Below are 557,771 nucleotides of genomic sequence, written 5' to 3'. Positions count from 1 at the left end.
GGCTGGCAGTAGGGGGTAGTGAGAAGCGACTAGGCCGGTGGGAGAAGGGGGGCAGTTAGGAGTGACCAGGCAAGCAAGGGAGGGGCAGTTGGGGTGACCTGGCTGGTAGCTGGGGTCAGTTAGGGGCGACCAGGCAGGCAGGCAGGTAGGCAGACAGGTGAGCAATTAGGAGCCAGCGATCCAGGATTGTGAGAGAGATGTCCAACTGCCGGTTTTGGCCCGATCCGCGGAATTGGGCCGAAGCCAGCAGTCAGACATCACTGAGGGGTCCCAGATTGGAGAGGGTGCAGACTGGGCTGAGGGGAACCCCCCTGCACAAATTTTGTGCACCGCACCTCTAGTAAACAAGATAATATACATAAAACTTTTACATCATGACTGCACACAATAAAAATCAATAACAACTGGCTATACATTGCTATAGCCATGCACTATGCACCAGGTGCTTTGAGAGTTAAATTTCATTTAATCTTCATAGCAACTCTGCAAATGGATTGTGTTTGTCCATATTTCATAAACTAGTTTGCCACGGTTTAAGAGAGGAGACATGGATTTTTTTAGGTCATGGGCTAATGCGGTAATGCTGGGACTGAAACTCATTTCCTGTCATTGCTCCACAGGAGTGGGGTATACTAGTAAGTCAAGTTAACTGACCAGAGTTTCAATACTATCCCCGCATCAACAGAAGCAGATAATACAGTAGAGAGTACCTGGTCCAACTTGGTACTAAATCACCACTATTTTAAAAATTACATGATTTCTAGAGGCCAGATTAGTGGTTACCCTTGGGAGGGAGAAGCTGAAAGGCTTCTGAGAAAAGGATAACATTCTGGTTCTCAATCTGGTTGCTGGGCTCATGGTATGTTGAGTTTGTGAAAATGACTTTAACAGTACACTCTGACAACTATAGTTTTCTGTATGTATGTTCACACCAATAAGAAGTTTAAGTAGTTACATAATCTTAACTATTGTGCCAAGCCTTCTTAAACCAAGAAAATTGGTACAAGTGTTAGAAAGAATGTGTTTAGACTGGCCGGTGTGGCCCAGTATTCAGCATCAACCTATGAACCAGGGGGGTCACAGTTCGATTCCTGGTCAGGGCACATGCCTAGGTTGTGGGCTCGATCCCCAGGAGAAGCCATGCAGGAGGCAGCGGATTAATGATTCTCTCTCGTCATTGATGTTTCTATCCCTTTCTCCCTCTTCCTTCCTCTCTCTGAAATCAATAAAAAATATATTTTTTTAAAAAGAAGTAGAAGGCTGACATCCCAGAAGTAACTGACATCGGAGAGTCTAATCATTCTGACGGGGCATGGGATGGAAAATATGGATGGAACTCAATATTGGAGAAAGAGTGAGATCAACCTCTATGCAGTCAGGATCTCCAGACTTGTGAAGTGGTGTTTAGCACTATATCATTCAGACATTCATTCATCAAACATTACTCAAGGCCTCTCTCGTCTACCAGACCCTACATGACCAACTATGGGGAGCACAGCATGGTTTTCATGCATGGGAATTTTGTCTGTGTGGAGTCAACAGCAACACGGTATGAGGGAAGTGCAGAGTACATGGGAGCCCAACAGAGGCAACCGGCTTGAGGATCAGAGGAAACGTGGAGGGAACTGGACCCAGGTTCTCCAGGGTTAGGTTCCATGTATTCCCTTCTTTCACTTTATGCAAAATATATGACAAAGTACACAACACACATGTCACTATATCCTCTTTTGGGTCATTTTTTTTTTTTTTTTTTTTAAGCTGTTGTATGAGCCCTAACCGGTTTGGCTCCATGGATAGAGCATCAGCCTGTGGACTGAAGGGTCCCAGGTTCAATTCCGGTCAAGGGCATGTACCTTGGTTGCGGGCACATCCCCAGTAGGGGGTGTGCAGGAGGCAGCTGATCGATGTTTCCCTCTCATTGATGTTTCTAACTCACTATCCCTCTTCCTTTCTCTCTGTAAAAAATCAATAAAATATATTTAATAAATAAATTAGTAAATTAAATAAAGCTGTTGTATGACAACATGTGTACCTGTACAGACACTTATAGACACAAGGCACGGTACACTATCTTATTATAGAATGTACAACCACCAAGGCCAGGACATGTCAACCTTCCTGACAGCTGGGGAGGCAGGAGTCCAAGGAAAGTTGAGATAAGCCCCCAGGCACTGTTCTAAAACACCTTATCAATTCCATAAACATTAGTACAAAGCAGTTACCGAAACCAAGTGGGTGGGCCAGGAGAGCACCCAGACACTGCTTCCCGTTTTCTACCCACTGCCACCCACGCTCACCCCAGCCCGTCTATTCCTCAGCTCAATCACAGAGGTGCACACTGCTACCTTCGCTGCCTTGGACATTCAGAAAAAGAGAAGCGGCCTCCCATCTTGCAGTCGTTTTGTACAGTGTTCTCCTTTCTCCATTCCCTCGGGGGCTGGAAGGGTGTTTTGGAGGGGTGAGGGAAAAAGTGAAGATAATTGGAAATTGGTCACGATAAGTTTTATCTTAAGCAAGCACACAACTTCTGAATTATTAACATTGAGGGTTGGGATTTGGGGTGCTGGCATTCAGGGCTGGAAAGAAGCATACGGTCCTTTGCTCAGAGACCGTTGCTCTCTGGCTGCCAGCCCTGCTGGTCGTGAAGACTCCCAAGAAAATGGCATGTGGCCTCAGGTTTAGTATCCTGTAAAGAAGGGGCAGAGGCCCTGCCAGGCACAGTCTTGATGGAGCGGGTTGCTCTTTTTGCCTCATTGGCTCTCTACTGCCTCTCTGGGACTATTCTGTCTTCTTCTGTCTTAATTGTTACGAAGCGAGTCCCCAAGAGATGGATCACCGGAGCCAATTTGATTAAGCATGCTAAAATTTATTACAGATTCGAATCTGGACTCAAACCATGGCTGACGCAGCAGCCGGTAAACACCCAGGTAAGAGCCCTGATGGAGGGGCAGTCCCTCCAGAGCGCTCACACAAAAACACAGACAAACACACACCTACCGCGGCCAGTCAGGCTCTTCGGAATGGGGGTCCCTCATGGTCCTGGCTGGGGATTCCAGTCATGATCCCCAAGGACCACCAGGGAGCCGAGTCCGATGCAATAAACAAAAGAGCCATCTCCATGCTAGCATGGGCTATCCCACTCATGCTGGCAGCATGGCGGAAGAGAGCGAATATCGCCCAGTCCAGGAGTTTTATTCAGGTCGGTGATGTCACTGCCTCGGCTAACCCTGATTGGCCCCTCAGGACTAAATTCTAAAGACTGGGGACGGCCTGCCAGGTTGGTTCCCAGTCACACTCTGCTTGACATTGGATGTGGCCCTATCTTGCCCATAATACAAAAGCAGAACTAAAGGTTATCTACAGTTTCTACCCCTGAAGCTACTGAGTCAGTGGGAGTCAATCTCCTGTAACTACCCTATTGTTTAAGCAAGCAATCGAAGGTAGAAGTCAGATAGCAAGGTTAAAATTCAAACAGCAGTTTTTACCCAAGTATGAGTGCTACCATATTTCATTAATCATAGTTCCAACTTCTCCATGGTTTTATTTTAAAACCGGTCACAGGCCGCCATGTCTCATCTCTACCACTACCTCTGTCTTTTGCCCTGTCACTGCAGATTGTCTCAATAATTCCTCATTTTGAAATTCCTAAACGGTTGCACCTGATTTGCTCAGCTTATCAAGGGTTTTCGGCTTTTTAAATCTCAGACTATGAATACCTACTTCAGCATACTGAGCAGCCAGTGGGCAGGTTTCTCATAGGCAGGTGCTCTTTCATCCATTCATTGTTCATGGAGTTCCTTCTACTCACTCACTATATATGTGAGACACAGGAAATTAGGATACCTGTGGTGCTGATTGAAACAGGTAAGTTCACAGTTACACGATCATGTTATCACAAGATGCACCCACTAGAGATGTCCAGTAGGTTGTGGCAAGTGTCTGTGCTCAGATGCAGAGTTTGATTGGGTGTCCACAACATACAGATGGTCACCGAGGCCATTGGAAGAGAAGACCAGGTCACGCAGGGACAGAGTTGAAGGCAGGACCCCAGGGAACACACAAGTTAAGGGACAAGCACCAAAGGAAAGGCCTAAACAGGGAACTGAGAGGAAGCAGCAGCACTGGGAGGGGCTGGTATGGAAACAAAAGGAGAAGCAAGTTTCAAGGAGGGAGTTATGGATGGTGGAAAATGCTTCCCTAAAATGGTGTTGGGTAGGGATCAGGAGAAATGCATTGAATGTGGCAATTGGGAGGCCTCTGGTGGCACTGGCCTGAGGAGTGAGAGGTATAAACACCAGACTGCAGTGAGTTAAGGAGTAAGGAAGAATGAGAAGAGGAACTAAAAATAAAGGGTAGAGCCCCACGCTGGCAAATGGATTACGTGGAAATGGAGAAGTGGGTGGCGGAGAGGGTGGTCATGACCTTCACAACCTAAGTCATAGGGATGGGAGGTGATGAGGGCAGTTGGTTTTTGAAAACAGTCTGACAGCCATTGGGGTCTTTTCCATTGAGAATGTCCTCAATCGGGGATGCATCAGAAACTGCGGGCCAGCCTCTGCAGGGGGAGGGCAGGTAGCAGATCCTCCGTTCCCAGGGAATGGAAGTTCTTCAAAGATTCCCAGCTCCCATTGTGGCCATAGCTGGCATGGATGGGTAGGCCCTTGGCAAATATTTGTTGACTGAATAACTGAATGGCTGAATAAACTGAATGAACGGATGGATGAAAATAAATTAAATTTTGTCCTGCTCTATAATCCCTTTTGTTGATCTACAGAACAGTGTTTGTGGAAGGTGTTGTCCACCTTTCATTCCACCACTGAGCTTGTCACATAGTCTGTTATCAGCGTGAACATTCATGATAAGCTAAACCAGGGAAACACAGCTATCTTCAAAGGCCCAGTGATTATAAGGGGACAGGGGGGACCTTTTATAGATAAAAGTTCAGACCAAGCCCAGGTCCTAAACAGACTTGAGAGGCAAAGAGCATTGTTGCTGGAAACTCCAAAGGGAGGCTTCAGACATCCCTACATGCACAACCTTCATACTCAGTATTTTAGCTGTAAACACTCCGTGCATTTGACTAATTTGAATTATCTTAACTTTGAATATTTTCTTCTAAGACTTTAGAGTAAAAGATAAAATCAGATGGTAGACTTCCTCTAAACCAATTCTTTTCACTTCCCCTTTCTCAGACCCACAAAGAGATGCCTTCACCACACCCCTGATCACTCACTACTTGCCCTATTTCAGATGCTCATTAGCAGTCTTAAAAATAAAACTACAAAAAAACCAAAACATTTTTCTTCTTATAAAGGAAGTTCATGCTCACCCTTATCTTCTCTGTTCCAGTTCGCTGCCTCCACCCCACACCCATTCATCTCTAATACCAGTTCCAGGATGGTGTTTCTAAAAGATATGATGATGTTACCTTCCACTCAAACCACAGCCCAGCAGCTGCACTGAATAATGACCGCTTACCCTGGTGCCAGCCAATCAGTCACTAGAAACCACAAGCCTGAATGGACACACCTGGAAAACTGATTATTCTCTCAAGGCATTTCCCTGGGATCTCTCCTAAAATGTCTGCCCTTAAAGCCCTTAGGATGGAGGGCCTCCAGGGAGCACAGCCATGCCTTTCTCTTTCTTCTCCATGTTTCTTTCCCTTCTCCCTCCCACCTCTCTCCCCGGGCACATCATCATTAGCTTCCTCACTCCCAAGCTCCAAGGGCCCTTCCTTTACCTCTAGAACTTACTCACTAAGCCCGTTTCTTCTAGGAATTACCTTTCCTACCTCTGTACTTTCCCCACTAAGGGAAGGGAAAGGAAGGGAAGGGAGGGGAGGGGAGGGGAGGGAAGTGGAGGGAAGGAAAGGGTAGGGAAGGGAGGGGAGGGGAAGGGAGGGGAGGGGAAGGGAGGGGAGGGGAAGGGAGGGAGGGAGGGGAGGGGAGGGAGGGAGGAAGGGAAGGGAGAGAGAGGGAGAGAGGAAGGGAGGGTATTTTTTCTGACTACAAGGACAGTTTAGGACTTTTCCTCTTCACTCCCATAACCTTAGAGCTTCTCTCAATCAAATGAGATTGTAATGTCAGTTTGACTGTTTCTTTTACTAAGAGAAGAGTTCTTCAGGGAAGGGATGGTGTGATGGTTATGATATAGTTGGTGTTCAGTATGTTTTGAGTGAATAACTGAATGAATGGCTTAGTCATTTAATAAGTTCAGACTTATTAAACGACTGAGCTTACCATGTGTTTAGTAAAACGCTACCCACTACGGGGGCCACAAAAGAAGTAAAAGATATGTATGAAGTATTCAAGGAATTGTAAGTTGGAGAAACCAGATCTACTGAGGAAAACTGATTAGAGAAAAAGTAGCAAAGGATGAAGCTGCTGAAGAACACTGGACACGTGGATCTCTGTTCTGATTCTGGCTGTACGTCCTTCTGACTTTAGTTTCCACATCTGCAAAACGGAGATAAAAAATAGATATATGAAGTCCTAGTGGAAAGTAGTGCTCATAATTAAACAACACCTCTCATCTGGACAGAAGTTTGTAAAGCTGATTTTACATCCTTTTCTCCTTTGATCAACTCTGTGAGATAAATAGACAGGGGTTGTAGTTTAGCAGCTTGTAAAAATGACCAGAAATTATCCCCTTCCTTCTGTCTACCCCTTTTGAAAGTGTCCTTCCAAACTGACTCTGGTTTGGCGTGGACTAGAAGAAACATGCTTAAGTGTAGGGGCTTGTTGCACTTGGAATCCTGAGGTCACTGTGTGAATAAGCCTTAGCTAGGCTGCTGGAGGACAAGAGGCCACATGGAGGAGAACCACGGTGCCCAGACAGCAGTCAGCCAGTGACTGCCCATCCCCAAATACGGGAGGAAGGCCAGCCTCGGTCACCCAGCCACCACCTGACTCGATGGCTGACCACAGACCCATGATGGACCCCAGAGGAGGTCAGCTGAGCTGGCCAAGATTAGACAACCTATAGAATTATAAGCTAAATAAAATGATCATTGTTTTAAGAGACTATGTTTAAAGGTGAGTCATTTCACAGCAAAAGTTTACTGATACGAAGAGCCAGAGTAGTAAAGCTCTGTAGCTGAGCAGACTGGGGTTTAAACCCAGCTCTGTCACTTACTACCCTGTTTCTCCGAAAATAAGACATTGTCTTATATTAATTTTTGCTCCCAAAGATGCACTAGGTCTTATTTTCAGGGGTTGTCTTATTTTTCCATGAAGAAGAATACGGTACACATTTATTGTTAAATGAAAATAAAGGAAATTTATTACCTGTATACGGTACGGTAGTACGGTAGTTGTCAACACAAACCAGACAGAGAATCCTACAGTATCAAGAATTTACTCATTTATTCAATGACAATCATGTCATCATCTTCTGGAACATCATCATAACAATCCAATTCCTGAATTTCCTGGTGAATTTCTTGTGACTCCATTTCTTTCAGAATCAGTGGACCAAATCTCTCATGTTTAGCCTAGGGGGGGCCTTACTTTCGGGGGATGCCTTCTATTTCACTCAGAAGGAAAACTGTAAGTAGGTTTTATTTTCGGAGGATGTCTTATTTTCGGGGATACACGGTAGTTGTGTGGCTTTGAGCAAGCTATTCCATCTTTCTGAACTTCAGTGTCCTCATCTAAATAACGGGGGCAATGGGTAGATGTTAGAAATTAGCTCATATGCTGTTTGGCTCAGCAGAACTGCTTCATGCAGGGAGCCATTGTTCTGATGAATAAAGTGAACTCCCAGAAGTTTAGTGACCTCCCGTCTCCCTGATCTGCCCCCTACCCCCACCACCATCACCACTACTACAAATGTCAAGAAAAGACTGAACTTGGGGCTCTCAATGGGACTTCTTGACCCCTATTCAGTCTAAGATTCCTAATAGAACAGTAGGGGAGACTGGCTGTGGGTGGGGAGGGGCATTCAATGCCTGCCTGGTGACAGATTGCCTCATGTCTGGTCTCAGTATGAAGCCAAAATAGGCTGGGGTTAATAAATGATCAAACTGAAGTTTTATCAAGATTAATCTGGCAGCACAAAGTATAATACAACTCATTGGCAGGCACTGGAAGTTCCACTCCTTCAATCTCTGGCTCCCAGGTCTCCCCAAGTCTGTTGTCCTGTTTCTCACACCTTCGCTCACAATTCTGTGGGTTGTGTACTGTTGGCCAATTCAGCTGACCTACCCTGTGTCCCTCATGAGTCTATGGCCAGCTATCAAGTTGGGTAATGGCTGGATGACCCAGCATGGCCTCCCTCCCGTATTCAGTGATGGAGAGTCTCTGGCTGACTCTTTTCTCTGCATTTTCTTACCTTAGCCTTTGCCACACTCCTGGAGCTCTGCAACAGCCTCCAACCTCCTTTGGTGTCTCCCCTACCAAATCCTTTCTCTTCTCTCCACACCCTTTTCCAGGCACACTTTGGGCTTTGGGCCAGCACATTTCTGATGCTCACCGGAGGACATATTTGCTCATGGGCTCTACCCAGCAGCTGGCTGGATGGCTTCTGGGTATTGGGATGAAAGATTTCCATGTGTCAGACAGACATCTCATCCATAAAATGAGGGGCCCACAAGGCCTTCCAGATCTGGCCCTTTCAGACAGAGGATGGCGCCTGAACCCTAAGAAATGATTGGCAGGTATATACCGTCAATGAGCAGCAGAGGGCAGAGTCGCCTCTCCTGTCATCTCCCGTTAGCTGCTGGTGCTCCTTCTCACAGGCAGAATAGCAATGAACATAGGACCTCAACAACCAATAGAAAACACTTTCTGGACCCAACATCAATTGAATTGATTGTCTGGATTTAAAGAATAGGGGGGTTCACATTAAAGTCATGTTTCAGGCTTTATTTACTAATCCAACATCTAGCTGTTATCTTTTGCTAAGACATGTGCTATACTGCGGACTTTAGTCCTTATCACTCCCTATGGTCTCCCAATACTTAGGCCAGGAGTGTTTTGCCACTCGTCAAAGTAGTCATACTGTTATTTTTCTTAAACCTTTTTCTTGTAGGTGAAATATTTCTTGACCTTGTCTTCAAAACAAAAGGAGGAAGCTAGATTGAGAGGACCACAAGTTGTTTTTAAAAAAATATATTTTATTAATTTTTTTACAGAGAGGAAGGGAGATGGATAGAGAGTTAGAAACATCGATGAGAGAGAATCATGGATCAGCTGCCTCTCGCACATCCCCTACTGGGGATGTGCCTGCAACCAAGGTACATGCCCTTGACCGGAATTGAACCTGGGACCCTTCAGTCTGCAGGCCAACACTCTATCCACTGAGCCAAACCGGTTTCGGCAGGACCACAAGTTTTTTTTTAAAAAGGAAGGGAAGAAGAACCCATCTTTTGACTGTTGAAACAACACAACCTAATAAGCCATTATGAAAAGCAAGCACTAAGAAGAACTAAGAAGTAAGAACTAAGAACTAAGAAGAACTAAGAACTAAGAAGAAGACTATGGAAAGATGTGAGATGAAAAAGCAACAACATGAAAGCAAGGATTAAAATCTCAACAGAAAGTATTCTTTTGAACACAAATGTTTCTGTTATAAACTCTAATTTAATGGAATAAATTATAAATGAATAGAATAGATGAAACAGTAACACCATACGTACGTGTTACTGCCTCACACTATATCCTCTGCTTATCCATACACACAGAGGACAAGGAGCTTGACAAACATTAAGTTCAGTTGATGAAAGGAAGTATAGTGTAGGAGAAAGAATATTAAATTATGATGGAGAGTCCTAGATTCTAGTCCTCGCTGTACCTCTGACTGGCTGTGTGACCTTGGGCAAGTCACTTATCCTCTCTGGATCTCATTCTGAACATCAAAGTAGGGAGAAAGCAAAACTCATGATTTTGAAGGTTAACTGGAAAGTTTCTCACATTAGCCAATTATAGGCCTTTTGTTCTGGGGTGAAGAACTTGGCCCCAAGGGAAAGGTGAGAAGACCTCAAGGTTATAAAGAACAGAAATCAGTTTGGGCTGATTTGAATAAGAAATAAATCTGCACATATAATAATTTAATTTAAAAAATGAAAAAAGAAATAAATCTGTTATCCTCTGTATCGCATCAAGTCACCAGAAAGCCCATTTTAAAGTGGGCAGAAAGTGAAAGCATTTATCCACACACTTATACACAAATGTTATAACAGTATTAGTCATAATAGGAAAAATGTGGAAGACACCCAAATGCCCACCAACAGACAAATGGGGAAACAAAATTTGGTAAACAATAGACTGTTATCTGGCCATAAAAAGGAATGATGTACTGACACAAGCTACAATATAGAGGAACCTTGAAAACATTATACTAAATGTAATAATACATTTACTAATGATTACATACTATGTGATTCTAGTCATATGTAAATCCAGAACAGATCAATGTATAGCCAGAAAGTAGATTAGTTGTTTTCCCAGGACTAGGGAGGGGTGAGGAGGTGGGGGAATAATAAAGGTATAGGGTTTCTTTTTAAGACAATAAAAATGTTCTAGCCGAAGCCGGTATGGCTCAGTGGTAGAGCGTCGGTCTGTGGACTGAAAGGTCCCAGGTTCGATTCCGGTCAAGGGCATGTACGTTGGTTGCGGGCACATCCCCGGTAGGAGATGTGCAAGAGGCAGCTGGTCGATGTTTCTCTCTCATCGACGTTTCTAGCTCTCTATCTCTCTCCCTTTCTCTCTGTTAAAAATCAATAAAATATATATTTTTTAAATGTTCTAAAATGGACCCTGGTGATGATTGCACATACCGATGAATATACTAAAAAGTGAATTGTATATTTTAAGTGGGTGAATTGTATGGTGTGTGAATTATAGATCGCAATGTGCAAAGCGGCTTTAAAAACTGGCAGAAACAAAGGGAGGCACGGCAGGTATAACCCCGACCCAAATCATGCTACAGAACCAGTTCAATAATTACACCCCCGCCACCTCTACCCCTGCCCTGACCACCAGACCCAGAGGCCACCCTCACTTTGCTGGCATTGCTGCCAAGAAACTGAGGTGTTGCAGCCTCCTCCCTACCACTGCCAAAGTAAACCCTTTCCATTGTCCCTGCTTGTTTGCAACCCATGTGTCATATTCGAATCCTGGGAGACTGTACCTGATGGATAGAGCCAGGATCATACGTGCATACCCGAGCTGCAAGGGAGGGCTGGGAAAGCAAATATCTGGCCCTTTCACTTCTATATGGAAGACAAGATCTGCCTCCCTCCAAGACTCATATGGTGGAGAATTCTCCAATTATAAGGAAAATGGTTTAGAGATTGGGAAAGTGAGCAAATCAACCAAGCAACAACAACAACAACAACAACAAAAACACTGGTCTTTATGCATATGTACTGTAACTCCAGTTAAAATGCAAATATTTCAGATTAACCTGTCTTTCCAAAGCCCATCCAGTCATGTAGGCCTGAAATCACTGTAAGCTCTTTAAGTACCTGAAAACTCTCTGCCAGGCCTGTGCTAAGCCCCAGGGAGTCAGAAACAGAACACTCAAGGAGCTCACAGTGAGCAGGAGAAAAAAGCAAAAAGAGTGTTTTGGATCCAAGGCGAAAAGTATAAGAAGTAAAAGGAGGCACAAGCAAAGGACTGGCCAATTCTCCTTGGGGAGAATAGAAGTCTTCACAGAGAAGATGACTGAGGAGAATCTTACAAGGAGCAATGGTGCTTTGCTAGGCAGAGGGAGAAAACAGGGGCGTGGACCAGCCACGTGCAGTGGGGGGAGCTAGGACAGCACCGGTGGAAGCTTAGGTGTGAGCTGGGGCACAGCAAGAACGGGGCTGGAGAGGTCACCAGGGCCAGGCCATGAAGAGCTCCCTCGCTCAGACCAGTGTGGCCTTCCCTCTTTCTAATAGAAAGCTATGAAAGGATATGCTGTTTTTGAAACATTGCTTTGATGCTGTGTAGGGATGGACTGAAGGAGAGGCTGGCAAAGGCCAGTTAGTGGGCTGCTGCCATGGTCCGACATTAGGGGGCAGAAGAGAGCCAGGGCGGTAGCAGTGACGATGGAGCGCGCTCCTGCGGCTGTTGTAGAGATTAAATGAGAGAACAGGTGTGAAAAGGCTTTGAACTATAGAATGAGCTCTGCCGCTGCTGCTTCTCATTTATCTTAACAGCGCCTAAAAGGAAGGTGCTCTTTCAATGTTTGAAGTACTAAGAGAAAAGGAATAACAATTATTTTTGGAGCAATTACGGTATCAACCATCATGATAAATGCTTTACCAACATTATTTTCCTAATAGTCTAAAGCAGTGGTCGGCAAACTGCAGCTCGCGAGCCACATGTGGCTCTTCTGAAACTTCGTGGCCCACGCGCAGAAGTTGGTTTTCAGCTCTCAAAAGAAATTTCAATCGTTGTACTGTTGATATTTGGCTCTGTTGACTAACAAGTTTACCGACCACTAGTCTAAAGTGACCAACTTTTCCAGTTTGCCTAGGAGTCTCCTATGTTTAGCGCTGAAAGTCCCATAGCCCAGACCTGAACATTGGTTTGAGTATCATACCCATTTTACAGATGAGGAAACTGAGGCTTAGAGAGATTGTGCAACATGTTCAAAATCATATTTAGTAAGGTATACAGTCAAAGTCTGAGCTCAAGTCTGTCTAGGAGGGAACGTGGGGAGAACAGAATCTTTCAAATGAAGCCTGGAGAGTATCAAAACCCTGCTCTTTTTAGCCACGTGATTCCGATCTCAAGCCCAGTTTGGTCTTAGTGGCTGGCTGGCATTGGGAGATTGTCCAGAGAAGCCCACAGCTGAGCCCAGCCCCCGGTCACCTACCCCTCCAGCGCCGTCCCTGGCAGATCTTGGTACTTTGTTTTGTTTCTTCACAGAAACTCTCCTGTTTCTATAAGGTCATTAAACTCTCATGCCTCATCCTGTTTATATTTTGCCTTTGTGTTTTGTTTTGCTTATCAATGAAAGAACAATTCAGCCTCCCTAATTCAAATTGCTTATCTCACCTTAGCTGGTTTGGCTCAGTGGATGGTGCCTTGGCCTGAGGACTGAATTGTCCCAGGTTCAATTCCAGTCAAGGGCACAGTTTGGGTTGTGGGCTCAATCCCCGGTAGGGGGCGTGCAGGAGGCAGCCAATCCATGAATCGCATCATTGATGTTTCTATCTCTCCTTCTCGCTTCCTCTCTGAAATCAATAAATATATATATATATATTTTAAATTATTTGACTCCTTAAATCGGGTGTTTTTAGGTCCTGAACAATAGCATTACTTATAAATATTCATTCAGAGGTGTTGGGGAAATGGGGGGAAATCTGTGCCCAATCAGCGTCAGAAACAAAAGTATTTCTCAGACACTGATGGATACGATTTGCTTGGGTTGCAAAGGCAAGGTGGAAGGAGAGATTAAAGTCTCTTAACCTTGGGATCAAGCTTCCTTTCTGCTCAGATAAACCTGCAGTTGCCTCGTCTAATCGTCTGTCAATCATCTTTATGTTGTACTGTTGAATTGAGAGAGTCAGGAGGCTGGTGTTTGGCCCCTAGCTCTGAAACTAATGAGGGCGTGACCTACACAAGTCTCTTTCCTCTCTGAGCCTCAGTTTTCTCTTGTCCAAGGAAGGAATCAGATTATCAGATTAGGTGCTTCCCTAGGGGTTCTTATCTAGAACCTGTAATGACACACACAATTGAACTGCTTCTGAGGGCAGCCTCAGGGCTAAGTGGAGTGTGTGAGTGGATGTGACTATCTGAAAGAGTGTGTGTGTGTGTGTGTGTGTGTGTGTGTGTGTGTGTGTTTGTGAGAATGTGAGTGTCAGTGTGTGTGACTGTGAATGTGCTTGTACGTAGCTCTCAAAAACACATACAACTCAGGGCATGGCTTAGAATTCCAGCCCTGGTAAACCCTTCACCCAAGCCTTGCCTGACTCTCCTGAATGGCTTTCCCAGACTCAGCTCTCCCATCGAGTGGGAAGTAGGAGCATCTCACTTGGTGAGACAGCATTGTAGGCTGGAATGAGCACCACAACTAGAGTTAGACTTGGGCTTGAATCCTGGCCCCATTCTGTACTGGGTATGGGACCTTCAGCAAGTTATTTACCTAAACCTAGTTCTCATCAATGGTAACAAAGACCTATTACCGTATTTTTCGGATCATAAGACGCTCCGGACCATAAGACGCACCAGTTTTTAGAGAAGGGAAATGAAGAAAAAAAGATTCTGAAACAAATAGTGTCCTAAAATATTTTATGTGCATTAAAACCCAACATCACAGTCAGAAACACATGTAATCAACCCTGTAAAGTAAACAGCAGCATTTAGAACCATTTTAGAGCCGGGCAAGCACACAGAGACCACACAGAGCCGGGCAAGTAAAAAAACTTTTTTTTTAAAGTATATGTGTAGGCTATATTTGGACCATAAGACGCAGGGACTTTTTCCCCCCACTTCTGGGGGGGAAAAAGTGCGTCTTATGGTCCGAAAAATACGGTAGTTCCTAGCTCAGCACAGTTAGAGGCAGGAACGACACAAGTATGTCAAGTACCTGGCTTACATCCTAATACCTGGGACCCTCTAAATCAGGACCAGCTATGTAAATTCACAGGGCCCAGTGTAAACGAAACATGTGGGCTTTCTGTTCAGACATTACCAAGACTTTCAAGATGGCTACAGCAGAGCATTAAGCCAAGCATGAGACCCTTCTCAGCACAGGGCCCTCGGCATGTTCCCAGGTCATATCCTCTTGATGTTCATTTTCTTCCAGGCGGGTTAGAAAAACTGTTAAGATACCCATACGACCCAGGAAGCAAAAATGGAAGCCTGAACATCTCTCCCATCACCGCCCACGCGTTGCTATCACCCTGGCCATGGGAAGGCACAGATGAAGGTTAGAGCAGGTGAGTCACTTGTTTCCTTACCCTCTGAGAATATTTCCCCCACTCTGTAAATCCCTCCCTCCCTCCCTCCCTCCCGGACACAGAGGCTTAGCTTAGGACAAGACATCATGCATCCTTTCCCAGAGAGTCAGTCTTCATTTCTTTTACCCCTTTGACGTCACCCGAGGCCTTCTGGGTTCCCTGGAAAGGAACCGAGGGCCTGGGGCCCAATGACAAGGAAGGAGTTGCTGAGGGAGGTCACTGTCCACTGGGCAGACGAAATCCTCCAGACCAGAGTCTTGCTGAACCCTTGGAAGCTGGGAAGTCCGCCAGCATTTCATCTTTTGTTTTTTTCCTCCTGGGGCTTCCTGTCCCAGAGGTGGATGGAGAGAGGTCATGGGGGACTTCCTGACCTCAACAAATAAGCCTTTCCGTTGTCGTTGGTGAGGCAACGACAGACCTGACAGACCAGGTTAGTGGGCAGTAAGAGAGAAAGGCGGCAATAACAGCCTGCATAGGTGGCTCATCCCTAGTTCCACCAAAGGTCCCAGCAGGAGGAGGCTATGCACACTGCGGGAGTCAAAAAGATGGTCCTGTGACTACCTATTATGGGGGTGAGGTGAATGGTAACTGTGTGGGGGAGAAAACATCAGAGAATGTGAAGTTGGAAGGTACCTCAGAGTTCTAGTTTGTTCTCTGCCGATTCCCAGTGCTCAGAACAGTTAACGCCACATGATAGAGGCTCAGTAAACATCTACGCAATAAACGAGTGAATCTAGTCCAGCACTTTCATTTAATCCAGCCAGGGAAGAAAGGCCAGAATGGAAAAGGAAGTATCCAAGGACACACTGAGTTAGTATCAGAGCCCAGGCAAGAGCTGAATTCCACACCAATGTTCTTTGAACTGGGTGACAATCAGTGCAAAGGAGATTAGGGGACTTCTAGAAAACCATAGAAAACCACTCAGAGAGCTTGACATGTCACTTCCCCTTGAAGTTTGGGGATCATAGACACAGAGCTTGACACATGTTGGAGGAACTTCAGGTTGAGAGACTGATAAAATTTTGTAGGACAAAGAGAGAGATGATTGTGCTGTGAAACAACTGTTCTCCCACTGACCAGAGGGCAAATATGAACGTGGCCCAGGGACTGATGTGGACCTGCAAGGAGGGAGGTGACCTGGGATCTTAAGTCTGCACATGGCATTACTCAAGTCTCTGTCAGGGTCTCTCGAGGCTGGTCTGGGGCTCAGGGTCTTCTTTCAAACTCACTGGTTATTGGCAGAATTCAGTTCCTTGTGGTTGTGGGTCGGAGGTCCCTATTTTCCAACTGGCTATCAGCTGAAGACCCCACTAGGCTTCCATAGACCACTCACAATACTTTGCCATATGGCCTCTTGTTATAGACTGAATATTTGTGTCCCACTCTCTCCAAATTTATATGTTGAAGCCCTAACCCCCAAGGTGAATGGTATTTGGAAATGGGTCCTTTGGAAGTTAAAATTAAGGTTAAGTGAGGTCATAAAGGTGGGGACCCTGATACAACAGGAGTAGTCTATACTTACATTGTAACAGAGGAGATACACATACAATAACATAAGTCCACAGCATAATGACAGAAAATAATAGTTTAGGAATTAGCCCTAGGAGAGGAATTCCTAGACTGGAAATTAGCAGATGGGATTGTAGTCCTATTTCTTCACTGACCGCTTCAGTTGCAGTGTGGAATGTATACAAGACAAAATGCCTACAGACAAAAATGGACAAATGACAATAATGCAAACAGGCAATTCATAGAAGAGGAAATGCAAATGAACAATAAACATATGAAAGAATGCTCAAATATTGTCAGGAAAATGCAAATTTTTAAAAAAAGGATAGTTTGTCAATAATGTGTCTGACAATAAAGCCCAGGGTGGCCAGTCCAGGAACACCCAGACCCGGAGTGGCCGGGCCCGGAGAAGCCGGGCCCAGAGCAGCCAGGTTGGGAGCAGCCAGGTTCAGAACAGCAGTAGCCAAGCCCGGAGCATCCAGGCTGGGAGCGGCCAGACTCGGAGAGGCCGGGCCCGGGGCAGCCAGGCCCAGAGCAGCCGGGTCTGGTGTGGCCAGGCCCGGAGCAGCGGCTGCCAGGCTGGGAGCGGCCAGGCCCGGAGCAGCCGGGTCTGGTGCGGCCAGGCTGGGAGCGGCCAGGCCCGGAGCAGCCGGGTCGAATGCGGCCAGGCCCGGAGCAGCCGGGTCGGGTGCTTCCAGGCCCGGAGCAGCGGCTGCCAGGCTGGGAGCGGCCAGGCCCAGAGCAGCCAGGTCTTGTGCGGCCAGGCCTGGAGCAGCAGCTGCCAGGCTGGGAGCGGCCAAGCCCAGAGCAGCGGCTGCCAGGCTGGGAGCGGCCAGGACTGGAGCAGCGGCTGCCAGGCTGGGAGCGGCCAGGCCCGGAGCAGCCGGGTCGGGTGCTTCCAGGCCCAGAGCAGCAGCTGCCAGGCTGGGAGCGGCCAGGCCCGGAACAGCCGGGTCTGGTGCGGCCAGGCCCGGAGCAGCGGCTGCCAGGCTGGGAGCGGCCAGGCCCGGAGCGGCCAGGCCCAGAGCAGCCGGGCCCAGAGTAGCCGGGTCGGGTGAGGCCAGGCCCGGAGCAGCAACAGCCAGGTCCAGAGCAACTAGGTCGGGAGCGGCGGTGACCAGACCCAGAGCAGCTGGTTGTGGAACGAGCCAGAGCAACAGAGGCCAGGCCCGGAGCAGCCAGGCCCGGAACAGCTCGCTCCTCGCCTGCCCCTGCCCCATGGCTGCCTCTCAGACATGGCTGGAAACTTTTGTGGGAACTTGAGGGTCTGCTGAATCAAGTGATGAAGGCTTAAATCTGGATGTGTTGAGTTAGTATAGGGCTGGGGTGTTGATCTGTGAGTGCCTTGGGTGGGGCCTGGATGAGGCTGGTTGACCTATTTGGAAATGTCTTTTGTGTGAAATGTATCATTGAGCATGTGATGGTATTATTGATATGAGAAAATGCTAAGTAACTGATGTACTATCTGAAAAGAAATTTACTATCGGGGAAAGGGAGGGAGGAAGAGACTGAACATAAACTGCACCTATGGATGAGGACAATGGGGGATGGGGAGGGGGCGGAGGGTGGGGTGGGAACCTGGTGGAGGGGGGAAGAAATGAGGAACCTTTGTAACAATATGAACAATAAAGATTGATTTAAAAAAAAATAATAATAATGTGTCTGACAATAAATTAAATGTTTGACAATATCCAGCCCTTGTTAACAAGTAAAGAAATGGATATCATTACAGATTGCTGGTGGAGGTATATCATTATACTTCAACAAAAAAATTATGAAACCTGCAAAGAAACAGGAAAGTGTAGTTTATACACTGTTTTATTTTTTTATTTTTTTATTTTTAAATATATTTTATTGATTTTTTGTACAGAGAGGAAGGGAGAGAGATAGAGAGTTAGAAACATCGATGAGAGAGAGTCATTGATCAGCTGCCTCTTGCACACCCCCTACTGGGGATATGCCCGCAACCAAGGTACATGCCCTTGACCGGAATCGAACCCGGGACCCGTCAGTCCCCAAGCCAACGCTCTATCCATTGAGCCAAACCGGTCTCGGCTATACACTGTTTTATTTTTAAAGCAGCCAACAGAAATTGCCTCTGAGAAGGTCTGCATGTCAGATATAACAAGACTTCAAAGAAGCTCTTACATTGCATGGACTCCAAGTTCAGCATTCAAAATTCAAAGAACTCAAAAGAAACATGCTTAAAGAAGCAAAGGAAGAGCAATGATAGTCTCATCACGTAGAAAATGCTAACAAAGAGACAGAAATTATAAAAAATAACCAAGTGGAAATTCCTGGGTTGAAAAGTACAATAAATGAAATGAAAAGTTTATGCCAGTGGCTCAACAGTAGATTTGACTGTACACAAGAATGACTGATTTAAAGGGATTATGCAATTTGAAGGACAGAGAGAAAGAAGAATAAGGAAAAGTGAACAGATCTTCAGAGGAATGTGAAACATTATTATGTACACCAACATTTATGGAGTACCAGAAGGAGAGAAAAGAGAAAAAAAATATTTGAAGAAATAATGGCTGAAAATATCACATATTAGATCAAAAACATTCATCTACACATCCAAGTAGCCCAAGTGAGTCCTAAGAAGGGCAAATTGAAAGAGATCCACACTCAGGTTTATCATGGGGGGAAAATGCTGAAAGACAAAAAGATCCTGGGAAGATTAACAGTTGACTCCTCCTAAGATTTGATGATGGTCTATTCAAAGGGCTAAAAGTAAAAAACTATCTACCAGGAACTTATATCCAGAAGAACTATCTTTTGTAAATGAAGGCAAAATAGAAACATTCCCAGAGAAATAAAAGCTGAGAGAAATTTTAACTAGCAGAGCCACCTTACAAGAAATTCTCAAGCAAATTCTTCAGGTTGAAAGCAACTCTCACCCAGATGGTAATTCGAATCCACTTAAAAAAAAAAAAAAAAAAAAGACCAAAACAAACAAACAAACAAAAACAAAGAGCACTAGTAAAGGTAATTGTTACCTCTTATAACTGATTTTAAAAGCAATTGTATAAAACAATACTCATATTTCTTATATAAGACATGAAAGCTAAAAAACAAAAGAAAAAATAAACTGGCCATCATCAAAATTAAAAATGCCTATGCTTGGATTCTCCCCTCTCCCCACCTTCTTCCCCCACAGGCATGCATCTCCTAAACCTCAGGGACCCCACAAGGCTGGCAACCAGGACAGTAATGGGCAATGGTAGTTCATCCCGGACAAACTCTCCAAATCAAAGGCCCCTTTTCTCTAACTTCTTAGTGAGCCCAAGCAGCCCAGCCTCAGCTCATTTCCCCAGCCCTTCCTTGGTTCACTATTTCCAGCTTTAATAAATAATAAATCTCTTACATTAAAAAAAAAAAAGCCCTAACTGGTTTGGCTCAGTGGATAGAGCGTTGGCCTGTGGAATGAAAGGTCCCAGGTTTAATTCCAGTCAAGGGCATGTACCTTGGTTTCGAGCATATCCCCAGTGGGGGGTGTGCAGGAGGCAGCTGATCGGTGTTTCTCTCTCATCGATGTTTCTAACTCTCTGTCCCTCTCCCTACCTCTCTGTAAAAAAATCAATAAAATATATTTTTTTAAAATGCCTGTGCTTCAAAGGACATCATCAAGGAAGTGAAAACCCAACACAGAGAATGGAGGCATCAAATAATTCCTCCCACTCCTATGGTTTTATAATGTGAGTGTCATTCTTATTGTTTTTGCTTTTTCTTTATATATTTACGAGCAGGTTCTGACTCTCCTCGAGGGCAGGAAATGGGTCTCAGTCACTTTAGCATGGTTCGTTCAGTGCGGACTTCGATAAATAATGGTTTATAGTGAAGCTAGTCTGTGAGCACACCCCTGCAGGGAACGAAAGCTTAGTAGGAGGACGGTTATACTCACTACAGGACCTGGGAACCTTTGCCAACATCTATTGTAATTTCCTGTGGGAGTCAGACAGGAGTTGCCCTGGAGCCAGCTATGACTCCATCGATTTTAATGAATTATTATTTTTAAAACGATCTCACAGGGTAAGGAATCTTTCTTTCCTGATAGCAATCTGCCTACTTTAGTTCCTAATAAAATGCTCTGCAAAGTCTAGACAAGAAACGGGCATTGGCCGTGGATTCCTGGGATTAGCTGAAAGCAGGCGCAGTGATTTTTGGTGGTGTCATAGCTAAATAACTCAGCACAAGCGTGGCACCATATAGACAGGTTTGTGAAACGAATGAAAATATGGCAGTTGGAGGGAAAATAATTCAAGGCCTGAAACAGAATATGTAAAAGAAACCTTTAATAAAAATAAAAATTAAAAAAAGTCTCCAGCCTCCATGAAAGAACATCAGGAAAAAATATAATAGTCATCTTCAGGTCTTTCTATCCTGGGACCAGTGGTACTGGTTAAAGTTTAACTGATCTCTAAGGGGGGGGAAAAGCCATCGTTTGTAGTTTAGCTGATTTCAATTATACATATTCCTTCAACAGCCAATTTCACACTACTAGCACACACACAGTCAGCTTTGAGAATCAGTTCACTACTGTCTGCATTATAAAGTATTTCAACACCAGAGCACATGTGTGTAGCCACATTATTTTTACTTTCTTAGTTTATACCTCCCCTGGCTTTCTCAGTACTTTGCATTTTAAGCTCCTTGATCTTATTAGCCTCCAGCCTTTTCCCACTGCTTAACTTTCCATGTCTTTAAAGACTCAGTTCAAGAATCACCTCCTTTGGCCCAGCCAGTGTAGCTCAGTGGTCATAGTTCTATTCCTAGTCAAGGCACATGCCCTGATTGTGGGTTCGTTCCTCAGTGGGGGGTGTGCAGGAGGCAGCTGATTGATGATTCTCTCTCTCTCTCTCCCTCTCCTTCCTCTCTCTGAAATCAATAAAAACATTTTTTAAAGAATTACCTCCTTTGAAAGAAGTCATGTTTTGACTCTCCCAACTGGATTAGGGATCTCCTTTGACACTCCCACAGCCCCCAGATGTTCCCTATGTCACAGCACTTATCGCACCTATATTGTTTTATTTGGCTGCCTCTCTTTTCTGCCCACCGTGTAGTGCTGGTGGGAGCTGCCCATTACAGTGTACCTTCCCCTGAGTCCTGCCACAGGAGTGAAAGAAGCCATACAAAAATCATACATACTACATGAATCCGTCTATATACAATTCTTGGGAATGCAAACTAATCTCTAGAAAGCTGGTTAGTGTTTGCTTGGGAACTGTGCCGCGCCAGCATGGCCAAGGGTGTACCTGAGTTAGGGTGATGAAGGATGGAGAAAAGACAGACAAGAGAATGAAAACTGGGTCTCAGTGGAATGCTGTCCTCCCTGATGGAGAGCTAGTGACAGCACCAAAGGACTACAAGCCGTGTCTTTATTTTACAGCCAGATGCCACGAGGCAAAGTAAAGGTGTGGTCAAGATGTTTACAACATTCTCGTGGGTTTTGATCCTACTCAGTTACATGCACCTGAACTCTATCAAGCCCACATCACTCAGACACGTGGGGTCACAAGTTCGGTCCATAAGTTCAAGCTTACAACTATAGTCTCTGGCTATAATTGTGCTGGGAGGGCTCTGCCCTCCAAGCCGGGACTTGCACATGGCCTTGAGAGGACCGTGCCCTCTCATTAGTCCAGGGCTGGAACCTGTCCAAACACTGCAGCCGCTCCCCAAGGGGAATGAAGAGGTCAGAGGAAGGGATTCCCAAGGGGCATAAGGAAACTATTGGGGGTAACAGCAATGTTCATTATCATGATTGCAATGATGGTTTCACAGGTGTATTCACAGTTTATTGTACGTCAATTATACCTCAATAAAGCATTAAGGAATAAAAGGTAAAATGAACAATTCTGAGCCCTCCCCAATATCTCTAAGGGTTCAGAAGGTTTTTACCTACTTCTAGCCAATCCAGGTTGCACTGAATTGTTGCAGCAGCTCTGCCGTGTCCCGTTTCTGACCACTACCTTGGTCCCTGCTGTACCTGTTCCTGGCCCCCTTTGCTCCTCTCTGGACACCACACCCAGCTCCCCACTGCCCGCCCCCCACCTCTATCCTCCTTTTTCCCAAAGTGGCACTAACACAAGGCTATTACTGAAGAGGTGCAGGTGAGGGAGAGTGACTGCATCACAAACAAGAAAGAAATACAATGTCAAGTATTACTTTCCTAAAGATTTATTAGCCACCTCCTGTCAGAAAGATTCCCCCACTGGCTACATCTTTCTCCCTCTAAAAATTATATAACTCTCCACTCTCTGTTCTTAAGCTTCTTACCTTCTAGTTGATCAAGCTCACATCAAGGATACCTAGACTCTCATTATTCTCTGTTGATATTTGGCTCTGTTGACTAATGAGGGGGAGGGCAAAACAAAGAAAGGTAAACATTATTTCTCAGTGTACCTTTCTTTGTTTTGCCCTCCACCTCCAGATCATACCCATTCAAGGGGTATGAAAGAAAGGTTTACCTTTCACATCCAAAAAGGCTAATCCCAGTGGTCAGCAAACTCATTAGTCAGCAGAGCCAAATATCAACAGTACAACGATTGAAATTTCTTTTGAGAGCCACATTTTTAAAATTTAAACTTCTTCTAACGCCACTTCTTCAAAATAGACTCGCCCAGGCCGTGGTAATTTGTGGAAGAGCCACACTCAAGGGGCCAAAGAGCCGCATGTAGCTCGCTAGCCGCAGTTTGCCAACAAATAAAGTCTTGTCTCTAATGATGAATATAGCACTCACTAGAAGGCAAACACGACTATGGGAAGTTTTGTCTTCAATGTCCATATTTTCCCCCTCTTGCTTTAATTCATGAAGACATAATACAATAAATATAATCTTGGGAAATGCCATGCTCCGAAAAACTTAATCCAGCCACAGGTCTCATGTCAATATTCCGGCTACCACTGTAGAAGCACAGAATGTTAAAGATAGGTAGGATTTCATCAAGCACCATTCCACACATCGCCACCCCCTTTTACAGAGAGTGAGGCCCAGATAGTTCAAATGACTTGTCCAAATAGGACTCTGTCGTGGTAGGACAGGGGCTGGAGCCCAACTCTCGTGACTCCATTCAATTCCATTCAATAGGATAAACACTTCAGCAAGCCCCTGGGAGCCCGGCCAAGGAAAAGGAGTGGTGGGGTTTTCTAGGAAGGGGCTCTGGATGGAGGTGACTTCACTGGGTGTGAGCTGAGAGCCAAAGAACATTTGATTGTTCCCAGAACCCAGATAATCTGTCCCCATGCCCCACCCCAGTGGGTGTGTCTTGCTTAAACTGACCCTGTACCATACAAAACTAGATTAAATTCCTGCAATCCATGAGGCCAAGCAAAAGTGGCCAAACACTCAGGAGGAGAGTTTAATTCCGGTAAGAATTGTTAAAAGGCAGGCAGGATTTCCACAGGTGGAGCTGTTAGAGTGTGAGTATTTGGGGTAATGGTCACAAGCAAAAGCCATTGCATGGTTGAGAGTTAGGTTTGAATTCCAGCTTAGTCATTTGAGTAAATTCCATGCACCTCTCTGAGCTTCTTTCTTTCTTTCTTTTAATTTTTTTATGAAATCATCCTACATTTTATTTTATTTTTTTGATTAAGATATTACATGTGTTCTTATTGCCCTATTGCCCCCCTCTCAAAGAAGAAATTCCTTTTTTAAATATATATATATTTGATTTTCCACAGAGAGGAAGGGAGATGGATAGAGAGCTAGAAACGTCGATGAGAGAGAAACATCAACCAGCTGCCTCCTGCACACCCCCTACCGGGGATGTGCCTGCAACCAAGGTTCACACCCTTGACCGGAATCGAATCTGGGACCCTTCAGTCCACAGGCCGACACTCTATCCACTAAGCCAAACCAGTTTCTGCAACAAAGAAGAAATTCTTAATGAGAATGGTTCCAAGTAGCTAACAGAATATTTCTCAAACTCAAGTAATAGATGGGCCCCCATTTAAAATTCCCAGACTCACACCAAAGTTGACTTGAATTATTTTAATTTTAATATCACTTACATATTTATAAGCGCAAAACTCAGCAAAAAAACTCCTGTGCTTACAGCTCTTCTACAACTCTAAGCCAAGACAAACAGAAAATAAGCAAAACCACTAAACCTATAAATTCCAATAAGACTTCAATTTAATGTGACAAGCGGTCACATTTGGAACCTGACCAGGGCACCGTTCAGCTCTGTGTACAGCAGGCAGTCCCACCACTCTTCTCTGGTCATACTCCTGGAAAACCACGTTGGCAGGGCATCAAGGCTCCACCTGACTTCCACTTGGCACAGGAACATCATCTCCTTGGATTGGAACGACTGGGTCGTACATTTGTGCATAGGCTGCTCTTCTGATCCCCCTTTATCTGCCTGGTGGCTTTCTACTAGTCCTTTGAGTGAATTCTTCCTCTGGAAGCCTTACTGGCCTCCGCAAGCTAAGCATGTCTCATCTACTCTGCACCCCTACTATGCCCTGTACACTCAGTCCCCAGCCCTATAGCCTGGAGAGTAAAATCATCCATTTACTCTCTTATCTCACTCCAGATTATCCCCTCTACCTCTTAGACTGCAAGCTCGGGGAAGGTAGGAAGTGAGTCTGATCTGTTTCTGGTCCTCACTTCCCAACATAAGGCCTGACACCAGGTATTTGCTCAAAGAATTCTGAATGGATGGATGGATGGATGTTTGGATGGATGGATGGATGAATAAAGTTAGGTGGCCTCTCTTCTAGGTCTGGGATATTCAGCTCCACCATTCAGATCAGCATTTTCTTTCCTCTCTCCAACTCCCACTGTTGCTCTCTACAAGGGCTTGAAAAAAGGACAGCCTAGACTCATAAAATATGAGAGAGAGAAGAGCCCTATGTGAAGACTACAATTAGCATGCAGAGAGGGGAACTGACTTGCCCCAGGGTACCCAGCTAGGATGTGAAAACACCAGACCAGAGACCATGTGCTCTGTCTGATTCCCATTTCAGGGTTTCTTCCAGGACATTATTTATTTATCATTTCTTCATTTTTGGCTAGGCTGTCTTGGGGGAAAGCTAGTTCCCTGTGACCTCCCCTCCCCATGGCAGTGTTTTGGGAACAAATTGGATTCTCACGGTTCTCCCAATGGTGGCAGAGTGCCCATGTCAGGCAAGGTGTTTTTCATAATGAAAAAGAAACAGAGATAGCATCAGACTTCATTTGTAATTTCCCCATAGCAGCCAGAATCTAAAATCTCTTTGTCTCCCTTCTCAGCTTATTATTGTCCTTAGTAAAGTGGACCAAGAAAGTGGACCTGAGGGCTTAAAAAAAAAAAATCGGTACTCATTTATTTACATACGTATTTACTTCCAGAAGCATTTATTTTTGCAATATGGACATCCTGCAACTCCCACCCCTTTTCCTCACGTCTTTCCCATGGCCAAAAACATTCCTGTCACCCCTGACCCCGGACATCCTTCTTCCTTCCAGACAGGGAGGCAGCCCACCTCCTCACGCCTGGCCTTCCCAGCTGGCTGGCCTGGCCTTGACCCCGCAACCACCAGGTCGTCTTTCAACATTTAATCACTTCCCCTTTCGACACCCATCCTGTTCTCCCTAATCCTGCCTCTTGGCCAAGGCCCCAGACCCCAGGTAAAGAGAAATCCTTAGGGAAGAAAATAAGGAACTCAGACATGTGGCTCATCCACTGTGTACCTGGGACCAGGCTTTTTTGTGTGTGGTGGGGAGGAGCCTGTTTTGTTTTCATTTTTTTACTCAGAATATTTATTTATTTTTATTGTGGTAAAATACATAAAACAAATTTTACCTTTTTACCAATTTTTAAGTGTACAGTTCTGTGGCATTAATCACATGTAAATTGTTGCACAAACATCACCACTATCCATCCCCAAAACCTTATCATACCAAACTGAACCTCTGTACCCGCTAACAACATCCTCTCCCCCTCCTCCCAGCCCCTTGTACCCACTGAGCACTTTCACACACATCACTCAGCTCAGGCCACACGGAGACTCAGTTCTGTCCGGCCAGGCTCCTTTACTCTTTCCTCAGGCTGGGAGGCAATGCAAAGTGATGTGGAAGGGGTGGCCTTTGCCTTTAAGAGCCTGTTCCTTCAGGAAGACCAAGTTTAGTTTGTCTAAATGCGTGACTCCACAAGCACAAGAGGATGGGTGATGTGGTAAACACAGTCAGACTCTGTATTTTACCATCCATTCCTTCAATGTTTCCTGGAAAATTCTTCCATCTAAGGGCATCTGCTGGGCCAGAGAGCTACCAGACACGATCCTGATTGGGAGGAGCTGACAGCCCAGTTGGGGGCTGGTTGATAAAGGCCTGACAGCCAACCACGGGAGTTCGACTTTATTCTGCAGGCAGTGGGGAGCCAACAGTCTCCATCTCCATCTCTAGCCCAGACCTGTCCCCTTAACTTCTATCCATATATGTAATAGTATGTTGACATTTCCACTTGGATGTCTTATAGTCATCTCCAACGTTGTACTTCCCAAAATGAACCTTGAACGACATGTTTTCTCGCCCAATCCCATCAGCAATAATATTCAAAATATTTAGGGCGCAAACACAAACAGGTCCCCATGGTTTGGGATCAGCATCCCAAGGCTCATCACTGTGTCAGACATTAACCCCTTAGTTGCTGGAGAGTTGGAGGATCTGAGGATCCCAGGGGAAAGTCCAGGCAGCTGGGGGAGTTGGAGGGGATAAGGGACTTAAGGCAGCAGTGATTTTCCCAACAGACGCAGCCAGTAATGCAGTCCTGAAATGCACCAGCTGCACATCAGCCCTGCCTCCACCAAGTCTAACCATTCTGTGCTTTCCCCATGCAGTCATGGCTCCGTCATCTGTCCAGGTACTCTTGCTGGAAACCAAGTTATTATTCCTGAAGTCCAGGGTAAAATACAACGAGTCTCACATACCATAAGCCTAAATATTTATATTATACATCAAATTAAATCAGTTATTTCTTAAAAGATAAAACCATCTTAAATTTATTGAGGTATGTTTTACATACAATAAAATGCACACATTTTAAGTGCATAGTTTGAGGACCTTGGACAAATGTATACACATGTGTAATCACCATACCAATCAATCATAAATATGGAGTATTTACATTACCCCCAAAAGTTCTCTTATGTCTGTTTGCAGTTTATTTCCCTTGTACCTTGCCCCAGGCGACCACCCATCCAATTTCTAATATGATAAGTCAGTTTTGCCTGTTCCAGGATCTCATATAAATAGAATTATGCAGTATGCACTTCTTTGTGCCTGGCTTCTGCTCAAGAGCTATGGATTTTTTTATGATTGAAAGTAGGCAAGATATCAAAGATTAATGAACTTAATGGCCTTCTTTTGATGGACAGTAATATACAGGTTGGGGCAAAAGTAGCTTTACAGTTCTAGTATAAAAACAGAGTTTAGCCGAAACTGGTTTGGCTCAATGGATAGAGCGTCGGCTTGGGGACTGAAAGGTCCCGGGTTCGATTCCAGTCAAGGGCATGTACCTTGGTTGCAGGCATATCCCCAGTAGGGGGTGTGCAAGAGGCAGCTGATCGATGACACTCTCTCATCGATGTTTCTAACTCTCTATCCCTCTCTCTTCCTCTCTGTACAAAATCAATAAAATATATTTTTTTAAAAAGAGTTTATTCTTGTATTATTATTTATTAATTATTGCATTATTTTTATATAAACAACTGTAAACTTACTTTTGCCCCACTCTGTATGAGAAAAAAGTAAGGCAAAATGCATAAATAATTATTTAATAAAAATTGTTCTTACCTTCATTTTAGCAAAGACACTAATTATATTGTTATGATCAATATTCTCAAATAATTTTGATTGGCAGTAAGGTCAAAAATTATGTCCATTTTACACCTGCACAGAGTTAGTGACTACTGTGTAGCTCATGTCATACTGTACTGCCTTGTCTGTGGTCATGAAGCATAGTAATCCCTCCTTTGGAAAACTGCTGTTTGAAACTGCTGTTTGAACTACTCTGTTATTCTTAGATAGTCTCTTATTCTGTAGGTCAACTCTGTTATTTTTAAACTATAAAATAACTTTTTTTTTTTTTTTGCTTGAATAGAAAAGATAAATATAGTTGTCTGACCTTGTAAGCTAGCCATCTAACTGATACGCCGATGTTGATGCCAGGTGCCTGTATAGATATGATACTCAAGGTTACAGGTGTCTGTATAAATAACTTACACAAGGACCTAAAAAAGATATAAAAAGGGAATACTGCCTCCTGTTTGTTCAGAATTTGACAGAGGTAATCTGCTCTGAACCTGCACGCAATAAGGATGACTCCTAAAAAACTGGCTCATTAAGCGTCTTGTCCAGCTCGCTGATTTGCGATACAATAGTAACATCTGCTCTACTTCTGTACCAATTCATCTTTTAATCACTGGCACACACTGTGGGGTGGGATAGTACAGTAACTATTCATTGGATGAGTGGATGGATGGATGGATAAATGAGTAGGTGAATGAATGGATATGGATAGATGGGTGGATAGATGGATGGTTGGCTGGCTGGCTAGTTAGCTGGATGATTCGGTAGGTAAGGTGGATGGGTAAATGGATGAAGCAACATTCTAATCCTACATGTTATTTATTTAACATGTTATTGAACAAATCATTCATTCAATCTGTAAACATTTACAAAGTACTTACTGTGTGCCAGGCAAGAGAATAAATAGGGATCCAGGGATAAATCTCTGCATTACCTATTCCAAAGGAGCTCCCATTGTCAAGTACATAGTGATAGACACAGAACTCGAACCCTGATTCCCAGCCTCACAGCCTAGGGCTCCTTCCAATTCACATGAGGACTTTTCTCAGGCTAGAGCACTGAGTTCTTCTTCTACAGAAACCAAGTCATATGAATCACTTTCTTCCCCTCATAGGCATTTATTTGTAGACTGTAGGTAACCTTGGGCAAGGCCTTATGTAATCCAACCTCTGTTTTTCCCCCAGGGCCTGGAGCTATCTAAATGCTACATTTATTTTTAAACAACAGCACTGCCATTGATGATTCACAAAGACTTTGGTAATCTGCTCTGAAACCTACCATTGTATATGCCTGTCCATGTAATTTTGTCTCCCGTACCAACTTCCTGGCGAGCCTCGTTCTGGTTGTTATTACCACCTGTCTTCTTCTCTTGTTCCTGCTTCCTCTTCCTCCACCCCAGGTACTACCCCCCAGGTGCATAAGGATTAGTTGATAGTTATGTTTGAGTGTCTAAACTCCCAACTTTCTACTGAATCTGGCCACAAACCCTGTGAGAGGCTACCTTCTTACCTAGGTAATCTGCTGTGAGCCGCGCACACTGAGAGATGACTTATCCCTGTTTCCTCGCTGTTAGTAGTGGCCTTACGACCCTCAGAGGTCTTGCACCAAAGGCTCACCTGGAACTTACAGGCTTTTCAAGGGCCTAAAAAAATGTTTAAAAATATCTTCCCCCCCCCCCACCCCTTTTTTAAAACAGGATCAAAAACTTAAAAAAAAGAAAGCTATAGAGATCAATAAGTATCTAACCAAATGTCTACCAATGCAAATTTGTACCAATTTCATTAGTTATTCATTTTAACTGCAACAGTGACTACCACATATCCTTTTCTTACTTTATTAATGAATCACCTGAGTTTTAATTAGGCACAAGACTACACTATGCAAAAAACACTTCACAACCCCTCATGAAGCTAGATGTGGTCATATGCCTAAGTTCTAGGCATGGGATGTGAGTACACGTGACACCTGCTGCTCCTGGTTGTGCAATGAATATGGACTCTTCTTCTTAGCTCTGGCTCACTGGGAAGGGCTATTGCACTGGACAACTCCAGGGAGCACGCCTGAATTGTAATCTAGGTGAACAGTGCTCCCTGCCATTGTGCAATGGGATGTGGTGGCCCTGCCCCTAGCTGTGATGCAGACCTCAAGACAGAGCTAGAGCTGGTATCCAAAAACATTTTACCACAATTAGAAATGATCTGTGAGTTTGATTTTTCCCACTTTGTAAACATGATATGTACGGAGTGTGATTGTCAAGAAATCAAATACTGCCATAATTTAGGTAGACATAGCCAAATTATTTCAAAGTAAAATTTTAAAAAATCCTTTCCAGCCACGGCCAGGTGGCTCAGTTGGTTGGAGCATTGTCCTATACACCAAAAGGTTGCAGGTTCAATTCCTGGTCAGGGCCCATACCTAGGTTGTGGGTTTGAGTCCTGGTTGGGGTGCATACAGGAGGCAACCAATCTATTTCTCCCTCTCTCTCTCTCTCTCTCTCTCTCTCTCTCTCTCTCTCTCTCTCAAATCAATAAGCATATCCTCAGGCAAGAATAAAAGAAAATCCTTTCTAATGTTTTAGCAGAGAAATAATAGTTGATATGGATATGGAAACATTCAAATATTGGATAGGATCTATAAAATATACATATCTAAAGCCAAGAAATTCTTAGAAACGTCTTGATCATTCTTCATCCCCCAAGATAGAAATTCAGAATCATCTCTGATGTTTTCCTAGTAACTTATTCATCCAGTAAATAGTGAGCAATTATTTTCAGATAATATATAGAGTGGAGAAGAGTATCCAGATTGTGTCAGACATACCTAGATCTGAGTCCTCAATCTGCTAGCTACTGGTTGTGTGACTTTGAGCAGCCTCTGTAGATGTCTTCTTACTGTCAAACAGAGTAATAATGATACATATCTCTTATGTAATAAAGAATTTTACTGCACTTTGTCCCTGATTCGTGGGAGGGTGAATTTAAATCCTGACTTTCCCAAATAATAGGAGTGTCTTTGTTATCATGTGCTATTTACATCATAAACATGAATTTCTGCTAAGGATGGGGACTGGTCACCAGAAAGACCAACCCCACAATTAGAGGGTTGGGGCTTTGAGCCAGCCTGACCTTCAGGGAGTGGAGGACTAGAGGCTGAGTTCAACAGCCTGGCTAATGATTCAATCAATCATGCCTATTTGATTAAATCCCAGTAGAAACTCTGGACACCAATATCCAGTAGAGCTTCCTGGTTGGAGGAGACATCTGCTGGGCCAGAGGGTGATACACCCTGATTTCACAGGAGAGGCCAAGGAAGCTCTGCACCCAGAACCCTCCCAGGCCCCAACAGTGAGTCTCTCCGTGTAACTGGTCCCGATGTGTATTCTCTATAACAACACAGTAATCGTAAATATAATGATTTCTTGAGTTCTAGAAAACCATTGAACCCAAGGGATCATGGGAACCCAGGTATTTGTAGCCATGTTGACAGAAATTCAGGTGGCCAGGGGACACCACCCCCAAAGTTCAGGTGGCATCTGAAGTGAGGACAGTCTTGTTGGGAACTAACAGATATGTACCAAACAAAGAGCTGCAAAAAATGCGAAGCAAAAACTGATAGAACTTAAAAGGGAAATAGCAAAATCCACAATTACGGTTAGAGACCTCAACACCTTCTCTTCTATGAACAATTGGTAGAACAACTAGAGAGAAAATCAGCAAGTATGTAGAACTCACCAACACCATTAACTGGCATATTCTAATTAACATTTCTTGAACACTGAACCAAACAACAGCAGAATACACATTCTTTTAAAGTGTTCACAGTCCAGCCAGTGTGGCTCGGTGGCTGAGCACTGACCCATGAACCAAGAGGTCCCCCTTTGGATTCCCAGTCAGTGCACATGCCCAGGTTGGGGGCTCGATCCCCAGTGACGGTGTGCAGGAGACAGCTGATCAATGTTTCTCACCCATGTTTCTAGCTCTCTATCCCTCTCCCTTCTTCTCTCTAAAATCAATAAAAAAAATAAAGTATTCACAGTACATATACCAAAATGAACCATATACTGAGCCATTAAAATTTTTTTAAAGAGAATTGAAATTAAACAAAATGTATTTTCAAACTAGAAATCAGTTTGAAATAAAAATTACAACATACTTAAAAATAATCCAAGGGTCAAAGAGGAAATCTTGAGGGAAATAAAAAATAAATTAATTAAGTGTAAACTCAGAACATATCAAACTTTGTGGTATATAGATAAGGTCATACTGAACAGGAAATTTTTATGGCACTAAATATATACAATAGCAAAGAGGAAATACTGCAGATCAATTATCTAAGCTGCCGCTTATAAAACATAGATAAAGAAAAACAAAATAAACTCAAAGCAAGCAGAAGGAAGGAAATAATAAAGATAGGAGCAGAAATTAAAAAACATTAAAACAAGAGGAACAATGAAACAAAGAACTGATTCTTTGAAGAAAATTTTAAAAATTGACAAACCTCTTGCAAAACTGACAGAGAGCCCTGATGGATTTGGCTCCGTGGATAGAGCATCGGCCTGTGGATTGAAGAGTCCTGGGTTTGATTCCGGTCAAGGGCATGTACCTTGGTTGCGGGCACATCTCCAGTAGGGAGCGTGAAGGAGGCAGCTGATCGATATTTCTCTCTCATTGATGTTTCTAACTCTCTATCCCTCTACCTTTCTCTCTGCAAAAAAATCAATTAAAAAAAAAAAAAAATATATATATATATATATATATATATATATATTTAAAGACAGAGAGAGAGATAAAAATAAGCAACATCAGGAATAACAAAAAGGACATTGCTACAGACAATGTAAACATCAAGAGGATAATAAAGGGGAAATGGTGAACAACATAGACTGATGAACAAAACAGACCCAGAAATAAGGAGCCATGGGTCAGACTGTTAGACCTCAGAGGGAGGGTGGAGATAAAAGGGAGAGATGAACCAAATACATATGAGCCTAACCAGTGGTCAAGGACAATAGAGGGTTGGGGGCATGAGTGGGGATGGGTGGGGGTTTGGAATGGGGTTGAGGACAACAATGTGATACCTTAATCAATAAAAAAATTTTTTTTAAAAAGAGAGGTTAATAAGTGAATACTATAAACAGCTCTTTTTTTTTTAGTTTGGTGACTTGTTTAAAAAATTTTTAAATGTATCTTAAATGTTTTTAAAATATATTTTACTAATTTTTACAGAGAGGAAGGAAGAGGGATACTGTTAGAAACATCCATGAGAAATGGTCATTACCATACTGTCCTATAAATCTAACATAAGCTATAGGAGGTTTTTGTCATAGCCGTTGGTAATCAGTGAGATTTGATGATAGCCATCTTAGTTGTCTAGGGCCTTGATGTCCTTTGTCTAGCTAAATCCTTTCAGTTACCATACAGCTTGTGATCATGGTCATCTCTATTCCTGTTACGTAGGACTGACTGAAATGGCATCAGGATTGAGCAAAAAAGGGAGTAAGATGATTAAGACTCAAACTCAAGAGGAACTAAGGCAATGGAAGAACTCAGAAAATGTGAAATTCCTTAAATAAATGAAAGTTTATTAACTTTAAACAATTGTGCCTATGTTACAAACAATAAAAGCCCTCTATATCTTTTGTAAAAAAAAAATATATATATATATATTATTGATTTTTTACAGAGAGGAAGAGAGAAGGATAGAGATTTAGAAACGTTGATGAGAGAGAAACATCACTCAGCTGCCTCTTGCACACCACCTACTGGGGATTTGCCCGCAACCAATGCACATGCCCTTGACTGGAATCGAACCTGGGACCTTTCGGTCTGCAGGCTGACACTCTATCCACTGAGCCAAACTGAACCGGCTCTATACTTTTTGTAGAAAAAAAAAGGGGGGGGGAAGGAAGGGAGGAAGGGAGGAAGGGAGGAAGGGAGGAAGGGAGGAAGGGAGGAAGGGAGGAAGGGAGGAAGGAAGAAGGACGGAGGAAGGACGGAAGGAAGGAAAGGAAGGAAGGAAGGGACAGGAGGAGGAGGGAAAAGAGAGAGAGAAGGAGAGAGAGATAGAGCGAGAGAAGAGGAGATAGAGAGGTATGACGAGAGCGATGGACTAAAGCACCAACCCTACTACCGAAATACTCCACACCGCATCCAACTACATACGCCCGATACACCGACAGAAAGCAAATAACTAAAGCCCTCAATCCACGCTCAACACCGAAAGACACCTCAATGAGAGAGAAACATCGATCAGCTGCCTCCTGCACACCCACTACTGGGGATGTGCCTGCAACCAAGGTACATGCCCTTGACTAGAATCGAACCTGGGACCCTTTAGTTCGCAGGCTGACACTCTATTCACTGAGCCAAACAGGTTAGGGCTCTTTATTGTTGATAATATTATAGATGCCCCCGCCCCTCCTGAACCTTTGCCAGACACTTGTCTGTGTCCCTGGGCTATGCATATCGAAATATGTAAAAGGCTAAGTGACTGACCGTTAAAAAAAATTAACTCACACATGCACGATACATATAAAGCTCTCACTGGTGCCAATCGCATGTATACAGGGAGATATTAGAATAAGTTTAATCAATTTATCAGATATTGTCTTTATCAATGTTATTTTTATTGTTTTTATATCATGTTTTTGTTGTTGTTACATCATGTTGTTATGAATGAATGGAAGACACACACCTTACTGGATCTTGGGATCACAGCCCCTCAAGAGCCTGTTCCCAGCACTTTGGAGCTGCAGCTCCGCACGCTCCCTAGGCCCCGCCCCCGGGCACGCCCCGCACCCAGGCAGGAGGCGGGGCGGCGCGGGCTCGGCGGGCACCATGCTGCTCCCCGCCGTCCGGCTGGTGCGGCTGGGCCGGGTGCCGTATTCCGAGTTCCTGGCGCTGCAGGAGCGCTGGCTGCGGCGGCTGCAGGCGGAGCCGGGCGCCGAGGGCCCGCCGTCGAGGACAGAGGCGGAGGCGGGGGCGGGCGCGCTCCTGCTCTGCGAGCCCGCGGGGCCCGTGTACACGGCCGGGCTGCGCGGCGGCCTGACGCCGGAGGAGGCGGCGCGGCTGCGGGCCTTGGGCGCCGAGGTGCACAGCACGGGCCGCGGCGGCCTGGCCACCTTCCACGGCCCCGGCCAGCTGCTCTGCCACCCGCTGCTCGACCTGCGGCGCCTGCGCCTGCGCCTGCGCGCCCACGTGGCGGCGCTGGAGGCGTGCGCCGTGCGCCTGTGCGGGCTGCAGGGCCTGCGGGGCGCCTGCGCGCGGCCGCCGCCCTACACCGGCGTGTGGCTCGGGGAGCGCAAGATCTGCGCCATCGGTGAGCGTCCCGGGCCGGCAGGCGGGGCGGGGCCCGTGGAGGGGTAGCTGGCGTTTCGCTGAAGAGTTTTTTACGCTTCTTCAGACTGATATATTGTATTCAGAGCCAGAAGGGCCCTTAGATTAGAAGTCATCTTGTATAAGGTGACCAGACGACCTGCTTTTGGCGGGACAAATGGTTAAAAATCGGGACGTCTGGTCACCTCAAATTTTTTTTTAAACATATTTTATTGACTTTTTTGCAGAGAGGAAGAGAGAGGGATAGAGAATTAGAAACATCGATGAGAGAGAGTCATTGATCAGCTGCCTCTTGCATACCTCTTACTGGGGATGTGCCCGCAACCAAGGTACATGCCCTGGACTAGAATCAAACCTGGGACCTTTCAGTCCGCAGGCCAACGCTCTATCCACTGAGCCAAACCGGTTTCGGCTGGTCACCTTAATCTTGTACAACTTTCCAAATGGAGAGAGACACGAGAAGTGAATTGCCCATTGACAGTAAGGACACTTAAGTACTTATCACTCTTTATTTTTAATTTTTAAAAATATATTTTATTGATTTTTTACAGAGGAGGAGAGAGGGATAGAGAGTTAGAAACATCGATGAGAGAGAATCATGAATCAGCTGCCTCTTGAACACCTCCCCACTGGGGATGTGCGCTCAACCAAGGTACATGCCCTTGACCAGAATCGAACCCGGTACTTTTCAGTCCGCAGGCTGACGCTCTATCCACTGAGCCAAACTGGTTTCGGCACTTTTATTTTTTTAAAGCAACAAAGCAAATGTGTTGAAGACATTTTCTGAAATCTCCGTAATAAGTGTAGCATAGCACTGCTTCCTTCACTTTGCACCCCTCTGACCTGTACACACACCCCCTTGGGTGCTTGCTCCAGGCACAGTTGGAAAATCAGTGATGCAGTCCAGTTCCCTAGACAAACTGAGTGGGATTCTGCAGCCCGGGGAGGGAGTGTGTGGCCTCTTAACAGCCTTCGGCTTGTCTTGCAGGAGTCCGCTGTGGAAGGCACATCACGTCCCACGGCCTGGCTCTGAACTGTTGTACAGATCTCACGTGGTTTGAGCACATTGTGCCCTGTGGGCTGGTTGGGACAAGCGTCACTTCCCTGAGCAAGGAGCTCCAGAGGCACCTCACGGTGGACGAAGTCATACCGCCTTTCCTGGAGGCCTTCAAGGAGACCTACAAGTGCACCTTGTTCTCAGAGGACAGTTCTAACTGAAAGGCATTCATGTTACCAGCCCGGAGGTTCCTGCCTTGGAAAGCACCAAGCCTGACGTGGAGACACGGAAACCCAGATTCTGGATGTAGTCCTGTCATTCACTCACCATGAGACTGTGGGCCAATCAGGAGCTCTTAGCCAGTGTTTTCATATGTAACCTGGCTTATTTATAACTTCCCCACCTACCTCAGGTATAGAAGTGGAAACTTGAAAAGTAACACGTGCTTATTCAGTACGATGTATTAGCCCAGCCTGTGTGGCTCAGTGGTTGAGGGTTGACCTGTGAACCGGGAGGTGATGGATCCCCAGTGTGGGGCATGCAGGAGGCAGCTGATCAATGATTCTCATTATTGATGTTTCTATGTCTCTCCTTCATTCCTCTCTGAAATAAAAATATATTTTAAAAATAAATACAGTGCATTAGCACTATTAATACCACTTTCTAAGCTAACAGTGTCATTTCTCAATTATTGCTTCCTCAACACTGTATTTAATTGGGCAATTCTAGGCTTCCAGTTCCTTTGATTGTGTAGGAGTCATGTCTCTGGTTGACCCAGGGGAGAGTGATGTGATGTGGTGCTTTCTGCAATAAAGGGAAACCTCTTAAAGAATAGGACCCTGTCTGCCTGGGTTAGACTCCCCAAGCCTGACAGCTACTTTTAGTTAGGTAACCTAAACTAGGCCAAAGTCTGGGGGAAGATAACATTTCCCAAAGATAGAAGATTGCCTATATGAGATCTCTTAATTATACAAAGCTGTGTATTATTTATTGTTGTATAACACATTACCCCAAAACAAAATCATTAGACATTATCTCATATATAGTCTATAGGTCAGGAATTTGGGGGAAACTTAGCTGAGTGGTTCTGGATCAAGGTCTCTCAAGAGTTGTAGTCAAGATGTCATCTGGGGCTGCTGTCATCTGAAGGCTCGATGGATCAGCTTCCAAGGTGGTTCACTCACTTTGTTGGTTGGTGCTAGCTGTTGGTAGGAAGCCTCAGTTATTCACCATGTGGGCCACTCCATAATGGCCACTGAAATATCCTCGTGACCCAACAACTGGCTTCTCCCAGGAATTACATGGTAGCTATTAAGGTAATTCACCAAATAGTTCAGGTACATGGCAGGATTGTGCTTTGTGGCCAGGTAACTTGTTCTGGTCAATGAGTTAGGAATGGAGGTGACATGCCACCTCTGAACTGGAACAGTGAATTGCTGGTATCAGACCCCTTATAGTTTCTTTCTGAAACAGTGACCAGCAACATTCAAGATGGTGGCTTCTTTCCGAGGGACTGCAATGAGCAGAGTTACCTGCTGCTGATGGATATGTAGTGGAATTAAGTCACCAAAATGTGGGGGTTGTTCATCACCACAGCATAACCTCACCTATTCTGGTTGGCAATGATTATATTAGTTAAGTCTCTCGTATTTGCACATGTAGAAACCCATCTCCAACTAACTTAGGCAACGACTCAATGACAGAATTAGAGCATGTATCCTTTTATGAACCCTGATAATCTTTTCTCTCCTAATCTCTGCCAGGCTTCTTGGTGTGTTTGCTTCTTTTTTCCTTGCTTCCATTAGTTCTCTGTTTCCTAGGCGACATGGTGGAAGATGGGTGCTGCTGCTGTTATCCATGAGTGTTGGCGTAGAAGATATCCCTTGGTTGCTGGCTTAAGCAATTGAGTGGATGCTACAAGTATTGCTGGGATGGAGAACCCTGGATTAGGACCAAGTTTGGAGAGGAAGAGAGTTCAAGTTTAGATAAGGTTGAGATGCTGTGGGAGTTACAAGTGAAGAGGATCAGTTGAGTGTGTGGATATGGAGCATGGGTATGTGTGAGTGATGGGCTACGTTTGGGAGCCCAAGGAGAGAGAAGGCAGAGGACTGAAAAATGTGACGTACAATCTGAGGAGCAGGCCAAGGAGACTGAGAAACAGTAGGCAGAAAAGTAACATGAGGCCTAGAATAAAACAACATGACAGTCTCAGTTACTCTCTGGCAGCATGGTGAGATAGTAGGATTATTTTCTGGATAAGAAAACTGAGGCTCACAGAGGCTAAGTGACTTGTATGAGGTCATGCACTTAGGGGCAAAGTCGATCCCTGACTCCCAATCTGGGTGTCTCCACTCTCCCACAGCTGCCTCTGAAGAGTGAGCGGGGCAGGCATCCTGGAAGAGACATGCCTCCAAGAACAGGTGGAGCATGCGTTGGCAGGGCTGGGAGGATGCAGAGCAGAAGGCTGGAGTTTGGCTGACTCCTCTTCCTGCCTGGAGAGAGCCCACCTCCGGTTTCCCACGGGAGCCCTTCCTCCAGGAAGGAAGCTGACATCTGAAGGAGGATATTGAACACTCTGGCTTTCCCGCCTCCAGAAAGCCTCTTGTTTGTGCAGAGCCTTGTCTCCATAAATAGGCAGATTGTCCAGGGTCAGGTGAACCAGTGCTGAGTGTGAGGGTGTCACCAACCGCAGTGACCGGCCCAGCATCTTGTTCCTCGGCGAGGCGCGCAGGAAACCAAACAGAACCAGCTCTGGCAGTGTGGCCAGGTGCACTTCGCTTCGTGGAAAAAGCCTCTCTCTGAAAACCCAAGGAAATTAGATGTTTGTGATCTAAATCTGATTTTTCTTTTTACCAAGTTGTAATTTACCATTCGTTATTAACATATCCTAATATAACATCTATAAGTTTTTTATAAAACAGCATTTATACTCCCAAATAACAATACATCCCTTTCATTTGTGTGTGTATCTGGTTGTTGTTCATGAGCAGACATATTGTATGTATATTTAATTATCATGTGGGCAAAATTTTGTATACTCTTTAAAGCATACATATTATAGATATTTTCCCATATAGTCTTTATATTTTTAATATGTTAATTTTTATTTCTTTTAAAATTTAGATTGTGTGTTTTTTATATGGGTAATGCATGTACACGGAATAAAATTAAGAAGATACAAAATAGTAGCATTGAAATGTAAGTCCTGTTCCTATCCCTTCCCCCTGAAAACCCACTTCCCTTTCCTGGAGGCCTAAATGATAGTAAATGTCTTTTTCATATACGTTAGAGATAGTTTATGCATATATAAGCATACAAGATTATATGTGTATATACTTTTTAATCCTCACTGATTTCTAGAGAAAGTGGAAGGGAGGGAAGAGGGAGAGAAAGAGAAACATCAACGAGAGAGAGATACATCCATTGGTTGCCTCTCACATGTGGAGGAACCTTCAACTGAGGAATGTGCCCTTGACCAGGAATCGAACCCATGACCCTTCAGTCCGTGGGTGGATGCTCTAACCAGCCAGGACTATATATTCCTTTTTATATAGTTGCATACTATACAGACAGCACTGCACTTTGGAGATAGTTTCAGATCGGTATGTAAAGAGCATCCTCATTTTAAAAAAATGACTATGGAGTATTCCATTCAGTGAATTTACCCTGACTTATTTAGCTAGTACCCTGTTGAGGACGTTTAGGTTACTACTAATCTTTTCCTTTTTCAAAGAAGGCTGCAATGAGGATTCATATATAGATATATGTGTATGTGCATGTGTGTGTGTGTGTGTTCTATGATACACAGTGAGTACAAAGATTGCATTTCTAGAAGTGATTTTCTGAGTTAAAGGGTATGTGCATTTTTATTTAGATAGTGTCATATTGCCTACCATAAAAGTTATTCCAATTTATACACCCATCAGGAATCTATAGAGAAGATGCCTGGATTTTAATATTCCCACATCTTAGTGTTGTTTTTTCATTTTAAAAGTTTTTTTTTTTATTATAAATACATTTTTAACTTTAATGAAACTCTATTTTATTTTATATTAAATTTATTGGGGTGACATTGATCAACATGAATATATAGAGTTCAGGTGTGGGTTTCTACGTTATAAGCCTGTAGATTGCACTCTGTGCCCACCACTCAAAGTCACATCTTCTCCTGTCACTCCCTTCTTCCCCAATCCCTTCTGTCTGACCATCCCCACAATGCTGTTTGTGTCCATGAGTTTCAGTTTTATATCCCACTTATGAGTGAAATCATATAGTTCTTAGCTTTTTCTGACTTACCTCACTTAGCATAATGTTCTCAAGGTAAAATCTTTTTTTTTTTTTTTAATATATTTTATTGATTTTGTACAGAGAGGAAGGGAGAGAGATAGAGAGTTAGAAACATCGATGAGAGAGAGTCATCGATCAGCTGCCTCTTGCACACCCCTTACTGTGGATATGCCCGTAACCAAGGTACATGCCCTTGACCGGAATCAAACCGGGGACCCTTCAGTCCCCAAGCCGACGCTCTATCCATTGAGCCAAACTGGTTTCGGCTCAAGGTAAAATCTTTTAACCATATAACAATGAACCCCTGTGTATCAGTCATGTGGCTAAAACAATGATCAACTCATGGTCAATCTTTGTTTATCTAACTGGTACCACTTCCTACTTCCTCTCTGGATTATTGTGAAGCAAATCACAGATACCACATTATTTCATTAATAAGTATTTCAATATTTATTCCCAAAAGATAGGACTATTTATTTTCATTTATTTTATTATTTTTGTTAATCCTCACTAGAGGATATTTTTCCCATTGCTTTTTAGAGAGAGTGGAAGAAAAGGAGGGGAGAGAGAGAGAGAGAGAGAGAGAGAGAGAGAGAGAGAGAGAGAGAGAGAGAGAGAAACTGATGTGAGAGAGACACATTGATCGGTTGCCTCCTGCATGCACCCTGACCACAGCCAGGAATCAAACCTGCAACCCAGATGCATGCCCTTGACCTGGAATCAAACCCACAAGCCTTCAGTCAGGGCCAATGCTCTAACCACAGAACACACTGGCCAGGGCTGCTTGCTTTTTAAAATAGACCCTGGTCAGGTAGCTCAGTTGGTTGAAACATCCTCCTATAAACCAAAAGATTGCAGATCCAATTCCCAGTCAGAGCACAGATGCCAATGGGGGTGCTTATGGGAGACAACCAGTCAATGCTTCTCTTTCTCATCAATATTTCTCTCTCTTCTCTTTCTCTCTTCCTCTCTCTCTCTCTTTCTCTCTCGCTCACTCTCTCTCTCTCTCTCTCTCTCTCTCCTTCCCTCTCTTCCTCCCTTACTCTCGCTCTCTCTCTTAAAAAATCAAAGGGAAAAATATCCTTGGGTAAGAATAAAAAATAAAAAGCATAATCATAATATCATTATCACACAGAAAAAATGTTTATTTGATATCAACAAATATTCAGTTAATATTCATAGTCCTCCATTTTTTTTTACAGTTGGTTTATTTAAATCAGGATTCAGACAAGGTCTGCACACTGCGTTTGGTTCATGTGTCTTAGAAATGCCTCATAGTCTCTTTTCATCTGTAGGTTACCTCTCCATCTTGTTAAAGACCGTTTTTCTCTTATATTTCCTGTAGAATGAAAGGTAGATTCTTATGGTTTTTTTGGAGGTTGGAAGGGGTGGAGATGAAGAGGGGATTAGACTAAAAGTTCTAACCTTCTAACCCACATGTGTCAAACACAAGGCCCGCGGGCCAAATCCGTCCCGCCAGGCCTTGCAATGTGGCCCGCACCGCGCTGTCATCACTGCACTCCGCTGCGTTTCCATCACAATGACAGTTTCTGACTGTTCAGTAAACCATTCGGCCCGCGATTTAGGCTGGATTTTAGATTTTGGCCCCTTCTCTGATTGAGTTCGACAATCAGAGAATCTAACCAAATGGTTGGCAAACTCATTAGTCAACAGAGCCAAATATCAACAGTACAACGAGTGAAATTTCTTTTGAGAGCCACATTTTTTAAACTTAAACTTCTTCCAACGCCACTTCTTCAAAATAGACTCATCGAGGTTGGGGTATTTTGTGGAAGAGTCACACTCAAGGGGCCAAAGAGCCGCATGTGGCTTGAGAGCTGCGGTTTGCTGACCACTATTCTAACCACATGGTTGGCTCCCCTGGCAACCAAATCTCAGGCGGGTGCTTTCCAAATATCACCTCTTTAAGATAATAAAAGACACCTTTGTCACTTAGGAAAATCCCAAGGCTTTAGGAGCTCTGTGCCAAGAACAAATATACACTGAGTGGCCAGAGATCATAATAATCTGGTCACTTTGGTGTATATTTCTTATTATAAATCACAACATTACACCATTTCAGTGCTATAAACCTACTTCCAGCTACCAGCATCTGTGCCTTCTATCTGAGGACTTTATGTGGGGGGAAGAGTTGGAAATGTTCACCCATTTATCAGGCTGGTTGTGCTGAGGGACTAGTGTCGCTGGGGAACGGCCTTGACCAATGACTGACTCTACTAGGGTCCTTGCCTCTCCTTGGTTCCAAAATAACCGCTTCACCCCTTTCCCTCTCAGCCTAGAGGTAGTTTCCCTCCCCACTGATGCCAGCCTGGCATACCAGCACTTTTCCTTGTTGGTTTCCTAAACCCTCCTCCACACTTTCTTCAAATTTCCCCGATTCTAGATGCCACCTGCTTCCAATCAGAACCATGGCTGACACAAGGCCCTATCCTCCAGGCAGAAGCTGGACTGGGTGTGCTATGCCCTGTGAAACGCAGGGGGCTTGCTGGGAGCTTCTCTTATTCAGCTTAACTGAACTCCACCACACTCACCCCTCTCCAGCCCAACTCACGAGGGTGCACAGCAGTTTTAAGCTTCACAGCAAATAACAAACCTACAAGGTTGAATTACTGACTATATTTTCAGAAGAGGAAATCAGCTCAGGTGAAGATTTGCCCAAGTTCATGTAGTTAGAGGCAGGTCCATGGCTTTGAACTCGAGTCTGGGCTCAGAGTCTTGTGCATTAGACAATGCCCCACAAAGCTATGCATTAAACAGACTCTGCTTTCCCCACAGGTCAGGAGAAAGGCTCAAATGAGACAGCAAGTGTGAAGGTGCTTTTGAGACCCTGAGAGCCAACACACCTGGGTGGCCTGAGGACTTGGGTGTGTTCTATCCCTCCCCAGGAGTCTTTGGCAGAGCTGGCAGGATAAGCGGTTCCTTTAAGGTCCCACGTCTGCTGTAGGAGCCAGGATTAAAATCCAGACAGTCTCAGACACCTATAAACATTATCAGTGAAAAAGATGTAGCATCTCCCTTAGAGAAGAGTTTAAGAGAGAGAAAGGGTAGGAACCAGGATGGGGGCAGGGAGAGCTGATTTCCTGGCTATAGAATTTCAGATTTGGGGAATGCAAAGGGTCTCAGAGCCCATCTAGACTGCTTCTCTGATGGTCACTCTGACAAAGAAGCCCATTCCCGCCAGAGACAGCCTGTGAGCGGAGATACGGATCCTGTGACTCCCCCAGCCCCAAGCCCACTCGGTCCCAGGCCTTCTCTCCAGGACTGCACAGAACGAGCCTGCGCCCTCTGCCTCAGAGATGTGAGTCCTGCTCTCAGCACATTATTCCCCTCTTCTCCCTTTCGCTTGGCAGGGAATCTCTGGGGTGTCTTCCTCCCTCCTTGCTGTCTGCCCAAATCACATCTGTTTTCCAAGGCCCACTTAGAGGGTACTTGTTTCAGCCTGTGCTCACCCTGTTTCTATAATAGCACCCAAATTTCCTCCGGGAATCATGCCCCCCACCACCCATTTCGAGTTTGTTTGTTTTTAATTGAGGTGTAATTGATATATAACATTATGTTAATTTCAGGTGCACAACATAATGATTTGACATTTTATATATTTCAAAGTGATTACCACAATAAGTCTAATTAACATCCGTCACCATAGACTCACAAAAAAGTTTTTTTTTCCTTGTGATGGAACTTTTAAGATCTCTCTTAGCAACTTGCAAATTTGCAACACAGTATCATTAACTACAGTCACCTGGTCACTGTGTTGTACATTATCTCCCCAGACCTTTTTTTTTTTAAACTGGAAGGTTTGCCACCTTCACCCATTTCTCTGACCCAAGTTTATGTGGTTTGAATAGAGACAGTGTCCTGCCATCTTTTCCCCCTGACTTCTGTGATTAGTGCAGGGACGGGCACTGGGCCTATTTCAGGACAAGAGTCTGACCAGGACTACTGTTGGGAGGATTGTGGGGAAAGAAGCTTTTTCTGTTGGATTTACTAACAGAAAAAATATACCTAGAACTCAGCCATTTTTGTCACCACAAAGTGGAATCCTGCCTGAGAATGAAGCAACAGTCTGAAAAGCAAAGCCCAAAGATGCAAAACAAACAAACAAACAAAAAAAGCAAGCAAGCAAACAACAACAACAAAAACCCACTTCCTGCAGACACCCTTTGAGCTCCTGGATCCAGCCATGTTGGAAGCCAATACCTCTGGATTTTGTAATTACATGAGCCAATAAATGTTTTTCTACCTAAGTCAGGTTGAGTTGGGTTTTCTTCTGTTGCAACTAAGATTCCTGACTGATAATACTTACTTCTTCTGCAAACCCTAGTCTTCTCTGACTCCAATTTCTTCTGCATTCCCAGAGCCCTTATTGTTCAAACCATAAGAATCAAAAGTCCATATTTACATAACCATGAACACACACGCCCTCATTAATAGTTATTCTTTACGGAGCACCAGCTATGTGCCAGTCACCAAGTGAAGCACTTTACATATAATATCTTCTGTAATCCAGACAACCAGAAAGAAAACATAGGTATTTTTATCCCATTCTACAGATAAAGAAACTAAGACTCAGAGAGGTTAAGCTCTCACAGCCAATAAGTGGCAGGGCTAGGATTCAAATACAGCTCTGTGAGAACCAAGAGACTGTGTTCTGGACCACTGTGTCACCTTGCCTCCCAGGACACAGCATGTGTGATTGTGAAGTGAGAAAGATGTAGCCTCAGGAGAAGAGGTCACCAAGATCTTATCCCCTGACACCACACCGTCCCACCCATGGCCCACCTCCTCCAGTGCTCTTTGCACTGTTCTGTGCTGCCTGCAGGGCAGGAGAAGGGTGAAGCACAGAATGGTAAGACAAAGCGTCCTGAGGGTCACAACTGACAGACCAACAGGAGACAAGATCACGGAAGCACTAACTCGGCGGCTCCTGATGAGTAATGGAATAAAATAACTTGATGTGATCGTTAAACTTCCTCTGTGATTCATGCTGTATTTCCCCCAGTGACCCAAGTTTCTGAGACTCTTGACGGACACCATCCATGCTCACCCTACCTCAATCATTCTCCCCAACCTACTAGACAGACATTGGGTTAGTCTATGGTGAAAAGACACACCTTGTTCTCACAGTGCTTACAGTGTAATGGCAAAGGCAGACCCTAAATCCATACACAGAGAGAAAGATGACTGCGTGGAGATCTATGAAGAAATCAGAACTGAATGGATGATGGTTCTATTTACTGAGAGAAGGCTGAGGGGAGCCAGGGAAGGAAGTCAAGAGTTTCAACCCCAATACATTATCCCAACAGAGATGGAAAGTATGTAACTAGATATGGTAGTCCAGTGCTCAGAGGAGAGGTCTGGTCTAGAGCCTACAAAAGCATCCTGTTATCCTTTCAGGCTTTTTCAGATCTCTCTCTCCTTGGAAGCTTTCCTGAGTGATCTTTTTTTTCATGACACTCATTCAACAATTTCTCAGTAAGATTTACTCTGTGTTGGATTCGTGTTGGCTTAATGCCCTCAAGAAGCTTATGTTCCAGGTATGGTGTCAACAAACAGAATGGTAAGTGTGGTTGTCAAGGGAACAGCAAGAAGGGGCTATAGGAGAATGGGCCTCTTATCAGCCAGGTCCAGGAGGCAAATGGCCATCTCATGTCAACGTGTTTGGAGGAGGCTGAATTCAAAAAGGTGGGCAGAGAATAGGGCAACCAGAAGGGGTGGTGAAGTACCCTGGGGCTTGAAACATTTGGGTATTATTACCTCCCCAATCCTCAAAGGGAGGAAAAAGAGGGTGGCTGTAGGAATCCAGAGTTCGAGAATAGCAGAGGACTGAGCTTGGACTGACAGACTGGACTTGCGAGCTTCAGCTGAGGGATGCAGCAAGAGCAACAACAGCAAAAGGTTTTGAAATACATTGAATATATAAAATGATGTTAGGTGTTATGGAATAACATGGCAGGGAAGGTGGTTAGGGAGGACAGAAAAGGGAAGGATTTGCATTTGTAAATAGGATGGTCAGGGAAGGCTGCACAGAGAAGGTGGCTCTAAAGCAAAGACTTAAAGAAGTTATATCTCTAGGTGACTCTTCCACTGACCCCTTCAATGAGTCCCCACCTCTCCTCCTCCTCCTTGTCCTGAGGTCAGGCCCTGAATTTGAGAATTTCCTGAAGGTTCTTCTCTCACTATGGTCTCCTCCGGACAGGAAGTGTTTTTCATCTTAGCTTTTGTCATCTAATAACAACAGAAGCTGTCACTTTCCAGTGACCCCTTGGCCAGCTGCCTTCCCTAACAGGGAGGGTTCCTGCCCCATCCTCCCTCCAGAGAAGGAGAAGTAGGGAATATTTTAAGTTTCTGAAGAACTGAAAAGGGGAAGGAACAAAGATTAGGCATGTACATTGTCTCCAAAAGGCACAGGAACCAAAAGGTAGAAGTCAATATGAGGCAGTTTTTGTCACAATGAGAGACTATCCTAATAATCAGAACCTTAGCTGCCTCCGAGGCAATGAGATTCTTGTCACTAGAGGAGTGCAAAAGGAACTGCACAATTTCACATCAAAATGGATAGAGGGGATTCTTAAGGAAAGGATTTGACTAGATAACTCCAAGTTCTTCCAACCTAGGTTCTATCACTAAATAATTCTATAACTCTTCAGATGTGTGAGTCTAAGATTAGGATTCTAATACTAGTATTTTATTAGAACAAGAGATAATCCCTATATTAAAAGAATTCACAACCTACCAGATGAGGTGGGAAAATAGTTACTTTTGATAACTATAATAAATATTCCTATGGAGTAAACCGAAGGCCCTGAGCAGGATGTGGCAAGGAATCCTAACTGAGCCAGGGCTGTTTCCTCAGAACTGTTCTCAAGAACCACTTTGCACCAGAATCATTTGGGCATCTTAAAGAAAAGAAAAAAAAAAAAAAGTTAATTTCTGGGCTACATTCCAAATCAGAGCCTCTGGAGTAGAACCCAAAAGTCTAATTTCCTAAAATAAGCTCCAAGGTGAGTTTTAGGCAGAATGAAATTTGAGACCAGGCTCAAGAGGACTTCCCTCTGAGCGGTGATTTCCAGACTTAAAGTTGTAGCTGGGTCAAAATACACAGAGACGAAACGGAAGTAACATGTTTTGATGAAGATTCAACACGCCCTCCATGTGGAAGGTCTTTCTAAAATGATAGCACTTCCTAGATGTAGTCTGTGATTCTGTGATTGAGGATATGTGCCTTAGATGTCCCAGAACAGGTCTTTGCAAGGGAGCAAGAGCTGGCCTGTTTGTTATTAATTATTCCAAGGCCATAGGCTGATAAAGAGGAAACTGATAAGGACTCCCACAGAGTCCCGGAGAGGCTGTTCCCAGCCACTGTCCACTCCTCTGCGGTGGTGCCCCCCGGTGTCCCATTTCCCAGCTGTTCCTAGCTGCTTCTCTTTTCTGGAGCCTGCAGAGTCACCACCAGACATTGTTTGAGTGAGCCTGGTGGCCAGAAAGTGAAGGGTGCTCTGAGTCAGGGACCAGTGAAGTGTGTGGCTGGACACCAGTTGTCTGGACTGAGAGGAGTCACTGAGTCTTGGAGGAAGGAGACATCAGTTGGGGAGAAAGAGGGAGAGAGTGCTGTCCTGGACTCTGAGTCTAAGTGCTGCCACAACTTTCTTGGTGAACCTGGGCCATTGTCTCCCCAACTGGGCCTCTATGTTAGAATCAGTGACCTTTTGGCTTTAATACTTTGGATTCTAAGATCTCATCTGACCCTAACCACCACCCTGTGAAGCATGCATGCAGTATTGTAGCTATTCAATGGCAAGGAAGCCAAGACTCCGTGAGAAACAGTGACTTGCCCACCACCACGCAGCCACGAGGAGCAAAGCCTGCTAACACCAGCACCCAGTGTTCAGCTCCGTTTTCTGGAGACTGGCCTCAGGCTGGGCGAGCTCAGCGAAGCGGGAGGCTTTCCGCTGCGGGTCCAGGAAGCAGCGCTGCGGGGGACGGAAGGGTAGGCGCCCACAGTGGGGTGAGGCCATGCAGCTGGGCGGAGGCGCCCGAAGCCAGCGCGGGGAGAAGGGGGTGTGCAGGGGGGCGGGCGGGGCCGGAGGAGGGGACGCCCTAAGGAAGTAAAAAGGGAGCCAAGTGCGGGTCGGTTAGCAAAGCCGAGGGGGCTCGGGGCGGTGTTGGGCGGGGGCTGCACACAGGAGGGCCATCAGAACGAAGGGTGCAGAGCGGCGCAGCCTCCAGCACAGGGCGCCGTGTCCCACAAGCCGGCCCACGCCCCTCCGGAGCCTTGGACCCTTCGGGAGAGACAGGTAAAGCGCACCCGCAGGGCTGGGAAGGCTGAGCTGGCGCGGGGGTTTGGGAGAAGGGGAGTAGAAATGAGGTATCTTCTCTCTTGAGACCATGGAGCCAAGGAGGGGGGTCGGCTCAGAATCTAGGCTGAAGCGCCCCAGGACAGCGCAGCGGGGTTCCCGGGCGCAAGTGGGAGTGCTGAGCTGGGCTCCTGGCTCTCCCCGCCCAGACACCGTGAGGTGCCTGTGGAGGGCGCAGAAGGCTTCTCCCACATTCACAGATTTGCAAGCGAACACCTGCAGGCCAGCAGAGAGAGCCCCGGGGAAACGGCACTCCAGGACTCCGAGTGGCCTTCTTGTTTGGTCGGAGCCGCTTGCTCTGCAAGAGTTGATGTGCCTCCTGGCTACTCCCTATATGCGCCCCAGTCCTGGGAAATGCCCGCAGGTTCCCCCAAAGCGTCTCCTGCTGCTAATAACATAGGTCTAGGCTGGGAGTCCGGAGCCAAGTTCTAGTTTATGGGTTTTAAATCTGTGCCAGTCGCTCACCTGGTCTGCGCCTTGTGCTTTCTTTCCCTGGGTCACCACCCATAAAATGGACTTCCCGGCCCAGCTGCCCAGGCACTCCATGTGACATGAGGGGTTAGGGGTCTAGACCTAGGACTCCCTTTTCTATTAGAAGGGAGATGATGAGTTCAGACCCTGTGTGATGGCCCATGTAGAGTATCTCCTTCTCACAACCTATTCCTCACCAATTTTCTATGTGGAAACCGAGGCCCAGGGGGAGATGACTGGCCCAGGGTCACACCAGGGGACAGAAAGAACCCGTCTCCGCACTCCTCTGCCAGGGCTTTCTCCACTCACCTACGCGGGTGCCTTGTAAATGTGTCAGCTCCTCCTGGCACCCAGCTGCTCTTCTCCAAATGGAAGGGGCCTGATGCTGGCACCATGGAAACTGCTTTTGCATTTTCTTGATGCCTTGAGACAATAACCAACAACCTTCTTCATCCTCACTCACTCCACACTTCTCAGGACACAGTTCTATCCACACTGAATGGGTAGATGCTCAAAATACCTTCCAAGAGTTAGGCAACACGAGAAACCTACTCTTGCTGATGGGGGAAATGAGGCCCAGAGTGGAGAAGCGACTTAACCAGGACACACGGCTAGACACATTGGCAAACAGGGACAGGTCTTTTGATTCCCACTCTAGTGTGTTCTCCATCAGTGGCAGGACTGTAAGAATAGTATCCCTAAATGGAAAGAGACTACAGGACTGATCAGAGAGGATGAGAAACAAGGAAGGCTTCTGAAGAACCAAGGGGAATAATATGAACCTCTGGGTTCATAGAGGACGCGGGGATGGCTGTTCGTGGTAATACTGGGGTAGCTGGGTGGGTAAAGAAACAGGGTGACCGGACTGCCCAATCATTATCTCTTATGTTTAAATAATACTTTGCACTTTCTAAAACACCTTCCCCACTAATGCCTCCCCGAGTTCCCATGGGAGGTAATCAGGGGTAATTATCCCCATCCCTTAGATGAGTTTCAGAGAACCTAAGTGCAGTGCTCAAGGTCACTTAGCCAGGCATGAAGCCAAGATTAGGACCATGAAAGGAACACTTGAAAGCCAAGATCACCGGCTGAGTGACTGAGAGTTGCGTGAGCGCAGTGGGTGTGTGTGTATGGCCACACCCTGGGTAGGTACATGGGAGAGAGGGTTACAAAGCCACGCCGGTGTTTTGGGGCCAAGAATGTTTGCCCTTTGGATTGAATGGGGTTCAGGTCAGGGAATGTCTGGGTTTCAAAGCCCTGACTCACTTCCCCACCAGACTGATACGATTTCTTTCCTTTGAGCCTCCCCTTTTCCAGACCAAATGGAATCTGTTTTGGCCTGCCCTTGAAGTTGTTTCTTAAGGAATGTAAGCTGTTTGCATGAATGTGCATGGGTGTACTGGAGAGGGGTGGTCTAAAAAGAAAAGGCATTGATTAATTTATTCTTCAGTGCCTGCTATGTGCTCAAGCCCAGGGAATAAAGAAATGTATGACAGCCCTGGTCCCTGTGGCTAAGTTGGTTGGAGCGTCCACCGAAAGGTGGCAGTTTGATTCTCTGTCAGGCGCATACCCGGGTTGTGGGTTCAATCCCTGGTCTGTCTGGATGCATGTAGGAAGCAGCTGGTCTATGTTGCTCTCTCAATCTCTCTCTCTCTCTCTCTCTCTCTCTCTCTCTCTCTCTCTCTCTCTCTCTCCTTCCCTTTCTCTCTCTAAAGTCAATAAAAATTTAAAATTAAAAAAGAAAAGAAATGTATGATAGGTACCTGTCCTCATACCTCACCATGAATAGATAGATTCTACACAGATACTCAGACATATAATTTCAGTACAGCATAATGCTCTAATAGGGTTAGGAACGAACAAGAAGGACTGAATAACTAGCTAGAGAATAGGAATGGGTGTTTCAGGAGAGAGTTTACAGAGATGACATTGGAGCTATCTCTTAAAGGATATTGTTCACTGTGTAGCTAAAAAGAGGAAGGGCATTCCTGCCTATGAAAACAGCATGAGCAAAGGAGAGTGGTGTACAAGTGCAGGGCATGTTTTGAGAATGGCCCGTAGCTCAGTACCATGGGCTACAGGACACTGGGGAAAGCTGTGGTAAGATGGGACTAGAGACAGGGTCACATTCAAAGAAACTTAAATGGTAATTAGAGAAGATTAGACTGTTCTTTAGATAACAAAGAACTTATAGTGGAAAGATTTGTGGACTGGATACTATTTCTGGTCCCAGCTCCACCCCTCCTAAGTTATGAGACATTAAGTGATTTCCTCTCTGGGGAGCCCCCTTCACACTGGTTGAATGAGGGGGTTGCAACAATGACATGATTTTTAAGATCCCTTCTAGTTCAGATTTTATTCCTGCATCTCCTTCCAACTATATGACAAGATCCATTCCTGCAACTCTTCTCTCATCCATTGGCTCCCTAATCCACGGTGGTGACAAAATCTCCAGAAGGACCAGTGGAAAAACTGTGCATCCCAGGAGTTATCTCTGTATTCCCTACACTCTGCCTCTATCACATTTCCAGGCACTAAAGACACTCATTTTTAAGAGTAGTTAAGCCCAGCTATGGTGGCTCAGTGGGTTGAGCATTGTCCCATGGACCAAGAGGTCCTGAGTTCAATTCCCAGTCAGGGTACATGCCTAGGTTGTGGGCTCGATACCCAGAAGGGGCATGCAGGAGGCAACCAATCAATGAATCTCTCTCACCATTGATGTTTCTATCTCTCTCCCCCTCTCCCTTCCTCTCTGAAATCAATAAAAATATTTTTCCCTCTTTTTTTTTTTAATATACTTTATTGATTTTTTTACAGAGAGGAGGAGAGAGGGATAGAGAGCTAGAAACATCGATGAGAGAGAAACATCGACCAGCTGCCTCTTGCACACCCCCTACCAGGGATGTGCCCGCAACCAATGTACATGCCCTTGACCGGAATCGAACCTGGGACCTTTCAGTCCGCAGACCGACGCTCTACCACTGAGCCAAACTGGTTTCGGCTCAATAAAAATATTTTTAAAAAAGAGTAGCTGAAACAGAGCAATGGGTAAACAAAACAAAACAAAAAAAAACAATGGTAGTGGTTCACTTTCCCCCAGAAAAATCTGAAAGAAAATGTCACTAAGATACCCACTTAATCCTTTAGATCACAGCTGTATGCCTCCACCTCCAAGTTAGAGGTCGGGTGAGTTCAACTACAGAATATTTAGGGAATAAACTGATAATGTGCAGGAAATAAAGTCTGTGGAGGAAGAAAGTGTGTCTGGCTTGTTCAGGGACCAGGAGTAGGATTGGAGCAGAAAGGGCCATGAGAGAGGAGACTCTAAAGCAGGCGTCTTCAAACTACGGCCCGCGGGCCACATGCGGCCCGCAGAGGAGTCTGATCCGGCCCGCCAGGTTTTTTGGGCAGTGAGCGCAGCCGAGGTGTTACAGTAGGAATTAGTAGTTCATATAGTCCGGCCCTCCAGCTCTCTGAGGGACCATGATCTGGCCCCCACTTTAAAAAGTTTGAGGACGCCTGCAAAGGAAGGTTAACTCCTCCAAAACTTACCACCTTTGCCTCCTTACTGGATCCTCAATTAAGATGGGCTGGAATCTGTGGTCATGGAGTTAGAGGAGATGATGCCTAGAACATAAGCAGGCTGTGTTTGGTGTGATATGCAGCTCAGATGTCAAGGAATGCTGTCATTAGTAGCAAAAAAGAGCACCGAACAGCATTCCATGGGTCACTTTACCTACTGAGCTTCAGTTTCCCCCCTACAAAATGCATGGGTTGGCCTAGAATCTAGATACTGAATGATCTTTTGGTTGTTGTTGTTAATCCTCACCCAAGGATTTTTCCCCCTTTGCTTTTTATTTTATTTTATATTTTTATTGATTTCATAGATTAAGGGAGAGGAAGGGAGAGATAGAAACATCCATGATGAGAGAGAATCATTGATTGGCTGCCTCCTGCACACCCCCTACTGGGGATCAAGCCCACAACCTGGGCATATGCCCTTGACCGGAATCGATGCTCTATCCATTGAGCCAAACAGGCTAGGGCCCCCCTTTGATTTTTTTTAGAGAGAATGGAAGGGAGGGATGGAGAAAGAATGGGGGAAAGAGAGAGAGAAACATTGATGTGAGAGAGACACATTAATTGATTGTCCCCTGCATGTGCCCCAGGGATCAAACCTGCAACCCAGGTTCATGCCCTTTATTCTAAATTGAACCCATGATCCTTGGATGTGTGGGCTGATGCTCTAACCACTTAGCAACACCAGCCAGGGCTACATGATCTTTAAAATCTCTTTCAGCTTGGTCAGTTCCTTCCTAACTGGCTTATCTCCTATTTTAAGTTAAAGACTCTGCAGGGTAATAGCTATCTACCTTATCATTATAAACTTCATAATCAGTGACTATCTTGGAGGCAAGGAGCTCATAAAGAGGAACAAAACTCCAAATGTTGCCAACTGCCAGATCACCAACCTGGGACCCAGAGGCAGGTCAAAAAGAACCAACCTGTCCCTTTATCAGCTCTCTGCCTCTCCTGACCCAAAGGACAGGATGTCCTTACACCCAGCCCCTCTCTCCCACCCCAATGCAGCACAGAAAAATCAGTAACTGTGGCTTCTTTTCTTTTCCCATCAGACTACAAGCATCCAGGTCTACACAGGGAAGTCCTCTCACTGAATCTCACCTCAGAGCCTATCCTATTCCCCTATCCCCACTTTCTGCATAGACTCTGTCTCCTCCTGTTAAGAGGAAAAATGAATAAGTCAAGCAATTTGGTTCTCAGTTTTTCTAGGCTGGAGTAGCAAGTATAACTTGGTCCTAGGGCTCAGAATGTTAACTTGTGAGGAAAAAGTCTGCAGCCTTCTCTATCTTATGATTTGAGAGGCTCTACAAAGTCCCCTAAATGCTTTTCCCACCAGCCTATCTGATCGGTTTTGTGATTTGTACCCTCTTGGGATATTAGAGCTGGCCAGAACGTATAATAAACCCCCTTCAATTTATAAATGCAGACAGAAGCTTGGGGCCCAGAAAAGGGAAGTCACATGCCCAAAGTCACACACGTAATAGCTGAACCAAGACAGCTCCTTGGGTTTCCATTTCCTTCCCTGTAAAACGAGGGAAGTTAGACTGGATGGACTCTGAGGGCCCTGCCAACCTTTGTTCCACAAAAATAAAACTACCACCATGTCTGTGGAGCATCTGGTGCCAGACACTAAGTAGTTTTCTTCTTTAATTTTCACAGTGAGCTATGCTACAGGTAGTGTTGATGCTGTTGCCATGCTTATAGCCAGTATATCCAAATAAGCTATTGTGAATATCCTTTGTTTCTATGTAAAATATCAACTCAACTACCAACTGCCATTCTACCACTTGTATCATTCCCTTGGCTCTCCAGCCCTTTCAGCCTTTCAGAGGCTCCCGCCAAGACACCATACCCTGGAGAAAGGGAATGTTTTAGGCTGGTCCCTGAGTAGTTCACATGTTAAACTGAGGTTCTTCATTGAAGTCACCCAATTGAAATATTGTGGGCCTGGAGTTGGGGAACAGCAATCAGATGTCCCTTGGCCACCGTACAGTTCCTAGTCTGGCTTGGCCCAGCTGCTGCAGGAAGAGGAGGAGAGAAAGGGGGGTCAAAGCCCACAGCAAGGCTATTGCACAACCCTTGGGGCCCAGCCTTGGATGATCCACCCAGGTTCTGAAAGTTTTTCTTTGTCTGCTTCCTTCCTTTCCTGCCCCCTCTCCTGCTTTCCAGTTCTGGGCCTCCCAACTCCCGAAGCGAATACTGAGACCACAAATGTGTCCAGAGACATCCTAGAGAGGCTGAGGCGCTGAGGAGGCTTAGGGTGCTCAGAAGGAGATTCCTGAAGCCAACTCGGAACCAGAGGAATTTGCCTGGTATTTGGTGAGTCTTCCAAAGGACCCTTGTCACTGGGTTTTCTGCCTTAAATCTTGCCCTCAATTCAGTTCACATAGCAGCCAGAGTGTCCTATCCAAGCACAGATCTGGTCCTTGCACCCCCCTTTTAAACACTGTTTCATGGCTCTCCCCCAACTATACATAAAGTTCTACATCTGCAGTTTGGCACTCCAGACCTTCCATGATCAGGTTCAACCAGTATCTCCATCCCACATCTATCATAGCCCTCCATACATCTTACACCTTAACCTCCTAATGCTCCTTTCCATTCCTTTAAACATTTTATGTGCTTGCTTGTTGTCATGCCTTTGTTCATCTGTTTCCTTTTCTTACCTTTTCTGCTTCCTGGAAAACCTTCAAGGTCCACTGGAATGCCTCCATCACTGTGAATACTTTCTGAGTCCTGATAAAAATCCATCTCTTCTTTTTTAAGCCCCTGTAGAAGCTGGCTTGTCCCCTGTTATTATAGAAGAGCTGGCAATGTGCCCACAGTACAGGGGCTGGGTCTGAGCTTACCCAAGAATGAGCCCTCATAAATGATGACTGGTTGAATCACTGGTTGAGCCATTAATTTCCTTGTGCTGTTCCTGATTTCCATTGGCCTCTATGAGGGGAAAAGGCACAGATTTGTTGCCTGACAAGAGGGGTAGTAGATGAGAATTTACGCCTCCCGGGTCTTAACTCAGCAAGCCCTTGTTCTTTTCCCCTTCTCCATCCAGATAAGGTAGCCCAAGTGCCATATAGCATGGGGCCCCAAAGGCCTTGTAGGAAATGTGGGCCAGTCCTGGACTGTATTATTTAGATTCTTTCCCCACCCCCCAACTTCTGCATTCTTAGAGTTGTTTATGAATTTTATCATAGTCATAACTAACCGTAATCTTCTGTCATCTGGGAAAAAGACCTTATAGTTAATAATCAAGTTTGTTATCTTTGATTGGTTGACAGCTCTACCTAGATAAAGGAGGGCTTTAGAACCAGTCTTTTCTGGTTGCCATATTTACTCAAGACTATTGAGGAATAGAGAACACCCAGCCAGTCTCAGGTTAGAGCACCAGGGAAGGAGAATTCCCAGCCAATCTCAGGATAGCCCTATAGATGTAGGGGAGGAACACAGCTCTGCTGGCCAAGAGCATGTGGTCTGCTGATCAATAACAAGAGAACAGCCACACAAAGCCTTATGTGTAAGTGCTGGGCCAAGGGAAGGCTGTGATGATAAAGCTTGTGGAGTATGGTTAAGGGGTAGGGAATACTCAGTGAAGGTTTCCAGAAGGAAGTGGGTGTAGAGCCTTGTTTAAAGGGAATGACATGGTTTTTAGAGATTAGGACACAAGGCTAGGATGGTTTTCTATATTATAGACTAAGGGTCTCCACAAGAAGGAAAAGGAACATTTAGCATCACCTATCATATGCCAGATATGCCGTGACTGTGTCAGAAGGCAGGATAGTTGAGGTGCTGTGTCTTCTCTCTTGGGGGGCAGGTAAAACCCCAAACCAGACCTAGTGCCCCTGTCACTCCCCATCCTCCAGCCCATCCCTGTTCTCTTCTCTAGTGCCTGCAGGGGTTATCAGTCTCTCCCTGCTTCCCCAGCCATTCCTTTCCAGTACAATTTCCTACAGAATCCTTCTCAGCAAAATCCTAAATAGGCAGGAATACCCAGAGTGCTTGGGGCATAGGATGCTTGAGAGGTCAAATGACCTAGCTTTGGGTTCTAGGTAAGGTGAAATCTAAGCCATCTCCAAACATCTCAGTGGTACCCGTGAGGTATAAAAAAGAATGGTGCTGGCCGAAACTGGTTTGGCTCAGTGGTAGAGCGTTGGTCTGCGGACTGAAAGGTCCCAGGTTCGATTCCGGTCAAGGGCATGTACATTGGTTGCGGGCACATCCCTGGTAGGGGGTGTGCAAGAGGCAGCTGGTCGATGTTTCTCTCTCATCGATGTTTCTAGCTCTCTATCCCTCTCTCCTCCTCTCTGTAAAAAAATCAATAAAATATATTTAAAAAAAAAAAAAAAGAATGGTGCTGAAGGAGAGTCCTGGAGAATACTTCCAATAATGCCACATGATCCTGCCAAGAGCTGGCATGAGAGTCGAGAAACTCTGAACTAGCCATCAAAAAACAGGACTCTGTCTAAACTCTGCCTCTGAATATTCTCTGGGATCATGGTCAAGCCACTTATGCTCTGTTTCCCTGTATATATGTATGATGGGTTTAGATTAAATATCCCCTAAATTTCTTCTAGGCTAAAGCTCAGTGACTTACAGAATAAAAAATAAAATAAAAAGACAGATGGGTTACAATGGCCAAGGAAGGCTTTATTCCACAGGTACTTACTGAGCATCTATTGAGTGCTGTCATGAGGGCTTGTGTATAGCAGTGAGTAAAACATAGTCCCTGCCTTCATGGAGCTTGCAGTCTACTGGTGAAACAGACAAGTAAACAAGTAGAATAAACTGTGATGTTGCGATTTTAGCTGGATCTGAAGGAGTGAGATCAGTCAAGCTGCAGGTAATGGAAACTATCCTTCCTCTTTCTGTTGCCACCAGAGTGTCCTCCAAGTCATCCGCACCTAAATCCCTGTTGCTATGGAGACCACCAATGGGACTGAGCCCTGGTATCACAGTCTGCATGCTGTCCTGAAGGCTCTAAATGCCACTCTTCACAGCAACTTGCTGTGCCGGACAGGGCCAGACAACCTGACGGAGGAGCAGCGGGCTAACCTTCCTGGCCGCCATGACAACTCCTACATGTATATTCTCTTTGTCATGTTCCTGTTTGCTGCCACTGTGGGCAGTCTCATCCTGGGATACACCCGCTCCCGCAAAGTGGACAAGCGCAGTGACCCCTACCACATGTACATCAAGAACCGCGTGTCTATGATCTGATGGTAGGAACTGGGGTGGCTAAAGATCAAGATAGCTTTGATCTTTAGGATTGTCTTCTAGGGCCTCCAGAACTCAGCCATGGATCACATCGGGCCTCTGTTCCTTTCTGTAAGATCAACAAGAAACAGTGCTAGGGGATGCCATCATTGGGCTGGGAGGAGAGGGGCCTTGTGGAACAGGACTTCTTTCCATCAAAGATAGAGTAGATAGGCAGTGGGAACTATGAACAATCATATAGAAGTAGCAAAAGATAATAACCAATGACTGGTCCTGTGGCTGGAGTATGGGGGACTGGGGGCTTGGACCTGAGGAAGGAGAAAAGGAAGTTGCAGCAGAGGGAAATAAAACAAGATGTACTGAGGATACATTTGTGTGTGTGTTATCTTCAGTGACCATGAGAAGCAGCGATTATTATCCCATATTACAGGTAGTGCAATGTTATTTACTTATTTTTGTTCCCATTTTATGTTTTTGAACCCATTTAACATTTGTGATTTTACCCCCCTGTGAGGGAAGCAGGGCAAGTGCCATGCTGTCCATTTGGGCCAGAGCAGCGCCATGAGTGGAAGTCAGAAACTCTGATCTCCTTGCCCAGTGCTTCTCAAAGCACTGTCCTGCACAGGAGTGGATCAAAGCCTAAAGTCACACGATTCTGGGGGCCCTCCTTAAAAAGAATTAAAAAATATCCTACTTATGCAATTATTACAAAGGTATATTACCACTAGAAGCCCAGCGCATGAAATTCATGCCCTCTCGCAGTCCAGGAGCCATCAGGGAATGTCTAACTGACAGCTTAAGCCCACGCCCCATGGAAGCCAGCCTAAGTCGGCAGTCGGACATCCTTAGCCTTACCACAGAGGGGAAGAGGGTCCTGCCACCACTGCTGCGTTCACCAGCCACGAGCCCAGCTTCTGGATGAGCAGCGCTCCCCCTGTGGAAGGGCACCGATCACCAGAGGGCAGCTCTTATATTGAGCCTCTGCCCCCTGGTGATCAGTGTGTGTCACAGAGACCAGTCGTTCTGCTGTTCGGTAGATTTGCATATTAGCCTTTTATTATATAGGATGTAAATACATTCCTAGGACCCCTCCTAAGACCTAAGAAGCCATGTGTGTACAAGGCTCTGAATATTAAGCTTCATTAGCTCCATGGTTCATGTGACTCTCCAGCCATGTCTTGGGGTGCCCTTCCCAGCCACAGCTCCAGCATTGAGATTTCACGACCTCTAATACAGCCTCTTCCATTTTGATTAAGTTATGTGGGAAATTTTCTGATATCAAGCTGAAATCTGCTTCTACAAGATTATCATCATACCTGGACAGCTATTCTATTAAAAGCAGCAGGGTGTGCAAGGCCAGTACCTGGTTCAGTGGAAAGAGAGCCAGCCATGATTCTACCACTAATGTGACATGTGACACTGTCTGGACTCTTCTCTCTCTGATCCTTTCTCCCCTAAAGCACAATGAAACTGTTAGACTTGAAAGTCTCTAAGAGCTTTACCACTCTGACATTCTAGGCTTCATGTACAGTAAGTTGAACCATATAAAACTGCTGTGTTTGTGAGCCAAAAACAGCCAGATATCAGCAGGTGGGTACTTTACAAGCTACAAACCACAGGCTAGAACTTCCCACTGTTTGGTTTGATTTCTGTTTAAGAAATCTCGATGGGAGGTCTCCAAAAGGCCCTACTGAAGCATATGCTTTCATGTATAGCAAAAACCTGAAAGACTATTTTGATATCAGTTTTCTTTGAGGAGAAGGATTATGGGTGATGTTCCCTTTCTACTTTAAAATGTTATGTACTATTTGTTTTATTTGGTTATAAGTGTGTTACTTGTATAATAAGGGGGAGGGGCTCCTTCTATTTTGAAAAAGTAAAAATAAATGCCTATGTGTTTCTCTTCTTTATTGTTGACATTATTACAGATACCCCTATTTTGCCCTCTTTCTCCCTCTCCACCCTTCACCACACCCTTCACCACATTGTTGTCAGTGTCCACGGGCTATGCATATATGCATGTATATTAATGCCTATGTGTTTCTTGCATGGAGGATCACAGAACATGTTGCTGCCTTGAGCAATTATGTTCACTCCCTGAAAAAAATCTGTGCTAAACCCATATGTGCTCAAACCTTTCCTTATCTCTTCTTGAGGGACAAGGAGGAGACCTGCTGGAGAAGATATGGCAGATGGGAAAACAACAGACTCAAAGTCTGCAGCTGGATGGGACTTTAAAGACCACCCAGACCCAAATCCCAATAAAGTATGGAAAGGCAGTCAAGAGTAAGAATGAATGGGCAGGTGATAGATGCTTAAAGAGTTTTGAAAAATGAAATTGAGTAGCTCTAGGAGTCAGAGAAAGGTAGAATTTGAACTAGGCTTTGAAAGATAGGGCAGAGTGAGTGAAGGGAATAAGACAAGGGGAGCTTGGAGACAGAAATGGGGCAAGACCACCTCTGAAGAGAGAAAGCAGGCCCAGTGTGGCTGCTCTGAATTTCAGTGTCCCCATCCAGGGAGGAGACTCCCCTTCTCACAGTCTTTATACTCACAGAGCTTAATTAATAAAATAATACAAAGTCTCTTGAAGGTTGCAGAAACCCAATATATATTAGCAAAATCACAAAGGAGGATATATTAAGAGGAGTTAGGGGGTAGTCATAAGTTCAAAGAGAGGCTGCAGACAGTAGGGCAACTCCAGGGATCTCCTGTCCTAAAACTCCTTACTTGTCTGAACTCACAAAATAGGGGCTCAATATATCTCACACTCCCAGGGTTGGACCAAATAAAATTCTAGGATTTTAAGGTGGTATAATGTAAACACTCTAATAGTCTATGATATAGCTAGTCCCCTCAGCCCTCCCGCCCTCTATTCCAATTGTCTGGGAGTGCTATCCCATTCTTCCCTCAGCCCACAGGCTCTTTTGTCTGCACTCGGTCTGCCCTCTGCTGGCCAGATCCAGCAAATCACTTTGAGCCCTCAAAGCCAAATTTCAGTAATCACTCATTCAACAGATAAGATACTGAATGCCTGCTATGTGCCAAGCGCTCATTTAGGCACACACGGGATACATAAGTAAGGAAAAAAGATCAAAGAAACTTCCACCCAATAGATAAGAGCATTTTTCTACCTGTTAGACAGTGATCTAAACATTTCACACACATTAACTCGCTTAACTTTTAAAACCTTCGTAACAATCCTATTTAGTAGATTCCTTACAATTACTTCAATAAAACCCACTTGTTCTTCATCCTGCCCCTTCAGTACCTTCAACCCAGTATCTACACATTGGCACACCCAGCCCAGAGCGTGGACCTGAACTGTCCCAGAAACGAATGGGAAAGTGATTTGGGGAAACAAAGGCAGAGTATTGGCACAGGTAGACAAGTTGGAAGCAGAGACTGAGATAGGCATTTATTGAGGGAGCACTTTTCAAGGAAAACCTGCAGGGGAGAGAGTGAGGTAGAAAGGAAAGGGAGAAAGCCAAACAAGGTGTGTCTCAGGTTATGACTAGCCCTGGCCTGATGGACAGGGAACTGCTAAACCTGGCTGGGGCATAAATCACATGACAGGATTACACCCCCTTGAGTTAAGGGGGCCGACCTTTGATGCCCCCATATCAGTCAGTCATTGGTTGAGGCCCATCCATGTAGGGAGTAAGGACAAGCGGAGAGTTGTGAGAAGGTTCCATTAACTGGGGGTGGTTTTCTGGAGAAGGGTAGAACCTGTGAGCGAGTGCAGGCTAGAGCAGTGGGTGAAAGCTAAGCAAGGAAGTTGTCCTGACTGGAGATTAACAACAGCCTGGTTCTTCAGGAAGGTTCTAAAGCTCAATTTCCATCACAGAACTGGCCCCACCTTTTGTGACTATCTTCTTCTACCCCATGTCAGTCATCATTGGCTGCTGCCCACCAGAGGAAGCCATTAACCTCCTAGGGCAGTGGTCAGCAAACTCATTAGTCAACAGAACCAAATATCAACAGGACAACGATTGAAATTTCTTTTGAGAGCCAAATTTGTTAAACTTAAACTATATAGGTAGGTACATTGTTTTTAATTTAATTAAGGTACTCCTAAGCTGGCCTTTGCTAAAATCTCAAGGGGCCAAAGAGCCGCATATGGCTCTCAAGTCACAGTTTGCCTACCACTGCTCTAGGGCTCTAGGAGGCTCACTGAGGCCAAGTCTTTGGAGAAGGGGCATCTCTGAGCTGATGGCAACCAAAACTCACAGCAGCTGGGGAAATGGGTCTGCGTGGGGCTGTCACCATGCACTACAACTGTGCTTTGGGGAAAACGAGCAGAAGCAGGAGTGTCACATCTTGAGAGTTCCTTCTGGTTTAAGAGACAAGAGGCACACACCAAAAAATTAATTAATTAATTAATTATTTTTAAAAATGACAAGACAAAGGGACTCAGAATAATGATTACTGTCCTCAACATGTAGCTTCCAAATTTACTATAGTGTAAGCATTTCTTTCTTTTTTTTTTCTTCTTATATTTCTATTGATTTCAGAGAGGAAGAGAAAGATAGAAGCATCAATGATGAGAGAGAATCATTGATCAGCCGCCTCCTGCACTCCCCCCACTAGGGATCGAGCCCACAACCTGGGCATGTGCCCTTGATCAGAATCGAACCCAGAACCCTTCAATCTGCAGGCCGATGCTCTATCCACTGAGCCAAACCAGCTGGGCAGTGTAAGCTTTTCTAATTAGTGAGGAGAGAAAAAGAACAGAAGTTCAACACCAGAGATTTACTCTTAAACAAGCAAAGCAAAAGCTGCATAAAGCCTCCTGCCCACACCCATTAATGAGAGAGTTTAGTAACATGGCTACAACTGGCTGCGAATGAGGCTCCAATCTGGGCAGTCATGTTCCAGCCAAATCTCCATTACTATGGAAGGAACTAACGGATTTTCATGGACAGCTAGTAGTCTTCACCTCATCCTTCTCACCCTTCCCCCAAGACTGGTCATGACAGGAAAATGCACAGCCCTGCCAAGAAGGAAGACGTGCTGCTACTCTGATTCGGCCTTTTGGTTTGTTTTGGTTGGTGTGTGTTTTTGGCGGGTGGGGATGGGGGAGGGGGGGGCGGATCTTGTGGATATAACTAAACCTGTTCTGGGAGTGTGGCTTTTACTCATTTTTTTTTTTTTTTTTTTTTTTTTCCTGGCACTGGTTTCTCCTCTCATTGGTAATGTCTAAGACACTGGTCTGGGCATGGGAGAAATAGACAAAGCAAGGCTTTCAGCCAGCCTTGTATAGGAAAAAGAGTCCTCTTTCAGGTGCCACTGAGAAACCAAGAACGTGATCTGCCTGCGTGAAATCAGAGAACTCATCTGTGGCCGTGGTTACACTGACAGAGAATGGGCTCCTGGGAGCAGGAGAGTCAGAAGTTAGTGAGCAGGAAAGAAAAAGGGAAGAAAAACTAATATTTGACAAGCAATTAATCTCTGCCAGGCACTGTGCTGGGAATTTGTATGTTACCTTATTTCATACTTTTAAAAACTCTTGAGATAATTATTTTTGATCCCCATTTTATAAATGAAGAAACAGAAGCTCAGAAGTGAAACAGCTTAACATTCACTTAATACGTGAATCTCTCTAGATTTTTAACACAAACTTGCCTAAATTCAAAGTCCGTGTTCTTTTCACTAGAGCTTTGAGAGTCACATTTGAGCCTTTCCCCCAGCAGACTTTGTGGCTGGCCTCTCTTCCAAGTAGAGTAGTCAGAATCTCATCCTTGCCTAGCTCCTTCAACCCCCAGCCAACTGCCATAAAAAATAAAAATAAAAAAAAAGATTTAAAAAGGTGGCATTGTCACAATACTTATGGGAAGAGTAAACTAATTGGCACACCTCTTAGGGGAGGGTCCCTGAGTCCCTACAGCACCAACTCTCAACATTGGAAACAAAAGGAACGAAGAGGCCAACCACAAAATTTGCTGGGAGATTGGGAAAGTTTACTCTCTAGAAAGGTTCTAATATGAATTATTGGTTCATCTTCCTCAATTGGGGAGAGATTATTTAAATTCAACTCATAAAAGCTCTGAGGGGTAGTTTCAAGCTTACAGTTCTGTTCTTGATTTACTATTCATTCTTCATTCATTCATTCATTCAACAGATATGCATTAAGTACCTAGATGTCAGGCAATTGGTTTGGCTCTAAGAATATGAAAGAAAACAAGATAGGCACAGTCCCTGCCTCCATAGGGCAAGGATTGCTTCACCAACTTCGGTTTATCTACTTATAAAAATATTCAACTTCTATAAAGCTGTGCCTTCCTCCCCCATACCCCGTGAGCCTCTATGTGAAAGAGGCTTCCTTTACTCAAATTACTACCCTGTTTATAATTCCATGATAATTTATATCACATTATACCCTTTTGGCAGATCTTTTCTCCTTCCTAGAAACAGTGTAAGAGTACAGGCAGGGACCATGTCTCATGCATCTCTATGCCCCCATCCAGTAGGATAAGATTTGACACAAAGTGGATGCTTAAGATCAGTAGAATGAATCAATGTCATTGTTGGTATTGTGCAACATAATCTCTCATATGTGTATTGTGCTTCCATCCCTTCAAAGTATTTCTATCTCCATTGTTTCATTTGATTTAGAGAGTTTGGTCCAGTGGATTCAGTTAAAAGTGGATATAAGCCTGGCTGGTGTGCTCAATGGTTGAGCATTGACCTATGAACCAGGAGGTCGAGGTTCGATTCCCGGTTGGGGCACATGCCTGGGCTGCAGGCTCAATCCCCAGTGTGCAGGAGGCAGCTGATCAATAATTCTCTCTTATCATGAATGTTTTTTTCTTTCCCTCTCCCTCTCTCTCTGAAATCAATAAAAATATATCCTTTATAATAAAGAGGTAATATACAAATTGACCCTCACACCCTCATGTCACAAGATAGCTGCCCCCATGTCATCACAAGATGGCTGCCCCCACATTGTCACAAGATGGGCACCCCCATGTCCCACATTGTCACAAGATGGCTGCCCCATGTCATCACAATATGGCCACCACAAGGTGGCCACCCCATGTCGTCACAAGATGGCCACTTTACATCATTAGAAGATGGCCACTTCCAAGTCATTACAAGATAGCTGCCACAAGGTGGCCACCCCCACATCATCACAAGATGGCCACCCCCATGTTGTCACAAGATGGCCGGCAGGAGAGGTCAGTTGGAGGCGACCAGGCCTGCAGGGGAGGGCAGTTGGGGGGCAATCAGGCTGGTAGGGAAGCAGTTAGGTGTAAATCATGCCGGCAGGGGCGTGGTTAAGCATCAACTAAGCCTGCAAGGGAGTGGTTAGGGGGCTAACAGTCTGGCAGGCAGAAGTGGTTAGGGGCAGCAGCAGGCAGGCAGGCGAGTTGTTAAGAGCCAGGAGTCCCGGATTGTGAGAGGGGTGAGGGATACCCCCCGCCATTGCATGAATTTCATGCACTGAACCTCTGGTTTTAAAATAATAATAAAATAAAAAAGTATTCTGGGAGCCCACAAAGTGATTGCAAACTCCCAGGAGTGAAGACAGTGGTGCTTTGCTCAGATACTTGGGGCCATTGCATCCATTACCCAGCTGCTGGGAACATGAGCTGCTGACAGCTCACAGCTGAACAGGGAACTATTTTACCCCTGATTATACCCCTCCAGAGGACAGCTCACAATGACAGAGTGGTGCAGAACTACAAAGGTCTGTTTTCATGGCCTCGATTTGGGACAACCCTGAGTGGCCATCTCAGCTCCTGAACTCCCCATAGGATCAGCTGAGGCTTCAGTTACAATCACATTGAGAGTTAGCTTCCCCTCTGCCCAATTCTACTTCCCCACTTTCCTACTGGTGTATCTCCTAAAAGCACTCCGCAAAAAACCCTGCATGCAACTCTCCATCTCAGTCCGTTTCCAAGACAATCAATTTCTTCCTCAAGAACTGTGCCCTTGTACTAGTACTGTTCCAAAGTTGGGGTCGGTGATAATATAAGAATGGAATGATAGAATATGGATGGAGGCAGTTAGTTCTAACAAAACCAAAAGAAGATGAGGTAGAGTCTCGCCATGCAGAAAACAGCCAGCTATGGTCATGGAATAAGAAGTAGCCACTAGAGGGCCTAGCACTACAGATCCACAGTTTAGCTGCTACTTCTGAGCAGAATTCTCAATTTTGCCTTTGACCTGGCAAACACCAGAATAATTGTCTTCATTGGAGGTGAGGGGGGAATATTGTTGGCCCAACACTTTCTTCTCTTTTACCTATGCCATGGACATGAGTGTCCTATCCTGTTCCAACACCCTGTCACCAAGCCCTCAGTGCCATTACACATCAATGTGTTTTCAAAAACCAAGGCTTTCAAAGACTGCGGGTTTTCATCGTCAACTGCTCTCTTTGTTCCCAAGGGGTTCTGAAGATAAGAAATGTGAAATTCCAAACAATTGGTTGTGATGACTCTCGCCCAAAATGGAGAAAATCAGTAATATAATCTGTCCAGTCCTATCACTTTCCTCATGCCCCTTCACTTCCCTAGTTTGTGGTAAAGATAAGACATGTAGGCTTAGATGGGAACTATAGTGGCCAAGGGAGAAAGAGGTCATGGGAGTCTTCACAGAATGTGAAAAAGCTTGAGAACATTGTATAACTGAGTGACTTAAATCAATTAAATTTTTCTGTTATGCACTTGGTAAAAAGATGAAATTTGTTTTTCTCTGTACCCTTTTGGAAGGACAGTGTTTTGTGAGTTGGAAGTCTTTCTTTACTTCAAGAGAAAAACATTTAGAGGTCTCTGTTTCCAACACATACATTCTTGATGAGGCAGAGCTGGATCATTTGAGCGGATAAAGCTCTGAAGACTAAAGGGGAGAATAGCTGAATTCTGAAAAACCAAGTGGTGGGAACCTGCACTTGACTCTCTCCCAGTGTCTCTGGCAGTGATGACTAAAAGGACACCTAGGGAATCAACGCCAAGCCGTGACTTTGGGAGCCAATATAGGAATTGTTGGTGGCCAGATTTAGAATGGAAGAAGTAAATGCCTTAAGCAACTGGCCCAGATACATCTGACTGGAACATGCCGCCTTGGACAATGAGCCACAACTACAATGGATTGAAGACAGTTCCTCAGATTTTCCAGACTGGGTACACCCTGGGGTTTTTGCATCCCTACAAAAGTTCTGAAATTGGATCGCTCACCAACCTGGAGAGGCAGCAAGCACACGAGCCATACAGCAGGCAGGAGTAAAGTTAAATTTGATTTTATTTAAAAAAAAAAAGTAAAGAAATTGAATGTTCTTATACTAGTTTTTGAACAAATCAAATGGTTCTAATGAAGCTCTCATATCACAATAGTAAATCTAACCTGGCCACATTAATAAAATAACAGTAATAATGTTTTGAAGTATTATCACGTGTTAGGCAATGTATTATTTCATGTAATCCTCACAACACACCTATGAGGTAGACCGAGACAGGGAAGTCAAGAGGGTCACCCAGGTCACATGGTTAGTAAATGTCAGAATCAAGTGTGCTGGACTCCATGTCCAACTTCTATTGCGGGGGGTCTGTTTCTCTGTTTTCCGTGTCCATCTCCATCACGGAAAAGGAAATAGTAAGGTTCCTGAGTGGAGGAGCTGGGGATTAAGAAATTAAAGAAAGAAAGAGACCAAGAGGCAGAAATAGATTCATCAAGCTGGGTGCTAGGTGGGCGCCATCCTCTCTGATGGAGAGGCAGCAAGCAACCCTAGCCACACTGCACGTTTATTTTATAGGGTCAAGGGAGCTTATTTGCATTCTTAACTAGGCCCTAGCATTACTGGATTTGCATATCTAGACCTGCCCCTGCTGACACCTGGACAAAGGTAAGTCAGAAACTGAATAACAACCTCCCACCCCCACCCCCCCCCCCGCCCTCAGTGGGGGGTGGGGAGGGAAGGAGGAGGTGTAACTGGGACACAGACTCTGCCAGTGCCTCGGGTTCAGCTGACAATTTAAAGAATGTCCATGTGCCTTCCCAGGAGGCCCTCTACATTCTATAGCCATTCATTCATTGACATCTAGTTCATCAATCACTAACTCATTTAGCCAAATATTCACTCAGGTTAGTGAATGGGATTAATACATTTATTGAACAGTGATACAGGTCTAGTAGTAGTTTGAAGAACAAAAGACACTTAGAATCATAGAACGTTTGCACTGGCAGATAGTGTAGTGAAGAAGAGCAAAACTTTTAGAGCCAAATTGACTAGATTGGAATAATGGCTCTGTTGTTTGCTACCTAAGGGACCTTGAGCAATTTATTTAACCTCTTTTATTATCAACTTCTATATTGTGTATCACAAATAACAATGCACATACATTCTCATTAGACTGATGTGAAAATTATAGCTAATATTAGAGGTAGTATCTACCTATCATATATCTATTTATCTATACAAAACCAGTTACATAATCGGGGGCGGGGGGGGGGTCCAGTACAAAATAAAAATCCAGGACTCCTTGTTTAAAAATTATTAAAAATTTTAAAATGGTGACAGCAGAGGATTAAACCAAATATGGAGTCCTTTTAAACATGGGGTCCTGATAGTATATCAATACCTGGCACAGAAGAAGTATGCAAAAAAGGTAGTCCCTGTTTCTCTTCAGGTCATTGATTTTAACCCTCTTTGCGTATAAGGAAAATGAAGTCCAATGAAGAGAGAAAAATTCAAGTTGGCAGCAGAGCCAGGACCACAGCCCATACTCCTCTGTTCCCAGTTAGTAGTCTTTACCTCAACATTTCCCAAGTGTGTTCTATACAATAATAATAGATATTCCATGTACAAAAGTTTCCACAAACAAGCAAGTTTGCAAAACATTAGATTAAGATTAAATAGACATCTTTTGCAGAGCTCTTCAGAGACTTTCCTATGTGCAAGACGACCCTCCAAGACAGAACATGGAACATCGGCAGAGTATTGGTATGGAATCCTTTCTCAGGAGCACATTAAGTATCTCTCAGAACTTGCTCAGAAATGCTGCTCTGTTCACTGCTGCAGGGCAGTGGAAGTTTCCACGGGTTTTGATCTACGGGGTGTGGTTGTTCTTATTCTAAATTAGAAGCAAACATATTCCTTCCATTAGGCCTTTCTGTCGGAATCTCTGCCCCGGTTGACTTGCTAGCCTGAGGATAAAAAATAATAAAAACCAGACTACAGGAAAAACATACTTGTTTAGATTCATTCAGTTGCATCCAAAGGGGAATGCAATCTACCCTCTCCCAAGAATAGAAATATAGAGAAAAACATGACTATGACCCCCAAATTCTTTCCAATCTGAATAACTTGCTTACAGCCACCACATTACAAAAGTAGCAGCGAAAGTCCCATACATACAAAGGCACACAAGAAGCCAGGAAATCATGATTTTCATTTTAGCTCCTCCATTTATTAGCCATTTGGCCTCAACTGGTTAATTCATCTGCTCATCCCTTTACTTTTACTGGAAATCCTCTTGCATCAAATTAACCTCTCCCTTATTTGAACTACAGACATTTATATTTCATCTGCAGCACTCCTACCCAGGACCCTGCGAATATCTATGGAACACAGTTTAAGAACCAGTAGACTAGATGACTCCGTTCAGCTCTGATAGTCTGAGATTCCAATTTGTATCTAGTCTTGCAAGCTCTTGCCTCCACATTAATAAAGGACCTTAGCTCCTTGAGAAATGCTCCTCTGAACTTCTGGGAGTCCCAGAGAGTGATTCTCACACGCTGTGCTGTTAAGATGCCGGGTGACACTGACCCTTCTGGAGTGCCCAGTACACAATGCCCATGATATGGATTGTGCAAAGGGGAGGATACTATACTTTCTCCCCTTATCATGCTTTATTTTGTCACATGGGCTTTCAATAGGTATTATTTAAGTCCTTTGACTCAAGAGTTGTTAGTAAAGCAGCTCGTCTATATTTTTCTGATTCCTCCTGATCCCCACTCCCCTCCAAAAATTGCTAAAGATGAGCCAATGGTGGGGGTTAGGAGTAGGGCTGCATCAAGGCCAGGAAACAAATCTGCATGAGAAACCTAATATTGTACTTAGACTCACTCCTCTTTGATTTTGAAGATTCTTTTACTGGACCTACATTGACTATCTTCTCACTTTCTTTAAGATGAATTCCCTTCCAGAAGATAACTAAAGCCCTCACCAAAATATAAATAAAATAATAAAATAATAAAATAAAAATAAAAAAATAGACATTTGGTGAGTTGTGTCTACTAGGTTGGAAGCATTTGTTTGGGTCCTCCAGGAAGCAGATGCAAAAACAGAGTAAAAAGGGCAAGAGATTTACTGGAGGAAACACTTGTGAAGGATAAAGAAGGGAGGGAACAGGAGAAGGTGGGAAAGCCTCAGCCTGCAATGCAATCCTGACACCTGGGAAAGAAGAGGGGGAAGGAAGGAGGATTGAGCAGGAGGAGGCTCGAACTTTAGTGCAGCCTCTGAAAAAGCCTCAGACGGGCTAATGGGGAGGAGCAGAGCAAAGATTGCCCATTAGAAGAGCCCCATGTCGGGCAGGAATGACCTGGCTGTAGCATGTCCATAGTGCTCAGGCATTGGCAGGGAGGACAGAAAGAGCATGTCTGTGATGTAAACACTGCAATAGATTCCAAAGGTGCTTCTGCTAGGCACATGTGTCAAACACAAGGCCCGCGGGCCAAACCTGTCCCGCCAGGCCTTGCAATGTGGCCTGCACCGCGCTGTCATCACTGCACTCCGCTGCGTTTCCATCACAATGACAGTTTATGACTGTTCAGTAAACCATTCAGCCCGCGATTTAGGCTGGATTTTAGATTTTGGCCCCTTCTCTGATTGAGTTCGACACCCCTATGCTAGAGGCATCTGCTAACTCCTCTGCTCCCAGCAGGCTCTCCGTGTGGGAGATCTGAGCAGCACACGCCCCATGCCTGACACACTGGATATGCCCACACCTGTGTAAATTCAAAAAGTGGACATAATTTAAGCTCAAGTCGAGTGCATATTTATTACAAATGCTTATGGAGCCTGTAAAAGGTATTGTACTTGGCACTACAGCAGCTCCACCCTCTTCAGTGGAATGACTGAGTCTAAGAAGGTTTCAGATAATCGGGTGTTTATTACCACTATTGTCAACAATAGGCATGTTTTAATAGCCTCTGTTGTATATTAATACTGTGACAAGCTTAGTACAAAAGAGAACAATCCTTAGGGAACTCAATGTGAGTCTGTAATAAAATATTCTTCCGTAGTTGGAGAGCTCAGAGGAGACTATTGTAGATTTTCTTCTTGCTAATCACTGGACATGCAGGAGGAAGGATCCTTTTAGAAAACTTGGCCTTGGAGGTAACCAGAGAGACCTTGAAACCGATCTGCTAGCCGAATGGGTGGCACAAGGACATGCTCCACCCCCAGGACCCTGCCAGCCAGACTTCAGGATTGAAGCAGGCCTAACACCTGTTGTGGCTCCTGGATCAGAGTCAAAATTTGAGAGGGAGAAAGGAGGGAAGAGGAAGAAAACTGGGAAAGAAGGAGTTGTAGTCAGAGAGATAAGACAGCAGGATTTTTTTAGAACCATGCCAAAATTCTTCCCAACCTAATCACCTGGCAAAGGAGAGTGTCAGTGGCAGAAAGAACACTGAGCATGATACCTAAGCTTGGCTTCTAACTCCCTGGCTGACCTTTGTCACTCGTTGCCCCTCTGGGCCTGTGCTCCTTGACTGTAGTCTGAAGAGCTAGAACAGACACTCTTTAAAGTTCTTCCATTTGAACAGTCAAAGATTCTAGCAGCTCCCTTAAAATAATTTTTTAGAGCCTGCAGAGAGGCATGACAGATAGTGAGTGTGGATAAAAATATTTTTCAGTGAGCACATGGATAATATAATGTCATATTACACACATAACATAACATAACATAACATTACATAACATAACATAACACAACCTAACACAGGCATTAGCACAGGCATTAGAGCAGGGGTGGGGAACATCCTCGAAATCATTAGCTCTGGCCCTGCCAAGGGATTAGGCATGGGTTAATTAAACGTTTGACCCAATAGCAGGCTAATTTTTAAGTTGATAATTTTGCGTGGTCCTCGAATGATGTTATAAATACCCAAATGGCCCTTGGCAGAATAAAGGTTCCCCACCCCTGTACTAGAGTGTGGGAATATGGAGCTCATTTCATGATGGAGACATCCAGGGCATCTAAATGTGACTCTGTTCTATCTTTATATAGAGGTGCAGGTGATCCGGGAAGGAAAGTAGTTCCACCTGTCAGCTGGCCCTAAAACGTCTGAGATTCGTATATATTCCATCTACAACGAACCCTCAATGTTACCAAAGCAAAGAAGATGAACTGTTCCTGTCCTTTTCTGTACCATTCCTCAAGTTTTCTCTGGTAAAGACAAACCTTTTCTATTCCCCTGGAAGCCTGCATTTGCTGTTAATTTTCACCTAGATAAAAATGCTGGAAGGAGAAAGCATATCATAGGATTTTTCCAGAGCTAATATTTCAGGATTCTAAGAACAACAGGGTTCCATGCCCCCTTCTCAATTATATCTCCTATTTGAGTTAATAAAATACCACAGTTAAAAAAAAAAAAAAAAGCCACAGTCCAAGGAATGGCATCATTAGCAGCCAATAGGAGAAGGTCCACAATCCCCAGGCATTTGATATTGTACCTTCTAGGCTAGCCCCTCCCAGAAAGGATCAGGTTTTCTCTTGGGCTTTCTTCCTTTTTTAATAAAGCACCTCAAGGGGCTAAGGTCTGGAAACACAAGCCCTTATCTTAGTCTATGATAGACAAACAGGTCCAGGGAGATTAAATGACCCGCAGGGAAAGAGTGCGCTGAGCTTCCTGGGAGACCAGACTGAAGTGAAGGGGAAAGGATGTGGCATCCGTGAAGACACAAGAGGAGCCACAGGAGGGCTGTGCTGCCTGAATAATGAATGGCATATTGGGCAGCAGACCCAATTCTCAGACATGCCTGGGGCCTTCAGGTAGGGAATCTGCTAACTCACTATCACCCTTTGGATCTCAGCTTAAATATTATTTCTTCTGGGAAGCAGGGTGCCACACAGTTATGCCGGTTGCACCCTGCACACACTTAGGGTATGCCAATCGCAACATAGATATTAAAAATTTACATATTCTTATGATAATTTTTCAGCAGTTGGCAGTTAAGTGTTTTGAGGGGAAAGCAAATTTATTTATTTATTTATTTGTTTATTTATTTATTTATTTTTCTGATTCATAATGTAGTGCTATATGAACTGGCAATGGCCCTGCTGAGAAGCCTTTCCTGACTCAATCAGGTTTGGTCCTGTCTTACCTGCTTCAGAAGGACCCTGTCCTCTTCCCACCATCACATTTACAGTTTATTCTAATTGCCTACTTGCTTGTCTGTATTCACACTGGATTATCAGTGTTGTGAAGGCAGAGACTGTGTTTTTGTTCAACACTAGGCCTGAGAATGGTACTTGGCCCTAGCACAAGCTCAATGGTATTTGTTGAACAAATAAGCAACATATCCTGAGGCAGTCCAATACCTTTCTGAGTTCCCTATAATCGAAGGAGGAGAGCAGAAGGATGACAAGAGCAGAGAGAGGGACGGGCAACCAAATAAAAATCAGTCCACTTTGCCGAAATCGGTTTGGCTCAGTGGTAGAGCCTCGGTCTGCGGACTGAAAGATCCCAGGTTCGATTCCGGTCAAGGGCATGTACCTTGGTTGCGGGCACATCCCCGGTAGGGGGTGTCCAAGAGGCAACTGGTTGATGTTTCTCTCTCATTGACATTTCTAGCTCTGTATCTCTCTCCCTTCCTCTCTGTAAAAAATCAATAAAATATATATATTTTAAAAAATCAGTCCACTTTCCTCTGCAAACCTTTAATAAATAATTAGAGAAGAGAGCCACAAATCTAGAAAGGTAAGTTCCCTTTCTAGATCTGATGACTACTGACTTCCCCTTTAGCATCAGATCCTAAAATCCTCTGTGCAATGGCCAAGTTGTGGCTCAGATAACTATGTTACTGATATGGAAAGCTATGGGCTAGCCTGACCACTTTCACTTTCTATTCTGTTGAGTTCATTTCTTGTTTCCTTTCAAATAGACTAACCCACAGTGTTTACAGATGGAGAAGCCAGTATCAGAGAGGGAATATTTCTTATCCAATATCACATACTAAAAGTTAATGGCCAGACCAAGATCAGACTCTGTGTCATCCGACACTTGTTTTTCCCATTGTAACACCCTTTATTTTTCTGCATATTTATGACCTGAAAGATGAGCTATCTCTTAATCTCCCCTTCTCTCCCTTCTTTTGTCTCCCTGGGTCATCTATTGAGATGACTTATTTAGGTCAGTTTTACAGTTTTACTGTTTAGTCACCTCTAGGTCCCAGTCAACTACCTGTTGTCTTATCCTGTCAGGAACAAAATTCTGATACTGCCCCCCCACCCCCCAATTACGCAGTATTCTTTCACTGCTCCTTGAATGAACTATCTTGATTCATGGCAAAATTTCAGGCAACATCTTGGCTAACTTCTATTTAACTCTTAGATATCCATTTAGATCACATTATTTTAGGAAATAAAATATATTTTACTTGGTCTGTCTCCCCAGTCTGGGTAAGGCAGTGTTTCCCAAATTTCTCTCATAATGAGAATCACCTGGTGGAGTTGTCAAACTACAGATTCCTGAATCCCAACTAAGAAGTGCTAACCTAGAATTTTGGGTAAAATTGTATACTTAACTAGTGCTCTAAGCTTAGAGTTTAGCACTTCTTAGTTGGGATTCAGGAATCTGTATTTGAACAACTCCACCAGGTGATTCTCATCCTGAGAGAAGTTTGGGAAACATTGGGGTAAGGAATACTCCTATAAGCATCCACATTTCCCCAACAACATTAATCACCCTGGACAGTAATTGCCTCTCACTTTGTCTCTATTCCCAACTCTACTGTAACTTCTATGAAAACAGAGACTGTTCCTGTTTCCCTGTAGCATTATTTTCTCTAGGACCCAGCCAAGAGCCCAACACATGGCAGATGCTACATAAATACCCTCTGACTGGGTGACTAGAACTCTGCCTCCATGATTCCTAATTAAATGCACAGTAGTGATCAAGTGACAAAAAGACATAAGTACTATATAGTTGAACATATTACATAGATGTTAAGGATGTATTATGTTAAAAAAAAACACACACAACATTAATTAAGCCAGCTATCACTACAATAAAAATTTCCTGTTTCTGACATGGAGATGCAAAAATAAATAATTAAAAATTTAGCAGTCTATCCATATGAGTTTCCAAGACTTAAATGTTAGAGATGCCCTGCCATAGGCAAATATCATCACCAGACTCAAGCACTGCCTTTGTGACAGCACCCATACCTCAAGGGCAGGCTGGACTCCTTGCTTCTGTTCTCTTCCTCAGTCTAGTTGGTGTCCATATATTGACTGAGTGTTCACTGTGAATCCGTCTATATTCTAGGTTTTTACATGCATTATCTCATGTCACTCTTGCAACAACCCTCAAGAAATGTCTATTTTTATTGCATTTTAATGATGGGAAAACCGAGACACAAAGGTTATATGATTTGCCCTACTGTGCATTTAATTAGGAATCATGGAGTCAGAGTTCTAGTCACCCAGTCAGAGGGTATTTATGTAGCATCTGCCATGTGTTGGGCTCTTGGCTGGGTCCTAGAGAAAATAATGCTACAGGGAAACAGGAACAGTCTCTGTTTTCATAGAAGTTACAGTAGAGTTGGGAATAGAGACAAAGTGAGAGGCAATTACTGTCCAGGGTGATTAATGTTGTTGGGGAAATGTGGATGCTTATAGGAGTATTCCTTACCCCAATGTTGGGGGAATGTGGATGCTTATAGGAATATTCCTTACCCCAAAACTCAAGTGATGGAGCTAGGATTCAAACCCAGCTCTTACTCTTTTTAAAAAATATTTTTTTATTGATTTTTTTACCGAGAGGAAGGGAGAGGGATATAGTTAGAAACGTTAATGAGAGAGAAACATCATTCAGCCCACCTCCCACTGGGGATATGCCCGCAACCAAGGTACATGCCCTTGACCAAAATCAAACCTGGGACCTTTCAGTCTGCAGACTGGCGCTCTATCCACTGAGCCAAACCAGTTAAGCTACCCAGCTCTTACTTTTAATCACTGTGCTATTAGACTCTGCTTTCTACAACAACCTTCCACCTCACTTAGTCTTCTCCTAATACCCAAACACATATTGGACTTTTTGAACTCCATGCATATGGGATATAATTCTATTAAAAATTAAAAAGAGTCATAGGTTATTTTGTAGAATACCAGCTTAGGAACAAAAAAGGCCTAAATTTAAAGCTTGTTTCAGTTATCTATGGCTGTGCATGTAACAAACCATTCCATAAATTAACAGATCAATAGCAATTCATTATTTCTCATGATTACATGGGTCAGCTGGGAAGTTCCTATGATAGCTTCAAATTAACTCACTCATGGGGCTGCACTGAGCTGGAGGGTCTGAGGGGCTAGAAGATTCTCCATAATTTCATATGTCTGGCTTTGCTGGGGAAGCTTTCTAGTATGGTAGACTTAGTGAGGGGAGCTGAAAAGAATTTGTGGCCATATTTAATCTAGCTCACTTCCTAGCTGATTGGCTAAGCAATTGACTTTTTTTTTCTCCTGAGATCAATTTCCTTATGTGGAATATTGAAAAAAGTAATCCCAATCATCTTGCATTCTTATAATTATTAAATGAGATAATATAGTTAAGTACCTAACACATTCCCTTTCATATAACTGTTTATCCAGAGTTAGTTTTCCTTGCTCCAAGTCATATAGTTACTTGACATTTCTAGGGCCTGGAATGATACTTCCACCCATGCCCCATAATCTCTCTACAGTCTGCTGAAATATCATTCTTCAATCAAAGTGCAGCCCTAGTCTCATCTTCTTTACAAAAATGTCCACAATCAGTAGCCTTCAATATTTGTCTATATTCAGAAATTCCAATTTTTATGTATAAATTAACTGTTCTCAGCCTTTTCCCCATCCCCAAAGAAAAACTTAGTAGATTAAGTTGCCTGTAAAATAATTTGTTGTTATGCACAATTTATAATTTTTGACTAGTTGCATATAATTCTATCCCTCTCTCCTCAAGAAAGCATTCTGAAATATGAATAAGAATGTCCTTATTATCTTTATAATCTGCTCTAATTTATTTTATAAAGGTAAAACATTTGCAAAATTTGCTTATTAGCAACAAATTACTTGTAATGCTTCCCTAGTCTTAATCACTCATTTGGCATTAAGAACATGTGTCTTTATTTTTAGATCTTTTAAAGAATATGTCCTGTCTTCCAAACTAGATGAAAAATACTAATAAAAACCAGGGACTTTGATATATAGACACACATATATAAATATATGCATATATATTTAATGTGTCTTGTAGTTCTATCATAGTGCACTAAGCATAATAAAAGAGTAATTCATATTTCCCAAATGCTTCCTGTTGAGATTTATGTCCACAACAGTGGAAAAGAGAAGTGAATTTAGAAACTTATGTGCTGGCTCTGGAGTTCTGGACCACACTTCTCGGTACAATGGGAGAAAACACTGGATGATGAGGGTGGGGACCCCTCTTCAGAACTCATTATTTTTGACTAGTGAGACTCAAAGGTGGGGGTAATCACTTTTTATCAAAACACACAGGCCTGATTCTTCCTTTCCCTTACTAACTGAGATACTCTAGTATGGGAGGGCAAGTGAGATGTATTTTGAAAACATTTTCCCGATGAGAATCACTACAGCATTAGACTCTGAGATTATCCAGTGTACTTAGCTTATACCATTGCAGAGAGAAAGCATCTTTCTCCATATTTCCATGACTACTCTCAATATTAGAGCTATTTTTATTAAACTGAGCCCAGGAACTGTTTTCTCCCATCCAAGTACTAACCAGGCCCGACCCTGCTTAGCTTCCAAGATCAGACGAGATCAGGTGCATTCAGGGTGGTATGGCCGTAGACAGGAACTGTTTTCTCAAAGTAGAGTTCTCATCACCATGGGACTATAGAAAAAACAGGTTTATAGGCAACCTACGCTCTCTACAGTCTACTTAACAAAACCCACCTTGCCAAATTCCTAGCCATATTATCTTTTCTTTGATGCTTTCCTCCTTGTCACCATCAATTCCTAAAAACTCTGACACTGATAAGAATTTGAATAATGTCTGGAAAATAGCACAATAAGTGTTTGCTGCTTGACTAATTTCCAGCTGCACAGAGGGCTGCTCTCTCCATGATAATTCATACAATTACTTTGTTATGGTTATATTTCTGCCTAGTACAGTAGGAGCCACCAGAAGTTGCTTAGTAAGTACTTTTGGATTGACTAGAAAGATCTATACATCCTGGTTCTTTTTTAGGGCAGTGGAGAAAACCCTTAATTTAATCCAACTCTGGCTCTTGGTAACTCAAAAGTCTCTCATGGAAAGAGATGATAAACCTTAGGGAGGTTGTTAGCAATTTAGCATTTCTGAGTCAGGTGAGAGTGTTTAATTTGCTCACTAAAGAGAGCAACATGATCTCCAGGGTATGGTAAAAACAAAGCTACTGCTAATAAAGAACCCTCACATTTGCTTAGCCTTTTGTAGGTTACAGAGTGCTTTTATATCTCTCACCTCATTTCAGTTCCCAGCAAACTTATCAGGCAGATATTATTCATCTTAATTTTACAGAAGCAGAAGCTAAGGCTTAGAAGGCTTGTGTGACATACCCAAAGTCACATAGCTAGGAAATGGCAGAGCTAGAACTTTCTAATTGTATTAACCAGGGCTTTTTCACGATAAGAAAGGAAAAAAAACCTTAAAATTCTTTAAGCAGGAAATAAACTTTAGGCTTATACAAAAGCTGGAAAGTATAGAAGATACTATGATTATCTCCCCAGTATCTTTTATTTTTCTCTTGGTATCTCTCCTATTTGTTGTTCATTAGCCACTCCCACCGCCTTCCCCATGTGACAAAAAATTTAGTAAGTAGAAAATCCCAGCAGATAACATAGACTATTAAAATCTTTTTATGAAAATAAAAAATAAGTAAAACAAACAATACATGTGATAAAACATCCACTTCCTCTTAAGTAAAAATAAAGACAAAATTCAATAGAACGAGTGTTTCTGAGGGGAACAGGGATGGAGAACATAGGAAGATGTAAGTTATTTGTTCTTAGCTTAGGCAGAAAGTTCATGGGTGTTACTTTTATTAGTGCAGATAAATAAATGAAAATAAATATTTTAATAACAGGGTTCTGCACCGCATCAATGATGATAGTGTATCATAAACTGAAGATTTATATTTAACTCAATATTCTCTACTTAAGAACAAGAACATTCTTCACCAAGAAATATATTCAGCCGAAAGCGGTTTGGCTCAGTGGATAGAGCGTCAGCCTGCAGACTGAAAGGTTCCGGGTTTGATTCTAGTCAAGGGCATGTACCTTAGTTGCCGGCACATCCCCAGTAGGGGGTGTGCAAGAGGCAGCTGGTCGATAATTCTCTCATCAATGTTTCTAACTCTCTATCCCTCTCTCTTCCTCTCTGTAAAAAATCAATAAAAATATATTTTTTAAAAAAAAGAAATATATTCATAACAACTTTAGTATGATGGGGGGGAAAAAACTGAAAATCACCCAAATGTCCAACCCAAATAACATCCATGCAGTGGAATACTACTCAACAATAAAAAGAAACAAACTAGTGATAAGCACAATAACATGGATATATACCAAGGACATTATGCTTAGTGAAAAAAAACTAATTTCAAAAGACTATTTGTTGCATTGACTCCATTTAAAGACATTCTTGAAATAACATAACTATAGATGTGGAGAACAAATTAGTGGCTTCTAGCATAACAGGATGGGATGAAAATGTAAAAGGGTAACACTAGGGAGATCCTTTCTGTTTATGGGACAGTTCTGTGTGTGAATATGGTAGTTATTACACAAATATACAACATGGGATAAAATTGTTAGACCTATGCATATGTGTGTGTGCACACACACATGAGCATGTGCAAACACACACCACAAAACAGAGCATTATAAAGATACAGTATTCTAAGCATGTTGGTAAAGACACATGAATGAACAAAATAATCAATGAATGAAAAAAACACCAGTTACGGATCCAAATAAATATGAAAATTGAGTATCTAATATGATGGAATTTCAAATCACTGACAAAAAGGATGGATCTAATTAAGATTGTCTATCCTAAATAGATCAAAGATATCTGTAAGTCAAAAAAGCCAAATAAGTGTGAGGAGAAAGCATGGGGTAATTTTTTAAAAAAATAATCAAGGAGAATCTCAGAAAACAAAATGTTTACATAGAAGACTACATAAAACTTAAAAATAATGTACAGTAAACAATACAATAAATAAAATCAAAAGATAAATGACAAGCTGGAGAAAATATTTACTAGACATATGACAGACAAAAAAATTAATATAAAAGAGCTCTTACAAATCAATAAGAGGCAATCTACATAAAAATTGGAAAAGACACAAACAGAAGTTAATAACAATAACTAAAAAATGGCTGCAAATATCTAATACATATTATTACAATCTCACTCACAACTTTAAAATACATAAATTAAAATTTAAAACTTTGTAAAAGTTTAACAATAAATTGTATTGGCCAAGGTTTAAAGGGGAAAAAAAATGAACTAATTGACATCTTAGATGAGAGACCCTAAATGTTACAGATAATTATCAGTTCATTCATACATTTACTTTATTCAAAAACTAACCCTACTTAGCATCTACATGTGTCAGAAATTATTGGTGCTGAATATACAGCAATGAATAAACTAAATAAAAGTCCCTGTCCTCACATTCATTTGTGTAAGGAAGAGGGAGGCATGCCAGAAGCAAGCTCTGGATGAAAAGAGCAGAATAAGATGAGAGAGACAATCCTACCCCCTCCCTGACTCCTTCCCACCCACCTCACACTGTAAAACATATTTTTTAATGTAAAAAAGTATACAGTGTAATGTTATTTTTTTACATTTCCTGCAATATGTACAATTGTGCCTTGGATATATCAGATATTTGGTAAATGAATAAATACAATTTGTCAAAGGCAGGATGTGGAGTATATAAGCAGTAGAGTTTTTATGAGAAAGCAGATGGCCTGCAGGGAGGAGGTAGGAGAACAAATGACCAAGTTGCTACTCAAAGATGCAAAATATACCTCATATTAATTGTGCAATACATGTGAATCATCAAAAGTTTATCAGCCAAAATGAAATCATTTTTATTTATCTATTTTTTTAAAATATATTTTATTGATTTTTTACAGAGAGGAAGGGAGAGAGATAGAGAGCTAGAAACATCGGTGAGAGACATCGACTAGCTGCCTCCTACACACCTCCTACTGGGGATGTGCCTGCAACCAAGGTACATGCTCTTGACCAGAATCGAACCTGGGACCTTTCAGTCTGCAGGCCGACGCTCTATCCACTGAGCCAAACCGGTTTCGGCTGAAATCATTTTTAATAGTTATAATGTAGCTAAAAGAAATAATGAAATACAGTAAAGGCAGCCCAACCTGCACATCCATTTTTGTTTGACTACTTGAAAACAAAGTATTAGTAAGGCTATAAACACAATGAAAACATATTTAATTAATAACTAAATAAAAATACTATAGGGTCAAAGAATTACTTTTTAGGCTTTCCATCACCCTAACTTTAATTAACTAGAATTCTTCTAATATAGAACCTATTCAATCTTTTTGAAATAAAATATTTCCCCAATGCTATTATTTATAAATCTGGGACACAGCTTTAGCATGTAATAAAAGGCATTCTCTTGTATGTGTACTTATAATTCCAGCAAGAGAGATTGTAGAACATTCAGGAATAAAAACTGAGAACAAGTGGAAAAGAAAGATAATAAAAAGCCAGGATTATAATGCTCAAATAACACAGTGCTAAGAGCCCCAATGAATACACTTTTCAGTTGATACATCACCAAACTCTCTTTTCACCAACAAGAGTTCAGGGAAATAGAGGAAGTAACACAAAATGCAGACTTAGAATAAAGATGTGACATAATTCAAGTCAAAGATTCATTAGGAAATAGTTCCTGAGGATCAAATGACTCATTAAGGGTCATCAGTAAAAGTTTCCAATTCTTATTTTTGGGGAACAAGTACATTGCTCTACCCCTACTTGGGATCAGTACTGCAACAAGTAAAAAGTAATAAATAAAAATATAAAATGTATTTTAAAACACATTTGACAAAATTTTAAATAAAAAAAAAAGAGGGGGCGATTTTTTCATTGAGATGGATAGAAACTAGAAATTGTCTCTGTGGCGGCTGGAGCCTAAGAGGTAACTGTGCCCGGGGCGGAAGAGAACAGACTGAACTATTGCCAAGAGGAAACAGTCTTGATCAATGTTTACCAAATTAGGCCAGGTCCAACTTGGGAACAACAGAGAATCCCAGACAAGATAAACCCAAAGAGGCCCACATGAAAACACATCATAATTAAAATTGAAAAGTTAAGAACAAAAAAAAATTCTAAAAGCAGCAAGAGAAAGACGGTTACCTACAAGAGAGCTCCCATAAGATTGTCAGCTGGTTTCACAATGGAAACCACACTACTCAGTCTCTCCCTATATCACACGTGTCAAACACAAGGCCCTCGGGCCAAATCCATCCCTCCAGGCCTTGCAATGTGGCCCGCACCGCGCTGTCATCACTGCACTCCGCTGCGTTTCCATCACAATGACAGTTTATGACTGTTCAGTAAACCATTCGGCCCGCGATTTAGGCTGGATTTTAGATTTTGGCCCCTTCTCTGATTGAGTTCGACACCCCTACCCTATATAATTCTAACCTCCCACCCCCAAAGCCATACCTCTGCTGGAACCCAGGGCGAGTGCCTGAAAGTGAGAGTTTGGGTACTGTCCTTTTAACCGGACATTTGGGCTTTGAGCCTCCCATCTAACCCCGGAGGACAAAACCCCCACTGATTTTCACAGCCAGGTATTATGTGGGTTCCTCTTCCCAGCACTGATGTTCCATCCTGGGGAGTCTGCTGGGGGCTGAGACCCCTTGCTCCTCGAGGGTGGGGGTACCTCTTCAGCTGACATATCCCTCCAGATTCTCAATCGCCATATGTGGGTGCGGGGCCAGCCAATTTTGTATCTCTGCCCCTTCTACCAGTCTGGACAGGGCTTCTGTATATCCTTAGTTATAGAACTTCATTCTGCTAATCTTCAAATGGTTATCCAGGTTGATTGTCCTATAATTTACTTGTACTTTTGAAAAGAAGGAAGTCACGGGAGGATGTTAGTGCAGCTTCCGCCTACTCCAACATTCTGACCAGCACCCCCACATTGACTGATTTTTGAATGTTGAACCAGCCTTGAATACCTGGGATATTTTCATGGTGTATTGTATGTTTATACATTGTTGGATTGGATTTGCTAATATTTCTTGAACATTTTTACAAAATTTTTAGATTCATGAGAGATATTAGTCTATAGTTTTTGTTTCTTGTTATATTTTTGTTTTTGGTAATAGGGAAATGCTGGGCTCATAGAATAAGTTAAGACATATTCCCTCTCTGGAAAAAAATGGTAGAGAATTGCTACAATTTCTTCCTTAAATGTCTGAGAAAAGTCATTAACCCATCTGGGCCTGGTGCTTTTTGTTTTTAAAGGTTTTAATTATGATTCAATTTCTTTAATAGATATAGTGCTATTCAGATAGTCTATTTCTTCTTGTGTATGGCAGATTTTTGTCTCTCAAGGAATTGGTCCATTTAATCCAGGTTATCAAATGGCAGGCATAGATTTCTTCATAGTATTCTTTATTATACTATTTAAAATATATTTTTATTGCTGAAACCGGTTTGGCTCAGTGGATAGAGCGTCAGAAGGGTCCTAGGTTCGATTCCGGTTAAGGGCATGTACGTTGGTTGCGGGCACATCCCCAGCGGGAGGTGTGCAGGAGGCAGCTGATCGATGATTCTCTCTCATCAATGTTTCTAATCTCTGTCCCTCTCTCTTCCTCTCTGTAAAAAACCAATAAAAAATATATTTCAAATAAAAAAATCAATAAAAAATAGGTACTAAAAAATAAATAAAATATGTTTTTATTAATTTAGAGAGAGAGAAAGGGAGAGGGATAGAGAGATAATCATTGATTAACTGCCTCCTGCATGCCCTGTACTGAGGGGTCAAGCCCACAATCCTTGGCATGTGCCCTGACCAAGAATAGAACCATGACTTTCTAGTTTCATAGGTTGATACTCAACCACTGAGCCATGCCAGCCAGGCTGGGCTCTTCATTATATTTTTATTGTCCACAGAATCTATAGATATATCATCTCATTTCTGATATTAGTAAATTTTCTCTATTTTTTTTCTTAGTGTGGTCGTGGCTTATTAATTCAATTAATCTTTTATTAAAAACCCAGCTTTTGGAATTGTTGATTTTTTTCTAATGTTTCCTGTTTTCAATTGCATTGATTTCTGCTCTAATTCTTATTATTTTAATTCTGATTACATTGGATTTAATTTTCTCTTCTTTTCTAGTTTCCTAAGATAGAAATTTAGATTACTGGTTTTAGATCTTTCTTCTTTTCTAATATGTGCAGTTGATGCTATAAATTTCTAAGGACTGCCTTCACTGCATACCACAAATTTTGATAAGTTGTATTTTCATTTGATTTTAGTTTGAAATATTTTAAAATTTCTCCTGAGCCCTAGCTGGTTTTGCTCAATGGATAGAGTGTCAGCCTGCAACTGAAGGGTCCTGGGTTTGATTCCAGTCAAAGGCGCATGCCTACATTTCAGGCTCGATCCCTAGTAAGGGGGGTGCAGGAGGCAGCAATCAATGATTCTCTCCTTCTCCTTTTCTCTCTGAAATCAATAAAAAAATATTTTTTTAAATTTCTCTTGAGATTTCTTTTTTGACCCATGTGTTATTTGGAAGTATGTTGTTTAATGTCCAAATATTTGGGGATTTTCCAATTATCTTTCTGTTACTGATCTCTATTTTTTTTGTTTGTTTTTTTGTTTTGTTTTGTTTTTTAAGAGGATTATTTTTTTTAAATATACTTTATTGATTTTTACAGAGAGGAAGAGAGAGGGATAGAGAGTTAGAAACATTGATGAGAGAGAACCATCGATCAGCTGCCTCTTGCACACCCCCACTGGGGATGTGCCCGCAACCAAGGTACATGTCCATGACCGGAATCAAACCTGGGACCTTTCAGTCCCCAGGCCGACGCTCTATCCACTGAGCCAAACCGGTTTCGGCTGATCTCTGGTTTAATTCCACTGAAAGCAGACACTCTTTTATATGTGTAATGTGTGTTTTAAAGCCCAAAATGTAGTCTATCTCGGTGAATGTTCCATATGAGCTTGAGAAGAAAGTGTATTCTACTATTGTTATATGAAGTATTCTATAGATGTCAATTACATCCAGTTTATTGATGTTATTGCTGACTTCAACTATGTCAGAGATGGGGAACCATTTATTCTGCCAAGGGCCACTTGGATATTTGTAATATCATTCTCAGGCCATAGGAAAGTATCAACTTAAAAATTAGCCTGCTATATTTGGTCAAAAAATTAATTAACTTACCCTAACCTATTTGTTACTGTTTTCTATTTGTTGTCCTTGGTTTTTATTTTTGTCTTCTACTTTTTCCACCTTTTGTTATTTAATTAAACCTACTATATGATCACCTTTCCTCGCCTTTCTTAGCATCAGTTATACTTTTTTAAATTATTTATAATGGTTGCTTGCCCTAGAGTTTGCAGTATATATTTACAACTATCTAAGTCCACTTAAAATAATCTTATTCTGCCCTGGCCAGTGTTGTTCAGTAGTACACACTGGTACAGTGTCAGACCTCACACTGTAGGGCTTCAAGTTCAATTCCCAGTCAAAGGCACATGAGGAATGCAACTAATCAATGTGTCTCTCATACTGATGTTTCTCTCTAACCATCCCTCCTCCATCTCTCTAAAAAATCAATGGAAAATATATCTTCAAGTGAGGATTAACAAATTAAATAAATAAATAGTTTTATCCTGCTTTGCAGGCAGTATAAATACCTTATAACAAAATAATCCTAATTCCTCCCTCCCTTTCATCGTATCATTGCTGATATTCATTTCACTTCTGCGTCCATATGTGTGCATATGTAATCAAATATACTGTTAGTATTATTATTTTGAACAAACTGTTAGCTGTGAGTTCAATTAAGAAAAATTAAAAGTTTTATTTTACTTTCATTTATTCCAATGTTCTTATTTTCTTTATGTACATCTAAGTTTCATCGCTTCTCGGCCTTTTGGCTAAGATCAAGTGTATGTACATCTAAGTTTCTGAACTGTATCATTTTCCTTCTTTCTAAATAACAACTTCTTATAACATTACCAGCAGGCAGGTCTACTGGCAACAATTCCTTTAATTTTTATTTGTCTGAGAAAGTATTTCATCTTCACTTAAAAAAAAAATCTGTTTTTATTGATTTTCTTTTTAGGAAGAAAGAAAGGGAGAGGGATCATGAAATAAAAATATCAATGAGAGAGGAACATCATTGATCATGTGCCTTGACTGGGAATCAGACCAGCAACCTCTTGGTTTCTGGGTTGACACTCAACCACTGAGCCACACCAGCTGAGCTCATCTTCATGCTTGAAAGATCCATATGCAAGGAACAGAATTCTAGGTTGGTACTTTTCCTCTCAAAACTTTAAATATTTTACTTCACTCTTCCTGCTTGCATGGTTTTTGAAAAAACATTTTAATTCTTATCTTTATATGTATACTAGTGGCCCAGTGCATGAATTCCTGCACATTGAAAGGAGATTGATTAGAAGAAATATCTCAATATTGCTATTCGCCCTTTTTCTATAATAGAAGTGTCAACCAAATTCACGATCGACAATGACAGATAGAAACACACGTGTGCGATTGGTGCCAGCGAGAGCTTTTCTTCATCTTATGTATTGCGCATGCCCAAATCAATTTAGCCTTTTATAGATATAGAATAAACTTGCTTAATTAGACCTGCTTTCTGATATAGCTAAACTTTTGCAGCCCAGTGAAGCACCCAACTTCTCTTTCAGGTAACTGTCAGCAACACAGCAGTAAATATCAACAAAGCAGATTATTATCGTAGATCACACAGGAAGAACAAATGGTAACATATTAACTGCAGTGTGTTTGACTATATCCTGCACAGTGAGAAAACCTGAAGTCATTTTCAAGGTCCACCATTTCTTACTTCTTTTCAGTTGGGTCAAGTTTCTAAACTTTCTAAATCTTTGTTTTCTGGCTAATGACAAGAAAAGAGAATGCCACCAAGTCTCCTATCTACCCACTCCAGGACTTCTGTGAGGATCAAATGAGATGAAACACGGGAAAACGCTTCACAGACATTTGGTTGAAGTGTAAAATATTTACACCTGTGTTCCTGGGCTTAAGAAACTCCAAGGAGGCTAGTCACTAGGGAGAGGACTCCGGGCATTGGTATGTGATGTCATTACCCAGCACCCACAGTGATAGGTTCTGGGCTGGGCTGGGCTGGGCTGTGGGCCACACTGCGCCATGGGGTTGGCAGCTTTGGCTGCGATTTGGTGGGCTGTCACCCCGGGGTGGTGGAAGAGCCTATGTCCCACTTCGGGGAAGCTGAGTGTTGCTTTGTGGGCACCAGGTCTGTGGTGCCGTTTATTGTTAAATGGCTTGTTGCTAGGGAGAGGAAGCCCAGAGTTGTTATGTGACATTATTACCCAGTGCCCACATCCACCATTTCCGGGCTGGGCTGGGCTGTGGGCCACAGTTTGCATCATGGGGTCTCAGCATCACTGGCTGCAATTTGGTGGGCTGTCACTCCAGGGTTGTGGCAGGACCTGTGTCCCACTCGGGGGAAGCTGAGTGTTGCTTTGTGGTCGCCAGGCCTGCAGTGCCATTTCTCTGTAAATGGGCCAGTTCATGTCCCAACAGCTCCTGCATTGAGCATTGCTTAGTGTTATGTTGGGAACATGTTAAATCTCTAGGTCAATTTGAGGATGGTTCACATTTTAACTTGATAGTTGAGTGGTGGTCAGTGAATGTCATAGCGACCAGGGAAATCAAGGTTTAGAACTAAAGTACTTAAGAACTGAAGTATAAAATACTTCATAATTTTTAAAGTTTAGAATGGCACATATATATCAACTGGCTCAATTTCCTTTGATGAAATGCCAAGCCATATGCTCTTTCCCTGCCTAACTCCTTTTTACTCTTCAGTTTCATGTTATGCTATAAAATGAAACCATTCACATTTGCATAAAACCAAAATATTTAGAAATATGTTTGAGACTTATGCCCAGCTGATGTGGCTCAGTAGTTGAGCATCGACCTATGAATTTGGAGGTTATGGTTCAATTCCTGATCAGGGCACATGTGTGAGTTATGTGCTTGATCCCCACTGAGAGTCATGCAGGAGGCAGCCAATCAATGATTTTCTCTCATCATTGATGTTTTAATCTCTCTCTCCCCACCCCTTCCTCTCTAAAATTAATTTTTAAAAAAGAATTATAAAATTTCTACACTGAAAATTACATAACATTGCTGATAGAAATTAAAGAAACTCTTTAAAAATAGAGATATACCATTTTCACAGATTGGAAAACTCAACTATCAAGTTAAAATGTCAATGACCCTCAAATTGACCTAGAGATTTAACATGTTCCCAATCATAATCTCAGCAGGCGTTTATAACAGTGTATTTCAATAATGTGTTATTGAATGTGCTTCTAAATTAGATTAGTGGACCCAATTTCTGTGTGTGTGTGTGTGTGTGTGTATGTGTGTGTGTGTGTGTTTATGTGTGTTGTTGTTGCTGTTGTTGGGGAGGCTTCTCCAAATATAACACTAAGCAATTCTCAGACAAGAGAAGGATATCCAAGAATTCAATTCAATTCAATTCAACTTAATTCTGACACTATCTACCTAGAGACAATATTAAGTTCACAGACTAAGAGTTCAGTCCTACAAGACTACCCACTCCCTTTCAGATGCCAGTCACAAGTTCATATTGTCACAACTCCCTCCAACTGAGAATGCCAATTGCAAGTTCAGGTTGTTACTTCTGACCACGAGATTAAGTTTGGTAGCCTAAGAACAGAGGTTCCCACAAAGAGCAGTAGGCTTGGGTTTCTCTGGCAATGGAGGAAGCCAAGCTTTCCATAGCCCTGGCCTACCTTGGCCTCCACTTAAGGCTACAAAGTTTCAATTATAGAAGATAAATAAATCCCAGATACCAGGGCCTCTGCTTGGGTCACCGGGGTTGTGTGGCCAGCCTGCAAACCACCACAGGCACCTCACCCAGGCCACCCCATGCCCCAAGGGAACTCCCACCCTGATCCAGGACACACAGGGCAAACCAGCCGGCCCCCACCGTGTACCAGGCCTCTAACCTATCTACCGTATTTTTCGGACCATAAGACGCACCGAACCATAAGACGCACCAGTTTTTAGAGAAGGGAAATGAAGAAAAAAAGATTCTGAAACAAATAGTGTCCTAAAATATTTTATGTGCATTAAAACCCAACATCACAGTCATAAACACATGTAATCAAACCTGTAAAGTAAACAGCAGCATTTAGAACCATTTTAGAGCCGGGCAAGCACACAGAGACCACACAGAACCGGGCAAGTAAAAAAACTTTTCTTTTTAAAGTATATGTGTAAGCTATATTTGGACCATAAGACGCAGGGACTTTTTCCTCCCACTTCTGGGGGGAAAAAAAGTGCGTCTTATGGTCCAAAAAATACGGTAATCTTATCCAATAAAAAAATAATATGCAAACTGACAGTCACTCCAACACACAAGATGGCTGCCTCCACATGGTCAAAGATGACTGCCCCCATGTGGACAGAAGATGGCCACCACAAGATGGCCAGCAGGGGAAGGCAGTTGGGAGGGACCAGGTCTGCAAGAGAGGGCAGTTAGAGGCAAACAGGCTGGCAGGGGAGCAGTTAGGCATCAATCAGGTGGGTATGGAAGTGGTTAGGGGGTGATCAGGTTGGCAGGCAGAAGCAGTTAGGGGCAATCAGGAAGGCAGGCAGACAGTTGGGAGCCAGCAGTCCTGGATTGTGAGAGGGATGTCCCAGATTGGAGAGGGTGCAGGCTGGGCTAAGGAACACACACCCCTGTGCACAAATTTCATGCGCCAGGCCTCTAGTTACATTTATAATAAAGAATAAAATATTTACAAATAAATTTAACAAAAGAAGTGCAAAACCTATACTCCGAAGAGCACAAAACATTGTTGAAAGATATTAAAGAAGATCTATAATTAGAAAAATATTTCATTGATAAGCTTTCTGTAAAATTTATATGGAATTGTAAGGGACCTAGAATAGTCAAAACAGTCTTGAAGAAGCAGAACAAAGTAATAGTCATATGTCCTGATTTAAAAATGTACTACAAAGTAACAGTAATCTAGACATTGTGGTGCTAGCACAAGGATAGGCACACAGATCAATGAAATACAGTTGAGAGGCCAGAAATAAACCTATATGTCTAGAGTCAATTAATTTTCAATAAGAATACCAAGACCATCCCATAGAGAAAGAATAATGTTTTCAACAAAATGATGCGGCAACAACTGGATAGCCACATGCATATAAATGTTAGCTCCTTCCCTCACACCATATACAAAAATTAACTCAAAAGGGAACAAAGACCTAAATCTAAGAGCTAGAATTATAAAACTCTTAGAAGAAAACAAAGGGTAAATCTCCATGATCTTAGATTCGGTTAAGGATTCTTAGATATGACACCAAAAGTATGAGCCACAAAAGAAAAAAATAAACTAGACTTCCTCAAAACTAAAAACTTGTGTTTCAAATAACACCAATAAGAATGTGAAAGGCAACACACAGAATGTGGGGAAATATTTGCAAATCACATATCTAATTTGTATTAGAGGCTTATATCCAGAAATCTTATGGCATGGCTCAGTGGCTGAGTTTTGACCTGTGAAACAGAATGTCACAGTTCAATTCCCAGTCAGGCCACATGCCCGGGTTGCAGGTTCAGTCTCCAGTTGGGGGCATGCAGGAGGCAGTTGATCAATGATTTTCTCTCATCAAAGATGATTCTCTTTCTCCCTCTCCCTTCCTCTTTGAAATCAATAAAAATATTTTATTAAAGAGAGAAATATTACAACTCAATAAAAAAAATTAATTTTAGCGAATGTGAATAAATAGTTCTCCAAGGACAATATACAAATGGCCAACAAGCACATGAATAGAAGTTCAACATTATTAGTTTTAGGGAAATACAAATCAAAACCCCGAGATACCACTTTACATTCACTAAAATGACTAGAATCAAAAAGTGAAATAGTAAGAAGTGTTGGGAAATCTGTGGAACATTTTGAACCCTCATACACTGCTGTGTATGTAAATGGTGCAGCCGCTTGGGAATCATAGTGTTGCAGTTCCTCAAATGATTAAGCAAGATCCAGCAAATCTGTACTCTTAGACGTATACCTAAGAGAAATGAACACATATTCCTCACAAAAACTGTACATGAATGTTTATAGCAGCATTATTCGTAATAGCCAAAAGGTAGAAACAACCTAAATGTCCATCAATGGACAAATAGATGAATAAAATGTAGTACACCCATACATTGAATATTATTAAACTAAAAAAAAAAATGAATGAAATACTGAGGCATGCTATAATGTGGAAGAACCTTGGAAGCATTATCGCTAAGTGAAAGAAGCTACTCTCAAAAGATCACGTATTTATGATTCCATTTATATAAGATGTTCGGAACAGGGAAATCTATAGAAATAGAAAGTAAATTCGTTGTTGCTTAGGCCTTGAAGTGGGAAATAGAGCAATAAGGGGCTGATAGTTAAAAGGCACAAGGTTTTTTTGAGGTGATGAAAAGTTCTAACATTGACTGTGGTGATGTTTGCACATATCTGTGACTAGGTGTAATAAAAATAAAATGTATACATGAAATATGTGAATTGTTTGGTATGTGAATTATATTTCAATAAAACTGTTTTAAAAATATAATAAGGTAGTCACTCTCAGGAGCCAATCCTGCACTTCCACAAACTTGAAAGGTGGTGCCTCTTTAGATTTTGCACCCTAGGTTCTGTGTCTTGCCTTGCTCTAATCCCACATGCGCTCTGCATCCTTCCCCCCTTAAACAAAAATAAGCACTTTTTTTCACGTGGGTTTTTTTATTTGTTGGCATACTATTTTTAAAAAATATATTTTATTGATATTTTACAGAGAGGAGAAAGGGAGAGAGATAGAGAGCTAGAAACGTCAATGAGAGAGAAACATCGACCAGCTGCCTCCTGCACACCCCCCACTGGGAATGCGCCCACAACCAATGTACATGCCCTTGACCGGAATCGAACCTGGGACCCCTCAGTCCGCAGACGGATGCTCTACCACTGAGCCAAACCGGTTTCGGCCATACTTTTATTTTTATTTTATTTTTTTACTGTTTAAAGTATTATTGTGTCTCCCTTTTCCCCCAACAACTCCTCCCCAGTCACTCCCACCCCCCAAAGATAAACCACTTTTTATTACTTATATCCTCTTGCCTAGACATTTTATGTAAGAATGCTGAAAGTAGAAGTAGAAAATTGCTTGCAAGATAGTAACTTCCTTTCCATTTTTTTAGTACTTTCTTCTGCAGTGGGGTGCTTCTCCTTTTTCCAAGTTCCGCATGGAAAGGGAGGACATTCCTCTTTTTATTTCTTTTTAAATACTTAACCAGCACTTTTCTTCCTTCCTTCCTTCCTTCCTTCCTTCCTTCCTTCCTTCCTTCCTTCCTTCCTTCCTTCCTTTGCATGCTCCCTCCCTCTCTCTCTCTCTCTCTCTCTCTCTCTCTCTCTCTCTCTCTTTCTTCCTTTCTTTCAGTCCTCACCCAAGACAGGAAGGAAGGAAGGGAAGGAGGGTGGGAGGGAGAGAGAGATTGAGAGACTGAACGTTCCCTGATGGGTATGGAACCCACAAACTGATTATGTGCCCTGCCCGGGAATGGAACCAGCAACTTTTCAGGGCACAGGGCAAGGCTCAACCGACTGAGCCACTCCAGCAACGCCCGCTTTTCATTTAATTCAGTGTTCCCTAGAGTTTATGACAAGCACCCTTGTGAACAACAGAAAGAAAAAATACTTCTCTTTTCAAAGCAATCACACAGCACAATGATAAATTTCCTCAAAATGTATAGTCTTAAAATAGAAGCGTGGTGCAAGAGAAATGTGAATAAATAGTTCTTCAAGGACGATATACAAATGTGCTCAGTGGCACCACTTCAAGAAACTGGCAAACGTTTAGAGGGGATGGACATGTGGTAAACCTAGAGAGAGGCTTTGGGGTTCACAGCCTCCCCCAAGTTTCCTGGCCGTAGCTTGTTAATTGTATGCGAGGAGAAAGCTGTCAGACTTCCAGAGACCACTATAACTCTGAACAGTTCAGAAGTTAGCAGCAATCTTGAGGAATTAGTGTTTCTTCCTGGTTCTCTAGTACCAAAGCTTGGGTGGAGAGATGAGCCCCTGAAATTAATAAAACTTTAATTTCTTTCCTTTTTTTAACTATTTTTTTATTGATTTCAGAGAGGAAAGGGGGAGAGAGAGAAACATCAATGCTGAGAGAGAATCATTGATCGGATGCCTCCTGCTCACTCCCTACTGGGAATCCAGCCCACAACCCAGGCATGTGCCCTTGACCGGAATTGAACCTGGGAACCTTCAGTCTGCAGGCCGATGCTCACTGAGCCAAACCAACTAGGGCAAAATTTTAATTTCTTGCTACCCTGACAGAATGAGAGCTTTGAGGCTCTTAGGTTGTGTGTGTGTTTTTTTTTTTTAAAAAACAATGAAGAAATAGCTATTTTTTAATACATGAGGTTTTTCTTTTAAATGTTTTTATTTGGAAATAATTTCAAATTAAAATAATATAAACAATATCCATCTGTCCTTTACCCAGATTCACCTATTGTTAGCATCTCCCATTTTTATTTGCTATTTTTATAACTATTGTGCATGTATATTCACATACTACATATTTATGTATATATGTGTATGTACATAGCATTTTTCTGAACCACTTGAAGATATATCATGATCCAAAAATAGTAGGTATATTAGAACCAAGAGAGATTCTCTTTCATAACCAGTTAGGGTGCCAGATTTAGCAAATAAAAATACAGGACACTGTGGGCAAATTCTAACATAACCTAAAGCTTCTGAACTTTTCCTGACTGGGAAAACTGTTATACTCCCTCTTCTGGATACGCTTAAACATTGTTCTTGAATTTGATGAATTCTGGGTCTCCTTGGATACCTTTCAATTCCTAAGCAATAAGCCAAAGACAATGGGCAAAGTTTCTGGTAAACAATTTGTTCTATCACTATCTTGCTGATAAAAGTGAGAGTTGGCCCTGGCCAGTTTGGCTCAGTTGGTTAAGTGTCATCCTGTGCACTGAAGGGTCACCAGTTCAATTCCCAGTCAGGGCGCATGCTGGGTTGCAGGTGTGTGCAGGTGCATGTGGGAGGCAACCCATGTTTCTCCCTCTCTTTCTTTTCCTCTCCCTCTCTATTTCTTTCTCTCTCTTTCAAGTCAATAAAAACATAGTTAAGAAAATGAAAAGTAGCCCTAGCCCGTTTGGCTCAGTGGATAGAGCATTGGCCTTCGGACTGAAGGGTCCCAGGTTTGATTCCAATCAAGGGCTTGTACCTTGGTTGAATGCTCCTCCCCAAAGGGGCCTGATCAGGGCACATGCAGAAGGCAACCAATCAATGAGTTTCTCTCACATCAATATTTCTTCTCTGTCTTTCCCTCTCTCTTCCACTCTCCCTAAAAATCAATGGGAAAATATCCTCAGGTGAGGGTTAAAAAATTAATAAAATAAAATAAAAATAAATATATACACATCCTATATAATCCTATATAATAAAAGTATAAAATGCAAATCGACCGAACAGTGGAACAACTAGTCGCTAGGATATACACTGACCACCAGGAGGTAGATGTTCAATGCAGGAGCTGCCTCCTGGTGGTCAGTACAATCCCACAGGGGGGGCACTGCTCACCAGAAGCCAGGCTCGTGACTGGTGGGCGCAGCAGTGGTGGCGGAAGCCTCTCCCGTCTCTGCAGCAGTACTAAGGATGTCTGACTGCCAGCTACCCATAGGGAGCGGGCCTAAACCATCAGTTGGACATCCCCCAAGGGCTCCCTGACTGCAAGGGGGCGCAGGCTGGGCTGAGAGCCCCCCCCCCCGCAAGTGCACGAATTTCGTGCATCAGGCTTCTAGTGCACTTGGGGGGGCCCTCAGTGTGTATGTATGTATATATATACTAGAGGCCTGGTGCACGAAATTTATTCACAGGGTGGGGGTGTCCCTCAGCCCAGCCTGCACCCTCTCCAGTATGGGATCCCTCGAGGTATGTTAAACTGCCCATTTAGACCTGATTACACTGTGATCAGGCCTAAACAGGCAGTCAGACATTCCTCTCACAATCTAGGACTGCTGGCTCCCAACTGCTCGTCTGCCTGCCTTCCTGATTGAACCTAACCGCTTCTGCCTGCCAGTCTGGTCACCCCCTAACCACTCCCCTGCCAGCCTGATTGATGTCTAACTGCTTCCCTGCCAGCTTGTTTGACCCCAACTTCCCTCCTCTGCTGGCCTGTTCACCCCTAACTACCCTCCCCTACAGGGTTGATCGCCTCCAACTGACCTCCCTTGCAGGCCTGGTCCCTCTCAACTGCCCTCCCTTGCAGGCCATCTTGCAGTGGCCATCTTGTGTCCACATAGGGGCAGGATCTTTGACCACATGGGGGCAGCCGTCTTGTGTGTTGGAGTGATAGTCAATCTGCATATTACTCTTTTATAAGATAGAATATATGAGAGCTGGTTGTCTCTGGTATTGAATTAAAACTTGTATTTCTCTTTTCTTTCATACTTGCCCTCTATAATTCCACCTCCTGAAAGTTGTCATTTAAGTGGTGTTTCTAAAAACTGAATTAAACTGAGTAAGAATTATCTTATGAAACCCACTGTCTATCAAATTTCATATGCATAAATCATTATTGGATTTTGTAAAATGTAGATTCTGATTCAGCAGAATTGAGATGGAGCCTGAAATTTTGTATTTAATAAGCTCCCAGAGGACATGAATACACTGGTTGTATCACACTTTAAATAGCAAAATTATGGTCCCCAATGTCACAATCAACAGATTTATCAAATATGTAGCTATCTAGCCTCTACATAGATGTGCAGATTCAATCTCTGGTGCAGTGTCCAGAAATATAATTAAAAATTTTTTTAAATTAATTTCAGAGAGGAAAAGAGGAAAGATAGAAACATCAATGATGAAAGAGAATCACTGATTGCTGCCTCCTGCACATCCCCCTGTGGGGATGTGCCCTTGACCAGAATCAAACCTGGGATCCTTCAGTCCGCAGGCCAGCACTCTATCCACTCAGCCAAACCGGCTAGGGCTAGAAATATATATATTTTAAACAAACTCTTATGGAGATTTGAGAACCAATGGTCTATGGCAGTGGTCGGCAAACTCATCAGTCAACAGAGCCAAATAGCAACAGTATAACGATTGAAATTTCTTTTGAGAGCCAAATTTTTTAAACTTAAACTTCTTCTAATGCCACTTCTTCAAAATAGACTAGCCCAGACTGTGGTATTTTCTGGAAGAGCCACACTCAAGGGGCCAAAGAGCCGCATGTGGTTCGTGAACCACAGTTTGCCGACCACAGGTCTATGACTTTAAAATACCCTCTACCATTTTCTCTACTTATTTTGTTCCTCAAAGCCTAGTGCTGGTCTCACCTGCTGCTTGTTGCTTTTATTGGCCACCTCAGGGTCCAAACAGTTGTCTGCAGTAAGTTGCTGTTTATCATGGTCTATCTTTTCTTGCGTAGATCCTGACACCCCTAGACAGATTTTTTTTTTTATTGAGTAATTGTGTTATATACTTCCTTATTGCCTCAGCTCCTAGCATAATGCTTAGCATATAGAGTAAATGTTCAACTAGTGCTTGTCATAGACAATAACAGTGCCGATGGTGAATGATGAATCTTCCATCCAGGACACATGGTTTTTTCCCCAGGCCTTATGTGATTAAAAGAACCAGCCGACTCCATTAAAGAAACACCCAGAAACACCCAGCTGCTTCTCCAAAGCTGTAACTCCAAATTACAGCATGTTATTTTTCAGGAACTGGCACTACAATTTTTCTGTACCTTGGTAGTTTGGATTTTATTATGGCAATGGCACCTTAAAGGAAAGAAAGGAATACTTTGAATGTTTTATACCTTTTATCTATGAACCTCAAAGCACTCTAAAGCCACTTATTAAGTTACGGTAGCCATGGAGTAAATATTATTACACCCTCATTACAAAAAAAAGCAAGCTGAATAGGGAAAGAGCTGAAAAATATTTGGTCAAAATGGTAGTGCCACTGTAAAAAGGCAGACACAAGGTACTCAGGAGCAAAGGAGTGGCAGGTAAGCCCTTCTCAGCATCTCCCAGACCTCAAGCTGCGCGACGTGGAAAATGAACATTCCATAGGAGAGAAGAGGCCAAAATAAGAACTTTAAAATGACCTCAGTAATCTTTCTTCTTCCTCTATCTTCCTATTCCCATTGCTCTTGGTACCTCTCCCGTGACGCTTGTGCCTTGTAGCTGTGGCTAAGGGCTGACCCTTCTTCCCTCCCTCACAGCTTCCTTGTCTGTTTTCGGTCATGTTGTTCTCCCAGCCTCCTTAGCCCTCGGTAGCAGAGAGCGAAAAGAACCGCCCGCTGAGGAAGTCTGAAAGCGGGTCAGAACCCCCGCTTCCATCACGAATGTCGCCTCCGAGAGAGTCGGTTCCCTCTGAGAGAAAGGCAGTTTCCTCTTTGTGTGCAAAATGGGGAGGATCACGCCCACCTACCTCCCAGGAGGGTTGGAGCGAAAGAACGCACCTCGTTCACTGTTAAAAGGCTCAGTGAGGGAGCCGCTGTCCCCTCCCTACACCAGTCCTTATTTATTTAATTAATGCAAGCTCAGGGCACGCGCCCCAGGGTACCAGGTACCGGGAGTGTCCCTCAGGGGAACAGCCTCGAGATAGATGTTTCCCTGGAGGAAAGGGAGGGTGCGGCTCTGCTGGGAGTCGTAGTCCTTAGCGACGGTCTCCGCAGACCCCGGGGGATGGAAAGAACTACAAGCCCCATGAGGCCGTGCGGCAACGGCCCCGCGCACCGGGCCTCCGGGCGCGCGCCCCGGAGCCGAAATGGGAGAGCGGCCTGCGCGCACCCCACGCGCCCGGGGCTTGGCGCTGGCTCGGGGCAGCCGGCCGGGAAAAGGAGACGCGTGGGAGAGTGTGTGGGGGCCGACACAAAGACAACACCCGTGGCAGGGGGCCATGGAGAACATAAAAAAGAGCCGCGCTTCATTTCCTCACCCCCGCGGCGGATCTTAACGCGCTACAGCTGAGACGCCCGGAGCGCCCGGGTTCCTCGCACCTCACGCCCCCCACCCCCAACCCCCAAGCTTAAATCCTAAGGGGCGGGGCCAGAGGCGGGGGCGGGGCCTAAGGTAGCCGGGGCGGCGGCGGCGGCCGAGGCTGCGGCTGCGGCGGTGACTAAAACCCAGGCATCGGCGGGGACTGTTGTTGTTCTCTCCCGGCGCGACCGCCTCTGTCCAGGCGCCCAGAGCGAGGAGACCAGGAGCTGGTGCGGTGAGGAGCGGGCGGCCGCCTCCTCCTCCTCTCTCCCGCGTCTCTCAGCCGCGACCGGAGCTGGTGCAGACATCCTGCCGTTGGTCTCCGATGCCCTTCCGTGAGGAGGGGCCGCTGGGACCCCGGTGAGCGCACCTCAGGCTCTTCATCGGCCCCCCCACACCCGCGCACCCCAGCCTGCCCGCAGCCATGGCTGAAAACGCCGAGGGGGACCTGAACTCCAACCTGCTCCACGCCCCCTACCACACCGGGGACGCGCAGCTGGACACGGCCATCGGGCAGTGGCTCCGCTGGGATAAGGTGGGTACCTGGGCAGCCGGCATCCTCCGCTTTCTCCCCGCACGCCCTCCCTTCTTCCCTCTCTCCCTCCCTCCCACACGCTGCCTGCTGCCGCTTGTCCCCACCTGGTGCTCGGCGGGCTGCGGAGGAGATGGCTCCGGCCGCCGGGAGGGAGCCCGCGGGGCCGGGCGGGGCCCCCCACCTCCGCCCGGGCTGACCCCCCGGGGCCCTCGGAGCGGGGCAGGGACGGTGCGGTCGCTTCCTTTTACGGGGAGCGCGATCGCAACCTCCCTTTCTCCCCTCCACCCCCACCCTTCAAGGGCTTGTCGTCTCTCTCTCAATAAATAATAATAATAATAATAATAATTAATCATCATCATCCTAAGTTGTATTCGTCATAGAGCTTTCCTTTCCCTTTCCTTTCTCTAAACCTGAGAGTGGTTTTTGTCACGCCTCTTGGACGCTTCTAACCGCTATCCGCCTTGGTTCTGGTCTGCTGTGTTTCCACCTGCCGTCGCTAGGTAGTGGCTGATCTATCACTCCCCAGTTAGTCTTCTCTAGAATCGCCTTTTGCTCTTGAGAAAGGTAAAGAGTTCTCTTACCACCTTCTTTCCCTTGCCGGGAATTATTTCCTGGAAGTATTGTGTTAAAACAAAACAAAACAAAAACAAAAAAATCTCCACACACAACCATGTTTTCCAGCTTTCATATGATGCTGTGATACAGAAATGTTTTTGTGTTGTCCATTCCTCCTCTGTTCTCCCCACCCCCACCCCCCCAAGTTTTGCGGTTATTTCATCTTGTGCATTCTTGTGGGACGGATCTGTGCGAGCAGAATTAAAATGCAGCCATCACACTTAAAAAAAAAAAAAAAAAAGGCCCTGGTGGCTCCAACAAAGGAAGGTGAGCCAAGCCTTTGCTTTGTCGAACACATGCAGTGCATCTGTGGACATCGAGAAGTAACATTTAAAATGGAGTTCTAGTGCTGAATTAAATAGTCTGGTAGTATGTGAAATCATGCTGTACAAATAATTTCCTAAAAGATGAGCTTTGTGAAAAAGTTTTATTTTCACTTTGTTCAGTCATTCATGCATTCGGCAAAAAAAAATGTTTATTGAGCCCTGGCCAGATGACTCCGTTGTTTGGAGCATCCTCCTGTACGCCAAGTGATTGCAGGTCCATGCCCAGTCAGGGCACATACCTCGGGTGTTGGTCAGATTCCCCATCTCTAGCATCTCTCTCTCCTCTCTCCTTTTTCCCTCTCCCCTCTCCCTTTTCTCTTTCCTTCCATCCCTTCTTCCCTCCCTCCCCGCTCTAAAAATCAATGAAAATATATCCTCAGGTGAGGATTTAAAAAAACAAACAAAAAAAACACACCACCACAAGAGATTTTATTGAGCACTGGATAATGTTTCAGGGCCTATCAGCCCAGGGAATACTACTGGTGAGGAAGATAGGGAAGGGTTCTTGTCCTCCAAAAGCCTCAGTCAATGGACAAGGAAGACTAACAAATAAGCAATCCCGTGTTAGTTAGCATTACTTGATCATATGCATCTTGGCCATTCTCATTCTTCCTCTAGAGTCTAAACCAGTGCTTCTCAAACCCTGAAGTGCTTACAGATCACCAGATTCTGATTTAGGAAGCCTGAGCAGGGCTTGAGGATTCAGCCTCAGACTGAGCTCCCAGATGATACCAGTGCTGCTGGTTTTTGAACCACACTTTGAGTAGCAAGACTCAAGAGCAGCAATTTTTAACTGGTGTGCGGCGAGAATTTTTAAAACATGCAATACCCGACTAGTCAGGGGCACTGACCTCGGCTTAGATTGTTAAATTAAAAAATCACAACAGCCAACATAGCAATAGCTGTCCAGTGTGACTGAATCAAAATTATACCTCTTTTTTTTTTCTTTTTTTTTTTTTGGTCAGATCGTATATTTTTTTGGTGTGCTGCAGAATTTCAGTAATTAGTTTGTTTGCCATGGGATATAAAAGGTTGAAATTCACTGCTTTAGAGTGTTCTGATTGCAATAAGCTAGAGAACCAACTCTCCTATTGTAGGATTTGGATATAAATATATATAAATAAATATATAAGTAAATATATATGTATATTTATGTATATAAATAGCCCTTATTTAACATAAAGATGTGCCTTTAAATCCATTTTGGCAGTATTTATAAAATGCCTGCTATAATATAGTTCCTCACTGTGGAAGGATACAAAAGAAGTGAAGATTCAAAGATTGCTTTTCTGCTTTGAGTCCATTAGAAAGGAGAGAACCTAAGAGAAATAAAAGCGCTAAGGCTTAGCATATAGTAAAATGATATATATTGCAAACTGTATAAATGTCTTCAGGAGGGAAAATTAAATTGCAAAAGAATGTTATCCTTATATGTTTATTACAGCTATTTATTTTTGTTTACAGTCAGCTGCTTTCATTGATAATCAGTAAATGCATGTGGTTGCATTTACATCTCCCTAAAGTGAAAGGAAGGTTTATTCAAAGACAACTTGTAGAATTCTAACACAACTTAATTTACTAGTAACTATTAGGTATGTCAAAGCCTTTGTTTTTCATTGCCATGAATGAGATAATTTTGTTCAGGTGCCAGTTTTGAGTATATTCTTCTTAATGAATTTCTCTTTTAAAAAATTATATTTTTATTGATTTTAGAGAGAAAGGAGAGGGAGAGAGATAGTGATAGAAACATCAATGATAAGAGAGAATCACAGATCGGCTGCCTTCTGCACGTCCCCTACGGAGGATCAAACCTGCAACCCGGGCATATGCCCTTGACCGGAATCGAACGTGGGACCCATTGGTCCACAGGCCAACACTCTATCCACTGAGCCAAACCAGCTAGGCCCTTAATGAATCTCTTGATTAATTTTTTTAAAGATTGTCTATGCTGTGCCTAGATATTGTTGGGATATACTGAGATATAAAAAGATTATAACATACATATAAACATAAAAAGATAATGCTGAGTAGTTTTAGTGGCAATTAAATGGTTTACAGACAGCTCTTTTAGGAGTTAAAAAGTAAGAGTGACCTGTGGACTGGGATGGTCAACGAAGACTTTTCTAGAAGAAAGGATCTAAGCTACAGCAGAATTTGGAGAGCCAGCCTTCATTGAAAGTGGAAAAGAAAATCTTAATTTATATCTAAAGTGCCGTCTATATACAAGGCACTGTCTGAAAACCTGTGGGAAATACAAAGATGAAATAGATATGGATTGTATCTTTTTTTTTTAAACAGTCTTAGTTTTATTTTTATTTTTTTAAAATATATTTTATTGAGTTTTTACAGTGAGGAAGAGAGAGGGATAGAAACTTAGAACATCAATAAGAGAGAAACATCTACCAGCTGCTTCTTGCACACCCCTTACCGGGGATGTGTCCACAACCAAGGTACATGCCCTTGACTGAAATCGAAACCGGGACCTTTCCAGTCCGCAGGCCTACGCTCTATCCACTGAGCCAAACCGGTTTCGGCTGGATTGTATCTTTAAAGAGCGTAGAAGGGAAGATAAAACAAAAGCTCATAAATATAATACAGGGAGTAAATAACAGGTGCCCTTAACAGAGGAACAGATTTAAATAATTTTGATAACTACTTAATATAAATATTAAAGATTAATTAATCCTCTTAATGAGAGAAAATACTTTTAATTGGTAAATAAGGGTGTATATTGTAGACTGAGAATGTAGGTAAGCTAGGTTGTATCCCTACATTGTAGAGTGCTAAAATACAAAATAATAGGCCAGATTCACAGCATTTATCTCATTTCATGTTGACAACATCTATAGTCTAAACGAGAAACTGAGCTTAATTGGAAGAAAGAACCTACCAAATGCCACTGATTCTAATGACTCTTAGTGAAGCACATAATTTATAAATTGATCAGAGGGCAACTTGCTACTTGCTTAAGTCACCAAAATTGCTAGTTTTTAGCCTTGGTGGGGCAGTGTACTTTGAAAAGTCTTCATGAAAAACGTGTTGTTTCTGCTAACTTTCAGAATTAAAATTTAGACTTGTTAACATGGAGAGGAAGACTACTCCAAGCAGAGACTGAAACTTCAGTGTGTGTCTTCAGCAGGGAAAACTAAATTACAAATCGATGTTATCCTTCTCTGTGTGTTCTTAGAACATTTGTTTCTGCTGTAGCTTAGGGGACAGAGAGAAACGGCTGAGAAGGCATGTAGAGACCAAGTCATAGAAAGCCTTTACAACACAGGTTCCAGCTCTGTAGGGTCACTTATATGCAGCCTTTAAAAAATAAATATAATACTATAAATGTAGTTTCACTTATGATTTTTCTTAATAGCATTTTCTTTTCTCTAGCTTACTTTATTATAATATAAGAATACAGTATGTAATACATGTAACATACAAAATATGTGTTAATTGACTGTTATCAGTAAGACTCCTGGTCAGCGGTAGGCTATTAGTAATTAAGTTTTGGGGGAGTCAAAAGTGAATTTTTGACTGCAGGGAGCTAAAAGGGACTAGTGCCGTGGTCGGCAAACCACAGCTTGATAACCACACGTGGCTCTTTGGTCCCTTGAGTGTGGCTCTTCCACAAAATACCAGGCCTGGGCAAGTCTATTTTGAAGAAGTGGCGTTAGAAGTTTAAGTTTAAAAAATTTGGCTCTCAAAAGAAATTTCAATCGTTGTACTGTTGATAGTTGGCTCTGTGGACCAATGAGTTTGCCGACCACTGGGCTAGTGCCCCTAATACCCATCTGTTCTAGAGTCAGCTGTGATTTGTCTTTAGTGGCCTTGAATAAATAAAAGTGTAAGTGTTAAAAAGTAAATAAATAGTGCAATAGGGTGTTCATTGGGCAGTCCGGTATCCCGGGTAGTTACAGTGGGGGCATTCCATTGGTAAATCTACTGTAGCTCAGGATTTGACCCTTGGTGTATTGGGCCATGGCATTTTTAAAAATAGTGAGCAGAACACTCTGATCTCACTGAAGGTCTGTGTCGAGAAAGAGTAGAATGAAAAGTTAACAATAGATTAGGTTAGTTAAGGTTATGAAATGCCTGGAAATAGAAATAAAAAGACTTTCATTGAAGCCAGAGACTTTCGGACATTTAGCAGTGATATTTTTTTCAAGCAAAATGTAGCCCAGATTTTTTAAAATGGTGAATGAATTCCCTTTTAAGTCATCTTGTGTTGGAACACATACCATGGAGCCTCTCTGCTTCAAGGTGGTCTAGTCCAATTTCACTACGAAGAGACCCACAGTAGTTGTGGAAATTAGCCAGTTGTGGTAGAGCCTGGACCAGAGCTTGGATCTGCCACTTAGTTCAATCCAATTTTTATAGTAACAGTTTATATTATATTGTTTTGTTCACATTTTTACAATTCTTTACTTAATTTGGCATTTAATCAACGAAAAGTACAAAATACATATGGCTTTGTCAATCTTGGGAAATATTAGTACTTACCACTTGAATTTATTTGTGTAGTGTTTCAAACTTTGTAAAATTATATATATATATTCATAGCAAACTTGAGTGGTGGGCAAGCTAGAATGTGGTTATCCCATTTTTTACAAGCAAGAAACTTAGTTTCAGAAAAGGAAAATGACTTGCTCAAGGACATATGGCTTTTAAGTAGTAGAGTTGGGACTAGAACCCAGGACATTTGACCTTTACTCAAATTTTCTTATCCTGTATCAGACCTTATAATCTGAATACTTAGCAAATGTTAGTTACATCATCATCAGTTTCAGGAACCTCATTAAAATCATTTTGTCTTTTAAAAAGCTGGAATAGGATGTAATATTAAGCAAAAAAACATCATGAAAATTTTTTCAAGAGCTATATTTGCTGCTCAACAGTTGCTTTGGTCTCCTTGGCAACAACATTCTCCTTCTGTCCCAGAAATTTAGTACATATAATACAAAGGAGAGTTTGGATTTATTTCCCTTTTTAAAAACAAATTTATTTTTCTTTTTATTCCTTTTTTTTTTTTTTACATTTCCCTCAGTTTCTACCATTTTCTTTTTAATTTATTGGTATTTATTTCAAAGAAATACATGTTTATGATAAAAAATAGTATAAAAGGGATTATAATGGGAAGTAATGTTTCTAACTGCCTCTTCGCATCTGCGATTTGCCCTTTAGAAGCCATTTTCAGCTTTGTTTTTAGTTATTCTCATGGTTACCATCAAAAAACTAAATAATGTGCTAGTAGCACTTCCCTTGATTTATTTTAGATATCATCTGCCAAATACATGCTATGAAAAAATGGGAGCTCACTCACCATTCTTTACCACTCGTAATTTCATTATGCCATCAGTTTTCATTATTCTTCTGAAAGTTTACATAATGTAATTAGTGCTAACAAAGCCTGCAGAACAATAAGCCCAGCTCACAAACACAGAGCTCCTAATGGCCATTCTACAGTACTTAGGAACAGACCGGCAGAAAACATGCCTATATATTCAAAAACAGAAAACCCATACCAGCTTTCCAGAAAAATCTGTGGATGTCAATGACTAACCAAGGTCAAGTTATATAAAAAAAACAAACATCATTTGCTTGTTTGAATTGTTTTTTGCCTACTTTATATGTCTGTTCTGTTTGTTTTTAAGAAATATCCTCCCTTCTCCCCCCCAAATAAAAGCTTGATTAGCAACTTAGTGCAGAGTTTACTATAGGAGTGCATTTTCACCAAATTGCTCTCTGCATTATGGCGAATTAGTACTGAGGCTGCTGCCCTCTGGTGTTGGGAGTTAATGGAGAAAATGATTAATGCTGGTGGAAAGAATAGACAGACAGTAGTGTGTCCAATCCTGCTTGAGATCTTCCACAACAAATAATTTAGTGAGCACTGTATCGTTTAAAAAAAAAACTATGAATATTGTCATATTTAATGCCCCAAGAGAGTATGAAAATTACAGTGTAAATGAAAAATACCGTGCTTCTTACATACAAAAGCCTTTTTGCTTTCGGCTAGCCAGAATCTTGTTAGAAAATCTCTTCAATAAATTCAGTATACAGTGGTTTTACTTTGTGGTTTCTGCTTCAGAATGTTCTCATGTAATTTTCCCTCTGAAATATCTTATTATTCATGCAAATAAAAATTAGAGAAAACATAAATGTCCACCAATAGGGCAAAGGATAAATAAACTGGGATGCTTTGCAGTAGTTGAAAAGATTAGCATAGATATTACATATATTGGACAGATATTCAATTAAATAAGCAAGTTATAGAGAATCACGTACAATTTAATACCATATAATAAAAGGGTAATATGCAAATTGATCAAATGGCAGAACAACCAGTAGCATGATGCACACTGACCACCAGGGGGTGGACGCTCACAGGAGCTGCCTCCGGTGGTCGGTGTGCTCCCACAGCCAACCTCCCGCAGCCCCAACCCCCAGCTGGCCCGCCTGATCAGCTCAGTTGGGACTGGGTGAGACAGGCCGATCTGCCCTGATCACCTGCCAGGCAGAGGGACCCCACCCATGCATGAATTCATGCCACAGGCCTCTAGTTAAAAATAGAAATTTAAATATAGTAAACAGAACAATTAAGTGGTCAATTGTCTGACTGCTAGTTCTTAAGAGCAATAGGAATTCAGTCAGGAAGACCTTAAAAAAGTAGAATTTGAGCTTGATGGATAAGTAGGATAGGAATAGATGATGGATATAGAGGCAGAAAACTTAAGGTGAGAGAAATGTTAAAAAAAAAAAAAGGAAGATGAAACTGATCAGGGAAATGAGACTGAACAGGGGGCATGTAAGAACAATGAAGAGATTTAGGAAAACTAAAATATAACACATGTTTTTGGACTGCTAAGTTGGTTAAGAGTAGATGATAGAAAACTAGTGTTTTTTGAGTGATCATATGCCAGACATGGTACTAAATGCTTCCATGTTAAAAATCGCTTTTAAACTTAACTCCCAAGGATCATTTGAGGTAGTTATTCCCATTTTTTAACCTACACAGGTTTGAGCCCTGACCAGGGCGGTTAAATGGTTATAGCATTGGTCTATGTACCTAAGTATCAAAGGTTCAATTCCTGGTCAAAGTAGATTCCTGGTTGCAGGTTTTATCCCCAGCCTGGCCTGGGCTCACCAGGGAGGTAACCAATCCATGTGTCTCTCTCCCTCTTCCTCTCTCCCCTCTTTCTTCCACTTCCCTCTCCCACTCTCTCTCAAAATTAATGGGAAAAATATCCTTGGCTGAGGATTAACAACAACAAAAAAGTGGTTTAGACTTTTCTGCCCTTTAGGATCTGGTCCCATCCTTCCTAACCTTTACATTTGGTGTAACTGGCATTGGATGCTATTGTTGGGTCTTGGGTGATTAATCTGGCTGCAGCATGTAATTAGGATAGGATGAATTAAAGTTGTGGAGGGTAGCCTGGAGACTTCTTCTAGAAATGTGGATATCAAAGTTTTACCTTAGGGAACTTATAGAGCCTTTTAAGAAAACCAAGGAAGGCCAAAACCGGTGTAGCTCAGTGGATAGAGCGTCGGCCTGCGGACGGAAGAGTCCCAGGTTTGATTCCGGTCAAGGGCACATAACCCTGGTTGCGGGCACATCCCCAGTAGGAGGTGTGCAGGAAGCAGCTGATGATGTCTCTCTCTCATCGGTGTTCCTAACTGTCTATCCCTCTCCCTTCCTCTCTGTAAAAATAAATAAAACATATTAAAAAATATCAATTAAAAAGAAAGAAAACCAAGAAAGAAGTAATGAAACTTATTAATAAATTTATTTCTCTCTTCTTAAAAATACAGAGAATGATAAACAGTTCCCATTTTGTTAAAACATAAAATTTTGCTAAATTTGAATCAGATCTGCTTTTTAAAGAAATAAGCAAATTACAGATTAAGTTTAATTTCCCCTATTCACTTCCTGACCCCATTTTCTCCCTATTCTCCTTTCCCCAGAGTAACAAAGGCATATCTAGGAATTTTAGGGTTTTATCTAAATTTCCTGTTTGGTTAAAAAATTGTTTTGTTTTTCACTAAATAAAGATAACCCTGGGAGTTAAACAGCTCCTTTAAAAAAAAAATCACTGTCAAAATTATTTCAATGCCTGAAAACACTCAACAAAAGTAAAGTATTATATATCTTATCAATCTACCTAATAAAAGAGTAACATGCTAATTGACCTTATGATGCCCACCAGCCAATCAGGAGTGGGTATGCAAATTAACCCAACAAATATGGTGGGTTAATTTGCATACACAGGCAGCCGCTTTGGGCCTCTGGATGGTGAGGGAAGGCGGAAAGGCGGCTCCAGCCGGAGTGAAGGCAGTTCTGGCAGCCAGGGGAAAGAAGGCCCATTCTTGCACGAATCTTCGTGCATCAGGCCTCTAGTGTGTGTGTGTGTGTGTGTGTGTGTGTGTGTGTGTGTGTGTGTATGTATGTATATATATATAAAAGGCTAAGAGACCAACCATCTGTCCTTCTGACCAGTCGACTGGCCCTGGCTGGCACTGGCAATTTAAAAATAAGTGTTGACTAACCATGCACCAGACATATAAAGCTCTCACTGGTGCCAATTGCACTCGACATATGTATCTGAAAACCAACTATTGGCACTTTGTTGTTATATCATGTTTTTGTTTGTTTATTAATTTATCAGTCATTGTTTTCATATCATGTTTTTGTTATTTTTATATCATGTCTTTGTTGTTTTTATATCATGTTGTTTATTAATCAATTTATATATTATTTTCATATACATTTTACTAATTTTCTTTCATCTCTGACTTCTATTATAGAAAAATAAATAATGATATTAAAATATTTTGTATTTTAATTATATAATACTATACTATATATACTATTTTGACATGTAATTTTTTCAGTAGCATAATTATCACATGAATCTTTCTTCTAATTAATTTCCTTTCAGTGTTCACAAATCTATGCATTGGGCCACTAGTAATATATAAACATTAGTATATAACTTGAAAATGTGGATACTATTAACTTATCTCTAAACATTACACTATTACAAGATTTTTAGAAGCTGTATTTCCTTAATAGAATGAAAGTCAATAATAAAATAACATTAAATACAGGCTAAGATGTTCATCTAAGTAGAAATGTCATAATTTACAAAAATAATAAGTTTTATTTGTGATTTCTGTAAAATTAGATTCATACATAAAATAAATGACTTAAACATCTTCTCCCAAAAAATATCAAAGAATTTTTACAAATAGAAAAATTTAACAGTAAGCGAGTTGATAGTATACCTTAGTACTACAGTTCAACTCACACCAATGTGTATTTATTTTTGTAATTTTCATGCCCTTGGGGGGAACAAGAACCTCTGTTTCATAAAGCACTGAGAATTCAAGCACCTTTTAAGTATTGAGTGTTTGATTTTGTGTGCTTTAACAGGTAGTTAACTTGGTTGAACACTAACTGCAAACTGTTTCTTGAGAGGCTGCTCAAATCTCAATTTATTCTTTTATCTTTAGCTGAAGTCTGTCTCACATACATAGTACTGGAGCCAGCTAGGGAGTTGGGCAAAGTGTACAGAATGTTGGGTTCTCCCCCTCCGACTCTCTCCTTTCTGGACATACACCCCTGTGGTTACCCCGAACTCTGTGCTCTGGTTCTTCAGGCGACAAAGACTGTAGAATTTTCACTGGTGTTTTAGCCACTGTGCATGGTTCCGATTAATACCTGCCTTTCCGTTAAAAGCCATAAAAATGGGAAACTCACCCTGCGCTGGTCCCTTGTCCCAAGTGTCAGCTCCCTTTTACAATCATTTACATTTGTCCACTCTCCAGTACCTTCAGGTCTTTGTGGGTTTGGTTTGGTTTCTTTGTCTTTGTATTTTGTCTAGAGTTTACAGTGGTTACCTGTGGGAAGGTCAGATATTGTTGGAGTTTACATGGCCATAGAGGAAACAGATGGTTTAAAATGAATTTTCTGTTTGTTGATACAGAGAAATGCAGTTGACTTTTGTATATTGACCTGGTATCTAACAACCCTACTATATTTTAACATTCATTCTAAAAATTATTTACTCTTGAAATTGTTTATGTGCTGAACCGTTTCATCTGTAAATATGTGTTTTGTTTCTTTTGCAGTTTTTGTACTTTTTGTCTCCTTTTCTTGCTATAAGCTTTAGCTAGGACCGCTAGCCATTATCATATTCAGGAAGTTTCTTTCTATTTCTTGTGTGCTAAAAGTTAAAAGTATATACAGTTGACACTTGAACAAGACAGGTCCATTTATGTGCATATTTTTTCAATAAATATGCAGTTAGCCCTTTGTATCTTCAGGTGTTTTATCCGCAGTTGGAAATTCATAAATGTAGAGGGCCAACTGCATGCATTGATCTATGTCATTTTATCATATATAAGGGACTTGAGCATCTATAGATTTTGGTATCTGTAGCAGTCCTGGAACCAATTCCCCACAGATACCAAGGGACTGTAGTTTTTGAGTCAAAAGTTATATGCCAATTTTTATAACACTCGGTTGGGCACCCTAAACCCCTGCATTGTTCAAAGGTCAACTGTGTATATTTACATATATGTATCTTAGGTTCAGGTCCCTAGAAGCCAAGATGGGGATTCTTGTGTAAATGATTTATAAAAGGACTACTCTGGGGAGGAACCTGTAGGGGAGTGAGGGAATGATTTCGTCTCAGGTGAAATTGAATCTCAACTTAATTTGTTGGCCCTCCAGAGAATTAATTGCATAATGGAGTTATAACCCTGCAGCAAACAGTCATTGGCTGTTGGCCATGGGGAAAGGTGTATATAGCCTTCATGTGTTCTGCACAAACAGATTCAGAAACAGAGACAAAAGGGATGGTTACCAGAAGGGAGGAGGTGAAGAGGAGGGTGAAAAAGGGAAGGAGTTTTTAGTCAATAAGATTGTGAAATGTTTACATGTGACAGATGAGTATTAGAATTAGTGGTTTGACCACGTTATAAGGTATAAAAATGTTGAATCACTATATTATACACCTAAAACTAATACAACCAATGTAAGATTGTATACCAGCTATACTTAAATAAAAAATAAATTTATCAAACCACAACCAGAATTCAAGGTTGGTATAATATTAGAAAATCAATCAAGGTTATCTTTGACAGGTTAAAAAAGAAAAATCTCATATATATGTATCAATTTCAACAGATGCAAAGTGCCTAATAAAGTTAGACATTTGTTACATAAGATAAAATCTAACAAACAAGGACTATATGTAAATTTAGTGTGTGTGTGCTAAGATCCCCCCAGAGATCCATTTAACTAGTTGGTTATGTCCATTTCCAGCTATTATAGGTACTACTACTATGAGTTCACACATGTGCATCCTTCTCTGGAGAACTGTGGTTGGCAAAACTGTGGCTCAAGAGCCACATGTGACTCTTTGGCCCCTTGAGTGTGGCTCTTCCACAAAATACCATAGCCGGGGGGTCTATTTTGAAGAAGTGGCGTTAGAAGAAGTTTAAGTTTAAAAATTTTGTCTCTCAAAAGAAATTTCAATCATGTTGATATTTAGCTCTGTTGACTAATGATTTTGCTGACCACTGCCCTAGGATGATCAGAGCCAGCTTGTACAATTCCACTTCTTTCTCTGCCAACTTATTTCACTTAGCACAATACCCTCTAGATCCCTGTTGTCACAAATGACAAAATTTCATTCTTTTTTATTGCTGAGTAATATTCCATTGTGTATATGTACTACATCTTCTTTCTCGATTTATCAACAGACACATAAATTGCTTCCATATCTTAGCTAGTGTAGATTTTGCTGCAGTGCACATAGAGGTGCATATATCTTTTTTAATAATGTCTTCTCATTTTCTTTGGATAAATACCCAGAAGTGGAATTGCTTTAAGATAAGGCCCAACACCATAAAACTCAAGAAAACATAGGAAATAAACTATCTGACATCAGTCAGAGTAATATCTTTGTGGACACATCCCCTCATGTAAGGGAAACAAAATAAAGAAAACAAATGGGACGTCGAACTAAAAAGTTTGTTCATAGTGAAGGAAACCTTCAACAACAATAACAAAAAAAAGGAAACCTACTGACTGGGAGAAAATATTTTCAAATTATATATTTTATAAAGGATTGATATCAAAATATGTAAGAAACTTATACAACTCAATAACCATGACCTCCTGGTTCATAGGTTAACTCAACCATTGAGCCATGCTGGTCAGACTATTCATAGCATTTATGGGCTCCTTAGAAAGGCTTCATATTAGGACTCTGATTGTTATTCTGATTAAGTTTTACTATTTCTTTTTTATAGAATCCCAAAACAAAAGAGCAAATTGAAAATCTGTTACGAAATGGAATGAACAAGGAACTTCGGGATCGTCTTTGTTGCCGAATGACTTTTGGGACTGCAGGGCTTCGTTCTGCTATGGGGGCAGGATTTTGTTATATCAATGACCTTACAGTAATACAATCAACACAGGTAAGTCTGTACACTTTTTATCACTCGGTGTTTTTTACTGGGTAAATTAGGTAGTGCCTTTCTAAAAAAAAACTCAAAACCTTCATATTCAGGAAGATACTCTCTTGAAGGAAAATAAAAAGAATAAATTCTGATCTTTGATTTATCTTAGAAGGCATTTCTATATCTTCAAGGTCAAAGTAGGAGTTACTTTAGTTGTCATTATCACCTTCTTGACAGTGTTACTTTGCATTTGTCATAAAAAGGTGAAATCTTTTGGTTAGCTTTTGTCTTATGATTTAGCAAGGCCTAAAATGGTCAAAATTCTTTTCTTTAGAGCTTTAAGGCAAGAAACAATTTCTTTTGACTCTTTTAACAAATGAATATTGACATTCCCTATTTAGATTACCCATTGTGGCATATATCCATTGATACAGGTTAATCAGAGTATTTGGAAAATTTAGTTGAAAATCTTTCCCTTGGTTCTTCATATCCATTTGAGAGTTCTTTAAGATAGTGTATGACAAACGCCATTTATTTTATATCTCCCCATTTTATACAATTTATTTTTGGAAATAAAGAAACTAATTACTTTTGTTTCCAGTGAATCATCATCATTGCTTCAAGGAACTATACTTGCTTGAAGGCCAAAATGCATTTAGCATATACTTAAAATAGATCCGGACTAGAGAAATGTTCAGTAGTCATAATTCTAATTGATCCTGGCTAACAATGAATCATCTTTAGCCTTGTTCTGAGGGAATTCTCTAAAGCCAAGGGCTAGTGCAGGGAGTGGGGATGAAGGGATGACAACATACATAACACCTCCCCCACCCCATCTCCTCATCTAGAGATGCTTCAGTTCAATCTTTTTTATATATTGGGTTTCCTTGTAAGCTTTCATTTTAAATGAAGATTCCTTGACTTAATAAAATGGGATGGAGGAGCTGTTTGAAAAAAAATTTCTATGAAAGTGCAAATTTATACACTAGTTGAGTGTGAAATAGAAAAGTCAGATGGAATCTGATTCTTCAGCCTTAGCCCTTTTAGAGGGAAATAAAATGGATTTTCATACCAAAGAATAATAGAATAATATGAGGTTCTGTGAGGTTTTAGAATAGTATAATCATTAGAAATAAATAAGTGGGTGGAACTAGCCAATTTGGGTGTGCATGTGCACACATACACATAACATACATAGAAAGTAAGTTGGGAAGAATAATTATTCTTTTTTAAAAAGATTTTTAAATTGATTTTTAAAGAGAGAGAGTAAACATTGATGTGAGAGCAAAGCACGGATTGGCTGCCTCCTGCATGCCCCCTATCAGGGATCCAGCTCGCATCTCAGTAACGTGCCCTGACCCAGAATCAAATCAGCAGCCTTTCAGTGCATGGGATGATGCCCAACCAGCTGAGCCACACTGGCCAGGGCAAGAATAATTATTCATATTTTTATATATATATATATATATATATATATATATATATATATATATGTTATAATTGATTTCAAAGAGAGGAAGGGAGAGGAAGAGATAGAGACATCAATGATGAGAAAGAATCATCAATTGGCTGCCTCCTGCGTGCCCCCTACTGGAGATCAAGCCCATGATCTGAGCATGTGCCCTGACCTGGAATTGAACCTCCTGGTTCATAGGTCGATGCTCAACCAGTGAGCCATGATGGGCAGAATAATTATTCTTGAAAGAGCCCTGGCAGAATAATTAGCCTTGAAAGAGCCCTATGTGGCAGCACCTAATGAAGCCCCAGAAGTCACTGGGGCTTCATTAGGTGCTGCCACATAGTTACAGCAGTGCCTTCCACATGGTAGGTCTTTAATTAATCAGTATAACTTGGTTTTAGTTGAATGAATGACCTTGGGCAAGTCATTAAATGGAGCATCAATCTTATTCTGCTTCCTTTTTGAAGAGATGTTAAAAGACAGACAAAAATAGAAATGGTATCTGCATTTCTGTCCTTTTAGGGTTGTAAGGCAACATTTGTGAAAGTAGTTTTAAAGAACTTGTAACAATATGAAATGCTAGAGGCCCAGTGCAGGAATTTGTGCATGGATGGGTCTGGCTGACCCACCCCAAACAGAGCCATTTGGAGTCTGGGCCAGCCAGGGGAGGGTCCCCGGGGTGGTTGGCCAGCCGGCCCTGCCCCCTGGTCAAACTCTGGTCAAACTCTCCATCAAGGGGACAATTTGCAAATTACCCTTTTATTATATAGGATTATTTTTAGAAATGAAAGTGTTAATGTTACCAAATCATTCATAAGCTAGTTAAATGGTTTTAGCTATTTTCATGATGTTTTCAATATTAAATACTTCATTTTTCATCACCCTTGACTGTTGGAGATACTCTAGTTTTTAGGATTTTCTTTTCTGTGAGATTTTAAAACTAAGGAATTAGAAATGGGATAAGCCATTTTAAGAAATGTTCTAATGAAGGTTTATGTTGTTGACTAAAAATGTTTGTGTCATAAATAGGTGAAATCTTTTGATTAGCTTTTGTCTTGTGATTTAGAAAGGCCTAAAATGGTCAAAATTTTGTTCTCTACAGCCTTAAGGCAAGAAACAATTTCTTTTGGCCTTTCTAATAATATTTTTAGCACATCCCTTATTTCCCCCCTTCGTGTTTTATGTAATGTATTTTGTTTAATATTTACTTTATATTTTTGTGGTATTAAATGTTTCTGAAACCCCAGGAAATAAATATTTGGCATCTCCCTTTTGAGGATTGAACGGTATTGTTTCCACATTGGTAAACATGGGCAGAAAGGCAGAAGCCAGCTTCCCAGGAGCCCATAAATTACACACTGCACATAAAAATAATAGATTTTTAAATCATAGAAAAATGCAGGCTCAGGAGCTAATGTTTTGTGTTTATCTGCTTCAGGGGATGTACAAATACTTGGAGAGATGTTTCTCAGACTTCAAGCAGAGAGGCTTTGTCGTTGGCTATGATACCCGGGGGCAAGTAACCAGCAGCTGCAGCAGCCAGAGGTACAGTGTTCGATGTCTCAGAGGTTAAAGTCGATTAGGGGGGAAAGCTCAATTTTTCCCATCAGTAACTAGATATCTGAACTAGGAAACTGTCAATAAGAAATGTGATCACATGCTAATATTTATTTTAGAGCTAAAATAGAAGCATTTCAAAGGTAAGCTTTAGCTTTTACAGAAAGGAGCAACATTTAAAAATATTTAGTGTTAGTATTTAGAACAGCATCGTGCTTATTTTATGATTTTCTGTTTTGAACAAGGCACTGGGTAGCTTATATTTTCTCATTGTAGTCCCATTTTAATAGTTTTAGGTTATTTTTACACATAGATTATCATGACATCATATGCATATTGCGTTTATTAGTCTCTTGTTGCACTTTTCTCTGTTATTTTTGCATTTTTTTAGGTTTTATTTCTGAGTAAAAGAGCCATCAAAAGATAAATGAGAAAAAAAAGAAATTAAAATGTCAGTTCTCTTTATTGTTAAGCGCCTTAAAAAAAACTCATTTATTTAACCTTTTTAAGTTAGAGCATGAAGCTTAAATAACCAGTGTTTATAGGAATTGGTTATATTAAGATGCTATCTATTCAGAATAATTATAATAGGAAATATTTATTATGGAAGTCAGATTTCTAAAAAGTATATAAGACTAAGTGAAATATTTTCTCTCTCTCTTTTTTTAGGCTTGCTAAACTTACTGCTGCAGTCTTACTGGCTAAAGATGTTCCTGTGTACCTTTTTTCAAGATACGTTCCTACACCTTTTGTAGTAAGTGTTTTATGTTATTAATCTTACAGTTTGCTGCTCTGGAAAAGACTTCTTAAGTCAACCAGGATTCAATTATTTGTCCTGCATATAGTTCTCTATTAAATGACATGAAGTGCCAAAAGAAGAACCAAAGGAAAACAGTGTTGCTCTGAATTTATTTTCATTCAACAAGCATGTGCTAAACCAAGTAAGAATTTGATCTGTAACAAACTGACAAATCTAGAGTCATGGTGAAATATTTTAATACTATTCTTTCAGAAATTGATTTATTAGACAGGCAAAAACAATTCAGGATAGCTTTGAACACACTGTTAGTATGTTTGATCCTCAGGTGAGGATTAACAAATAAATAAATACAAAGAAATAGAAAACCTGAATAAGCGTCTAACCGCAAAGGAATTAAACTGATATAATTTAAAAATCTTTTCAAATTAAATATGCCAACTCCAGGTGATTTTATAGGTCAAGTTTTACCAAATGTTTGAAGAAAAGATAATGTTTCTATAAAAGGTAACTAGTGATTTACTGGAAATATACTGAGTGGCTCAAAGAATTGAAGGAGTTGTTAAATAATTAGTGTTAATGATTTACAGAAACCATGAAGGATCCAGAAATTTAGAACATTTTTATAGGATTCTGTCACTGGGTTGCCAGTCCCAACTCTCTCAATCCCAGTGTGGTCTTCCTCTCTCACTGAAGGTGGATTTGCTCAGCTGGTATGTTTATCAGTCCCAGATTCACAGCCTTCATCAGCATAACCTTGAGTTAAAAGGCAGTCCTCCTTGTCTACCTTCAGCAGAGAGGCTTGCATTGTAAACCAGTTTCTGAATTAAATCAAGGGATAAGTTACTGTGGTCAGTACTGGACCATGTGTCCATTCCTTCATGGCCAGGAGGAAAGAAGTTGGATGTAACGGTGGAGTAGAGGAACATCCTAAAAAAAAAAAAATAAATAAAAAAAAAAAAGCGAAACCCAACTGCTAGGAATTAACATTGATAACATAGATGGTGAGTTGACCTTTATATGATATAGAGCACATGTGTCAAACACAAGGCCCGCGGGCCAAATTCGTCCCGCCAGGCCTTACAATGTGGCCCGCACCGCGCTGTCATCACTGCACTCCGCTGCGTTTCCATCACAATGACAGTTTATGACTGTTCAGTAAACCATTCGGCCCGCGATTTAGGCTGGATTTTATTAATAGATTTTGGCCCCTTCTCTGATTGAGTTCGACACCCCTAATATAGAGCCTACAAAGTATATATACAGATTTCCATTTCCCCCGCCCCAGATTTTCAAATTGAAAGGCAAGAGATCTATATTCTACCCTTGAATCTTCTCCTTTATGATTGTATAATGTTGGATAAACCTCAGTGTAAAATTATTTTGGGTTAGGTGATTTCTAAATTTACTTCCAGTTCTAACATTTTATGGTTATATTCATCACTCCTATCTCCAGAGTCTAGTGGAGTATCTGGCATATAGTAGATGCTCATTAAATATTTGTTAAATGAACAAAATAAAATAAAAAAATATACACACACACACACACACACACACACATACATACATATATAGGACTAAGTTAAATGAGACTAGGGGGGAAAGCCATTCAGCCTAACAGGTGATTATTGTTGACCTTTTAGAAATGGGCCCCACCCAATGATGGTGGAGGTTTTAGGCTATTTATATCTCGATGTCTTTTCCTGTTATTTAGTCAAAGGTATTCTAATGTCACGTGTATGAGTTGCCAGGAAATTATGCTGTTGCTGTTTTTTTTCCAGCCATATGCAGTCCAGAAGCTCAAAGCAGTTGCAGGTGTGATGATTACAGCATCTCACAACCGCAAAGAAGATAACGGATACAAGGTATACCTCGGGCTCATATTTGCTTATTTACATATCTCCTTTCTTATTTAAATATTACATGATGGGTTTATTTTCTACACTGGGGAGCAGAACTAAACATTGGGGACAGGGAGATAAAAACATCGAGGCCAACCCTCAAAGAATGTCTATCCCTATTGGCCCTTGCTACTTCTCAACATGTACTATTATAACAAAAGTCTCATCGGTCTCATTACCTCCATCTTACTGTCCTCAGTTTCCCCATTCTGTTCTGAACCCATCCTGTCTTCCATTTCAGAAATATGATCATATTGTATCTAAATGAATTGGAGTTTTCAGGAAGAGAGCCAGAGTAATAGTACTTGGACATCACTGTCCTCTCCCTCTGACCTTCTACCAGGGCTCCCCATTGGCCACAGGGTCCACTCGATGTGTCAGCCTCTGGGACAGGAAGTAGGGTGGAGAAGGGCGAAGAGTGGCCCTGGAGGGACAAACAGAAAACACACAGCACAATATGGAGCCAGTGTTTGGGGCTTCAGGGTGATGACTCCATGATCTTATACTTGCTTTTCTTCTTGTGTGGAAGGTCTTGAGGTACCCTGGGGAAAATAAAATTTAATACTAATACTACCCAGCTAAGTGGGTAGTACTACCGGTCACTGAAGCAAGATTAATTCCGTTTTGGATATATTAAGTTTGTGATATTCGGTCAGCCAGGTAGCAAGCAACGTCCTATATGCAGTTAGATATAAAGATCTGTTGCTCAGGGGAGAAATCTGAACTGAAGATGTGGATTTGGGGGTCACCATACATATTAGAGTATTTAAGTGTTTTGGAAGTTCTTTACCTTAAATGTTCAGCCATATATTGTCTCCGGGATGAGCACCCCAGAGACAATATATGGCAGAAAAGCAGGACCAGAGGGGATCTGTACAGAATATCATCTTTAAGAATTGCTGGAGGTAGGAGAAAGGCCAGAAAATTTTGGTGTCACAAAAACAAAAGGAATGAGAGAGTTGCAAGGAGGAAAAGAAAGGTCAGCTGTCAAGAGAGCTAATAACCCAGATCTTCTCTGAGTATCCGACTCCCATATCAAGCTACCTATTTGATATCCACTGGGATGTCAAGCAGACATCTCAAATTTACCACGGTGTCTCCAGAACAGAGCTCTTGATTTCCCCACAACCTGCCACATACACACCTAACTGTGTTCCTCTCAGTCTTCCCATCTCTGAAAATTGATAACACTACTCCTTCACTGCTAACATTTAATCCAGTAACAGGTTCTACACAGTCTACATCTACAGTATATGTTGAATATGTTTACTTCGGTCCATATCTTCTACATCCACCATTCCAAAGCATTCTTGTCTTCTGTCTGAACTACAGCATCCAAGCTGGTCTCTTCCCTCCTTCCATTGTTCTCCCCTGCAGCTCACAAGTGGCCAGATGATTGTTTAAATATAAACATGTCATGTTACTTTCTTCCTGAACATTTTCAGTGGCTTCTCATTCTTCAAATAAAATCCAAACTCCTTACCTTGGGGTTTACAGGACTCTGTCTCTGCCTACCTCTTCAACCTCGTTTCATTCATTCCTCTCCTGTGCTCACTGCTTTCCAGCCACACTATCTCTTCTCTGTTCCTCCTGTACCTCCAGCTTACCCAGTCCTTTCGTGCCTCTGGGGCTTTGTAATTGTTGTTTTCCTCTACTTGGATTGCTCTTCTCCAAATGTCGCAGACTGGCTTGTTTTCATCCTTCAGCATCCTGTCCAGATGTTTCTTCCTTGTAGACCTTCCAAGGTCACCTTATCTCACATAGCTTCCCTCAGTGACCTGATCTATCTTGTTTATTTCCTTCACAGAACTTATCACTATCTCTCATTATCTGCTTTTTCTTTTTTGTTCTTTTTTTAATTGATTTCAGAGAGGAAGTGAGAGGGAGAGAGAGATCATTGATCGGCTGCCTCCCACAACCGAGGCGTGTGCCCTTGACCAGAATCAAACCTGGGACCCTTAAGTCCAAAGGCCGATGCTCTATCCATTAAGACAAACCAGCCAGGGCCCTGCTTTCTTTATAATAAATTATCTGTTTGTTGACATGGTTGTTTGACACACACACACACACACCCCACCATTCCCAGTATAATAAACTTATTATTATGTGGGTGGAAGTATTTAGTCTGTTTTGATATTCATTGTTGTTGAACACATTTGTCACATAGTAAACCCTCAAAAATTTCTTTTTCTTAAAATATAAGTACAAGGTAAAAAATACAGACATTAAACAGCCTAAAAAGTTAAATAATAAATATTATCACTCCTAACCCTTTCGCCAGTACCCCTTTCAGAAGCAAATACTGTTTCCAATTTTACAATAGTTTCCTTCCAGAGATAGTCTATGTATGTGTAATCATATATGCATTTGTCGTTCCCTTACTTTTTTCACACAACAGTATGAAACAAACAGTCTTAGAGATAATTCTCTGTATCGAGCCATTGATGATTGATTGATAGATAGATAGATAGATAGATAGATAGATAGATAGAGAGATAGATTGATCTGCCTCATTGGTCTTTAAAAATCTATATAGATGAATCCTAATTTATTTGACTGGTCCTCTATTGGTGAATATTTCATTTGTTTCTGATCTACTTATAAGCAGTGCTACAATGAATGTTCTTCTACATATAATCTTTCTTCATATGTGCAAATAACTTTATATAGTCAGTATAGAATAGCAGTTAAGAGTATGGTTTGGGTTTGAAACCTACTTCTGTGATTCAGAAACTTTTTGACCTCAATATACCATCAATGTATTTTGGTATTTATTAATCTAGTCCCATGTTGACATTTTATACTTGATTAATTTGGTGTGCTTTATAAAGTCAACTATCTCTAGCTAAGAAAATATCTGGCCAATATTTCAAGTACTATAAGAGTATTTATCTGTTATCTAGGTTTATTGGGAAACAGGTGCTCAGATCACATCTCCTCATGACAAGGAAATTCTGAAATGTATAGAAGAATGTGTGGAACCCTGGAATGGTTCCTGGAATGATAATTTAGTGGACACCAGCCCACTGAAGAAAGACCCTCTGCAGGACATTTGTAGTAAATATATGGAAGACCTGAAAAAGATCTGTTTTCACAGGTACCCAAGTGGGACTATAGGATTAACAAATAAGGGAAATAAATACCTATAAAAATGTGTTGGCTGCTTATTATATTTAAAATTATAGCTAAACAGTATGTTCTTACTAGTAAAATGAAAATAACCTAAATATCCATCAACTGATGAAGAGACAAATAAAATATGATATATATCCAAACAATGAAATATTATTCAACAATAAAAGGAAATGAAATACTGATGCAAAATGCAGCATAGATATACCTTGAAAACATTATCCTAAGTGAAAGAAGCCAGTCACCAAGGATCAAGTATTGTATGATTCCATGTATATGAAATGTCCAGAGTAGGCAAATCTCAATCTATTGAGACAGAAACAGACAGAAAATACATTAGTGGTTACCTATGGCTGGGAGGAATGGGAGGGTTAGAATATGGCAGCTATGGGGTATACAGATTCTTTTGAGCGTAATGAGAATGTTCTAAAATTGATTATGATAATGGTTGAAAAACTGAATATAGTGAAAGCCATTGAATTGTACACATTAAATGGAAGCATTGTATGTTAATTAACTCTCAGTAAAGTCATTTAAAAAGTTTAGCTAAATATATGTATTCTCTCTGTATAAGATTAGGGAATTTTCTCTAAAAATTTATTTTTCCTTGTCTATGTCCATAACTATTTTATAAATAGCTAACACATTGCTAGAAAGCATCCTGGCTTGCTGAGTAGATTTTCCCTATTCTACAAAACAGATTTTAGCTATCTGTATAGCTTGTTTTAATTATATCCCAAGTAATGAGCTTTATTTATTTATTTTTTTAAAATCAATCTTTATTGTTCATATTATTACAAAGGTTCCTCATTTCTTCCCCCCTCCACCAGGTTCCCACCCCACCCTCTACCCCCTCCCCATCCCCCATTGTCCTCATCCATAGGTGCACAATTTATGTTCAGTCTCTTCCTCCCTCCCTTTCCCCGATAGTAAATCCCTTTTCAGATAGTAAATCAGTTACTTAGCATTTTCTCATATCAATAATACCTCCACATGCCCAGTGATACACTTCACACAAAAGACATTTCCAAATAGGTCAACCAGCCTCATTGAGGCCCCACCCAAGGCACTCACAGATCAACACCCCAGCGCTATACTAACTCAACACATCCAGATCCAAGTAATGAGCTTTAGATTGATTGATGACTTTTCTTTACAGGGAATTAAACTCAAAGACCACCTTGAAATTTGTACATTCATCTTTTCATGGGGTTGGACATGACTATGTGCAGAAGGCTTTTCAAGTGTTTGGTTTTAAGCCTCCGATTCCAGTGCCAGAACAAAAAGATCCTGACCCAGACTTTTCTACTGTTAAATGTCCAAATCCTGAAGAGGGGGAATCCGTGCTGGTATCTTTCTTTTATTTTTAAATTATTATTAGTGTATTAAACTTAATCAAATAGAACTCATTGACAATTCAAAGATTATTTTCAAAAGCAGAAACCACTTTAGTTTACATCTTTTAAATTATATGGGAGCCATATATTCTGTTTTGTTTGAGATCCCTATGGTAGATATCCCTACTTCCAGGCTTATTTTAAATTTAGCTGAACTGTATTCCTTCTAAAATTCCTATCATTGGCATAGTGCCTACATTTAGGGATATTAACATTGAGTTGAATGTCTTTAATACAATCCAGCCTTTTTGGTCACTTATAGGAACTCTCTTTGAGACTGGCAGAGAAAGAAAATGCCCGGGTAGTGGTTGCCACAGACCCTGACGCAGACCGACTGGCAGTGGCAGAGCTTCAGGAAAAGTCAGTAGAACCTGTTATTTGATTAAAAGCTTAAATTTTGATGAAATTTTTATTTTATTTTAGTCAAATAGTCTTGTTGGAAATAATTTTTAAAATAAGAAAATACATCTCCTGTAAGCCCATGATCTAGAAATAACCACCTAGGTTGATATTTTCATATTTTCTTTCTGCATTTTTTTCTACTCAAATATTTAAGATATATTTGATTTTACAAAATTGTGACCATACTGTATAGGATGGGCCAAAAGCAGATTTATAGTTGAAAGTACGAAAAACAGGTTATTCTTGTATTATTTATTAATGATTGTATTATTTTCCATACGAACAACTGTAAACCTACTTTTACCCCACCATGCATATTTATGTAGATTATTTTCTATTTAATATCATACTGTGAGCATTTTCCCCTATCCTTAATTATTGTTTAAAATATTAAACTTTAAAATGGCATAATATCACGACAGATTGCTTATCAATGTGATCATTTCCTAATCTTGGTCCTTTGAGTTGCTATGTATTTTTGATATAATGTTGTGACAACTGTCTTGATGTAGAAAGGACATTATATTAACTTTCTTCCAATTAAATAGGATATTAAAAGTAACAATTTTCCAAAAGACATTGCTACCATTTCTACTCTAAGCTCACCCCTGGTCAGTTAGAAAAGTAATCGTAAATGTTTTCTCAAAGAGTCCATTCCATAGTGTTTGAATTGGTGATTTGTAGGTCTTGGGGGTCGAGAAGCTTTAATGAGAAGTTATAAAGTTCCTGATGAGTTTTTTTCTCTCTGCAGTGGTCACTGGAAAGTTTTCTCAGGAAACGAGTTGGCAGCTCTGTTTGGGTGGTGGATGTTTGATTGCTGGAAGAAAAGTAAATCAGGAAATGCTGATGTGAAGAACATTTATATGTTAGCCACCACAGTCTCTTCCAAAATTTTGAAGGCAATTGCACTTAAAGAAGGATTTCACTTTGAAGTAAGAATAGATAATACCTGTGTGCCTCTTTTCTAAACCTGTTTCTATACATTAAAGCCATCTCCCCACAAAAACTGACTTATCAATTTCATTTATGATTCCCACTTCTTCTCTAATTTTGTTAACATTAAATCTTTCTGATAGCTTAGACTGTTGAGCCAAATTCACCTAGTGTGTGAATTTCTGAAACACAGATTAGTTGTTCTTTAAAAATTGCATTAATGCTTATTGTTCCATACAGTAATATCTGGTTTCCATATGGAGAAAAATCTGGCTCCTGACTTCATCAATAACACAAACTTCATTCCAAAAAATTGTAGGTGTCCGGAACCACTTATGTAGGCTCTTCAAGTTCAGTCTTAAGAAACTTAAGTAGTCTTCGAAATTGCAAATTAAGACCCAGAGATTCTACATCCAAAAAAGAATGATGCCACTCTCCCAACACAGATCACGAACCTTTGTGAACCTCAGGCAGTTAACCTGACTGAGCTGACTGCTCCTGGGGCTAAGGTCAATGAAGTTGCTCTTCCTCTGCCATCTTTGCCCAGTATCAGTGAAAATGTCCCCTTTGTGCATCTTTCTTGAGCCACAGTCGAGCTACAGGTCAAAAGAAAATTGTATTTAATAAATTAGAGCTTTTAAACTCAGGCTTTCTAAAATACAAATAGCAAAATAGAAGAAAGTGAAATTTTATGTAAGCCTAAGATTCTCAATTACAAGTAATGTTAACATTTTTATCATTTATGGCAAGAAAAATGCATAATGAGCACAAAAGAGGGGGGAAAATGATTCTAAAGACCAATATCATAAATGCACTTCCTTGTTTTTGTTGTTGGGAATAGGGGGGACAGATGATTTTGGCTTTTACATTACGCTACGGTATTTTCCAGGGAGGCGGAAGAGAGGTGAAGGAGGAATCTTAAGTTGGTGATACTGAGCTCTCGAGTCGCTGTGTATCACATGCTCTTTCTGTTGACTCTAAAACAGTTCATGTCTATGAAGGGAACAATAGCTCATCAGAGGAAAAGTCCTCAAATCTAATTACCAAAGAAGGACTTGGTGTTATGGTAAAGAACACTTGGTTCAGGCATATGTTGTGATAATATTGAAGGTGCATTCTTAAAAAGCTTTATGGCCTTCTATAACTCCAAGGGAATAAATCACAACCTCATAAGTACTCTTCCTCTAGTGCTTATCATACAGCTCACAGGACAGTTTCTGAGAAGCACTGCAATCGAATCCTGCCTCCATCTCTTATAGGCAGCATAATGTTGGGCAAATTTACTCAACTTCTGAGCCTATTTCAGCAACAGGGTTTTTGTGAGCCTTAAAAAGAGTGATGAAAAGCACTTGTTAATAATAGGTGGTCATAATACGTTACTTTGTGACTGTGTCACCACTTGTAAATATCAGATTATATTTGGTGTAAATCACCTATTTTGATAAATAGTAGGTCACCAGTTGGGGCAGTGCATGTGTCCGGGCACTTTATGACTTCATGTTTACCACCATGTACATCGTTATGGGCCAAAAGCCCTAACAGAGGATCTCTGTGAGTGTTACACAGTGCATTTCAGACCTGCTTTTCTCTAATATGTGTTATGAGAGCGTCACATAACAAGAGTGGCCTCCTCTGCATTTCAGGAAACATTACCAGGTTTTAAATGGATTGGAAGTAGGATAAAAGACCTCCTGGAAAGTGGGAAAGAAGTCCTTTTTGCATTTGAAGAGTCTATTGGTATGTAGTAAATATTAAAACCTTTGACATTTGAATGAGGGTATCTTTTTTTTAATGTAGTGATTGGATAGAGAGGAATTTTTGTCTTCTAGTTTTGTATTCTGAGTTGTGGTAAAAACCAAAGAGCATTCAGAAATGTGTAGGTATATTTCTCATCAGAAAAAAAAAAAAAAAAAAAAAAAAAAAAAAAAAAAAAAGACCCTTGAAGATCCCCTAAATAACTTCCATATCAATGAACTAGGATTTAAGTTCATTGGTCCTCCTGAAGAAATGTAAAATCAATGAACTTATTTCAGGCTTAATTTAAAGATTTTTTTTTTTTTTAATTCTCAGGTTTTCTATGTGGAACTTCAGTTTTGGATAAAGATGGGGTGAGTGCAGCCGCTGTTGTTGCTGAGATGGCAACTTACCTGGAAACCATGAATTTAACATTGAAACAGCAACTGGTTAAGGTTTATGAAAAGTAAGTCCTACTATTATGAATTGCACGTGCTAAATTTTTCTTTGTCTTACTTCCAGCTAAACTTGTTTTCGAGAAATAGTCAATCCTTTTTTAAAAGGACTAAAATTGTCTGAGCTAAGGGCTGCCACTTTCTACATAATACTATGATTAGGTTATCTTTAATATATACTTTTCTAAAGAGTTACCTGAAAGCTGATTTTAACACTTTAAATCTTTGTGTGCAGGTATGGTTATCATATTTCAAAAACTTCATATTTCTTGTGTTATGATCCAAATACCATCAAACGTATATTTGAAAGGCTTCGCAATTTTGATTCTCCAAAAGAATATCCAAAATTTTGTGGGACATTTGCTATATTGCATACTCGAGACGTTACCACTGGATATGACAGCAGCCAGCCTAATAAGAAATCAGTAAGTACCTTTACACACACACACACACACACACACACACACACACACACAAAACAGTTTTTAACTACATACTAGGACAAAAGAGAGGAAGTTCAAGCCAGTTAGTTTCCTGAAACTAGGATCCATTGCTTTGCCGCAGAGCTGTTCTAAGTCCACTAACTGGCTCTCTGACTCCGATCCTGTCTTATCAATCCCCAAGTGTAGGCTGCCCTCTGGCCTGGAGAAGTGAGAACAAGAAGGAGAAAGGCAGAGAGAAAGGGAGGGAGGAAGAGGGAGACTGTGTGATGATGCTAAATAAATAATGTTGAAAATGAAGTCCAAAAGCCTATAATTTCAAAGCTACCCATCTTTCTAGTTGTAATCTCCTCTTTTCAACTTTATTCCATATACCTCCAGCCAAATAGAACAACTTATAGTTCCTTGCATATATTCTTCTTTAAAAAATGTATCTATTTTTGCTGAAGCTAGTTCTTCCTTCTACCTTTTCTTCCTATTGTTCAGGTCCACACCTTAGCCATATTCAAGACTTAAGGCAAATGTCACCTCCTCATAGTCCCCTCCCTCTCCCATAAGCAGATATCTTTCTCCTGAGGTTTCATTGCATATTGTGCCTTCCTCTTGTCATTCATCACTCTCTGCTTTATGTTAGCCGTGTTGTATGTGGCAGATCCATTGCTGATGTCCCTTTATGCCTCTCAATGTCCTGCCTACATGGTAGGTGCCCAACAAATATTTGCTGATCATCTTTAGTTACTGTTGTTGTTGTTAGCCTAAGTTTTCATTTATAGTGTTGTGATGTTGACTCAAGATCCTGGGGGCCTGATATATTTGGGAAAACCTGTAGCTTCTTCTCCTACCCATATTCTCTCTGTGTGTATACATTCAGCCACAAATATTGGTCCCCAGTCATTGGCATTGGGTGCATATGCACATCTGTGTGTATCTATTTTTGTGTCTTTGTAAATTACTTAACCAATTTTTTTTTTTGCCTCTTTTTATTTTTCTATTGTTGCTATGCTTATCGTAGTCCTTGTCTTTTGCTTTTTTTCCTCTTGACTCCCTTTAAAGCAGCGGTCCCACTGTCAACCCCCATAGCTCCTTTAAGATGCCTTCACAGACCAGTCTGTGGTGTAGGAAGAGGAACCGTGTTAACCTGTATATTTACTGTCAATAAAGCTTTGGTTCTTTTTGCTTTTTTAATTTTGAAGTAAAAATATTAAAAATATTAATTTTTGAACCCCAGTGAATTGTTTTGCCTGTCCTCCAGGATATGTGCACTCTGCTTTGGTGAATTAATAAACTTTGCAAATGTAGAGGCAGTTTGGACTTTGATACAGGTAGACCTGGCTTCACCTTCTTGCTCTTAGCTGGTGACCTTGAGCGGTCGTTTACCCTGAGGCTTGCCCATAAGTTGGCAGTAATGCTTGCTTTGCGGGATTATTGTTGGGGTCCAGAGACCATGTATGGAAGGAAAGGTGTATAACCCAATGACTATTATAAATGTTCAGCAAGTGGTATATTTGTAAATTATGTATGTAATATTTTTTGTATTTTAAAATTCTTTAAAATTTTTCATTTTTAATTGTGGTAAACAATTAAAACATAAACTTTATCAACTTAGCCATTTTTAAGCCATACAGTTCAGCATTGTTAACTACTCTCACATTGTTGTGTAGATCTCCAGAACTTTTCCATCTTGCTAACCTGAAACTCTATACCCACAAAGCAAGTGCAATTAAGCTGTTGTTACAATTGTGCATAGGTGTTGCCTGTGAGTAAAAACAGCCAGATGATCACATTCACTTTTCAAAATGGTTGTGTTGCTACGCTTCGGACCAGTGGGACAGAACCAAAGATAAAGTATTATGCTGAGATGTGCGCATCACCTGACCAGAGGTGAGAATTGACTTTTTAAATATATTTGTAAAAGCTTTATCGAGATGTAATTCACATATCAAAGAGTTTGCCCACTAAAGTATATCATTCAGTAGTTGTGTATCCAGAGTTGTGCCAACATCACTACAATAAATTTTAGGCCATTTTCATCACCTCAGAGGGAAGCCCCACACCCATTAGCAGTCGCTTCCCATTCCCCTGTCCGCCAGCCCTCGGCAACCACCAATCTACTACTTCCCATTAGGGATTTGCTACCTATTCTGAACATTTCATAGACATGGAATTATACAATATGTGGTTCTTTGTGGCTGGCATCTTTTACTTAGCATGATGGTTTTAAGTTTTGGGTGGTGGTGTTTTTTTATCATTTCAGAGAGGAAGGGAGAGGGAGATAGAGACAGAAACATCAATGATGGGAAAGAATCATTGATCGGCTGCCTCCTGCATGCCCCACACTGGGGATTGAGCCCTCAAACCTAGCTTGTGCCCTGACTAGGAATCAAACAGTGACCTCCTGGTTCATAGGTCAATGCTCAGTCACTGAGCAATATCGGTCAGGCAGCATAATGTGTTTTTGTTTTTGTTTTTTGAGGTTATATATCATTGTGGTGGGGTGTTTTTTTTTTGTGTTTTTTTTTTTTTTAGCATAATGTTTTTAAGCATAATCTATGTTGTAACATGAATCAGTACTTTCTTTTTGTTTGTCTTCATGGTTCAATAATATTTCATTGTATGGATCACATTTTTAAAAATATATATTTTATTGATTTTTTTACAGAGAGGAAGGGAGAGGGATAGAAAGTTAGAAACATCGATCAGCTGCTTCCTTCACACTCCCCACTGGGGATGTGCCCGCAACCCAGGTACATGCCCTTGACTGGAATCGAACCCAGGACCCTTGAGTCCACATTGAGCCAAACCAGTTTTGGCTGGATCACATTTTTTAACCTATTTATCAGATGATAGATGTTTAGACTAATATGAATAATGATGCTACAAATGCTTGCATACAGGTTTTTATGTGAGCATAGGTTTTCATTTCTCTTGGGTATGTAGGTATGTAGAATTGCTGGGTCATATGGTAATTATATATTTAATCTTTTGAGAATCTTCTGGACAATTTTCCAAAGCAGCAATACCATTTGGGAATTGAATTTTTAAATTTTGGTGAATTTATATTCCTAGATAGGCTCTCTGAGCTTTAATAGTAAATATTTAAAAAATCAACAAATAATTTGTTTATTGCCAAATATTCATTTGTTGAATCTAATATGATTTTATTTAACCTGCCCAATTTATTTCCTTTTAAGAGTGTGTGAATAAATAACTTTAATAAACATATTCGAAGGCTATTTAAACTTATTAAAAGTAGTACCTTCTATAGTGTTGACATAGATCAATATATTTTGGGGAAGATTTTTTTGGAACTGACTCCAAGGTACATTATTTAGTATTTCCCTAAATCTTTGTGTTTCCTTTAGTGGTGAGGGTGTGGAGTGGTGGTGGAGAGAGCAGAGTTTAAAGTAAACCAAATTGAGTAATGCTACATTTTTATAAAAATGAAGGATGTCCCTGCCGGTGAGGCTCAGTGAGTGGTTGTGTGTTGACCCATGAACCAGGAGGTCACAGTTCGATTCCTGATCAGGGCACGTACCTGACTTATGGCCTCAGTCCCCAGGGTAGGGCATGCAGGAGGCAGCTGATCAATGATTCTCTCTCATTGTTAATGTTTCTGTTTCTCTCTCCCTTCTCTCTGAAATCAATAAAATATATTTTTTAAAAAGGTGTATAAAAATGAAGGATGATTATTAAAATAACAAAAACTGGTTTGTTGAGTAGTGGGTAAAATAACTGAAGGCAGTTTACAAGAGGCTTTTCTGGGAACAGCTCTTCAGGTGATGACTTTGCGGGATATACTTATAAATGTACATTTAGTTTTCAGACATCTCATTCTCATAGTAACACCTCCTTCTGCTGCCGGAAAGACAGCTTCCCATAGTGTTTGTACAGGTTATTCTTCAGAGTGTTTCAGGAAGTTATTTCTCTTAATACTCAGTCTTGGTGTTCTAAGCCGTTAAGTTGCCTCCCCTAGGAGGTATATTATAACTCATCCATGTCCCATGTCCCAAGGGTCTCCTCTTAATGCAGTTTAACCTCAGTTTGATATTTCTTGGGTGTGATTCCCGCTCCACCCCCCTTGGTCTTGTTTTAGTTTAAATGAGTAAATTTCTCTTTTCTTTACCAATTGTTTAATCATTCCATCAGGCATATGCCTTCTTAAATTGTTATAACAATTAAAATGTTAAGGCTGTGAAGTTCATGAAATTCAAACTCTTCGTTTTTTTCCTCAGTGACACTGCCTTACTAGAAGAGGAACTGAAGAAACTCATTGACGCTTTGATAGAGAATTTTCTGGAGCCCAGCAAAAATGGGCTGATCTGGCGTTCTGTGTAGTGGACATTCGTACATCATTACCCTGCGCTGTCACATGGCACAGGGCAGCCAGGAGCTTCAGGAGTCGAACTTGTGTTAGCATTCCCTCTCTGTCTCATCTGGCCAAGTATCCTAGCCCTTTTATTTTCTCTATTTGGTTGGCTGACTAAACAAACTATGTAACTTTGATATGACGTAGTCTGGAGAAAATGATTCAAATAGTTTCATAATCTTGAACAAAAGTCATTACGTTAAAAGTATTATTGTAACTTGTCATTCTTCCTTGAACAGAAACAAAATGTGCAAAAGTGAGTTTTCTTATTAAAGTGTGATTAAGTAAGCTTAGTTCCATATTCTTGTAATTGTGTATAGCATGTGTTGTTGTTTTTTAAATAGGCAGATAAATGTTGTATAATTATCGAGTTAAGAAATTTGTTTCATAAAATTGGCAAGAAAACAGCACTACTCTCAGAATATTGTGGAAAAGTATCACGTTACTTCATAGGTATTGACTTACAAATTAGACCACTTGAGATAGATAGGGTAGTTAGCATTCCTAGCTTAGCACAGATGTTACAAATGTGGTGGAGTCCAGCTCTTCCGTTTCAGGTGCTGCTGGTGCAGTGTAAATTTATTGTATGTATGTAAAATCCCACGTTTATCCAACATAGACAATAGTGGCAATATTCCAGAAGCTTGGTTCTTGTCAAATTTCTCAGTGCCTTCTCAGGGTATGGATTGAATTGAAACAGTGTTCCTGCATTGAATATAATTTAATTCATTAATTTTCAGGCAGTTCAGGAAAATCTTTCAAACTATATAGGTGCATTCCCTCTATATTAAATAGGTTTGCTGACTTTAAAATCTTACAAATGTATATAAAATGATTAATACAAGCAGACTCCATGTAACTGTAGTTAAAAGCATCTTTGTGTTAGAATTGTTAGTTATCACAGCCTTTGAGCCAAGAAAAAGATCTGTACTGAGAAAAGAGCTCTGAATTCATTTAAAAGTCTAACATTTGGATTACATATTTATAAGTAGATTTATTCCTTTATCAGATGAAGTAATATCAATTTTGCTAGGAAATAAAACATTCAGATTTTAGGTATTATGAAACACTAAAACTACATATTTTCAAACTAACGTCCAGTTTATCCTAACATCTTTCTGGCTTCTATACAATTTCTTATCACAAGGATAACTATCTTTTCTAGTGTGGAAAAAAAATTGGAAGGTCACTGGTTGATTCTGCAGTTTTCTAAAGAGACAGGGGAGAGGCTCAGTGTAATCCTTTTAAAAAGTGTATCCTGTTATATGTAGCTCACAGAGTACTTACACATGTGGTATAGATAAGAAGTAACAATTACAAGGTCTTGGATGTAACCATCTAAACAAATTGCCTATGGAAGATAACTGTTGTTAAAGAATTTATTTCCTAAAAATAATGACATAAATTTGAACTGATTAAAGTACAATACTTACCAAGCCATGGTTTGGTTTGTTGTAGCTATTGGCTAATATTTGGTTGAACTTATATAACCAAAATGTAATTTTCAAATTATTGTATTGCCACTATTGTTAATGTATTCCTTTCTTAGTTTTGTACAGCTGGATCTTTTATGACTGTAGATAATAGACAGCTAGCTAAATGTAGAGGACCATGTTTCTAAATGAGTTTGTCTTCAATGGCTTCTTCATACTGAAGAAGTATGTAGAATTTTTTGCTTTATGTACTTTTAGGAATGCAGATATTAATTTAGGAAATGGCCTATATTATACAAAGTGGTATGAACAATGCTATATATATATATATATATGGAAAATGTGTATATTTGGTTTCAGTGTCTGTTTTTCATTGACTGAAAAACAAAGTGGAGCTAAAATGATAGAATAACCCATTTACAATCTCTAAAGCCATGTTATGATTGTCATTCTGTTGTAGAGAGAACAGTTCTATATTAGCGCTTTAATGTAATGCAACATTTAAGTCATCTTAAGGTGAAAAGTTATTAACGTTTGGATTCTTAACTCAAAAATTTAAAAATCCAGAGTTAAAGTTAATGAAAATTTGCAAGTGTTCCCAAAGTGCATAAATTGAGGAAATTATTTGATTCTAACTAAATTCTCAAGTCTGTTTGAGTGTGATAGTTAGCATGAACTTGACATAGTGGGCATACACTTGCCTAACAGGGTAAATTCAGTAGTCCCAGCCAACCAGGTCAGACAGAAGTGCTGACCAATAGGTCTCAACTTTGGTCTCTGTATTGTTTGTCTTTTTCTTTATAAACAATATCATGGAAATGAATGCATCCCCACTGAGTGTGCAGATCAAAACTGGGATTTTCTAGAAAACTAGGGAAAGGAAAGAATTAGTAGGGCAAGATTAAAGCATAGGTTGGGAATAAGCAGTAGAAATAAGCAAACAATACAAAGGTCAATAAGGTAGCACAGGAAATGCTTTTTGTCAAGGGCAAACTTACCATCCTAAAAACCGGGATAAATGGACTGTGGGCAAGTTGTTTAATTGTGTTTATTTGTTGTGACGATGAATGAGGTATGAACCTTTGTTTTCTATTATTGGTGACCACTAAAGGGGCCATGTTTTAAGACATGAGAAAAAGTACCCCTCTTACTGACTCAGTTTCTGAGAGGAGGCTGTTTCTTAGGATCATATGGGAACTGGGGAGGAGATACAGCAGAAATGAAAAGGAATAAAATATAGATTGGAAAATAAGACCTCTGAGAAAAAGTAACAAAATAATAAGAGCATTTAATTCTGGAGAGGAGAAAGCTGTTGAGATAGTTTAATGAGTCATAAGTTATTGAGTCTTTTATTGTCTGACTTAAATTAGGAAGGAATATAACAAACTGTCCTCCATCTCCAGGAAGCATAAAATAGGAGGGAATAGGGGTCTTTAAGAAAAAAGAACAAAAAGACAACATGAATAGTTTAAGATTTAACATCTTGGGCAGGAATCATTATGAAGCCTTTGACTTGATTTTGATTTTTAAGAGAAAAACTTAAATGTTATAGGACATGCAAAATGGTTTTTGCAGGTTAAACCTTTTTTTTTTTTTTTTTTTAACTCAGGTTGGAACAAAGATGTCATAAAGAGTACTGAAAGTAACTTTTGAATTTCACTCCATATCTGTAAGAATTTAGTTCATAAGATAAATGTATTGAGTAGTAGATGCATGAGTGCAGTGAAAAAGACTTTCTGAGATATTTTTAATTTAATCTGGCAAATCAAGTGAGACTTAAACGCAATTTTGTTCATCTTGAAGAATGTTCTAGCGTTATAGGGTATTTGAGGGGTTTGTTTTAAGTTTACAGTATTGTTATTTGGATGTAACTTTAGCAGAGAGTTTCTAAGAGATTGGACACTTTGGGATATCTTTATGTAGGAAATAGAACTTCTGTTTAAGCAGATTGCTTCTGGAATTGATGCAATAAAGGTATAAGCTGGAGTTTAATGGAGAAATTGTTCTATGAGCTGCTGCTATTGGTATTTCTTTCAGATCTTTTCTGTTGTTCATGATTCTGCTTGGATAAATTTAATATTATGCCTTTTTTTCTCTACCTCCCTCTTTCCTCCCACATTATGTTACTGTGAAATGCTACTGCCCTGTTACCTCACTGATAAGAAATCTTTAACTGTATCTTTCAGAATGCTTTAAACGTATTCATAAACTAAGTTGGTAGTTTATTTTTGAGTATTTTGTTATTGTGAGAAGACATTGTAAGAAGTAATTTTAAAGCTATTTCATAACTTTTTGTGGTCTACCTGGATACTATACATTAAATTATTATGACTTTTTATAATTCACTTGTTTTCTGAGATTGCTCTAGAAAACTGATGAGGAAAGAGTCATACTAACCAAAATGACTCTAGTCATTATTTTCAGTTTCCTTGTATTTTGGGTATCCAAAGCACAAGATTTGAGGAAATTATTGTTAAATATTTATGTCTCAAAGCCTCTTACCATAAACCATAAGGAGTCCAAGTAGAAAAAAGAGAGTCTGTCCTTGTCTCAGGACACAGCATGACTTTAGTTCTAGTTGGAAACAAAGTTAGTGTTGACCATTGGTTACCTTAAGATATTCATCATACTGTTAGATTCATTAAGCCATCTTTTCCCTTTATTCATTAAAGACTCTGTACTTAAAAAAGAGAACATACAAGAATGGGTAAATCGACCAAGGGCAAAGTGACCGAGCTAAAGTTTGCTTCTCAGATCTTCCCATCAGCATGACCCTAAAACAGAATGTGCAGGGGAAGGGGTCTGAGAGCAAAATCAGAAGCAGCCTACCTCCCATGAAATTCATGTTCTGTCTCAGAAATGTAAGCGGATTTTGCATTCTCCATAATAAAACTGTGTTGATATAAAAATGATCCCTTCAGTCATCACCAAAACTGAAGATTGGAGCGCCGTGTTTATCATGTGGCCTCTCAGTTTTCTCCTCCAAAAGCCCCTCCAACTGCCGCATATGCCTGGGCATACACCCAGACTCTGGTGTGGGAAATATAAACAGAGAACATAGATCGGATATTTCCTGCCCTTCAGTAGCTGAGCTTTGAAAGTATTGATGACAAGTGAAACTGACCTGGAACAGTTATGTTACCAATGAACCTTATAATATAATTAGAGGTATTGGCCACTTAGTTCTCTTTAATTTATTGGCCTTCCTTGACTACGATCTTTCTTGACTATCAGCTCCATTTATTACTTTTCGTATCCACACCACCTAGAATATAGTACCTGTTACAGAGTGCTTAATTGGTGATAATAGTAATTAAGGGATTTTATTTTAAAGAAGCAAATAGTTTGATAAACAATAAACATATTAATTCTCACCACTAAAATTTATAAGTAATGTTTATTAAGCACATACATCCTTAAATACTCAGTTTCTTTGGGAAAAAGCAGAGCATATTCCTATTTGGAAATTGCACATAAGACCTAGTATTTTATATTCACAGTAAGGTATTGGCCAAGAAAGCTAAGAAAGTATTTATGTAATGTCACTAATACAAGTGCCATTTTGAGCCTGCTAGTGCTACCGTCCAAGTGAGTCACAACGAATTTGGTATTATTTGGTATATTTTTGTTCAGCGTTATGATTCAGCATAATTCTGATAAGAGCCACTCTCGAGTCCACATCTATATATGGTGAGGCCTTCTTGTTTGGGGCTAAAATAAACTCTTTGTGTACATCATTGACTAAAATAAACTCTTTGTGACATCTATGCCAGATAAAATGTGTACAGTTAAAAATGAATCGTTTTTCTGACTGTGTAGCAGTTCAAAATGATGCTCTTGTTTTAACAGTTTCTGTCGATATCTTTCCATTTCCGCTCTCCCCCCAACCCCAAAAAAAAAAACACACCAGGGTGTTAAATACTGAGAATTTGCACTTTAAGTATTTGTGTTGTGGATTTCTTGTGGTTTCAGCCAAATGAAGTATTGTCAGAAATAAACAACTTTTTATAAGCATGAATTTCTGTGTAATTTTTATATCTTAGATACTAGGACTGTGTAGTTCATCAAGTTTGGTATCCACACTGAATACATTTTTTAAAATATGTGTGACACATCCTAGAATCTACTTTGAGCCTACATAAATATTCTAGCTCATTATCCAATAAATATTTCTTGATTGGTTTATCAGAAGTCCCAGAAAAAAAATTAATATTAATATTAAAGTTTTGTCCATGTTATTTTTCTCTTTCTGTCCTTCAGTTGACCTCATTTGTCCATGTTGTTAGCATGTGCTAATTAATATTGTTCATAGCACATGAGCAAGTGAACAAATAAATTATTAATTTGTCTCCATGGTCTCCATGAGTATAGCTTTTTTACTACTTTAATACTGCCTACAACCAAGCCCAGTAGGTGCCCAGTAAAAACAGGGTGTCCCAAAAAATGTGTACACACATTGAATGGTTATAAAGTCAGTGTTCATTTTCAAAATTAAATGAGTCTACAGAAATAAATTTTTTTTTGTCAGTGCCTGTTTTCAAACTAATGATTGTTCTGGATTGGGCACTGCTGATAACACCAAGCAATGGAATTGCAAACATCAAGAATCATTTCGTTTGGTGTTTGTGCACCCTCAATTCATCAACTATCCCTGTTTTTGTACCATAAACTTTATCTCTTATGTGTCCCCATAAAAAGTGTAGTGGCACTTGAGGATAAATTTTCTTCGTTCAAAGCTTAGTCAGGTTTCACCCATTTATTATTTCAAATCAGTTAAACCTGAAAAGGAGTGAAAATTGAGTTATCAGCTGTTAAAGTGTGTGTACATTTTAGGGACACCTTATATTTATTGAATAAATGAATTCATGTTTCTGCCTGTGGAAGAAAAACACTAAATTATTGATTCTGCACATGCACAGAGCTGCACATGATGAGAAATATGCAGTAGTGACAGTACCAGCTTTAAGATTTGTAAACCCATTAACATATCAGCAGGGCATGGCCTACGTCTTGCTGCCTCAGGGTCATCTTACCCTCTTTATGCTGAAATTCACAAAGTTCAAAAAGTTCAGCATTTTCTCCCAGCCTTTTCTTAGTGGCTTCGTGTCTTGAAGTCTCCAACTCATCTTTCAATTCTCCTGGATGTGTGCTAGTTAACAAGTTTAACAGTCTCTGAGGGTAAGGGGCAGGGCCACTGGCCAGAAGCCCATCTAAACAGGGACCAGGAAGCTAACTCAGCCTAAAATAATAGAACTGTTGTCATCCCCAGTGGAGAAGAGTGTCTTTAAACTATAAAATTTACCATTTTATATAAAATTTACTATAAAATTTACCATTCTTCCTCATTTATTTTAGAGATAGGATCATTTATCTTTATTTCCCTTTCTTTACCTCTGGTTCTGATCATTAAATGTTCCAATCATGTATGTAATTTGCTTTAAATTTAGTCTTTGACCTTTACTCCTGTACTACTTAGTTCATTTTGTAAATATTAATTGGCCTAGAAATGCATGCATAGGTATCAAGGGTAGGAAAAAAGAGACAGCCACCATGTTATTGCTGCAACAGCCTGTTCAGGACATCTTTCTACCTGCCCCTGCACCACCAGACAAATCATCTGTAACTATTCCTCATCTCTTTGGATTCAGAACACCTGGAGAGAAGTCTCCATTGGCTGCTCTGTGGTCGCCTGCCTGCCTCCTAGCTGGAACAAGAGACTTGATAGAAAGTATTTGACTCCCTCAACTTCCTTCTGAATGGTAGTGGGAGGCAGGCCCCTGCAGTTACCCTTGCATCAAAACACAAAATGTATTTACCAATTAGAAATTAAGGCCGAGACGGGTTTGGCTCAATGGATAAGAGCGTCGGCTTGGGGATTGAAGGGACCCAGGTTCGATTCCGGTCAAGGGCATGTACCTTGGTTGCAGGCATATCCCCAGTAGGGGGTGTGCAAGAGGCAGCTGATCGATGACTCTCTCTCATCGATGTTTTTAACTATCTCCCTTCCTCTCTGTACAAAATCAATAAAATATATTTTTAAAAAAATTAAGGTGCACACAAGAGATGACAAACATCCACTGCAGTGCTGAAACAGAGTGTTGGAGAAAGTGTCAGAGATAAAAGCGAGGCGAAGAGCGGAGGGCATCTTCAGCACAGAGCACAGCACGAGTGTGCAGAGCACGGGTAAGTGGTTTGACGTTGCTTCGTTTGGGCAGGGATGAGAGTGGAGATGTGGGAGAGGGAGGCTCCTGTGAGCTAGGCTGTGAAGCATGGTCTTGAATCAGCAGGTGATGAAGGTCACAAAAAGGTTTAAGCAGAAGGTCTCTGAGAGGTGGTGAGAATGGGGGAGGTGGTATGAGAAAATCCAGCCTTGGAAAGAAGCATATAGGTCATCTTGTCCAACTCTCATAATTTTCTATAATATGACCATCAAATGGGGTTATACACTGAGTGGCCAGATTATTATTATCTCTGAACACATAGTAATCTGTGTATATCCATTCAGTGTATATCCTATATAATAAAAGGCTAATAATGTAAATTGTCCCCTTTACCCGGAGTTTGACCAACAGGCAGGCCGGCCAACCACCCATGCACAAATTCATGCCCCAGGCCTCTAACATATATATATACTGAGTGGCCAGATTATTATGCATTCAGAGGTCATAGTAATCTGGCCACTCAGGTATATTTGAATCTCGATAGTGATAACCTGCCAAGACAAGTTACTCTCTTTTAAAGAAAGACCAATAGAGAGTTCTTTCTTGTGTTCTTGAAATCTCCTTCCGGTAGCTTCTGCCCTTTGGTTACACTTGGAAACTCACTGTTTACAAAAGTTCATTTCCTTTCACCCAAAAATATGTCCCCTCAGGCTAAGTATGCAAAATTCAGCTACTGTCCTCATCTGGCTAGTTTTTGGTGCCCTTACCTTCCTGATCACCCTATGGGCAGTTTTCAAAGAGCTAGTCTAGGTCCAGAATGAATATGTACGTTAGATATGGAGGTACCAGCCCAGCGTAGCAAAAGGTAGGGTTTCTATCTGGCACGACAGACTTGGCAGGGAGGGGCCCAGCCTGCAGCTCACTCCTCCTTGACACCTCTTCACTTTGCAAACAGCTCCTCCTTTAACCCTCAACTCAAGCATCATCCCTTCCCAAAAGCCACTCCTGCCCGTCTCCCTACCCTCACCCACCAACCAAGCAGGGCAACCGTGCCCACACTCTGTGCGGCCATAGCTCCCTTTGCCCACCTGCCCCAGCACTTCCCCCACTCTGAGCCATGAGGAAATGATCTGTTTGTATGTTGGACTCTGCCATCAATCGTGAGCTCTCAAGGGCTGGAATTGGCTGGCTCCGTGCAGTGCCCTGGTGCCCAAAACCAAGCCAAGCAGATAAGCCCTCTGGGGGAAAAATGGTTCAACAGAAGTGAACTGAATTAGAATGAGAGCTAACTTTGGAAAGGCAAGTAGGCTGTGAGTAAACGAAGGGAAGAGGACATAACATGGTATATGAATAAATTCAACTCAAAGGGAAGGAAATATGAATGAAGATGGAGAAGCAGGAGTACTGGAGACTTGCTAGAGGGCTTCCAGCCAGACTTGGGCTGCAGCGAAGTCATAAGAGAAGCTGAAGGGGGTGGGGCGGACTAAGTAAAGCTGGAGTGGAGAGGAGGAAGGAGAGATTTATTCCCCTGCGGACATGGAGCAAGGGCAGGATTGTGTAATGTAATGTAAGATATAAAAAATAAAACAATTTACACCTCACCCAGGAAAAGACATGGGACTTGACCCATACATTTTAAACTCCCTGTGTGCCGCTCTTTCCCACACATGTATCACCTGCACTTGGCAGCAGCTTCCGAACAGGCCTTTCTAACTCTGGCCTGCTTCCTCCACTCAGTCCTACCCATAATCAAAACGATTTTTAAAGAACAAAAATCTAACCACATCATTCCTCTGCTTAAAACTGTTCCGTTGCTTTGCATTGACCTTGGACTAAAACCCAAACTCCACTTGGCTCCCGGTTTTTATTTCGTGCCTCGTTTTTGCCATTCTTTTTCTCACAACGGATCGCTGAGTTTTGCCCACAGAACGCGGCTTCCGCAGTCCCCTGTGCCGCCTCCTACGTGGCACACGAAACTGTTGTTACTGGCTACGGACTTGTTTGTCTCCACGACTACACTGAAGAGGTCTCAGGTCAGGGACCATCTGGTTCCTCTGCTGTGTCCCCGGGTGCCCGGCTCAGCACCCAGCACCACGGCGCTCACTGGTGGTGGATGAATGCGGCGCTCACTGGTGGTGGATGAATGCGTGCACACATAAATGCTGGGCTCTGGAGGCAAAAAAAAAAAAAAAAAAAAAAAAAAAAAAAAAAAAAAAAAAAAAAAAAAAAACCTTCACAGAAAGCTCCTAGTCTAGGTGGAGAACAGACACATACATTGGTAAATTAATCTCTCTGCTGGGCAAACAGCAAACAAATATCAGCAAATATGTGAACTGAACGGTAGATTTGAGTTGTCTTCTAACTTCCACCAGGGGGCATTATTGGAATGCCTCAGATTTCTCCTAATGAAAAAAAATAATAATAAAAAAATCATGTTCTTTTGCTGAAAGGACCCTACCTACTTTGGGTAGAAATGGGATTTTCAAACGTGGTGTTTTCCAAACGTGGTGGTGATTTGTTTTGTGTTTTAATAAACTCCCTATTCCATCCACTTGAGAGAGCTGTAGAGGAGCTATCTGTGAATTTGAAGGACTGAAGCAATCCCTGTTGGTGTGCACTTTATACCTGCAGTGATTCTCCAACTTGAAATCATCTTCAGACTGGAATCAAGAGCTTTCAAAACATGATTTAACTTATATTCCACTTCAACTGTTGGGAGCTAAAACTGGGACTGTCATTATTATTTTCATCTTAAAGATGGTAACTCTGAGGTTCAAAGAGCTAATTTTCCCCAAGGAATGACAGTTGGTAAATACCAAAGTAAGGACTTGAATCTGTCTTCCAAATTCAAATGCATTCAGTCACTAAAAATATACTGAGTTCCAGGCCTTCTACAATATGATAAAGATGCAAAGACACACCCTCCAAATTTAACATCTTAGAAGCAAAGACTATCAAAGCTGGAGGGAACTTTGGAAACAAAACAAAACAAAACAAAACACTAAGTATTCTCAACTTAGGCATGCTTACTAGTAAGGATCACCTCAAGAGCCTGTTACAATGCATGTTTCTGGACCTTTCTCCCCCTTACCTATATTTTGATTCAATGAGTCTGGGTGGGGCTCTGAGATCTGAATTTTTCATAACATCCACTCTTCCCTCCATAATTCTGATGCTGATGGACTGTGGACCACACTTTTAGGAACACTGATCCGTTGGTTGAATCCTTTCCTAATATAAGAGAGGAAAGTGAGGGGAAGTGAGCAGAAGTGAGTCCCCCAGAAACTCTCCTTGAATGTGGAACTGATAACGAGCAACCTGAAGTAATGAAGCAATGGAAAAGCACTCAACGGGATGTTGGAGACCTGGGTTCGATGTTTACCACTTTGCAGCCGAATCACTTAACTTCAAAGAAGCACAGATTTCTCAACAGTAAAATGCAGAAGAAAAATGTATCCTTCATAGGCTTATTCTGAGGGAAAGGAGATAGATACCACAAAAGATTCAGCAAAGGACCAGCACAGTGATCAGCAAACTCATTAGTCAACAGAGCCAAATATCAGCAGTACAACGATTGAAATTTCTTCTGAGAGCCAAATTTTTTTAAACTTCTTCTAACACCACTTCTTCAAAATAGACTCACCCAGGCCGTGGTATTTTATGGAAGAGCCACACTTAAGGGGCCAAAGAGCCGCATGGGACTAGCATATAAAGAACCCTTGATTCATGGGATAGTTTCGAATGCTCTTTTAACTCCATTATTCTATTTTTTAAAATATGGTTTTTTTTAATTTTTTATTGATTTCATAGAATAACAGAGAGAGAGAGATAGAAACATCAATGATGAGAATCATGGATCGAGTGCCTCCTGCACACTCCACACTGGGGACCAAGCCTGCAACCCAGGCCTGTGCCCTGACCGGGAATGGAACCGTGACCTCCTGGCTCATAGGTCACTGCTCAACCACTGAGCTATGCTGACCAGCCCATTATTCTATGTTTTTAAAATGAGTACTTATGGTCGCCAGGCATTCTGCTAGGCAGTCTGGTCTGCATAAAACTTGTGATCTAGTGGAGCAGGTAGCCATTAATTATAGGGGGGAGGGGGGAGGAAGGAATATAAATGTAATAAATGCTACCAAGGGAAAATATAGGGGGTGTTTTATATAATGTGGGGATTCAAACCTAGTCTGCAGACGAATAAAAGGTCCTCAAGGAAATGACTCAAATGATGAGTAGGAGTTAGTCAGAAATTAAGCATGAATCAGGGAAGAGACTGGCAGGCTCAGGAAATGAGAAGGCCAGAGGCCGGCCTGGCTGGTGTGGACTGAGCAGGGAGATGGGCCTTACATGAAGCCAAGGGTGTTTATTATTTCTGGAAAAGCCTTTCTTCTTTCCTGCCTTTATTTTTATTTGAAAACCTTGATCTTTTCCTTGAATTCAAAGTTATTATACCCTATATAATAATAATAATAATATAGTATATTATTAATAATATGTGTACATATTATCAGACAATCACTATTTCTCTATAGACATTCAGGTAAAAAAAAAAAAATGCTGCTAAATACCAAACAGGAACATACATCGAGCCCTCAGAAACTTAGCCATGTTTGGAAAATATCTATTCTATTGTCACATAATTATTTGCCCTTATAGCATAATTTAGTTACATTTTAGTTAGGTTTTAGTTAGACTTGGAATTCTGTTGTTACTTAGAGTGACTTCAAAAGTTCCTCTCTGATGCAGAATTAAAATATCATAATGTAGGAAGTTCTTATTGTGGGGAAAATACCTAACCCACTAAATGAAGCTCTAAAAATTGGACAGAACGCATGAAGCAGGTATTTAAGTGGTCTCAAAAGTAAATGACAGCAGGTAGACTGGGGGAAAGACCAGAATGTAAGCACCACTGAATTGGCAGTGACTTTCCCCTTTTGGTTCCTCAGTAGCCCCACCCCCAAGGTGAGGGCTGGGAATCCGACAGGAGAAGGCCTCCAGCTCGGCTCAGGGAGAGGGAAAGACGACTCTCCACAGTGAGGCGGAGGGACATACCCTGTTTTCCTGTCTTTGTCCTCTGCTCTCCGGCACCTTCCCCCAGGCAATGGTGGTAGTGAGGGGCTGTGGCTGCCTAAAACTTTGAGTTATCTTATGGATTACATTTATATACATTGAAAGCATATCAAATGATGCTGTAAGTTTTGCTTTCAGCAATCCCAACGTGTGGGGGAGAGAGGGAACGGAGGTGGGAGGGCAAACACCCACCGATTTTTTTTCTCCCTCTGCTTTCCTGCCACTTGGCCCTAGATGCATGCAACCATGAGAAATACACAGCAGAGCAGAATAACGGAAGCCTTGGGTTTGGGGCAAGAGGACCAAAAATGGGAGTTTGGGAAGATTGAAAAATATCAGAGAGATCACAGAGAGGAAATATGTTCAGGAGAGCAACCCCATAATTCCTGGCCTCGCTCCTGGGCTGCGTGTGCATGGCTGTGATGCGAAAAAGCATATAACACATTGTCATGCTGAGAGATGGGGGGACCGCGGTCCAGATCCAAGGCTGGCCCCTGGCGGGTGCGCAGCTGGGGTGGATCTGTGCAGCACTGCAGGAGCCTTAGAAACCACACTGACATTGGAATCACACCCACAGAAGGCAGGTTAGGATTTCTGAACGCAACTGAGTCTACTGCGTGCTAAAATAAAAACATTACCATTCTCCGTAAAATTTAAACAAGATCTAGATACTTGCAATATTCAAAACGTCTAGAACTTAATCCAAAATTACTCAGCATATAAACCAGGAAAACCTAGACATGCGATGAGCGCCCTCCTCAGAGCTGACAGCGCTTTATCGTGGTTATTTGTCTACGTCCTCGTCTCCCCCTGTGGGTCCAGGGTTGGATCTGCTGTTTCTCTGTGTCCTCAGCCCACTAACAGAGGTGCTAAATACAGGATAATCCCCCCAAAATGCATACTTTCACAGCTGCTAGCTATTGTGAAAATGAACTATATTTTATTAAACACTGCCTTTATAATTATTCAAAGTGTGTGTGTCACTTTTTTGGACAGCCTATATTGTTAAATGAATACATGAGCGGCGCCTGGGAAAGAAGGGGAAAGACTAAGTAGCCCAGTAGGACATGAGAATGACAACATTTTTGTTTGCCGAAGGGACCACGGGTGCTCTGTGCGGCGCAGTGACCCAGGACCTTGGAGGTGTAGGTTCCATGGGTCCTAGGTTTGCGGTGCCCTGACCCCAATGGCCTTTCCCGGCTTCACCTTCAGGTCCAAAATTCTGCTCATCCTGGAAGACGGCTCCGATGTCAAGTCCCTTGTGAAATGTTTCCTCTCCTCTGCTCTCTCGCAGCTCTTCGCCTGCTCAGCCATTTACTCTCAGTTACCGTATCTCATCCCTTACTCTCCCGGTTCCCCATCGGGGTGCAGTGGCCTTTCTGCATTCCCAGACCCTGACCTGGGGGCGGCGGCGGTGGTGGTGGTGGTGATGATGATGATGGTGATGATGATGGTGGGAGTGGGGGTGGTGGCGGCGGCGGCGGTGGTGTGCGTGTGAGAATGCTTTTAGGATGGCTTTGTGCAGCCACAGGCCAACTCATTCATTGCTCATGCACCCCAGCCTCAGTTTCCCCACGTGCGGAAGGGGCTGTGATCGGGGGAGGCGGTGCCCAGGCTGCAGGCAGCCCCGCAGTGAGAGGCGCTGGGGGCGGGGGCGGGGGGCCCGGAGCGGAGGCGGCGGGGCCGGGGCTCGGGGGCCGCAGGGCAGGACCCGCAGAGCCGACGGGACGGGACGGACGGGGCGGGGCCGCGGGGCGGGCGGGGCGGGAGCTGGGGCGGCGGAGCCCGCGGCGGCGGGAGGCCGAGGGGACGGTGCGGCCCGGCGATGGGCCCCGCGGCGCGGCTGGCGCTGCTGGCGGTGCTGGCGCTGCGGGCGGGCGCGGCGGGGGCCGCGGGCCGCGGGGACACCTTCTCCGCTGTGACCAGCGTGGCGCGCGCCCTGGCCCCCGAGCGCCGCCTGCTGGCGCTGCTGCGGCGCTACCTGCGCGGGGAGGAGGCGCGGCTGCGGGACCTGACCAGGTGAGCGCGGGGGAAACTGAGTCAGAGGAGGAGACGGAGGCCCTGCACTCCAAGGGGAGGGGGTAACTCTGAGACTCACGGCCACCCTGCGTGGGACTTCACACCCAGTGTCACACCCACTGGGGCTGGGACACGCTGGGGGGGACACCCCAGGTCCATTGTCACCCTGTGTGTGACCCCAAGACACTGTGGCATGGGATGATGGGGAGACTGAGGCTGAGTCTGGCCCCAGAGACACTGTGCACACAGCGTGGGGTCACACACACACACACACACACACACACACACACGCATACACACACGCACACACACACACAGATTCATGTGGGAAGGGGTGGTGAAGTGACTCCGAGGCCAAGGGGGACCTCACAAGACCGTTTCCAAGGAGTGGGCCTGGCTCTGTGTCACAGAGATGCCCAGACACTATCAGATGCCCAGGACACAGGGTGCGGTGGGAGGACACAGGGTGCGGTGGGAGGACACACGGTGCGGTGGGAGGACACAGGGTGCGGTGGGAGGACACAGAGGAGTGCGGTGGGAGGACACGGAGGAGTGCGGTGGGAGGACACAGAGGAGTGCGGTGGGAGGACACGGAGGAGTGCGGTGGGAGGACACGGAGGAGTGCGGTGGGAGGACACGGAGGAGTGCGGTGGGAGGACATAGAGGAGTGCGGTGGGAGGACACGGAGGAGTGCGGTGGGAGGACACGGAGTGCGGTGGGAGGACACGGAGTGCGGTGGGAGGACACGGAGTGCGGTGGAAGGACACGGAGGAGTGCAGTGGGAGGACACGGAGGAGTGCGGTGGAAGGACACAGTGCGGTGGGAGGACACGGAGTGCGGTGGGAGGACACGGAGTGCGGTGGAAGGACACACAGTGCGGTGGGAGGACACAGAGTGCGGTGGGAGGACACTGTGGGATGCTGTAACCATCCGTGTGCTGACTATGTGGCCGGGCCCTTGGTGTGTATTATGAGTCGGGTGACCTTCTGGGACATGCACGTCATTGGAACTGGATGCGCATGACACTATGGACATCAGCCACGCGGGAAAGATGCAGAGGAGTGGTCACGGTATAAGTCACGATGTGCTTCACTTTCATCAGTTTATTCAGCACGTGTGTCTGAGTGCCAAGCGCAGATCCAGACCCTGGGGATGAAACGGTGAACAAGACCCAAGGCTCCAGGAGCTTGGAGTCTGTACATCATGATTGTGAGTCAGAGGTGCCACGTCTCCTTTGCTTTCAGCTCTCCCTTCTCCTCGCCCCCGGAAGAGCTCTCTAAATTCTAAACAAATGATAACGAGGTGATATATGTGTATGAACGTATTAGACACCAAGAAAATACTGGGTACTCAGACAATATGGTGGTGCAGGCCTGGGGTGGGGGCGGGAGTGGGCTAGAAGGGGTCCATGGGGATAAAGAGGAATATATGTGCCAAAACCGGTTTGGCTCAGTGGATAGAGCGTCGGTCTGTGGACTGAAAGGTCCCAGGTTCGATTCCAGTCAAGGGCATGTACCTTGGTTGCGGGCACATCCCCGGTGGGGGGTGTGCAGGAGACAGCTGGTCGGTGTTTCTCTCTCATCAATGTTTCTAGCTCTCTATCCCTCTCCCTTCCTCTCTGTAAAAGATCAATAAAATATATTTTTAAGAAAGGAATATATGTAATACTTTCAACAATAAAGATTTTTTTAAAATCCTGGGTAAAACCATTCTTGATGCTAGAGGATCCTGAGTACAGCACACACAAGCAGATGCTCAGCCAATACTGTTTTGCTGTGCAATCAGCACACGCTAGTGCCACACACCGTGGGATGAAATGCTGTAGACTTGGAACCCTGGGGCACTACCATCACATACTGTCAGTGTCAAGCTATGAAAGATCCATGATGGTATCTGATGCCACATGTGTGAGCATGTGCTGTGCCTTCTCTGCTTGGGGCATCAAGAAGCCCGCAGAATGAGAAACGGTGGTGTGAACACATATACTAGTTACCTGAGTATATTCATACTGTGCTTATGTCGTAGGACCCTCTGCTGAGTGGAGACAACGGAGGGCTGTCTCACAGAGTGTGTGCTGCTTATATAATCGTGCGTGGGTGTTTGTGATGGGAATACCAGCGCTGGGGCACGCGGGAAGGACGTGTAGGGGACTCCAGGGCTGTGTGTGTGGGAGAGCCACCGACAAGAGAATCAGTTTATGTGTGGAAGTGAATGTGACAGATGTTGTTTGTTACTCGGTGGTGATGGGATGATGATGTAATTGGGAACGTGCTCTTAAGTATGCTGTTTGCATATAAGCATTATATACATGTTTAAATTCACTCTTAGTTTCAAATAAGCATGACACACACACATATATAATGTATGTAAGTATATATTAATCATAGCAGTAAAGGATTATGATTTCCATAATTCTTGTCACTCCTTGGAGGAGCATAGTTGCCTAATGTTCTGTAGGCCCATGTGTACACAGCAAAATATTTTAATTTTAGTTCTTAGTCTTGATCAGTGATTTTCAACCTTTTTCATCTCATGGCACACATAAACTACTTCCTAGAGTTCTGTGGCACACCGAAAAAATATATTTTTGCCAATCAGACAAAAAAAAAAAAAAAAATAGGTCTGATTTTGAGTCCTTCACACCAGATGGTTGTTATTGTTGTGTTGTCTGCAGCCCTTTTTTAACTTGACAATCCAAAGGAAAGGAGGTCAGTGACCCCGACTCAATAGTCAGGTGGTGCATGTCTTAAACGTCCTTGTGACACACCGGTTGACAATCATTGGTCTAGATTCACTGAAGTCCAGGTTTATTGATGGAAATAGACAAACTTTTTTGTTTTTTATTTCAGATCCCCACGTGCTCCCGGCTACCCATGTGCTTGCTCTCTTACCTCTAACCCCCCTTTTTTCTTGGCAGTGGTGCTGGTGGAGATGAGGTCCTGGTGGAGATGGGGGTCAGGACCCTGATGCCCAGGCCCGGCCTCTCGGGGAACAAGCCCAGAGAAGGGCCTGTTGATTAAAGCACCTGGGCAGGGCCTCACTGTCTTATCACCATTGTCATGGTCAAAGTGGGAGTTTTCACACAAGCCCTCCCTCCCGTAATCCTCTCGGACACACAGTGCTCTGAAGTAGGATCGTATCCCTCTCTTAAACAAATGAGAAATTCTTTGAACGATGAGAAAACGGAAGGACTTTATCTAAGATTATAAATGTGGGAGGTAGCAACTCCAGGACTAGAACACCGCTCTTTGGATTCTCCGTCCATCATGCTGTGATGCTCTACCGCTTGCTTATCGGATATGACAGGACCCAGACCTGAGGTTTAGGAGCAGCCCGAGTACAGAATGGTTAAGAGTCTGGATTCAGGAACTCAATAGACCTCTGTTTAAATCCTTGGCTCTAACTTCGGGCAAATTTCTTTGCCTCTTTAAGATTCGCTTTTTAATCTGTAAAATAATGGTAATGAGAGTATCTACTCCCATAGGGTTGCTGGAGGGATTTAGTACCATATAAAGGTATTTTTCGTTGTGCTTGGAATGTAATGATTGCTCAGTCAGTGTTAGGTCTTTGCAATTGTTAAGACTGACCAGTGAAATCAGACCCCACGTTTGGCTGTAAACAGTAACTAGGATTGCGAGAGCTCAGATAATAAAAAAGAATCGGAAAAATTCTAGGTTCTCATATGACTTATGGACGTGTTATTTCAGAAAGAGTAATTGGATATTTTGAGAACTTTCTGTTCTCGAATCAGTGCTCTAAAACCTAGTGAAATGCTTGCTTTTTAAAGCAAGAATGTTTGCAGTTCCTGCTCATGTCCTTATACTCCCAATCTGGTGATTTCGTGGACTTGAGATGTTATTTCTAAGGGCCTCAGTTGATATTCTTCTTTGAATTTTTAAATTTAAAAATGACATTTTTGTGGGCTTGAGACTATTCTCTACCCACATTAATAAATAAAAATTATACTTGTTATAGTATGTATTGTTATTTATTAGTATAGTACATATTCATTATATAGATATAGCAAATATAATATATATATAACCCCTAGCTCTTTTTATTGGTTCAGTTTTTAAAAACTACCAAGGCTGAAAGAGTAGGGCCAGTAGCAGTTATTTCTGTGCTAAGAATTAACCATTCTGAATGTCTCAGAGGAACTGAAGCAAGCCATTTCTGAATTCCAAAGGAGAAACATATTGAATTAAAATAGCCCACGTATTGTGGTTGGATCCTCTGTCCAGGCTCTGCCTGATGCAGGGATTGGGTTGCACGTTTTATGTGCCGAGTCTTGAAGGAAAGGATCTGCTTTTCCACTCTCAGCAGCATTTGCCACTTAGGAAACCATGAGGTTTGAATTCAGCATCCAGTTACTCAGTCTCTGAAAACCAGCTATTTGCTCAGAGGCTGGGCATGGAGCCAGTGTTTAGATTCCAAACCAGCCTCAGATGTTAGTGGATATGGTTTTTTCTTTTTTCTCTCTCTGTAGCAGAAAAATGATGTGTCTGAGCGCTGAACTGAATTGTGTGCCGCAGGGGAAGAGCAGACCCCTGTGCTAAATAAGTTGAGCCCACCACGCAAAGTGAAAAAGTGACAGTGCTTTTGATCGGATTGATGGCTTGGGACAATCTTCACCTCTCTGCCTTACCTCTTTCCTCTTGGGCCTCAGTTTCCTCTGTTGCCTGTTAGACACCAGTCCTCAAGGACCAGACGAGGAACCTATTTGTTCAGCAGAGGAAAAGATGATGGAAAGAAATACTAGAACGGTCATGCTCTAGGCTAGACTGGTGCTGTCTTTCTATAGAAGGAGAAACTGAAGAACAGTGGGAGGCTGGGTCAGGATAAGTCTCGGGTCTCCTCCCAGTCTGACCGCCTTATAAAATCACTGCCCGTTCAGCCTCAGTTGTTTCTGGACACTTATTCTACAGGCTGGACTCAAGCCCAACTGTCTGCTGAGAAGTTTTTTTCATCGAGCAATGGAATATCTTTCATTAAGTAGTTCCATATGGAGCTAATGCAGGAAATAATGGGTAATAATAATTTAAAAAAACAAACCTACAACACCCACACCTTGAGACTGGTGTAGTTTCAAAACCCTAGGGTAACCACTCTCAAGCAGCCCTGCTTGGGGATCAGACACATCCTGGTATCTGACAGGCTTCCCGTTCCCTCTGGGGGGCACCCAAGTCCTGAGCTCCTTCCTTCGTTTATGCTTGAATCGAATGCTTGGCTCCCGGGAAGCACCGTGAAGCAAGTCATCTTCTACTTCCAAGCCCTGTTTGACCATCACAGGAACTACCCTTGAGAAATCTTTAGACCAGACTCTGCTTGAAGGTATTGAAATCCTCCCACCCAGCCACCATCTCTGTTCTTCACTTTCATCTCTTTCCGCCCATGGAAGTCCCCACTTTTTAAAAAAAATATACATATATTTTTTTTATTGATTTTTTTTTTTTACAAAGAGGAAGAGGGAGTGATAGAGAGTTAGGAACATCGATGAGAGAGAATCATGGATCAGCTGCCTCTTGCACACCCCCTACTGGGGATGTGCCCGCAACCAAGGTACATGCCCTTGCCTGGAATCGAACCTGGGAACTTTCAGTCCCCAGGCTGACGCTCTATCCACTGAGCCAAACTGGTTTCGGCGGGAGTCCCCACTCTTGCCAAAGAACTCCTATATTCTCCCGTGCTCTTGTACACATTCACGTAAATCCATATCCTTTTCACTTTGATCACACTCTTTTCTTTTACTTCCTTGGTTTTTACTATATTTCATGGAAATCAATAATTTTAATACAAGGGGGAAATTCTTTGAGGGCAGGACTAGAGCTCTTAAGTCTGCCTTTTAAAAATCAATACATTTCAATAATATAAATGCCGCTGTTAGTGGTGGAATAACCATAGTAGGCCAGAAAAGGAGACAGCATCTTTTGCTTACAGGAACACTCTTGCAGGATATCTGAGGAGAGAAATTAGCCAGAAAGATGGTCACTTCTGGCCCCACTCTTCGCCCTGTCCTGCAAACAGAAGCACGCTGGAAAACATTACCTCTTCATTCCCCATCAGCCGTCATCAGTGTCTACATGTCACTATTATTGTTCAGATCCTCCTGGTCTCTTGCTTGCAGTTTTGAAATGGCCTCCAAACTGGTCTTTCTGCCTGCAGTCACTTCCACTTCTGAGCCCTCCTCCCCAGCTTTTCACACACTTGTACCTGCCAGCGTGTCCCACTCTCACTGAACACCTTTCGGCGGCTCCTAGGTGCACTCGGTAAAAGCCAAATTCCTCAGCAAGGCCGAGTCTGATCTGCCCAACTCCCAAGGCCCGCTGCTCCAGCATTACTAACTGCTTGTCAGTCCCCTGCGTGCTCGCGCGCGCGGCGCTCTCTCTCTCTCTCTCTCTCTCCCTTTGCATCCTTGGGACTGCCTCTGCCTATCTGGAAGGAGGCTTCCTCCTCCCTTCCTCATGCTTGCATTCCCCCATCAGGTCTTTGTTTCTTACCTCCTTTGTGAAAGGAGAGATGATCGTCTCTGACCTGCTCTGGCCGAATCAATCACTCCCTTTTACACTCCCTTAAGCCTTGTTCATATGTCTGGTGTTGCTTCTGTCATGTCATTATTTGTGTCTATATTACCCACTAGACTGTGAGTCTCTGAGACCAAGGTTACTGTCTCATTCACAATTTTGTTCTTAACTCCTAGGGTAATATAGAATTCCATTCATTCTTTCATAGAAGTATGTATTGAACTTAGACATAGAGTGATGAGGAAAACATTTATTTTCTTATCTGCAAAATCCTTGATCATGGGACTCTGTCTTATCCAACTTCTGGCATGGAGTGTGACAAATAACCAGTATAGAGTGACTTGTTGAATGAACAAATACATGTCAAACCTCTAGGCCAGTGGTCAGCAAATTCATTAGTTAACAGAGCCAAATATCAACAATACAACAATTGAAATTTCTTTTGAGAGCCAAATTTTTTAAACTTAAACTTATTCTAACGCCACTTCTTCAAAATTGACTCACCCAGGCCGTGGTATTTTGTGGAAGAGCCACACTCAAAAGGGGCCAAAGAGCCACATGTGGCTCTCAAGTCGCAGTTTGCCGACTACAGCTCTAGGCCTTTGTACACATGAGTCCTTGTTGCCTCAAAAAACACTCTTCCTCTCTTCTTTGTTCTAGATCCATGGAATCACTACGGCAGAGTCAGCCGAGAGCAGGCTTAGGCTCACTCTTGGTTTAGTTGCTAATAGTATGGCCTTGTTTCAGTCTCTTCTCCTGTAAGATGGGCATGACCAAGTCTATTCTGAGGGTTGTTGGGGGGATTAAATGAGACAATGTATTAAAGCGCTCAGCAGAATGCCTAATACATGGTGAGGACTCAATAAACAGTAGCTATCCATATTGTAATCCTTCAGGACTCAGATCAAGTGCCATCCCCTCTGGGAAGTCTTTCTTATATTTCTTTCTCCTTTTTTTAAAAAAAAAATTTTATTTTTATATTTTATTGATTTTTCACAGAGAGGAAGAGAGAGGGATAGAGAGTTAGAAACATCGATGAGAGAGAATCATCGATCAGCTGCCTCTTGCACACCCCCTACTGGGGATGCACCCACAACCAAGGTACATGCCCTTGCCCGGAATCAAACCCGGGACCTTTCAGTCCCCAGGCCGACGCTCTATCCACTGAGCCAAACCAGTCCCGGCTTAAAAATTTTTTTATTGATTGATTTTGAGGGAGAGAGAAAGAGAAACATGGATTTGTTGCTTCACTTGTTTATGTATTCATTGATTGCTTCTTGTATGTGCCCTGCCTGGGGGTCAAACCCACAATCTTGGCGTATGAGGTCAGTGCTCCAGTCCACTGAGCCACCCAGCCAGGGCTGCCCTGGTATTTCTAACTCCCATCTGGGTTAGGTGTCCCGCCTACAAATTGCTATAGCGTCCCATAGCATTATATGCTCATTTTTCTCATAGCATGTATCACAATTATTGCAATTAATTGAACAGTGTGTTCGTGTTTCTACCAGATTCTATGGAATATAGAATGATGAGAAAGAGAAAAATTATTTTCTAGATTGTGAACTCCTTGAGAGCTGGACTCTGTCTTGCCTTTGTATCTCTAGCCCTTAGCATGGTGCCTGGTGCACAATAATTGACTGGTAGAGACTGACTCGTTGAAGGAACAAATGAAGAGACCTACTTTTGTGATGGCAGTTTTCTTTTCTTTTTCTTATGGGTTACAATATTCCATGATCCAGCATTTCATTTTTGACTACTCTTAATGCCAGCCTTTTCTAGGTGTCTGGCTGCATCGGTAGGTGAGATCATCCTAATCCTCTCTTTCAGGTTCTATGACAAGGTGCTTTCTTTGCACGAGGACTCAGCAACCCCTGTGTCTAACCCTCTGCTGGCATTTACTCTCATCAAACGCCTGCAGTCTGACTGGAGGAATGTGGTGCATAGTCTGGAGGCGAGTGAGAACATCCGAGGTAACGAGGAGGAGGGTGGCTGGAGGGTAAAGAGAAGATTCTATCAATATCTCCTGACTCAGTGGAAAGGAGCGAGATTCTGATGGGATGGGATGAAGGATTAGGAAGTAGTTAGGTATTACTTGATCTCCGTAGCTCTAATTATCACAAAGAACTGGGTCCCCTTGTTAATACATTTATATAATTTTACATTAGAAAGTACCTTCATGTCCATTATCTCACTTGATTTTGGATCGAATCCAAAAGATCATGCCATTTACATATATGTAAAAAGTAATGTCTTCTAATAATTTCTGTTTTATTACACTGCCACTGCAGTGTGATTTGTAGCAGGATCACTTTCTTAACTTATTCGACTTTGTGTTTGAACAAGGTTGTTGGCTTTAGGGAAGTTAGGATGAAAACTAATTGTCCCTGCAAAGGGTGAGACTCCGGGGGACAGATGGAAGGGAACGGTGTGATAAAGGAGTGTACCTCAGTTTCTACTCCAGAACCTTTATTCCTTATTCAGAAGATCGGGTTAAGCATCCACTTCTGTGCCAGGAACGGTGCTTGCCACTGAGAAGAAAAGCAAATCAAATGTTATCTTTGCTCTTGGAATATGTGGACAGGTAATTATGCCTTGCACGTATTAAATGCTCACGGCCTGCTTTGTGGATGGGGGGTTGTTTTCACGACTTTTACAGCTCTGAAAGACGGTTTCGAGAAGGTGGAGCAGGACCTGCCAGCCTTTGAGGACCTTGAGGGAGCTGCCAGGGCGCTGATGCGGCTGCAGGACGTGTACATGCTCAGCGTGAAGGGCCTTGCCCGAGGCGTCTTTCAGAGAGTCACTGGCTCCGCAGTCACCGACCTGTACAGTCCCCGCCGGCTCTTCTCCCTCTCGGCTGATGACTGCTTCCAAGTTGGCAAGGTAACGATTTTCAGAGAGAGGGCGAATTGCTAGGGGCTACTTTCTTGTGGGTGGAATAATTATATCCCGGTTGCTTTGTACATTTTTCTAATTCTGACAGCGAACTTGGAAATTCGTTATTTCCCATTTTCAGACGAAGATACTGAGGCTCCCAGAGAGTACAGAACTTACCTAAGGCTTCACAGTTTTAAGTAGAACTAAAATTTGAACATGGGTCTTTTAACTCCAAATTCTAGACTCTTTCCAGGATAGCTAACGTGACCATATACTTAGGACACTACTGAGAATGGAAGGGGTGTTATTAGCCAGGACAACACACATAAACTGGGACTGTCCTGGGTAAAATGGTCCTTTGGTCACCCTGGCTATACACCCTGACTGTGGATGAACAGGTGGGGGAAAGAGATAGCAGATGGTGACATGGAGGGAAGATCATGGACAGTCGGCCTGCCAAGACTCTCTGGAATCTCTCGTACATTTCCTGGGAATATAGACATACTAAATTAAAGCAGTGTCACAAAACAAGCCATTCGTTCTAACATTCCTGGAGGAAATAGACTTCAGGAAGCTCCCGTATGAGATATGTCACTGATCTTTGATCATAAGTCATAAGCACACTTGAGGTCATTTTACAATATACTCTTTGTTGGCCGTTGCTTTATAAAGTAGTGGAGTAAATCCTTTTTAATTTTGAAGATGCATATTGCAGGAAAGTGGTTTGCCCCCAACTCCTATGGTATTCATTAGCTGATCTGAGAGTGGGCAGCATGTGTTCTGTTTCCATGTTTTGAGGATCAGTCTTCCAAAGTAATGCAGCGTTGAGTTGCCCTAAGCCTCTTTATGGACCATCTTTCCTTTTCTGAGACCCTGAATGGAATTAGAGCTGAATCATCAGGGGTGAAGTGATACCTCATGGTTTTGATTTGCAGTGGCCTTCCATCTATTTTCATATTGATTTATTGGCCTCATGGTTCCTTACCTGTATGAATAATGTAAATTCTCACCCTAAACTCACGTGAGGCATAAGCTTAAGGTTGCTAATATTCAAGGAGCTATTTTATTCCCCTCACCAGAGCCAACAGAAACAAACCAACTTTCTTTTCTCCTGTGGCAGTGGGTAGATTTTCCTGGTCTACTCTTATTCTTACGGCATAGTTTTGTCAATGGGTTACAGTTTTATGACCGTGTCTAAAGTCCAGTCCCTAGCTTTGGGGAGGTCTGCAGAAGGCGCATCTGTCCTCATGTGGCCGTTTCAATCTGAGATTACTCCGTCCGAGGTTCCTGAGCCTTAGTTACCCATCCCAGGCAGCTGCTTATCCGTTTATTGCATCTTCAGCTGCTCCTTTGTTGTTTCCGGCGCCTGGGTATTTTCTATTCTTTCTTGAAAATATGTAATAAAGTGGTTATGTTTTATTCAAAATTTCTAAGTCTCTGTGGTTGGAAGGATTCTAATGATCTCAGTCTTACTCATGGAGATCTTAAATAAATAAATTGTCAACTTAGCAGAAAAGGTCCAGTCATATTTTTTTTACTATAATTCTTCAACGCAGTCTTGTCACAAATAGGGAACTTGAGAACCAGAGAGGTGACACGGGGGGAAAGTGCGGGCCTGGGGTAGGAACTGACTGCAGAGTCTCAGGATCTCTACCTTCTGCTGTCTTGCTGCCTCTCTGGAAGTTATACCTGAATTTGGTCATTTTGTAAGAATCCTTCCAGCTCTGTGACTTTATAATTCCATGCTGTATCGCACATCAATTTCCAGGAAATTCCACTAGCAGTTCTGGTATTCTAGTTAGTGGTGAGCTATTAAGAGACAGGTGCTATGTCTAGTACATGTTGCCATAGTCCAACATTTAATATAGAGCAATGCACTGAGCTCTCATACCATTCCCAGGCCTACCTTCATTATGGTGTCTAATGCATTGTGTCACAACTATTGGTTTATCACAAGCCCCTTGATTTTATTACCTTTAAGGTCAGGGACCACCAGGTGCATTGTAAACACTCAGTAAATATTGAATAAATAAATGAACTACGTAGTCCATTCCTCACACTGCTGTTAGCAATATCTCCCTAAAAACAAGACCGCTAAGCCCATGCTGCCCTTTTAAGTTCATTTCCTGCTTTGCTTCACTTTACATCGCAGTCCCAATGCATTACTTGAACACATTTTTGCTTTGGCTTCTGTTTCTACTATGCCCTCATCTTAAAATGCCCTTCCTCCCAATCTTACTGTATCCAAATCCATATATATATTTCCTTCGGGCATTCATGCCAATCTGCCCAGTAGTATAGTTAACACTTGTTCATATCTGTCTTTTCTCCAGATTATAAATTCCTTAAATGCAAGAATATTGTGTCTTTTCTGTACCTGGTGCAATGCCTTGTATGTAATAGGTGCTTAATACATTGAATTTAAATGAATTTGAGATGAAAACTTGCTGTGTTGGGTTCCAAAGGGCCCCTACTCTTTACATGTCATTTCCTTTCCTCTACCTGTGGGCTGTGGCTTTAATGATAGTACCTATGTTTGCTATAGGTGGCCTATGACATGGGGGATTACTACCATGCCATTCCATGGCTGGAGGAGGCCGTCAGCCTCTTCCGAGGATCTTACGGAGAGTGGAATACAGAGGATGAGGCGAGTCTGGAGGATGCCTTGGATCACTTGGCCTTTGCCTATTTCCAGGTAGGGGAGTGCGTGAGACTCACTGCTTTCATCACAATAAATGTAATGCTCTATATTTACGTTATAATTTTGTAAGCATTTTCATGTCTGTTAATCTATTTCATCTTCCTAACAGGACCAAATGTGAGTCAAGCAGGGCGGTAATTTTATTATTCATGTGTGAGTAAACTAAATCTCAAAAGAATTCCTAACTGTCACAAAGTTCCCTTGTCCAAGTCTGTCTGACTCCCTGCATTCCTTTTCCTTTCCCCCTTTTGCTGAGAAAAGGGAGGAGGATATGGGCAGTCCAACCCCACATGTTGCTCCCAAATCACATCTATTCTCAGTGCAGCCAATGGTCTGGTTCCTGTAATGGGAGTTTCCGGTAAGTGGATCTTTGTTATAAACTTTCCAGGGTGCCTTCCTAACTTTCTTGCCCAGTTGCTACATATTAAAACTGAAATAGAATCACTGTGATGCAGCAAAGCGCAGGAAGTAATTGAATTTTAATAGAGGAAGAAAATAGAGATTTGACACAGAGACTCAGAGAAGATAAACTAAACAGCTTACCCTGAAAGTTGGGGGTTTTAATCCAGTGTCTGGTTGTTAATTTTGCCCTCCCCCCACCCCACCCCCGTGATGACTTAGATTTCTTTTCTACTCACTGACAAAATCTCCCTGCCCACAATCGCGCTTTGTCTGGTAAATTTTATTTATCTTACAAGGCATAGCTCAGATGTCACCTATTTTGTGAAGTCTTTCTTAGTTCTCCTGAGACTCCACAGACTCTCCTTCTTTGTGCTCTGACAGCACATTTTTCATACAACAGTTAATAGAACACATAAGGCATTGTCTTATAGACCCTGTATGTTCCCTTTTTACCCCCGGTAACTTAGAAATCCATGTCTGTTCATGGACTTTTCATTATCATATGAAATTATATATGGTATGTGTATATATATATATACATGTATATATATATATATGTGTGTGTGTGTGTATGTATATGTATATATAATATACTAGAGGCCTGATGCACAAAAATTTGTCAAGAGTAGGTCTTCCTTCCCCAGCTGCCTCACCTGGGACCTGGACTGGCTTCCCTCCGGGACCAGCTTCGTCAGGAAGGATGTCTATAAGACATCCAGTCTAATTAGATATTACCTTTTTATTATTATAGATTTGTACCATGAAAAAGTATATAATTATAATGTTATATAATTATACTTTCTATAATCATACACAATATTTTTATGATATATTTTAGTAAAATATTATTTAGCAGTTAAACCATAACCTCTGAAGCCAGACAGACCTAGGTTCAAATTCTGTGAAAACTTGGGCAATGTCCCCCCTGAACCTCAGTTTTCTTATCTTTAAAACGGGAACAATAGTGATGGTTTAGGGGAGGGAAAATAATTCCTTTTAACCTTCTGAGTTCTTGTCTGAGACCTCCCTATAATAAAAGATAGATGAACAAGAGGAAAAATAAACAGAGTTTACTAACTATATACCTAAGGTTAGCACATGGGAAAAACCTGGGGAAAATGAGTAACTCTCTCAGGTGACCCAAATTACCACCTTAAATATCACCTTCAGTTTACAGCAAGTAATAGTGTAATAATTATTAAAAATTATGTATGATGCCAGATGGGGGCTAGACAGATCAGAGTGATCACTTTGTAAGTTATATACATGTCTCATCACTATGTTGTACACCTGAAGTTAATATAATATTGCATGTCAACTGTAATTGAAAAATGAAAATAGAAATTTAAAAAAATATCAGCTTCAGCTAAAGACAAAGAAAGCAAGCTATGGGGAGAGGCCAGTTATGGGAGGTTACCCAGAAAAACATGGCAAACAAAGGTAAAGTTGTGCAGATTTTAATGGATAAGATTCTCCTGTGATTTAGAGTCCTCCTTCCCTTCCTGGTCCGCAGAGGGAGATACTTACAAACGGGGATTCCCTTACAAAAGGGCAACACTACTCTGGTTTTCAGAATGTCTCCTGTGTCTGCTCTTCCTCAAACTATTTAGGTTAGAATAATCCTTACGCCAAAAAGGCATATTTTGGGATAGCATATTCTGCCATTCAATGCTCACCTCAATGAGTTGTTGTAAGGATTAAATGAGCTCATACGTGTAACATCTAACACTGACAAATATGTACTCAATACATGGAAGCAATTATGATTATATTATATACCATAAGTGTACACGTTCTCTTTTTCCATTTAGCATTATTTAGTATATACATTTCCAAAGAAATGTAACAAACATAAAAAATAATTCTAACATTGTTCTTGATAAAACATAACTATTTTATGAAAAAAAACCTTCATTTTAAAAACACATAAAATTACATTATAATCCTCTTCATTTCAAAAGAATTTGAAAAACTATAACCCTTAGTTAATACCTGACATTATAAGATATCAATAGATTATTTAACTATCCTTTGTTAAATATAAAAAAGAATAATTAATGATATTAAATAATTAGAAACGACCTGTATATCCCACAATAGTGGAATGGCTAGGTCATCTATTATGTAGCTTTTTGATGAAATAAAATGCACCCATTAAAAATGCCGAATCTCTTGCACACCCATGTTCATAGCAGCATTATTCACAATAGCTAAGAGGTGGCAGCAGCCTTTGTGTCCAAAATGTAGAATATACATATAAAGGAATATTATTCGGCCTTAAAAAAGAAGGAAATCTGACACATGTCACAGCACAGGTGAACCTTAAGGACATGATGCTAAATAAAACAAGCCAGTCACAAAAAGACAAATATTGTGTGATTCCACTTATATGAGGTATGGGTCAGCTTCATAGAGACAAAGCAGAATGTGGTTTCTAAGGGTGAGTGGAAGAGGAAATTGGGTGTTGTTTAATGGGTACAGGCTTTCAGTTTTGCAAGATGAAAAAGTTCTGGCAATTGGTTGCACAACAATGTAAATATATTTAATACTGTATGCTTAGAAGTGGTTAGGGCGGTAAATTTATTTTATGTGTGTGTTTTTACCACACTTAAAAATAATAATTTTTAAATGCTGTCTCAGAAGACTAATTTTGTAATGATATAAAAAACCATTCCTGATAACCATGTCGAGTGAAACAATCAGGATATAAATACGTATATATCACATATGATTATAACTATGTAAAGACTATATGTTATCCAGAATGTGTGGAGTGCCTGGGTTCCAGTGGAGCATTGTTTTTCTATTTCTCATGATTGATTGATTGATTGATTGATAAATCTTTATTGTTGAAAGTATTACATATATTCCTTTTTTTCCCCCTATTGACCCTTTCACCACCCTATTGAACTTTATGCATATATGCATAACCCATGGACACTGTCTCATATGTTTTATAACGTGCTTATTGCTCTTATCACTAAAACTAAAATTTTTAAATATATACTTTTTTATTAATTTCAGAAGAGATAGGAACATCAATGATGAGAGAGAATCATTGATTAGCTGCCTCCTGCACATTCCCTACTAGGGATCTAGGCTGCAAACCGGGCATGTCCCCTTGACTGGAATTGAACCTGGGGCCCTTCAGTCCACAGGCTGACACTCTATCACTGACCCAAACCAGCTAGGGCTAAAAATAAAGATTTTAATATGCAAAAATAAAACGACTAGAAGGAAATAGAGTTCTATCAGTTCACCATCATCCGAGAGCAAGGAGACAGCCCACCTATCCTGGTCTGTTCCTTTTGCCCAAGGTTGAATGGCTACAGGGAGAGTTCGCTACTATGTGGTAGGAATGTTTCAGGTTGAGGTATTCCTTTGCCTCCCTCCTGTTGGCAGCAAACGGCACCAGGTGTTAGGCCAGTGGAGTCAGATGGAACCTTGGCTCAGCAACCCCAGTACTTGAGTTCTGGCTAAGAAAGAATTCAGAGCCAAGATTCAGAAACTACAAGCCAAAGTTTATTTAGAAAGTCACCGAGGGAAGAAAATGAGCCAGCTGGGCATGGGCTTAGGAAACAAGTCAGAGGCAAAAGAAGGGCCTTGGAATTTAGGAGAAAGACAGGGGCAAGGAAAACACACCTGAGGGAAGGGGGCGGGTGCTGGTCTTGAGGGATATTTATCTGAAGGTCTCTGGGGAGGATCCCAATAGAATATTCATCAGCTTTCCGAGTGGGTCCTTTCTTTGTTGTGGTCTCCACTGACTGGTCGTCAGGGGGTCATTAGTCAATGCAGCTGGTCCTGAGGTCAGCCATGGCATTGTTATCTGCTTTTGCTGTTTTCCTGGGCCTGGGGCTGACACACATCTAAGTCCTCGACATTATCCATAGGGGTTGAAGTTTTTTTAAAAAAATATATTTTATTGATTTTTTTACAGAGAGGAAGGGAGAGAGATAGAGAGCCAGAAACATCGATGAGAGAGAAGCATCGACCAGCTGCCTCCTGCACACCCCCCACCGGGGATGTGCCCGCAATCAATGTACATGCCCTTGACCGGAATTGAACCTGGGACCTTTCAGTCCGCAGACCGGCGCTCTATCCACTGAGCCAAACCGGTTTCGGAGGGGTTGAGGCTTAAGGGAGTGGTCGCGCAAGGGCCAACGTGGGAGTCGCCGGAGGCCTCTCTTTGGCCCCTTGTTCTGCCTCCAAGGGGTTATACCACATGACTGGTGGCATGCCAGGGGAGGAAAGGTCAGGATAGGGCCCAAGCCACATGACTAGAGATATGAAAGGTCAGGGGGGACTAATCCCATGACCAACAATATGAAAGGTCCGGTCTGAATGAATTTCCCACCCTGGTGGCCTTCTGTACCTGGCCTCTCATCCTTGCTCTGCTCATGCCTGTCTCACTGTCTAGCACACTTCCACTAACTTTGTAGACTTCAGATAAAAATATATTTTTACTAAGACTTTTATAGTTTCATATTAAGTTTAATAATGAAATTTATTCAAATGATAACACCCTGCAGTTACATGGTCTTGCATGCTTTAGGATTTGAGAACATTTTAAGAAAGTTTATTTTTACTTATTTTTTCTACCTTCCCTGGTAAGGGTGGTAATGTCATTGGTAAATGAGGAAACTGAGGAGACCTGATTTACATCAGGGCTGCAAATCCTGAGTTAGGACAGAGAACCTCCCCATTTCTAGTCTGCTGCTCATTTCGATGAGTCTTATTATCTACTTACGGTAAGAATACGTTGTAATGCTTTCGAAAATCCATTGATTGATTTGGTCAGAAGAGATATCCTCAGTGCAGTAAACTCTCTTCCTTTTCTTTCTTTTCTTTTTTTATAGGCGGGAAATGTTTCATTTGCCCTCAGCCTCTCCCAGGAGTTTCTTCTCTACAGTACGTAATGATAAAAGATAAGCCACAGGTCTGAGTTACTGGGAATCCCTTCTGCTCTTGGCCTTTAACCTCTGCAGGTGGAATACAGCTATCTATTTTCATTTTCCTAATTTCATTATCTAAGTCACATTTCTAATTTTGGATTAAATCTTACACACTGATTGATGCATTGGGAGTATGAGTGTGGGGAAGTGTAAGTTAGTTGGAAAATGCTAAGAAGATAGTAATCTATTCTTTCCTCCTCCGCCCCCAAACAGACATATATTAACTAGAGGCCCATTGTACGAAGACTCGTGCAATAGGCCTTCCTTCCCTTGACTTCCAGCACCATTTTTCCTCCGGCAACCAGGACCCAGGCCTTCTCTCTAGCCGGAATCTGCTGCCTTTGTCTTCACTGTAGACTCCTGCCAGAGTCTGCTGTTTTCATCTTCGCTGCTTCACTGCAGACTCTGGCCAGAGTCTGCCCTCTTCATCTTTGTTGCAGACTCCAGAGTCTGCAATCTTCATCTTCGCTGTGGCCAGAGTGCCACTTCTGTAGATCCCTTCCCCCCTGCCCTCCCTCTCATAGCAGGCATCCTACCCAGCCATTCCATGCCTGGAGTAGCTGGGTGGCAGCCATCTTTATCCTTCTAATTTGCATATTCCCTCCTGATTGGCTGATTGGCATAGCAGAGTTATGGTCAATTTGCATGTTTCTCTTTTATTAATGTAGATATTGCTTCAATGGGGAACAGGTTCTAGTTTGGGAGCCAGTTTCTTCAGGGACATCTAAAGACTCAGGTTTGGAAAGTAGACCTGGGAACTAGTGAACTCAATGAGAGCTGTGTGTGAAAAGAGAGTGACTCAGCAGGATTATTCACCACATCTACAAAGAGATGCCAGTTCTTCCTGTAAACCAGGGCTCACTTTGCTATGCAAGCATCCTCCCCAGTTAGCACAGAATTGAGCTTGGACCCTCAACAGAGTTGAACAAGAGAGAGACTCTCTAGCTTAACTCTCTGCTTGGATATTTTTGTGTACAATTTTGGTAGCAGATGGCTTCCCAGATTTTCCTTTAATAAGATATTTAGTTGCTAAAGAAAGATACATAATCAATTTAATATTTTAATAGGTATAAAGTATTTCATGTAGGACTTTACAGTGGTATTTATCTATCACTTTTGAATGAATCCACTTAGTAATATTATTCCATTCTGATAATTTGGCAAACCGGTAGGAGCAGGAAGTAGCTGTGTGGTCTGGAAACACGTGGGCAATTAGTGGTGCAGGCAAAATGAGAACCCAATGTCCCGTTATTTCTGTGCTTGATGTGGTAAGATCTCTGCCTCTCCCAGAGAACCCATATTGTGCACTATTATAAGTGGATGAGTGGGACACAGCAAATTGAGATTCCCAGTTCCATTTCTGGCTTTGCAGTATTTTAATTGGTGTTTTGGGTTCATCATTTCTTTTCTTCAGAATTCCATTTCTCCTCTTATGGAAAAAAAAAAAAAAAAAAGGTAATTTCTGTGCCCTTCCTCCTTCCCTCCTTTGTCAGGGCGGAGGTGGTGGGTAGAAGCACACTGAGCTCCACAGAGAGAGATGCTTTGGAAGCATTAGAGCAATTTAGCACCTTCTTCTGAGATGCACTGAGAATCACATACAGAGGCTAGAAGATCAGGGGTAGTTGCCAACTTGCAGGGCTTTTTGCAGACAAAGTGGGCACAAGTAAGACACCAGACCCTGCAGGAACTCGGGCTAGAACTAAAGCTAGAACCCCATGTCCCCATGCTTTGCTCTGTGTCTAGGCCATTTGGGAATTTTGAAGGTGCTAGAAGAGTCAGGAATTAATTAGCTCCCAGTTCCCCAGAAGGAATAGGCCGAGCCTCTGCTACAGGGTTTGGCTCTCAACTTCCCTTTCATGGCACTCACTGGTCATGTTTCATTGTAACTACTGAATGTCTCCTCTCCATTGGACTGTGAACTCCAGGAGGTTAGCTCTGGCACAGTAGCTGGTGTATAGCAGATGTTCACGGAAGATTTACTAATGAATAGATGACTGACTGAATGAATGAAAGGATGAAGATTATTCCCTATGCAAAAACACTGACCATCGCACTGTCTGAGAGCGGCCCTCCTGATGATCCCCTTGGTCTAGGAGTGTTAAGTTCCATTTTTTTTTCCTTCGAATCTATCAGGCCCAATTTGATCTTTTAAAAATACATAATCAATATAACATAACTCTCCTGGGAGTGCGGGCCCCACACCCTCCTGTGCGGGGATACAGTGCTGGTCGTGTTGACAGTGAAGCTGCAGGAAACTGTGCTTGTCAGCCTGCATTATTCCTTGCTCTGACTTCTCCCAGGCCCGGATAATAAGAGGATGGCCAGGAATGTCCTGAAATATGAAAAGCTCTTGGCAGAGAGCGCCAACCAGGCAGTGGCGGAGGCTGTCATCCAGAGGCCCAACGTGCCCCACCTGCAGACCAGAGACACCTACGAGGGGCTGTGTCAGACCCTGGGTTCCCAGGTAGGATTTTCCGGAGGAAGAGAAAATTTCCTTTTAATTTTTCCTCTTTACAAGGAACCGGCTTGGCTATAGAGAGAGAGTAGAATGTGAGGAAAAAGGCTAGGAAAATCCATTTGGGGGGGAGGAGGGGGGAACAACCTCACTTGGACAGCACCAGTGACCGCATTCTGGGACTCCCACAGTCCATTGATGCTGTAGTTCCCCTACATTCGTGCCAGCGCCTAGCAGGCGTCTTCAAACTACAGCCCTCGGGCCACATGCGGCCCGCAGAGGAGTCTGATCCGGCCCGCCAGGTTTTTTGGGCAGTGAGCGCAGCCGAGGTGTTACAGTAGGAATTAGTAGTTCATATAGTCCGGCCCTTCAGCTCTCTGAGGGACCGTGATCTGGCCCCCACTTTAAAAAGTTTGAGGACCCCTGGACCCTTTCCTCGCACGCCGACTCCAGCCTTTCCTTCCAGCCCACTCACTACCAGATCCCCAGCCTGCACTGCTCCTACGAGACCAGCGCCAGCCCCTACCTGTTGCTCCAGCCCGTCCGGAAGGAGGTCGTCCACCTGGAGCCCTACGTTGTTCTCTACCACGACTTTGTCAGCGACGTGGAGGCTCAGAGAATCAGAGGGCTGGCGGAGCCGTGGGTGAGTGTCCCCAGAGCCTGCCAAGAACTTTCTTTGGTGCCTCCACGTGCCTGGAGTTCAGGAGAGCGAGGACAGACAGCCCGCACAGCCAAACCTTCCAGCGGCTCAGGAGTTCAAAACGACAGCTGAGCCGTCAAACTGATCCGGGGTGAAAAAAATCACCATCCCCTCTGGAGGGCGGGGATTGGCTGGGGAAAGGTACAAGGGACTCTCTGGGGTGTTGAAATGTGCTCTCAATATCTTCGTAGGGATGTGGAGTACACAGCTGTAGGCATTTCTCAAAGCTCACCAATGACTACACTCCAGTTCTGTGTGTTTCCTTGTATATCAATTTAACCTAAAAAAAATAAATAAAAATGTATCCTCCCCAAATGTCCATCATTCCATGTAATTGGTAAAAGAAAAAAACTGGTGACGTGACAGGGTCAAGCGTGATACCCTGGTCCAGATTCACAGCCTTACAGAGTGGGAAGGTGATCTGGTTCAGCTCTATTATTTTGTTAGTGGGAGCCGTATTATGGCAGCCTAAGGAAGTGCATCTCCCGCTGAGGGAATGAGGAGAGAGGAAGAAACAGAGAGGGCTTCCCTGTGGACGTGAAATTCATCACAGACACCAGGTGGCAACGCATATTCCAAAGACAAAGCAATGTGCAGGCACCTGAGTTGCAACGTGTTCAGAGAGTGGGGGAAGCTCTGTGGCAGATGTGGTGGAAGTGATGCACACGGAGGCACCATAAAGACCACGGGGGAGGGAGAGATTTGGATTGTATCCCGGAGGCAGGAGGCGAGCTGTCAGACAGGGAGTGGCGAGATCCGGCCTCCAGGTTTTAAGGAGGATTCTGACAGCAGCCGTGGACTGGAGGGGAGAAGAGCAGCAGTAATCATTTCACCTAAAAGCCAGTCCAGTGAAGCATAGACTCTCTGTAGAGAAGGATTCTGAGATGATTAAGCTCCACGGGGGAGCTGAATGATGTGTTTTCAGTAGCTTTGGCTTCTCAGGAAGCCAGCAGGAGCAGCTGCAGCTACTTTTTCCTGAGAGCTACTCTGTTGCCATGGTAACAGGACCGCAGACTCATCCGGAGACACTCACTCAGTCCCTCGCGGCCGGGTCATCTATGTGGATTGCACAGACCTTTTGCAATTAGAACCCACTTTATTTGAAAATAATGTTGCCCTGGCTGGTCTGTGTGGCTCGTTGGAACATAGTGCTATACACCAAAAAGTGGTGGGCTCGATTCCCAGTCAGGGCACATATCCAGATTGTGGGTTTAATCCCCCTATCATCACATCACATCACATCACATCACATCACATCACATCACATCAATGTTTCTCTCTCTCCCAAAATCAATATAAAAAATGATGTAGCCTGAGCTGGTTTGGCTCAGTGGATAAAGTGTTGGCCCATGGACTGAAGGGTCCCAGGTTTGGTTCCGGTTGCAGGCGCCTCCCTGGCCCTGGTCGGGGCAACGTTCAGGAGGCAGCAATCAGTGTGTCTCACATCAATGTTTCTCTCTCTCTCTGCCTCTCCCCCTCCCTCCTTTCCACTGTCTCTAAAAACCAATGGAAAATTATCCTCAGGTGAGGATTAACAAAAAATAAAAATAAATAATGTAAATTTTATGTCCAATCGTTCAGTTAAATTAGTGACTTCAAGCCTGTTTGGTTCCTCCCCCCACCCCTTTCCCCAGTCCGGGCAATTGTAGCAAACAGATTTTGATTCCCATAAGGAAGGGCCTTTGTTAGGGTTGCTCAGAAGGAATGGGGTGTTTCTGAAAAGAGAAAGTGTCCTCTGTTAGAGGTGTCCATTTAATCCCACAACCACTAAGTGCTCACCATCCGGCAGGCCCTGTGCCGGACACGGGGATACAAAGAGGAATGAGAAACAGCCCTTTTTCTTACAGAACTCACAGCCGTGCGGGTGCAAAAGGGATTAGACTATTAGATGTTACAATTTAACAGACGTTTACTGAGCACCTACTGTCTCCCAGACTCAGTGTTAAAGATTATTTCAACTCTGAGATTGTTGTCACCTTTTATTTTCAAGATCGATAGCTATTACTAAATTAGTGTCCTGTGCAAAGTACCCTGTAATTTGGGAGGAACTGGCGGTTGTTAGGTTTATGCATGTTTTTGGGGGGGGAGTGTCGGAGGGGGATGGGGCGTGGGGGCATGTCTATGGCAATGACGGAGCTCTTCCCTCCGCATCGCATCATAACCACTGGGACTTTCTCTCACGTTCTTCCCATCAGCTGCAGAGATCTGTGGTGGCATCGGGCGAAAAGCAGTTAGCGGTGGAGTACCGCATTAGCAAAAGGTAAGAGGGTCCTTCCTTGTCTGGAACTCCGGCCCTGCCTGCCGCCTGCCTTCCGGCCAGTCGCAGAGCAGATGAAGGCCAGCAGCAGCCCTTCAGGTGCCATGGGAGATGCTGCAGTTTTAAAGGCACTTTTTCCTCTTTGAATCCCAGCACCTCCTGCTTTGAGCCTTCAATCTTCACAGCACCTAGCACAGGGCCTGGCATTCAGTGAGGAGCCTCAGACAATGTTTGTTGAATGAATGAATGTGTGGATGTTGAGGTGGAGCATAACAGACTCAGCATGAGCAGCGAGTAGGTAATTAGACATCCACGTCTATCTTCCTGTCTTCCCTGTCTTCCTTCCTCTGGCAGTTGACTTCATCCATTCATTTGCTCATTCACAGATACTTTTTTTTTTTTTTTAATATATTTTATTGATTTTGTACAGAGAGGAAGGGAGAGATAGAGAGTTAGAAACATCGATGAGAGAGAGTCATCGATCAGCTGCCTCTTGCACACCCCCTACTGGGGATATGCCCACAACCAAGGTACATGCCCTTGACCGGAATCGAACCCGGGACCCTTCAGTCCCCAAGCCGACGCTCTATCCATTGAGCCAAACCGGTCTCGGCATTTTTTTTTTTTTTTTAATATATTTTATTGATTTTTGTACAGAGAGGAAGGGAGAGAGATAGAGAGTTAGAAACATCAATGAGAGAGAGTCATCGATCAGCTGCCTCTTGCACACCCCCAACTGGGGATATGCCCGCAACCAAGGTACATGCCCTTGACCGGAATCGAACCCGGGGCACTTCAGTCCCCAAGCCGACGCTCTATCCACTGAGCCAAACCGGTCCCGGCTCATTCACAGATACTTAATAGTTTCTGGCATAAGATCACCAGTGCTCCAACCTATGATTTGTTTTAGTGCCTGGCTGAAGGACACCGTTGACCCACTGCTGGTCACCCTTGACCATCGCATTGCTGCCCTCACGGGCCTTGATGTCCAGCCTCCCTACGCAGAGTATCTCCAGGTGGTGAACTATGGAATCGGAGGGCACTATGAGCCTCACTTTGACCATGCTACGGTAACTATGGGGTCAGTGACCAATCTAGGGGTGGAGAACCAAAATGTCATTTATTTTTCTCCTCCCTGTATTATGGTGGAATCCTGGCTGTCATTCTGGTGCCAACTGCAAAAAATAATGATGTTTTGTTTTTGTCTCAGTCACCAACCAGCCCATTGTATAGAATGAAGTCTGGGAACCGAGTTGCGACATTTATGATCTATGTAAGTCTTGCTCTAAACCAAGGCTTCTTACTTAAGGACTATTTATGTCTTTCAAAGCAATTTCAGGTGTTGATTTTATCTGATACTTGCAACTGAATAGTCTCCAGAAGATACAAAGAAGTGCAAATCAAGACAAAAGTCTTCATATTAAGAGAGCACTGCCATAATTCTAGAATATGGTGGTGAAACACCTTAGCTGAGGTTACCTAGAGAGGGACTGAGTGACCTGGGAAAGATACAATCAGTAGTCCCTGTGATGCCCAACTTTGTTCTGTGAGCCACAGGTTATGATCCATTAGTGGGCTGTGAAATACATTTAGTGGATTTGGTAGTATTTAAGAATTCTGAACAAGAAGAGAAAAAAAAATGAAATGGAAATAACAGGGGGTATCTTATGTAGTAATATTTTATGAAACATTTACTATTGCAGGGTGTGTGTGATTGTGTGTGCCTTGGGTTGTGATATAACTGATGTTTCTTTCTGAGGGTCTCAAAGTTTGAATCTACTTATTGTTGCCTTCAATAAGGATGTTAACTTAGCTAGAAGAGTAAAGAAAGGGGGAATTCCTAAATGTCCTTCCTTCTGTGGCCCTGCAGGCAAACACCCATTGAGTAAAAAATCCTAGATTGTGTAATTGTCTTGCAGTATTTCTCCCAGAATTGAACAGAACAGGGGAGGGAATCTATGCAGAAATGACATCAGGTAGGGCCAAGTAGGGCAGCCAGGGGCTCTTTCAATGCTGACTCTTCCTCTGGTGTTTCAGCTGAGCTCGGTGGAAGCTGGGGGAGCTACAGCGTTCATCTATGCCAACTTCAGCATGCCTGTGGTCAAGGTGAGTGGAGGTCTGGTCCCAACAGAAGGTTGTAAGGTGAAGAACCAACATTCTAGCCTTTGTGTTGTCTGTGCTTCAAGCTTATTCCGAGGGGGTAAGGACAAGAAGTCTTTCCCTCAGAATCAAAGATAATCCCTCAGTCTTGATGATCACATGTTATTGTGCCTCTACGTTTATTTTATTTACACGTATATTACAAGTAGATGATTACATGTCTGCCTTCCCTATTATAGTAGAACTTCTCTATTACAATAGAACATAAAATGGAACTACTTTTTATTAATCTTCGGATCCTCTACAGCACCTGTTCTCTCAGTCACTGGTTCAGTAAACATTGAGGGCTGGAGGCACTCAGGGTACCAAGGAAAACTCGTAGTCCTTGTCCTCCAGGAGCTCTCAGAGAAAGTAACAGGCAGTAACAAGGTTTGGCAATAGAGTTATGATACCATGTGAGGCACAGAGGAGGGGCAAGTAGTAAGAGGTTTGTGTAATGAATGAATATTTCCTCCAAATTTTAGATCAATCAATCAGGGATAGCAGCACTTATTAAATTCAGGAATGAAATTAGGACAAACAAATGAGATTGTGCCTATAAAGCACTTGCCACCGTGCCCTGCACATCACAAAGCATTCAGTGAGTAAATGCAGGTATTTACGAATACTCGGGGGTTGGCGCAGGTTAAAGTAAGTCTATAGGAAGTAGAGAGGGGGGAAAGCTGGGTTTGGAGGAAGAACATATGACTTGGGGTCCAAACACTGGACTGGAGTCTTGACCTTGTTCCTTCTTAGTTGCATCATTCAAAGCCCCTGGGCCTCAGCATCCTTGCTGATAAATTGGGGTGTGAAAATGCTGGCTTCCTATGGGTGTGACTAGTGAGTGCCTAAGGAAGGGTAAGTGTCTGGATTAAGTTCTTAGTTGTAAGAAAATATTTTATTCCACCTTGTGGATTTCTGTTGTGTGCATCTCCTCAGTGATTCAATGACATCCTCTACCCACCTTTCTCCTAGCACTTAACACACTGGCTTGTCCTGGTCTGTTTTTATATGTCTCTGTCCCAAAGACTGTGAGCTCCTTCGAGCAGAATTGGACATGATTTGTCTCTGCATCTTCAGGGCCTAAAGCAGGGTAGGCCCTCAATAAAGGACGAATGAATGAATGGCAGCTTTTGCCGCTTTGTGCCTTTGTGGATGCCTTCCCCCAGCCTGCACGGGAGGCTTTCCTGTAATGACACACATGCATTTGTTCTCGGTCATGTGCTTCCCAAGGAATGACTGGGGTCGGGGTCATTTTGCTTTCAGAATGCTGCACTGTTTTGGTGGAACCTGCATAAGAGCGGTGAAGGGAATGATGACACACTTCATGCTGGCTGTCCTGTCCTGGTGGGAGATAAGTGGGGTAAGGCCTGCCTTTCTGGGTGTCAGAATGGGGTGAGGGGTTCATAGTGGGAGTGAAATAGGGGGGGCAGCCCAGCATAGTCCTCTCCCTCTAAAAGCTTCATTGCAGTGCCATGTTATAGTGAGATGATCAGACTCTGGGGTAGTTGCCTGCAACATACTGGGAGCCCCCAAAGGGCAGAGACCCTCTCACAGAACAAGTGTCAGAAAAGACCACAGACCTGACAGACAGGCCCGGGTTCCTGAGTACGGCTGAGGAGACAGATGGTGCTGAGTCCTAGTCCTGTATCCCAGAGAGAGAACCATCCAGTGCCTCCCCATGAGGAGATGGTCAAACAAGGAAGAAATAAATAAGTAGGGGACGTGTTTATGTAATATGTGTGTCCAATAGCACTCAGCTCTGAATACAGAAAAAGGAGAGGGACTCTCATGCTGAGATGGACATTGCCAGGAAGGGCCACTCTTTTCTCTCATTACTCTGGAGTGGCACCCTGGGGGACGTGGGCTCCTGGAGCTACATGAATGAAAGATGACTGACCTCAGAGCCCACAGGTAGACAGGGCTTGTCAGGACTTGTCCTCTTTGTTATTTATCTCTGCTAGAGCAACACCTTCTAGTCTGGAACAGGACTGGGGCTAGGGTCAGGCGAGTGAGTTGCCCGGGTGCAGAATTTAAGGGTGTAACCCCGTGGTGAGCACGGCCACTGTTTGCTGAATCCGCTCTCTCCCTCCTCCCCATTCTCCCCCAGTGGCCAACAAGTGGATACATGAGTATGGGCAGGAATTCCGCAGACGCTGCAGCTCAAGTCCCAAAGACTGACATGTTGGCAGAGACGTCGATGAAGTCCCATGGCTTTCCAAGCCAGCCAGAAGCCAAAAGCTACGGATTGGAGAGGAGAAAGGAGAGCATCCATCTGGAAGAGGGCCTTGTCAGCACTGTGATCCTTGCGAATGGGAGGCAGGGACGTGGTCTGTGTCAGGTCTCGTCTGAGAATTCACAGAGAAACCACTCACCTTGTTTCTTCTCCAGGCACGGGCACAGTGGAAGGGACAAGACAAAGGATGGGCAAAAGGCGGCGGAAGGGAGAGAGGTTTCTGGAAATCCGTGACTCTCTGCTAGGAACAGGATCTATCAGTGGTCTCTGGGGCTTAGTCAGTGGGGCTTTTGCCATTTTGAACTTGACACGAAGGTCCCATAGGTGCAGTGAGAACACCTGCAGGAAGGGCTGGCCGGCTCCCATGGCTTATTGCCCTTCAGCCTACTGGCTTGTGCTGAAGCCTAAGCAAGCCATATCTCCATATCTGAAGTGTACTTCATATGGTAATTTTTTAAAGCATAAAGCAACTTTTTTGTCTCACAATTTTTAAGTACTGCCATTAAAAAGATTTACAAATCATTTTCACACCGAGAATATTCTTACTTTATAACACAGTGAAAAAAAGCAGAATGCAAACTTTTTATTTATGCCATAATCTGTTCCAGACACAAAACATTATTTCTTTTCTTTAAATATATTTTTATTTATTTCAGAGAGGAAGGAAGGGTAAGGGGGAGAGAAACATCAATGATGAGAGAGAATCATTGACCAGTTGCCTCCTGCACACCCCATACTGGGGTTCGAGCCCGCAACCCAGGCAGCACGTGCCCTGACTGTGAACCGAACCGATGACCTCTTGGTTCATAGATCAACGCTCAACCACTGAGCCACGCCAGTGGGCACATGACATTCTTTCTGTTCCTCAAAACCACCATGCTCAGCACCCTCAGCACCATTCCTGCTTTCCAGTCCCTCAACTCCTCCCTGGCCAAGCTCTTCTTGTCATTTCACTCTTGGCTCACCGTCACTTCAGAGAGGCCTTCCCTGATCATCCAGCCTTCTAGCCAGTGTCCTTTAAGTTCACTACTTTTATTTTCTTTATAACAAGTTTCTCAAATTAAAATCCCTTGATTCATCTGTTTAATTGTGGCCAGTTGTCTTCCCTGCAGGATGAGTGCTGTAAGAACCCACTATATTTTGTAAATGCCTCTATCATAGCTCCAATCTCACTGAATTTCAGTATTTATTTGCCTGGCTGTTCACATTACACTCTGCTCACATTCCAGTATTTCTGCTGAGTGAGCCTGGGTTTTGTAAATCATCTTACTAAGTTATTTTTATATAGGAGAGGAAAAATAATTTTTTCTGTAACTTCTGTGTTGGTAGCTGAGACCTCTGCAATTAACAGATTAACAAGAGGAAACACGCAGAAGTTTGTTAACGTGGATATATCATGTATACATGGGAGACACTGGGGGAAATGAGTAACTCCCTGAGGTGTCAAGAATTCAGGCTTAAATACCATCCAAACAGGAAGGGGAAGGATCATGGGAGCTGGGAGAAAGGGGAGAACCCTAAGGATAGAGTAGACTGAAGGCTTCCATGTTGGGGCTCCAGGAATACAATGGTGTGTGCCTGTGGAGTGAGCAGTTGTCACCTCACTTGCCCCCTTTCACACACAAAGGGGCAGGGAGAGCTGTCCAGGAGGAGGATGTGAGAGGGTATTGATTCTGGGGGACCCTAGTCCAGCAATGCCAAAAGCAGCCAACAGACTGCCCTTTCATGGAACCACTCAAAGAGTTCCCTGTTTGGGGGTGTTGCTCCTCGAGCTGGGAGCATCCATGGGGGTGGGGGTGGGGTGGAAGAAGAAGGCACTTGCCTGCAGGGTGCTGCACACTCTGGCAACACAAGAAATCAGCCAAGGGCTAGGGGACGAGACATACCTTTCTTTGTACCTATTCTGTGCCAGCTATTTATTCTCCCTTCTCTCTTTCACATGTATGAGATAAGGCAAGAGAAGGAAAGGAGGCTCAATGAAAAGACTAAGTTCACACAGCTGGAAGCAGAGCTGGATGCAGAGCTAGGCAGAGCTGCTTCTAACCTCTCTCTCTCTCACCTGAAGATCCTCACAACTTTCCCCCCTCCGGAAGTAGAGCCTGTCTCTTTCCCTTTTCCTCTCTACCCCATCCTTTTATTTCCTGTTGTGCTTGGGAGCAGTCCCACTTGGGAAGGCTGGGGAGGCGAACCCACCGGACCTTGGATCTAATGGGTTTTGCCTCGGTTTCCCCTCCTGTTGGAATTCCTTTGTGAACCGAACATGGCATTTACTGCTCTTCACCTGGACTACTGCAGGAAGCACATTTGGACTTGACTTTAAATACTTACGCCTCATTTAACCCTCCCAACACCTTGTGATTTAAGGATTATCAAACCCCCCCCCCTTTTTTTTTGGATAAGGAACCTGATATTCTGAAAGAGACTAGCCAACTGTCACCCAGTTAGTAGATGAGCCTGTCACCACTAGTGAGTACTTGTCAGAAAGCCCCAATCTTCTCACCTGCCTCACACACACACACACACACACACACACACACACACACACACACACTTTCTGGTATATGTAGGAGTGATAAGGCGTGCACTGGTCTGGGAGCTGTAAGGCTTGAATACGAGTCCAGAATGTGTTAATTGTGTGACCTTGGGCAAATCATTTTCCTTATCAGAGCTTTTGTTTTCTCACCTGTAGGATGGCACTGCTAATCTGCCACCCCTACCCACTCCACAGAGGAGCTGGAGGAGCTGTGAGACCTCAAAGGATGAAAATGTGCTTTATAAATGGTACATGCTGTACTGTGTCAGTTAGGCTAAGCTTGATTAGTCATCAGTTTGTGGCATCATCATTGATCATCAAGAAAAACTCTTTCTTCCCGTCACACAGTTCACTCCTCAGTTCATGTTCCCTCCGTCTACCAGCTAGTTGCAGGCTCCAACATTTAGCCTGGCTACAGGCTGGGGTTTTCTAGCAAACTGCTGGGAGAGAAAGCCAGCTCTAGGAATAAGGGAGCCTCTTGAGTTTACATAACTTTCTGAGCCTTGGAACCAGAGTGAGAATGTGTTGATTCTGGCTGCTGATGGGCAGCCAGCTGGGGCAGGAGGCTTGGCTGAAAGCTTACAAACAGCACGCTGTTCCTGCAGGGCAGAGTGTGGCTGCCTTTGCTTTCTCTACTCCTCTCCTAGGCTCTCTTCTTGCTTTTCCCTTGTTAATGTCTTTACCCTTTAACTCCCGACTCCCCGCTCCCCCTACCCCCAATTCTGATGAAGGCCCTTGAATCCAACTTAAGGGTCCTTGCGACTCACTGTCCAAATCGGTTTCTTATTCATTTCACATCCAAAATCTTGAGCCAGTCGCCTCCTCTCATCCCTGCAGCTATTGTCCTAGGCAAGTGTACAGTTGCCATTTATACGACTACAACTGCCCCTTTACTGAACTCCTGCCTCTTGTCTGGTGCAGACCAAACCAGCTACACAGGATATGAGTTCCTTCATTTCAAACAACTCCCCACTCTTGCCTTCAGGTCCTGCTTCATACTCCAGCCACACCAATCACATGAATCTACCAGTTATCAAAACAACTTTCAAATCTCCTGGGCTTGAGTATGCTGTCGCCTCTACCTGCAATGAATTCCCCTTCCTTCTCTACCTCCACCTTGTGATGCTTCAAAGCTCGACTCAAAAGCTACCTCTTTTGTGAAACTTTCTCTGACCTATTTACAAAGGTTTGGTTGTCCCCTTGTCCTTTGTGCAGTGTGGTCACTTTCTATGTCTCTCTAGACTAGGGGTGTTGAACTCAATCACAGAAGGGGACAAAATCTAAAATCCAGCCTAAATCGCGGGCCGAATGGTTTACTGAACAGTCATAAACTGTCATTATGATGGAAACGCAGCGGAGTGCAGTGATGACAGCGCGGTGCGGGCCACATTGCAAGGCCTGGCGGGACGGATTTGGCCCGCGGGCCTTGTGTTTGACACATGTGCTCTAGACCGTGAGCCAATTTAAAGGACTTCGTTATGTTTTGATTATGTCTCCAAAATCCACTAGAAGCTTTGCACAGAACAGGTTCTCAGGTTTACTTAATCAGCAAACAAATGCTCGCCAACAGCAGGTTTGAGGATAACACCAAGTCATGCCAGCTCCCCTCATACCTTTGTCTAAGTCCTCTCAATTTTGAGACCTCCCTGCTATTAGATCTGCTTACCTTGTTTTTAAATTCAGATTCAAAAGAGGAAGGGAGGGAGGGAGCTGTTTTTCCACTTATTTATGCATTCAATGGTTGATTTTTGTTATGTGCCCTGACTAGGGATCAACCCTGCAACCTTGGCATATTGGGACAATGCTGTAACCCACATGTGTCAAACACAAGGCCCGCGGGCCAAATCCGTCCCGCCAGGCCTTGCAATGTGGCCCGCACCGCGCTGTCATCACTGCACTCCGCTGTGTTTCCATCACAATGACAGTTTATGACTGTTCAGTAAACCATTCGGCCCGCGATTTAGGCTGGATTTTAGATTTTGGCCCCTTCTCTGATTGGGTTCGACACCCCTATTATAGACAGTACATACTAAGTGCTCATTAAATATATGTTGTTTTGAATGTTTCCTTCTCTACTGGGGTGTAGTGAAATACTCTGTAACAAAGATGCTGCCACGTCCTAGCTGTGGCTGTGGGCAAGTCATTTCAGATCTCTGAGCCTCAATTTCCGTGCCTTTAAATCAGAGATAATGCCCATATGTCATGAGGATACAACTTATAAAGGAGATGCCTAGCACAGTACCTAACATTGGATAAACATTTCATTTATTCTCAGTTTCCAACCATCAAATATGAAGAAGACTTATTTCCCTGGTCATCATCCTTTTTCTCTTAAGTCTAGTATCTGGACCAAAATGATCCTTGCCCAGTGTCCCATGTATTGTCTAGGAGGCAGCATGAAGGGGAAACAACCTAGGTTTGAATTCTGGCACTGTCACTTCTAAGCTATATAAATTCGGACCTGTCTACCTGTAAAAGGAACATCACCTACTTACCTCAAAGGGCTGCTGTGAGAATTAAATGAGATGTGTGTAGAGTAAATTAGATCACCAAAATTTGCTGACTAATTTGACTAGCCTGATGAACAGAAGTGGCTGTGTCTGCGAGAATCAAGCATGTGATCATGCTGCCCCCCTGTGGGCAAAGGGCACAGGGCCCCACAAAGAGACCTCACCGACACCCACAAAGGATTGGAGGGAGAAAAGTGATCACACACAAACACTTTCTCTGCTAGGGAGCTCATGCATTACCCTGAAATATTTAGGGGACATCTAACCCTGAACTTCTCAGAATTAATGTGCTTGTTAAAATACAGATCAATTCTAAATAGGTGTGGGGTAGGGACAAAATCTTTAACAAGCTTCCACATGATTCTGATACTACCCTGTTTCCCCGAAAATAAGACAGTGTCTTATATTAATTTTTGCTCCCAAAGATGCGCTAGGTCTTATTTTCAGGGAATATCTTATTTTTTTCATGAAGAAGAATATGGTACACATTTATTGTTAAATGAAAATAAAGGAAATTTATTATCTATATACGGTATGGTAGTACGGTAGTTGTCAACACAAACCAGACAAACTGTGAATCCTACAGTATCAAGAATTTACTCATTTATTCAATGACAATCATATCATCTTCTGGAACATCATCATAACAATCCAATTCCTGAATTTCCTGGTGAATTTCTTGAGACTCCATTTCTTTCAGGATCAGTGGACCAAATCTCTCATGTTTATCCTAGGGGGAGAGGCTTATTTTCGGGGAATGCCTTATATTTCACTCAGAAGGAAACCTGTAAGTAGGTCTCATTTTCGGAGGATGTCTTATTTTCGGGGAAACACAGTACTAGCCCACAGAACACTTTGAGTAATAAAGGTTTTAAAGTGTAATCCTGAGTGACATGACAGGAACTATTTATTGAATGCCTCCACTGTGCCAGCTAACCTATATTAACTTATATGGTCCTACCCTACTACTCATCTCCACCTTTCAGTTGATGTTCTATTTTAGGCAGTCTGGCCCCAAAGCTTTCTAGGACTCCAACAATGTATAGAGGACGATCAGGGAGGAGCTGTGGCAGGGAATCAGCAAAGGTGCTGAAGTGATCTGAGAGATGAGGCCTCAGCTAGGGCCGGAGCCATGGGTCTTACAGGTTTGGTAGCAGACTGGATATGGGTGTAAGAGAGCTATCTAGGGAGCTCGAGCTGGCTGGTTTGGACATTAGAGAGATGGTGGTACCTACTATTTACTGAGCTAGGAAACACAGGAGGAATAACAAGTAATTTTAGGGGAAGGCGAATTCAGTTTCAGGAATGGTCAACATGAGTGGCCTTTGGTCCTTTGGGAGAGAAATGAGGAGGTGGATGGACCCAAGTATCTAGAGCTCAGGAGATGATCTGGATTGTGGACAAAGTCTGGATGTTGGCTGATATGAAGCCGTAAGTGAACAGTGCAGACTGTCCTGTTCCAGAACAGCAAGTTAACACAGTATGTAATTTGAAGAGATGGGACTGGAATCCAGGTTTCCCTGGCTGCTGTGGAGGCTGACCCTGTCCATTCCACTGGGCATCCTAGACCTGAGGAATAGGCAGAGCATATCATGCTGATGGGCTACAGGAAAGGGACTTCTGGAGCTCTATGGTAACTAAATACAATGAACTGTCCCCTCCCCACGCCCCCCTCTCCCCTCCACATTTTAGCAGAAATAAGGACAACTTCATGGAGAGACTATATCAATAAAGGCTGGGAGATATTTATTTTAACAAGATCATAAATAATAAAGAAACAAAGTAGGTCCCAGACTCCAGACCGTGCAGCAGGATAAGGGATAGAAAGTTGTTGGGTGAAAAGGTGGAGGGGGCTAGGCATCACCTACGACAGTCACAGAAAAAATGGGCTGCAGGAGACGCCCCTCCCTGCCCTGGAAAAGGTATGCTGGGGCAGCAGGGGGAGGCCGTAGTGCTGTGATGAGGCAACTGGAAGAGGCAAAGATTGAGGATGCTGGGCTAATTCTATGAAGAGTGACATGGGAACCACAAATGCTGAAGATAATCTGTGTGGGTCTAGAAGAAGCAAGCGGGCACTCTGCACACCTCCAGGAACCACTTATGAAAATGGTTAAATTTGACCCTTAAAAACAATTGCACAGGCTTTAGCTCTGTGGTTTTGTGCATGGGCTGTACTTAACCTGGGTTGCTCTGTGACAGGTGAGGGCTCAAGAGGTCCCTGGAGCAGCCTGGCCTTAGCCCAGGACAGGTGTCCAGACGTGTGGGAGTGGGACAGTGGGCTCTCCCCAGAGAGGAGGCCATGTGCTTGGACTGACTAGACCTGATTTTCAGGATGGTTTCTTGTGATGCTATCCACTACACCTCCTTATACCTAAGAATTGGATCCTGGACTCTATGAGTCTTCCAAGCCTGGAAGAGTAAGACTGGGATAAAAAGGTATCCAACTGGTGTTTTATTTGGAAGGAAAAAATAAGGACCACTCTATGCATAGCCCAAACCCTGAAATAGGGCAGAACTATGCCAAGAACAATATCAAGAAATAGAGGTCTCTGAGCCTGGGGAGACATCTGAACCCAGGTGCATTGCCTAATGCCAGAAATAGGGCCCCCGCTGGCAGTTCTGATAAAGGCTTTACCCTAGGTAAGGCAGAGAGAACAGGCAAACCCTGAACAGGAAGGGGTATGATATGGGAACCTTTGACTAGGGAGGCTCATGTTGGTCCAAGCCCTGAAAAACAATGCTTTTGACACAAATACACAAAAGGGTCTGCATATCTGGAGATGCCCATCTATAGGAAGCCGGTGTCACATGGTCGGGCAGGATGGTGAGGAGGAGACAGCGGCATCACAGTGGCCTCTGGTGCGATGTATTTACAACAGAGCTCAATGTTAAGGGAGGGACAGAGAGCAGGTCACTAACAGCCAGGAAACACACTGTGAAGAGCAGAAAGAGAAGGGAAAACAAATGTCACCCTGCCTCCTCCAGGGTGCCCTTCCTAATGACCAGCTAGGACCTTACAGATCTGTCCCACCTCCCACAGCACCATTCGGGGCTGTACACAGGGTCTACTGACTTGACAAAAGCTCCAAATGGTCCAGGGCCCTGAACATTGCTTAATTAAGAGAAATTCAGTCTTTACTTTTGATTCCTGGAGTTCATCAATGGGCATAAGGGAGTCACTTATATGTGGCTCACTGTGCCAGGCTTCTGTCGTCATTTCTAACACCTGCCCTGCATTTCTTCTTCAAACTTCCTGAGGGTGGGGAATGGGTTCCCCTGGACCCTCATCAGGCTGTGGGCTCTGTGAAGTAACAGGACTTTCTATAACACAGACTAGGAGCTCCTTGAGGTGTGGCCAAGACCGTGTGTTATGGATCACCATGCCTCTCTTCCTCCTCAACAAAGAGACCAACTGTATCTCCCGAATCAGATGAAGAACATCCTAGGATAAGAGGCATCCTTTTCCCTCTAGACCAATGATTCTTACCTGGGAGTGATTTTGCCTTCCTTGGGACAACTGGTAAAATCTAGAGACATTTTTGCTTGTCACAATTTTAAGTGTGTGGGGGTGCTACTGGCTTCTAGTGCATAGAGGCCAGGGATGTTTTAAACATCCTATAATCCCCCAACACAAAGGATTACCTGCCCCAAGTATCAATAGTGCTGAGGTTGAATACCCTATTCTGGGTCTCTATTCAGCCTCCACGGCCTGCCCAGCCTTCCTCAGCAGATCTAGAGTCTGGAAAAGGACTGATGCCCATCCCAGGCTCCTTGGAGAAGGACCATCAGGTGGGGTGTGGGGTGGTGAGGGACAATTTAATCTCAGCTCAGCAACAACCCATGACCAGAGACAAACAAACGATAGCATTGTAGAAACACACATGTTGGGCTTTGTGTTGAGGAAGGCATGCTGACTGAACCAGTGTTAAGGAAGAGATAGTTTCAACTTTGCAAATATGTTTTTGTTGGAGTTGGCCAGCACGTTGGGCTCCTTAATCCTTTGTACACCATAAGCATCTATAGACACAAGTGGTGGACCTTCCCCACATGCCATGCTTGTCTATAACCGAAACTTCACCTATCAACTCTGGTCGCCCAATTTTAAAATCAAACTTGTTAGTGACATCACTGGGTTTGTAAAGAAAGGTATGGTAACTTAAATTAGTAAATATCCCAGCACATAAGGAAGAAATGGGGATGGTTTACTTTTCAGACGTGTGGCAGTTAAATGGTTAAACCTTTGTAATGCTTACCACTGGAATCCACCAATGGGCTCTGCAAACCTGTTCCGGATCAGGAAAGTGGCAACAGCTTCAGCTACCTAGAATGAGAGCGATTCCTAGCCATGTGAAGGTTAGCAATGGGCCTCAGCCTTAGAGTCCTGTGGGCTTCTGCTGGAAGGTCAGACCCTATAGTGAACTCATGGGTCCTATAGGTATTGGGAGCTTGAGGTCACAACCACCTGGGTACTGCTATGGCTAGGGGACTCATTCCTATTAGTATAATTTAAAGAGCAGTTTCTACCCCAATTATCCCTTTTTCCACCTGGCTTTTGGAGGTAATGGAGAAATGGAGCTTAAGATAAGATCTTCACTATAGGATCCCAAGATAAAATAGCAGGGTGCCCATAGCTTCTCAGCCCACACCCAGAAAGCCAAGACCATAGGCAGCTGCCAGGGGAGGTTTGGGAGCTGGTAGAGTTGCATCACAGCAGCAGTTGCAGGAACATAGACTGATTTAGAGGTATATTCTCTCTTCTGTGAGACCCAAGGTTATTCTCACAGAGGTCCTCACAACTCTCAGTCATCAAGCATTGGGCTCACCTTGTCTGGGGCATCCTCATGGACTGCGTGGCCACACTGAGGTAGGACCTGCATCTGGAATTTCCCTGGAGAGGAAAAAAATACAGGCAACCTCAGGGACTAAAATGGCTCTTTCCTTACCACCTCTGCAGCCTCACAGGACATTTCAGAAGCCCAGGACCTCTCCCTCCCTCTCTCCCCAAAACTCAGTTACCAAGTCTTTGAGGAGGATGGTAATACTTATAATCTTGGACAAATCACCTTCCTTTCATTTTTTCCTTCTGCAACTATTTAATATACATATACAGTGGTGCCTCACACAATGAACTTAATTCGTTCTAGGAGCAAGTTTGTTATGAGAAAAGTTCGTTATGTGAAACGCGTTTTCCCATAACAATACATGTTAAAAAAAATAATTCGTTCTGTAGCATAAAATATGCTAAGATGACATAAAAAAAGATAAATTTTTTTGTTATTATTTTTATTTAGATACATCATGATATAAAAAAAATATTGAGTTTAACTTAAAAGGACGACTGCCGTGATATGTGCGTGATTTAATTCGTAATGAAGAACGATTGCCGCGATACGTGCTTAAGTTAAGCGCAGTGACTAACGACTGCCTGCAGTGCCTGCGCGGAAGGATGCAATACATCGGCAGCGATCGTGGAAGCTCGGGCGAAGCAGTCGTGGAAGCTCGGGTGACTTCGTTGTGTGAAACGAAGTTCGTTGTATGAATCATGAAATGAAGTTCGTTGTGTGCAGCGTTCGCTGTGCGAGGCGTTCTTTATGCGAGGCATCACTGTATCTGCTTCAGGCCAGACTATATAAATCTCCTTTTTTCAGGAGATTTATTATAGTCTAGTGGGGGAGCAAATGACAAGAACCAACATTTTAATGCAACAGGTAGTTCCTATGATTAAACTGCACACATGGAACTGGAAGAATATAAGAAAGGATGCTTTGTAATCAAATAGGGATTCAGGGAGGCTTCCCATGCAGAAAAGCCTACACAGAGGAAAGGAGGATGAAGTAGTATTCCTAAAAATAAAAAATTTGACATGGTGCTTCTGAGAATAATAATGAAGGTAGAAAAGCAAGGAACTTAACATTATGGATTTTGCAAGCTATGCTAGGATTTTGAAATTTATTATGACAGTAAGTTACCATTTGAGTGCTTAACTATATGCCAAACACTGTACAAATAAGGACTTCCTCACACTGTTTTGTGGAACACTGTAAGCTCACAAATAATGTGATCGTTATTAAGAGTAAACAGAGATGACTGATAAAGCAAGATGCACACTGACCACCAGGGGGCAGACAACACAGGAGCTGCCCCTGATGATCAGTGTGCTTCCACAGTAGGAGCTTTGCTTAGCAGCTGTGAGTGCAGCAGCGGTGGTGGGAACCTTTCTTGCCTCTTCAGCAGGACTAAGGATGTCTGCCTGACATCCTGGGAGTGGGCCTAAGCTGGCAGGTGGACATCCCCCAATTTGTCTCAAACTACAAGAGGGCACCGGCCAGGTTGAGGGAATCCCTGAGTGCATGAATTTTCATGCACCGGGCCTCTAGTAGGTATATTAACATTGTAAAAGGAGATATTCTGAATAGTTATCAATATTTTTGTTATTGTTATAAGTTTTATAACTGAGCCAAACTGGTTTCGGGGGGGGATATCATTTCTTGATGTCTTACCTTGCATTTGGCCAATAGTCAGATCTTTATCCAATCTATCAACACCTAGAATAAAATAAGAAAATCCATAAGTAGCTTACTAGAAAAGGCCGTGTGAAGTTGGTTTTACTGTTCAAGTATGATGTAAAAATTGTTACAAAGTTGTAAACATGATGACATTCTCAATTCATGTTAATGACAATCCTAACTCCCTAAGGGTATATTCTCACCATACGAAGCTTTCCAGGTAATCAATTTGCTCATTTAAACTGGATTCTGAAAAGAGGGTTTTACTTTTTAAAAGTTCCATTATACTCAGAATATCCTTACACCACTCTAGGAGAAGGACTTGGGCTTGACCAGGTACAGAGGCCAGGCCAGAATCAGGCCATCCCCGGTGGATGCTTATGCTTCATTAGGTTTAGGGATCTGGTGTGGGGAAGAAAAAGGGCACAAATGAGTGAGGATGGTATTTCACCTTAGAAGTCACTACCCATTTGGTGAGTATTTACATATAACAAGAACAGATGCAGAAGACCATATATCTACACTGCTATGAATTGAATTGTGTCCCCCCAAAATCCATAAGTTGAAGTCCTAATCTGTAATGTGACTATATTTAGCAATATGGAAGTAATTATGATTAAATGAAGAAGTAAATGAGTTAAATGGGGTCATAAGGGTGGGGCCTCCATCATATGATAAGATTAGTGTCCTTATAAGAATAAATTGTTCTTGCTTTCTCTCCGCCATGTAAAGAAACAGTGAGAAGGTAGTTGTCTGAAAACCAGTAAGAAAGTTGTCACCAGAAATCAACCATGTTGGTATCCTGAGCTCAGACTTTCAGCCTCCATACTAAGAAAATAAACTTGTTGTTTAAGCCACCCAGTCTATGGTTATTTTGTTATGGCAGCCCAAACTGACTAATACATGCACATACACACTTACCAGCCAAGAGCAGCAACTTAGGAATAGTACAACTAAGAAAGAGATTGGATAAGCCTCGGAACCAGCCATCCCAGTATTTTTCAGTTTTTGCCAGCTCAATCCTCCAAGTGTATGGATGGTCTTTTTTGGTCTGGAGGAATGAGAGAAAGTTTTGAGTCTCTGAGGGCAATCCCTGGAGGAACAGGATAAAAACTAGGTCCCTGGAAAAAGGAAAGGGAAGGAAACTAGCACTTATTAAGGACCTACTATGTCTCAGACATTTTAATAAACATTTAATTCTTGTAACAGCTTTGTGATATATTGTTATTTCCGTGTTTAGATAATTAGAAGTTTACTTCTACTTCTATTAATTCTGTGAACTTGGGACATTTTCTTAAGAATATAAAGCTAGTAAATGGTAGATCCAAAACTGAGTTGCTCTATATTTGGCAATAAGAACACACCATCAAAAGGATAATTACAAAAACCATGTTGCAGTATGAAAAAAAATGCTTACAATATAATATTAAGTGAAAAAAGCAGAATACAGCATGTCATCTACACTAGGATTACCACTGGGAAAATATGGTATACTTTAGGGAAAAACTGGAAAGGAAAATTGAAAATATGTTGATTTGTTAGTAGAGCATTTTTCTTACATTTTAATTTATGATAATGACATAATGTTCCTGTAATAGTAATTTAAAAAAAGAAATCTGACACAAATATAACAAAATGTCAATATCTGTTATATCTCAATATAAAGCAGATGGAAGGGCATGGAGTATGCACTCATCAAATGCAAACTGAGCAAATAATTCTCTATACTTTTCTGCATCATTAAAAATTTGAAATACTGTAACTGAAGTAAATAATTGGGATACTGCATCAATCACAAGATGAAAATCTAGAAGTGAACATGAGACAGCAATATATTAAAGGTTATTGGGTGGTTAATATGTCCATTTTATCCACAGCAATCTACAGATTCAATGCAATCCCTATCAAAATCCCAATGGAGTTTTTCCAAAAATAGATAATTTTACACTAAAATAGGGAATTTCAAGGGATCCTGAACAGTCAAAACAATTTTTAAAAACATCAAAACAATTTTGAAAAAGAAAAAAATCAAGACTCTCTGATTTTAAAACATTACAAAGCTACAGTAATCAAAATACTCTCTGAACCATTCCCTACACCATCCTTCCAAGAATGCAGGCTGTTACTCACCTCCATGTCATCTTCCTTCTTCCTCTTATTTACTGATTCACTTCCTTCTTCATCATCTTCATCTTCCTCTATGATTCCTTCCACTACAGATTTTGAGCCTTCTGGACTTGTAATTCCTTCACACCTAAGTTTGTTTGTTTTTTAAAAAAAGTTCTATCAGAAACCTCTATTGTATACACAAATTATCTCAGAAATAGTGAGATATAGTTTTTATAATCAAACTAGAGGCCCAGTGCACAAAATTTGTGCATAGGTAGGGTCCCTAGGCCTGGCCAACAATCAGGGCCAATCCAGGCCTTTCTTCCCCGACTGCCGCTCCACCCTCTGGTGGTCAGCACATGTCATAGCAACCACCCCCAGTTGGTTGAACTCCAAAGGGGACAATTTGCATATTAACCTTTTATTATATAGAAGGATGATAAAACTTAACAATGTTTCTGGAAGGATGAGAAAAAATATTTAAAATGTACAAAAGTAGACTGTAACTGTGGAAGGTAATGACCAACATAAAACTATACTCTAAGAGATGGATTTCAGTTCTGGTATCAAAATTGACCCACAGAAGGGAGTAATCACTTGGAGGCAAGATAACGTGTTTTATTGGCATTATCTTATGTAAACCCACTTAACAATCCTAAGAAATAAGTCTGAAGAGTTAAAAAATAGTCCAGGATCACCTAGCTTATGAGTAGATGAAGCTGGCAGGCAAATGCAGGCCCAATTAATTCTAAGGCATAATGCTTTTCTATTATATACTGCTTATAGAACGAGGCTCAACCAAATTGGTAAAAAGTTCCCACTTTTTAATCAGCTTATAGAAACTGGCAATTACAATAATCATGACAGCTGAACCTTGCAAATTAGAACATCTGGTCCAACCAATTATTATTGTTGTGTTTCCTTTAAAAACATTCTCTTTATTATGCAATTAGGTTAAAAATATTATTTTATGAACAGCTGGTACCATAGTTACTTTCAGCAATAAATTATTGGAAAAAATATATTGATAAATGTCAGAGGTAAAAATCCAAAGGGTCTTGCCCAGCCAGCTTGACTCAGTGGTTAAATGTCGACTTATGAACCAGGAGGTCACGGATCAATTCCTGGTCAGGGCACATGCCCAGGTTATGGGCTTAATCCATGTAGGGCATGCAGGGGGCAACTGATCAATGATTCTCTCTCATTATTGATGTTTCTATTTCTTTCCCTCTCCCTTCCTCTCTGAAATCAATAAAAAATATTTTTAAAATTTATTTTTTTTAAATCCCAAGGGTCTGGATAGCAGCTAGTGCCAAGGTCTGCTATGCATGGTACACAAGAATTTGTTTGAAAAAGAAAGAGAAGGGAGGAGAGAAAATAAGCAAAAAAAAAAAAAAAAAAAAAAGAGTGGGATAAACTGAAGGTCAGTGAACTTTGGTGGTGGATTTTTAAGAATGGTAACTTGTCTTTCTCCTCTACCCAACCTTCAATGAAGGCTATGTTCACAAATGTTTTGTTAGGTGGGGGTTTCTATTGAACTTGAAGTATCAAGTTTCACATCTAGGTCAAAGGACCATAACAAAAAAACAAGTGCTTTGGATTTCCATAGCTATGAACTGGGAGAGCCAAGAGAATTTCACCTCGGTGAAGAGAGCAGAAATGTTACAGCTAATATCTATGTGACAATTAAAACATATATACTCTTACATACCCAGATTTACAAATTAAGAGAAAACATTACTTAAGCTTACAAATAATAAAATTTAAAAATCATTTAATTACCTGCATACCAGCTATGTAACTTCCTTACAAAATGCTTTACCACTGCTTAGACAAGTCAGATTTCAAAATATTTGGGCACTGAAAAGTGGACAGTTTCACAGATTACTCAAAGCCTCTGCTATGTTTCTGCCAGATATTACTACTCAAATTATACTTTTAGTCATAAAATCCATAATATAGGCCTTAGAGAGTAAAATACAGAGTTTGAATCTGAGCTGTGACTCACTAGCTATGTGATCCTGGGAAAATCACTATACTTTTCTGGACTTCTATGTCCTCACCTATAAAACAATACTTATCTTAAAGAGGTGTTCTAAGAATTAAATAAGACAAAGCAAATGAATTAATGAATCCAGATAATGATCATCTATGGCTGCTAACATTCAAAAAAGAAACAAGCAGACATTATTGCTTTCTCATGGCATTAAACAATATTAACTATTTTCTTTTTTTAATATATTTTATTGATTTTTTACAGAGAGGAAGGGAGAGGGATAGAGAGCTAGAAACATCGATGAGAGAGAAACATTGACCATCTGCCTCCTGCACACCTTCCCGGGGATGTGCCCGCAACCAATGTACATGCCCTTGACCAGAATCAAACCTGGGACCTTTTAGTCCGCAGACCAATGCTCCACTGAGCCAAACCGGTTTTGGCAATATTAACTATTCTTAAAAATAAATAAGAAAACAATAACAAATCAAACTGAATTTGATCAAATCTCTGGATCTCACTAACAATTTAAAGACAATACAGGGAACAAAGGAACATGTTAAATTACACCTTGAGGAATCAACCAGCAAATCCAGATTGTGGGACATTCTACAGAGCAAACAATCAGGTTTCCTCAACATATAAATTGCAAGGAAAAAAAATGAGAGAGATAGAGGTGGAACCTATAGAGAGCATACTGAAATCATACAGAGAAAATTGTGTTTGTCTAGAATTTGTTTCACAATATTTTGTGCTTAGGGGAAATAGGGAAGCAGATAAAACAAGACTGGCCACAAGTTAGTAACTTAAAAATGGGCAATGGGTACACTGTGTTTCAATGTATTATTTTACTTTTATATGTCTAAGAATTTTCAATATTACATGGTTTTAAAAAATGAGATAGTGTATATAAAATACCTTTTACAGTGCTTGGCAAATAGCACACATTCAATGCCATGATCATTATCATCAACTCTTATGTTCCCTGTCTGTTCCATTGGGCAACAATTTCTCAATTCACCTGAAGTTTCTTTTGTGCCTACATGGCAATATCAAGGACTCATGTAACCCTATCCAGGAAAATCAATGGGGCTAAATAATCTTAGTTCACTATTAGAATCTGGCTTTCACACAGGTTATGCTAAAGCTTTTATGCTATAATTTCCTCACAACCATTATGGGTTTAGAAGGAAACTGTTATCAGATTAAAACCATACTGCCTGTACTTAAGGGGACACATAAATTCTTATTAATTTTTTACCTGAGAGAGACAGAGAAACATAGATTTGTGCCTTCACTTGTTGATTCTTATATATTCCCTGATTGGGGATCGAATTCCCAACCTTGGCATATTGGGATGATGCTCTAAACAACTGGCCACTTAATTTTCAATGTCCATTCTCTGGGATTCTTCACCTTTAATGCCTAGAGTTGTGCTAATCAGGTAACCCAATACTATACTGAAGACACTAATTGGTCTTGGGATTTCCACAAAAAAGAGAAAGAAAAAAGAAAAGAAAATCTATGCAATTGGCCCAAGTGAGCTCACTTGTAAAAATTATCAAAAATAATGAAGGCAGCCGAAACCGGTCTGGCTCAGCGGTAGAGCGTCGGTCTGCAGACTGAAAGGACCCGGGTTCGATTCCAGTCAAGGGTATGTACGTTGGTTGTGGGCACATCCCCAGTAGGGGGCGTGCAGGAGGCAGCTGGTCGATGTTTCTCTCTCATCTACGTTTCTGGCTCTCTCTCTCTCTCTCCCTTCCTCTCTGTAAATAAATAAATAAATAAATAAATAAATAAATAAATAAAATAATTAAGGTATTCACAAAGATGACAGGATAAGTGTATGAGAAAAAGAGCAAATTGTAATTTTATCACCATCTTTCATCCTCTAACTAGCACAACAGGGAAAAATAGAACTTACTCTTTGACTTGGCCAACCATAGAGACACGGGCTGACTCCAGATTTCTAATCTGGCCACTCTTCACACTAGAAGAGAACAATAAGGAGGGAGAGAGGTTATTAAGTATCTACTTTATGTCACTAGGGTCAAATGAATAATTCTACAGATTCTGTAGGACCTTCTAAAAAGTTATAGTTACCACTGTATGGAGGTTACCACTACTTCCCCCTTAGTAATTATGTCTATAAACTGAGTAGTAAAAATTAAGTAGAGACACTGAAGCCATTTCAGTTGTGCAAATATTTACCAAGAGGATACTTGTGGCAGACTCATACTGAAGAAGTATATAATTCATTGGGGAGGAGGAGAACACAAACTGATAATCTACACTAATAAAAGAATAAGATGCTATTGACCATATCTTCATGACATCCACCAGCCAATCAGGAGTGAGTATGCAAAGTAACCCAACAAAGATGGTGGGCTAATTTGCATACACAGGTGCCGAGTGCCCGAGGACAGGACAGGACCCTTGTGTCGTTGCCAAATGAAGTTGTTCTGCACCACCCAGCCGCGCCAGTCCTCTGGACAGCGTGGGAAGGTGGGATGGCAGAAAGGCGGCCCTGGCCAGAGCAAAGGTGGTGTCAGCAGGGTACAGAAGGCCCATTCTTGCACGAATCTTCATGCATCATGCATCAGGCCTCTAGTTTTAATATAATAAGTTACAAAGTTCAAAGGAGTCACTTTTACTTTCAATGAGGTTAGAGAAAGCTCCCCAAATGTCCTGCCTAAACTGAAGGTAAATAAAAGATTAAAGAGGGTGGCCAGAGCATTATTGGCAGAGGGTACACTGTATGAATTAAAGTATGTAAAAAAGTCAGTAGGATGATGATTTAGAGCAGCAATTGCCAACCAGTGGTCTGCAGACCACTGGTGGTCCATGAGGTCTGAAAGTTTGGCAACCACTGGTTTAAGAAAACCTTTGGAGCAGTGGTCACTAACCGATGGTCTGCAGACCACTTGTGGTCTGTGAGGTCTGAAATGCCGACTGCTGCTTTAGAGCACTGTTTCCCAAAGTGTACGGGAAGAGTTAGGCACCATGCTTAGCTGTGCCTAATTCTACGTTCTCATGAGTACAAGGGGTACTCGGCGTTACGAAAATTATAGAAGGGGTACACATATGTCAAAAGTTTGGGAAACACTGTTTTAGAGGACAGAATACAAGGAAAAGCAGGGGCAAGCAAAAAGGGATTGTGACAGGGCTTTGTATGTCACAAAGGGCTTAGGAGCTTAGACTCTATCTTAATAGATTAGTTTTCCCAGAGTGGTTTAAGCATGGGTAAGGGCCAAGCAAAACACCACATGAACCAAGCTGGCCAACAGAACACATTTCTTTAAATCTCATTTTTTTAGCTTAAAAAAATCATGTAAAATTCTAAAGTGCACCCTACTCAATGACCTTATTTATTATTTTAGTGATAAACAGAAACAATTAAAACTACTACTCCATTTTTCTATCACTAACTGAATCTACAGTAAAACAAACCCACCAATATTCATGATCATATAGTCTGTTTTGATGACAGTTTAATATATGAAATATCTCTGCTCCTATTCAAAGCCAACCATGGGTACTGGTTCCCATGCCCTCTTGCTTATGAGGAGCTTGTTTCCTTTGTTACCCTCTCTCCTATGTCAGTGTTTTTCAACCTTTTTTGGGCAAAGGCACACTTGTTTCATGAAAAAAATCACGAGGCACACCACCATTAGAAAATGTTAAAAAAATTAACTCTGTGCCTATATTGACTATATATAAAGTAATTCTCTTGAATAGGAATCAAATAAACACAAAGAAAGTATTTTATAATTACTTTACTATGAAATATTAAGTAAACAAAATAGTGAAAAATTATAAAATTCTTGTCTTGTCTGCACCTACGGCACACCAGGCAACATCTCGCGGCACACTAGTATGCCGCGGAACAGCAGTTGAAAAACGCTGTCCTATATCACCCTTCTTTTCCTCTAGGTCACATGTGTCAAACACAAGGCCCGCGGGCCAAATCCGTCCCGCCAGGCCTTGCAATGTGGCCCGCACCGCGCTGTCATCACTGCACTCCGCTGCGTTTCCATCACAATGACAGTTTATGACTGTTCAGTAAACCATTCGGCCGGTGATTTAGGCTGGATTTTAGATTTTGGCCCCTTCTCTGATTGAGTTCGACACCCCTACTCAAGGTGGACATTATAAAACATCCTTTGAAAATATTTCAATCCTACATTTACTACTAGATATAAAACTACCCCATTTCTCTGTTCTTCTAAACAACAAAACTTCTCAAAAAAGTTATCTCACTTGCTTTCTCTACTATATCACCTCTCATCCTTTCCTCAACTAATATCTCAAATTTGTGAGAGGTTTTATCTCCCCTTTATATTCTGAGATTTCCTGTGCAAGGTCACCTCCATCATGTCAATTTTAATGATCATTTCTTAGCCCTCACCTTGGGTGATCTCTCAGAATTATTTGACACAAATATTCTGTATACATAATTATTAATAATGAACTACAATATTTGCTAATGACAGATTACTTTAATTGTGTTGCATTCATTTCCCTTACTTGCTTTACACACAGACGCACCATTTCTCTCCACTAATAATAGCAGCGAATATTTTAGCAGCTGATTGCCACATTATTATAATAGTCTTATACTGACTTGTTTGGTGTACACAACAGGAAATATTTTGCTTTTGGAGATAAAAAAAAAAGGTTTCTTTGCATTACACTTATTAATTTGTGCAGTTATTCAGTGACTAATGTTCAAGAAAAAAATATTATTTTTTTTAGATGTTCTATTATTTTATGTTAATGATTACTCATTTATTTCAGCCCTTTGTATTCAGCATGTCTCTCTCGAAATAAACCTATGTTTCTATGAAAATTGAAGCTTTTGGGGTTTTTGCGGCCTACATAAACTTAAACCTTGTTTCACTGGCCCTTGTGAGCCTTTGAGTTTGACATGCTTGCTCTGTCTCCTTTAAGGGAAGTATTGCCATGATTTCCAGGCTGAACTGGATACCTATCTTCTGTACCTCCTGTGCTTCCTTCATTGTATTGTTTATGCATTTACTTATTTTTTTTTAAAATATATTTTATTGATTTTGTACAGAGAGGAAGGGAGATAGTTAGAAACATCGATGAGAGAGAGTCATCGATCAGCTGCCTCTTGCACACCCCCTACTGGGGATATGCTCGCAACCAAGGTACATGCCCTTGACCAGAATCAAACCCGGGACCCCTCAGTCCCTAAGCCGACGCTCTATCCATTGAGCCAAACCGGTCTCGGCATATGCATTTACTTATTGATGTTGGTATCCCTATCATGTCAATTTTAAGTAAATATATAAGAACTAAGTTTAATTATCAGGTACTGACACATCTTAGGTACTTAAAAAACATTTATGAATAAATTTAAAGTTATTTGGAATAGTTTTCTCACTGGTTGTTACTGGGGAAGGAGGCAGAGTACTCAAGCTACATATTGAGCTGGCAGCAGCTGCATTCTCAGTGCTGTGACTGCTCAAGATGGAGAGATCTTTGATGCTTCTGAGAGAGCAGTAGCATGAACACAAAAGGTAGAAGTGCCTTCATTAAACACAAACATCATTCTGGCAAGCAATATTTGGCATGAGACCCTCTGTCCTAGGTAAATTCCCTTAAGATATATTTACCAGGTCCTTAATTTTCACTTGATATGTCTGATTCAATTAATAGGTATTTCTATCTGTTAGAGAAGCCAGCGATATGCTATATGCTATATGAAAGTACAAAAGAAATAGAGAATAGCTGCTGTTCTTAAGATGCAGGAAGGGCATTAAGGCAGAAATGACAATTAACAACATAAGCATGTCCCTTGAAGGAGGACTAGAAGCCATAAGAGGTAAACAGTACAAAATAATGCAGATTTAAAGGTGTCAAGCAATTTTACTGAGACAGTGATCTATGTGGTTTGGAGGAGTCAGAGAAAGAGTTCAAAGAATATACCGGATATGAATTTTGAATAGGTAGGAAGATGGGATATTGAAGATGTTTTATCTGAAGACTAATCTCTTTTGGGAGGGCAGTTATTTACTTATCTCTGAATCTTCACCCTTTAGAACAAAGTGTTTAATAAATATTTAATCAAATAACTGATTGAACTAATAAATGATTGAATAGCCTTTACTTAAGTGAAAGCCATAGACAATTCTGTCAGTGATTTTATGAAAACCATTACCAAAATTATTTTTATTTATCTAAAACCCAAATAAAAACTGAGAAAGCAATCCACACCTATGTTTTGATTCTCCATCATTTTCTATGGAACACAGAAAGGGAATCTAGAACCTTGGAGCAATAGAGGTAGAAGAGGACTTACAGTCTCAATTAGTCTACCACATGTGTCAAACACAAGGCCCGTGGGCCAAATCCGTCCCGCCAGGCCTTGCAATGTGGCCCGCACCGCGCTGTCATCACTGCACTCCGCTGCGTTTCCATCATAATGACAGTTTATGACTGTTCAGTAAACCATTCGGCCCGCGATTTAGGCTGGATTTTAGATTTTGGCCCCTTCTCTGATTGAGTTCGACACCCCTAGAACTCTCACCTTAGAAATGGGAACAGCTAGACACCAAGTGATATATAATTACTAAGATTGTAGGAGATACTACAGTATATTAGAAAAAGGATAGATTATATGCAACTGAGACAAGTCTGAAGCATTTAAAAACTTTTTTTTAAAAAAATTCTGCTCTTTATATAAATGTTTTTGTCCATGAAATTACAATAGAGCTAAGGCATGGAATTCTTCCTTTCAACGTTGGTGCTTTAGTTGATGAAAAAGGAAACCCTAATATTTAAAATACACAAAATATAGACTTATAGATTACCTCCATTCAATGGCATTCTCCAGAGACTTGAAGGTTTTAGGACGACCACGTAAGAAATTCTGCATGCTATTAAGAGCATCCATGGCTGTACCTAGATGTTAAACAAAAATTTTTAACCATAGCACTTAACATTTTCCAAGCATTTACACTTACTGGGGAAATATATACATCTGCTTTCAATGACAGCAAAATTCAGTGATGCTTGGGGGGGAAAAGATGCATTTTTAATAAAATTCAGAAGATTGATATGATAGCCAGGTTCCAAGATGGCCCCCAGTGATTTCTGCTTCCTGGTATTCACGCCTTCTGTAGTATCCAGATAATGAAAAGGGCTGGCTTGTATATGTAATAGTGTGACTTTCGAGGCTGGGTCATAGAAGACATGGCAGTTTCTTTTTAAATGTTAAATAAAATTATGATATATACATACAATTAAAATATTATGCAGCCATAAAAGATGTTTATGAAGAGTTTCTTATGTCATGGAGAATGATTAGGTAATGTGGGGTGTTGGTAGCATGAGTGTAGGTATGGGGCACAGCTACAGTGTTTTGGACAGATTCAAGCCTTGGACTGATGAGAGGGCACAGTCCTCTCGTGGCCAAATGCAAGTCCCAGCTGGGCGGGCAGAGCCCTCCCAGCACAGTTATAGCCAACAGCTGTGGTTGTAAGCTTGAACCTATGGTCTGGACATGTGGCCCCATGTGCCTGAGTGATATAGGCTTGATAGAGTTCAGGTGGATGTATTGAGTAGGATTGAAACTCATGAGAATGTTGTAAACATCTTGACCACACCCTTACTTTGCCTCCTGGCATCTGCTATAAAATAAAGACATGGCTTATAGTCCGTGGCGCTGTCTTTCCATGAGGGAGCAGCGTCCCACCGAGACCCAGCTTTCATTCTCTTGTCTGTCTTTTCTAAGCCTTTCAACTGCCCCCACTCAGGTTCACCCTTGGCCATGCCAGTGCGGCACATGTGGGTGTAAAAAAATACAAAGTTCCAGTCACAAAATAAATAAGTCCTGGGGATATAATGTATAGCATGGTGCCTATATTTAATAGTATTGTATTATATATTTGAAAGTTGCAAAGAGAATAAATCTTAAAGTTCTCATTACAAGAAAAAAAAATTTGTAACTGTGTGGTGATGAATATTAATTAGACATATTATGGTAATCATTTTGCAATATATACAGGGTGGGGCAAAAAAGTTTAGAGTCATGAAGGATGTGAAACACAGAGTTTATTCTTATAGTATTATTTATTATTATATACGGTAATTTTCCATATGAACTGTAAACCTACTTTTGCTCCACCCTATACACATACCAAGTCATTATATTGTACAATTGAAACTAATACAAAGTTATATGTCCATTATATCCCAATTTAAAAAACACTTTGAGCTGAAACAGGTTTGGCTCAATGGATAGAGCGTCGGCTTGGGGACTGAAAGGTCCCGGGTTCAATTCCGATCAAGGGCATGTACCTTGGTTGCGGGCATATCCCTAGTAGGGGGTGTGCAAGAGGCAGCTGGTCGATGCTTCTCTCTCATCGACGTTCCTAGCTCTCTATCTCTCTCCCTTCTTCTCTGTAAAAATCAATAAAATATATTTAAAAAAAACAAAAAACACTTTGAATGCCTTTGCCACAAAATAACATAAAAGTAAGATATAAAAGACAAAGGGACATAATTCAAGATGAGTGAAATCAACAAATTAAAACATGATAATAATCTACCAGGATGTGGTAGATTATTCAAACATTTTGAATAATATATTCAAACATTTTGAATGGGTTAGCACAAGAAAGCTTACCTTCCACAACATCAATCACGCACAGACCCAGGAGGCTTGGCACCAGGTTGGATGCTGCTGTGTGGACTGCAATAGCTCCACCCATGCTATGTCCAATCAGCATAATTGGAGGAGGGAGGTCCCCATACATGGCTTCAACTACATTGCCAATATCTCTGCAAAACAAGGAAAAAAAGCTGGAATGCTCTCTGACAACACTAAAACAGTTTTCTTTCTTAACTCCTTCCTTTGGTCTGTAACTAACAGGCCTAGGACTGTAAAGGTCTTTTGAGTCATCTCACAAACGTAACCATGTAAAATTCCTAACATGTCCCCAGTATTTGTACACACAGCCACATACCTGGCTCTTCTGATAAATGACAGTTTAAGGACTAAGAACCCAAATATTTTTTCTTTCCTTTATATAACACTTTTATTGTTCCACACATTTAGTACAATTACATAATCACATATCTTTAGCTTAAATCTAAGCTTGAAACTCTGGACAAATCATTTAACTGCTCTATGCTTCAGTTTCCCCATCTATAAAACAGAAAAACAACTTTATTAAGCATTACAATGTAGTCAAGTTTGGAGTCACAAGATGAATTACAGCCCAAGTCTATTTTTTACTATATGGACTTGAATTAGTCATTTAACCTTTCAGAGTTTCTATAAATGAAGATAAGGATGGCATTTACTATTCTGAATTTCGGTGAGAATTAACTGAGAGTGAATATTATAAATACTTTGAAAAAAGTGAAGTGCTATACACATGTTAATTATTATTTGTCATATATAGTTGTTTGAAGTATGAACATAAATGTAAGTATAATGTACTGAGAAACTTGAAAGATGTTTAGAGCCTATTTTTATTGGCTTCTGTCCTAGCCTTTAATTATGAGTAGGTCTGTTTAACAAAGTCAAACCTTACAGCTTTGAAAATGAAAACTAAAGTAGGAATTTTGGCTTTTATTTGTGACAGGCCTTCTTTGCTATAGCAAAAGCAAGTATGATATGATTCTAGGAACCACTGGCTCTAATGTCTTCTTTTGGGAGTGGCTGAGTCAATCAAGTTCAAAAGACAGCTTTACCTTGTTTAGTCTCCACAGTATTCAGAATACCAAAGGTAAATGTCATTATTTCTAAAGGAATTAATCTTAAAAACCTCATTCAAAAATACAAATGTCAATACGGTAGTTGCAGCATCTGCAGACAATCTGAATGGAGATAAGGAGGCCATCCAATTTTATAATTAAAAATAATGAAGTTAAATTTAAAGCTAAAATTTTTTGAGTTAGTAACAGATATAATTAATAAAATAAAAGGATGCTATAGAAGAGTATTTAAATTCAGGTCTCCTTAAAATACTAAGTTGGAGGGTTCTATGATAGCTGCTTCATGCATGAAGGTGGATAGGGTCTGAAACAAACCAACTTAATATTGTATCTAAGCTTAGGAAAGGAATATTTCATACAGATAAAAGTTGGTTATGATCAATCCCTTGATCATCTATCACTAGGAAAAATGTATCCTCATTAAAGTTAGGCAAACTATTCAGTCACCAAGATTAGAGCCTTGAGACATGTCCTGAAATTCCAGAGAAATAAAATAAAAATAAAGTAGAGATTAACTACAAATCTAGGCTATAATTGGATGTACCATAATTTTGGTAGTTGCTCTCTGAAGACATTCTATCATACTAATACTAGGTTCATTTTCTGAGAAGCAGTATAGCATATCACAGACAGACAGAAAAGGAAGATCAGAGTGGCTTGAGCTCAGAACTCGGCTCTTCTATTTTCAGTGGAGTTGCACCTTATGCAGAGTATAGGTTCTACATCATGCTGACAGCACTACTTGAAAACCCCACTAAATCACCCATTAAGTATACCCATTTTGGGATTTTTGTTTCACAGAATTATTGAATTCAGAAATCATATAATTGTTTTATTGCTTAATCTATTTCAGCAAGAATCCAACTTACTGGCCATATCAGTTCTACATGATTTTAATCATTTATTTTCTCTAACTTTATTGTGCCAGTTATCAATTTTACTGTCTCTCAGCCCCAATTCACCTTTCATTGCATGTTCTGCACAATTGACTGAGGCCTTAAAATGTTTTTCCTTTGCCAGCTGACAAGATGTTAAGCTATGTCAGTAGAGGACATAGAAGAGACATTGAAAAAAAAAAAAAAAAAAAAAAAGGTTTTTTCTTTACAAACTCCTATAGCTTGCACTTCCCTAGCACCCAGGTCCTGCAGCATAAAAAACCCCGCACCACAGTTTTTCCCAGTGCCCAACTTCTCCACTACTCCAACCCCCATTTCCAATGTTTTTCTTTCTGAGCTTTATTGAGGTATAATTGGTATACAAAGAAGGAGTACATAATTAATATATACAATTTGGTAAGACTATATATATATGTGTGTGTGTGTGTGTGTATGTGTGTGTATACACACACACACACACACACACACACACACTAGAGGCCCAATGCATGAAGATTTGTGCAAGAAATGGGCCTTCCTTTCCCTGGCTGCTGGCAGGCACTGTTTTTGCTCCGGCAGGAGCCACCTTCCCACCTTCCCACGTTGCCCAGAGGCCCGCAGTGGATGGGGTGGTGTGGAAAGCCTGCATCCCGCCCTGCCCCTGGCCATTCAGCGCCTGTGTATACAAATTAGCCCACTATCTTCATTGGGTTAATTTGTATACTAACTCTTGATTGGCTGGTGGGCATCGTGAAGGTACAGTCAATTTGCATCTTTCTCTTTTATTAGTGTAGATTTGTGTAACATCATCTAAGGATTACCTTGATCATATCCAACAGTTTCCTTGCATCACTTTAAAAATATATATTTAATAATTAAATTGACTGGGGTGACATTGGTCAACATGAATATATATATTACAAGATCTGTATATTGCACTGTATGTCCACCATCCAGAGTCAAATCTTCTCCTGTCACCTTATATTAGGACCCTTCTTGCATCACTTTTGTGTATGTGTTAAGAACTCTTACCATAAGATCTACTCTCAAACTTTTTATAAACTATTTTTAATGATTTTAGAAAGAGAAAAAGGGAGAGGAAAAGAGAGAAACATTGGTGATAAACATTGATCAGCTGCCTCCTGCATGCCCTCTAGGGGGAACGAGCCCACAAACTGAGCATGTGCCCTGACCCGGAATAGAAACAGACACCTCTTGGAACATGGACTGAAGCTCAACCAACTGAGCCATACCAGCCAGGGTACCCTCTTAATCTTTTATCTTAATATCTTATATTATAATATATTATAATATCTTATTGATAACCCCTCTCCCTATCCATCTTTTTAAATATATTTTATTGATTTTTTACAGAGAGCAAGAGAGAGGGATAGAGAGTTAGAAACATCGATGAGAGAGAATCATTGATCAGCTGCTTCTTGAACACCCCCTACTAAGGATGTGCCCGCAACCAAGGTACTACATGCCCTTGACCGGATACAACTTGGGACCCTTCAGTAGGCAAGCCGACTCTCTATCCACTGAGCCAAACTGGTTTCGGCCTCCCTCTCCATCTTAATATCTTATTGATAACCCCTCTCCCTCTCCATCTTCTCTCTCTATCTCTCTCTGCCAACACTATAGTTGAATGATCACAATTGATCTATTAACTGTGTGACCTCATATAGTTAATTAAACCTATTTGAACTAGTTTCTTCACTGGTTAAAAAAAAACCCAATTAATATCTACATTACAGAGTTAATAATGTAGACACATTTAAATAACTTAAATAAATTGTTTATTTTTAATAAATGCTTATTTTACACTTAATGAAGCCTGGCAAATAGAAAGGGCACAAACAGCATATATTATCAACAACAAAATCATGGCCACATGAGTTTGGGTTTTAAAGGAAAAATAGTTTATTCTTGGATTAAAGTTGTTAAAGTAAGTTAGGGACAATATATTTTCAGCCAAAGGTGATTAACTACTTGAGAAGACATACTAAGTACATGACAGAGCATATATAAAAACAGGGTCATATGAATCCTGCTTACAATACAAGATAATAACTCCAAAACACTAGTCCTATATCAGATTCCTCTATAGAGCTCTATCAAAACACTAGAGGCTCGATGCACAAAATTCGTGCACAAGGGGGGAAGGGTTCCTCAGCCTGGCCTGCGCCCTCTCGCTATCTGGGACCCCTGGGGGGCTATCCGACTGTCAGTTTAAAGGCCTAAACCAACAGTCTGACATCCCTCTTGCAATCTGGGATGCTGCATAAATCAGTGGTCATACTTTTCATACAGGTGAGAAGCATCTTGCTGTTATATGGGCAGCTACATTTTTTGCCCTGATTATAAAAAGTAGTACATAACATGATCCTTCTGAGGCAATAGTACCATTTTCCCCAGCTTATGGGTGGAATGACTGAATCAGAGAGAAGTTAAGTAATTGGCTTTGTCATACAGTTATAAGTGTCAGAATCAGGGCTGACCACAAAATGTGCAAGCCGGAGTCTATGAATGTCATCACTGCATCATCCTGTTTTCTCAGTGTTAAGAGTAGCCTTGCCAGGTTTTAATTTTTATATCTAAGAGACTGTTCCCCATATATAGGGTAGGGTCCCTAGGCCTGGCCAGAGATCAAGGGAAATTAAGGGGCCCCTGCTGGCACCCACCTTGGCTGGCGCCACCCACTGGCCAGCACCAGCCCTGCCCCACATGACAGGTCGTTCCTCCATTCAGTCGATTTGCATATTAGGGTTTTATATAGATGGATAAATGCCCAGATTGCACTGGTAGAAGAACTAATTCAGTAGGGTGAAGGCTAAATCATCTACAATATATTTCAATCACTTGTCAGATGATTTTGAAGAGTGACCAGGTTTGAAAGTTACTGTATATACTACATTTATTTTTTACTTTAAGGCCTAGGATATAACTATTTTTTCTTTAAGACTGTGTCTGTCTTGCTACAAAGTTGGGCAAAGTATGTGGGCAGGATATCTTAAGAACATTTCACAGGACCTCTTACAGAAAACTACTTTCCAAGCTTGGGTGCCCAATCGATGTCCAGATTCTATTCAACAATGTCAACAAAAGAAAAAAACTTTTCAAAAGCCAATACAAACTAAACTGTGTCTTGAAGAATTTTCAAGTGCTTTATATATGACCACCACATTGAATATACCAAGAAAGATGAATGTTTAAATAGATTAAAGATATAAGTAAAAAAGAATAGAGCATTTACTAATTGTCCAACAATCTCACCAGGAGAGTGATAAAGGTATGCTACTCTTTAGGATAGTAATGAAAGCTAGGTGAAGTATACACAATATTAGATTACTTACTTTGCCATTGTTTCTGCAGACAGATCTTCAGAATTCTTGACTTTTGTTTCACCTAAAAAAACACACACCTATATTTTAAAAATAAAACTCCTGATAGAAATTATAAATGCAAGAGTATTCTCTTTAAAAAAATCTCACCTTTGGACAACGAAATGGAGACTTTATACTTATATGAGGTGGACTTAGCAAAATTTTGTGTTGCGTGCACATCTTTATAGTTGGATACCCTAAGGCAGTGGTCGGCAAACTGTGGCTCTCGAGCTACATGCGGCTCTTTGGTTCCTTGAGTGTGGCTCTTTCACAAAATACCATGTGCGGGTGCGCACATACAGTGCGATTGAAACTTCATAGCCCATGTGCAGAAGTTGGTTTTTCGACTCTCAAAAGAAATTTCAATCATTGTACTGTTGATATTTGGCTCTGTTGACTAATGAGTTTGCCGACCACTGCCCTAAGGATAATTACAGTAGTCTAGAAATGAGTTATTCACATTCCTTATATAAAAAGTAGTACATAACAGCATCCAAATCTGGTTATTCATTAAAGGACATTTTCTTCACTAAGCAACAATAAATATGTGTGTGTGTGTGTACTTGTAAAATATTTATAAAAACTGCAAGATAGCCGGGACCGGTTTGGCTCAATGGATAGAGCGTCGGCTTGGGGACTGAAGGGTCCCGGGTTCGATTCCGGTCAAGGGCATGTACCATGGTTGCGGGCATATCCCCAGTGGGGTGTGTGCAAGAGGCAGCTGATTGATGACTCTCTCTCATCGATGTTTCTAACTCTCTATCTCTCTCCCTTCCTCTCTGTACAAAATCAATAAAATATATTAAAATAGGAAATCCATTAAAAAAAAATAAAAATAAAAAAATAAAAATAAAAACTGCAAGATAGAACTTCCCTCAAAATACCCAAATGGAAAGACCAGGTTATTTGATGGCCACACTGAAATTTGTAATATTTAACACTATTCAAAGCCATTCAGTCAAAACTAAGAATTTCACTCGCCCTGGCTGATGTTGCTCAGTGGTTGGAGCATTGGACCATGCATCAAAGGGTCACAGGTTTGATTCCTGGTCAAGGTTGCAGGTTTGATCCCCACCACATTCAGGTTTCATGTGGGAGGCAAACAACTGATATGTCTCACATTAGTATTTCTCTCTCTCTTTCCTTCCCCCTCCTTTCCTCCCTTTCAGTCTCTAAAAATCAATGGGAAAAAAAACACAAGCGTGGATTAACAAAAAAATCTTTAAAAAAAAAAAAGAAACGAAAAAAAACTTCACTCACCATGACCTCGCAGATCCAAAGCTACAATCCTACATTGAACCCTACTAATGATCGCTGCCTAGGAGGAAAAGGAAAAGTAGTAAGATACATCTGGGTTAGCAAATTTTTCCCATTACCAATAATTTTGTTGAATAACCTACCATCAGAATTCAAGGATCTCAGGACAATTGAAAGAAAACTTACCAATTTTAAGCAAAAAATTTAAATGACAATTTTCTGTTTTGGTGCATATAATGGTTCCATCACAACTTCAAAATATAACTTTCTCTACTTGAATCCCTTCAGAAACCTTAACTCTTCCTAGCTTTTCATGAAACATAGAGTGAGCTTCTCTAAGCAATGATCCTCTGTATTCTATTAATTATGATTTTCATCCATATTCATTGGTTATCTTTTCCCTACTTTGGAAGGGCAATTCCCTAAATAAGGACCATCAGTTAATATCTTGGTTCAGGATATTACACAAAGTAATATTCAGATGATGAAATAGTCATGAAACCTGCCAAAGACTCACTTTTGATGCAGGAGTACACACAAGCTTGTATTGCAGTTAAATAAAAATATATTTAAAAAGAACATATATGCAGAACCCATGGACATAAACAGTGCAGTGAAAGCCATAGGAGAGGGGGCAGGATCTGGGTGGAGGTGGGCAAGGAGGGGGAAATGGAGGACATCTGTAATATTATCAACAATAAAAAAATCTTAATTCCAATAATCCTGCCAGAAGCAAAATGATATATTCAGAAACCTCTTCAGCTCTATACTTATCTGTCTTTGAGTAGCTAGTGCTGCATTCCCAATTGCTCCTATTTTCTGTCCCTCATACTCACTAGTAGTAAATAGAGGAAGTATGTATATCTGCTTGATATATATAAGATATGACAAGTTCACTTTATAAGGAATATTGCCAGAAACTTCCTTAGCAGTATCTCTCTTTACACATGGACCACCCCACCCCAGAGTCAAGGATATTAGGAAGACCTACAAATAACAGCATCCACACAGACACATATCCTCTACTCTGGACCAGGTTATCATCAACCAAATATTGCTTACTTCCTAATTGCTCACAGGTACCATTAAGTGTAAAGCATTATTTATAAAAAAATAAAAAATAAAAAAATAAAAAGGATTACTTTCAAATACTTATGGAACATCTCTATGTATAAATATAAAGTACAATAGGCTCTATGAGGGAGATAAATAAAAGATAGACATTATCTCTATTTAAAGCACCTGAATAGAACATGTCTGCTTCTCCGTTACTTAGATCACTGAAATACAGATCCCCACTTTTGTCAAAGCACAAATTCCATTCCCTCATCCCAATGATATATATGTAAAATATTTTACAAAATGTTTGGATAAACCATGCACTAAAACTCACCCGTTAAGAACCTTTACTTTAAAGAACAAGTGATATTTGGTATAACATAATACATACAGAATCGACCCACATCCATAACCTTCTTATAATCAAGCCAAAGAGTGAGCACAGAAGGAAGACATAGGCTAGTCAAATTCATCCGGAAGTAAACAATGATTGCATTAATATCAACTTCTACTATCAACTACTTACCGTGAACACAGCCCAGGAAAGGGCAGAATGGCCTCCTCCATGCAAAAGGAGTAGGACTGGACCCTCTGAACCACTCTTATAAACTCGAAAAGAGTATGAGTAGTTAAAGATAACATATCTAAACTTTGTTCATTGAAAATTTTTTTCTTTTCATTTTTATTAAGGTATTATATGTGTACATATCTTACCATTGCCCCCTCCACTCCCATATATGCCCTCATCCCCAAGAGTTTTGTGTCCATTGGTTATGCTTATATGCATGCACAAAAGTCTTTCAGTTGATCTCTTATCTCCCCCACCTCTCCCTAACCTTCCAGCTGTAATTTGACATTCTGTTTGATACTTTACTGTCTCTGTATCTATCATTTTGTTCAGCAGTTTGCATTGAAATTTTTGATTAGTCAAAATAATGCTGATTAGAAAACTAACTCATGCAGCATGAAGCTACAGGCAAAGCTGCAGACTTCTAAACTTGAGATACTTCAATATAAGTTTCTGTCTTTGAAGCATGAAACCAGTATACGCATTTTATCAATGAGGGAAAACATGCTTTCTTTTGCGCTAATGAGGACATAGTCCCTGGTTTCTAGATGCTAAAAACAAGTTCAACTCACTTCACTCATGAAACTTTACCCTGGACCCTTAGGAAATATATCAGTTTCAGAAATTTAATTAGTAATCCCTTTCCCATGCATTAGACAATTATAGCCACAAAAAAATATTCGCATTGACTTAGAGGTAATATTCCATGCCACACAAAATGAAGAATAAAAATAAGCAATAGTAATAAATAACATTTTAGAAACTATTACATAAATCTCCTACTTAAACAACATTATAAGCATGCTAAAGAACTAGAAGCCCGGTGCATGAAATTCATGCTTGGGGTAGGGGGAGGGGTTGTCCCCCAGCCCAGCCTGTACCCTTTCCAATCTGGGACCCTTTGAGGGATGTTGGACTGCCCGTTTAGGCCCAATCCTGGTGGGATCAGGCCTAAACAGGCAGTTGGATATCCCTCCCACAATCCAGGATTGCTGGCTCCCAAATGCTAGCCTGCCTGTCTGCCTGATTGCCCCTAACTGCTTCTGCCTGCCAGCATGATCACCCCTAACCATCCCCCCGCCAACCTGATCAATGCCTAACTGCTCCCCTGCTGGCCTGATTGTCCCTAACTGCCCTCCCCTGCAGACCTGGTCCCTCCCCAACTTGTCTCCTTTATAGGGTGTGTCACCCCAACTGCCCTCCCCTACTGGCCTGGTCACCCCTAACTGCTCTGCCCTGCTGGCCTGGTCACCCCCAATGTCCTTCCCTGCAGGCCTGGTTGCCCCCAACTGCCCTGCCCTGCTGGCCCAGTCAACCCTAACTGCCCTCCCCTGCAGGCCTGCTCTCCTTCAACTGTCCTCCCTTGCAGGCCTGCCCCACCCCCCCAACTCCCAACCTGGCTGGCCATCTTGTGTTGGCCATCTAGTGTCCACATGGGGGGCAGCCATCTTGTGGGGTTGGAGAGATGGTCAATTTGCACATTACTTGTTTATTTTATAGGATAAGCCATTTTGCAAAGGATATATCTTTGCCCGTTTCATTCTGTATTTCTACGTCTTCCATAGACTCAAAGTACTGACTCCAAGAAACAGGTGAAAAATCTCGTTTTCTTCCAGGGCTATGGAAATAAAAAGAGGGAGAGAGATTTTAAATAAAAAATAGTTATCCATTAAATGATTAAAATCTTGATCAAACAAATGCTAAATGTAAATCTGAAAAGAAAATAGCAACAGTATTTTTTCTTAAAGATATGAAGTAGTTTCAGACACAAAGTATTACATTTAAAATTCAAATATATTTTTCTTAAAGTTCAAATATATTTTAAGAGTAAAAAATTTAGGATTTGAGGAAATTAATTAGTATATTTTAATCACAAATGTGTTTATGTTTATACATACCACAAAACCCAGTAGTTCTTTCTCCTATTCTTGGCTATAGGCTAATTTTTATTCTCTTAACCTGCTACAATAATTGTTTTGGTCACTTATGCTTCTTCATACCTTCAATCCCTCACATAATTTCACCTTTATTATTTCCTAGCCAGTAAATATTCAACCCTTCATAGAAGGCAAAATGGCAATGTCAATCCCTTGAATTTTTTAAAAATATATTTTATTGATTTTTTACAGAAAGGAAAGGAGAGAGATAGAGAGCTAGAAACGTCGATGAGAGAGAAACATCGATCAGCTGCCTTTTGCACACCCCCTACCGGAGATGTGCCCACAACCAATGTACATGCCCCTGACCGGAATCGAACCTGGGATCTTTCAGTTCGCAGACTGACGCTCTACCACTGAACCAAACTGGTTTCGGCCAATATCTTGAATTTTGAGGAATTTATCCAAATACATGCTCACTAAGAAGTGAAATAACTTATCTACTCAAAAGTAGCATCATTTGTAATACAGAAAAATTGAAAACAACCTAAATATCCATCAACAGGTAAATGATTAAAATAAATTGTAAATAAATAAATAACATTTAGTTATTAAAAGGAGGAAATACTTATATACTGATAACATTCTTTATATATGGGGAAGATACACTAAGTAAATAAACTGCCAGTTAGGTAAAAATGGGAAATACATATAAATTAGAGGCCCAATGCACGAAATTCATGCAAGAGTAGGCCTTCCTTCCCCCAGCTGCCGGCACTGGCTTCCTTCTGGCACCCGGGACCTAGGCTTCCCTCACAGCCCCAGCTTCATCGGTCTAATTAGCATATTATGCTTTTATTATTATAGATATGATTGCTTATATATGTTTAGAATATTTCTAGAAGAGCAGTGATATACCATTGTTGGTATCCTGGGAGATAAGGGGGACAATCTTCAATATATATCCCTTTCTATATTTTGATTCATCATTTATCTCTTATGGGGATATATAAAAAGGAAAATGAGAGCAAAATAAAATGCTTAAGGTATTCCTAACCAATTTCTTCATACTGTGAATCCTACTCGAATCATTCTAATATAGTCCTCTCTGCATCACAAGAACATTGGTGATGGAGTATTCCTTAAAACTAAACACCAACTCATATCCATTATGTAGAGAGCTATATTATTTTTATTTTCATTTAAGGAATATTGCTTAATTCATTCTCACAACCACTCAGTTATTTGTGGTTAAAAATACTCCACTTTGGCCCTGGCCAGTTAGCTCAGTTGGTTAGACTGTTAGAGCATCAAGGTTTTGGTTTGATCCCTGGTCAAGGCACATACCAGAAGCAACCAATGAATTCATGAATAAGTGGAACAAATCAGTGTTTCTCTCTCTCTCTCTCTCTCTCTCTCTCTCTCTCTCTCTCTCTCTCTCTCTCAACTCAAACAATGTTTTAAAAATTAATTTAAAAATTTCACTCATCTCCAGAATTTTCTCTCCAGCTGTCAACAACTATTTTACAAGTTTTAATGTTCATTTTGGTATTCACTCATGCATTAGCAATGAGAAACAAGTCAGGGCTGTTACCTGCCCAACAGCAATTGTTAAGATACTATTATTTCATATATAAAAAGAAGTGATCTTAGAATTTACAAAATACAGTAAATAAGTTTCCATTATAGAGCTTTGCAACTTAAGCAATAATTCCACATATATAACATCTTTTCTCCTCAAAAACAACTCTTTGAGGCCAGTATTACCCACATTTTAAGAAAATAAAGTCAAGTTTGCACCAGTTAAATAGCATTTAGCAAAGTATGATGATTTAAAACCTGTCTACTAGTATCTATCTATATCTATCTATACCTATCTATATATACTTAGATAGATACATAGATAGATAAAAGCCCAGCAACAGAACGACCTGTCAACCAGTCGCTATGATGCACATTGACCACCAGGGACAGGCGCTCAAAGCAGGAGCTGCCCGCTGCTGGACAGTGCATGCCCACAGTGGGAATGCAGCTCAGCTGACTGGAATGAGCAGCGCTCCCACAGCAGGACTATCCCCGCATGCCATGACCCCCACCAGGGCACGAATCCATGCATCAAGCCTCTAGTATTCTACTAAAAGACTGAAGTACAGAGCTAATAGTATTGATATGGAGTTAGCAACCTATAGTCTATGCAAATCTAGCCACAATTTCAGGCTTCTGCTATGTCTTGAAATGACTGGTACTTTCAATATAATCTCTTATTCAAGTTTCAAAATATATTGGTAGTACATGCTTAGGACTGGTTGTCAATACAGGCATTCTTCAGAGATACTGTGGGTTCTGTGCCAAACCACTACAATAAAGTGAATATTGCAATAAAATGAGTCATAATCTTTACTGGTGGAGAGTCCTCCCTTTAAGGCCTTACAAAAACCACAGTATCTGCCAAGTGCAATAAAGGGAAGCACAACAAAACCAGGTATGTCTATACTACATTTTGAAGAACATCTAAGTAAGGTGTATAAGTGGACAACTCTTTTAATAGTGCATGAATTAAAACTTTCTTCTCTAAATGAAAGTACTTCATATCATGAAGAAAAAAAGTTTTTCCTAACCAACCAGGGTGTTTTCTCAAATTTGAGAGCAAGTAATAGAAAAAGGGAGGCTCATTAGATTTAAAGAATTCAATTATCCAATTTTGGAGGCCCTATGAAGAAATATATTTGCTGGTAATAAGCCTAGCAACAATGGGAAAAAATGGACATTTATTCAGAAGTGCTCAGGTCAAGGGGCTCAAACCTGGCACAAGTGGGAAAGGATGAGGAGGAGGGGTCACGTCCTCTGTAATGAAAACAGTAGGAAATCTGAAGTCAGAAGATCAGTCTCCCCCACTTGTTAAGATCAGGACTTGAGGCAGCTGCTGTTAACTCTCTACATTCTTTCCCCACTTCCCAGTATCTAATCCCTAACAGAATTCCAAATTGTTTCAGTAGGTAGCAATCTTGTTATCTTTCCTCCAGCCCAAGGGAATGAATCAGAATTAAACACCAATCAGTAATAGTAATCACATTCCATGCACCAGTGATTAGTCTTAGGAAGGACGTGTGAACTAGTTCTAGACCACATGTGTCAAACACAAGGCCCGCGGGCCAAATCCGTCCCGCCAGGCCTTGCAATGCGGCCCGCACCGCGCTGTCATCACTGCACTCCGCTGCGTTTCCATCACAATGACAGTTTATGACTGTTCAGTAAACCATTCGGCCCTCGATTTAGGCTGGATTTTAGATTTTGGCCCCTTCTCTGATTGAGTTCAACACCCCTATTCTAGACTATGAGATTTAGGGGAAATGTGCTGGGAAGTTTCCCTTTCTATATAAGGCGGGGAGCTTATATAGGAAATGGCCTTTGCCCCTGTTCCTTCCTTTTTATTTGGAAAAAACAGAATAAAGGTGTAAATGGATTTGCAGCAGCCATCCTGTAACCATAAGGAGAAAACAAGAGAAGGAAAAGCCAACATTTCTAAGATGGCAAAAGAAAGGATGCAAAAAGTCTGGGTCCTGAATGGTCAGTTGAATGACTGGATTAATTCTAGAACTTCCTATTAATAGTAAATAAATGTTAACAATAAATTATTTCACATAAACGTAAAGTTGCTAATTTTAATTTAAGGAGTTTTGTATGTTTAATTGTATTTAAATAGTAAATTTGTTGAGTTTTATAATTATATAAGTGTAATATGAGATTTACTCATATATACTTGGAACCTGAAATACTTTCCTTCAAAAGAAATACATATATATTTCTTTAAGGAAATTCAACATCATTAAAATGTTTATTCTAAGTTATTTTACATATTTAATACAGTCCCAATAAAAATAATATCAAGATTTTTTTTTTCCTAAACTGAAATGAAACTCCCATTTGATCCAATAATCCCACTCCTAGGAATATATCCTAAGAAACTAGAAATACTAATCAGAAAGGATATATGCACCCCTATGTTCATGGCAGCACAATTTACAATAGCTAAGATTTGGAAACAGCCTAGGTGCCCGTCAGCAGATGATTGGATCAGAAAACTATGGTACATCTACACAATGGAATACTATGCTGCCATAAAAAATTCTTACCATTTGCAGCAACCTGGATGGAATTGGAGAACATTATGCTAAGTGAAATATGCCAGTCAACGAAAGAAAAATACCACATGATCTCACTCATTTATGGATAATAAAGAACATTATAAACCAATGAACAAAAAGATATAGATACAGAGACAGTAAAGCATCAAACAGATTGTCAAATTACAGTGGGAAGGTTAGGGAGAGGTGGGGAAGATAAGCGATCAACTAAAGGACTTGCATGCATGCATATAAGCATAATCAATGGACGCAAAACGCTGAGGGGTAAGGGCATGTATGGGAGTGGGTTGGGGAGGGAGCAATGGTAAAATATGTGCACACATAATACCTTAATAAAAAAATGGAGGGAAAAAGATTTTTTTTTCTGACACTCGTCTAGTTAGTTAGAAAGTTAATTTGTAAGAATAAATAAGAGGACCTAGAAAAATGTTAAAAATAAGGGATAACCTACCTCTACCATGTACTAATAATGATGCCTAATTAAAAGTGTAGCAATGGCACATAAAAAAAGGGAAAGAAACTTCATAAACCCAAATCTATGTGGAAATTTGGTATATAATAAAGATGTCATTTTAATCGGTAGAGAAATGCATTATTTTTTTTTAGGTGAAATACATAATGGGAAAAGGGTGTTTTAACAAACGGTGTTAAAATAACTGGATAGCCTGCAGATAAAGATAAAATTGGCTCTGTTCCTCACTTTGCACATCATGATAAATTTGAAATGGGTGCAAAAAAAGCCCTACTCGTCCTGAAAAAACAAAACAACCTATATGAATTATTTTATAACCTGAGAGAAGAAAATGTATTTCTGTGATTCAAAATCCAAAATATGCACACATCTAAATAAAGTTAGTGAAATTGAGGGCAAGAGATTATGAAAAATAGTTAAAAGAGTAATTAAGAGATTGGCAAAGAAACAGGCCCAACTTGAAAGTAAGAGATAGATAAGATAGGGGAATGGGGGGAAATGGTAAGATAAGAAAAAAGCAAGTGAGTAGAGGAAAAATAAAGGATGCTTTGAAATTGGTGGAAGTGAGACTTCATATTGTAAATCAAGACCGAGGGAAAAGACTAAATCCTAGAGTATTTGCAAAGGAGGAAGATACACAACTCAAATTAAATATTGCCAGGATAACAACTATAAATCTCAAAAAAAACACACAATGGGTCTCAAGAGTCAAAAAACACATGTTCTAGATTAGCATGGCCCCTGCGCGAGGATGACACGCAAATTCGTTAAGTGTCCCATATTTAAATAAAATAAAAAAAGAAAGAAACCATGTTCTAGTCCTTAGCAGCCAGCCCTACCACCAAGCTTCTAGGGTACCTCAGTATGAGGAAGATTTGAGTTTGCTTGTTATTTATTAGGAGAAAATATTGTCCCCTGCCCCTTAGTTTATCTTACAGAATACAGAATTTTAAGTCTGTTTCCTCAGCTATACAATGAAATGGTGAGATGAAATAATTTCAAGAGCTCTCTTACAGCTTTATGATTGTAAGGGGTCTTGGGTCTATATTATCACCAATATTAGTGATAGAGGAGGCCTATGTTCCAAAAGGAAAGAAGGGGGGGGGGGGAGATAAAAATAAGCCTTGAGGACCACATAAATTCACCAACATATGCTCTTCTCTTTACAACACTACAAAGAAGCTTCTTACTAAAGAATACTTTCCAGGATAAGCAGTTAACCTAAATTAAGACCAAACATCTATTTAAAGTTACTAACAATTATACAATCATCTAATCAGCAGATTTTTCCCTTTATTTTCTCTTAGTATTTTCCTTCAGTTCTTCGTCTTTAGAGAACTTGTTTTGACAAAGTGAGAAGGTAAGTTCTAATTAAACTTATCTGAAGCATGTATAGTTATTAAAAAGGTAATATTTTGGCACAGTTTTTAAATCAAAGAGTGCTGGTATACTGAAAGATCAAAGTTTAGATTAAGATAGGCAGCAACTAAGCTACATATCAACAATAAATGTTACTTTTATTTTATACCCCAGGTAATTTCCCCAAATAATCTGTTATGGATCAATTTCCAAATCCTCCCCATTACTCATGTTACAGTCCTATCTTTCTGTCTTCCAAAGCTAAAACAATTTTCTTAAATGTAGCCTTTTAGCCGAAAACCAGTTTGGCTCAATGGATAGAGCATTGGCCTGCGGACTGAAAGTTCCTGGGTTTGATTCCAGTCAAGAGCATGTACCTTGGTTGCGGGCACATCTCCAGCAGGGGGTGTGCAAGAGGCAGCTGATCTTCTCTCTCATCGATGTTTCTAACTCTCTATCCATCCCTCTCTCTTCCTCTCTGTAAAAAAATCAATAATAGCTGAGACCGGTTTGGCTCAATGGATAGAGTGTCGGCTTGGGGACTGAGGGGTCCCCGGGTTCGATTCCGGTCAAGGGCATGTACCTTGGTTGCGGGCATATCCCCAGTGGGGGGTGTGCAAGAGGCAGCTAGCTGATCGATGACTCTCTCTCATCGATGTTTCTAACTCTCTTATCTCTCTCCCTTCCTCTCTGTACAAAATCAATAAAAATATATTTTTAAAAAAATCAATAATATACATATATATATATTTTTTTTAAGTCAGCCTTTAAAAAATAAATAAATAAATGTAGCCTTCTACCACCTCTTTCTGTTGTGCCTCAACTGGCCTATCTCTTCCTGTCAAGGTTCTCTCATTTTTCTACTGTATATCATAGTCAGGTCTCCCCTTCAATTATTAATTTCCTTCCCTGGTTTTTCCAACCATTCTCACCAGCTCCTACTGTTTTCATTTATAGAATTCTCCTTTCTCTTCATTGTTAGGGCCTACGTTCACAATACTTTTGTCCTCTCCTTTTCATCAGTTTTTGTACACATTACTTCTTCACAACCTAAGGTTTCTCTTCTCTAGTCCTCAATCCCAAGAATGTCTACCAATCCATCTCTAGATTCCTGAACACATACTCTTGACTACCTTATCCCTAAGTATTCCTCCAGCCCCTTTTCTCTGTACAGTCATCCGTTTCCGAAATCTTACCTGATGCTACAAACACCCCTCAAAACCAACTGCCTATTCAATTTTCTCTGCTTTTCAGCAACTAACACTGTCATGTTCAACTCAGTATGCTCTCTCCTACACCTCCTAAGTATCCCCTAAAACAGTGTTTCCCAAACTTCTGACATATGTGTACCCCTTCTATAATTTTCGTAACGCTGAGTACCCCTCGTACTCATGAGAACGTAGAATTAGGCGCAGCTAAGCACGGTGCAGTGCATATCCCCACCAAACTCCGGTGCAACGCGTACCCCCACCAAACTCTTCCCGTACCCCTGGGGGTACGCGTACCACACTTTGGAAAACACTGCCTAAAACCTGGCGCAAGGTATTCAACAACCTAAAATTCCAAGCCTTATCTCTTCAACGCAGCTTTCTCCCCTGTAAACGGTTTCCCTGAAACATTGGAAGTAGCTACTTTCAATGCTTCATTAACTCTGTTTTTATCAAACCAGTACATGGCTTCCATCAGACCTATTTGCCAGGCAAAAATTAGTTGCCCGAATCTTCCTTTTGAAGCTTCCCATTCACGAAACCCTGTTCCTAGTCGTTTCTCAATTTCTAGAGCCCATGGTCGCTTCTCTAACCTCCTCAGTCCTCTCCCTCACCACCCCACCCCTTACTCTCTACCCTCAATTCTCATCGCATTCCTATTGCCCTAACCAGTCTTCTTGGCTATGTTATCCATCTTTCCTTAGGCCTATCCCCCCAGCTTTCCTGTTTCTCCTAACTCCCTGAATCTGCCTCTTACACCTCGAAGCACTCTCTCCAGAACCTAACTGCTCCCTCGTTCATTTCTTTATCTGATTCTGCTTCAGATGTTCTCCAGTTCTCACAGCTTTTCTAATATTTAGCTCTCACAGTCTTTCTCCTCCTCCTACATCTTTCCCAAGTTGCTTCCCCTGAGAGAAATTCCCAACTTTTCTCTGTCATTCCCCATTCCCCTCAACCCTCCCTGGCAGCTTCAAAACCCACCTCTGTAATCGCTGGACTCCCTTTTTCCAAACCTCCTCCATCCCTTCTTCTGTAGGTGCTTCCTAATAAGTCTCTTTGCCTTATTCCTTTCTCCCCTCAATACTATCTGTCCTCCGATTTCCATCAACCTGACGCCGCCCGTAGAGCCCAAACCTGGCTTCTACTCCACCTAAAGGTCTCCTCCAGGCCGCCGCCGCCACCATTCCCTCGGCCTCCCCTAGCCGTGCAGCTCCAAACGCGCAGATACCATTCTCCCACGGCCAACGCCTGGCCTCTGAGAAGAAGGGGTCGGGGTTACGTACCCCATTCGCATCTTGGCTCCGCTCTGATTGCCTCCGTTACCGGGCAGAGGGGGGCGAGAGGGCAGGCGGCCGAGGTGCATGCTCTTCTCGAGGGCGGACATGAAGGGGAGGCCGCAGTCACACAGGAGCCAAAGCTTAGTCCCAGGCTGAGTGCGGCCCAACCGGTCGGTCACAGCTCGCCCCTTTCGCTGCTCCCCAGTCGCCTTTGGACAGCACCCAACCAGCCGCAGAACCTCCCACCGACCACCGGCGCCGTAAAACTCCACCCACTCTCTTCAGGCGGTTTCAACGGAAGTGCGCAACAGGAAACTTCGCAAAGGACGCTGGGTAACGGAGTCTGCAGGACCTTCTGGCCCCTCAGCAGAGAACTCCACTGGACCTCGCCGGAAGAAGAAGGGCCCCTGGTGGCAATGCACTCTGGGCAATGGAGTCCTCAAAGGATGTCTCCCTTTGCGCCTGCGCAGCTGGAGGCGACGGCTTCCAACCCCGCAGAGGTAGTGTAGCAAAGCATCGTGGGTGTTGCAGTCTATTGGCGGGAAGGACCTTTGGCGCCTTCCCTCCTCACCGCCTCCCAGACTGTTGGAGGAAAAGCCGCTTCTCCGTGCCTCCCAGGCTGCCCAGCGGCGCCGCCGTTGCCGGGGAACGCTGGCGCGGAGGGAAGGGATGGCGGGAGGCGGCGGCGGCTTAGGGGCTGGGGCCGGAGTTGAGTTGGTGAAGAGAAGTTCGGCCTCGTCATGAAACAACGGAAAGGCCAAGGGCCTGGGGGCGGCCGAAACCGCAAGAAAGGAGGTAACCTGAGCGACCAAAGGTTAAAGAAAGCGTGATAGGGTGGAGATAGGGAAGCAGGGTGTAAGGTGTTCTAGGGGAGACACCTCCCCTCCCCCCGCATCGCCCCCCCACACACACACCTGCCTGTAAAAAAAAAGGGGGTGAGAGGAGGGCCGAGGAGGAAGAATAACCAGGGAATCGGGTTTAAAAAGAGGGCAGTTGGCTCTTCAACAAATGGAAAGGAAATAGGGGCTGGAGTGGGGTGGGTACGGCAAACTGGACAAATAAATGGAGCCAAGTGAGAGCTAAAGGGTATACAGGGAGGACGCTTCTACAGTCTACAGATTGTTTTCTTTCTTTTACTTCTTAGAAATTGAGATATCATTGACACAACATTATGTTAGTCTCCAGCACCTTTCAAATATATGACATACTGTTAACTACAGTCACCACGGTATACATCGCATCCCCATGACTTGGGGGGTGGGGGGTGGGTTAATAACCAAGTTAAACATATGTGAGGATACACACCTTTGGAGGTCCATCTAGGACAGAAGAAACAATTTGGAGATGGGAGTATGTCAGTAATCCTAATAGGCAAGGGTCATTGCTTTATACCTTACTGAATCCTCAAAAAGTAGCACGAAGTAGGACTCGGTAAATATTAGTTGAATGAGTGAAGCATGAGGGGCTTCAGACAGGAGTGGGGAAAGTTGTGGAGAGAGAGGAAGGAGTGGGGAGTGACACCCTGTGGTAGGTAGGGTGGAAGTGGGGATGAGGGCATGAGGCTCTGAAGGATCTGAGATGATGGAAGAGTGTGTAGGTAGCCAGAGGTTATCATCAGGTTAGTGCACTCCCGAGAGACACACAAAGAGAATTAATAGAAATAGCGATAATACATTAGGGGTGAGAACTGAAGCTGCAGCCTGGAAATGAATCTTACCAACTGTGTAAAGATATTTAAACAGTTTTGAGGCGGTGCCTTTCCTCCCAGGAGTGATGAAACATGGAAGTGGTCACTTTTGCTGCTCCCTATGTCAAAACAGTCAAGGTTACTTGGTTGATAGGAAAATCAAAATAGGAATAGCTTAAGAATGCCTTACACGCTATAATATATACATATGTAGTAATTCTCTTCTATACACCTGTGTATAACTTTTGTATTGAAATAAGTTATGCATAAAAATTATGGTGGATTTTTTTTCTTTTCTATAGAGAACAGAGAAGGTGTTCATTTCAGAAATCCAAAGAGGTGTATATATAGATATCTCATCTGAGAGGCGTCAGTGTATTTTCTTGTGAGGCCTAACCACTCCTCAAGGGAGAAGTCAGAGGAATAGAAAAGTGTGTGTAATGTAGGAATGGTTTCTTAAATCTCTGAGTCTTGGTTCGAAACATTAAAGGAAAGTTTTATAGAAAGCTGTGATTAATTGCCTCATTTACTTTTTGTGATTTGTCTGAAAGCCAGTAAATATTACAAACCCAACTTTGTGCCAAAAAAAATAGTGTAAAATCTGAAGATAACTTCTGTATGTATTAACCTCTGTACTCATTGGCAGGAAAGTAAAAACAGACAATTTAAGGTGGCTTTATTAAGAATGGTGGACTTTGCATTAATCAAATCAACTATACTTGGAAGAAAATTTTCAATTACTGAGATTTGCATGTCTTAACTTAGAATGTTCTTTACTTATAATAACCTGAACAAAACCCTAAATACTAAATTGTGATCAGGATGACTTAAGGGACCCAAATAGGTTATTCTATGGTATGGTTTGTTAGTTACTGCTCCTTTATTAGGATAGATAGGATAAGCCTGCTTTCTTGTGTATTTTTATTCAAAAAGCAGATTATATATTTTCTGTATTTAGTGTAAATTTTGACTTGTTATTCTTGAATTCCTCCATAGGTTTGAGTGACATCCCTCCATCTACAAGCCTACCACCTCTAGTTGAAGGCCAGCTACGCTGCTTTCTGAAACTTACTGTTAATAAAGTCGTATGGAAGATTGCAAAACCTCCCTCTTGTGTACTTGTCCGAGTGAGATGGTGGGGAGAAACATCAGATGGAACCCTCTTTTGTCCCACAGACACATTGCAGACTGAACCAAAAGCTGTGAGAACCACTACACGTTATGCTATTCGCTGTGGTCCAAAGCAATTTACCTCTTACCTAACAGGTATGCTTTTTTCACCTATCATCCTAATAAGCATGTAGTAATGTTGTTAGCAATAGGTGTTACTATGTACCTAGTATCTATGGCATTGTTAATTGTTGAGGACTTAAAGAAGTATTATAATGGCCATCGTTATTGAGAGTATACTATGCGCTAGCAATTGATTCATGTTATTTCTTTTTTTTTTTTAATATATTTTATTGATTTTTTACAGAGAGGAAGGGAGAGAGATAGAGAGCCAGAAACGTCGTCGAGAGAGAAACATCTACCAGCTGCCTCCTGCACACCCCCGACCGGAGATGTGCCCACAACCAACGTACGTGCCCCTGACTGGAATCGAACCCGGGACCCTTCAGCCCGCAGACCAACGCTCTACCGCTGAGCCAAACCGGTTTCGGCTGATTCATGTTATTTCTAATTCTTTTAAAAAAACATTTTATTGATTTTTTTACAGAGGATAGGAGAGAGATAAGAGAATTAGAAACATCAATAAGAGAGAAACATCGATCAGCTGCCTCCTGCACACCCCCTACTGAGGATGTGCCCAAACCAAGGCACATGCCCTTGACCGGAATTGAACCTGGGACCCTTGACTCTGTGGGCCGACGCTCTATCTACTGAGCCAAACCGGTTTCGGCATGTTATTTCTAATTCTTAATAACCCTTCAAGGTGGATGTTTTATCTGTTTTATAGACGATGAAACTGAGTTCAGAGATTAAATCAATACTCTCTAAGGTTATATAGTTGATGATGGCAAAATAAGATTTGAACCCACTTCTGTCTGACAACAAAACTTTTTATCAAATCATAGTTCTTTAATAATTATAGTCTTTGCTTTGGGACTTAAATTATGCTCAAAGAAAAAAGATACAGACATGAAATTTACTAACATTACAAGGTAATACATGCTAAATGCCAAATGAATGGTTTAGTGAATTAGTGCTATAGGTTTTTATAAAGGGGAGGATCCCTCTATAAGTATCCAAAAGCCCAAATTTCTTGCTTTTTTTTTTTTTTTCAAGGAAAATATTCTAAATGTTCTGTATTATTTTTCAATATTTAGGTCAGACATTCACATAAACACATTTTTGGGTCATGAGGTTACTTATCAAATCAATCCAGTTTAAGTCAGTAAAAATCAAGCATTTATCATGTAAAATTGTTGAGCTAAAGAATACTGGAGAACCAAAGGTGAATTAAAGATTAACCTGGCCTTATGAAGCTTACATTCTATCAAGAAAACATTTTGAAAACATCAAATGTAAACAAAAAAAATTCAGTAATTCAAAAAATATATATTGAATATTTAGCATGTGCTACACATTGTGCTAGGCACTATGGGGTTACAAATGTGAATAAAAGTTTAATCACAATAGTAGCTAATTCTAACTAAATTCACAGAGTTTAGTTGTAACAGAAGGTAGAAAGTGATAAGTGTTATTAAGAAGATCTCTGCAGTAGGCCTTCCTTCCTTCCTTCCACTCGTTTTCCTCCAGGACCCAGGACTTCACTCTAGCTGGAGCCTTCAATCTTCTCTGCTCTGGCCGGAGCACAGCTCCTATAGCTCCCTCTGCCCCCTACTCTTCCCTCATAGCAGGCGTCCTGCCCCTCCCTCTGCTCCATGCCAGTGTATGCAAATTATCCTACCATCTTTGTTGTGTTAATTTGCATACTCAGTCCTGATTAGCTAGTGAACACCATGGAGTTATGGACAATTTGCATATTTCTCTTATTGTGGGTGGGGATAATAGCACTTACCTAGCAGAAATATTTGTGAAAATTAAACAAAAAAATTTTATGCCATTATTGTTCCAGTACCTGGCACATATGAGTGTGTGTGAGTCTTATAAAAATATGTTAGTAAATAACCAAAAAATGTTTGTACAGTTCCCTTATTCTGCATCTGCACATCATTTTATAGTCTTCAAAGCACTTTTACATTTATTAGCTCATGACTTGCAGATAGCTTCCATAGGAAGATAAGACAGGGTATGTGATAGGATAGGTAATTTGCTTAAAGACCTATAACAGTCATTAAGGCTCTACCATGTGAGAGGCCCCTGTGCTATGTTTTACTTGCAGTACCACTCTCATATAGTCATGCTGTAGTATGATGCCTGTTTTACAGATAACTGGCTTACACAGAAGGAGTTTTTTTATTTTGGCACTATAAGAACAGTCACAGGTCTTCTAATTATAGCCCCTATGCTCTTTTCACTACAGTATTTAATCTATAGTGAAAATGAATCATTTTCTCAACTTTGGTAAGCAAATATTCAAAAGTTATACTGTCCTGAAAGAATCTTAGATTCCAAATGAATGCATTATATTTCTTCTGCTGTAAATTATGACCATGAAGGTATTAAGTTTGAGCAACTAATTGAAGAATACAGTTAAGGAGTTTATTTTCATTCCTATTAGTTCCAAATGCTCTCAGTATTTCAGTACTCCAGATACAATCAAGGAATAAGCAATTGGATACTCCTGGGAGGCAGGGACTAGCACTTGAATTTATGTAAGAGAGGCCCTTTGTCTAGTTCAAAATTAGAAATAGTGAGAATAAAAGAATTAAGAGTTACTGCTTTTTATATTTCAAAAGCTAAGCCTGAGTTCTTGCCAAATAAGTTAAAAATACTCTTGTTAAGGAAATTTTAAAATCAGATACTTGATATGCTAAATGTTTTTGTTCAATGCAATTCTTTTTTCTACATGCAAGATATTTTGTCGTTGTTCTTCTCTAAAACTTTGTTCTGTTAATCATGGGTTCACTATCCCTCCTACCCCAGAATGATATAGTAAGTGCATTGTTTATTTGAAAATAAATTTTTAATGTAAAAAATTTTTTTTCTAATGTCTGCCTTTGTTCACTTCAAAAAATAAAAGTAAATGCAAGTATTTATATTATGATTGTTTCTGATTAGATATGGCTGTCCTGGTGCTGGAAGTGATCACCAGACTTGATCATCTTCCAATTGGTAGAGTTCAGATCAGTGGATTAGCCAAGCTTTCTCCAACCCATCACATCAATGGATTTTTCAGCATTGTTTCACCAACATCTAAGAAACTTGGAGAACTCCAGGTAAAGATGCTTTGATTCTTTGTTGCATAGAATAAACAATTAGGGGCACAAGTAGTTGAGTCTGTTTGTAGGATATATAGGTACATGACTCCCATATAACATGTTAATTCCCAATTAATGCTATTGTTCATATTTTTACCCAAAGGTATATAACATACCTTTGTTTCCCACTTATTCAGATCCTCTTAGTGACTTCACAATACTCTTAAGTACATGTATGCTGGATGTTTGATATTTTTTCCTATTGGGAGATATTCAAATTCACTAATCTTTTTTTTTTTTATTCTTTATTTTTATTGTTTAAAGTATTACACAAGTCTCCTTTTCCCCCCAATGACCTCTCCCCAGCCGCTAACATCCCCTAGCACATGCCATCACCCCCCTACTGGCTAGGTCCATTGGTTATGCTCATATGCATGCAACAAGTCCTTTAGTCGATCTCTTAACCCCCCTCCGACTCACCCCGGCTTCCCTCTTAGATTGGATGGTCTGTTTAATACTTCTATAACTCTGGCTCTGTTTTTGTTCATCAGTTTATGTTGTTCATTATATTCCACAAATGAGTGAGATTGTGTGATATTTATCTTTCTCCAACTGGCTTATTACGCTTAGCATAATGCTCTCCAGTTCCATCCATGCTGTTGCAAATGGAATACTACAGGAGCATAGTATTCCATTGTATAGATATACCAGTTTTTTAATCTACTCATTTGTTGGTGGGCATTTATGCTGTTTCCAAATCATAGCTATTATAAATTTTGCTGCTGTGAACATAGGGGTGCATATATCCTTTCTGACTGATGTTTCTGATGTCTTGGGATATATTCCAGAAGTGGAATTACTGAGTCAAATGGAAGTTCCATTTTTAATGTTTGAGGAAACTCCATACTGTTTTCCACAGTGGCTGCAGCAGTCTGCATTCCCACCAGCAGTGCACAAGGGTTCCTTTTTCTCCACATCCTCACCAATACTTATTTGCTGATTTGTTGATGAGAGCCATTCTGACAGGTGTAAGATGGTACCTCATTGTCATTTTGATTTGCATCTCTTGGATGATTAGTGACTTTGAGCATGATTTCATTTGTCTCTTGGTCTTCTGTATGTCCTTTTTTGAAAAGTGTCTATTTAGGTTCTTTGCCATTTTTTTAATTAGATTGTTTATCTTTTGTTAAATTGTATGAGTTCCCTGTAAAATTTGGAGACAGCAGATGGGGCAAGCAGGCCAGCAGTGGGGAGCAGTTGTTGTCGAGAAGGCCAGAATGGGAGAGCAGATGGGGACAAGCAGGCCAAAAGGGGGTAAATTGGGGGCAATCAGGCCGGTGGGGGGAGGAGGAGGGATCTGGGAGGGAGGAGTTGGGGTCAATCAGACCAGCATGGGGGGCAGTTGGGAGCAAGCAGACTGGCAAGAGGGGCGAGTTGGGGGCAATTAGGCTGGTAAGGGGGGGGGCATTTGGGGGTGAGCAGGCTGACAGGCAGAGTGGTTAGGGGTGATCAGGCAGGCAGGCAGGTGAGTGGTTAGGAGCCAGCGGTCCCAGATTGTGAGAGGGATGTCTGACTGCCAGTTTAGGCCCCATCCCACAAGGGTCCCAGATTGGAGAGGGTGCAGGCTGGGCTGAGGGACACCCCTTGCCCAGTGCACAAATTTCATGCACTGGGCCACTAGTTATTAAGATAAAAACTTAAAAAAATAAATAAAAAAATAAAAAAATAAAAATATATATATATATATATATATATATATATTATTTCATAGAGGAAGAGAGAGACAGAAAAATCAATGATGAAAGAGAATCATTGATTGGCTGCCTCCTGTACCACTCCCACTGGGGACTGAACCTCAAACCTGTGCCTGTGCCTGACAGGAATCAAACAATGACTTCATGGTTTATAGGTCTATGCTCAACCACTAAATCATACCAGCTAGGCTAGTCTTTTTATTCAACATTCTGGTCTGCTCGACACCAACTGCCCCCCACTGCCAGCCTGCTTGCCCCCATCTGCCATCCTGCTCACCCCCAACTGCCTCTCCCCCCGACCTCCACTGGTCTGATCACCCCCAACAGCCCTCCCCTCCTTGGCCTGATCGCCCCTAACTGCCTCTGCCCCAGCCCCACCACCATGGCTTTGTCTAGAAGGATGTTTGGAAGGTCTCCCAGTCTAATTAGCATATTATCCTTTTAGTAGTATAGATTTTGTGTCATGAATACCACTTATTAGCTTTTAAAAAACAAATTCTGCTTAAATTTCAATACATTTCTGTTTATTCCATTTTCATCATGCATCTTTTCTACATACTGATTATGCCTCTGTAATTTGTTTTATAAATGCTAACTTTTGATGGTATCATTTTTTTTGCTTTATTTCATCATGGAATATTCTATTCCATAAGAAAATGCCTTCCATTTCTTTTGAAAATAGTTCTCTCTTTTATGAATACTAGTACAAGAAATATTTAACTTTCCTCTTGATTCTACTGTAAGAAAGATAGCAACCTACATAACACAGAGACATTGTGGCAATATTACAAACAATTATATAAATTTGACAGTTTAAATAAAATAGATCAATTCTTTGAAAACCACACTACCAGAAATCACTCAAGATGAAATACTTGCATAGACCTCTAAACTATTAAATTGAATTTATAGTTTAAAACCTTCAAAGAAAGAAATCTGGCTTAGGGGAAAAGCAAAACTCAGTGATGGGCCAGCCAACAGGTCAAAGTACAGGCCCGGGACACAATAATTATTCTCAGTGTCTCCTTTGTTTCTAGAATACATTTCAGTCTTTTAGCAAGTGATGAATTGCAAGGGAACACTTGCTGACATTCACATTTGGGCAGCCAGAATTTTATGTGATGCTATTACAATGAGCACAGAGTATTTGTCCCACTGCATTCCTGTCTATTGTCTTTGTAGAAAACCTTGATAATAATAGACTTAAAAGACTATGTTATTTGGTTCATGAACAAAATTCTCATTAAGACCCAAGTATGTTTTATTGAGTCTGTGCCTTTGCAGTTTCTCTGCACAGATTATTTCATTGACCTTCCCAGAGACATCTTAAAGCATCTAACTGCAATCTTTCATTTTTGTTTGATTCTCTTTGGCTGCTTAAATAATTCCTGCTGCTTTTTTTGTTATTGTAACTGAATTTTCAATACAGCTATTCTTTTCTTTTGGAATATATTCAACTTTCTTGTGTAGAGTTGTGCTCTAGAATCTATTTTCTATTCCTCATTAGGCTTTTCTCCATTAGGCTTTTCAGATGACTGGAGAACCTTTTAATGGGGAACCTGAACTCACAGGAAAGAAATGATAAAAGAAATTTCAAATGATTAATTTTTGTCTAAGTGTTTCTCCCTCCTCACCCTGCCTTATTCCCAGCATAGAGCAAGGGCCTTATTTTTCTCAAATAACTAACAATGACGACATGGGAGATAATGTCACTCTTGTATTGTTCAGTTTATTAGTCATTAGGCATACTAGACTTGTACACTGTGTACTCTGCTAATTAGTCCACAAAAAAAGAATATGAAAGTCCATGCCTTCAAGAATTTCATAATATAATCGGGATGAAAAATTAGCTACAAGTTACAAATATCACCTCTAAGCCTCTCTTGGTTCTTTGTAATCTTCTAATTAGAGTAATATACTTTTCTGCCAGTGTTATATGAGCTTTTCTGTGAAAGGAACTCAGCACAGCTTCTGGTCTGTAGTAAAGTGTTCAATGAGTGGTGGTTACATTGATTGATACAGAGTAAGCAGAAACATGAAGAAGGGAGTGGCTATGACATCTCTTCTTGGATACAAAGAAGTTTACACAGAAAAAGTAATACTGATGAAATGGCATATACAAAGGCATAAGGGAATGAATATAAGGTACATTTAGAGAATCCTAAGTAATGGTGTATCAGCAAGAGAGGATTGGAGGAGGAAAGAACAGTGAAGACGAGGCTTCTGAGGTAGGCAGGGATTTTAACTTGGTCCTATGAGGAATGGGGGACGTTAATTTATAGTAAGCAAAGAGTCTCAAAATTAGTAAATACTAAAGACAAGTTCTCATATATTATATGTCTCTTTCAGGTCTCACTTGCCCTGGAGCCTCTGTCAGAAACTTATGACAGCTACAACCCTCTTCTTACCAGTGATGTGACAGAAAGTATACTTTTATCTGAGGAGGGATTCAGAGAATATACTGAACCCAGCAATACCCAGTTTCTGGTTCCATCAAGACCTCGTAGGACATCTACCACCAAAATTAATGGAAAAGAATTAACAGCCAATAGTAGTAGATCAACCACTCCAAGGTAATTACCACACCTAATACCAGTCTTCAGCTAATTCCCACTGCACTCTTAATTTCTTTCATTTTGTGATTGGGTAAAAGAGTAAAGGTAGTCTATCCTCTCTCATTTAGCAAATAGTGACTACTGGGCATAGGAATTAATAAGACATACAAAACAATCATGGGGCTGAAAAATACAGTATAGGAAGTATAGTCAATAATAAGGCCTGGTGCACAAAATTTGTGCCCCGGGGCGGGGGCGGGGGGGGAGGATATGTCCCATGGGCGATGGGACATCCCTCTCACAGTCCAGGACTGCTGGCTCCCAACTGCTCACCTGCCTGCCTTTCTGATTGCCCCTAACCGCTTCTGCCTGCCAGCCTGATCACCCCCTAACCACTCCATGCCAGCCTGATTGATGTCTAACTGTTCCCCTACCAGCCTGTTTGCCCCCAATTTCCCTCCTCTGCTAGCCTGGTCACCCCTAAGTGCCCTCCCCTGCAGGGCTGATCTCCCCCAACTGCCCTCCCTTGCAGGCCTGGTGCCTCCCAACTTCCCTCCCCTGCTTGCCTGATTGCTCAGAACTGCCCTTCCTTGCAGGCCTGGTTCCTCTCAACTGCGCTCTCCTGCTGGCCATCTTGTGGTGGCCATCTTGTGTCCACATGGGGGCAGGATCTTTGACCACATGGGGGCAGCCATCTTGTGTGTTGGAGTGATGGTCAATCTGCATATTACTCTTTTATTAGATAGAAGAGAGACCTGGTTCCTGGGTGTTTGTCAGCTGGTTTGCCCTGAAGGGTGTCCTGGATCAGGGTGGGGGTTCCCCTGGGGTGTGGGGCCACCTAGGTGAGGGGCCTGTGGTGGTTTGCAGGCTGGCCATACACACACACACCCCCACACACAGACACACACACACCTGGCAACCCAAACAGAGGCCCTGGTATCTGGGGTTTATATATCTTCTACAATTGAACTTTGTACCCTGGAGCCTCCTGCTTGCTCCATGGCGGCAGCCATTTCTGTTGGAATTTATTTACCTTCTATAATTGAAACTTTGTACCCTTGAGTGGAGGCTTGAGCCCGCCAGGGTGTGTGGAAAGCTTGGCTTCCTCCATTTCCAAGGAAACCCAAGCCTCCCTCCTGCTCTCTGTGGCAGTAGTCATCTTGGTTGGGGTTGATTTGCATATTTACTCTGATTGGCTGTTGGGCGTGGCTGGTGGTTGTCACGGGGTGTGGTTAATTTGCATAGTATTCTTTTTTTTTTTTCTTTCTTTCTTTTTCTTTTTTTTTTTTTTTTTTTTTTTTTTTTTAGATAGAATAACATGATGCCAGGTGGGTACTAGAATTATTGGAGGGGATCACTTTGTAAATTATATAATGTTTAATCACTGTACTGTACATCTGAAACTAATATAAAATATTAAAAGACAATTGGCATTGAAAAATAAAATAATAAGACACAATTCCTGTTTTTGAGGTTGGCTTACAGTAGTGGGGAGGCCAACGTTCAGGTAAATAAGTATGACTAAGTCATATACAGATGACATAATAGATGCCCATGAGGAAAGAGGGAAAGGCAGTATTTTGTGAAACAGAATAGAGTAAAAGGAATAGCTTTTTATTTTAAATAATAATGAAGCATTTGCTGTGTCAGTCCCAACACTTTAACCACAACCTCACAGTAATAGGCAAAGCATCTATTACTTATTTCATTTGGGACATGAAAAGCAGATTATAAAATCTAAGCTGCACTGCTACTGCTATAAACCACTGAATCACTTTCTGTCTCTGACAAAGTGGAATGTTACCATATGGATAAGAAACTGCTGATGTTTTTTATTTTAAAACAGGGGAAAGGACCACTTGTACTTTGCAGAGAACTCTGATAGAATAAAGGACTCTTTTTTTGGACTACAGCACCATCTTAATTCAGGGCAGAGTGTAGAGTCTATGGCTCTGAAAGGCAAAGCCCCACAGAAACAGATGTCTCTTCTCAACAGTTCTGAATTGCAGCCTCAAATTAAGACAGTTGCCAAGAGTCACAGTGACTCATGCATCCTTTCTTCAAACAATCCCCCTACCAAGGACCTTCTTTCGGGTATGTACATGTTGTGAACTAAGACTAAACTATATTTATTGGGATTATGCTGCTTGTTAGCCAGCCTACAAAGAGAACCAAAACTTCTGTTTGAACTAAATAGCCAAATAAAAGAACCAGAATTTCTCACCATTTAAAAGCAGATCCATTAAGCCATTTAGTTACTTCTAAATACTTAATGCTTATAATTGTAGGTTTAGGAAAGAAACCTGGTGATGGAGGAAATCCTTTATCATAGAAAAATATTAGTTCTTATTTGTTCTGAAGTAATTCAAGGCAAATAAGGTTTTGTCTCAACACCAGCAGTTACTTGTATGACTGTGCAGAGGCTAGTGTTAAGTCTGTTTCACGCTCTGAAAACATCTCAGAGGGGAACATTCAGTGCACAGCAACTGCTGATTTTAAGCCTGGGAAATAAATATGACTTACAGGCAAACAAAAGTAGAAATGAGTCACTTTATCTATGTAAGGGCTTAGACTGAAATAAAAAAGCAAATAGGAATTGGATCAGATTATCTCAAGTTAGGGAGGTAACTTACATTACACTGTTATGGTCAATTATATATCTCTGACATTGAGAGCATGACAGGAATTTCTTTCCATCCTCACAAGTAAAATTTCCAAAGTAGAAAGTCTGCAGCGTTAGCAGAAAAGTCTTTGAAATAACTATTTGGGTACATGATTTACATTAGTAAGGGTCTTTTATTAGTGAAGAAATTTTGTTTATATTTGTAAAATTGAAATGTCTTTGCTCTCCTATTTTAAAAATATACTCTGATTATAATCTATTAATTTTAGTCTTTAATGCAACCTAGGCTATACTAATAAGAAAGAAAATGGTCCCACCGTACTTAACAGTTGTCAGCTTATACCTAGAATATTTTGTGTAGACCTGGACACCAGATTTTGAGAAAGATATCTGTCCACTCATTAAGCAGTTATTTTTCAGCACCTATTCAATGTCTCACATTCTCATAGGTGTCAAGGTTACGGAAATTTAAATTAAAAACCAAACAAAAAACACAAACTCCTGCCTTATGGATCTTATATTCTAGATGGGAAGACCAATGATAAACTAGATAAACAAGTACACAGTGTTAGGTGGTAATAATAGCAATGGGAAAATAGGAAGCAAGTAAGGTGTGAGGAGGGAGTGTTAGTTTTACATAGTCTGACAAAGGTAGTGCTCATTCAGAAAGTAACAGAGTAAAGCTCTAAAGCTGAGTTCCTTCTATAAGAGTATTTAGGTCAATGAGGGAGGGAGAGAGGAGAGAAGAAACTTATATAATGCTTTAAACAATGAAGAATTTAAATTTTTTTAAAAAGAGTAAGTAGGCTGGTGAAGGGACCACTGAGAGATATTAAGCCTTGAGAAAGCAGTTACCATTTACTGAGCTAGTATCATATGCTAGCTACTGTGCCAAGTGCCTTAAACACATAATTCTTTTAAAACCAAGTGAAGTAGGGACTTTTATCTCCATTTTTAAAAATATATTTTATTGATTTTTTTTACAGAGAGGAAGGGAGAGTTAGAAACATCGATGAGAGAGAAACATCAATCAGCTGCCTCCTGCACACCCCGTACTGGGGATGTGTTCGCAACCAAGGTACCTGCCCTTGATCGGAATCGAACCTAGGACCCTTGAGTCTGCAGGTCGATGCTCTATCCACTGAGCCAAACCAAAAGATCTTATCTCCATTTTTATTTTATTTTTTTTTTAATATATTTTATTGATTTTTCACAGAGAGGAAGGGAGAGAGAGAGAGAGCCAGAAATGTCGATGAGAGAGAAACATCGACCAGCTGCCTCCTGCACATCCCCCACTGGGGATATGCCCGCAGCCAACGCATATGCCCCCGACCGGAATCGAACCCGGGACCCCTCAGTCCGCAGACCAACGCTCTACCACTGAGCCAAACCGGCTTCAGCCTTATCTCCATTTTTAAATGAAGACACAGGATTAGAGTTAGGGAGGTCCTGCGGGTCAAAGAGGGCAGCTGTTCCTCAGCTCTAGTTTATTGTCTTAGAAGACTCCAAGGCAAGGTCATTTGCCTTACGCTACTATAAGGTAGTTAACCTAGGCCTGCCTGCCTTTTTTTTTTTTTTTTTTTTTTTTTTTTTTAATCAAAACTGCTGGCCAGTGTTCAAGCCAAACGGAATATGCCAGTTACAACCCATGGTCTGCCATGTGCAGCCGTAGAGTTATAAGATCAGTGGGTTTAAAGATAAACCAAGACAGATTGTGATCCAGTGTAAATTAGTAATTTTTACACTGTGTAAAATTAGTAAAGACAGCTTCAAGGTGTAGTGAATGCTTTATCCCTGGAAATGGAACTATTACAGATTAGATTAAATCATCAAGTAGGCAGACATCATCTTTAAAGATCCCTTTCAACCACAAGATTATGGAGGACTAAGATTAAGTGGTCTAGATCTGAGGTTATTGGAGAGATATAACAAATGCATAAACCTAATTATCTTCCTGGTCTTTCTTCATTGTACTGACATCATACCGGAAAAGGAGGTGCAGAGCTGAATTAGTCAACCAGCTAGTATTTATAAAACTAACTATACATCCAGCTTCTAAGAATTGGGGATTTAGAATAGATGGCAAGGAGTTGGAACAAAAACCAGAAGCTTTATAACATCCCTCTGTTTGACAGGATCTGTTTTCAGCACGTAGGAAGTACACAAGGGTACATTTGTCCTGACTCACTTGAGTGCCCTTCCCTTGTGTTCAGGAAATGACAGCTTTTATAGTGAAAGTCCCACCTTCCTCTGGAGATGGAAGATAAGATGTTTTTATTCCCATGCCTTAGCCTTTAGAGGAGCTTTTCTAAAAATGGCTGTTTCAATAATGAAGCCAGTTGGAGGGCCAGTAAATGGACTACCTGTGCTCAGAGTTTCTCTACTTTTCCTCCTTAATATTCATTTCTTTTAAAACCTTGCTTTTGGAAAATATCTTTTGAGTGCCTATTTAGTGTCAATCACTGTTTTGAGTATTGAGGTTGGAATAATAAATAAGATACAGGCCTTGACCTTAAGAAATTTAGCCTAGCAAAGGCATCAGAGTCTAAAGCAGAAACAGTATAATATGTATGATACATATAATAATGGAAATATTTATTAAAACATTTTATCAAGTACCTGATATAAATCAGGTATTGTACCAGACACCAAGGAAACAAAGACAAACAAGAACCAATCCCTAGTCTAGAAATTGATGGGGTGAGAGAAAATTATAGTTCCTCATGATAAATTCTTTGATGGAATTAAATACCTATAGCTTTGAGAGTACAAAGTAACTATTCTGATTAAAGACTTGAACATAGTTAAGTATGGTTAGATCATAAAGTACCAAGGCTATTTTATCTCTCTAGAAATATTTTGGGTCTCAGTAGAAAAACTATTTTTCTACATGCCCTGAAATCAAATAAAATTTATTGGCACTGCTTATCATTAACTACTTTATTCACAAAGCATTTATTGAGTGGACCCACCTCAGTAAAGAACTTGTAGCCCTGTTGGAGGGCTCAGTTGATTGAGCATCATCATGTGCACCAAAAAGTTGCCAGTTTGATTCCTGGTCAGGGCATATGCCTGGGTTATGGGTTCAATCCCCCATCAGGGTACATGTGGAAGGCAGGCAAGATCTCCCTCTTCTCTCTTCTCTATTCTCTCCTCTCTCTCTCTCTCACGCTCATATACTTGGGTAAGGATTGAGGAAAAAAAAAAAAAGACTTTTAACTACATCAAATAAAGCCAAGTACGAACTAGAAACTAAAGGTAAAATGTTTCCTCTCACATAGCAAGCTTCTTTAGCCAAATTCCAATGCTAGCAGACTGTTTGTGTGTCTTGTTTTTTTTTTACTTGTCTCATTGAATAAATAAGACATCCATTTTCTGACTGAATCCTAATGAGATTTTTTAATTAAAACAAAAATACTGCCCTGAACAAGTGCTTCAGTTGGTTGAAGCACAGTCACATACACCAAAAGGTTTCAGGTTCAATTCCTGATCAGGGCACATACCTAGTTGCGGTTTCGATCACCATTTAATGTGCATTTGGGAGGCAGCCAGTTGATGTTTCTCTCTGTCTCTGTCTCTCTCTCTCTCGCCCTGCCCTGCCCTGCCCTGCCCTGCCCTGCCCTGCCCTTCCATCAGTGGGGAAAATATCCTCTGGTGAAAATTAACAAACAAACAAAAAAACAACCTTAAAATGAATTCCGAATAGAATATTGTGCAGCCATTATTTACATAGAAAAAAGTTATGCATATAGTTAAGTGAAAAAGCAGTTATAAAACAGTATACATAATATGTACCATTTTGTATATTATATATAAAGGGCAGGCATACCTCAGAGATAATATTTGGATTCAGTTCTAGACCACAATAAAGCAAATATTGAAATAAAGCAAGCCACATGAAATTTTTGGTTTCCTAGTGCATAAAAGGTGTTTTGGGTTGGGTTTTTTTTGCACTATTCTGTATCCTATTTAAAGTGTGCTATTAAGTCTATATAGCATTATATTAAAAAATAATGTACACCTAATTAAAAAATGGTTTATTGCTAAAAAATGCTAACCATCATCTGAGCCTTCAGTGAGTTAATAATCTTTTTGCTGGTGGAGGGTGTTGCCTCGATGTTCATGGCTTACTGACTGATCAGGGTGGTGGTTGCTGAAAGGGTTGGGATGGCTGTGGCACTTTCTTAAAATAAGACAGTGAAGTTTGCATCAATAGACTCTTCCTTTCACTTGAACACTTGCCATTGTAGGGATATTGATTGGCCTGACTTCAGTATTGTTGCCTCGGAATGAGTAGGCTTGAAAAGAGAGAGATATCAAAGCGACCAGGAGATGGAGCTGTGAGAGCATACACATTTATTGGTTAAGCTTACCATCTTATATGGATGTGGTTTATGATGCCCTAAAACAATTATAATAGTAACATCGAAATTCGCTGGTCACAGATCACCACAAGAAATAGTAATGAAAAAGTTGAAATACTGACAAAGACAAAGTGAGCAAATGTAATTGGAAAAATGCAACTGATAGACTTGCTTAGCACAGGATTCCCACACACCTTCAATTGTAAAACTCACATTATCTGTGAAATACAATAAAGTGAAGTGTAGTAAAATGAGGTATGCCTATATAAGAAATATATTGAAATGTTAACAATTAGTATTCTTGGGTATGGCATTGGTGGGTCTAGCAGTTTCCTGCTGCTGCATAACAAATTACCACAAACTTAGTGGCTTAAAACAACACCCATATTTATTAACTAACAGTTCTGTGGATCAGAAATCTAGCAAGGGATGGCTAGTTTTCTGCATAGGGTATCAGAGACTAAAATTAAGGTGTCAGCTAAGACAAGTTCTCATCTGGAAACTCTTCCAAGGTCATTCTTGTTGGCAGAATTCTGTTCCTTTCAGTTGTACAACTAAAGTCCCATTTCCTTGCTGGCTGTCAGCCAGGGGCCACTTGGCTCCTAGAGACTGCTTACATTTTTTGCCACATTGTCCCTTCTGTCTTCAAGACGGCAGTGATACTTTAAGTCCTTCATAGGCTTCAAATCTTTGACTTTCATATCTTGCAGACAGTTAAAGAAAATTGCTTTTAGAAGGTTTGGGCCCACCTTCCTATGTTAAGGTTAACTGACTTGGAATCTTTATGACCTCTAAAATCCCATTAGGGCAATGCCTCAATGAGTGTGTGAATCATTGGGAGAAAGTATGTGTACACAGGAGCTGGGGAATCTTGGTGGGGTTGGGGGTAGAGGGCATCTTAGGATTCTGCCTACCTTGATGAGTGATCTTTTTTTTTTTTTTTTTTTTTTTTTTTTTTTTTTAAGCTTAGTTGTATTTTCACTAAATTACACATTGATCATAATATTTTAGGGTTTGTGTTTGCATTTTTGTTTTTCTTTGTGTGTATGTATTTTTAGTTTCTAAGCTATATTTTGAATTCTTTTTACTAATATTAGATGTTTACAAATCTGGTTAGCTTATGTATTTTTTTCCCCCTCATAGCCTGTTTACCATATCTTTATTGCTAGAAGCTATAAAACTCTAGACCAAGATAGATGGTGTCTAGGATTATTCCCTCTAAACAATTGTGGAAACTCAAGAAAAGAATACTTCCCAGTATTCCTTACAATAATGCCACTAGTGCTAAGCTTTTAAAAAGAAGTCTAAGGCCGAAACCGGTTTGGCTCAATGGATAGAGCGTCGGCTTGGGGACTGAAAGGTCCTGGGTTCGATTCCGGTCAAAGGGCATGTACCTTGGTTGCAGGCATATCCCCACTAGGGGATGTGCAAGAGGCAGCTGATCGATGACCCTCTCTCATCGATGTTTCTAACTCTCTATCTCTCTCCCTTCCTCTCTGTACAAAATCAATAAAATATATTAAAAAAAAAAAAAAAAAAAAAAAAAAGAAGTCTAAGAACTAAAATGGGGTCACATGTAGTATAGTGGTTAAAATCAGAAGGTAGGGAGTCGTCCTGGCTATATATACATGTACAGCATGCATAACAAGCAAATTACTTATCCTCTGCACCTCAATAATGACAGAGAAGTCAGGTCTCTTCAGAAGAGAGACTTCATTCACTTAGTGTGCAACAAGTAAACAAGAGAATGACTTTGCTTTCTTAAGAAAGTGTTACTTTATGAAGATAAATCTGTGAACAATGTAATAATGATATAACAAAACAATTTAAAGCAAAGAAAGCTAGTTAAGAGCTCTTACCTGCCCAATAGTAATTGTATGGCTCTGGTATTGGCTTTTGTGTCTTGTTTCCAAAACTTATTCTCAGTCAGAGGGAGGAGGTGATCTTCTGTAATACCAGCATCTAAAGCAATTCTCATATTTGTTGTCAAATGAATGTTCTCAAGGAATTCTCAAGCTAGTGGGGAAGGCAGACAAGGAAGCTATTACAGTGCACTGTGATAAGTCTCGTGATAGAAACAAAGATGCTAAAGATTACAAGTATTTCTGCTGAATTTTAGATTTTTTGTGTGTGTGCTACTTTTGTCCTCCTCAGCTCTGTTGGAACAAGGCAGTAAACTACGTAATGCCATGGTGGTTTCTGCAATGAAATCAAGCCCAGATACTAGCATGTTGTTGGACGAAGTTCATCCTCCTGTGAAGGAAGACTTTCTTAGAGCATCAACACAGTAAGCTGTAAAATAAACATGAACCCCAACAGTTTATTTCTTGATAGTTGTTAATGTGTGTTTTTGTCAAATTATGGACTAAATAATTTTGTAAGTGTTCAGCAAACAATTCTTAAAGTGATGGAAAAGAAGCCTAAACTAGAAGTTAAGATAATTAAAATCTAGACCTAGCACTGGCACTTAGTAAAATATGTAAATGACTAAATCCTTTGCTTCCTCCGACCAGTATGCCTATATTTGGGATTGGGATATTCTGTCCTCCCTCTCTTATAGAAATGAAGTGATATTCTAATGAAGGAAAACGCTGTGTAAATTGTGAAATTTTATATATATTTAAGATAGTTACATCTAACGTGTGTTAAATTTTCCCTGCTGAACTATCTCTTAGCTCAATTAATCTAATTTAGATTGTTTTCCATGTGTCAGCCACTCCATGCTGTCTTTAAATATATATATATATATATATTTTTTTTTCCCCCCACACACACACCTTAGAATCAAAGCCTTATCTAAAAATCAACTTAAAGACCACAATGAAGATCACCTCCTCCCTCTAACTGAGAATAAATTTTGGAAACAAGACACAAAAGCCGATACCAGAGCCATACAACTACTATTGGGCAGGTAAGAGCTCTTAACTAGCTTTCTTTGCTTTAAATTGTTTTGCTATATCATTATTTATCTTCATAAAGTAGCACTTCCTTAGAAAAGCAAAGTCATTCTCTTGTTTACTTGTTGCACACTAAATAAAAACCATCATTCATCACCCACTAAGTAAAAATTTAATCTTTAGCCTTTTCTTCTTTTTTTTTATTTTAGAAATTCTTTTTATTTTTTAATTCTCACCTGAGGATATTTTTCCATTGATTTTTAGGGATAGTGGAAGGGAGAAAGAGAAACAGAAACATCCATGTGAGAGAGAAACATTGATTGGTTGCCTCCCACACGTGCCTCAAGCAGAGAGGGGCTATCGAGGTACATGCCTTGACCAGAATCAAACCCAGGACCCTTCAGTCCACAGGCTGATGCTGTATCCACTGAACCAAACCAGATAGGGCTAGCCTTTTATTCTTAACTTCAATTAAAGAATGGTCTCAAATCTACCTTTTCTTTTTTTAATATATTTTTGTTGATTTCAGAGAGGAAGAGAGAGGAAGAGAGAAATAGAAACATTAATGATGAGAGAGTATTACTGACCAGCTGCCTCCTGCATACCCCCCACTGGAGATCAAGCCTGCAACCCGGCATGTGCCCTTGGCAGGAATCGAACACAGGACCCTTCAGTACGTAGGTCAGTACTCTATACTGAGCCAAACCAGCTAAGGCCTTTTTAAAAAAAACAATTTTTATTGATTTTAGAGAGGCAGGGAGAAGTAGAGAGCGATAGAAACATTAATGATAAGAGAGAATCATTGATCAGCTGCTTCCTGCATGCTCCCACTGGGGATCAAGGCACAACCATGTGCCCTTGACCAGAATCAAACCCTAGACCCTTCTATCTGCTGAGCCAAACAAGCTATGGCCACCTTTTCATTATCTCCCAACTTTTTCTCCAACACCAGTGTTAGGGTATAATGAAAAGAGCATGGATTTACACAGGCACAAGTTGAAATTTGGAGTCTGTCTCTTATTACGTAGTAGAAGCCCAGTGCACGAAATTTGGTCACAGGTAGGGTCCTTAGGCCTGGCCAGCGACCAGGCCAATCTGTGGGGTGACCAGCAGGATAATCAGGGGGCCCCCACTGGCACCTGCCTTAGCTGACCTGAGGGCTGGGGGTAGCTCCTGCATTGAGCATCTGACCCCTGGTGGTCAGTGCACATCATAGCAACCAGTTGTTCCACTGTTTGGTCAATTTGCATGTTAGGCTTTTATTATATAGGATGTGGTTTGAAAAAATAAGCATGGTTCTAATTGGAAAGGGAAAAGTAAAATTATTTCTAGTCATAGGTGACAGGATTTGGTATGTGGAAAACCCTAAAGAATGCACTAAAAAATAATTAGAACTAATAAATTCAGGAAGATTGCAATATATAAGATTAACTAAAAAAAAAAGTTGTATCTATAATAATAAAAGGGTAATATGCTAATTAGCCCAGAAGACCTTCTGGACAGTCATGGTGGCAGGGCCAAGGCAGAGGTGGTTAGGGGTGATCAGGTCAGCAGAGGAGGGCAGTTGGGGGTGAATCAGGCTGACGGGGGGCAGAGGCAGTTGGGGGCGAGCAGGCTGGCAGGATGGCCAATTGGGGGCAAGTAGGCTTGCAGGGGAGGCATTTGGGGGCAATCAGACTGAAAGGCAGAATGATTAGGATCAATTAGGCAGACAGGCAGGTGAGCAGTTAGGAGCCAATGGTCCCAGGTTGCAAGAGGGTTGTCCCAGATTGGAGAGGGTACAGGCTGGGCTGAGGGACACACACATACACCGTGCACTAAATTTGTGCACTGGGCCACTAGTCCTATATAATAAAACCTAAGTATGCAAATCGACCAAACGGTTGAATGACCAGCCACTATGAAGTGCACTGACCACCAGGGGTGGTCAGACTGAGGTGACTGGTGGCAGCAATAGGGGTGCAGGGCATGTCAGTAGGCTACACCAAGCCACCAGCCAAGGCGGGTGCCAGTGGAGGGCCCCTCTCCCCCAATTGCCCCACTCACTGGTCACCCCACAGATGACCCTGATCACCACCAGGCCTACGGACCCTACTCTCTATATTGGGAATTGTCTCTTAGATTTAAAAATTAAAACCTGGCAAGGCTACTCTAACACTGAAAAAACAGGATGATGCAGCAATGACATACGTGGACCCTGGCTTGTACGTATTATGGTCATCCCTGATTCTGACACTTATAACTGTGTGACAAAGCCAATTACTTAACCTCTCTCTGCTTCAGTTTTTCCACCCATAAGATGAGGGAAATGGTACTACTGCCTCAGAAGAATCATGTTATGTGCTACTTTTTATAATCAGGGCAAAAAATGAAACTGCCCATACAACAGCAAGATGCCTTGCACCTGTATGAAAACTATGGTCACTGGTGCATGATTGCAAGAGGGATCTCCAACTACCAGTTCAGGCCCAACATCCTCTGGGGGGTCCCAGATTGCGAGAGAACACCGGCCAGGCTGAGGGACCCCTCCTTTACTACCCCCTCCCACTCCTGTGCACAAATTTCGTGCACCAGGCCTCTAGTTTTTATATACTTGAAATAGGTAGTTCAAAATTGAAATTAAGAAATAATTCATTTATAGTAACATTGATAAGAATAAAGTACTTAGGGATAAATTTAACAAAAACACAAAACATAAACTCTGAAAATTGCAAAACACTGTTGAAAAAAATTTAAAAGATCTGAAACCTGGAGGGGGTGGGACCCCATGTTTATTATTCAATGCATTTCCTATAGAAATAACAGCTGACTTCTTTGTAGAAATTGACAAGCTGATTTATAAAATTCCTGTGAAATTGCAAGTGATTCAGAATAGCCAAAACAGTCTTGAAAAAGAAGCTAGGAGGAGGATTCACACTTTCCTATTTTTAAACTTCCTACAAAGCAGCAGTAATCAAGACAGTTTGGTACTGGCATAAGAATGAACTTGTAAATCAATGGACTAGTCTAAAAATAAACCTATGCGTCTACAGTCAACTGATATTCTACAAGAAGAGCAATGCCATTCATTGAATAGTCTTTTTAACAACTCATACAGGGATAGCTGGCTAGCCACACATTTTTAAAAAATGAAATTGGAACCTTACCTTAAATGTACAAAAACTAACTCAAAATGGATCAAATAGCCAAACAGAAGAGCTAAAACTATAAAACTCTTGGGAGAAAACATAGAGGTAAATCTTTATGACCTTCATTTGGAAAAGGAGTCTTAGATATGATACTAAAAGCACAAGCAACAACAAAAAATAGATAAATTAGACTTAGTAAAACTTTAAAATGTTTGCCCTGGTCAGTATGGCTCAGTTGGAGTGTTGTTGCTATGCACCAAAGGAACTTGGGTTTGATTCCTGGTCAGGGTACATAATCAAGTTAAAGAAAGGTTCAATTCCCAGTTGGGGTGCATGCAGGAGGCAAACAATCAATGTGTCTCTTTTTTTAAGATATATTTTTATTGATTTCAGAGAGGAAGGGAAAGGGAGAAAGAGAGAGAGAGAGAGAGAGAGAGAGACATCAATGAAGAAAGAGAATAACTGAAGCAGTTCCTCTGAAAGAGATTCAGAAAGTAAATGAGCAACTTCTACACATCAGACAAATGAGAAAATAATCCCATAACCGCACCACATCGTCAGGAGAGAATCCCTAACCCTTAGCTTCTCCTTGAACACAATTTGGACCTCACATCTAGTGCCCCAACTCCCACCACAAAGAGATGGGTTCCCAAAATGTCTAGCTCTAAAAATTATCAAGGTTTCTGTTCACAAGACTATAAAAAAACAAAGATTAGAAAAATGGTTTCTAGGGAGGGCAGGAGAAACAGGGAGAGATTGTTAAAAGGGTACAAACTTTCAGTTAAAAATTGAACTAGAGGCCCGGTGCATGTAATTCATGCACATAGCGGGGCTGTCCCCCAGGGAATGTCCTACTGATGGCTTAGGCCCAGTCCCCATGGTTCTCTGCTCCACACATGGCAATGGGCAAGCAGGCCCTGCTGGATGTTGCCTGTGGGCCCGCTAGCCTGCTCCTGGGTCGCTGTGGCTACGGTCAAACAGGCCCTGCTGTCTGCTGTCAAGCTGTGCAGCCACCCTCACCTCCTGGAGCTGACAATGGTTCCAGGAGCCTGCGGGCATGGCTTGGCGCAGCTGCCGTCACCTCCCATGGTGGCAATGGTCCCAAGAGGCTGCGGGCTTGGTACCTGTTCTCCGGGACCTGGGGCCCAGGCCCCTTGGTGTCCCCCGCCATCTTTGTTGGGTTAATTTTCATACTCCTGATTGGCTGGTGGGCATCACAGAGGTATGGTCAATTTGCATATTTCTCTTTTATTAGTGTAGATAAGGTCTAAGTTGACTAGTTCATAACATTGTATTGTATAATTGAGATTTGCTAAGAGAATAGAACTTAAATGTTCTCACTCCTTCCCCCAAAAAGTGAATATGTGAGGTGAATGGTATTTTCATTAAATCAATGGGGAGAATCCTTTCACAGTGTATACATATATCAAAATCATCACATTGTACACTTTTTTTTTTTTAATATATTTTATTGATTTTTTACAGAGAGGAAGAGAGAGGGATAGAGAGTTAGAAACATCGATGAGAGAGAATCATCGATCATCTGCCTCCTGCACACCACACACTGGGGATGTGCCCGCAACCAAGGTACATGCCCTTGACCAGAATTGAACCTGGGACCTTCCAGTCCACAGGCCGACACTCTATCCACTGAGCCAAACCGGTCTTGGCACATTGTACACTTTTGATATTTTATAATTTTATTTGTCAATTATATCTCAATTAAACTGAAAACAAAATAAGAGGCTTTTCCACTAGCCCCATGGGAGACAATGGAGAAATACTTTCAGAATTCTGAATTTTCAACCTCAAATTCCATTCTCAGTCACTATTAATCAAGTGTAAGGATAAAGTAAAAATGTTTTCATGCATCCAGAGTCTCAAGTTTACCTCTCCTCAGTAGATTTAAGTTCTGTATCATATTTAGAGAATGAACATTCCTTTGAGGAGCTGGACAGGGCTTCACTGGGAATATTTCACTAGGGAAAGGATACATGGAGACACATTCCTCCCGTGTTTGAAACTGAGTGGAAATTTTCAGTTCTCTTGGAGAGTTCAATAATGAAATAGGAATAGGCACATAGACAACTAAGTAGATGAAAATTAAGGCAATTATTAAAAGAAGGAAAACTGTAAGTTGTTTATAAAAGTATAAAAAATTATACTTGGCTCTGATATGTTAACCCTGAAAACTAACTGCAATAAAAAATAATATAACTAAATTGAGAAGATGGGTGAAAGGGAAATCTGTATCCAATAGCAGTGGTATGAAAGAGTGGATTCATTTTTCATAATAGGAAGTCCATAAATCATTTAGAAAGGGGGGAAAAAATCAGGGAATGGCTGTACAGATGTTATCTAGCAATATGAAGAAAATACTAGAAGAAATATCTTAGTGAGTTGAAAGTAAGGAAGCAGGCCGCTACTATTTTTTATTATGTTTTGTAATTCTGTTTTAGTTTTAAAACAGGTATATGTATCCTTTGATTTTAAAATGTTTAAGATGTAAAAGAGAGGAAAGTGCTGAGAGCGTGCTTGTCTTATAGCAAAGAACACAGGCAACTTCCAGCCCTATCCCACTCCTCATTTTGTTGTTTTTGTTGTTGTTGTAAATCCTCACCTGAGGATATTTTTCCTATTTTTCCAATTTTCCATAATTAGCAAGTGAGAGTTGTATAGAATACCAAGAAGTAGAGCTTCACAAAGGAGCAGTGCACAGAAGCTGCAGAGAAGCCATGTCAATTGGGAAGTTGTTAGTTGGCTTTTGATAGTTAGAAAGTGGTTCTGACCTTTGAGAGAGAGATTACTATAGAGCAGTGGTTCCCAACTGGGGACAGTTCTCACCTGTTCCCCATGGGACATTTGGTATTATCTGGAGACATTTGGGGTTGTCAAAACTAGGGTAGTGCTACTGGCATCTGGTAAGTAGATTCCAGGGATCCAAGATGCACAGATAGTTCCCATTGACAAAAGAATTATCTGAACCAACATGTTAGTAGTGCTAAGATTGAGAAATTCTGCTCTAGATTAAGGAATGGTGAGGAAAAGAACCTTTTAGTTGCAAGAAATAAAAGAACATGATCTAATTTGAAAGTATTTATTGTGTCCTATATTCTTGAGAAATCAAAGAAGGGGACTAAAGTATAGCAGCTAATTTGAAAGGGAAGCAAAGTTGAAAGAATGATTGAAATGCTTAGCATAGTGTCTGGCACATATTAAGTAGTTAATAAATATTGCTTTCAATATGAAGAACATGTTTATTAAGAATTCAGTAGGTTCGTTAACAGATTTTCATTAGTTACTACAGAAGAAACAAACAAATGAAATATACGTATGTTTATATGCTTATCTTACTAGTTTACAAATTCTATAAGTAGGGTATCTTACTTATAGAATTTATTAAATAAGTATCTTACTTATTTTACTCCTATATTCTACAAAAAACTAATCTTGCCATAATTAACCCTAAATACATATTTATGCTTAGTAAAGAAAGCGTATTTATGAATTAGCCATTCTTCACAAAAACAACATATAACATTTAACTCATTAAATTATAGTTAATTATTCCCCCCCCCCCTTTTTTTTTTTATCCCTCTCTGCTGGATCATAAGCAACATAAGAGTGAGCAAGTTAGCTTAGCCATCTCTGTACTATTTAGTATCTAACACCATGCCTGGCACATAATAAGGTGCCCAGTAAAGTGTTTGTTAAATAAATGAATGAAATCACAATCAGTGTCAGTAGTGTATTTTTTGAATACTAGCTGTTGGCATCCCAGAGGAGGGGGAATATAATGTGAAAATATTTATCAGATAATCTAATGTGAGTCTTCTATTTAACATATCTTCATGTTTAGAACTTCAGAAAATTTGGGGAGGGAGGAATAGCTCAGCTAAAATTTCCTTTAAAGTTCTGCCTTATTTTGTTTTTTTTTAATCTCTGCAGTGCCGAATTTTCCCAAGATCATTACTGGGACGGACTAGGCTCTCCTCCAGATTCTCCAGCTCCTGGGAGTGATGTGTATTGCAGCAGTGAGCCTAGTGACCCTCAGTATGACCAGAGTCTCCTGGAGAACTTATTTTACACAGTGCCTGTAAGTCATTGAATCTGAAGCTTTAGGAGTTAGATAACAATTAGAGTATTAATAGTATCAGTAGGGGCCTGCATCTTGCTACTTGCCTGATAGAAAGCTATCCATTTTATATACCATATTTAATTGTAATGACAACTGAAAAGGAAAATATTGTCCTCATTCTGTAGGTGCAGAAACAGGCCTAGTAAGATTAAGTGTGTTGTCTAAGTACACACAGTTTTAGAGCCAAGATTCAAATTCTAGTTTGCCTGAGTCCAAATACATTCTATAGCTTCCTTAGAGCTCTTCTAAGGAGGAGCTAATGCAGGTGTACCTTCAGAACCACCCTTGACTGGTATCTTTTCAAAATATTCCAGACACACCTCTACTTCCTGGTGACAAATACCTCTACTGTTACAGAATTTTAAAGTTCTTATATCAAGCCATATGTTTTGTTTATTGGCTTTTAGAATCTCCTAAGGTCTACACATAATTAAGTTCAATTCATGTTCTACAAGTAATCATTTATATTTGTGAACATTGCTGTCAAATTCCCAATTTTCCTTTTCTCCCAGTCAGAAAAGATAACTGAAATATAAGGTAGTTTATACCAGCTCACTGATAAAACAATGAATGCTATCTGATAAGACAATGAATGCTATCAGGGTTTAAAACAAGCAGGGAGAATTTTTATATGAGATTGTCAGGAGAGAGCATTTTGAGGAGTTAGGGTTGTTTTTTGTTTGTTCGTTTGTTTTTTGGAGTTAGGGGTTTTTAATGGGACTTGAAAGATGGTGTTTAGAGAGAAAAAAGGATATGTAATGGGAATACAAAGAATGACCTATCTAGAGAAGCAGCTTGTGCTCTGCAAAGTATCTAAATTGACTAGATGAAAATTTCTGTGGAAAAGAAGTTGTCCATAAGGCAGGCTAGCATATTGCAACCAGTCTGTGAAAGCCTGTGAATGTCAGATGATGAGGAAAGGACATGATCATGATAGTGTTTTAGAAATGTTAATCTGGCAGTGATGTAGGGGGCCAATAGGAGAGAATGACCAGAAGCAGATAGGAAGCCATTGGGCTGCTATAGGTGTGAGAGGCAGGGAGCCTGAATAACAGTGGCAGTATTTGGAAAGGAGAAGATGGATTTAAAAGACATTATGAGCCTGGCCAGCATAGCTCAGTAGTTAAGCATCAACATATGAATCTTGACATTACGGTTCGATTCCTGATCACGGCATATGCCCAAGTTGTGGACTTGATCCCCAGTGTGGAGCGTGCAGGAGGCAGCTGATGAATGATTCTCTTTCATCATCATTGATGTCTCTATCTCTCTCTTCCTCTCTGAATTCAATAAAAATATATGAATAAATAAATAAATTATGAATTGTTAGGATTTCATGACTTCCTGCCTTCAAAATCATCACTGCCCTGCTGGAATGGCTGGAGGTTCAGCATTGACCTATGAACACAGAGGTCACAGTTGGATTCCTAGACAGGGCACATGCCAGTGTTGCAGGCTTGATCCCCAGTGTGGGCTTGCAGCCAATCAATGATTCTCTCATCATTGATGTTTCTCTCCCCTTTCCTCTCTGAAATCAATAAAAATATTTTTTTTAGAGTAAAAATCACTAATATTCTGTTACCTGTAGGCTAAAAAGGAAAAGGAATTATATTTCATATTTGTTCTGTGTCAGGGAATTTACTTTACCTGTTATTTATTCAGTACTGTACCAAATGTTTTAAATTTGTTATTTCATTTAATTCTTTTTCTAGTCCCATGAGAGTGTTTTTTTACATATCATGAAATAAAAGCTCAAGAGACATTAATTAATAGTAATAAGTGGCAGAACTAGAATTCTTACTCTGGTGTGTCTGACAAAAAGCCTGTGTTTTTCTGCTTAGACCACACCATCTCATCAGCTTTGAGCATGGCATTAGAATATGATCTTGTCTTACCTCCCTCACCTAATCTCCCATTTTGCTCTATATCCATTGGATACTCCTGTCACACTGATTATCATACTTCTCAGACATTCAACTCCTTTTCTATCTCATTTTTTGCTCATATTGCCCCTTCTACTTTGAATGTTGAAATGCCCTTCTACATCTGGTAAACTTGTTTTCATTCTTTATCAATTCATCACCTCTCTGAAGAAGATATCTACTGGTTTCCCCCATTAAGAAAATTTGTGACATAATAAACTGTTCATCTTAGCAAAATTAAAGTAGAATGAGTCATTAGTAGTATGGAGAGGTGAAAAAAGCAATCTGTACATCCATATAGTTAGACTGGAGGCCTGGTGCATGAAATTCGTGCATGGGGAAGAGAGGGGAGTATCTCTCAGTCCAGCCTGCACCCTCTCCAATCTGGGACTGCTGGCAGTTGGATACCCCTCTCACAACCAGGACTGCTGGCTCCCAACCGCTCGCCTGCCTGCCAGCCTGGTCACCCCCTAACCATTCCCCTGCTAACCTAATCACCCCCTAACCACTTCCCTGCTAGCCTGATCAATGCCTAACTACTCCCCTCCCGGCTCGATTGCCCCCCAACTGCCCTCCCCTGCCAGCCTAGTCATCCCTACCTGCCCTCCCCTGCTGGCCTTGTTGCCCCCAACTTCCCTGCCCTACAGGCCTGGTCACCCCCACCTGCCCTTCCTTGCAGGCCTGGTCTCCCCCAACTGCCCTCCCCTGTTGGCCTGATCACCCACAACTACCCTCCTCTGCTGGCCATCTTGTGGCAGCCATCTTTGACTACATGGGGACTGCCATCTTGTGCAAGGGCATGAGGGTCAATTTGCATATTACCTCTTTATTATATAGTATGGCATTTACCAGTGACTGCCTCAAATTATGGTAGAAATACAGGCTTTGGAACCCAAGGAGATCAAATCTGCCTAAACTACTTAATGCTGTGAATCATAAACAAGCTAACTTCTCTCAGCTTTCATTTTTCTCACTTATAAAATTTAGGTAAAGTCACCTCTTAGAAATACACATGAAGCATTCAGCATAGTACCAGATACAAAGTCAGTCAATAAATAGTGGTTATTATTATTGTTAATTTGAAAGAAGAATCTATTTTCTTTGAAGTGCACTTGTAGGTTATTTTTGTTTTATTATTGACCCTTGAACAACACGGTTTTGAACTGCACAGGGCCACTTGTACACTTTTTTTTTCAATTCATATTCAGCCCTGTGTATCTGCAGATTTTGCATCCATGAATCAACAACCATGGACTGAAAACAGTATTTTTACATTCTCAACCAGGGTTTCCCAACTGTGATTCATGAAAATATTGTTTTTAATTCACGGTTGAATCCATGATGCAAAAGGCCAAGTGTAATTAGGGTTTGGGGGAGTCAAAAGTTATAGACAGATTATCGACTACACAGGGGAATCAGTGCCCTTAACTCCCACTTGTTCAAGGGTCAACTGTATTTTTGTATAACCAGGAGAAACATGGGATTATCTGATACTTGGGTGTTAGTTATTGCTTTAAAAATGATATATGTACAGAGAAGAAATGGATTACTTGTAGAGAAATGTTTTTATTACCACTACTTCCAAAACACTTATCTTTTAGTGCCTCTTTTCGTTTCTTCCCCCCACCCATAGAAATCTGATAGCAGCATTAGTGATTTCTTCAGTGAAGATGATGATATTGTCCCTTCTAAAAAAATGAGCCAATCAAAAGCTCTTGCCAGATCTTCTAAGGATCTGGAGTCAAATGATCACAAGATGAAGAAGAGAGCAGCAGGCAAGAAAAATAGGTGAGTCTCTTTACGAAGGCTTGCTTAGAAGCCAAAGCAAAGGGAGATTATTTTTACAAGATTTAATGTGAAATGACCGTGCTTACCCAACAGTATCAGGCTGATTAAGTTAGTTACTATAACTCATTAAATATTATAGTCCTTAAAAATATAATAACATGAAAAGATGGATATGATGAAATGGTTCAGGAAGAAAGCAGAACTCTAGGTTGTATATGTGCTGCATTATATTTGTGTAAAAATATACATAAGAAAAGCAAATGAAGAGGAATAAAAAAATAATAATGATAGTAGATATATTAAAGATATATAACTGAAGTCTGTTATCCCATGTAGAAAAACTAGTTCTTTGACATCAGTTTCTATACATTTATGAAGATAAGCCTATAGATTAGAAAAGTGTTTTTTACAGTTTTTGAGATTTCTTTCACTGTGGATTAGGACCAGAATTTTGATAAAATCCATTTCCCAATACTTGATAACTTGTGAATTAAGATGCTTGCTGCCCTTCCTTCTTTCTTGTGTTGCCAATGCAAACTAGATCGTTTCATATTGGGCCTCTGACTGTCTGCCTCACTGTCTGTATGAATTCCTTTCAGAAATTTGGTTGAACAACAAATGAAATCAGTAACTCCAGAAGATGCCCAAGTGATGACACTAAGTGCAGATAGGCTGGCCCTTCTGGGTAGAACACACTCAGTCAGAATCATCATTGAAACAATGGAAGTTCCTCCAGAGAGTCCACAGATGACCCCTGGCAAAAAAAGCTTTCCTGGGAGACCACCTAAGCTGACAACAAAAAAGCGGTATGTCTCTAACATGGGAAACTAAATATCTATAATAATAAAACCGTAATATGTTAATTAGGCTGGACGTCCTTCCGGATGACTTTCTGAACAAAGCAGGGGCTGCAAGGGGTGAGGGCCACCACAGTGGGTGGGGGCCGAGCCCCTTGCACGAATTTCGTGCATCAGGCCTCTAGTAAATAAATAAATCTATAATACTTTATGGTTTGTAAAATATTTTCATATGCACCATTCAAGCAACAAAAATGTATTGAAAACTCTCCCACTAAGTCCCAAGCACTATGCTAGGCACGTGTAAGAATAAAGAAAGTTAAGACCCAAACTATGTTTTTACATACTTCACAGTCAGCAGGAGAGATATTTTTAAATGGCTATCTGTAATATAGGGCTTTAGGGATCAAAATAGAAGCTTTATATTAAAAGTGCTATGGGAGCAGAAGGAAGGGAGCCTTTAATATTGCCTGGCAGGTTTGGTGAAAGCTGTGAAGAGGAGATGGTTCCTCTGAGATCCTGAAAATAGAACTCTGAAAGATATGTAGAGCCAAAACCTGTTTGGCTCAGCGGATAGAGCGTCGGCCTGCAGACTGAAGGGTCTCAGGTTCGTTTCCGGCCAAAAGCCATGTACCTTGGTTGCGGGCACATCCCCTGTTGGGGATCTGCAGGAGGCAGCTGATGGATGTTTCTCTGTCATCGATGTTTCTAGCTCTCTATCCCTCTCCCTTCCTCTTTATAAAAAAATCAATAAAATATATATATATATTTAAAAGATATATAGAATTTATCAGACAAAAAATAAGTTTATTATTTGGTTTGTTTTTAATCACTTTTTTTTTTTAGCACCTTCTTTGTGGAATATCACTTTCCTGTGGGCTTTACCAAAAGTGGATTGGGAAAGACAACTTTGATAACTGAGGTCGTTCGACTTGCCTCCAGCAAAATTGCAGATGGAAGTAAGAGAAAGGCTGGTTTTCTGCTTCTTAAACATTTTTGCTTTGGAAGAATTTTGAATTCCTAATTACTGATCTGACTCTTAACAGTATCATTGAATTTTAGATTTGAAAGGGAGGTGGGTGGTGTCAAAGCATGGATTGATGATGGCTCGATTTGGGTGACAGGTATTTATGTGTCTGATTCTCCTTGCAGTGGTGAAATTCCAGCAGAGATTTGTGTTTCCAGTACAGTTTGGTGGTCCAATGATAGAACATTGGTGGAATTCCAATCTTATTTTCCAAATTTACACAAAGAAAATCCCACAGAAAAAGGTACTTCACATGATTTTGACATTTACACCAGGGATTTGGAGCATACATAAAACTATATGTCTCCATAACATAGGAATTTCTGTAGGCTCAAACAAAACTAATGCTTTTGATTATTTATTATCATTATTTTTAAATTTCTGTTTGCTGTTTGTTATAGAGCAAATATTATTGTCTGTTTACTGTTGTTATAGAATGGATGTGCTAAAAGCTCTACATAAACATACTGTCAAATTTAATCATTACAGCAACTTTGTGAATTAGGAACATTATTTTCTTCATTTTACAAATGAAATAAACTGAGATTAAGTAACTTCTATAAGATCACCCATATTAATAAAAGAAAATCCAGGATTCTACCCCAAGTCTTTTTACTTTTTAGAGCCTAAGTGCTTACATAATGTCTTCACTGTGCTCCCTGCTATGAAGAGTTGACTGTTTGGATTGATGTAGGCTATTACCCTTAATTTGAGATCCTTATAATTCACCCATGTTCAAGATAATGTAGTCCAGGAGCCCTCTGGGGGTGTCCAACCAGAATTGAACCTGGAACCCTTCAGTCCGCAGCTTGGGAGCAGGCCTAAGCCAGCAGTCGGACATCCTTAGCGCTGCCTTGAAGGCAGGAGAGGCTCCAGCCACCATCACTGCGCTCGCCAGCTATGATCCCATCTCAGGGCTTCTGACAGAGCGGCACTTCCCTTATGGGACTGCACCAACCACCAGGGGGCAGCACCTGCATTGAGCGTCTGCCCCCTGGTGGTCAGTGCGCATCATAACGACCGGTCATTCTGCCATTCGGTTGATTTGAATATTAGCCTTTTTCAGAAGTGAAATTACTGGATCAAAGAATATGAATATTTAAAGCTTTTTATATTTATTGCCAAATTTGCTGTCCAAAAGTATGTTGCCAGTTTATATTCCCAACTTCAGGTATATGACAGCCTCTGTTTCTCTATAACCATGATAGTAGTGTTTTGTTATTTTCTTAGCTTTATTGACAAAAATTATATCATCTTTCATATATTTAAGAGTGAAGTTGAACAATTTTCATAAAGAATTGACTCTTAAAAATAGAGAAAATCTTCTGACTTCTTTATGACTCATGAAATGTTATCTCCGAAGGAGAAGTAGTGAAGTCCAGAAGGGGGACCAAAATATGGCAGAATATGGATTTCTACTTAGAGTTGCCTCAGTCAAATAATTAAGCTATTTATTTCATAAAGTATGGGTGCCTATATAAGATATCATATGTTGTCATTTCAATTAATTAAAATTTCCTATGGCTCTTCTTTAACTTAAATTTTTTCTTTCTTCTTTTAGCCAGAAGTCATTGGATCTGCATCACTGCCTTTGAGAGCTGTCATTCAGTCTGAATTGCTTTCTTTTAGTGACCAGCTTCCAGTGCAAAAGGAAAATGGTCAAATTCCACTTGGCCCCCTTAAGGTACATAGATATAATTCAGGCAGTCCAGTATTTATGAAGCATATATTGCTGGCCGGCCCTACGAATATAACAGTGAAGAAGAAAATCAGGGTCCCTGCTCTTGCAGCTTATATTAAACTAGAGGCCCAGTGCAATTAAAAGGAAATTAATTAGAAGAAACATTTTAGAAGCTGGGGAGTGACTGCAGGAGATTGGCCCCAGATTGTGTCCGACCTGTCGCACCCAGTCCTGATTAGCTGGACCCCCAGCAGCAAGGTAACCTACTGGTCAGAGCTCCTGCCCTGGTGATCAGTGCAAATCATAGTGACTGGTCGAACAGTCAAATAAACAGTAAAACACTTAGCATATTAGCCTTTTATGTATATAGATAGATAGGGTAATAGAAGTGCTGTGAAGGAAATAAATAGTATGATGTGATAATGAGTACTGAGAGGAAATAGGAGATGGTTGTCAGGGAAGGTCTCCAAGGAGATAACATTTAAGGTGAAATTTGATGAATGAGAGGAAGAGGCTACCAAGTAAAAAGCACAGGAAATATAATTTTGGACAAGGAATAACACATCCAAAGGCCCTATTATGGGAATGGGCTTGATGTTGTCAAGTGGCAGAATGTTGGTACAGGATAGTGAACCAAAAAGGCAAGGGATAGAAAATAAAATTGGACGGGCAGGCAGGAGCTATAACAGTCAGAGTTTGTAGGTCAAAGTAAAATTTAAATGTTATTCTAAGAGGCAAGAAAGAACATTGAAGTCTGGGAATGACAGCTCATTTATATTTTAAAAAATTACTGTGTGGAAAAGAGACTGTAGGGGGCAAGAAGGAAAATGGGAAAGTTGTTAGATTAGTTCAGAAAAGAGATTGTTCATGGCTTGGAATAGAGTAGTGACCATGGACAAGGAGAAAAGTTACTGAGTTTTTGCCTGATGAATGAATTCTGATCTATAATTCATTAGAGAAAGAGTTCATTTCTTGTACAGGCAGTCCTCGGGTTAATGTCGGACTTGATGTACGTTGTTTCATGGTTACATCACCATCTCCCATCTATATATATAAAAGTCTAAGTGACCAGCCGCACGTCCATTTGACTGTCTGGCTACCTGGCTGGTACATATGATACATACTGGCAATTTAAAAATAAAGGTTGACTCTCACATGCATGATACATATAAAGCTCTCGCTGGCTCCAGTCACATGCGACACCAGAATGTATCTAAAGACTATTGGCACAAAAGATTGCAACCTAATATAATCAAAACTGAAGTATTAACAGGATCTATGGAAGGAGAGGTTGTTCTGATTCCAAGAATTGATTTGTTCTCCTCTGACACTTGCCTCCCATTTAAATTAATTTGAAGACAGTTTCCCGCGATACCAGTATTTGCAATGATTATTAATAAATCACAAGGACAAACTCTAGACAGAGTAGGAATATTCCTACCTGAAACTGTTTTCAGACATGGTCAGTTATATATTGTTTTCTCTCGAGTTCAAAGAGCATGTGGCAAAGTTAAAGTTGTAAATACTTCATCCCAAGGGAAATTAGTCAAGTATTCTGAAAGTGTTTTACTCTTATGTCGTATACAGGGAGATATAAGAATAAGTTTAATCAATTTATCAGTCATTGTTTTTATCAATGTTTTTATATCATGTTTTTGTTATTTTATATCATGTATTGGTTGTTTTATATCATGTTGGTATTGTTTATTAAGTTATATATTATTTTTATATACATTTTACTAATTTTCTTTCATCTCTGACAACTTTTATTATAGAGAAGGGGCATTAGCGATATTAAAATATATTATACTTTAATTTTATATTATATATACTATTTTGACATTAATTTTTTTGCAGTAATGTAATTACCACAGGAATCTTTCTTCTAATTAATTTCCTTTTAATGTGCATGAATCTGTATACCAGGCCACTAGTTTATAAAAAACAAAAGTTCTGTCATTTTGACTTATGTTGTTTTTTACTTGTTTACCAGTAAAGGTCAGGAATTATCTTTCTTTTAATTTTTTTTTACCGTTTCACTTCATTACTGCTGTGTATGTGCTCCCTGTGAATGATGTAAGTGCTTATATATAATAGGTGGGTTCCAACTTATGGTAAAAATTGCATTATGTCATACCATAGGATTGATCTCCATCATAACCCAAGGACCTACCGTATTCAGAAGCATCAGAATTTCTTAGGTGGTAGAATTTGAATGTAGGGCTTGTCCTGCTGAGCTTTTATAGTCATCAGAGCCATAACTAAAATATTTCCATGACCCCTCATATGCCCAAAGGGTAAAATACAGGGTACATCAATGACCCTAACCTACTACAGTAGCCTTCTCTTTCAGTGGTCCTACCAATAGTTATGTCAAACTATGTAAAAGCTGGTTAAGGTATCATACTGATTTATGCCTCTTTGCTTTTGTTCTTGGTTTTCATGCTGCTTCCTCTTCTTGAAACCCCTCTTCCTGGTGTTAATAATAATGCCATTTAGTTGTAAAGACTTATGTGATTATCATTGCAAAAAATTAACATCATATTACTTTTCTGCAATTAAAGTTTTTATTTTTTGTTTGCCTAATTCATTCTGGCCTACATGGATTAAAAGAGATAAAAATAGAATTGAGGGATTAGAAATTGTTTCTATCCTATTTCTTGAAAGAAGTTCTGTTCTAGATAGTTTGCTGTCTAGATTCAGTAGAATTTTGCTGTGGAGTTTAAATAAAAGAAACAGCAAGTTCTCTTTTTCTTTAGTAATTCAGTCTCATAATTGTGACCACTTTTTATCATTTCTCTTACATCCTGTTTTACTTCATAGTAGAGACCCGATGCAGGAAATTCGTGTACGGGTAGGGTCCTAGGCCTGGCCAGCTATCAGGGCCGATCTGTGGGGTGACTGGCAAGGTGATCATGGGAACCCCTGCTGGCATTCGCCTTGGCTGGCCTCAGGTTTATGGGCTAGGGTCACCTCCTGCATTGAGTATCTGCCCCTTGTTAGTCAGTGCACGTCATAGCAACCAGTTGTTCCACCAGTCGTTCTGCCAGTCTATTTGCATATTAGGCTTTTATTATATAGGATTTTAACTTTTTAAAAATAACTTCAAACTTGCACAAATGAAGAGAAAAATTGCAACAGTAGTACAAAGAACTTGCATACCCTTCTCCTATTACTCAGCAATTATTTATATTTGTCACATTTGCTTTGTCATGTCTGTCTACTTCTTTCTGTATCTTTCTTTTTTCCACTTTTTCTTTTTTGTCTCCCTTCCCTCTATATACAAATGCACAGTTTTTTTCTGAACTATTTGAAATCCTGTTACAGACATAATGCCTCTTTTCCCTAAATTCTAGTGTATATTTCCTGAGAACAAATACATTATCATGCATAACACTAAACAGTTATAAAAATCAATTTAAATCTGATACTGTATTCTGTCTTCAGTCCATCTTTCCTTTGTAGCGTGTTTTTTTTTTTTCCAGTCCATGATCATCCATTGCATTTATTTGTCATATCTCTCTAATCTTCCTTTGTCTAAAGCAGTTCAGCAGCCCTATTTTGTCTTTTAGGACTTTGATATTTTTGAAAAGTAATGCCAGTTATTTTGTAGAATGTCCTCTACTGTGATTTATCTGAATCACTTATAACTATAATGATTGAAAGATGATTTCCTAATTCCACCTTAACTCCACCATTCCTTGTACATTTATTTTGTTTTATTTTGTTTTTTAACCTCTTTTTTTTTTTTTTACCCTCATTTGGTATTTTTTTTTTTTTCCGCCTCATTTGGTATTTTTCTATTGATTTTTAGAGAGAGTAGAAGAGAAAGGAAAAGACAGAGAGAAATATCAATGTAAAAAAAAAAAAGAAAGAAAGAAAGAAATATCAATGTGAGAGAAGCACATTGGTTGGTTGCCTTCTGCATGAGCCCTGATCAGGGCCTGGACCAGGGAGGAGCCTGCAACTGAGATACGTGCCCTTGACCAGAATCGAATCCGAGACCCTTCAGTTCATAGGCCAACACTATCCACTAACCCAACTGGCTAGGGCATTTTGTACATTTATTAATTAGCATTCTACTATATGGAAGAGTTGGCCTTTCTCCCATATTTATTTATATTAATTTATTTATATTGATGTGGACTCATGGGTTCTTACATTATTTAATTGGTTGTAATCCATTACTGTTACTCATTTAGATGCTCCAATAGTCCCAGTCTTGGCCAATGGGATCCCCTTCAACTGGATTCTGTATCCTTTCAATATATCTCTATCCTTATTTTCTGGCACAAGTTGATGTTCCAGGTTCATCTTATATTACTGATAAATCATCTCCCTAGCTTTTCTTAATCCTGGTAAGGTAATGTATATGGAGTCTACTAATGTTCTTACTATTCTGGCATTTGTCGATGAATTATTTTATTTCCTAACAATCCAATGCTGCATCTAGCTTCAAAATTCTGATTCTGATTCTAGAAGAGATTCTTACTTACTCCCTGTCTTTTGTGTTCTATAGGTAACTGTGGAGCTTGTTATAGATAAGGATTTCAGTGGTGTCAAGACTAAGTTAAGTAATAGCACCTCACATACCCTACTTTCTACTCTTATAAGCCCAGATAAGAAACCGTCAGAATCTAGCCAACATGTTACCTGCACCAAAAATTTACAGGACCTAAATCAAGTTCATGAAGAAACTGCAAAGGAAGAACAGAATTTGATACTCCCCAACCCAAAGTCACTAAGCCCTGTTGCACCAAATCCTTCAACCATCACGGCTATGCCAGCTTCTCATAATTTGATAAATAAGACAAATGGGTCAACCGAAGAGAGTGCTTTGCTGTTACATGTGCTTTTGATGGTGCCAGATGGGAAAGATTTCATTACTGAAGAATCTGAGAAACCACCATCATGCAATGTTTATTTAAATTGCAAACTCTTCAGCACAGAGGAAGTCACTAGATCTGTCATCGCATGGAGCACAACACAACCAGTCTTTAACTTTTCTCAGGTAACTTTTTACATATCTTAACATTTCATATCTATTAGAGATGTATGGAGATGGGAGACAAGAATGTTTCCCAAATCATAATGCCATTGTACCAGTAAAAGAAATCTAGAATGTACAGCCTGGGAGGGACCTTTGTAATTTTCTGGTATGTAAATTCAGTCCCACTATTGAGTGGGAAGAGGAAAAGATATTGCCAGCATTTTTAAACTTTGTATCTTTATTTCTTTCTGTTCTGTCTCATTTCCCCACTATTTCTTTTGCCTGAATTCTGAATTCTATTCCTTGCTGCTTCCTCTAGGGCTTTGACCAGGTAAACTTCCTCTTTTTTCTTTCTGTTCCTCCAATCTCTCCTTTACTTTTTTATTATTTTTTTCCTCACTGACTTATTTTTTTACTTATTTCAGTACTCATTTTGCTTGTTTTCTCTCTAAAATTTCATGCTATTACTTAGTTTTCTTTCTCGATCTTTGGAACTCTAATCTCTTATATTTTTTCCTGACTTAACTGTCCTTTTTTAGTTATTGAGTCAGAGGAAAAGGGTGGTGACACCAGCACTTCTCTCTTTTACCTTTATTATCTCCTATTTGCCCTAGCCAGTTTGGCTCAGCATCAGCCTGCGCACTCAAGGGTCCTGGGTTGGATCTCAGGCAAGGGCATGTACCTTGGTTGCAGGCACATCCCCAGTAGGGGGTGTGCAGGAGGCAGCTGAATCGCTGTTTCTCTCTCATCAATGTTTCTAACTCTCCCTTCCTCTCTGCAAAAATATCAATAAAATATATATTTTTTAAATAAAAAAATAACAATAATTATTTCCTATTTATTGTTGGAATTCTTCCAAACCAACCTTTTTATTTTTTTAATGTGTTTATTGATTTTGAAGAGAGGAAGGGAGAGGGAGAGAGATAGAAACATCAGTGAGAGAGAATCATCTATCAGCTGCCTCCTGCATGTCCTCTACTGTGGATCGAGCCTGGGCATGTGCCCTGACCAGGAACTGCACTGACTCTTGGTTCATAGGTCGACATTCAACCAGTGAGCCACACTGGCCTGGCCAAACCAACCTTTTCCCCACAGTCAACACATCTACTCTCACAGCTTAAGCTCTCATTTATGTGAAAATGGCTTTCTACACTTCTTTGTAGGACATACAGTCTCCAGTAGTTTCACATCTCTATATCCTATTGCCTGCTGTTTGTCACCACCTCGATCGATGTCTTAAAAGCATTTAAACTTGGCACCTACCACATCACCTTTCATATCATAGGTATTCAATAAAGATGTGTGCATGAAAGAAGAAATTCAAATGTGTCCAAATCTAAATTTATTTTTCCTTCCAAATCTGTTTCCCTCCTGCTGTCTGCCCTAATTCATATTATAATTTATTCAGAAACCTAAGTAGAACCTAAAAGTTTACTCTTTCTTATATAACTAGAGGCCTGGGGGTGGGGGGTGTCCCTCAGTCCATCCTGCACCCTCTTCAATCTGGGATCCCTCGGGGTATGTCCAACTGTCGGTTTATGCCTGATCCCTGTGGAATTGGACCTAAACTGGCAGTTGGCTATCCCTCTCACAATCCGGGACTGCTGGCTCCTAATCACTCACCTGCCTGCCAGCCTGATCACCCCCTAACTGCTTCTCTGCTGGCCTAATTAACTGCTCCCCTGTCAGTCCGGTCACCCCCAACTGTCCTCCCCTGCTGGCCCTATTGCCCCCAATTGCCCTCCCCTGCAGGCCTGATCACCCCCAACTGTCCTCCCCTGCTGGCCTGATTTTCCCCAATTGCCCTCCCCTGCAGGCCTGATCACCCCCAATTGCCCTCCCCTGCTGGCCATATTGTAATGACGTGGGGATGGCCATCCTGTGCTAACATGGGGGCAGCCATCTTGTGATGACATGGAGACAGCCATCTTGTGGAGGCCATCTTGTGATGATGTGGGAGTGGCCATCTTGTGAGGGCATGAGGGTCAATTTGCTTATTACCTCTTTATTTATTTATTTATTTATTTTTTTAAATATATTTTATTGATTTTTCACAGAGAGGAAAAGAGAGGGATAGAGAGTTAAAAACATCGATGAGAGAAAGTCATCGATCAGCTGCCTCTTGCACACCCCCTACTGGGGATGCACCTGCAACCAAGGTACATGCCCTTGACCGGAGTCGAACCCAGGACCTTTCAGTCCCCAGGCCGACGCCCTATCCACTGAGCCAACCCGGTCCCGGCTACCTCTTTATTATATAGGATTATTCACCAAGTCCCATAGATACTGCAACCTTAATTATCTCTGGCCCTCTCTCTCTTTCTAAATAGCCTTCAGATTGGCTACCTGTTTCTGTTCACTCCCTGTCCATTCCTTCCTAAGCACTTCTAAAACACAAACCTGAATATTTTACTCCTCTGCTTCAAACCTTTCAATGTTTCTTCATAGCATTTAGGATAAAGTCCAAATCCTTGTTTGGAACTATAAGATCCTCTAAGAACTGTCTATTCTCTCCAGTTTCCACTCTTCCCTTCTGAGTAAATTATAATATGAATTAGATAGTCTAGCTATGCTCAGCTACTTGTATTTCCTGAGTATTCTATTTTCCTACCTCTGTGTCTTTATATGTATTTTTGCCTGGAATTTCCTCTCAACTTTCATAACTCCTACTAGACAGAGCTTTTAGTGCTAGTTAACTCCTGCTTATCCTTAACATTTAAGTTTATTTTCTCCCAGAAGCTCTTTCTGAAATCTCCCTATTTGTAAGTTAGGTTATGTGTTATATTGTACTTTTTTTGGTTTCAAGGACTAGAAATCTGGTCATGGTACTTTATGTAATTGAAGTGTCTTAGATAAATACAAAAGTAGATCTGTTCTTCTGATTTTACCCCTTTGCCTCTTATGTTTTCTGTTAGCTTCATCACTAGGTTTCTCTCTCTTCTCCTGTTAGTTATTCTAAGTTTGGGTTCCTTCAAATCAGTGGGCCCTTGATTCTGTTATTAATTTGACTGACCTGCTCTGGTTCTCTTTGTGACTTATCTTTTTTCTTTCAACTAACAGTTGGCTGGCCAATTCTGGAGGCCTTTTACACTGAAAATACAGATGAACAGTTGGCCTTGTTATTTATTACTAGAGGCCCAGTGCACAAAATATGTGCACAGAGTGGGGGTTCCCTCAACTCAGCCTGCACACACTCCAATTGGGAACCCCTTACAGCAGGGATCCTCAAACTTTTTAAAGTGGGGGCCAGATCACGGTCCCTCATAGAGCTGGAGGGCCGGACTATATGAACTACTAATTCCTACTGTAACACCTCAGCTGCGCTCACTGCCCAAAAAACCTGGCGGGCCGGATCAGACTCCTCTGCGGGCCGCATGTGGCCCGTGGGCCATAGTTTGAAGACGCCTGCCTTACAGGATGTCCAACTGTCACCACAGGGATCAGGCCTAAACTAACAGTCAGACATCCCTCTCACAATCTGGGACCACTGGCTCCTAACTGCTCACCAGCCAGCCTGCCTGATTGCTCTAACTGCCTCTGCCTGCCAACCTAATCACCCCTAACTGCCCTCTTCTGCAAGCCTGATGTCGCCCCCAACTGCCCTCCTCTGCTGGCCTATTTGGTTCTGATTAGTCGGTTCCTATGCCAGTTAGTGTCAGAACCTCCACCTCCTAGACTAGTGGTCAGCAAATTCATTAATCAACAGAGCCAAATATCAACAATACAACAATTTAAATTTCTTTTGAGAGCTGAAAACCAACTTCTGCACATGGGCCACAAAGTTTTAATCGCACTGTATGTGCGCACTCACATGTAGTATTTTGTGAAAGAGCCACACTCAAGGGGCCAAAGAGCTGCATATGGCTCGTGAGCCGAAATTTGCCGACCACTGTCCTAGGCAGCCATTGGCTCCCCATAGCACCCAGATTTGGTTCTGATTGGTAGGTTTCAATGCCAGTCAGCATCAAAATCTCCACCTTCTAGGCAGCCATTGGCTCCCTACAGCACCCAGATTTGATTCTCATTGGTCAGCTTCTATGCCAGTCAGTGTCAAAAGCTCCGCCTTCTAGACAGCCATTGGCTCCCCAATAGCACCCACCTTTAGTTCTGATTGGTCAGTTCCTATGCCAGTCAACATCAAAAGTTCTGCCCCCAAGGCAGCCAATGGTTCCCCACAGCACCCAGATTTGATTCTCATTGGCCAGTTCCTATGCCAGTCGTCATCTCCAGGGCTATCTCTGGGCCTGATCAAAGAGGCAGGGCTTAACAGTAAGCCCCCACAGAGGCTAGGAGAGAAAGAAAAGTCTGGCTGCTGGCAAAGATTAAAAAGAAAGAGGGAGAGAAAGAAAGAGGTAAGTACACTAATCAATAGCTTCAACTGAGGCTGCAGATCAGACCCTGACTCACTCTCTGGGTCTCAGCCGCCTAGACAGTCAGTGCTAGGTCACCAGGCTGCAGATGGACAACCCAGCACTGACTTCCAGATGGTCTGCATTTGGTCCCAGGCTCAGCCCTTTCCCAAGCCTAAAGCCTCTGCCCCAGGCTTTAGGCTTGGGAAGCAGCCCTCCTCCAATTGCAGGCTCTGCTCCTTCCCACTACGATGGCTGGCTGGGAGTGACCTGGATGCTGAGGAAGTTCCCAGGACCCATGTATGTATGCAAATTAACTGCCATCTTTGTTGTGTTAATTTGCATACTCACTCTGATTGGCTGTGGGCATAGTGGAGGTATGGCCAATTTACATGTTTCTCTATTATTAGGTAAGATAGTATCTATTGGCCAGAGCTTTCTTCACTGGGCCATATCACCCTAACCAGTGGATTGGCTGCCCTTTGATCAGGTGCTCAGTGCTTGTCTAGTCAGTAGTCACTTTTGTTCCAAAAACATCAGTCTTTTACCAAGAGTTTACAAATGGGTCATTTTGTTTTACGAAGATTGAATGAGCTTTGCAGGCACCATGATTGACTTGTCTGACAACTTTCTCTAGCCTTGAAGCCCCTTTATCGTCAGAGAATTCGTGCCATTTTGTATTTAGCCTTTATATATGTTAGTTTCTGACACCAGACTGTGGCTTCAAACTAAGGATGTAGGTTGGATTTTATTTTAATGTCTTCAGCTCTTAGCACTGTGCAAGGCACACAGTAGGCTTTCAGTAAATGTGTATTGAATAAAAGTATAAGTTAATTATTTTGTCTCAGGTGTGGGCTTTTGTTTCTTGTTGTTCCTCTCCCCAGGTGATTCCTGTCTCTCTGTCTCCCAAATACTTGGAAAGGCTTAAGAACAATGTGATGGTAATCGAAACTTGGAACAAGGTGCGGAGCCCAGGACAGGACAAGCTGCTCGGGCTGGTGAAACTCCCCCTCCATCAGTTTTACATGTCATTCAAGTAAATAGGATCTTTTGGAGTATTCTTTATTTTACATCTTTAACTTTGTATGGACTGAAGAGGAATTCTTTTGGTTTGAAAACATGGCTGTAATTCCTTGGACGAATTTGTCAATTTCACCGTAGTTTTTGCTCTTTCTCCTTTGTTAAAGCAATTTTATAGAAACTGCTTACCATTTTTCAGGCCCTATTTTAAGAACTTTACTTATCCCATCAAGTCATTTAATCCTCACAACAATCCTCTGAGGCAGGTAACTTTTATTTTCCCTATTTTACTGGTGATTTAACAGAGGCACAGAGAAGTTACATAACATGTCATTATATCGTAAGTAGTAGAACAGGTAGAATCCAGAGAGCCTGGCTCTAGAGTCCACCGTCATCACCAAGCAGCTCAACTGCCAAAGGTTACCACAAAACTAATGGTTTATTCTATCATAAAATACTTTAGTATTGTTCACATCAGCTATTTGAAAGATTTCTGTGCTCAGTATTGTCTTTTAGACCTTCAGATTTGATTACTGTACCTCACTTATCACTACCCAACACCTAGGTGGGGTATTGATTTTATCTGAAGGCTGTTTCTACCTGCAGTACAGACTGTTCATTTTCTGTTTTGATTCAAGGTGCACTGTTGTGAGCTTGAATATCTCATATGAACCTTTTATCATCTATAAAATGAGACTAAGGATAGATCATCTGTCTCCCTCCTGGAGCAACTGTAAGAATCTAGTGGGAAAATAAATGAGTAAGCCTCCTCTGAATGCTTACGTACTTATCATGGCAACATAGGAAAGAATAGACAGGCTAAGGGGTGCTGCCAGACTCATAGATGCCACTGCCAACTGAAGGCTTTGGACTTTGGCTTCCTTTTTTAGTTATGATATTAGTCTGGTCTGATATTCCCCTTTCCTTCTCATTCCATTAGACCCCATTCTTTTGCCGAAAGAGCAAAACAATGTTAGGTACCAATGATTGAGCACTTACCTAGTTATGCCAGGCATCACAGTTGTTATCCTATATTTGTTATTTTAGTTTACTCCTTACAACAGTCCTTTGATGGAAGTTTTTTTTTTTTTAATATATTTTATTGGGTTGTTTTTTGGGTGTTTTTTTTTTTTACAGAGAGGAAGGGAGAGGAGAGAGAGAGCTAGAAACATCGATGAGAGAGAAACATCGATCAGTTGCCTCCTGCACCACCTCCACCCCACCCCCCTCATCGGGGATGTGCCTGCAACCAACGTACATACCCTTTACCAGAATCAAACCTGGGACCTTTCAGTCCGCAGACCTTCGCTTTATCCACTGAGCTGATGGAAGTTTTATTACCTACATTTTACAGATTAAATTGATTATTTAGTGTCATACAGCTAGTAAGGGCAGAGTAAAGATCAGCATGAAGAGCATTTGGACTTTTTATTGTCTATTAATAGTGTATAATATTAACCCTTTGCAATATTAGAAGGATTATAGAAACTGTAAAGTGCTTATCAAATAGTATGCACTCAGTAAGTGATATTATTGGTAATATTATCCAAATTTTACCGACTAGACTCCAAAATCCATACTTTTTCTAGTTGACCATACTGCCTACCTATAAAATAATGCAATTCAGAAGACCTCTACTGAGGACCATGATGATACTGAGATAAATCAGACACATTCTCTGCCTTCAATTTGCTACATTTGGAACTTACTGCCTGGTATTTGTTCCCCATAATCCTCACCCAAAGATATATTTATTGATTTTTAGGAAGAGAGGAAGGGATAGAGAGAGAAATGTCAGTGTAAGAGTAAAACATCTATTGGTTGCCTCCCATACACACCCCCACCTGGGATTGGGGAACAAACTAAAACTTAAGTATAATATGTGTCCCAACCAGGAATTGATCTTGTAGCCTTTCGGTGTATAAGACAACACTCCAACCAACCGAGACACCTGTCCAGATCATGCCTGGTAAATTTTATTTGGTGGATTATGAATAGAATCATGTTTTCTCAAGCCACTATTACTTTTCTAGTTGTAGATACATTTTTGACAAACTGAGAAAATGAGCCAAGTAAGAAATGAAGCAACTCTATGACATAATTGATAACTGTTATTTGTTCATGTATAATTTCTTCCCCTTTAGAGATCCCAAGATTTCTCGCCTGCTGCTTGATGCTCAGTTCCCAGTTGTTGCTGTTGACAGCTACATGCCTGTGATTGATGTGTTCTCAGGCCAGCAAAACGGGAGTCTTCGAGTCTTTTTAGCTATGGGTTCTTCAGATCAGATAATGGCACTACAGAGATTGAAAAATGAAGAAGGAACACTTCCTCCCTTCAACCCAAGGCCTGCCCATTTACTGGACCAGCTATCTAAAGCATCCACTGAAGTGGTAATGACTGAACACTTGATTGTATGTATTTGTTGTAAAATGGTTATCAAAATCAAGCTGCTTAACATATTCATCACTTCACCTAGGTAGTTACCTTTTGTGTGTGTGGTAAGAACACTTAATGCACTCTCTTAGCAAATTTTTTAAGTACATAATCTCATTTTATCTAACATGTTTTAGTGACACCATTGCCCCAAATTCTTATTTCAGTAATGGAAGGATTAACAAAAGAACATACTTGAACTTAAGTGCTTATGATAGATCAAAGGAAACATTATTATTTTTCTTTTATGGCTTAAATGCATATCTGTATCCCTCTGAGCTCCTTGAATTTATGAAGAAAATCTAATTGGACAACTAGATCTTAATCCTCTAGTTTACTAACTTAATTGCCTTTTTAAAATATTGGGGTGAACCTCAGCCGCTCTAAAAAAAAATAGTCTTAATTTAAAAAAACTTTTAAAGGCAATCCAGGAAAAAAATGGGGGTTCTGGGATGAAGAGTGATCCCAAATGTAAGCCAGCAAAATCTTACTCTGTTTTTCTTGACCAGATCCATGTTGGAAAGTTAGAGTGAAGTTCCTAGCTTTTCTAAGTAATTTATTTTGTATAGTGCTGTACAATTAAGAAAGTACTTTATCATGATTATTTTCCTACGTGAAGTAGATTATTTTCATTCTCTTTTATACTTGACTAGAGGTCCAGTGCACAAATTTGTGCACCAGTGGTGTCCCTCAGCCTGGCCTGCAGGATCAGGCCAAAACTGGCTTTCTGACATCCCCTGAGGAGTCCCGGATTGCAAGAGGGCACAGGCCAGGCTGAGGGACTCCACCAGTGCATGATTGGGACCAGGGAGAGACATGGGAGGTTGACCATCTGAAAGGGGACCATGGGAGGGCTCCAGGGCATGTATAGCCCATCTTGCTCAGTCCTGATCATCTGGACCCCAGCAGCAAGCTAGCCTACCAGTTGGAACATCTGTCCCTGGTGGTCAGTGCACATCATAGTAACTGGTTAACTGGTCAAATTCTGCCCTCCTGATGGTCAGTGCACGTCATAGCAAGTGGTTGAGTGGCCTTTGCATATCATTAGCATATTACACTTTGTTTGATTGATTGACTTTGCCAAGTGGACACTAAGCATATTATATAGAATGAAATAGAAAATCAAAGAGGTTGTGTTATTTGTCCAGAATCCCATAACTAAGAATGGGAGAATTGGAGTTCAGATATAGGTCTTCTGACTTTTAAGTCCATAATATCATGTCCTATTGTATCTTACATTTGTTGTCTCTTAGGGTCCAATATAGCTAATCTCAGTCTACACACCATTTAAGTATGTTATATTTTTTCATCTGAATCTGAATAATATTTAATGTTTCTAGCAAAGAAAGAATTATTAGGAAAGTATCTATTAGTAGGTTATTATTTATTTGTTATGAACTCTAAACTTTTCTGTTTTTATTGAATATTAGTGTCTATCAATAGATAGTAGTGTTTTATTTTTATTCAAAAATGACATAAAAGCACAAATTTTAAAAAATCACCTATATTCCCAAGTGTTATGTAGTGTAGAAAGTTAGAAAAAATTATTTACTACGAGCATAAAAATCCTTGAAATGTTGGATATCAATAAAATACAGTTGTTTTTTCTCCTACATTCATAAGTCCCTCACCCAATTCAGCATCTACAGAACTGAATTATTAAATTACTATTATACTGTATGGCCAATTTGAGAAGGCACTGTAATTTGGAGAGGGCTTTTTCCCCCTATATTTTTCTTCTCTGGGAAATCAAATTGTAAGGTTTCTGTTTCTGTTGGAAGGTTTTTGAGCAGGTGTTGCTGATGCGCGTTTTTAGATTTCAAAGCAAAGACCTAATGCAATCTCTGTCCAAATGTATTGAATGTTAAACATGTATAAATCGTACATTCTGAACCTTATCTGAGTTCTGTCTTCCCCTTTTGAACATTCCTAATAATCAGTTATCTAGTGTCTGCTGTACAGAATAGAGGTAAAGAACTTTGGCTCTGGAATTAGACTACCTGAGTTCAAATCCTAGTTCCACTGTTGTTAGCTATGCATGTTAAATTAGCTAATATAAGTGAAGGGCTTAATAGAGTGCCTGGCTCATGGTAAGTTACTACTAGTTACTACTACATTATTAGTTATTAGTTATTCACTATCAGTGTATTCACTACCTCCCCAAATAGTCCTTACCATTGACGAATAGTTTTGTTGTGGTGGGGGGAGAAGGGTTGTTAATCCTCACCTGAGGATAATTTTCCTTTGATATTTAGAGAGTGGAAGGGAGGGAGGGGAGACAGAGAGAGAAACATCGATTTGAGAGAGACACATCAATTGGTTGCCTCCCGCATGTGTCCTGACCAGGAACGGAGATCAAGCCTGCAACTAGGTACGTGCCCTTGAACAAAATCGAATCTAGGGCCCTCAGTCCACAAGCTGATGCTCTATCCACTGAGCCAAATCGGCTAGACCATTGACAAATAGTTTTGGTATCATTCCTAACTTCATCAAAAATAGCATTTAAGTATTAAATTAATGCCTGTTCATTTCAAATGTATATTCCTTATTTTATTAAGAAAATAACCTTCTATTCTTAAGTTTACTAAAAATTAGGAACAGGTGTTAAATTTTATTAAATGCCTTTTTTTGCCTATATTGAGATAATCATATTTGTTTTTCACTTCATTAATGTACTGGATTACATTCTAGGTTTCACAGTCTCATAATCTAGAATAAATCCAGCTTGATTTGATTACAATGAGCAGTTGTGAGATTTATACATAATGAAAACTAAATATCTATTTTAGTACAGGCCAATTAATTATGCTTATTTCTTCATCTATACTCAGACTTCATAAGAGAAGCAACAATATTCTAAGCAAGTTACTGTTTACAGCTCACCAGTCTCTCTGTGTTTTGTTTAATAGGCAGAAAACCAAGGAAATGGATTGATGGAGCATCACTTTGAGCTCCACATAGACAAGGTTAAAGGGCTAGTCCCTCTTCAGACCACAGTCTGGGGAGAAGCAGATTGTTATGTTCAGTACTACTTTCCAGTGCAAGATTCACAATCCAGTGTGTTAAAAGGACCTGAGTTCCTTGAAAATGGTAGGTGGAGAAGATTAGGCCTTCTCATTCTTGTTTAATTCTTTTACTGGATATACTTAGGAATTTTTTTTTCCTGAGTGAGTTTTGTATTCCTCAAAAATTAGTCTTACTGGGCAATACAAGAGATAGGCTGTTTATTTTACTTTTCTTAACATTTTTTTGGTAACTTTATTTTGACTTGGCTTCAAATTTATAGAAAAGTTGTGAAAATAGTACAGAGAACTTCTGTGTTCCCTTTCTAAATCCATCAAATTATTTACATTTTGTCCCATCTTATATCATTTGCATGCCTACTCATTCTTTTTTTTTTTTTTAATGTTTTTATTGATTTCCAAGAGAAGGAGAGAGAGAAACATTGATTGGAGAGAAATCAGTTGGCTGACTTCTGCACACTTCCTACTGGGGATCGAGCTAGCAACCAGGGTATGTGCCCTGATCAGGAATCGAACCAGTGACCTCCTGGTGCATGGGTCAACACTCAACCCCTGAACCAGACCAGCCAGGCAGCCTACTCAGTCTTCTATAAACATACCATTGATCCTCATTTTCCATGGAACTTATGTTCTATAATGTCTTTAAGAACACCAACTTAGAAATACTGAACCATTGCTCCTGGGGAAAATATGTACATATGCAAACCTCACATAGATCATAATCTTCTTTTAAATTTTATTTTCAATTATAGTTTACATTCACTATTATTTTGTTTTAGTTTCAGGTGTGTAGCATGGTAGATCATAATCTTAAAGCCAAAAAACAACATATTCTGGTTGATTCTATTTTCTTTATTTTACAATAGAGAAAACAAGGTTCAGAAGTGTGAAATGACTAAGGCCACCTTACTAACAATTAATTGTCAAGGTTGACATTCATGTCCTGTCCACTGGCTCCACAGCTGCTTGCGTTATACTGCACTATCTCCTACCATATCTGTCTTGTCATTTCTGAGAGCTAAAATAAGAAGACTAAGTATTGCCTTTTTTTAATCTCATCTTGAAATGAGCAAGTCGGGTGACTCAGACTTTTTTTGTCATTCTGAGCATGTCACCAAATAACTGGGGAAGCACTACCAATGTTGGTTTTAGGGCTCAAATAACAGACTTGTACCCTAAATATATAAAGAACTTTACAGATCAATAATAGACAATCCAATTTAAAATGAATGAAGATCTCAAAAGATTTCTCCCAATTCATATAAATTATCAATAAGCACATGAAAACATATTCAACATCATTAGTCATTTGTGGAATGAAAATCAAAACAACCATAAGATACCACTAAGATGGCTATAATTAAAAAAATAAATAAAATAAAAGAGCCCTAGCTGCTTTGGCTCAGTGGGTAGAACGTCAGCCTTTGGACTGAAGGGTCCCAGGTTCAGTTCTGACCAAGGGCACATGCTGGGGTTGCAGGTTTGATTCCCCCCCACCCCAGTGGGGGGCATGCAGGAGTCAGCCAATCATGATTATCTCTCATCATTGATGTTTCTATCTCTGTATCCCTCTTCCTTCCTCTCTGAAATCAATAAAAATATATTTTTTTAAATTAAAAAGAAAGAAAAAAGGAGACTAGTAAGTGTTGGTGAAGATGTGGATAAAATGAAACCCTCATTCATTGTCCTCCAACAAAGGGATCTTTTACTTCAGTATTATGATGAGACCTTAGGTACCATAACTACTAGGGAAATGGACCTTGATAGGACTTTCAGTCCTAAGACCTTCAGGTTCATCATGTAAACCAAGGTGTCATTCATATCCTCATCTATGAAGTAGGAGTAATAATACCTGGTTTGTTTTCTTTATAGAAATATTGAGGATAAAATTGAATAATATTGGATATTAACATAGTGTCTTACTACATATAAAACACTAAATGATGCGTTGATTATTCTGAATTGCTTTTCTTTTCCAAAGGAATCACTCTGAAGCCTTTCAGATCTGCAACCACACTCTGTATTCCAGATCCCATCTTTAATAGTCAGCACCATCACTCTCTCCTGTTGCCAACAGAAGTTCCAGTGCAAAGGCTCCTACTCAGTGCCTTCTCTGCACAAGCACTTGTGCCCGGAGGTGGAGTCCAATTTGAAATCTGGTGCAGGTAGTGTGGAGAACCCAATCGTGTGCTTAGGAAGGAAATACACATAGAGCATAGAGCATCCTTCCCATAACTAGTCTAAGTTGAATTATATAGAAGTTAAGCAGTCCTTTTTGCCATGTTTTATATTATTTGTGTTTGTTAATGATTGTTGTCCAGATTTTATTGAAATCTATTCAGTTATTAGGCTCTTGAAAGCAGAGTATCTTATACTTCTAACCACTATTTATAAGTGAAATTCTATCAGTTTTACCTCCTACTGTTCTCTCAAATGTATCGGTCACCTTTTTCTGATTATCTTACTGCCTTATTTATTCAGGCCCACATTAGATCATGCCTAAATTAATGTAATGACCTTCTAGACTCACTTCTTATCATCTATTCTTCCCACCACCAGAAGAGTACCCTTCATAAATATAAATCCACTTATGTCACAAACTTTGGCAATTTCCAGAAAAAATAACGGCATTAAAACAGGTGTTCAAACTCCTCCCTGGCATCCCCATCCCCAAGAAGCCAACTAAAAGACTAAGAAAGTATAATTCTAAAAGGAGAGTTACCAACATCAGAAACAGAAGTAGGGAAGAGTACAGCCACTTGCCAGAACTTATTCCTAAATAGAATCAGGTGGAAATTAGGTTTGATAAATTTGTGATCTAAGAATGGGATGTTTTGAGATGAGAGGGAAATAGTGTAGGTACTAACAGACCTCATTACACCTCCAAATTTGAGTGGCTTGGGCCTGAAGACAAAGAAATTTGCACTGCTCCACCTAGAACCACTTTGCTACTGCAGGATGGATATTTTCAGGAGTGGCTGCTCTCAGAAGTCCAAGCCAGATGCAGATACCTCAAACAGAATGCCTGTGGGAAGCTGGGCTTTATCCTGAACACAGGAATTTATTGGGTTCCACCTCTACATAATGGGCAGTAAATCCAGCCAGACACAATCACAGCTGTATACCACAGTACATATCGGGCTCCAAAGTTGATCCCTAGAGCAGACTGAGTCATTTATCTGCCTAATTCTTCCAACCAACAGCTTGTGCTTTTGTGGCTTACAGATACTATTATCCTAATGTGAGAGACCAGATGGTCGCCAAAGGAACCTTGCCATTATCGAGGATCTGTGCCATGGCAACCATGCAGCACCGTGAGGACGTGGGAATGCAGACCTTCAATCTCCCTTTAAGCCCCAGGCTGGAGAACAGGAAAGAACTGAGGAACCAGTCATCAGGTAATTGAGGACTATTTTTGTTTTTCCCTTTCAAAGTCAGTATGCATAAATATTTTTTTCTCTAAATCAGTGTTTCTTCACATTTTGTGGTATTCACTCTTCTAAGAATCTGATTAAAACTGAGGCACCTTCTCTTAGAAAAATCTGTGTAGAATATACACTCCAAACTTTGCATACAGCTTTGGAAAATTTATACTTCCATACACTGTCTATATAAATGTTGCTTGTCTCATTTCACCTTTAAATTCAGCAAGTGTTTAATAAACCCTTGCAGTCTAAATCCTAAGTATTACTATATATAGGTATACTCAGAGAGTTATTATTCCAAGGCAACATAAGCAGATGTGGAATTGGTGGAATATATTTAATATGAACTAGGAATTTACAGTAATAGAAGAGAAGGAATTAATTAGAATTTGAAGTTTTGAATTCTATCCTAATGGTTCCATTAGGATGACCCAACCTCCAAGTACATAACATAATAGATTAATAGGATTAGCTTATTAAGTTATGGTATAAGCTTGCTGGGGAGTATCTGTGAAACAAAAGGTTTTATCTTGCCATGATTAAGATTGACTATTTCCTCCTGGTGCTCACTGATCAGCTTGTTCTGTTGTCCCTTAAAAAAAAAAAAAAAAGATGGTATGTGAGTGGTGTTTCACATGAGGGTGGCAGCAGGGTGATAGGAATATGGATATGGAAACCTTTTAAAAGTTTAAAAGAAGAAAAGCTAGAGCTCATCTCAATTCTGTAAATAAGTGGAGTTTAGAAAACCTGGATATAAGTTCTGCCTCTGTTAGTTAAATAATTTTGGCAGGCAGTTGAATCTCTAAGCTATATAATCTTGAATATAAAGTATAAATAGTAACAATTATTATGTGTGTTTATTTATTTATTTATTTTTTAATATATTTTATTGATTTTGTACAGAGAGGAAGTGAGAGAGATAGAGTCAGAAACATCGATGAGAGAGTCATCGATCAGCTGCCTCTTGCACACCCCCTACTGGGGATATGCCCGCAACTAAGGTACATGCCCTTGACCGGAATCGAACCCGGGTCCCTTCAGTCCCCAAGCCGACGCTCTATCCATTGAGCCAAACCGGTCTCGGCATGTGTGTTTTTTTAATATATATTTTTTTACTTCAGAGGAAGAGAGAAAGAGATAGAAACATCAATGTTGAGAGAGAATCATTAATTGGCTGCCTCCTGCATGCCCCACAGTAAGGATAGTGCCCACAACCCGGACATGTGCTCTGACCAGGAATTGAACCATGACCTCCTGGTTCTTAAGTCAACACTCAACCACTGAGCCACACAGCCGTGCTTTCTTTATTAATTCTACAGTACAATAATGTGATTCTGACCATGGACAGATTATCTCACTGCTAAGGACCCTGTTGTTCATTAGGATTATAGTGTTTATTCTCTTCCTTCCTTCCTAAGCAGGATTTGGGGCTTGATAGAACAGAGATTCTTCCAACCCACATTTTTATTTTGTTTTCATTTTTCCTGACTCTTCAGGTTTACTAGATGTGGGCCTGAGGTACAGGCGTACTCCAAGGACAGCAGAGGGAGTTCTTGCTGGCCGAGCTGTCTCTATCTCAGTCCAGATTATCAGAGCCTGTGGTCTGCAAGCAGCAGCCAAGTAAGTTCCCTTAAAAAGCAATTTTCAAACATTTTTTCACTGCAGTCCTTAAGATATACAATGCTCGGATACACAAACTTTCTTATGTACAATTTCCACTCATTAACCACAACTCTACTTTTTTTTTATAAGAAAACATATAAGAATATAAGTGAATAAATATTTGCAAACTTTACTATTATTTAACTGTTATCAGCAGTTTAATTCCTTAACCTTGTCCAACAACTTTATCCTCAACCCTACTTAAGCACTTAATACCCATGGTCATACTCTACACCCTCATAAGATGCCAGGACCAGTCATTGCAACTCTTCTGTAACCTCATGTTCTGTCTCAGAATACCAGCTTCTATTTTTCTAGCTTGTTCACATTCAAGTCGCTTCTCAGTACAGAAGCCAGTTATCCCAGGAAAACTTTAGTCAGATCCTGACACATCTCTATTTACTTATTTTTATTAGACATGTCTCTATTTGAAACCCACCATATCATTCAAAGTAAAAGCTAGACTTCTTAAAATGGTGGTAAGGCCCCTCATCTCTTTTTGCTAGTCTTCCCTCTTCTGATTCCACTGTGGCCCTCTTATTGCTTCTGAACACACCAAGCTCATTTTCCTCTTAGGGCCTTTGTATTGCTGTTTTCTCTGCCTGGAACACTTTTTCTATATATAGGTTTTTGTGATTATTTCCATTTGTATAGATAATTAATGCTACATTTATTAGCCAGTAGAATATAGTAAAGTCAGAAATAAGTTTTACATTGCCTCATTGAAGAGAGGAATTATTGGTACTCTAAACTTATTCTTCCTTTGAATCTTCACTCTGGTATCCAGATAGCAGGTGCTCTGAAGTGAGCCTTCTCACTTGCTCGGTGCTTAGAGCACATGGGAGGCAACCAATCCATCTCTCTTTCTTACTTTCTCTCTCCCCCCTCCCTCTCTTTCTCCCTCCTACTCTCTCTAAAAATCAATGACAAAAATATCCTCGGATGAGGATTTAAAAAAAAAAAAGAATATCAATCCAAAGCAAAGCCCCACTTCCTTAAACACATTCCTTCAAATCACTTAACATGAGCCCAGTGCTATAAGTCCTTTCTGAGATCTTCTTATAAAGGTGCCCCATGATTCCCACAGCGTGTGTTCTCCCTATTACGGTGAGCAATAAACCCAATTTGTTCAGTTGTAGTTGGTTCCTAGAAGCCTTTGGCTAAAGGACATTGGCCAAACAACGAAGTATCTGTGAAGTGTCACTCTGGTGCACAAATGATGTTGTCTCTGCCCACCCCCACACACATACACTCTGAACCCAGATTACTAAGAAAGCACACTGGCACTGCCAAAAGCCTAGATAGGAAATACGGTCACTTAAAGTTCTTGGCCTCATAGAAATGGTGAAGATGTTTTCTGAGCAGGCAAGCTGATTTTTTATATTTCTTTCTTCTCCTGCCCACTTTTTTCCCCTACAGGGCTTTGGCTGAGCAGGAACCCTCTCTGCAGTTCAGTGCCTCAGTAGGGGTCAATGCCTTTGTCACCATTCATCTCTCCTTCCTGCCCAAGGGGGAACAGCGCCAAACCCGCCCAGTGGCCTGTACCTTCTGCCCGGAGTTCTCCCATCACACGGAGTTCTCATGTAACTTAGTAACTCAGCACTGCAGTGGAGAGGCTTGTTTCCTGGCAGAGCTGTTGGAGTTCGCAGAGGTCACTTTTGCCATTTATCATGAAGATACCAAGTCAGGTGAGAACCAAGTGGCTCATCACAATCATAATTAAAAGAGACTCTGTTTTGAATGATATATCTTTCTGAGAAGATACATGCTGAGGTATTTAGGGGTGAGGGGTTATATTCTCTGCAACTTAACTTCTGAAGGGTGTAATGAAGATAAGTAGAACATGTATTGACTGTGTGTGTGAGAGAGAATATAGAGAAAGATAAATGTGTCAGGATGAAAGTGGGTAAATCTAGGTGAATTTCATTATAATATTCTTTTTTTTTTTCTTTTTGCTTGAAATGCTATCAAGGAAATGCTATCATTGTAATATTCTTGGAGACTTTCTGTATACCTGAATTTTTTCAAAATAAAATTATTTAAAATTACACACATACTCATCATATATGACTAATTTAATTAAAACAATATAAAGGACATTTGATTGGAGCAAGATGATTCTAAAGCATCTTTTAACACTAAGATTTAGTGAGTGTAAATGAAGTGTTATGTGAAAACAATGTAAATACAAACTCGTTAGTAGACTACCAAATAATTTTTTTTTTTTTTTTTATTTGACAGCCAGTGATATAACCAGTATCCAGTCATTAAAAAAGTATCTGCTTGGAGTAGTAAAGGTTCCAACAAAAGAACTGCTAATCAAGAGATCTGGTAAGGATCCTAGATTATCACTTTCTAATCCTACCTTTTCCCATTCACTTCCCTATAAGAGACCAACTTGTCTAGCTGCCATAAAATATGCAAAAGAAAATATGACCCTGTAACACATGCTTCTGAATTACCTAAAGTACCTCAAAAGTTTTCTCAAAAGCATTTTAAGCACTGGCTTGTATTTCTCAGTGGTTAGAGCATAGGCCTACGTACCTAAAAGGGTCACAGGTTTGATTCCTGCTCCAGGGCATGTACCCCGGTTGCATGTTTAGTCCCCAGCCATGTGCAGGAGGAAACCAAGCAATGTGTCTCTCCCACATCAATGTCTCTCTGTCTCTCTCTCTCCCTTTCTTTTCCTCTGTTCCTCCCTCCCTTCGTCCTTCACTTCCAACTCTCTCTAAAAAAGGAAAAAATATCCTCAGGTGAGGATTAACAAAAAAGAAAAGAAAAGGCATTTTAAGTCTTCTCCTAATCATTTCAAAGTTTTTCTAATAAAGAAGCTCATAATATCTTTCTCTTGGAAAGATAATGATAATGATACAACTAATAATAAATACGGTGATATATATTACATTGTATAGCACTTGGTAAAATACTTTCTTAAATCTTCTTTAAGACTGGCAGGGATACAGGATCTTATACTTTTCAATTGACAGATGAGAGAAAACTTAGGCTACAGAGGTGATTGGCAAAAACCACACAGCTAGTGAGTGGCACTACTGGAAATCAAATCCAGATTTTCATATTCTTTTTTTCTTTTCTTTTTTCTCTTTTTTTTTTTTTAAATAAATCTTTATTGTTCACATTATTACAAATGTTCCTCTTTTTTTGTCCCCCTCCATTGCTCCCCTCCACCAGGTTCCCACCCCACCCTCTGCCCTTTCCCACCCCACATTGTCCTCATCCATAGGTGCACAGTTTATGTTTAGTCTCTTCCCACACCCCCCACTCTCCTTTTCCCTAAGAATCGTCAGTTCACTCCCCTTCCATACCTCTGATTCTATTATATTCAACAGTTAATATTGTTAATCAGATTTTTTTTAATTCCCTTGGTTTTTAGATTCACTTGATGATAGTTACATATTTGTTGTTCATAATTTTTATCTTTATTTTCTTTCTCTTCTGAAAAAAAACCCCTTTATCTCTCTCTGAAAAAACCCCCTTCAGCAATTCATATAATTCTGTTTTGGCAGTGATGAACTCCTTTAGCTTTTTTTTATTAGTGAAGCTCTTTATCTGGCCTTCGATTCTGAGTGATAGCTTTGCTGGGTAGAGTATTTTTGGCTGTAGGTTCTTGCTATTCATCACCTTGAATATTTCTTGCCATTCCCGACTGGCCTGCATGGTTTCTGTTAAGAAATCAGCTGACAATCGTATAGGTGCTCCTTTATAGGTAACTACCTGCTAGGCTCTTGCTGCTTTTAATATTCTCTCTTTGTCTTTTGCTCTTGGAATTTTAATTATGATGTGTCTTGGTGTGGTCCTCTTTGGATTCCTTTTGTTTGGGGTTCTGTGCACTTCCTGGACTTGTAGGTCTAATTCTTTTGCCAGGTGGGGGAAGTTTTCTGTCACTATTTCTTTTAGTATATTTTCGATATCTTGCTCTCTCTCTCTTTTGGGACCCCCATAATTCTGATATTGGTTCGTTTGAAGTTGTCCCAGAGGTTTCTTACATTATCTTCAACTTTCTGGATTCTCTTGTCTTCTTGTTTCTACGGAGGAGTATCTTCTGGCTCTTTATGTTCCAAATGTTTGACTTGATTCTTGAGATCTTCCATTCTGTTTTTAGGACTCTGTATAATGTTTTTTATTTCAGACAATTTATTCTTTATTTCTTGTTGATCCCTTATTATTTCTAGTTGATCCCTTTTCATATCCTCATAGGTCTCGTTTATTTTATCGGCCTTTTCTAGGAAATTCTTGAAAAACCTTATAAGTGTGGTTTTGAACTCTATATCCAGTCACTTTTTGTCCTCCATTTCTTTTGTTTGTGATCTGTTTCCTTGTCTTGGCATTTTTGCAGCTTCCCTGAGTTGGTAGCTTTAAAAGTCTCTGTGTTCAGCTTGGATGGAGTGGAGTTTCAGGGTGGAGGCACCTCTGAGAGAAAGGTGTCCTTGTGTTTCACCCACTACCAAACAGTCTAGGCTCTCCCTCAGTGAGCCCGGAACTGGGGTTCAGTTCACTTGGAAGTGGGGTTGGAAGTGGTGTTCATAGCAGTCTGGAGCTTTTGTCTCCTTCCCGCTAGGGCAATCCAGTAGCACAGTCAACTGTCCTTTCTCTGCGCGCAATGTGCATGCCTCCAGGACTTCCTTTCCCTGCTCCCCCAGGTTTCCGCCTTACAGCCCAGGCTCCCTCTGTATGAGCCTGGGTCCCCAGGGTCTGGCCTATAACTGGGGTTCAGTGCAGTCGGAACTGGGGCTCAGCATAGTCCAGAGCTTTTATCTCCTTCCCACTAGGGAACGCCAGTCAGGCACTCAGCCTCCCCCTCCTCTCCGGCTCCATCCTCTCCGCACGCGCAATGTGTCTCCATACCTTAGGCTTTTACAGTTCCTCTGCTTTCCCTTCTTGTTTTTTCTTTCCTTCTCGTTGTAGAATTTCCAGTCAGTCGACTTTCCTGTAGTTCTGGGTAATGTCCATTTTGTATTTTAGTTGTATTTTATTGAAATGGTTGTGTGAGGCTGCAGTTAGGTGTTACCTATGCCGCCATCTTGGATTCTCCCACATTCTTTTTTTCTAAATTATCTTCTGTCGGTGAAAAAGGACATGAGGTGAAGATACAACCACCAAGGCAGTTTGGAATTAGTGATCCTGTCCTACTTATTACTAATCTGGTGACCTCGACAAAGTGACCTTGTCCTCTGGGCCCCCCCAGTTTTCTTAGCTCATGGATGGAGACAGTCTATAGGTTGGAATTGATTAAATAGGATAACATTGACACATAATGCGCACTCAGTAAATGCTTTCCTTCTCTTGTCCATTTTCCTCCCTAGGGTTATGTAATCTAGTTTCCAAAATTCTGTAACACAGCTCCCTGAGCAATATTCTAATAAACAGGCACTGTGTGCCTGCCAGAGAGAAATCTGTACAACTTAATAATACAGTTTAACTCTCACTTCTGTCACTTACTATTTGTGATCTAGAAAAAGTCCCTTTATCCCTCCGATCCATAGTTTCCTCATCTGAAAAAATTAGAAATAAGATCAACTTCACAAGATTATTGAACCATTCGATGAAATTATACATATAAAGGATGTTGACACATAGGAAACCTCAGTTTCTATCCTGAAACTTACTGCAGTTTGTCAGGCAATAGGCACCATCTGGGAAATGTCATGCTTGCAAATTAGATTTAAACCCTTGGAAATAAAACTTTAGACAATTTGGGATATATCTTAGACTTTTTTTTTTTTTTTCAGAGGTTTTCTAAACTGATCATTATATTTTCTTTCCTCTTGCCAATAATCTCAATTACTGAATCACAGAGCAAAAGGAACCATCTAATCTAGCAGTTCTTAATTGCTGAAATGGTGTGAAATTTTGTGTGTATGTCCATTTGTGTGATTTTCTGGGGGTAATAGCAAAGGGATCTGTAACCAAAAAATGTTAAGAACTACTAGGTTGTGGGGAAATTAATAACCGAAAGGAAGAAGTTACTAAGGCCATAGGTTCTTAGAATGACAAAGCCGAAAGTAGTCTTAGAGATCAACATATTTAGCATCCTCAGTGTACGAATGAAAACTAGGAAGGCTCAGAAAAATTAAAGACCTTTTCAAAAAATCACAAAGCCATAAGTGATCGTTGGCAAATTAATTTCAATAAGTCTAAATTTTCTCATCCATAAAGTTTAATTAATGAAACCTTTCTCATAAAATTGTTGTAAATATTATTATACCAATCCACAGTCTGTTTTATATAATTGTGAAATCCAAAAAGTTTTTTATTAACACTTTAAACTGCAAATCTGACTCAACTGACAGATTAGTCTTTATTTATGACTTAGGCAGCTGCCTGATTATATCAAGTTTTATTGGAACACATGCCTAATATTTACATATTGTATATGGTCACTTTCCACAACAACAAGATAGCTGAGCAGTTGAAACAGACCATATGGCCCAAAGTCTATTTAGTCTGGCCTTTTGCAGAATAAGTTTACCAGTCCTGACTTACATGACCACTGACCATTACTAATATTTTTTTTATGTACTAAAATATGAAAAATTCTAAATTCAGAAACAAAACTGGCCCTAAGAGTTTCAGATAAGATACTATGAATCTATAGTAGGTGGAATGTAGACTGTGGAACCAGTTAGACCTGGATTCAAAAACTAGCTCTACCACTTGGTGGTTATAACAACTTGGACAGATCTCTGGGTTTCCATTTTCTCTCCTACAAAATAAGGATTCTTATCCCAGTTAATCCTCAGAATTTCATAGGGTTATCAGGAGGATGAAATGAAGTAATATATAGAAAACTAGGGGGGTTTCTGACACGTAGTAAATACTCAATAGAGAAGTTATTATTATTTTGAAATCTAATTCCTGGTCCTTAATATATGTTCACTAAGTGACAGTTCCCTGGGTGGAAAACCTAGAACTAGACCCCACATCTCCTGATTGCTTGTCCCTTGCCTTTTTCATTATATTTTCCTGTAGCCTATATAATAAAAGACTAACATGCAAATTGCTCCCTCGGGAGTTCCACCAACCAGTTCAACTGCTCGCTGTGATGTGCGCTGACCACCAGGGGCCGGTGCGGAACGAAGAAAGGCCCAAGCCAGCAGCTGTGGGAGGGAAGACGCCAGCCCGCAGCTGGAAGGCCCTGATCAGCCCTAATTGCTGGCCAGGCCTAAGACCCTACCCATGAACGAATTTCATGCACTAGGAATCTAGTAACAACATAGTAACATTTCAGGTCTTGTGTAGTACTTCTCTTTGAAAACTTTCCTAAACCATTATCATTTAATAATCATAACAACTTTGTCTGGTAGGCAAGATCAGCAGTAATTTTCCCATTTGTCAGGTAAGGAAAACAAAGCTGAGAGAAATAAATAGTTTACCCAGATTGACCACTAGTTTTGGGCTGAGCCAAGGAGAGAATTTAGATCTTTCAACTCCTAGACTTTGTTCTTCAACCTGTTTTCATTGCCTTTTAGTGGTCAGATGAAACAAACTACAATGCACTGTTCAGTATATGTTTTCTATTCTGTCTTGGGCTAGAGTGATGGTGGCTCTGGGGTGGATAATGGGTAAGTCTTTTTACTTTTAAGACAATAATTGAAAATGTTTTCTCCCATAAGGGATCACAGGATGGTATCCTATTGTTTTACCAGAAGATGGAGCCATGCCTCATAGCTTGGAGCTCATGCAGAAGATTGTGGGTGGTCTGGAGCTTTCAGTTTCCTTCACCCATCCTGGAGACAGAGAACGGGTGCTGGAAGCTGCTGAACTATTGGGCTGGAGCTTTGAGAATAACCTGAAGGATCTTGTCAAGATGGATGAAGAGGAGCCAGCCACTGTCAGCATCTCCACACCCAGGCTCTGGCTGCCCCTTCATTGCGTGCTGCTTGCTGGTCAGAAGCACATCCATAAGAGCACATATTGCTACCTCCGCTACAAGCTGTATGATCATGAATGCTTTTGGACTCCTCTCAAGAAACCTAAGGAATCTACAAACCAAAAGCAGGTCATAGTTACTTTTAAGGCATCCAAAAAAGCAGAAATCTGTAGAGGTCCATCACTGCTTTGGTACTTCAGGGAGGAGAGATTAGAGATCCAAGTGTGGCGGGCTTACGGCAATGAAAATGTGGAGAGGCCCCACAATACGGACAGTTGGATTGGCTCAGCCTATGTGGACCTGTCCAGACTTGGGGAGAGGACAGCAAGGACACTGACTGTCAGTGGTAAGTTAAGAACCAGGCTCAGCTCTTGTGGTTTGAGCACCTGCTCTATGACAAGCCCTAGGTGAGATTCCCTCTCAGACATTTTGTTAGATCCAATATTCTTGTGAAGTAGGTATTAGACCCATTTTATAGTCATTAAAATAGAGGCTCACAGAGGTTGGATAACTGCCCAGGATCATAGGAAGTGTTCTTTCCATTATTGTGTGCTGAAAAATAATAGTAATTTAGTGATGCTTCTCATAACTAAAGAGATTCCAAAAAGAGGTTTTCTGGCTGCTTTACAAAGAGCATTATCTACTGACAGTCTATCCTCGTGGAATCACCACAGTTCTAAGAATTGGCTCTGAACTAAGTAACTTTAGGGTACATCCAAATGCATTAGATTTTTGCACCTAACGTACTGCCTACAACATTGTAAGCACTCAGTTAATATGAATTAAGTAATGAGTAAATTTAGAGGACTATCTGTAACCACTTGTATAAGAACCTATATGATAATCTAGAATCCTAGTTTTTAAAATACACTGAAAAGCATACCTACTATTGAAACTAGCATATCCTTTATCTCTGGTCAGTATATTTTGAAATCATAAAGAAAATCAATATAGTAAAACATTGGTTCACAGGCAGAAAGGAAAAAGGTAACATTTTACAAGTGGCATTATGTGCTGGGTACTTCCCTTTAAACATTTGTTCAATACATGATACATGTACTTGGCCCTGGGACTCAAAGATGAGTGGGAAATAACGCTGACCTCAATAGAGTAGTAAATAAACAATTACAGTGAAGAATACAAACTTTGAAGAAGGTTTTCTCAGTGGTGCTAAGGGAGCACCGGGGTTCAGCATCTCTTTAGTTCAAGGACAACGTTTCAGGGGAAAAGACCCAAGTTTCTAAGGATTTAGGAATAAGCCAAGAAATGTGGGAAACAAGGGTGTTTTAAAAGGGTGTGTGTGGAGACACAGAAGCAAGAAGCAGTTTGATATATTTTAGGCACTATAAGTAATTCGGTGCTGCTGAATTAGGACACACAGGTTGGGAAACGAGAGATGGAACTAGAGAGGTGGACAAGAATACTATGTTGAAGGCCTCTTCTAAGCAGAAGAGTTTGGAGAGCTATGGAAAACTAATGGGTTCTGAATAGAAGAGTGACATAGCTGCATACTAGAAAAAATAAGCCTAGCAATGAATGGAGATGGCCAGACTAGATATTTTACAAACCTAGTATTAATCCATCTCATCTATGTAAGGTTATTTCCCTACCTAAAAATAGAAAAAGACAGGAAAGGTGCAGTCTTTTTTTTCCCCCCCCATAAAGATGTTTCATTGATTTTTGGAGGGCGGGGAGGAGAGGGAGGATGACATGGGGGAGAGAGAGAAACCTCGATGTGTGAGTGCCAGGCATGTGCCCTGACCAGGAATCAACCGGCAACTGAGCCACACCAGTCAGGGCAGAAAAGATTCCATCTTATGCTATCTGAAAATCAGTTAGTAACTATTTTCCTGAATTGATATGATTCTAGTAAAGCAAACTTTGAGCTTCTGAAAGAAATATTAGTGCCTTATGCTTTATAAATAAAATCTCATTGAATATCCAGACAGCCAATAAAGCTCATATCCCTGAATTTAAATCTGCCATTTATTGAAAAAGTCATCTTTGCAGGGTACTTAACCCCTCTGAGATCTGGCACACAAAAAAACAGTCAACAAATACTAATTTTTTACTTTCTTGCCTCCGCTGCCACTGCCTCTTCCTTCCCTTCCAAATGGTCTCCAAAACATATTTAGTTAATGAACAGGCTAAACTGAGTATCAGGACAGCTTCCTGATGAGAAGCCCTAACAACAAGAGTCAGCAGGACATCTGGAAAAGAAGACAGGCTGCTCCTGATTTCATAAAAATCTTGGACTTTTAAGTGGCTTCAGAAGTCATCGAAGTCTAGTTGCCCCTCAGCACATGAATCCCTTCCTCAACAGCTCTGTCTGTAGTCATTTGGTTTTGGCTTCAAATCTAAGCTCTCACTACTTTCCATTATTGGAGATAATGCATGACAAGGAAGGTGGGGAGTGTTGTGGGAGTTAAAAATTTTCACAATGTATACTAACTTCACAGGTGTTTTTGCAAATTGGTATGTTGGGGCCTGTAGATCTCCAAAAGGAAAGAGGGCCAGAAGCACCCTTTCTGAGCATCTCTTCCAGTTATTGATTCCTGCTTGCTTAGGCTTATTCTCCTGTATTCTTTTGCAGGTGTGTATCCTCTATTTGGACGAAATGCTTCCAATCTCTCAGGAGCTGCCTTGCGAGTTCATGTGGTTCTTTCCCCTCTCTCCACACACCCTGGGCCCACTCATGAGCTAGACTCCATGGACTACAGCAGCCACAGTGAGTCTGAGCAACTCCCCAGAAGGAAGGATGAGATCCAACTCTCTGTACCACCTGACCACCAGAAGCCTCCCACCTGCACCCAGGTTCCCTGCAACAGCACCACAGCTGAAGTCTGCCCACCCCAGGAGGGTCCTGCTGAATTGAATGGAACTTTTGCAGTCAGTATCCTGGTAGAAAGAGCAATGCACTTAAGCTTGAAAGGTACACTCTACTCACTTATCCAGAAACATGTATCTTACTCCTTAGAATGTGGTAATATCTTCACAGATCTTTTAAATCATGGCAGCATCTGCAAGAACTGCTAATCATCTTAATCAATAATTATATTTTTTAAGCCTAAAGCCTAAATAACCTGAAAGCCTTTCCAAACATAAGTGGACCTTGTCAGTTATCCTAATTTTGCATATCATAAATTTCCCAGTCCAGAAAACTATCAGCTTAAATAATTTTTCTTAGTTACCATCCTATCTAGTAAAGATGGAATATGCTAATTGACCATCACACCCTCACAAATATGGCAGTGCCTACAGCCAATAAGTAAGGAATATGCTCATTGACTGCCATGTCCTCAAAGATGGCGGTTCCCAATCCCCTTAGCCTCACCAGGGCGGCAGGCACACATCATGCCCAGGCAAGTCCAGCCTCTCTGCACACCTGCCTCCGGAGTCCCCCTATTCCCTCAGCCCTCCAGTCACTCAGGGCCAGCCCAAGGCACAGACAAGCCTCAGATGTCAGCTGCCCAGCTGCCCAAGGCTCAGGTAACCAGGGCCAGCCAAGGTTTACACTGCTGGCAGTGGCAGCAGCAGTGGTGTGATGGGGCATTGCCTTTCCCTGATCACCAGATCACCTGCCCCTGAGGGCTCCCAGACTGCGAAAGGGCACAGGCCAGGCTGAGGAACCCCACCCCTCAGTGCATGAATCTCATGCACCAGGCCTCAAGTAGGGCTATATTGTGGAAGATAACATAAAAGCCTCATGGGTTTTTAGGTTAAGTACAAGCCTTCTCGTAGATATGCTTGTTGTTGCTCTTTAAAGGCAGCAGAAACCCCTGTACTTTATGGAGTTTAGTATTTACTTTTCTCTGGATTATTGTTACTTTGGTGGAAAAGTTTGAAAAGAATTAGTCTAATCTAATGGGAACTTTTGATTGAGGAAAATACCTCAAAGCAAAGTAGCAGGTACTTCTCTTTTCCTAAAAGAAAGCTGAAGTTGGAGAAATCTAGCTGAGGGTATAAAGTTCCGTAATTCTGCCTAGAGAGTTGAGAGGCTTCTGAGAGTAGATGGTGGTTGAGCCCTTTTAATGGCTACTTATTAAATGTTACACTGCCGGTGGAGGAGAGTACAATCAGCAGTTCCTGCCCATGGCTTGTTCATCAGATTGCTTTCTGTCACAGGATAGCCTGGAGTCTTTGGAAGAGTAGTCACTGAAAGAAGCAGCCAGAAAGAGAAGGAATAGGGCTGGTGCCTCAAAGATTAACTTCACCTACAAGGTGAAGTGAGAGTATGCATTTGGGGAAACTTTGAGCTAGACAGAAGACAAATTGATTAGAATCCACATACAGAATTTGTACCTCTGGATCACATAAATAATGTTTAAAACATACTTATTTTCTTATTCTTTTTCTCTTCTCTTCCCTACATTTGTAATCCTGAGATTCATAGCATTTTAGAGATAAGAGGGAGCTTATGGAGTACATAGAGTCTACATTACATAGAGTCGCTCTTATTTAACACTGTCAAAAAAAACTTTGTACTTTAATTGAAGTATTCTATATCTTTACTGTCCAGTATGGTGATCACTAGCTACATGTGGTTACTGAGCACTTTAAGTATGGCTAGTGCGACTGAGGAGTTAAGTTTTTTTTTAAATATATTTTATTGATTTTGTACAGAGAGGAAGGGAGAGAGATAGAGAGTTAGAAACATTGATGAGAGAGAGTCATCGATCAGCTGCCTCTTGCACACCCCCTACTGGGGATATGCCCACAATCAAGGTACATGCCCTTGACCAGAATCGAACCCAGGTCCCTTCAGTCCCCAAGCCAACGCTCTATCCATTGAGCCAAACCGGTTTTGGCAGGAATTAAATTTTTAATCGTATTTAATTTTTGTGAGGGTGTGATTTAAAGTTGAACAGCTCAGTTAGACTATATAGTATCATTAGCCATCTTCATTTTGCATTTGTTTTAAAAGAGAACAAATGACTGTCTCTCTTATGTTGGAAACCTAAAAATTTCCAGCATAGTATTTAGTGTTACATATTCGTCAACTCTGTAGTGGAATCATTATAGTCAATGGCTGGGAGCTTCGACTCTAGAGCTAGAATGCTTGAGTTCTACTGTATAATAAATGTGTGGCCATTTAATAAATGTTTAATCTCCTGTACCCCAATTTTGTTTTTTGTTTTTTTTTTGTCTGTTTGTTTTTGTTTTTTTGTTTTTTAATATATTTTATTGATTTTTTACAGAGAGGAGGAGAGAGGGATAGATAGCTAGAAACAGTGATGAGAGAGAAACATCAACCAGCTGCCTCTTGCACACCCCCTACCGGGGATGTGCCCGCAACCAATGTACATGCCCCTGACCGGAATCGAACCTGGGACCTTCCGCAGACCGACGCTCTACCACTGAGCCAAACCGGTTTTGGCCTGTACCCCAATTTTTTCACCTGTTTAATGGGAATAATAATAATACCTATCTGAAAGGATTGTTGTAAAGATTAAAAGAATTAATATATTGAATATATACATTATTAGAATTGTACCTGGCACATAGTGATATACTGTAAGTGTTACCTACTGTTATTTATTTTTAATGTCTTAGATGTATCACATGCCCTATCTGAAGAAGCTGTGGCCTAGATAGGCCTTTGCTCAAGGTCACACAGAATATATATGACAAAGCTAATAATTGATAACCTGACTCTTAAGTCTATGGCTTTTTGCAGTTCTATCTTTTGCTTCTCAATCACATATTTTCTGTCATTCCATAAAGTACAAGGAGATGGGAGAAGTCATTTTTTGTCTGGGAATATTTATGAACTAAACCTTGATAGGACAGTTTCAGTAGCAGAAAGGATACTGAAAACATTTCAGATACAGGGAATAGCTCAAGCAAAGACCCAAAGGTATAAGATGGCTAGAATAGTCCTGCTCTTATACCTGTATAATGGGATGCTTCCAACAAATTATTTCTGGTACCCTAAAGTACAGTCACTACATTCTCTTCTATTTCAGGGAGCCCCTTGACCGAGCGGAAGGTATCAATACCCAGTTGTTGTGTATCCTTTGCAACAGCTGATGAGCCATCTCCTGTCTACACCCCAGTGGTTAAAAACACAGATTCCCCCATCTGGAATTTTCAACAGCAATCAAGGTTTGTATTTTATAATGCTCCTTAACCTCTAGAATCTGGTTTTGTTTAGGAGACAAACTCAGAGCAAGGAATGTAACAAATACAGTAATAGTTAGCAGACCTGGGAAATGCTTTTCTTATCAAGCAATTATTTAATCCTAATGCTTTTAAATTCACAGGTAGTACAAAGTGAAGGGATTAAGAAATACAAATTGGTAGTTATAAAATAGTCATGGGGTGTAAAGTACAGCATAGGGAATATAGTCAATACTGTAATAATTATGTATGATATCAGGTTAGTACTTGAAATATCAAGGAATCACCTTGTAAAGTATATGATTTTCTAATCACTATGCTGTGTACCTGAAACTAATACAAAATAATATTGAATGTAAACTACAATTAAAAAAGAAAAGAAAAAATAGGGAAAAATAAATTCATGGCTAGCAGTGGTTTAAAAACTTTTTGTGTTTTTATTCAGTGAGGATTGTAATTGTCTTTAAAGCAGGGCGTTTCAGATGATTAAGATAAATTTAAAAATTACACATAGTGGCATATGCTGCTCTCAACTCTATATTCTTAGAAGGTGATAGCTAAACCTTCAGGGAAGGTTCTTAAACAAGATATCGCAGCTAAGTATGGAGGAATGTATATTATCTAGATGAAGAGGGCCAAGAGAACAAATCTCAGAAAAGACTAAGGATTGTACATCCTTAGAAAAGATTTCGGGTGCAGTGGGAATAGGCTAAGCTTTGGAACTGGGGAGAGGTGGCCTCCAGCCCCATCTCTATCCCTTACTAACTATGTGAACAAGTTTGTATAACATCTCTGAACCTTTGATTCCTCATCTGTCAAATGGGATAAATCACAGGATTATTGTGAGGTCCAAATTATTGTAGATGACATTTAGGAAAATTACCTCATGGTACATATTAGGTACACAACAGATCTCTTGTGGAGGGCTCAAAAAATCCGAGGCTGAGTTGTGTCAATCATATTACAGTTGTACAGACTGGCACAGGGAGGTTACATAATCCGTAGGCAAGATTAGGAAAAAAATGAATAATGGTATTTTTTTTATTTATCACAAAATTGTTTCATTTGATTCTCCTAGCAACCTGTAGGTAGATATTATTATACCATTTAATTGATTTATTATCCCAAAGTAAATCAGACTCCGGGTCACTCAGGTGACAGTAGTAGAACTGGAATTCAAAGGTAAGAATTTTTACTTTGAGCTAGAATTCAAAACCCTGACACAATATTTGTTTCACTTTAGCACAGTGCCTCTCATTCAATTCCCTAGTAGTCTCTGGGTAAGAAAATTAAAACTCCTGATTTGCCTTGGTTCTTCCATCTTGCTCACTTGAAGCAGTGATACCTGGTTTAGAACTTTCCAAATCTTTGTAATTTAAAACTGTATAATTTATATCATATAAAACATATTAAAGAATTCCACATCAGCTTCTTTATCTGGTATGAAAGTTGGGCACCTTCCTATTTTGGTGTCTAACCTCTGCACAGAGTGGCTTTGGAGTCCGGCAAACTAGGGTTCAAATCCCAGCTCTGTCTCTTGCTGTCTTTTATGTCACCTTGAGCAAATCACTCTCTGAGCCCAGCTTCATCACCTATAAAATAGGGATAATAATGCCATGTCATAGGTTTTTGTGCCGATTACATGTATATAAAACACTTGATGCTATACCTGGCCCAAAAAGGGCATTCAATAAATGTTCTTTTCCCCCCTCTTTTTTCCTTCTCACCATTTCCCCACTCTCATGGCATAAGAAATATTCTTACCTGCTGCAACAAAACTGTTCATAGCATGTTAAGGGGCTCCCTTTCCACACTCCCTCCCTTGTCTTGAAAAACAGAGTTTGAGTGTGAGGGGGAAGCCACTGTATCAGGGGAGCCTGTTTTCAAGTCTTGGCAAGTTACTTCTTTTCTCTGACTTTCCATCTCCTTTTAACTGTGAAAATAAAAATATTTCCTAGAAAATGACATTGAAGATCAAATGAAAGTACATTGCAAACTACAAGATATTCTTCAGACCTATGCTTTATACTGCAGAAGCATCCTACACAGTTCATTTATTGTGGTTGTTTTCTTGATAGGCTATCAAAAGAGCTTCTTTTGGACCCACAACAAACTCTGGTCTTCAAAGTTTGGCATAAAGGAGGTATGAATTCTGTTCTGTAAACTCTGGTTATGAAATGAGCTCACACACAATTCACAGTTTGCTAGTCCTTTTCTTTTTTTAACCAAATAAAACAGTAGAACTGGTGGTGCTGAGTACCCATAAATGTGTTGAAGTGAATCCCACAGAATACCATGTAATTTAAATCCTTACAAAGCAGATAATGTTGCTTGACCACATGCTTAGTGAGGCATAATACAACAGAGTTAAGAGCACAGACGCTGAAGCCACACTCTTTAAATTTAAATACCAGTTCTGTGCTTACAAAGTAGTATGACCTTGAGTGAATGACTTGAACTTCCCTGTGCTTCAGTTTCCTAAAATAAAGAAGATATAATACCTACCTCATAGTTTTGTGGAAGAATTAAATGAATGCTTGATACTTAATAAATACTTAAATACTTAATACTTAATAAATACTATCTCTGAATTAACACTAGGAATTCCTGTTTCATTTAGTTAGGTTTCACACTCCTGTCTTGCTTTCTATTCTTCTCTCTCTGACGTATTCCAGAGAATGTAAAGCAGACCAATGTTCATCTTATTAATTCAATACTTACTTACCAGGAAAAAAAGAATAAACCTTTGGTCTTATACAGACCTGGATTCAAATCTTGGCTCTTCTGTTTACAGACTGTGTGGCCAAGAAAGGGGTCTTCTCAGTCATTAAGGGCAGCCCCTTAGGAGACAGGCCTAAGCTCATTTGGGCTCTATGCTGGTTTTCTAGGGGATTATTTGTCTTTCTTTTGTGATTTTTTAATTAAATATGTTATCAAAATTTTTTAAAATACAGATAAGTATAAGTGGGAAAATGCAAATAAATTCCTCAAAATTCCAGGGGTTATGGTCTTCCAAATGCTTTCTTTCAAGACCCAGTACCTTGAAGAAACTCACTAAGACACAATAACCTAGGGACAGGAACAAGTTTCTTATATTTAAGAGTGCTCTCCAGTTGTCTGTATCAAGAGGACACATTTCAACCCTGCCAGTTTTTCCCTGCCATACAAAAAGGGAATCTATAATAATAATAAAAGTATAATATGCTAATTAGATTAGGCATCCTTCCAGACGTCCTTCTGTTCTTCCGGATGAAGGCAGGTCTGCGAGGGAAGCCTGGGTCCCACGTGCCCACCAGCAGCCACAGAGAAGCCCGGGTCCCTAAGGAAACTGGTACTGGCATCCGGGGAAGGAAGGCCTACTTTTGCATGAATCCTCTAGTCTGTATGTTTAAAAGCCTAATGTGCTAAGTAGCTATGATACTCTAATCACCAGGAAGCAGATGCTCAAGGCACAGGCATGAAAACATGGAACAATCTGCTGAATCTCAGAGGGAAATGGGGGAGGAGAGGGCAGGAAGAGATTAACCAAAGATCTTATATGGATACTAGAGGCCTGGTGCATAGATTCTTGCACTAGTGGGGTCCCTTGACCTGGCCTCTCAGGATGGGCCAAAACTGGCTCTCCAACATCCCCCAAGGGATCACAGATTGCAAGAGGGTGCAGGCCAGGCCAAGGGACCCCACAGGTGCACAAAATGCACTGGGCCTCTAGTTAATCCATAATAGTGAAAGCAGGCTGTGGTTGTCTGTCTCATCCTCATTATCTGTCTTCTCTGTTGATTTTGGAACCACTAAAGCCCCCTGTCCCCTAAATCAGTTTCTCCGTGTGCAGCCTCTAATCTCAGTGGCAAGACATGCCTAGCCACGCTGCCCAGCTCTTCTCTTTCTCTCATAGATGAGGAGAGGGTGATTGGCTTTGCTTCGGTGGACCTCTCCCCACTTCTCTCTGGCTTCCAGTTTGTCTGTGGCTGGTACAACATCACAGACTTCAGTGGAGAGTGTCAGGGGCAGCTAAAAGTTGCTGTCTCCCCTTTGGAGAGTTTGATGCACTTCAAAGAAGAAAGGCAAGCAAGACGTGGGGTGGAGACCCCAGGATCACTGGTATGTATCCTACTTCACATTCTTAACCAGAAAGAGTTCTGCTGAGTAAAACCTACAAGAAAATTTTTAGATGTATTTAGTACTTTCCAGCTTATAGAACACACTCTATATTTGTGTTTTGTTATAACCTCGTGACCTTTTAGAGGTGATAAAAATGTTCTGGAACTATATATCTCAGTTTTTAAATAAAATAAGATTAATTGCAGTGTGGAATCTGAAGTGATATTGGTTGAACTTTTTTTAAACTCTTACATTAAAATCATTGGTCTATTGCCCACCTGGCATGGCTCAGTGGCTGAGCATCAACCTATGAACCAAGAGATTAGTTTGATTCCCAGTCAGAGCACATGCCTGGGTTGGGAGTTCTATCCCCAATGTGGGGCATGCAGGAGGCAGCTAGTCAATGATTCTCTCTCATCATTGATGTCTCTATGTCTCTCTCTCTCTCTCCCTTTCTCTCTGAAATCATTAAAAATATATATTTTTTAATCATTGGTCTACCTTTTTAAAAAGTTCAAAAGGAGAAACTGGGAAGAAGGGAATTATAATAGTATAGACAACTATAGAGTTTAACTATAAAGAAAATTAGAATTTTCCAAACTGCCCCAGATATGGGAGCTCTATCAACACAAAGGTTGTAGCATATTCATCTCTCTATCATGAGTGCGTGGTCCAGGATCTGACAGAGTGGGGATCACCAAATGAATGAATGAATGAATGAATGAATACATGCATGCATGAGAAAATGATGAGTTAAACAGTCTCTATATAATAAGGACTTTTCTTCACATCAACCCTGGTAGTTTTCAGATAAGAAATATAGCCACATTATCCTCACATGTAAATGTAAAACGATGTCTAGCCTGGAGTTCACAGACTAGCTGGAGGAACAAAATCATAAATATGTATAGATAAAGCAACTAAAAGGCAATCTACTAATCTGTAAAATTGGCATAATAGTATCTACCTCATAAGAGTATTGTGAAGTTTATTTTTTTTAAATAGTAATGAGCATTTATTTTTTTATTTTTTTTTCTTTATTTTTTTTTTTAATAAATCTTTATTTTTCAGATTATTACAAATGTGATCCTCTTTCCCCCCTCAATTGCTCCCCTTCACCAGGTTCCCACCCCACCCTCTGTCCTTTCCCCATCCCCCATTGTCCTCATCCATAGGTGCACAGTTTTTGTTCAGTCTCTTCCCGCACCCCACTCCCCTTTTCCTAGAATCGTCAATCCACTCCCCTTCCATATCTCTGATTCTATTATATTCACCAGTTAATATTGTTCATCAGATTTTTTAATTCCCTTGGTTTTTAGATTCACTTGTTGATAGCTATGTATTTGTTGATCATAATTTTTATCTTTATCTTCTTCCTCTTCCTAAATAACTCCCTTCAGCAATTCATATAATTCTGGTTTGGTGGTGATGAACTCTTTTAGCTTTTTTTTATTTGTGAAGCTCTTTATCTGTCCTTTGATTCTGAGTGATAGCTTTGCTGGGTAGATTATTTTTGGCTGTAGGTTCTTGCTATTCATCACCTTGAATATTTCTTGCCATTCCCGTCTGGCCTGCATGGTTTCTGTTGAGAAATCAGCTGACAATCTTATGGGTGCTCCTTTATAGGTCACTACCTGCTAGGCTCTTGCTGCTTTTAATATTCTCTCTTTGTCTTTTGCTCTTGGAATTTTAATTATGATATGTCTTGGTGTGGTCCTCCTTGGATTCCTTTTGTTTGGGCTTCTGCGGACTTCCTGGACTTGTAAGTCTATTTCTTTCCCCAGGTGGGGGAAGTTTTCTGTCACTATTTCTTCTAGTATTCTTTCAGTATCTTGCTCTCTCTCTTCTGGAATCCCCATAATTCTGATGTTGGTTCGCTTGAAATTGTCCCAGAGGTTTCTTACACTATCTTCAACTTTCTGGATTCTCTTATCTTCTCCCTTCTGCAGAGGAGTGTCCTCTGGCTCTTTTTGTTCTAAATCTTTGTCTTGATTCTTGCGATCTTCCAGTCTGTTTTTAGGACTTTGTATAATATTTTTTATTTCAGACAATGTTTTCTTCATTTCTTGTTCCCTTATTATTTCTAGTTGCTCCCTTTTCATATCCTCATAGGTCTCATTTATTTTATCGGCCTTTTTTAGGATATTGTTGAATAACCTTATAACTGTAGTTTTGAACGCAATGTCCAATCTTTTCTTTTCCTCCATCTCCTTCCTTTGTGTCCTTCTTCTTGTCTGCATTTTAGTTGTTTCCCTGATTTGATGGAATAGCTTTGTGTGCTAGGTGTTCTGGTAGAGCCCAGTAGCACAGCCTTCCCAGTTACCTGCAGTGGACAGTCTTGGTGTAGCCCTTTGTGGGCTGTGTGTGCAGTCTTGTTGTTAAGCTTTGCTTATTGTTGGTATCACTGGGAAGCATTGATCTCCAAGCCAATTGGCTGTAAGGATCAGCAGTGTCTCAGCTAGGAGGGTTTCCGTACTCTGCTTGAATAGGGCGAGGTCTCGGGGTGGTGCAGACAATCTTTGGTTCCCTGTCAGTCTCGCCTTAGAAAAGTCCTGTTCGTGGAGAGTTTTGGAAGATTGGTTGCAGGCGCGGGCACCTCTTTGGTAAAGGCGCAGACAAGCTTTGGATTCCGGCCAGTCTCTCCTTAGAGAAAGCCAGCCTCTGGGAGAGCTTCTGTGCTCAGCCACAGATAGGGCGGAGTCTTGGGTTGGTGCAGACAAACTTTGTTTTCCCTTCGGCTCCTCCCCAAGTCCCGCAATAATGGCCTCTGGCTTCACACACCTCCAAGGGATCTCTGCCCGCTGCCTGACAGTCTCACCTCTCCCTGACTGGGGCCATCTATCAGAGCAATAGGGTGATTCTGTTTTCCTCTCAAACAAGAAAGCCAGCCGCGTTAGCTGTTCGCCCTCTCCACGCACCAGGAGTAAGCCAGTAGCGAACTCAGCCCAGCCCGCCCTCTCTGCGTGCAGGGAGTAAGCCAGCAGCAATCTCTGTCCGGCCCTTCCTCTCCCAGCTCTGGGAGTAAGCCAGCGCCTTTTCGTGCACACAGTTCTCCATACCTTCACAGTTCCTGAGGTTCAGCGTGCCTTCTCTCTCCTTCCCAGATGGCAGAGCCTCCTCTCAGCTAGCCGTCTGGCGCTTCAGGGCAATGCCTCCCCTGTTTTTCAGTTCTAAATTCAAATTTGTTGTGGTAGGCTGCATTCGGGTGTCTACCCTATGCCGCCATCTTGGTTTCTTCCGGGTATTGTGAAGTTTAAATGAGAAAATGCATGTAAATTGCTTAGTATAGTGCTCAATACATAGAAAATACTAAGTAAATTATATTTATAAGTATATATTATATTTTACAAATTTGTTTATATTACTTTGTCCCAAAAGGATTTGTGATGTCAAGTATACCATTATTTTCATTACCTCTACAGATTCCAATATACCATCCCTTTTCCTTCCCTGTCTCTGATGTGTATGCTGCGCTCCCCGGCTGCATTGCTAGACAGATGCCAGAACAACTTGTTCACACCTCTTCCAAAGAGCTTGGTTTCTCCTCCCCTGGGAGGTGAGTGATTTCTTGATGATGGGATGAAATGAAGTCCAAGTGTAGTAGTGTTGGGGCTGGCTTGTCATTTCCTTTATTAAAAGAAGAAACTAAAGACAGGGAAAGAGCTTTGTTGACCTTCCGTTTCAATATCTGGGAACCTCAAGATCCTATGAAAACAATGTTTTTAAAATATAGGAACTAGAAATTTTACTGCTGTCAAAAGGATAGCTTCAGCCCAGCTGGTATGGCTCAGTGGTTGGGTGTTGACCTATGAGCCAGGGGGTCACGGTCAGGGCACAAGCCCAGGTTGCAGGCTTGGTTCCCAGTAGGGGGCATGCACAAGGCAATTCATCAGTGATTCTCATCATTGATGTTTTTATCGCTCCCTTTTCCTTCCTCTCTGAAATCAATAAAAATATTTTTTTTAAAATAAAAGGATAGCTTCAGGCAAGAGATATGTTTTTCTATTCTTCAAAGGCCTTTGACCTTGGTCTATAAAATTAGTTATCAGCTGTGTGAGAAAGAAATCATGATCTTTCTCCTTCCAAACCAATTTGCCAGGTTATTTTATAAAATGCACTTGGCTCATCCTTTTCACCCAAGCCAACTATGGCTATGCATGTGGATATCAGGCTAGATCATATTCCATCCTGTCAAAGGGCAGGGTCTAAGAATAAGATTGCTTCTCCCCACCCCCCATTCTCTTCCAGACCCTGGTGTCTTTGGTATCCTTCTGCCTCTACCAGTCTTTCCCATATCTATCTCTCTACCTCAGAGAGAAGGCAGGGGATCTTCCCCTACAGCAACCACTCCAACAGCAGCAGTTACGGAGTAGACCTTTTATTCCAAGAAAAATACTTACTTCAATACACCACTTAAAGGTCCACTACAATGCTATGTAGCTTTCTGCCTGCTCACTACATGAGGAGAGCCTCTGTGTTCTGCGTAAAGGGAACCCATGTATCTGTCAAATCCCAGGTTTACATCATTTCTGGTTTGGTTTTTTTTTTTTTTTTCTTTATTGAATTTATTGGAGTGACATTGGTTAATAAAATTATGTAGGTTTTAGATATACTAGTATCTATGATACACCATCTGTATATTGTATTGTACACTCACCAACCCAAATCAAGTCTTCTCTTATTATTTTATAGGTGTTATTTTGATCATAGCCATCCATGAGACATATGGGTAGGATAAGGGTACTATACAAGAACAGAAATATAGGTCAGTGATGAGGCCACTGTTTAGTAATTGTAAAAGCTGCAAGTTTAGTGTTTTGTTTTTTGTCCAAACAAAAATATTCTCTCTTCAGAGGGCTATATCAAAAAGACAAATTCTAGCTAGCCATCCACATTGTGGTATATTCATCCAATGAATAAATTCTTAAAAAGAAAAAAAAGTCAATGTTGGTTTACAACAAAATGAATTCATTTATATAAAATTCTAGAAAATACATTCTAGTCTATAGTGACAGAAAGCAAATCACTAATTGCCTAAAGACAAAGTAGTATGAATGGAGCTGAAAGGAAGGAGTATTTACTAAGCATAGACGGAAACTTTTAGGGGTAATGGACATATTTATTCCCTTGCTCTGGTAATAAATTCCTTAAATATACATGTATCTCAAAACTCATTATATTCTATATTTTAATTATGTGGTTTATTATATACTGGCTATACATTAGTAAAGCAGTGGTTCTCAAATATTTCCACTTCAAAACACTTTTATACTCTTAAAAATTATTGATGACCTCAAAGCAGTTTGTTTATATGTTATATCTATTTTTTACCATACTAGAAATTTAAACTGGGGAAATTTTAAAATATAATATGCAAAATCAATTGTATCTATATATCAGCAATGAGTAATCCAAAATGAAATTGAAAAAAACAAATTCATTTACAATAGCATCAAAGAAGATAAAATACCTAATAAATTTAACCAAAAGATTATAAAAATTATTCTCTGAAAACTACAAAACATTGTTAAAAGAAGTAACACCTTAATCAATAAAGAAATTAAAGTTTTAATAAATGAAAAAACATCCCATGTTCATGATTGGAAGACTAATATTGTAAAGATGGCTATACTGCCCAAACTGACCTACAAATTCAATAAACATTGTCACAATTCCTGCTGGATTCCTTATGGAAATGGGCAACCTAATACTAAAATTCACATGGAAATTCAAGAAACACAATAAACAAAACAGTCTTGAAAAAAAAAAAAAGTTCCTGATTTCAGAACTTACTACAAAGCTACAGTAAACAACACAGTGAGGTTACTGGCATAAGAATAGAAATAAAGACCAATGGAATAAAATTAGCAATTCAGAAATAAACCCAAGAATAACAAGATGTCAAAGAAACCAGGGTGGTTTAATTAAGGAAAAAATAGTCTTTTCGACAAATGGTGTTGAATAACTGAATATCCATTTGCAAAAAAATTGAAGTTGGACCCCTTCCTCACATCATATACAAAAATTAACTCCAAATGGGTCATATTTCTAATTATAAAAACTAAAACTCTCGCCGAAACCAGTTTGGCTCAGTGGTAGAGCGTCGGTCTGCGGACTGAAAGGTCCCGGGTTCGATTCCAATCAAGGGCATGTACCTTGGTTGCGGGCACATCCCCAGTAGGGTGTGTGCAAGAGGCAGCTGGTTGATGTTTCTTTCTCATCGATGTTTCTAGCTCTCTATCTCTCTCCCTTCCTCTCTGTAAAAAATCAATAAAAATATATTTAAAAAAAAACAAAAACTAAAACTCTTAGAAAAAACATAGGAGTAAATCTTTATGACCTTGAATTAGGCAATGATTCCTTAGATATGACACCAGAAGCGGAAGCAACAAAGGAAAAAATTAATTCATCAAAATTTTTAAATTTAGTGATATAAATGATACCATCAAGAAATTGAGAAGACAGCCCAGCCTACAGAATGGAATACTTAAAATTGTATATCTGATAATGGACTTATATCCAGAATATTAGGGTGGGCAATATTAGTAGGTTTATAATTGTTAGTACACAAAAAATAGTTAATAAAGCTATTGTAATAATTATAACCTGCATGTCCTTTTTCATACAAATAATTGTAACTCTACTTTTGCCCAACTCTATATATAAAGAATTTTTTTAAACTCAATAATAAAGGCAAATTATTCCATTAAATGTGGGCATGTTGTCCTGCCCAGTGTGGCTCAGTTGAGTGAGTACCATCCTTTGCACCAAAAGGTTACTGGTTCAATTCCTGATCAGGACACATACCCAGGTTGCAAGTTTGATCCACAGTCGGGCTGCATACAGGAGACGACCAATCGGTATTTCTCTCTCACATCAATGTTTCTTTCTCCCTCTCCCTCCTTCTCATTTAAAATCAATAAAATATTTTTTAATGGACACATTATCTGAATAGACATATCTCCAAAGAAGGTATACAAACAAAAACAGCCAATAAGCAGATGTAAAGATGCTTGGCATCATTAGCCAAGAGGGTAATGTAAATGAAATCATAGTGAAATACCACTGTACTCCCACAAGACAAATATTACAAGTGTTGGAGGGGGCAGATGCTCAACTCAGGAGCTGTGTGCAGGCTCCGGGCCAGCCAGTGGGGGTGCCAGCAGGGGTCCCTGATCACCCCAGCAGTCACCCCACAGATTGGCCCTGATCGCTGGCCAGGCCTAGGGACCCTACCCTTGCATGAATTTTGTGCATCTAGCCTCTCGTTTTTTAAATAATAACAAAAATAACGAGATTATTGCTGGAGTTAAGTTCTTGAATGTCCTACTAAGGAATTTGAAATTTTTTTGTTTGTTTTGTTTTTGTTTTTGTTTTTTTTAAAATATATTTTATTGATTTTTAACAGAGAAGAAGAGAAAGAGATAGAGAGCTAGAAGCGTCGATGAGAGAGAAACTACCAGGGATGTGCCACAACCAATGTACATGCCCTTATCCGGAATCGAACCTGGGACCTTTCAGTCCGCAGACCGATGCTCTTCCACTGAGACAAACTGGCTTCGGCTGAAATTTGTTTTATAGACAAAAAAGAGGGCAAAACTAGAAAGGAATGATGATGATTAAATAGGTTAGTTCATGTTGAATGCTTAGAGCATTGCTTGGCATGTAATAAGGACTCCATAAATATTCTCATTATTTCAGATCTGTGTTTTCAAAATTACTCAGGCTATAATGTGGAAAACTTATTCAAGAGGAATGGGTAACAAGGAAGGTAAGATTATTTAGGAGATTGTTGAAATACAAGAAGTTGATGAAGCCAGAACTGTGGTAGTGGGATGGATTTGCAATACCATTTCAGGAAGGTGATTTGTTTATTGTCACACGAGGAGTTTTCTCATTGGATGGAAATTTATTTGCCCCCATTTATTCCTGACAGAAGTGTTTCAAGAAGCCAGGCATCACGGCATGAAGAGCATGTGCAGAATATCCGCCGATTTCATGAATCCCTGCAGCAGGGAGAGGCAGTCTCGCCAAGTGAAGACAAACTGACCACACCGCCCTGGTCCTCACATACTTCCATTCTGACTTCTCTGAGGTGAGGCCCTCTGCTGAGAAAAGACAGGAAATTATAGTGGAGCACAAGTGGATGGGCAGTGGCAATTTGCAATACAGCTTTTCCATCAACTATCACCCCTCTGGAAGGTTTAATAGGGGCTTTCATGCACATTAGTGTCAAATTGGACCCTGTTGTCTCACAGGTTTCCTCATGTGAACCTGTCTCAGCTTGGATCTTTTATTCCTTCACGGGGCTCTATTAATGCACTGTAAATACAGGAACTTTAGATTATTCACCAAACTTATTGATAACTACCTTCATAGCTATACAACTTCTCATCTACTTTACAATTTACAAAACCTCGTTCTGTCCACCATCTTTATCCTCACAATCACTGAATCCTTCCAGACTAGCATCTGTCTTGTTAATGCTTCCCTCTTTCTTAATCAGCACCTGAGCCAGAGAAGCTCTGTGAGAATTGAAGGGCCATTGTACATCATCTGGATCAGCCCTGAATTATCTAATAAGTGTAGTGCAGAGAAAAGGACTTTAATTATTTTTAATCCTCATCCAAGGATATTTTTCCATTGATTTTTTAAAAATATATATTTTTATTGATTTCAGAGAGGAAGGGAGAGGGAGAGAGAGAGAGAGAGAAACATCAATGATGAGAGCAAGTCATTGCCTCCTGCAGGAACCCTACTGGGAATTGAGCCTGCAATCCATAATCAAACCCGAACCCTTCAGTCTGCAGGCCAACGCTCTATCCACTGAGCCAAACCAGCTAGGGCCACATTGATTTTTAGAGAGTAGGAGAGGAAAAGACAGAGAGAAATACCAATCTGAGAGAAACACATCAATTGGTTGCCTCCTGCATGAGCCTCAACCAGGGCCCAGGCCAGGGAGGAGCCTATAACCAAGGTACATACCCTTGACCAGAATTGAACCTGGGACCTTTCAGTCCTCCAGTCGACGCTCTAGCCACTAAGCCAAACAGATAGATTTTAGATTCTCATTTTAGATTCTCAGCTGGAGACAGGATATTATAGGGTTCCAGGTTTGATTATGGGTTGCAGGCTCAATCCCCAGTAGGGTGCTTGCAGGAGGCAATGACTTGCTCTCATCATTGATGTTTTTCTCTCCCTCTCTCTCTCTCCCTCTCCCTTCCTCTCTGAAATCAATAAAAATACATATATATTTTTTAAATCAATGGAGCCAAAACCGGTTTGGCTCAGTAGATAGAGCGTCGTTCTGCGGACTGAAAGGTCCCAGGTTCGATTCCGGTCAAGGGCATGTACATTGGTTGCGGGCACATCCCCTGTAGGGGGGGTGCAGGAGGCAGCTGGTCGATTCTCTCTCATCGATGTTTTTAGCTATATCCATCTCCCTTCCTCTCTGTGAAAAATCAATAAAATTAAAAAATTAAAAATTAAAATAATTTCAAATCTCTTTAAAAAAAAATCAATGGAAAAATATCCTTGGATGAGGATTTAAAATAAATAAAGTCCTTTTCTCTGCACTACACTTATTAGATAATTCAGGGCTGATCCAGATGATGTACAATGACCCTTCAATTCTCAGAGCTTCTCTGGCTCAGATGTTGACTAAACTAAGAAAGAGGGAAGCATTAACAGGATATTTAAGTAAAACCATCCATAGTATGACTATATTTATTAGGCCATTCACATACATATTTTAGAGCCCAGTAAGAGGAGAGAAAAAGAAACTCTCCTTCACCCTCAGGCAGTTTCTCTCAGCCTCAGCACTGTTGACATTTGGGTCAGATATTTTGCTGTGGGGCATATCCCATGATATTTAGCAGCATCCTTGGACTCTGTCCACTAGACACCAGTAGCACCCCTCTCCCAGTTGTGACAACCAAAAACCTCACTTTGCCAGATGTCTTCTTGGGATCAGAATCGCCAGGCTAAAATCCACTGTTCTAAAGCTTTGGTTCTCAAAATGTAATGTGTATCAGAATTGCATGAAAGGACATGTTAAAACAGAGATTGCTGGGACCCATCCATACAATTCCTGATTCAATCTGGCCTGGGAATTTGCATTTCTTAAGAGTTCTCAGGTGATACTAGTGCTACCAGGATAACTCTCTACCAAATAGAGAGGAATAGAGATAATCTTGCATTACTTCCTTGGGTTCACAAAGCCCTAAAACAGTATTTTCTTTGAGCAATCCTACAAGGCCTACAGACCAAGTATTAATAAACTTTTTTCACAGATGAGGAATTTGTAGGTTGATATTAGTAGGTTCTGCACCCAGAACCTCTGACAAGGCCAGTTGGGTTTGCATATTTTCTAAAGTTTTACCGTGTTTATATTTATTTGCATGTTCCTGCTACAGGTATTTGTCCATGTGGCATACACCCAGATATAGACACCTAAGTAAATCTACTGTGATTTAGAAGAGTCATGGCTTCTAGTGGCAGAATAAGGATCAGCTTTGTCCCCTCGTTTAGCTTGGATTTGACTCCGGGCTGTTCCTAACAAAAGGATAGAAAGACTTTTGGTTTACTTCACAAGTATTTAGTATCTATGCTGTGTCAGTTGCATCAGGCACATTGAGTATACTAGAGAAATGGAGAAGTTTGAGATATTATCTTCTATTACCAGATGCTCATGGCCTAGTTAGGGAAACTAACACATAATGAGAAAACTAAAGGAAAATCTAAGACAGCAAGTTAGTGGAGATGCCAAGAGTGAAGGAGTTTAAGGGAGAGGTGGATCAATAATTGGGGATGATGGACTTTGAAAGGTAGAAATGTGAGCACCTTAACAGTTGAAAGGAATACGGACAAAGAAAGGGGAGTAGCTTGAACTCAGATCCCAGCATTCAGAGCTGTGAGACAGGAATGATCCCTGTCGGGGCAGGGCCCATCTATTATCATGGAAAAAGCACAAGACTTGGAGTCCCAGATTCTGAGTAGCTGCATACCACTTACCCTGGACAAATCACTTAAATTCTCTGGTCCCCACATTTCTCATTTGTAAAACAGTAATTACTGATCTCATCTGATTGGCTGAGAATTAAACAAGGTAATGTATTTGAAAGCATAAAATACAATACTAAATCCTATGCAAATGAAGGTAGTAGTGGTTGGGGAACAACCACTGGAGAATGATAAGAATAAAAATGGCCTGCTTTTCCATGCTGATAGCACTCTTGCAAACATGGTGAACATTCTAAAACCCACCAGACTTTCTGTAAGAAGTGTGGCAAGCATCACTTATTAAAATAGTGTTATCAGTCATTTTTTATATCCATTTAATGTTGATTAATTTTTTCCAACCAGTATGCTGAGTGTAGTAGGTATAAAAGAATCAGCACAGAGCTTATACTTCTTCAGAGGAAATCAGTGTGAAACAAGCAAGTGATGGGATTGAAGAGTATAGAGCTGTGGAGCACAGAGGGCCCTTAAGCCAGTTTAGAGGATGGTCAGGGAAGGCTTGCTAGGCCTTGAAGGATCAGGAATGGTTATGAGCAAAGGTCAGCGTTATCCCAGAGGAAGGCCTTTTTCTGTCAGAGATAGAGGGCATGAGGACCAGAATGATGATCAAGAGTGTTTCCTACCAGGAGTTCGGATTTTTGCTGTACATCAGAAGAATAATTGCATGAGCCATACAGAAGCGGGAGAAAGTTGTCCCTAGTAGTGGGATTGTAATCAGAGAAGTGAAGGATGAGTTGTTGGTAAATTGGAGAGAAAGAGCGCCCTCGTATTAATAGACCAAATGAAAGGTATTAAGGTCCTAACTCAAGCAGTAGAATGTCAGGAGAACATAAAAGATGTTTATAATTTCAGTGGAAGACCCTTTTGTCCTCTTCTCCCCTTCTTTTTTTACAGGAGGAATCTGAGTGAGCTAGATCAAATTCAGAGGTACTTCAGCCAGAAGCTCACCAAACCTGTACTTCCCCTCAGTCCTCAGACTCAGACTGTCACGCAGTGCCAACAAAGCCATGGGGACCATTGTGGGCCGGAAGCCAGCAGCCTAGATCCTGAGAGCCAGTGCATCCTCGAGAAATCCAATAACCTGGTGTTGCAAGTCAGCTCCTTAATCACGGGTATGGCTCAGGCCCCTCTTGTTGATAAGCCATTATCACTGGGTGGCTATTCAAAAAGCAGTTGAATGTCTGTCCTCAGACAAGCTCCTATGATCAACAGAGACTAGCAGCTTTCATCATCTTATTTATCATCTTCCTTTTGAAAGGAGAGGCATAATAGCATGGCACAAGAACGTATGCAATGGAAAGAGCATTGGACTGAGAGGCAGGAGACCTGGGTGGAGTCCTCAGTGGGTTTTTAGCATGGACCTTACTGTTTGACTCTGAGCATACCCTTTCCCTTCTTAAGGTTTCCCCAACCAAAAAGAAGGGAGGGTGGCAGTTGGATTAGATGAGTTCTTCCGTAGCATTTCTTGAACTTGTGCCACTCTGTTTTCCTAAAAAATCAACTGCATACATATTTAAAAGTCTAATTCTAAATATAAAAAGAGCCCAGAAGTCAACATTTTTAGCAAGCACCCCAGACTCTTTTGGAAATTAGTAATCTACCCTTTGAAAATCCCTTGAAGTGGTAGTTCTCACTTTGGCTACATATTGGAGTTACCAAGGGAGCTTTTAAAAATCCAGATGCCCAGCCTGGCAGCATGGCTCAGTGATTGAGAGTTGACCTACAAACCAGGAGATGATGGTTCGATTCCTCTTCAGGGCACATGCCTAGGTTGTGGGCTCACTCCCCAGTAGGGGGTGTGTAGGAGGAAGCCGATCAGTAATTCTCATCATTAATGTTCCTCTCTCTCTTCCTCTCTGAAATCAATGAAAATATATATATTTTTAAAATCCAGATGCCCAAACTGCACCATGTCAGTTGTATCAGTTTCTCTGAGAGTGAAATCCTACTGAATCAGAATCCAGGGTTAAGTCCTAGAAACAGGCATGCTGTGAGGATTACTGAGAAATCATTTAGATCAGCACCTGAATTCAACTCACTTGGTGTCATTTTTGCTCAAGGAAAATATGTAAATTGTACACACGGATAGATAACTTTCATTTTCCTTCTTCAAAGGGAAGAAAAAAAAACACCAGAAATCTTATTCCTACTTTGTTTTTCTAGATATCTAACCTGTTGATAGCCAGGACCCCAGAGGTGTACTGTGTATTTGATCTCCTCTTGCTTGGAAATAATATTCTGTCAGCTATTTAATTAGCACTAAACATGCTAGGCACTATTGTTTTACTAGGAAGGTACAGTGGTAGACAAGACAGGCATTGTCTCTGCTTTCATTAGTGTATATGCTATAGTCAATCGAAGAAACTGCCCCCAAAAAGAGAGCTAAGAGGAAAACAGAGGAAGGCTCATTGGGGGTAGAGGTGAGAGCAAATAGGGAATCTCTTTAAAGGGCTATATTAAAAGAGGAGAAAGAGAAGAACTGAAGGATTGAAGCTGGAGGGCCTTGAAGGCAAGCTTGAGTGTTTAATCTTCCTCCTGGAAGAAAATGACGAATTTTAAGCAAGGGGATGACAGGATAAGAATTAATATTGGCAAGGAAAGGATGAGTTGAAAGAGATGATTGGATCAGAGAAGCCTCCATCATATCAATACACTTTTAATAAAGTAATTAGACAAGTAGATATGAATGAAACTTGAGAGGGAGTTACTGAATGGTTGTTTCGTTTTTGCCACATCTGTGTGCCAGGTCCTTTGCTCTGAAGGTGCAATATGAATCAGATAGATATGGTCTCTGCCTTTGAAAAACTCACAATCTGATAGGAGAAATATGTAGACAGACAATTACACAATAGCATGTTCTTATGTTTTCATGTAGAAAAAAATCTATGTAGCTATCCCTTCTAGCTGGTGCATCTGGGAGGGCTTCCTGGAGGAGATGCAGTAGAGTGGGGCCTTAAAGGATGGTTTTTAAAAAGCAGAAAAACTGCTCTCAGACAGAAGGGTAGTTCAGGCCAAAGGGCCAGGAGCAAATAATGTGCTTCTATCCCTGTTTCTATTTGCAACAGGCATGTTCCATTTTCATACATCTCCTCCCCTTTGAGACCTGAAAATTGTTGCTGTATTAAGCCTAGCCAGAACCTTCTGCAGGCTGCATACTCCATTAGGGGCAGTGAGGGAGATGTGATACTATTCTTGGGAGTCAAATTTGCCTCCCAGTTTCTTTCTCTCAAATAATCATGTAAACATGACATTTACTATACCTGTTTATTAATTTATTTCCTACCACTTCATCTTTAAAACAATTTGAGGTGACTAGTAGCTTCCATTTATTAAGTATCTATATATGTGCCACACAGTGTGTGCCCATTTATCTCATCTGTTCTTTTATCAAAATCTTGTGAAAAGGGTGGCGTTAATCATACTTTAAAGATAAACAGGCTCGCCGAAGCCAGTTTGGCTCAGTGGTAGAGCGTCGGTCTGCAGACTGAAGGGTCCCGGGTTCGATTCCGGTCAAGGGCATGTACGTTGGTTGCGGGCACATCCCCAGTAGGGGGTGTGCAGGTGGCAACTGGTTGATGTTTCTCTCTCAGCGGCGTTTCTAGCTCTCTATTTCTCTCCCTTCCTCTCTGTAGAAAATAAATAAAATATATTTAAAAATAAAAAATAAAAAATAAATAAAGATAAACAGGCTCAGAAAAAAGAGTTTGCTGTTGACCACAAAGTTGGTAGGGATTTGAGCTGAAGACTGACCAGCTCCAAAGCCTCTGCTCTTTCCAACACACCATGCTGCCTCCATTTTCTCTGTAAACCTCCCCTATCTTATCATTTGGGTGATAGATATTTCCTTGCTTTCATTTTCCAAGTAAAATAGATAGTTCAAATAGTTGTCATCAAATAGATAAATAAGTGGATTCTCATTTTGGTTTTTAATATAGGTAATTACTGAAGTAAAAGGAAGCATGAACATGGACTCTCAGCTCCCAAGAATTCCTGAGCAGGAGCAGATAGTCTCTGAAAGCGTTTCTACAGATGTAACCACAACCATAAATAGATTAGATTTTGGTCTTCTGATATTAGAATAAAGTGCTAGAAATTATACTGCCTCAAATATAGTTTCACTTACTTTTGGGTGGATTAACTATCTTTAAGATTTGTTCAAAGCTTGATTGCAAGAATACTTCTTTTTCCTTTTGTTCTTTTTTTTTTTTTTTCAAAAATAATTCTGAAGCTAGAGGCTAATAATGTGGGGAAGTTGAGTGTCTGTGACCCTACCTTGTAGTAAGAATGATATCTGTTGCTGTTCAGATCTGCAGACTATCACCAGGAATTCTCAAGCATCTTTGAGTTCTCACCAAGCCAGGAGTAGAAGCAGAGAAGTTACCACTCTCCCAGATGCTCAGAACACAGGAGCCATGCAAGAACAAAGCACAGTTCCAGACCTGCCCTTGGCAAGAGCTCCAGATGAGGGTGCAGACTCCTCTCCACCGCATACTCCAGAAGAGTCTTTGAGTGGAAGAGTAATGCTCCATGAGTCCCTTGGACACACAATACCCATTACAAGGATGCAGAGCAATGAGGACACTGAGGCAGGCCCAGCCTTCAGTGATGAAGACTATGAAGAAAACATCATTGAGCCCAGGACACTCAATGAGATCACCACCATAACAGACAAAACTAGCCCTTGGTCCAGTTTTTTGTCAGACTCAAGTGAGAGCATTAGCCTTCATCCTGATGAGGTGCAGAGGGTAGGCCCCTCTTGTCCCTCTCCCGAGCCCTGCCTTAGAGAGGAGCTCAGGGTCAGAAGTAGCTTTCTGTCCAGTCCAGAAAGAACTGTCAACTCCCACCTGCCTAGGCAGGGTTCTGCTAGCCAAAGTCTTGTTCCTTGTGAGCGTAAGAGCCCTAAGACCTGTGGTGGAGAGCCTGCCTCAGCAGACCCTCAGCTCATCCCAGGTGTGACACTCTCAAGAGCCCTAAAGAACAACACTTGCTCACCAAGGGTAGATCAGGACCAGGAGCCTAAGCCAAAGGCCCTGGCTAAGGATGAAGCTGCCTCCAGTGAGCTAAGTGACTCTGCTGATAGCTTGGATAAATTCCCTCTACACCTAGCCTCCCGGAACAAAAGGGAAAAGCATAAGGGGCTACCCATCAACTGCCCTGACATCAGGCAGAAGCAGGCAGCATCTGGATCAGAGGCTTCCACAAAGCAGAATCTCCTGTATCCTTTGAAGTTTTCCACAAGTAGCCAAATGTAGGCATTTTGGATGCTGGTGCTTAGGCCAGCCTAGTGGGCATGAACAGCGGATGCCACCTTCATGGGATTCATTAGGGGGCCTGGGAAGACCCTTCAGAAGTCTCACCTGCACTGACAAGGTGCTCCAATTCTCCCCTTAACACCAGCCCTCTGAAGTGCAGGCTTTTAACTGGGTTTAGGTGTTGGGAGCACATTTATTAGCCTCCCCTGGCCTAATTATTGTATTGGGTATTTTACTGCTGGTCTAGGAATGAGATCCTTTAATCTCAGTTGAAATAGAAGTGGAGGGTGCAATCGGGATAGAAGAGTACTACCACTGACAGCATTTACTTTGTGCCAGGCATTTGACAAACATTTTTTACTCAATCATCTCAAGTCTTTAAGGTAGGTATTATCATTTCTATTTTGCATGTAAGAAAACTGAGGCTCAGAGTTATAATGATTTGCCTAATGTTTTTTAAAGGCAAGTGATGGAGCCAAGAGGAGGGGAAGTAGGCATAGTTGAAATGGCAGTGTTGATGGGGAGAAGGGTCACCTTCTTTCTCTTTTAAAATGCAGTTGTCACATTATGGAGAAAGGAAATCACTTAGGACCATCAACACCCCTCACATGTGCAGCCTAACCAGTTGGCTTTAATGACTGGAAGCTGAGTACTGACAGCCAACTCTCTGGTGGGGTTCTTTCCTGGACTCCCTCACTGCTGCCTTTACAGTGCTCAGAATTTATGATCAATGGAGGAGCATCACAGGTCCTAATTCAGACCTTGCCTAACTATTCTTTCAAAAAAACAAGTATTGCCAGACCCTGTTCTGTGTACTGGGAACAGAGATTTTAATCAGACTTTACCTCAAGAAATTCCCATTATGACGTAATGACAATAACAGTAAACAGACCATGACAGTTAGTGTTCTAAGTGCTGTGATGGTACATGGGGAACAAGAGGGGGAAGCTGCCATAACTGCTTTTGTGTCAGACTCAAGTGAGATCATTAGCCTTCATCCTGATGAGGTGCAGAGGGCAGGCCCCTCTTGTAAGAGACATTGGAGCTGGACCTCAAAGATGAATGGACATTCTGTCGACAGAGATGAGAAAGTGGATTGTGTGTGCAGGGGCATAGCCAAGTGAAAGCGCCTGGCTTCTGGGCAGCAGCAGTTCACTGTGCTTAGAGCCCACATGTAAACACATGGTGAGAGGTGAGGTAGAGCTGGATCTTCAAGGCCCTTGTATGCCTGGCTAAGTTGCTATCCTGCAAGCAATTTAAACTTCAGTTTCCTTATCTTTAAAATGGAAATAATAGACCTTTTCCTGAGGTGCTTGTAAAAATTAAAATAATGATATAAACTACCAAGTACAGTGCCTGGTACATAAATAGTGTTTAGTAAATGTTAACTGGCAAGCAAGAGTATGATATGGTCAAATTTACATACCTCACCCAGTTCCCTGTAAAGAGAGGATTAGATCAGAGGAGACCAGAAGAAAGTTTGACCAAAAGCATAGACTGCTTTATTTGTCTTAATATGTTTTTTCTTTTTATTTCAGAGGGAGGAAGGGAGTGGGGGAGAGAAACATCAATGATGTTGAAAAGGAGAGGGATAGATTTGAGAGGATTAGTTAGATAGGAAGGACAAAGGGTGACAAAGAGGAAAACATCAAGTGTAATAAATATCTATGACTTAGATAGTTCTATCACAAGTTACTAAATAATGGTGTCATTTATGGATAGGGAACCACACAGAGATAAACGGTTTCTAGGAAAGACAGATTTCCGTTTTGGACCTGTGCCTATAAGACATTTAATTAGTCCTGGAGTTCAGGATGAGATCAGCTATAAAGGTAGGTTGTGGAAATAGATTAGCAAAGCAGGGAGAACATGGAATGGTAGAACCACACAAGACAGTCCTGATGTGAAGGGTGGGCAGAACAGATACGCACAGAGAAGAGCTGGTCAGGGGTGGAGCAGCAGGAGAGAGATGGTATGGGAGCAGAGTTTCAAGAATTAGTGATCAACACTGACACTTGACAGGCCCAGTAGATAGACTGATCTGTATTCACTGGCTGTAGCATTAAGGACAGTGCAAAATGGAGAATGCAAAACGGTTTTCAGTGGGTGAGGGAACCAGTGGTAAGGGCAGTGAGAAAAAGCAACTTTTTCCCATTAACCAGGGAGAAAAGAATAGCCAGCATTGAATGCTGCTCAGCATTTTGCATGTATAAACTCTTAATTCTCAAAAAAAACAAAAGGTACTATTAGTATATCCATTTTACTGGTGAAGAAACACGCATTAAAATGAACTTTCCTGAAGTTAATCATCTAGTAATTGACAGAAATTACTGTAGGAGCAGGACCCTTAGGCAGGAGGTGATGGGAGAAGAGGGGAACTTCGGTGTTTCACACTCCTGAGACCTCACAGCAAAGCGTTCCTCCCCCACAGCTTCAGCTGACTGTCCAGCAGAGTCACCAGCAGTCAGAGCGGCAAGAGCATAAGCCCTTCTCACCAGGGCCTCTGAAGAAGAGTCAGGGACTTGAACCGAAGCAGGAAATGCTGCATTTCATTCATTTGGTGGATATTTATTGAACACTTACTGTGTTCCAGGTACTATATGCCAGGTGACAGGAATGTGGCTATGAAAGAGATCATCTATGCCCTCTTGGAGTTCAAAGTCCAGCATGGAAAAACAATGATAAACCAATTTGAATTAGAATCATACTTAGCTTATTGAGCAAAAACAAAAAATTAAACTTCAAAATGGCCCCATCCCTCCCCTCCCAACTGAATAAGTGCTTTGAACAAATATTCCCATCACAGTTCTGCATATCTGCAGGGTATACAAAGGAGAAGTACAAGATCCAGTATCTGCCTTCAAGGGCTTACATCCAGACTGGACAGATCAGCTGTGCCCACTTAGGCAGAACCCTCATTTCTGTGTATAAGCAGAAAAGAACCAGGGGGACCCTCCTTTTTTACTAGGCATCTTCCTCCAGTCTGTAAGACACTGTCTCTTGGAGCCACCTTGTCCCACTAATTTCTAACAGCTCGGTTTGGCCAGCAGGCCCTCAACAAGCATCATTAACTCTTGTTGCCTACCAGTCTCATACGCGCTCTAGGGAAGCAGTGAGGTCACTGATGGAAACTATGCCATCTTTGCCTTGGAGAAGTTTGGGGGGATTTTGCGAAAAACACATTGAGATTCATATCACACTAAATCAAGCGTTATCCTGTTTTGCAAACTCTGCTCTAGAATGAGGAGTCACTGTGGGCTAAGATCAGGAGAAAACTTCCCAGAGGGGGTGGGATTTAAATGGCCCATAAAGAAAGCATAGACTATGGTTTGTTAGGAGTGGGAGGGCCTTCCAGGCAGAGGGAACCATGAGCAGAGGATTCATGGGCTTGGGGGCGGAGGTAGGAGGGGGTGAAAGGAAAATTGAGACCAGTGACTTTGCTGGTCTGGCAGGTGGGAGGATTTCTAGGTGTGTGTGTCCCTTAACTACCGTGATAGCCCAGAGCCCATTGTGGTGCCCAATTTTTTTTTGCCTCCCAAGCAGTTGGAGGCCTCCCTGCGGATGCTCTCATTCTCTACAGCTTTGCCACCACCAGCCACCACAGATCAGGTAAGAGAACTTTTTCTCCTGTAGAGTCGTCATTTCGTCCATGAAAGTATACACAATGCAGAGCTACCCTGGGCCACCTTCCCAAAAAGGCAGTTGGCAGGGGTCACTCTCCACGCTTCTACTGAACATATTCTGTGGGCCCCACATTGGGCAAGGAGCTCAGGAAAATTGAAGAGCAAAAAGTGTTAAGGGCAGGACATCATCAGCTGAGATGGTGTAGAAGAAACAGTGCAGAAGCATAAAAGCAGGACTCCGCTAAGAAATGCATACCTGTTGCCCTGGGAGCTCCAGCGAAGCCACGGGGTGTGTGTGCAGAGGGAGCTTCCTACAGGAGGTGCAACCTTAGGAGACCCAACTGAGTAAGGCCTGGATGAAGAGAATACTAGTGGCATGCCTATTTGTTTATGGAACACCGCATAGCTATTCACCACTCAGCTGAGTTAGGTGGTTGGAACATTGGTACAATCCCAGCTCTTGTCTTTTCCACCTTGGCACAGCACCTGACCTTCCTTGAGGGTGGCAATAAAAATAACTTCTAATCATTCAGTATATATTTATTATCAAGCATTGTGCTGGTGCTGAGCATACAATAGTAAATAAGACAACTTCCCAGTCTTCATGGAGCACAAAGAGTAAACACAAAATATTTACAGATTGTGATGAGTACAGGGTGCTCTGATTAAAAACAGGGTCTCTGAAGAGTCCGTATTTCAGCTGAAAGATGATCAATGTGGTGCCTGCCTGGTACCAGGCACAGTTCCAAGCACTTTATATTAACTGGCATTCTTCAGCAACATAAGGAGGAACATAATTTCCCCCCCCTTCTTTAAGGTAAGGAAATTGAGGTACACAGAGGTTAAGTAACTTGCCTCACACAGGTAGTAAGTGGAACAGCCTGAACTGGAAACCAGTCAGTTTGATTTCAAAAACTGTGTTCCTAACTACTTACTGTACAATATGGAGGAGGAGCTATGTAAGCAGCTTGGAGAGCGTATACCAGGCAGAGAACACAACAAATGCAAAGGCCCTCAGGCTGAAAGAGCACAGCGAGATCTGGGAACTGACTCAGAGCTGGTGGCACTGAAATGTAGACACTGACATAAGAGGTCGAAGGGCCAGATCATAAAGGACATGTAAATCGTGGAAAGGACTTCTGATTTAATCTAAAGGCAAGGCTATCCATCTAAGTGTATTAAACAGAAGAGTATGAGTTAATTCAATTATAAAGGACTCATCCAAGGTGCTGAGTGGAGAATGGGTTGTCTTTCAGATTTGGCAGCGTGATGGTCATTGGTGACCTTGAAAGAGTAATTGCAGTGATGTGGAGAAAGGTGCCGTGAAGTACAACTGCGTGCCGGGTACTATTCTCAATCATGGGGTAAACTAAGCACAAAGCACCTGCCTTGTGAACTTAAAAAAAAACCAAGATAATTTCAGAGAATAATACATGCACTATGGGCAAAATATATTAGCTTTATTATATATTTATTAGCAAATTTATTAGCAAAATACATTAGCTTTATAACTAACCCCTATTTAATACTATGCATTAAACATTATTCTAAGTATTTTACATATATAAACTCTTAACAATGGTCCAATGAGGGTGGGTACTGTTATTCCCATTTTAAAAATGAGAAAATTGAGGCTCGGAGCTTCCCATGCCAACTTATAAGGTATTATTTCTGTTTTATAGAGTCGCATAAAGATTCAGTCACTTGCTCAGAGTCGCTCAACTAGTAAGTCACAGGAATCTGGCTATGAAATAATAAATATATGCCTCCAAACTCTGCTTTTCATTACACCACTTTAAAATCGTGACACTTGTCTTATGGTATATTTTTCTAGTCAAATTGCCTTCTTTTAAGTAGACTTCATGTTGCAATTAATATTTAAATATTTTTATGCTTTTCCAGAGCCTACTTTGATGACAGATGGGGTCAGTGCAGAAATATCCTAAGAGCATGAGGGTATAGTTCTAAAGAGAAACTTTTAGATATCTGGTCCTTTTTCTGGTTTTCCTTCTCTCCCTCTCCCTCAACTTCCCCAGCACCATTTTCAGGACATCTCAATGATTTGGTACATAGATCAACCTAAGTTCCCACACACCTCAGTTTTTATCAGATTTGTACATCCTCTCTCTCGGGGAACAGTCCCAGGAACTCTGAATTTTGGGGGCCTTTGTTCCTAGTCCAGTTGTGGTCACCAGCCCTCTCTTTCCTCTCTGCATCTTCCTTGCATGTCCTGTACATACCCATCAGCATTCACTTGAGGGTCATGGGACTACGTCTAAGCAACAAGCACAAGCTTGTGAGCAAAACATCCAGGAAGCTAAGTTTCCAAGTCTCAGGTTCCTTATAAATAACACCAGGCTAATAAAGTTCTTCCCTGATTGCAAGAATTACCCTGGAGGAAAGGAACAGACACTGTTTGTTTCCTTTCCCTCTCCCCCTATCAGCCAAGTGGGTGAAGTGTAAGTCATGCCCCTTAGAGGAAGGGAGGTCTGTGAGCCACTTAAGCTGTTATGCCTCACCTTCCAAACAGAACTTATGTTCCTGCCCTTGTGTTTTCGCCTTCATAATGTGCCAACTCCCAAGGGGACATACTGTCTTTGATCTATTAAACATAAGATAAAAATATGGGAGAGGGAGAAAGAATTTTCACTTCAGTTAAAGAACAAGTCGTGTTGTTGTTTTTGTTGTTGTTGTTGTTGTTACCCAAGGATATTTATCCCATTGATTTTTCAGAGAGAATGGAAGGGAAGGAGAGAGAGAGAAACATCGATGTGAGAGAGATACTTGACTGGTTGCCTCCTGCGTGCACCCCTACTGGGGCCAGGTATTGAACCTGAAACCTATCAGAATCAAATCTGCAACCCTTCAGTCCGCAGGCCAACGCTCAAACTAGCTAGTGCTCCAGTCTCTTCTTTCGTGCTCACAAAATATTTGTCTGCTGATCTCAGGGTCAGCTTTGTCCTCAAGACTTCATTTCAGGGTCCTAGTTAGAGTAACCATTCACAGTTCACACCCAAAACTGTCCCATTTTCAACACTGAAAGTCCCACAATCCGGGAAACCTCAAGAGGTTGGTCTTCCTCACTGATCACGGCCTCTCTCACTACCTGATGCAGGTAGTAACTGCATTTTCTGAGTCATGCTCTTGGCTAGATGCCTAGGGATCAAGTATGTGTTTAATTCACAATAAGTAGAGGCACCAAAAATTAAAGGATTGAGGAGAGGGGAGGAATTTTAAGAATTACATATATTTTTTAAAAACATTGAAATAGTCACCATGGGATAAATCGGAACTTATTACCTTCTTTATGTGTATGATTTATTTTAGACTTAATTGTGAATTACATTTGGACAAGGGCACCATAATCATCTCAGCTTGGGATCTCTGGACTTAAAAGTGGATTTACTCTGAAAATTTTAAGACATAAAACAGTATTTTATATTTACCCCATACTTATTTCTTAGGTTTCTTTCATTCTTCACATCCTGATGTCAGTCTAGGTCCTTTTCCTTCAGTATGAAGGGAATTCATACATTGTAAAGGAAATTCCTTTAGAATTTCATGTAGTGCAGACCTACAGATAACTGATGTTCTCAGTTTCAGTTGTCTGAAAATATGTTTATTTTGCCTTCATTTTTTTAAAGGCTTTTTCCCCCACTGGACGTAGAACAACTTGAATTTTGTTTCTTTTAGAATTATAATTGTCTACACTACTGATTTCCAGTTTCCAACAATCATCATTCTTATTGTTAAATGTAACGTGGCTGCTAAGGTTTTTTCTTGGTTTTCAATAGTTTGACTACAATGTTCATAGTTGTGGAGAGGGGGTAAGGCTAGGAAGGGGGAGCACATAGGTCTATTCAACATTATTAATGTTTTAATTCTTAGGTTTGTTTTTGTGAATTTACTGATGTTAATTTTTATTATGTTCATAATTTACATGTGTTACATGTATTTTTTATGCATTACATGCTGAAATCTCAAAATCATATTAATTAAAAGTTTAAAAATAATTGAAGGTTGTCAACATGGAGACACTAACTCCTCCTGTGAATTTGGCTGTGCATATGGAGCAGAGAAACGGCATAGGGACTGAAGTTGCTATGAATTCAAGGGGAGGGTTTTGGTTTTGTGTTTCAAATATGGGACCAGCTAGAACTTTCTGTATGCTAATGCAATGATCCAATAGAGAAAGGAAGAAGAGGAAGATGCAGAAGAGGGAGAGAAAATAGGCACAACCAACAGCTCAAAGTGAGAGATAAGGAGGGGAGAACAGGAGCCCTATCCTATACCTCCATTTGAGAATTCCATCTATTCTGCCTCCTCCTAAGGCCAGCTGTGGCCTGAAGGTAGAAGAAGAGGATTTGAGAGGCTCCTGGGCTCTTATCAGCCAGTGTCTTGGGCTGGCTGTGTTGTAGCTGACCAAGTTCAGGACCAGGGCAAGTGACTCATCCTCAAAAAGAGAGCTTGTAAGTGCTGGCTCAATTGTTCTGGCTTCACCATAAGATCTAAGGGAGGACCTAATCCTTCACTCCACATTGAAACCCTCCAGACCAGTGGTCAACAACCGGTGGTCCACTGACCACTGGTGGTCCGTGAGGTCCAAAAGGTTGGTGACCGCTGCTCCAGACTGTCTCTACTTCAAGAATTTGTGGAGCAGGCTTTCCCCCTCCCTACTCCACGTATAGTGGATACAGGTCTTTCTGTGACATTAACCAAGGCTCCTGATCTTCCTGAGTCTGTTTTCTTATCTGCCAGATGGGGTTATCAGGCCTCACAGGGTGGTTGTCCTGTAGAATACCACATGCCACACAGGTTGGCTCGCCTTCCTCATGTCAGTTTCATCTTATAATTGTTTCCTCTTCAAGAAGGGAAGGTAGGAGCCCTGCTGGTGTGGCTCCATGGTTGAGCATCAACCTATGAACCAGGATATCATGGTTTGATTCCAGGTCAAGTCACATGCCTGGTTATGGGCTCGATCCCTAGTAGGGGTCGTGCAGGAGGCAACGAATCAACGGTTCTTTCTCATCATTTATGTTTCTATCTCTCTCCCTTCCTCTCTGAAATGAATAAAATACATTTTAAAAAGGAGAGAGAAGGATGGCAGGTTTAGCAGGTTTCACATTGCTTGTGAATCTTGTCAAGTTCAGCTGCCTCAGCTTTCTCTTCCCTCCAGTGATGAAGTACCTCTTTAGGGAACAGCTTTCTGGTTTTATTTAAAGTTACTTCTGGCTCTGTTTGCTTAGTCACTATGAGCAAACTAGTTTTATTAACTTCCCTAAAAGGGGAGGAAAGAGTATAAAAGTAATATGCATGTTGTTTTATCCAGACATGTCTTTTGCTCTTGTAGGAATTTATTTAGGAAAATCTAAACCTCTTCAATTCTTTCAGTTGTTATTTATAGTTTGATGACTCTCAAATTCCTATCTTCAGTCTAGACTTCTCGCCGGTGCTGCAGATACACGTGGATCCAACTGTATCTTAAATGTCTTCTTTGATGTTACAAACAGTCACTATATCCACAACAAGAGCCTGTCACGTTCCTTTGCATACCCCCTCTACCGCCTGCACTTGTCTTCGGTAACTCAGAGCATGGGTGTTATCTTTCCCTCTTCCAACTCTATCCCTGGGTTCTCAGCCAATCTCTTACCAAGGCCTGTTAATGCCAACTCCTGCATATCTTTTTAATCCACTTCTCATCAATTCTTTATCTAGTCCCAGTCATCTCGCCCATGACTATTTCTAACCAATCACTCATATCCACGCTTTCCCAGCACTGTTCACTCCCCATACTGCAGCCAATGTGATCTCGCACTGTAATCAAACTTTTATCCCCACTTTACCAAGAGTGGGAGGGCCTCTTCAAAGCTGCCAAAATAAAATAAAATAAAAACCTCCATATTCCTAAGTCAGTTATCCAGTCTGAGTGCCTAGTTTATTTAACCTCTCAGCAGCAAGAGACATAGTTGATCTCTCTCCTTTAAACACCTTCTTCACTTTATTTCTCTTGGTTCTCCTCCTCTCTCATTGGCTGCTTCTGCTTGGCCTGTGCTGGTTCTCCCTCATTTCCCCTACTTGTTAATAGAACGGTGACCCAGAGCATAGTTGTTAAACTTCTCTATTTACACTTATTTTGTAGGTGACCCCATTTGACCTCAGGACTTTAAATTCCCTCTATATGGTAAAGACTCCTTATGGTTACTTAGCTCAGATCTCTCCTGTAATTCTAGGCTCACATGCCTCCTCAACATTTCCACTTGTATATCTAACTGATATCTCTATGTCCAAAATTCAACCAGATTTTATTCCTCAAACCTATTCCTCAGTCTTCCCCATCTCAGTTCACAGATAATCTATCCTTCTAATTTAATTATTCAGGCCAAACTTTTAGGATCCTTCCTGATGCCTCTGCCAGTACAACCAGCTCTGCCTTTAAAATACATCCAAATCCAACCACTTTTTAGCACCCCCACCATTACCACCCGGGCCTAACCCATCATTATGTCTTGCCTAGATTATTGTAGGAGCCTCCTAACTTGCCTCTCCACTCCTGCCCTTGCCTCTTCAAGTGTTAAATAAATAATGGAATAAATCATGTGATTTCTCTGCTAAGAACCCTTCAATAACTTCACTTGGTGATTAGGAGAGCCAGAGAGTAGAAAGGAAGTTTGAGCCTCAAACTTGAAATATACATCTTTTGGCAAATGAACGAAGACATAGTCCCAAACCAGATGCAGGAAAAGACAAGAGCTATGGCCCTTTCGTTTGGGAGTTCACAGTTCCACAAGGGAACCAGTTTTATGTCTAAGTCCACCAGTTCCTGCAAAGCACCTGTAACATTTAAGGAGCTGGGTCTGGTGCTACAGACCCTGCCTTCAGGGAGTGCAGTTCTTTGAGGGCTCTGGCCTCCAAAGCATTCACTTCCTCAAGTGACATTAACACTTAACTAAAACAAAGCACAGCAAAGGAGAATAGGGAAAGGAAGACAACACATGGGGTGCTTGAGGAGAATCCCAACAAAGGTGAAGGAAAGGCATTGTAAGCTGTGGATTGGAAGAAAAGAAATCTTGTCCTGGCTGGCTTGGCTCAGTGGATAGAGCTTCAGCCTGCCGACTCAAGGGTTCCAGGTTTGATTCCCGCCAAGGGCACATGCCTGGGTTGCGAGCTCATTCCCCAGTGAGAGTCGTGCAGGAGGCAGCCAATCAATGATTCTCTCCCTTCGTTGATGTTTCTATCTCCTCCTTTCCTCTCTGAAATCAGTAAAGAAATATATTTTTAAAAGAAAAGAAATCTGTCAGAGAATCACAGAATTTGGCAGCTGGGAGGTAAAAACCATGTAGACTAGCTAGAGAGAAGGCCAGAGATGAGGAGAGATAGGCCTGGACCTAAACAATCAAGTTAAGATAGGGATCAGAAGCAAAGAGCAAGAAGCAACCTGTCATCTGAGCCTTGGCCTCTCTGGCTGCCTACTTACCAGTTCCTTACCATGAGATTGCCCTGTCTTGTTCGGTGCCTTCCTTCCTGACGGCCAGGCTCTGCCACATCATGAATGAGCCTCTATTAACCACAGGCAAAGATTAACCGAACGCTGTTCCAGAAGAGTGAGTGTAGGAGGCAGGAAGTCGGAGACATGGCCAGGCAGGTTGCCCACTCCCTCCCACTCTAGTGTTCTCACTTCCACTCAGCCAGACCAGTGTTTCAGACGTTACTAGTAATCAGGGTCTTCCAGGCCAGCTGGGAAGCTGAGAGCAGGCCTGATGCCTTGCCCAGGCGCTGCTGCTGGCTTTCTGGGGTCTAGGGCAAGGTTTCTCTGGTCTCAATTTATGTCTGTACTTCCCTCTTCTCTCCAATCAGGCAGTTTGTATAGTGGTTAGGAGCATGGCCTCTGAATCCAGACTGCCTAGGTCTAAAGCTCAGCTTTCCCACTTACCAGCTGTGTAAACTGAGACAAGTTAACTAACTTTTTATGCTTCATTTCTTTTATCTAAAAAATGAGCACAATAGTACCTGCCTGCTAGGGTTTGTTTAGGATTAACTGGATAAGATAATGTAAAGTCTTTGAATGGTTCTTGGCACGCAACATAGTAAGAACTATACAAATGTTAATTTTTATCATTTTTACTGAAATATCTTCTCTCTTAGGCTGTTACATCTTGGGTGGACTGGTAGGAAAGAAATACTAAGGGATAGAGACATGATCAGAAGCTTAGCACTGGGAAAGGGAACCTGAGAAATATGGAAAGCATTGCTCAGGGCTGTAGCATATACTGTGTGCTCAATTCAGACCCAGAGTTAGAAGCCGAGAACAACACACTGCCCCACCTAAGAGTGATAGAGCCCTGGCCACAGCAGTCCATGGCCGGCCTGCCTATGAGTCTTAAGGCATTAAAGCTGCTGCTTTTTCCCCAGGAACCCAAGGAATCTTTCTGTGCCTTGATCTCCCTGCCCCAAACCCAGAGACATCTGATATACAATCGACCGGCCAGTGTTGCTCAGAGATTGAGCATTTCTGGTCAGGGCATGTGCCTGGATTGTGGGCTCCGACCCCCTGTGAGGGGTATGCAAGAGGCAGCCAATCAATGATTCTCATCATTGATGTTTCTGTCTCTCCCTCCCCCTTCCTCTCTCTGAAATAAAAACATTAAAAAATAAAAGCCCAGCTGCCGTGGCTCCATAATTAAACATCAACCTATGAACCAGGAGGTCACTGTTTCATTCCCAGTCAGGGCACATGCCCAGGTTGCAGGCTCGATCCCCAATGGGGGATGTGCCGGAGGCAGCCAGTCAGTGATTCTCTCTCATCATTGATGTTTCTCTCTCTCTCTCTCTCCCTCTCCGTTCCTCTCTGAAAGAAATAAAAGAAAATTTAAATTAAAAATATACACTCCTGACAAAGAAACCCAACCACCACAAAATCGCCAAATCAAATCAGCAGGGAAACTTCCTGTGCCTGGTGTCTGTCCTCAGCCTGTGCTCCAGGCCGAATGGCTGAACTGTTCCTCTTGGAGCTGGAAGCCCATGTTTGTGAGCCCCCAAGACTCTAGCCCTCTGCAGAGTCCCAAGAGGAGACCTAAAGATTAAAGGTTTTCTGATAAGGGCCACACAAAGCTTTGGGAAGGAGATGAGCTCGCTGGCCAAGGATGCACAAAAATCAGGGGAAATAGCTAGAAATGGCTGATGCCCACCCTGGTCCAGAATGCAAGTTGACAGACAACTCAAGGGAAAGGACCCACAGGTCTGCTGGGTATGTTCTAGGCCCAAGTTGCCTAAGCTTCTCTGAGGCCAGAAACCGGGAGAAGCTGTAGTTCTAGAAGTGTCACTTTAATCCTTCCCTCTCAGGAATCCTTCCCTCTCAGGAATCTAACTGACAGGGAATGGGTTCAAAAGGTTGAGTCTGGATCTAGTCAGGCCTCTTCATTGGGTAGATGGGGAGATGGGCCTCAGGTGAGGGAGTGATCCTAGGCCCTGTGGAATAGCCCGTTGGGGAAGACTCCTCAAAGGGAGCATGAAGTAGTGAGACCCACATGGTTAGAGCAGGCATGAAGTGTGAGCTCAGAGCATGAGCCCCAGCCGTGCTTCAGCTGGGCTGGGGGGGTCCGATTAAGATTGGCCTCTCAGGACTAGGCCTGTGGTCTGTCCCCACTTCCCCCTGCTCTTAGCCACAGCTGCTAGGTTTACTGCTCTCTTTAGCACCAAGTCAGTCCCAGCCTTCAGAGAGGACTCTGTGAGCCCCGCCCCCACCCTGGGAGGAGGCAGCCAGCCCAGGGGGTGAAAGTTGAGCAAGGCAGGCAGCTATACTGAGCCCTCACTTGTCTGAGCCAGTGATCTGTTGGCAAGCCCACCTAGCCAGCCAGAACCAGGAGGCTATTAACAGTTTTCAGCTCTGGAAAGTTTTGCTTCCAGCTCCTGAGTCAGTGTTTGTCACTCAGGGGAGCTGCTCTGGGAAAAGAACAAAAGTTCAGTCCTAATGCCAGGCCCAGAGGCTAACTGGGCAGGGAGCAGTGAAGTGGGGAGAGCCTGGCCAGGCTGGCCTAGCTTGCCTTGGGGAAGTGCTGTACCCCAGTTGTTCTCTGCTAGGGTGAGGTCAGAGAACAGCAAGGCTTCATTTTACTCTCTGCAGCTGGTGTCAGCTGTAGCTCCAGCTTAGCACCTGTGTTTTGCAAGTTATTGTACCAGGCAAGAGCCTTGGTCACATCTGAATTTTATTTCTGTTTCACAGTAGACCTGAGGTAAGAAGGCCAGACAGCGGTTCTTAGCTCCATTTGGCAATGACGTTACTGACGGAGAGAGAGTATCTTGGCTCTAGCAAGTGAGGCAGTTGAGCTTGGCCACAGACCAGTATTCCTCCCACTCCACCCCACAGTCTCCCCTGTGAGAAAGTCCCAGGGGTGTAAGTGGGGTCACCTGCACCTACCACCCTCCTGGGAACATGGTGTGGCCTTTTCAGGGGGACCCATCTGGGGACTGGAGTGGAGGGAACCCAAATCACAGTGCCTTGGAAAAGGTGCATCACAGGGACATCGCCAAAAGGGGAACCACATCTGGAATAAGTCCCTGAGTTACAGAACCTCCTCTGGCATCATCTGCTTCTCCTGATCCATTTCAGATGGGGAAACTGAGGCCCAAAGAGAAAGTGGCATGCCCAAAATCACTTGTCTAAGAAGCATAGAGCCAGAACTAGAACCAGCTCCCCGCCAGAGTTAGTCTCTTGATTTGAGGTGCCCAGGGAGCCCCAAAATTTCCTCCCACCACCGTACCTCTCTCCTTCCATGACACTTTATTTTCACCCCAGTGGAATTCTACCTTTGGCATTAAAGTCTCCTTTAATATATCTGTCTCGAATAATAGGCATGAAGGCCTGTTCTTCATGGCCAGGGTGTCCAGGTGCTCAGAAAATGGAGGTTCCCATATTTGAAAGTTGGGGAAGTTATTGGGAAAGCTGGGTGGGTTTGATGGGGACTGTTGGAGAGCCCCAGACCATTGGGAAAAACAGTTCTGTCCTTCAACCCAGGACAGTAGTCAGACCTCCACCCCCAGATCCTACAGAGGAATATGGTCAGTTTCTCCCCAGACATTTAGGAAGTTCCCTCGGCAAGCATCAGTCCCTCTCTCTGGATTTGTTTTCCATCCTCCCTATGTACAGTTCAACCAGGCCCGTCCCCACTGTTTTCCCAGCAAAGAAATTCCTTCTTCACACTTTTGCTTAAGTTGAGCTTCCACCTGGAACAGCCTCTCTCATCTTCCTTACTCCGATTCCACCTTCATGATTTTTCAAGTCCCTCTTTAAAGTATCCTTCCAGGAATGTCACCCCATGTATGACACCCACTGTCTAGACTCCAGGGCCCCTACAGCCCCTTAGTCGGAGAATCCTGCTTCCGTGTGGGTCCCCCTGCCTCCCCAGGAAAGCTGAGGTTCCTGCAAATCCCAGGCTACGGTGGTGACAACTTGCTTCTGCCAAAAGGGCTGGTTTCACCTCTGCCCAGCTCCTCCAGGTTGTGTATTTAATGTATTAGTAATCCTGATGAAGAACAAACTTTTATTACTAGTCAAGATGTTTTTTACACCCTGTTGAAGTCAACAAAAACCAAATGCTGCTGAGGGTGTGTTCTCTGTCTTTCCACACCTTTGCCTCACCCTGTACACACAGCCAAGCCCTGCCCCTGGGCCTGGGCCATACAGATAAGGCCCCTAAGCCGCTTGGTCTGGGTGTGGGTGCTGGGAGGTTGGCTGAACCAGTCATGCTAGATCCAGCTCCAGGGCAGTTGGCTCAGGCAGCAAATGCAGGCCTATGCTCCTGCTGTTCCCTCCAGTGGGATGATCTCATGTCCTCCCCCAGCTCTGCTGAAACCCTGCTCATCTCAGATCCCACCTGTGTGAAGAGTCCTGACCTTTCCAGCTGCTAATAGTTGCTCCTTTCTCCGTGCTCCCAAGTTCTAGGCCTCATCTCTGTGATTGTTGGGTAGGTCAGTGTCTGTCTCCCCTCTCGCTGTGCAGCCCCAGGAGGATGGGAACCAGGGCTACCTTTTATCCTTAAGAATTGATTAGGTTGGCCTGGCCAGCATAGCTCAGTGGTTGAGCAACCTATGAACCAGGAGTTCACTATTCCTGGTCAGGGCACATGCCCAGGTTGCAGGCTCAATCCCCAGGAGGGGGTGTGCAAAAGGCAGCCGGTCAATGAATATCTCTCATCATTGATGTTTCCATCTCTCTCTCTCTCCTCCCTTCCTCTCTGAAATCAATAATATCTATTAAAAAGATGAAGCAGAGCCGAAACCGGTTTGGCTCAGTGGTAGAGTGTCGGTCTGCGGACTGAAGGGTCCCAGGTTCGATTCCGATCAAGGGCATGTACATTGGTTGCAGGCACATCCCCGGTAGGGGGTGTGCAAGAGGCAGCTGGTCAATGTTTCTCTCTCATCGACGTTTCTAGCTCTCTATCTCTCTCCCTTTCTCTCTGTAAAAAATAAATATATTTTTTTTAAAAAAGATGAAGCAGAATTAATCATGTTGGCCCAGCCAGCATGGCCCAGTGGTTAAGCTTCGACCCAGAAACCAAAAGATCACTGGTTCTATTCCCGGTCAAGGCACATGCCCAGGTTGCAGGCTCAATCCCAAGTAGGGGGCGTGCAGGAGGCAGTCGATCAATGATGTTTCTCTATCATCATTGTTTCTCTCTTTTCTTCCCCTTTCCTATCTCTCTAAAAATCAATGAGAACATTTTTTTAAAAAGAATTGGTTAGGTTGAACAGAATTTAGGCTCCTGAAAGGTTTGATGAATCACCAACAACTTTCTTTTGATGGTCATTTTATGAACTGAGATACTTGGCCCTCCCAATCAGGGAGAGCAAGGCCCATCAGAGCCTCTTAAAAACAGAGAATGCAAAAAAGCAAACAAACAAAGAATGCTTCCCCTCCGTCAGGAAACAGAGGCCTGGTTTCAGAATTTGAAAGAGGACCAATATCTCCCTAGTCCCCTTCCACTGTAGCAGAGAAAGAAATGGAAATTATGCTCTCTTCAGCAACATATGTACTAACATTGGAACGTTACAGAGATTAGCATGGCCCCTGCGCAAGGATGACACGCAAATTTGTTAGGTGTTCCATATTTTTTTTGACCCAGTGATCCCATTTCTAGGAATATGTCCCAAGAAACTAGAAACACCAATCAAAAAGGATATATGCATCCCTATGTTCATAGCATACAATTTACAATAGCTAAGATTTGGAATCAGCCTAAGTGCCCATCAGCAGATGAGTGGATTAAAAAACTTTGGTACATCTATACAATGGATGTATAAAGGAAGGAACTGTAAAAAGGAAGGAACTCCTACCATTTGCAACAGCATGGATGGAGCAAAATAAGTCGGAGAAAGATAAATATCACATGATTTCACTCATTTGTGGAATATAATGAACAACATAAACTGATGAACAAGATACAGAGACAGAGAAGCATCAATCATACCATCAAACCTCAGAGGGAAGGCAGGGAAAGGTGAGGGAAAGGGGGAGAGATCAACCAAAGGACTTGTATGCATGCATTTAAACATAACCAATGAACACAAACACTAGTAGGGTGAGGGCATGAGCGGGGAGATGGAGGAGGGGAGAGGAATGGAGAGATAAGGACACATGTAATTCCTTAATCAATAAAGAAAGAAAATCAAAAACAAAATAAAAAAGAAATAGAAATTAAGCTGGTGGCCCGGAAGATCCATCTGTATACAACTAGATGACTGGAATGGGACTTAGTGTCACTCCTAAGTTCTAAATAGTTCAGGAAACAACAGTCTTGTATCTTGGGAGTAGAGAAAGGTTTGCTGAGGCTTAAAATGCTCAGATTTTAAGGATTTTATTCTAAAGACAACCATGGGTTCCAGAATGAGTGAATGAGATATTTGCTACAAGAGACAGTCTTCTCCCCACTCAATTTAAGACTCTAGTCACACTGGCTTGGTACCGCCCATTCACTGATCTAAGATTCCGGGTTCTTATGGGATCTGGACCAGTTGGAATCACAAGCATAGATTCAGTTCATGCCCTTAAGAGCACTCAGTCTGGAAGGGGAAGGTAACAGGCAGTGGCTAGGCAACTGACCTCCCTTGGTCTGAGGCATTATGGGATGCAGGTGCCTCCCATATTTTGGAAAGAAGAAATGCATACACTAACAAAGGGTTGGTTTCCTTTCTCTCCTTTTAGCCTATCCTGCCTGGGAGATGGAGCCATATCTTCTAGTCTCTGTTCAGCCCCTAGCACCACTTTGCTATTGGTTCCCAAGAAATCCTGTCATACCTGAGAGCTTACTCAAGTTGTGTGCATTCCATTGGCATTTTAAATTCCAGATTGGCAAGTACCCTCTAGATTGCCCATCTCCCCCTTTTCCATGGGTGGGAAACATGCCCAGGCAGTAGAGTGGGGATGCCTGATTTCCACTCTCCTTATATGCTGGCTGCTATTCCAATTCTTTCAGTAGATATTTCTGTCTCCCCTGCATAACTGAGGTCAAGAAATGAATTCTGTCCAAGTTCTGTCTCCCTCTCACAGTAGTCTGGATAAATAGGTTAAGGAAATAAAGGGAAGGGTCACTAAATATTACTGGTCCCAGAAGCAGCTATAGCTGGGCCTCAGTTTCCCATCAGCAGCAGAGTTTCAGGTAGTGGAGAGGTAGCTTCGAGCTCCTCAGGGCCTGAGGGGTGTGCAGTGTGTTCTTAGTGTTCTCCAGCTGGTGAAGGTCACGCTCCTGGAGTTGGAGGGCAGGAAGAGAGGTCCACCCAGGGGGCAGGCTGCATGCTGTGATGTCAGCCACGTTTGCCTGTGGTGGCGACCCCCCTCTCCTTTCAGCACTTTATCCTCTCCTGTGAGGCCTCCCTCTTCCCCAGGGCCATGCTCCCGGCCAGCTGCCAGGGGTAGCTTTCCTATAGAGCTGTGAGCTCCTTCAGGCCAGGAAACTGGCACAGGCTAAGCACCAAGAAAAAAAGGTTGAGCAAATGATTCAAGGACCACAGTGGACTAACCCAAATGCAAGCACCTTAAAAGTGGAATTAGTGATAATCTGTCCGCTTGAGTCAGAGAGATGTTTGATGGTAGGATCATGAGTATGTGTTTCATGTCACCTGGCAGCTTGAGGAACTCAAAGGGCCAACAGAGTATATTATTTACCAACGCCTTTCCAAAAGTTGGATATATTCCCGGTACCACACGTGGGACAGAGATAACTCAGAGGACAAACGTCTTGTCTAGACTCATCCAGACACATGAGGCTTCAAACCCATCCTTGATGGGGCTGCCCCTCCTCCAGAGGCCTAGAAAGAGCCTGAGCTGGTTCACATCTTGGTTCTGCTACTCCGAGCTGTGGGACCTTAAGTTTATTTCACTTGAATTGTAGTTTCCTCATCCATAACATGGGAATGATGTACCCACCAATGGGGTTGAGGTAAGGATTATACACGATCAGGTATGTAAAGTGCTTTGCATCACGTTAGCCAAAGGACTAAAGGACGAGAGGAACCAAAGCCATCTCTTGGCGGTGCCACATCCTCAGTGCTAACCTAGCTGACTTCCTCTCCAGGACAAGAGTGAAGGCACTGGAAGCGCCCCATCCCGAAGGCCTTGTCTCCCGAGACCTAGCTCGCTGCCTCCCAACCTGCCTGAAGAGGAAACCCGCAGAATTGCACGGATATTTTCTTCCCGGTTCTCCCAAAAAGACTAATGCAGCTGAGAGACTGAAGGAAGGAGCCCCTGCCCACCGCCCTCAGCCTCGTCCAGCTTGCAGGAGTGCGCGGTCTCTTCTCTCTGAGCTGTCAGAGTCCTGAAACCACTAGGCTAGTTCTTGGGCACCCCGAGAGCCAGACAGCATAGACAGTGAGAGCTCCCACACCGGCCTCTTGTCCACCTGCAAGGACCTCGGCTTCTTCCTGATATATGGAGGCAAAGACTAGAAACAAAATGGGTTCCAGCACCCAACTGGCCCACTTGTCTTTTAAAGGGACCCAAGCAGGCATCTTTTGGCTGAGAAACTCCTCCCAATGTCCTTGGCACAGCATACTGCTGGCATGAGCTCACTCTCTGCCTATAATGAGCCATTTCTGCCTTAAAGGTTTTGGGGGAAGGTGTAGATTGTATGCATTGTGCATAAATGAGGAAATGCTACCACACCTTCAGTTCATTTGCTTGCGAATAAGGATATTTTCTAGATCTAAATTATTTTTATGCTGTGTTGAATTAGTAGGAGAGGAGGGGGAAATCACCTCCTTCAAACATTTTATGTGATTGTCTGAAATTCTAACCATGCTTTTAACTTATTGTTTTTACCCAGCTCTGAAGGTCATTGTTCCTGCCTATGTTTGAATAAAATCATATTGGTATTTGTATTCTGTGTTCAAGTATTTCCTGGGTTGGCCTACTGGACAGGAGTGTTAGGAATTCCTTTGTGTTCCTAACAGACAGAAAAAAAAGCTTGGCCATCATACAGTCCCTTAAAAACTCACTGAGTCCAGGGGCCAGAGTCACCATGAGACTTCTGAGCTCCCCAAAGATCAGATTGGTCCAGATTAGGGTGACACCCGTTACTTCTTTGCTGGTGCCTCAAATCTATTAGCAAAGTAACGGGAGTCTCCTGCAACAAGTGGTCTCAGAATTCCCCACCTCTCCGGGATACATGGCTCTGGCTTAGACTGTCAGAGCTCAAACTGAGCAGCTACTGTAGACAGGGCCTGTGGGGGAGATAAGGGCAAAGATGTGCAGAGTGGCTGCCACAAGCTAGAAGGGAGCTAACAGAGAGGGCCCTGCTTTCTACCCCTAAGCACAGGTCATTTCACTTATTCCCAAAAAAGCAACTCTATCACCCACGTTAGGCTTCCCATTTTAGAGTTAACTAAAGCTCAGTGAACTTAAATTTGCCCTTGTTGGTGTAGCTAGGAAGTGAACTACACACAGCATCTCCAGAGACGTCCCAAGGCTTCTGCACTCGGTGGCCAAAACCGGTCACAGCCAGTGAGTGCTGTGAATTCAGGGGCCATATGGAGAAAGACCATGTGGGTTGGAGCAGTCAGGAAAGGCTTCCTAGGACAGAGAAGTCGTGGGGAGCCCAGAGAGAGTACCCAGCGGGTGCTCGGGCCACGTGCACCTGGGGATGGAGAAGACACCGCTCCCCCAGCCGGTCCCCTCCGGCTTGACTCTCCCTGCCTCTGAACCTCTGTTGCCTCATCTGTAAAATGGAGACGATAACCCCAGCTTCACAGGGTCGGTGTGAAGATGAAATGAGATGACATTTGTGGAAGTGCTTCGCCTGCACTTGGCACCTAGTGGAGGCTTAGGAAATGTCAGCCCCGCCCACACCTCCACACTTCTGCACAGGCAAGTGCACCAATAACAGAGAGAGAGAGGTAGGACATGTCCTTGGAGGGTACACCGTGAGGCAGGACCCCCAGGGAGGGACTGGGGGGGGAGGCGGGGGGGAGGCCTCATCCGTGAAGTGCCCTCAGGCCAGCCTGCCCTCCTTCATCTGTTCACCTGATCCCCTCGCCTGCCAGCTCACCCCCTCCCCAGAGCCTCCCTCTCAAGCCACCAGCCCAGAGTGTGAAGGCCTGGGGCTCTTCCACCCTTGAAGCCCCAGAGAATCTACAGTGGGGCAGTCAGGGGCCCAGGCCTGAGGTGTTAAGCTGGAGAATATTCCTTCTACTAGTAAATCCTCTTCAGGTCCTGAAAATAGCCTGATCAGCTCGAGTTAGGATAAGGCCACAGGAGGACACGGGCTGCTTCCACCCAGGCCGAGGGCAGCCTTCATGACACACTCTGAGGGTCTGAAACCCACTGCACCCCCGGAAGCTGGCTCTGTTTCCCAGTGACAGCTCCGGGGAAACACCACGCAGGGTCATGCAGTATGAGGCACCTGATGGTTCCCACCACCACCAGCAGAGCTAGCCTTGTCACCCCCACTTCCCTTAGAGCGCTCCCTTTGTGGAGACCTGAAAATGGGTTTCTGATCACCCACAGGCTTGATCCCAGCTCAGGGCAGCCAACCTTGGGACTTCTAGAGCGGGCTGGACTCTGGGGACAGAACCAAAGCAGACAGGCCTGACCCCGCCCTCAAGAAGCTCTCAGGCCAGTGTAAGCTGAGCTGGCCCGCCTGCCTGCCCTCTGACATTCTCCAGGGCTGGCTGTCCCCTTGTTTGGGTTCCTACTGTTTATCCCTCCCACTGCAATTCACCCACCACCTCGGGGCCAGCATCTTCAGGTGGAGCCTGGAACCTATGTCCTGAGCCCTCCCAACCTCAGTGGCCCTAGCAGCACTTCTCTAGCAACACTTACTTACACAACCCCCTGTCCTGCTGACATTTGGGCAGGGCCTGGTTCAAGGAGGAGGGCAGGCTTTGTACCTGAGCATCTGAACTTATGATCATCTGCCTCGAGGCCATGGCTCTGTGCCCAAAGCCAGCATTGGCCTCTGCCTACTCTGCCCCAGTTCATTCCCTTCCCTTCCCACCCCTTTCTTTCTCTCTTCCCCTGCCCTCTCCTCTCCTGACCCCTTCCCCTTCTCTCCTCTCTTCTCTGACACCTGTGTCCAACCCCTACCCTCAGTGCCTACCCATCCTGCCCCCAGCTGCCTTTGGCTCCAGCAGTGTCCTTGCCGGAGCCTCCAAATGTTATGTCATCGAAAACATGGTCACAGCAGACAGACCCAAAGTATGTTACAATTTACAGGCTCGAGACCAGGCTCTGCCTCATACTAGCTGTGTGACCTGTGTAAGCCACTGTCTCTCCCTGAGACTGTTCTCTGTAAAATGAGCATTGCAAATGTTAGGATCCTCTGCCATGAAAAGGAATGAAACGATGAAATTTGGAAGCAGTATGCTAAGTTAAAGAAGCCAGTCACAGGGTATGTCACATATTCTATTTATATGAAATGATTCTATTTATATGAAATATTCAGAACAAGCAAATCTATAGTAATTACTTGGGGCTGGGGAGAAGGGAAGTGACTGCTGATGTGTAGGGAAAATTTATTTTGAGAGGTTATGAAAATGTCCTAAAATTGTGATGATTAATGGTAGTATAAATGCGAATATACTAAAAACACTGAATAGGTAGATAAATGGTGTGTGAATTATATCTCAGTAAAGCTTTATTTTTATTATTTATTGTTAATCCTCACTTGATATTTTTTCCATTGTTTTTTAGAGAGGGTGGAAGGGAGGGAGGTGGGGGAGAGAGAGAGAGAAACATCAATGTGAAAGAGAGACATCAATTAGTTGCCTCACACACACTTCCTGACCAGGGATCAAAACTGCCACCAGCTATGTACCCTGACATAAAATCAATCCTGAGATCCTTCAGTGTGTGAGCCAATGCTCCAAACACTGAGAAACACTGGCCAGGACAAAACTGTTATTTAAAAAATAAGTAAACTTCGCCCTAACCAGTTTGGCTCAGTGGATAGAGCATCGGCCTGCAGACTGAAAGGTCCCAGGTTTGATTCCGGTCAAGGGCATGTACCTTGGTTGTGGGCACATCCCCAGTAGGAGGTGTGCAGGAGGCAGCTGATTGATGTTTTTCTCTCATCGATGTTTCTAACTCTCTCCCTCTCCCTTCCTCTCTGTAAAAAATCAATAAAATATATTTTAAAATAATTAAACTTAGAATCGTATTAGCACCTACCTTCTAGGGTTGTAAGAAATAGAAATAAAATATGTAAAGTATCTAGTTCATAGTAGACACCAAGAAATGAGTTGTTATCAGTGTTATTTTTTTTAATATATTTTATTGATTTTTCACGGAGAGGAAGAGAGAGGGATAGAGAGTTAGAAACATCGATGAGAGAGAATCATCGATCAGCTGCCTCTTCCACACCCCCCACTGGGGATGTGCCCGCATCCAAGGCACATGCCCTTCACCAGAATCGAACCCGGGACCTTCCAGTCCGCAAGCTGACGCTCTATTCATTGAGCCAAATCAGTTTTGGCTATCAGTGTTATTATTGAGAGGAGGCTGGGGAGAGACCTGCCCAGCCAATGGAGGGAGGCCTTGACCTTTGGATTTTTACAGGTGACCGGTCCAACACCCCACACATGCACATATATATCGTCCTCTGAGGTAGCTCTTCAATAGCTTCCTTCAATAGCTATTTTAAAGAACCTCGAGTGAAAGGAACTGAACCAGATCTAGAACTCTGACCTCCTCCCTCGCCTCCCTGCCCCTCACCAGCCGCCTCTTGTCAAGTGACAGGCTGTCACTAGCAGATGCAGGGTAAGGTTTCAGGTCAGCCGGAGTGTATAAAGATAGGTGCCAAGCCGGAGGTGCAGAGACAGCAGTGAATGGCCAGGGAGCAATCAGAGTCCTGCTGCCGCCTCCTGGGATGGAGCCCTAAGGAGGTCCTGAGCTTCCCCTACCCCTGCTGGACTCGGGTAAGATCCCATTCTCTACCCACCCCCTCATGTTCTCCCCTCACCACAGCCAGGAACTGGCAGGGACCCGTACCATGGCATCACAGAGCTTATGGAGATTTAGTCCAGCCCCACCTTGTCAAGGGGAGGGAACTGCAGCGCTGGTGAGGCACGGTGGCAGGGCTGGGACTCAACCCCACCACCATGTCACTCACCCCGGACTGGCCCCTTGCTCCGCTGACTGCCTCTGCTGTGACTTTGCACATCCCCATACCTAAGTGACTTTCTCCTTAATCTGGCCCAGAATCCTTCTAGGGTTCCTTTTAGAGCATAAAATCCTCTCCCCAAAAGGGCTCCGGAGACCCCTTTCCTGAGAACGGAAGGTGGAGACATGTATGGCATGAGGCCTGGTACATGTTGCATGCTGGGAGTTTTACAGCCCGTGGGAATCTCTGCCCAGGGGGTTCCCTTAGCGGGAATGCCAAGGAGGCTTTGCCAGGATGGGGGATTGGCAGGGTGTCTCAGATCAGGGTTGCTTCAGAGACATCAGGGAACTTGTTCTAATGTAGATTCCCAGACCCCAACCCAGGCCTGAATCGGGATCTCTGGGGCTGAGGGCTGAGAATCCACTCCGTAATCCTGAGCTCTCCCTGAAGCCTGAGCCTGAGCAATGGAACAGGCACAGGTGTCAGGCAGATCTGGGCTCCAATCCCAGCTCCATCTCTCAGCCTTGACTGGCTGAGCCCTCAAAACCTCCGGACCCTTGGTAACGAAGGAGTAACCATAGCAACCATAGCGGTGACCCCCAACCATAAAATTATTTTTGTTGCTACTTCATAACTGTAATTTTGCTACTGTTAATGAATCGTAATGTAAATACCTGTGTTTTCCTATGGTCTTAGGTGATCCCTGTGAAAGGGTCGTTCAACCCACAAAGGGGTCTCGACCCACAGATTGGGAACCGCTGCCTTAGAGTTTTATAAAGAGACTGAATTTTTCAATGCCCAGGAAGCCCTCCGCTTGGTGTCTTGTGCAGGAGCCACTCAGCAAGCATTAATGGCACCATTACCCCAGTCCAGTGGTCGGCAAACTCATTAGTCAACAGAGGCAAATATCAGCAATACAACGATTGAAATTTCTTTTGAAAGCCAAATTTTTTAAACTTAAACATCTTCTAACGCCACTCCCTCAAAATAGACTCGCCCAGGCCTTGGTATTTTGTGGAAGAGCCACACTCAAGTGGCCAAAGAGCCGCATGTGGCTCTCAAGCTGCAGTTTGCCAACCACGGCCCCAGGCCATGTGGACTAGACCATCCCATCCCTCCAGTGCCCCAGCAGAGCCAGCGGGAGGAGGATTCTGCTCTCAGCTGCTTCTTCCCGCCAGTGGCAAAGGCCTGCTGGCTGCTAGGGTTCCTCATATCAGGAGGCTGGAGTGAAGGGGGAGGAAGGTGGGGAGCACTGGTCTCAGGGCAGCCTTACCTGTGCCCACCGTTGTAGCCCCCCTGCCCCCACCCCAGTTTGACCATTGGAAGTGCTAAAGCCCTCCCCAAAAGGTGTGGCTTTTGGCCGGAGTCCATGCCTCTCCACTCTGCCTCCCGCGGGTGGCTCAGGACTACCTCTGGAATACGCCCCAGCTTCACCCCGGGCCACTGCTCTTCTTGGTTTGTTTTCTGGTTAATCCTCACTTGAAGATATTTTTTTCCACTGCTTTTTCAGAGAGAGTGGATGGAAGGAAAGGAAGGGGTGGAGAGAGGGAGAGAGAAACATCAGTGTGAGAGACACATCAACGGGTTGCCTCCCTCTCTGCCGGAACAGAGGCAGGGAGCGAACTTGCGCATGAGGTACGTGCCCTTGACCGAGAATTGATCCTGTGCTTCGGTGCAGGCTGATGCTCTATCCACTGAGCAAACTGGCTAGGGCTTAAGCCACTGTTCTTTTTTTTTTTTTTTTTTTTAATACATTTTTATTTCAGAGAGGAAGGGAGAGGGGAGAGAGAGACAGAAACATCAGTAATGAGAGAGAATCATTGATTGACTGCCTCCTGCATGCCCCCCACAGGTCCTTGACTGGAAATGAACCTGGGACCCTTCTATCCACTGAGCCAAACAAGCCAGGTCTGGAGCCATTGTTCTTGATCACGTTCAGGCTCCAGTACCTCTCCCTGTACCATTCCAACCACCTGCTCACTGGTCTCGAGCCTTTCATCTCTCCCTTCCAGTCCAAAGGTCTGTACCAGCCTGCTCTGCAGGTGGGTGTGCTAATGTCACTCCTCAACTGCAAATCCCCGACCACTATTCACTCTCACTAGATTCAGTATAGCCCTGGCATTGGAGGTCCCCACTTAAGGCTGCTGTGGACACCTCCGATTTTCCTTCCCATTTTTCCCCTTTAGCAAGGGGGGTTCCTTGGTCAACTGGACCTCCTTGGGCCTTTCGAGCCCTGGGCCGTCCCTGTGCCAGGCTGGACAGAGGAGGAGGAAAGTCAGCCCTGTCCCTGCCTTTGCCGTCCTCCTTCAGGGGAGGAACCACTGCAGTTAATGAGCTAATCCTACAAGAAAGCACGGTATAGCACCAGGAGTAGCTGGGGACCAGGAAGTTCAGAGTGTTCTCTGCCAGGCCGGCACATCTCACACGTGCCTTGGAGTCACATAGCCCTGTGCACCTGTGACCTCACCAGCTGTCTGGGCCTCAGTTTGTAACTCTGAAAGTAGAGTAAAAACACCTAACTTGTAGGGATCTTCTGTTAGAGCTTGGGTAACCCCCAAGAGATTGTGAATAGGGGACACTCCAACAACCAGTGAGAGACACCAGGGAGCTCAGCCCCCAAGGGCCTCCCAACTCTGAGACTCATGCCCTCACATTCCAGGCTAAGGTTCCAAGAAGCCCAGCACAGGCCCAAGGAGGGGAGGGCAGGGGGTCGCTAGTGCTTAAAGGAAGAGAGGCTGACAGAATGCGCGCACTGGGGGAGGTCTCTGCGGTTGCCATCCAGCCCCAGGCTGGGGACCCAGCCAGCCCTGGCAGCTGCTGGTCTTCTGTAGGGCAAAGGGGAGTGTGAAAGGGGGGGTGGGGGTGTTCCCCACCATGACGTCCAGACTGTTCCTTCAGCTAGGCTCAGCTGTGCAGACACAGCACCTCTACACCATCCTCCCAAGAAATCAGATCCTCCTTGGACCCTGTGAGGAAAGCAATGCAGAAAGGCAGGGAGACGGGCTGTGGGAGGAGCAGCTGTGGGAAGAGCACTGTGGAGGAAGCCAAACTGCAGAGGCCCCAGCCACTTGGGGGCCGGTTATTTCACCTCCAAACTGGGCACATGCTCGCCAGCGCTTGAATGCCCTCACTATACAGGCAAGATGATGGATATCCATCCCACCACAGCCTTCCCCAGGCCCCGGAGTGGAATGGGGAAGGGAGCCTAATGCCATCACGAGAACCTGGCTGGAATTCTGTGAATCTGAGCCAGTCTCTTTCTTTCTTAAGCCTCTATTTTCTCAGCTGTAAAATGGACTCACATGGTGCCCTTCCTCTTTTCCAGGGCTATGGCGAGCCTAGTAGAGCAGAGGGAACCAGGCTCTGACACCAGCGGCTGGTAACGCTGAGCCAGCGTGTGTCTCTGAGCCTCGGTTTGCTCATCCAAAGTCGGGAAAGGAAGGGGAAGCTCCCTTTCAGAAAAGTTGTGAGAATTCCATGAGACGGTGTGTAAAGCTCACTGCGAGGTCCTCATGGCCCAGCAGCCTCTCCCTCCTCCCACCCTAAGCCGGGCCGCAGGCTCTCATAGCTCGTGCCTTTCCTGCACTCGCACGCTCTTCTCCAGCTGAACACTCTGCCCACTTTTCAAGGCCTAATTCATACAACCCTCCCCCATGAAGTTGTTCTAATTCTACCTCACAAACAAGAGAGGGGGTCTCCCTCCTTTTAGCCCCTTCTGGGTGGCTTCTTTCTCTGGCCTTGGTCCAGCCCATCTCGCACTACAATCACCCGTAGGCATGTCTCATGCCCCTGCGAGACTCCTTGAGAGTGCCTGTGGGCAGGTCACACTCACCGTTACTCAGGACTGCCTGGGGAGCACCACGTACAGAGCCTGGCACCAGGTGGGTCTTACGGAGGGGCCCCCAGGCCACAGCAAGGACTTGGGATTTTGTTCTCAATAACAGAGGGGGCATATTGGACAGGGAGTGACATGATCTGACTTAGGTATGCTTGGATGCCAGGTTAGATCCCCGCCTAGAAAATCCCTTCACCCATCTGCTGTCCTGGCCAAACATTCCATAATCAACACACATGACCCATTACAGCTCATTAAAATACATACAACCATTACATGGAAATTGTACATCAAATTTTTGACTTTTTAAATAAAAACAAAGGTTTAGCCGAAACCGGTTTGGCTCAGCAGGAGGCAGCTGATTTTTCTCTCTCATCAAGGTTTCTAGCTATCTATTCATCTCCCTTCCTCTCTGTGAAAACTCAATAAAATATATAGATATTTTTTTAAAAATCAAAGTTTTGCCGAAACCGGTTTGGCTCAGTGGTAGAGCATCGGTCTGTGGACTGAAAGGTCCCAGGTTTGATTCCGGTCAAGGGCATGTACATTGGTTGCGGGCATATCCCAGGTAGGGGGTGTGCAAGAGGCAGCTGGTCGACGATTCTCATTGACGTTTCTAGCTCTCTATCCCTCTCTCCTCCTCTCTGTAAAAAATCAATAAAATATATATTTTTTTAAATAAATAAATTAAATAAATAAATAAACCAAAGTTTTATATGCAACTTCATCCTTTTAAGGTCAAAAGAAATAAGTCAGCCTGGCCAGCATGGCTCAGCATCAACCTATGAACCAGGAGGTCATGGTTCGATTCCCAGTTGGGGCACATGCCCGGGTTGTGGGTTCGATTCCCAATGTAGGGTGTGTAGAAGGCAGCCTATCAATGATTCTCTCTCATCAGTGATTTTTATATATCTCTCTCCCTCTCCCTTTCTCTCTAAAATCAATTTTTTTAAAAAAAAAATTTAAGAGATAAGGCAAAGTCATGTGGCCAATTTTTCTAAGCCAGATCCACACGGCTGGACATGGAAATGCCCAGGCTATTCACTCAGAAAGCCCTTCTTGATGCTGAGCCAGGCAGCACTGGTTCCATCTGCCTCCGCTGGCCTCTCTCCGCAGCCTCCTCCCTGTATAAAGCCCAGGGCTGCAGAGCAGCCGCTCTCCTCGGACCTGAACTGGGTCCTCACGGGACTGGAAGAAAGCTCTGGGACCATGGTTGGACTGAAGCCTTCAGAGATGCCTCCGACAACAGCCGTGAAGTTCCTGGGGGCGGGCATGGCGGCCTGCTTTGCTGACCTCCTCACCTTCCCACTGGACACAGCCAAGGTCCGCCTGCAGGTAGGTGCCCCTTGGCCGAGGGTCACTGTTCGCATCAAAGGAAGGGTTGAGGTCTCTACCACACGCCTGTACCGCCTCCCAACAAGCTCTTCCCCACACAGAACCCTGAGCAGGCCACTCCTCCACTGCTGCCGGCCCTGCCTTGCTGCCTCCCCATCATCATTGCCCAAGACAAAAATATCTTATTCCTTGGCATGACGTGACAGGACCCTTCAAGGCCTAGCCCTATTTTGTAAACCATGAAGAGTGAAGTAAAAGTAAGGAATTACTGGGTGACCTTGAGCAAGCCACTGACCACTTTGATGGGAAAACCAATCTGCCCTCCCTTTCTCTGAGCAGCAAATGCCACACTGTGAGCTGTAAGCTGTGGCACAAGCCTCAGTCACTTTCCCTGAGATGCGACAGCTTGGTCATGCTTGTCCTCCAAGTCCAGCCCCAGGCAGGTGCCTCTGAACACAGCCCATCTGCCCCCGCCACCCACCCACCATGCTTCTCACAGCTCTGCGGGGTGTCCCTCAGATCCAGGGGGAGAACCAGGCATCCCAGGCGGCCCGGAGCATCCAGTACCGCGGCGTGCTGGGCACCATCCTGACCATGGTGCGCACCGAGGGCCTCCGCAGCCCCTACAGCGGGCTGGTCGCCGGCCTGCAGCGCCAGATGAGCTTCGCCTCCATCCGCATCGGCCTCTACGACTCTGTCAAGCAGCTGTATACCCCCAAAGGATCAGAGCGTGAGCGCCCAGTACCCGGGGACACCCGTGCATGGGCCCAGAGACCAGAGGCAGAGCTGGGGTATGGGGGCTGGTAACGGACACTCTTGAGGAGACTCAGAGCTCCTTAAAGAAAGCTCCAAAACTCTGACCCAGGAGAAGAGGCAGGCCTCAGGCAGGGGAGAATGGCATGAGACTCAGAGAGGTGTCAGGTGATGGGACACTGGCCCGCTCTCTCTCCTCCTCCTCCCCAGACTCCAGCTTCATCACCCGGATTTTGGCGGGCTGCACCACAGGGGCCATGGCGGTAACCTGTGCCCAGCCCACCGACGTGGTGAAGGTCCGATTTCAGGCCAACAAGCACTTCGGGCCTGACGGCAGCAAGAAGTACAGCGGGACAATGGACGCCTACAGGACCATCGCGAGGGAGGAAGGGCTCAGGGGCCTGTGGAAAGGTAAGCCTGGACTCCAGTCTCAGGGCCTTCGGCAGAGCTTTTCCCACCCTCGGGCTGGGACAGAGAACTGAGCAACGAGGGAACTCCCAGCAGAGTGTATTCCAGTGATTCTGAAAGAGCATCCTACCTAAAATACCTCCTGACTTAACACGGTGCTCCCAGTTCAGCTCACTCTGCCAACCCTCCACCAGCGCAGGAGTGACTGGAAGACAGAGGAGATGAGCCGTGCCAAGGAGCAGCCATACCACGGGGCAGGGTGTGCTAGGCTCACAGAGATGCAGGCCCAGAGGCAGGAGAGGCCATGTGGGCTCTGGAGGGAAGGTGACGCTTAAGCTGGGCCTCAGAGGCTCAGGAGGCTCTGAGTGTGTGGAGATTGCAGGGAGGACCTTCCAAGCAAACGCTGAAGAGAGGTGAAGAAACAGGCAGCTGCGAGGAGTGGGGCGCAGGAGACACTGTGAAGAGGGAGCTTCCTTGGGAGCATGGCTTTAGGGGTCCCTACGTGTCTAAATGGTGGCAACGCCGACAGATGCTGGAATCTCTCCCACATGGAGACTGGGGTCCCATGAGTCCTTCAGAAGAAACAGTGACCCAGTGGAGGTTAAGAGCAGGACGGACACCTGGGTCAGAGCCCGGACCTTGCACTCGCTTGTGCTGTGCCCTCCTGGAGCCTGGCCCTCCTCTGAGAAACCAGGGCTTGGTCTGGATGCTCTCCTGGATGCTGCCAACACTGCGCTCTGTCACCATTGCAAGAGCCCCCCTTCCTCTCCCAAAGGAAGACTTCCTTTCCTGCCTTAGACAAGTCTCAGGGAGGGATATGTGAATTTTGATAGGTTTTGCAGATTATCCTCCAAAATGTTGCCCAAACAAACACAAGTGGGCCTCTCTGTTTTCTGCCGCTAAGGAGGACATGGACAATCCGAGTTGTTAACACTGCGTTATGTGTAATCTGCTCAGGTTTCAGTGGGCTCTCTGAAACCACTGGAAGTCTATGGCCTTGCAGCCAGGGGTCCACTTCTCCTGCTCCCCATTTATCAGCCCACACTCCCTTTCCAACAGGAACTTTCCCCAACATCACAAGGAATGCCATTGTCAACTGTGCTGAGATGGTGACCTATGACATCATCAAGGAGAAGCTGCTGGACTATCACCTGCTCACCGGTGAGGCCCTGGGCTCCAGGCAGACAGCCCTCCCACGCAGGGAGGGAACTGGGAACTCCACCTAGTGGGCACCACCCAGAGGCCACTGGGCTTTAGAAGGATCAGAGAGGAGCAGTGCCCAGAACATCATTGAGACGAGTAGGAAGAAGCCCTGAACGGGGAAGCCAGGGAGCTGGCTTCCAGCCCAGCACCACTTCTCACCGTGTGTCTTTAAGTGGGGAATCATCTGCTCCGACTCCAGTTTCCTCAAACAAGGTGGTTGGGCTGGATGACCTTCCAGCTGTGGGGTGGCTCAGTTCTATCTTGCCAGTCCTTACCAGGGGCTCCACCCAGGCAGTGAGCGATGGAAAGTACCACCCTTCTGCTCAAGGAGTTCACCGTTTAACTGGGGACATATGGTGAACACACATGTAACAGAAAGCAAGAGCTCATCCCATCTCACAGCCCCGTCTTTGCTCTTCCTTCCCTGCCACAGACAACTTCCCCTGCCACTTTGTCTCTGCCTTTGGAGCCGGTTTCTGTGCCACAGTGGTGGCCTCCCCAGTGGACGTGGTGAAGACCCGGTATATGAACTCGCTCCCAGGCCAATACCGCAGCCCCCTGGACTGTATGCTGAAGATGGTGGCCCGGGAGGGTGCCTCAGCCTTCTACAAGGGGTGAGCCTACCCCTCCCGTCTCCATCTCCCTTCCAGAAAAGTTGGTTTGCTCTCTCTGCCTCCATCCCTTCTCCCTCCCCTCTCCTCCTTTTCTTCCTTCCTTTCTTCCTTTCATGAATAATGTGCCTACCATAGGTCCCTCTGGGATGCAGTGATGAACAGTACAGATGTAAATGCCACAAAGAAAAGTATCAAAAACTATGGAAGTTGGGTGGGGGGGGAGTGGGGACAGGGAATGAGCCAAATCCAATTTGGAGAGTCAGGGGAGGCTTATCTGAGAAACGGGAGTCTAGGCATAGGTCAAGTGCTGTCCTCAAATTCACTGGGCCAGGAAGGAGGGAAAGGTGGTTAGTAATCCTGAGAATTTTCCCAACCCACTGCCACAGCTCAAACCCAACCCATTAGACTTCACCCAACATGTTCATTGTGGTGCTAAGCTATTTTATTTTCCCTCTCACCTCCCACCTCTGATGAGAACTTTCTGGATCCCAGTGTTAGAGTGAACTCAGTAAGCAAACAGGTTGTAACTCCTCGGAATGACATCATCAGTCTGTGTTCCCACGGACAGTCTGTTCTTTCCCTGTAAGTGCCTCTATCATTGCAATCTTAAGCTGTAGCCACTTGTCTCCGTTTATTATTTTACTTGGGAAACATTTGCTTTGCATCTCATGGGTGAGGAGCTAGTGCTATGCTTCCCCAAAGAGCAGCAGACAAGTAGGTGTCATCTATTGAGCATTTTCTGATACTGGCCCCTGAGCTGTGTGCTGTGCATAACTCATTGAATCCTCACAACAACTCTATGAGGTAGATACCGTTCCTGTGTTTTCCTCCTTCTACAGATAAGGAAACTGATGGTCAGAAAGATTAGCTGAGATCATGAATCTAAAAACTGGCAGAGCTCATTGCCTCAGGAGTATGCTCCCTATGAGGAGCCTAGGCTGAGGGTTCAGGAGAGGCCTTGGCATGAGGTTATGACCACCAAGCCAGTTCCTACAGAGCCATTAGCCACCAGCCAGACAAGGACATTCTAAACAGAAGGAGCAACATGGGCAAGGGCATGGAAATAAGGGTCTGGCAGGCGCAGAGAGGACCAGGAGGGGATCAGCAGAGAGAGGCTGAGGAGGAGGGCAGGGCCAGGTCACAGGCTCCTCCCTGAGTCTGAAGCAAAGCTGAGGTGGGGACAGAACAGGCAGGCTCTCCGGAGATGAGCTAAACTTGGTGCTACACCATCTTTGCCCTGCGGTATCCCAGCTTCTCGGTGCCCTAGCACCTCATCAGGGGTGAACATTCAGGATGCAAGCCCAGAATCACCCAGCAGCAGAGGGACTCACGTGGCTATAAAAGAGCTACTTAACCTCCCTGGGTGGCAGTTTCTGAAAAAGGCAACTGGCCACAATTGGCTATCTTATAGAACAGTGAGAATAACTGCCTGGTAGAGTAACCTGGCTAAAAATGCCAGTTTTCTTTCCTCTCCTTCTGCCTGAATTCTCTCAGCAGAGAAGGAAAAGACTGAACAGGTCTAAGAAAATGTTTGTGACTAACACAAGTCTCGGTCGTTGGCACTGACACTGTGATGGGGAGAGCACAGACTTCTTTCCACTCTGCCTTATGTTTTGGTTGTTTCTCTCATCAGATTTACACCCTCCTTTTTGCGCCTGGGAATCTGGAACGTGGTGATGTTTGTTACCTATGAGCAGCTGAAGCGGGCCTTGATGAATGTCCAGATGCTACGGGAATCTCCGTTTTGAACAGGTCAGGCCACTTGGATGCAACTGGAACAAAATCAGTCACAAACGGAATAAAACAGTGGGTCCACGCGCACAGGGCACAGATCCACACATGTTTACAGAACTGTTTACTTGCTGATGACTCAAGAAACAGAATGAGAAGAAGAGGAAGGAGTCTGGTCTTCAGTGTGTTGTCTTCTTCTTTTTTCCCCCCTCTTCTTTCTTTTTTTCAGTGTGTTGTCTTAATGTTTTTGTTTTACACTGATAAGATAGCAAATAAATTATATTAATTTTTGAAACCCATTAGGTTGAATGCCTAACATTTAGGCAAGAAAAAATAAACCAAACAGATCCATTTGGATAAATTGGAAGATTGTAAACTGGAAAATCTGATTAGACAATGAAAGAAAAGACTGCAAGGATTGGTCGGGAGTGGCACATGATAACTTGGCAGTTGGCTAAGGAACCTGGAGGACATTGCCAAAGCAACATAAAGCTTGTGCTTGCAGCCTTTGGTTAACCATGGACCACCAGCCGTCTGTGTAATGTCTCTGCCATATAGAATCCATTGGGATTCTATGAAACATGAGGGGAAAAAGAGAAAACCTGGAATGTGTACCAAAGGAGCACTGCTGGCCAGTGTGAGGCTGAGACTCATAATTAGTGCCTAACAACACTGGAGATTCCAGAGAACAGCCTCAGTCTTCTTCCCTGTAAAATGGGAATAAAAATCCCATCCCTGGACAGAAAAGCACTTTATAAAGGCAAAAGTTCTGTGCAAATGTAAATATAAGGACAAGGCCTTGGTAAAGATTTTGCCAGGACAGTGAGGAAGTGTCAGGGAAGTCCTTAAAAGACAGTGGATTAGAGGTACGGCCAAATGAGCCAGGGCCAGGAGTTACAGAGGATGGATGACATATAGCCACTGGACCCCCCCACTCCCATGCAGCCCCCATTTCCTGGCTGTCCTGTGAAGCATCTTGAAGAGTGTGGGACTTGGGGGAAAAGAGATAGATGGTGGAGTTGAGAGCCTAAAGTAGCAGGACTCAGAGTTTTTAGAAAATTATTATGGGTGTCAGAAAGAAAACAGCCACTTTTCTGCCTTCTTTTTCTTGGACAGAATTTAACTTTCTCACTTCAGGCTTTCTGTTTGTAAGGGCTGGGCAAGATCCGGCCGCACTCTCCCACACTGCCTTCTATGCTCTCCTGCAGGCTGGTTGTTCTGCCTTTTAGAGCTTCGGCTCCTCCATCTGTCAAAGGCAGGATTAAACCAGATGACCTCCTTCTGGATTTAAGACTAGACATCTTCCAGGTTGACACTGGGGACCCTGAATGTTTTTCTGCTTCTTAGCAGCCTGTGTGGCTCTAATGGCAGAACTGGGTTCAAACCTCGCCCCCACCTTACCAGCAGCCTAACCTCCAGAAACCCTGGCACCTCCGTGTCCTACCAGAGAAATGGGAACAATCCCACCTCACAGGAATGTTCAGCAAAGCCATCCCTCCTTCCCCACACTGACTGCTACACCTGGGAGAAAGTGAAGATCCACTTACACTCAGCACTTTCCTAAATTTAAATTGCAGTTGAGGTCATCTACACATATAAACTGTGAAATTCAAAGAAAAGCAAAAATATATCAATTATCAACTTAATGTCTGGTTTGGCTTTCAGTTAAAATTCCTGGTTAAAATGTTCTTTTACTGCCCTGACTGGTTTGGCTCAGTGGATAGAGCGTCCCCCTGTGGACTTAAGGGTCCTACGTTCGATTCCGGTTCAGGGCATGTGCCTTGGTTGCGGGTGCATACCCAGTAGGGAGTATGCAGGAAGCAGCTGATCGATGTTTCTCATCAATGTTTTTAACTCTACCCTCTCTCTTCCTCTCTGTAAAGAAATCAATAAAATATATATTAAATAAATAATAAATAAATAAATAAATAAGTAAGTAAGTAAGTAAAATGTTCTCTTACTGCCCTGAGTGGGTTGCTCTGTTGGTAGAGCACCGCAATATGCCATGGTTTCAGGTTTGATCCCCAGTCAGGGCACATACAAGAATCAACCAATGAACGCATAAATAAGTGGAAGAACAAATCTGGTGGTTTTTTTTCTCTCTTTTCTCTCTCCTATACTCTCGCTATAAAATCAACCAATCAATAAAATAAAATGTCATCTTACTTTTGACTTGACTGGCATGTGCAATTACATGTGTATGCGTGTGTGTTTTTGTGTGTGTGTGTGTGTGTGTGTGTGTGTGTAAAAAATGTTTTTGTAGAGATGATAAGAGGAGCTGGCTGGGCAAATTGAGGAAGAGGGTTCCAAGAAAAGAGAACAGGCAATACACAGGCCCTAGAAGACTGACCGTGGCATGTTCAAAGAACAGAAAGAAGGCCCGTTTGGCTGGTGTAAAGTGAATGAGAAGGTGAATGTGAGAGCATTTGTTTATTCATCAAATAATGAAAGTCAGAGGACAGCCAATTATTGGGAAACTTGACAGAGAAAGGAAAGAGGGGGAAATTGTCTGTTTTAAAAGGAGTAGGCAAAAAGAAGAAAAAAAGGGGGGGGGAGAGTAGGCAAGTCCTGCAGGTTCAATTCACACACACACAAATACACACACACACAAACACACACACATATTAGAAGTAAGGAAAGATTGAAGATGAGAGGGAAAGACTGCAGAATCAAGGTCCTAGAGAAAATGGAAGAGCACAGAATAATGGATTTAGGTGGGATGAAACACTCTAGAAAGGATATGAGAAACCTAAACATAAAAGAGTCATACGGGAAATTTTTTGAAATGGAGAGAAGCAAAATGAAAGCATTCTCTAATCCTTTTAACAAAATTGAGGAATGGTCAAATAGAAGAGTAGGTTAGTCGCCTAGAGAATTATTTATAAGAGAGATAATTTTAAAAGCTCTTTTTTTTTTCTTAAAAAAATATAATCTAATGAAGAAACTTAAATCCTCTGATGCACCCCTGACACTGTTCTCTGTTCTCTCCCATAAAGCAGCCCAGGCATTCTAACGCCTACAGGGTGAGGCCTCCATCAGGCTCCCACAGCTGTTCCAGGGCCCTCCCACCACAGACAGGGAGTCCCACATCCGGCACAGCCACCCAGAGGGCAAGCTGCCAGCCACCCTGCCACAGGGTCTTAGAAATTCACAGAGAAGATATGCAAAGCAGGTTGTTCTCTGCATTTCCAAAATCAGTTATGATACAGAAATATAACTTAAACGTATTTAGAAAGGTTAATGCAAATACTTTGAGGAACTATTATAGTCAATATTATTTCTTGCTGTACCTTTAAAGGGCCTAAGGACAACACCATTTTTTATATTACAGAGGACACTGTTAACAGTGAGAAGATTGATGCTTCACTGCCCAGTTTTCCTAAGGCTGAGTTCTAAGTTTCTTTGGCATAAAAAGGTAGGAGTACATTGATATTACAAATCAGTCTAGATCACCAATTTTATTTTTGAAATTTGAAAAATGGTCACATTGTTTACTAATAATGTCAGTGGAAACTGCTACAGAGGCATGGTGGGTGGTGCAGGCTGGTCAGATAATGACATAAAAATATACAGAAACATATTGTAGATAAGATCACCAATTTAGACTCTAAACTCTCTAGATCACTAGAGATTATAATGTGATACATCATTTATATAACCATTTTTTATTTTTTAAAATATATTTTTATTGATTTTGTACAGAGAGGAAGGGAGAGAGATAGTTAGAAATATCGATGAGAGAGAGTCATCAATCAGCTGCCTCTTGCACACCCCCTACTGGGGTTATGCCCGCAACCAAGGTACATGCCCTTGACCGGAATCAAACCCGGGACCCCTCAGTCCCAAGCCGACATTCTATCCATTGAGCCAAACCGGTCTCAGCCATTTTTTTATTTTAACTAATGACAATTTTAATCTCTTTAAGATTTTGTAATTAGTTGAATGCAAGATGACTAGATGATGAAACTTTCAAACTCTATACTCTTTTCAATAGTTGAGCATACTAATATTGCAGAGCTTGCAAATGTCCTTGAAATAGACCTTCCCTTGTTAAGAAATGCATTCCTATGTATTGCTAATTGGGCTTTGCCAATAAGAAGACAGGGCCCTGCCCTGGCTGAGTGGTTCAGTTGATGGTCCCATACACCAAAAGGTTGTGAGTTCAATTGCCAATTGGAGCATATGTATGGGAGGCAACCAATCCATATCTCTCTCTCTCTCTCTCTCTCTCTCTCTCTCTCTCTCTCTCTCTCTCTCTCTCTTTCTCTCTCTCATCAATAAAAATATATCCTCAAGTGAGAAAGAAGAAGAAAAAGAAAGAGGAAGAGGAGGAGGAAAGACAGGGCTCTGCCTAGGTAGCTCAGTTGGTTAGAGGGTGGTCTTGATATACCAAAGTTGTGGGTTTGCTCTCCTGGTGAGGGCACATACAGGAAACAACCAATGAGTGCATAAATAAGTGGAACAACAAATCAGTGTTTCTCTTTCTCTCTCTGTCCCTCTCCCCTTCCCCTGCCTCTAAATATAATAAATAAAAATATTTTAAAAGGAGAGACAGTAATAATGTGGATCAACTTTATTCACAATGTACTTTGGATCTACAAAAGATACTCTTATCACAGGATGAAAAGGAAAGCAGGAGTCCTGAACAAGAAGCTTTGTCAGCTCTGATACTGATAAAAATAGTCAAGATCCAGCTGACACAGCGAGTATAAGCAGTTTGGGTCTGTCTACAGGATACACAAAGCTTATTGATTTCCTATTTGATTCAACTCTTAACTTTTTAATGATGGAAAATCTTTCACCAAAAGTTGGCAAATTCTCACATAAGTCTCTGGGACAGCTTCTTTACAAAACTGGAAAAGGTTCAAAACACTGGTGAAGAAGTGTAGAGATATCTTGACCACACACTTACTGAGAAAACAATACTGTCTCTCTGGATTAATAATGATAGAGTTACACAACTGCATAGCAAGAACAATCCAATTATGATTTCCCTCTGAATTCTTACACTGTGGAAGCCTTCTGATCTGGACCCTGCGACTTACAGCAGAGTTCTAAACAAAAATTATATATTGCTTGTTTCCATGGCTCCTCTCCCTAATTAATTCAGCCCATCAGCAATAGTACTTCCCAGAATATTAGGCCAGTTATCCAGAAGTCACTGCCCAGAAATCAGCTCCTCGATTACTGTACTGTCCAAAACTACAAAACTTCAAAAACCATCAGATATATTTCAGGGTTATTATTGAGCATTAATGTTTTTGGAGTCATAATCCTGAAGTAATTCCTACTTTAGATAAGCTCGGGTGTTGAATGATGGGATGAGAAATACCTTTTCCATTTGATAAACAGAGACACAAGGAGAGTTTGCTTGTGTCAATATGGGTGGTCATAAGCATGACAAATATCAAAGAACATCCATCTGGAGTGGCTCAGAGGTTGAGCATGGATCTATGAACCACATGGCCACGGTTCAATCACCAGTCAGGGCACCTGCCTGAGTTGCAGGATCAATCCCCAGTAAGGGGCCTGCAGGAGGCAGCCAACTGATAATTCTTACCATTGATGTTTCTATCTTTCTCTCTCTCTCCCTGCCTTCCTCTCTGAAATCAATAACAACATATTTTTAAAAACAAAAATACAAATATCAAGGAACAAAGTGGGCTTGTAGGGGCTTCTATCAATATGTCCCCATGTCTACACTTCTGGTCAACATGCAAAATGAAAACTTGGTGGCACTTCTAGGTCAGAGCAAACGGAAGTACAGAATCGTCAGAAATAATCATTGAGGAAGCAACCGAGGAGTCAAAAACAAGACAGAGCTCTGTTGTTGCCACAACAGAAGCTAACTGGTTTCCTCTGAGCTGTTTTTCATTCAACTCAGAGTTGTTTAATTGTTCAGCTCTGAATTAAATGAGAAAATTTGTAAGAAAACTGCTACACACAACCTTTGAAGAAAAGCCTTCAAAAACTGACATTTCAGTAGAAAACTCTACATGTCCTTGACTTGTTCCCTCATTTAGGTAGTTGCTCCTACACTGGATATTCACATGGAGGTCAGCTTTTTCAAGTTTGCTTTACTATCTTATGCTGGTCTCGCTTTTGCACTTGAGTGCAAGATCATCAGGGGATAGGAGACCCCACAGAGCCAGAAAAAAAATTTTTAACTTGACTTCTCAGTTTCCACTTTGCCTCTGTTTCTACCAAGGCCATGTGCTCAGGTGTTTTTTCTCTCCTATGTGAATGAAAAGAAGGCTATGTAATAAACCTGACAACGGAGTGGGGGAGGGGGTGTAATATGGCAGGTCTGGCAAGCTCAGTGACCAAAAGTAACCACACAGATGGTCTCTGATCACAAATTCCTAACAGGCAGGTGACAGCAGGTAATGTCCCAGGCCTGCAGCAAGGATTAATATTTACCTTAAAAGTGAGCCATGACCATGCTTTTTATTCAGTCAGGGCAATTTTCTTTTCCAGATCCCCTCAAAGGCACAACCATAGGCACCAGAACATAAAACCACCAGAGCAGGAGACCACAGAACCCCTCATGGTTATCTTGTTCCTGCATACCCTCTCTGTGGGTTGTAAATGTTAATTATTAACTATCCAATACCCACCAATGTAAAATAAGTGTTTCTCAGTTTCGCTTTTTAGCCAATCCTAGAGATTTTTCTGCTTTCCTTTCTCCCACCTCCTTAACCTATCACTAGATTTCATGTATCTTCCTTTTCTCCTGATCCTAACTGCATAAAAGAAACTACAAAACTGCCATTCTCCAGAGCACTTTTTTAATCCGCTGAGATCTTGCTTCCAAGCACCTTCTATAAAACTTACCGTATTTTTCGGACCATAAGACGCACTTTTTTCCCCCTCAGAAGTGGGGGGGGGGGGGGGGGGGAGAGTCCCTGCGTCTTATGGTCCAAATATAGCCTACACATATACTTTAAAAAAAAAGTTTTTTTACTTGCCCAGCTCTGTGTGGTGTCTGTGTGCTTGCCCGGCTCTAAAATGGTTCTAAATGCTGCTGTTTACTTTACAGGGTTGATTACATGTGTTTATGACTGTGATGTTGGGTTTTAATGCACATAAAATATTTTAGGACACTATTTGTTTCAGAATCTTTTTTTCTTCACTTCCCTTCTCTAAAAACTGGTGCGTCTTATGGTCTGGAGCGTCTTATGGTCCGAAAAATATTGTAGTTCAAATAAACACCTATAAAACTTTATTATAGATTTCAACGTTGTTTTCTGGACACTTGCTGTAATTATCCATCCCCATTCAGCTAGGCAGGGGAGGGCAGTTGGGGGAGACCAGCCCTGCAGGAGAGGACAGTTAGGGGCAATTGGGCCTGCAGGGGAGGGCAGTTAGGTGTGACCAGGCCAGCAGGGGAGGGCAGTTAGGAGCAGTCAGGCGGCAGGGGAGCAGTTGGGAGCCAGCAATCCTGGATGTCCTAGATTGGAGAGGGTGCAGGCTGAGCTGAGGGACACCTTTACACACCCCATGAACAAATTTTATGTACGGGGCCTCTAGTTACCAGTCTTTTAGGCTTATATTGGCCTTTGGAGGGCTGTGATACTGAAAATAAAGCTCCTTCCTGATCTGAGGAGCTTTGGGTGTAGTCAGGTAAACAGCTTCCCCTTACCGAAGCAGTCCTGGAAGCATATAAGACCACAACAGTGGAAGGAAAAGACGGAGCATACACAAAAGTAGGAACACAGACTCCAAGGGCCAACAAAAACCTAAGGTGCGGGCCACAGGTCCACGTGCGTCACGCTTGGTGCCCCGCCCCACCCCAGCCGGAAGCCTCCCGGGCCGCCAGGGCGGGAGGAGGCCGGAAGTCCAGCTGCTCCCAACGGCCACGGCGCAGCCGGCCACCTGCTGCTGCGGCCCGGATTGGCTCCTTTCGCCGACGCGACGGCTTTAACCAATCACTAGCGAGGCCGGCCGGGAGGCCCCGCCCTGCGAGAGCCCGCGCTTGCGTTCGCGCGAAGGCAGGCGGCGGTTTAGCGAGCCCCGGGGCGGAGTTGGAAAGGGCCTTGGCACTGGGCAACCTCCGCTTTTCCCTGGCGTTAGTCTTGCCATTTACACGACGTTGGCGGACTCGGGGGAGGGAGTGGCCACGGGGTGGGGAGAAAGGACCAGAGGGGTGGACGCGGGAGCCCGCCCGCTCGCACGAAATGGGAGTAGTGGAGGGCGCGCGCAGCGAGCGGCCCGGCAGGAAGGCGGCGGCGAGGGCAGGTGGGATCTTGGCCCCGCCCCCACAGGGCCCGCCCTTCCTCAGGCCCCGCCCCCAGAGCTTAAGCCGCCGGGGCAGCTTCCGCACGCCCCACTGCAAGCCTGGCCGACCGCACAGTCCTCAATCGTCCGCCTCCCTCTCCGCGCCCTCCGACCGCCCGCCGACCGGCAGAGCCACCCGCCCTCTCGTCGTCTCGTGTTCCCCCCGCGGCCCGGTGAGCCTGGCCCGCCCCAGCCCTCCGCCTGCTACACGTGCTCCGCGCCTGCCACCGCGCTTCCCTCTCCAGTTTCCCTTCTCTGCTCCCAGCCTATTCTGTATTTCTCCTTTCTGTCCTTTCTTTATCTCTCTTCTTTCACCCTTTTCCTACTCGCTTTTGTTCTTTACAAACTCTGGCGTTCAGTGAGCTGTAATTTACACCTAAACCTCCCCCCTCTCCCCCTTTCTTCCCTCGGCTAGAATGCCAGCCCTGCCTTGGGTGGGGACCTTCTGGCGCCTCAGCGATGCCCAAGAATGGCCCCTCTCTTTCCCGGGGGCTCCAGGCCTTTTTGGAGCTGTTTCTGCTTGGAGGGGCTCTGAGCTGCTGGCTCCTTTCACCTCCTCGCAGCCCTGCTCTGGGCCCTGGTGGACTTACCGAGTCTCTCTGGACGCATCATGATACCCCCTAACCCCCTCCCCGCAACACTCTACTCCCCAATCTGCTGACTGGGTTGGGGGGTGCTTTCCAGAGTGCTCCATGCCACCAAAACAAAAGTCTGAAGAGAGCTGATGTGTGGTACTAAGCAGACAGGGAGGGAGAATTCCTGGGTTCATTTCCTCCCTCCATTTTGTGCACTGAATTGGTCCCTGGGGAGATGGACCTTGTCCCCTCTCCCCCGCACGGGTTGAGTGGGCTTTGTGCCTTTGCACAGATGCCCTTTCCTTAACAGGGTGTGGTCCTTTAAGGTGAATTTCCTTCTAAAATTTCCCCCTTCTTTGCCATTATTCACAGGACACATAGTATGACCTTTGGGTGTTTCGTCTCCCGGCCATTTTCTATGGAAAACCAACAGGATCGGAGCATGAAAGCTTCCGGCAGCTTTGAAGAATGGGACGCCTTTAGAGAAGCTTGATCTTGGAGGCCTCAGCGTGAGACCTTCCAAAGCCGGGTGAGAGTCCAGTCTAAGGGAGGGTCTCCTGCGGCCTCCTCGCCCTAGGGTCTGGGATGGAGGTGGAGAGTCAGCAAGACAAAAATAACTGCCCCCACCACCCCAGGGAAGTCACTCTTCAGAGTTCACAAAGCACTGACATGTGTGTATTCCTGGTCTCATTCTGGCTCTTGGGCTGACCCTGACAAGCCAAGGATAATGGTCCCAGTTTTACAAAAGAGGAAATTGTGCTCTGGGTGGGAGTGATTGGCCCTGGGTGACCCGGGAATCAACAGAACAGGAACCTGTTCTCAACAGAACAGGAACCTATTGTTCTAACTACATATAGTTTTACTTCAGTTTTGACTGCCCCTGAGACTGAAAGTTGTAGTAAGATATATGGCTTTTGGACACTGAAACTGGTTATTTGCTGGGGACCGCAAAATATGATTAATTCTTCCTAGGCCTGAGTTTTACTCACTCTTTTTAATGGGGTCTTTAGCAGAGGTGACCTTTAACCCCATACCGATGCCCCTGAAAGAACTGACTTGTGGCAAATCCAAGGCAGCATTCAAAATGGCAGCTGAGTCTTTTTTATTTTTTATTTTTTTTTACAGAGAGGAATTGACAGGGATAGAGAGTTAGAAACATCGATGAGAGAGAAACATGGATCAGCTGCCTCCTGCAACACCCCCTACTGGGAATGTGCCTACAACTAAGGTTCATGCCCTTGACCAGAATCCAACTTAGGACCTTTCAGTCTGAAGGCTGACACTCCATCCACTGAGCCAAACCAGTTAGGGCAGCAGCTGAGTCTTTGTGTACTTGTCTTTGAGGTGAGCCAGGGTTGGGTCTCAACACCCTCAGCCCAGCTCAAAGTCGGTAAAGGCATGCCACTTGCCTTTACTTTCTCAGAACTGTCATACTGGTATGAGAGAAATTGGCTGTTGAGAGGCCCTGCTGGTTCCTGGGGCTGAGAAAACCACAGGAAAGAAATGAGCTAGGCACAGTACAAAGCAAATGGCTTAAGCTTTGGAATCTGTAACTGTCTGACTGAGTCCCCTCATCTGTAATATGTAGGTAAGGGTGGCCACCTCACAGGGCTGCTCTGAGGCGCTAGGGTGGAGCACCTCCATGGAGGTGAGGGTAGCAGAGCAGGGAAGCTAGGGAGTCTGGAGCACAATCCACCCATTGTGCCATTTGAGTGCCCATCTTAACAGCCTCAAGTGGGCCAGGCTCCAGGGGAGGGAAACCAGCCCCGCCTTATAGGAGCTCCTGATGCAGTTGAGTGGTGAGGCTCCGGATTTCCCTGTTTGCCCCTGCCACCTGGGCGATGAAGCCCAGGAGGAAACAGCTTGTGAGCTGTTTGTTTCCATGGGTCACTGTTCACAGCTGACTCTTAACGGATCCTCCCTTTGCTTCTCAGCTCCTTCCCCCTGGCCCAGCAACAGGGGCAGCCAATCAGACTGGGATCAGAGCAGCTGCTCCAATGAAACAGGAAGTGAGCTGGGGAGAGAGAAGCAGCCCTCTCCCCCACTGGGTGCTGGGCTCACTTCCTCCTTCTGCAGCGGGGGAGGGAAGGGTGTTGTTCCAGCTCTAGGAACAAAATGTAGTTTTTGGTTTCCTGTGTCACTATCTCTGACTTGCATCTCCCCACCCCCATCTCTTGTGGTGACGGGGGACTCCTATGGTGGAGGAGAAGATACTGGCCAAAGAGGGAGGGGGTTTTTCCTGAATCATACAGTAGGGTTTTCCCTGAATCACACAGTAGGGCAGGGGAAGAAAGTTGAGGGCCTAGGCACTACTCTGCCCCGAGAATTGCCTAGGATCCTTCAAGGTCCAGCTAAGTGTTACCTTGCCTAAGTCTTCTGATTGCCCACTCTTCCTTACCTCTCTCTATTAGAGTTAGTTGTTACCTCCTCTGCAGTTTGACAGTATGTCCTGCAAGTCCCAGTGCAGCTTGAATCACCTGCCTACTCTGTGCCAGACAGTAAGCCCCCTTAGGGATAGACACTGTCTCCTGCGTCTCAGTGAACCCGAGCCTACCTCTTGTTAAAAGGATGATTCAGGAGAGCCCAAGCTGTGCACGGGCTGGGGAAAGAAAGAGACTGATGGGTGGGAAGGAACTGAATACCCGTTCCTGTTCTTACAGACTTAGACAATTCCAGAACCTTAGGAGTCTTGATTGCTTAAGAAACCCAGGTGGAAGCCTTCAGGTTTATGCCTGTCAGGTCTTGGTCTGGCTGAAACCTTTTCCTCACTTCTGCCCTCCAGACAGATCCGCAGAAGCAGGAATGTGGGCTTCATGAGGGAAATCTTGGCCCAGCAGACGGAGGTCTGGGCCAGGGCCTATTTGAGGCAACACTGGGATATCTGTGATCCGGACTCTCCCTGTAGTGGAATCTCTTCACAAAATTTGGACGCCTTGGGCAGGAATTGCTTCTTCAGCCCCTGTTTGAGTACCTCCAGAGCTCACTATTTTCCCTCATAGGGTTACTCTGGTCCTTGCTGAGGGAGGTGTTGCTGTCAGAGGAGGCAGGAGTTGGGGTAGTGAGCAGGGAAACTGATTGGGCTTCTCTCCCCTTGGCTTAGATTCCGGCAGAGTTCCTCTATCTCGTCTTGACGCTGGTTGAAGGTGTCCCCTTCTCCAACTTTTCTTCATTTCCTGGAAGACTGCAGAAAATCGGCATCATGGTTGGGTTCAAGGCCACAGATGTGCCCCCTACTGCCACTGTGAAGTTCCTGGGGGCTGGCACAGCTGCCTGCATTGCAGATCTCATCACCTTTCCCCTGGATACTGCCAAAGTCCGGCTGCAGGTGAGGGGGTGAAGCCTAGGAATCCTGGTAGCGTCTAGTTTTTCCTCCCCAAGACGCAGACTCCTCAAGGGCCAGTGGGTTGTTTGGGACTGTAAACGTTGGAGCATGGGTATGCCAACCTGTCTATTCCTATACCTGTCTTGGCCTTGCAGATCCAAGGAGAAAAGCAGGGGGCAGTGCGAGCTGCAGCCAGTGTCCAATACCGCGGTGTGCTGGGCACCATCCTCACCATGGCGCGCACCGAGGGTCCCCGCAGCCTCTACAATGGGCTGGTCGCCGGCCTGCAGCGACAGATGAGCTTTGCCTCTGTCCGCATCGGCCTCTACGACTCTGTCAAGCAGTTCTACACCAAGGGCTCTGAGCGTAAGTGTGGGGCTGGGCTGTAGGCTCCTTAGCCTTTTCTTCTCAGTGGTGATTGATCCTAGTTCATTTCCCTGCCTAACTCCTTTAGGGCCCTGATTCTCATGATTTCTGAGCTTTTGGGCTGTGCCAGCTCTGAGCAGGGCGTCCTCTCATGATAATCCTCACAACCACTTTGAGAGTAGGTGGTATCCCGTGTTACAGAGGAAGAGACTGAGGTTTGCTGGGGGGTAGCATGGAGGAAGGACTTGGCCAAGCGCCCACAGAGGGAAGCAAAAAAACACACCCAGGACCTTAGCTTCCAAAGGCCAGCACTCTGGTTTCTCAGCATGTCATGTCCTCCCTCTGCTTTACACATGTGGAAACTGAGGACCCAGATTAAAAATTGATTTTTCTTAAGATCACCGGGCAAGGAGAAGTAGGTGTCCCAATCCTTGGAAAAGCCACTTCTCTCTGAGCCTAGGTTTTCTCATTGTCAAATGGAAATGACTGGTTTCTGAGGGATATTGAGCAGGTTAGTGAAGTGAATAAAAATATTTTATGAAAGAAAGCACTAAAGTCTCATTTTGTCCCCCTCCCTGCTGTGTCCCAGTGCCTAGCAAGTGGTAGACAAAGTAATATTTGGTTTGATGTGGGGACTTCTTAGGGGAAGAGCTGGTCTGGTCCTTTGCCCAAAGGCAAGAGGGGCTGTGTTTGGTGAGGAGAGGCAGAAAATGAGTGCAAGCCCAGCTGTTCACTGTCCTCCATGGTTCTTCCACAGATGCCGGCATCGGGAGCCGCCTCCTGGCAGGCAGCACCACCGGTGCCCTGGCTGTGGCTGTGGCCCAGCCCACGGATGTGGTAAAGGTCCGGTTCCAGGCTCAGGCCCGGGCTGGAGGTGGCCAGAGATACCAAAGTACTGTTGATGCCTACAAGACCATTGCCCGAGAGGAAGGGTTCCGGGGACTCTGGAAAGGTGTGTGCCGGATGTTTCTTCTTTCCCTTTTTTTCTTCTTCCTTCCCCCCATTCCCTGGTCTAACAGACACTCCTTCCTTCTGTAGGAACCTCTCCCAATATTGCCCGTAATGCAATTGTGAACTGTACTGAATTGGTGACCTACGACCTAATCAAGGATGCCCTCCTGAAGGCCAACCTCATGACAGGTGAGTTAGGGTAAATGATGCTGGGGCTCCCCCTTCCCCCAGCTCAGGATCAGATGTGGTAATCTGGTTGCCCAAAAGCCACATCTTTTCATCCTGTTTCCTTTTGGGTTATAGAATGAGTTCCTCTCACTAGCATATTGAAGCCAAGTGGAATGAAATTCCCACTTTGCACACTGGGGCTTTGAGGCAAAGTGACTTTAGGTTCTCAAGAGAGGTCCTAGTTGGAGTCTCTCTAAAATCACAAGACCCCAGCTACTTAAAATCCTCTCTCCTTCCTGAATGATGGGGTGCGGAGTCCTGACCCCCTTGCCTGTTCCTTCTTGACAGATGACCTTCCTTGCCACTTCACTTCTGCCTTCGGGGCAGGTTTCTGCACCACCATCATTGCCTCCCCTGTCGACGTAGTCAAGACGAGATACATGAACTCTGCCCTTGGCCAGTACAGCAGCGCTGGCCGCTGTGCCCTCACCATGCTCCAGAAGGAGGGTCCCCGAGCCTTCTACAAAGGGTGAGCCTGTGATCCACCCCACCCGGTTCCAGGCCTATTACACTTGGAACTGAGTGGCAACCAGGATCAAACTTTCTGATCATGGTCCTGAGATTTCATGGGCATTCTCTCATGCTCATACTCCTTCCTCTCAGAGTTGCTGCCTGCTTTATGGGTGTTTAAATGGAGGCTCACGGGCATTCTTGCACAGCCACACAGCTGTGAGGCTTTGTTCCCTGGGCCCTCCCAACCTCCTTTGGGACAAAGCACTGGGTTGGATTTGATGCCAGGGCCCAGTGGGGTGAGCAGGAGGTGGAGGTGCCCCCTATGACCTGTGTTTTTTACCTCTAGGTTCATGCCCTCCTTCCTCCGTTTGGGTTCCTGGAACGTGGTGATGTTCGTCACCTATGAGCAGCTGAAACGGGCCCTCACGGCTGCCTGCACTTCCCGGGAGGCTCCCTTTTGAGCCTCTCCTGCTGCCAACCTGACCTCCTAGCTTGGCTTCAGCTCCAGCCAGGCCCTCCTTTTCCTCTTCCCCTCCTCCCCTCCCCTCACTCTCCACCCCTTCCTCCTCCCATTTCTACCATCTCCCTTTTCTCTCCCCACATTGTTACCTCTCCTCCCTACCTCCCCCCCTCCTCCCCATTGCCTCTCAGTCCTGGTGGAGTTGACCCCAGTTGACACTCTGAAGGCCTGTCACCAACCAGGATCCCAAACCCCTCAGTCCCTTGAAAAGTTCAGCCCATCTCTTTATCTTGTTCCCAAGCGAAGCCAGCATATCACCCATAAAGCAAGCTCAATCTTGGTGTCTCCTCCCTCTCTTATAGCTGTTAGCAGACATCTTGGTTTGATGGGCCCTTTGGCACCTGGTGGCAGTGGGGAAGCCACCTTAACCTGGAAAGGGGCGGTGTAACCACTTTCCACCTCCGGTGTCCAGTCTGGGGCCCATGGACATCGTCGAGTCTGTTCCTCTTTTCAGGACCGGCCTGGTGCTGAGGGGGCAAGAGAAGACGCGGTGGCTTTGCTGTCACCAGGCTCCTTGAGCGTTGACTCACCCAGTGCTTGGTGCTCCAGCATCAGCCTTTCTAGCCCCTCAGCCTGCCCCAGGCTTGCTGATCTGCAAAATGAGTGTTCCTGTCTGCTCTCCCATCTCCTGTGCTTCTTGGAAGATTTAGAGGAACTTGGGACTCAGATGCTGTGGGCTTATTTATTCCATTTTATATTGGTAAATGAGAAACCGACCTCCCCAAAGTCCCAGACCTCGCGAGGGCAAGTTGGGCTGCCTCCCATCCTCCAGATTCCCATCCTTGGGAGACAGTATGGCTGCGCTGAGAGGGCAGATATCTGTCCTCAGCCTGATGGTCGTTTACACTTGGAATCTCACCCTCTCCCGGGCTACAGATCCCACGGAAGCAGGGGCAAGCCAAGGCTTAGGCTGCATTGGGATCGACACATTTCTGTCCCTCTTCCTACCTCCTGTCCTCAGGCAGGAAAGCTGTTGGGCAGGGACTCCCAAAATCTCAAATATCTCAGCCCTGCATGAGCCCACCGGGCTATCATAGATGTCTGAGGAATCTGAGGGCAGAGAGGTCATGCAAGGAAGGACACAGGACCTCAGCAGCTGACCTTGGACTCCCCTCCCCTGTGGCCTCTCCCACAGAGGCCCTTGCTGGGGTCCTGAAGGACTCCTGTTGGGTAGCTGTGCAGCCAGGTTGAGAACATGATCCTCCTCGCAGCCTGAAAGCTGATGCTACTGCTCCATTGGTCAGATCTGGAGGCTAGGCTTTCAGCACCTGGGCAAGCAGTTCAGGATATTAAACAGGTTCCTGAAGAAGAAAACTGACAAATTAAGCCAAGGTCTCAGGCCCCAAGAGGGACTCAGCGGGTGCTGAGTTGATTCAGAGCGAAGCCCGGAAATTCAGCCATGCTGTTCTCTACTGGGCTGCAGGCAGGCAGTGTGATGGGAGGCGCCGGGTCACTTGCACAGAGGACTTGAGGGGCAATTGGTGTCCTTGGCATGTCAGCTGGTTCCTTTCGGCAGGCTTGTGTCCCAGACATGGACAGGAGTGCAACAGGTCTCACCGTGGTTCCGGGTCTGATCCGGGGCAATGAGCTGGGAAAGGTGGTAGGAACCACTGGATGGGGCACCACCAGTACGCCTCTAACTGGTCCTTAGTCCTTAATACTTTTAAAATGGGTGTGGTGAGCCCTGCTTTGCCCAGCTCACAAGGTCTCCCCCTGGGGAAGAGGTTAGCAAGCTTTCCATCAGACCTGGAGTGCTGGGACATCCCAGTGCAGGCCCACATGTCCTTCCTGGTCACTTTCCAGAAGAGGGCTGCTACCACCACTCAATCACCCGAATTGTTCAGAGGACATAGTTGGCTTCTCTCCTCTGGTTTGCACAAGTCTGCAAGGTAGGGGTTGCAGTCTGTATGAGTCAGATTTCAGGGAAGGGGAAGGGGTTTACCTAAGAGCTCAACTGGTAAACAACACATCTGAGGTATATCTGACTCCAAAGCCATGATTATGCAGAAACGCTCCCTACACCCTGGGTCCACGTCCTACGCCTTGGATCTGACGGGTTAAAAATGGTTGACTAGTGCTACTGAGTCCCCATTGAAGGAAAAACCTTAAGCTAATGATGCTTTGAATGGTGGGAGACAATGTGGGAGCCCCTTGTGGCATCTCTGAAGTCTTCACAAAAGTGGCCTCTTACTCTGTCATAAAATTGGACCTATCTTAACCCAAACCTGGACCCAGGAGAGTCTTGGCACAGAAGAGGTGCCCACCTCACTGTTACTGACTGATGAAGGCAGATGGGGAGGCAGGTGTGGTCTGCACAGGCTCAGCTGGATCTGGGGGCTGGCGCTCCTGCAGGCCACTTGGACAGCAGCGCTGGTCCTGAAATCAAGTACACCAAGCACTTTCACACAATGACTTGGTCCTCACAAACAGCTTGAGGAAGGGTCAGTGGCCAGGCTGGGAACAGAACCCAGCTCTCCAAGACGACCAGGCCTAGAGACAGCACAGGATCCACTCAGCTCAGGCCAGGGAGTTGAGGCTGGCAGGATAGGAAACGGCCATTTCCAGGGCTTGTGTTCTTTATGCTGCCTCTCTAAGGGTGAGTCTGTGGGAAGTGGCCGTTGAGGTGGTGATGACAGCTGTCACTAAGTCCCGAGTACTTCAGTTTTCCGAGTACAAAGTGACATCACACTAGACTTGAGCCCTTTTTAAATATCGCGTGTCCTGAGAAATCAGCAGAGCTGGGGACCCTTCTGCTACACAGCACTGCCCCAGGCTCTCAAGGTGGGAGCATAAAGGCTCTGAACCCTCAGGGACCCAGCTACCCCCACGAAGTCAGGGCAGGGACCCAAGAGGGGCTATAGGAAGCTTCTCCAACACACTTTCCTGGGTGTAGTAGCTAGAAGATAGCAAATCTTTATTTAAATAGCCAACCTCATGTCACTGCAGTGGGCTGGCTTCCCTGAGCACCCTGAGGCTGTGGGAAATAGAAGTGGGGTAAGGCCCTGCCCCCACCCCCACCCCCGCAAGCCTCCGCTGACACCTGCTGCAGCCCCAGCCCACCAGTTACATCAGCAATGCCTGGCGCAGCATCTGCTTCTTCTGGGGGGTGAGGCGGGTGGGGAACTGGATTTCAAAGAAGATGAAGAGGTCCCCCTTCTTGGTGGGGTCCTCGGGCAATGGCATCCCCTCACCTGGCACCTTCTTGCAGTACTTAGGACTGAGGGAAGATGAAAGAAGAGAGTTGAGAGGGCGCTCCAGAGCAGCATCTGGACAGAGCCCATGCCCCCCCCCCCCACGCCTCCCGCTCACATCAGTCGTGGGGCAGTCGCTACAGCTTCCACCATGGGCAGTAGCTTTCTTCAGCCAGAACTGGGTGGGAGGAGAGGAGGCTGGCTCGTTCCAGAGAGTTACACTGAGTCTCTGGGAGCATTTCAGGAATCTCATTTTAGAGATGGGAAACAGGCAAGGAAGGAAGGGAAGTGAGTAGACCCTGGTTTGAGGGCCCTCCTTGGAAAGGGCTCATTGGGATTAACTCAGAACTCCACTGAGAGCTGTTGGAGGATGGAAGATGAAGGCAACAAGGATTGCCTAGCACTGTGGGCCCCTAGCCTCTAAAGGGCCTTTGTGAAAGTGAAAAAAAGGCACCTTGTTGGTCTGGAGAGGCAGAGTGGAGACTGGATTTTAGTCCTCTCTCGCCCTCTTGTGCTTAGTGCAACCTTAACAACTCTACTAGGCCAACCTGTCTGATGCTACCCTCTAAGGCCCAAGCCAGCCCTGCTGCCTGCTGAGGCCCAAGCAGATGGACTCACTCGATGATGTCATTGATGGGGATGTTGAGTAGCCGGTCATCTAGGGTCTTCACCTCCACGGTGCAACAGGTCAGAGCCTAGGGGACATTAGGGCCAAAGGCAGGAGTAGGGAAGTTCCCCATGGCCATTCTGTTTAGAAGGCACTTTATAATCCTCTTTAGTACCAGGCCCCAAGCTGGGCCTCAAGGCTATAAAGGGAAATCAGTCTGGTAGGCAAGACTGATGTTGATAAGTTATGATAGAGGGAAGTAGAGGGGTTGGTGGGAGCCAAGGAGAGCTCTCCTCCCCCCCACCCCCACCCCCAAACCATTTGGGAGTGAACAGAAAGGTTGCACTGAGCTGGTAGCAGTTGAGTGCTTTAAGGGGTGAGGAGGAGCTTACCAGTTAGAGAAGGTGGGTAGATAGCATTCCGGGCAGAGGGGCCAGAAAAACCAAGAGAATGAAGGTGTGACAATGTACCAAATGGTCAGGAGCTCTAAGTGGCACGGTGGCTGGAGGGCAGGGGATGAGGTCAGCAGAGGCCAGATTGGAGAGGGCCTCGAGTGCCATGCCAAGATGTTTAGACAGGAGTGTGGTGTGACCGGATGAGGAAAGACTGCTGTGGGCAAGAGCCTGGAGGAGGAGATGAGCAGGGAGCCAGGAAGGCCCAGATGGTGGGGGTGAACAGAAGTGGACCAAGGGAGAGGGACTTGGAGGTGGAATTGGCAGGACTTAGTGACTGATGCAGGTGGGTGAGGGAAGAGAAGCAAAGTCTAGGCTGGTGCTGTTTCTTGCCTGGGTTGTAAGGGTGTGGAGGGGACACTCATGCTCAGGAGTGAACCTGGCCATAAAGATTCCGAGTGGCACTCGCCACATTCCGAAGACCTGCTTGCCTCAGAGCCTCCCATAGGGCGGGCGGAACTCACTCTGATCCACCCACCCCCTACTTTTCCACTTCAGCCGCTCACCTTGCCCAACGGGATGGAGTTCACAAAAATGAGGTTGTCATTCTCCCTGCGGAAGCGAGGATGTAGTTTCTCCTTCACGATGAAGATGATGTCTGCTGGGATGATGTTGGGGCCCTGGACAGAGGGGGCCAAAAGTGGACAGGACTAATTGGCGTGTGATCTTGACCAAGTTATTGCCTCTACTGGTCTCCAGGTCTTCATCAAAACAATGAAATTAGACCATTGTTCTTTTAATTTTTTTTTTTTGTTGTTGTTGTTAATTCTCACCTGAGGATATTTTTCCATTGATTTTTAGAGAGTGGAAAAGAGGGGGAGAGACAGAAACATTGATGTGAGAGAGACACATTGATTTTGGTTGCCTCTCGCACATGCCCTGACCAGGGCCCGGGATCGAACCTTCAACTGAGGTACATGTCCTTGACCAGAGTTGAACCAGGGACCCTTCAGTCCCGGATGATATATCCACTGAACCAAACCAGCTAGGACTAGACCATTTTTAAAAAAATATATTTTATTGATTTTTTACAGAGAGGAAGGGAGAGAGATAGAGAGCTAGAAACATCAATGAGAGAGAAACATCGACCAGTTGCCTCTTGCACACCCCCCACCGGGGATATGCCTGCAACCAATGTACATGCCCTTGACCAGAATCGAACCTGGGACCTTTCAGTCCGCAGACCGATGCTCTACCACTGAGCCAAAACGGTTTCGGCACTAGACAATTCTTAATGGGCCCTCTCATCAAGATGTGCCTCTTCTCTGAGAAAATTTTCCTGATGAATCTTTCTCCTCTGAGAAAATTTCCCTAATGAATTCTTTTTCCTCTACTGAGCATGCCCAGATAGATGCACTCAGCTGAAGGGAGATAGGCTTCCGTAGATGGTAGATGAAACAGAGCTGGGTCTCCTACAAAGTCTCTGTCCTATCAAACTTCACCAAGTCATCAAAATTCTCCTGAGGACTCTTGCACCCTGAGACAGAGGAATCAGACCTGCCCCTCCTCCCAAGAGCTCCCTTCACTAGAGGCACATCGTGAATCCTCGGCATGTTCAACAGATGAAGGGAACCCAAGGGCAGGAGCTCAGGGAGGTGCTGGCCCAAGGGGGAAGGTTGCCCGGAGGGAACATTAGAGTTGGGAGTAGAAGAGGTTTTTTGGAAGTAAATGTATTACCAGTGAGAAAGGGGGTGAGAAGTACCAGCAGAGAAGTTAATCTCTCTCAGCTCTGAAGACACCATCCACTGCCTTGGACAATAATTTTATATTTTTATTTAAATAAGTATTTAAAATCATTAATAAGTGATTTCCGCGTAGTTCCTATAGTTGGATTTTATTCAGAGAAACACTGAAGAAATTCAAGCACTAGAGTTAGGACAGGGTTCTCTTTTCAGCTCTTGTGCTCTTGCCTTGGGCAAGGGCCTCCCCTCTCTGGGCCCCAGTTTCCCACTCTGCAAAATGGAGAGAAGCCCTAAGCTGGCCATCCACAGAAGCGTTGAGAGGCTCTGTCCCATGGGAGGGGCAGGAGGGGTCATCTCACCCACTCTGCAGACTGCTCTCCCTGCCAGACCAGGTTCACAGGGGCAGAAAAAAGTATTGCGTCCTTGCCCCGCCTCCCTCCTTGTCTTCCCACCACCTGAGCCCAGGTAACTGATCCGGGAACTGACCTTAATCAGCTTCCTTCCCTCTCACCTGGTCACCTTCCTTCTCAAAGGTGATCCGTGTGCCTTGCCTCCAACCAGGCTTCACCTCAATTGTGAGGATCTTGTCCTTGATGGTGGAGGAATACCCATCCTCGTTCAGCACCTGCAGTGGGATGGTGGGGGGAGAATTGTTCAGGATTTCCCAAGGTGAAAGAAACGCTGAAGGATCAATTCTCTAGCAATGGGGAGAAGCTGCCTTGAGCCATTGCCACTCCCACCCCATTCCACCAGAACAGGGACTTGGGATTTCAGGATGGCAGGCATGTTATGGAGCCAGGACCTGAGATGCCAAGCAGTCACCACGAGTCGATCAAACCACTCCAGCCCACAAATCATGTGGCCTGGCCACTAACAGATGCACAATGAACATGTATTTAATTCCTCTCTTACATCCCAGAAGATGACACAGAGCTCAACTTATCTGAACATCAGCTGAAGCATTCCCCTATTATGTCATCCATCCAGTCCCCAATCACATGCCCACATGGATGCCAGCTGTGGAAAGCATGACCATAGTTGGCATCTACTCTGCTGGGCAAAGTTTTGAGGGGACCTTCTTCATGTGCTAGCACAGGGCTGGGCCATAGAATTGAGGTTCTTCCTTAACCAGTCCCCTCAGGGACTGTCTTCCAGCCCACCCTTAATCTCCACCTGCTCTTTCTTACTCATGGATCATACCCCAGATGAAACCCTGAGGGTATGATCTGGTAACATCCAGAGGGCAGAAGTCACAGTTTTAGCTCCTCCCTTTCAGAGCCCATGGGGATGTGGCTGAACTGAGAAGGGAAAGATCATCTCCCAATGAGAAATGTTGCAGAGGGAATTCCTACACTAGGAAAGAACCAGACTAAAACCCCCAATTGTCCCTTTCAAACTCCAGATTCTAGTATTTTTGCATCCTAGGTTTCTGAGTCTAAGATTGCATCATTCCATCAGAGACCATACTTGAGGTCTCTAGAGTCAGGGTGATTGTTAGAGGGGACAGTTGATGGCTCCCCGTAGGGACAAGCCAAGTACTCACCCTGCGGGAGATCTTGATTTTCTTGGTGCAGCCAAAAAATAAGTCCTCCAGGGAAAGGTAGAGGTCTCTTTGTATTGGAGGGTCTTGTTTCTTGACCCCTCTGCCCCGGAGCCCCCCAAAGTTCAAATCCACCTCTTTTCCTTCTGCATCAAAAAACTCTGCAGGAGGTGGGAGAGGAATAAGAGGAATTGTGTCTAGAGACTTGGATTGATAGAACTTCCCCTACCCCTCCTCTTCAGCTCCCAAGGAAAAATTGGGTGCTTATAATAGCATCTGATTTCCATCTTGAAGACTCAGACTTTGGCCAAGAAACTGTCCTCAATTGCAGATCCATGATTATCATCTCTTGTCGATCCCCATTCCTTCATGCCCCACTCTTGACCCCCCCTCTTTCCAGACTTCCTTTCCCCACAACTGTGAGCAATGGACTATTATAGCCTCTTAATAGTGAGGAAGCTGAGGTTTTAGAGAGATGAAGAGATTTGCCCAGGATTACACAGCTCATAAATGGCAGCACATGGATTAGAATCAGGCATGAAAGTAATGCATAGTGAGAGGGGTGTCTGAGCTGAAGGGGCAATGGGCTGTAGTTCACTTATAGTAACATGGAAATGATGTAGATTTGAGGGGGGGGGTCAAGTAGGGAAGACATATGTAAAACTTTAGACAATAAATAAATGAAAAGAAAAGAGGTTGAACTTTTGAAATGCAGAAAGGCTATAGTATGGCCAGGAAGAAGGGGCTGAGGGAGTGAAAAATCTACTCTTGAGTTGCAGAACTGGAGCCAGGAAGACAGGTTTGAAAGTTGACTCCTTGCGAGGTGATTCTGAGCCTCATAAATGAACTCTTTGTCAGTCTGTATGAGACCTGGGACCTGTGATCATCCACCCATCCATCCATGAGGTCATCTGACTCTCTCTCTCTCACACACACACACACACACACACACACACACACACACACACCTGTGCAATGAAATCTTATGCAGCCATAGGAATGAATAAAGTAAATCTGTATATAATATATAATAAGACGTGTGAAGAAAACTGTGTACAATGTGGTCTCACTTGCTTAATTAAAGGTTTATGTAAAAATAAAACCATGCTCAGAAATGCATAGAAAATCTCTGGAATAATACATAAAATGTTAACTGTGAGTGGCTGCTTCTGGGAAAGAAATGGAAGGCTGCAATTTATTCAATAAATTATTTCTTAACCGTGATACATATATATGTAAAAGTTAAAAAAAAAAAAAACTACGCAAAGAAAAGCATCTTTACAGCTATGTCCAAGGCAAGGGAATAGGTAGGACCTCTTACCACCAAAGGGGTTGTTTCCTCCAAAGAACTCATGGAAAACCTTATCAGCGTTGCCATGGAAGACATAACCAGTTGACCACGGGGTCTCAGACCCAAACTCCTGAGGAATCCCGCCCTTCAGACCCTCTTCTCCAAACTTGTCATAGATGCTTCTCTTCACGGCTGTGGATATATGCCACTTTGAGAAGGAGGCAGAGTCTTGGGGGGCTAAGAAAGCTAGAAGGCTGAGGAGGAGGAGGAGGAGGAGGAGGAGGAGGATATGAGGAAGAGCATAGGACAAAAGCATCCATATTTCTAGCGTCTACAGTCTGGCAGTCTTTGGAAGAAGACATAGAAGTTAGGGGTTTAATTTCGTTGTGGTGGATCTGGGCATGCCCCCCTCCAGAGAAGAGATGGGAAAGACTAAGTTTTGCTGAAGAGGGATGGGAATTGGAGTGGAAATAGGGAGAGTAAAGGTCAGGCTAGCCTTCTGGGATTTAGTTTAATCCATCATAACTGCTATCTCATCTATAAAGTAAAAATAATCCTAGAACCTTGACATTTCAGAATCTAATAATTCTAGAGCTTCCAAATTTTAGAGTTTTGAAACCCTAGGGTCTTAAGTCCTAAAAACTTTGGGCTGGAAAAAACTTAGTGATCTGCCCATTCTCCTGCACAGTGTCCCTGGGTATAGTCTCCAGGACAAGTGCTTTGGTAAGTCCATGTGGGCAATGCCCCAGGCCGGGTGGGAAATAACTTCCTCCACTCTTCAGGTTTTCATCATAGAAAAATGTCCTAATTACTAATTACTGGCCTCTCTCTTCCATATATATATATATATATATATATATATATATATATATATATATATAATTTTTTATTTATTTATTTATTTATTTATTTATTTATTTATTTTACTGATTTCAGAGAGGAAGGGAGAGAGAGAGATAGATAGAAACATGATTGGCTGCCTTGTGCACACCCCCTACTGGGGATTGAGCCTGCAATTCAGACATATGTCCTTACTGGGAATTGAACTATGACCTCCTGGTTCATAGGCTATGCTCAACCACTGAGCCATGCTAGCTCACTCGCTCTGCCGTTTTATGCTGTACTCAAGGAAATGGAGATTTAGCTACTTAGTAAATTCTGGGAGGACAATCTCGGCCTCAGCCTTGTCCTTTTTCCCTTGGCAGCAAGCATCGAGTTCTCTCCATCCCTGTAAGGGATAGTAGGGTGTGGGGGATGGGGGGAGTCCTGCCCCCCCTCTTGCTCTGATGAGACCAGGTGAGCACACCAGCTTGATCTGAGGGTTCTCCATGCCACATCCCCCACCTTAGCTTGTGTCTACTGAGAAAGGCAATTCTTCATTCTCCTCTTTCTTAACTTATCTGATTCTGCTTACTGTATGCTGAGGCTCCTCAGAAAGCCCAACGTTCACACTTAAGGAATGATCGTAATGGAGAGGTGGGGCAGAGCAGAGGTCCTGGAGGCACTCCTCCACACTCAGCCCAGTCACTCACGGTCGCTCAGCACGTCGTAGGCCTCTGCTATGTGCTTGAATATCTCCACTGAGGCTTGCTCATCGGACTTCAATGGATGGTGCTTAAGGGCAAGTTTCCGGTACCTACAGGAGGGAGGGTTAGAACAAGTCCTATCAGACCTGGCTCAGAGCTGGCTCTGCTTTCCATTGCTCGGTGACCTTAGAGCTTTGGTGTGCCCAGCTGTAAATCAGGGCCGTGGTGGCCAGGGAAGCACATTGAAGAGAACCCCTTGAAGAGAACCCAGTGGAGGGAGCAGAGCTGACCGACAGCCCCAGCGGCTGCCCCCACTCTGGGTCTTTGTGCTGATCCTATACCTCCACCCAACCCAGCTGCTCCCAGCCAAGGAATCAAGATGCTGGGGATATTGGTGCTGGCTCAGCTCTGAAGGACACAGGGCTCCTCATCACACAGCTTCTGCCTGAGGCCTCCTCTTCAGTTGGGCTGAGATTTTCTGCAGACCAGGCTGCAGCCTTCCTTCCCCAAACCTTCCTTCTCTCTCCCCTTCCACAGGTGTCAAACCTACACAGTCCTGCTCCCCCGTCACCTCAAGTGTTTCCCCAACTCATATTTTTGCACATCTAATCCTGTCTTGGTGTCTGAACTGACACACAGGCCTCTTGGGAAGATTAGGTAAAATAAGATGTCAAAGGGCGTGGCACAGAGAGGCACTCCGCACATGTCAGGTGCTTTCACGGTCTCCAGTTACTGCAGCCTATAATCTGAGCCTGCTCACATAACTCTTACTGAGCGGGGATTGCTGTCCTGGGACCCTACCTCTTCATCCCTGAGGGTCCTGGCTCAGCCCTCGGAAGCCTTGCAGAGAATCTGCTCTGTCTACTTTGAGAGACCTAAAGATAATTGTCACGACCTCCCTGAGACTTCTAAACAGCCCTTCTCAATTACAGAGGTTGCAATCAGTTATGAGGAGATTTGCAAGTAAATTCTACCAGTGAGTAAAAGTAAAGAGATTTGAGTTCAGTTTTTCATATAAGCTTGAGTGGTTTTTAAATGATCTCTGCAGTAGTATCACCTACTCTCATTCACCTGCTTTCCTGAGTGGGAGACGGGGTGGAGTCACAGTACCATTGTGGCAACCTACAGTGAATGAGCGATACTGAAAAGGTTAACTGGTGATTGATTATGAATTATTGTTATATAAGTTTAAATTGGGGGGGGGGCAAAATCGAGGTGCTCCTATGGGAGAGTGTTATATATGTGACTTATCCCTTAAGAGCTGTTGCAGGGGAGAAGGGTTAAGCACTATTGTTTGAGACATATGCAGTTCTTTTATTTTTAAAAATATATATATTTCTTTGATTTCAGAGAGGAAGGGAGAAGGAGAGAAAGAAACATCAGTGATGACAGAGAATCATCTAACGGCCGCCTCCTGCATACACCCCACTGGGGATCGAGCCCGAAACCCAGGCACACGTCCTTGGCTAGAATCAAACCCAGGACCCTTCAGTCAGCAGGCCTATGCTCTGTCCACTGAGCCAAGCTGGCTAGGGCCATATGCAGTTCTTTTAATCACCTTATGACATGGTATCAGATGCAAATAAATGCTAGCATATTCATGTTCATTATCTCGTATAATCCCATTTCAATACCATGACAACCCTCCTCTCCTTAGGAAGAGATGGGAGAACTGAGGCTCAGAGAGGTTAAGTAATTTGCTCATGTCACACAGCTAGCAGGTAGGAGAACCTGGACTCAGACCTAAATCTTTCCAATGCTTAAGTTGGGCTCATCATTCTGGACTCCTTCCTCATGACATTTCCCTAGACAGGACCTACAGGCCAATGCGCTACTCCGAACAGGGGGTGACCTGACACACTGTCCTGAATTGTTCTTTGTTTCATGAGTTTGTGTCTTGTTTCTCCAGCCATACTGTAGACTCTCTCCACTTACATCACTCAGATGCCTAGAGGACCTGGCCCACGGTAGGCACCTCTAGCGGGCATGGTGTTTGAGTACTGGCTCTGCTGCTTCCTAGGCATGTGACCTTGGGATTATAATGGCACCTCCCTCTCAGGGTCGTAGTGAGGATTAAGTGAAATAATGATGGAAGGTTCTCAGAACAACATCTGTACAATTCAATAAATGTAGCTAGTATTACCCAACCTTAATTGATTGAATCATCCTAGATTCCTCCCTTTTTTTTAATCCCCAAATTATCCAATTGTCAAGTCCATTCTCTCCCCTCTCACAGCCCACGGCCCTACTGCAAGCTTCAGCTTTTGCCTTGATTATCATTACATCCTCTGAAGGGGTCTCTCTCCTTCCAGTATAAGCTTCCTCAGCACCCTGCACTTCCCCTTTGTAGCACTCGTCACACTTGTATTCACCAACAAAATTAAGCTGCATCTCTGAGTCATGCTTCTATCTCCTAACCCATTAAGTAGTTGCTCAATAAATATTTGTCCAAAGAGGTTTTTGTTTTTTTTCCAGAAAAATGTGCTAACTCCTGTCCTAGACTTCCTTAGAAATAAACCAGAATGCCCCTAAACTTGATGCAGTTTATTTAACACTAAGACCCCATGTGATGGCCAAAATAAAACTTGTAACACATCCTTCTGGCCTGGACACTCTTCTGTTCTCAATTGTTTAGTTCTCCATAATATTCAGAATAACATTCAAATGTCTCCTTTGTCCCCATTTCATTGTTAGGAAAACCAGGGCATCTAAGAGGGGAGACAGGGCTTGGAGGGTAAAGGATGATGGACTGGGAACCCTGACACAGCAAAGCCAGGCTAGAAGTGTGCAAGGAGCAAGAGAAGAAACAAGGTTTACTTTGCTTGCCCAAAGCTGTGCAGGAAATATCAATTTGAAAGAGAAGGTGGGGCAGGCCGCAGCACATAACCCAGCTTGTCCCAACTTACGCCTTCTTGATCTGGGCATCCTCTGCATTGCGAGTGATGTGGAGTACAGCGTAATAATCCTGGCCCATGGCTGGCTGGCTGGCTAGTAGTCCTCTATAGCCCTGATTCCAGCAGGGCTGTTAGTCTGCATTCCTTAGTTGCTCCTGGCAACTGCACAGGAGCACTCTGGGAGTTATAGTCCTTCCTGCCTAAGCAAACCACCTTTTCAGCTCTGTCTTATGGAAGAGTAAATGAAAGGACTGAGAGAACTGGGGCTGATTCTGTGACCCTGATAGAGATCACTCAACTCAGAAACCTTAGAGTTGAGAGTAGCAATTAGTTTTAATTAAAAATTTTTCATAACAAATGCATTTTTTAAAAAATATTTTATTTTATTGATATTTTACAGAGAGGAAGAGAGAGGGATAGAGAGTTGGAAACATCGATGAGAGAGAATCATCGATCAGCTGCCTCTTGCACACCCCCTACTGGGGATGTGCCTGCAACCAAGGTACATGCCTTTGACCGGAATCTAACCTGGGATCTTTCAATCCGCAGGCTGATGCTATATCCATTGAGCCAAACCGGTTTCGGAGAAAATAAAAATTTTAAGAAAAGTTTTAGATTTTCAGGCAAGCTGTGAAGATAGTAGAGTTCTCAAATACCCCACACTCAGTTTCCCCCATTATTAACACCTTACAAGTTCTTTGTACATTTGTCACAAATAATAAACCAATATTGACACGTCATTTATATCAGAAGTTCATTCTTTATTCAGATTTCCTAGTTTTTAACTTAATGTCTTTTTACTGTTCCAAGATCCCATCTTGGATCCCACATTACATTTAGTTGTCGTGTCTCCTCAGACTCCTTGACTACAACTGTTTCTCAAACTTTCTTTGTTTTTAATGCCTTTGACAATTTAAGAAGTACTGGTTATTTCGGAATGTCTCTTAATTGGGATTTGCTGATATTTTTTGTTTGTTTGTTTATGATTAGACTGGAGGTTGTGGGCTTTGGAAGGAAGACCACAGAGTGCCATTCTCATTGCATCAGTTCAGAAGTATATCCTGCCAATAGGACCTGTCGCTGGTGATGCTGACCTCGATCGCCCACAGAGGTATGTTTCCAGGTTTTCCGCTGTAAAGGCACTTGGTCTCCCCCTGTCTGGACTGTACATTTTGGTGGGAAAGCATTTTGAGGCCCACCCCAGAGTGGGAAGTTCTGCTCCGTCTCCTGGAGGGCTGCAGTGCACCACCCACAAGCCAGAAAGAGAAAGTACGGAGGGGAGGGGAGAGTGATAAAGCAAACAATACAAAGTTCAATCCTGCGAGATCTGGGTGGGGAGATCTGGGTGGGGATACGTTGGAGTCCTTTGTACTACTCTTGCAACTTATTTGTAAGTTTGAAATTATTTCAAAATGAAAAGTAAATTAGAAAAAATATAAAATACATCCACAGACTTGTTTAGAATAAACCTTTACTTTGCAAGGCTACTGTGAGGACTGTGCTTGGTACAGAGTCCTTGCTCCATAGCTGATGCTACTGTCAGCTCAGCTTGAGAAAGAGGCACTTCTTACAGGAAGTCACAAGGGGGCATCTGAAAACCAAGAAACAAGGTCTAGCACAGCTGCACTGGGCCTGCAGAGCTGCAGCTGGGGTTGGCCACCCTTCTTTACCCAGAATGCACTATTCAATCCAAAAGGAAAAGCAAGCTTTGTCTGTTACAAACCGTATCAATCCATTCACAGTGCACAGGCTTGGTGCGGATTTCACAGCAGCTCTCAAGGGTCACTGCACCCATCACAATGACCTGCTATGGAAAGGGGGTTATGAATGTGATAGCAGTGGAGAAGAGTGAGTCCAAGAATGGGAACTCAGACTCACTTGCCATGTGATGAACTCAAGCCATAATCCTGTTTTCTTTTCTCTCTTTTTTGAGAGAGGGGGAGGAGCTGTGGGGGTGGGGGAGGAAGGAACATCAATTTGTTGTTCCATTTATTTATGCATTTATTTGTTGATTCTAGTATGTACCCTGACCGAGGATTGAACCTGGTGTATCAGGGCAATGTCCTAACCAACTGAGCCAGACCAGCCAGGGCTCATCCTGGCTTCTTTTTTTTTTTCTAAAAAAAAAAAAAAATATATATATATATTTTATTGATATTTTACAGAGAGGAGGAAGGGAGAGAGATAGAGAGCTAGAAACGTCAATGAGAGAGAAACATCGACCAGCTGCCTCTTGCAAACCCCCTACCGGGGATGTGCCCGCAACCAATGTACATGCTCTTGACCGGAATCGAACCTGGGACCTTTCAGTCCGCAGACCGACGCTCTACCACTGAGCCAAACTGGTTTTGGCTCATCCTGGCTTCTTAATCTGGCTTCGTAGAGTACCCCTTAGACTTCCTAGGAATCAGTGTTCTCAGCTCTGGAATATGTCTCTTTGGATCACCTGACCCTATCACAAATCACTTCTTAAGTGAAACAGCTCTAGTCCCAGAAGTCTCGTGACCACATGCTCAGGTGGAAGGAGCACAGGCCTTGGAGACAGACTGCGCAAGGTCCAAATCAAGGCTCTGGTACTTTGTCTTGGGCCTCAAATTTCCTTATCCGTAAAACAGGGATATTTTCCTTTTTAACAGTGTTGTAAAGATTAAATATATAAATACAGAATCTAGAACAGAGTAAATTGCTAGCAGATACTCAATGAATGACAATATTTTATTTTCACAATTTTGTTTAGGGATTAGCAACAGGTAGAAAAAAATGGCATTTAAAGTTAAAATAAACTGTTCAAGTTCCTGCTCTCTATGACCCCTGGCAAATCACTCATCTCTCTGAGTCTCACCACTGGTATGTCACAGGTAGCAATAAAGACTTCATGAGAACATACCTTTAAGAACTCTGTAAGCCATACTGTTACCTGAGCCAGGAATTATTTTCTTCCCTTAAATAAATTCCCGATCTCAGCCTACATGGCTCAGCTCCAGGGTTTCATGCTCCAAGAAACTTTTTCTTTAATGATCTCTAAAATGTAAAGGATATGGCTTTCATGTTCTGGAAATTGTTTTAAAAAAAAAGAAGAAGGTCTAAATGTAAAAGAACTAAGATACTAAGTGAAAATAAGCCATGGAACACATAATTATTCCATTTTTATGTTTAAAGACAAAAAAAGAAGTAACCCTGTCACACCTTTGCTTAAAAACCCCTTCATGATTCCCACTGCAGCCAAGTGAAGTTCAAGCTCCCTATCTGGCATTCAAGCTTCTTCATTATTCGGGGCTTCTCCAGCCTCATCTCCCACAGACCAGCCTGGCCATCCTATGAGCCATGGGTTCCATCTATGACGAAAGTGCCCCATACCATCTTTCTCTAGATCTCAAACTTCAGCACGCTTCAGAATCATGGAAGATTTGTTAAAAAAGATTGTAGGCCCTACCCACAGAATTCCTGATTTAGGTCTGAGGTGGGCTCAAGAATTTCTATTTCTAATTCCCCGGTGATACTGAGAAGCTGTTCTAGGAACCACTTTCACAGCCACTGCCTTTACTTCATCACCTGTATATAGGCTGACAGAACATGTTGGTTTGCCTGGAACTGAAAGCCACAGGTGGCCGAAAACCCCACAATACAGGGAAAACTGGGATGCTAGTCATCCTACCTGCACAAAAGTCTTTTCCAGGTTGTGCCTATGGGATCTTTACTGCTAATGTCAACAGTCCTGTATGACCAGGCCAACAAGAAGTGCCTGAGAAAGGAGTTCCATCAGCCTGACTGATTTTCTGCTGGAATAAGAACATTTAACCAAGTTTTCAAATTCTGACTCCTCCAAACATACTCTCTTTATTCCCTTCAGAGAACAGGCTTTAGTCCCTGGTCCTGTAAACATTTAATACAACGGATGTGTGATCAAACTAAGTATTCCATAACCCTGCCCTGTGTGGCTGCAGTGAGTTTATAGAAGGAGAAGTCGGGACAAACGCAGTGAGCACATGTGAGCTTCTTACTCAGTTCACACAAGTCTTGTGTGGCCAGTGGAGCTCTCGGTGACTTCCGAAGGGTGCCCAAGACACCAAAGAGTAGGGACCTCGGGAAGGACTGAAGATGCTTCTGCTCGCTGTTGGTCATGGCCAGTCGTTTTCATTAGCTGGGCCTCCTCCCTCACAGGGTCAGAGGTCAGAGAGCTGATAGCGCCGCACCAGGCCATCTCGGCAGCATGTGTAGATCTGCTTCTCCCACGTGGCTACCTGGAATACCAGAGTCACAGCTCACAGTAAGCCTGGAATTCTCCCATTCCAGACAGATAGAGCCTTGTCGTTCACCCCCACTACAAGGAAGTCAGAAGTTTTGTTTACTTCAAAGACAAGAAAATAATTACATCTGTATGTATTTTTAAAATGGCTAGCCATTATCAAGAGCACTATGATTAGAAACACTAATTAGCCAAGTAGAGAGCAAATCCATTAGTGTTGTGCCTGCTTAGAGAATCTATACCTGGGAGGAGATAGATGGTCCATAATGGCTCTTGGTATGCCTGAGCCTCATAGAATTATACACAAAAGAAGTTCTCAACATGTGCCTTTTTTCTGAGGAGAATTTCATAGACTCACAAGAGTCTGAGACCCAAAGAAGGTTAAGAGCCACTAAATTAGTGAAAATAGCATTAATTCAGGAGTTAGCTGAGTCTCAGGTTTGCTTATGCATAACTGCACGACCATGGGCCACTTTCTCAACTCCTCTGGGCCCCAATTTCCTTATTTGTAAACTGAAAATGATTTATTAATTCACAATATAGAACACTATGCAGAAACTTTTAGAAATAAAGTGTATCTATATGCATTTGTCTGGAAAGAGCTCCAAGATGATAAATAAAAAAAACAAGTGCCTGGCTGGTTTGGCTCAGGAGATAAGAGTGTTGGCCTGCGGACTGAAGGGTTCTGGGTTCAATTCTGGTCAAGAGCACATGCCCAGTGTTGGACATGCAGGAGGCAGCTAATCAATGATTCTCTATCATCATGTTTCTCTCCCTTTCCCTTCCTCTCTGAAATCAATAAAAATATATTTAAAAAAAAACAAAGTCATAAAGGCAATATATATAAGATGATCCTGTTATGTACAAACTAAGATAAAACTGTATTATTTACATAAATACATAAGCACAAAAAAACAGTCTTGAAAGATATGTGCCAAACTGTCAATGCTAGTAACTTCTGGAAAGTTATTAGCGTGGCTCAGTGGTTGAGTATTAATCTATGAACCAGATGGTCAGAGTTCAATTCCCAGTCCGTGCACATGCCCAGGTTGCCGGCTGGATCCCCAGTTTGGGGTGTGCAGTAGGCAGTTGATCAATGATTCTCTCTTATCACTGATGTTTCTATTTCTCTCTCTCCTCTCCTCTCCTCTCTCTGAAATCAATAAAAACATCTTTTTTAAAAACAAAAACTCTAGGCATGTATTAATTACACAATTTTTTTAAATTATAAGAAAAATAGGAGTAATAATACCTATACTTCAAGAAATGAAAACACTTAATGAGATAATACATGTAAAACTCCCTGCACAATAACTGGTCAATATTATTTCCCTTTATTTTTCTCTTTCCATTCTAATCAAATTAAAAATCAGTCTTGAACTTTAAATAATAATAATATCTAATATTTATAGAGTATTTTTAAATATATATTTTTATTGATTTCTGAGAAGAAGGGAGAGGGAGCGAGAGATAGAAATATCAGTGATGAGAAAGAATCATTGATTGGCTGACTCCTGCACACCGGCTACTGGGGGTCAAACCTGCACGCAGGCATGTGACCTGACTGGGAATCGAACTGCTACCTCTTGGTTCATAGGATGATGTTCAACCACTGAGCCACTGGGGTATACAGTACTTTAAATTTACAAGGAGCTTTCATATACATTATCCCAGTATTATCCTCATTTTACAGATGAACTGACAGATAAGAGGTGAAGTGATTTTTCAAGTTTCTAGATCTAGTAAGTGATTAAGTAATTCCTGACTCAAAATTCTGATTTCTTTCTATCCCATCTCTAAGTATTTTATCACCATAAAAATCACAAAGTGACTGGATTCAGTCCCCTCCAAAGCTCTACAATAGATCCCAGGTGAGAATCATCAAGGCTTAGTCTCCAGTCAGGCCTGTACCTTGTACACAGGGTCACAGTCAGCCCCAGTAAGCTCAATGACATGGTCTAAGTCTTGCTGGACAATGAAACAGCTTCCATCACCTAAAAGGCAGAAAGAAAATTTAGAAAAGTGAAGAGAAATCTGCAAACAAAAGTTTTTTTTTAAAAACCTCAATATTTTAGCCGAGACCGGTTTGGCTCAGTGGATAGAGCATCGGCCTGCGGACTGAAAGGTCCCGGGTTCGATTCCGGTCAAGGGCATGTACGTTGGTTGCGGGCACATCCCCAGTGGGGGGCGTGCAAGAGGCAGCTAATCGATGATTCTCTCTCATCGATGTTTCTAAATCTCTGTCCCTCTCTCTTCCTCTCTGTGAAAAATCAATAAAATATATTTAAAAATAAAAAATAAAAAAATAAAAATAAAAACCTCAATATTTTAATTTATTTCTGTATGTCACTAGCATAAAGAAGATTGCCCTAAGATATGGAAAGGCAAACAGGTTTCATTATGTAGACCAACTGTGAGGACCTATAGTGGCTGCCTAGAATGCTAGGCTACAGAGGAGCTGAAGGTCAGTGCCTTCTGCGGGAAGAAGGTTTGTCTTTGAGGAGCAATACCTGCCAAGGGCACAGAGCAAGCAACTACAGAGTTATATATCTGTATGCAAACTTATCCTAAGCAATAACTTTTAACAGCACCAACTACATAGTGGGCACTAAGTTAAATGCTGGAAATAATACAATGAATAAGGCATAGTCACTACTGTCAAGGAGCTTGGACTGGAGGGGGACATAGACAATTACAATGTAGGGAGATAAACACTATGTGATAAGCACAATATGGCAAACAATTGTGGAGGACCACGCCGCTAGCACAGCCACAGACCAGACGCTTAAACCTATGTTTAACTGAATTGCATGGAACCATTCTCTTGATTGGCCCTGGACCCACCTTGGCTAGCAATGAATCCGTCTCTGAATCTCAGCAGGGATAGAACTGGTGCTCCTGATCTGTGGATGACTTGTACTGGATCCCTAGGATGCACAGTAAAAGGGGCAATTTTAGTTTTTTTCTTCAAAAGCAATGCCTGACTGTATAGTACTAACCACATAATAGCAAACAGGATATAAGTAGAGATTAAATATTCATATGGCTTCTTTCCTGCAAGATAATTAAATGGTAGATCAAGACAACCCATTCTAAAATACTGTGGAGTGAAAACAAAAAACAGTAAAAAAATAAAATAAAATACTGTAGAGTGAATCTAAATCTGTCTCTAAACATATCATTGAACTGAATAAGCCTGGTCACCACCAAAATCTCCAGTTTTGGGGGAGACTTTATAGTGTAAACAATATGTAAATCTTTTTACTTCTAGATAATTAAAACAGTTGTGGAATATTAAAATTGTCAGGACTCTAAAAAACAAAACAGAAAGGTGAGTGAACATCAATATTATATATATATATATATATATATATATATATATATATATACACACACACACACACACACACACACACACAGAGGAGAAAAGGGAGTGGGAGAGATAGAAACATCAATGATGAGAATCATTAATTGGCTGCCTCCTGCATGCCCTCTACTGGGGATCAAGTTTGCAACCTGGGTATGTGCCCTGATGGGGATAGAACCATGACCTCTTGGTTCATAGGGTGACACTCAACTACTGAGCCATACCAGCTGGACAAGAGTAGTTTTATAATAGTGATCAGAGAGTCCCTATCTCCAGGAAGGCAAAAACAAGTATAAAAATAAAGTAACTTAACTTATGGAAGAAAAGGTATAAGCTAGTCATTCTTTAAAAAATAAATAAATAAATAAATAAATATATATATATATATATATATATATAGATATATATGTATGTATGTGTATATATATATATGTATATATATATATATATTTTTTTTTATTGATTTTTTACAGAGGAAGGGAGAGGTATAGAAAGTTAGAAACATCAATGAGAGAGAATCATCGATCAGCTGCCTCTTGCACACCCCCTACTGGGGATGTGCCTGCAACCAAGGTACATGCCCTTGGCCGGAATTGAACCTGGGACCTTTCAATCCTCGGACCGACGCTCTATCCACTGAGCCAAACCGGACTAAAGAGGTTGGAATTTCTTCACTGCTTTTGGAATAAAGTTCAAAGTCCTTAGGCTGGTACATAAGTCTTTTCTAAGCAAACTCCCACTTTCCTGTCTGTTGCCCTGTCTGCTGGGGACATATCTGTCATATCAAACTATTCAGAGGTCCCTGAAAGTGCCATACTTTCACACGCCTTCATGCTTCTCTATATGCTATTCTACCCTTTTGTCTTTACTTGATAACTCCCCACTGGACAAGATGCAATTAAAGCCTCATCTTCTTGGGAAGCGATCTCACCTTCTTCCCTCTCCTTGGTGCTTCCTCATATCCCTGTCAGACACTGATCACACTGTATCATGACAGTCTTTTACTTATTGGGTGTTACTACTAGACTCCAAATGCCTCAAAGTCAGAATTTATATCTTGTCTGGTTTTCAGTGCCCTGCACAAGGCCTGGTGCCCACAGAAGCTATTCAATAAATATCAGTTGAACAAAGGAAGAAATAGAGAGAGGAAGAAGGTGTAGACATGTTAAATCCTGGGACAGAAGGGTTTTCTCTGGATAGCGTTAAGATCAGAATAAGGCTTGTTTGAGATAGGTTATGATAAAAGCTAAATAAAGAACCAGAGCTGGCTTATTTCAAACTGAAAAATGATCAATTTTAGGCCAACCCAGATCAAATACCATAAAGAAAATTAGTCGGTGTTGGTGGCAGAGTAGTAAGCATACTGCCTTCCATAAAGAAAATTACTGAGCTCCTTAAAATTAAGTTTTACACAATTTTAAAGTGAAATATTAGTTCATGTTTAACCTTAATTTCCAAAGTAATCACCACAATAGGACATTCATGACAGTATGAATCAAACCACCTTTTAATGATTCAAAGAATGATAATAAGGATTCTAGTAATAAGAAGAACAATCAGACAATTCACATCAGAAAACCTTTATAAATGGAAAAATATACCCTTGATTCAATAATCACCTATATGCTATGCTAAACCAATGTTAAAGCCAAAAAAATTTCCACTCTGTAGAAGGGCTACATCATGCAAAGGGATGGTGACTCACCTTGGACTCCTCACATCCAGCTGATAAATGTTTCCATCCTGTGTCCCAGCTAAGAGCAAGAAGCCAGAGAGAAAAGTACAGCAGTTGAAGGCATCTGAGCCAATAAAGAGGAATACCTGGGAACAAGTAGGAGACAAAAATGCTGTTAAAGCTTAATTTGTTTCCAGAAATAAACAGGCACCAAAAAATAAAAATTTTACTATTTTTAGAGATATTTTCTTTCTTCCCCCTTTAAGCATTCCTGTTATTTATTTATTTATTTATTTTTAAGAATCAAATTTCCGCTCTAGCCAGCTTGGCTCAGTGGATAGAGCATGGGCCTTTAGACTGAAAGGTCCCAGGTTCGATTCTGACCAAGGGCACATGACCAAGGGCACATGCCCGGGTCGCGGGCTCTATCCCCAGTAGGGGGCGTGCAGGAGGCAGTCAATCGATGATTCTCATCATTGGTTTCTCCCTCTCTCTCTCTCCCTTCCTATCTGAAATCAATAAAAATATGTTAAAAAAAAAAAAAAAAAGAATCAAATTTTCTGCTTTATTTATTTTTTTTAATCCTCAACGAGGATATTTTCCCATTGATTTTTAGAAAGAGTGGAAGAGAGAGGGAAAGACAGAACTATGGATGTGAAAAAAGCATATCAATTGGTTGCCTTCTGCATGGGCTTGGGCCCAGGTCAGGGAAGAGTCTGCAACTGAGACACATGCCCTTGACTGGAATCGAACCCGGGACCCTTCGGTCCGCAGGCTGACATTCTATCCACTGAGCCAAACTGGCCAGGGCCCTTTAAGCATTCTTGATCTAAACCAGGCCCTCACCTCATCAACAACTGAGAAAGAAGCACTCCCAGGATTTCAGGAACCTGAGGTTGGCAGAGGACTTCAGCAGTTTATATAATACCTTAGTCTGAGGCAGCAATTTTCAAACTACTACCCCTCAACACATTGACTCACAGAATACTCAACATAAATCATTCTTTTCCCTCTTTTCATTACAACTTTCCATTTGAGAAACACTTGCAATGCACACATTTAATATTTGCTGCATGTCACTTATAACCACATTTTGAAGGGAGATAAATTTGTAGGAAAAAAAACTAACCTTAAATAAACTGGCAACTTAAAGAATCACAATTCTCCTTATGTACTTGAGAAAAGCAATTATCAGATTTTTATTATTCCTGTTAGCTGACATTGATCATTTCTCCCCTGAATGTTCTAAAAAATAAATACACAAAGCAAAACAAAAATCCCTGATTTAAAAGCCAGCATGTAAATTCAGAGTGCAAAGGCAGTATGATAAAAAATAGTGATGTTCCTGGAACAACTTTGAATATGGAAACATTACAAATACAATGAACTAAGGAGATAAAATGAAAATACACAGCTTATGGCCAAACCAAATCATTAAAATTATCTGGTGATGGAGTTGAAATTTGAAAAACCTAATCCCAGGGAACTCAGTTTAATTAAAAACACAATATGCTCAGCAAAACTTCAGAGGATGAAAGAAGGAAATTCAACTAATTCTTCTATAAAAGATATTATGATCATTATTTAGAGCCCTGAGTGTGTGAGTTCTTTACTCAGAATTTCTTCATGTTACCTGAGAGGTGGAAAGGAATCTATAAAACCTATCATTTTATAACAGCACACGGAGGCCCAGAGGAAAAGTGACTTGCGGTAGAGCATGTAAGCCTCATCACATAACCCTATGAGGTAAGTCCTACCAGGCCCAGTTTAATGATGAGGAAACAGGGTCAGACAGGTTAAGAAACCTGTGTGATGTCATAGTCATTAAATGGAAGAGCTGGAATTTAAAGGTTGCTCTATTCTAAATTCCATGCTATTAATCACTAAATGAACTGCCTCTCACTCATGCAGCTATCTCAAAAGTGTACATGCAGAGATGTTTCTCAAACAGCCTTCCAAGAATCAGAGTGACCCAGCTTTCCCTAGAGTTCAAAGAACTTAGAGGAACCACTTGCCGGCTGCCTGCTCTGTAGTCCCAAGCACTGAAGTTTCTTATCTTCCCGGGCCAACAGCAGCATTTTCGATTCTGTTCCAACCTCCCGTTCACCTGCATGACACATGAGCTATGTCAATAACTGGTTGATCAGCTGGCAGTACCCAGAAAGCAAGACACTGATAGTTGTTTACTGAATTACTCTGTTAGTGATTCACTCATTAATTTTTTAAAAAGTACTTTTATTAAATTTTAAAGAGCAAGGAAGGGGAGGCGGAGAGAGAGAGACAGAGAAACACTGATTGGCTGCTGCCCATGTGCCCCCTATCCGATATTGAGCCCACAATCTAGGCATGTACCCTGATCGGGACTCAAACTGGCAACCTTTTGGTGCACTAGTCGATGCCCAACCAACTGAGTCACACCGGGGTCAGGCAGTGTAAGGGTTTGTGATAAACCATGGTAAAGGGTTAAGATTTTAATATATGTGTAAAAGGAGGCCACTGGAGAAGAGTAGGGACAAAGAACAGTGACATGACTTGATTAATGTTTTTTATTATTTATTTATTTAATATATTTTATTGATTTTTTTACAGAGAGGAAGAGAGAGGGATAGAGAGTTAGAAACATCGATGAGAGAGAATCATCGATCAGCTGCCTCCTGCACACCTCCTACTGGGGATGTGCCCGCAACCAAGGTACATGCCCTTGACCAGAATCGAACCCGGGACCTTTCAGTCCGCAGGCTGACGCTCTATCCACTGAGCCAGACCGGTTTCGGATGATTTATGTTTTTTAAATGACCACAATGGTTGCTCTGAGGAGAACGGATTATAAGAGAATAGTACAAGCAATAGATGATTGATAGATTGGACCAGGATACTGGTAGGAGGGAGAATGGAAGGGAGAGGGCAAGGTAGAAAAATTCAAAGCACTCTGAAGGTAGAGTAGACTTTGCTGATGTGGGACATGAGGAAAGGCAGGGGTGGACTGTGAATGAATCCCAGGCTTTGGGCTTGAGCAATGGCAAGATGGGGAAAACAGATTGGGGCTGGGGGAAGAAATAAAACACTCTTTGTCAGACAAGGTAAGTTTGAGCTATTAGACATTTAAACAGAGTCTAAAACACAGGTGAGAGGCCTATACTTAAATGTACTTTTGGAAATCACCAGCTTAAATATAATACTTAAAGCCATGATCACCCAGGGAGAAACTGTACTTAGAGCAGAGGGCCCTCCAATACTTAAAGGAGAACAAAGGAGATTTATAAAAGGAGACCAGGAATCAGCAGCCAGTGAGATAGGAAGAAAAGCAGTATAGTGTGGTATCACGGAAGCCAAGACAGAAAAGTTTCCCGAGAAGAAGGGCTGACATTGAACTCTAGAAAATTCAGAAAGAAAAGCACAGAGAAGTAAAATTGGATTAGGCAACGTGGAGTCACTGGTGACCCTGCCCTAACTCCCATCCTGCCATCCTTCTTCTTATTTTTTTTAAGATATATTTTATTGATTTTTACAGAGAGGAAGAGAGAGGGATAGAGAGCCAGAAACATCGATGAGAGAGAATCATCGACCAGCTGCCTCCTGCACACCCCCTACTGGGGATGTGCCGTAACCAAGGTACATGCCCTTGACCGGAATCGAACCCGGGACCTTTAGTCCGCAGGCCGACGCTCTATCCACTGAGCCAAACCAGTTTCGGCCATTCTTATTCTTATCTGTCCACCTGGAATCCATCCTTCAAGATTCAAGTCATCTTTTTTTGTGACAACTTTCACATCAACACTAACCCAAAACAGTGTCTTCTTCCAAGAATCACTAAGTTATTTCAGCCAAAAACTTATTGTTCTTTGTTTTATAGGTATTCATCTAATCTGATATTAAACTGTAATTATGCAAATGCACTAACTATGACACAGTTCTTTTGTAGATTTTAAAGCAACAGAAACAGAGTAGGTTTGCAATAATATTAATCTTATGGTGAAAATAGAAATACCAGCTATAGAGCAAAAAAGGAAGAAGAAGAAAAGGAGAAACTAAGGCTAATACTGAAGGGGCCTAAGGAAACAAAATAGCTCATAGATCATTATCAACTTACTGGGCACCTGGTCAGGGCAGCCGAGGTTGATGGAGTTGTCAGCAGCACCCACAGCCACTCCGTTGATGGAAGAACCACAGTCTGCAATGACTCCCAGGCAGGCTGAGCGCCCACAATCCCAAAGTCGTGCTGTTCCATCTCGAGAACCAGATAACACATTCCTCCCCCGATCGACAATGGCTGTATCTAGGATACCTGGCAAGAGAAAAAAAAAGATCCTGAGGTAGAATAAGTGATAAAGGAACTTCAAGAGCAGAGAAGACAGATCTGCATAAATGACTCCATTCCTTCACAAACATACTGGATATATACTACATGCTGGGCACGGTCAAGTGCTAGAAAAAATAAATAAATGGAACAGAGTCCCTGCCTCCCATTGGTTCAAACTAGCTGTGAGAGACAGACATGGAAAAAGCGTTGGATTTAATTTTTAGTGGGGTATCCTAGAGCAGTGTTTTCCATGATTTTATTTTGGCTTTAAAACCTGTTTTTTAAATAAAAATTAAGTAGACATCTTAGAGTTCCATTTGGAAAATCCCTTTTAAAAAGATCCTGGTGCTTCCATTGAGAACTAATTGAAATGGTTAGTCTCCCCAACTTAAAAGAAAGAATATGACTTTTGGTCCAGCCAAGATGGAGTAACCCCATTCCTCCCAGGTTCCTCCTCTCACAACTAAAAAAAACCTGGACATAACAACACCCAAGCCTAGGAAGACTGAAGGTTGGAAAGAAGGCAGACCATCTAGGGACCTCAGGACTTGAGCAATGAGTTCCCTGGACTTCCTTATTGCTTCCCACGTATACTGGACAGGACTCTGCAGAAGTCTGCGACATGCAGCTGGTTAAAAAACCAGACACAAGACCATCTTTCCTTCCCTCCAGCAGCCACAGCCATGAAGGCTGAGCTGTGCAGTTTCAGTGGGCACAAGATTTACCCCAGACACGGGAGGAGCTATGCCAGGACCAACAGGAAGGATTTCCAGTTTCTTAATGCAAAATGCGAGTGGGCCTTGCTTTCCAAGAGGGATCCTTGACAGATAAACTGGACTGTCCTCTACTAAAGAAAGCACAAAAGGGGACAGGAGGAAGAAATTCAAAAGAAAAGAACCCTCTGTGCAGTCACATTCCAGAGGGCCATCACGGTGCATCTCTTGCTGATATCATGGCCAAGAGGAACCATGTCCTGAAGTTAGGAAAACTCAACGAGAACAAGCTATCAGGGCTGCCAAGGAAGCAAAAAAGGCTAACCAAGCATCTGAAAAGACAGCACTGGCTGCTGACAAGGCTCCCACAAAGGCAGCACTAAGCAGAGGATGGTGAAGCCCATGAAGATTTCTGCTCCCCGTGTTGGTGGAAAATGCTACGTTGGCAGATGAGATTCTTAAATAAGGACCTGACTATAACTAAAAAAAAATAAGGAAAAATACTCGCATGCTGGGTTTTAAAAATAAATAAAAATAAAAAACCAGGCACAGTTTTAAAAAAACAAATAAATTCCAAAAAAAAGTCTGTTGCCCCTCGCAAAAGATGGGAAAAGGGTAGCCTTCAGAGCAGAAAATCTGTTGGCCATATCTACCCCACTCAAACAGCAGGAGGAAAACTGCGACTTCCCCCTCACCCAAGGTTTCCATGGGGCTGAATAGGGAATGACAGCAATCAAATTTCCCCAGTGACACTGACCAGGCCCAGCTAGGTATTGTCAGCGGGGTTCAGGGGTGAACTGAATCTCTACCCTCACCTGACACAGCAACAGGTGGAAAAGAGGTAGAATGAGATAGTGACAAATAGCACCCCATTTTCTCCAATCACCCTTCATACCTCCTTTGTGACCTTTGAAGGTTGCCACACAGCTAGCATCTTCAGCTGACCAGATCTTCAGCTGGGCATCCATTCCCCCACTCAGAACCACAAGGCCTGATGGGAAAAACCTGCAACAATTCACATCAAACACATGTCCTTCCAATACTCTCTGGAAAAACAAAAGAAAATTCCAGGCTAGTACTTTTGTCCATCCCTTGATGTTCTCTTACCTCCCATATCCTTGATCCCTTAAAAGAATTATCTACGTGCCGAAGCCGGTTTGGCTCAGTGGTAGAGTGTCGGTCTGTGGACTGAAAGGTCCCAGGTTTGATTCTGGTCAAGGGCATGTACATTGGTTGCAGGCACATCACCAGTAGGGGTTGTGCAAGAGGCAGCTGGTCGATGTTTCTCTCATTGACGTTTCTAGCTCTCTATCTCTCTCCCTTCCTCTCTGTAAAAAATCAATAAAAATATATTAAAAAAAGAAAAAGAAAAAAGAATTATCTACATGCTATACTTGCATGCTGGGTTTTAAAATGAAGGAGGTCCAAATAGCTCCTCCTCTTTAGCTCATTTGTCTACCAGGTAGTGTTCTAAGAGCTAGGCTCCCTTTCCGGCTTTGGCTACAGATGTGGATTTGAACTCCATGGCTCTCACAGCCATGTGGAAAGCAATAAGGGAGTCTAGTTCTACATATAAGAAGCTGAGGAGGGCCCTAGCCAGTTTAACTCAGTGGAGAGAGCATCAGCCTGGGGACTAAAGGGTCCCAGGTTTGATTCCGGCCAAGGGCACATGCCCAAGTTGCAGGCTCAATTCCCCCCATCAGGGGACGTGTAGGAGGCAGCCAATCAATGATTCTCTTTCATCATCTCTCTCTCTCCCTTCCTCTCTGAAATCAATAAAAATAAAAAAGCAGCAGCAGCTGAGGAGATTGGGGGGCTATGCCATACAATTAATATAATAGCTTAGCTACTCTCTCTTAGAAACCATCACTGAAGGCAGTTTATACCAAGGGACCACACACTTAGACATTCGCTGGCCTGGCTCCTCCACTGTCCCAGCCCCAATTTGATCTGCAAATCACCTAGCTTGAGGATGGTTTTCAAATTTAAGAAGGAAACAAAGATCCACTGAAGTGCAGTGGTACTATATTTATAGAAAGAGACACTCTTCTTTCCATGACCCCGTCTGAAGGTTCTGAGACCACCCTTCATGCACAAGACCCTGAAAGTGCATCCAAAGCCTTACTCTGAGCTCTCCATTGGAGGCCTGCCAGATTTTCATGCTCCCATCAGCACTAGAAGACACTCCAAGGCCTCCTCCACTGGAAATGTCCAGGCACGTTATCTGTTCAAAAGACAAAACAACCGGTGTTACTAATAATAAAATGCTCCTCTTTCCCCGGAGTATGTTATAAATAACCCGTTTCACACTCCTCCAAGACTTATCCCAACACAAAGGACATGTGTTTCATGTAAAGGTTGACTATCACCAATTTCCCAACAAGGGTAAAGCCAATGCCTTTTATTTATTGAAACAAAAGGGGCAGGCTGGGAGAGGTCAATGGGGGGAAAGAGGGACAAACTTTCCACAATAAAGATTAAAAAAAAGATATTGAAGTAAAAATAAGATTGTTTATATGCTAACCCAATATGATTAATGTCCTTGTAAAAAGAGGAAGTTAGGACACAAACACACAGAGTGAAGACCATGTGAGGATACAAGCAGAAGATGGCTATCTACATGCCAAGGAGAGAGACCTCAGAAAAACCAACTTTGTTGAAACCTTGATCTTGAATATTAGCCTCCAGAATTGTGAGAAAATAAATTTCTGTTAAGCCAAAACAAAACAAAACAGGAAAAAACATACAAAAAGATCCTATATAATAAAGAGCTAATATGCTAATTAGACTGGATGGCAGAATGACCTTCCAGAAAGACCAGTGGGCCGGAGGGGGAAGGCAGGGCTGCAGAGTTGCAAGGGCGGAGGCAGCCTGGACTGCGAAAGCCTACTCCTGTATGAATTTCATGCATTGGGCCTCTAGAATACTTATAATCATCTGTAGTTTCTTGTTTCAGCAATGAAGTTTTCCCTGTCCCCATATCATTTTCCATAGTTTCCATCTTTTGCTATTTTATTTTAAAATTAATATACCACTCCTAATTCTTAGGAACCCACTTACACAAAAGACAGTCTTCCAAGATGCTCCAAAAGAATTCAAGGAAAAGCAAAGTAAGTTGCTTTCAATTTTCTACTTCACATTTCCTCTGAAAATCCTAATTATTTGTGTATGTGTGATTCTGAATAAGAGAATCCCCAGATTTACTTAAGTGGTTTCAATATGAGCAATCACTTCATGAATAAGCCATGATCAGAATGCCAAGTCTCCTTCATATTATATATATTCATAAATACATACCCTTTTTATTTAATAACACCCAGTTGCAAATATTTCAGAAATGTAAGACAGACATATTCCCAGCAACAATGATTCACATATGACCTAAATTATTAAGGAAAAAGTAGGGACTTTTGCAGTAATTATCCAACCTTCCATTTTACTTTGCTCTTTGACAGTTAAGCCATTATAAATAGGATTAGCAAGAACTAAAGGAATATGTCAATTCTAACATTTTCTAAGATTTTTTCTTCTTCATATTGGTTTCTCAGAATATAATAAAAGAACTGTTAACTTAATTGTGAAACATTTAATTTTAGGAATTATGACAACTTAATTTACATCACATTTTATCATTTATAAAACTCTTTCAAATACATTGAGCCATGATAGAAACCTAGGTCAGAGTCTAAATCTAAAGATCTATTCCTTAGTCAAAACAAAAGAACAAACATAACAAAACAAAAGAACAATGGAATAATGCTAAATACTGGATAAAGATGACAATTCAAGCCAGTGAGATAAAGGACGAATTACTTTATAGTGCTGTGACATGCTAATCATTTCAAAAAGAATTAAGTTAGATGTCTACTTCAAACCAAATAACAAAAACAAAGTTTAAAATGTAAAATGTAAAAAATAAAAATTAAAAGAAAACACTATATTTACACTTTTTTTTTTTTTTTATGAGTGAAAAAATTTTTGCATTTATTATTGCTTAAGTTGTGATTAATCTCCATAATTACTCTCTTTTAAATCAATTGAGGAAAATCAGTGAATGGCCATTTGTGCACTTGTGTACACACTAAGTTACTCAGCATTTTGGAATAAAATCTAAACATTGTTTACTCTGTGACAGGCATTGCTTTGAGAACTAAGTTTTAATCCTCATATTTCCTAATAAAATATATTTTACTATTCAGATTTTACAAATAAGAAATTTAAACTGAAAGTGATAAAATAATGTATCTAAGGCCACACTGCTAATAGGTGACAAAGTAAGGATTTAGCATAAGCTTTATCTGGCCTTGAAGTGTACCTTGCAAATGCACGTGGTGTTACTGCTTAGAGCACTTACATCCAACATTCTGTCCTCACATTCTTTTAGAGCAGGAAACGTTAATGTTTCCAATCATATATTCTTTACCATGAAAATAGGAATAATGAATAAGAATTTTCAAATTCTAGCAGTGCCCCCAAGAAATAATTCTTAAGATACTGATGCATTTCAGAAATGTAGATAAAGTGCAGTGGATCATTCCGGAGGCTGGAAGTCTGAGATCAGTGCCGGAATGATAGGGTTCCAATGAGGTCTTCCTGCCTTGCAGAGGCTGGCTTCTCATTGTGAATTCATATGGAAGAGGGAGAGAGAGACAGAAAGATGAGAGAGAGAGAGAGAGAGAGAGAGAGAAAAGAAGAAAAAGAAGAAGAAGAAGGAGGAGGAGGAGGAGGAATATATTTACACTTTTAATTAACACTTATTTTATGTTTACTATGCTCCAGACACAATTCTAACTGCTTCAATCCTCATAAAAATCCTAAAGATATACATTATTTTTACCGCCATATTATAGTAGTCTGTAGCACATGGTATGTGGCTTAAGGTTACACAGTAAGTGGCAGAATCCTGGGAGTCAAATCAATGAGTCTGTCTCATCCATTATATTATTCAATTAAAGTAACTTTATGTATATAATCATGTACTACTCTAAGCAAGATTCCAAAGGCAGTTACCAAAGGAATAAATTGATAGGTTTTTATTATCCAAAACCCAGTAAGTAGCTAAAACATTTATAAGAACATTTCATTTCAAAATTCCTTTCTCTAAGATTACAAGTGAGTGGTTTGTACATATATTCTACTAGAGATCCAGTGCACAAAATTTGTGCAGAGGGAAGTGGGGGGGGGGGGCAGTTCCTCAGCCCAGCCTGCACCCTCTCTCAATCAGGGACCCCAGAGATCAGGCCTAAGCTGGCAGTCATCCTCTTCGCAATCCAGGACCACTGGCTCCTAGCCATTCGCCTGCCTGCCTGTCTGCCTGATCACCCCTAACCACGCTGCCTGCCTGTCTGATCACCCCTAACCACTCTGCCTGCCTGCCTGATCTCCCCTAACTGCTCACCTGCCTGCCTGATTGCCCCTAACCTCCTCTTCTCAGCCCCTGCCGCTGTGGCTTCATCCAGAAGGACATTTGGAATGAGGTCCGGAAGGTCATTCGGCTGTCCAGTCTAATTAGCATATTATACTTTTATTATTACAGATGTGGTCTCAAGTACCAGTTTTGTCTAACATTATCATACTTCATCAGCTGTTATCTTATAATCAGAGAAGTGAACCACATTAATTATGAGTGTTTACAGCACTAAACAAGAAGATAAAATGAAAAATTAATTAATGATATTACATTTCTCCTCATTTTATCAAAATACTTACACTCTTTGCATGAATTCTGGAAAAAGTAGTGTATGGTGTCAAAAACTTCGAAGATGCATTTTCTTTTGGACATGAAATATGAATACTTTTCTAAACAGAAAGGAAAGGATGAAATACATCAGTAAAGCTATTCCAATTAAATTAAAGCCTCGTAAAGAAAATGTTAGGACAACAGGAAATTCTCATCTTTTAAGTGTGACCTCTCTAATCCTCCTTCCCCAGCCCACAAAACTACTGTTCCCTTATAGAGTACTAGTAGTCTTTTCACTGCAGGGGCTGCAATGTAATTGGCATCACTGAGATGCCATTATCTTTTTATGTTAAGACAAATCAATACTAAAATACAGCTGACAAACATGAGAACATCACTTTTTAGAAGAAAATTTAATATCAGCACTCTTAATTAGCAGTGGGGCAAGGAACAGGATAAAAAAATATGAGAAAATAGCACCAGCCCTGAAACCTAGACTAAAGGACTAGTCTAAAAATAAACTTGCTGCCTATAAGAACTTTTAGATAAAAATGCTAGACTACTGTACAGTTACAATGAAAACTGGTAAAGTAAATATGGTACATTCTTACAACGTGTAGGGCCTGGTCACGCTTGCAGTACCCATTCCCACGTAGGACTTACACTGGCTGTACATATTTTTAGACTGATCATCTTCACATCCATAGCTGTATTATGTGTTTTGCCTGGTCATTATCACATATCTTCCAGCTACTCTAGCAAGATAACACTAGTGACAGAGTAAGAAATTATACCTAGAACCAGATGTTAGATTCAGGTGACATGATTTGCTGAAGGCAGTCTTTGTAACCATTACAAGTACGTATGTTGGTATTTCTAGGTAGCATGTGTAGAGGTATAAAAGGCTTAGCAAACCCTTTCTCAAGGATTTGGTAAGACATTCCTTACTCTAAGCCAGTGTTTCCCCAACTTTTTGACATATGTGTACCCCTTCTATAATTTTTGTAATGCTGAGTACCCCTCGTACTCATGAGAGCGTAGAATTAGGAACAGCTAAGCACGGTGAAGTGCATATCCCCACCAAACTCCGGTGCAACGCGTACCCCCACCAAGCTCTTCCCGTACCCCTGGGGGTATGTGTACTACACTTTGGGAAACACTGCTCTAAGCGGTAGGATACCAACACCAACATCTCCTACACACAGCTGAGGAGTTGCACTCATCAAATGGCCCCAAACCTATTAACTATCTTTTCCATGGAAGTACTTCAAAGTTTCTGAAAATTCTGCTGTGCAATGAAAATATCTTCAATAATCAAGATTTTCAGAACTTCTTTATAAGGCTAATCTATGTACAACAAGCACAGTCCCCACAGTTCATTAGAAAGAACAGTTTCAAAGTCATAATATTGTTATCATTGAAAATCAATATACTCTTATTACAAGTCTTCTACGCCTTTAAAAATACAATTAGAATATCTATACAAACAGTACTTTCTTAGCCAGCATATCTATGCCTGGCTGCCTGCAGGCTTTTCATTAAATGAGTTTTTGCTTCTAACCGCGTGACAAAGCCCACACGCTGCCAGAGAGCTGACCTGGATTTGGAATTGTCTCTGTACCTAAAACTAAAGCGTCAGCTAAACTCTCCTTGCTAAATATTCATTTCAAGCAAGGATGCGGGGGCTCTGAGAGCTTTAGTGATCAGGCCTCTGTAAGTATTGGTTTGTTCTCAGAAGAGTTCCTTTCCTTGGGCTAATTATGGAAAGAATTCAAGAATCAGTGGTTTTTCTCCTGCTTATCAATCCTGCAAATCAACCTTTGACCCATACACATACTATGAAGGAAGATAAGTGTTGAACTACCTTCCAATGTCAGGAGTAGAGAGTCATGCTGTTAATGAAAATATTTTAAAGAAAAGCTGCAGAAGGTATCAAAACATACAGAATTTAGGGGTGAGGGGATAAGAAGGGGGAGTGTGAGTATTCCATACTAAGGTAAAATTCAAAGTCAAACTTTTTATCTTCAGGGGTTAGGTTTTTAAGCATACTAACAGATCTGTTTTAAAGAAAAATGTAGCAACATCAAATAGCAAAGTGACTCATGGCAGTTAGGAAACAAATGAATGTTTAACCATAAGCACTTACTGTCTGACCCAACAGGTACACAGCAGAAATTAACAATGATGTTGGAAGGTAAGAATTGTATCAGGGCCTGAGTATGAAGGGAAGAAAGGAAGTCAGCACCCAGGCTATGGATAGATACCAGTGAAACACCTAGAAAAAATGTAGGCTTGCAAGGCGGTATTAACTTGCAAGGCGGTTACACATATTTTGGGTTTCAATTCCGACATGCAGGCTAACTAGCTTTGATTATTAGGGATTAATGAGTCTGTTTGTTTATCTACAAAATGGACATTAAAAATGCTAATCCCAAAAGACTATTTTGATAAACAACAATAACTCATTTTTATAATATTCTACAGTTTCATTCATATACAGTCTCACTACCCTCTAATCAGCCTACAAGGAAGAATATTAATTAGGTTTTTAAAAAATATATTTTTATTGATTTCAGAGAGGAAGAGAGAGGGAGAGAGAGAGAGAGAAACATCAATGATGAGAGAGAATCATTGATTGGCTGCTTCCTGCATGCTGCACACTGGTGATCGAGCCTGCAACCTGGGCATGTGTCCTTAACCAGAATCGAGCCCAGGACTCTCCAGTCTACAGGCTGACACTCTATCTACTGAGCCAAACCAGCCAGGGCTTATCTCTGTTTTATAGATGAGATGAGAAAACTAAGGCTCGGGGAACTAAGTTATTTGTCCAAAATATCTTTTCTTTTTTTAAAATTTAAATTTTTTGGAGTGACATTGATTAATAAAATTATATAGGTTTTAGGTGTATAATTCTATATAATACACCATTTGTATATTGCACTGTGTGTTCACCATCCTAAGTCAAGTCTCCTTCTGTCATCATTTATTCCCCTTTACCCTCTTCTACATCCCTCTGGTAATCACCTTACTGTTGTCTATGAGCTTGTCCAAAATCATTTTGCTAGTAAGTATCAGAGTTAACTATGAGCTGGACTCAGATCTTCTGACACTTTCTACAATTCCAAAGCTGTCTATAGAAAACAAATATAAGATATATAATAACATGTAGCCTATCACCCTCCACAGAGGGTAATGAACATTAGCTAAACATCTATGTAAAAAAATAATGTATTTGCTATTCTTGTCACTATACCAGAAATGTTTACAACTAAAAAAGTTTAATTACATTAAAAAAAAGAAAAAAGAGTTTACCCATCTCACCAGAGCATATTGACTGCAGCCATCAGGATGAATAAAGAAAATCAGATAATGGGTTCTTAAAGACCAATGAGAAAAACTATTAAGTACTTGGTGAAGGCCTAGGTCTTCATCAAGGCCTAGCCAGACATATTATAGTGCTCTGCCATACAATAAGGTAGATACTAGCCATATAAGATTACTGAACACTTAAAATATGGCCAATGCATATGAGGAACTGAATTTTTTAAAAAAAAAATATTTTATTGATTTTCCACAGAGAGGAAGGGAGAGGGATAAAGCTAGAAACGTCGATGAGAGAGAAACATCAACCAGCTGCCTCCTGCACACCCCCCACTGGGGATGTGCCTGCAACCAATGTACATGCCCTTGACCGGAATCGAACCCGGGACCTTTCAGTCCGCAGACCGACGCTCTACCACTGAGCCAAACCGGTTTTGGCTGAATTTTTAATTTTTTAAGTATGTGAACCTATATTCTCAACTGTAAATTTTTAAAACCTAAACACATCATCAAGTATTTCCAATAAAAAAAATTAGAGTCTATGCCTAGCTGGTGAAGCTCAATGGTTGACCTATGACCTAAGAATCAGCTGTAGGAGGCAGCTGATCATTGTTTCTCTCTCATCATTGAGGTCTCTCTCTCTCTCCCTCTACCTTCATCTCTGAAATCAATAAAAATATATTTCAAAGAAGTAATTTCATTAATTACAGATAGAAATGTTTGATATATTGGGCTAAACAAAGCCCCAAAATAAAGAGAACATATTCATATTTATATGAAAAAAATATATATATATATGTGTGTGTATATATATATATATATATATATATATATATATATATATATATATTTTTTTTTTTTTTTTTCCCCAACCACAACCCAAAGGGGCTCTTTATGGAATATAAATTAAGAATGTTAGCCCTGGCCGGATAACTCAGTTGGTTAGAGCATCATCCCAAAATGCCAAGTTTGCAGGTTTGATCTCCAGTTAGAGCACATATAAGAAGCACCCAATACATGCATAAATAAGTGGAACAACAAATCAATGTTTCTCTCTTTCCCTTCCGCTCTCTCTCTAAAATAAAAAATAAAAATTAAAAAAATTTGAGGATTCTGAACTTCTGGAAAATATTTGCAATATGCATGATAGATGAAAGTTAAATAAAATATATTATTAGAGCCGAAACCGGTTTGGCTCAGTGGATAGAGCGTTGGCTTGGGGACTGAAGGGTCCCGGGTTTGATTCCGGTCAAGGGCATGTGCCTTGGTTGCGGGCACATCCCCGGTAGGGGGTGTGCAAGAGGCAGCTGATTGATGACTCTCTCTCATCGATGTTTCTAACTCTCTATCTCTCTCCCTTTCTCTCTGTACAAAATTAATAAAATATATTAAAAAAAAAATATATATATATATTATTAGAATAATTTCACTTGTTTCTTTTAGGCTACTAGAAAATTTAAAATTATATATGTGGCTCACATTATTTATCTGTTGGAAAGCACTGACATAAGGGAAGAGGAAGTTTTATTACATCTAAATGTATATGTAATTACAAAAAAAAATCTTTGACATTCAAAAGCAGTAAAAACTGTGATTGTTGTACAAATGACATGGAGATGACACTGACACATAGATAACAGTATAAATATATATATATTTTAAAATATATTTTATTGATTTTTTACAGAGAGGCAGAGAGAGGGATAGAGAATTAGAAACATCGATGAGAGAATCATCGATCAGCTGCCTCTTGCACACCCCCTACTGGAGGGTGTGCCCGCAACCGAGGTACATGCCCTTGATCAGAATTGAACCTGGGACCTTTCAGTCCACAGGCCAACGCTCTATCCACTGAGCCAAACCGGTTTCGGCAACAGTATAAATATTTAAAGTAGATGTATAGGAACAACCATATATATATGAACATGGTGCCATCTAGAAGACATAAAAACCTACCTTGCTTATTTCATTCACAATGAATCCTTCTGAAGCTGTAATCTCTGGGATGCCATCGGGGCCAATTCCTTGACAAGTTAGGTTGCCATACAAAGTTGGTTTCCCTATATAGCACAAAAGAAGAATGTCTCAAAAAAATAAGAATTTAACATTTTTCTTCTTGAAGACCCAATTCAGGCAACTGTACTAGTATAGATGGTAGGATATTGATTAATGAAAGAAAAACATGAGGCGAAGTGGAAAGAACACTAGCCTAAGCGAAGCTAATTTGGGAGAACTATATTCAAAGGCTAAAAACTAGAGACAAAGATTTCGAGATATAATGTACTATTTGTAGAGAAAGCTACCAATGTGATCTAAACCTAAGTTTTACTGGCCATGAAATGGCATTCTTCCAGGATGAAAGGTGAAGATCAATGTGAATGTATGTGCTTATCCACAGTATCTCTCTATATAAAAGGCTAATATGCAAAGTGTCACCTCAGGAATTCGACCAGGAGTTTGATTGCTCACTATGATGTGTGCTGAACACCAGGGGCGGCATGGAACATGGCAGGTGATCAGTGGCTGCGGTGGGGCTGAGGGAGGGAGGGAAGGATAAGATGGGAAGGCGGGGAATTGAGTAGTGGTGGCATGTGTGTGGCAAGGGAAGGAGGCAGGGAGGCGGGGAACCTGGCTGGCCCTGATCACCAGCCAGGCCTAGGGACCCCACCCATGCAACAATTTCATGCACCAGGCCTCTAGTATACATATAATACAGAGCAAAGAGCTAAGCTTCATTAATCTGAAAAAATGTACTTAAGTAAAACACTGCTTTTGCAATAATATGGGCTAAATAAGATATTATTCTACACAAACACATGTGTCAAACACAAGGCCCGCGGGCCAAATCCGTCCTGCCAGGCCTTGCAATGTGGCCCGCACCGTGCTGTCATCACTGCACTCCGCTGCAGTTTCCATCACAATGACAGTTTATATATTGTATATTTATAAATATACATATAAATATATATATTGTATATTTCTTATAGAAATATATTATATATATAATATATTTCTATAAGAAATATACAATATTTATATATATTTATATATAAATATATAATATATATTTATATATATATTCTAATATATATATTTCTATAAGAGCCCATAATACTCTGTTTTACATTTCTGACCTCCCACTGGACTGTTAAGTCCTAGAGTTCAGAAACTAGTAGGTTGCTATAAATTTTAAAAAATATATATTTTATTGATTTTTTACAGAGAGGAAGAGAGAGGGATAAGAGAGTTAGAAACATCGATGAGAGAGAAATATCAACCAGTTGCCTCTTGCACACCCCTTACTGGGGATATGCCCACAACCAAGGTATATGGCCTTGACCGGAATTGAACCTGTGACCTTTCAGTCTCCAGACCGACGCTCTATCCATTGAGCCAAACCGGTTTTGGCGGTTGCTATAAATTATTCAGCAAATAACTATTGGTACAAAACTAAAATTCTGAGAGTAAGAGGAAACTAAAAACCATCATGGATTCACAGATGGGGGGGCTTCCTAGAGAGGGCGAGTCTTTGAAAGAAAGACAGGACTAGGCAGAAGATAAGGGAAAGGAAACTCCAAGTCAGGGAGGGGACATGTCAAGAACAGAAAAGAAAAAACAAGGAAAAAGGAGTCATCAATTAACATACTAGTTTGGTTACAACCATCAAGGAAAAGGTAGCTGAAGGACATTAATATAGAAACTCACAATCTAGGGTAGAGGTTTGGACTAGAGAAGATCTAGTGAAGAAGCTTTTGGTAAGGAAGTGGCATGAAATGCTAGTTCAGAAATATGCTGCAAAAATAGGATTGAGGAATTCTGTTTTCTTGTCCCATTCCATGAGTACTGTGCAAGGACTCTTGGCCAGGAGAAAGTAGGACAGCTTTCTCCTCCACTAAAGGGAATGTGTACAGACTTAAGGATATTACCTGGAGGGTGACAGCTCAGCCAGGCCTCCCCTTCATCCTTCCTATGAAGAAAGACAAAGCCTCATTAGGCTCACTCAACATTGAAAAGGATGCCACTGATGCAAGGGGAGAAAAATAGCATAATTTTCAACTTGGCCATAGTACACAGACATGATCTAGTCTAACATCTCATCCTGGCATAAATTATTCTAAGACAAACTTAGTTTACTTGTTAAAGAAATATTTGTGGATTAAGTGTTTAATGCATATAATGGAATTTACTATTCATTAATAGCTGCACAGCTTTGAAAGATAAAGAATATATTAATTTCGCCAAAACCGGTTTGGCTTAGTGGTAGAGCGTCGGTCTGCGGACTGAAAGGTGCCGGGTTCGATTCTGGTCAAGGGCATGTACCTTGGTTGCGGGCACATCCCTGGTAGGAGGTGTGCAAGAGGCAGCTGGTGGATGTTTCTCTCTCATCGACGTTTCTAGCTCTCTATCTCTCTCCCTTCCTCTCTGTAAAATATAAGTAAAATATAAATAAATAAAAAAGGATATATTAATTTCGATCATTGGGGGATTACTATAAGCCAGTCCCTGTGCAAGACACTTTGCATATAGCATTATTAATCTACACAATTTAATAAGATATCTTTTTTAAAAATATATATATTTTATTGATTTTTTACAGAGAGGAAGAGAGAGGGATAGAGAGTTAGAAACATTGATGAGAGAGAATCATCGATCAGCTGCCTCTTGTACACCCCCTACTGGGGATGTGTCCGCAACCAAGGTACATGCCCTTGACCGGAATTGAACCCGGGACCCTTGAGCCCACAGGCCGATGCTCTATCCACTGAGCAAGACTGGTTTCGGCTAATAAGGTATCTTTTATTATTTCCATGTTAAAGATAGAAAACAAACAAACAACAGAAGCTCAGAGAAGTGACTTGCCCAAGGTCACCTACCTATGAAGCAGGAACTGAAACCTGACTAGTATAGGCCTGTGTTCCACCACCTTACAGACTTTTTTTTTATGTTCTAGAATGCACCTCCCAACCATTTAAATCAATATGTCACCTAGGGTACTGGGAAGGGGCATAGGCTTTAGCTTGCCAGCATCTCTCTATCACTTATTTGCTGCACAATCTTGGGCAAGTTTCTTCCTCTGATCCTGATCCTGCATTCTCTCACAGGCACCGAGTGGCCCTCAAATAAATGTTAGTGTTCTTCCTTTGGTATTTATCACCTATTCTGTGTTGCAGGAAGTAATGTGTTCTTTTAATTTAGCCCACTTAGTAAGGTGTACCAGTAAGTTTCTTAAACGCAGGAATGTTATTCATCTTCACCACTGTTTCAATTTGAAAAACCTTATTAGTAATAATAGTTGCCCTTCATGGTACTGCAGTACTCATCCCGGCGCTAGAGAAATATTTGTTAAATAAGTGAACGGTTTGCTGTGCATTCCCCATTAAACTGTCAGCTCGAGGGCAGGAACTACCCCTTCCGTGTAGAAGACCCATCTGAACTGCATCTGAACAGCACCGTGCATCTATCTGGGTGGGTCTGGACCTGGTGGGTGCTACATGGTTTACTGAATACAATTGTCCAAAATGACAAACACACTCAACGACCCTGTGGTGGTGGCAAGGGCTGGGACTTTCGCAAATAGCTGACGATCAATAAATATCTGGGTCTCCTGCTTCCCAGTTGTCCAGTCTTTCTCTCCAACTCATTGATCCTCGTTCTGATGCTGGAATCTCAGCACGCTCATGTGTCCCCTTAGCCTCAGGGTAGCTCTTCTGAGAATGAAAAAACAATGGCCATGTGGGTTTGAGACTTCTTTCTCTAGACCCAGTGCTCCCTCAACCGCTGATGCGGTAACTCCTATGGACATCCTGGGTCGGGCATAGGTCTCAACGAAAAGAGCACCATCACTCCCCGCCTCCTTGGTCCCGGCTCTACGATTGGATTCACCTGAGGGCTTGGGCCCAGTCGCTCTGAATCCTCAAAGGCGCCGCCATCTTGACCACGCCTCCACCAACCCGCTCTTCCGCTCTTTCCCGGAAGTGGCTCCTCCGGAAGGGCTGCGGCCAGTGCGGAGGGCGGGCTCCACACCGAGAAGCCACCAATGAGAATGCGCGGTGGGACCTTCCCCGCCGTCCTCTCCACGCATGCGCGTGCTCTCCTCACGGAGGCTGGTTCCCGGCGGGAGGCTCGGAAGCGTTCCAGCTGCGGACGGAACGGACGCGCCGGGGCGCGCGTTCAGTCCTCTTGTCTTATCCGCCTGTTCGGTGAGCACTGCTGCAGCTTCTTTGCTCGGTGAAGCGTGACGGGCACTGCGAGGGCGCAGAGCCGCCGGCATTCCTCTGCTTCACCATTCTTCCCATGTCTCCTCAGTCCGGACCGGCTTCCCATTCCAGCAGCTACCGACCTTCCAGCCTGCCCTGTTCTCTGAGCCAGTCCTGCCTCGTGTTCCTCCGGGGTAGACGGAAGCAGGGAGGTGGTGGGGGAAAGAGTAGGGTAGCATTTCCTGAGTCCCGTGGTAGCCCAACCATTGGGCATCGTTACGTTAATGCTTACACTAATTCTGTGACTTACATGTTACCTTAAAGACGAAACTGAAAAAAGATGGCGTGATAAAGCGTTGCCTGTATTCGAACTCGGGCTTTTTGGCTTAGGACTGAAGGCACTTTTCTTTCCCCTGTGTTTGCTCTAAGGTTTGCTCCTTGCCTTTAAAGTGCTCACAGTGGGTTAAGAAGAGGAAACACGCGCCGAAATAGGGACGACCATTATTGAACTCTTTGGGCAGGCCAGGCTCCTTTACCAGCGTTATCTCATTTAGTCTTTAACAGTCCTGTGGGAGTATATATATCATCTCCATTTTTCAAGAGAAATGAAGTGATTTGCTTAAAGTCACCCAATACATCAGTTTCCAACCCAAGTCTGTTTCAAAGCCCATTTTCACCCTCCTCAGGTTATACTGCCCCACAGCAAATGGGTTCTATGTAGGGCTGTGGAGTCGCTTAAATCCTCTGGTCACGTCCCCATTGCCTTCTCGGCGCCCTGCCATGGCTCACAAGGCCTGGCTCTGATCAGATACTTTCTCATCTTGCCCGTTTCATTTGTTTTGTTTTCTCCGCATAATCTATTCTCCAGTCACACAGAACCTTACCTTCCTCCCGTGAGTCAAATTCTCTTTCCAATAGCCTTCCCCATTTCCTCCCTTCATTGACAGGAGTCTTCTTCCTTTCCATCTCTAGTTAATTCCTGTTCATTCTTCAAGTGTCAGTTTACAAATCAGTTCCTTTATCCCTGTCTGGATTAGTTATCACTCCACGGTGCCCCGAATCTGAGCTATCTGTACACAGAGTACAGTAAACTGCCTGTTTACTTGTCTAGACTGAAATTCCGTGAAGGCAGGAACTGTCTCTCTGGTCACTCCTCTGTCCTCAGCTCTAGAATATGCCTGGTACATGATAGGTGCTCAGTGATCATTTGTCAAATGTATCATAGACACAGGGAAGGCATTAAGCAGCTCTAGTTTCTTTATAGCCTGACATGGTGAAATGTGTCCAAAGGCTGAGATAATTTCTTCTCAAGTCTTTCTTTTTTTTTCTTTTTTCTTTTTTTAATATATTTTATTGATTTTTAATAGAAAGGAAGGGAGCGGGATAGAAAGCTAGAAACTTCAATGAGAGAGACATGGACCAGCTGCCTCCTGCACACCCCCTACCGGGGATGTGCCCACAGCCAATGCACATGCCCTTGACCGGAATCGAACACGGGACCTTTCAGTCCGCAGACCGACGCTCTATCCACTAAACCAAACCGGTTTCGGCCTCAAGTCTTTCTTAAGTTCTTTCTGTATGCTATCTTCTTTTTAAAAAAATGTATTTTATTTTTTACAGATTGGAAGGGAGAGAGATAAAAAGTTAGGAACATCGATGAGAGAAACATCCATCAGCTGCCTCCTGCACACTTCCCACTGGGAATGTGCCCACAATCAAGGTACATGCCCTTGACCAGAATTGAACTGGGTACCCTTGAGTCCGCAGGCTGATGATCTATCCACTGAGCCAAACTGGTCAGGGCTGTATGCTACCTTCTACTCCGTGTTCTGAAGCAGATGATCTTGGGAAGAAGTTTGGGCAAATTCACCTCACATTAAGTACTCATACTCAGCTCTCAGACTCCTCTCTTGCCCTGGCCACTACATACCGTATGTTACAGCCACACAACTCTCTATTCCTCCCATTTGTCAAACCCTACACATTCTTGGGTATTTCCCCCAAGTATTAAACTTTGTTCTTCAGCCATAGAATAACGCTGATATTAGAAAAGAAGACATTCCTTTGGGGTGAATCAGAGATAGCTTCTCCAGAAAGGTGATATTTTACCTAATTCAAATTCCATTAGCAGAATCTATTCCAGCTTATTGTTCTAGCATTCTCACATACTTTGTCTCATTCCATTTAGTTCAAACCATTTGTAGGCCTGCTCTCTGCCACACCTAGTGCTGAGGACACCAAGTTGAATCAGGCCCATTCTCTGTCCTCAAGTAGCTTAGTCTCCAAAGAGAAACATATACATAAATACCGTGTTTCCCCGAAAATAAGACATCCTCTGAAAATAAGACCTACTTACAGGTTTCCTTCTGAGTGAAATATAAGGCATCCCCCCAGAAAATAAGGCCCCCCTAGGCTAAACATGAGAGATTTGGTCCACTGATTCTGAAAGAAATGGAGTCACAAATTCACCAGGAAATTCAGGAATTGGATTGTTATGATGATGTTCCAGAAGATGATGACATGATTGTCATTGAATAAGTGAGTAAATTCTTGATACTGTAGGATTCACAGTTTGTCTGGTTTGTGTTGACAATTACCGTACTACCGTACCGTATACAGGTAATAAATTTCCTTTATTTTCATTTAACAATAAATGTGTAGCGTATTATTCTTCATGGAAAAATAAGACATCCCCTGAAAATAAGACCTAGCGCATCTTTGGGAGCAAAAATTAATATAAGATTTATATATATATATATATAATTCGGGGAAACGGTAGGCTATAACAGTGCAGTGGTCAGTGTTATCTATACTAATAAAAGGATAATATGCTAATTAGAACAGCCGTCTTCCAGACAACCACCCAGACATCCTTCTTAACAAAACACACGGGGGAGGGGGGCCCGAGGCCGAGGCAGGGGTAGTTAGGGGGATCAGGCAGGCAGAGAAGTTAGGGCAGGCAGGCGGGTGAAGGGTTAGGAGCCAGAGGTCCCAACTGCCAGTTTAGGCCCTATCCCTGTGGACATCCCCTGAAGGGTCCCGGATTTGAGAGGGTGCAGGTTGGGCTGAAGTACCCTACCCCCCACCCTCGTGCATGAATTTCATGCACCAGGCCTCTAGTTTAATATAGAGGAATCCCATATATAATTATGTTCCTACTCTAACCTTGTCTCCATTGATGTCTAGAGATTCCTAAAGATGTCAACTCAAGGACATACTTGGGCCCGTCAGGTGAAGAAGGAGGGTGAGGAAGAGGACCCGCTGGACCAGATGATCTCCCGCTCTGGCTGTGCTGCCTCCCATTATGCAGTGCAGGAGTGCATGGCCCAGCACCAGGATTGGCGGCAGTGCCAGCCACAGGTGCAGGCCTTCAAGGACTGCATGAGTGAACAGCAGGCAAGGCGGCGAGAAGAGCTGCAGAGGAGGAAAGAGCAAGACAGTGCCCACAGCTGAGCCCCAAACCATCTATCCCCAGAGGATGGCCTGCAGAAACTAGCACCCAGACAAATCCTAAACAGTGGAAGTGTGGGCCGAAAGGTATAAAACTCCGGATAGTCTTTGGGGTTGGGGCTGACAGCCAGGCAGCCATGGGCTTGGACATGACTGTCATAAAGAAAGACCTGTCATATTTTATTTGTTTAAAAATCTTTATTGTTGAAAGTATTACAGATGTTGTTCTTTTATCCCCCATTGATCCCTTCCACACTACTTTTACCCGCCCCACATCCTCCATCTTCATCACACCATTTTCCATGTCCAAGGATTATGCATATAAGTTCTTTGGTTAATATTTTTCCTCCTCCCTTCCCCCATGGCTGTCATATTTTTATGGTGAGAACCACACATCCTCACTATTTTTGTTTCACGAATATTAAATATTGACCAATATCTGTCATGTAAAACAAAGAGTGGGGTTAAGGCATGTTCTTCTATCCTACATCTTGGGTCAGTGTGCCAAGTACTGAGCTAATTACATGGACATTGAATTTTAGAAGTAAATTCACAATCTAAAGGTAAATTGGTTACCTAATATGTCTTCATTTATTCAGTCATTGGTTCAACAATAGCCAGATTTCCTCAGACCTCACATGCCAGGCACTGTTGGAAACCAATGTGATAAATAATATGATCTTTGCCTTTGTGTCTAGTTTAAGAGACAAATGAAACAACACTGGAACAACTAAGTAATTCCTAACAATGATATAAGTGACTTTATCTTTCACAAGTTGTTCTGGATGTTTCATCTGATCTAATAGAAGGGAAAAAGCAATGTGGAGGAAAAAAAACCACTGAATGACTCTTACATGCTAAAGTCTATTGAATTAACAGATGTAGAGTCTGACCTCAACACACTCCCAACCAAACACATGTAATGTTGACTTGACGTTCAAAAAGTACATTTAACATAAACACAGATTTTTCCGCTTTTGAAAATTAGAGAAGCTGTCAACACAGAGCTTATATTCCTACTTGACAACAATTTGCTGGAGCTAAATATGGTTTCTTTTAGGTGGTTGCATTCTCTGGCTCATAAATTGCCACCACTTCTCACTTTGTTTCCATGGAATTATATTGTTCATTCTGTTACTTCTCACCTAGCCTTGTAAGGCACTGACCTGTGCAAAGGGACATATGCTGTCATCATCATCATCAGTAATATTTCTTGTGTATGTGTATCACATATCATGTTTTATTTTATATCTATATAAATTAGAAGCACAAATCTAAAGTACAGTAGCACCTAAAACTACCTTTGAATGTTAGTATTTGGGGAGGAGAGAAAGAGAAAAGAGAGGAGAAGATAGGAATACCGGTTTAAAGAACAATAAAATCCAATTTCAGCCTCAAGCAGAAGGGGCTGGAGAGAGAGACGGAGAGAGAGAGAAGAAGATGTGCTAAGTGCTGTGGGTCATCAGAAGGAGTACTGGGGACTGGGGTTTTCAGCAAGAATCTCAGAAAAGGGATTTAGTTGAGTTGAACCTTTAAAGATAAAGTAGATATTACCAATTTGTAACATAACAGGAAGGATTACCATCTGTAGCAAATAAAAAGTATCTAGAATTCAGTAAGAAAAAGCAAACAGCCTTAGCCAGCTTGGCTCAGTAGATAGACTGAAGGGTCCCAGGTTCTATTCTGGCCAATGGTACATGCCTGGATTGTGGGCTCAATCCCCAGTAGGGGCATGCAGGAGGCAGCAGATCAATGATTCTCTCTCATCATTGATGTTTCTCTCTCCTCCCTCTCTGAAATCAATAAATATATTTTATAAAAAAGGCTAACAGGCCAGTTGAAAAATGAACAAAGTTAAATATTCCTCCACAGTCCAGCCATTGTGGCTCAGTGGTTGAGCAATGACCCATGAACTAGGAGCTCGCCAATTCAATTCTGGTCAAGGCACATGCTTGGAATGTGAGGGCATGTAGAAGGCAGTCAATTGATGTTTCTCTTTCAACAATTTCTATCTCCATCTCACTTCCTCTCTAAAATCAATAAAAAGCATTTTAAAAATTAAAAATATACCCCCACAATAGGAAAACGTATTCTGCATCACTGATAGTAAGACAAATGCAGATTTTAAAAAGTATTATCTGATCCTCTTGGCAAAAATTGAAGTTTTTATAATGCTTTTAGCAGAAAGGATAGGTGAAAGAACCTCCAAACCAGCTATGGGAAGGTAGCAAGTTTTGGAGGATTACAGCTATAACTGAACTAATGCTGGATGAGTAACAATATATTTAGGCAAAGGGTGCTTAACCCTTTTCCTTAAGTAAATGAAGATAAGTCCTATTTAATAGACACACTAAAAGAATTAAATGAGATAATATATAAGTAATAATAAAAATTGTTAGCATTTATTGAACTATTAACTAATATTTATGGAGCATTTAACCCAGACCTTTTGGTTCCAGAATCTGTGCTCTCATTCCCAGTGATATGCTTTCAAATCTCACTATACCACTTACTAGCTGGGTGATTTGGCGCAAATTACTTACCATCTCAGGCTTTGCTTTTTTAAAAAAAAATATATATATATTATTGATTTTTTACAGAGAGGGAGAGGGATAGAGAGTTAGAAACATCGATCAGCTGCCTCCTGCACATCTCTTACTGGGGATGTGCCTGCAACCAAGGTATATGCCCTTAACCAGAATCAAACCTGGGACCTTTCATTCCGCAGGCTGATGCTCTATCCATTGAGCCAAACCAGTCAGGGCTCAGGCTCTCTTTTTTTCTTCTATAAAAATAGTTATAATGCCTTTCACATAGGCCTCACAACTAATAAATATAGGCCTTCCTCATAGGATTGTTGAAAGAATGAGTTAATATTGGTATAGCAGGTCTTTAAAGTAATTTCTTTCAATGTCATTTTGTTAAAATGATAAGAAATGTAGGAATTTAACTGTCTACGTCAATTAGCCTATTACATAGTAAAATTCGTGTCATTATACATCGTTTTGCTTAAAGTTAACCTACTGACATTAAGAACTTACTGTAAAGAGCTTAGAAACAGTGTCTGGTACTTAGTAAGTAATCACTAAATGTTAGCTATTATTGTCATTTTTCTTGAGTGCTAGTCACTATCCTGAGTTACATTATCTCATTTTAATCCCTCATAACACTCCATTAACTCACCTTTACAGAGGAGGAAATACAGGTCAGATTGAGGATCAGACTCCAAGTGTGTCTTGTTCTAGAGCCTATGCTGTTTTCTGCTCTGCTCTTTCACAAGCTTCTGGTGCCTGGTATGATGCTGAAAACAGTAAGTAACCATATTTACTGTGTAAATATTGCTGTAGTTTTTTTTAGTGCTTTACAAAAGGAAATTAACCGGTGCAGGTTGCCCTCAGTGTTACAGATTAGTGTGGTGGTGGTGTTTTTTGTCTCAGCTCTACAGCCCACAGCTATGGCCCTAGAGTTAAGGTGGTCCGTGCCTGTCCCTATACAATCTACACCTTTCCCTGCAGAGAGGCTTGGTGTCAAGGGATTAATAGAGAGACCTCTTAGCTGGCTGTCCCCCATTGGGTAGGCCTAGGACTGACTCATGATTTGGCTCTTGCCTGCAAGGTCCTTGGCTGGGAACTTGGCCTGTGTTCAGTGGAAAGATGCATTGTACTGTGTTTTACTAGATGAGTAATAAGATACTCTTCCCACTTTCACTCCCTCAGGTACAATTGCCAGACTTTTCTTTCTTCAGAGCCTGGGTATTTTGTCTAAATAGCGAGCTGATTCTCTAAACCTGAAATGTCTCAGAATGAAAGTTTCCAGGGGAGTTATAAAAACTAAATGAATCATTTTAGATTTCCGGGGATATCAGACATTTGGAGATAAAAATGGCACAAAGAGATCAAAATACTACATGTGAAACAAGCATGAGACACATTGGCCACCCCCGTCTGCAGTGTTTTGCAGCAGGTCTAGTTTTAGACACCCCCAATGCATGCTTGGAGAGCTTTTCTTCACTTTACATTCTAGAAACTGTGGGAACCAGGGATCTCAGCATTGCTGTGGTGTCTGAATGGCCAAAATATCCAGATTTCATTTCTTTCTCTGCAACTAAAACACCCTTTCAAGATCCACAGTGGGCAATTTAAAGCTCTGGTGGGGGAAATAAGGCATCCTCAGCCAGAGGAAAAGGACTAACAAAGCTGAGGAATCTACTGACTGTAACTACCCGTAGTAGAACTCCCCATATGACCCCAGGTCCTATTTGAAAATTACTGATTTACAAAGAAATCCATTTCTAACAATCACAGTGTGTACTGAACCAGGAATTGAATGTCCTGGGGCCATCCCTGGCTGACCGTGGTTAACTGGGTAACCTTGGACAAGTCTCTTTCCTTCCTACACCAGTTAACTCATCTGTAAAATGAAGACCAAAACATATTATCCCAAAGGTTATGTGTTGATAGAGCCAAAACTAAAACCCAGCTATTCTGATTCCCTAATCTATTGACCTCTCTCTTCCCTCCTGCCGACCCCGCTAGTCTTTATAGCAGTACTAGGTAGGCTATAGTTTAACCCTGACTAAAGCAGAAGTATGCGGAAGGAATGAAGTATTGATACATGCAACAACACAGATAAAACATTAGGGTAAATTAATATAAGACACAAAAGGCTACATACTGGGTGATATTTAAATAGTACTAGCTAGACAGACCAAACCAATCTATGGCAATAGAAATGAGATTAATGGTTGCTTCTGGGGGAAATGAAAGAATGTAAAGGAACACACCAGCCACAATATTTTTTCTTTTTATTTTTTATTAAGGTATTATATGTGTACATATCTTTCCATTACCCCCCCCCCCCCAATATTCTTTATCTTGATAGAAGTATAGTTTTCCTAGATGGCTGCATTTTTTAAAAATATATATTTTATTGATTTTTTTACAAAGAGAAAGAGGGATAGAGAGTTAGAAACATCGATCAGCTGCCTCTTGCACACCCCCTACTGGAGATGTGCCCGCAACCAAGGTACATGCCCTTGACCGGAATCGAACCCGGGACCCTTCAGTCCACAGATCGATGCTCTATCCCCTGAGCCAAACCGGTTTCGGCTAGGTGGCTGCATTTTTAAGACTGATCAAATAATACATTCAAAATCTGTGTTTCACTATATATGTTCTATCTTCATGGGGAAAAAATATTTTAAAAGTATGCTGAAGAAGTTTAGAAGGAAAGGTAATCTAACATTTACTGATCACTTGCTAGCTTATTATGTACATTATCTCAAACTCCTAAAAGAGAATTATCTCCATCTACAGATTAGAAAACTGGTTTAATAAGATGAAAATAACTCACCTGAGGCCTCAAAACTAATAAATGTAGAAACTTTGGAATAGCCCAGGTTTGTCTACATCTTTTTTTTTTTTTTTTTTTTAATATATTTTATTGATTTTGTACAGAGAGGAAGAGAGAGGGATAGAGAGCCAGAAACATCAATGAGAGAGAAACCTCGATCAGCCGCCTCCTGCACACCCCCCACTGGGGACATGCCCACCATCAAGGCACATGCCCCTGTCCGGAATCCAACCCAAGACCCTTCAGTCCGCAGGGCGACTCTCTATCCACTGAGCCAAACCGGTTTCGGCTGTCTACCTCTTTATAATAGGTTCTCAGGAAAGGAGACTTCATCCTAGAGGCAGGAAACAGACACCCCCTTTGATCTCATTGCCATTTGACCTTGGAAAAGTCCATTTCCCTCTGGCCTCAGTCTGGAGCAAGGATGGGGAACTTTTTTCTGCCAAGGCCATTTAGATATTTAAGACATCACTCTCGGGCCATACAAAATTATCAATTTAACCCAGCATGGCTCAATTGTTGACCACCGACCTATGAATCAGGAGATCATGGTTCAGTTTCCGATCAGGGCATATGCCTAGGTTATGGGCTCGATCCCCAGTGTAGGGTGTGCCGGAGGCAGCCAATCAATGATTTTCTCTCATCGTTGATGTTTCTCTCTCTCTCTTCCTCTCTGAAATCAATAAAAAAAAAAAAAAACATATAGGTTTTTTTTTTTTTTAAAAAGTGGTGGTTCAGCCGGGACCAGTTTGGCTCAATGGATAGAGCGTCGGCTTGGGGACTGAAGGTCCCGGGTTCGATTCCCGTCAAGGGCATATACCTTGGTTGCAGGCATATCCCCAGTGGGGGTGCGCAAGAGGCAGCTGATCGATGACTCTCTCTCATCGACGTTTCTAACTCTCTATCGCTCTCCCTTCCTCTCTGTACAAAATCAATAAAATGTTTACAAAAAAAAAAAATTTAAAAAGTGGTGGTTCAGCCCAGCTGGTGTTGCTCAGTACTTGATTGTTGACCTATGAACCAGGAGGTCAGAGTTGGATTCCTGATTGGGGCACATGCCTGGGTTGCAGGCTTGATCCCCAGTGTGGGGCATGCTGGAGGCAGTCGACCAATGATTCTCTCTCATCACTGATGTTTCTATCTCTCCCTTTAAAATCAATAAAAATATATATATATTAAAAAGCAGTGGTACAGCCGAGACCGGTTTGGCTCAATGGATAGAGTGTCGGCTTGGGGACTGAAGGGTCCCGGGTTCGATTCCGGTCAAGGGCATGTACCTTGGTTGCGGCCATATCCCCAGTAGGGTGTGTGCAAGAGGCAGCTGATCAATGACTCTCTCTCATCGATGCTTCTAACTCTCTATCTCTCTCCCTTCCTCTCTGTACAAAATCAATAAAATATATTAAAAAAAAAGCAGTGGTACATTTACACAATGAAATACTACTTGGCCATAAAAAGAAAGGAAATCTAACCTTTTGCAACAGCATAAATGGGCCTGGAAAGTATTATGCTAAGTGAAATAAGCCAGTCAGAGAAAGACAGATATCATATAGTTTCACTTATATATGGAATATAATGAATAAACAAAAGAGAAACAGACTCATAGATACAAACTGACAGCTGTCAGAGGGGAGGGGAGTTGGGTGTCTAGGTGAAATAGTTGAAGGGATTAAGAAGAAAAAAACAAACAAAAAAACCTCATAGACACAACAGGATGGTGATTACGAGAGGGAAAGGAGGTGGCAACAGGTAGAAGAGGGTAAAGGGGATAAATGACAATGAAGGGAGACGTTTTGGATGGTGAACGTACAGTACAATATACAGATGATGTATTATACACTGAATTGTACACTGAAAACAAAAAAATGTCAACACGATATATTCAATAAAAATTTTTTTTAAATATATTTTATTGATTTTTTTACAGAGAGGAAGGGAGAGAGATAGAGAGCTAGAAACATCGATGAGAGGGAGGGGGGCAAAAAGAAAATCAACAAAATATGTAAAAATAAATAAGAAGGAAAAAAAAGAAAAGAAACATCGATGAGAGAGAAACATCGACCAGCTGCCTCTTGCACACCCCCTACTGGGGATGTGCCTGCAACCCAGGTACATGCCCCTGACCGGAATCGAACCTGGGACCTTGCAGTCCACAGACCGATGCTCTACCACTGAGCCAAACCGGTTTCGGCTCAATAAATTTTTTTAAGTGCTAAGAATGCTCTGAGTTCCCACAGACTTGTAGGAGTATCTCAGAGTAGCAGTGGTATATAGGAGAGAGGGGTCTGTCACTATTAACTGTGTGACCAGAGGAAGTCACTTCATCTCTCTAAAACTCAAGTTTTTCCATCTATAAAATTGAGATACCATCAATCAAGGATAATCTGAATATAGTACATAGCATTTATAAAAGTTCAACAAATATGAGATATGTTCACACACACACAGATACCCATCCACATTCACACTCATATGCACCCTAAAAACTGGTATAAGTTTTAGAGCTAATATAGTACCTACCCCAGGGTCTAGCTGAATAAATGATATGTTATCTACAGAAAAAAAGAATGCATTGATGCTCAGAATAGGAAAACACTGGAGTCCCTTAGCATCAGCATCACCTGGAAACTTATAAGAAATGCAAATTCCAGGTCCTTGCTCAATTTACTAAATCAAAATTTCTGGAGGTAGGATCTAGCAATTTGTGTTTTAAAAAGCCCTCCAGGTCATCCTCATGCACACTTAAGTTGGAGTACCAATGACTTAGATCAGGGTTTGACTGTTTTTATGAAGGGCCACATAAATGTTTTAGCTTTACAGTTTGTTACTACTACTCAACTCTGCCATTGTAGTGTGAAAACAGCCTAAATAATATATAAATGAATGAGCATGGCTCTGTTTCAATAAACTTTTATTACAAAAACAGGCAATGAGGTTTGGAAACTAGATAGAGGTGGTGCTTGCACAACATTGTGAATGTAATTATTCACTTTCAATTGGTTAGTTTTGTGATATGTGAATTTCACCTCAATAAATTACTTTAAAAAAAAACACACACACCCATCAGCAGCAAATTTTTATTAGATGGAAGATACCTAGGGTTGACTCAAAGGAAAGTGGCAACAATTGGCAAGCATTCCTCCACAGAGGAGAGGACGCATTCCTGGCTGTGGGACCCTTCTATCTAAGGGTCAGGGTCACCTGCTTAACTTTGACCACTCAGAGAGCTCTTCCCCTGGGCACTCAATATCACCAGTGTTGGCATGAAAGAGCCTACAATGAGCTAGTTCAACTTGGCTATTAGTTCTTCCAGTTCTGGCCGAGCTTTGAATCTTCCCTTGAAGTCTTCTTCAGAGTGCTGGGGAGAAGAAAAAATAAGTGGGAATCACTGCAGAGCTTTCAATTACTCAAATATGCACAGCATCGAAAAAGGATCCCCCTGCCACCTCAGGAGAGAATGCATCAGAATTCAACTAGCTTTATTGAGTATCTATTATGTACCAGACTTGTATTAGGTACCATGGATTCAAAGCTGAATTGGACTTCCTCCCTGCCTTGAATGAACATCCAGTTTGATGACAGAAGACAGATTTATACAGAACTAATGTCAAAACTCTATAAGTATCACAATAGAAGGACTTATAAAAAGAGAGAATGCCAAAATTCCCCATTAACAATAGGAAATAACAGGTGCAGGACTGGATTATTTCAAATCAGCATGACCATCACATTTTCTCTCTAGATACAGATCTACAGTAATAAGCAAAGGATTAACAAGCATGGACTCAGAACAAGGGAGCTGCATGAAGCAAATGGCATCAGTCTAATATGACCTGATATTTCTGTGTCATAATAAGAATCATCTTGGCAACAAGGACCAAATACTCAGTATTTAGGCTAAAGTTCCTAATGTTTTCCAAGTTCTCCATGGCAAACTTCCTTCTGACTGGTATTCTTTACTGAATATATGCAGTGAGGGTACAATTAAGTTTCAAAGATCCAAGAGCTTTTTCTATAAAATACATTTCCCTATTTGTGTTCTGATTAGTTATACTGAATGTGATCTTAAATGGTGCTCTTTCTGTGTACAACTGCCTGAGGGGGAGAATTTTGAGGTGTGATGGACTTATGCCTAACATCAGGATGCTGTGATGGATTTCAGCTTGTGGTCCATAAAGCATCATTCTGAAGAGCCAGAATCACAGTAATACCAGTCTGGACTAAATTATCCACATCTCTTTATTGTTTCTAAAGCCACGTAGTCTAGATAGTTGGGCCACCAGGGGGACTCTTCTCAAACTACCACCTACCTCCTTCACTGACAGTTTGACTCCTTCAGGAAGATTGCTTTGGATTATTTCCAAGAAAATCTCTGCAAATGTAGCGCTCAAACCGCTTATCTGCAAAAGGAAAGATACTCTAGGAGAGAAGCTGAGCCCTAAACGGTTGCTCAGTGGTTAGATCATCGGCCTGCAGACAAGAGTCTCCGGTTTGATTCCAGTCAAGGGCACATACTGTGATGGCAGGCTTGATTCCCCGGCCCTAGTCAGTGCGTGTGGGAGGCAATCAGTTGATGTACCCCTCTCTGGGTTTTTCCCCCTCCCTTCCATTCTCTCTCAAAAAAAATCAATGGAGAAAATATCCTCGGGTGAGGATTAACAACAACAAAAAAAGAGGTGCTGAAAGCTAGGTGAGCGGGAGACATGGCATGGGCTCAGCTGTCAGTTCTAGCAAAGCTAGACCACTGCCTTTGGTGAAGGATTATCACCCAGAGATGGTTTCAGAGCCCAGTGTCTACAGGATTTCTCTTGTTCTCTGCCAGGGTGTCTCCTTGTTGAGGAGGTCATGTCCAATATCTGCTCCTGTAGGCAATGGATGTCATAACTGGACCAAAGAAGTTATCAAATCCAGGATGACTTTCTGAGTCAACTCAACCCATTCAGACCAGGACCTGACTGGTGTCGGACACTGTGCTGAGAATTCAGAGGTGGATCAGAAATGTGGTAGAAGGCCATGAAAGGGGCTCCAGAAACCCACTAGAGAAGTGCCTACCTAAATTAATCAGGGAGGTCAAAAAAGCTTCTGAATGGAGTCTTGAGAAAAACAGGAGTAAACTGGGAGAATTCAACAGTAGGGGGAGTTTTCAAGGCAGAGGAAGCAATATTCGGTAAAATATGGAGGCATAGCACAGTACTAGGGAATTAAAATTAGTTCCATGTGTAACTGGAATGAATAGGGTATGAAGAAAAGCAAGAGAATAATGAAGGCAGTTAGATGCTAATTTAAAGAGTTCAAATTTGATTCTACGGCCCTCAGTGGCAAGTTAGATCCGTCACAAGATTTATCTCAAATAATTTATTTCTAATACTTAAAGAACCAAAGATTTTAAGTACTTTATTTTAAAAATTAACATAGATTTAAGGTATTACTGCCTTAACATTCATTACCTTGCTGACATGTTTCTTGAGTAGATATAAAAGAAGTGATATTCATTGGCTAATTGATATTTCTCTCTCTCTCTCCTCTCCCCCGCCCCTCTTTTGGCAATAAAAAGGAAGGAAGTAATGATACATGCTACAACCTTGAAAACAGTATGCTAAGTGAAAGAAATTGGACATAAGACCATATATTGTACAATTCTATTTAAGTGAAATATCCAGAAGAGGTAAAACTATAAAGGCAGAAATTAGATTAGTGGTTGCTAGGAGTCAGAGGAATGGGGAAGAGAAATGACTGCTAATGGGTTCAGAGTTTCTTTTGGGGTTAATGAAAATGTTCTAATATTGACTATGGTGATTGATGGTTACATAAACCTGAATATATTAAAACCCATTTAACTGTACATTTTAAGTGGGTAAATTGTATTGTATGGGAATAAAACTTTCAATAAAGTTGTAAAAAAAAAAATGGAGGTAATGTTAACTGTGAATTTTTAATAATAGCTCTGGGCACTTTGATGATAGTGTGGTTGTCACCCATCTGTCTCTGCAATAAAATGACAGAGAAGCACTGCTAGAGCCAGCAACTGAGGGGTTTTAAGCAGGAAAATGACATGATATCAAAGTAAAGCGAAGTTGATGAATCTAAAAGATTATTTGGGGTAGAAGCTTTAGCATTTGGTGAATGAATGGATATCAGAGACCAAAGAAGGATCAAGCATTAGGCTCAAAGGTGAAGAAGATTCTAGAGACCGAGGAACAGTTCCTCTACAATTAGTTTATAAGTACCGAGTGCAGGGCACCTGTGGAACATCCCCGTGGAGAAGTCCAGTAGACAAATGGATATCAGATTTGAAGCTCAACCTAGAGATCAAGACTGGAGATCTAGGCATTGTCGATATATAATGACAGTTGCTAGGGTCAGGGGAATAAATGAAATTGCATAGAGGAAAAGTATTACATAAAGAGAGATGGAGGAATCAAAAACGGAAACCTGCAGAACATCGTCACTCAAGGGGCAGGATAAAGGAAGAGACAGGCATGGTAGGAGGAAAAATGTTCAGAGAGAAGAACCAAGAGAGGCAAATACATTTCAGGTTTCTCCCAGAATACTCACCTGAACCACTCGCTCATGGATGGTAAGAACTGCGTCCACAAACATTTTGCTGCCCTGCTCCGGTAGCTGCAACACCTCCATGGTTTTGGTGGGCATCGCATAACTGTGGGAAGAAAGAGGGTCTCCTTAAGCCAGCAGTACCCTTTTAGTCAGGATAGTCCCTGAGTACAGCCACTGGTGCATGCAGAGCTCCTGGAACCTAGAGCTGTTCTTTGCAGCCAGGGCAAAGTAATAAGATCCTCGTAAGCCTCCTCCAGAAGTCTCTAAACTTCCTGAAATGACAGAGGTGTCCACTACTTTTCTGCATCCCCAATCTTGCCTAATATAACACTCTGAATAATACCTGATGATTAGTAAGTATTTGCTGCTACTAAAGAATAGCCAATTTTTTTAAAAAGAATTGCTAAGTATTCTTTAGACTAGAGGATAACTTTGGGTATTTCCCCACTTCTAGAGAAATGAGGCCTAAAACCCAAATGTTTTAGAGCAAGATTTCTCAACCTTAGCACTATCTTAGACCAGAAAATTCATTTTGTTGTGGGGGGCTGGCCTACATATCCCTAAGATCTCCCTATTAGATGCCAGTAGTACCCCCTGCAAGTAGTGACAATCAAAATTGTCTCCAGACATTGTTAAATTCCCCCTAGTTGAGAACCACTATAGAGTCTGCTCGCTATAATCAGCTTCAGCAGATCTGCATGCTACAGTGGGAAGAGCATTGGACTTGGGGTCAAATGTTGGCCCTGCCACTTATTAGCAATATTTATTAAGGCGAGTCACTCCCCGCTCTGAGAAGAGGTCTATATCAATAGATTATTGTGAGGATTAGGTATGATAGGACTGATGGCTGAACAGAAATATGGCTCATCAAACTAAAGATAAATGGAATAACAACAGAATTTCTGAATTTTCATGCCATAAAAAGCTTCATTAATTAATAGCAGGAAGGCGTGGTCCTCTACAGATAGACTGCTACAAAAGGAAGATTGGTAAAATGGAAAATTGATTAGAGACATGACAGTCAGTCCTAGATTTAAATGTTGGCTCTGCTACTTATTTGACCTTGGATAAATTATCTCAGCTTTCTGAGACTCAAATTCTTCAGCTCTAAAATGAGGATAATATAATAATAACTAGTTATAGGATTGTTGCAATGATTAAACTAATTATTATTTGCCTGATATGCTGTGCCTACAAATACCAGTCCCCTTGCTCTGTGAACAGTGAGTAAATGGTAGGTATTGCAGATTCTTCCAGGCAGCCTCCCTAAACCAGACATAGTTTGGTAAGAAAATACTGGGAACTCTGGTCATTAAAGTAGAATGCCTTTGAGTAGTAAGAGTATAATTTTCCATTAGTTACTGCACTTTTCAGATTTAATCAATAGTATATTAAAAACAGAAGGGAAGAAATGAAATACAGTAACTGAATTTAAAGAGTCAACTTTTCATGATAAAATAATGCTACCTTTTGGGAATACTGCCTAAGACAGGGCAGAAGGGAGCTGGCTGGGGTGCTAGGGGACTTAGAATCTGTGGACTCTACTATATATAAGATATACCTCCATTTTATTTCATTTTTTTATATACCTCCATTTTAAACAATGTAAGTGGGCTTAAACAAAAACAGTAAGAGTCGCCTTTCCAGAGAGGTGCTGAGTGATGCTGTTACTCTCCAAAGAGCACAGGGGCTAGGATCAGCTTTAGGCTTGGAAGCTGCTCCCAGATGAGTCATATTTCCATCACTCCAGGCATCTGCTCAGCAAGGGAGGCAGGCAGATTAAGGGGCCTGCATGAGAGGCCCCTTCCTCTCCTCTCCTAGGTTAGCTGCAGCTATAGCAAAGCAGACCATTTATAGAACAAAAGCCAGCACTCTGCTCCTTTGCCCAATTCCACCTCAAGGTCAAAGCACTCCCCACACTTCCAGAGGAAAATGGATCATGATGGAATGAAAATCAAAAGAAAAAATTATTTCATCTCTGAAAAGCTGGGCAGTGAGAATGCCTAACCATACAGTGGTCTGAAAACCTCAATCAATGCAGAGAGTGAGTTGCTGAAAATGTCTCTTTATGCTCTGTGCTATATGGAGCAAAGAGTCAGGAAAAGGCACATATAAAAAAATCATTCAGTTTGCTGTTCTAGGAATCGTGCCCATGCCTATTGGAATTCAGTCCAAATCTAAGAGTATTTATTCATTGCCTACTATGTGTCAGGTACTAGGCAAGGTCTTAGGATTATTAGACAAACTGCTGATGGAGCCAGAAACAATCCTTGCCTTATGGATCTTAAGAGTCTAATAAGGAAGACTAATAAAAGTCAAGTAATTACAAGGATAAGAAATGACTTCTATGAGAGAGAAGTTATGTCACTTTTACTAAATATATAATATAGAAACTAACTTAATGAGTTTCTCTAAAGAAGTGACATTCAAGATGACATGTAAGGAAATAGCAGGAGTTTAGGTGAAGGGGAAAGAATATTATAAGTTCTGGAGAGCATATGCAAAGGTCCTTGGGTACGAAGAAACAAAAGCAAAGCTAGTGTAATTGGAGGGAAAGGGAGAGGGAAGTATGAGTTAAAGTATGAGAGGCAAGCCCAGACACCCTGGGGCACCTGGTATAAGCCGTGTGAGGACCTTTAATTTGATTTTAAGGGAATGGGAAACATGGGAGGAATTTGTCCATGTGAGTAACATTTTCTGAAACATAACAATGAAAGCTGTGTGGAGTACTAGTTAGGAGGAATTGAGAATTTGGAGGGGGGAAAAGTGGGTTCAAATCCAGATCTTGCCATTTATTAAATATATGTCTACAGGTAAACTTTAATAATTAATAAATAATAATAATAATAATAATAATAATAATAATAGCAGCCAAAAGTTGCTGGGAACTGTTGTAAGCACTTTAAATATATCAACTCCCTTAATTTTACTATAGTCTTTTTAGGTAGGTACTTCAATTCCATTTCATAGATGAGGAAACCAAGACACAAAGAGGTTAAGTAGTAAACTGCCCAGTGTCAGACAGTAAGACAATGGTAGCCCTGGCTCGAATAGCTCAGCTGGTTGAGTGTTGTCCCATGCACCTAAAGGTAGCTGGTTCAATTCCCAGCCAAGGCACATGCCCAGATTTCAGGCTCAATACCCAGGAGGGGGCATATACCGGCCGCCAATTGATGTTTTTCTCTCTCTCTGCCCTCTTTCTCTCAAATCAATAAAAACATATTAAAAAAAAAAAAAAAAAAGAAGAAGAAGAAGAAGAAGAAAGGAAGGAAGAAAATAAAAGAAAAAAGGCAGAGCACAAGTAAAACTTAGATGGTTTGGCTCCAGAGTTGAGCTATGATTCACTATGTACAAAGTGCTTGTTTGAATTAAATAACAATATACAAAAACAGTACTTCTCAGAGTGGCTGGCTGATGGTAGCTCAATGCTACTGCCTTCCTGCCTTTACCCAAATACAGCCAGAGTTTTTCACAGCTGGATTTTATTCTTTTTATTTTTTTTAATCCTCACCCGAGGATATTTTTCCATTGATTTTTAGAGAGTGGAAATGAGAGGGAAAGAGAGAAATGTTGATGTGAGAGAAGCATATCAGCTGGTTGCCTCCTGTGTGAGCCCTGACCAGGGCCCGGGCCGGGGAGGAGCCAGCCCCGGACCAGAACTGTACCCAGGACCCTTCAGTCCGCAGGCTGACACTATCTACTGAGCCAAAACGGCTAGGCCTACGGCTGGGTTTTAAAAACAGCACCTTACCCCCCACAGGGGATGTGCCCGCAACCAAGGTACATGCCCTTGACCGGAATCAAACCCGGGACCCTTCAGTCCGCAGACCGACGCTCTACCACTGAGCCAAACCGGTTTCGGCTATATTTAAAAAATAATAATAATAAATAAAATTAAAAAAAAAACAAACACATTTCTGTAAGGAGGACATATAAATAAATAAATAAATAAATGTCCTAAAAATTTAAAACACTGTTCCAGGGAGTTGATTCACTGTAGGTGGGATGACATTGTGTAAATGACATTTCATGTTTCTTTGCTACTACAACCTCTGAGAAGCTACCCCTAATCCCTGCCAGCTGGGGGGGGAAATCTCTTCATTAATTATTATTATTTAGAATGTAGCAATATGTCATTCTCTGCTAAGTGCTAGCATATACTATCTTATTTAATTTTCAGAACTCAAAGAAATAAAATTATCATCCCATTTATACAGAGGAGGTAACTGAGGTTCAGAATTTCCCAAGGTCATATTGGCAATAACTGGTAGAACTAGAATTTAAACCAGGCAGTTTGACTCCAGAATTGGTACTGTGTTGCTCAAAGTGTGGTCCAGAGACAAGTTGCTGGTGAGCAAACTGCTTGGCATCAGTCCAGGAAAAAGATAAGGAACATGCAACAGTCACTAAACACACTATTTAGTTCAGCCAACCCTTTTTTTTTTTTTTTTCTCTCTCAATATCAAGACTTGATGAAGGGAGCAAAGCATGAATGCACATTTTGGCATAAGCTTCTGATATCTTTGTGCAGTGCTACTTTGACAGCTATTGCTCTAAATTGTTTTACTATTCTGCTTCTTGAACTGGCATTGTACTTTAACTTTCACTTATCACCTTCATCTACATTATGTTAAAAATGTATTTTTATTGATTTTTTACAGAGAGGAAGAGAGAGGGATAGAGAGTTAGAAACATCAATGAGAGAGAATCGTCGATCAGCTGCCTCTTGCACACGCCCTACTGGGGATGTGCCCGCAACCAAGGTACATGCCCTTGACCGGAATCAAACCTGGGACCTTTCAGTCTGCAGGCCGACACTCTATCCACTGAGCCAAACCTGTCTCGGCCCTTCTACATTATGTTAAATAATTTCTCTGTGTGCGTGTGTGCACTCACATATGTACATATACTCCCTGAAATCAGGAACATTCACCTTAGTATCCTCCAGTTTAAAATGCCTAGTACAGTGCTTACCACACGAGCAAGAGAAGGCTCAATCAATAGGTTTTAATCAATTAATTGAAAGCACTGTCAATAAACTTTAGGAAATGTACACCACACAACTGGATTGTACAGTCATATTGAAGAACCTGTCATTCTTTCAACAATGGCTTAATGTTCCCCATGTGGCAGGCAGGCCCTGGTCTAGGTGCTGAAGAAATAAAGAACACAATCCCCATCTAGTCAGAGGGAGAGGAGCTGACACGTGAATAGACGATTAGAGCCCAAAGCACGAAGTGACACGATAGAGGTGTGTGTCAAGTGCTGAAAGAACAGCTGACTCTCTGGGGCATCAGAAAGAGATAAAGCATATCTTCAGGCCTAACACAATTGAAGTACTATCTGCTGTGAGAGCTAAAATCACACCTTATTATACAATCTTCCAAATAGCACATTTAGCACAATTATTCTCTAAGTTATAAAGGTTCAAAAGTTCATATATGTCCGAAACCAGTTTGGCTCAATGGCTAGAGTGTCGGACTGCAGACTGAAAGGTCCTGGGTTCGATTCCGGTTAGGGGCTTGTGCCTTGGTTGCAGGCACATCCCCAGTGGGGGGTGTGCAAGAGGCAGCTGATTGATGATTCTCATTGATGTTTCTAACTCTCTATCCCTCTCTCTTCCTCTCTGTAAAAAATCAATAAAATATATATTTTTAAAAAAGTTTATATTTGGCTTAATGGTGGGGCTCAGCTGGTTGAGCATCGTCCCATGTGCCAGGAAGTTGCTGGTCCAATTCCCAGTCAGGCATATGCCCTGGTTGTGGGCTTGATTCCCAGTAGGGGGCATGAAGAAGGCAGCTGATCAATGTTTCTCTCTCATCGATGTTTCTCTCCCACTCTCTTTACCTGAAATCAATTAAAACATATATTAAAAAAAAAAAAAAAAAAAAAAAAACCAAAGCCGGTTTGGCTCAGTGGTAGAGCATCAGTTTGTGGACTGAAAGGTCCCAGGTTCGATTCCGGTCAAGGGCATGTACATTGGTTATGGGTACATCCCCGGTAGGGGGTGTGCAAAAGGCAGCTGGCCGATGTTTCTCTCTCATCGACGTTTCTAGCTCTCTATCTCTCTCCCTTCCTCGCTATAAAAAAAAAAAAATCAATAAAAAAAAATATATATATATAAAGAAAAGACCCTATAGAATTAAAAATACTGGAGTCAGGCAGAAGTAGGTTAAATCCAGACAATTTACTAGTTCTGTGACTTTTGGCTATTCTGAGACTTGGTTTCTTCATCTACACAATGAGAATATATTAATATCTGTCAAGTGAGAAAGAGTATAATTTTCACCATATCCATATATTGTGCCGTGTACTACCTTGTCACAATGTCAAACCACCCAAAGTATTATTTGTTAAATATTTTTCTTTAAGTCAGCACACTTAAAAAATTAATTTAAAAAAGAATCTTGAGATGTGTAACAACTGGAACTTAAGAAGGTAACAAGATAATTCAATGGAAAAAGAAAATCTTTTTAACAAATTGGATATGTATATTAAAAAAACAACTTTGACCCATATCTCACACCATATATAAAAGTAACTCCAAATGGGTCACAGACCTAAAAGTAAAAATTAAAACTATAGAACTTCTACCAAAAAATATAGGAGAATATCTTCATGATATCTTGAGTTAGGCTAAGATTTCTTAGATCTGATACCAAAAGCATGAACAATTAGAGAAAAAACTGATAAAGTAAACATCAAACTAACTTCTGCTCTCTAAAAGATTCAGATAAGAAGGTAACAAGATAAGCCATAGACAGGGAGAAAAATATTTGCAAAACATACTGAAAAAGAACTGGTATTCAAAAACAAATTGTAAAAACTTTAATAATCCTCCTATCTAATAAAAGAGTAATATGCAAATTGACCATCACTCCAACACACAAGATGGCAGCCCCCATGTGGACACAAGATAGCCACCACAAGATACCCAACAGGGAAGGGCAGTTGGGGGGGACCAGGCCTATAGGGGAGGGCAATTGGGGTTGAACAGCCTGGCAAGGAAGGGCAGTTAGGGGTGACCAGGCCAGCAGGGGAGCAGTTAGGCAATGATCAGGCCGGCAGGGAATGGTTAGAGGGTACTCAGGCTGGCAGGCAGAAGAGGTTAGGGGCAATCAGGCAGGCAGGCAGGTGAACAGTTGGGGGTCAGCAGTCCTGGATTGTGAGAGGGATGTCCAACTGCCCATTTAATGGACACCCCTCAAGGAGTCGCAGATGGGAGAGTGCAGGCTGGTCTGAGGGATATCCCCACTTTGCACGAATTTTGTGCACTGGGCCTCTAGTTCAGTAATAAAAAACAACCCAATTTTAAAAGTAGACAAAAAATTTGGACACATCATCAAAGATAATATACGGAAAGTAAATGAGCTTGTGAGAGGATGCTCAACATCATTTATTTATTAGGGAAGTGAAAATTAAAACCACTATGAGATACCACTATGTATATATTAGAATACCTTTAAAAATAATTGACAATACCAAGTACTGACCAAAATGAGGAGTTACTGGAACTCTCATATGTTACTGGTAGGAATACAAAATGGTGTAGCTAGTTTGGAAACCAGTTTGGCGGTATCTTACAAAATTTAACATACATTCACTATATAATCCCAAAATCCAAATCTTAGGTAATTATCTAGGAGAAAAGAAGACATATGACCCACAAAACCTATATGCAAATTAACCATCACTCCAACACACAAGATGGCGGCCCCCATGTGGACACAAGATATGGCAGCTTTGATAATGATTACCAACAAACTGGAAATAATCCAAAAGTATATCAACTGGTGAATTAAAATCACCATTTAATGGAATACCGCTCAGTAATGAATCACTTACAAAAACATGGATAAATTTTAAACACATTATGCTAAGTGAGATGCCAGACAAAGTATGATTCTACTTACTTGATATTCTGGAGAACCTAAAACAACAGGGACAGAAAATCAATTGTAGTTGCCAGTGACTTGAAAGGGAAAAGGAAGGAGATTGACTATACTTGGGCACCAGGAAACTTTTGGGATTAATAAAACTTTTCTATTTTGATTGTAGCAAAGTATATATTTAAAAAGAGTGAATTTTACCACATGTAAATTATATCTCAAAACCTCATTTATCAACAACAAAGCAGAGCATACTATGCACATCAAGAATATTTCATGCAAAGACAGCCTTCATACCTTTCCTCCACTTTAATGGAGAGATGGTTGCAGAGGTTGTGAACATATTGGGCATAACTCTCTGCCAGCGCCATGTCATATGCAGTCATGTGAATGTTCAAAACCCCATATTCATAATCTGTCCCCAAATTAATGGCTCTCAATTCCACTGTTTTCTTACTCTTCTTGGGCTAAACGGAAAAACAAAAAGAGAAAGAAGATAAATGAAACTATTATATAAGAAACTAATTTTACAAAAGAAATTTTTAAATTAGTTCTTATTTAAAAATATTTTTAAAAATATATTTTATTGATTTTTACAGAGATGAGGGGAGAGGGATAGTTAGAAACATTGCTGAGAGGGAAACATCAATCAGCTGCCTCCTGCACATCCCCCACTAGGGATGTGCCCTCAACAAGGTACAGGCCCTTGACTGGAATCGAACCTGGACCCTTCAGTATGCAGGCTGACGCTCTATCCGTGAGCCAAACTGGTTAGGGCTAATTAGTCTTTCATATAAATTTGTTTATCACTTTCCTCTCAGGTTACCATACCTACAAAATGAAGTTCTCCTGGAAAGGAATGGGCAGCTTCCCTTGCCAGTCTGGGCTGTGACATCAGCCAATTAAAGGCAAGGGAATATTGCTGGCATTACTTTAAGATGAATACAGTGACTGTCTTTGACAATTAACTTGTCTTGAGACTCAACTTTCATCAAGAAAGTTTCTCAACTAGAAATAATCAAACCTAAATGCCCATCAAGAGAGGAACTTGTTAAATAAATCATGGAACAACCATATACAAATACCTAAGTACTTGTTAAATAAATCATGGAATAACTATATACAAGTACAGCTGTAAAAAGAAAAAAGAAATTTCTCTATGTACTGATATGGAAAAGCCTTTAAAATAAATTAGTTGATAAAAGCAAACTATAGAACAACATGTTCAGAATATTATCATACATATAAAAAAGGGTAGGTATGCCATATATACAAAAAGAATAGGTGTGTGTGTGTGTGTGTGTGTGTAATTATATAGAAATTTATTTGCTTGTATATCCAAAAAACATCTCTAAAAGGATGCACAAATATACTATATCATTGGCTGGTTACCAGTGAGGGAACTGGATGGCTGGGGCATAGAGGTAGAAAGGAAACTTTTTATACTACTTCCCTTATATCTGTACTAATAAAAAAGTAATATGCAAATTGGTCAGGATCCCTCACAGTAACAACCAAACAGCAGGCTGCATGTGGTGACAGGGCCGGCAGGGGAGTTAGTGAGGGACGGCCAAACAACTAAACAGCAGGCTGTGTGGGGCGACCAAGCTGGCAGGGGTGGGCAGTGAGTGGCGACCAAATGGCTGAACAGCAGGTTGCATGGGGCAATCAGGCTGGTGGGCGGGGGGGGGGGGGGGGGGGGGGGGGGGCGCGGGGGGGGCAGTGAAGGGTGACTAGACTGGCGGGGGGGGGGGGGGCAGTTGGGGGCGACCAGGCCAGTAGGAGGGGAAGTTAGGAAAGATCAGGCCAGCAGGCAGGTGAGTAGTTAGGAGCCAGTGGTCCCGGATTGTGAGAAGGATGTCCAACTGCTGATTTAGGCCCTATCCCAGGGATCAGGCCTAAACCAGCAGTCGGACATCCCCCAAGGACTCCCAGATTGGAGGCTGGGCTGCAGGCCCCCACTCCCCCCATGCATGAATTTTGTGCACTGGGCCTCTAGTATTTTTTATAATGTGAATCTTTCATTAATTCAAAATTAGAATCTACTGGGATTTTTTAATTAGTAAAAATTTTATTGTCCTATAATATATTGAAAAATGCATAATTATACATCTCAACCAATTTCCATAAAGTTAAAGTATAATCAGTATCCTAAACAAGAAACAGACCAACACCCAAAAAATATCCTGCCCCTCAAATTGATAACCATTATTCTAACTTCTAAAACCAGGAGGTTATTTTGCTTGTTTTTGAAATTTGCAAAAATGAAATGATACACTATGTTCCTTTTGTGTATGGCTTCTTTCATTTATTATGTTTGTAAGATTCATCAGGTATTAGGTAAAACAACAACAGTTCTTTTATAGTCTATTGTATGAATGTGCTACAATTTATCCTTCTTACTGTTGGGAATTTGGGTTGCTTCCAGTGTGGGGCCATTATGAATAAGAGCATTGCTACCAATGTTTTTTTTTGTTTTTTTTCTTTTAATTTTACACTTTAAACAAGTAGGTTTAATTTTTTTAAATATATTTTATTGTTTTTTTACAGAGAGGAAGAGAGAGGGACAGAGAGCCAGAAACATTGATGAGAGAGAAACATTGACCAGCTGCCTCCCTCACACCCCCTACTGGGGATGTGCCCACAACCAATGCACATGCCCCTGACCAGAATCGAACCTGGGACCCTTCAGTCCGCAGACTGATGCTCTATCCACTGAGCCAAACTGGTTTCGGCAAATTGTGCAATTTGATGAGCAGAAGTTCTTATTTTTAATGTAATTCAATTAATTCATTCATTCTTTTGTGGTTATAGTGATTTTTGTGTCTGGTTTAAGAAATATGTCTACCTTAAGATCATGAATATATTCTTGTATGTTATCTTCTAGCAGTTTAATGATTTTAACATATACATTTAGATCTGCAGCTCATTTTTTAAGTGATTTTTGTTATGATGTGAAATAGGAATCAGAGCCATTTTCCCCACATTTAATCACCAGTCCAGTTAATCCAGCACCACTGCAGTGTCAGTTTCATCATATAAGTGTCCACAGACATGCGGGTTTGTTCCTACAGTTTTTATTCTATTCCACTGGACTATTTGTCTTTCCTTGAGCCAAAACCACAATTCCTAATTACTGGAGATTTATAAGAAGTCATGAAGTTTGGTAGAAATCATTTTTTTAAGAAGAAGGAAAACAAATCTATCTCTGTTTACATGTCTCAGTTATCCCTATCTAACAGCCAACAGCCTAGTGGCTGCCACAGTAGAGTGGTTCCTGGCAGAGCACCTGGAATGGTTCTCATACTTCACTGCTCCCCAGATCAGTCTAAGAGAGCAGGGACCCAATATGGGGGAGCAAGAAGAGGACTCAAACAGTCCTTCATAAGGCCAATAACACTAACAGGCCTGATCTCACAAGGGTGTTCTGAGAACTGAAAACACTGTATGTAAATACAAGCTATGGCACATATTTAAGCACTCAATAAATATAAACTTTTAATACTATTTTCATTCTATCTTTTTTTTTTAAATGTGTTTTTATTGATTTCAGATAGGAAGGGAGAGAGACAGAGAGAGATAGAAACATTAACGATGAGTGAGAATCATTGCTCGGCTGCCTCGTGCACACCCCCTACTGGGGATCAAGCCTGCAAACCAGGCATGTGCCCTTGACAGGAATCAAACCCGGGACCCTTCAGTCTGCAGGCCAACACTCCACCCACTGAGCCAAACTGGCTAGGGCTATTTTCATTCTTATATTCCTCATATCTAACACAGGGCCTGGCAGAGAAAACATGCAATGACTCACTATTTTAGAATTTTAGAACAGGACAGCATTTAGAGATAATTTTGTCCTAGTTCTTCATCTTTGCAGGGGAAGAATATGAAACCCAGAGAGATTAAATAAGTCCCCCAGAGTCACACAGCCAGACAGGATAGATCCTAGAACTAAAGCCTAGATCTGACCCCCGCAATGCAGGGATTTTTCCACTGTAGCCTCTGCATTCCTGAAGTTCTTAACAGTGGTGTCCACCCCAAGGTCCTACAGTTTGCAGTGAGACACTCTCCTCTAGAGACCAACCCTCAAGGAGTAGGAGCTTGGCTCTCTTCTTCAGAAGACACCACACCCGTGGCCAAATGCAGCAATCCGGGCTTTTTATCCTGACAGCCTGCACTGCAGTCGGATCTGTGAAGAATGCTGAGTAGGAATGCAATGGGGAGCGGCTGAAATTTTCCAGCACAGAGAGGAGGAGCTTTTTTTTAACCAGGGAAAATGCCAGGGCTTTTCAAAGGTGTCGCTTTAGGGGAACAAAAAAAGAAAGCTGACTCCAGTATCCCTCTTGGCATCTCTCTTGCTTTTCCGTGTTGGCCTAGATATGCCTGGAGCAATCCACACCATCAGGAGTCTGTTGTGATGTTAGATTTCAGTTCTGAGCCAGGGCAAAGAATAACCAGCAAGAGCTTGACTGCACCGGACATCAGTCACTAGTTTTTATAATTTTATCTGAATGATCTTTTTCACATCCTTCCCTTCTTTTCTAAATGCCTGAGTTCAGGCCTTCATGACTGCCATGGATGTATATGACTGCAGCTGTGTTTTGGGGCGGCCACCCTGACTGCACATGAAGGAGAGCCAGGCAAGAAAAGAAGGGAGGCTAGGCGAAAGGTGGCAGGGAAGATGGACTATTGCCCACCATCAGACTTTGGTGTTCCTGTGAATGACCTGGATTCACTGTGGGATGGCTCAGGGTGGCCATTCTTAAATCCCTATAGGATTGCACTATGATCTCCCAAACAAATCATGGGATAAATTACTAAACCAATTTTATAAAGAATTATTCACATTATTACCCTGTTTTACAGACAGAAAACAGATCCTCTGAAGGCACATTATTTGCCCAGGTTACTGGGAAAGACCAAATAAAGAAAGGAGTCTTATTAGAATCTCAGGCAATTATAGGTAGGAAGGATCTTAGAACTGATTTAGTGTCTCCTTAATTTTGTACAGGGGGATGCTGAGGCACAGAAAGGGGAAATGATAGACTTAAGATTACAATAGTAAGGAAATGGAAAAGGAAATGCACAAATTTCGTGCACCAGGCCTCTAGTTTAATCATAAAGAGCAGCATGCTTCCCATGGAACAAACTACCTTGCTGCACCATGCTGATTACGCCCCTAAGGGGAAAAACCACCTCAGATGGGTACAGTTGAAAGGGCTATTAAGGACTATAGGCCTGTCAACTATAAAGTCAATAGTTGTAACTCAGTAAATGATATCTGGTGTATGGGATGATGCTCTAACGAGCCGAGACACCCAGCCAGGGCTAATGAGTGGTATCTTTAAAAAGGTTCATCTAGACCTGCCTGCTCCACAGGGTTTCATGTTACCTCATCCCCCAGTGTCCATTTGAAACACCAGAATTAAAAAATTATTTTTAATTTTAAAAACTATTCCCAACTGCATCTCCAGGATCAATTTCCTCTCACCTTTGCCCAGAATGTTTCCCCTCCCTGCAAAGTGTCTGACTCTTCACCCCATACCCTTAATGTGAGCAAATCCTATTCATTTTTTAAGACTCAGCTCATGATCTTCCAGAAAGCCTACCCTGATTCCTCAGGCAAAGTTAGGCACTACTCCTCTGTGTTCCCACAGCCACCCCTTTATACACTACTATCATTTATCACATGTATTCAATTATTCGACAAATATTTACTGACCACTAGTGATGGGTCAGGTAAGGGTTATCATTAGGGATATGATAGTAATATAGCCATAGTATCTGCTCACTGAAGCTTGCAATCTATCAGGAAAGGCATACACAGAACAGATAATGTAAAGAGATGAATGTTTCAAGGGAGGATAATAGAGTGCTATGGAATTATAAAAAAGAGAAACTAATGCTATCATTATTATCACCACTTACAGGCTATTTGTACCAGACACTGTGCTAAGTATTTAAAATTTTATTATTTAATTTACTCCTCACAACAACATTGGGAAGTACTAGGTGTACCAGTAAACAATGGCGGATTTTGTAATCAAAGAAAACACGATATTTCAAGAAAAACGTTAAAAGTGCTTTATTCAAAGTAATGTTCTTCACTAGCTACAAATTTCCCCAATTTTGTGTACCAGGCCTCTGGTCCACACTAATAAAAGAGAAATATGCAAATTGGTCTACCTTCATGACACCCACCAGCCAATCAGGAGTGAGTATGCAAATCAACTCACCAAAGATGGTAGGTTAATTTGCATACACAGGTGCCAAGTGGCTGGGGGCGGTAAGCTTGTGTTGTCATCAGGGTGACCAACATAGGTGTTTCGCACCGCCCCAGTTGCTCCGGGCTTCTGGGCAGCATAGGAAGGCAGGAAGGCAGAAAGGCGGCTCTAGGCCAGAGCAAAGGCAGTGCCGGCAGCCAGGGGAAGGAAGGCCCATTCTTGCACGAATCTTCGTGCATCAGGCCTCTAGTATTATACAAATGGAGTTCTCTGCATCTCAAAAACTATGAAACATTTATGAGTTTCTCTGTTAATATTTGTTTTTATCAAGTAAAACTGATGGGAGAAAAATTTGAAGTTTAGAAAATTATATCCATTAACTTAATGCCTTTCTAAAGTGTAGATTACATTAATAGTAAACTTGAGAAGGGATTCAAGGATCTGAGGGCATATGGTGTGAAAGACATTGAGGTAATGTATGTGAAAGTACTTTGGAAATGGAATGGGATCATTACTATTATCACATCAAATATGAATCCATCTAAAACTCTGACACTGTTGTTATGCAGCAGAACAGGCAAGGCAGAAGGAGATTTCAGTGGGCTGGAGATCAGGATGCTCAATGGCACAGCTAAGTCAGGCCTTCATAGGAGTCTCTCTCTGTGCCTGGAAAATCCCTGGGAAACTCTTTTATGTTCTTTACAGCCCTGGTGTTTCCAGCTACCCCAGCAGTTGGATGTTCCTAGAGGAGCGTCTGTGCATTTCACATACTCACTGTAAGGATATAGGTGGCACTTAATAAATGTTTGTTGAACTGAACTCCATAACACCTCCACTGACCCTTTCAGGGAGACTTGCTTCTTTATCTTTGTTCTCTTGATACTTAATTCATTCTGCCTAGTAAAGTACTTACAATGTGTACTTAGTTACACTTTTGAGCACTATCTTTCCCAGCCCACTATCTATTTTTTTGTAGATAGAGACTGTGTCTCATTCACCTGTGAATCATCTGTGTTCAGCACAGACCCTGGCACATAGTAGATGCTCCATAATGGTTTTTCTTTTCAATGAGTTACAAGAGGTATACTTCAGGGAAAACATGGATGCCTGTTTAAAATAACTATTCCTAAGCCAACTAGAAGGATAGGCATGGGTTATAGGACTCTTAGCCAGTCCTATAACCCATCCCTAGCCATAGTCACTGGACTGGCAAAACCAATCTTTCTGTTCCCAGGAAGCTAGGCCTGTCAACCATAAAGTGATTCTGAGCTGCTGGTGTTTCCAGGACTGATGCCACACTTCCTCTCAGAGCTAATCTATCTGAGGTGCTAAACAAAATAAACAGGCGTCAGAAATGGCAGATAGCTCCTCTATGTCAACAGTAAAAATAATATTCATTAAGGTTCCCAGAGAAAAGGTATCTGGGGTCCTAGGGGCTATCCTAGGGGTGTCGAACTCAATCAGAGAAGGGGCCAAAATCTAAAATCCAGCCTAAATCGCGGGCCGAATGGTTTACTGAACAGTCATAAACTGTCATTGTGATGGAAACGCAGCGGAGTGCAGTGATGACAGCGCGGTGCGGGCCACATTGCAAGGCCTGGCGGGACGGATTTGGCCCGCGGGCCTTGTGTTTGACACATGTGGGCTATCCTATGGAAAGGAAGTAAGTTACCTATGTTACAAAAGATACACCAGGGCCAGAAGATAGAATATACAACAACTACAAATTAATAGCAATTTATATTGCCTGTTTGACCTTCCCACACCTTCCTCTTGACAATTCTCTGATTCTTGGGCTGCTGTTGCCCCAAGATTGAAGGCAGGATAACAGCTGAGGGCAAGTATGTAAGTGGTCTTGGGAGAAATGACCTAGCACTATATAAACATGAATAACTATATTATTTTTTATTTCTGTCAAATAAAAATCACTCCAAACACTCTAAAGCATTTACATGCAACAGAATAATGAAGGCCTTTAAGAGAATAATGAGGTTTGCAGATATGCTCTAAAATGTGATCTCTCACTGCCTTGAGTCAAGCTGGGACTTACAAATGAAAATAAAAAAGTATCATTCCATAAAGGGGAAGGAGCATGTGCAAAGGCACAGAGGCCTGAGGCAGCATGGGGGCGTGAGAAATGTGCCTGAAGCACAGGTTGCAAGAAGGAAAATCACTGAGGAGGAGGTTGGGTTCAGGCTATGAGACTTGGAACCCCATTGTTTGCTGTCGTCTCCCATGTTATCCCCCAAGAAGAAGCCTCATTTTCATCTCCCCTATCACTTACTCCTCAGAGAAGCAACAAGGACTAGGGCACAGGGTGGAGGGATGAGAACCAACCAGGCCACGAAAGAAAAAAGGAGGTAAAACTAGTATTTCCCAGGAAAGCTGAAATGAGGTAGGTGTGCATTTTTCTTCCCAAGGTTCCGGGGTCTTCAGACTGAGTGCGGGACCTTTGGAAGAAGGAGTGAAGAGATTATACCAGCAGAAATGGGACAAGGGCTAGGCACTTTGTGCATGAGAATTAATTCCCATCCCAGGGATGTGGGGCTCAAAAGATTAGAGGGCCCAGCCTGAGACCCAGCGAGGAAAAAACATATTTGTTTTTCCTAGGTTCTAGACTTAAGGAGAGAAGGGGGCCACAAAGATGCCTTAGAGCTTTCCCAGTCCAGTGCCCTAATGGGGTAAAGGAGCTGGAACTTGGGACAGAGCCTCTGCAAGATGAGAGCTTTCACTGTGCTGTCCTATGCAGGAAGTGAGCCTGCAGCAGCTTCCACCACTATCCAGCACTACTGTGCCAGCCACCCCAGACAATGAATGACATCAGAGAAAAGCCTAAACTGCAAATAAAGGGAGCAGAACTCCCTTCAAGCAACCAAGGTCATCTGGGACCAGCCGTTTGCAGATAGTGGGTTGTGTGTGCCAGCTCTGATTTCTAAGCCTCAGGGCAGCTTCAATAACCACATTTCAGTTTAGCTCAATCAATATTTACTGCCCTCTATTTGATGCCAGATACTGTGTTGGACACTGAGGATACAGAAGAAATAAGGCACCTCTACCCTATAGAGCTCACCATCCAGAAGATGGTTAAGCAGATGGTTAAAACAGAGCATTAGGTCCTAGGACAGAGGAAGGACAGGACTCTGGAAGCTCATGGCAGGACAAGTAGCCCAGTGCAGGGAATCCAGGAAGGTTTCTAGGAAGGGAAGATCCATTTTTTCCATCCTCACCCTGCTTCTCACTGAGATTTAAAGGTTGAGGATGTATTAACCAAGTGAAAAAGGGGAGAGAACAGCATGTGAGGCCTTAAAACGGTATGGTGATTTGGATGAAAAGGGAGAGGCCCTATACAGTTAAAGCATGGTCTCCATGAGATAGCATAAGGAGCTAGAGAGAAAGATGGGGACAGATAGCATTAAATATGACATTAAACTTCCTTTTATACCAAGCTAAGGAGTGTGTTGGAGAATGACATATGCAGAAAATTAAGATGAAAGATCCCAAAACATTAAAAACACCCTTCTCTGCCCCCCAAAAAACAAAACAAAACCAATTTCATTTCCTGACAACTATGCTAAGGTGTCACAACTCAGAAGGGGTGTAAATCACACTTCTGATTTTTAATAGCACTTTACTTATTTTTAGAGAGAGAGGGAGAAACATTGATTTGTTGTTCCAATTATTTATGCATTCATTGGCTAATTCTGTAATGATATACCAAGGTTGTGAGTTTGATTCCCCTTCAGGGCACATACAAGAATTAGCCCTATTCTTTCTAGCTCCAATACTAGTCTACCTATGCAGATCTGATCTTTGCGTGTTTGCAAAAGCTGCACACTCTTCTGAAGGACCCCAGCCCCTTTACCTCTTGTGCTTGAATTAAGTGCTTGTATCTTCCAATGCCATGGGTGGGCCTTGACCTATAGTGCCGGCTAGTACTCAGCAGAATGCCACCTAAAAGAGAGAAAATAAGACTGGGGCTATTTGCTTTAAAGAACCAGAGCTATTTTATTATCCTAGTCTAACTCTCAGTTTTCCCCATTGGACTATATCCAGTCCCCACTACCTATCTTTCTTTGAAAAATTCTCTCCTGCTAGAGCCACTGATGGTATCGGGACAAAGAAAATTCTCACAGGTTGTCATTTCCTCTTGTCCCTCAACAGGCAATAATTCTTTTGAAGTTTTCTACAGATTGTAGAGAAAGTGACAGGTAGCAAATATAACCAGGTACAAAAGCAATCAGAGATTTCCACAAAGTTTTTAAAATCATCTAGTTTTAGACACTCAGTGTGTACTGGGCAAGGATGATGGGAAAGCAGATACTTATCTTATGGTGTACAAAATACTTTAATGGAGATGAGTGCAAGGTAGGGAGTGCCCAGCGAGATAAATAACTAATTCTGCTTTGGGGACAGCAGTGGGGAAGGGTGCAGGGGAATAGGTTCAGAAGATTTAAAAGCTGAATCCTTGGAAGAAGAGTAAGAGTTTAATCACGCGAGGAAGAAGGAGGTATTCTTGGGAGAGGTTCCCTAAGAGCACTGAAAATAACTGAGGTGTATTCTTAGCCGCTGTCCCAATTCTGTCTCTCGGAATCTAAGACATTTGACCCTTTGAGTCTTCTAGTTCCAACTCTGCAAACTGGGACCCCACCCAAGAAGCTGATATCCAAATCCTCAGACCAGAGCCTTGCAATTTAATCTTATCCAACAAGATTTCATCATGACCTCGAAAAAGCACTGAATTCTTCAAAGCATGTTCATTCACTTAATAAATATTTATTATTTCCCATTAGGGTAACCAGTGACAATTATATCACGTGAATGGCACACAGTAGAGTTATGCAGTGTGTAATCAACCCTATATCTATGGCAGGACTATTGGTATCACGCAGTGCCTTAGAAACTGGGGCTATAACAATAGACAAAGACACACTCCTGCAATAGAGAACCTATCATCTAGTGGGGAAATGCAGTAAGACCAATGCAGGGCCATACGTAGGATGGTCACTGAGGCTAGACTTGAGGTGTTGGGAAAGAATTGTTAGAGCAGGTGGCTTTTAAGTAAAACTTGAAGGATGACTATGAGTTAGTGAGGAAAGAACATAGTATGGAGAAGGGAAGAGCCAGAGAGAATTTCAAGGCAGAATAGGAGGACCAGGTTGGCAAGAGAGTTTACGGAAAAAGACATACTTATGATGTACCAGGCATTGTGCTGAGAGGTGGGGACATAAAAGTAGACAAGGCTGCCCTAGCCGGTTTGACTCAGTGAATAGAGCATGGACCTGCAGACTAAAGGGTCCCAGGTTCAATTCTGGTCAAGAGCATGTACCTTGGTTACAGGCTCACTTCCTGGCCCCAGTGGGGCATGCACGGAAGGCAACCAATTGATGTATCTCTTTCACACTGATGTTTCTCTCTCTATCTTCTCCCTCCTTCCATCCTCTCTAAAAATCAATGGGGAAAAAATATCTTCAGTCCCCCTGGTTTGGCTCAGTGGACAGAGCGAGCGTCAGCCTGCTGATTGAAGGGTCCCAGCTTCGATGCTGGTCAAGGGCACATTCCTGGGTTGTGGGTTCGGTCCCCAGTTGGGAGCATGCAGGAAGCAGCCAATCAATGATTCTCATCATTGATGTTTCTATCTCTCTATCCCTCTCCCCTCCTCTCTGAAATCAATAAAAATATATTTTTTTAAATACCTTCGGGGGAGGATTAACAATAGCAAAAGAGTAGACAAGGCCAACAAAACTCCACTTATGGAGCTGATAGTCTCGAGGGAGGAAGATATCTTTAATGGAATAGTCACAAAATAAATATAAAATTCCAAATTGAGATAAATAATAAAAAGAAAAAGCACAGAGGGCTATGGCAATACAATCGGAGGATCTATTTTAGATTGGAGCATCAGAGAAGGCCTTTCTGAAAAAATGACATGTGAACTGAGACCAGAATTCAGAGGGAAAAATTAATAGTGGTTATCCCCAGGGAGAGGAAGTGGCTAGAAAGCAGAAGGAGAGGGACATTTGCTGTATATTTTATAGTCTTTTGTAGCTTTTATCGATAAAACTTGTACCACGCACATGTATTACCTATTCAAAACATAAATAAAATAAACTGAGACCTGAAAGGTAAGTAAGAGTTTATTAAGTGAAAAGATAGAGGATGAATGTTCAGGCAGAGGAAACAGCACGTGCAAAGGCTCCAACGTGGGGCGCAGCTTTGGTTTTCAGTGTGGCTGACGCGGAGTGAGAGGGGCATGAGAGCATCCGAGACCAGAGCAATGGGTCAGAATACCACACTGGGCCTTGTTAAGGGTTTGGATTTCAGACTGAACAGCCATAAGCAGGGAAATTATATGTCTGATGTGTTTTTATTTTATTTATTTATTTATTTATTTATTTTTTAATATAGTTTATTGATTTTGTACAGAGAGGAAGGGAGAGAGATACAGAGTTAGAAACATCGATGAGGGAGAGTCATCGATCAGCTGCCTCTTGCACCCCCCCCCACTGGGGATATGCCCGCAACCAAGGTACATGCCCCTGACCGGAATCGAACCCGGGACCCTTCAGTCCCCAAGCCGACGCTCTATCCATTGAGCCAAACCGGTCTTGGCTGTTTTAAAAATACCACTTTGGTCGTGTGGAAAAGGGAGTAGGGAGAGGGAGTGTGGATGAAAGGGATAGGAGATTCAAATGGTAGCCTTGGCTAAGTTATTGTTGGTGATCTCAAAATATCCCCCTCTCTATTCTATCCTTAGAGCTTACTAATTAATCTTTCTAAAACACAGACCTAATTACGTTATTCTCTTTCATTAATTCAACCATTTACTCATTTCACACACACAATTTTTTAAAAAAGTATTTACTATGTGCAAAGCACTACAGGGGTGGGCAAAAGTAAGTTTACAGTCCTGAGAACCAACTGTAAACCTACACTTTCTGAGCACATACTATTTGCCAGGTCCATCAGGGACATGCAGTCTATTGAATGGAGAGAATGCCCTGTAATTAATTCTTGGCTGGGGCTACCCCAGTTATTCCTCCTGCATAGCCCTGCTAAATATGGAGAAATAATTAAGTGAGTTTAGTAAACAAGGATATTGAAGAACAGTTGGCTCTGGCATATATACAGGAAGGGGTGTGAGGTGGGAGGAGTCAATACATGATTACCAGTAATTGTGCTAACTGAAAGGTTTTCAAAGCCTCCTTTTGAAACCCTGGGGTTTTGTTTTCTTCAGTGGAAAGAGTTGCCTTTTCTCTCAGGAGGCTGCAATGTTAATGTGACAGCAGGAAACCCAGATTAATGACATGAAGCAGCGGGCTGGTAGGGACGGGTTCAGTTGAACTTATCAAAATCAGAGGCTTTCAAACTTGTAAATTTTATAATTAAAACAACTGGCTAATTAAGCAGTTTAACCACTGGTAATTTGACCCAAGCATTTCATTTAAGGAGGAAAATGGTTAATTTACCAGTAGTTTTATTCAGCTTCATAATTAACCAGCTGCTCTAAATATAGGAATTGCCCCAAACTACATTTGAAAATGCCTCCTGACAAGGAATTCCAGTAGATGAGAGGCCGTGCAAGCATCTGTGGCACTTTTACCTGAGAAATGTAATCATCTCAAAATTCACTTTCAGTCCTGCTTTTTGAAACCATGGAAGGGTTTTGAGTTTCTGTGTACTTAAAAATGGTGACGGGCATCTGAGTTTTCTTTTTTACTTACACAAAAGGTTTAATACTACTTTTGGTTGCCATGAAACAACACTATCCTGGTTTTCTCCCGTTTTCAATCCTATTTGCCATCTATTGCACTCTCTACCCAATTTTTTAATGTCGAAGTTCCCCAGGTGCCTGATCCTTGGACCTCTTCTCTATTTGTTCTTCTCAGGTGGTGGACACTATGATGACTTCCAAATTTACAGTTTCAATCCAAACCTATATTTACACTCAAAATCAATGTATCCAAATGGGCTACTAATATATCCTCCTCACAAGCACTCAATTCAACATGTTCAAAATCCGGCTCAGAATCTTCCCCTCCAAACTGTTTCTCTTAAGGCAATACATTCAAAATAATTACATAGATTATTTATTTATTTATTTATTTATTTATTATTTCGTGCACTAAGGGGGGAGGGTGCAGTCCCTCAGCCCGGCCTGTGCCCTCTCGTAGTCCGGGACCCCTTCAGGGATGTCCCACTGCCGGGAAGGAGGCCTAAGCTGGCAGTCAGACATCTCTCTCATAATCTGGGAACCCTTGCTCCTTATGCCCGACTGCTCAATGCTCCTTACCACTCGGCTCACTGCCATGGAGGCGGGAGAGGCTTCCACCACCACCGCTGCACTCACCAGCCATGAGCCCAGCTTTTGGCTGAGTGGCACTCCCCCTGTGGGAACACACTGACTACCAGGGGACAACTCCTACTGTCATTCCTTTGCTCAGATACTCTTTAGAAAAATGACAGATTTCATTGAAATACAACAATTGCTTTGAAATTTCTCATATAATAGACAAAGCAAAAGTGGTTAATAATTAGATTGAAAGAGATTAAAATTTACTGAGTTAATAATTAGATTGAAAGAGATTAAAATTTACTGAGTTAATCAGATTGAATAGATACCCATTACAAAGAACTAAAAGAAAAGCCCTAACCTGGCAGATGATAGACATGAAAAATAAGTCTGGAATAGTAACACTATTCCTATCTAATAAAGAGGGAATATGCTAATTGACTGCCCTGCCCTCAAACATGGCGGTGCCACAGCCAATAAGGAGGGAATATGCTAATTGAATCTCCTCCCTCAAAGATGGTGGCATTCTCAGTTCCCTCAACTCCCCAGGGCTGGCCTGAGGTGCAGGCAAGCCTTGGATGGCGGCTGCCCAGGCGCCAAGGGCTGCCTGAGGCTCAGGTAACCAGGACTGGCAAAGGTTTATGCTGCCAGCAGTGGCAGCAGCAGAGGTGAGATGGGGCGTTGTCTTCCCCTGATCACCGGGTCACCTCCTGCCCCTGAGGGCTTCCAGGCTGTGAGAGGGGGCAGGCTGGGCTGAGGACCCCCTTCAGTGCATGAATTTTCATGCACCGGGCCTCTAGTAATAGAAATAATATCAGCCGGGACCGGTTTGGCTCAATGGATAGAGCATCGGCTTGGGGACTGAAGGGTCCTGGGTTCGATTCCGGTCAAGGGCATGTGCCTTGGTTGCGGGCATATCCCCAGTAGGGGGTGTGCAAGAGGCAGCTGATCGATGACTCTCTCTCATCAATGTTTCTAACTCTGTATCTCTCTCCCTTCCTCTCTGTATAAAATCAATAAAATATATTTTTTTTAAAAAAGAAATAATAACAAAAACATCTAACTTTTTGAGCACTTTATGTGTTTTACCTCACTAAATCTTCAAATAATTCACTGTAGTTAGTACTATAATATAATTATCCCCAACTTTAACCCTTTGCACTCTGAACCATTCTGGACATTGGCTACCAGCTACTTGACGCTACTTTGCGGCGGACACGTGCGTTGAATTAACTCAATTCCCCGTAATCACTAATAAACTGCAATGTCCCCCCTGAGAGGGGACATCCGAGTGATATGCTAGAATTCCGATGTCCCTGAGAGGGGACAGTGGAGTGCAAAGGGTTAAATTTTTATTTATTGAATGATTCTAGAGATCGAAGAAGAGAGAGGGAAGGAGAGGGTGGTGGGGAGAAAGACACACACATTGATTTGTTGTTCCACTTATTTATGCATTCATTGGTGGACTCCCATTTGTCCCCCTGAACAAGGACTGAACCAACAACCCTGGTGCATTGGGACAATGCTCCAACCAACTAAGTTACCTGGCCACGGCCTAATTATCCCCATTTTTTGAAAGTGAGGAAACGAAGTAATGGGAAAGTAGCCAAAGGTCACACAATAAATATGAGTTAGTGTTGGAATCTAAACAAACAGTAGAGCTCTTGCTCCTAACCATTTATTTTTGTTCTTGTCCACTATCCTATTCCAGGGGAGGGCTTGGATTTGGGCCCAGCCACTCTACTCAAAGATATGTTAGGCATCCTTCTAGAAAAATTATTAGAGTGTTAGAGAGTCACTTAAAGTGAGCAGACTACACCAGGAAAAAAATGCTTACCTGCAGAACAAATGGGATTCTCTCCTGAAATTTTGAACCTAAAAAGAGAGAGTATGTTGAATACAATTAGATACCCACTATTTATTTGCAGTTATCAAACTTGTATTCTACTCATTAAGGATAAGTCAATGCAGAATATTTCCTCCTTTTCTCTTTTCCACAAATATTATTAAGTACCTACTATGTGCCAGCCAATGTGCTTAGGTCTTGAGGATACAAAAATACAAAGTAAATGTCTCTACCTATGGTCTATTTGGGAGAGAGATATTGTATGTAAACAAACGTGAACCACAGTGTAGAACTGATCCAGAACAAAAACATGTACCAGACTGAGGGGACACAAAGGAAAGTGTGATCATTCCCAGCAGGGAGGTGAAACTATTTGAGCTGAGCTTTAAAAATTAACTGTTCTGGATTATTTACCCTAACAGGTAAAGCATTCTAAGCAGGGGGATAACAGTGGTGTGTTTAGGGAACAACAAGCAGCTGGATGTAAGTGGAATTTAAGCTGCAGGAAAGGGAACAGAGTGAGAGAGGTAACAGGGAGCCGGGTTATAAAGAACCTTATATGTTGTTCTAAGGAGTTTGGTCTTTATTCTGTGTAGGCAGTGGGAAGCTCCTGGCAGAGTTTAAGCACAGGAGTGATATGATCAAGATTAAGTTTTTTTGGGGGGGATCAATGGGGATTAAAGAAGACATATGTAAAACTTTACCAGGCGTCCTCAAACTTTTTAAAGTGGGGGCCAGATCACGGTCCCTCAGAGAGCTGGAGGGCCGGACTATATGAACTACTAATTCCTACTGTAACACCTCGGCTGCGCTCACTGCCCAAAAAACCTGGCGGGCTGGATCAGACTCCTCTGCGGGCCGCATGTGGCCCGCGGGCCGTAGTTTGAAGACGCCTGCTTTAGACAATAAAAAAATGCATTAGAGGTAAAATAATAATAATAATAATAAAGTTTTGGAAAGTTAACCTTGGCAGCAGGTGAGAAATGAATGGGAAGCGGTGAGACTGAGGCAAGAGAATCAGTGAGGTGGCTCTTACGATAGCCTTGCATTATGAGAACAAGCTCAGGGATGATGGAGAGGAAGGGACAGCAATGAGAGCTGGACTGGATACAGAAGCCAGTGAATGTGGAGGAGAATAAAATGGTTCTGTTTGGCCCTGGCCAGCGGCCCCGTTGGTTGGAGTGTCATCCTGTTCACCGAAAGTTGCAGGTTTGATCTCTGGTCAGGGCACAACGGGAGGCAACCCATCAGTGTTTCTCTCTCTCACATCAATGTTGTTTCTGTCTCTCTCTCTCCCACTTTCTCTCTCTAAAATCAGTAACAACAACAATAATAATAATAAAGTAAATAATTTAAAATAATTGTTTGGTTGACTAGGTAATCAGAGTATTTTAATTCAGTATCCTGCAAAGCTTTGATACTAAATTGTGGGACAAGTTAGAGACAAGATCTGTGATTAAATGCTGATTCCACCATTTCCAGACTGTGACCTTAGGCAAGTTGTTTTGTGTCTCTGTAACACTGTTATCTCATCTCATGGGACTGAAAATGTATCTTAAACTCTCTGAGCCAGTTTCCTCTTCTTTATTTTAAATTTATTTGATTTTGGAGAGAGAGAAAAAGGGAGGGAGAGAGAGAGAGAGAGAGAGAGAGAGAGAGAGAGAGAGAGAGAGAGAGAGAGAGAAGAGGGGAGTGGGGAGACAGAGAGAGAAAGAGAAACATCAGTGTCAGAGAGACAGAGTGATTGGCCACCTCCTGCACACACCCTCACCTAGGGCTGGATCGGGCCTGCAGCCCAGGTACATGCCTTGATCAGGAATCGAACCCAGATCCTTCAGTCCTCAGACTGATGCTCTCAACACTGAACAACACTGTCCAGAACCATTCATAGATTCTTGTATGTGCCCTGACTGGAGATTGAACCCAAAACATTGGCATACTGGGATGACACTAACCAACTGAGCTACCTGGCCAGGGCCAGATACCTCTTTTGTAAAATAACAATATTTATATATTTGTCATGTAGTGTTTTTTGTTATGAGAGAACATGTAAAATGCCTAGCATGGTGCAATACTAAATGCATATTAAATAATTGACTGATTAATAGAAAAATAGATTAAGATGGAAAGGGAATAAGAGGAAAAGGCTTCAATAAATGTAAGGGATTAAAGAAATCATCCAGGCTCATGTGGTCCAGGAAGATATTCAAGTCATTGTTTTGCATCATGTGACTGCCACACATAAGACATTCAGTGGATATCTGAAGAATAGAGAAATAAACTGCTAAATGCTCTTCATTATCATCTGGAGAAAAAACAACGGGGAGGTAGCATACTGTGTATACAGAAGAGTGAAAAAACAACTTGGGTTTGAATCTTAACTCCAACTCATATTAGCTGTGTCATCTTTGAGCAATGATCTACCATTTTGAACCTCAGTTATTTATGCATAAAATTGTAAAAATATCACCTGTCTCACCAGATAATTATGAAGAACTATTAATTCATTAAACAAATATTTATTAAATGCCTACTATGTGTCAGACAACATTCTAGATCTTTGGGATATAGCAGTAAACAAAACTAGCAAGTCTTTATCTATATGATGATTATATTCTAATGGGCAGGGTGAGGAAGACAGATAATTTAAATAAATATACACATATATATATAAAATGTGTCAGGAGGTGATACCTGCTATGAAAAAGAAAGCAAGGTAAGGGGATAGAGATTGATGGGAGGTTTAGTTAGGGAAGGCCTCCCTGATGAGATAACATTTGGGCACAGACCTGAATAAAGTCAGAGGACAAACCACATGGCTATCTGAGGGGAGAATGTGCAAAGATCCTAAGATGGGAGAGTTCTTAGGTCAAGGAATAGAAAGGGAGCCAGTGAGTAACTAGTAGAATACAATGAGGGAACAGATTAGATAAAGTCCTACCATTGTGAGCCATGGTAGACTACAGAACTTATTTTGACTAAGATGGGGAAGTCTGAGAGAGAAGTATCATGAGTTAACTTGATTTTAAAAGAATCACTCTGATTTTAGTGTGAAGGATAGAAGACAAAAGTGAAGGCAGAGAGACCACTTAGAAGGCAGCATAATTGTAGTTAAAAAGATAAGGAGCTGGTCCCTAGTAGTTTAGCAAAACAGAAAGCTTGAGACCTGAAATTGGTTTAACTCTATAATATTTCAAAAGTTGAGCCAAAGGATTTGTTAAAGAATTGGATGTAGAGTGAGAGAAATAACAATGTCAAGGATCACTCCAAGGATTCTGGCCTAATGGAGTTGTCACTCACTGAGAATGGACAAAGAGGAAGATGGCATGCCCTAGCTGGTTTGGCTCACTGGATAGAGCGTCAGCCTGCAGACTGAAGAGTCCCAGGTTCGATTCCAGTCAAGGGCATATGCCTAGGTTATGGGCTCAACCTCTAGAAGGGGGCAGCAGGAGGCAGCTGATGAATGATGTTTCTATCTCTCATCGATGTTTCTATCTCTCTCATCGATGTTTCTATCTCTCTCTCCCTCTCCTTCTCTGAAATACAAAAAAAAGGCAAGGTGGCAGAGGTGTTCATGCTCAAGATGCTTAGTAGACATGCAAATGGAGATAATGAAAGAAAAATGCGGTGTTAACTACCTGGCAGAATGCAAATGTTACTAACTATATTTAACTATTATTATTAATATCCTTACCTTAAGAGAGGAAAGGCTTTCTTAAAAATGATATCATTCTTCAAACACAGCACCTACAGCAAAATAGCCATGTTAGGACAGTCTTAAGCACTGATAAACTTCCAAGTATCTCTTCACAAAGAGGCTAGAACTCATAGAACACAAACTAAAAGAACCCCAAGTCTCCTGTCAGGCAAAGAAGCTGTCCTATAGTTAATATTAAATATACAGGCAGCCGAAGCCGGTTTGGCTCAGTGGTAGAGCGTCGTTCTGCGGACTGAAAGGTCCCAGGTTCGATTCCGGTCAAGGACATGGACATTGGTTGCGGGCAGATCCCCGGTAGGGGGTGTGCAAGAGGCAGCTGGCCAGTGTTTCTCTCTCATAAACGTTTCTAGCTCTCTATCTCTCTCCCTTCCTCTCTGTTAAAAATCAATAAAATATATTTAAAAAATAAAATAAAATAAATATACAGGCAAACCAAGGTCATCTTTTTTTTCTTTTTTATTTCAGCCCCTACAGAAAAATGTTCAAAAAACAGAAGCCCCCCCCCCCCTTCCATGCTGTCCCCTGAGGGGCACTTTTTGTTTTTTAAAGAAAAAACCTTATTTCCCCTAATTTGATCTATTTTTCTAATATCAATCAACAACTCTGATGCTTCTGCCAAGCACAAGCACCAGGCAACAGACTTTCTTAACTTCTTCCCTAATTCTCAAAACACTTGAAAGCAATTTTACAGGTGAGGTAACTAAGACCCACTGAGGTTATAGCCCAAGATATTAGATCTAATAAGTAGCGAAGAGGACTGTTTTACTCCAAAGGCTATGCCTCTATTACAGCACACAATTTCCCTCAATAGTAACAATAGTGATACCAGCATGAACAAAACAACAATGAAAGGAGGCAGTAGAAATGGAAGCTTTTCTCCCTGAGACGCCCCCACCCCCAGTTATTTCAATCTCTGTCCTACCGGGCACCCACTCAAAAGATCATAGTACAGCTTTACTAAGGGAGTATTTAACATAGAGGAAGTCTTTTTATAAAGTAACTAGAAAATAAATATTAAATGTCCTTAAGATACATAAAGATAAAATCTGCCACTTCACCCATCCTAAACTGGGGACTCCTGTTGGGGGTTGGTGGCAGCAAAACCTTTAGTCAACAGTACCTTGGTTTAGTGCTTCCCTCTGAAGTTATAACAAATGACTCTAAAGTTCCTCCAGTCCCAAGATCTATCAACCATCACCACAAGCAGAACAGAAATCCAGTGAACAGAATACATTCTTAAATGGGTCACTTCATACAGAGGAAGTATTGGATGGGAAGGAAGATCTAGATGAGACTGATTTTTCCTCACTTTAATTGTTCAGAGTCACTACAATAGCCAAGGATGTAATTATCTAAAAGCCAGGCTTAAAGGCTGACAACTTTCTGGAAGACATTCAAACTGTGGTGTGAATGCTGCTTCCTTTCAGCTCTGGGAAATGTGCTCCTCTCCCTGCAATGCTCAGCATTATTTATCAGGACCAAAGTAATCTATTTTGGGACTGCATCCACAAATACCCCTCCTCCCAGTGAGCAAATGAAGAGCAGCTCCAGCTCTGGAGCAAATGGAAGAGGAGGGCAGTCAAGCTAGTGAATGAATGAATGAGGACACAGCTGCCTCAGTGGAATATAAAAATACTTGTCCCAGGAGCTCGGGAGCCAAGAACTGGAAAGATTTCACAGCTACCAAAAGAGCAAAGTCAGGGGGAAAACCTTATAGTTCAACAGAGGCCCAGTCCACGAATTTTCGTGCACTCAGTGGGGGTGGAGAGGGTGGTCCCTCAGCCTGGCCTGCACCCGCTTGCAGTCCGAGAGCCCTCAGGGGTCTAAGCCACAGTCTGGCCTCCCTCTGCGGGAGGCAACCAGTGGGCCAATCAGGGGACAGCACCGGCTGGTAAGCAGCCAGCCCTGCCCCCCTGTCATCCCTTCTCAGTCACTGACGCCATCCCCTCCCTTTGCCTGCTGGCACCCGCCTTGGTTGGCCTGGCATCATTTCACTCGCCGGCCCCACCCCCTCGCCAACAAGTCTTTCTGTAGTTCAGTTGTTTTGCATATTTGGCTTTTATTCTATAGGACTAGAGCACATGTGTCAAACACAAGGCCCTCGGGCCAAATCCGTCCCGCCAGGCCTTGCAATGTGGCCCGCACCGCGCTGTCATCACTGCACTCCGCTGCGTTTCCATTACAATGACAGTTTATGACTGTTCAGTAAACCATTCGGCCCGCGATTTAGGCTGGATTTTAGATTTTGGCCCCTTCTCTGATTGAGTTCGACACCCTTAGACTAGAGTCCCAGTGCACGAAATCTGTGAAGGGGGGGCTTTAGCCCAGCCTGCACCCTCTCCAATCTGGGACCCCTCAGGACATCCAACTACTGGTTTAGGTCCTACTGCACATCCCTCTTGCAATCCGGGACCTATGGCTCCTAACTGCTCACCTGCCTGCCTGCCTGATCGCTCCCTAACCACTCTGCCTGCCTGCTGCCCCTAACTGCTCCCCTGCCTGCCTGATTCCCCTAACTGCTCTGCCCTACCAGCCTGATCGCTGTAACTGCTCTCCCCTGCCAGCCTGGTCGCACCTAATTGCCTCTGCCTCAGCCTGCCTACATGGCTTTGTCTGGAAGGACATTCAGAAGGTTGTCTGGAAGATGTCCAATGTAATTAGCATATTACCCTCTTATTAGTATAGATGAGCAGCCTTAGACACCAGAGCCTCAGGGTGGGTGGTGCCAGCAGTGGGTCAGAGGCCCATGAAGAAACAACTGAGAGGTGTTTTATGAAGATTAACAGAATATATTTGTATATTAACAAATGTTATTTAAAAGAGCATTTTTACTACTACTTATTGAGTACATCCTTTGTGCTCAGCACCCTACACATATTATTTCAATTAATGTTTACACCAAAGATAAAGTAATTATTAAGATATTTGTCTGTTTTGCCGAAACCTGTTCGGCTCAGTGGATTGAGCGTTGGTCTGCGGACTGAAAGGTCCCAGGTTCGATTCCGGTCAAGGGCATGTACATTGGTTGCGGGCACATCCCCAGTAGGGAGTGTGCAGGAGGCAGCTGGTCGATGTTTCTCTCTCATCGACGTTTCTAGCTCTCTATCCCTCTCCTTTCCTCTCTGTGGAAAATCAATAAAATATATTTAAAAAAAAAAAAAAAAGATAATTGTCTGTTTTATAGAGGAAAATACAGAGGCTTAGGTTCAATCGCTCAAAGTTATAAACTTGGTCAGAGGTGCCAAGAATTCAACCCAAGCCTGACTGAATCCAAAGCCCATGATTGACATCCTGTTTTATTCCAGTAAAGCTGGGCTTCTCACTCATCTAACATTTGAGATTATTATAAGCTAAAAATGTCTTAGGGTCCCAAAGAAAGGGAGTTTGAAGTACTATTCTTAGCTCTGTCAAGTATTGGGTCGGCAACTAAGTAATTGCGGATTTTTTAAAGAAAATCAAAGACAATTTTTTTATGGAACTAAATAACTTTATTCTGTAATGTATTGCCCATTTTGATCAATGACCTTTTGCCATCTTTCAGGCAGCATCATAATCCCACGTTCAAAAAACTTCTGGTTTTTATTAGCAAAAAACTGAATCAGGTACGATTTGACATCATCATCATTATTGAAATTTTTACCATTCAAGGAGTTTTGTAAAGATCGAAACAAAAAGTAATCAGGCCGAGACCGGTTTGGCTCAATGGATAGAGCGTCGGCTTGGGGACTGAAGGGCCCGGGTTCGATTCCGGTCAAGGGCATGTACCTTGGTTGCGGGCATATCCCCAGTAGGGGGTGTGCAAGAGGCAGCTGATCGATGACTCTCTCTCATCGATGTTTCTAACTCTCTATCTCTCTCCCTTCCTCTCTGTACAAAATCAATAAAATATATTTAAAAAAAAAAAAAAAAAAAAAAAAGTAATCAGATGGTGCAAGGTCAGGACTATATGGTGGATGTGGCAAAACATCCCAACCAAGCTCCATTAATTTTTGCCGAGTGACCAAAGATGTGTGTGGCCTTGCATTGTCATGATGGAATACAACACCTTTTCGATTTGTCAATTCGGGCCGCTTTTCTTCAACTGCATTGTTTAATTTCGTTAGTTGTTCAATGTAGACATCAGAATTGATCGTTTTGTTGGGTGGTAAGAGTTCAAAGTAGACAATTCCTTTGTAATCCCACCAAACTGATAACAAAACCTTCTTTTGATGAATATCAGCTTTTGATGTTGTTTGAGTTGGTTCACCTGGCCTGCTCCACGATCTTTTCCGCTTGATATTGTTGTAAACAACCCATTTTTCATCGCCAGTTATCAGTCGTTTTAAAAATGGATCATTTTCATTACGTTTATTTAGCAAATCGCAGCTGCTAATGCGTTGCGTTAACTGTGATTCTTTCAGTTCGTGAGGAACCCATGTATCGAGTTTTTGAACATAGCCAAGTTGTTTTAAGTGATTTTCAATGCATGTATATGATACATGAAGCTTCTCTGCAATCTCACGTGTTGTACTGTGACAGTTCGAATTGATTATTGCTTTGATTAGGGCGTCATCAACTTAAACTGGACGACCAGAGCGTTTTTCATCTTTGAGTGAAAAATCACCAGAACGAAATTTGGCAAACCAATTTTGACACTGCCGTTCTTTTAAGGCTTCGTCACCATAAACAGCACATAACTTTTTATGAGCTTGGGATGCTTTTTTCCCTTTGCGGAAATAAAGAAGCAAAATATGACGAAAATGTTCCTTTTGATTTTCCATTTTTAAATGAACGCCAAACGAAAACTACAAAACAGATCAAAAAACTTTTTTTTACTGATTAACAGCTGAATAGCCAACTATCAAATAACAAAATGTGTTTTACATTTGTACTACGTCTGCAAACCTAAAAATTCAACTGAAGCCATGTATGTGTGAAACCCGCAATTACTTAGCTGCCGACCCAATAGATACCAGGTAATGTCAACATTTATTCAATCACTTATTCATTCAATATTTATCAGGTACCAACTGTAGATGAATACATATAGACATGAAGATAATACAGTTGCTTATCTTTAAATATTTCTAGTGAGGATGGCAGATGTACAAATTATTTATTATATTGCAATGTGAGCTCAGTATGATGGACTGTATAGGTCACAAAAAAAGGAAAGATTGACAACTGGGAAGGTCAAAGAAAGCTTTCATTCTTCATTTCAAAGATTATTACCAAAGTAGGGAGATGTGAAATACTCATAAAAGGAAAGGCAGTGGGGTCTTAGGTGAAAATCTAGGCTATTGTCTCAGTACTGTCGTTTAAAAGGCTATTGTCCTATAAGCAAGTTCATTCATTCAAAACATTTGAGAACCTATTATGTACCAGTCAGTGCCAGTCACGTCCATATCCTCATCTCGTACCTGCTAGGATCATCTTATATTATGAAGATAAATTATGCAGATGAAGCCATTTATTAATTATAGAATAATGTCAACATTCCTACTTGTATAGTCCTTCATACCTTACAAAGTAGTCTTACATTATCTTCTATAATCTTCTATAATCTCTTCTATAAACAACAATTTCATATAGTGGGCATCACGATACGCATTTTACAGATGTGAACCTGAAGCAGAGAGAGGTCAAATAACCTGCCTAAGGTCATACAACTAGCAAGAGAGAGAATCCCACTGGTTTTCTTTGTAACTGTCAAGTATTAACTAACACTCCCAGCCAGGCTGAGACAAGGATGGTCATAATACTGCACATGATTAAGTGTCAAAACATAATAATTAGGTGTCAGAAAATAAACAGGCACGTTAGCTGGAGTAATCAGAAACATTTTGTGGAAAAGATGAGGTGAATTGGGCCTGAAGGATGGAGCATTTGGGTAGGTGGTGAGGGCACTTCAAGTGAGAAGACTCCACAAGATCAAGGATTAGGAATCAAGCATTTGGCAAGTAAAGGACAAAGCAGCGGGCAGATGAAATAGTCTACGAAGGAGTCTGGAAGGGGCAGAGGCATCAGACTATATGCCCTTAAGTGATGGCCTAAGGACAGATTTCCATGGGCTCGCCTGGAATGGTCAGAAACACATTCCTTGAAAAATGATCCCTTCCTTTCAGCACTCCTCAGAATCAAGGCAAATAGAGCAGGAGCATGGAGTCACCAATCTGACTGTCTTTAACTACAGAAGTTTGAAACTTTCTGATTTTTTTTCTATTCTCCTTTTACTAGATCTGGCCCAATTCACACAATTTGGCTAAAGTGAACAACAGCGAGTTATTTCACACAGAATGAAGTGAGGCTTGGGCCCTTAAGGAAACAAAGCCAGAGAAATTCAGGGGCTGCCCCAATATAATTAATTACTAGTAGACACACAAGCAGCAATGAGCATGCTAATCTGTGCATCATGGAAATATAGTCTCCACGATTAATACCTAAAATGAAAATGTTGACATAAATTACTGAAAAATAAGTTATTATTCTGAGAAGCATGATACAACTGCAAGAGCACAACTGAAATCTGTTCGATCTGTTAAGAGGACGAGGGAAGAAGGCTAAGGAATGCCTTTATAGTGGTTCATATGGTTTTACTGCAGTCACTTAGGGTCTCATAAGTCAACATGCGTTTTATCATCACCCTCCCCTTACCGCCAAGTGGCCTCCCATCCCAGTCAGTTCAACAAGTCAAAAACGAAAAAAATTCTGGAACATGATGGATTCATACAAAACTAAAATGACCTGCTCTACGTCATACTGGGACCTATCCTGATGTGGTAACCCCCATGGGGGGGGAACCTTCTCTTTTCGGGCCGCGGGGCGGCGAGGGTGGAATAGCGCGGCGCGCAGAATCGCGCGGCCGAGCGCACCCGGAGCGGAGAGGCGGGAGCGCCACGCTCTGATTACAAGGCGCCGCGCGGGCTGCCGGGAAGCGCCTCGCTTTCGCCATTTTCCGTACCCGGATGTCCGCAGAGGCGGCGATAGTCCGGGCCACCTCCCAGCCTTGCTCTCCCCACCGCCTCCCCCGCGCTCGGCGTGCGTGGGACCCACGTTACCTTCCCCAGAGTTCCGTTCATCCTTTGCAGCTGCGGCCTGTTCCTGTGCAAAAGGAAGATCAGCTCAAGCTGCTGCAGCCCCCGCGCGGCTCACAACGCAGACGGGCGGGCCCGGATCGGGTCCCGTAACGATATCCGACCGAGACTCACTCAGGCCCCGCCGCACCTTGGTTCCGGCGGCTTCTGAGACTCGATATCCAGAAATCCTCCGCAGACTCCGCCCTCCCTACAGCTCAAGTGTCACCTTCACCGCTTTCTCCGCGCAGATTTAATTGCTCTCTCTTGTCGCCCAGATATGTGGCACACAATTCTGCTGTTTTTTCTACCATGCTTTTATTGCTTCTGTCTCTTTCCCATATTTGTTTCTGAGTTCCTCAAGGACTGGGATTCTGTCTGATTAATTCATTCAGGCGCCTAGCACAGGACATGGAGAGCAGACTTCTAACCTCTGTTTAAAAGCTTATTAATTCTCTCCACCACCAAAATAAATAAATAAAAATAAGAGCTGATTAATCCTAAGTAAGCTTTTCTGACATTCACTTGCCTTGTATCCCTGAAAGGGTACCTCTGTTGATTACATCAATGTGCCAATATGCCAAGACTGCTGGTTTGATCCCCGTCAGGTCATGTCCAACAATCAACCAGTGAATGCATAAATAAGTGGAAAAACAAATCAATGTTTCTTTCTCCCTCTCTAAAAAATAATAATAGTTGATAATAACTATTCTTTAGAACAGTGTTTCCCAAACTTTTGACATATGTGTACCCCTTATATAATTTTCGTAATGCTGAGTACCCCTCGTTAAAAAAAAAAAATGAAAAAAAATGGATGTATTAGGCACAGCTAAGCACCGTTCAGTGCATATCCCCACCAAACTCTTCCCGTACCCCTGGGGGTATACGTACCACACTTTGGAAACACTGCTTTAGAATAACCACTATGGGCAATGCATTATGCTAGGTACTTAACTGTGAGTTTACCTCTTCAGATGGCCTCTTAGAAACTCTGCCTCAGTTTACCTACATAGCCCTTTGTAGCTCAGAATTTAAGCATAGGAAGGATTGATAAAGCAATAGGATAAAAAATCTTGGCAAGGTTTCTGACAAACCAAGCTCCTTATCGCTGAAGCCCCAATCATACCGGTTTTTACACCTTGCTAAGAACAACAATAACAACAAAAACAGTAGTAGCAGCAGCAATAATAAAAATAAAAGCAACAATAAAAATAACTGCAAATTTGTTATTTCACTTGATGTTCACCTTTTTTTTCACTTGATATGGCCTTTATGTGACCAAGTACTCCCTTCATACACAGTTTTTGTATCTATGATTGGAAATCTCCATTGCTTATAACTGTTTATGACTTGGTCTCCCTACTGATCTCTATGAGTCACTTTAAAATATATATATTTGCCTGAGTCACTTTGGCTCAGTGGATAGAACATGGGGCAGCAGACTGAAGGGTCCCAGGTTTGATTCTGGTCAAGTTCAAGAGCATGTACCTTGTTTGCAAGCTCAATCCCTAGTTCTGGTCAGCAAGTAATTGATGTGTCTCTCTCACATTGATGTTTCTCTCTCTGTCTCTCTTCCTCCCTTCCACTATCTCTATAAAAAATCGGAAACATATTCTCAGATGAGGAATAACAAAAACAGTATATATTTAAGGTACCTAATATGATGATTTGATATACATAGTGGAATGATTATTACAATTAAGCTGGTTAAAATATCAACTTCTTACATAGTTACCTATTTTGTGTGTGATGAGATCACCTAAAATCTAGTCTTAGCATTTCTGGTATTTAATACAGCATTTTTAACTAGAGTCATCATGCTGTACATTAGATCTCTAGACTTAATTCATCCTATCTAACTGGAACTTCATAACCTTTGAACAACATTTCCTATTCTCCCCCTCACCCCTCACCCCACACCAAGCCCTGATAACCACCATTCTATACTTTGCTTCTGTGAATTTGACTATTTTAGATTCTACATATAAATGAGATCATGGAGCATTTGTCTTTCTATGCATGGCTTATTTCACTTAGCATGAGGTCCTCCAGGTTCATCCATGTTGTTGCAAATGACAGGTTTTTCTTTTTTTAAATTTAAAGAATAGATTATTGATATTTAGAGAGAGAGGAGGGAGAAGAGAGGAATATCAGCTGCCTCCTGCATGCCACAATCCAGGCATGTATCCCAACCAGGAATCAAAACAGCAATCCCTTGGTGATGTCCAACCAACTGAACCACAATGGCTGGGCTGGTTTTCCTTTTTAAAGGCTAGTATAATCTCCCATTTTTATATCCTACACCTATATAAGGAGGTAATATGCAAATTGTCCATCACTCCAACACCCAAGATGGCCGCCCCATGTGGTCAAAGATTGCCACCCCCATGAGGACACAAGATGGCCACCACAAGATTCCTGGCAGGGGAGCGCAGTTAGGGGTGACCAAGTTGGTAGGGCCTGCAGGGGAGGGCAGTTGGGGGAGACCAGGCCAGCAGGGGAGGGCAGTTAGAGGCAATTGGGCCAGCAGGGGAGCAGTTAGGTGTCATCAGGCTGGCAGGCAGAAGTGGTTAGGGGCAATCAGGCGGGCAGGCAGGTGAGTGGTTGGGAGCCAGCAGTCCTGGATGTGAAAGGGATCTCATGCCGAAACCGGTTTGGCTCAGTGGATAGAGCATCGGCTTGGGGACTGAAGGGTCCTGGGTTCGATTCCAGTCAAGGGCATGTACCTTGGTTGTGGGCATATCCCCAGTGGGGGGTGTGCAAGAGGCAGCTGATCGATGACTCTCTCTCATTGATGTTTCTAGCTCTCTGTCTCTCTCCCTTCCTCTCTGTACAAAATCAATAAAATATATTTAAAAAAGAAAGAAAGAAAGAAAGAAAGAAAGAAAGAAAGAAAGAAAGAAAGAAAGAAAGAAAGAAAGAAAGGGATCTCATATTGCAAAGGGTGCAGGCTAGGTTGAGGACACACCTCTCCCCCCACCCCATGTACAAATTTTATGCACCAGGCCTCTAGTATACTTTATATATGATATATTTTATACTGCTGTCCATAACAGCTATACTAATTTACATAACTACCAACAGGGTTCCCTTTTCTCCACATTCTTGCCAATACGTATTAAATGTTACCTTTCCTCTCACATCCACTTCATAGGAATGATGCAATCCCTCCACACTGTAACTTGCACAGCACATTATTCATGCCTTCAACGCAGTGTCTTGTAACTATTTGTTTACATAAACCTTATGAAACTTCATCATAAGTATTAGGGGATAGGTATGTTTCCTCACTTTGTAGATGAAGGGAAGAAGATAGATGGCTTGCCTAAACTTAAACTGGTACATAACAAATACAAGGCCACACAAGAGATTTTTAGCTCTGGAAGTCCCTTCTTATGGTCAACAACACCAAAAAAACAAATTAGAAGCTCTGAGATTCTTCCATTGCCAACTCTAAGCCTCAAACCAACATTCTGTGAACTGGCACTTACAGCAGCACACACAAATTTGGGTCATAAGCAGCTTTCCTGAGGAATTGACAATGAAATCAGCCTTTCCTATATAAGAATGGTTAAGAATGGTAGCTAAATGCCCAGAAGCACCAGCTTCTTCAGTCCTGTAAACTTCTCCTCCCCCTCTAGGCAGATGTCTCCCAATCTTTGTTCATTCATCTTTGTACAGAAACTGATATTCTTTTTTAAATAATTGATTTTTTTCTATTTTACTTTTTTATATATTTTAAATTCTTTATTGTAAGTATTATATTTGTCTCCTCTCCCCCCTTGACCTCTCCCAGACCACCCCCGCCCCCCAGCTCAGGCCTTCACCCCTCCCCCCATTGTCTGTGTCCATTGGTTATGCTTATATACATGCATACAAGTCCTTTGGTTGATCCCTTACCCACCACCCCACTCTCCCCTGTCTTCCCTCTGTTTGACCAGAAGCCGGTATTTTTAAAGGAGTATTCTTCCCTTTTCTTTGTATTCCCAGCATTTGGCACAGGCCATAGAACATAATGAAGCACCAATAAATGTTGAATGAAATAATGAATAAGTGAATATATAAAAGTTTCTAGATGTTATTATGGACTTTACATTTTTCCAAGATCCTGCACCACATATAAAAGCATGGAGGAACTCTGCCTTTCCAGTTTTATTTTTACAAGCCGGCCTTCTTTAAAAATTCTCTTAAAAAAACACCTGCTTCAGTCCTCTGCGCAACCACATCAGAGAAAGCCTTAGGGAACAAGAGAGAATAAAGGGAGGACCTTTAAAGGAATATGTTTGATCTCAAGTTAAACTTCCTTTAAAGTAATGCTTCTGTGGTACCTATTATAAAAAGTTCCCCAAGGGTGACACAATAGCTCTCATTTATGGCTTAAGTGAAAACATATGTATTAAGCTAACTCCGATTGAAAACTATTTTAGCTTCAGTAGGATTTTTCTGCTTTTTTTTTTTTTTTTGATGGTTTTAGTACAAAGAAAACCATACTTAAAAGAAAAAAGAAAAAAATGATACAAGGCCATAGGTGGAAGAGAGCTGGCATCCTAGGAAAAGTCAGAAAGGGATGGTGCTGACTCCCAGACTTTCCCAGGAGTTTTCTGCTTGTGCAGGGAAGGCTGAGGGAGTGGGGATTACCTAGCCCTGGAGAGAAGGAGAAAGGGTGATGAAAGAAGCTGCAAGAGGAAAGCTCAAGTGGTTAGTGAGATCATAGAAGCCTGTAAGGAGGGAGGGAGAAATTGCACTCACCAAGCAGCAAGGTGTACAGCTCAGTTGAGAATCTTTCTAGAAGTCCAGAACCCATGTTCAGGTTCCTGGGAGAAGACCTACCACACAAAGATCCTCCAGCATGAGGGCACTGAATCCTTGGGCACCTGAGAGGTTATCTTCTCCCCCTTGTTCTCCCCCTTTAATAGTGTACACCACCTTTTATAGCTTACGGCATGACGCAACGTAAAAACTTTTCTAATGAACTAGGAAGAATCCTTTGTGGTTGTTGCTGCCCAAGCTCCAGATATCACAAGTGTATTGAAAATCAGAAACTGAGATATCACAGGTGTATTGAAAAATAGAAACAGAGCCCGGCCTGTGTGGCTCAATGGTTGAGAGTCAACCCATGAACCAAAAGGTCATTGTCAATTCCCAGTCAGGGCAGGCTTGATCCCCAATAAGGGCAGGAAGGCAGGAGGGCAGGAAGCTGTTGATGGATGTTTCTCTCTCGTTGATATTTCTATCTCTCTATCCCTCACCCTTCCTCTCTCTCTAAAAATCAATAAAAACACTTTTTAAAAAATAATAGCAGAAAATCCTTAATTTCATTCTAACAAACTAGTGTAGTCCTCCTGCCTGGCAGTCTGAGATTAGGAGACCCAGGTGCAGATTTTACAAAATCATTGGCCTCCTCCAATTTTGAAATAAATTCCTCAGAAAATAGGAATACCTCGTTAACCTAGGGAAATAGGAGCTTCTAACCTTCATTTTCAACTATCCTGTCTTTATTTGAATGCCTCCTCCTTTTAAAAAAATATTTTTTTTTGTTGATTTCAGAGAGGAAGAGATATAGGAACATCAACGATGAGAGAGAATCATTGACCCACTGCTTCCTGCATGCCCCATACTGGGGACCAATCTTGCAACCTAAACATATACCCTGACTGGGAATCGGCTCAACCACTGAGCCACACCAGCTGGGTGAATCCCTCCTCCTCTTTACCTTCGCATTTACTTCCCAAAGTCCACTTTCACTGTCTTCATCTGAGCTATTGTGCTGGCTTCCAATTCATCGACCAGCCTTTAGTCTCATTCATACTCTGGTTTATTTCCAAAGGTAGCCTTCCTGAAGCTCGTATCATGAAGATCATGTTTTTTTGTTTTTTTTTTTAATTAATTTATTATTTTTTACATATTTTAATGATTTCTTTTGAAGATCATGTTTTAAAACCAAAATAGATCAACAACAAACAAACAAATAAATAAAGCCCTAGCCAGTTTTGCTCGGTGGGCCGTGGACTGAAGGGTCCTGGCTTAGATTCTGGTCCAGAGCACATACCTTAGTTGCAGGCTCCCTGCCCCAGTGGGGAGCAGGTGGGAGGCAACCAATCATTGTGTCTTTCTCGCATCGGTGTTTCTCTCTGTCTCGCCCTCTCCCTTCCACTCTCTTTAAAAATCAATGGGAAAAATATCCTTGAGTAAGGATTAAAAAATAAAAACACAAACAAATAAATGAAACAAAAAATAGATAAAAACAAAGCAAAGACTTCAATAGCTAGTCGGCCCTCCAGTTTAACAACACTTCTTATCTTGGCATTTATCTCCAATTTAACATTCCAGCCACTCCTACTTATATACCATTTGCTTCTACACCGATAGCTCTGTTCACCATCTTTTCCTACACCTCCCTTCTGGACTTTTAATTTGTATTATAGTTATTTGCAGATGTGTTTCTCTGATCACCAGGACATGCTCCTGATTTTAGAATCCTTGTCTGATTCAGCATTGTGTTTCTCTCAGCATCTTTATAGCATGGACATAGAGGAAGCACCAGAAATATTTGTGGATGAACACTGGACTTGCTGAAGAACACTAACACTTTGCACCCAAGGTTTACTAATCAAATGGTTCTCATGATGAGCTTCTATTTGAATCTCTGAGAGCCTCCTTTTAAAAAAAGAAAAATGTGTCGAAATCGGTTTGGCTCAGTGGATAGAGCATCAGCCTGCGGACTGAAAGGTCCCGGTTTCGATTCCGGTCAAGGGCATGTACATTGGTTGCAGGCACATCCCCAGTAGGGGGTTTGCAAGAGGCAGCTGATTGATGATTCTCTCTCATCGATGTTTCGAACTCTCTATCCCTCTCTCTTCCTCTCTGTAAAAAATCAATAAAATATATTTAAAAAGAAAAAGAAAAATATACTGTAAAAATGTGGATAAGACCAAAAAGTAAAATAAAACAAAACAAAAAATCCATACCAGCCAAAGACAATCAGGATATTAACATTTCCTTGTATTTCTCCTTTTAAAAATAGTATTTTAAAAATGGTTTCAATATAGACTGCTTCCAATTTTAGAGGCATTTTTGTTTCTAGTATATTCTGATATAAACTATCCTCTAGTTTATTAAAATGCATTGCAAATATCATTTTATAGCCGCACAATATTCTATTATAAAGATGTACCATTGGATCCTAAGTTTTTTACTTTTAATGTTACAGATTATACTAAATTTTCATGTTAATATTACTTTCTTATGATAGCTATCAGGAGAAGTAGAATTAGTTCTATATAGACTAATTTCGAGGCTATTGGCATATTTTACCAAATAGCTATATTTACTTGTTTCTTGTTTTACCACACCTTCATAATAATTGAATTTTAATATATTTGAAAACTTTCCACATTTGGCAAGTAAAAAATTGCATATCAAAAATATTTGCAAATTTGGTAGTTTATAAGTTTCAGTTTTCATTTTCATTTTCTGTTGATTGAACCTTTCCCCATATTTATCCAATTGTATTTCCTTTATGAATTGCCTGATCATATCCATTACCTACTTATCCTTTTGAGTCTCAGGGAAAGAACACCACACTGGAGTTTAAGAAATCTGGGCTCAAGTCCCACCACTACCATTATTTGGATGAGTTGGACCATTCATTTCTTCTCTTTAGGGCTCAGCATCCAAATCTGTACAATGAGGGTGATGGACTGAGAGCTCTCAGATCAAAGCAAAGGCCCAGTGGACTAGGCTATCATCCAGAACTCTGCCTTCTGTTCTAATTAGATTAGCTCCCCATTTTATCCTATAGAATAAAAGCCTACTGATGAACAAGAACAGCATTGATCAGACTGTCAGACCTCAGAGGGAAGGTAGAGGAGTGTGGGGATAAGGGAGAGAGATCAACCAAAGGACTTGTATGCATGCATATGAGCCTAACCAGTGGTCATGGACAACGGGGGGGGGGGGGGGGGGGGGGGGGGATGCTTGGGGAGGGGTTTGGGATGGGAATGGGGAGATGATGACAAATATGTGATACCTTAATCAATAAAGTAATTTAAAAAAATAAAAGCCTAATATGAAAATGGACTGAATGGCAGAACAGCCAGTGGAACTACTGGTCGCTATGACACACATTGACCACCAGGGGGCACATACTCAACACAGGAGCTGCCCCCAGCCCACAGGCCCCAGGCAAGCCAAGGCAGGTGCCAGTGGGGTGACCCCCCCATCACCCCACCAGTTGCCCCCAAAGAGGGAGGCAACCGGCAGGGGCAAGGCTGACTGGAGAGCAGGCCAGTGACACCCCCCCACCCCCATGGCTCCACTGGTCGCCTTGGCAGGGGGGTGGGACCAGTGAGCAGTCAGTGCCAGACCGGCCAAGGCGAGTGCCAGCGGGGGGTGGGGGTGGGGCAGATCACCCCACTGGTCACCCCACACATTGGCCCTGATCACCAGGCAGGCCTAGGGACCCTACCCATGCACAAATTTTGTGCATCAGGCCTCTAATGTATCTATAATTTCTAAGGCCCTTTCATTTCTCATGGTCTTAGATGCTGTTATTCTGCCATAAATAGACAGTAACTCAGTTAGATAACATTTTATTATTTCCATTTTACAGATGAGGAAACTAAGGCTCAATCCAAGTGAACATATTATTTTTCAAGTCTGGATAAGAGGAAGCCAGACCTTCTAACTCTATTGTGGTCCATAGCCCCTTCTTGAGTCCAGAATCATCCTCTCTTTTCTTCTTCTTCTTCTTCTTCTTCTTCTTCTTCTTCTTCTTCTTCTTCTTCTTTTTCTTTTTCTTCTTCTTCTTCTTCTTCTTCTTCTTTTTCTTCTTCTTCTTCTTCTTCTTCTTCTTCTTCTTCTTCTTCTTCTTCTTCAAATATATTTTATTGATTTTTACAGAGAGGAAGAGAGAGGGATAGAGAGTTTGAAACATCGATGAGAATCATTGATCAGCTGCCTCTTGCACACCCCCTACTGGGGATGTACCCACCACCAAGGTACATGCCCTTGACCGAAATCAAACATGGGACCTTTCAGTCCGCAGGCTGATGCTCTATCCACTGAGTCAAACTGATTTCGGCCACCCTCTCTTCTTGTATCCTATCTCTTTCTGAATCTGGACTGCTCAGAATTTAACGGTCCTCCAGCATGTATATCCTAACAATGAAATACTCAAACAAATCTCCAACCTAAATCACTTGAAATAATTCTGTTCTTTCCAAGCCAAAGAGACAAATTATTCAGAGTAAAACAGAAGTTACCCTGAGTTAATAATGCTATCATGGCATAAGAAGTGGTCATATGGACCTAGGAAAGTTACTATATCACTTGGCTTTTGCCATATCTCCTCTCCCAATTATCTGAATTATGTTGATTCTTTAAAAGTTTCAAAACAGCCCTGGTTCTGATACACCAGTGTTGTAGGTCTGATTCCTGGTCAGGACACATATAAGAATCAAATAACCCTGCCTGCGTGGCTCAGGGATTGAGCATCGACCTATGAACCAGGAGGTCACAGTTAGATTCCTGGTCAGGGCATCTGCTAGGGTTGTAGTCTCAATCCCCCAATAGGGGGCATGCAGGAGGTAGCTGATCAGTGATTCTCATCATTATTGTTTCTATCTCTCCCTTGCTCTCCCTTCCTCTCTGAAATAAAAAAAAAATACATATTTTAAAGAAAGAATCAACCAATGAATGCATAATGAGTAGAACAACAAATTGATGTTTCTCTCTCTCTAAAATAAAAAATAAGAGATTTTTTGTTTCAAAACTTTCTTTTTTAAAAATTTATGCCATCCAGTAATAATAACAAAATACACTGTCAAATCTTTATTGTTGAAAGTGTTACATATGTTCCCTCCTCCCCCCGCCCCCCATTTACTCCTTCCAGCCCACTGCTGCCCCAGGCCTTCACCACCCTATTGACTGTGTCCATGGGTTATGCATGTATGCATACAAGTTCTTTGGTTGATCTCTTCTCATACACCAGTGCCTTCTTTTTTCTAAAAACACTTGCATAGCTGAAACCAGTTTGGCTCAGTGGTAGAGTGTCGGTCTAAGGACTGAAAGGTCCCATGTTCGATTCCAGTCAAAGGCATGTACATTGGTTGCGGGCACATTCCCGGTAGGTGGTATGCAAGAGGCAGCTGGTCATTGTTTCTCTCTCATCGACTTTTCTCTAGCTCTCTATCTCTCTCCTTTCCTCTCTGTAAAAAAATCAATAAAATATTAAAAAACAAACAAAAAAACACACACTTGCATAAACATTTTCCCAGTTGTTCTTCAACACAATCTTATGAAGCAATCAAAGAAGGACTTAAAATACTCATCACAAGATGAGGAAATTAAGATTCAGAGAGTTGAAGTGACTTTCTCAACATCTCACCTTTTAAAAGTAGAGCCAGGTTTTTAGTCTCCTAGACCAGTGCTCTTTTACCCAATTACCACCACTCAACATTACCTCATTTGATCACTGTTAGTTGGATAGCCCTATACAGGCCAATTTATCATTATTATAAAACCCCTGAGTAGTCAGTCCATTTACCGTCCATGGTTTCGTGGGAGAGACCCAAAGAGACCAATAAATAAGTGAATAGATCTATACAAAATCCCTATCAAATAAATAAGTGAACAGATCTATATAAAATCCCCCCTTCCCTGCCCCACTTTTACTTAGAAATGGTAGTGCAAGACAAACAGCATTTAGATTCCTAGTAAAGCTCCTACCTAGGAAGAAGTTAGGGCTGGAGGCCGGACACAAAAAAAAACTTATTTTTAAAAAAACAAACTTATTTCTTGACCCGTGGGTAAAGACTTGTTATAGCCATTTTGATACAGGAGAGAGATTGACTAGAGCAAGTAAAAGGTGACATTCTAAATGTAAAGGACCCCACGCTTGAGACTGCCCTGATTGTTTATATTCGTGCATTTGGTGAGAGTTTGGACTTGTTTCTTCAGAGGTCCTACGACCCTCAAGATATTATGATTCTGGCTGAAACCGGTTTGGCTCAATGGATAGAGCATCGGCCTGGGGACTGAAGAGTCCCGGGTTCGGTTCCAGTCAGGGGCATGTACCTTGGTTGCCGGCATATCCCCAGTGGGGGGTGTGCAGGAGGCAGCTGATTGATGACTCTCTCTCATTGATGTTTCTAACTCTCTCTCTCTCCCTTCCTCTCTGTACAAAATCAATAAAATATATTTTAAAAAAAGATTATGATTCGGGGGGGGGCAATGTTAAAATATGTACACAGATAATAATTTAATAAAAAAAAAGATATTATGATTCTGAGTTTCTCAAAATTGTAATACTTTAGAATCTAGAACCCTAAGACTGTTAAGTCTGCAATGACTCTAAAATCTTGTAATTCTTGTGGAACAGCTTTCCAAAGGGAGGATGAAGTGGATTAGCCAGTTTTTACTCACCTCTTCTACTCTATCTGCCCCACCTTCAACGAGTTATTCACTTAAATTTCCAAGCGCTTAAATGCCAATGCCATTGGAAACAAAATAATGGCACATTCACCCATGGAATACTTTATAATATGCATAAAATTAAAATGACAGGAAAAATACTTAGCATGTAATAAAACAATGCAACCTTTTTTTTTTTTTTTTTACAGCATTGACCCAATGGTATTAAAATAAGAGAAAAATAAAAGAATGGCCAAAGGTAATCATGATTGCTTCTGGTTGACAGGATAATAAATCGCTTTCTATTTCATTTTCATTTTAATGCTTTCTAACTTTACCCTGATATTAATGCTCTTCCCAATTTTCTAAATTATGCATATGTTGTATAATCAGAAAGAAACTTTTCACGTTCAAACGTGTGAGGACACACACCAGTTTATCCCAGAGGAGAGGGAGGAGCCAGCTGAGCTGTGACTTGGGCTTTGCAGGGGGAGGAGGGATTCGCTCTGCTGGAGTTCAACCCGGAAGCGCTGACGGTGGCACCCTACGGGCAAAATCCAGCAAAGCTGGGAATTACGTGGCAGCTGCAACAAGCCAGCAAGGCAGGCGTCGTCCAGGCCACCCGCAACGCCCTCGGGCCCATGCACCTTCCTCCTATAAACCCCGCCCTCTGTCTATTCCCATTGGTCCGCTGGACCGAGTTTGGTCTGGAGGGGCCGCCCATCTCTCGCTGGCCTTTTCGAGAGTGGCTGCGTGCAAGAGGGTGGGGCCGGGCGTTTGCTTCCACCGCCCCAGGGCATCCTCCCAAGTCTTGGACTCAATGCAAGTTGTGGTTTGCTTCTAGGAGCCGGGCCTGTGTGACGTGTAGACGTCCTCTGCATGGCCTCCAATTCTCCGAAGGCCAGTGGGCTTTAGTTTTGGAGAGGTGATGTCATCACAAAACCTTTACAAGGTCCTAACGCCCAGCGTTAAGGTTTCAGAACCACTGAAAATCAGAGATCCTTAGAGACCAATAGAGTGACCATGTCATTCATTTTTCTAATTGGAACAACTTGGAGAGTCTAAGGGGATACTATCGATAAATATGATTGATCGGCACAACAGTCGGAAATGTGGCCTGTTCTGGAACTTTATAGCCACCCTACCTAGAAATCACCTGGTCTCTCTCAGGCCTAGCTCAGTTTCGCTTTTTTAAAAATTATGGTGAAATGTATATAACATGAAATTTTCTGTTTTAACCAGTTTAAGGGCACACTTCAATGGCATTACCTACTTTCACAATATTGCACAACCATCACCATTATAATTTCCAAACATTTTCATCCCAGGAATAATGCTCCTGTGAACATTTCTGTGCACATTTTTGTGTGGACATAATGTTTTCAATTCTCTTGGGTATATACCTAGAAGTGGAATTGCTGAGTCATATGACAACCATATGTTTAACATTGTGAGGAAAAAATTGATTTTCAAAGTGGTTGCACTATTTTGTATTTCCAACAGCATTGTCTGATGGTTCAAAGTGCTCTACCTATACGTTAATACTTGTTTTCCCCCCTGTTTTTATTTACTTGCTAGTGGCCTGGTCATGAAATTCATGCACGGGGTGGGGGTGTCCCTCAGCCTTGCCTGCACCCTCTCCAATCTGGGACCCCTCAGGGGATAACCCGCAGTAGGACATTCCTCTTACAATCCAGAACTGCTGGCTCCTAACCACTCGCCTGCCTGCCTGATTGCTCCTAACCGCTTTTTGCCTGCCAGCCTGATTGTCCCTAACTGCTCCCTTGCTGGCTTGATTGCCCCTGACCATCTCTGCCTTGGCCCCGCATCCGGGACCCAGGATTCCCTCCTCCAGATGACCACAGGCACCCAGGATCCAGGCTTCCCTCCCTCTGGTCAGCTATAGGCGCCCAGGCTGGCTGCAGCCACAAGGGATAGTGGGCAGGTGACTTCGCCTGGGCTGCAGCAGCAAGTGCTGGCAATTGGGTGGCTTCTTCGTCTACCAGACTGCAGCCAGTCGCAGGTGCTGGCACCTGGACTACAGGCAGGCACTCTTCCGTCTCCCCCAGGATGCAGTGTGGACAACTCCGGTTGGCTGTAGTCTGGAATCATGGGGCAGGTGGCTTCGTATTCCAGGCTGCAGACAGCCTCAGGTGCTGGTGCCTGACTTCTATGACTCCCACAGGCCCAGAGCAGGGAGCAGGGCTGCCATCATGTTTTCAGGTTAATTTGCATACTCACTCTGATTGGCTGGTAGCATAGCAGAGTGATGGTAATTTGTATGTTTCTCTTTTATTAATGTAGATTTATTTTTAATTCTTACCTGAGGATATTTTTCCATTGATTTTTAGAGAGAGTGGGAGAGAGAGGGAGAGACAGAGAGAAACATAGATGCATGCTCTCTGGCCAGGGCCTCTGCAAACGAGTATATACCCTTGACTGGACTGGAACCTGAGACCTTTCAGTTTGCAGGCCAATGCTCTATCCACTGAGCCAAACCGGCTAGAGCTCTGTGGGTTTTTTTTGTTTTGTTTTTTTTGTTTGTTTTTAATATATTTTATTGATTTTTTTTACAGAGAGGAAGGGAGAGGGATAGAGAATTAGAAACATCCATTGGAAAGAAACATCAATCAGCTGCCTCCTGTACACCCCCTACTGTGGATGTGCCTGCAACCAAGGTACATACCCTTGACCAGAATCAAACCTGGGACCTTTCAATCTGCAGACCGACGCTCTATCCAATGAGTCAAAAATGGTTTTACCAGGGCTGTATGTTTTTAATTATTAGCTATCCTAGTGAGTTTGAAGTAGTATCTTGTGGTTTTGATTTGTATTTTCCCTGTGATTAATTATGTTGAGTATTTTCTCATTTGGTTATTGGTCATTTATATGTCTTCTTCAGAGAAATGTCTATTTAATCCTATGTTTGTTTTTCATTGGGTTGTTTTTCTTTTTATTGTTGAGCTGTAAAAGTTCTTTATATATTCTGGATATTAGACTCCTATCAGATTTATGATTTGCAAATATTTTCTCCCATTCTGAGTGTTATCTTTTAACTTTCTTGATAGGATGTTTTGGTGTATAAAAGTTTTCATTTTTAATGCAATCCTTTTTTATTACTTTTGCTTTTGTGTCATATCTAAGGGACCATATCTAAGAGACCTAATCTAAGGTCGCAAAGATTTTCACTTATTTTTTTAAATGTATTTTATTGATTTTTCACAGAGAGGAAGGGAGAGGGATAGAAAGTTAGAAACATCAATGAGAGAGAAACATCGATCAGCTGCCTTTTGCACAGCCCCTGCTGGGGATGTGCCCGCAACCAAGATACATGCCCCTGACAGGAATCGAACCTGGGACTCCCTAGTTCACAGGCTGACGCTCTATCCACTGAGCCAAACCGGTTTCGGCACTTATGTTTTCTTTTAAAAATATTTTTTTAATTGATTTCAGAGAGGAAGGGAGAGAGAGAGAGAGATAAAAACATCAATGATGAGAGAATCATTGATTGGCTGCCTCCTGCACGCCCCTTTACTGGGGTTGATCATGCCCGCAACCCAGGCATGTGCCCTTGGCTGGAATTGAACCTGGGACAGTTTCATCTGCAGGCCAACTCTCTATCCATTGAGCCAAATCAGTGAGGGTATTCACTTACGTTTTCTTATAAGCATTTTCTAATTTTAGCTCTTTTATTTTTCCCCAGGGGAGAGCACAAACACAGTCCCTCACTACCACAAATTATGAAGTTGAGTTTCCCACGTTTAAGGAAATCATAGGGGTCAGCATATCCAGGGTGCAATGCATAAGACTGGCACTGGAAAAACCACCTCTGTAGTCACGGTATCTCCCCTGCCAGTAAGCATGATGTTGACAACAGATCTTGTCTCCTCGGGGTAACTCTTACTTGGCCATGATATATTGTATTATCTAATTTGCCCTGTGCTTTCTTCTTTGACTTGATTTTTTTTTTATGAGTGTGTTGTTAAATTTTGACTTATGTGTGGATTTCCCAAATTACCTTTCGTTATTGATTTCTGATTTCATTCTATTGTGGCTAGAGAACATACTTTTTAAGATATCAGTCCTTTTGAATGCACTGTGCCTTGTTTTATGGCCTAGGATATGGTCTATTCTGGAGAATATTCCATGTGCACTTGGGTTGTTAATGCATTTTTTTTTTTTTTTTATAATATATTTTATTGATTTTGTACAGAGAGGAAGGGAGAGAGATAGAGAGTCAGAAACATCGATGAGAGAGAGTCATCGATCAGCTGCCTCTTGCACACCCCCCACTGGGGATATGCCCGCAACCAAAGCACATGCCCTTGACCGGAATCGAACCCGGGACCCTTCAGTCCCCAAGCCGACGCTCTATCCATTGAGCCAAACCGGTCCTGGCTGTTAATGCATTTTGTTGTGATTAGATGGAGCAGCCTATAGATGTCAGGGCTAGTTAGTGTACAGTGTTGTTCCAGTCCTCTTTTCTTTTTTAATGATTATTCCCCCTATCTTCTGGCAGCACCTCACCCTCGTACTTGATTATGCTTGGTTATCTGAGTCCAGAGCCTCCATAGAGAGGAATAGGTTTATAGCTACTGTTTACATAGTCTTTGATAAAATTCCCTTGTTTTTGACCTCTTTCCTTACCCCCGCTTTTGTGGTACCCAGTGCTTCACATTCCTGCGCCTTTCTGGGGTTCTGCTTGGCTGATTGGCTTGCTTCTTTTTACTGTGCCCTTCAGTAAGCATTTTCTATACTCTATATAGTCAGTTACCACTGCTCTATCTTTGGCTCCAAACTTAAAATATTATGGTTCTGGGTTACATATATCAAAGACAGAGTTTCCTTTTTTATTTTTTATTCTTGTTTTGGAACAATTTCAGAAAAGGAAGGAGGCAGAAACATCTTTAATTTACCATCCTAAAACTGGAAGGTTGTTGAGTTTTTCTGAATAATGTGGTTTATCTCACTGGATAGTTTCAGCTACAAAATGCTGTAATGATTTTGATAGCTTTTTAAAAATGTTTTTAATTTATTGACATTTAAAGAAAGGGAGGGAGAGAGAGAGAGAGAAACATCAATTTATTGTTCTACTTATTTATGCATTCATTGCTTGCTTCTTGTATGTGTCCTGACTAGAAGTCGACCTGAAACCTAGGCATATTAGGATAATACTCTATCAAACCGAACTACCTGGCCAGGGCTTGATGTCTTTTGACTTTTATATAAAATAAAACTTTAGTCTCTTTGTGCTATCCAAAAATGTGAAGAAATATTCACAAAAAGATGCTTTCTCTTGGCCTCTTACACAAGTTACATTTTGGCTGTACTGTCTGTTGACGTTTTGGTGCAAACAGTATTGGCCTCACTTTTCTGTCCTAAGATGCTCTGTTCTTTACATAAACAGAAGTAGATGCAATTGTCCTTTTCTACTCAGAGAGTGATTATCTCTTAGGGGCAGGTGGAGGGATTCATTCTTCTGTACTTTTAGAGGAGACTTTATTATTTGTGGGGGATATAGTATGAGGAGAGGAGAGCTCCAGCAATGTGTCAGGTATTACACATTCTGGATGAGTATTAAAAAAAAAAGCAACCTCTTCCCTCACTGCAATTTCAAAGCCTGGAAGTCACACCCCACATTTAAGGCTCTGAGAAATCACATTATTCATAACAAGAAGTATGATTCACATGAAGAGAACAAAATGAAATGAACAAAAAATAGATTCTGTAGATCAAGCTTTAGCAAAAATATCTTTTGACTTAGCTTATAAATTGGCTATAGGAAAGATTTAAAAAAAATTGGCTATAATCACAGGAAGAACCATTCCTTCTCTTCCTCCTTGACTAAATAAACTTTATACTTCTCCCATGCCACATCCTTGTAGGTCAAGGTATTTGGAAAATGGCTTTTGCCATGAGTCTTCCCCCTTTTTTTTTTTTTTTTTCCTTCTAGTCCTTTAAAAAATGAAAGTTGCTTAAACATACCTTGTCTTACTTGTGCTCGTTTAATTGGTCACCTTGAATTATTGAGCATTTGTCATTTTTATGCTTTGTATATTAACCCACTATTATTTTTAGAATCAATGACTATAATAACCTGAATAGTGGGTTAGAAGGGTTTCACAGTGGATGGAATTTGAATTTTTGCCAAAGCTATTATTTGTTTCCAATATGAGCAATATCATTTCAGCACTTTTACCCAGACAGTTTTTCTCCTTTTATTGATTTACTGCCTCTCCAAGAGCAATACTTTTCTTTAAGGGAGTAGTAAAAAGAAAAAGGCAATTCCAGTTTGATAACTATTACTGAATTATTCACACACACACACACACGTGCATACACACACATGCACACACATACACCCACAGTATTGAGTGCCTAATGTTCAAGGAACTGTGCGAGGTGTTATTTTTTTTTATTCTTAATAGTTTATTGACTTTTAAAGAGAAAGGAAGGGAGAGGGAGAGAAAAAGAACATCATTGTGAGAGCACAACTGGATCGGCTGCCACCTGCACGCGGGAACCTCCTGGTGCATAGGACTCCCCAACCAACTGAGCCACACCAGCCAGGCATGTGCAAGGTGTTTTAAGAGATTGAAAGATGAGACTGTCATATGCTTTCCACTGCAAGTAACAATGACAAAGACATATTATGAAGACATTATTAAATATGAAGACATTTCTATTTTTTTAAATAAATTTTTATTGTTCATATTATTACAAATGTTCCTTCCCCCCCCTCCATTGCTCTCCTCCACCAGGTTCCCACCACACCCTCTGCCCTTTCCCCACCCCCCATTGTCCTCATCCATAGGTGCACAGTTTATGTTCAGTCTCTTCCCACATCCCCCTCTCCCCTTTTCCCCAAGAATCTTCAGTTCACTCCCCTTCCATACCTCTGATTCTATTATATTCAACAGTTAATATTGTTCATCAGATTTTTTTAAAAAAATTTCCTTGGTTTTTAGATTCACTTGTTGATAATTCTGTATTTGTTGTTCATAATTTTTATCTTTATTTACTTTCTCTTCTGAAAGAACCCCCTTCAGCAATTGATATAATTCTGGTTTGGTGTTGATGAACTCCTTTAGCTTTTTTTTATTAGTGAAGCTCTTTATCTGACCTTCGATTCTGAGTGATAACTTTGCTGGATAGATTATCTTTGGCTGTAGGTTCTTACTATTCATCACCTTGAATATTTCTTGCCATTCCTGTCTGGCCTTGGTTTCTGTTGAGATATCAGCTGACAATCGTATAGGTGCTCCTTTATAGGTAACTACCTGCTTTGCTCTTGCTGCTTTTAATATTCTCTCTTTGTCTTTTGCTCTTGGAATTTTTAAAAACATATTTTATTGATTTTTAACAGAGAGAAAGGGAGAGATAGAGAGCTAGAAACGTCGATGAGAGAGAAACATTGACCAGCTGCCTCTTGCACACCCCCTATGGGGGATGTGCCCGCAACCAAGGTACATGCCCTTGACCAGAATCGAACCTGGGACCTTTCAGTCCGCAGACCGACGCTCTACCACTGAGCCAAACCGGCTTCGGCTGCTCTTGGAATTTTAATTATTATGTGTCTTGGTGTAGTCTTCTTTGGATTCCTTTTGTTTGGAGTTCTGTGTGCTTCCTGGACTTGTAAGTCTAATTCTTTCACCAGGTGGGGAAAGTTTTCTGTCACTATTTCTTTCAGTATGTTTTCGATATCTTGCTCTCTCTCATCTTCTGGGACCCCCATAATTCTGATGTTGGTTTGCTTGAAGTTGTCCCAGAAGTTTCTTACATTATCTTCAATTTTCTGGATTCTCTTGCCTTCTAGCTTCTGTGGAGGAGTGTCTTCTGGCTCTTTATGTTCCAAATCTTTGACTTGATTCTTGCGATCTTCCATTCTGTTTTTAGGACTCTGTATAATATTTTTTATTTCAGACAATGTATTCTTTATTTCTTGTTGATCCCTTATCATTTCTTGTTGATTCCTTATTAATTCCAGTTGATCCCTTTTCATTTCCTCATAGATCTTATCGACCTTTTCTAGGAAATTCTTGAAAAACCTTATAAGCGTATATTTGAACTCTATATCCAGTTGCTTTTTGTCCTCCATTTCTTTCGTTTGTGATCTATTTTGTCTGGGCATTTTCGCAGTTTCCCTGATGGGGTGGGGTTTCAGGGTGCAGCCTACAGCCTTGGCTTCCGTCAGCCCTGCCCTATGTGGTTCCTGAGTTTCAGTAATTCCCAGGGTCCTTCAGTACTCGTTGCAAGCACCTCTGAGAGAAAGGTGCCCTAGATTTTCGCCTGCTACCAAACAGTCTAGGCTCTCCCTCAATGAGCCGAGTATTGGGGTTCAGTTCAGTTGGAAGTGGAGTTGGAGGTGGCGTTCAGAACAGTCTGGAGCCCCTGTCTCCTTCCTGCCAGGGCAATCCTGCGGCACAGCCAACCATCCCTTCTCTGCGCGCAATGTGTGCGCCTCTGAGACCTCCTTTCGCTGCTCCCCCGGGGTTCCGCCTTACAGCCCAGCTCCCTCTGTGTGAGCCTGGGTCCCTGGGGTCTGGCCTAGAACTGGGGTTCAGAGCAGTCGGAACTGGGGCCCAGCACAGTCAGAGCTTTTATCTCCTTCCTGCTAGGGAACACCAGGCAGGCATTCAGCCGCCCTCCTCTCCGGCTCCATACCTTAGGCTTTTACAGCCCCTTCCCTCATCCTTCTGGTTTTCTCCTTGCTTCTCATTGTAGAATTTCCAGTCAGTCGACTTTCCTGTAGTTCTGGGTAATGTCCATTTTATATTTTAGTTGTATTTTATTGAAATTGTTGTGTGCGGCTGCTGCTACGTGTTTACCTGTGCAGCCATCTTGGATTCTCAAGACATTTCTATTTTGCTAAAAAAGAAATCCAGAGTCAGGCTAATTCTAGGGATGGCATAGTGGCTCAGTGCTGTCTTTTAGCTTTCTACTTAGCCATCATCAATGGGTTGGCTTTTTTCTTCAGGATTACATATTAATATTCACAAGATGTCTGAGCTCTAGTTATCCTATCTAATAAAGAGGGAATATGCTAATTGACCCTCACGCCATCACAAAGATGGTGCTGCCCACAGCCAATAAGGAGGGAATATGCTAATCGAGCACCCCACCCTCAAAGATAGCGGTGCCCATAGACACAAGATGGTGGCACCCAGTACTCTCAGTCCTGCAGGGGCAGCAGGCTCATGGCAAGCCTGGGCCCGTGGGCTCAGCCTCTCTGCATGCCTGCCTCTAGAGTCCCCCAGTACCTTTAGCCCCCCCAGCCGCCCAGGGTTGGCCCAAGGCACAGGCAAGCCTCAGATGTTGGCTGCCCAGCTGCCCAGGGCTGGCCTGAGGCACAGGCAACCCTTGGATGGCAGCTTCCCAGCCACCAGAGTCAGCCTGAGGTGCAGGCAAGCCTTGAATAGTGGCTGCTTAGCCGACCAGGCCACCTGAGGCTTAGGTAACCAGGTCCAACAGAAGCTTGTGCTACCAGCAGTGGCAGCAGCAGAAGTGTGATAGGTCGTCACCTTCCCCTGATCGCCATGTCGCCTCCCACCCCTGAGGGCTCCCAAACTGTGAGAGGGGGCAGGCCAGGCTAAGGGACACTCTCCAGTGCATGAATTTTCATTCACCAGGCCTCCAGTATCCTTATATAAACATATCCAATGGCAGAAAAATGGAGTTTTTCCTCATCTATCTTTTTTCATCGGGGAAGAAAATTTATCTTAGAAGTCTCCTGGATATTTCTTTCATCTGGCACTAGTTCAGATAAAGTTAGGTGCCTATGTCTTAATTAAAGGGAACCTGGGAAAATATCTGTCTTTTTTTAATATATATTGTGGAAGTGTGTGTGTGTGTGTGTGTGTGTGTGTGTGTGTATGTGTGGTGTTGTTGTTCTTGGACAGACAACCAATAGTGTCTGACACAAGCAATAAGATAAAATCTCAGTCCTCTTTCAAGAAGCTTTCTGTCGCCTGGCTGGTGCTCAGTGGTTTAGCATTGACCTATGGAGGTAACGGTTCAATTCCCAGTTAGGGCATATGCCTGGGTTGTGGGTTCAATTCTGTGGGGTGTGCTACAGGACACCGCTGATCAATGATTCTCTCTCATCATTGATGTTTCTCTCTCTCTCTCTCCTCTCTCTCCCTCTCTGAAATCAATAAAAAAAAAAAGTTTTTTTGTTTTGTTTTTGTTTTTAATGAAGCTTTGTATCTCTCAGGGCGGAAAGAAGAGCTGTAATTATATTACAACTAGAGGTTGGGTGCATGAAATTTGTGCATGAGTAGGGTCCCTAGGCCTGGCTGGTAATCAGGGCCAATCTGTGGGGCGACCAGTGGGGCATCAGGGGTGCCCACCAGCACCCACCTTGCTGCCCTTTTGCCATCCACTTGCCAGCCCCACCCCCTGCTGCCGATTGCCTCCTGCTGTGGGGCGATTGGCGGGTGATCAGGGGACCTGCTGGCACCTGCCTTGGCTGGCCTGGGGGCAGCTCCTGTGTTGAGCATCTGTCCCATGGTGGTCAGTGCATGTCATAGTGACCAGTTGTTTCACAAGTTGGTTCTGCTGTTCCATCTATTTGCATATTAGGCTCTTATTATATAGGATTTCTATCTGGTAGTTTCCTGGACACATTCATGGACTTCAACTTAACAATTTGTTTTAAATTGATAAAAGAAAAGTGCTCTATGTACTTTCAATTTGGAGCTGCCAAAAGCTGTCCTCGCTCACTTGGGGTGGTGAACACACAATACAATATACAGATGATATATTACAGTACATCTGAAATGTATGTAATTTTATTACCCAATGTCACACCAATAAATTCAATAAAAGTTTAAAATAACTGTTCTCTCTCATTAAAGTGATGTTCTCTTTCTCCAAAATGTTCTTGCCCTTCTATCTCCAATGCCAGAATTCCATTCAAATCTTTATAGAAAGCTAAAAATATTCTAATTTATTTAATTTATTCAGCAAGGATCTGTTCATTCCTACTATGTTGCAAGTATTCTGAAATGTTGGAGATATAGGACCTGAGCTCTGAGCTCATGAGCTTACAGTCACGTGGGGAAGAATGACAATCTACCTAATAAAAGAGTAACATGCTAATTGACCATACCTTCATGACACCCACCAGCTAATCAGGAGTGAGTATGCAAAATATCCCAACAAAGATAGGTAGTTAATTTGCATACACAGGCTCCCAGCAGATGGGGATGGGGTGGGATGCAGGCATTTTGCACCACCACAGCCTCTCTGGGCCTGTGGGAAGGCAGAAAGGCCAAAGCGAAGGGGATGCCAGCAGCTTGGAAAATGACAGTCTATTCTTGCACGAATCCTATTTGTGCATCAAGTCACTAGTGAATAATAATTAAATGAAGGGGAAGAATAGGGTACAATGGGAGGACAGTTAGGGATATTTACACTTGCTGGGGATGAGAGAAGACAGAAGAAGTTATGAAGAATTTTTAAAGATGATACCTGAAGGATGGGTAGAAATTGGGGAGTAGAAGGAAGGGGAAAAGAGAACAGTGTGTAGAAAACTATGGAAGTGAAAGTGTTGGTGAAAGCACCCTTGAAAAAGGCCTCTTTAATTCTTCCTTCTCACAAGTAATCTCCCAATTTGATGCACTCCATAGCACTTACTATGTAACTTTTAGACCATGTTTTACTCTGAAGGCAAAATATATGATTTACATACGTTAGACAGTAAATATGAATATAACTTCAGAAGGGAATGAGGCCTTATATGTCAATGCAAAATACCTTAAAACATCTAAGGTTTTAAATAATTCTCTTCCAAATCATAGGAAGAGCATCACCTGTCTAGGCTACAGAGGCCAAAGCAGCATGGAGGAATTGATTCATAAAGTTTTGAGGAAGTCCAAAATGATTATAATCTCAATTCTCAGGTGTTACTTTAAAGGCAATTTCAGGAAACAAAGAAAACCTGATAACTATCAGAAAGAAAGAAAATTAGCTACTCTTATTAGCAAGAGCTTTTCTTTTTAAATAGTCTCTTGGTATTGGCTGTTCTTTGTGTGTGCCAGAGTTCTGAGTTACTGGTTGGGAAAACCTTCTCAAACCTGACAAGCTACTTTTTAAAGCAAATCATAAAAAATCATACTAGTTTTTAATTGTCCTCGTCAAGGATAGAGATTATTTTTTTTGGACGCTGTCTCGTAGAATGGTGAGGCGTGACTGAAGTATGGTGAGATGTGGATACAAGTTTCTCTAATTCTCTGATTCTTAATCTTTTGTTTATTAACCTCTTATTTATAGACTTTGCTTTTTAAAAAGTTTTAGATTTGCAGAAAAGTTGAGCAGATACTACAGAAAGTTTCCATATACCTCTCCCCTGCTGTTTCATCTTACATTAATATTTGCCACCACTAATGAATCAATATTGATCATTGTTATCAATTAAAGCCCCCCTTTATTCAGATTTCCTTAATTTTTATGTTATTTTTTTTATTAGAGGATCCTTTTCAGCTTAGTTGTCATATTAGTTATATTCATATTACACTTAAATGTCATTTTTCCTTGGGTTCCTCTTAGTTGTGACATTAACCTTCATATTTGGGTCACGAACTGGTTTGAAAATCTGCACACTGTGGATCCTCTCCGAAGAAAAATGCTCCTGCTTCAGATGTCTGATTTAAGGGAGGCCCATCCTCTGCAGGTTCAGAAGCCCTGCTTTAGGCGGAATGGATGATCTTTAAACCATCCCCTTCCTCACATTTGGCTCAATCAGGCTCTACCTCAAATTATTGTGTGACCTTTCCGCAAAGTTTTTTTGTGTTTCGCTCCCCCTCCCCCCCATGGGCCTCAATTTCACTGTCTGTGCAATGAGGGGTTTGTTTTCCATGATGGCACAGTAGAATGTGGTAGTCACCTAGAGCTGTGAACATCTGAGGAAGACGCATAACAGATGACCAAGCTAGGTCATCCCAGGGAAGTGACGGGCTTATCAAAAAGGAGGTTGCGAAGACTCAATGAGGAGAGAGAGAAAAAAAGCCAATACCTAGGTTCCACCTTATTTTTGTGGATTTCGTTAGGTAATTTCCTTCCTCAGTTTTACTTTCCTCATCTGCAAAACTGGGGGCCCCTTCTTCTAGTAGTTATGAAATTCCTGGGAGCATCATCTTAGAATGTACCTAATAAGTATTCGTGTGATGATTTTCAAGGGAAGAGGGGGATCGGTGCAAGGTGAAGGGCGGAACTGAGGACTGTGAGGCAGGGCTGAAGGCTCGGGACAGAGGAACTTGGCACACATCTTGATTGCATGACCACACCAGTACATGGCAGGGCTCCATTCCACCTCCATTCCGCTCCCACCCCGCCCCCCTTCACGTCCCCGCCTTCTGGCTTCGAGGCGCCACACTTCGCATGGCCGCCGCGATGCGACGCTTTCTACCCAGCAAGGGCCGCGCGCGTTCTCGCCGCCACCTCACGCCCGTCCCGCCTTTGGTCTCTTCCGATTGGTTCATCACGATGTGACGTATCCCTTTCCTCCGCTCATTCCACCCGCCTCACTTCCTCCGGGCTCCGTCCCGCCTCCTCCAGACTTGAGTCGAAACCAAACAAGCGCTGGTCTAAGCTTCGCGGGAGGAGCCGGGAGAGCAGGCTGACCCAGGAAGACGCTGGCAGTGGCGCGCACGCACGCACACGCACGCACGTACGCACGCCAAGGCCGGCGGGGCGCAGGCTCGTGCCCGGGCTCGCCCTGCGCCGCCAGAGGCACGCGCACTCAGCAGGCTGGGCTGCGGCGGCTGCTGTGGGAACCGAGGCGCTGCGTGTCAGAGGTCCCAGACGGCTGCGGCTCCGGCTCCGGCTCCGCCACCCTCCGCCTCCCACCCGAGTCTCCGCGCCGGGCGCTGAGGACGACGCGGCGCCAGCCCCGAGATACCGCCCTCCTTCCCTATCCCAGCCGCGGGCCGCGCTCGGTGGTAGGCGACTTCGCGGGGAGGCGGCGGCGACGGTTGCCTCTCGGTGAAGAGTCCAGCCCCAGCCTTTGCTCCGCCGCCCGGCCCTGCAGGGGCCGAGAGAGCGCGGGCATCCGCCCTTCTCGTCAGCCGGTGGGAGCAGCGTCGGTCCGGGAGGGTCTCTGGGCTGAGGCGGCAGCCGCTCCTCCGGCTCCATCATGTCCACGGGCGGAGACTTCGGGAATCCGCTGAGGAAATTCAAGCTGGTGTTCCTGGGGGAGCAGAGCGGTGAGTGCGCGGCGCCCCCACTCCTGGCCGCCGGCCGCAGCCGCCCCCAGTGCGGCCCTTCGGTGGCTCCCCGCCGGCCTCGCCTTCGCGCTGGGTTCCACCCCCAGCCCTTCCCCGGGTTCACCGACCCCTCGGAGCCACGGTTTCTTTTCGCTTCGATCCAGTCAGCCGGCTTTTGACCCTTCCGTCCGCGATGCCGGCGTCTCCTCTCCCCGCAGCCCGGCCTCCCCCCCCCCCAGTCTCCTCCCCACTCCGCCCAGCCCCAGCCTCTCGTCCTTCCCTTTCTTCCTCCGGTGTCTCACCCACCCAGCCCCCTTCTTTGAGCCCCACCCTTGTTCCTTGCTCTTGTCCCAGCTCTTCAGCTCTGGGAACCGGGAGCCAGCCAGCCCTCTTCCACCTTGGGCCGGGCGGGTGGGATCTGGGCGTTGTTTTCCCCAGAGGCCGGGCCCTGAGAAGTACGGGTCTCAGGGAAGTGGGGGGTCGTGTAAAATTCTTGGATAGTTTCCTTTCACCTGGGTGGGGCATCCGTCCGGGTTATAGAGGATGTGTATCTGAATTGGAAGCGACTTGGGGCGGGGGGTGGGGGGAGTGGCGGCAGCCGCGGCGATTTTTGCCCCTTGGGTTAGGCTATGGCTGGTGGGAAAACCTCCCTTTCTTCTCTTGACTTTCATTCCTGACATTTCTTTTGACAGTGCTCTGATGCTTTCCCCGATTTCTGCCAGATGCTATGTCATGATCGTTTTGCTTGGAATTTTTCACATCTCACCTCTCCTTTTTCTCGTTTCTGTATGAAGCAGTGTCTGATTCTCCTGAGGGTGGTGCAATTACTGAGGGGCTGCTGAGGAAAATGTAGTTACTCCATGTCTTCTTGAGTATTTCCAAAATATATTTACGATTCCTATGAGAGAAGATTTGAGAATGACGAACACCTTTGTTTGGAGGATTTCTTTTGGGGTTAGAGAGTGTTGGAGTAGGAATTGATTCATCGTTTAGCTTTTTAAATTAGGCTTAATATGTAATACCTCTTCAGCTAAGTGACTCTTATGCTTAATATTCCATAGTATCTGTTAAGTGAAACTGTTTTCTCATTTACCTGGTCAGCTTTGGGCTGTCGCTGTAGTTTGTATTCGATACAGGATCCTAATAGTGTGATGTTGTCTCTAAAATTACTTCCTGTGGTTATTCCAATTTTATGCTGTATTATGCAAACTTGATACTTGACAATTTAGAGATTATAATCCTTTGTTTTCTTCTTACACTCTTCATGGTCATCTTTAGAATCCACTCATTGAGAGATTAGTTTCTCCCAACTCTTCCAACATTGAGTTAGTTACCCGCTAGCTGTCCTATAGAAAGGTTGGGTTATAGAAAACATTTATCTTTTGGTTGGAAAGAAGATAACTGATACAAGTTCAGAACTTTAATTATGTATACTAACACTAACTAGGTCAGTATTAGTTGCAAAATTACTTTTCTCCTTTTCAACATATTTTCCCTCCCCTACTTACCAAGGAAAAATGCAGTCTTCTCTTTGCTTATGATTTTTCCTGAAGTAAGTATAATCTTGTTTCTTTTTTTTAATTGATTGATTGATTGATTGATTTTTAGAGGGAGAGGAAAGGGGGCACGGTGGTGACAGACACAGATAGAGACAGAGAGACATTGATTTGTTCTACTTATTTATGCATTCTTTGGTTGATTCTTGTATATGCCCTGACTGGGAATTGAACCTACAACCTTAGTGAATTGGATAATGCTCAAACCAACCAGGGCCAGGACAGTTTTAGATTTATAGAAAAATTGAAAAGATCATGCAGAGGGTTTCCATTTAGCCCCACCCAGTTTTCACTATTATTATCTTACATTAGTATGGTACATTTGTTACAATTAATAAACTAATATTAATACATTATTAACTAAAGCCCGTAGTTTATTCAGATTTCCTTAGTTTTTGTCTTTTTTGTTTGTTTGTTTCAGCATTAATTTCTGGATAACACATTTAGTTGTCTTCTTAATCTCCTTGTAGAATTTTTATTTAGGATTGTTTGTATGCTATTTATTTTTAACTCTATGTAACTGTGAGGTTAATATCTTTTGAGGTTACTATATTTCTAAGTAATACCATCCAATAGCTTTGACAATGACAGATTGATCTTTGTTTTTATGGGCAATGTTTGTAATTTTTTTGTACATTAGCAAAGATCTGTAGAATCCATGTCATCTTGATGTAACTCTTCATGAATTATTTATCTTTAGGTTTTAGAATTCCACAATTCAGCTTTCAGAGACTAAATCTGTGGTAAAGCTTTGTTGTTTCCTTAATAGCATTTACCACATTTATAATTCTTATTTTTTATGTTTGTTTTTGTCTTATTTCCCATAGCAGACAGAATGCAAGCAAGCCCCACCCATGACGATTAAAAACTTTTTTTGTTGTTATTCATTGTATTCCCAGTGCCAAGCTCATTTGGTGAATGAATGGTTGAATCTAAAAGTAACCAAAGCTATACCCTATATTAATCTTTGCTGTGGAGAGACCTACATTTTTTTCTTTTACAATTAATGGTTTAACAATAACATTTTATATTTACATTATTTTATATATCCATTATTCAGGGATATTGCAGATGCTTAGCTGGGGCAGAGAACCCAATAATTTATTGTTCTCACCATTTCACTGAAAAAAAAAAAAAGAAAGAAAAGGAAAGACTGGCCAGGTTTTCACACTATTTTTTTTTTGAGTTGAGTAAAATTAGTTTTATTTTGTTAAAGCTATTGCTAAATTATTTGCTATTAGTATAGCACCTAATAGTATGTCAGATGACATTAAGACATGTTCAGGGAACTGATTGGAACTTAGGTAGTAGACTGTTTTTATCTTATAAAAAAATTTAAGGTCTGCCAAAACCGGTTTGGCTCAGTGGATAGAGCGTCGGCCTGCGGACTGAAAGGTCTCAGGTTCGATTCCGGTCAAGGGCACGTACCTTGGTTGCGGGCACATCCCCAGTAGGGGGTGTGCAAGAGGCAGCTGGTCGATGTATCTCTCTCATTGACGTTTCTAATTCTCTATCCCTTTCAATTCCTCTCTGTGTAAAATCAATAAAATATATTTTAAAAAAATTTAAGGTCTTATGCTATGTATGACCATACATTGTTTCAGTACATGAAGCCTCAGATTGAATAAATGGCATCAATCTTGGTAGTCTTCCTATAAACTCTTATGGTTTATAGGAAGGGATAGAGAGGGATAGAGTTAGAAACATCGATGAGAGAGAATCATTGATCAGCTGCCTCTTGCACACCCCCTAATGGGGATGTGCCCGCAACCAAGGTACGTGCCCTTGACCGGAATTGAACCTGGGACCCTTCAGTCCGCAGACCGATGCTCTATCCACTGAGCCAAACCGGTTTCGGCTCTTAAGATTTCTTTATATTTAAGTAGTGTACATGGTTTAATAAAGGAATGTTGAAATACATAATTTGAATCTGAAGTTTCTTTGAGGAATTCCTTTTTTACTACCTGTCGCTATTGTCTTGAAATGCAGAGGTACTTTTAGGAATGTCATTTTGGTTTACTGTAGAAGATATTACTACAAACAAATATTGTAGGTTACAAATTAGGAAATGTGATATCAGGAAAAAGCACATACCTAGCCTAGTACTGCTTATTTTTCATGGTATTTAAAAAAAATTTTTTTTAACATCATTTCTATTTCTTTTTAAAAAATAATTCTTTTAAAATTTTGATGAGAGAGATGAGAGGGAAACATTGACTGGTTGCCTCTTGTAAGTACCTGACTGGGAATGGGCAACCTAGGTATGTATCCTGACTGGGAATCGAGTCTGCAACCTTTCAGTGTATGGGGGTGACGTTCCAACCAACTGAGCCATACAGGCCAGGGTTACATCAGTTCTTTTTTTTTTTTAAATATATTTTATTGATTTTTTACAGAGAGGAAAGGAGAGAGATAGAGAGCCAGAAATGTCGATGAGAAAGAAACATCGACCAGCCGCCTCCTGCACATCCCTCACCAGGGATATGCCCGCAACCAACGTACATGCCCCTGACTGGAATCGAACCTGGGACCTTTCAGTCCGCAGACTGACGCTCTATCCACTGAGCCAAACTGGCTTCAGCTACATTAGTTCTTTTGACTTAAAAACATTATTTTACTATGAGAGACTAGGAATACTGAACAATTTAGGTTGGCTAGATCAGTGAACTTAAAATTTTTTAAAAATGGGTTATGCACTTCCAAATTATTGAGGCCTCTAAAGAGCTCTACTAATATGATTAATTTGTTATTTATTGACCTGAGAGAAAGAGACACTGGTTTGTTGTTCCACTTATTCATGCATTCATTTGTTGATTCTTGTATGTGCCGGGTCCAGGAATCAAATCCGAGACCCTTTGATACTCAGACCTACGCTTGAACAACCACCCAGGGCTCAGTTTGTGTGTGTGTGTGTGTGTGTGTGTGTTTTAATCTAAAAATAAAGATAATATGGTCTATCATGTAAACTTACTGTAAAGATTAAGTTATTTAATAAGTGTATTTAAAAGAGTGCCTGGCACATGAGAAGAGCTTAGTAAATATTTTAATTTAACAATGTTAACTAAAAACTGTTATAGCCAGTGCACTTAATGGTTAGAGAATCGTCCCACTAACCTAAAGGTCTCGGGTTCGATTTCTGGTCAAGGGCACATACCTTAATTGTAGGCTCGATTCCCGCCCTGGTTGGGGCACATGTAGAAGGCAACCGACCGATATGTCTCTCTTACACATGATGTTTCTCTCCCCTTCTCCCCCCTCTCCTCTCCTCTCTCTTAAAAAAGAAAAAAATCAATGGGAAAAAATATATTTGGATGAGGATAAATCAACACTAAAAAAACCCTCTTATTCTGTCATTGGTTTGGTAAAATCTTCTCTTAAGCAATTTCATTGGGGAAGAAATATATCATTCCTAATGTAATATAGTGAGATGAGTGCAATTACTTTGAAAAGTAGAGTTAAAAGGTACAGAGAAATGATAATGGATGGAGCATGGTATTTCAGTGAAGGCACATTATAAATATGACTAATAGTTTAAGAATCTTTAGTTGAAATTCTTTAATTAAAGCATTCCATAGTTGGAGGAGACTTTGAGAAATCATCTAATCCATTTCTCATAGGGCTTTAATCTGGACCACTTTTTCCTCCTCTCCAACTTTGTTATTAATAAGTAATTTAACCACATTTTTTTCAACCCATCCCCTTTTTCCTTTAGTAATTGTGTATGTTTTCTTGTGTAAATTTGGGATTTCTTTATGTAGACACAAGCAAATATTAATATAATTTCTTTTTTTAAAATATATCTTATTGATTTTTTACATAGAGGAAGAGAGAGGGATAGAGAGTTAGAAACATTGATCAGCTGCCTCTTGCACACCCCCTAATGGGGATGTGCCCGCAACCAAGGTATATGCCCTTGACCGGAATCGAACCTGGTACCTTTCAGTCTGCAGGCTGATGTCCTGTTCTCCCTTATATAAGATTTATCAGACTTGATTCTGTACCTTGCTTTTTCCACTTACTAGTAACAATTTACTCTAAAGGGCTTTTCATATTAGTACATAGAAATGTACTAATTTTTCCCATTCTGTGTTTTTGTTTTTAAATAAAATCTTTGCTTTAGAATATTTTTAGATTTACAGAAAAAGTGCAAAAATAATAGAGTTTCCATATACTCTACACCCAGTTTCTTCCATAATTAATACCTCCCATGTCCATTTTTTATAATGAATGAACTAATATTGATATATCATCATTAACCCAATTATATATTTTATTTAGATGTTTTTAGTTTATCTAATGTCCTTCTATTTCAGGATCCAATCCAGGATACTACATTTGATTTAGTTGTTAGGTCTCCTTAGGCTGTTCTTCAGTGGGACAGTTAAATTGGATCACTCTAAGTTACTTTGTCCTGTTAGATATCACCAGGAAAACACATTTTGTAGTTTGTTTGTATTGTATATATGTATGTATTTTTTTATGTATACATATTGTATATATGTATGTATTTTTTTATATTTAATATATTTTATTGATTTTTTACAGATAGGAAGGGAGAGGGATAGAGAGTTAGAAACATCGATGAGAGAGTCATGGATCAGCTACCTCATGTACACCCACCACTGGAGATGTACAGCAACCAAGGTACATACCTTTGTCCGGAATTGAACCTGGGACTTTTCATTCCGCAGGCCGATGGATCCACTGAGCCAAACTGGTTTCGGCAGTTTGTAATATATTTTTATTTTTAGAGAGGAAGAGAGAGAGAAACAGCAATAATGAGAAAAAAATATGATCGGCTGCCTTCTTCATGCCCCACACTGGGAATCGAACCTATAACCTGGACATGTGCCCTGACGGAATCGAACTGCAACCTCCTAGTTCATAGGTCAATGCTCAACCACTGAGCCACACCAGCTGGTCCACAGTTTTTAGTTTTTTGTTTATTGGTTTTTTTTTTCCTTTTTTAAAAAATGCTTGGGTTTTTGTTGTTGTTGTTGTTGTTGTTGTTGTTTTTAAATATATTTTATTGATTTTGTACAGAGAGGAAGGGAGAGAGATAGAGAGTCAGAAACATCGATGAGAGAGAGTCATCGATCAGCTGCCTCTTGCACACCTCCTACTGGGGATATGCCCGCAACCAAGGTACATGCCCTTGACCGGAATCGAACCTGGGACCCTTCAGTCCCCAAGCTGACGCTCTATCCATTGAGCCAAACCGGTCTCGGCCACATTTTGTAGTTTTTATTATCAAATCTATCTCCATGCTTTATAGTTAAAGCTTTTCTTTTGGGGAAGGCAATATGTAGTGAGAAAGACAGTTCCAGAGATAATCAGGCTCTGCTTCTAATCCTACCTCAATGTTTACAGTGTGATCTTGGACAGTTTATTTAATCATTCTAACTTTTTTTTATTTCTGATATGGTGATACTAATTTGGTGGTGGTGTTTTCCCCGTCCTCTAACTATAGATATCATTCATTTTGTTAGTTTGGTATTTAATCTTTACATTATTAATAGGTAAATGATATTCACAGCTGAGTCATGTAGTATACAGATTACTTGTACTCTCTTGCATGTCTTTTGTATTGTATCACTATTTAACTTGCTTTTTTCCTTCGTTTAATTTATATGCACATCATTCATTTATTCCCAAACTCTTTACCAACAGGGTAAATCACCTTTCCAAATGCATCAGATTTTCCCTCAGTTTTATCTCTTCCGGACATCTCTCCCAGAACTTTCTGACCTTTTCTAATTTATACTAGTTACCCTCTATGATTGGTAGATTTCCTTCTCTTTTTTTATTGGATGTGTTGGGTTGATTCCTTGTTTCTCAAATTACATTTTTGTCTTCTTTGTTTACTCCCTCATTACATTGACTATATCCTGCAGTAGGTAGTTAAGGGAAGATGAGAGAAAGTTTGTGAGATCTTGTGTATCTGAAAATGTATCTGTACAAGCCTTAACACAGGTAGTTTGGTGGAGTTTAGAATTAATATGTTGCCTTGAAGATTCTAGTGTTGCTATTATGACTCTTGGTCTTTTGATCTTTCATAATGATATGTCTCTTTTTAAAATACACATTTTTATTATTAATTTCAGAGAAGAAAGGAGAGGGAGAGAGAGACAGAAACGTCAATGATGAAGGAGAATTATTGCTGCCTCCTGTACGACTGTCACCGGGGACCTATCTCACAACCTGAGCATATGCCCTGACCAGGAATGGAATTGTGGTTTATAGGTTGACTTATATTCTCAAAAGATTTTCTTAACTTTTTCATTCTATCGAGTTGTATTTCTGCTATCATTTTTTAAAAATATGTTTTTATTGACTTAGAGAAAGAGGAAGGGAGAGGGATAGAGAGAGAGAGAAACATCTTTGGGATAGAGACACGATCGGCTGCCTCATTCAAGCCCTACTGGGGATTGAGCCTGTAACCCAGACATGTACCCCGACTAGGAATCAAACCAGGGACCTCTTGGTGCATGGGTTAATGTTCAACGACTGAGTCACACTGGCCTGGCAATTTCTGCTATCTTAATTTCAAAGTGTTCTTTATTTTTTTAGTTTTTATTTATTGATTTGAGAGAGAAAGGGAACAAAGTGAGAACAAGAGAGAGAGAGGGAGAGGGAGAGAGAGAGAGACATTGATTTGTTGTTCCACTTATTTGTGCACTCACTGGTTGATTCTTGGGGGATGTGGGAGGAGAGACACAGAGACAGAGACATTGATTTGTTGTTCCACTTACTTGTGTACTCATTGGTTGATTCTTGTATGTGCCCTGTCTGGGGATGGAACCTGAAATCTTGACATATTGGGACAACACTCTAACCAACTGAGCTACCTGGTTATCTTGTCCTGCTATTGTGAGATTGCATAAAACCTTGCCCAAACACCCCATACAGACTTCATCAAGGTGTTACATGCTATAAAAAACACATGTCTTTGATTTTTAAAGCTTACACACTAAGAATCATAGAATTTTATAGGTCATATATCCATTTCAGGGGAAATAGCTGTTAAAACTTCAGATATAATCTCTATTCTTGCTCATAGTCTAGCAAGGAGCAATAAAGTAGATATACGGTAAGTCTTTTACATTGCTTTCTCTATACCTTCCAGCCTCTATTCTTGAACCTCCCGTTTAATCCTTTCTCTACATTGATATTAGAATGGACTTTATAAAAATATAAATCAGAGTAACTTTCTTAAAACAAAAACATTGTGGCCCCAGCTGGGTTGTTCAGTGGTTAGGGTGTTGGCCCTCAGCCTGAAGGGTCTTGGGTTTGATTCCAGTCAAGGGCGAGTACCTCAGTTGCAGACTCTTGCATCAATGTTTCTCTCTCCTCTTCCCTTCCATTCTCTAAAAATCAATGGAAAAAATATCCTCAGGTGAGGATTAATAACAAAAAAACAACACAGTGTGAATGTACTTAATGCCACTGAATTGCATACTTAAAAATTGTTGAACCCTAGCCGGTTTGGCTCAGTGGATGGAGCGTCGGCCTGCGGACTGAAGGGTCCCAGGTTCGATTCCGGCCAGGGCCATATGCCTGGTTTACAGGCTCAATCCCCACTGGGGAGTGTGTAGGAGGCAGCCGATCAATGATTCTCTCTTCATCATTGATGTTTCTATATATGTCCTTCTTCCTTCTCTAAAATCAATAAAAATATATTTTTTTAAAAAATATTGAAATGCTAAATTTTATGATATATGCAGTTAAAATTTTTTGAACTAAAAACAACCCTACCTTTTTAATTTTTAAAAATCATTCTTGGAATAAGTCTGAAATCTTTCCAAAGGTTCTACATGGACCATACTACATTATATGGCTCCTTTCCATCTTCCCATTCTTACCTTGAACACATCTCTTACCATATATCTCTTTTTCAGCCATACTGGCCTTTCAAACACCCCCTCCCTCCATTTTTGTAGCTCTTCACTAATCTCCACCTTGTTACATACTCCCTTTGCCTGGTTAACTCCAGTTTATCTTACACTTGATCTTAGTCAAAAGGCGATCTCTCCAGCTCATCCTTTAGGTTTCAGCTTGAAGTTATGTACTTCTTCAAAGAAGCCTTTGCTGACTTCCTCAGAGTGGTTTAGATTCCCAGAATTCTTTATGCTCTCAGTACTGTGTATTCTTTTAGCAGCCTTTAATATAGTTGTAATTATTTGTCTATTAAAATTTCTGTTTTCCATTTGGTCTGTAAGTTCCATAAATGTAATGTTCATGAATTTCTTATTCATTGCTGTATTTTAAGCACATTTCACAGTGCTTAGAGCTCACTAAATATTTTTTAATAAGTAAATCGTTTATGATTTTTACCCTACTTAATTTCAGAAAGGCCTTGATGTTGCTCACAATAACAAATACATGTGAAAGAAACAATTTAAAGGAAAAGTAGAATAAAATAAAACTAAAAACCTAGGAAGGAGAGAGGTTTGCTATACTAAGTATCTGGTCTGCCTACTTCAAGTTTAGGAAAATAATGACTCAGTAAAGGTCATTGGATTTATCAAAAACTAATAATTTTTATTTATTCAATTGATTTTAGAGAGAGGAAGGGAAAGATAGAATGAGAGAAAGAGAAAGACATCAATGTGATAAAAATCTATCAGTTGTCTCCTACACATACCCTGGCTGGATCGAACCTGAAAACTGGGTTTGTGCTTTGGCCAGGAATCAAATCCACCAACCTTTGGTGTATGAGACGATACTCCAACCAACTGACGCCATACTGGCTAGAGCGAGAACTAATCAATAATTTTTAAATGGTTTCAGTAGAGTTTTGGAGAGTCAAGAAAGATTCAGAAATAGACAATGAGTATAAATGACATAATTGAAAAGTGACTTTGTGATTGAACAAAATATGTTTCTGGGTTCTTAAAATATTTTAACTTATTATGGGAAATTTTAACATATCAGGAAATACAGAGAATAGTATAATCAACTCCCATAAACTGTTACTCAGTTTCAATGATTATCAACTTAGGATGGGTTTTATCTATAACACACATACTCCCCACCCTCCCACACACTAAAGTGGGTTGAAACAATCCCATATTCATTGTCATTGCAAATATTTTGGTATGACTGCTAAAAGATGAGGACCTATTGGTATATTGTTGACAATTATGAATATAGTTACCCAAAGAAGCCTTTATTTCGGAATGTTTTCTTTGATGTGTTTTTGAGATTTAATATTTCAGGATCTCTAGATCATTGCTATCGAACTGGACTTTTGTAGTGGTGGATCTATCCTATATTTATGCTGTTTAAAATGGTGATGACTAGGGTGACTGAGGAACTGATTTCTAAATTTTATTTCATTTTCATTTCAGTAGCCTAATGTGGCTAGTTAATCCTTTATCTGTCCTTAACCATTCTCTTAAAACTGAAGGCTATCCCTTCAGAAATTTATGCGTAGGAACCTACAATTATCTATATAATCCAGGTGAATGAAGTTGACTATAATAGAAATTTAGACAGATTTTAGGCTACCTCTGGACTAAAGATATTTGATGTGTAGTATTTAAGCCTGCACAAAATCCACTCAGATCTTTTGGATCTCTGTCCTTGATGTCTATCATAATGCCTTTCATAAAGGTGACCATAAAATAATGACTGTACAGTCATTAGGAATCTGGAATAATAGTCTTTCTTCTTTAGGAAGGTGACAGAGTATCATCATACATTAAATAAAGAGGAAAAAAATAGATGACTACTGAAGTTACTACTTATTGTAAACTTTTGTTTATTGTTATTTAATATGGAATATATCTTTCCTTTGGCCTGTGAAATTATTATTGTTAATGTGATATGGGAAAAGTCCTGGAGCAGGAGTTAGGAAAACTGAATTATGGTCTTTGGTCTACCACCTTATGAATTATGTATAAACTGAAAAAGTTCACTTTAACCTCTCTGTGTCTGTTTTCTCATATGTAAAATGAGAAGACTCTTTCCCCTTCTCATATAGTATGGACTGTATAAATGGTCCTCTGTAAGTTCCACCGAGGGATTTACTGTCAGAACCCTCTCATCTAGTCCTACCTATTTAATCTCACAAAACTTCCAGAAATTGAAAGTGGTTCCTCTTTACAAAAAGACTGAGTACATTTAGTTTTAAATAAAATATTCCTTTGCATTCTCAAAATTCTTCAGTTGAACTCTTCTCTAAAATATTGTACTTTTGTTTTCAAAATATCTGCAATAATTGTAGTTCTTTTTGTAAGAACTACATTAAAAAAAACCAATCTAAATAGTTATTTCTTCCTCAAGCTGATTGATATTCTAAATATTGTAATGATTTATTTTTGTTTTTCAGGAATTTTACATTTATGCTTTGTTATGGATTGAGTTGTATCCTTCTCAAGTTCATATTTTGAAGTTTAACCTCTAGTATTAGATGCAGTTGGTTAAGATGAGGTCATTCTAGGGTAGGGTGGCCTATACACTATGATTGGTATCCTTTTAAAAAGGGGAAATTTAAACACACGTAAATAGAGAGAATGCCATATGAAGATTAAGGCAAAGATGAGGGTGGTGTTTCTATACACCAATAAATGACAAGGATTTGCAGCAAACCACAGAAGCTCGGGAACAGATTTTCCTCAGAGCCCTCAGGAGGAACTAACTCTGCCAACACCTTGATTTTGGATTTGTAGCTTCCAGAACTGTGAGACATTAAATTTCTGTTATTTAAACCATTCAGTTTTTGGTACTTTATTATAGCAGTCCTAGCAAACAAGTGCAGTACTTAATATCCCTTTGCAGCCAAATATAAAACTCCATACACTTCTGATAACAATGTATATTTCCTGCCCAACTGAATTTTTTTGAATAGTCAGATTATCAAATTATGTGAGTAAATCTATGTTTTGTGGCTTCCTGACAGTATATTTGTTTGCATACATAATAATAATATCAACTGACATTTGATTGCTTACTACGTATCAGGCCTAACTAATTTAATCCTTAAAACTAACTCTATGAGCTTCTTGGAGAAGTGGTTGATTTCAGGACTAGGGCAGGGAAAATACAAAATGAGCCTGGAGAGCCACCTGTGCCACCTCCTGATGCCAGTGCCTCTGTGTGGTGCTCTTGCTAGTTGCTCTTGTCATGACTACTGATACTGTGTTCAGTCAGTGCACAAGATCTCAGTAAAGAACATTGATGGGCCACCTTGGCAAGTACTGGGGCTTCCTGTGCAATGTCACCAATGTGGCCTCAGTACGAGGTAAAACAGATAAAACAGATGTAAATTTTACTCAGCTTGTTGGCCTGCACACCTGATAAGCTGAGGGCACCTTACTGATCCTGGCTTTCCTTTGTAACTAATTTGGGAGGCAGGAGACAGGGACTAATGCTGAGATCAAAGAGTTCCCTCCATTTGATATGAGAATAGTATAATTCTATTTATACTATTACATAAATAGAATTTATGTAATAAATTACACACATACACACACACACACACACATATTGGATATATGTATATATATTGATGGGCCATATATATATTGATGGGAGAGAGAGAGAGAGAGAGAGAGAGAGAGGGAGGGAGAGAGAAAGAGAGAAAAGAGAAAGCGAAAGCGCTCGTAAGATCTGTGTGAACTAAAATGAGGCCCACTCTCTGTGGAAGTGATGAAAGTTCAGCCCAAGAGGAGGGCATCCTGGGAAATGCCATCAAATGGAACTTCACCAAGTTCCTCCATTGACAGGAATGGTTGTGTGGTGAAGTGGTACAGAGGCATTCCCATGGGAATACCATAGTAATAATTACTGTGGGCAAGATCAAGATCTATTTGATGAATGTTAAAATTAGTGAACAAGAGTTTTGGAAGATACAGCACAAAGTATCTCTTCAAGATATTATTTACACAGTAAGTAATAAAAATCTATACTAATAAAATGATAATATGCAAATTGGTCAGGACCCCTTGAAATCTGTGATTTCAGGACCCCCTCACAGTAACGACTGAACAGCAGGCAGTGTGGGGCGATCAGGCTGGCAGGGGGGTTAGTGAAGGATGACCAAACAACTGAACAGCAGACTTTGTGGGGAGACCAGGCTGGCAGGAGCATTAGTGAGGGACAACCAAATGACTGAACAGCAGGCTGCATGGGGTCACCAGGCCAGTGGGGGGCGGGGGTTAAGTGAGGGGTGACCAGGGCGGCAGGGGTCCAGTTGGGAACAAACAGGACAGCAGTGAGGGGCAGTGAGGGGCAACCAGGCTGACTGGGGGGGGGGGGTGAGTTCGGGGTGACCAGGCCAGTGGTGGAGAGGCAGTTATGGGCAACCAGGCTTGTGGGGGAACAGTTGGGGCGACCAGGCCAGCGGGGTGGGGGAGGAAGTTAGGCGCCACCAGGCTGGCAGGCAGAGGCGGTTAGGGGTGATCTGGCTGGCAGGGGGAGCAGTTAGAGGCTATCAGGCAAGTAGGCAGGTGAGCACAAGATGGTCGTCAGAAGATGGCCAGCAGGGAAGGGCAGTTGGGAGGGACCAGGCCGACAGGGGGAAGTTGGGGGCAACCAGGCCTGCAAGGGAGAGCAGTTAGGGGTGACCAGGCCTGTAAGGGAAGGCAGTTAGGGGTTGCCAGGCCAGGCCTGCAATGGAGGACAGTTAGGGCAAACAGGCTGGCAGGGGAGCAGTTAGGCATCAATCAGGCTGGCAGGGGAGTGGTTAAGGGGTGATCAGACTGGCAGGCAGAAGCAGTTAGGGGCAATCAGGAAGGCAGGCAAGCGAGCAGTTGGGAGCCAGCAGTCCTGGACTGTGAGAGGGATGTCCTATTGCCTTCTTAGGCCTACTTAGGCCTGGTCCTACCAGGATTGGCTTAAATGGGAAGTTGGACATCCTTTGAGGGGTCCCAGATAGGAGAGGGTGAAGGTACACACCCCATGCACAAATTTTGTGCACTGGGCCTCTAGTGTGTGTGTGTGTGTGTGTAATACATAAAATTATAAAAATAAAAAACAGTAAGCTTTATGGTAGAGAAACTGTGGAGATCACTGTAACCAAGTGATGAAGGTTAATATTACAAGGCTTAAGACAGGTTTTTCTTGTTAAAGATGCACCCAAGAGAGACACATCAGTTCTGTGGTAGTCATGCCAAAAATGAATGACCTGAATCTAGTGAGAAAACTGGCAAATATAAATTGAGGAAAATTGTACAAAACAACTGTCTTGTATTTTTCAAGTGTCAAGGCCATGAAAGGAAGGAGAGATAGGAAATGTTAGATATGAGAGGAGACTAAGGAGGCATGACAACTAAAGCAATGTGGGATCCTGGTTGGATCTTGGGACCAAAAAAGGGAATTAGTACAAAAGCTGGTAAAACCCAAATAAATTCTACAGTTTAGTTAATAGCATCGCAGCACTTAATTTATTGTCTTTATATACTGGAATTATCTGTACTATTTTTGTAATTTCTGTGAGCCTAAAATTATTTCTATGTAAAAAGAAAAGGATTCCTTAAGATAGGAATTATTGTTATTCCCATTTTACTATGAGGAAATTGAGGCACAGAGAGGTTAAATAACTTGTCCTAGTTGGATATAGTTAATAGGTGATCAAGTTGGGATTTCAGTTCAACCATCTGGTTCTAAACTCCAGTTCTAAAACACTAAACGACACTATCTTTCCTTGATAAGTTTTGTGGAAGTGAAATATTTGCAGAAACTATAGGATACTTAGGTGTTCCTCAGACAAAAAGAATAAAAAAACTAATCACCTCTGGAAAGTAAATCAATGAAATATGTTAGATAAGATTGTTTCTTGGGTATCTTCCAGTAGTGGACTTTTGTAATTTATATGACAAAATTTTCAATACATGTAACTTACAGTTAAGAGAGTAAGATGAGCCGAAACCGGTTTGGCTCAGTGGTATAGTGTTGGTCTGCCGACTGAAATCGGTCCCAGATTCGATTTCAGTCAAGGGCATGTACATTGGTTGCGGGCACATCCCCGGTAGGGGGTGTGCAAGAGGCGGCTGGTCGACGTTTCTAGCTCTCTATCTCTCTCCCTTCCTCTCTGTAAAAAATCAATAAAATATATATTTAAAAAAAAAGAGTAAGATGAGAATTAGTTTTTTAGCCCTTGAGTAATGTCATTCTACTACATTAGGGCACTTACAATGTCATTAAGAGATAGGAATTTTTCAACTATGTACCTTAGAATTTTCAGGGACCACTGACCTACATGGTTATACAACACACAGCCATATTTGGATTTAAAATAAATATGTTGGCCGGGACCGGTTTGGCTCAATGGATAGAGCGTCGGCTTGGGGACTGAAGGGTCCCGGGTTCGATTCCGGTCAAGGGCATGTACCTTGGTTGCGGGCACATCCCCAGTAGGGGGTGTGCAAGAGGCAGCTGATCGATGACTCTCTTTCGTCGATGTTTCTAACTCTCTATCTCTCTCCCTTCCTCTCTGTACAAAATCAATAAAATATATTAAAAAAAAATAAATAAATATGTTGTCCAGCCAGGTTGGCTCAGTGGTTGAACGTTGACCTAGGAACCAGGAAGTCAAATTTCGATTCCTGGTCAGGATATAATACATGCCCAAGTTGCAGGCTTTTTTTTTTTTTTTTTTTTTTTTTTTTTTTTTTTTTGTCCTGGCCGCCTCTTCGCGTCTCCGAAAGTCCTGTCCTGCCATCTCCTGCGGGAGAGAGGTTTGCAGTTCCGGCCCCAAGCGCGGCGGGCTTCCCCGCCTGCCCACCCAGCCCACTCGGTTTTCCTATCGCTCCCACCTTCAGCATCGCCTGAACCCGCTCCTCTCCCGGGGTCACGAGGACGAAGAGCGCGGAGCCCACGCCGGCCCACGCGCCCAGGACAGCGACTCCCAAGTTGCAGGCTTGATCTCCTAGTGGGGGGGCAAGCAGGAGGCAGCCAATCAATGATTCTCCGCATTGATGTTTCTATTTCTCTCCCTTCCTTTCTGAAATCAATAAAAATATATTTTTAAAATAAATAAATGTCCTCTTTTTATGTTTTTTATTTATTTTTAGAGAGAGAGAGGAAAGGAGAGGGGGAGAGAGAGAGAAACATCCATGTGAGAAGAGCATCATTGATTAGCATCCCTACTAGGGATATAGTGCACCCAGGCAGGAATCAAACTGGCAGCCTCTTGGCTCCTGGGTTGACGCTCAACCACTGAGCGAAACTGGCCAGGGTTAAATCTGTCTTAATATGCTTTTCCCCTAATTATTTCTTTCCTTGTGTATTTGAATTTGCAGTCTTTTAAAAATCATTTCATATTAATTGCTTTATTAAAATTGGCAAGTTACACATTTAAAATTTTTTTTATTTAATTACTAGAGGCCCAATGGATGAAATTTGTGCAATGGTCTGTGCCCTCAATAGCTGCAGTGGCTTGCCTTGGCCCTTGCAGCCCTGGCTTCTTCTGGAAGGATGTCTAGTCTAATTAGCATATTACACTTTTATTATTATAGATTGACCTAGAATTTGTGGCATGCAGCCGTGACTTATAAAAGTCAAATATCAGCCCTAATCAACCCCAGTTTGGTTCAGTGGATAGAGCATAGGGCTGTGGACTGAAGGGTCCCAGGTTTGATTCCGGTCAAAGATATGTACTTTGGTTGTGGGCACATCCCCAGTAGGGGGGTGTGCTGGAGGCAGCTGATGGATCGATGTTTCTCTCTCATTGATGTTTCTAACTCTATCCATTTCCTTTCCTCTCTCTAAAAAATCAATAAAATATATTAAAAAGAAAAAAGTCTACCATTATTTGATTTTTCCCTTCTGGGCAAGGACTTTAGAACTTTATATTTACTGCCGAAGCCGGTTTGGCTCATTGGTAGAGCGTCGGTCTGTGGACTGAAAGGTCCCAGGTTCGATTCCGGTCAAGGGCATGTACATTGGTTGCGGGCACATCCCCGGTAGGGAGTGTGCAAGAGGCAACTGGTCGATGTTTCTCTCTCATTGATGTTTCTAGCTCTCTATCTCTCTCCCTTCCTCTCTGTAAAAAATCAATAAAATATATTTTTTTTAAAAAAAGAACTTTATATTTATTACTCCTTCTTTTGACTTTATAGTACTATGTGTATTTTAATTGTGTGCGTGAGTGTATAAAACCCTATACGATGTTATTTGAAATGATGATTATGTAGATATTTTTATAAGGAAAAGGTTTTACTTAATTATGCAAGTTATAAGTGTACAATTTGAGAAAATTTGCTAGTCAAATTTCCATCCTGACGAAATTTATTTCCTACTGTATTTAGTAAATTCAGTGTTCTGGTTTTAAAACCTTGATTTCCTGAGTTATATTTTAAGTATGTCCCTATTGAGCTGTATCTATTTTCATTTTTCCAAGAATGCAAGGATGTTGCAGGCTGTTGTCTTCCAGAATCTGAATACTTTAATAGTGAATGCTGTCAACTTGGTGAAGTTTCTTTCATTGATTAATTTTATTCAGTGCCAGGCAGGGACCAACACTGTTAGTATATCCATGAAGAAGACAAGATGATCTGTATCTTTCCCTTTGTAAGTTGGGGAGATAAATTAGTAAATAAACGCACAAACAAGATAATTGGAGATGTGTTTTATTTCCAATTTAAAACACTTAAATGTTTTCCCCATAAGAAAAAGTGGATTAGGGTTTTTTCCTATGTTAAAATTTTACACTTAGACTTACAAGTTTTTGAGTAAAGTTAATGACGGTAAAGTAAGTCTCATGCTAGTACTTTCCATGTTACTTCTTCCTTTCCTATTTTTAATCCTGAGCAGAGGATATTTTTCCATTAATTTTTAGAGAGAATGGAAGAGAGAGGGAAAGACAGAGAAATTTTGATATGAGAGGAAAGCATCGATTGGTTGCCTCCTGCACTAGCCCCTTCCAGGGCCAGGGCTGAGGAGGAGCCTGCAGCCAAGGTAAGTGCCCTTGACCAGAATGGAATGGAATCTGGGACCGTTGGGTACACAGGCTGGCACTCTATCCACTGAGCAACACTGGCTAGTGCTCCATGTTAACTTCTTTCTCATTGATAAACAGTCTAGTTCTTGTAGCCCTCATACTTCTCGGACTTTAGTCTTTATATTCCCAGGGATTATGTCTTCATTCATTGAATTAAGTAGACCTGAACCTCAGTTTCTCCAGGTTTCTTTCCAGGAAGTTAATTATAATTGCTTCATGGTCTAATCCTAGTTCTTTTTGTTAGGATTAGATACCTAATTTGCCTTTTTGTAAATTAGGGATATCAAATAATTGATTGTTTTTCTCCATCTTTTATCTTTTATCTTTTATCTTCATTTTCCTCAACTCTTAACTAAGTAAATACTCTTTACTTGTGCTTTTAATTTGAGAAACAATCTGTTTAATTAGGAAAAAAAACAATTTCACTAACTTGGGGCTTCGTTTTTTTTCCATTATTGTTAGAACCTTTGCAGATATTTTCCATTGAATTTAATTGCAGGTCTTTGTAAAAGTATTTTTTGAGAACCCAATGTAATGTGTTAACTGAATTATTTTTTTTTCCTTTTAATTTCAGTTGGAAAGACTTCCTTGATCACCAGATTCATGTATGACAGTTTTGACAACACCTATCAGGTATTTTGTTTTTGCCAACTTACTAGTTGTCTCTATTTTGTATGTTATAAGTAGTATATGGTGTCCCCACAAGAATATATACACTCTTAGAACAATTATTAATTCCAGTGGGTTAAATCTGAAAAGAAAGAAATGTCAGTTGAGCTATCTATTTTTAGTAATATTTACATCTTTTGGGACACCCTGTATTTATGGTGTTTTTAAAAATTTCACATGCAGTCATAGAAATAAAAGCACCTTGTAAAATGTAAAATGCTATAACATATAAAGTATAACTGATTTTGCTCATTGTTTTTGACTTCTTCATGTGACTTCTTTATCTCTTCTAAAGTATATTGAAAGATTATTGCTAATACCATCTGGGCTAGAAGTAGGAATGATTGTAAATATTCTCTTATAGAGATTTTGTTCTAATCTAGGATTCTGTGACATTTTGACCTTTACTTGAAGTCAAGAATTAGGAGACTTGGGAAATTCACCAATATTTGGAAATTAATACATTCCTAAATAACCATTGGATAAAAGACAAAATCACAAGGGAAGTTAGTAAATACTTTGAGACAAATGTAAAAGAAAACAGAATATATCAAAATTTTTTGGATTCAGCTTAAACAGTGCTATAAGGAAAATAAAATATTAAATCAATAATTTAACCTCCTACTGTAAAAAACTAGAAAAAGAAAACTAAATCTAAAGCAAGCAGTAAGAAGAAACTTTTAAAATGTAGGTTTTATTTTTATTCATGTATGGTAAAGCTAACAGATAGGGGATTATTGCCATTGCAAAGATCTGTTGTACTCACAGATCCCAAGAGGAAGATGATACTCCATGCCATGGGAGGGAGGCACATAGGGAAGCTCTTGAGTTGGTTAGAAGGGAAGGAGGGGGAACTGGGAAAAGTGGGTAAGAGCCTTTATTGTGGCTTCTGTGGGAAAGATAGGAGAGACCAGGTAAGCAGATTGAGGATTGCCTAGTTTGAATAATTTCAGTGGGTTTTGGAGTGCAGGAGCCATTCCTAGTTGTCTGGTACCTGGCTCTGGAATGTTTAGGGCTGGGGAATAGTGGCCCTGAATGAGATACATGAAGTGGTTGGAATTATGGACTCTGAATTGGTTGGTTTGCACATTAAAGGTGTTTTTACAGCAAGTTTACTGTTTCTAGGAATTGTGGCATTCAGCTGTGACTTATAAAAGTCTGCTACATATTAGCCCTAACCAGTTTAGCTCAGTGAATAGAGTGTTGGTTACTTAGCTGTAACCATCCAGATTACATCTCTTCACATCCATAAGAGACAAATTCAGGGGGCAGATTCAGCACCAAAGCCACACTGAAGCAAGGCCTGCCCCATAAGGATGTCTCCAGCACAGAAGTTCTCCCATTGTAGACACAACTGGTCCTCACAGTCAATTGGTCTGGAGGTCAATTCCTCCCAGTCTTACCAACAACAATCAAGGCTTAACTACAACAAGACTGTGCACATAGACCACAAAGTGGTGCATCAAGAGTGTCCACCTCAGGTAATAAGGGTGGCTGAGCCACTGGGCCCTATGGGATACCTAGCACACACAGCCACTCTATCAACACAGGGAAGCAGCCAAAATGTGGAGACAAACCTGTCACAAATGAAAGAAATGGAGGAAAGCAAACTACGGGATTTAGAGTTCAAAACCATGGTTATAAGGTTATTCAAGAATCTTCTAGAATACTCTGAGAAATATAGTGAGACCCTCAATGATATGAAAAATGACCAATTAGAAATTAAGCATACACTGACTGAAATAAAGAATAATATACAAAGATCCAACAGCAGACTAGAGGATCCCAAGAATCAAGACAAAGAGTTAAAATACGAAGAAGAAAAAAACACCCAACAGGAAAAGCAAGAAGAATCCAAAATTAAGAAGATAGTGTAAGGAGCCTCTGGGACTTCAAGAGTACCAACATCCAAATTATGGGGGTGCCAGAAGAAAAGAGAGAACAAGATAGTGAAAACCTATTTGAAGAAATAATGACAGAAAACTTACTCTACCTAGTGAAAGAAATAGTCCAGGAAGTGCAGAGAACCCCAAACAACAGGAATCCAAAGAGGACCACACCAAGACACATTGTAAGTAAAATGCCAAGGGCAAAAGACAAAGAGAGAATCTTAAAAGCAGCTATAGAAAAACAGTTATCTACAAGGGAGTACCCATACAACTGTCAGCTGATTTCTTAACAGAAACTGTGCAGGCCAGAAGGGAGTGACAAATATTCAAAGTGCCGAAACCAGTTTGGCTCAGTGGATAGGGAGTCACTCTGCAGACTGAAAGGTCCCAGGTTTGATTCCGGTTAAGGGCATGTACCTTGGTTGCAGGCACATCCCATTTAGGGGGTGTACAGGAGGCAGCTGATCAATGTTTCTATCTCTCTCCTTTCCTCTCTGTAAAAAAAATAATAAAATATATATATTTTTTTTAAAAAGAAAGATATTCAAAGTGATGAATAGCAAGAACTTTACAACCAAGATTACTCTACCTAGCAAAGCTATCATTTAGAATTGAAGGTCAGATAAAGAGCTTCACAGATAAGAAAAAGCTAAAGGAGTTCATCACCACCAAACCAGTATTATATGAAATGCTGAAGGGAATTTTTTAAGAAGATGAAGAAGAAAAAGGTAAAGATAAAAATTATGACAACAAAGTAACAAAAAATACATATCTATCAATAAGTGAATCTAAAAATCAAGGGAATAGCCGAAACCGGTTTGGCTCATGGATAGAGCGTTGGCCCCTGGACTGAAAGGTCCCAGGTTCGATTCCAGTCAAGGGCATGTACATTGGTTGCGGGCACTTATCCAGTAGGGGGTGTGCAGGAGGCAGCTGGTTGATGTTTCTCATTGATGTTTCTAGAACTCTATTCCTTTCTCTTCCTCTGTGTAAAAAATCAATAAAATATATTTTTTAAAAATAAATAAAAATCAAGGGAATAAAAAATATGATGAACAGAGTAGCTATTGAATATAATAGAATCAGGGTCATAGAAAGGGAGTGGACTGGTAATTCTCAGGGGGAAGGGTGTGGAGGTTGCAGGAAGAGACTGGATAAAAATCTTACACCTATGGATGAGGACAGTGGTGGGGTAAGGGCATGGGGTGGGGTGGGAACTGGGTGGAGGGGAGCTATGATGGGAGGGGAGGTGGTGGGGGAAGGAGGAACAACTGTAATAATCTGAACAATAGCCATTCATGGTAAAACAAAACAAAACAAAACAAAAAAAACAAAAACACTACAAACTAGAAATATAAGGGATCTTCCTAAACATGATTAAGGGTATCAGTGAAAAACCACAACAAATATAGTTAACCTTAAAAGACTGAATGCTAGCCCTAGCTGGTTTGGCTCAGTGGATGGAGCCTTGGCCTGTGTTCTGAAGGGTCCCAGCCAGGTTCAATCCAGCCAAGGGCACATGCCTGGGGTTGCAGGCTCGATCCCCACTAGGGGGCGTTCAGGAGATAGCCAATCAGTGATTCTCTTTCATCATTAATGTTTCTATCTCTCCTTCTCCCTTCCTCTCTAAAATCAATAAAGATATATTAAAAAAAAAAAAAAAGTCTGAATGCTTTTTTGTAAGATCAGGAACAAAATAAGGATGTATTTTAGTTTGAACTGCATAATCCTATATAATAAAAGCCTAATATGCTAAGTGTCTGGCTGACTGGTTAGCCATTCAACCAATCAAAGCGTAATATGTTAATGATATCCTAAGGCCACTCAGCTGCTTGCTATGAGGTGAACTGACCACCAAGGGAAGATGCTCTAATCGGTAGGTCAGTTTGCTGCTGGGGTCCAGGAGATCCGGACGGAGAGAGATGGACTAGACACGCCCTGGAGCCCTCCCGTAGTCCCTCCCTGGCTGGCCATCCTGCATCTCTCCCTGGCCCCAATCGTGCACCAGTGGGGTCCTTCGGCCTGGCCTGCACCTTCTCCCAACCTGGGCTGAGGGACCACACCAGCCCCTGCCAAGTCCATGAATTTCGTGCACTGGGCCTGTAGTTGTAAAATAAAAGAACAAACAAAAAAGAAAAAGTAATCTTTTAAAAAATGCTTTCACTGAGACCCTAAGCACATGCAAAACTTTTCCTGTATGAACTTTTAAAAATATATATTTTTTTATTGATTCCAGAGCGGAAGGGAGTGTGAGAGAGAGATAGAAACATCAATGATGAGAAAGAATCATTGATTGGCTTTCTTCTACATGATCAAGGCTGAATTCTGGGCATGTGCTCTTGACTGGGATCAAACCTGGGACACTTCAATTCATAGGTCGATGCTCTATTTACTGAGCCAAACTGGTTAGGCCTTTCTGTATTAACTTTTTGAAATGTTCTTGTTAAAATGAAAATAATAAAATGGCTCCTTTAAATATCTATTTTATATCTTGTTACTGTGTAGTTAATATAAAAACTTGATTTCCATGGTTTTATCATAATTCTAGAGGCCTGGTGCATGAAATTTGTGCACTGGGGGGTGGGAGGGAATCCCTCAGCCTGGCCTGCATCCCTTGGCAGATTAGGACCCCTTGCTCCTTACTGCCTGCCTGCTTGCTGCTCCTTATTGCTGCCTCAGAAGCGGGAAAGGCTCCCACCACCACCACTGGACGCACCAGCTGTGAGCCCAGTTTCTGGCTAAGCGCCATTCCCCCTGTGGGAGTGCACTGAACAGGAGGCAGCTCCTGCGTTGAGCATCTGCCCCCTGGTGGTCAGTTTGCGTCATAGGGACCGGTCATTCTGCTGTTCGGTTGATTTGCATATTAGCCTTTTATAGGATATCAAATGTTAATCTGATTAAAGGAATGATTACTTTTCATAGTTATTAACTGCCACTGTCTCAATTATTTGTCAAACCATTTTTATTTTTCTAAAAGTTTCTAGGGTAAATATAAAATCTGAATCTAGTCCTATTTTTGGTATGTATTTTCCCGGAAGTTTAGTATGCTTTTTACAAAGTAGATCACCCCCAAAATCAATGAATTAATTAACACTTAAATAATGTGAAGCTGTAAATTAATATACATGGTTCTTTAACCTTTGATTTCTTCTACAAGTATTGTCTTCTCCATTTTCATAAAGGAGATGAACGTGAGGCAGCAGTAATGTCTCATTTATCTTTTTTTTTTTTTTAATCTTTATTGTTGGAAGTATTACATAGGTTCTCCTCCCTCTCTCCCCTCCCCGCCCCAGGTTAACCTCTTCCAGCTTCCTCCCACTCATTTATCTTTTATAAAGGTTTGAAGTAGTTTCATGTCAGTAGCATTCAAGATGCTGCAATAGCTGATGTTTATTTTCCCTGGATTTTTTTTCTGTTCTTCCTGCTATTGATTTCTTTGCCATAATAACTTTGCTTGGTATAAAATTAAATGAAAAGAAAAGCCGCAATAGGTTGTTTTTCAGGTTAATTTTGAACTTTGAGTTGAGTGGTTTAAATGTCCCCATACTAGGAGGACATAGTGGAAGAAAGGGACTATTGTATATTTTATCGTAACGTTTGACTTTGTACTAATTTTTAAAAAAAATAAACGTGTTGGCTATGAGATCTGAAAAATGACAGTTTCTGTTTGTAGCCATTAAAAATTATTTTTGGCTGTATTTAACAAACTTAATAACAAGTGACATGAGAATTATTTTTAGGTGAAAGAGAGTTTATCAGTGAAGGAGTGGGACAGACAGTTATTCCATAGACAGATCAGCTGAGAACTTTTTTTTTTTAATGTCAAATAATTCAGGACGTGTGTGGCAGCTCCATGATGATCTGGGACCAAGACTCCTAATCTTCTGTTTAAACAAACAGATTTAATATGACTTTCATATTGAAGTTTGCCTCATGAATATTGAATGTTTCCTAGAGTTCTGTTATCCACAATCCAGGCAGTTAGGAGAAGTAAGACAAAACCAAGGGTACACCTACCAACTCAGAGAGCCCCATTTATTTAAAACTCTGAGAAGACTGGAAAATATATATATATATATTTTTAATATATTTTATTGATTTTGTACAGAGAGGAAGGGAGAGAGATAGAGAATTAGAAACATCGATGAGAGAGAGTCATCGATCAGCTGCCTCTTGCACACCCCCTACTGGGGATATGCCCGTAACCAAGGTACATGCCCTTGACCAGAATCAAACCTGGGACCCTTCAGTCCCCAAGCCTACGCTTTATCCATTGAGCCAAACCGGTTTCGGCTGGAAAATATTTTTTTTGATGGAAAAAGTATGGATTTAAATAAATGTTTATGTTAAGGAAGAAGGGGAAGATGGATATTTGTATGGGAAATTAGCTGCTTCTACCATAGTGAGTAGATGAGGTTCTCCTGATGAGGTTTCTTAAATATAGCCGTATCTCTGCCCTACCTGCTTTGGCTCAATGGATAGAGTGTCGGCCTGCATACTGAGGGGTCTCAGGTTTGATTCAGGTCAAGGGCATGTACCTTGGTTATTCCTTAATAACACAAACATTTATTTAAATCCATACTTTTTCCATAAAAAAAAAATTTCCAGTCTTCTCAGAGTTTTAAATAAATGGGGCTCTCTGAGTTGGCAGGTGTACCGTTGGTTTTGTCTCACTTCTCCTTCCTGCCTGGATTGTGGACAACAGAACTCTAGGAAACATCAATCAGGAGGCAGCTGATTGATGTTTCTTTCTCATCGATGTTTCTGGCTCTCTGTCCTTCCTTCTCTGTGGAAAATCATTAAAATATATTTTTTTAAAAATGTAGCCATAGCCGAAACCGGTTTGACTCAGTAAATAGAGCGTCAGCCATCTCTCATTGATGTTTCTAACTCTCCCTCTCCCTTCCTCTCTGTAAAAAAAAGCAATAAAATATATTTTCTTAAAAAAGAAAGAAAATTCATGTATCTATTGACAATGGATTTTTCATAAAGGTGTACTGGGCCCAACCTACAGAGTTGGAGGAAATATTTGAAAGTTACATGTCTAGTGTTTAATATTTATAATTCTACATAAAGAACTCTTACAAATCATAATAAAAATGACAGACTCATTTTAAATGGGTAAGGAACTTCAATAGGCATTACTTCAGAAAGGATATACAAATAGCGGATTACACATGAAAAAATTCTCAACATCAATAGTCATTAGAGAAATGCAAATCAAAACCACAATAAGATTCCACTTCACACCTACTAGGTTAGAATTTAAAATAGTGCAGCCACTGTGGAAACGTCTGACATTTTCTCACAAAGTTAAATACAATTATGGCCCAGCAATTCCACTCCTAGATATAAACCAAGGATAATTGAAAACGAATTCACAACAGCCCGCTCCGGGCCTCTGGGCAGTGTGGGAAGGCGGAAGGGTGGCCCTGGGTTGGAATGAAAAGGCAGCTCTGGCCAGAGCGAAGGTGGTGCCGGCAGCCAGGGGAAGGAAGGCCCATTCTTGCACGAGTCTTCATGCATCGGGCCTCTAGTTTAAAAATAAAACCCATTTTTAAAAATGTATCTGTGTCAATGTAAGTTTATCAATTACAATAAATGTAACATTCTGGTGGGTAATGTTGGTAATAGAGAATGCTATGCATTTTGGGGAGTATATCTTCTTTTCAGTTTTGCTGTGAACTTAAAACTACTCAAAATAAAGTATTTTTAATTTTTAAAAAGTGGTTAAGATATCTAATAAGCGTATATTAGGAAGAGCTTTTATTCCCAACCATATAACAGAAGTTTTGTGTCCTTAGAAAAGTTATTTAATTTCTCAGAACTCCAATATTGTTATCTATACATTGAGAAAAACAGGGCTAATGATAGCTACCTTATAGAGATTTATATTTAACTTGTTTGTTTTGGTTTGGTTTACAGGCAACAATTGGTATTGATTTTTTATCAAAAACAATGTACTTGGAAGATCGAACAGTGAGTAATGTTTTCCATGTGCAATTTTCTTCAACACTCTAGGATAGAAAGCGGTGATCAAGCTATAATCAATGATTGTCATCATAGAAAGTACTTAGCAAACTTGCCAAAGTTAATTTATAGGTCTTGAGAAAAACTTATTACAGATTGCATGGGTCTTAGCACTCTGACTTCTTAACCCCAAGTGAAATCCAAAAATGAGAGAAAGCCAAGTTATTTATAAAACCCTGAAGGCCCTAGGCTTGTTAAACAGAATTTGTCATCCTGATTTAGAAAAAATGGTAACAAATATAGCATTGAGATATTTAAAGCTGCTATAGACCTTTTGAATGCACTAGGAAAGATTTCATTTGACTTGACGAAACTTGTGAACTTCAAGGTTTTATTTGTCAGAATATGATATATACCAAAGTGAATAGAAAATGGTTAATATGTCAAATTTTAAATAGAAAGAATGTGTATTTATTTGTGGGATTTATCTTCCATCTTTAGGAATGTTTCCTTTAAGTACAATGTAAATTCTGTATTCTAGCCCAGTATCTCTTGAAGGTTTCTATCACCTAAACAGTGACTGTCTTAAATACAATATTTTGGGATCTATACCCCAAAACATTTTATATCTAATGCTGTTTCTTATAAGTGTATGTTTTCTTTTGATTATTTTCTTTTATGTTTTAATATAGTAGCATGCCATTTCTTAACATTTGAAAGCTTAGAAACAGCTTTATAATTATAACTTAATGCCTGTTTTCAGGCTTTTCTTTCTCAAATGTAAAAAGTAAAAAAGTAAAATTTTTATGTAGGGTTGCAAAAAGATAATCCTCTTTTTTGTTAGATTATATATAATGTTCTGGGAAGAAGTGTGTGGGAGAAACATAAGCACAGTAGCCAGAGACCCAATTTCAGAGTGTTCCAGACCCAATAGAAAAGAGACACATTTTAGCTTCTGAGAGTCTTTCTGAGAAGCATTAATTCCTTTTTTGTGATAGCCTGGGCTGCTCATTGACTTTTCCCTTTTATGCTTACTGTTTGAACATGAACAAAGTCTACTTTTTGCTATCCAGAAGGCATAGGATTCAAAAAGAGGTTATAAAGAAGGGGGTGGCGGTGGGGGAGGAAGGAAGCTGTATTTCTGATTCTGTAAAGAATTTGCCATTGCCATTTTTAAGTCATGTATTTTCAGATACATTTTTATATTACTCTCTTTTGAAAAAGGAAAGTTTTGTGTTTTCATTCCTCACATCCCTGCAACCTTTTGCATGAGTCTTTATTTTACCTCCTTTCTACCCCCTTTAAAAAACATTATTTCTTTTTTATTTTTAGTATGAATTTTTTTTTTTTTTTTTTTTTTTTTTTTTTTTTTTTTTTATTCATTTTTTCCCATCCCACAGATCAGGCTGCAGCTGTGGGATACTGCGGGTCAGGAACGTTTCCGTAGCCTCATTCCCAGTTACATCCGTGATTCTGCTGCAGCCGTAGTAGTTTACGATATCACAAGTAGGTATTTTGCAATGGGTTGACCTTCTTGCTTGTTTGACTGATTTTGTTGTTAGGTACGATTGCAATTATGGGACACAGCAGGTCAAGAGCGGTTCAGGAGCTTGATTCCTAGCTACATTCGTGACTCCACTGTGGCAGTTGTTGTTTATGATATCACAAGTGAGTGGGGGGGAATTATGCATTTCTAATCTTCTTTCAACCTGTAGCTTAGCTGTATGCATGTTCTTGTCTTGTGCTTGTTTTCAATACTGGCATGCAGGAATGAGTTTAAATGAGCAAACCTTTTCACAGATTGGCTAGGTCAGAAATATTTGCTTGGTGTTTGTACCAATACCATTTATTTCTACTGTGCCACATTTTTTGTCCTGAAAATTTTCCTTTGGGTTCAATTATGAATTCTCTCCAAGGCTTTCTTAATATCCTATTATCCCTAAGTCACATCATAATTATGGTTGGAAGAACATCTTTTTTATTTAACCTGATCTCAGACTTCTCTAAAATAAAGTAAATCTGCATTTAAGCCTCTTGCCAAGTTTTCCTAATCTTCCAAGGCTTCTGTTGAGGCTATTAAAAACTTCTCCTAGCCTATTTTTCCCTGCTTTCCCCTTACAGCCATTCTTTTTCTATAGAGGAAGGCAGAGAAAACATAATGTGCCATCTTATATTAATCATTTTCATTTGAATATCTGGATTCTATGATTGACTGGCTTGCTTTATTGCTAACAAATTACACTTTCATTTCTCCCCAAGAAAATAAATAGGAGACTAAAGTAATGTTCTTCCTTTTTATTTTCCCTAGAAACTGAATAATGCCTTTAGAATTTTATGTGACTAAATGTTCAATGGAGCATTGGTGACTGATAAGGAAATGCTCTCTGATTAAAATTATCTTTATAATTGTTTTTAAAAATATATTAGGCAATATTAAGCATCATTCCATCTAGTGGTCCATAACTTATAGAAAAATCAGAGACCTTCAAAAACATAGCAACAAACATTGGTTTGAGTAATAATATTCTCATACATTTTTACACAACTGCTCAACCAGAAGTCATATCTACTTAATAATAATTGCAATAGCAGAATTATAAATTACAAATTTGCATTCAGACTTTTTTTTTTTTTTTTTTTGGTTAGGTGCTATATGCCATCTTTTCTTGAAACTTTACTTTGGGTTGCTACTTGTTTAAAAAACTGTATGTTCATTATTGTGCATTGACATATTTTGCAGCTTTAAAATGTTTGTGCTTACTTTAACCAGATCAAGTGAATTGTATGTATTTTTCTTTAAAAATTGTGCACATGAGGTTAAAATATTAGTAAACTATTTTCTTTAGCTACTATAAAAATATTGAAGTATTCTACTTAGAATCTAGTGCTAGAAAAGATGGATTTTTTTAAACAAGTGATTCTGGTGCATTAAACAAACTTCAAGTTAAAGTAATCACAAACTGAATAAGAATGCAAATATAGAGTGGTGTTGAAAGCTATTTAAAGTCTTTCCAAATTTTCTGGATGTGTTGGGTCTTACTGGCTGACATACTTTTGGAGATGCTTTCTTTGTCATGTTTGGTATGTGTAAGTAATAAAAAAACACATTGTGGCAATGTAACACCATATTATCTGCCATAGCTGTCCTTATATTAAAAAATATTTCAATTACATATAGTACATTGCACTCATTTAGTTGTGTTCAACATTTTAAACCACTAATAAAAGGAACGTTGAGGATTTTATATTTGTGATATGTTTAGGCTATTGACAGTTATACTCAGATAAAATGGAGTTATGTTAGAGGCACATTAAAAGTGGGTCCTAATGTGCCAGCCTCCTTTCAATTTCCAGGGCTTTTTTCCCTCCCTTTCTCTCTCCCTTCCCTTCTTCCTTTGTTTACTTTTTGGTCCATCATGGGGGGAGGCATTTATAATAACATTGATGTCTCTATCCACCCTTTTATACCAGATGTTAACTCATTCCAGCAAACTACAAAATGGATTGATGATGTCAGAACAGAAAGAGGAAGTGATGTTATTATCATGCTAGTAGGAAATAAAACAGACCTTGCTGATAAGAGGTATGGAGTGATTTTGTATGTATATGAAATGTTTGGTTTATTTAAGTAGTCTGTTACTTTTAATGTTACTGAAGAATTGTTTTTAAAATAACGTATTAAATCCTTAAGTTTATTACCCCCCCCCCTTTTTCTTTAGTGTAGGAACCTAAAATATAAAACATTAAACTCAGCCCTTAAATGAAAATGAGTATTTTTGTTTTATAAAAGCCCATGTATAAGTATAAGTAACTCTTGTGCACGATTTGTTTACATATAAAGCTAAATTTTGCATTTATAGGCCTCATAAATATGAGCAGCATTCTGTTAAGGAACAAAATGTTTCCCCTAGCTGGTTTGGCTCAGTGGATAAAGGATCAGTCTGGTCAGGGCACATGGGTTGTAGACTCCATCTTCAGTAGGGGATGTGCAGGAGGCAGCTGAACAGTGATTCTCTCTCATCATTGATTTTTCTATCTCTTCCTCTCCCTTTCTTTCTGAAATCAATAAAAATACATTTTAAAAATTATTAATAACAACTATATACACACTCTTTTGGTAGTCTTCTTATAAATATTAATTATAATTCAGTGGTGTGTTTTTTTTTTTCTTTTTTAAGTTGTATGGTTGAACCAGACTATGTAGTTGAACTGAATAGTTTGATTGTGATACCTTAGTCAAATGAGGAAAGCCATATTCAAGTCACAGGATGCAAAATCTATTAACATTCACTGTCAAACCCATGGCTTCAATATCTGCTTTTAGCATTTCTAAGTAATCTTGATGTTCTTTCTGCTTTAAATAGTCTTCACCATTTTACTTAATAGTATAAGCTTTTATTACTTATTATTTGTTCATGAATCATATTGAATTCAGGTAATAAACTTGTGCTATTAATTAAAATGTTGCAAAGAAATCCACTATGTTCAAAGATTTGTGGAAATGTTAAGCCCATTGCTGGCCAAGGTACTTCATTTGGAATTGGCAGTACATTGACAGAAATTTTATAATAATTTAAAAGTAAATTCAAAGTATGTTTTCATCTTTATAAATTCTTAGCCGAGGACATTTTTCCATTGATTTTCAAAGAGAGTAGAAGGGAGGGGGAGAGACAGAGAGAGCAACATTGATGTGAGAGAGAGACATCGATTAGTTGCTTCCCGTATGCGCCTGTAACCAAAGTGACTGCCCTTTATTGGACTCAACCCTGGACCCTTCAGTCCACCGGTCGATTCTGTAGTCACTGAGCCAAACTGGCTAGGGCTAATCTATTCTTTATGAAAAGTTAAATGTCACTTTCTTTGAGAATTACCTTTTTGGGGATAAAACATGAAGGAAAGGCTAGAATATATTTTTCAGTGTCTCAGTTTAAGCACCTAGATGTTCAGTACTCTCTTTCCTATAGTCCAGTGATCCCCAAATGTTTCAAACCTGGTAATATGGCTTATTAGAACCTCTTTAAAGATCCTGATTATAGCTGAAACTGGTTTGGCTAGTGGATAGAGCATCGGCCTGCAGACGTGAGGGGTCACAGGTTCGATTCCAGTCTAGGGCATGTACCTTGGTTGCGGGCACATCCCCAGTAGGGGGTGTGCAGGAGGCAGCTGATCGATGTTTCTCTCTCATTGATGTTTTCAACTCTATAACTCTCTTCCTCTCTGTTAAAAATCAATAAAAAATATATATATTTTTAAAAAGATCCTGGCTATAAAGGATCATGGTCAATTTTTTAAATTTGGGCAGTTTTAATCATATTTCTAGGTACTATGACAGTCTAAAATAGGGCCTTTGGAAATCTATTTTAGAGAGTTTTCCTTAGTGATTGTGACAAAATCAAACCACAATTGGGGTCATTGTTATAACTAACATTCAACCATTTTATTAGGGTTACTTATAGTTCTGCAACTAAAAATAGTTTTTTTCCCCCTGGAATCCTTCACATATAGGGTTTACAGAGTAATAATCATTCAAGAAGTATTTATTAAATATCACATGTTTCAGAGGATGATACTTTAGGGTGAACAAAAAAAAGACAAGTCTTCACGGAGTTTTTATTTCAGAGAGTGAGCCACACAAAATAAAGCAGGGAAAAGGAATATGAAATGTCAAGTGTGAGTTTGAAATATTAAATGACATAGCAGTAGAAGATCTCACTGAGAGAATGACTGGTGACTTTTGATTAAAGACACTAAGGAAGTTAACTATGCAGATATTTTAAGGAGGAAAACCCCGAGGCAGATGGTTTAAAATGCAAGATCCCTAAATTGTGACTATTCTTAGCTTTTTTGAGGAACAGCAAGGAGGCCTATATAGCTGGTAAAAGAATGATGGAAAGAATAATAAGCAATGAAGTTAAAAAACACACACAGTAATGAAGGCCAGGTCATGTAGGGCAAACCTTGTCTGGTGATCATTGGTCAAATTCAGATGTATTTTGAAGATAGAACTTTCAGGATATATTGATACAATGGATGGAATACATGCTGATGAGTGGAATATGGGGGCTGAGAGAAGGAAAAGGATGACACCTATATTTTTGGTCTGAGTAACTGTCATTAATTGAGATAGGAGAGACTGCATAAAGAATGCTTTGGAATGTAATATCATAACTTCAGTTTTGGTCATTTTAAGTTTATAATGGTTATTAGATATCCTAATATCTTCTTAGGTGTCACGAAGGCAGTTGGATATGAGTCTAGAGTTCAAAGCATGGTCTAAGATAGATATGTAAGATTGGGAGTCATCAGCATATAGATGGTACTTTAAACCATGAGACTGTGTGGGATCACCAGGGGGACTAATTGTAGATAGGAAGTTTGAGGGTCACATTATTATTATTATTATAGAATTACTATTTTTTTAAAATACGCTTTTATTTATTTCAGAGAGGGAGGGAGAGATAGAAATATCAATGAGAGAGAATCATTGATTGGCTGCCTCCTGCACACCTTACACTGGGGATCGAACCCACAATCTGGGCATGTGTTCTGACTGGGAATCGAACGGTGACCTCCTGTTCAACCATTGAGCCATGCCTGCTGGGCTGACAATTATTTTTAAGAAATCCACACTCTTAAGCATTCGAGGCTAAAGGTTTATTAGATTGTCAACTTTTGCTGAAACCGGTTTGGCTCAGTGGGTAGAGTGTCAGCCTACGGATTGAAGGGTCCCAGGTTCGATTCCTGTCAAGGGCATGTACCTTGGTTGCGGGCATATCCCCAGTAGGGGCTGTGCAGCTGATCGATGTTTCTCTCATCGATGTTTCTAACTCTATCCTTCTCCTTTCCTCTCCGTAAAAAATCAATAAAATATATTAAAATAAAAAAAGATTGTCAACTTTTAAATTGTTAAGAAAAAGTGTGTTATTTAATTTTATATACATACACAAATTATAGAGCTAAACATCTATGTTGCCAACTAGGTACTTGGAACACCAAGATAAATGAAATAATCTTATACTTGAAGAGCTTACATTTAAAAAAATATATATATTTTATTGATTTTTCACAGGAAGAGAGAGGGATAGAGAGTTAGAAACATCGATCAGCTGCCTCTTGCACACCCCCTACTGGGGATGTGCCCACAACCAAGGTACATGCCCTTGACCGGAATCGAACCCGGGACCTTTCAGTTTGTAGGCCGACGCTCTATCCACTGAGCCAAACCGGTCCCGGTGAAGAGCTTACAATTCGAGACACTGCTAATTATTATAATACATCACAAAATGTCCTCTGAAATAAGTATTAAAGTATTAAACTATGTATCAAGAGACTTCAACATAAATGTATGTTTTTTTTTAACCTCACCCTAGGATATTTTTCCCTTATTGATTTTTAGAAAAGAATGGAGGTGGGAGGTAGCAGGGGTATACGTACAAAACGATGTGAGAGAGAGACACATTGATTGGTTGCCTCTTGCACACTAACTGGGGCCAGGGATCGAAACTACAAACCAGGTACATGCTCTGAACGGGAATCAAACCTACAATTCTTCGGTGCATGGGCCTACATCCTAACCATTGAGAAACACTGGCCAGGGCCAACATGCATGTCTTTTGACTTGCTTTTTCACTTACAGATATTCACAAAATCCAGCCTCCAGAAATGATCCACAGTGCACAAAGTAGTAAGCACAAAGATCTTTAAAGCAACATTTTTCATATTAGTTTAGAATTTGAAACCAACTTACATTTTAACAGTTTGGGAATGGTTATATAAATTATAGTAGAAAATTGCCATAGCCAGTTTTGCTCAATGGATAGAGCATCAGCCTGTGGACCAAACAGTCCTGGGTTTGATTCTGGTCAAGGACATGTACCTTGGTTGCAGGTGCCTCTCTGGCCTGAATCCTGGCCCGGGCCCTGGCCCAGGCTCATGCAGGAGGCAACTAATCAATGTGTGTCTCTCACATCAGTGTTTCTCTCTGTCTTTCCCTCTCTCTTTCACAAATATCCTCAGGTGAGGGTTACCAAAAATTAAAAAATAAAATAGATAAAAAATAAATTATAGTAGCAAATTGACAAATGGTTTAGCCATAAAAAATTATTTTACATGAGGTTTTTAATCACAAGTTTAAATACTTATGGTCTAATATTAAGAGAAAATAGCAGGCTATTGAGTTTAAAAAAATAAAGTTATAGGATGAACTCAGCCATGTAAAAGCAAATCATTAAAAAAAATGTCTTAATATAACATACACATACAAGTACACAAATTTTAAGTGTACAGCAGCGTGAATTTTCAAATTAGTCTTGTCTTTGTAATCAGCACCCATATCAAGGAAAGTTACTTTAGAATTTTGTTTCTAATCTTTATAATAACATCTTTCAAAAAGAAGTATTTGGTGTTTTTTTTTATTTTTCTACAGGCAAGTATCAATTGAAGAGGGAGAGAGGAAAGCCAAAGAGCTGAATGTTATGTTTATTGAAACTAGTGCAAAAGCAGGATACAATGTAAAGCAGGTAAGTGTTCTTGGAGTATTTACCAAATTGAAAACACATATTATGAAATAACTTGAGGCTGGGTGCACGAAATTTGTGCATGGGTGGGGGGGGTGTCCCCTCAGCCCAGCCTGCACCCTCTCCAATCCGGGATCCCTTGGGGGATGTCTAATTGCCAGTTTACAGGATTGGGCCTAAACTGGCAGTTGGACATCCCTCTCACAATTTGGGACTGCTGGCTCCTAACTGCTCACCTGCCTGCCTGTCTGATTGCTCTAACTGTTCCCCCCGCCCCCCACCTGATCACTCCTAACTGCCTCTGCCTGCTGTCCTGATTGCCCCCAATTGCTCCCCCTTGCCGCCTGATCACCCCTTACTGCCCCCTGCTGCCGGCCTGGTTGCCGCTCACTACCCCTCCTCTCCTCCCCACCTCCCCTCCCCCTGCTGGCCTGGTCACTCCCAACTGCCCCCTTTTGCTGGCCTGGTCACTGCTCACTTCCCTCAACTGTCCGTGTGTCCGTCGTGTGTGTCTCCCCCCAGCTTGGTTACCCCATGCAGCCTGCTGTTCAGTTGTTTGGTTATACCTCACTAACCTCCCTGCTGGCCTGTCCCATGCAGCCTGCTGTTCAATTGTTACTGTGAGGGTGTCCTGACCAATTTGCATATTACCCTTTTATTAGTATAGATTGTGCGAGTATTCTATTCTCTAGTGTAAGGTTTTCTTTCTGTTAGTAACAGTAGGCCTCACAAACTAGTTTATTAAACAGTGAAAAACATAAATATGTGTTTTTGTACAAAGAGAAAAAGACTTACCAAGCTAGTTTTTGGACAAAGAAAAAAAGACTTCCAAACTTCAAATCGTGCACAGGAAAAGTACTTTATTATGATTGTAAGATTGTGTGATTGCAAGGTTGTAAACTCACCATCCTCTCACTACTTCCCTGTTGCATTGTTTCAAGGTAACATTTCTTATTTTAGAGTTTGATAGTAAGATTATGATAAAAGAGAGCAAATATTGCTGTCAGGAATGGTATATTGCTTATTGTGATGAAAGTACATTGAGATTATTTTACTCTTAACAAACTACTAGTGTGTTAACAGTGATTATAAAAGGAGTGTTGTGGGGGGGGGCAGGAAAATATCTGGGGACCTCACATTGTCAAACTTTTCTAAAAGATGAAGTAGCCAAAAACTCACCTGCTTAATTCTTCAGGGCTATATATAACATAGAGTAGTAGTTGAAGATTTATAGTATTTACAGTCTAATAAATTATTATAATTATTATTTATTTTCACCAAGGATTTTTTTTAAAAGAAACATCGATCTGAGAGAGAAACATTGATCAGTTGCCTCCCAGATGCACCCTAACTGGGGATAGAACCCTCAACCTGGGGATGAGCCCTGACCGGGAATTGAACCCAAGAACCTTCAATGTATGGGAAGGAGTCCCAATCAATTGAGCAACCCTGGACAGGGCTAAATTATTATTTTTTATTCTAGGTAATCAGTAGAGGGTTAAAGTAAAATCCTTTAAAATGAGTAAGTAGTGCTTTACGAAAAACTGTCTATATTGTTTTCATTTTGGACACTTTTATTTATTTATTTATTTATTAAAATATATTTTATTGATTTTTTACAGAGAGGAGGAGAGGGGGGTAGAGAGCTAGAAACGTCGATGAGAGAGAAACATCGACCAGCTGCCTCTTGCACACCCCCTACTGGGGATGTGCCCGCAACCAAGGTACATGCCCTTGACCGGAATCGAACCTGGGACCTTTCAGTCCGCAGACCGACGCTCTACCATTGAGCCAAACTGGTTTCGGCAAATTTTTTTTTTTTTTTTGGACACTTATTTCCCATCTCTCCTTGCTATTAAACATTCTATATAATAAAAGGATAATATGCAAATTTACTTAACAGCAGAAAGACTGAGAATGGCCACTTGCTATGATGTAACTCACCATAAGGGGCAGATGCTCAACACAGTAGCTGCCCCCTCGTGGTCAGTGAACTTCCACAGGGCAGCCCCACTCAGCCAGAATCTGGGTTATGGCTGGTAGTGGATGGAGCCTCTCCCACCTTGGCTGCAGCGCTAAAGATGTCAGTCATTCCCCAAGGGCTCCCAGGCTGCCAGAAGGATGTCTGACTGCCAGCTTAAACCCGATACCCCCAGGAGCAGGCCTAAGCTTGCAGGTAGAGGGATGTCTGACTGACAGCTTAGGCCTGATTCCCTGGGGAGCTGGCCTAAGCCAGCAGGTGGACATCCCCTAAGGGGTCCCGGACTGCAAGAGGGCTCAGTCGGGCTGAGGGGACCCGCCCCTCATGAGTGCAGAGATATTTTCTATGAAGTTCTTTACCATACCTTCAGGCTATTTTAGTGATAAATGACTCTCTTCTGTGTTTTTACAGACACCTGACCCCTGTCATAGAATTTACCACATTATATTGAAATTACCTCTTCCATCAAAGAACTTACCACATTATATTGAAAATATCTCTTCTATCAGAATTGTATATTCCTAGAACATATCAATGTGTATGAAATTTAGCACGTGATAAGTAACTGAGCCTATAGGAGACATTAACAAAGAATTTGAGTAATAGAAGTTACTACAACATTATCATATGTTACTGTTCTAGGACAAAGCAGTAGGTAGCTTCATCTAGTTTTCTCTATTATAGACATTTTAATAAGGATTTAAACCAGTTTATTATATGTCAGAGTATGGCCTTTCCACAGAACATATTCCTGTCTGGGTTAAATCTAAAGCATTTGATCTCCCTAATCCTAATCTTAAGTAGCCTCATAGTTTGAAAGTTCTAAAATCATCATCATGACACTTAATTCCTTCTAAATTTAGATAACTCCTTAACAGCTTTAAGTGTAATTTACATCCATACATTTCACTTATGTTTTTTTTTTAAATATATATTTCATTGATTTTTTTACAGAGAGGAAAGGAGAGGGAGAGTCAGAAACATTGATGAGTGAGAAACATCGATCAAGCTGCCTCCTGCACACCTCCCACTGGGGATGTGCCCACAACCAAGGTACATGCCCTTGACCGGAATCGAACCTGGGACCCTTCAGTCCACAGGCCAACGCTCTTTCTACTGAGCCAAACCGGTTAGGGCCATTTCACTTATTTTAAATGAACAGTTCAGTTATTTCTAGTGAATTTACATTGTGCAATCATCAGCATAATTTGATTTTTAAATCATTGTTATCTCTAGACACATAATTTTTCCTAAGAGCCTGAACCTACAGGCAGATGTAGCTAGCCATACAGCTAGAGGTCAGGGTGGAATTAATACCCCTTTTCCAGAAAGAAAATGTCCTGGCAAGGATGCTTCAGAATGCCTATAGAAAGTGGATGCTTAATAAATACTAGTGTGAGGATTTAAAAAATGTTACCTACTGTACTAACCCATACTTTATCCTGATATAGCATACGCCTCTGTTAGTAGTATATCATTGCCATTTAAGAAATGGTTTTTTCTTTAATGATTATTTAAAACAACTTAAATTCCTGCCAAAACTGCAGATTGAAAGGTCCCAGGTTTGATTCCAGTCAAGGGCATGTACATTGGTTGTGGGCACATCCCCAATGGGGGGTGTGCAAGAGGCAGCTGGTCGATGTTTCTCTCTCATCAATTTTTCTAGCTCTCTATACCTCTCAATGCCTCTCTGAGTAAAATCAATAAAATATATATTTTTTAAAATAAAAAATAAAACAACTTAAATTCCTATATATATTATTTCTGTAAGAATAGAACTTGGCTTTTGTAAAGCATTTTCTTGATTCAATTTGAGATGTCCTGAGTTTAGTAAAGGTTAGTGACATTGATTCTTTTAATTTAATTGAAATATTTTGAAAGAGCACTAAATTTTTAAAAATACATTAGTTGCCGAAACCAGTTTGGCTCAGTGGATAGAGCTTTGGCCTGCGGACTGAAAGGTCCCAGGTTCGATTTCAGTCAAGGGCATGTACCTTGGTTGCGGGCACATCCCCAATGGGGGGTGTGCAGGAGGCAGCTGGTCGATGTTCCTCTCTCACCAATGTTTCTAGCTCTTTATCCTTCTCCTTTCCACTCTGTAAAAAAATCAATAAAATATTTTTTAAAAAAATACATTAGTTAAAAACTATAGATTAAAAGTTTTTGTCATAGAAAATGGATTAAGTTTTTACGTGTGTGATTTGTTTGTAATAATATTTTACAAAACAATTTCTTCTTACCCAGGATTTTCAGCTTTGCGCAGTATGTTTTTAAAAAAATATTTTTTATTGATTTTAGAGAGGAAGAAAAAGAGAGAAAGATAGAAACATCAATGTTTAAAGAGAATCATTGATCGGTTGCCTTCTACCCACCTCCCAATTGGACAGTGAGCTCCCAACCCGGGCATGTGCCCTGACCAAGAATTGAACCAAGACCTCCTGGTTCATAGGTCGACGTTCAACCACTGAGCCATGCTGGCTGGACTAAATAGGTATTTTAAAATGCTTTCATTATGGTAAGGTCTACATAAGGAATGACCTATAAGCCATATCCTTGAACACAGCATTTGGTAGTCTTCCACCTTTACTTGATGCCATTTGTTAAATTTTCCCTGCCAATTATCACATTTCTCTCTTTTCCACAGCTCTTCCGACGTGTTGCAGCAGCTTTGCCTGGAATGGAAAGCACACAGGACAGAAGCAGAGAAGACAGTATCCTTCCTGTTTCATCGGAGAATGTTGTTGTTATCACTAGTCTTGACAGCTCCACTTGGTTGGCTAAGGAATATTATGCCTTTTATAGTCAAAATAGATGGTGAAGATCATAGAAATTATGAGGGGTTTTTTTTTTTTTTAATAGCAAAACTAGTGGCCTGGTGCACAGATCTGTGCACATTGAAAGGAAAATAATTAGAAGAAATATTTTAATATTGTTATTTGCCCTTTCTCCCTCAGTGCCTGGGAGCCTGGCCCCGCCACCCCAGCCACTCACTGCCTTCACAGTCAATAGCACGTATCGCCCCGTTTCCACCCTGTCTCCCAGGTGCTAAGGGAGCAGGGCGGAAGTCTCGCAGCCCCTGTTGGTTGCCACCTGCGGGGGCCCAATTGCCAGTTGCCCTGCTGCCATCTGGCTCCCAGGTGCTGAGGGAGCCAGGTGGCGCCACTGCTGCTGGTCGCCCTGGGATCGGATCAGCAGGGCATCTGGTTGTCTGGCTCCCTCAGTGCCTGGGAGCCCATTGGTGGTGGGGCCATCAGGTCCCCACCCCGTAACTAGTGGCTCACACCCACCCTGGCCTGGCTCCGCCCACTCACCTGCTCCACCATCCTGCCCTGGTCCTACTGTTCTTGGGGCCCATCTGGACCTGAGGCAGCTCCACTGCCACCTGCTGCCAGCACAGCATTGCCAACATCTGCCATGTTCCATGCCACCCCCTGGTGGTCAGTGCACATCATAGCAAGCAGTCAAACTCCTGACAGGACTCCCCGTTGAGGGGACAATTTGCATATTAGGCTTTTATTATATAGGATGAGATCTGTTATCCAAGTGTATACTTGCTCCCCTGCTGCTCATTACAACTAATCAATGAGAGAATTTGTATTTGCTTGCTTGATTGATTATTTTTTTTTAAGCTTTTATTTATTTCAGAGAGGAAGGAGAAAGGGAGAGAGAGAAATAGAAACATCAATGATGAGATTACACTGGGGATTGAGCCCACAACCTGAGCATGTACCCTTGATCAGTATCGAACCTGAGACCCTTCAGTCTTCAGGCCGACACTCTATCTACTGAGCCACACCAGCTAGGGCTATTTATTTATTTTTAATCTTTATTGTTTAAAGTAATACATATATCCCTTTTCCCCCCCATTGACCACTAATATCTCCCCCCCTTCTAGGCCTTTACCACCCTATTGTCTGTGTCCATGGGTTATGCATATATGCACACAAGTTGATCTCTTTCTAGCCACCCACTCTCCCCACCTCCCCCCCTGAGATTCCACAGTCTTGCTTGATTTTTAATGAGTAGGAAACTCTTAGAAATTCAGTCTTTTCTTTTTTAAACCTCATTCAAGGATTTGATTTTTAGAGAGTGAAGAAGGGAGAGAGAGAAAAACACCATCAATCAGTTGCCTCCCATATACGCTCTAACCAGGGATTGAATTTGTAACCTTTTATTATACGGGAAGATGCCGCACCAACTGAGACATCCACCTAGGGCCCAACCTTCTCCTAAATTTGAGTCCTATCGACTCTGAACATTTACCCCACAGTATGGATCATATTTTCTTCCCCTGCTTTTTCTAACATTCAAGTTTTCTATTCGGTATAGGCAGGAAATAACTCTGTCTGGAACTTTATTGTGGCTTCTGCTTTCAGAAACAATACATAATGAAGCACATCAAATACCATTTTTTTCAAAAGATTTTAAATTTTTATATTTTCATTATTTGTTATATATTTGTCTTCTAGTGTTTTTCTATATATAGACATTTTTATTAAAGCCACATAATTTAAGCACTTTGTGTTCAGCACATCCCTCTTCTAAAAGTTTTGTTTTCTAAGTTTTTTATTACTTCTTATAGCATAATGTATTCCACAGAATTAAGTCCCATTATTTATTAAATTCTTTCCCTGTTGTTGGAACTCTCTTGTAGGTTAGTTTCAGAATTTTATTATAGATAATTCCATAAGGAACATCATCTTAATAGGGTTTCTTGCTCCTGCTTAGGGTAGATCCTGTGAATAGAGAGGTTACCCTGGCTGCATTTAGTAGAATATAAGCAAATTTATACTATTAGAACCCTTTGTTGTATGGGGAGCTAGCTAAATAGTAAGTAGTGGCTGTTAATAGGAATGGGAGGGAGGGGTTACCAGAGATATGTGTTCAGAAGAATTGGAATTGTACTTTCCCATTTATAGGTCCTTAACTTTTGTTTCAGTGATTGACATAAAACTGGAAAAGCCTCAGGATCAACCAGTCAGCGAAGGAGGCTGTTCCTGCTAATCCCTCTTGGCCTCTTCACCTTTTCTGCAGAAGCTCACTGCTTTGGCCCCTTACTCTTTCATTGACTGCAGTGTGAATAATGGCTTAAACCTTTTCCCCTTCAGTAATAATGTATTGCAATTCATCATTGCTGCCTGTCTCGTGGAGATATCTATTAGCTTCACAAGCACAAAAAAGTCAGTGTCTATATTATTTATATTTTACAAAAAGTCAATTCCAGCATATTCCAGTGATAATTTTAAACATTAGATACATTTTCTTAACTTTTTTTCCTTTTTAATGTTATGATAATGCATTTCAAAATGATGGAAATCTCAACAGTATGTGGCTTGGTTAAGGAATAGCTGTTCACAGTAGCATTTGCCTACCTACTTGACCTCTCCCTGCTTTTTTCATCTCTCCCTTACCCCATTTCCTATTCTTACTCCACTCCTGAAAACAAACAAGAAGTGGCAAAGCATCAGTCAGACCAAGCCCATTGGAATAATCTTTCAATTTTAGTGATACCACTTGCTTTAGGCCTTGAGTCAAGATGTCCAAAATTATTCTTGAGCACTGAAGTAAATTATTTAGAATTTATTTGAGGTCAAAATTCAATTATCATGGTAGGCAGTACTCGAATAAGTGTTCTGGTGCATCTTAAATGAGTCCTAATGAACATAGTACTTATGAGTAATGAACAAAATATCTATTTCAGACCAAAACTAAAGACCCTTTCACATGTTAGACTCTGGAAGAGAAAAGTAAAACAGAACAGGTTTTTTTTTATATTTAACTTTTCTAATGAACTGTCTTTTCCAAGATTCTAAAATTGTCAAGATAGAGTTTTTGTTTGTTAAAAAAAAATTTTAAGTAATAGATTTCTCCTGTTTTTTTTTTTTTTTGTTTGTTTTTTAAATCTTGTTTTGTTATTTTTAAATGCTGTGCAGGCAAGGCACTATAGAAATAAAATTCCAAGAAGAACCAGTGAAAGAATTTAAATTTAGCACCTTGGTCAAAACTATATCCAGTAGAAATGATGATATCTAAAGCTTACCAATAAAAGAATCCTTAACAGAATAGCAAATACTTTGCTCAGGATATTTGGGGTCAGATTGAAAATGGCAGGTTTTCTTATAAGCTTCTAGAGGCAGATCTGGAAAAGCATACACAGAAGAGGGTAAGAGAGAATGGAAATAAAACTCAATATTGCAGATTTATGCCTTATTTTTTAGCTTTTTTTTAAATGTTGGGTCTTTCAGGCTAGTTTTGCTTTTTATTAGATCTGTAAAGTTTGGTTAATTAACTAGTAATTTAGTTTTATATTTAAACTACAATTAATCTTTTTCTTTGGTGATATTTATTTCTTTGCCTTTTTTTAAACTACTTTTAATTTTAGATGTTTTGTTTCATATATTTAGAGCTTCATCACCGTGGCAATATGTATTTTCCTTAAAACACTGCAAACAAATATACTAGGAGTGCACCATTTTAATCTTTACTAGTTATTGTGAGATTGCTGTGTAAGTTAAACACGTTTGTAAATACATTATTTGCAGGAAGAAATTTTCTGAGTTATAGCTCGGGAAAAGCCTGCTGAATTTATGTTGTAAGCATTACTTAACACAGTATAAAAATGGAAAAAAACAAAAGTATCTTCATAGTTCCTCATCCCCCTCATTACAACAAAACCCTTAACTGGGAGAACCTTATTCTCCTCTCTTTCCTCTTCCTCCTCCACTTCCCATTTATTATCACCTTCTAATATTCAGAGAGCACTTGGATAATGGGTCTGAATAGAGAAATGTTTTAAGATAATTGTTAGCCCACATACCAGTAACTTATACTCAAAGATGGGATGGAGTTGTAAAGTGCTTTTATAATACAATATTATTGTTAAAGGCAAGGGTTGACTCTTTTGTTTTATCTTGACATGGCATGTCCTGAAATAAATATCAATTCAATATGGCAAATGGGTCATATTCTTTATTTAGAAGAAGTTGTGATTTCTGACATGGGGGTGATTGATTTCCTACATTGTAGCATTTGATTCTTTTTATGTATCTTTAAGACAGTAGTAACCAATATGCTGCTTTTAATATTGGTATTTTTATTTAGCTTAGGGTTCTTCAACTGAAGCAGTGAAATGTATTCATAGACCAGATTTTTTTAATAAACACAATTTTGCTGCCAAAAATATATAAATAAAATACAAAAGAAAAACAATTATTGACTGGGTTTCCCATTCCTGCCAAGGTTGTAAATTACCATGTGTTCCTTACTTCTCTAGAACTATAAAGGGGAACATAAAATCTAGGAAAATAAAACAACAAAAAGTGAAGGAGAGTGGCTGCAACTTGAAAAACAGGGCTACTGATGGAGGCAATAATAGGATGTATTAAGAAAAGTTGTTTAAGCCCTGATTGGTTTGGCTCAGTGGGTAGAGCAGTGGCCTGCGGACTGAAGGATCCCGAGTTAAATTCCAGGCAAGGGCACATGCCCATATTGTGGGCTTGATCCCCAGTAAGGGGCATGCAGGAGGCAGCTGATCAGTGATTCTCATCATTTATGTTTCTCTCTCTCTTTCCCTCTCCCTTCTCTGAAATCAATTAAAAATATACATTTAAAAAAAAAAAAGTAATTTAAGCCCTAAACAGTTCGGTTCAGTGGATAGAGGACTGGCAGGGTCCAAGGTTTGATAAAGGGTCCAAGGTTTGATACCTCTCAAGGGCACATACCTTGGTTGCAGGCTCCTCCCTAGCCTGGGCCCTGGTCAGCACATGTGCAGGAGGCAACCAATCAATGTGTTTTTCTCACATCGATATTTCACTCTGTCTTTCCCTCTTTCTTCCAGTCTCTGTAAAAATCAATGGAAAATATCCTCAGTGAGGATTTAATAAAAAAAGAAAAGTAGTTTAAGTTCAGCTTTTGCTTTCTCACTTCTAACCACATCTTTGCCTTGGGACAAAGATTTAAACTACTACCTTACCACTAAATCCAGCCTGCTACCTGCTTTTTGTTTTAATATGTTTTTATTGATTTTGAGAGAGGGGAGGGGGAAAGGGCAAGGGATGGAGAAAGAAACATAATTGATAGGCTGCCTCATACATTCTGCCTTCTGAGGATCCTGCCCACAATCAGGGCATGTGCCCTAACGGGGAATCAAACTAGTGACCTCTTGGTTCCTGAGTTGATGCTCAATACCTGTTTCTTGTTTTGTGTGAGTGTGTGTGTGTGTGTGTGTGTGTGTGTGTGTAATATATTTTTATTGATTTCAGAGAGGAAGGGAGAGAGAGGGAGAGACATCAATGATAAGAATGATTGATCTGCCTCCTGCACGCCCCACATTTGGGATCAAGTCTATAACTCAGCCATGTGCCCTGACCAGAATTGAACTGTGAACTCCTGGTTCATAGGTTGACACTCAACCATGGAGCTACGCCGACTGGGCTGCTACCTGTTTTTAAAAGTAAGTTTTATTGGAATTCAGCCATACTTTCTCAGTACAAAAAGAGTTGAATAATTTACTCTCTGGCCCTTTACAGAAAAAAAGGGCTGATCCCTGCCTTGGCATAAACTATAGCTGTTCCCTTTACTATAAAAACTGAAGCCATAGGCCAGACTACTGGTGCAGGTGTCCACAGGGATAATATTAGGGCAGTATAAAATACCTAGTTAATGAAAGGACCTGATCTTTCAGTCCTTTCTTTTTCCTTTTAAAACATCAGTTAGTGGATATAATCTAGGGAGATTGCCTCTAGTAAGAACTGCTTCTTCCTAAACTAGGTTTACAGGCTGCTTTCTCTTAGCATAATGTTTTCAGTGTTCATCCATGTTGTACCATGTATCAGAATTTTATTCCTTTTTGTGGGTGAATAATATTCCATTGTGTTATGTGCCACATTTTATTTACTTATTCATCTGTTGATGGACATTCACATTTTTACATTTTGGCTATTTTAAGTAATGCTGCTATGAACATTGGTATACGAGTGTCTGAGTCATTGTTTTCATTTTTTTTTTCTTTTAGTAAAAACAAGTGGAATTGCTGAGTGATATTGTAATTTTATATTTAACTATGTTTAACTTTTAATCATTAACAAGTCCATTGTCATGAATATTTTCTATGTTTTATTCTAAGAGCTTTATAGCATTAGGTCTTAAGGTTAGGTCTTAGATCCATTTTAAGTTAATTTTGTATCTAGCTTAAGGTAAGGGTCCAACTTCTTTTTGTTGTTGTTAATCCTCATTTGAGGATATTTTTTTCATTGATTTTTAGAGATAATGGAAGAGAGGGAGGGAGAGAGAAAGAAACATCAGTAGGAGACACATCAATTGGTTGCCTTCTGCATGCATCCCGACTGAGGCCGGGGATCGAACCTGTAATCCAGGTTCATGCTCCTAACTGAGTCGAACCTGTGACCCTTTGGTGTGTGGGCTGACCTCTAACACTGAGCCAGACCTGCCAGGACTCTAACTTCAATTCTTTTGCATGTGGATATTTAATTTTCTTAGCAACATTTGTTGAAAAGACTGTTCTTTCCCCATTGAATTGTTTAGGCACCCTTGATGAAAATCAATTGATAGCCATATATGTGAGGGTTTATTTCTGGGTTGTCTATTTTATTCCGTTGGTCTGTATATCTGTCTTTATGCCAGTACCACACTGTTTTGATTTCTGTAGCTTAGGACAGCAAACTTTGTTTTATTGCACATCACAATTTTTACAAATTGAAGGTTTGGAGCAACCCTACTTTTTATAAGAGCATTTTTCTAAGAATATTTTCTCACTTTGTGTCTTTATCATATTTTGGTAATTCTTTACAATATGTCAAATTTTTCCTTATTACATTTGTTAGGATGATTTGTAATCAGTGATCTTTAATATTATTGTAATTGTTTGGGGGCACCACAAACCATCTATAATAATAAAAGGGCAATATGCTAATTATACCAGACGTCATTCCGGACATCCTTCCTGACAAAGCCAGGCTGGGTCCGGGTGCCTGTGGGTGGCCCGGGGGGAGCCAGCCTGGGTCCTGGGTGCCAGAGGGAAGCCAGTTCTGGCAGCTGGGTGAAGGAATTTTCATTTATTTATTTATTTATTTATTTATTTATTTATTTTTAATTTAATCTTTATTGCTTAGATTATTACAATTCTTTCTCCTTTTCCCCCACCATGCTCCCTTTCACCTGGTTCCTGCCCCACCCTCTGCCCTTACCCCTCACCCCCATTGTCCTCATTCATAGATGTATGATTTTAGTCCAGTCTCTTCCTGCACTCCCCACCCCTTTCCCCCTGATAATTATCAATCCACTCCCTTTCTTTGCCCCTGATTCTATTATATTCACCAGTTTATTCTGTTCCTCAGATCTTTAAATCACTTGATTTTTAGATTTACTTGTTAATATATATGTATTTGTTGATCATAATTTTTATCTTTTTTCTCCTCCTTCCTCTTCTTAAAGAATACCTTTCAGCATTTCATATAATACTGGTTTGGTGATGATGAACTCCTTTAGCTTTTTCTTATCTGTGAAGCTTTTTATCTTCCCTTCAATTCTGAATGATAGCTTTGCTGGGTAGAGTAATCTTGGTTGTAGGTTCTTGCTATTCATCACTTTGAATATTTCTTTCCACTCTCTTCTGGCCTGCATAGTTTCTGTTGAGAAATCAGCTGATAATCAAATGGGTGCTCCCTTGTAGTTAACTAATTGTTTTTCTCTTGCTGCTTGTAAGATTCTTTCTTTGTCTTTGCCCTTGGCATTTTTATTATGATGTATCTTGATGTGGTCCTCTTTAGATTCCTTTTGTTTGGGGTTCTGTGCACTTCCTGGACTTGTAAGTCTATTTCTTTCATCAGGTGGGGGAAGTTTTCGGTCATTATTTCTTCAAATAGGTTTTCATTATCTTGCTGTCCCTCTTCTTCTGGCATCCCCATAATTCTGATGTTGATACACTTAAAGTTGTCCCAGAGGCTTCTTACATTATCTACAACTTTCTGGATTTTCTTCTCTTCTTGCTTCTCCAGAGGAGTGTCCTTTGCCTCTTTGTATTCCAAATCTTTAACTTGATTCTTGCATTCCTCTAGTCTGCTATTGGGTCTCTGTATAATAGTTTTTATTTTAGTCAGTGTATGTTTAATTTCTCGTTGGTCCTTTTTCATATCCTCCAGGGTCTCATTAAATTTATTGGCCTTTTCTAGGAAATTCTTGAAAAACCTTATAATCATGGTTTTGAACTCTATATCTAGTCATTTGTTCTCCTTCATTTCTTTCGTTTGAGATCTATTTCCTTGTCTCCTCATTTTCGCTGCTTCCCTGAGTTAGTAGGGTGGCTTTGTGTGCTTGGTGTCCTATATGGGCCGGTGGGTCAGCCTCCCCAGTTACCTGAGGTGGACACTCTTGGCGCTCCCCTTTGTGGACTGTGTGCACAGCCTTGTTGTAGTTAAGTCTTGATTGTTGTTGGTATCAGTGGAAGGAATTGACCTCCAGGCCAATTGGATTTATCAGCTGTGTCTACACCGGGATACCTTCTGTATTGGAGACAGTCTTATAGGATCATACTTGCAAAATTGCAAAAGCATTTGTGCTCAGCTTGGATGGGGCGGAGTCTCAGGGCTGAGCCCACAGTCTTGGCTCCCCCATCAGCCCTGCCCTTGTATGCGTGCCTCAGACCTCTGCCTTCCACAGATCCCGAGTTTCTGCCTGACAGTCCAGATTCCCCCGTAAGAGCGTGGGTGCCACAGGGGCTCGCCTGGAACTGGGTTGGGTTTCTGTATAATATTTTTAATCCCAGTGCAGTCGGAACTGGGATTCAATGCAGTCAGGAGCTTCCGACTCCTTCCACTGTAGAGAGGCTATAGCAATTTCCGCAGTCAGATCTCTCTGCGTGCACTCACTTATGTGCTTGTTCCTCTAGACCACATGTGTCAAACACAAGGCCCGTGGGCCAAATCCGTCCCGCCAGGCCTTGCAATGTGGCCCGCACCGTGCTGTCATCACTGCACTCCGCTGCGTTTCCATCACAATGACAGTTTATGACTGTTCAGTAAACCATTCGGCCCGTGATTTAGGCTGGATTTTAGATTTTGGCCCCTTCTCTGATTGAGTTCGACACCCCTACTCTAGACCCTGCCCACTGCGGCTCCCGGCTCCCCCAAGTCTACAAGTCTCTGAGTCTCCATGAGCCTTTCTCTACAGTCCAGACTCTACCTGTATGAGCCTGGGTCCATGGGGTTTTGGCAGGGTCTGGGGTTCAGTGCAGTTGGGGCTTCCTTTCCCCTCCCACCACCCAGGCACTCGGCCGCCCTTTCTCTCTGCACACGCGAGTCTCCCTACCTCAGCGCTTTGCAGACTCCCTGATCCATGAGCCTTTCTCATTTTTTCTAGTTGTAGAAGTTCCTGTGGTTTTGGGTGATGTCTGTTCTGTCTTTTAGTTGTTGTTTTGAAATTTTTGTGCAAGGCGGCCATTTAGGTGTTTACCTAGGCCGCCATTTTGGTTTTCCCTCTCTTGCATGAATTTTCATGCATTGGGCCCCTAGTGTTTTTATAAGATGGCAATCATGCTCTAAAATTGTCTTCCCCCTTCCATCCTGTCTGTTATTTTCTTGATTCACTCATAATTCTGCTTATACATGTGGATAATTAATTCTCTTAGAATAGTATCCATTTTGTGAATGGAATATGTTAGTGAAACTACCTATTCAACAATTTGAGTTTTTCCAGTACTTCTATGACACTTTTATAGCTATTGTGTGTTGTTTTATTTTTGAACATACGTATGCATTTCTGTTGGGTGTGCCCTAGGAATAGAATTGGTGCATTATCATATTTGTCTGTGTTTGGCTCTGCTGATCAGTTTCCAAAGCAGATATAGTATAGTGGTATCACATTTTATTTATTTTTTATATATTTTATTTATTTTTTATAGAGAGGGATAGAGAACTAGAAACATAGATGAGAGAGAACCATTGATTAACTGCCTCCTGCACATGCCCCACTGGGGATGTGCCCGCAACTAAGGCACATGCCCCTGGGATCCGTCAGTTCTCCATCCACTGAGCCAAACCGGTTTCAGCATAATTCAGAACTTGGTAAAAATGCTGTGCTGACCAAACAAATGTGTGAGCCAGATGTGGTCCATGGGGCACCTCCAGATTAGACTGTGTTGTCTATGAGGGTTAATGTTTCTCTTCAAGAATCTAAATAGATAGCCAAAACTGGTTTGGCTCAGTGGATAGAGCGTCAGCCTGTGACGGAAGGGTCTCAGGTTCGATTCTGGTCAAGGACATGTACCTTGGTTACTGGCATATCCCCAGTAGGGGATGTGCAGGAGGCAGCTGATAGATGTTTCTCTCTCATTGATGTAATTGTTGGACAGCTGGAAGATTAAAAATTCATGCTGCAATACTGTTAGTGGAGAGATTTTGAAGTGAACTGCATTTGGAGCATCCATTTGCATCCCTCTTGCCCTGTTTAGTGGGGTGAGTGCAAAGAAGTTACCAAGATGATGGCAAATGGTAACCCTGAAGCTGTAGAGGCACAAAGAAAAGTGCCCTTAGACCCGATTTTGGGGGGTTCTTTATAACCTGGCCACATTCTCCATCCCTTTCACCATCAGACTTGCTGTGACATCAGACTGTTTTCTGCACATCATAGTGCTCTCAAGGCCAATGTGTTTCAAGGCCTTGGTGCATGCCATTTCTTCCTTCTGTTCTTTCTGTGTGGAAAGCTCTCTCTCCCTTCTGTACTTGGCAAGCTCCTACTCATCCTGCAAGGTTCACCCAGAATTTTTACTTCCTCTGCCAAAGCTTTCCCGAGTTGGATACCACTTTCTTAGAGTTGGATACCACCTCCTCAGAGGCATCATTTTCCTCTTACCTCATTAAATCACTGATGTTGATGTATCTGGGAATATGGCGGAAGTGGACACCTGAGGTTTTTGCCACCCATCTCATATCTATTTGTCCTATTTCTGGGAGCAGTGCCCTAACTTTCAGACACCACTCCATCCCTTCTCAGAGCCCTGTTGTTTTAGACCACCTTTCCCAGACCACCTGCAGCCTCAAAAGGCCTGATGCAAGATGGTTGTATTTCCTTCCCTGACAACCCGGTCTCTGGGACCATCTCACTGTAGAAGGATGCGAACGTATTGGGACAGGCTCCAACACTACAGAACTCTCAGGAAGCAGGCTCACCCATTAGCTCAGATGACAGAAACCCTGATAATAGCTACTTTCTTGAGTCCTCAAGGATAGCCACCTTCAGCTTCCTACCTTATGAGCGTGGGGCGGGAAAGCAAGATTCAGAAAGGTGGTTGTCTCAAATTGCTCAGCTCAGCTAACATGCTCTCACGAGTTCTACCTGACCTCAGAACTCGCACTTCTCACTATACCAGAGAAGGCTGAGGAGGTGCTGAGTCATGGAGGTGACCTAGAGGGACAGGGAGAACAAACAGCGCCAGAGCCAGGGCTAGACCAACACATCTTTATTAGTCTCTGCAGCAGGGCCACGGGAGCCCCTATCTACAGGGGGACTTTTGCAGGCTACTCTGGCTACTGGACAGGAATATCAGCATTTCTGTGGTGATTGGGACAGGCTGGGAGAGGAGACTGGAAGGAGACCAGATGAGGAGGCTGCTGGGCAGCCAGCAGGGAGGCACATGTGCGGGGCCTTCTGCGCTGAGACGAAGGTGGTTTATGCCCCAGAAGTGAACACTGCCATCCTCCCCAGAGTGGATGTGGAGACAACACCTAAGAGGGCGATAGCCACAGCTCTGGGCACAGGGGAGCCTCTGGGGAGTAGTCATACATTTCCTGATGGAGGATCCTAGGGCTGGAGATCCCATAAAGGTGGGAAACAAGTGCTTTCCGGACACCGAAGGATCAGGGAACCCAGTAAGCTGGTAGTGGGAAGGATGGGGCTAAATGTACAGTGTTTTGGGTTTGGGTCTGTGTTAAAAAACAAGCAGGCAATATATTCATTTATTATGAAACTTCCTCTAAAGAAACCTCACATCTCCCCCTGACTCAGCAAGCTTCTTAACCTAGAGGGGTATAATGATCTGACCCCTGCCTCCCTCCCCAGCCTAGTTAAATGTCCCTTTAATTTCTTTGACAAGCCCTGCATGCTTGCCAACAACCTTCTAGCCTGCCTTCCTCTCTCTCTGCCCTCTCACTGTCCAAGGACTGATAACTCTGCCTTGTCGAGTGTGTACAGCTGTTTTCCCCCACCAAGCCTGGAAGAACCTGACTTCTATGTCTCCAGCATTTGCAAAATTGAAGCCACATGAGTGGTTTTGTGTGTGTGTGTGTGTGTGTGTGTGTGTGTGTGTGTGTGTGCGTGTGCACACGCGCCCTGTTGTGTTTGGGGCAAATATATCCACGTGTCTATAATGGGTTTCTGGGGTGTCTGGCAGTAGAGACAAGGATTTTTCGTTAACGTTTGTGCCTCCGATGGTAGCTTCTTCCCATGTTGGGGCAGAGGGTGGAAGTAGGAGGGGGAGATCCAAGCTTCGCACGGCTAATAGGAAGAGGCCAAAGTTGGGCAGGGCTTGGGTGGAGGGGCGGGGACAAGGAGTAAACTATGCGCTGAGTCTCGCTGAGTCTCGGGGCTCAGAACCAACAGGGCGACCACATGAGCGAGCCCAGCGCCGCCCCGGTGGCCGCCCCCGCGAGCATGCCCATGGCCAGCGGGGCTCCCGAGCTGTAGCAGGGGTCCTCCCGCACCACCACGTGCGTGACGCCTCCGGGGCCTGCGGGGAGAGCCGGGGAGGTCAGACGAGGAGACAGAGTGATCTTAGCTCCCCTCCTCCAGCTGGACTCCAGCCCAACCCAAAGTAAAACGCTGAGCCCACTAATTTAACATTCTATTAATAACTCTGAAATCCCAAAGTTGGTTTTGCAACCCATTTAATGGCAGAATTAGACCTGATCTGACAGGGAGCTGGTTTTTAATCATACTTAGTATGAATATTCATTTTTTAAAATTATTATTATTTTTGCAATAGCAATAGCGTGGTTGATTTTGGCCTTACGGTGGGAAGGAAGTGCGGCCCGCCCCCTCGGCTTCCAGGCCTTGGGTCCGCTGTGGATGTGGGCTAGGATGGAAAGGCGAGGACACCCCCATCTCTAAGAACCTCCAGACCACACCGGGAGCCGGGGCCACAGCCATTCCCGCACTAGCCACCAGGGGTCGGGACCAGCTCAGGAACGGGTGTGAGCGGCCTGAGACAAAGGCAGCCGGGAGACGGGAGTCAGCCCTGGGATGGGAAGGAGCTCCGATCCCAGTGCTATTCTGAGTTTTGGGATGGGGAAGGCCTGGTGGAGGGTTCTGCCTGAGAAAATCCTTGGTCACCAAAAGGGTGGGGCCTGACCCTGGATCGAGGCAGGAAGCTGGCGGGCCAGCTACTTACCTGGGTAGGGCTGTCCGTAGGGCGGTCCGTAGTAGCTTCGAACGTAAGTGGCGTCGTGCGCATTGGGCGGCACCACCTCGTAGTAGTCCTGGTACGGGCTGTAGACGCGCACCTGGGGAGCCCTGCCAGGTTAGCTGCCTGCGAATTCCCTGGCCCCGGTTTGGTCCCTTACCCACCCAGCTCAAGCCCCTCTGGACCCACGGAGCTGCCTCCCCAAGTTTAGAAGTGGGTCCCCAGGGTCCTTGTATTCTAAAGCTCAGCCTCTATATCCAGCTCCCAGTGAGGCCATTTTCTGTCCTGGCCTCCCACCTAGCATTCCCCACCCCCCTTCCCCCATCAAGAATTCTCCATGGTGCCAAGCTGGTATGGCTTAGTGGATTGAGGATCACCTCATGCACCAAGATTCCTGGTCAGGGCAAGTGCCCAGGTTTCGGGCGAGATCCCCAGTAGGGGGTATCAGGAGGCAGCAGATTGATAGTTCTCTCTCATCGATGTATCCATCTCTCTCCCTTAAAAAAAATCAATTAAAACATATTTAAAAAGCATGTTCAAAATAATTCTCCATGGCTTCCAACTTCCTTCATAGATAGTCTAATATTTGCTAGCAGCTCTCTAATGATTCCATTTAGAGAAACCCAATGAATTTCTCTACTCTCCTAGTCACGGAGAGGGAGACCAGGCCACGCCCCAGGCCCAGGAAATAAAAGAGGGTTGAGAGGAAGGGATGGGGTTGATCCAGTAGGGAAAGGAAGTAATTAAAGTATTATTGAGCATCCACCATGTACCAGGCCTTCACATTGTTACTTCCTCTGTTCCTTACCACAGTCCTTATCATCTCCACATTACCACAGAGCTAGGCATGGAGGCTCAGAAAACGGCCAGTGTTCTCCGGGAGGAATGCTCTCCCTGCCCCCTTCGCTCTCCATTAGATTTTTACTAACCCCTCCAAGCCTAACTCAAAAGTCACCCACTCCAGGAAGCCCTTCTCTGTGAGCTATGCTTGTGCCTCTTATCCTCTGGGCCTTTCCGGCTTGCTACCCGTAGGCAAGGAATCTGATTTGTGTCACCAGCAGGGTCTAGTGAATGCTAAGAATAAATATATGCTAATTAAATGGTAGCTCCTAGTCCAAGCCCCTCATTTTACCTACAGAGAGCAGACCTGGGGAGGGGGCAGAATCCCCTTCTCTCCTGACTCCTCCTCGGCCACCCTTCCACCCTCGTCTATCTCTTTCTAACTGGGCTTCACATCTGAATGGTCCAACTCCCCTTTGAAGTCCAGGTGTCTTAAACTCCACGCATCTCAAAGTGATTTCATCATTCTTCCGTCCCCCCAAACTGCCTTCTGTAAATTCTTTTCTCTAAATGCCACCACTGTGCTCTCAAACCAAGACATCATGTTGGCACCTTTATCTCCACACACTTATCTTCCACACCATATCAGCCAACAGGTCACATGACTTTTATCTTCTAACTATGCTCTTCTGTCCATCCTTTTGGCCAGTGCCAAGAGAATAAGCCATTAGTTTTGGCAACTTGGAAGCTGTGGGTGACCGTGAAAAAAAAATACCTTTCAGAGGAGTGATTAGGAAAAGAAGCCAGACTATAGGGAGTTGAAGAATGATTGAGAGGTGAGGGGTGGAACCAACATACCATGACATCTCTTTCGGGAAGTTTAGCTGTAACCCTGGCCAGTGTTTCTCAGTGGTTAGAATGTTGGCCCGGGCATCAAAGGGTCTTGGTTTTGATTCATGGTCAAGGGCATATACCTGGGTTGTAGGTTCTATTTCCGACTGTGTCAGGGTAGGTGCAGAAGGGAACCAATTGATGATTCTCTCTCACAGGGATGTTTTTATCTCCTTCTTTCTCTCTCTCCCTCCCTCCTCCCTTCCAATCTGTAAATATCAATGAATGAAAAAAAAAAAATCCTTGGGTAAGGATTAACAAAAAATAAAATATAGACTTCAAGGAGGTTAAAAAAAACACAAGCTTAGCTGTAAAGGGAAGTTCTCAAATGCCACTTCCCAATGATGGGGAGCTTGCCTTCCTCACCTTTTTTAAAAATTTTTATTCAACTACCTAACTTGTCCTTTCAGAGTCAACTCAAGTATTACCCTCCCTGAACCTCAGGTCCTGGTGGGCTCCCATCTGGGCACTAGTTGGCCTTAGAGTTTCCTCATCACAGCAAAGCACAGTCACTCGGTAGTGTCATTGCTTGTATCTCTGTGAGTGTGAATCTCTCATCAGACTTGAGGACGCCCTATCACCACCACCAAAGGCAGGGCCGGGGTCTAACCAGGCCTGATTGGAACATGGTAGGTTAATATCAAATACAGGGTCAGACTGGAACTAAGGTCATCCAACTCAGTCCAGTTTCAAGTTAGGCACAATGACCAGACCCAGGGCAACGCAGGAGGCTCAGACAAAAAAAAAAAAAAGCTCAGTCTCAAGTGACTTCCCTCACTGTGCTCCTCCTCCGAGGGTGACCCAATAGGGATTTCTGGTGAGGGTGGCCAGGATTTGAGCTCCAAGCCTAGAAGGGCTAGAGAGATCTAAGCACTCAGGTCCTGAATTTTACTGGTAGGGAAGTTGAGGTCCAGAGTGTACGCCTTTGCAGCTGCACAGGGAGCCAGTGGCCCTGCCGGGCCCTGGAGAGAATGGAAAACACCACTTCATGTCCCTGTGGGCCACCTGTTTCTACCCTCCAGGCCTGGGAGGCTCAGAGGTAAAGTCATGTGGGTCACCTAGCAACAGGGCAGGAGGGTCCCCCGAGACCTCATGGACAGAAGAACCAAAGGACCTGATTTCTGGTCCTCTCCCTCTCTGCAGGCCTAGACCCTCATATGCAAACAGATCCCTTCCCTCAGAACAACTGCTGTGTACTTATTATAAGATTTTAAATGACTGCACAGCCTTTTCTTAAAATCCTCATCCAAGGATATTTTTTCCATTAACTTGTTTTAATTAAATTTTTTTAGAAAGATGGGAAGGATTGGGGGGGGGGGGCGCGGAGAGAGAGAGAAGTATCAATGTGAGACGACAGTTGGTTGCCTCCTGCATGCCCCTGGCGGGGCCAGAACAAACCTGCAACCACATACTTGCCCTTGACCGGGAGTTGATCTCAAGACCCTTTGGTCCATGGACTGACACTCTACCACTGAGCAACACTGGCCAGGGTGGTTTACAATCTTTTAAATCCTATTTTTTGGAATCCCCACTTGTATACAAACTTGAGTCGTAGTTTGGGCATGGCGGATGCCTCAGAATACTGAGCTGGAAGTCCCGCCCTGCTACTAATGAATTAAGGGACCCTGGTCAAGTTATGACCTCTCAGAGCTTCAATTTTCTCATCTGTAAACAGGGACAATCCTACACTGCCCACTGCTGAGCCACCGTGAGAATCCAGTAGAGTCACGTCTAAGCAACTGGCTGGCCCTAGTACTTCTGGGCTCAGTGGTTCCTGCAAATTAGAATCACCAAGAGAAATTTTTAAACCAGATTCCCAAAAGCCACACCTGTGGTATTAGAGAATCCAGAGGTAAGATCTGAACATTTCTGGGTTGTTTTTTTAAGTCCTTGAGCGATTCTAATGTATAGCCACCTTGATCACCACTGTGCTAGGAAAGGGGCTCACAGTTGACTGTAAGACAACAGGTACTCTATGGCAGGTCCCCGCGGGGCCCTGGCTGAGCACTGGAGAGAGAGGATTCATCCCTAAATCCTGCATTCCAGAAGCACTGGGGGTGTGCAGGGAGACGGACAGGGACTAAATTATAATGTGCCATAATAGGTTTTCCACTTCTTCCTTCTTCCCTTCATTCATTCACTTGTTTGCTCATTCAGTCCACCTTGCCTTGGGGCCTACTTGTGCCTGACCTTGTGCACCAGGAATAAGGAGGGTCAAAACAGACTGTCTCTCCATCACTCAGTAGCCATTGGCCCGCTGTACACCCAGCACTGTGCCAGGCTCCATGGGCAGAGCTGATCAGACCTGGTCCTTGCCTTGGAGGATGTCCCAGGCCTCATGAGAGAACAAAGAGAAGTAAACAGAATGGAAACCAGGCAGCATGAAGCCAGAACTGAGCATCAGTGCAGTGGGGTGTGGGAGGAGTGACGAGGTCCGGGAGTCCTGCCTGAGGAGGGGGCAGCCTTCCAAAGTGGGGCTTAGGCGATAACCTAAACGTCCGTCTGTCAAGTGAAGATGGAAACGAAGGGTTTTCACAGCAGAGAGAGCACGTGCGAAGGCTGGGAGGAAGGGATCGGTCTGGAGCAGCGAGGACAGAGGGTAGAGCGAAGCAGTTGGGGGACACGGGGGATGAGGGGCCTGTGTAGGCAAGACTGGCTCAGGCCAGATCCCGAGGCCCTGAAAGCAGGGTCGTGGCTGGTGTCCGACGGATGACGGGAGCCAGGGAATGTGTGTGAGCCGGGAAGGGATGTGACCAGGCCCCGTTCGGGAGGCACATCCTGGCGGCCAGGATGGAGGCAAGAAGGGCTAAGTCAGCACTTACCCAGATTCGCCTCTCAACCTTACAGGGGCTCCACGAGCTGGTCACACACCTGACCTTGGGGCAAACCCGGCGGCTTCTGGGAGGGACGGCGGCTCCAGCTGGGGCCTGCTCAGGCCGCAGAAACCCAGGAGGGGGAGGAAGCGAGTTGTCAGAGGCTCCACATCTGGAGAGACTCACAGCTCTTAATAGGCACTACCGAGCCCTCTTCCAGCCGGGCAGGGGCTGGGGGTGGCCGCCTCCTCCTCACCCATGGTAAAGGGGGAGGTGATTTTAGAGAAGAAGGATCAGCAGCATCTCCAGAGTCAGCCCACCTTCACGTGTGTCGGGCTGCTGAGGTTCCTGTCTCCAGGGAGGACCAAACAGCTGTGATCTGCCCTTCCAGCCACCTGCCCCCTTCACTGCTCCCCCCCCCCCCCCCCCGCCTTGCCCCTGGCCCTGTATTCCCTAGCTCCTCCTCAAGCCTCCACCCAGAGCAGGGTATACACCTGCAGGATGTGAAGTGATAAAGTGCAGGCCACTCCTGCACAGGTACAAGACAGAGAAGCCCCCCTCCCCCACACACACACAGACAGAATTGAACACTCAGAGACAGGCGGACACTGGTACAAAGACAGAGAGACAAACACAACCCCCTGGAGAAGCTCTGGGGCCCGAGGGATGTGTGTGTGCAGAGCAGTGGGGGGTGGAGCGGAGGGCCAGGGCAGAGGTGTGGTGAGCAGAGCACCAGGAAGGTAGACAGGAGGAGAAGGGACAAGACGGCTTCATAGAGTCACAGAGTGCAGAACGGTCAGCTCTCACCTCCTTCCTTCCATCTCTCAGTGGGACTGATTTGCCCTGTATAAGGGGGACTTGGGGCTCAGAGCCAGTTTAGTCCGACCTGGGTCCCTCCACCTCCATCCTCCTGACCCCTGCCCAGCCTCCTCTCGCCTAGCTTCCTCTCATCCAGCCTTCACCCAGAAGCGTGAGTCCGCTCCCCAGTTTGACCACAGCCCTTCCTGCTGAGTGACCTTGACTGCTCCCCACAGCCCTGGGGCAAAGTTCAGTTCCTTTAACTGGACCTCAAGGCCCTTGGTGACATAGCTCCTCAGAGGTCACCTTTCCCATTTCTTTCCCTCCGCATATTACCCTCCAGCCAGGCCAGACTCCTGGCCCGGATTCACACACGCACATGTCACCTCCCTGCCTCTGCTCCTGCAACTTCCCTCAGAATCTCACACCGACCTAGGTTCCAATACAGGCTTTTTCACTGACTATACATGATGAGACTTTGGACAGATCACTCCCTCTGAACTTCAGCTTCCCTATCTGTAAAATGGGGCTGAAAACATCAACCCCGACCAGAGTTGTTGGAAGTTTAAATGGTGTAACCCATGTCAGGTGCTCATGGGCTTGCCCGACTCTCAGAAGATAGATGCCTGAGGGGGGTTCTTTGTTTTGTGATTTTATTAAGGTCTTTTATAACTCTATCAGGGGTTTCTAAATGCATCCCAGCTTTCCCTGCTACTTCCCAGGGACTTCCTCTCAAGGTGAGTAGGACTCCACTGCACCAGAGAGAAGGAGCAAGCATGGAACCTGGAGACAGGCAGGAGGGGGTCCAGGAGAACTGGGCTGTGCTAGGGCCGTTGGACAGCTCCTCAAACCCACCCCGCATTAAGTCCTGTTGGCTCTCCCTCGTAAACGTGCCTGGTCCTCATCAACTTGTCTCCGCCAGCAAGGCCTTAGTCCAGTCCCCCAGCCAGTCACCGGGACACGGTCCCAGCCTTCTAACTGGTCTCCAGGATCCACTTTTACCCTCTACAATCCGTTTCCTACCTACCAGCCAGACTATCCTTTTAAAAATACAGATCCCGCCTGACCTGATCGTGCGGTCCCTCTGCTTAAAAACTTCCAATGACTTCCAGATGCTCTCGGGAGAAACTGACATCCTTAACCCAGCCCGTAACGCCCTGCCAACCCCCCTTCCCCACTGCCCTCTCCCTCCCTGAGCTCCGGCCACAGCCTTCTTTCTGTTCTTCAACTTGCCAAAGTCTTAATCCCTTTAGGGCCTTTGCACATGCAGTTCCCTCTTCCTGGAAAGCTGTTCCATTCACCGCACCCCACCCCTTCCACCCAGTCTATTGTTTATACTTCAGGTCTCAGTGTAAGCCTTGTCTGGACTCCCACATGGATCGGGCCACCAGGGTGGTCACAAACTGAGTGTACACTGCGTGTCTCCCTCAGAGCAGTTGCCACCATTGCAGTGGAACAAACAACCGTATAATTAGCTGCTTCACTCCTGGCTTCCCAGAAGACTGAGTCCAGGAGGGCAGGGCTCACCTCTCCTGAGCTCCCCTCTGATCCCTGGCCCTGGCACAGTGCCTGGCATGTAGTAGAAAGTCAGTCAATGTTTGCTGTGCACGTGAATGAAACTCAGCCATCGTTTGCAGAGGGAACAAAAATCCCTGCCTCACAGGACTGTTGTGAGGAGCAGCTGCGATTGCATCTGTACCACACCTGGCACATGATAGCTGCTCAATAAGACAGTTCCTTCCCCCCAGCTCACATGCCATCCCCTTCTCGGAGGTCTCTCCCCCTCCTCTGAGCACCAGTGGACCGTCTTCTGTTTTTTCCTGCTAGAGACTCAGGGCATCTGAGTCTGCACAAGTCAATTCACTCACATACAGTGGCACCTCAGTTCTCAAACGTAATTCATTCCGGAAGGCTATTGGAGAAAGCCATTTGTTCGCAAACCAAAGCATTTTTTCCCATTACAAATAATGTAAATTGAATTAATTTGTTCCAGACGCTCAGATGATTCCCTGTTTTAACCTTTCTTATATACAGTTCATGTCTAAGGTACTGTTTAACCTATAAACAAACACCTCTTTTCTTACATTGACTGAACCACCCCTCCTCGCCTTCAGTGAACCCTCAGCCCTTTTCCAGGGGAGTCTTTCAGGAAGTCAGCATGGGATCTTCCCCTTTTCACACGGTGCTGCCTCCAAAGTGCTGTCACTGGCTAGCTGCTTTTTGTTTATCCAAATCAACAATCTTTCTACTAGGAACTCTTCAATGGCCTGTGATCACTGTTTCTTTCACACCCTTAGCAACATTAGCGCTCTTGATGGCCTCTTTCTGTTTTAAAATTGTGCTAGTTGTCCATTTTGCCAGAAAAAAAAAAAATATTCACAGCACAATTTCCTGAGATGTTAACAATGCCGGGTTTAGCAGTAGGCTAGAATTCTCTCCTGTTTGTGGCCTGAGAGATGCTTTTTGTCATGCTGATGTACCAGCATGAAAGGGTTGTCAGGACCAGAACTGAAGTTTTATGCTAGGACCAAGACATTTTTTCCCCCATGAACCAAACTGTTCCAGATGGGAGTGGTTCGAGAACCCAGGTTTGACTGTATATGGGAACTGAGAACTCCTGGCAGGCGGAGACCGAGTCTGAATCACCCATGATTCCATGGCAGGCGGGGTGGGGAGGAGAGGAGGAGGGGAGGGGGGCTCACCGGGGTGGAATTCGCCTCCAGCAGCGCAGTCTTCCAAGCTCTGCAAAGCAAACCCACCACACGATGAGGGAGGGTTGGAAGAAGGGGGTGAGCCCCTGCATTTTAGATTTAATTCCCCCACCCAGACACTTGCCCCAGCTTTTGGGGGAGGGTAAGACCTTTTGAATACACAAAGCTGACCCCCTCCCCTGCTCCAGTCACATGGACAGAGCTCTCAGTTGAGCTGGAACCTCGAAATTCATTCGTAGTCCATAGTTTTTACCCTTTAAGGTCAGTTTCCCCATGCAGACAACAGACAACGGGGCCGGGGGTCTCTCCGGGGCCTTTAAATTCTGACAGGCCTAGGCTGGTTCTCCAGCTGCAGTATCTCCCCAGCTACATCCAAAACCTACAAACAGTTCCCCAACACTCTGACCCCAGAGCCCTGGAAAGGGCCCGTGGACACGGGACAATTGGGCTTTTGTTGGTTGCCATGGCACCTGTCGGGTGGACAAGGCAGCTCTGTGCTTTGTCTACCCAGAGCTCAGCTTCCCCCACTCCCACACACCCCGTCTCATTCACTCTCCCACAATGCAAAGGCCCACTGACCCTCTGCCAAAGGGTAGGAAGGCAAGGAATGTGAGTGAGCGGCCGGCGCCTGAAGACACACCCGGTCTCACAGTGTGGACCTGAGTCTGGCATTGGGGCGCCCCCCGGATCTGGCAGGCTGCCTCTGTGAGGCAGGTCAGGGTCCACTCCTCAGATCCGTCTCCAACCAGAAGGAGGGTCCTTGGAGGATGTCACAGGGCTCTGTTCCTTTGTGTCACCCTAAGTGAGGGCTCACCTCAGAGCCTGCTCAAGACCTGACTCTGAATGATCAGGTGTGCACGCTCCTCCCCCAACAGCCCAACGGGGTACCTTACCAGTCACCATGAGCCACCAAACCCACCCCTCCAGCCTCCACCGACCTGTCTCTCTGTCCCCTCCCCCTAACGCCAGGGAACCAGGAGGCCCGAGGAGGAGCAGGCATCGGATCACACGCCTGGGGATGCCCTCCCAGCCTCTCCTGGGAGCCACTCACACGGCGTCATCCTGGGTGTCCGCGCACAGGTGCAGGCGGGAGCCTTCCCGGAGACTCACGGTCAGCAGCCCGTCGCGGCTCCGGCCCTCCGGGGGCTGCACATCTGAAGGCAGACACACAGAGAGGGGTCTCCGGGGGAACCGGGCCCCTCCGATGCGGGTGTCCGCGGACAGACGCGGGAGGGCTGCACCCACAGGCAGAGTGCCAGACAGGAAGGGGCGTCTCACCGTGGCACTCCTGGCCCATCTTTATGCTGCGGACATTGAAGCGGATAAGCACGCGGTCCTCCTCGTCCTGCGCGGTCTCGTCGTGGTAGTAGCCCAGGGTCCCATCCAGCCACAGGGCGAACCAGTTCCGCTTCCAGCGGCGAAGGATAGAGCCTGTGAGACAGTCCAGACCCGCCAGGCAGGCTGACCGCAGGGCCTGCTGGGGGCCTGAGCCCTGGCCCCAGGCCCTCCGAGTTGCAGCCACCCTTGCCTATCTACCCCCTGGAGTGACGACAGGCCTTCTTTCTGCCTCGCTCACCCCTCGCCTCCCATTAGGCCTAACTCCTAGCAGGGGCTCCGTAAACATTATAAATGGCAAATGAGTTTTCCGATTCCCCCCGTGAGGGCTTCCAAAGCTAATCCCCCAAGTCTCTTTAAAGGCAAAGACCTCTCCCTACCCCAAGCCTCTCAGTTCTTATCTCTGACTTGTGTGATGGTCATTCACGTAGTGTCTGCCTCTTCCATCAGATGGGGGGTGGGAGGGGCGCGGCAGGGTCCACAGCTGGACCTGACTCAGTGTTTGCTGAACCAAAGGAACTGAGACTAGGTCATGGAGCGGATTAGGGGGCTCCTAGCCCGGAAGTGCTCTTGCTAAGATCATGACCCTGATCAGAGCGTGGGTCTGGAAGCTGAGCCCGAGCTTCAGACATTTTGTGATCGTAAATCTTAACAGAAAGGGCAGAGACATCCGAGAGCTTCTTAGAGCCTTACGGGCTCTGAGGCACAGGGGCCTTTTTCATTTTGCTCTGAGCCTTGTTATGGGGCCAGCCGTGGGCTGGGGTGGTGTGGACACACAGAGGATCAAAGCTAGTCCCCGCCCTTGAAGGACTCAGGCTGGGGCCTGGTGGGGTGGAGGGTGGGGGGAGGTGACACCCACAGGTAAAGACAGTTACAGGGCGATCGATGCTGTAACTGGAGTGTGGATAAGGCATTGGGGATCAGAGAAGCGAGCCCCCGGCCCAGTCTGGTGCTACAGCGGGGGCTGGGATGGGGTTAGAGGAAAAGGCAGAGAAGGCTCCCCACAGAAGGGGACATCTGGGCGGGTCTTGAAGAATAAGTAGAAGTTTACCAGGCAGTCAGGAACAGGAAGGACATTCCAGGCACAGGGAAAAGCACGGACAAAGGTGGGGAGGATAAAAAGGGCCTGGTTTGCCCGGCCATGTGGCTCAGGTGGTTGAGTGTCATCCCGAGGGTCACCAGTTCAATTCCCGGGCTTTCGGTTCCATCCAGGTTGGAATGTGTACGGGAGGCAACTGATGGATGTTTTTCACTTCAGTGTCTGTGTCTGTCTCTGCTCTGCTTCTCCCCCGCCCCCAATCAATAAAAAACACTAATATATATATATATATATATATATATATATATATATATATATATATACACACACTCCTGGTTTCTTGGGAGAAGGGTTCACTGTGGCAGGTCTAATAAGCCACTTTTCTCACTCCTTCCCCTGCAGCAGGAGAAGCACAGGCTTGGCCCCGGGTCACTCACTCTGTCTCCACAGCCAGCCGCCCCTCACCAGGGCCATTTCTTCGAAAGGACTTCCCAGGATGGAGTCAGGCGGGACCTGTCAGAGGAGCCACAAGACACACAGGCCTCGACAGCAGTTCCAGAGCAGCCCTGGGGAGAGAAGCCCCCAGCCCCGTCCTCCCCGGGGGAACGTTTGAAGGAGTGTAAGTAAACAAACAAGGCGAGCCTGCCTCTCTCCTCCCCGCTCTCTGCTCCAGGCAGAGAATGGCAGCACTGTGCGGTGGGTCAGCGGGGCAGCCACCACTGTGCTGGGGCGGGGGAGGGGTCAGGAGTCTGGATTCCAATCTCAGTTCCATAACCTTGGCCAGGTCCCTTGTTCCCGGCCCTTTTTTTCCTGGACCCGTAGAGGTGTGACGTGAGGCGGGTAGAGGTTGGAGTGAGTAACTCATCAAATGTTCCGAAAACCCTGGGCTTCTGAAAGGCTGGCAGCACAGAATATTAGAATCACAGCAATAAGCGAGGCTTTTCTTGAACACCAACTGATCCGTTGGTAAAGTGCATAAGAGAATGGTTCCGCGGCAGCCGACTGGCTGAGCGCCTTGCCAGGTACACGTCTCAGTGCTTTTGCCTATCAGCTTACTGAAGTCTCACCACAAACCTGTCACACCCCGGACCCTGGGGCTGGGAGAGGCCCAGCCATTTGTGCAGATCCACCGGACGAGCAAGTAGGGGAGCCAGGCCTCACACCCGGCAGTCCTGGAGTCTCACCTCTATGCCAGCAGGAGCTTTTAAAACTCCAGATGCCCAGGTCAGACTCAATGAAAAACTAAAAAACCGGGTGGGAAGCAAATACGGAAAGTCTTGAAAGGTCCCTAGCTGATTCAACATGCAGTGAAGTTTGGGAACCACTGCACCTACCTTCCCTTGTCCCAACTCTAACTTTTAGACGGGTAGGCTATTTACTCCTATTTTGCAGACACACAAACCGAGAGGTAGGTACACTGCCTTGTCCACGTACGTGATGGAACTTGGATTGGAATCTTGGTGTACTCTATTCCTAAAGGGCAACTTACCTGCGATCAGGTGCCTCCGCCCCTCCCCCACTTGCTGCGTAGCAAGGCCTGGCACACCTGGGCTGGGAGGCCTTGCCCTGTCCCTGCTTCTCCTGCCGCTCCCTCCCCTCCCCAAGCCCTGACACAGGTAAGACAAGAGGGCCAGGTGCAAGCCAGCTCCCTCTCCAGCCTCCCCGGGATGCACCCACCTGTCTACACCTGTTGCAAGATGCTGCTGCCAACACAGCCGCTCCTGGATGCTGCTGCCACCCAACCCGCTGCGCCTGCGCTCTGTGCGCCCCGGAGCGCCTGGGGCATTTCACTCCCCAGACCGCGCCCCGGCCCGGGGCTCGCCGCCGTGAGCCCCGCCCCAGGCCCCGCCCACCTTGGGAGGGGGCGTGGCGTGGAGCGCTGGGCTGGCCCGAGGCCTCTGGGACTTGTAGTCCGCAGCTCTGGACCCAGCAGCTCTGGACCCAGCTGGGCTGGCCACCGCCCCTGGTCTGACCCCGCGCACAGGTGAGAGGCCGCACCTGCGATTTTGTTTTGCTGTTTGTTCACTTATTTATCATGAAATACCTTTTTCTGCCGAAACCGGTTTGGCTCAGTGGATAGAGCGTCGGCCTGCGGACTGAAAGGCCCCGGGTTCGATTCCGGTCAAGAGCATGTATGCTGGTTGCGGGGACATCCCCGGTAGGGGGTGTGCAAGAGGCAGCTGATCAATGTTTCTCTCTCATCGATGTTTCTAACTCTCTATCCCTCTTTCTTCCTCTCTGTAAAAAATCAATAAAAAAATATTTTAAAAATATTAAAAAAATTAAATGCTAAAAAAGAAGAAATACCTTTTTCTAACTTTTTTGAACTCGTTTCCTAGAGAAAAAGAAAAAAAGTAAAGCTGCAAGGAGAAGCCAGGCTCCTTGCTTTACCAGGTTTTCTCAATATTCAGTTTGTACTTGGCACTACATGCGGACTCAGAGAAGCATCCACAAGGCCCTTCTCTTTCCTGCCCCAGCTTCCAGTCTGGCTGGGGAGACAACGTGAACACACAATTACGGCGCGATTTAACGATGGGGAAGAAGAGCCTCAGACTTTGCCCAGAGGAGGCCGGAAAGGGCTTTGGAGGAGGAGGAGGAGACCTAGGAGACTCACAGGCACGCGAACCAAGGAGTTTAAAAGAGTATATAGCACCCCTGGGTGGCTCAGTTGGAGGAGCTTTCTCCTGTGCACGGAAAGGTTACTGGTTCGATTTCCCGTTAAGGCACATACCTGGGTTGAGGGTTCGATGCCCAGTTGGGGCATATAATGAAGGCAACCGATAGATCTCTCTCTCTCTCTCTCTCTCTCTCTCTCTCTCTCTCTCTCTCTCTCTCTCTCTCTCTCTCTCTTTCTCTCTCTAAGCATGTCCTTAGGCGAGGATTAAAAAAAAGAAGAAAAAAAAGGGTCCAGAATTTAGCTGCATTTGGAAAATAGAATGCAGGGATGGGGAGAGGTCGCTGACGAAGCTGCAGGGGTTGACAGGATATAACATGAAGGCATTGGGTGACAGGCTCAGGGGCTTGGGATGTTATGACACAGTGACTGGAGCTTGAGGTTGGGGGTTTCAAGATGAGGAGGGATGAGGGAGGGTTTGTGGAGGGGAAAAGCATGGGCTGAAGGGGCCCCAACTGGGGAAAGAAGACTGTTTCTGTATCTACCACCTCAGACTGCCCTTCCAGGATCATTTCCTCCACTAGCTCAGCCACAAACCCCCACCTGCAAGCAAAAAAGCTAAGATGCCATTCAGAGGACAAGACCTGTCAGGGCCTGGAAGGCTCCTGATCTGACCCCCTGCCAGTGGGCCCTTGCTCCTGTCCCAGGGCCCTCTTACCGGCGCTGCAGGACTCATGTTCCTCGGGGCCAGAGCAGCATTTCCCAGGAGGTTCCCGCGGGGGGCACTTCCCTGAGCGCCTTAGAGATAAGGGGATCAGGAGGGTGCTACCAAGTGGGAGCCAGAAAGGGGGGAGAAGGGAGCCAAGGAATGGGGACACACAGATCCTAAAGAAAGTCATCTCTCTTCAGTCCCTTCCCCAACCTCCCAGACTGATCTGGGCCTCCGACCTTCATTTCTCTGGATAACAAACTGGTCCTCCGTGACTCGGAGCGGTCTTGGCCCAGCACCCCCACAGTTTCCCCGGGAGGAAGGGAGTGGGGCCGGTTCTCCCGCCTCGGTCTGTGGCGGGGCTGCTTTTTCTTTCTCCAGCTGGGTAGGACTGTGCCATCACCCCAGTCTTGGTTGCACAGCCTGGCCCTTTAAGCTTCCTTCCCTCACTCCTGGGTTTCTATAATCCTGACCTCAAGCTACCCAGGCGCTTGCTTAGGCCCTGCGTGCGGTGCCTGCCTTGCTGGAGGATTCGCCATGGCCAATCCTATTAGCCCCTGAGCTCATCCCCTCCGTGCAGCCCCAGTTACACTCCCTCACCCCCAAACCACGTTGTTCTCTACCTGGTGCCTTTCTGTCCCTGGAATGTCCAACTTCTCCAAGCTAAAATGTCTGCCCCCATAGCAGAAGGACAGAAGGATAGAAGAAAGGAACAGAAGGGAGTAGGGATCCAGACCCCCACTTCAGCTACCCTCCCTGAGGGGGTGACGGGGGGAACCGTGCAGACAACTCTGGATTACATTCTCTGGGTTTAGCAAGCAGATGAGAAGGAAAGGCTCTACAGCAGCAGAGTGGAATTCAAAGGGAAGACTCCCCCATCCTGCTCCCAAAGAGGGGGTTCTCTGACAGAACAAGTGGAGAGAGGGTGCTTTGCAAACTAAAATTACAGATGCTGCTGCAGAATCGAAATGCAGCTGGACCTGGCATTTGTCTCTAAAATGCTGGTCAATGACCTTCTTTGAGATGCTAATAAAAGGTGTAGACTCTGTCCAGAAAAAAAAAAAAAATGCACACAGGTCACATTTTGCATGTAATTCCCGAGAGTTCATAGACTCTTAAAGCCCGATGATTACTGCTGAGATTGTTTTTAATTTCCAAAGCCGTATAGACTGATGGGAAAAAATGTGACAAGTGAGAGGCACTGAGAGCATAACAGGGATCCCAGCTCCAGCAGTCCTGGCTTTGAGAGGCTGTCTGTTTAAATCAACTAAAATTTTTTGAGACCGACAAGCCAACAGTAACTTTCATGTTTCTCTTGTAACTGGGGTATATAGTGCTATTGAAAGAGGGAAAAGTATTTTGCTATTCAAATGTCTGTGGTGGAGAAACGGCTCACAGTTATATACTGTTTAGAGAATAGTAAACTGGTTCATCAAATTAAAATTCACTAATGTTTTCTAGAAAGTATATATAATGAGAATAATTAATACCATTTCTTTTTTTGTTGTTGTTAAATCCTCACCCAAGGATATTTTTCCATAGATTTTTAGAGAGAGTGGAAGGGAGGGGGAGAGACACAGAGAAAGAAACACCAACGGGACACGTCCATTGAATGCTTCCACAGGAGCCCCCAACCGGAGCCAGGGATTGAGCCCACAACCAAGGTGCGTACCTTTGACCAGAATCGAACCTGGGACCCTTCAGTCCACAGGCCGACACTCTATTCACTGAGCAAAACTGGCTAGGACAATACTGTTTCTTTTTGCCAAAAAAAAACCCCTGCAATGTGAGCAAAAGAAAAACCACTTATATAAAAGTTTTTAATAATAATTTAGTGATATAACTTACATACCCCAAAATTCACTCTTTTACAGTGTATAGTTCAGTGTCCTAATATATTCACAAGATTGTGCAACCATCACTACTATCTAATTTCATCTCCCAAAAAAGAAATCCTTTCACAGTCTTTCCTTGGAGCAATCCCCCTTCCTTCTGACCCTGGCAACCACAAATTTACTTCCTATGAATGGATTTTGCCTACTGTGGACATTTCATATCAGTGAAATCATACAATATGGGGCCTTTTGCAAACTGGCTTCTTTCACTTAACATAATGTTTTCGAGGTTCATCCATGTTGTAGCGTGTATCAACACTTCATTCCTTTTTCTTGATGAATACTATTCCATAACATGGATATACCATGTTTTATTTATTCATTTATTACCCTGTTTCCCCGAAAATAAGACAGTGTCTTATATTAATTTTTTCTCCCAAAGTTGCACTAGGTCTTATTTTCGGAGTATGTATTATTTTTGGGGAAACACGGTAGTTAATGGACATCTGAGTGGTTTCCACTTTCTAGCTATTATGAATAATGCTGCTGTGAATACTTACAGACAAGTTTTTGCATGGATATATGTTCTCAGTTTTCTTGGTTGTAATATTTCTGGGTCGTATATTAACTGTATGTTTAACATTCTGAGGAACCATCAAACTATTTTCCAAAGTGGCTATATCATTTTACATTCCCACTAGCAACCTATGAGAATTCCAATTTTTTCACAATCCTTGTTATTGTCCGTCTTTGTTTTTTAATATATTTTATTGATTTTTTACAGAGAGAAAGGGAGAGGGATAGAAAGTTAGAAACATCGATGAGAGAGAGAATAATCAATCAGCTGCCTTTTGCACACCTACTACTGGGGATGTGCCTGCAACCAAGGTACATGCCCTTGACCGGAATCGAACCTGGGACCTTTCAGTCCGCAGGCTGATGCTCTATCCACTGAGTCAAACAAGGTTTCGGCTTGTCTGTCTTTTTTATTATAGCCCTCCTAGTAGGTGAAAATTATCTCACTGTGGTTTTGAGTTTTAATTTATCTAATGCCCAATGCTGTTGAGCATTTTTTCATGTGATTATTAGCCATTTGTCTATCTTCTTTGGAGAAATGTTTATTCTAATCAGTTTACTTCTTAGTTGCATTTTCCCCCCCAAATATGTGTTTTATTGCTTTTTAGAGAGAGAGGAAGGGAGAGGGAGAAAGGAAAGAGAAATATCAATAAGAGAGAAACACCAATCGATCGGCTGTTTCCTGCACGCCCCTTCCTAGGGGTCAACTCTGTAACCCGGCATGTGCCCTCATGGAATTGAACCAGCGACCTCACAGTGTCTGGATCAGTGCTCACCATTGAGCCACACCAGCCAGGCTGGATTATTTATATTTTTTAAATGTTGAGTTGTAGCTGAGACCGGTTTGGCTCAATGGATAGAAAGTCGGCTTAGGGACTGAAGGGACCCGGGTTCGATTCCGGTCAAGGGCATGTACCTTGGTTGCGGGCATATCCCCGGTAGGGGGTGTGCAAGAGGCAGCTGATCGATGACTCTCTCTCATCGATGTTTCTAGCTTTCTATCTCTCTCCCTTCCTCTCTGTACAAAATCAATAAAATATATTTAAAAAAAATAAATAAAATAAATGTTGAGTTGTAGAAAGATTTTTAAACTAAAATACATAAATAATTGAAGGGGGAAATAAATGAAATGGTGTAAGGTCCTTGCAGTGTTTTAGGAGTTTGAATAGGAGAGAGGGCTATGTGGAGGCTTAGTGAACCCAGAAGGTAACAAACTTACATTTCCTGGATGGGAGTGGCCAGAAAAAAACTCTGTCCATGAGGGGGGATGAGGAGGACAACCATCCCTTGGTGGAAAGCCATTTCAGAGGGGTGCATCCGTGCTTCTTAGAGCAGAAGTTCGTTTTATGTGTCAACCTGGCTGGACTATAGTACCTAGTTACTCAATCAAACACTAATCTAGGTGTTGCTGTGAAGGTATTTTGTAAATGTGGTTAATCTCAACAATTTGTTGACTTTAAGTAAAGGAGATTATACATGGTAATCATTCAATTAGTTGAAGGGGCTTGAGAGAAAAACTGAGGAGGAAATGTGTGACTACACTGAGTGGCCAGATTATTATTATCTCTGAACGCATAGTAATCTGGCCACTCAGTGTATATCCTATATAAAAAGGCTAATATGCAAATTGTCCCCGGAGTTCAACCTGCAGGCAGGCCGGCCAACCACCCATGTCCCCTCCCCCTGGCCAGGCTGGCCTGACCCCACCCATGCATCAATTCATGCATTGGGCCTCCAATATATATGCACGAATTCATGCATTGGGATTATATATATACACACACACCCTGTTTCCCTGAAAATAAGACAGTGTCTTATATTAATTTTTGCTCCCAAATATGCGCTAGGTCTTATTTTCAGGGGATGTCTTATTTTTCCATGAAGAAGAATACGGTACACATTTATTGTTAAGTGAAAATAAAGGAAATTTATTACCTGTATACGGTACGGTAGTACGGTAGTTGTCAACAAAAACCAGACAAACTGTGAATCCTACAGTATCAAGAATTTACTCATTTATTCAATGACAATCATGTCATCATCTTCTGGAACATCATCATAACAATCCAATTCCTGAATTTCTTGGTGAATTTCTTATGACTCCATTTCTTTCAGAATCAGTGGACCAAATCTCTCATGTTTAGCCTGGGGGGGGAGGCTTATTTTCGGGGAATGCCTTATATTTTACTCAGAAGGAAACCTGTCAGTAGGTCTTATTTTCGGAGGATGTCTTATTTTCGGGGAAACACGGTGTGTGTGTGTGTGTGTGTGTGCGCGTATATATATATTCGTTCAGAGACCATAATAATCTGGCCACTCAGTGTGTAGTCTCAGGCCTCAGTCCCTGCCGGAAAGCTTCCAGCCTGCTGGCCTGCTCTGTGCCTTATGTCCGCAGTAATACTTGCCTTTAGGTGAAGAGGTGTCTGTTAGCCTCTAGGGCTCTGACCGTTTAGTTCCAGAGTTTTGAGAACAAATGATGCCTTCCAGCTTTTCTTCAAGGTTGTTGACTTGCTCTCTGAAGGCCTCAGCTCTTCATTCACACGCTCATCTTGTCATTTGCTTCAGAACGTTCTTCCTCTTGCTCCAAGTAATAACGGACAGGTCATTTCCTAAGAGACTCCATGTCTTCCTTTCTCCTGACAAAGTTCACTCACTTCCATTCCTCTCCTCTGGAGACTGTGACGTTCAGTCAAGGCTGGCTCGGCCTAAAGCCTTTTAAGATCTGTCATGTGGGCTTTTCCTGTTTTCTCTTTTGGCAACGTTGATGCAGCATTGATTTTTCTCTCCATGTTGGGTGTTTAATTGCGCACTCAACTTTTCAACACACGTCAGTTTCCTCCTGGCTCTTCTTGTTTGGCCATAAATACTGTCTCCACCTGCCGATTCCAAGTTTTACCCACACACTCTTCTCTGCGGGAAGCTGTCACGCCTTTCATCTTCCCCAGCGTTTCTCCAGAAACTCCGCCTGGACTCCTCACACATGCCCCGCAGAGCCACGCGAGTCTGTCTTTTATTGCCAGAATAGTTTTAAGTTTGCTTTTGCTTTTGCTACTTACATTTTTCTGGATTTGGTTTCCGCTTCAACAGATAGTTTCTTTCTCACATGATAAGAGATTGGCTTATCTTGACCTGAATATTGAGGTTCTGTGTGTTTTTCCCCCTTAGCTGGTTTGCTATTAAGCATAAGATGTACCAAATAATGGGGTTAGATGTATCAGGGCATCTGGCACCTGGGGCACTTCTTTCATTGCATGAAAAAGCTGACAAGAGCTTTAATTTTGCTGGAACTAGTGCTGAATTGCTAAGGTATATTCCTGGACTCTTAACACAGAATTTTCTTTTCCATTAACTAAAATAGTCTGCCTAAAACTGAGAGAACTGTTATCACACACACCGTCATGGCCAATGTAACTATTTCCCATGGATGCCTGGGAGAGGGAGACTCGGTCTCACGTTGTCACGTACAGAGCTCTGCGGAGTCCGCCGGCAGTGCAGTCCCGGCAGGAGGAAGCCCCTCCATGGTGCCCGGGCTGCTCAGAGCCCAGCTGCTGCCGCCACGTCCTCCTGCGCTCCATCTGTCCTGGAGAACACTGAGCGGGCTTCTTCCTCAAAGAGAGCCTGCATCTGGCCCCGGGGCAGACCGTGAGTGAAAGGGTCAAGCGGGGACAGGATAGAGGATGGATACAACGGCCCTGTGTGGGACACCCCGAGACCCTCAATCTGGTCCAGGGCTCCTCCTTTCGCTACCAAAACCCCTCCCTTGTGGTCCTGGAGGCCTCCGCGCATGCCCCGCCTTCTGCCTGGAAAGTGCTTCCCTTGCTGCCCACCTGGGGCCACGGCTAATCCTGTGCTTATCTGGACCTCATGGCCCCTGTTCCCAGTGCCCAGGACAGGGCCTGGCACAGAATAGGGTCTCAGTGTTCCAAGAATGTTCATAGAGATAATAAATGAACAAATGAGTGAATGAATGAATAGATGGATGAGGGACAAAGCCATCATTTGCCATCCCTGCAGATTAGTACATAACGCTAGCTCTGCTGCCTCAGCAGCTGGTCCCCTTAGGAGAAACTCCTTTCAGAACTCGGTGCAGGATGGTGGGGAGAAGGGGAGGTGGGTGCAGCCCTGGCCGGGCTCCTTATCCCACCCGTCTCCCCCGCTGGGAGGCTTTGAGCAAGTCACCTAACCTCTCAGTGTCCTTTCCTCACCTGTAAATGGGAGAGCAACGCCTCCCTCGTGTGATGCGGTGAGGGTTAACATAAGGCTGGACGTGGAGCCTGGCAGGTAAGGGTTCAAAACATTTTAGTGAACGTCTTGATTCCATTATCCAAAGTATAGCAACTCCTTCCATTAAACAAGTAATTGGTTATTCCACCCAGGTTTAGCAAGAGCATTAAGACAATGAAATAGCTGCGATCAATTCAAGGAAAGGAGATAAGCCCAACTGGCGTGGCTCAGTGGTTGAGCATAGATCCATGATCCCAGAGGTCATGGTTCAGTTTCTGGTCAGGGCACATGCCCGGGTTGTGGGCTTAATCCCCAGTCAGGGCATGCAGGAGGCAACCAGTCAGTGATTCTCATCATTGATGTTTCTGTCTCTCTTCCCCTCCCTTCCTCTCTCTATGAAAAAAAAAAAAAAAAAAAAAAAAAAAAAAAAATATATATATATATATATATATATATATATATATACACACACACACACACACACACACATATAAGAAAAGAAAAGGAGTTAAAATATTTTACTATTAAGATTGTATGCCTGGGGCTGGGGGGCTGTTGGGGTCTAATACAATATATGGTGAAGATTTGATGTTGGGCAGTGGTCATACAGTGCAATAAACAGATCTTATATCATAGGAATCTACACCTGAAACCTATATGATCCTTTTAACTAATGTCATCCCAATAAATTTACTGTAATTTTAAAAAGATTGTAAGCCCAGTAAACATGAAATAATTGCGAACTACTATTAATAGAATTAATAAGAGAATTGGGCAAGGTGACTGTATATAAGATAAACATAAAAATCAAAGCTTTAGCCGGGACTGGTTTGGCTCAGTGGATAGAGCGTCGGCCTGCGGACTGAAAGGTCCCGGGTTCGATTCTGGTCAAGGGCATGTACCTTGGTTGCGGGCACATCCCCAGTAGGCTGCAAGAGGCAGCTGATTGATGATTCTCTCTCATCGATGTTTCTAACTCTCTGTCCCTCTCTGTATAAAATCAATAAAATATATTTTTTTGAAAAAATCAATGAAAAAATCAAAGCTTTAAAATTTTTATTTATTTATTGATATTGAGAGAGAGAGATTTTTTGTTCTACTTATTTATGCATACATTGGTTGATTCTTAAATGTGCCCTGGCCAGGGATTGAACCTGCAACTTTGGCATAGTGGGACAACACTCTAATCCATTGTTTTTCAACCTTTTTTGGGCAAAGGCACACTTGTTTCATGAAAAAAATCACGAGGCACACCACCATTAGAAAATGTTAAAAAATTTAACTCTGTGCCTATATTGACTATATATAAAGTAATTCTCTTGAATAGGAATCAAATAAACACAAAGAAAGTATTTTATAATTACTTTATTATGAAATATTAAGTAAACAAAATAGTGAAAAATTATAAAATTCTTGTCTTGTCTGCACCTTCGGCACACCAGGCAACATCTGTGCCGTGGAACAGCGGTTGAAAAACGCTGCTCTAATCAACTGAGCTACCCAGCCAGGGTGGCTTTTTTTTTTTTTTTTTTTTTTTTTAAGAAAACTTTATATTAAGCTGTAAAAAGCAGCTGCCGGCTGTTAGCTCCCCTCCGAGAACCCTGGCCACCACCAGGCCTCGCTGGCTCAGCAGCTCTTCGCTGCCCTCTCTAGTTCTCAGCAGGAGCACTCACTGCCACAAAGCTTCAAACAACGTGCCAATCTTTCTGTCTACTCTCAGAATGAATACCTACAGACAAAATCGGGGGTAAAATTACATTTATAGCAACTCTGAGAGACTCCAGAATACACTTAACAAGAAAAGAAAAACACCTATAAAGAGAAAATCACAAAATCTTATTAAAAGATACAATATGCCCTAGCTGGGGTGGCTCAGTGGACAGAGAATCAGCCTGGGGATGAAGGGACCCGGGTTTGATTCTAGTCAAGGGCACATGCCCAGGTTGTGAGCTCGAACCCAGTAGGGGGCGTGCAGGAGGCAGTCAATCAATGATTCTCTCTCATCATTGATGTTTCTATCTCTCCTTCTCCCTTCCTCTCTGAAATCAATAAAAATATATAAATATTTTTTAAAAGATAGAATATTTGAATGAATGAAAAGACATGCCATGTTCTTGGCTCGAAAGATACAAATTCATAAAAGTGTCAATTCTCCAAAATTACTATATACATTCAATTTCATTCCAGCTAGAATACTAACACATTTCCTCCTCCTTCTCCTTTTTCTTTTTTATAATATCACAAAGAAAGGATGAAAAATACAAACAGAGGAGGAGGTTTGCTCTCCAGAACTCAGGGTTGACTAGAAAGCCACTGTAATCAGAGCAATTGTGGCAGCTACTGCTAGTTAGCTCCCATAGTCATTCTCCGTCATCAGCAGAGCCCTGGATTTAGGGTACCTCTGGGCACATAACCACTTGGAATAAAGACCACATCTACCCCATCTCCCAGATTAGTGTGGTCATGTGAGGAAGTTCTAGCAATTGAGAGATAGGTACAAGTGTCCTGTGCCACTTTAGGAAATGTCCTAAAGAGAGAGAGGGACACGTCTGTCTTTGTTCCCTTGGCGTTCTGAAATGGAAAGGCAGCCGTTATGCTGAAGCTTGAGCAGTCATCTTGGACCACGAGAGAAAAGCAATGGGTTGAGGATGGTGGGACAAGAGAGAAGGAGCTTGGGTCCCTAAAACTGTAGGATCAAATCAGTGCTAATGACGTATCTCTGAACTTCATTTATGTGAAAGAGAAGTACACTTTTATTTAGGTTAAGCCACGATTACTTTAATTTCTCTGTTACTCAACAGGTAAACCTAATGTGAATTGATGTTGGAGATGATATCTAGATGATTAATGAATGAGTGCAGTTGGGTTGCAGATGGCAAGGACTCAGGGACTGCACAGTGGGAAGCTCTGACTCTTAGTTATATAGTGGACAGATGTTATATCAAAACTTTGTGTACTTAAAAACACACACAAAAAAACCCTTGTGTGTTAGTTACTTATTAGGTGGCAAACCACTCCCAAACTTAGTGGGTTAAAACAACAAACATTTTATTACCTCTCACAATTCTGTTGGTTGATTGTGATCAACAGGGTGGTTTTTCTGCTGCTCTCGCAGGGGCCTTTGTTGCAGTTTCAGTCAGGTGGTGACCGGGGGGTGGAATATCCAAGATGACTCCTGTGTGACACCTCAGTGGGATGGCTGCAAGGCTGGGACCTTTCTCTCCATGTGGCTTAGCATGGGCTTTTTTACATGCTAGCTGGATCCCAAGTATGCAAAAATAAACGTTTTCAGACCTGCATACGGCTTTAAAGTGAGTCACATAACCATCCCGATGTAAGGGGAGGGTCTGAATATTGGGCGATATGGTTCAGACACTAGCTACTTCACCCTGGAGGGCACATCATGGCTAACTGAGGTTGTAGCAATGTAGAAAGGAAGGACACTTAGAATGGTGTTTTCTGGTTTCTTCTTGCTACTGTTAGCACAGTCCTACTAGAGAAAGAGGGAAAGAAACTCAAACTGGAGCTAGCTACTCTGTACAACTGCTAAGGGAGCAACTGTTTGCTATAACCTATAATCTGAGTTGACTGAGTGTCCTGTAATTTTGAGTTTTTGCAGAGTTTAAAAAGCAATTGCTTCTGCACTGAAGCCCTTACAAGTGCTAACTGCAAAGTGGCAGCTGTGGGAGGAGTTGAGACGAGTGCCCTCTTTAGAAAAACCCTGGGCCTGTTGGCAAAGAGGGATGATGCTTTCTACCTCAGCCCGTCGTTTCCGATGCCTGAGGAGAGCCAGCACCCAGGTGGCAGAATGACCACAGTCTTTAGGCTTGAAAACCATGTCTAGGTAAAATCTTGGGATGTGATCAGTCACATTGAAACTGACCAGACCAAATAGATCAAAGGTCTATTAAATTTTTTAAAAGAATTGTGTTATCAATGTAACCCAAATCCAGTCTGCAAACCCTGTGATTGTTGTGTGTGTGTATGTATATGTATATGTATATATATATATGTATATGTATGTGTATGTATATATTATATCTATAGCACATTGTTTAATGACAAGGAAATCGTGTTCAAAGATCAGTGAACCGAGTTGGATACTGGTTATATTTATATTTCAGTGCCAATGAGTTGGCATTTTGTTTTGTTTAAATTTCTTTATTGATTAAGGTATCATATTTGTCCTCATTCCCCCATTCCCATTCGTAATCCCTCCTCACACATACTCCCTGTTGTGTGCAAAAACCCTGTGATTGTTCGACCTCAAAACACTCCTTGGGCCCTTGAACCTGTACCAGCGGGAGGTGGACTGGGATGACTTCTCCTAGAAGGTCATGTGGCCAGAGTAGGGATCTGAATCAACATGAGGTCATGTCTGCCACGGTCAAGGGCCCTTGGACTTAGTGGAATCTGGAGACAGGACCATCCTCTTTGGATAAGGCTCCAGAGTTCTTGGACAATTCTGGGCTTGGGGAACAAGAGAGAGATGCCAAAAACCCTGCTAAGAAAGAGAGAGAGGTCACCCTTTTTATATCCCAAACTGGATCAAGCCAGTTCCGTGTGGTGGCAGGACTACTTAATGAAGGTTCCCCCACACACACACATACACACAATGTAAAATTTTTATAATTATAATTAGGCAGCTGGACTCAGTTTAGATATCCCCAATTTTGTTGGCAATATCCAAAGCATCATAGTCAGGAGCCAGTGGAACATATGCCGCCCTCTCTCCATCAGGCCTGATCAGGGTGTTGGCCCGCTCCCCACTTAAGCCACAGTCCGGCCTCCCTCTGCGGAAGGCGACCAGGCCAGCCGATCAGGGGACCATGCTATCCGCCCCCCTTTGCCATTTTCCTCCCTCTGCCCCCTGGCACACACCTTGGCTAGCCTGGCACCACCTGCTCGCCGGCCCTGCCACCTGCCAACTAGTTGTTCCGATATTCGGTGGATTTGCATATTACACTTTTTTTATAATCAAGGACATGATCTAGAAGCAGGTTTAATAGCTCTTCACTTGAGCAAGTAATGATCGTAAATTATAAAGATGCTTAGAGCCCCATGGTGCCCGCAGACCCACAGGGGCCCGAACATCCAGGGGGTCGCGGCAGTGGCAGTGACTCTGGACCCGAGCCAGGCCCTTCCTGGGATCGTCCCAGCTGCAGCGGGCATCGTGCCTGCCCTGGGGAGCCAGGGTGGTGGTGAGCGTCCCCGCCCCTGCCCTCCGCTCTGGCCTCCGCGGGCCAGTCTTCCGCTGTTCCTCGCCTCGGCTGGCACCTAGCAGCCGACTTAGAACTAGGGTGGACCAGGGAATCCGAATGTTTAATTAAAACAAAGCATCGTGAGGGCCCACGGCAGGTGCTGACGCGATGTGATTTCTGCCCAGTGCTGTGCTGTGAATCTCAAAGTGAAGGATTCAACGAAGCGCGGGTAAAGGCGGAGTAACTATGACTCCCTTGAGGTGGCCCAATGCCTCCTCAACTGATTAGTGACACGCATGAATGGATGGACGAGATTCCCACGGTCCCTACCTACTGTCCAGCGAAACCACAGCCACGGGAACGGGCTGGGCGGAATCAGCGGGGGAAGGAAGACCCTGTTGAGCTTGACTCAGGTCTGGCGGGGGGAAGAGACATGAGAGATGCAGAATAAGGGGGAGCCTCCCCCCTCTCCCTGAGTCTTAGGGGACTGAGGGCAGGGGTCCCCTGGCCTTGCTGGCCGCAAGTGAAATACCACCACTCTGATGGATTTTTCACTGACCCGGTGAGGCATGGGAGGGGGGTGAGTGGGACAGGGGGGGCAGCCCCGAGTGGCTCTCGCTTCCGGTGCCAAGCGCCCTCCCATGCTGGCCGGGCACGACCCGCTCCGGGGACGGCCCCGGGTGGGGAGTTTGGGGCGGGCCCAGCTGTCACACGGTGACAGGTGTCCTAAGCAGAGCTCAGGGAGGACAGACACCTCCCGGGGAGCAGAAGGGCAAACGCTCGCTTGATCTTGATTTTCAGTTCGAATACAGACCGTGAAAGCGGGCCTCACGATCCTTCTGACCTTTTGGGTTTTGAGCAGCAGGCGTCAGAACAGCTACCACGGGGATGACTGGCCTGTGGCGGCCAAGCGCTCGCACCCGTGCGGCTGTGTGACCCTTCCTGTCACTGTGGAGCAGAGCTCCCCGGGCGCTGGATTGCTCACCCACTGACAGGGAACGTGAGCTGGGTGTAGACCGGGGGTTAGTTTTACCCTTCTGAGGATGTGTTGTTGCCATGGTGATCCTGCTCAGCCCAGAGGAGCCGCAGGTTCAGACATTTGGGGTGTGTGCTTGGCTGAGGGGCCGATGGGGCGCAGCTGCCAGCTGTGGGATTAGGACTGAACGCCGCCAAGTCAGAATCCCGCCAGGCGGAGCCACGCGCTGCGCCCCGGCTGGCCGGCCCCCCGCTGGCCGGCCCGTGCACCCCCTGCACCCAGGCTGCCCTGAGAGCCCTTTGTCCTGGGAAACGGGGTGCGGCAGCGCACGTTGGTGGGGAACCTGGTGCTAAGCCATTCGTAGAGGACCTGCCTCTGGGTCGGGGTTTCGGAGCAGCAGAGCAGCTCCCTCGCTGTGATCAGCCCTCGACGCAAGGGTTTGTATGGCTCCCGGCTTCTCTCTCTCCTTCCCCGGTGATGCCGGCCGAGGGAAGGGGGAAGGACCGGGGTGGGAGTGGGTGAGGGGAGCAGGGGAGACCAAGCGCATGTGGAGCCTCTAGAAAGTGGAGGGCCTTAAATTCCAAACTGAAGACTTTAGACTTTCTCTTGCAGACAATACAACAGATTTTTTTTTTTTTTTTAAGGAGGAGTAATGACAAGTAGAAATCAGATTTTTAAATAGTTTTTGTAATTGGAGTGCCTGCCATGGATGTCTGGAGGGTTCAGAAAATCATATCCTATTCAGAAATCTACTTTTGTTTTGTTTCAGATTATTGCATGTGACTGTCAGCTTTTACTAATGAGGGAAACGTGCTTATTACACCTGACATAGATTATAATCTTTAGCAGATTACAGTGCTAAACAAACATCATTACTATGACTGAATGAAAATATTAGCAATGTGTAACTAATGGAGAGATGGGTTCTTACTTAACTAATGGCCACAGAGTTGCAGTTTGAGTGGAACTAAGTTCCAGGACTTTGCTTTCTCTTCAGAAAAGAAATGAGAGTAATTAAATGTATCTGTGAAGTTCACAGATCTGGGCAATGATCTTTGAAAGTACTAGGGTCACAGAAAATGGAGTAGATAGGGTTCTTATCCTTCAACTAGAGGCCCAGTGCAAGAAATTCGTGCACTTGCAGGGGTCTCTCAGCCTGGCCTGTGCCCTCTCGCAGTCTGGGAGCCCTCGGCGGATGTCCAAATGCTGGGTTAGACCCGCTCCCCGGCTGGCTGGCAGTCAGACATCCTTAGCGTTGCTGTGGAGCTGAGAGGCTCCTGCCACCATTGCTGTGCTTTCCAGCTCAGGGCTTCTGGCTGAGTGGCACTCAGGAGTGAACTGACCACAGGGGGCAGCTCCTGTATCAAGTGTCTGCCCCCTGGTGATCAGTGTGTGTCATAGCAACTGGTTGTTCTACTGTTTGGTCAATTTGCATATTAGCCGTTTATTATATAGGATGAATAAACCTGGGGTGGTAGGCACTCTGGAGAGGAATTTGGGAGACAAATTCAGAGAAGTTCAGGTCTGATTGGCTAGAAAAGGAAGATCTTTGAAACTGGAACTAGGCTCTGACGATCACCTTCAGTAGTTAAATTTCCCCCTGTTTTCTGTAGAGCTGGGCTGAGGATTATTTTGAGTTGCTGACTGTTAGAATTAAAGTAATTATTTTGCAGTGCTGGGAATAACGTTGGTGATAGCTATTCCAGTATCACAGTTTGAACTAGGAAACATGGAGGCCCAGAAAGCTTAAATGGCTTGCACAAGGACACACAGATGGTAAAGTGAAGGAATAGGCCAGAATGTCTACTTACCACTGTGTGCATTTTGTCTAGATATGTCTGACACATGGCAGGAGCTGAGTAAATATTCATTAAACGAATGAATAGAAAAAAGATACCTAGTGCAACTTATAAAGTGGCACGAAAATATTTTATTTCTGTTAGTAATATAGCCACAGTTACTGCTACTGCAGTGTGGTTGCCTTCACTCATAGTTGAAGGAAATATTAAGTTCCATGAAGGGTTAATGAATATAAAGATGTAGGTTTTTCCCACCCAAGTTTACAGCTCTCATGAGTTATATGGGTCTGTGCATTCCAGACCTTTTTGTAGAAGTAGTATTCTTAAGTACGATGGCATCTGCCCCCAGTTGTTAAGGTGACCCTAGTTTCCTCAGATACCATCTGTCTGAACACAGCTCAGAGGCCACACCCCAGGAGGCCCTCCCTGAACCCCCAGACTGAGCCTTGAGCTTCTTCCAGTCTCCCATAATCGAGGGCTTCCCTCTATTATATCACAGGGTTCAATGTCATGTCTACGACTTCTTTAATCTTCTTTGTTCAGTTCATAGATATTTATTGAGCCCCTATTATGGAGCAGACATCGTACTCCATCCAGAAGATACATTAATGAAAAGACAAAGTCCTTACATTCTGGAAAGAGGAGAAAGGATAAATACATGGAGACTAGTAACATAAGCATAATAATATGATTTTAAAAAAAAATAACCAAAGGAAGTGAACAGAATAGAAATGACAGTATAGATGGCAGGAGAGTGCTCATCATGGAAGTCCTGGTGAAGGTCATATCTGAGCTATGACATGAAAGAGGAAAAGGAGCCAAATCCCAAGAGGAGGAGCAGCACAGGCTGAAGAAACAGCTGGTGTGAAGGCCCTGGGGCAGGGGAGAATGGAGTTTAATTGAGAACAAAGAAGCTGGGCCTTAGTGAACAAAGGAGGGGAGATTGGGATGAGACTGCAGAGAGGAAGATAGGAGCAAACATATATTTGTACGATGGAAGCCCCTGGAGAGCTTTGGACAAAGAAATGACCTGATGTGATTTCTATCTCTGAAAGCTCACACTGCCTATTGGGTGAAGACTGGCTTCATATGGGACAGGAGTGGAGCAGGGAGACTAGTTAGGAGACCATGATAGGCAGGAGATGGAAGTGATGGGAAGAGGGAGGTGGCAATAGAGATGGTGAGAAGTGGATGGATTTTGCATGCATTTTGGAGATTTTACTAACTTCCTGATGGCCTTAGTGTAGATACTGAGGGAATGGGAAAATTTAGTCTTTCTGCCCTAGGCCCGAGTGGCTGATGTTGAAATGGGCAAGTTTATGAAACCCGGGAAGGTGGTGCTGGACCTAGCCAGTCATAGTGAAGAACATTGATGATGGTACCTCAGACCACCCTACAGCCATATTCTGGTGTCTGGAATTGACCACTATCCCCACAAAGTGACAGGTGCCATGGGCAAGAAGAAAAGGTCAAATTGCCAAGAGGTCAAAGATCAAGTCTTTTGTGAAAGTTTTTTTTTAAAAATATATATTTTATTGATTTTCCACAGAGGAAGGAAGAGGGATAGAGAGCTAGAAACGTCAATGAGAGAGAAACACCGACCAGCTGCCTCCTCCACACCCCCTACTGGGGATGCGACCGCAACCAATGTGCATGCCCTTGACCGGAATCGAACCTGGGACCCTTCAGTCCGCAGACTGATGCTCTATCCACTGAGCCAAACCGGTTTCGGCCTTTTGTGAAAGTTTATAACTACAATCATCTTATGCCCACAAGGTACTCTGTGTATA

The 557,771-nt window shown here is 42.2% G+C and overlaps 14 protein-coding genes, 4 long non-coding RNA genes, 2 other non-coding genes and 3 pseudogenes across 51 annotated transcripts; 15 read left to right on the top strand and 8 right to left on the bottom strand.

Annotated features, from left to right (window-relative positions):
* Nucleotides 1-35,023: 35,023 nt before the first annotated feature.
* On the top strand, nucleotides 35,024-37,849 carry LIPT2 (lipoyl(octanoyl) transferase 2). The gene is made up of 2 exons (XM_036427862.2): nucleotides 35,024-35,519; nucleotides 36,525-37,849. Exons 1-2 carry the CDS (start codon nucleotides 35,039-35,041, stop codon nucleotides 36,752-36,754), a joined length of 711 nt encoding a protein of 236 aa, XP_036283755.1. The 5' UTR covers nucleotides 35,024-35,038; the 3' UTR covers nucleotides 36,755-37,849.
* An 11,010-nt stretch (nucleotides 37,850-48,859) lies between these two features.
* Nucleotides 48,860-58,826, top strand: KCNE3 (potassium voltage-gated channel subfamily E regulatory subunit 3). Of its 7 annotated transcripts, none has more exons than XM_036427554.2 (4): nucleotides 48,927-48,975; nucleotides 50,349-50,489; nucleotides 55,421-55,570; nucleotides 58,127-58,826. In XM_036427554.2, exon 4 carries the CDS (start codon nucleotides 58,166-58,168, stop codon nucleotides 58,463-58,465), a length of 300 nt encoding a protein of 99 aa, XP_036283447.1. In that variant the 5' UTR covers nucleotides 48,927-48,975; nucleotides 50,349-50,489; nucleotides 55,421-55,570; nucleotides 58,127-58,165; the 3' UTR covers nucleotides 58,466-58,826. The 7 variants fall into 7 exon arrangements, with proteins under 7 accessions (XP_036283449.1, XP_036283447.1, XP_036283444.1 ...); XM_036427551.2 differs by lacking the exon at nucleotides 48,927-48,975 and adding an exon at nucleotides 48,982-49,138; XM_036427555.2 differs by lacking the exon at nucleotides 48,927-48,975 and adding an exon at nucleotides 48,982-49,138 and having other exon boundaries at nucleotides 50,328-50,489.
* A 40,275-nt stretch (nucleotides 58,827-99,101) lies between these two features.
* PGM2L1 (phosphoglucomutase 2 like 1) lies at nucleotides 99,102-136,962 on the top strand. Of its 3 annotated transcripts, XR_004986121.2 has the most exons (15): nucleotides 99,105-99,575; nucleotides 112,829-112,996; nucleotides 115,876-115,982; nucleotides 116,664-116,748; nucleotides 118,533-118,616; nucleotides 121,556-121,749; nucleotides 122,944-123,133; nucleotides 123,444-123,541; nucleotides 124,335-124,515; nucleotides 126,160-126,253; nucleotides 126,587-126,716; nucleotides 126,941-127,130; nucleotides 128,893-129,026; nucleotides 131,378-131,767; nucleotides 134,554-136,962. XR_004986121.2 is itself a non-coding variant. In XM_036426813.2 (14 exons), exons 1-14 carry the CDS (start codon nucleotides 99,465-99,467, stop codon nucleotides 131,478-131,480), a joined length of 1,869 nt encoding a protein of 622 aa, XP_036282706.1. In that variant the 5' UTR covers nucleotides 99,105-99,464; the 3' UTR covers nucleotides 131,481-136,962. The 3 variants fall into 3 exon arrangements, 2 of the variants coding, with proteins under 2 accessions (XP_036282707.1, XP_036282706.1); XM_036426813.2 differs by having other exon boundaries at nucleotides 131,378-136,962; XM_036426814.2 differs by lacking the exons at nucleotides 131,378-131,767; nucleotides 134,554-136,962 and having other exon boundaries at nucleotides 99,102-99,575; nucleotides 128,807-128,937.
* Nucleotides 136,963-145,944: 8,982 nt separating this feature from the next.
* P4HA3 (prolyl 4-hydroxylase subunit alpha 3) lies at nucleotides 145,945-173,650 on the top strand. Its single transcript, XM_036426815.2, has 13 exons — nucleotides 145,945-146,197; nucleotides 154,546-154,688; nucleotides 155,375-155,598; nucleotides 158,138-158,287; nucleotides 163,552-163,603; nucleotides 165,948-166,111; nucleotides 166,569-166,745; nucleotides 168,998-169,062; nucleotides 169,970-170,129; nucleotides 170,270-170,332; nucleotides 171,097-171,165; nucleotides 172,465-172,561; nucleotides 173,309-173,650. Exons 1-13 carry the CDS (start codon nucleotides 146,004-146,006, stop codon nucleotides 173,377-173,379), a joined length of 1,629 nt encoding a protein of 542 aa, XP_036282708.1. The 5' UTR covers nucleotides 145,945-146,003; the 3' UTR covers nucleotides 173,380-173,650.
* LOC118712746 lies at nucleotides 163,710-166,317 on the bottom strand. Its single transcript, XR_004986125.2, has 2 exons — nucleotides 166,255-166,317; nucleotides 163,710-165,076 (listed from the first exon to the last, which is right to left on the bottom strand). It is a non-coding gene; the product is annotated as an uncharacterized LOC118712746 (long non-coding RNA).
* Nucleotides 173,651-180,202: 6,552 nt separating the features above from the next.
* On the bottom strand, nucleotides 180,203-216,641 carry PPME1 (protein phosphatase methylesterase 1). Of its 8 annotated transcripts, XM_036426816.2 has the most exons (14): nucleotides 216,328-216,636; nucleotides 207,508-207,601; nucleotides 205,942-206,034; nucleotides 204,360-204,417; nucleotides 203,070-203,121; nucleotides 197,742-197,896; nucleotides 195,925-196,015; nucleotides 191,013-191,078; nucleotides 187,114-187,237; nucleotides 185,905-186,034; nucleotides 184,978-185,022; nucleotides 183,301-183,365; nucleotides 182,731-182,798; nucleotides 180,203-181,410 (listed from the first exon to the last, which is right to left on the bottom strand). In XM_036426816.2, the coding sequence occupies exons 1-14, from the start codon at nucleotides 216,426-216,428 to the stop codon at nucleotides 181,392-181,394; spliced, it is 1,161 nt and encodes a 386-aa protein (XP_036282709.1). In that variant the 5' UTR covers nucleotides 216,429-216,636; the 3' UTR covers nucleotides 180,203-181,391. The 8 variants fall into 8 exon arrangements, with proteins under 8 accessions (XP_036282709.1, XP_045433565.1, XP_036282710.1 ...); XM_045577609.1 differs by lacking the exon at nucleotides 184,978-185,022 and having other exon boundaries at nucleotides 216,328-216,639; XM_036426817.2 differs by lacking the exon at nucleotides 182,731-182,798 and having other exon boundaries at nucleotides 216,328-216,638.
* Nucleotides 213,203-213,263, top strand: LOC118713821 (annotated as a pseudogene).
* Nucleotides 216,642-216,827: 186 nt separating the features above from the next.
* Nucleotides 216,828-326,281, top strand: C2CD3 (C2 domain containing 3 centriole elongation regulator). 9 transcript variants are annotated; one of them, XM_036426799.2, is made up of 34 exons: nucleotides 216,831-217,116; nucleotides 219,005-219,274; nucleotides 222,194-222,351; nucleotides 226,437-226,660; nucleotides 228,489-228,736; nucleotides 235,784-235,916; nucleotides 236,412-236,540; nucleotides 243,603-243,750; nucleotides 247,348-247,502; nucleotides 248,102-248,308; nucleotides 249,146-249,258; nucleotides 249,452-249,570; nucleotides 250,888-251,010; nucleotides 255,527-256,018; nucleotides 261,231-261,382; nucleotides 263,511-263,757; nucleotides 266,710-266,890; nucleotides 268,805-268,988; nucleotides 270,049-270,221; nucleotides 271,745-271,868; nucleotides 273,330-273,598; nucleotides 274,152-274,241; nucleotides 279,542-280,144; nucleotides 282,392-282,730; nucleotides 285,765-285,903; nucleotides 287,997-288,061; nucleotides 289,814-290,019; nucleotides 293,442-293,575; nucleotides 297,956-298,114; nucleotides 301,933-302,150; nucleotides 305,344-306,253; nucleotides 309,273-309,275; nucleotides 309,788-309,899; nucleotides 325,480-326,281. In XM_036426799.2, exons 1-34 carry the CDS (start codon nucleotides 217,062-217,064, stop codon nucleotides 325,618-325,620), a joined length of 7,023 nt encoding a protein of 2,340 aa, XP_036282692.1. In that variant the 5' UTR covers nucleotides 216,831-217,061; the 3' UTR covers nucleotides 325,621-326,281. The 9 variants fall into 9 exon arrangements, with proteins under 9 accessions (XP_045433564.1, XP_045433562.1, XP_045433563.1 ...); XM_036426802.2 differs by lacking the exon at nucleotides 236,412-236,540 and having other exon boundaries at nucleotides 216,830-217,116; XM_045577602.1 differs by lacking the exon at nucleotides 309,273-309,275 and having other exon boundaries at nucleotides 216,830-217,116.
* LOC118712745 lies at nucleotides 297,856-312,224 on the bottom strand. The gene is made up of 2 exons (XR_004986124.2): nucleotides 310,170-312,224; nucleotides 297,856-298,127 (listed from the first exon to the last, which is right to left on the bottom strand). It is a non-coding gene; the product is annotated as an uncharacterized LOC118712745 (long non-coding RNA).
* LOC118713888 lies at nucleotides 322,918-323,021 on the top strand. The gene has a single exon (XR_004986434.1). It is a non-coding gene; the product is annotated as a U6 spliceosomal RNA (small nuclear RNA).
* A 3,709-nt stretch (nucleotides 326,282-329,990) lies between the features above and the next one.
* On the top strand, nucleotides 329,991-340,964 carry LOC118712741 (mitochondrial uncoupling protein 3). The gene is made up of 7 exons (XM_036426822.2): nucleotides 329,991-330,313; nucleotides 335,450-335,668; nucleotides 336,188-336,398; nucleotides 336,632-336,832; nucleotides 337,889-337,990; nucleotides 338,466-338,646; nucleotides 340,280-340,964. The coding sequence occupies exons 1-7, from the start codon at nucleotides 330,224-330,226 to the stop codon at nucleotides 340,392-340,394; spliced, it is 1,119 nt and encodes a 372-aa protein (XP_036282715.1). The 5' UTR covers nucleotides 329,991-330,223; the 3' UTR covers nucleotides 340,395-340,964.
* LOC118712743 lies at nucleotides 340,896-345,878 on the top strand (annotated as a pseudogene).
* A 2,788-nt stretch (nucleotides 345,879-348,666) lies between these two features.
* On the top strand, nucleotides 348,667-363,620 carry UCP2 (uncoupling protein 2). Of its 2 annotated transcripts, XR_004986123.2 has the most exons (9): nucleotides 348,667-348,827; nucleotides 349,602-349,758; nucleotides 352,330-352,554; nucleotides 352,707-352,917; nucleotides 353,675-353,869; nucleotides 353,956-354,057; nucleotides 354,385-354,565; nucleotides 363,321-363,457; nucleotides 363,497-363,620. XR_004986123.2 is itself a non-coding variant. In XM_036426824.2 (8 exons), exons 3-8 carry the CDS (start codon nucleotides 352,429-352,431, stop codon nucleotides 355,008-355,010), a joined length of 930 nt encoding a protein of 309 aa, XP_036282717.1. In that variant the 5' UTR covers nucleotides 348,667-348,827; nucleotides 349,602-349,758; nucleotides 352,330-352,428; the 3' UTR covers nucleotides 355,011-355,349. The 2 variants fall into 2 exon arrangements, 1 of the variants encoding a protein (XP_036282717.1); XM_036426824.2 differs by lacking the exons at nucleotides 363,321-363,457; nucleotides 363,497-363,620 and adding an exon at nucleotides 354,896-355,349.
* Nucleotides 357,723-368,484, bottom strand: DNAJB13 (DnaJ heat shock protein family (Hsp40) member B13). The gene is made up of 8 exons (XM_036426826.2): nucleotides 368,265-368,484; nucleotides 365,365-365,468; nucleotides 363,863-364,024; nucleotides 362,545-362,702; nucleotides 361,513-361,626; nucleotides 359,826-359,939; nucleotides 358,879-358,955; nucleotides 357,723-358,286 (listed from the first exon to the last, which is right to left on the bottom strand). Exons 1-8 carry the CDS (start codon nucleotides 368,330-368,332, stop codon nucleotides 358,133-358,135), a joined length of 951 nt encoding a protein of 316 aa, XP_036282719.1. The 5' UTR covers nucleotides 368,333-368,484; the 3' UTR covers nucleotides 357,723-358,132.
* A 2,464-nt stretch (nucleotides 368,485-370,948) lies between these two features.
* PAAF1 (proteasomal ATPase associated factor 1) lies at nucleotides 370,949-397,564 on the bottom strand. Its single transcript, XM_036426661.2, has 12 exons — nucleotides 397,438-397,564; nucleotides 395,481-395,521; nucleotides 393,511-393,614; nucleotides 388,263-388,352; nucleotides 384,679-384,777; nucleotides 383,449-383,599; nucleotides 381,631-381,825; nucleotides 379,556-379,647; nucleotides 377,571-377,686; nucleotides 375,343-375,425; nucleotides 374,410-374,492; nucleotides 370,949-372,493 (listed from the first exon to the last, which is right to left on the bottom strand). Exons 1-12 carry the CDS (start codon nucleotides 397,482-397,484, stop codon nucleotides 372,416-372,418), a joined length of 1,179 nt encoding a protein of 392 aa, XP_036282554.1. The 5' UTR covers nucleotides 397,485-397,564; the 3' UTR covers nucleotides 370,949-372,415.
* Nucleotides 372,416-377,778, top strand: LOC118712689. Its single transcript, XR_004986106.1, has 2 exons — nucleotides 372,416-372,519; nucleotides 377,537-377,778. It is a non-coding gene; the product is annotated as an uncharacterized LOC118712689 (long non-coding RNA).
* Nucleotides 381,825-383,451, top strand: LOC118712686 (annotated as a pseudogene).
* A 30-nt stretch (nucleotides 397,565-397,594) lies between the features above and the next one.
* Nucleotides 397,595-422,068, top strand: LOC118712688 (cytochrome c oxidase assembly factor 4 homolog, mitochondrial). 4 transcript variants are annotated; one of them, XR_006740926.1, is made up of 4 exons: nucleotides 397,595-397,754; nucleotides 400,938-401,288; nucleotides 404,393-404,511; nucleotides 421,819-422,068. XR_006740926.1 is itself a non-coding variant. In XM_045578119.1 (3 exons), exon 3 carries the CDS (start codon nucleotides 400,950-400,952, stop codon nucleotides 401,202-401,204), a length of 255 nt encoding a protein of 84 aa, XP_045434075.1. In that variant the 5' UTR covers nucleotides 397,672-397,754; nucleotides 397,861-397,945; nucleotides 400,938-400,949; the 3' UTR covers nucleotides 401,205-401,973. The 4 variants fall into 4 exon arrangements, 2 of the variants coding, with proteins under 2 accessions (XP_045434074.1, XP_045434075.1); XR_006740925.1 differs by lacking the exon at nucleotides 421,819-422,068 and having other exon boundaries at nucleotides 404,393-405,961; XM_045578119.1 differs by lacking the exons at nucleotides 404,393-404,511; nucleotides 421,819-422,068 and adding an exon at nucleotides 397,861-397,945 and having other exon boundaries at nucleotides 397,672-397,754; nucleotides 400,938-401,973.
* On the bottom strand, nucleotides 409,617-448,468 carry MRPL48 (mitochondrial ribosomal protein L48). 2 transcript variants are annotated; one of them, XM_036426662.2, is made up of 8 exons: nucleotides 448,113-448,468; nucleotides 441,052-441,104; nucleotides 437,349-437,386; nucleotides 431,084-431,172; nucleotides 421,295-421,464; nucleotides 413,109-413,211; nucleotides 410,864-410,953; nucleotides 409,617-409,911 (listed from the first exon to the last, which is right to left on the bottom strand). In XM_036426662.2, the coding sequence occupies exons 1-8, from the start codon at nucleotides 448,131-448,133 to the stop codon at nucleotides 409,837-409,839; spliced, it is 639 nt and encodes a 212-aa protein (XP_036282555.1). In that variant the 5' UTR covers nucleotides 448,134-448,468; the 3' UTR covers nucleotides 409,617-409,836. The 2 variants fall into 2 exon arrangements, with proteins under 2 accessions (XP_036282555.1, XP_045434073.1); XM_045578117.1 differs by lacking the exon at nucleotides 448,113-448,468 and adding an exon at nucleotides 447,709-447,741.
* A 14,771-nt stretch (nucleotides 448,469-463,239) lies between these two features.
* LOC118713864 lies at nucleotides 463,240-463,402 on the bottom strand. Its single transcript, XR_004986423.1, has one exon. It is a non-coding gene; the product is annotated as a U1 spliceosomal RNA (small nuclear RNA).
* Nucleotides 463,403-473,176: 9,774 nt separating this feature from the next.
* Nucleotides 473,177-518,221, top strand: RAB6A (RAB6A, member RAS oncogene family). Of its 2 annotated transcripts, none has more exons than XM_036426301.2 (8): nucleotides 473,177-473,743; nucleotides 492,819-492,877; nucleotides 500,728-500,781; nucleotides 502,173-502,278; nucleotides 504,244-504,355; nucleotides 509,198-509,291; nucleotides 513,914-513,980; nucleotides 516,209-518,221. In XM_036426301.2, the coding sequence occupies exons 1-8, from the start codon at nucleotides 473,674-473,676 to the stop codon at nucleotides 516,271-516,273; spliced, it is 627 nt and encodes a 208-aa protein (XP_036282194.1). In that variant the 5' UTR covers nucleotides 473,177-473,673; the 3' UTR covers nucleotides 516,274-518,221. The 2 variants fall into 2 exon arrangements, with proteins under 2 accessions (XP_036282194.1, XP_036282193.1); XM_036426300.2 differs by lacking the exon at nucleotides 502,173-502,278 and adding an exon at nucleotides 502,335-502,440 and having other exon boundaries at nucleotides 473,190-473,743.
* LOC123651922 lies at nucleotides 509,713-510,138 on the top strand. Its single transcript, XR_006740927.1, has 2 exons — nucleotides 509,713-510,055; nucleotides 510,088-510,138. It is a non-coding gene; the product is annotated as an uncharacterized LOC123651922 (long non-coding RNA).
* Nucleotides 518,222-525,731: 7,510 nt separating the features above from the next.
* PLEKHB1 (pleckstrin homology domain containing B1) lies at nucleotides 525,732-541,436 on the bottom strand. 3 transcript variants are annotated; one of them, XM_036426297.2, is made up of 8 exons: nucleotides 541,380-541,436; nucleotides 538,485-538,560; nucleotides 536,952-537,104; nucleotides 536,725-536,827; nucleotides 535,665-535,704; nucleotides 532,174-532,278; nucleotides 527,669-527,780; nucleotides 525,732-527,008 (listed from the first exon to the last, which is right to left on the bottom strand). In XM_036426297.2, the coding sequence occupies exons 1-8, from the start codon at nucleotides 541,395-541,397 to the stop codon at nucleotides 526,869-526,871; spliced, it is 747 nt and encodes a 248-aa protein (XP_036282190.1). In that variant the 5' UTR covers nucleotides 541,398-541,436; the 3' UTR covers nucleotides 525,732-526,868. The 3 variants fall into 3 exon arrangements, with proteins under 3 accessions (XP_036282190.1, XP_036282192.1, XP_036282191.1); XM_036426299.2 differs by lacking the exon at nucleotides 541,380-541,436 and adding an exon at nucleotides 539,725-539,872; XM_036426298.2 differs by lacking the exon at nucleotides 532,174-532,278.
* Nucleotides 541,437-557,771: the final 16,335 nt, after the last annotated feature.

The sequence above is a fragment of the Pipistrellus kuhlii genome, unplaced genomic scaffold (assembly GCF_014108245.1).
Source record: "Pipistrellus kuhlii isolate mPipKuh1 unplaced genomic scaffold, mPipKuh1.p scaffold_m20_p_9, whole genome shotgun sequence".
Lineage (NCBI taxonomy): Eukaryota > Metazoa > Chordata > Mammalia > Chiroptera > Vespertilionidae > Pipistrellus > Pipistrellus kuhlii.
Note: the sequence above shows the minus strand (reverse complement) of the source record. Positions and strands in the feature narration are given on the sequence as shown.

What these genes read in the sequence shown, in the direction of transcription:
- LIPT2 (XM_036427862.2), top strand. Translation starts at nt 35,039, where the DNA reads ATGCTGCTCCCCGCCGTCCGGCTGGTGCGGCTGGGCCGGGTGCCGTAT. An exon ending in GCGCAAGATCTGCGCCATCG is followed by an intron (nt 35,520 to 36,524) that starts GTGAGCGTCCCG and finishes CTTGTCTTGCAG; the next exon opens with GAGTCCGCTGTGGAAGGCAC.
- KCNE3 (XM_036427556.2), top strand. Translation starts at nt 58,166, where the DNA reads ATGGAGACCACCAATGGGACTGAGCCCTGGTATCACAGTCTGCATGCT.
- PGM2L1 (XM_036426813.2), top strand. Translation starts at nt 99,465, where the DNA reads ATGGCTGAAAACGCCGAGGGGGACCTGAACTCCAACCTGCTCCACGCC. An exon ending in AAAAAGATCTGTTTTCACAG is followed by an intron (nt 121,750 to 122,943) that starts GTACCCAAGTGG and finishes TTTTCTTTACAG; the next exon opens with GGAATTAAACTCAAAGACCA. An exon ending in CTGGTTAAGGTTTATGAAAA is followed by an intron (nt 126,717 to 126,940) that starts GTAAGTCCTACT and finishes CTTTGTGTGCAG; the next exon opens with GTATGGTTATCATATTTCAA.
- P4HA3 (XM_036426815.2), top strand. Translation starts at nt 146,004, where the DNA reads ATGGGCCCCGCGGCGCGGCTGGCGCTGCTGGCGGTGCTGGCGCTGCGG. An exon ending in TTGCGACATTTATGATCTAT is followed by an intron (nt 170,333 to 171,096) that starts GTAAGTCTTGCT and finishes CTGGTGTTTCAG; the next exon opens with CTGAGCTCGGTGGAAGCTGG. An exon ending in TCAGCATGCCTGTGGTCAAG is followed by an intron (nt 171,166 to 172,464) that starts GTGAGTGGAGGT and finishes TTTTGCTTTCAG; the next exon opens with AATGCTGCACTGTTTTGGTG.
- PPME1 (XM_036426816.2), bottom strand. Translation starts at nt 216,428, where the DNA reads ATGTCCGCCCTCGAGAAGAGCATGCACCTCGGCCGCCTGCCCTCTCGC. An exon ending in TTTCCTGGGCTGTGTTCACG is followed by an intron (nt 204,418 to 205,941) that starts GTAAGTAGTTGA and finishes TTTTCCTCCTAG; the next exon opens with GCAGCGATCATTAGTAGGGT. An exon ending in ATGAGGATGCCCCAGACAAG is followed by an intron (nt 182,799 to 183,300) that starts GTGAGCCCAATG and finishes CTCTCATTCTAG; the next exon opens with GTAGCTGAAGCTGTTGCCAC.
- C2CD3 (XM_036426799.2), top strand. Translation starts at nt 217,062, where the DNA reads ATGAAACAACGGAAAGGCCAAGGGCCTGGGGGCGGCCGAAACCGCAAG. An exon ending in TACCAAGGACCTTCTTTCGG is followed by an intron (nt 228,737 to 235,783) that starts GTATGTACATGT and finishes TGTCCTCCTCAG; the next exon opens with CTCTGTTGGAACAAGGCAGT. An exon ending in ATACAACTACTATTGGGCAG is followed by an intron (nt 236,541 to 243,602) that starts GTAAGAGCTCTT and finishes TAATCTCTGCAG; the next exon opens with TGCCGAATTTTCCCAAGATC.
- LOC118712741 (XM_036426822.2), top strand. Translation starts at nt 330,224, where the DNA reads ATGGCCAGGGAGCAATCAGAGTCCTGCTGCCGCCTCCTGGGATGGAGC. An exon ending in CCTACCCCTGCTGGACTCGG is followed by an intron (nt 330,314 to 335,449) that starts GTAAGATCCCAT and finishes CTCTCTCCGCAG; the next exon opens with CCTCCTCCCTGTATAAAGCC. An exon ending in TACCCCCAAAGGATCAGAGC is followed by an intron (nt 336,399 to 336,631) that starts GTGAGCGCCCAG and finishes CCTCCTCCCCAG; the next exon opens with ACTCCAGCTTCATCACCCGG.
- UCP2 (XM_036426824.2), top strand. Translation starts at nt 352,429, where the DNA reads ATGGTTGGGTTCAAGGCCACAGATGTGCCCCCTACTGCCACTGTGAAG. An exon ending in CTGCCAAAGTCCGGCTGCAG is followed by an intron (nt 352,555 to 352,706) that starts GTGAGGGGGTGA and finishes TTGGCCTTGCAG; the next exon opens with ATCCAAGGAGAAAAGCAGGG. An exon ending in GAAGGCCAACCTCATGACAG is followed by an intron (nt 354,058 to 354,384) that starts GTGAGTTAGGGT and finishes CCTTCTTGACAG; the next exon opens with ATGACCTTCCTTGCCACTTC.
- DNAJB13 (XM_036426826.2), bottom strand. Translation starts at nt 368,332, where the DNA reads ATGGGCCAGGATTATTACGCTGTACTCCACATCACTCGCAATGCAGAG. An exon ending in AAATCAAGATCTCCCGCAGG is followed by an intron (nt 361,627 to 362,544) that starts GTGAGTACTTGG and finishes ATCCCACTGCAG; the next exon opens with GTGCTGAACGAGGATGGGTA. An exon ending in CCCATCAATGACATCATCGA is followed by an intron (nt 358,287 to 358,878) that starts GTGAGTCCATCT and finishes ATCTTCCCTCAG; the next exon opens with TCCTAAGTACTGCAAGAAGG.
- PAAF1 (XM_036426661.2), bottom strand. Translation starts at nt 397,484, where the DNA reads ATGGCGGCGCCTTTGAGGATTCAGAGCGACTGGGCCCAAGCCCTCAG. An exon ending in CCAGAATTCATGCAAAGAGT is followed by an intron (nt 384,778 to 388,262) that starts GTAAGTATTTTG and finishes TCTTTTGAACAG; the next exon opens with ATAACGTGCCTGGACATTTC. An exon ending in CTTCAAAGGTCACAAAGGAG is followed by an intron (nt 381,826 to 383,448) that starts GTATGAAGGGTG and finishes TTCTCTTGCCAG; the next exon opens with GTATCCTAGATACAGCCATT.
- LOC118712688 (XM_045578118.1), top strand. Translation starts at nt 397,635, where the DNA reads ATGCGCGTGCTCTCCTCACGGAGGCTGGTTCCCGGCGGGAGGCTCGGA. An exon ending in TTGTCTTATCCGCCTGTTCG is followed by an intron (nt 397,755 to 400,937) that starts GTGAGCACTGCT and finishes ATTGATGTCTAG; the next exon opens with AGATTCCTAAAGATGTCAAC.
- MRPL48 (XM_036426662.2), bottom strand. Translation starts at nt 448,133, where the DNA reads ATGAACGGAACTCTGGGGAAG. An exon ending in TGAACGGAACTCTGGGGAAG is followed by an intron (nt 441,105 to 448,112) that starts GTAACGTGGGTC and finishes ATTTTGCTGTAG; the next exon opens with GTGCTGTGTTTGAAGAATGA. An exon ending in TCAAACTGTCAGTGAAGGAG is followed by an intron (nt 409,912 to 410,863) that starts GTAGGTGGTAGT and finishes TCTTCTCCCCAG; the next exon opens with CACTCTGAAGAAGACTTCAA.
- RAB6A (XM_036426301.2), top strand. Translation starts at nt 473,674, where the DNA reads ATGTCCACGGGCGGAGACTTCGGGAATCCGCTGAGGAAATTCAAGCTG. An exon ending in AGTAGTTTACGATATCACAA is followed by an intron (nt 502,279 to 504,243) that starts GTAGGTATTTTG and finishes CTTTTATACCAG; the next exon opens with ATGTTAACTCATTCCAGCAA. An exon ending in GGACAGAAGCAGAGAAGACA is followed by an intron (nt 513,981 to 516,208) that starts GTATCCTTCCTG and finishes CTTTTGTTTCAG; the next exon opens with TGATTGACATAAAACTGGAA.
- PLEKHB1 (XM_036426297.2), bottom strand. An exon ending in GATGGGCCAGGAGTGCCACG is followed by an intron (nt 536,828 to 536,951) that starts GTGAGACGCCCC and finishes GTCTGCCTTCAG; the next exon opens with ATGTGCAGCCCCCGGAGGGC. An exon ending in GACACCCAGGATGACGCCGT is followed by an intron (nt 535,705 to 536,724) that starts GTGAGTGGCTCC and finishes TTTGCTTTGCAG; the next exon opens with AGCTTGGAAGACTGCGCTGC.